This window comes from Muntiacus reevesi, chromosome 3 (genome assembly GCF_963930625.1).
Source record: "Muntiacus reevesi chromosome 3, mMunRee1.1, whole genome shotgun sequence".
Taxonomy (NCBI): domain Eukaryota; kingdom Metazoa; phylum Chordata; class Mammalia; order Artiodactyla; family Cervidae; genus Muntiacus; species Muntiacus reevesi.
This window is the reverse complement of record NC_089251.1, coordinates 250,669,153-251,235,212: the sequence shown is the minus strand read 5'-3', so window position 1 is coordinate 251,235,212 and position 566,060 is coordinate 250,669,153. Positions and strand designations below refer to the sequence as shown.

At 39.7% G+C, this 566,060-nt stretch overlaps 4 protein-coding genes and 4 pseudogenes across 4 annotated transcripts; 4 read left to right on the top strand and 4 right to left on the bottom strand.

Annotated features, from left to right (window-relative positions):
• The first annotated feature begins 38,720 nt into the window (after nt 1-38,720).
• On the top strand, nt 38,721-39,213 carry LOC136163497 (large ribosomal subunit protein eL39-like; annotated as a pseudogene).
• An 11,376-nt stretch (nt 39,214-50,589) lies between these two features.
• RBM45 (RNA binding motif protein 45) lies at nt 50,590-69,055 on the bottom strand. Its single transcript, XM_065931821.1, has 10 exons — nt 68,627-69,055; nt 64,727-64,849; nt 62,764-62,890; nt 60,410-60,532; nt 59,452-59,631; nt 58,445-58,574; nt 58,184-58,268; nt 56,811-56,974; nt 54,156-54,356; nt 50,590-50,843 (listed from the first exon to the last, which is right to left on the bottom strand). The coding sequence occupies exons 1-9, from the start codon at nt 68,924-68,926 to the stop codon at nt 54,164-54,166; spliced, it is 1,425 nt and encodes a 474-aa protein (XP_065787893.1). The 5' UTR covers nt 68,927-69,055; the 3' UTR covers nt 50,590-50,843; nt 54,156-54,163.
• Nucleotides 69,056-78,763: 9,708 nt separating this feature from the next.
• LOC136163496 (cytochrome c 2) lies at nt 78,764-92,028 on the top strand. The gene is made up of 2 exons (XM_065927930.1): nt 78,764-78,932; nt 91,880-92,028. Exons 1-2 carry the CDS (start codon nt 78,764-78,766, stop codon nt 92,026-92,028), a joined length of 318 nt encoding a protein of 105 aa, XP_065784002.1.
• A 22,500-nt stretch (nt 92,029-114,528) lies between these two features.
• PDE11A (phosphodiesterase 11A) lies at nt 114,529-540,637 on the top strand. Its single transcript, XM_065929000.1, has 20 exons — nt 114,529-115,428; nt 168,995-169,153; nt 256,369-256,458; nt 266,173-266,313; nt 302,527-302,591; nt 327,861-327,993; nt 341,547-341,622; nt 344,224-344,291; nt 345,241-345,333; nt 398,630-398,680; nt 441,762-441,908; nt 442,170-442,277; nt 461,974-462,083; nt 471,023-471,113; nt 474,638-474,738; nt 488,585-488,662; nt 497,166-497,229; nt 504,044-504,118; nt 510,400-510,483; nt 540,479-540,637. The coding sequence occupies exons 1-20, from the start codon at nt 114,529-114,531 to the stop codon at nt 540,635-540,637; spliced, it is 2,793 nt and encodes a 930-aa protein (XP_065785072.1).
• On the bottom strand, nt 151,727-152,490 carry LOC136162955 (cytosolic 5'-nucleotidase 3A pseudogene; annotated as a pseudogene).
• LOC136162954 (disks large homolog 4 pseudogene) lies at nt 243,406-255,895 on the bottom strand (annotated as a pseudogene).
• On the bottom strand, nt 281,083-283,214 carry LOC136163495 (protein artemis pseudogene; annotated as a pseudogene).
• Nucleotides 540,638-550,179: 9,542 nt separating the features above from the next.
• LOC136163494 (intraflagellar transport protein 70A) lies at nt 550,180-553,087 on the top strand. Its single transcript, XM_065927929.1, has one exon. The coding sequence runs from the start codon at nt 550,341-550,343 to the stop codon at nt 552,336-552,338; it is 1,998 nt and encodes a 665-aa protein (XP_065784001.1). The 5' UTR covers nt 550,180-550,340; the 3' UTR covers nt 552,339-553,087.
• The last annotated feature ends 12,973 nt before the right edge of the window (nt 553,088-566,060 follow it).

Below are 566,060 nucleotides of genomic sequence, written 5' to 3'. Positions count from 1 at the left end.
AGGCCATTCTGATGGCATTTCACCGTTCTCTGTGCTGATTAAAAAAAAACACAAAACACCTTGTTTTGCTATGAAACATAATCATATACACTCATTGTCGCACAATTTCTCTTGACTCTCCAATCTCACTTTTTGGTTTAGCATCTTCCACTCAAACATCGTTCTCATATCCTCCTATCAAAAAATAATAGATGCTGGACCCTATGACGTGTCTGTTTCACTTTAACTCCTTCCCTATGAAGAAATTCTTCTCAAGGGGACAACTGGGGGGCTGACCTTCACTTGACCATCACATCTTCACCCCTTTCATCTGGATTCTATTGATAGAAACTCTACTGAAACTGCTCTCTCTTAAAAAAAAAAAAAAGGTAAATCCCATATATAAGAAAATAAAGTGTGAAAGGAGATCAGAGAGCACACACAGAGTAGTTAGCCTAAAGAAATGCTCAAACATTTTAAGGGAACCTCTAGGAGCCAAGAACCATAAACCTTTAGGGAGGATGGAGGGACTATCACACCCTAAATCTCATGTTTTACCCTTTCAATCTATTCCATAGTATCTCTGTTGTATTATTTTATTTATTTAGTTATTGGCAGCTGTGCAATTTGTGGGATCTTAGTTCCTGGACCCTCGGCAGTGAAAACACAGTCCTAACCACTGAACTGTCAGGGAATTCCTTGTTTTATTATTTGAAAAATAGGTTTTCAATAGAAGGGGGCAAGTCTCCTACCTGTCTTATTGATTAATGATCAAGTAAGCTGTGAGGGCACTATACCCATCCATTTGGGGATATGGGTGAAATGAAGAGAGCTGACATGGAATAATATAAAGACAGGTTTTCCAGTCTGTGTATCACAATATTTTGAAAACTTAGACTGGCATATGTATGTAAATATGACTAACAGGCTTTTCACTGCTTTCTGAGCTATGACAGGGTTATTGCTCAGAAGTTGCCAGAAAGCAATGTTTTCATTAAATGTACTCTTGCTGAGAGATTAGGTCACAAGTCATATATGTTGGCAAAAAAGATCTCTGCTTCCTGATTCAGTCCTTCAGTTTGTCTCAGAAATACTTGTTCATAGACTTTTTCAATGAAAGAAGATAAAGATATTCTTAAATACTACTATTAATGCCATAATTTCAGGATACGGAAATAAATTGGAATCATAGCCCCCACCATCAGTTCTTTTCATATCACTCACACTTTATTTTCATTGCAATTTTTCTACATGTATAATTTTAGCTGGGATTTCTTAGGCATACTGAAAAGCTAATAGTTCAGCGAAAGATGCAATCCCAGAGCATCAAGAGTAAGGAAAAAACATGTGCAACAAAGAACAGGAAGCAAATACATGGTGGTGTATTGCCAGCCTGGTCTGTGCTTCATGACCCTGAGGAGATGCAGCCAGTTCCTTAGCCATGTGATGTGTCTATGAACAGTTCAGTTCAGTCACTCAGTCGTGCCCGACTCTGCAACTCCATGGACTGCAGCATGCCAGGACTCCCTGTCCGTCACCAGCCCATCGAGTTGGTAATGCCACCCAACCATCTCATCTTCTGTTGCCCCCTTCTCCTCCTACCTTTGATCTTTCCCAGCATCAGGGTCTTTCCCAGGGAGTCAGCTCTTCCCATCAGGTGGCCAAAGCAGGTTCTGTAGAAAACATGTGCGGAAGCTGTCTGTTAAAGCAAGGACCAAAAAAGAAATTTACCTGCAAGCTCCCTCCCAATTCCTATCCCCCACTGATCAAAAGTTACCCAGCTGGTGGTTAATCCTCCCAGCTTCCAAGTTGAGTCATCTGATCCATTTGGTAAAAAGAAACAAACCCCATTATCTGCAGCCATGGTATGGTATTTCTGCAGGAGTGTTCTACAGGCAGATTGGTTATTCTGAAAACTGTTTTCCAGAATCCCCTTGTAGGTTTGTGTTTGTCCAGGTGGAGAAAGCTGAAGTTGCCTGAGGTTTGAGTTTCATTTAAACAGAAGTGAAGCAGCAGCCATTCAACTCTGAAAGTTGTAATTGGTTAAATGTGGCAAAAGACAAACGCCTGGATGTAAGAAAGTTCTTGTTCTCACTCTTCTCTGTCCTGTGTTCTCCTTGGCCAAACAACTGTGACCACAGTCAGGCTAATGGACTCTTCACAGAGACTCAGAGGTGGGACTCACAAAGACCCCACCACTTTTCCATAGGCATGTATACTGGTCGTCCATGTGGTCCTGCCACCGCAGCTGAATGTGCCTAGCTTCCAGATTTCCCTACAAGCTCAGACTCCTTTGCTAATGTCAGGGCTGGTCTCTCATCTTTCAGCAAGCACTTATCAGTCTCTTAATTACCCACCTCCTCCCACAAGTGTGGAAGTCTAATTCTTTTAATAAATTCTTTAACATTCTCAGAGGGCTTCTGCTTCCCTGATCGAACCACATTGTTGAGGGCTTAAACCCGTGGCCGCTCTTCTCCATGAGTCACTTGGGGTGGGGGGGCAGTTGAAGCAGTTGAGGCGTATCCCAGAGACCCGGAGAAATGTGAGGCCAAGAGAAGCTGGGGACGTGCTCTAGCCGTGTCCTATATAAGCAACACTAATATTTATAATCTGCTTAGGGTTTGTTCGTTAAGAGTGTTCAGCCTTGAAAATATTTTCAGTATTGCTAAATTATTCACTACTTTTATACTAAATTAACCTAATTTAGTGAATCACTCCCATATTATCAAAATGAACAATGGCTCATTTTACCTTTATTAAAACATCATTTTGGTTCCTTGAATGGAAAACAATAAATCAAATCTCAGTTAGAAAATTATGACTAGTATCTTTCCCCAGTTATGGAAGCATCCTATCCATGTATAAAGTTGAGCATAAAGATGAGCAATCCCTTTGTAATTTACTCTTTGTAGAATAAGGGGTTTTGTTTGTTTGTTTTGTTTTTTACAAATTTGCCATTTTACAATACAAAAAGAACATAGTGAGAAAATCAAAAGGCAAACTCTTTGAAATAATGAATTCTTGCAGAAAGGTTGCAATGTTACCTAGCGCTTCTAGGGTGAGGGACTTCGATCTATCCTTACCTGAAGTTTGTTTGTCTGTCAGACTTGGTGCTGCTTTTGAATATATGCATACACTTGCCCACACCTTCAATTTCTACAATGCTTCATAAAAACCAATGCATGTTGAAACTTTATTAGTAAGTATATTGCTATCAAGAACTCCTATGTGGAATATACTGAATATTTTATAATAATTACAAATGCAGTATAAGATTTAAAAATTGTGAATCATTATACTGCCCATTTGTAACTTATATACTATTGTATATCAACTATACTTCAATTAAAAAAAAGAACTGCTGTGTAAACATCTGACAAATTCAGACGCTTAACCCCCATGTCCCAAACTCCATTTAGGTCCATACCCTCCTTCCCCACATGGTTGTGATCTGCTCAGATGACTTGCTGATCCAGCCCACAGGATATTATCTCCACTTCAGAATGGAGCATTCATTCGGAGTGCTTATCAGATGCCTAAAAAGGATTGAGAATTGGGTTTTGTTGAGATTATAAGCTATAGGGGTTGAGGTGGTTTTGGTACCTGCTTTGTTCATTTAATTTAATAAGTATTTATTGAGTGTCTGCTGTTTGTTAGCCATTATTTTTGGTGTTTGAGATATGAGTGAGCAAAACGTAGAGCCTGTCCTCATATAGCTTACATTCCAGCAGAGGGAGACAATCAACTATAGATCAAATAAATTAGTAAATTACATGATGCATTAGAAAGCCATCAAGTGATATGAGTACAGTAAGACAGATGGAGGTGGCCAGCCAAGTTGCTATACAGTAACCTCCCCACATAAGAATCTTCAAGTTGAGAATTTTCAAACATGCAAACGTGCTACTACCAAGACATCGCTGGATCTTTTTTTTTTTTTTTTTTCCAAGAGGGTACATAGAATTGAATCCAGCAAGTACCAGAACTGTGCCATCAGCGTCAGGCATGAGTGAAACTGCAGCCTGCTCTGTCTCCTGTTGCTGAAGTCCTTTAGCTCTATCATCTCCTGCTTCTTCTCCCTCCTCCAGTCTGTAACTTCTTTCGTGTTTCCTTGATGCCAGCCCTGGTATGCTAGCTGTTGTTCTGTACTACTCTACTTTTCAAAGTACGGTACTGTAGGATAAAAAATGTTTTCCTTATTTTTTGTGTTTTCTTTTAATGTATTATTTGTGTGGAAAGTATTATAAACCTATTACACTACAGTACTATGTAGCTGACTGTGTTAATTGGGTACCTAGGCTAACTTTATTGGACTTTTGAACACACTCCTGGAATGAGATTCATTCATATGTGACTTATTATATTAAAGAAAGTGGTCAATCTAGGTCTCATTGAGTAGATGGCATTTGAGGAAAGACTTGAAGGGGATGAGGAAGTTAGTCCCGCAGATGTATGGGCATGGGAGGTTCCCATCCCAGTCAGAGAGACCAGCCACTAAAGAACCTTGGGAATGGGCATGCCTGGTATGTTCCAGAAAGGACAAGGAGGCCAGAGTGCCTGGAACAGAATGAGCTTGGAAGGGAGTATGAGGAGAGAGGGGTAATGGGGCCCGAATCATAGAGGGTCTGTAGGCCACTGTGAGCACTTTGGTTTTATTCTGAGATGGGTGCCAATCACAGGTGTATGCAGTGGAGTGAAATGATTTGACTTGTTTTAAGAGCTGCTCTCGCTGCTGTGTCAAGAATAGGCGCTAGGGAGCAAGGTTGTAAGCCGGGGGGAAACTGTGCCATCATTCAAGTGGATAATAAAGTGGATCAGGCCAGAAGGTAAGAAGGGGTTGAATTTAATCTGCATTTTAAAGGGATCACTGACTGGATAATTTGATGGATCAGATTGTACTTACTGATAAATGTTTGCATGAGTTATGATTGATTTATTTCCATTGTACTCTTTACTTGTTGGTGAGGCTATGGGAGGAAACACGGGGTCCTGCAGTCTCCGGATATTGGGGCCTGCTGATCACTGGCTAAGATCTTAATGCTTGAGAGCGACCGTTACCAGTGCTCATACCACTTCCTGCCCAGCAACACAGCAGTGTTCCATTCGCTGGGCTTTTATAAAACACACACACACAGAGACACTCAGAACAGACTGTTGGGCATAAACACGACAGATCAGTTAGGAGCACAAAAATTTAAAATGAAGTCTCCCTCCAAAATTGTTGAATAAAATCAGCAAAAGGGAATCCACTTTGCTTCATAGCCAAGGGCCTAATTTGAAAAACAAGACTTTCCTGTAATTGAACTCAGACCCAGAACATACTTTCTCAGCCCACAGGCCCTTCGGGAGGACTCGATCCTAATAAAAGTGCCCTTGTTATTATTTGAGGGCTCCTTCCTCTCCAGAGGGGCAAAGGAAACTAATTCAACTTTCCTGATGGACACAGATGCTAAGGGAGTTGAAAGTTCTCTAAGGATAATTAGCATAGTGATGGATGCTGCTAAACTGAGACAGCTGGTATCCTTCCAGTTCTCTGAGAGGGTCATTTCTCAGTGTTTATCTCTAGATTTTCTTCTACTACAAAGAATAGAGCATGTGCCAAAAGTGTGGTGAGATAATTTAGGCAGTGCCCAGACACGTATTTTAAAGCAATTAAATTACAGAGTTAGTACTGCTTTTTTCTCTCTGTTTTTGGGAGGATTTACCTCAAGAAGCAAGACTCAATTTGGTGCTTATATGTTCTTAATATCTCCCCTTAACACTTGAAAATGTCTGATTTTAACAAAGAGCAAGCAGACCCCAGGCTCAGAGCCTTCGATGCTGGTAGGATGGTTCCAGAATTTAATGACAATTTATGTTTGTTGATTTTCAGTACACTTAATTTTAGAGTTATATTGTTTGTAGCTTGTGATATAAAGTTTGTTCATAAAATGCATTCATTTAAGGATATTTTTAAAAGAAACGCTATTTAAAACATACTAGATAAAAAATACTATAGACGGTACATCAATATGTCTCTCCCAAAAGGCAGAAAAGTAGTAAAATAACAACTGAAAATTGAGTAAAAAGCAAACAGTAAATTGGAAAGAGAAAAGTCAGAAAGGCTGAGATTCTAAGCCCAATCTTTCCTAGCTTTTTGACTTTGAACATTTTTCTGAACCTCTGACTAAGTCTCGGGTCCTTTTTTTTATAAAAACATTCCCCAAACCTAGTAAGGTTGTTGTAACGATTATTACAGTGCTATTTTACAAGAGCTTCCTATATAGAAGGCTCTAGGCAAATATTACTTGGGTTATCTCTGTTTTCCAAAAATCTTCCTTGGAGATGAATCACAATGTCACAATTTTCATGAAACTTCTGCTGATCCCCGCTAGATTTGAAAGTGATCGTATGTCCACCCAGCGCTCCCTGCGTTCTTCCTACACTCAGCCAGACTTGCCTTGTCCCCTCCATCTTCAGCCTGCTGACAACCACTCAGAGGTTGGACTTACCGGTGCACAGCCTGAGAATCTGTATGCACAGAAGGTATTGTCCCTAAACAGAATCACAACCTCACACATAACATGTATGTATGTGGATGCTCTTGTGGTTAATAAAACAGAATTCACTTAAAAGTATGACTAAGATCATACTTCAGTTCGGTTCAGTCGCTCAGTCGTGTCCCACTCTTTGTGACCCCATGAATCGCAGCACGCCAGGCCTCCCTGTCCATCACCAACTCCCGGAGTTTACCCAAACTCATGTCCATTGAGTTGGTGATGCAATCCAACCATCTCATCCTCTGTCATCGCCTTCTCTTCCTGCCTTCAATCTTTCCCAACATCAGGGTCTTTTCAAATGAGTCAGCTCTTTGCATCAGGTGGCCAAAATACTGGAGTTTCAGCTTCAACATCAGTCCTTCCAATGAACACCCAGGACTGATTTCTCTTAGGATGAACTGGTTGGGTCTCCTTGCAGTCCAAGGGACTCTCAAGAGTCTTCTCCAACACTACAGTTCAAAAGCATCAATTCTTCTGTGCTCAGCTTCCTTTATGGTCCAACTTTCACATCCATACATGACTACTGGAAAAACCATAGCCTTGACTAGATGTACCTTTGTTGACAAAGTAATGTCTCTGCTTTTTAATATGCTATCTAGGTTGGTCATAACTTTCCTTCCAAGGAGTAATTGTCTTTTAATTTCATGGCTGCAATCACCATGTGCAGTGATTTTGGAGCCCCCAAAAAAGTCAGCCACTGTTTCCACAGTTTCCCCATCTATCTGCCCTGAATAGTAGGTTTTAGTTATAATGGTTTTCTTCTCAATAAATAGTATACTAATTAGTCAACGATTTTTTGTTTGTTTGCTTGCTTTTACAGCAGTATTGAGTCTTTTAGGGAACACTAGATTAAATGGTCATCAAAAGCATTATCTGCCCTTGGCTTATACTGTCAAAGCTGGTGTCAAGATAGGTTTACATTAGTAAGATTCTTAAGATTGTACCGTAATAGCTCATGGAAGCTCAAACTAGCTCATGAGATTTAAGTATGTCTTATCTGATATACAATACAGAAAAAAAAGAGCTATGTAGTAGTGTTAGGTGTAAGGGCAATACCAAAAGCAGTAGTGGTATGTATTGCTACACAGATTATGTGGCATTATTCAGATATAACATTTCATTTTCTGATTACATGGCCACTTTGTGAAATACACAGGTGAGATTTTGATTTGACATAAGAGGAAACTGAGGCACTGAGAGATTGTGACTTGCCCACTGTCACATTGATTAATGGAAGCTCTAGAACTCTGTTCTTGGCCTTGAGCATCTTTCCATTCCCTGGGCAGGTATGCAAATGGAGGACTGACACCATATGTATTAATAGAAACAATCAAATGTTATAAATCAAACAAACAGTTTAATGAAATATTTTCTAGTCTACCTTGACAACTGTTTTGTTGTGACTACCTGGAAGGTATTAAGAATTTTCAAATTCCTTGCAGTTCTAACCAGATGACTTGGCAGTGCAGGAAGATACACCCAGGCTGGTACCTGCGTCCTGCTCCTCTTCTCTCCCTGCTTCCAGCTCTCACCCATTCTGAGAGGGTCTTCATGCTCACGCAGGAGGACAGTCTAGCCCCCACATCTAAGCTCTGTCCATACTTTTCTCAAGCAGCTGCTCCTTGGCACCAGGGTCCTGGTAATCCAGAGTGTGGTGTAGAAGAGGGGCAAAGGCTCTGGTGGGCATGCCAGCTGGGTCCTGCACATCCTGTGCATCAGGGGGAGCATGTGGCTGAAGGAGGACCACGAAGGACCTCTAAAGTACGAGGTCCAGAGCTATGGCTCCCTCACCTAACACAAGGACAGTTCTGAACTGTACATATATTTACTGTTTAACGGGTAAGCATTTCCTGGCAAGAAAACCCATCAAATCAGTTCCTCATAGATATGGAACCTCACAATCTTCTTACTTTATTATTAAGCTTTATTCCATGATCATAAGACTGTAAAGATATTCAAGTCACTATATATGTCTTAACTTCCAAAACAAAACCAAAAACTATTGCTTTATATTGGTTTGGAGATGTTAATAAACAGTGGTAGATAAATTCATCAACATAGAGGAAATCAACATTTACAGAGAGGAAATTGCCAGAAGTAATTCATAAGATCTAGATTTCTTTTTTCAAAACCCAAGCCACAAACTAAACAGATGAAGACCAGTTTCCCTTTAAGGACAGGAGGCTTGACATCTGAAGGCTAAATGTATGTAGATGAGTGAAACGATATACCCTACTGCCCAGGCTTTTATTGAAGAGGCCGAGAACTAAGAGTCAAAATTGGGGGGAGGACCTGGGTCTGTCTCACAGAGATACTTCTCTAGTTGAGTTCAGTCACTCCATCGTGTCCGACTCTTTGCAACCCCATGGACTGTAGCACGCCAGGTCTCCCTGTTCATCACCACCTCCCAGAGTGGTCTCATTTGGATTCCCTTGACTTATCCATACCTGACTCCCAGGAATTCTGGCCCAAACACAACATTCTCTTCTTTGGTTCCATTCAGCAGAGCTGTCACCCACTGACATTTCCAAAATATCTTCACTAGACAGTAAGGGCAAAGTAAATGGAAAGAACTAGACAAAATTATGAATAACTTAAATATGACCTTACTTCTAGGATAAGCTTTCTGGTTCTGAATTAATGAACTATATTTTAACACTATAGGTTATCATTTTCCAGGTAGCTTTCCGCAGGGACTTCCTGCCTCTCTCTTGGCTGGGGCAGGGCGTAGGGGTGGTAGTTCTCCACCATTTCGCCTTCCCAGCTCACCAGGAGCAATTTAATCATCCATTTGTTTCTGTCCTGTGGATGAGCATCACATACACAGAAGCATATTCATGGATTCCTCTGGATTCCCTCACAGAAGCCCTGATTTCAGCTGGAGAGAAACGTTTCTTGAACAATTGAGGCTTTTGTTGATTTATTAATAGATAAACTTCAGTGCTCAGCTCTCTCTGCAGAGGAAGAACTCAGAAGAGACCCTTCTCCCTTCCCCAAGAGCAGGGCGATGAACTCATCCATTATCAGCTCTCAGGAGGATATACTGACCACAGAACAATGTGTGAGCATTAGCAGAAACATAGTGTAGCCCCAATGAATGTTGCCTTAAAATAGAAGAAAAGGGAATCCTCTCAGTCACCACAGCCAGGGAAGACATTTGATATTATTATGAAGAAAGTGTAATAACCCTCTCTTTTTTGGCTACTTGGGATAGATTTTGAAAATGGAATACAATTAGAACTGCACTTATCAATATAGTATGTGCTAGTCACACTCGAGTTATTTCAATTTTTATCGACATTAATTAAAATTAAAGAAAAATTTTAAATTGAATTCCAGAGTTGTATCGGCCATCTTGTAATGTTCAGTAGCCACATGTGGCTTGTGGCTACTCTACTGAACAGCACAGAATGGATCACTTTCACCATCAATGCAAGTTCTATAGGACAATGGTGATCCAGGAGGTACTCTTAGCGCTAAAAAAGAATAGAATTTAAAATGTTTTGCCTGGCACCACAGTCTTGGGCAGAACATGAAACACTCAGGAGTAAGATTAAAAACTGCAGGCCTCACAGGTAGAAAAGGAAGGAAGCTTAGCTTCTTGTGTTTGTTTGCTTACTGTCTGACAAGTTTCAGGACATTTTGGAACATTTTGGAAGGAAGCACCACAACTGATGAATGAGAAAAAAAAAAATCTATGCTGAAGTGAATTTTAAAGTGCATAAATGGGGAGCAATAATAAATATCCTGATGTCTGAAGTGGAGTCCAGTGCAGACCGATTTAGGGGCAATGGAGAAGAAAGAATTGGCAGACCAAAAAAAGATATGATTGTCTTAGTAGCCATATCTGACTAAGAGATCCAGCCAGTTCTCTAGGAGAAGGGACTCCATAAATTAATATCAGAACCCCAGTACATGCCTTTTATAGTTGGCTACATATGATTTTGCTTAATGATTTAATAAAGTAGTATAAAGTGAAAAAAAAGACATGTGATATCAGAGAGTGTTCAGGATGGTAGAAAATCAGTTGAAGGGTTTTCTTTATGAAAACTAAAGGAATGAAAAAGCAAATAGAAAATATAAAGAAATTTTAGAAAGCATATAGACCTGCATTTGATGCTACCTGCCTCTAATTATTTTCTTTTAATTCACTTTACCTTTAAATACATATTATCTATGTTGTATGGTTCAGGTATATAAGAGTTCACTAATTCATTCATCTTTCTCAAGGTTTCTGTCTGAGAAATTGATTCTTTTGAGGACCAGCTATCACGAGTCATATTTTGGTTGCTCTTAAACCATTTATCTGGGCTTCCCTGCTGGCTCAGTAGTAAAGAATATGCATGTAATACAGGGGACCCAGGTTTGATCCCTGGGTCAGGAAGATCCCCTGGAGAAGGAAATGGAAATCCACTCCAGTATTCTTGCTTGGGAAATGCCCTGGACAGAAGAGTCTGGTGGGCTACAGTCCATGGGGTTCCCAAGAGTTGAACACGACTTGGCGACTAAACAACTACAAACCATTCATCTCCTATGTATTTGATAAGCCTGTTGCTACGGGATGATCAGGCACAAATCTGCTCCAGAACTATACCACTCTTTGTTTTTTTTTTGTTTTTTTTTAGTTGGGGGCTAATTACTTCACAACATTTCAGTGGGTTTTGTCATACATTGACATGAATCAGCCATAGAGTTACACGTATTTCCCATCCCGATCCCCCCTCCCACCTCCCTCTCCACCCGACTCCTCTGGGTCCTCCCAGTGCACCAGGCCCGAGCACTTGTCTCATTACTGTAATGTTCTTTATCTTTCTGGCTTACTTCACTCTGTATAATGGGCTCCAGTTTCATCCGTCTCATTAGAACTGATTCAAATGAATTCTTTTTAATGGCTGAGTAATATTCCATGGTGTATATGTATCACCACTCTTGATGAAGGACCCAGAATTTGATTGCATGCGAGAAGCAGAAGCGTGTATATTTTCTTTTCTTAAATAATGAAGAATTACACATAGACATGTGTGCGTGTGGTCAATCACTTTAGTTGTGTCCAACTCTTTGTGACCCCATGGACTATAACCAGCCAGGCTCCCCTCATGGGATTCTCCAGGCAAGAATATTGGAGTAGGTTGCCGTGCTCTCCTCCAGGAGACCTTCCAGACCCAGGGACCGGACTGCATGTCCTGTGTCTCCTGCATTGCAGGAGGATTCTTTCCTGCTGAGCCACCAGGGAAGCCCATGTCCATAGACACAGGCTGTGCTGTGCTTGGTCGCTCAGTCGTGTCTGACTCTTTGCCACCCCATGGACTGTAGCCCACCAGGCTCCTCTGTCCGTGGGGATTCTCCAGGCAAGAATACTGGACGTATATGTACACGATTAATTTTGAAGCCACCCCTACTCCATGATGTAGCAAGTTTTATAACGTATTTTGAATGTTCTTGTGACTTCCTTCCTCAGTTACAGGTAGAATTCAACAGAACTATTTTAGGCCATTTCCTTCTCCAGGGAATCTTCCCAACCCAGGAATGGAACCCGGGTCTCCTGCATTCCAGGCAGATTCTTTACCGAGTGAGCTACAAGGGAAGTCCATTTTCGGCTTACAGTGAAGTGAAAATTATTGTACAAAGTTTAGTTTATAGCAGCCTAGGTGTTCAAGGGAGATAAGCAGAGTTGAAGAGAAGAAAACAACAAATGTGCGCCTAATTGCTGGGAAGGACAGCCAACACAGGCTACCATTTCCATCCACCCCACCACTGTCTCACTAGTCATTGGTGCCCTTCTGCTCTTCATGTCTCTTTTTGTCCAGTCTGATCCCAGGGAACACCATGATAATTCTCCAATAAAATACTGGTAACTTCCATTTCTGCACTGCTTTTTCTGATGGGCTAAATTCCAACCGTGTAAGAACCAAACTACCCTATTTTCTCTTGTCCTGCATCTGAGTAGCTGGACACTGATGAAAAAAGAAAATGACACATTGGCCTCACTTTATCTTTGGAATCTTCGTCCTCAAAAGTGCTCGTTATATAACATGGCCATCATGCTACTTCCCTGATAGCTTTCTTTCTGTGGCTCTTGAAAATACTATGTCATGCTTTCTTCTCCCCCCTGCTCAAATCTGCTACCTCATGTCACTTCCAAACTTTCTTTCAGCTGACAATCTTACAACAGTCTTTGTTGAGAACATACATCATTCGTGCTTTCCATTTTCAGCTTTGAACAAATGTGGATTCCTACCCACTCCCCCAACCCCCATCAATGCCAAAACATGTTCTCCGGATCCCAGCTGCTCTAGAAACCTTAAGGACTTTGCTCCTTGACTTACCCACTTGATCTCCCAAGTTATCAACCACTCCTTCTCCCTGGGATCATTTCCAACAATATAAAAACATGCCCCACTGTCCATTCTAAAAAGCTTCCCTTTATCTTATCATTTCTCCATCTACTGTACATTTCTCTATCAACCTTCATAGCAAAATTTCTCCACTTCCTCTTCCCTCCACAGGACTCTTCAGTCTGGCTTCAGCCCTGCAGTCCACCCAAACTGCTCTTACTAAAATACCATAGGCTGTTCTTAGTGACTTCCATGTGGTGAAATCCATCGCACACCTTTTTATCGACATCTTACTGGACCTTTTAACTGCACTTTTCTCAACTTTCTCATGGTTTCCTCTTCTACCAACTTCCAAATGTTGGGGTTCTCTGAGCTTTCATCCAGGGTCCTAGGTGCTTCTCTTCTCTAGGTAATTCCTCCAGTCTAAATCCATTCTCTGAGTTACGAACATAGTTTTCCAAGTTCTTACTAAAACCTTTCCATTTAATGTTTCACAGGCATTTCAAGCTTAACACATATAAGACTGAAGTCAATGATTTTTGTCCTATCAAACCTCTAGGGTTTTCCTTGTTGGTGAATGATACCACATTCCATTTAATTGCTCAAGTTAGAAACCTCACTTTTCATTAATTAATTGTCAAATCCTGTTCTACCTTCAAAATACACATAAGAAGTCAATGTGAAGTTGCCATTTCTCTCTTCTCTCACTGGAAATCATGCAAAAGCAACAAGAAGAAAGAAAGAAAGGAGAAAAGAAAAAAGGAAGGAAGGAAGAAGGGAAGAAAAGAGAGAGGAAGAAAAGAAGAGAGGAAGGGGAAAAGGAAGGGAGAAAAGAAAAGCTAGAAAAAACTCACTAGCCATTATTTCCCATTGTACTAAGGAAATAGCTGAAATCCAAAACCACAAAAAAAAAAAAAAGGGGGGGGGGGGAAGAGTAGTTCTCCCAAAGCAGTGGAGATCATGCAGGGGTGCATTTAGAGAAAGCAGAGAGGAGGTCTATGCATGTAAGTCTTAGAGGCGGCAAAGAACATCTCTTAAAGGTGACAGGTACATCTTCATTTCCCAAATTGAAAATCCTTGTTTATAATAGGAAGGACAAAGTACACATGCTGGCCAGGATCTGTTTGGTTATGAGTAGCAGTGCAAGAGGATCTAAACGAGGAAATATTGTGACAAGCTATATTTACAGGAAGCAGTGTGTCTCTATGGCACAGCAGAAAAATGCATGGTGAAAATCCACTGCCTGAGTCCTCTGGCTGAGCAGAAACAAAAGTTAAACAGAATTACACAAAATTAAGGTTACAAAGACATTTAAGCTAGCCTATGACTGCCCCCACTCCTTCTACTACATGAACCTCTTGCAAATAGTGGCACAGGAAAAATTCAGCTGTTTCAGAGATAAGTAGTCAAGAAGGAATATTCATAGTATCCATACATAGATACTACACAAAGAAAGAAAAAGAGGGTTAATAAAGCACACTTACCAGAAAAATTTTCCACAGAGCTGCTGAAAATTATGATCAAACATTTTACTGTGAATCTTAAGAATAGAATAAATGAATCTCCTCTATAAGTAAAAACCATAGAGCAGAGATAGAAGAGTTCATGAAACAGATGTTAACACAACAGGGAGAAATGAGATGTGAACTGACAGGGTACATGGAAGGGTGGAAGAAAAAAGTATCCATTGTGAAAGCAAAAAGTGAAGAACACATGGGCCAACAGATCCTGGTGGGAATACAGAAAGGGACAAATTGGACGGAAATGAGGAGGTAAGATACATGAAATGGAAATGAAAAAATATTTAAAGGATTAGAAAGTAACGGTAGATCAACTGTATATAGCACAAGGAAATCTACTCAATACTCCGTAATGACCTATCTGGAAAAGCAATCTAAAAACAGTGTGGATATATGTATATATAACTGACTAACTTTGCTGAGCAGCAGAAACTAACAGAACATTGTAAATCAAGCATACTTCAATAAAAATGTTTAAAAAGAGTGTAATGGCAGATATAAAAGGCAAGCAAGGGAGAGCCAAATGTGTCATTGATGTGTGAGGAAAACAAACAAAAGTAATTAAATAATAATTAAAGATATATAATGATGGAAATTTTTCCTAAAATAAAATAATACTTGAACCTACATCTTGAAAGGACCCAATATATGTTCAAGGAGAAACTCACCCAAACATAGCCTACTAAAGTTGCTGAATTTCAAATATCAGTTAAAAAAAAAATAGAGCTAGATACATTCCACTCCATAGCAATATAAATGCTAGAAAATCTTTAAGGAAAAAAAAGATGTAAGCCAAAGATGCTACCTATTTGTTGCTCACGTGTAAATATATAAAGAAAAGTTTTGAGCAAGCATATTGTTCCCTTGAGCCCTACTTAATGATTCAATCTCATGACAGGTTAAACAAGAGATGACCTGAGAAACTGCTACAGAGGATTGGCGGGGAGCAATGGATGTATTTGTCTCAGAATAAAACAGTACAGGGATCATGGTGACAGAACAAAATGTAAAGCTTATACGCCTGACAATGCAAAAGTGAAAACCTAATAAGGGTTACAAGGGGCAGGGGAAAGAAAGTAAATAAATATAAATATGCACATAAATATGTTAATTTCCTTATTTTTTAAAAATAACTGAAAGTCAATTATAAATAAAATTTAAAAATATGCAGTAGAAAAGGAGTAGGAAGTGGAAGAGAAAATATTTGTTTAATCAATGCTTACAGTAGGAAAATAAATATGTCTGATAAATAAAGGATTGGGGCATTCTATAAAGTTGTAATTGAGAAGAGAACAACTAGAGCAATATCAGCTTTCTATTTAGCATAAGAAATACACAAGGAAAAAATCAAAGAACACTGACTACTAGTTACATCATCTGAAAATATAAAACAATTACAAAATAACATGAAAAAACTGAAACCAAATGTCTGCCCAGTCAGTGAATATACATGGGTTAAACTCATCTGTTTTTAAAAGCATTTATTTTGTTTGTATCACAAAGTGAATTCAGTGCTGAATTCAAGAGATATACCTAAAACAAAGTAATTCAGTAAGGGTGAAAAAAAAAAAGATGAGCCAAAGTAAATTGGGCAAATACAAAGAAAAAGAAAGCAGAGATTGTGATCTTATATCAGACGAGGTTGGATTCAGGGGAAAATCTATTAAAAGAAAAAGTAGGGCTCTTTATAACATTCAAGAGTACAATTCACTAGAAAATATGAATAATTTATATCTATTATTAAATAAAATAGCATTAACATTCATAAAGCAAAAATCCAAGGTGATGCAATAAGAAATAGAAATGCATCAATGAAGGGAAATTAATCACTTCAGCCCACAATAGATCACGAAGACAAAAAATAAGTAAAATTTAATAAATAATATAGTGAATAAGACAGTCCTTATTGTTAAAACAGAGAATATATCTTCAAGTTTCCAAAGGAAATTTATAAAAATTGACCATGGATTAAGCCATAAAGAAAATTTCTACAAATTGTGGAAAGGAAAAATGTGAACAATATTGTCCAATCACAATACAGTAAGAGTAGAAATGAATAGCAAAACCAGATTACATCAAGTTTCTACCATTATTGGTAGAATTGAATATCTAGATAGAATATTCTGTCTAGAAACTTAAAAAGCAGGCACTCTCAACTCTTGGGTGATACATGAAATTTAAACTAAAATTGGAGACTATATAGGAAATAAGGACAATGAAAAACTATATTAGAACCAAGTTACAGGTAAAGTACTACACAGAGGTATCTTATAGGACTTCTAATAAAAAGGAAAGAATAAATATATATGAGTTAATAAGTTATAAAGTAAATCACAAATTAGTCTTAAGGAAAGAGAAAAAAATTAATAGATGGGAGCAATCTAGATGCCCATCAGCAGATGAATGGATAAGGAAGCTGTGGTACATATACACCATGGAATATTACTCAGCTGTTAAAAAGAATTCATTTGAATCAGTTCTAATGAGACGGATGAAACGGGAGCCCATTATACAGAGTGAGGTGAGCCAGAAAGATAAAGAACATTACAGCATACTAACACATATATACGGAATTTAGAAAGATGGTAACGATGGCCCTATATGCAGGGCAGAAGAAGAGACGCAGAAGTACAGAACAGACTTTTGAACTCTGTGGGAGAAGGGGAGGGTGGGATGTTTCGAAAGAACAGCATGTATATTATCTGTGGTGAAACAGACCACCAGCCCAGGTGGGAGGCATGAGTCAAGTGCTCGGGCCTGTTGGGCTGGGAAGATCCAGAGGAATCGGGTGGAGAGGGAGGTGGGAGGGGGGACCGGGATGGAGAATTCGTGTAACTCTATGGCTGATTCATATCAATGTATGACAAAACACACTGAAAAATTAAAAAAAAAAAAAATTAAAAAAAAATTAATAGAGATAAAACAAATCAATAATTTAGAAAATTAAAAGTAGTGAAACTAATAAATACATACAAAAACTACCTTTTAAGAAAAACACGGTAACAATATAGCATAAACTTAAATAATCACAACAACAAAGAAATGTAGAAAGCACAAATACACAGAATAAGAAACAAAAAGGGAGAAATAATCACTTAGGCAAAGGAAATAAAAAGAATCATGAGACTGTGCTTAATTCTGCCATAAATAATTGTATCTATGAATATAAAGTTGGACACAAGGATGCAGAAATAGACTTGAAAATAGCTATAGGCCTCATTTTAACAATACCTTATATATGGTATTATTTAGGCGTACTATAACGAGGTAAATATAATTGCCCCAAATTGACTCCAGAAGAGATAGAAAATATGAATAGGTATATCACAGAAGAAAAATGTTGTGTAAAACCTAATCTGTTTTCCTCTCTCTTGATGAAAAACAGGTCCAGAGGTTTCACATGAAACACATGGGGGAACAGATAAATCTAATGTTATTTAAAGTGCTTCTGAGCATATTAAAAGAAGAAAACCACTTAAATTACTTTAATGAACCCTAATAACAGTGTTTAAAAAAAGTGCAAGCCAAATTCACTATGACTATGACTGTAAAATTCCTTTAAAAAATTGTAAGAACATGATGAGATGGATGAAACTGGAGCCCATTATACAGAGTGAAGTAAGCCAGAAAGATAAACACCAATACAGTATACTAACGCATATATATGGAATTTAGAGAGATGTAATGATAAGCCTATATGCAAAACAGAAAAAGAGACACAGATGTATAGAACAGACTTTTGGACTCTGTGGGAGAAGGCAAGGGTGGGATGTTTCAAGAGAACAGCATTGAAACATGTATATTATCTATAGTGAAACAGATCACCAGCCTAGGTTGGATGTATGAGACAAGTGCTCGGGCCTGGTGCACTGGGAAGACCCAGAGGAATCGGGTGGAGAGGGAGGTGGGAGGGGGGATCGGGATGGGGAATATATGTAACTCCATGGCTGATTCATGTCAATGTATGACAAAACCCACCACAATATTGTAAAGTAATTAGCCTCCAACTAATAAAAATAAATGAAAAAAAAAGATAAACACCAATACAGTATACTAACACATATATATGGAATTTAGAAAGATGGTAACGATAACCCTATATGCAAAACAGAAAAAGAGACACAGATGTACAGAACAGGCTTTTGGACTCTGTGGGAGAAGGTGAGGGTGGGATGTTTTGAGAGAACAGCATTGAAACATGTATATTATCAAGGGTGAAACAGATCGCCAGCCCAGGTTGGATGCATGAGACAAGTGCTTGGGCCTGGTGCACTGGGAAGACCCAGAGGGATGGGGTGGGGAGGGAGGTGGGAGGGGGAATCGGGATGGGGAGCACATGTAAATCCATGGCTGATTCATGCCAATGTATGGCAAAAACCACTACAATATTGTAAAGTAATTAGCCTCCAACTAATAAAAACAAATGAAAAAAATAAAATATATAAAACATTTAAAAAATAAATAAAAAATTGTAAGATGAATTCAGTATCACATTGAGACTACAATATACCAGACCAAGTAAAATTTATCTAAAAAATATAAGGTTAATGCAATATTAGGAAATTTAACATAGAATAATTTATTATATCAATAGATCTAATGGGAAAATAATTTTTATATATGCTATTAAGAGATTTGATAATGTTCAATGTTTATTATTGCTTTAAGAAAATAAACTTCCCAATCACATAGGATTAGGAGAAAACTTGCTTGACATGATAAGATACTTATACCTAAACCCTAAAAACCAGCACTATGCTGAATGGATAAATACTGGAAACATCCTTGTTAAAGTCGGGAACAAGTCAAGGATGTTCTAGAAGTTAAAACTAAACATTATTTAACACTTTTTTGAGGTACTAGCTAATATAGTTAGAAAAAGGGATAAAATGGGTATAATTATTATAATTTGCAAATGATATGTTTGTATATTTGAAAACCCAAATAAAATTGGAAAAATGATGTAATTGCATATTTGGAAAATCCAAGGAAATCTTACAAAAACTGTAAGAGAATACAATAAAGTTGTTAGTTACAAAGTTAGCATACAGCAATGAATACATAAACCACTCTTCCTAAACCAGTCAAAGTGGCCAAACATGGAGTTATGGGCCAGTCAGGTCCAAAGACCTGGGGTTAGGGTAGAGATAAATCCCATTCAAACAGAAGGGGAAATTTTCCCAAAAGTAAACCTAAATGCTGTTTGAAAGGAGGAGGAGGAATGAATGCTAGGTAAACAATAAATAAATGTCTACCTAACCAAAGTAACCAAAGGAGGATTAGATATATTAGTTCTTAACGTTAGGAGCTATTGCTAATCTCCTCTCACAAACTGGGACAATAACAAATAGTATTGTGGTTACTAAACAATGTTTAATAAGAAGTTAGCAAAAATGCTAACAGTGCTAGGTATATTATTTTCTTCAGCAGTATTTAAAATGAAATAATGGTGTCTCAAATCTTGATAAATCATAAAATGCTGTGTTACCCCTTACATCTTCCTGCCTCCCCCTCCTGCAATTTGTTTTCTTTTTTGGCACATAAAATTATCCAGATGAGCTATCTAAGAAGGGGACATGAATTTATCTGGGCATATGTGCATTAAGGGCTTATGGTACATGCTGTTATGTAAACGCTGGATATTTGTATGCTGGAATCCATGTATGAGGTCAGCAATTTTTAAATACACATCACATGGTTTATTGTAGATTCAGTTCAGTTCAGTTCAGTCGCTCAGTTGTGTCTGACTCTTTGTGACCCCATGAACCGCAGCACGCCAGGCCTCCCTGTCCATCACCAACTCCCGGAGTCCACCCAAATCCATGTCCATTGAGTCAGTGATGGCACCCAACCATCTCATCCTCTGTCGTCCCCTTCTCCTCCTGCCCTCAACCTTTCCCAGCATCAGGGTCTTTGCATCAGGTAGCCAAAATATTGGACATCAGTCCAATCTTGTTGGAGTCCAGGCTTCAACACAGTCCTTCAAATGAACACCCAGGACTGATTTCCTCTAGAATGGACTGGTTGGATCTCCTTGCAGTCCAAGGGACTCTCAAGAGTCTCCTCCAACACCACAGTTCAAAAGCATCAATTCTTTGGTGCTCAGCTTTCTTTATAGTCCAACTCTCACATCCATACATGACCACTGGAAAAACCATAGCTTGACTATACAGACCTTTGTTGGCAAAGTAATGTCTCTGCTTTTTAATATGCTATCTAGGTTGGTCATAACTTTCCTTCCAAGGAGTAAGTGTCTTTTAATTTCCTGGCTGCAGTCACCATCTGCAGCGATTTTGGAGCCCCCAAAAATAACGTCTGCCAACTGTTTCCACTGTTTCCCCATCTATTTGCCATGAAGTGATGAGACCGGATGCCATGATCTTAGTTTACTGAATGTTGAGCTCTAAGCCAACTTTTTCACTCTCCTCCTTCACTTTCATACTGAGTACCAAATGCCTTACTTATTAACAGAATACTCAGATATTTAAATTACTCTTATTTTCTTTGGATAGTTTAAAAGAAATTTTTATGCCTAACTAAGCTATCTCTTGTCTTTTTATCCCAAACAGAAGGCTTTCACAATAATAGTAATTATGTTGAATTGACCATATATATTCATGATTTTAAATATAAAAATATCATCTTTGCCTTTAGAAGTATACATTGGAGAAGACTTCTAAAAAATTACTTTGGGTGTCTGAGAGATGACTGGGAATGCCTTTTTCAGAATGAATTGTTTTCACTAAATTTCATTAACTATTCAAATTAGACTAAAAAACAGAACATTCATGATTCACAACCAATTTGACTGAACTACAGTAACACAGCTGTGGAATGATGACAGGTATCATTTGTGTGTGTGAAGAACAACATGAAGAAAAACATGGCAGCATGTTTTTATAGATTTCACTGTGACATTTGCCTCTAGCAAGTATTACTGGAGCTGGGATGAAAATCTTAAAAGTTCTCCCCCGCCTACCCCTCAGTTAGCTTTATTGAGATATGTTAGACGTATAACATTGTGTAAATTTAAGGTGTATGATGCTATAATTTCATATATATATGTAAATGATTGCCACAATAAGGTTAGTTAACACATCTAGCATCTCACACAGTTACAATTTTTATGTGAATGAGAACTTTTAAGATCCATTCTCTTGACAACTTTCAAATACATGTTACAAAATTGTTGAGTTTAGTTACCATTCAGAAGTTCTATTAAGCATTTTTCAAACATAAAAGGGCTAAAAGAAATCTTGCATTAACAATAATTAGAGAAGTGAAATAAACACATTCAGAATTTGTGAAAGCATATAATGTAAATGTTGTCTGCATTTTAATGACTCAAACTTTAAATTACAAATATGTAAGTTTCATAGAAAATGCATTTGTATCATATATTTATAATGCAGCTAATGTATATACCAATTAAAAAATTAAAATGATTATAATACTGTTTCAAATGCAGAATATAAAAAATATTGCATACCATAACACATACTGATACGATTGAAACTCAGATTAAATAGTTGGAGACCCAGGTAAGCGTTGATGCTACAGTTCACTTCCAAAGGCCATCAGGCTGGTGATCAGGGCTGCTATGCTGCTGAATTTCAAGTCCAAAAGCCATCTACTGATAAAATTCCTTCCTATATGAGGTAGTCTTTTGTTACATTCAGTCTTCAGTGATTGGATGAGGCTTACCCACATTAAAGGACAGTCTGCTTTTTCAAAGTCCACTGATTTAATCTTATCAAAAAACAAGATCAAAGAAACATCCAGAATAACGTTTAACTAAATACCTGGGCACTATGGCCCAGGCAAACTGACATATAAAATGAACTGTATCATAGTTCCTTAATGATGACTATTTAGTTTGTTTATAATTTTTGGCTAGTATGTGTTCTAATATATAAATTATTTCACAGACATGTATATACATCTATAATATTCCCATAGTGGAATTGCTGTCTATAGGTATATGCTTTTAAAAATTGATAATATTGCCTAATTGTCTTCCAAATTGTTTGTACCAATTTGTATTCACAAAGGATGAGACTGTTTGCTTCCCAAGCTCTTCACAACACAATTTGTTAGGGAACTTTTTGCTTTTTGGATAGGTCTGATATGAATCAGATAACTAATGAGAAAGCATTGTATGCAACTTAGTGAGGATGGCATTCCCCATCACGTACACAGATTCAGGATGGACTCGGTAGTTGTGGCATCACAATCATGATAAAATGGAAATGTAGAATACACTTTATTTTGGTACTTGAATTAATGCTAAGAGCTTAGAAACGAACCTTAATCCTGCATTTATTATTAAGACTCTGATGAAAGTGAAAGTGAAAGTCACTCAGTCGTGTCCGACTCTTTGCCACCCCATGAACTTCACAGTCCGTGGAATTCTCCAGGCCAGAATACTGGAGTGGGTAGCCTTTCCCTTCTCCAGGGGATCTTCCCAACCCAGGCCTCCCGCACTGCAGGCGGATTCTTTACCAGCTGAGCCACAAGACTCTGATAGGGGCACTTAAAAATTTCAGTTATATGTTATGGGAGAATCTATTAATACCTACTTGAGAAGTACTTATAAATTTGGAGATTCAGTAAAGTGTTCAGGATATTATGTCCTGTTTTAACATCAAAGAGCCAAGATTAGAACTGAAAGAGGTGTGATAGGCACTTGGAAACAAAATTCAATAGTGAATGATCAGATTTGGAGGTGATGGTTGGTGTCGGGGGAGGAATTGAGAATGGCACCCTCCATTCTCTCTTTCCTGGCTTTGAAACCCCTTGAGAATTCAATGTACAAAGCAGTCATTTCAAAGGAAGACCAAGAGGTGGACAGGCTTAGACGCCTCAGGTTGTCCTGAAAGTAGTTATATACACAGCTGTCTTCAGCGGAGATGTAGGAGGTTCCAGCAGCAGGATTGTGATGCCTTCTAGAATTCCCCTTTCCCCTGCCTCCAGGTCTTAGGGACTCTGATGCGCTTTCTCTAATCAAGTGACATCAGACCCACAATGAAACTGAAAACAAAAAGTTTAAAATCTTCCTCCCCTCTCTCACCTCCCTCCCACTTTTCTTTCTGTTCTCTCTTCCCATATTTTTCACTTCTTTTAATTCTTTTCCAGTTGTTATCTTCATTCTTCCTTTCATTCAACACACATTTCCTGACAGCCTTCATAAGCCAAGTACTGTGCTACTGCTGATCATACTGAGATGAGTAAGATGTGAAAGTCACAGTTCTTTGAGGAACTGACAGTTTCAAAAAGAAAAGTGTAAATTGATAATTTCTCAGCTCCTTTCATTTTCATTACTTGCTTTGTTAGAGCTGCTGACGTATTTTATTTTAGTAGTCTAAATTTGTTTTTGAAATATAGAAGTATAAATCATAAACACAGTGAACATGTTTGCAATAACAACAAATGCTCAAAACTGGCCTTATCCCTAGTCAACTGTTTTATTACATATTATTTTAGACATTTCAACTCACTTTCACCAGAGGTCTGATTTGTGATTAACACAGTATCTTAAGTAAGAATATGCCAGTTATGATATTATTTCAATAGTCATTTATATTTATAATTAAATAATAAACATTTACTACTATACTCATTATCATCATAAATTAGTTATCTTTCCTTTATGTGGGGAAGCATTATTATATTTTTATGCCAATGTGTAGTTTAACATATTGCTCACTTAAAATCTCATGTTAATTTTGTCTTATATTTAGAGGAAGTACAATTTCTAATAATACTGTAATGAAACTTATCCAGAGCAGAATGGAGACATCAAGAAAATCTGACTTTATTCTCCTGTTCCATTATAGGCACTCTGTGAAACATGACTGAGCGACTTCACTTTCACTTTTCACTCTTGTGCATTGGAGAAGGAAATGGCAACCCACTCCAGTGTTCTTGCCTGGAGAATCCCAGGAATGGGGTCGCACAGAGTCGGACACAACTGAAGTGACTTAGCAGTAGCAGTAGCAGCAGTGAAATGCTGGAGTTTTTTTCCTGTATCTCTTTTTCCACAAGTTAATTTATATTAATCATTATCACTGGCTATTATCAAAGCTATTATATCATTATTAAAGCTATTTTATGGCTTTGAAGGTTTACAGCCTCAGAATCAGGAGTTAAATAATTTGATGTATTTTAAAAAAAGAATTTTAAGCAAGTTTGTTTCTGATACATAGAAGAGTATTAATATCAAATTGTTTTAAAAATTATAAGCACTTGTTAAGTGCTTAACGAAGTAACAGAAATTTCCTTGACATAAATTAAATTTGGTTTCACTTTTAAGGAAGTAAATTAATGCGTTAAATTTAAATATACCATTTATTTAGCAATAGCAATAGATGAACCTCTATTTTATTTAACACTAAATTATATAATTTGGTTTCCTACCACAGGGGTTTAAAATCATGTTATTTAAAAAAAAGTCTGATTTTCTTAGTGACAAAAAGCTCTGTTCATCAGAAAACATACTTTTTATTCACAGAAACAGATGGTATGTAATATTTGACCTTCTCAGAGATGATAGAATTGAAAAGTACATGAACAAGAGTATAAACATAAATTTTGAAATGCTGCAGGTGAATATACAATTCCTAGTTAAAAACTCTCTTCAAATAGAGTACACCCCTCATCAAATACCAGGCTTCGTCTTTAGACAATGAACCTGAAAGAAGACAGGCAGCTTGGAATGAAGAAAATCATTTATCAGAGTAGTCTGCTCCTCTTTCATATCTCTTTTGCAAAAGAGGAGAAAAATAAGACATCAGGGAATGAAGAATTTAAAATCTAGTAATCTAGGTTTCAAATGTATATCAGATACAACTATTAAGGCTTCTTCGTGTAGCAGACACTCACTGAGTTGCCTACCCAGTTCACAGTGATTCTACAAATGGTCGTATTTGTCCTACTCACACCACTCCTCATTTGGGGGAGTTGCTCATCCTCTTTATGTGCTGAATGGGTGGTGACATATGGTTATACAGTAGCCCCCAACCTCCCCGAAGGACAGGCATATGGAACAAGAAGAGTTAATCACACTACGCCCTTTTGGCCATTGTGACTGGTCTAGGGGATGGGTGTATGACTTAATCTGTGCCAATCAGGGTCCTTTCCTGAGATTTTCCAAGTAGGGGTTAAAAGGAAGCACTATTTCCATTTGGTTAGTAAGCTATAAGGATGAGCTTGGATGCATCAGGGATCATGTTTCTAGTTTTATGTGTATAGCATAAAAGCAGGCCCCAAATCATATAGCTAATGATTAAAGAGAAGCAGATTCAAAATGTGGAAAGAGGAAGAGAGGGAGAGGCAGACAGAGAAAAATAATTTATCATCTCACACTCATCAGGATTGTTACCATAAAAAACAAATAAAACAAGAAAATAACAAGTGTTGGCAAGAATGTGGAGAAATTGGAACTCTTATGCACTGTTGATGGGAATGTAAAATGGTGCAGCCACTATGGAAAAACAGCATGGCAGTCCCTCAAAAATATTAAAAATAAAATTACCATATGATTCATTAATTCTACTTATGAGTATACGCCTAAAGGAGCTGAAAGGCTTCCCAGGTGGCTCAGTGGCAAAGAATCCACCTTCCAATGCAGGAGACGCAGGAGATGTTGGTTCAATCCCTGTGTCAGGAAGATTGCCTGGATTAGGAAATGGCAACCTACTTTAGTATTCGTGCCTGGAAAATTCCACAGACAGAGGAGCCTAGCAGGCTACAATCCTTGGGGTCCCAAAGAGTAAGACATGACTAAGAGACTGCGCACATATGCATATACATACAATGGGATATCCAGCCTTGAAGTGGATAGAAGTTCTGACACGTGGCGCAACATGGTTGAACTTGAAGATCTTATGCTAAGCAAAATAAGCCAGTCATGAGAGGGCAAATACTACATGATTCCATTTATATGATGTACCTAAAGTAGTCAAATTCATAGAAACACAAAGTGGTTGCTAGGGGCTGGGGGAAGGGGAAAATTATATACTGCCAATAGTTTCAGTTTTTCAAGATGTACAAGTTATGACGATTATATACAAAATGATGTGAATATAATAAAAATACTGAAATGTACACTTAAAAAGTGGTTAAGATGTGAATTTTGTGTCAGCATTTTACCACAATTAAAATTTGAAAATCAAGCAATTCTTAAAATTATTAGAAGAGAATATACGTACAAATCTATCTAATGTAAGCATGATGTAAAAAGTAAAAGACATAACAAAATGTCTGTATATACGAAGAATGTGTTAATGCTGGTTTTCTGTTGCTCTTGGCATTATGGTTTTTTTTTTTTAATCTTTAATAAACTATTTCTCTGTAATGAACATTATTGATTGGCATAATTAGAAAATCTGGTAAGTAATTTTTAGTTAGGAAAAATAAGATACCAGTTTTTTTCCTTCATTTATCAAAGATTGTAAAAAAAATTATGAAATTCAATTTTGGGGAAGGTATGGAAACAGATACTTTTATACATTGCTCATTGGAATATCATTTGGTACAGCCTTTCTGGAAGAAACTTAGTGACATATATGAAAAGCCTGAAAAACATACACATTCTTTGATCCAGTTAGTCCACATCTGAGAATTTGTCTTTGTGAAATATGCCTGTAGCCCGAATGTTCAGCTATAAACTTGTTCTCTGATGCTTTTGATGTTGTTCATAATAATAAGAAGTTGAAGACAAACTAAAAGTCCAACAAAAGTTAATGGTTTTAAATAAATTGTGGTTGTATCTACAGTAGAATACTTGTTTAAAGTTTTTGATGGCTTTACAAAGTTGTATTGGTTTCTGCCATACAATAACATGAATCAACACAGGTATACGTATGTCCCTCCCTCTTGAACCTCCGTCCCACCCCCACTCCCATCGCACCCCTCTGGGCTGTCACAGAGCACCGGGTTGGACTCCCTGCATTGTAGAGCAACTTCCCACTAGCTCTCTGTTCACATATGGTGACGTATATGTTTCAACATTACTCTGTCAATTTGTCCCACCCTGTCCTTACCCCTGCTGCGTCCACACATCTATTCTGCATGACTGCGTCTCTATTCCTGCCCTGCAAATAGGTTCATCAGTACCATTTTTGTAGATTCCACTCATGTGTGCTAATATACGATAATTGTCCTTCTGATTGACTTCACTCTGTATAACAGGCTCTAGGTTCATCCACGTCACTAGAACTGACTCAAATTCATTCATTTTAACGGCTGAGTAATATTCCATTGTATATATTTACCCCAATTTCTTTACTCATCCCATTCATCTGTCCATAGACATCTAGGTTGCTTCCATGCCCTAGCTATTGTGAATAGTGTGGCAATGAACATCACGGGTACATGTGTCTTTTTGAATAATGGTTTTCTCAGGGTATATATCCAGTAGTGGGATTGCTGGGTCATTTGGTAGTTTAATTCCTAGTTTTCTTTCAAAAAGAAATCTCCATACTGTTCTCCATGGTGGCTGTATCAATTTACATTTCCACCAACTATGCAAGAGGGTTCCCTTTTCTCCACATCCTCTCTAGCATTTACTGTTTGTAGATTTTTTGACGACAGCCATTCTGACTGGTGTGAGGTGATAGCTCATACTATCACTATCAGGATGTGTGTGCTAAAGCCGCTTCAGTCTTGTCCAAGTCTTTGTGACCCTATAGACTGTAGCCTACTAGGCTCCTCTGTCCATGGAATTCTCCAGGCAAGAAAGAATACTGGAGTGAGGTCAATGCCCTTCTCCAGGAGATCTTCCCAACCCAGGGATCAAAACCGCATCTCTTACTTCTCCTACATTGGCAGGCAGTTTCTTTACCACCAGCAGGTTCTTCTTTGGGAAGCCCCATACAACAGGATATTTTATAGCTATTTAAAATTATGTTGCATAAGAATAATAAAAACATGGAGTAATATTCATGTTATATAGTTAAATTAAAAGTAACCTTTAAAATCAAATGAGTGGTATGATATCATTTGTGTAAAAGTATAAAGATATAAGCCCGGGATAAAAAGACGAAAAAGAAAGACTAAAAAGCACGCATTAAAATGTTAACTGTGCTTTTTTCCAATGGAGTTTAGATTATTTTGGGCATAGGTGAAATGCTTATAGATCCTCCGAAGTCAGCATTCCCAGATGAATGGTGCAGTATTGAAGAAAAATAACCCAAAATCATAAAATTTATACTGCCAATTTTTACAATATGCTCAAAATGTTAAATCACCAATATCCTTTTGCTTTGGTTTTCTCCTCAAGACACAAAACATATGAAAGAAATAAAGGGAAATGAAGCCATTTTATTACCTAGTAAAATGCACTGACATTACTGACATTTCTGTTAACAGAACTAGGGTTTAAACGTGACTTTCATGCTCTCTACTAGTGAACAAAAACATGAACAGATTAGAGTTATCTGAAGGCAAACTTTCATTTTCCACTCTATTTCAATAATCACCACGTTTCTAGAATCTCTACCCTATTTCTATAATCACTTTTTGTTTTTGTTGTTCAAACCCCTTCTTAATCCTCACCTGATCCTCACCTGAATTCCAGTCTAAACACATGTTTTACTACCTTGTAATCTCCTAAAAATCTTTTAAAAAGTGACTCACTTGGTTAATGAGAACTAGACACTACAAATTAATTTTGTGCTGTACATCTGATTCTACTTACATGAGTAGATGGAAACTCTTCAGGGAAAGGTCTTTGACATTTTTCTTTAAACTAATTAGAACACTACATGCATAAATCACTAACAGAGGAGAAAAAAAGCTATGTCAATCTTTAGCTGGTTCCTTTGGAATTGTCCTAGAATATAAAAATCAATCTGATACCTGAGATTACATGAGTAGATCTAAAATCTCACAGAATGAGGAAGATTAAATAACCCCAATTCTTAAATAGAACCAGCGATATAGTTTTTAAAATGAAACAGCTGAGGCTAATTCATATTTTAAACTAAAACAGTTTTATACAACTGATTTCTGAGGTCTATGATTTGACAAAACTCATGTCCTGGTAACCAAAAATACACAGGACAGAGGGATGGGGGGGCGTGGAGGGGGTGTTTTCCCCCTGAGGCCAGGCTGGAGGAGGTGAAGTTGCCCTGTCTCAGCCCACCTCTCCCTGCTCAATAAAATGATCTTAAACTACAAAAAAACAAACACTCTCCCTCCCCGCAAAAAAATCCACATAAAACACTAATGGTGGAACCGTTAGCTATCACTTTTGTTGTTGTTGCTGTTGTTTAGTTGCTAAGTTGTGTTTGACTCTTTTGCAACCCCACGGACTGTAGCCTGACAGTCTCCTCTGTCCATGGGATTTCCCAGGCAAGTATACTGGAGTGGCTTCCCATTTCCTTCTCCAGGGGATCTTTCCAACCCAGGGATGGGACCTGTGTCTCCTGCATCGGCGGGTGGATTCTTTACTACTGTGCCACCTGGCATATTGGTAAAAAATAATGGGACTAATGGAAAAACTGAAAAATGACCAATAAATGGCCAATTTAAAAAAAAGAAAAGAGATAATTGGACAAACACAAACCAACAAGCTTAGTACTCTGTCTAGACAAGACTTTGAAGTATCAAGTTGCAACATTCAAATAATACTTTGTCTTAGTAAAGAAAAAAATAATGGAAATGAAGGTATTTGTAAAACAGATAGCATATCACATTTATTTAACTTGAACAGTTTAAAAAATATTTAAACAAAAAAAAATATTTACAGACCTCCCAAACTACCTAATTTGGGAGAATTTTAAATCTCACTGCTGTAAACATAAATTATTGCTTTCTTAACCTAAACATTGACTTGTATTGTCCATGGTCCACTGAAAATAGATGTTAACAAAGGAAATATGTCTCTAAGAATTAAACCTCACTCTGTTTCTGCAAAAAATGTTTTCATCTGCTAATGCTTGTGGTAAAGAATTATCACAATTTTTCAAATAGAAGTAGCTCCAAATACTATTTTTCCCAAGATATTTCCCCAAGGACTTATTATACGAAAACTTCAATCAATGTATAAATGGAGAAGAGGATTGCTCTCTGTGTGGATGACTCAGTAGGGTACCAAAAACATCCATCTTACTAATGCTGACAGACTAGTTACCTTCCTTCTGCCACTCTCTGGGAAGTGCTCTGAACCATAGTAAGCCTCAAAAAAAAAAAAAAAAAAAAAAAAAACCAGACCACTGGATTCTTTCTACTACAAACTCTTCGAGGAGCAAGACACATTAAGTCCAAACACCTCAGTGAGAACGAGTTAGTCTTTTGAGAAAGGAAGAGCCATCCAATAGGAGTACACTGGACACAGATTACTGGGAGGCCAGGATTGAAAGGGAAAGAGAGCAGTAGAGAAAATGGAGGCAGAGGCAAAACACACTTGTCCTACATGTCAATCTGGCCTTCCAAGACAGACTTTGGCTTCTGCGTACGTTCCTTCTGAGCCATTCTTGGTCCCTGCCTCTCCTCATCATATGCCAGCTGATCAAGAGCACAAAGTGGATAAGGCAAGAGGGCAAGTCATAAAATTTTAATGCTAAAAAATATCGCCTTGTTTAATAGTCAAAAAATTGAAAAGTAATGGTCCTTCTTGACTCCAGAGGAAAATCACGGAGAGAGATTGGCACAGGCTGGTTTCCCTGAGCAGACTCTGAGCAGATAAGCAGGCAAGAGGTTCATGAAGCGCATCCTAGGGTCATTGCCCATCCAAAGGAAGGCAGGGAAGGGCAAAGGACTGGCAGAGGGGGAAACTGGGCTGTGATGGGTTCTCACGGAAAACAGCCCTTTGGAACTGTCTGAAGATGAGACAACCCTTGGAGATGCTTGAATTGGAGTAAAGGGGCCAGGCCTTCATACCCTTCCACTGACCAGTGACTGGATGCAGACCATCCTGGGGAGGGCACATGGCCTGAGGGAAGAAAACGCTCTTCAGTTAAGGCAGTCCCTGAAGGGGGCTGACAGCTGAGGGCCGTCTCGTCCACAGCAGTCCTAGCAGCTGGGGGCATAAGGCCTTCAGTCCTGCAAGGGGATTTGGATAGTGTTCGGGAGTGTATCACAGTATCCACCACAGAGAGGAAATTCATACCTGCCATGGAGCTTCTTGTGTGTAGTCACTCAGCAAACAGCTTTGAATAGATGAATATTATTGTTTTTCAGTTGCTTGCCCCTTCCCAACAGAAAAACAAATGTGGCATTATTAAAACTTTTACAGACAGTTGCCTTCAGACACTAGTTTCTGTCATGTAGAAAGCCTAGCAAGAAATGTTTACAATAAAGAATATGACAGGGACTTCCCTGGTGGTTAAGACTGAGCTTCCAAGGCAGAGGTTACAGGTTCAATCTCTGGTCAGAGAACTAAGATCCAGCAAGCTGCATGCCCCCCGCCACCCAAAAAAAAAAAAAAAAAAGAGAGAGAGAGAGAGAGAGATCTGTGAGAATTTGCTGTCACTTAGTGTGCATTTAACTTTGTATTTTCATAAAAAATCATTTCATTTTGAATCAATGTCGATCATACAGGATGCTTGAAAAAGAATACTAAGAATTTTGCTATTTGAATAATTTGGGAGTAAATTCCCAACCTACTGCTCTGTTACCCTTCAATACTATTGTGTGTGTTTCCTATGTACAAGGACATTCTCCTATCTCACCATAAGGCAGCCAATCAAGATGAGGAAACTAGCATTGACACATTACTACCATCTGATCCTTAAACCCTGTTCAAGTGCTGCCAAATGTTTCAGTGGCATTTATAGCACACGGGTCTAGTCCAAAAATAAGTGTTGTGGTTAGTTCTATGTCTCTTTAGAAGTCTTCAGTCTGGAACAGTTCCTCCATCTTTCCTTGATTTTCATGACTTTGACACTTTTGAAGATTATAGGTAAGCAATTTTTAGAATGTTCCACTGTGGCTCTCACAGATGTCACCTTAAAAGATTATGCTCCTTTGGCAGGAATCTCATAGAAGTGACAAAGTGTCATCTCTTCCACATTTTTAGTTTGTCTGATTACTTGATTACTAGGGTGTTCACTTTGATCATTTGATTAAAATAACATCTTCCAGGCCTCTCTATTATGAAATAACCCCATTTCCCTTTTTAATCTGTATTTTATAGGTAGGTAATTTGAGGTCATGTAAGTATCTCATTCTTTTCAAACTTACAACTTATTCATTTATATCAGTATGACTCAGATTCATATTTCACTCAGTGGGTTATAACTTATTACTATTACTATTTTGGTGCTCAAATTGTTTCAGACTTTCTAGGGGCTTTCACTTCAAATTGATTTATGTGTTCTTTTGATATGGTCCCCTTCATCATTTTGAAGGGTATTTCCTTAGTTACCAGCACAAAAAGATGTTCCAGGTTTACTTGTATTTCCTCTGCCCTAACTGTGAAATGAAAGTGAAGTCACTCAGTCGTGTCCGACTCTTTGCAACTTCATGGACTGTACCAGCCAGGCTCATCCATCCATGGGATTTTCCAGCTAAGAGTACTGGAGTGGGTTGCCATTTCCTTCTCCAAGGGATCTTCCTGACCCAGGGATCAAACCTAGGTCTCCTGCATTTCAGACAGACTCCTTACTGTCTGAGCTGCAAGGGAAGCTCTTGGGGATCTTCCCAACCCAGGGATTGAACCCAGGTCTCCTGCATTGCAGGCGGATTCTTTACCAGCTGAGCCACAAGGGAAGCCCCCTAACTGTGAAATCAGCCACTTTTCTAAGCCTCTAAGGGGCTCTTTTCTAAGACCCCCTTTCTATTAGTACTTGGGACCCATCACAAGCATGTACAAGAAATGCTAAAGAAGAATTTATGAAAACTATGTAATGGATTACTTTTTGCTCTTTGAATTTGAAAGATACACGCTCTGTGCTTGAAATTCTAAGCTCCTAAAATATGTAAAGGTTCATAAGAGTTCACTGCAATATCTTCACTGTACAGATTATCTTTAGCATATTTAAGAAGCAATGCAGTTAATAATACCATGCATAGCATAGTGCATTTATAGTACCAAGGCCTATAAAAGGTGATAAAACCTGTTTAAAACTGGTCTATGTAAAATTTGTGACTGCCAGTTCAGCAGTGTGGTTGGTGGACTTTAAGCAGACAATATGGGTTTGTGTTTCAGTAGAATCATTTAGTATGAAAATAATCTCTATCTTACTAGGTTGCTATAAGTATTAATTGAGATAGCTCCCATAAAATTGACATGTAAACAGTAAAAAGCTATTTTAATATAAAATGTTACATAGAAATTCTAATAATCACTTACGTGTTAAAACTTCTAAAAGTGAACTCCTTGGTCTCAAGAAAAGAAAAACCAGTGTGGCAAAAAAAACTCTTAGCCTTTTAAAAATGCGAGATTGCTTTGATATGCCATATCTTTTATAGGACCTTTAATATATCTCAAATTGCAATTTTGTTGAAATCTGATGATTGTGCGATTATTGCTTATCAATTTTCTCACATGTTTTGTTAAATTCAGAATGTTTTATTCTTTGGGATCGACAGACAAAGTGTTTCTTAAGCTATTAAAATTATTGAGAATAAACTACTAACAAAATACAGAAAAGTCTGTAACTCTTTCAAAGGTAAGAAAGCGGCTTGTTAAAACTGAGTGGACCTGGATCATGAGTTAGGAAAAAAAAGAAATATTCAAGAATTCCCACTTGTTGTTCAGTGGGAATTTTGTAGAAGAGATAAGGCTAATGAGTTACTGAATTTTTAGTGTGAGAGTGGTATTACTTTTTAGAGTCCTTCCCTTTTAGAATGGGCTTTCTTGGTGGCTCAGGCAGCAGAGTCTGCCTGCAACGTGGGAGACCCAGTTTCAATCCTTGGGTTGGGAAGACCCTCTGGGAAGGAAATGGCAACCCACTCCAGTAATCTTGCTTGGAGAATTCCATGGACAGAGGAACCTGGCAGGCTACAGTACACGGGGTTGCAAAGAGTCAGACACGGCTGAATAACTTACACTTTTTCATTTAAAGTACATACTGAAATATTTTAAAATGAAATATGGAAGATGTTTTTTGCTGAGGGAAGTGGATGAGAGTATAGGCCAGCAGTCAGCAAATATTTTTCTTTTTTGGTAAGCTGCTAGATAGTAACATTTTAGGATCTGCCTTTGCAGGCCATATAACCTCTACTGTAACTACTCATTTCTGCTACTGTGGCATGAAAACAAGCATAGACATTTAAACAAAAGAGCATGACTGTGTTCTAATAAAACTTTATTTATAAAAATAGCCAGTAGGCTGGATTTAATATGCAGGTCATAGTTTCCCAACCCCTGCTATAAATGAAACAAGATTTACCATGACAAATAATTATGAAGCTCAGTCATGGGTATATAGAAGTCATTACACTATTCTGTGTTTATTATATACTTGAATTTTCCTATAATAAGTTTTATATGATATAAAGTCAAAAAAACAACAGATGAAAGCTTGGATAAGAGAATGGGATAACCAGGTTGTAATAAAATATACTACTATTTAAAATATACATTTAAAAGTATTCATAGTTTATTTTAGTGATCAGATTTACTGGCAAGAATAGAGGACTATTTTCTATTTTTGCTTTATATAATTTTCCTGATCTTTTTTTTTTTTTAATGTACTGAACTTGAACATCTTGTCTATCTTTCAAGAAACTGGTTATTTTTTGTAGTGCACTAAATTTAGGCATACTTAAGTGCCACGAGATTTTAAAACACATTTTATGTTTAAAGACCATCACAGAAAATAAAAGAGAAGCTTCACACAGGATTCTAGGACTCTTAGTGGCAATGCTGTTGAAAGTTCAAGGTTCAGGATATCTCCTTGCTCCAAATCCTAAGCTGTAATATGTAATATGTGAAAGAAAACAATATACACAGCTTAGAAAAGAAGAAGACACAACTTTGTTTAAAAAGATAAACATTTCTGTGAGCCAAGAACAGAAAAGAAACGCAATTAAGAAAGTAAGGAGGTGGAGTCATGGGCTTGCAGGCCTGCCTGTAGGTGGTGAAGAAGGTAGAAGCAATTGAGAGTTTGTATCCTTTTGAGGAACAGAGAATAAAAGTGCACTAAATGAGATGGAGATAAGAGACAAGCTCACAGCCTAACAACTAGGAGCTGGGTGACCTCCTCATGAGGAATCTTGAAAAAGCTGCTGCTTACTCCGGCTTGGCACCACATTCTTGGAAGAAGCTGTATATGCCTTGAAGGAGGACAGACGCGCAGCCTGGCAACCAGTATCTATCTCACATATTACCACACAGGATGTGATCAATTCCTTGCCCCAATTCTTCTCCCCTCCTTGTATCCATCTCCCGCACCATTCTAACTCTGACGTTCTTTACACAGGGGAGTGTACTTTCCCACACTCTGACCTTGGGCTCAGCTGTGGGCCTTGCTTTGGCCATTGGGACATTAGCAGATGTGATGGAAAGCAGGGATTTTGACATGTGCACGTCTAATGGGGCTTATAGGGCTTCCCAGGAGGCTCAGTGGTAAAGAATCCACCTGCCAATGTAGGAGACACGGGTTAGATTCCTGGGTCAGGAAGATACCCTGGAGAAGGGAATGGCATCCCACTCCAATATTCTGGAAAATTCCACGGACAGAGGAGCCTGGCAGGCTACAGCCTATGGGGTCGCAGAGTCAGACATGACGGAGCGACTGAGTGCAAATGGGGCTTGTGCTTTTACACTTCTGTCACCTCAGTGAAAAGTTTTCCCCCAGGGTAGCTGCCACCCTCCACCTGGAACCCAGACCAGATGAATATTTGTGGAGAACTGTTCTACTTGCACACAGACCTGTGATGTGGAGCCGAACTTCTCTAGCTGACCTGTAGACTCAGGAGAGAATGAAAAGCTTATTGCTACATGCCACTGAGATTCTGTGGTTGGTTGTATTGCAGCATAGCTAGCTGATATGGGAAACCTAATACTGGGATGCTATTGTATTAAGAACGTAAAATATATGCTATTAGTGTAGGGAACAGAACTGGAACAGAAGCTGGAAAAATGGCAACCTGTGTTTGGTAACATAAAACACTGACGGTGGTTTCTAGGCTTATGTTGAAAGTTAGTAGCATGTTACTTTTAGATCTATTTTAAAAGGTGCTGTAAGAAAGAGATTAATTCAGGAAAAACAAAAACCTTACAACTTGCAAGAATTCAGAGGGGTTTAAAGAGCCCTGAACTTGTGTATCTGGGAAGCAAAGTTCTTTATTTCCAGCCAGGAAGAACCTCAGATTCAGCCTGGGGGAAAAATATCATCAAGGACTTTGCTGTAACTTCCTTTAATAAGATATCTGAAAGAAGGTGATGCCTGGAAGATCCCCTCAGTGAGATAATGGGGCTTCTAGAAAACTTAACGGCAGGATCTCTTAGAAGGCTAACAGGTGTAAGTTCCTTTTAATAGTCTAGTATGTCATGTCCCCAAAGGAATTGTAGGTATGGCTTTGTAGAGTTTACAGAAAACAAATACATTTTAAAAAATCCATGTTTTTGAGAGAATTGTACTGGAAAAAAAATTACCAGATAGGATTAAAAGGTAATGAGACTGATATAAAAAGATCTCTGAGCCAACAACATTTCATAGGCAGGAAGTAGCTGAGAAACCTTCTTAGCATGAAAAGGGGCATATTCTTCAATGCACTCTCTGGAAGTGATCAATAACAATGACAGAAATCTAAACTTCCTGAGAGCATGAAATCAAGAGCAGCAGAGAACAACAGTATGAAGACCCACTACCAGGGAGCAAAATTACAGTCTAACCAAGAAAAATTCCTTACTCCCAGAGTAGGGCGACAGGTTATATTTTCCCTAGGGTATTTCAGAAGAAGTGAATGCTAATGCCTTCTGATCTTCCCCTTTTTGATTAAGAGTATTAAATGCACCTAATATATCCTTGTTCCATCATTCCATGTGGGGTAAGGGTGAGGGGTGAAGGAAAGATCACACACACACAACACACATTTTAGTTCATAGGTTTCCAGATCAAGGAAAACCACATTCAAATCTGACATATTTCATAAAATATTGGATTTTGATCCTGAGTCCATGATTAGATGAGGCTTTTGAGGGCCTTGGGTTAAGGGTGCGTTTGTTTTTATGTGAGGCAGATATAAATTGCCTTCTTTAAGGATGTTTTTTGATGTGGACCATTTTTAAAGTCTTTATTGAATTGGTTACAATATTGCTTCTGTTTTATATATATGCCTTGAGGCATGTGGGATCTCAGCTCCCTAACCAGGGATCAAACCTACCCCTTGCACAGGAAGGTGAAGTCTTAACCACAGGACAGACAGCCAGGGAAGTCCCTACCTTCTAACTTTGAAATTCCTCCCACAAAAGGCAAGTATACTTACACTCACCTGCTCCTTGGTTTGGGGCTCAACTATGGACTTGCTCTGGCCAGTGAGGGATCTGTAGATGTTATACAAGCAGGGGCTTGGAACGCTTGTACCATGGGTCTTGCCCTACTGTGCTCTTGCCTTTATGAGGAGATGACCCCCTGCCGAGAGCTGCTTCTCACTTAGTCTGACCGCAACAATGAGCACACTTGGAACTGCCCCAGCTGACTGCAGACCGCAGTTTAAATCAGCGCCACCTCACAGACTGGTGAGCAAAAGAAATGCTTATTGCTGTGGACTACTGAGCTTTTGGGGTTGTGCTGGCAATAACTAATGAACACAGGGGAGAAATTTCAAATTGTCAGTGGAAGATCTGGTTTGAGGTTGGAGAACCCTGGAGCTTGCTGGCCAAGTGCAAAATCCTTAGATAGGGAGATGTAGGTAACAAAACCACTCTTCCCCACTCAAAATGAACACGAAAATCAAAGCTCCAAAGCACATAAATCTACCATTAAGAAACACTGCCACAAAATCAATAATCAGAAAAATAATCTGAAATAATAGGACAACTTAAAAAAATGTTTCACATTCTCAGAGATGAAGCAATATATACATTTTTCAAAAGAAAAAGACATTAGGAAACAAAATCAGACACATTTCAGTAATGGGTAAAAAGAGTAGAAAAATTAGAAAAACATAATCATTGAAATAAAAAACTTAACAGGCAATCTAGACTGTATACAGTATTTATATTAGAAGGCATTATGAAAAAATTACTCCAAAATGCAACAAAGAGATTAAAAAAAAAAGAATGAGAACAACTAGTGACAATTTTGAGGGAGTATAGTTGTCAAGAACTCTGAAGGGTCTGAAATTTTACCCTGCTTGCAAAATAACCAGTTAACCTGCCACAGTCTCATGGAAGCTAGCAGAAAACAGGAAGTTCCTGGGTCAGAGGCAAGGGACTTTATTATCCACAGCACCGTTGGCAGTCCGAGCTCCATGTCTGCACTGCCTCCTCTCACCTCCTAAGTGTTACAGGAGGAGACAATGAGGGGCCCAGATGGATGCTGGGCACATACTTAGGTTTATGACAGAACTGAGGAACCTCAGGATTAGGGAACCTAAATCTTTTACAAAGGGCAATGTCTGCCTGTCCTTTGCCCTGGAAGGAGACATTATTATACCGGACAGTAAACCAATGCCTTTTGCTCCAGGAGACTGTTTTCTAGGCCTGTTCGCTGTATACAGCTTCCTGATGAGAGAGACAGTACCTCTGCTTGGACGAAGTGGAGACTTGGGAGTTCGCTCATCACCATGTTTTCTCACAAGACCTTCAGGATCAAGTGATTCCAAGCCAAGAAACAGAAGCAGAATTGTCCCATTCCTCAATGGATTCGAATGAAAACTGGTAATAAAATCAGGTGCAACTCCAAGAGAAGACACTGGAGAAGAACCAAGCTGGCTCTATAAAAAGCCTCCTATATAAAGTGGCACACATGCTGTGTGTTAAGATCACTTGTATATTAACCAATCAAGTCACAGTGAGAACATCACTACTGTCTGGACAGCTTATGGGGGAGATGCAATGCTTGACCCCTGATGTTCCCTGTTTCCTCACTAGCAGTCTATGAGGCTCAGTAATAAATACGTGAAGCTTAAAAAAAAGAAAATGTAGACTTATAAGGGACCTATGGGAACAGTCTCTTACAGTGAGTTACATAAATGTATGCATCTGTCAAAATTCACTGAACTCGTGCACTGCACTGTAACTTAAATCTCCAAAACAAGGCAAAATAATCTTGTAAAACAAACAAAAGAGAATAAAGCGTGGACAAATTAAGGGGGACAGAAGAGGTGAATTCTTTGGTTCTGGTGAATCCTTTGAAAGTAGTAGGTTTGGAAGGAACCAACCTGCTTTACCCAAGTAGCATCTGACTCCATGTTACAACATTTTTTCAAAATACATAATAATTAGACTAAGCTACCTAAGTGGAAGGAAGTCTTCTCCACTTCATTGTGTCCCCTGAACCCCAAACTAGAGTCATTCGCTTTTTCCTGCCACCTGTAATCCTTTGCTTTCTTGCTTTCTTCATCTCAGTTAGGCTTCTCTATTTTTTTCCACCCACTTTCTCAAGGGGTCGTACAATGGAATAAAGTTCTCTGTTCATGCTCCATTCATACAATAAAGGTTTTACATGTCATTCTTAAACAAAGAACAGTGGTTGAATTAAACAGTATGTAAACTTAAATTAGAACATGGAATCATGCTTCCTGAGTGTGAATCCAAGCGCCAATACTTTTTCTTGTGTCCTGGCAGAAGTCAGCTCATCTCCCTGTGCTTCACAGTATTAATTTCATAGAACTGTTATGAGAGCTAAGTGGGAAAATGTTTACAGGGCTTAGAACAGTAGTGACATAGAGTTCAATATATGCTGTTATTTTTAAATACCACTGAGGTTTGTATGTAGACTGTTTAGTCTCTAATAGGAATGCAAAAACACAACAAAAACATAAAATTGAAATTAAAATTAGCAGAACCTTTGAAAATGAATCTCATAAGTAGGGCCCCAGTTTTTAAAGAGGCATATAAATATTAGAATATTTATAGAGAATATGGACTTGTTTACAGAATATCTAGGAAGAGACACATAGGATTCCTTTATGTTGTATTCCAGCAGGACAAAAATTTTGTGCCCATTATGTGTAAACAGGATAGCTGGGCTTGAGGTTACAAAAAAGTTTGTTTACAAAAACTTATGATCTTATAGCCCTATAAGATCATACAGTATACTTTTACCCTATATATACCCTATATACAGTATACTTTTTAGATTTTAAAAAAAAGCTGAGACAATAGTGAAAAGCAGACACACACACATTGAGTTTCTTTCAAACTCATTCTAGCTTAAAAAAAATTATAAATCGCACTCTGCATATAATTTTGTATCCTGCTTGCTTTCACTAAATATTACGCATTATCCCAATGCTATTCCGTAATTTTAGAAGGATTTCCTGTAGCTGCATAAATATACATTTGTGTAGTAGTTTCTGAATTCTTTGTTATAGTCTTTGATACTCAGTGTAGAGGTGAAGAGCAAGGGTTTCGATGAAGACTGGCTACATAGGACGACCAGCTTCCCCACTTGTGATTTTGGAAAATCCCACTCATCTCTTTGAGTGTACTTCAGCTTTTATGTAAAACAGGAATAACAGTATCTACTTCACAGGTTTTGAGAAGTGTGTAAACCAATTAGCCTGGCAATTTTGCCAGTTAAAGAGTTCAGTAAATTTAGCTACTTTTCTAAGAAATAGTTTCAGACACTATGATTGCTTCACCAATATCCATTCTGTGACTTCCTATTATATAGGAGTCATACAGTTAGAGATGAAGATTAGGCATTGATTTATTTAAATAAACCCAGCCAGTGACTGTTTCAAGTAAACCATGCATATTCTAAAAAGTCTATGGCATTTGTATGATCACAAAAATGGACAAGTAACCAACAGGTCAACAGATCTCATTATGGCCCTGTTAAACTATTTATTATATAGTAACGGTTTTGATTTTTAAAGCAAGCTGCTTTTTCATCAAAGGATAAACCCTACATAGAAATGGTAAGTTGTTCTTTGGACATATTATTTGTAACTTTTAGAATTCTTAGGTTTGTATCTGTATCTCTGGGTGAATTCAGAAGGTACAACTTTGATACTAAATTGTCTAAGTTTTGGTGTCAGATAAGGTCAAGCCTATCTTTGTTACTTTTGCTTCTAGTGCTGCAGGTTTAATTCATTCACTCTGAGTGACCATCAATTTGCCTTTCAGCATTACACATTATCCTCTATTTGTGCTGTTTTCACTGTATTTTACTGTGCTTTCCTTGACAAAATAGCTGTTTAGAAGACTTTTTCAAAATTATTATCCAGGTACTTGTGCTTTTATTATTTTATGGGTTTATTATTCTGTGATCAAAGAACATGCCCTGCACAACTTCTGCCCTTTAACATGCACTTCAGGGAAATCCTGAAGCTCCAAGGATTGCTTTCAGCTTTTACACTCCACTCAGATGTGATGTTGTGTCCACCATGTGGACACCAAACAATGATCCATTTCATTCCTCTGGGAAATTCAAGGAAGCTCAAAGGATCTAGGCTTAGTGTAGAAAAGGGTGATTTCCTTGCAATTTGTCTTTAGGACAAAGAGGCTGAAAAGAACAAGTTTAAGGATTTTTTTTTTCATGTTATTTTTAATCCTGCCGTTAAATATTCTAAATCAGCTGGTATTCAGAAGTTATCTTTCTGGGTCTCCTCTGCTGGCTTTGTTATTTGTCAATATTACGATCTGATCAATTTGTAAACTATCTTATTTGAGAAAATGTAATTCTCATCACCATACATATCTTTTTTTCTTTTCTTACTTTTTAAGAGTAATTTCTCCCTTCTATTTGATTAGTGTTACGATTCACAGACCATTGTGATGTCTTCAGCACAATCTCTAAACCATTTTTGTACTTCTGTATTTTAATCCTATGTTATCCTGCATATAAATATTAAGGCTTGCTGTCTTCACTACTGAGTGTAACTATATTAGTGTACATGCTGTTATTCAGCCTTATACCTCCTCCTGTACAATGCACTCTCTGAGATACTTTTTGTGTCACATGTACATGACAAGATTTGATTTAAAAGTAAGTCTCTCTCTTGGAAGAAGCAAATTATTTCACTTTCTTTTTAGAATTTAAATGATCTAAAAGTTTTTATCTTAAGTGCTCTTTTTGACTTTTGTCTCATATACAGTTTCATTCATGTCTTTTTCAAGGACTTTGACAAGAGACATTCTGTTATTAATTTTATTGTTATCCACCTTGACAGATTTCACTGTCAAATTTACACTTAATTTTCCAAGTAAAAAACACAGTAACTTTTAATTTTTCTTTACAAAAGAATTTTTCTTCACTTCATTCCCCACCTCCCACAAAAAAAGGGAAATTTCCATACTTTCTTGGCCTTCACTCAAAGATTGAGATTATTTAATAAATCTTGCTTTCAATATTAGATTTACAATAATTATCTGTATTACTCTAACAGCTGCATTGATTTCAATACTCACCAACTCGTCTTTCCTCATTCTTTTATTCTGAATTTTGATTCATTCTGGCAGTGTATCGATTATATTCAAGTACTTTTCTCCTATACAGTATTTTTTTCAAAATGAGCAGTACAATGAACATCACAGAATCCTTTGCTGTTACCTTCACGTCTGGAGTAAAGAAATCCTGAACTACACAACCCTGTAGACACTGTTCCATTCCAGCTGGCATCTAATGTGCAGATGAAGATCTTCAGACTTGAGGCCATTTAAGAATCAAGGTTTCTTCTACCAAAACTATTTTTTTCGTTTAATTTATCTTGCCTTCTTAGGGAACATCTATTATTCAAAGGATAAATCTTCATCATCAGCCTTTTGTATCTCCACCTTTTCTCTCAATACATTCCTGTATCGGCGCTTTGGATTTGTTGTAATTTACTTAAGTTGCAGAATTCCTTACGAGAGCTTATTAAGCACAGTTTAGAACATGGATGAAGATAGCTTTAATCTGGTTGATAACAAGTTGGGGGAACCCCTCTGTCTTCCCTTTGCTGGTTCATGAGAACCTATAACATTCTGCAAGCAGTGTGGTAGTTACTGTTCTTCATTATGGGTTAATTTTCTTTAATCTGTGACTACTTACTATTTCTGACACAACTTTTAATTTAGCTTCTCCCTATCTTTTCCTTCTCTCTCGCTCCTCTCCTGTCCTTGTTGTCATAATGCCCTGGTGTACCGGAGCAGGAGCTGACGCAGGTATTTTCTAACACGTCCTGCTTTAAACACACTGGATGGATACAGAAAGCCCTTCCTTCTGAAAGCCTCAGGCTACTGTTGTTCTCTCACACTGCAGGAGTGTCTGTTTCACTAGCCTCGTGTTGATACTGTTTAATGCATTAAGAAACCAAGACTTTGAATGATGTGTAAGATAAATACAAAAAATGCATAAAACATAAAAAGCACAACTTAAAAAGGTTATCACAAAGTTATCACCACGCTGATCAACAAAGACAAGATTACCAGTATACCACAAGCCCCCTTTTATCCCTCCCCAATTAATTCTGCTTAAGTTTTGTTTCTGAACCCTTTCACAAGTGGGAATCATATAGCATTTTCTTTTGTTGGCTCCTTGGTCAGTATGTTTATAAGATTCATCCAAATTATTACATGTAGCAAGCAAATCAGCTCATTTCCTCACTATAGAGTACTTCACAGTATCCATTCTGCTGATAGACATAAGGGGCTGCTTCTACTCTGAGCTACCAATAAAGTTCGTCCTGGGGACATGTATTTTCTTATCTTTTTTGGATACACACGTTAGCAGTGGAACTGCTCAGCTGACAGTAGATGTATGTTTTAACATTAACAGGTATTTGTCAAATATTTCTCAAGTGGTTGAACCAATTTACACTCCCACCAGCAGGTTGAGAGATCCTGTTGCTCCACACTCATACCAACATCTGGTATTGTTGATATCTTAATTTTTGCTGCTCTTACCAGTGGAGGGGTATCTTACTGTGGTTTTAATGTTTCCTTGATGACCAGGATTACTGAGTATTTAACCGATTTTAGAAACCGATTCAACTTACATTAAATGTCAAAGTAAAAAATGTTTTAATGAGAGAATGTTTTAATGTTTCTTCACAAAAACTAAAGAATGTACCTAATCCTCCCTTCCTCTGCCAAAAGAAACTGCAATCCTTTCTTGGCCTTCTTTTGTGAAATGCCAGTAGTGTAAATCTCTTGCCCATGTCTCAATGAGGACACATGTAGCCAGGCTGATCTCAGAACTGGCAGACCACAGGGACTGCTTTAAGCTCTTTCAGAGTTCACTCAAGTGCTGGTGTAATATCCAGCACATTGTCTGAAATGTCAGGCCCATTCCATTTCTCCAGGAAACGCAAGTATGTCTGTTAGATCTAGGCTTAGGGTGGAAAAGGCTAAGGGATTTTCATGCAATAAGACTGAAGTTCTTAAGACAGAGGATGAGTATTTTAAAAAATCTGCTCTAAGTGTTCTAATCCGCTGATGGGCGGAAGATCTCTCTGGGCTGCTTACGCTGCCTTTGTCACTCAGCACTGCTCTTCTGGTCAGAGGTGGGATCTCTTCCACAACTCTCTCCACCCCAAGGTGAATGTCAGCTGTGGTTCTCTTGGTTAAGGAAAAGCTCCAAGATGGTGCAGCTTCAGTGCCACTAGTTAAGAAATGCAGAATGAAAGCCTTTTCTGATGGGACTCTCAATAGTATAGCCTTCTGATACACAAGTTAATAAGGAGTGTTAGAAGGTGGGAAGCTAAGGTATCATCTTGTTCTACGTGACAAGTTGTTTCAAAGTGGGATTTGAGTCAGCTATTAAATAAAATCCACCTCATTACTGCTTTATAGTAAACATTTCTCCTAGTATCTACTATTTTTACCAATGTATCTTATTCTTATCTATTTAAGTTTCAATGAATGATACCAATTTTTTTTCTTAAATGTTTTCAAGGGTATTTTTGCAGAAAGTTGGGAGAAGGGGGTTGTAAGTATCTGTGTTTACACAGCCTTTATTATTTTATGTTCTAGATGAGGAAACAGGCCTCAAAAGGCCATGGTGATATCACACATGAAATACGCTCTTGGGAGAACTAAAGACAAAGATAGTAACAAGACTTAGAAGACATGATACATTGCTATATTACAAGTAACTGAAAGCTATTAAACAGAAGGTGGGCATTATTTCAGGCACACTGCTCATCTTGCAGGATGTTGTAAGGAGATCTAATTCCATTCTACTTTATGAAATACTTACTTTGAGTCACTGCAGTAATGTAAGACTGGGCTGGGTGAAAGATGGGACCACATTACAGTGTCTATCTACAGTTCCCAGATTTGGGGTGTAAGTGGTAGAAAGTGAACCCTGCTGGAATTCTGATGAAAGGATTAAGCCAATATGGTATTAATGGGAGATGAGCCCATTAGTGCAAACCCTCAAAGGAGCTTGCAATGGCAAAAAAAGATGGGTACTTTCTTCAAGTATACTTTTTCTTTGCCATCGTTGGTCCAATTTTGATACAGCAAAAGCTGGTCAGTCAGTCCGTCCCAGGGCTCTCCCCCACTACTACAGGTTCTTCCTAAAGACAGTCCTACAAGTAACAAACTGTGATTCCTTCTCTACCTTCCCCCAGTGTCAATGGCCACTTATGGTTCTTAAATTACTAATGTACTAATGTGGAAGAGGAAGAAACTTTTTTGTGCCTAACTGGGGCCCCAAACCAAAATAACAGAGTTTGTCAATGATGAAAGGAACATTATGTATTTTTATATATCAGATCTTCCTGTAAATTAGTAGATAACTCTATTTTGATGACTTTAAATCTCTTCTTTTAGCATTAAAAAAAAACCCACAAAAATAAAAAGAGACAAAATCCCTAAGAACTCTGTGCTAATAAATGCTGTGACCTATAAATTAATAACACTGGAAAATGGTAATATCTGAACAAGAAAAATACTAGTAACACCATTTACCTTCAAGATCAGAAATGGAAAGAGAGGCAGGAAAGTTCAGAGTGTAGATTAACAGGAATAGCTGTGAGTAAGCACTTTGGTTATCCTACTGTACCCAGCAGTTTCCCAATTATTTGTGAAAAACAGTACTTGTCTTTTCACACATTCCTGATTTTTGCATCTCAAACACCAATACCTTTCCTTAAACAGTCTGCTAAAGCCTTCCTCCCACCACTTCTGCAGCAGTATGGTCGGAAAGGCAGTCTCTAGGATGTCAGAGGAGCTACAGTCTTGGTCAGCTTGCAGGTTAGCTAGCTCATGTGGACCTGGACGTTTAGATAGTAGCTACAATTCATATACGACAGTCACTGGACTTTCTTTTCCTGTAATAACCACTTAGGTGGATTCTCACAGGACCTGTTAACTTTCTCAGAGTGTAGTGGGACCTGCATATTCTCCTGAGGACAACTCTAACTAAATACAGCATGGTCATTGTAATGAATGAACTGCAAATTTCATATTTTAACTAAATATTTCTGTTTGACCCCCTAGCAATACCATACCTTCAGTTCACAGGATCCACTGTTCTTGAGTTACTGTTTCTAGAAAAGGAAATAATGCAATCCATTTATTAGAATTCAGATATTAAAATGGAACTTCTTACCTAGTAAGGATGACCATTATGTTTTCTCTCTTTACTGAAATCATATGTAAAAATAGCTGCCATGACTTTTACTAGAGCTTACCACTCACATATGGAAGAAATAAGACTTGCATGTGGCTGTATTGTTGGGTGAAAAGGCTATGTAAATATTTCACTTGTTTCTGCCTTTACTGCTATTTGGTTTTATGTGGTCATAAGAAGTTATTGACAGGTAAACTGCACTTAACATATCAAAAGATTTTTTGGGTGCACCAAAAAAACATTCACTTTATAAGATTCACTTTAGGATTGTAGTAATACTTACATACATAGACATGATTTCTGTACCCTTGTGATTATTCTACTCCAATTTTTTAGATACTGATGATATCACCTTCAAGCTCTTTGCCATTTAATGAATGACACAGATTTAGGAATTTCTTCAGAGCCAAAATCTGATTCATTTAGTAACATTAATTCATTTCAAAATAAATGTAAATAGAAAGTAAAATTAGGTAGAAGCTTTCAGTGACATAAAGCAAATAATTACCATCCTTCAGAAACATTGAAAAACATCTGCCAACAGGAAAAAGCTGGCCTGACATTTTGCTATTTGTGAGACGGCTTGTGTTTTTCAATTTCTTATGGTAATTCATATTTATTGATAACAAATTGAGGGAAAGCAGATGCTTAATTCTAAAAAACGCTCAAGGTAAACAACTTGGCAACTTCTCAGGGTCTTACTTTTACAACAGTCCAACCTAAGGTCCAATATATGGGATCTCTTTAGGTCAGTATACCACAAAGTCAATGCCAATGACTACCTTATCAGAATCACTCAGACAGCGTGACGAAAAACCCAACCCAAACCTAACACAATCAGGGTGCCTGCATTCTAAACAAACACACGAGGTGGCTCTTGTAGACACCAGTTTAAGGACCACGGCTCTAGACAACACAAATTCTCTCACGTCAGGCTCAACACCTGAGATACCGCGGGAATGCTCTGCCTTCTGAGAGGCAGTTTTATCACCACCTAGTGGTAAGGCCTGTCATTTCTATTTTCTCTTCATTAATATTGAGTAGGTTGAGAACACACTTCTGGGAAGGCTAAAATTTTCAAGTAAAAATTCCCTTAGTATTTTGTGTTAATTTTTAATCGAGGGTTGCATAAAAAAGTTTAAAAAAAAAAAGCTTGTAAATAAAACGACACCATACCATATGAATAAAAAATAGTCTATATTCCAGAAGAATCTTTCCTAAAAATTACTCCTTCTAATACTAGTGCCCTGTCTGTAGTATGCCTCTAAAAACACACTTAATTCCCAGTGCAAACTATGGTCTTTTTTAGAGTTACAGGGCTGGGATACACTAGCAAATTAAAGGCTCTGGAAGCTTCATGGTCAAAAAAACCTGTGAACTAATAATAACTGAACATTTCCTAAATATACCGGACCATGAAAATTTCTTTCCAAAAGAAATACTTCTTGACTTCTCTCAAGACAATAGTGTTTCGAGGAACATAGTTTAGAACATGATGCTCTAGAAGCAGCAAATCTGAGAGCTGCTTTCAGTATGTGATCGACCATAAGAGATCTGACAATGAATTTACAAAAAAGTCTGATCAGGATTTATTTTAAATGTTATTTATTATGCAAACCATATATTTGAAAGAGAAGTTTATTGATCTATATTGCTTAGCATTTTCTTTGAAAATAAAAAGCACTAATAAAAACCACACTATGTTGGCAATTTTAGTAATCGACATATGCATGGTATCAAAATGCCTATACATTTTATTCTTATACCAAAAGTGCAATTGAGAATTAAACATTTAGGTGAAGACATAAGCACTAGATTATTAAATGCTATTTTTTAGGTTCTAGAATTTTCTCATTTTAAGAAAAATGTGACATTCTGGCTTTTAAAGTTTTAGGGATCAACTGCAAGAGACAGGAGAGCGGCAACAAGGCTAAACGATTGAGGGGATTAAGATTAAATGCACATGGAAGCCAAAGTAACAATTATTCACTGAGGCATGCAATTGGGAGAGAAAACGCAAGAGAAAGTTGCACTGTAAAAGCAATGAAGTGTTTTGCAGGCAGAGAACTATTATACCTTTTTTTAAAAAAGAATTTATATGAAGAATGCAAAGAAATAAACATAGACAAGGCACCTTACTGAAATCACAACTGTTCACTGGAACTGGCTACCTCACCTAGATGAAGAATAGAAAGCTTGGAGGACTGGGGGGTATATGATAGCTCCCATGTGAAAGAGTCAATTTCTACAGGGTCTAGTGAAAAACTTCAAGAGTAATAAGTAAAACAGCAAGAAATGAGGTTTTATGTCAATAATGAGGATTAACCAAACATGCAATGGACTCAGTCAGGCAGTAGGGAGCTTCCTATTTTTACATTATTTAGATTAACCATCTGGCAGGAATATTTGGGGGAAAATTCAAGCGTTAATCAAGTGGTAGAGCTAGATAAACTTCAAGACACAATTTAATTCTAATCTGTGAAAATGGAACTACATGTGCAGTAAATGAGTTTGGGATGAATAAATCTATTGGTAATTAATCCCTAATTCTCTTCAGTTAAGTTTTTCATTTTTAAAGACATCACTGGCTTTCTTTTTAAAAGATGGCCTTTGGCTAACAGAAAGATACTTCGTTCAATTCTTGGTCAGTAAGTCTTGCCTGGGAAGATAAGACAGGGTATTTTCTTATCTAAATTCGTTAAAATTACTCATTCAAAAAAAGGATTTTAAATTTTTAACAGAGAGATGTCCAAGTATGAAATATATTATGCTTAGTGAATTTAATCTTTTCACTGTTTTTAATTTAACTCAAGATGTAAGAAGCATGAGGAACCAATTAAGTGGTATTTAACAACTGTATACCACTTAATGTCTTTTTTAAGGTGCCAAACTCTCAACTTTATACCTTTTCTGATATGTATCATTCACCTCAAGAGAAGATAAAATTTTTTCTTGCATTTTCAAAATAGAAGCAGAATAAGCTCCTAATTTTTAATCTTTTTTTTAAAATGACTGTTCTTCCTATCATAGTTTATTCTGAAAATTGCTTACATGTCCTATTTTTGGAGCAGCCATTACATTTTATATTTATAAAGGAAAAATGTCCTGGTATTTATTTAAACTTATCAACAATAACTTAAAACTTTTCTTATCACCTAAATTGCTGTAAATCTTAAAATCTAAAATCTTAAAAAATCTGTACAATATTACCAACAAAGTATTCTGGTATAACTACAAAAAAAGTATAAAAATATTTCTAATGATACGTCTTTTAGCCCTTGCTTCAGAGTAAGTAAGTGTAAGGAGCCAATCTACATGAGTAGATTGAGTAGCAATTACCATATTTCATTGAATCCAAGATGCAAGTGACTGAAAAAAGCACCTTTATGTTCCGCTAAGAGAGAAAGAAAAAAAAAAAAAAAAAAGGCTGTCAATTATTTACTGATTGATACCAAAATATTTCCAATTTCAGAGTATAAAAATGTGGAAAAATGTGCATCTCAAAATCAATGAAATGTCATTTAATACATTTCTAAACACTGTCTATTAAGTTTTTCTCATTCTTATCTTTCACATAAATAAGGCATGATTTAGTTAACCAAAGAAAACTTTATTTCTGCCACACATAACAACATATTACTCTAAGAAACAACTACTATATTAATTTTAGCATTAATGTGTGGTTGAAAAACACATGTCAACAATCCTATTCCCCAGACAAAACAATGCTGCGTACAAACTATCAGGTATATGAAAAAAAAGGCGTCAACTGTCCACAGGGAGTGCGTCCAGTCACATTTTCAGTCAGTCAGCTGAGGATTACGTCATTATTTAGTCTTTGTTCTGTAGAAAGAACACAACACAAGTATGAAAATCATCACCTGAAAGGAAAGAGCTGTTGTATATAGTATTCTTAAAATGTTAGTTGTTCCCGTATTTCAATATACCCAATACTTAATCACAGATGCCCCCAAATAAGCAAAACCAAACTTACTGAGAAGGATGATGCAAGTGGGTACTAAATTTTTGGAGGGAAAATGCATACAAAAATCATGCATGATTTGAGGATGACACCTTTGGGTTTTATCCCTACACACCAGGCTGATTGAGTGGGGGCTTATATTTGTCTTCTTAACCATGAGTCCAACTAGAGCATGTATGCTAAAATATTTTGTTCTTTTAGGTAGCTAAACTTAATTTAACCATAACTGTTCAATCATAATTGAGAAACAAGGATAAAGTTCAGAGGGATTTCCCTCTAAACAGTATGTCAAGATACAAAACAGAGGAAGTGAAAAAAGTGATATAGTTGTACAAACTATTTTATGTGATTAAAAAAAGAAGGAAATGGACCTATAAACACACACACACACACACACAGATCAGGATGCTCTAAAATACTAAGATTTGAGTTTTCCTCAAATAGAAAGAGAAACATATTTTGCACATCAGATTTATCTCAAAATAGAACTCAACAACTTTCAAAGTGATATTCTTAGACCACTTTCTTCTCCGATTTTCTAGGCACAATTCAGTTAAGCTTATTTCTCAGAGACTAAAAGAACTAACCTTCATAAGCGGTGTTTGTGTTCTCTTAAAATTAAAGAAACAACTGAAAAAATGTACCCTCCTGTTTCCCAAAATCTTCAGTGGCTACAATCATGTAAAATTTAGGAAAGTCTTCATACTATTTTACGAACCTTAAAATAATATATTTAATATACTAACAGAAGAGGTGAATTTCATTATGAAATCCACAGTAAATGAGGATTCAAAGGAAAAATAAATAAAAAAGCCGTGCTACAACTAGAAGATATTCAAAACCACTACAGTTCATTATGTCCTACTGTTTTCAACTCATCTGACCCTACTGTATCTTTGTGCTGAATATGTATAACTGCTCAACAAAGGGAAAAAGGATAGATTTGTATTTCATGACTAGTCATGCTGAAGAATACGCACTTCCTCTAATTAGGGAACTGGATGAAGTATAACCCTTAAACATGGTATTTTAAAGCTTCATTCTCACACACCTGCTGGCCAGAAGGCGGTTTTGTACCATTAAACTTAATTTCTGACCGTTTTGGATGAGATGACATAAAAAGTTTCAATGAAGTCACCAATACATGAGTTTTAGCTCACACTTGCAAAGTATTTTAAAATTTTATTTTATAAGGAATTTTGCTGACTCATTTTCTCTCAGTAATCCTGTGGAGAAACTCAGCCTCAGAAAGGTTAAGATAACTGCCAAATCACAGTTAAGTGTCAGAGATGGAATCCCAATTCCAGATCTTCTGATTTTAAGTCTAATATCCTGTATACTGTATAAATAATTATTGTATAAAAGGCTCACTCATAGGAGTAATTTATATATTTTCCCCATATTAAGAAGTTAATATTGTCCTCTTTTAAGGACAAAGATTCTTTGAATAAGAGTAAGAATTACTACCTATGTTTTGAAAGAGTCAAAGACATGAATAAGCAACTTTGCATGCTATTTTAGAAGACAGCTTGTCTAAAGAGAATTCAGTTCTTAACATTTTATTTGTAAACACAAAAAACTGCTTTAAGAAAGCCTTGTTAATTCTTTTTCACTGGCAAATTTAATATTTCAACACTGTATGAAGTAATGGGAGTGGATTTTATAATATTTGAAAATATTTCTAAATTGAGATATGCATAATGGCCCAATGGGCACTTCCTATCGACAAGTGCCTTCTGCAAGAAGGAAGTAATCATGTGACTTGCTTCAGCCAAGGAAAAGTCATCTGCAGTAAGGACCCAGACAATTCATTCTGATACTTGAGAGTTCTCATAACTGGTCAGAAAAGAAATCCTCATGAAAAGAAAACTGCTTTTGAGCCAGTAACTTCAAACTGAATCAGATGTGCTTACCAGCTGCTGTTATTTGACCAGCAGTGGACTTGTGAAGTGGGTGTGTATGTGGAAACAGGGGAAGCACTCAGCTTCCCCAGAAACTCAGAATTCATTTCCAGAATAAAAAAGTGAAAGAGTTGAACAATGCTAACTTTTAATAATGTTTCCCCAAACTGTGGAGATGTGAACTGTCCTATGTATAAAAATTTAGGTTTGATTTCTTAACAGTAACAAAAAAGGCTTTCATAAGGCTGTATGTAGTATTATGTATAACTGACAAAGAGTTTTTGGTAAACTGTCAAGGTTATTTTTGAAATTACACATGTACATGAATGTGTAGTTTTAATGCACTTATTTCTGAATGTGTAGTTTTAATGCACTTATTCACAAATATGAGTCCAGAAAAATACCATTTAGGTCCAAAAAGATGCCTTATAATTGACTCTTGAACAATGTGGATGTTAGGTGTGGTGACCCTCTATACAGCTGAAAATCTGCATATCGCTTATTGTGAACCCTTTTATAAATGTGAATCTTTCATATCCACAGTTCTACGTCCACAGATTCAACCAACCTTGGACCCAACCAACCTCAGATCTAGTGTTGTATTACTTACTACTGAAAACATCCACATGTCCACCGTGGATACATGCAGTTCAAACTTGTGTTGTTCAAGGGTCAACTGTATTAGATACTGCTTTTTAGGCATTTCACTAATGCCTGTCAAGACATACTTTATAAAGACTGTCATGGGCATGCTAAGTCACTTCAGTCGTGTCCGACTCTTTATGATCCCATGGACTGTAGCCCATCAGGCTCCTCTGTCCATGGGACTCTTCAGGCAAGAATACTAGAGTGGTTTGCCATGTCCTCCTCCAAAAGACTGTCATAAATTACCTCAATTCATAACTTAAGATGTTAGCTAAAAAAATCTTTAGAAGTCTTCTAATTTTAGAGTTTATGTAACCATACAGTGAAGTCCAATTCTTAATATCTAAAACATTCACACACATACACAAATACTATTTAATTTTCTAAATTGAAATCTGATTTTATTTTACAGAAGGACAAAAACATTCTCCCAATAAACATAAAAGGCTTTTTTTTACGTTTAAAAAGTCCAAGTTTAAAAAATATATTGTAAAAATTATCTGCAAACTTTTAAGTCAGTGTTTTTAACCAACAACTTCTAAATCCCTAAAAAGAAATTCTATATATATTCCTTTCATTATACTATTTAGCCAATGTGTTTTAGAATTTATATTATAAAGACCTTACCTAAAGAATCAGTAAGTTCTTTGTCGTTTGTTAGATTCTTCTCTTGGGGAGTCTGCCAACATAACTTTGAGTCTGACTCCATTCAGGATCTTTCCATGTAAAGTTGTAATTGCATCGTTAGCACTTAGTCTATCGGCATACTTGGCATACCCCACATTTTTTCCTGACACAAGGTAAACTTCAATCAGGCTACCAAAACGACTGAAAGTTAAAAAAAAAAAAAAGAAAGAAAAAGAGATCAACTGAAACTGTTAAGCATAGATGCTCAACTCTAAAAGTCAGGATCCATTCTGGACTGTTTTCACTCCTTTCCGCACATCCAATCTAGTACGTGTCACTTTTTCTTGTTAAACATTTCCTCTATCAGTTAATTTCTCTTCCCTCTCACTCAGGTCATTTTCCTCATTCTGAGGAAATTATCTTTTTCTTAGTTTATTCTAATATCTTCTTCAACAAAGGTCTGTATAGTCAAAGCTATGGTTTTTGCAGTAGTCATGTATGGATGTGAGAGTGGGACCATAAAGAAAGCTGAGCACCAAAGAATTGATGCTTTCAAACTGTGGTGCTGAAAAGACTCTTGAGAGTCCTTTGTACTGCAAGGAGTTCAAATCAGTCAATCCTAAAGGAAATCAGTCCTGAATATTCATTGGAAGGACTGTAACTGCAGTGGAAACTCCAATACTTTGGCCACCTGAGCTGACTCATTGGAAAGACCTTGATGCTGGGAAAGACAGAAGGCAGGAGGAAAAGGGGACAGCAGAGGATGAGATGGTTGGATGGCATCACCGACTCAATGGACGTGAGTATGAGTAAGCTCCAGGAGATGGTGAAGGACTGGGAAGCCTGGTGTGCGGCAGTCCATGGGGTTGCAAAGATTCAGATTGGGCAACTGAACAAAAACAACAACAAATACCTTCTTCACTAGTTTCCCTGCACCCTGGGCTTATCCCTCTCCAACCCATTCTCTACCCTGTCTTCTGAGTGATTTTTCTAAAACACAGAAGGGATCATTTCCTCCCAGAGTCCCTCTGGCCGCTCTTTCTGCCTCCAGGGTAAGGATGAACTCCCTAACAGCTTGTGGGCCTTTCTTGACTTGGGTCCCTGAGCTCTTCCTGCTCCATTTTTCCTCATCTCCTAAATGTTATATTCCCACAACCTCTTTTCATGTTCTCTCTGGCAGGAGTAACCACCCACATGCCCAAGTTTCTTCCTTGGTTAAATTATTTTTATCCTCCAAAGAAACCTTTCTTCTTCCAAGAAGCATTCTCTGACTTTCTAAAGCGGTTGCCCCTCCCATATATTTCATAGCCTGAACATTCCTTTTCACAACACTAACCTCTCTAGGTTGTAATTTCCTATTCACTTATCTGTCTCCTACATGTGAGCAGTTCTAAGAGGATAAGAACTATTAAGTCTTGTTTATATAATATTGATATATTATATATCACTTATAGAATATATATATATATTTATATAATATTTATATAATTCATATATAATTTATGTAATATGTATATTTATATTATATTATCTATATTATAATTACATATATTTATATATATTATATATATTTATATATATTTATTTAAATATATATAAAGATATATATATTTATATAATATTGTCTTGTTTATATAATATTGATATAATGTTTATTTACACAATGTCTCTGGCACTTAGCAGGTACAGAAGAGAGGTCCAAACAAGAAACAGAATAAATTAGTTAGATAAAAATCAAAACACTTGAACCACATTGCTGATATTTTGTGAAACTCTTTAACAAGTTTTCTATCTTTTAATTCACTAACATTGTTGTAAGGCAAATAGGAAAAGATCAAAAAGAAAATGTTAACGAAGTTATACTGGAAACAAGAGTCTTCCCTTTTTTAATACTTATTATATATAACAGTAAGCATTACAATCAAGTAATTTTTTACTCAATGTAATTATATTATCCTTAAGGATCCAATAGCGTGCTGACAAAATAGAAGGTGCTTAATAAACACTGTTCAGTTGAATTATAACTGCAAAGGAAAAGAAAAAGAATTCTATAGGAGAGATCTATACACATGTATTTTCTATCAAGAAACAAATGATTTGTTCATTATATGTATGTAATTTACAAAATAATACTATATGTTTTATGTCTTCAAAACAAAATAGAAGGAAATTCTGTGTGGGGATTTAAGACATATAAATAACAAAGAAAAGGAGATAACTAACAATCTATTTTTAAAGGTGATATAAAACCACAGACTTTTTACAGCCACAGAACAAATCATCTCCACCTGAGAGGTACTGGACACAGGAAGTTTCCAGATTGCAAGAATGCTTAAATGTCTAGTTTAAATAAATTATATTATTTTAAAATATTTATTAAAATTAAAACAAATTGTGTTTTGGCTGCTCTACACAGCATGTGAGATCTTAGTTCCACACCAGGGACCGAACTTGCATGCCTTGCATTGGAAGCATAGTGTCTTAATCACTGGACCACCAGGTAAGTTCTGGTACGACTCTGCACTTCCAATGAAGGTGTGGGTTTGGTCCCTAGTTGGGGAACTAAGATCCTACATAATGCGTGGCCAAAAAAATCAAAACAGTTTTAAATAGTAAGGTAAAATAAAATATAACTCTATGGAACTGAAATCTTACCAGAATATATCCTCTAGTACATCTAAAGGCAAAGGATGTGGATTAAACACGATAAAAAGTCTTTCCTTCACAGGAGTGTCAGGAGGAGCTTTTTTTTTGCATGATGGTAGTGCAACATCCGTCTGAATTTGAGGCAGCTGTGATCCAGAACTTCCTCCAAATTGCTAGTGGAGAATAAGGTTCAAAGTGAGAAAAAGAAAAAACCGCACTTTAGGGATTTTATAATAAGTCAAGAGCTAAAAATAGATGTGTTATCATGGCACCTATGTGGTCTTGAGAAACCTGTATGCAGGTCATGAAGCAACAGTTAGAACTGGACATGGAACAACAGACTGGTTCCAAATAGGAAAAGGAGTCCGTCAAGGCTGTATATTGTCACCTTGCTTATTTAACTTATATGCAGAGTACATCATGAGAAACTGGATAAAGCACAAGCTGGAATCAAGATTGCCGGGAGAAATATCAATAACCTCAGATATGCAGATGACACCACCCTTATGGCAGAAAGTGAAGAGGAACTAAAAAGCCTCTTGATGAAAGTGAAAGAGGAAAGTAAAAAAGTTGGCTTAAAGCTCAACATTCAGAAAACTAAGATCATGGCATCTGGTCCCATCACCTCATGGGAAATAGATGGGGAAACAGTGGAAAAAGTGTCAGACTTTATTTTTGGGGACTCCAAAATCACTGCAGATAGTGACTGCAGCCAGGAAATTAAAAGACACTTACTCCTTGGAAGGAAAGTTAGGACCAAACTAGACAGCATTTTAAAAAGCAGAGACATTACTTTGCCAACAAAGATCCATCTGGTCAAGGCTATGGTTTTTCCAGTGGTCATGTATGGATGTGAGAGTTGGACTGTGAAGAAAGCTGAGCACCGAAAAATTGATGCTTTTGAACTGTGGTGTTGGAGAAGACTCTTGAGAGTCCCTTGGACTGCAAGGAGATCCAACTAGTCCATCCTAGAGGAGATCAGTCCTGGGTGTTCATTGGAAGGACTGATGCTGAAGCTGAAACTCCAGTACTTTGGCTACCTCATGCGAAGAGTTGAGTCACTGGAAAAGACTCTGATGCTGGGAGGGATTGGGGGCAGGAGGAGAAGGGGATGACAGAGGATGAGATGGCTGGATGGCATCACCGACTCGATGGGCATGGGTTTGGGTAGACTCCGGGAGTTGGTGATGGACAGGGAGGCCTGGAGTGCTGCGATTCATGGGGTTGCAAAGAGTCGGACACAACTGAGCGAATGAACTGAACTGAACTGATGTGGTCTTTTACTGTATCTCTGAACACTTTCTTACACAGGTAATAAACAGAGGCCACATTTATTTTATACCCTAATGGTGTACTGTCACGTTAAATTCTTACCTACTTACCAGCAATTGCTGCTGACTTGGGTTATTCCACACCATTGATGCAAGCTGTGCAGCTACCATCTGCGTTGCCATTTTTCTAAGGAGACTGGAGATAAGAACAGGTAATTTACAGAAAACTAGAAATACTCAAGTCTCTCAACAATAACTTGCTTTGCATGACTTCCTCACCTGAGAGGTCAATTGTTTTCTATTTTTATTCTCCCAGTCATGGCAAGCACACCCAAAGTTTGGCTTTAGACTAGCTCCTGGAATGGTACTTACTCTGTGGCATTACTCCCATCATCAATGAAGGAAACACCTATTCTATTCCCAGGAGGGTACTGAAATCCATGTAACTTGTATTTTGCATAAATAGCTGATGCTACATTAAAATACTGAACCACTCCATGACCTAGAAAAAAGCAGAGAATATATGGGAATTAAAAAGAAAGGAGATTGAATACCTAGAGTCTGTGTTGTCACAAAGATAAAACAACACAGAAAGACACTAATATCACAACATTAAATAATAAATAATCAAATGTATCAGAAAACAAAATTCTTTTATATTAATACACGTGTTCAACAGTCGTGTTCCTATAAAGCAAAATAAAAACCAGATTTTCGTAAAAACATGAATATAATATTTTTTTAAAAACAATATCATTAGCTTAAGTTCTATCCAAAGAATTTAAAGATGCTGACTTTTCTTGTATGACAGAGATACACCTTAAAAACCAACGAAGTTTTCTTAATATTTCAATTCTATGAAATAAACTTCAAAATTCTAAAATTTTCCGTATCATACTGAGTACGAAATGAAATGAGAAATGATATATGAAAAGAATATACAGTCATCTTGGCTAGCTGAAATGACGTAGAGAGAAAAAGTGATAAATGTATGAAAACCAAAAAGTAGGGAATAGAGGGTTTCGGATCAGGCTCACATATTTCACATTCTTTTGAAGAGCGTTTTTGGGGGGGTGAGGATAAATTGGGAGACTGGGACTGACATATAACACTGCTATATATAAAACAGACAGCTATTAAGGACCTACTGTCTAGCACAGGGAACCCCACTCAGCACTCTATAGTGACCTATATGGGAAAAGAATCTAAAAAGGGTGGATACAGGTACATGTTTAACTGATTCACTTTACTGTATGCCTGAAACTAACACAACATTGTAAACCAACTGTCCTCCAATAAAAAATTTTTAAAAGTGCCACTGGAAAAAAGCCATTTTAACAGACCACAGTACATTTACAAACAAAAAGACATTATTTTACCATAGTTAGAATAAGGATCTCGTTGGACTTCACAGTATTCCAAGCCTGGTACTATATCAAAAATGCTGAAAAGCTGCTCTTCAGTAAAAGGAACCCTTGATACAACTGACAGGCGTTTGGAGATAGCTTCCTGGCCTCTGTTGTCATTCTTGTCAAAACTTGAAAATTCAGATTGTTGTTCTCCAACAATACAGAAAAAAAAGCAGATCTTTACATTTCTATTCAAAGATTCATTTAACATCTTAAGTATCAGAAAATAAAATGAACTGTCATTAAGTCCTCTGCATTGATTTAAGGCACCGTTTTCTGTAGGATGCTGGTCATCAGCACTATCAGCAGAGACAGGATGAGAAAACAGACAACTCCCCCCATTTCCTCGCCTCTGTTCAAAAATGCAAGCAGAAATGTGTAGTCTAACGTCACAGGAATATGCTTACTATGCAAAACTGCAAAATATGGCAAGTGTTTCACCTAAAAGGACGTTTATGCTAAATAACAGTTACAGGTCTCACTACCATCATACATTTCCCCCCTTTTTTTAACTTTTACTTTTATCATTCTGCTCTTTTCTCTAACCCTAATTTTAAAGCATCAGTAATTTAGGCATAAAATTTTAGGATTCATACTGAGGGGAGAGCTATGTAAGTTTTCCAGACTTCTTGATCAGCAACTCAATCAGATAGGCAGCAACTCATCGTCACATAACGACAGTGAAATAGTGTAACACTTAGATAATGCAAAACTAGCCATAAAAAAACCGTAACTGGAAATAAGTTAAAATAAATGTTAAAGAATAAGGACATTAGGGATCATGACCAACTTAAAAAAAAATCCTATAAATTCTTTTATGTACTGTGTGAGATTTAGACTGCTGATAAAAGAATATTAAAAAAAACCCCCTCCAAATCAGACTGAATATTTACTACTTATACCATTAAAATAAAGATAGCCTACTTACCAAATGAAAACATATTTACCCTAGGTTCATGTCCCAAAGTCTCCTGCCTCATATTACTATAATAATCTTGTTCTGAGGATTCAGATGATTTATTTTTAGGTTCAGCCAAGATTGCCCTATAACCTGAAAAAGACAATCTATAAATTTCAAACTTTATAGCAAATTTAACACACTTACAAATATATTCAACTGCTACTGCTTGATTTAGTTTTATAATTGTATAAAACAAAATCTATACAAACAACCATCTCCACCAGATTTACCTATTTTTTTGTTTTTTTGAAAGATAGCAAAGAGTAAATGAGAAACAGCAAGAATCCCAAATTTGGGATTAAGAATCCCAAATCCCACAATCCCAAATTATGGGTCAATAGAGACATGAAAGACCAGCAATTCTATCCTATCCTTTCCAGTCAATCAATCAATCCCTACTACAGATGACATCAATTATCATCATTCATTCACTGATCAATCAGTCCCTATTGCAGATGACATCATCATTCATTCCCTCAGGCTTCTCAACATCAAAATCTAACAGTGCTTCTTCATACCCAACCGGCATCAAGATTCTTCCTTTGAAATGTACTTAGAGGATGCTACCTTTTACTCCAATTTCCCTGTCTGTTTTAAAATTATATTCTCTTCAGTTAATTACAACAATCTTTCGACTGATCTATTTGCCTCTGGGTTGAGAGTTTTAACCAGGTGTCTAAAAATGAGCTTTATGTGTATGCACACGTGGGCGTATTTCAAAGGGAGAAGGTTCACAGCTTTCACCACATTATTCAGTGGCTCCAAAAAGGATAAAACCACCTTTTGAATTCTTTCTCTGGAAATTCACTCTTGATACTGTGCTTAGATCACCGATCCTGAAATAGTTTTTGCTATTTTTCTTCTCTTGAAGCAATCTTCAAGGGAAGTTCTAATGTGGACTAAGCTTGAACTTTTCATAACCTCCTGAATATGGTTCAAATGTACCTAGATTACTTTCTCAACAGGAATAACAAAGTTTACTCAGATTGTTGCCTTCACACTATAAGGCAAAGATATTTATTTCTAAATATTTTATGTCTTTACTAACGTCGCTTTCATCGTCTGTCCTGGCTACTCTACACCAGATGCAAATTCTACTCCAGATGTATTTTCATGCTGTACTGGTGCACTTGTTTTTCACCACTGATAGGCAATATCACACACTTTTAAACATTTTTTCATTTGGCATATTTTTATTGAGTCTACTCTAAATGACAAAATCTTTGCTAGAGATCTCAGTAAGTCTTAACTGAGGGCTCACTACTATACTGAGAACTACTAAGAGTAGTACTAGGTACTTGGGGTGACAGAAACTGATAAAGAAGACATATACCTTGCTTTCAAAGAGCTTAAAAAAATCCTCTAACTCTTCAACTATTTTTTGCCTATTAGATCTTGACTATCCAAGATAATTTATAGCTATAAATTTTAATTTATGGCTATTAAATTTATAACTATAAATTCCTTAAACGTCAGGGTTGCTATATAAATTCCAGTTGTATCTCTCTAGTTATATTGATGAATATACCATAGGCACTCAATTAATGCTGGCTGGTTGATAAATTTAGCAGGATCTAAGAGAAAATTTTGGTGTGTAATTTAGGATTAGCTAAGCGTTCTACTGATTAACAATAATTATTTCCAGTATGTATTTATTTTATAATATTCTGAAACCCACTAACTGAAATAAATATTCTACATCTCATTTCTAAAGCTCAATATAATCAGAAGTATGACAACAAAGAATATCTTCTTGGTCTCTAAAATTCGAATTCTTCAGAATGTACATCAATAACAGTAATGTCACTCTAGCTTCAAATTAACCCAATGTGCATTTACTTTCCAAAGCTATCAAACTTTAAAAATCCTATCTTTATTAATTATATATTTATTAGTATACTTACTTCTATTTAGGGTTTAAGTCATACACAAATATTACAGACTTGAATTTCTTTAAAATACACAGAATAAATATTAAAAAAAAACAAAAACAAACCCAACCTGAAAGGGTTAGTCAATGTTTTTAATTTCTAAAATTCTAAAATAATTTAATAAATCCTAAAGCCCTGTAGGAATACTAACGAAACTAGGACAACAGCATTTTCACTTAATGAGTTAATGCAGTTGCTTATATTTTTCAAGACAGTGCCTCAATGAATGCTTAATAATAACCCCCAAATTATTTTCATCCTAAGACTGTATATATTTAAATTACCATTGCTGAGATTAAATTAGCAGGTATGGCTATTAGCACAAACAACTATTCAGATAATTAGATTAGCACTTTTTCAAATAACAATGATAAATGAACACATCCTTACTTCGATCACAGTTTTCTATTGCTTGGGCAGCTTGTGATGGTTTTAAGTATCGAACGTAGCCCAAGCCTTTACTTTCTCCAGTTACTTTATTCTTAATAATGCTGCAATACTCGATATCTCCAAACACCTATGAGAGTTAAAAGAAATGATCTTAGAGGAGTCAAGATTAATAAACTGAACTAACTTAAAATCTGTTTACTGATCTTCTTGCTTGCTAAAAAAAGAAAATAGAATTTATAACTATTTTTAATAATGGAATAAGTATGTCACAAACTAATAAGGTGCTAGAAAAATAATCTTAATGATGATAAAAACCAAATAATAACATAACCAAAATAATGATGCTTTTTATTTACTGAACATTTGCTTTACATATATCACTTAATTGTTACAACAGTCCTTCAAGGATATATATGTTACACTGCTTATTTCACAGACAAGGACACTGGGCCTTAGAAAAATCAAATAACTTGCCGAAGCCATGGAGGTAGAGTAAGAATTTGCTCATGGTCTGGATAGCTTCAAAGCCTTACTCAGTGATGGTTAAGCAGAGACTCTGGAACTGAATCTCCTTTACTCAAATCTTGGCTCAGTCACTCAAAAACTGGGCAGCTGAGTTGCCCTCTCTGAGTCTATCTCCTTACCTGGTAAATGGGGCTAATAGCTGTACCTACCCAGAGGGTTGTTTTAAGGGTTAAAAGAACAAATACACCTAAAGTGCCTATACAGGGTCTGGGACATAGTCAACACTCAGTAAATATTACCTATAATTATTTATCTGCCTTTTAACATAAACATAAATAAATAATTATGTATTTTTTTAAAGCAGTGCTTCTCAAAGTACATCTTTAAAATATCCTGGTTCACTCAAAAAGTTAATACTCTATGTAAGAAATATGTGGTAAGTGTTTACTTTTAATGTTGGAAGAAATACGGTATATAAATTCTGTTTATTATTTATTTTACAGACACCAATTAGTAACTTTACTATATATAGATAAATATGCCATACGTGTTCACTCAGAAAAGGATAAAAGTTTGTCAGTATAGAATGTATGAACTGTTTTCTTACTATTGGGAGAAAATATGGAGTATATATATTTAGTATTTGTTATTTTTTAAGTATTTTATTCAATCCTCATTTAGGTAGGACAGAGGAAGTTTTAAAATTACTTTTTATTACTTGTTTTCCTTCTTGTTTATTGCCCACAGTGATTCAGTAGTTGCGAAGGCACTGAAAAATAATAAAAAATTACAACTCAAAAGACAATTTAAAAATTACTTTTGAAATAGTTTTTGTGAAAGTGCATCACTGCATATAAAATTCAAAGGCTAAAAAGATATTTTAAGTTGTCTCCAAATTACACTGACTACAATCTAGCTAAAGTAGCTAAACTGAGAGCTACAGGTAGTTTTTTTTTTCTTTCAGTATAACTCCTTCAAAGGCCTAATTTTAAAACATAAATTATAAAGGACAAGTCTTTATGTGAATAAGTACATCAACACGTCACAAGCTTACAGTAAATGTGAGATAGTACAGTTCATACACTGATGTACCTCTGTGAGAGGCAACAGAGACCAGTGTTAAGAGGGTGCTTTGAAATCTTCAAGACCAAGAGCAGATTCTGGATTCAGACAGCCTGGGCATGAAAAATGGCCCCACTGCATAATTAGGTATGTGACCTTATTTAAAACTCTGAGCTTTACACTTCAATTTCCTGAATCTGTATTTTTGCTAAACGGGGGAGAAACACCATCATTAATATTTTCCAGGTTTCATATATATTTTCAAAAAAATTATTTTAGTTTTAACATTTAAAAGCTAGATTGAAATAAGTGACTTAAAAAGTTGTTTAATTCTCCACCACCAATCTAATGATCTAACTCAAACAACGTAAGATTTAGTAATTGTACAACCAATTTAAGATTGTAAATTATCACGAACATCAGCTATTAGAAGCACCTTAAATTTTTCCCGTAGATCTTCTTCTGTGTAGGACTTTGGTATCATAACAAATATTCTTGTAAGTTCTTCATCTTCAACATCTCGGTGACTTCCAGATGATCTGGACTGAGCAATGAAAACCTAAGAAACAAACAAACCCCAAAGAAAAATGCAGAAATATCAGTCAACTGTTTTTCTATTTCTTAAGAATACTTACTTCATTACTAGTGTAAGATTCCTGTTAGGTTACATACAATGTGATAGGCTCTCATCAAACAACATTTTAAAGCAAATTTTATTGCAGTGACTTTTTATGAGATGACACTAATCATCACATTATGGTTTTTTTCAAAAATTTTTTTCCTTTTGTATTTAATCTGTCCTCAATGTGGGAGACCTGGGTCCAATCCCTGGGTTAGGAAGATCTCCTAGAGAAGGGAATGGCAACCCTCTCCAGTAATTTTGCCTGGAGAATTCCATGGACAGAGGAGCCTGGTGAGCTTCAGTTCACAGGATCGCAGAGTCAGACATGACTACACAGCTGAGCGACTCACACACACATATAAAAAGAGCAAGAGGCAGTGCAGAGACAGAATGTGTCCTCTGTGATTGTTGGGTGGTGGTCAACAAATGCCAGTTATATAGCTGATTAAGTGTCACTAAAATGTCACACATACTTACTTTGTTTCCTTTTCTATCAGAGACTGAGTGTCAAAATATGATCATGAATTTATCTTTTCTCCTTTTAGTTCTATTAATAATGCTTCATGTATTCTGAAGTTCTACTATTGGCTGCATAAACATTTGGAATTATTTTGTACTTTTTGACTGATATTTTTATTTTTAGGAAATTATTAATACTCTTCCTGTTGAAAACCATTTTTGTCTGATATCATACCAACTTTCTCTATCCTTTTATCAACTTTTTCTATTCTTTTAGTCAATACTTTCAACCACTTTGTATCTTTATACTTAAACTGCATCTCTTGTAAACAACACTTAGTTTGGCCTTTAAAAAAAAATCCAGACAATCCCCGACTTTTAATAGGAGCCAGTTTATGTTTAATATTGATATAGATGGATTTAAGTCTAGATGGCCATATTTTTGCTTGCTTTCTAATATTAATCCTTAAAAGAGATAACCCAACTATATTCTGGATCATCTCAGTGACCACCTGAATGACTTATGTGAACAAGAAAATTCACACAATGAACTGAGGCTCTATTTCTCTATTAGCAATTTAGATCTACTGAAATATCATCTGTGACATTACGTTATTACTTGGAGTGCAATTTGCTTTGTGGTATTGCTTTTATTTTTAAAATTGCTTTGGTTTTACACTATTCTAGAAGCATGTGTTAACTACGGTTATGGATTTGTTTATAGAGCTACGAGCATAATGGCTATGTTTATTTTTCGTAACTTGAAGAAATGTAATAGAATTAACGTAAATCACCATAATACAGGGCCCTTGAATTTCTTCTGTCTTCTGTCATTGAAGAGGGGCTATATACCACTCAGTGGAGAAAACCTGAACCTCTGAAATTCCAGAGTAGGAGGCAGTAACTAAAAAACCAAAGAATTTATAAATATTTTAGAAATCCTGAAAAAGAGGGTCATTATATTTGCTTGGAAAGCAGCTGTCACAGAGGTGTAGAACCTTGCTTACAAGATATAGCTGGAGCCATCCCTAGAGAACATCCACTTCCATGTTACTCCTTCAATAAACATACCAAATGCCATCAATAAACATACCAAATGCCAAACACTGTATAAGGTATTAAGTATAGAGTACTGATTAACATAGAAATAGCCCACTAGAAAGTTAGTCCAGTGGATATATTAAGTAATGGATGGTCTGTAGGGAAATACAAATAGGGAACCTTTAAGTATATGAGAAGACACTAGGAGAAAAAAAGTCTCAAGTACTCTTTGTGACTGTAGTTGCCATCAGATCACAAGTTTCTAAATTTTAGAAGACTGGAGCATTTCAAATTTCTGATAGAGGAGACAATATCTAAGTAGATATGTATAATAATTAACCACCTACCTGATGATTTCGCCTAATATTTTATTCTTCCAGTTTCTAGGTTTTACCCTTTTCCTCAAGATAATATAGTTGATCACTTATTGGACTCTCATTTGTACAATCCTTTATGGCTGTAGGCCTGTTATTAAAATTTTCTTATTTATCTTGTAGGACTTTTGAAACTTTGCAAAAGCAAAGTACATGAAGAAAACTGAAGCTGAATTAATTTAACTGGAAATACTGAAAAACAGAAAAAAAAAAAACCCCACAACAATACAGTGGAACACGGTGGGCACTGTGAAGAGTGAACTTAGACTGTCCAGCTAAGCACTGTAGCCCAAAAACCCTCTGGCTGAAACTGAGTGGGCAATATGACAAACAAAATTTAAACTTTGTCTTTGGGAACCATTTAATTTCTCTGTGGCTAAAAGGGAAGGATACATTTTAGTGCTGAGACTTTCACTTCTCTTGTAGGAATTTAATCAAGGAAAGAGGGGGACTATATGTTTCAAATTTGGGGCATTTTGGAAAGCTTCCCAGGAGATTGCTGTGGTTATATTCAAAGTACAGAAATTCTCTCTGCTAAGATCATAATTGAAAGAAGATGAAAATTATCAACCAAGTGCAGGAGTCAACAAACTTCAACTTCCTGCTTTTCTATAGTCCGAAATCCAAGAACTGCTTTTACATTTTTTTGAGGGTTGTTAAAAAACAAAAAGAATGTATGGCAGAGACTGTATGTGAGTCACAAAACCTAAAATATTTATTGACTCCTTGTAGAAAGTTTGTCCCCTCGATTTTATATGCTGTGGCCTTGCACTTAACTTCATTAATGATCTGTTTTGACTTATTTCAGACGGTTTAGAAGGTGGGAGGAGATGGAATGCCTACTGTCTAATGTGTTTGGCATTTCCCGGCTCCTCTGTTTTCTGCTAAAGGAACTATAGAGAAGAGGCTGTTGCTATGGATAAACATGGTACAAGAGGGCTTATCTTATACCAGGCACTGTGCTAAAAGGATAGATTAAATCAGATAACCCTCAAAATCACCCTTCCTGCCATGTGTCAGTATACTAATTTTACAGATAAATTAGATGTGGAAACTAAATATAAATACTACCAAAGTGAACTAGGAGTATGACAAGAAGCATTTAATAATAAGACAATTTACACTATCATCACAATGATTTGGCTCGTTTTCCGCTTTCTTTTTCTTAATTTGGCTCTTTTTAAGGCAGTTTACTTTGATCCGCTTTCAAAGAGAAGTGACAGTAACAAATAATATGACATTAATACCTTCACAAAGGGGTTTATTTATAATTCGTAAAAATTACAAATTTTTACGTGTGATAAATAGTCAATAGTAGTAGTTTTAATTACCCGCACTTAAATATTATATACATGTATACTTTTGTTTGGTACTGGGAAAATGCCTAACTTCAGAGGGCCACAATTAAATCTACTTTTATCAAGTTGTTAAGCACATTACCGACGTGGGTAAAAGTAGAGTTAACTACTTTTACACGTGGTAAACCAAGACGTCTGAGAGAGGAGAGTAACAAAAGTTCTCATAGCAGGTCACGGTCGGAGTTGGGAGCTGAATTAGTGACGGCGGGAGTGGGGCAAGGCCCAGCCACCGCAGCTCTCCGCCCGAGGAGCCGCAGAAAGCTGGCCCGACCCGGAAGAGGGTGTTCTCTCCGCCTCCCTTATCTCCCGCACCCTCCTGCAGATTTTCGCGCAGGGAGGTCCTGGGAAACCCTCTTTGCAACGCAGTCCTTCCCTCGCCTCGCCCCGGACCGCTCCCGCGCGCGAATGCACTGCCCTTCCCGCACCCCGAAACCGCTCCCCTGCGCCCCCCAGCCGGGACATCGCGTCCCGGGCACCCGCACCTTGATGGGCTTGGTGTCGCTGGGGGTGAGGCACTGGCCATGCATCTCCTCCATGGCCCTACAGGCCTGCGAGCTGCGGGCAAACTTGACGAAGGCGATGCCCTTGGACTCCTTGGTGTGCCTGTCCCGCACCACCCAGATGTCCTGGATTTCCCCAAACGGCGAGAAGCGATCCCTCAGCACCGACTCGGAAGTGTACTTGCTGATCACCAGGAAGATGCGGCTGTTGGGCGGCTCGTCCAGGTTGTCCACGCCCGGGCGGAAGCCTCCGCCGCTTGCACAGCTGCCCGCTTCGTCCATGGTGCTCCACCCCGGAGCGGAATCCAGGCTCGCACCCCTTTACTCCTCTAGCTCCAGCCGCGCCAGCCACGACCGTCGCACCACACCCAGCCGTTGCCGGTCCGGGGTCCGCTTCCGGAGGACTGAAAAGTTTGGCTCCCGGCGCAGGCCGGACGCGCAGTGAGACGGCTTCCGGGGTGGGGTTGCTGGGCGGCCTGCAGCGCGCCCTAGCGGCCCGGGGGAGCCCGGCGCAGTCCAGGCCCCCAGTCCCGTGGAGCCAAGGCCCACACTTCAGGTGTGCGACCCTGGTTCCCTGTTGCTAGAAGAGCCCTGTCTGGTGGGAGAGCTTTCCTGTTGCTGGCTCTACCCATCCTCTACAGCCCATGGACTCTTCCACCAAACCTGCCATCTTGGTCGTAAGCTCACAAGAACAGCTCCATAGGACTAAGTTAAAACTGTTCAGCTTTACTGCTGATCATCTAACTCCAGTCTTATTGTTGAGAAGATTGAGATGAAGAATGGGGGCCCATCGCATACCAAAAGGCAACAGAAATATTAATACAAACAGCAGAGCCCTAACCAGAAAACAACTCCATCTTGGTGTGTGCTAAGTCTCTTCGGTCATGTCCTGCTCTTTGCAACCCTATGGACTATAGCCCGCCAGGCTCCCCTGTCCACGGGATTCTCCAGGCAAGAATACTGGAGTGGGTTACCATTTCCTACTCCAGGGGATCTTCCGGCCCCAGGGATCAAACCCACATCTTTTTTGTCTCTTGCATTGGCAGGCAGATTCTTTACCATCAGAGCCACTGTACTCGATTCCCACAAGCAACCATGGGCGGTTTGAGGGCAGAAAAAATGCAACACGCAACTGTGGAGCTAGGAGAAATGTGAAAGCTGGAATGAAAGTGTTAGTCACTCAGTCCTGTCAGGCTCTTTGCAACCCCTCGGTTCTCCTGTCCATACAATTCTCCAGGCAAGAATACTGGAGTGGGTTGCCATTCTCTTCTCCAGGGGATCTTCCCGACCTAGGGTTCCAACAGGAATCTCTTGCATTGCAGAAAGATTCTTTATCCTCTGAGTCACCAGGGAAACCCTAAGGTTCAGATTAAGTGGGAAATCGGCACTGACTTCTAAAGCTTGCTGTTAATGGAACTTGAAGACCTGGGTCGCTATGAATGAAAACATATAAATACTGTTTATTGTGTACCAACTATAATCCAGGCTCTATATCTATTGCCTGGAGAATCCTGTGTACAGAGGAGGCTGGTGGGCTATAGTCCATAGGGTCACAGAGAGTTGAACATGACTGAAGCGATTTAGCACATAAGCAAGCTTAATTAATTCATCCTTTCTATTAGCTCAGAAATGTTTTTGACTGTCTGCTATGTGTTGGGCACTGTGCTATGAGTGATATGTGTTAAATGATTCTCTCCTTACTTCATGAAATTAATAGATTGGGCTTCTCGAGATAGGATTATTTGAGATAAGATATATGGGACGAATAGCCTAGTGATCAAATGAGATGTGTACAATGTACAATAGACATTTAATTTCTTATTCCATTTGTCTATGGTGTACACTCTTCCATTCTTAATATTGTATAGTTGTATGATGGCAACTGAGTTAGGGATTCTGGGTTCTCACTCAGGCTTTAGCACAAAATTGATACAGCTTCTCCTTGCATTACATCCCACGTCTGTAAAATGAGGGATCTGTTTACATTGGAGCTTAACAAGTTAAGGAAATACCTTAATTTTCCACTTCTGTTTATCTTGCCCAGACCAGTCAAAGTGAAGGAAAACATTGTTGTAATATAATAATTTTTTGATGTAAAGAAAGTGCAGTATTCCAGCAATACTATTTGAACACTAGTGCCATCTAGTGGAAAATGTATAATTTTTTTAAACAGCATTTTCTGGGAAATCTCTTCTTTGTAAAACAAGATTACTGATTGGTAGTCTGAGAATTTTAGAGTAGTTAATTTTATTTTAGAAGGAATGAAAGATTGGAGAGAACAAAGCTAGAATCAGAAATATTGGGTAATGCTGAGAAAGCAAAATTTCTTTACCATTTAATCATGTGAAATAATACCACATATTCAAGGAAAATAAGAAATTTACTTATATAGTAAATAAATTTTTCTTTAACTTGTCTATTTTAAACAGATTTATTGCTATATAATTCAAATATATGATTCACCCATTTAACAAATTCAGTTAATTGTTTTTTAGTATGCACAGAATTGTGCAACCATCTCCACAGTTATAGAACATTTTCATCATTCAATAATGAGATATTTTTTTAATTTTTCAAATCATATAAAGTCACATTTGACCATAAATCACACGGAAGTAAAATAGTTGAAAATTCTGAAATTTTAAAGAATGATTACTAATTTGTCTTATATTAGAGAAAAGATATGCTAGGCCATTGCCGATTAAGTGAAATAAAACATGTAGCCTACAATGCACAATTATTAGACTGATAGACACTGAATTTCACATGAATTTCAGATTTGCCTTGAAATTTTTAATAAGTTCTTACTAATCTTTTTTAAAAGTGATGATATTATAACTTATTTTTGAAATGCAAGGATAAAATAATAAATTCTTGTCATTGCATCCCCAAATTTCTCTAAACTATGATCTAATTACAGTAAGGCTTATTGGTTATTGACATTCGTCTTTGTGTGCTAAGTTGCTTTAGCTATGTCTGAATCTTTTTGACCCTATGGACTGTGGACCCTATGGACTGTGGTAATGACCACACATATGTGAACAGGCTTCTCTGTTCATGGGATTCTTCAGGTAAGAATACTGGAGTGGGTTTCCATGCTCTTCTCCATGGGATCTTCTTGACCCAGGGATCAAATCTGGGTCTCCTGCATTGCAGGCAGATTCTTTACTGTCTGAGCCACCAAGGATGTATAATTATAATTATACATTATATTTAATTAAGTAAAAATGTTTTGCCTTATTTGCAGATTTTTACTGGATTTTACCACTGATATTTACTGGTGATCAATTAATAACTTTCAGATTGTTCTGCATGAATATGGTCCAGAATCTCCATTTTACCATCTATAAGTCTACAGGCTACTGATAATGTACGTAAGCGCTTAACTTGGCATGTGGTATGCACTCAAGAAATAGTAGTCTCCTTTTATTTCCTGAGTTTGGTCATCTTTGAGTTTGAGAATAATATTTAACACCAGGTTTTTTTCTCTTTTTGATTCAATTTGATGACATACATCTTTTAAATACATGGCTCACAGGACAGACATATAGGTACCACTTAGAGTAGTTTCTTTCAACCATCTGTTAGTTGTGGCTATTTAATTTAAAATTAATTAAAGTTAACTATAATTAAAATAATAAAAAATTCAGTTAGTCACATGAGTCACACTTAAGGTGCTCAAAGCTACTTGCAGTTAGTAGATGGGATCCACGCTGAATATTTCCATCATAGTAGAAAGTTCTATTGGACAGCACTCCAGAGAATATGGGTAAATCTTACACTTACCTAACACAAAATTTAATAAGTTAAATTATTTTAATATTTTTATTTCTCTGTTAATAGCCTTTACCACTCACATCTCACTGAGATAATCGTGTAACCACAGGTGAACTACTTCCCCCCTCACGTTTTCCTAAACACAGCTTTGGCTTTCTCACCTCTCTGCCTTCAATACCCTCGTCTTCTTAAAGCTTTCTCACTCTCCTTTTTATCTCCCTCCCTTGCTCCTTCAGGACTCATTCTGTTTCTATTCATGCTCTAGTCTCCTGTTCTTTTGGCGATTAAACAGGCAGCTTGCAACTTTGCTGTCAGTTCTTGTTTACTGCACTTTTATGTCGCTCATTTATAGTGATTTAACTTTTAATGTACTTTAATCTTGCCCCAGCTGGATTATACCTCATAGAAAATTGGAACTTCAGTTCAGAGTTTGTCCTTCCAAGTTGCTTGGCACAGCGTCTTGCCCCCAGTAAGCCCTTGCCTTATTCTTTTATTGACGTGATTTGATTCCCACAGTCACACTAATGAATCATTCATAAAATGTTGAGTTCCTACCTCAAACAAGAACCGGCATATACTGTGAATATACATAGATAACTCTTAAGTGAGGTAAAAGTTAAATAAACATTTTGTCACCTTTAGACTCAGTCAGTGACAGCTCTGCAGTGCCGGGGTTTTTTGCTCCTGCGAGAGTTGGGTTCCTGCGGGATTTGAGGACCAATCAGCAGTGCCGACGGAGCCCCGCCTTCCATTGGCTGGCGTCGTCCCGGAAGCACATGCTGGGCTGGGCGAGCAGTGCAGTCTTCGAGGCGCTGCTGTGGCATCGCTAGCGTTGATATCAGGACAGGCTGTGACTCACCCGCTGCAGGTTGACGCTAAAGGTTTTGCAGGGAAGCGGAGGACGGAGCCGCTGGCCCTGAGGTAAGTATGGGACTAGCTAGGAGGGAGTGGCCTGCGAACTCACGTGATCTGAGCATCGTTATGGACCACGATACAACTTAGGCCTGGGTTCACTCAGAGAGGAGTATCCCAAACGTCCGGGTAGTAAGAAGCTCTCCCTTAGCTCTAGCCGGGTGGGGCCTGAGTAGCCCTAAGTGCAACAGAAGACTGTTTCTACCAGGGGCCTCGCTGCAGCCTGATTTCTGGATGGGACTGATTTTGAGTGGAACCCTCAGCCCATATTTAGCAGAAGTCAGCCTCCAAAACGAGGTGGTGGCATGCAGAGATTCAGTTCAGTCGTTCAGTGTCCGACTCTTTGCGACCCCATGAACCTCAGCATGTCAATCCTCCCTGTCCATCACCAACTCCGGGAGCTTACTCAAACCCATGTCCATCGAATGCGTGATGCAATCCAACCATCTCATCCTCTGTTCTCCTCTTCTCCTCCCGCCTTCAGTCTTTCCCAGCATCAGGGTCTTTTCCAAGGAGTCCATTCTTCGTATCAGGTGGCCAAAGTATCGGAGTTTCAGCTTCAGCATCAGTCCTTCCAATTAATATTCAGGAATGATTTCCTTTAGGATGGACTGGTTGGATCTCTGTTGCAGTCCAAGGGACTCTCACGAGTCTTCTCCAACACCACAGTTCGAAAGCTTATCTGAGGTTACTGATATGTCTTCAGGCAATCTTGATTGCAGCTTGTGCTTTATCCAACCCAGCATTTTGCATGATATACTCAGCATATAAGTTAAATAAGCTGGGTGGTAATATAGTAGCCTTGACTACTCCTTTCCTGATTTGGAACCCGTCTGTTGTTTCATGTCCAGTTCTAACTGTTGCTTCTTGACCTGCATACAGATTTCTCAGGAGGCAGGTCAGGTGGTCTGGTATTCCCATCTCTTGAAGAATTTTCCAGCCTGATGTGATCCACACAGTCAAAGGCTTTGGCATAGTCAATAAAGCAGCAGTAGATGTTTTTCTGGAACTCTGTTGCTTTTTTGATGATCTAGCAGATGTTGGCAATTTGATCTCTGGTGCCTCGATGCCTTTTCTAAATCCAGCTTGAACATCTGGAAGTTCACAGTTCACCTACTGTTGAAGCCTGGCTTGGAGAACTTTGAGCATTACTTTGCTAGCATGTGAAATGAGTGCAATGTGTGATAGTTTGAATTTTCTTTGGCAATTGGGAGTTTGGAAAGCTGGATTCTTGTTCCAGGTCATAGGTACAAGTACAGCAGATTAGAAAGGAGAAAGGCTATAGAAACACCTATGCATGTGGTTCATAGACATGAAGTAGTTTACCCAGGGTCACATCTTTGTGATACACTCCACTCCAGTGCTTTTTCCCACTGCAACATGCATAATCTCACTTAATTAAAAGTCAGTGTAGTATTCATCCTTAAAATATTCTAGTGAGCTTCCCTTTTCTCTTTCATCACTTCAGTTATATGGACTTCTTAGACTTTAATGGTATCTTAATTGTTCTTATCACATTCCTCTTTTTATGGGCAAAGTTAGAAATGTCAGTGGTATGTACCAGTATTAAAAAAGTTTTTCACTTACTCCTCGTTAAGTATTTTCACTCAGTTTAGCATCTGCAGTGTGTCAGACATTATGTTCAACACAGAGTTGCCTCAATCACTCTTAGAAGGGAATCGTTGAAATTAAAAACCTAGGATTATAGATGTAATTCTCTCATCTTTCACCATCTCTCTCTACTTTTCATCAGCTTATGATTTGAAATGAGCTCTATGTGCTTCATTTTTCTCATCCATAAAAATGGAGATGTTAATAGTATCTATTGCACATGGCTGGTGTGGAGATTAAATACATTAATAATGTGTACAGGCTTACACATTAGAATATGCTTGGCATTAATTAAGGATGTGTAATTGCTTGCTACTCTTATCATGGTCTATTTAGCTTTAGAATTCATTTTTGGATGAGTGATCATTCTCATACCAGATGTCATATCTTTGTCTATTTCAGTGAGATATTTCTTCTTAGTTACTAAGTACTAGTAGAGTGCCAAATGATTATAAGACAAAATGACTTCCCTTGAGATCCTTCCTGGTCTTCCTGTGTCCTCCCTTGCTGCCATTGCTGAATCTACTGGTTTTAGTGCACTTTGAAGAGGGATCTTAGATACTTGCACAGCAGTGATTAAAGATGGCAGCAGTGTTTGGTATTAAATACTGGTAGTTTGAACAGTGACAGTGTATATTTTCTTAGTGACTTGCATGTAAAATCTGTGTGAATAAGCAATATATTTTGTTTTATCCTTTTTTTAAAGTCTAGTTTTCCGAATTACCAGTAAAATTTAATTGGTGTAAAAATCAATATGATCTTTCTGCTTTATATAAAAATTGGAAAGAAAGTTTCTTTTAGTACTGAGATGACATTTGGGTTTTCTTATTTATTTTAGATTCTTTTTTTAAAATTGATTTTTAATTGGTGTGGATAATTGATTTACAGAGTTGTGTTGATTTCTGCCATACAACAGCATGAACCAGCCATAAGTATACATATGTCCCCTCCCTAACGTTTTTATATTACACAAGCTTTATTGGTATCAGTTCAGTTCAGTTCCGTTCAGTTGCTCAGTCGTGTCCGACTCTTTGCGACCCCATGAATTGCAGCATGCCAGGCCTCCCTGTCCATCACCAACTCCCGGAGTTTACCCAAACTCATGCCCATCGATTCGGTGATGCCATCCAGCCATCTCATCCTCTGTCTCCCCCTTCTCCTCCTGCCCCCAACCCCTCCCAGCATCAGGGTCTTTTCCAATGAGTCAACTCTTCACATGAGGTGACCAAAGTACTGGAGTTTCAGCTTCAGCATCAGTCCTTCCAATGAACACCCAGGACTGATCTCCCTCAGGATGGACTGGTTGGATCTCCTTATAGTCCAAGGGACTCTCAAGAGTCTTCTCCAACACCACAGTTCAAAAGCATCAATTTTTCGGCGCTCAGCTTTCTTCACAGTCCAACTCTCACATCCATACATGACCACTGGAAAAACCATAACCTTGACCAGACGGACGTTTGTTGACAAAGTAATGTCTCTGCTTTTTAATATGCTATCTAGGTTGGTCATAACTTTCCTTCCAAGGAGTAAGTGTCTTTTAATTTCCTGGCTGCAGTCACCATCTGCAGTGATTTTGGAGTCCCCAAAAATAAAGTCTGACACTGTTTCCACTGTCTCCCCATCTATTTCCCATGAGGTGATGGGACCAGATGCCATGATCTTAGTTTTCTGAATGTTGAGCTTTAAGCCAACTTTTTCACTCTCACCTTTCACTTTCATCAAGCTTTTTACTGGTATAGTGAATCCATTTTACTAAAGGTCATATGTTTATTTTTGTGACTCAGGTTTTCCTCTCTATGTCCTTTGTTCAAAGGTTCAGTGAATTCTGTACCTATACAGAAAGTTGATAGAACTCACCTAATTACAAATTGAATGCAGTGTTTTGGTTTAAGTTTGGAATTTTAAAGTAATCTTCTCTTGGATAAAGTCTCTTCTTACTTCCCTTTTTATTAGACCTAAAGCACTGATTAACAGTTGAATGTTTTGTATACTGCCCAAAGAAAACTTCTGTCTTCCCTTTAAGTGGGTTATTGACACTGATTTGGGTTTCTACATAGATTAAAGAAAAATAGTAGTGGTATTTTTAGTAGTGCTGGTAGTGGTAAAGAACCTGCCTGCCAATGCAGGAGCCACATCTCTTGCCGATGGAGAGACACAACTTCAATCCCTGGGTCAGGAAGATCCCCTGGAGTGGGGCATTGCAGCCCACACCAGTATTCTTTCCTGGAGAATCCCATGGACAGAGGATCCTGGCAGGCTGCAATCCATAGAGTCCCACAGAGCTGGACACAACTGAAGCAACTCAGCATGCATGCATGCACATAGTACATACATATGAAATACTAGCTTCACTGTAATTGTTACTTTGCGTGCTAAGTCATTTCAGTTGTGTCCGACTCTTTGCCACCCCATGGACTGTAGCCCGCCAGGCTCCTCTGTCCATGGGATTCTCTAGGTGAAAATACTGGAGTGGGTTGCCATGCCCTTCTCCAGGATAGTTACTTTAGTTAAACAATATTGTTTTCTCAATAGTGTCAGAATAACACAAACATTTTCTATTTCTCAACTGAGCTATGAAGGTAAAAATGTGCCTAGAACCTGTCAAAGAATTAGGAATTTCATGATGTCTGTAACAGTAACTGTTATGTTGGAATCCATCCCTACTTCCACTGCCCCAGCACCCATTCTTCAAAGAACACAAGCTGCAGGAAAACAAAACCAAGGTACTGCAGTCATTAGCATTTTAAGCTACATTTGTTCAATAAGTTCAAATTATTTTAGTTTTTATATCATTTTAGATGGATGAGGCATTTATTTAGGTATACAGTAGAGTTTTTTGCAGTCTTAACAAAAATATCTTTGTACAGAATTTATTGTGTATGTCTATCACCGTAAAATCTTTCCTACTTAGGACCACATATTTTCTGCTATGAATACTAATGCTGACGGATCTCAGTATTGTTATTTGATTATTTTCAGGTAATGCTTGATTTAGGCTTGATAGATTTGTTTACAGCTTAGAGTATAAAGTAAACATGAAATTATATAGTATACGTATCTTGCCTCGTTCCATATGTAGCCTCATTCTGCATAGTATTTTATAGTTTTGTCTACTATTGCAGGCATATAAGTACTTATAATAAATATTGTATTTAATCATCTTTCCAACTTGTTCTGTCTTTATTTTTAAGTGCTGCTGCTATGAAGTACCAATTTAGACATACATGCTTCACATAATTTTTTATGCACATACTTTTTGAAAGTGAAAAGAAAAATAGGATATAATTGATTTAGGTAAATCACTATAATTGTCTGAAGAAGTGAAGAAGTGAAGTTGCTCAGTTGTGTCTGACTCTTTGAGACCGCATGGCCTGTAGCCTACAAGGCTCCTCTGTCCATGGAATTTTCCAGGCAAGAGTACTGGAGTGGGTTGCCATTTTCTTCTCCAGGGAATCTTCCCGACCCAGGGATCAAACCCAGGTCTCCCACATTGCAAGCAGACGCTTTACCATCTGAGCCACCAGGGAAGCCCATAATTGTCTGAAGGCTGACGTAAAACCAGGTTTATACCAATAGCAGTTTCTAAAGTAGCTATAGCTAGAAATTAAAAATAAATCTGATAAATGAGACAATTCTTTATAAAACTGAATGCCATATTTGTATTTTTGAGCACTCAGAATTCAAAGCACATGCTTTAAGTTATATTTTGGTTTAATATCATTAATACTTCAGTCAAAGTGTTGAAATTCCTTTTTTTCCAGCTTTGCAAGTCTGATATTTTCTTTGGTCTGTGGTTTTAACGTTTCGTTGCAGAACAAAATGGCAGATGCTGAAACAGGCAAGAAGATCTTTATACAAAAATGTGCTCAGTGCCACACAGTGGAAAAAGGTGGAAAACACAAGACTGGTCCAAATCTCTGGGGCCTTTTTGGCAGAAAAACAGGACAAGCGCCAGGATTTTCTTATACCGAGGCAAACAAAAGCAAAGGTAAAAGCTAGGCAGTTGTTGGAGCGAACCAGAAACTTCGTAGCAAAGAAGAAAGCACAGGATTTGATATTATAATAATTTCCTAATTGAAGTATTAAAAATGAAATCCACATGTTTATATTACAAAAATATTAATATATATCAAAAGATCTGTATTTGGATAACTGGTCATGTTTTTATCAGCGAAATTAACAATCCTCTGTAGCATTAATTTTTTGCCTATACAAGGCTCTTCATTTTATTCAATACATTTATCTTGAAAAAGCATAAGCTAAATTTAAAAAATCAAATTATGTTTTAATGGCATAATGGTAATTTTCTATTTGTGTTAGTGATTCTTAGCAGGGTGAGAAAGTATATTCAATTTTAAAACGTATATTCAGTTATTTTTCAGCTTGAAAAAGTATAGTCGGTCATTTCTTTGTTGATAGAAGGTATGTAGATGGCAGTTAGTTTTATGTTGAAATTAAAAATAGTTGCAAAAGACTATAATATGTTTGCAAAGCAATTTATTACTCCTGGAGATATCTATATCTATATATATTTATAGATATAGTTAGCATTCACTTAAAAAATAAAGTACTTCTGTGTTTTGAACGGTTCTTGGGATCTGAGCATTTTCTTGCTGGTCCAAACTACTATACTGCTGTTTGGAAAGCTTTTTATTTTACTTTATTTTATATTTCTTTTTCTTTTTCTAGTAGGTGAAATTCACATAAATACAATTAGCCATTTTGAAGTGTAAAATTCAGAAACATTTACTGTATTCACGGTGTTGTAGAATCACCACCTCTGTAGCTTCAAAGCTGTTTTGTTACCCCAGAAACACCCTTGTACCCATTAAATAATCACTCCTCATATCCAACTACCAGCCTTTGGCAATCACTTATCTGCTGTCTCTATGGATTTGCCTACTCTGGATATTTGACATGAAAGGAATCATATAATATATGATCTTTTGTGTTTGACTTCTCTTGCTTAGCATATTTTCATTGAAATTGAAGCATGTATCAGTAGTTTATTACTTTTTTATGACTGAGTAATATTCCATTGCATGTATATGTGTGTCTGTGTATATACGTATATAATTTTTTTATTCATTTATCAATTGATGGACATTTGTATTGTTTCCACCTTGTACCTATTTTAAACAGTACTGCTGTGAACATTTGTGAAAAAGTGTTTGTTTGAGTCCCTGTTTTCAGTTACCTTAAATCTATACCTAGGAGTGAAACTGCTGGGTCAGTTAACTACACTTAACTTTTTGAGGAAAAGCCAAACTATTTTCCAGTGGTTACACCATTTTTCTTTTCCATCAGCAATGGAGGAGGGTTCTTATTCCTCTATATACTCACCCACACTTGTTATTTCCTTTTCTTCTCTTTTACTGCCATCTTAGTGGATATGAGGGCTTCCTGGGTGGCTTAACAGTAAAGAATCTGCCTGCAATACAAGAGATGTGGGTTTGATGCCTGGGTTGAGAAGATCCTTGGGAGAAAGAAATTGCAACCCACTTTAGTATTCTTGCCTGGGAAATCCCATGGACAGAGAAACCTGGTGGGCTACAGTTCATGGGGTCTCAAAAGAGTTGGTCACAACTTAGCAACTAAAAACAACAGCAAGAGTGGGTGTGAAGTAGCACTGGTGACTTTGCTTTGTATTTCCTTAATGATCCATAATGTTGAACATTGTTTCATGTGCTCGTTGGCCATTTGTATATTTTCTTCGGTAAAATGTCTGTTTATATTCTCTACCCATTTTTTTATTTGAGTTGACTTTTTGTCAGGTTTTAAGAGTTCTTTCCGGGTGGTGCAATGGTAAAGAATCCACCTGCCAATTCAGGAGACACAAGAGACATAGGGTCCATCCCTGGGTTGGGAAGATCCCCTGGAGCAGGAAATGGCAACAAGGCTCCAGTATGCTTGCCTGGAAAGTTCCACCGAAAGAGGAGCCTAATGGGCTACAGTTCATGGGGTCACAAAGAGTTGGACACGACTGAGCATACATGCGCTGCGCTGTATTCTGAACATTAAACTCTTATCAAGTAAGTGACTTGCAGTTTTTTTCTCTTATTCTGTAGATTGTCTTCATTTTTAAAAATAATGTCTTTTGATGAACAGGGGTTTTTAATTTGTATGAAGTCTGTTTATTTTTATTGTTGTTGTTGCTTGTGGTTTGGATGTTAAATCTAAGAATCTATCACCATATCAAAGGTCATAAAGATTTACCCTATATTTTCTTCTAATAGTTTTAGTTGTTACATTTAGGTCACTGTCTTACCTCTCATTAATTATCATTAACTTTTTATATAGAGTGAGGTAGTGGTCCAACTTTATTCTTTTACATGTGGTTATTTAGTTGTCCTTCCACCATTTGTTGAAGAGATTCATTCTTTCACAGTTAAATGGAGTTTACTTGCTTGTTGAAAATCAATTGACCACATATGTTAAGGTTTTCTTCTGGACTTTTGGATCACTTCCATTTGTCTGTATGTCTGTTCTTGCAGACATACAGAAATGCAGCCTCTTGCCTTTCTGTTCTTATACTAGTGCCACACTGTTTTGGTTGTTGGAGCTTCCTAATAAATTTTGAAATTTGGAAGGATGAGCCCTCCAACAGTGTTTTTATTTTTCAGTATTTTTTTCTTTTCAGGACCCTTTGTAACTTCCTGAGTTTAAAGATCATTTTTCCATTTCTGCGAAAAAAAGCCTATAGCATTTTGATAGAGATTGCATAATGTCTGTAAATTGTTTTGGTGAGTGTTGCCATTTTAACAGTACTAACATTATATTCTATGAACATAGAATGCCTTTCCAATTTTTCTCAAGGGTGCTCAGTCAGTCACGTCTGACTCTCTGTGACCCCATGAACTGTATCCCATCAGGCTCCTCTGTCTATGGAATTTTCCAGGGAAGCATACTGGAGTGGGTTGCCATTCCCTACCCCAGATCTTCCTGATTCAGGGATGAAGCCCATGTCTCTTGTGTCTCCTGCATTGGCAGATGGATTCTTTACCACTGCACCGCCAGAGGAGCCATGTTGATCTTGTACTGTGCAACTTTGCTAAATTTATGTATCATCTTTAGTAGATTTTTTGTGATTCTTTAGTATTTTCTTTGTAGAGATTTATGTCACCTTTGAATAGAGATAGTTTTACTTCCTTTCCAACCTGAGTAGCTTTTATTTGTTATTCTTTCCTAATTGCTCTGGCTAAGACTTCTGGTAGAATTCTGAATAGCTCTGGTAAAAGTGAGAATCTTTATCTTGTTCCTGATCTTAGAGGGAAAGGTTTCCATTTTTTACCTTGAATATGGTGCTAGCTGTGGGTTTTCCATAAATTCTGTTTTTCATGTTAAGCAAGGTCCTTTCTGTTTTTAGTTTGCTGAATGTTTTTTTTTATCATGAAAAGGTTTTGGATATTGTGAAATGCTTTTTCTGTGTCTGTTGAGATAATCGTGTGGTTTTTTTTTTCCTTTTGCTCTATTAATGTTTGTGTTATATTGATTTTCCTATGTTGAATTATTCTTGCATTCCTGGGATAAATCCCACTTGGTCGTAGTGTGTAATTCTTTTAACAGTACTATTGAATTTAACTTGCTAGTCCTTTGTTGAAGATTTTTACATAAGAGATAATTGGTTTGTTATTTTCTTGTGATGTCTTTACTTGGTGTTTGAAGAAGTTTTAAATATAGATTATTGTCAGCTATGAGTCCTTTCATTAGTGATTTGAATTTAGTATTAAAAAATTTCTTAATAGGTTTTATACTGCTTATATAGACCAAATTGGGCTTCCCTGGTGGCTCAGTGGTAGAGAACCCGCCTACCAATGTAGGAGATGGAGGCTCAGTCCCTGGGAAGATCCCCTGGAGAAGGAAATGGCACCCACTCCAGTGTTTTTGCCTGGGAAATCCCATGGACAGAGGAGCCTGGCGGGCTACAGTCCATGGGGCCGCGAAAGAGTCAGATACGACCTAGCGGCTAAATGAGAACAACAACATGGACTGAATTACCTTACTTGATTGAGCTTTGCAGACCATGTTGTAGGACAAAGGCTTTAATATGGGTAGTTGGCATCTCGTGTACTATTTTTTATTTTTGAGTGCACATGTAATAGCTTGCTTTTTGTCGAAGGAAAGATTCTACTTATTTCAGCCTATATTAATGTTTCTAGTAAGATAGTGTTTGGAGTTGGTCTCAGCCTATTGTATTTCTTATTATGATTGCAGGGTGCACTTTACTTTAGCAACAACCATCAGGAAACTGGACAAAACAAAGTTTATTACTCACAGATCCTTGAGGGTACACAGCATGCCTGGGCCCACACAGTGTGTTTGCAGGTAGAGAGAGAGAGCACGGGCTTGGAGTTTTACTTTTGTTTGGGTTGAGGATGGGTTGCCTAGGGTTTTATGGGTTCACTCTTTACTGGTGAATTTAAAATAGAAGAGCACAAATTAAAGCATGGGAAGGGGAAAGCAAGCAGGTCCGTCAGACAGGTGTGTGGGTCCACCAGAGCTTTCCGAACAAAGGGGACTTCATGGGCGGGCAGCCTGGCTCTCCATCTACTTGTCTAGTTGTGCTCAGTCGCTCAGTCAGGTCTGACTCTCCGTGACCCCATGGACTGCAGCAAGCCAGGCTTTCCTGTCCTTCACCATCTCCCGGAGCTTGCTCAAACTCATGTCCATTTAGCTGGGTGATGCCATCCAGCCAAATCGTCCTCTGTCATCCCCTTCTCCTCCTGCCTTCAGTCTTTCCCAACATCAGGGTCTTTTCCAGTGAGTTGGCTTTTAGAGTCAGGTGGCCAAAGTACTGGTCTCAGCATCAGTCCCTCCAATGAATATTCAGGATTGATTTCCGCTAGGATTGACTGGTTTGATCTCCTTGCAGTCCAAGGGACTCTGTGTAGCTGGCAGTGCATTTATTTAAAATGTGTATATTTGAAAGAGTTGCCTCAGCAATTGAAAGCTTAATGTTCAGCACTTACATTACAATCAAAAAGATTAATTGTGAGTTACTTATACTACAGATAGATAAGATGTAGTGAAATTTTTGTTATCTGGAATTTTGGAGAAAGAGACCTTATGGATAGTCAAATGGTTTGAGTAAAAGAAAATTAACACATCTAGATTGCCAGCTGTTTCTGTGCATATGTGAAAGTAAGATACTTTTCATTTTCTCGAAGCCTTGAGAGCAGTGCCGTTTAGTAGGATGGAGAAGTGGCAAAGCCATTTGTTCCTAGACTTGGGTTCCCAGGCAAACCCTGATGAGGCGGGAAGTGCATGCTCAGTCTGTGTTAGAGCACTCCTGCTACATCTTAGCCTTGGAGGGCGGTAATGGTTTCCCAGGGCTGCTGGAACCAAGCACCATAATTTAGGTGGCTTAAAAGAGTGGGAATTTATGGGTTCAGAGCCCTGGAGGCTAGAAGTGTAAATCAGGATGTCGGCTTGGCCATGCTGTTTCTGAAGCCTGAGGACAATCCTCCCTTGCTTCTTTCTCGCTTCTGGGTGTTTGCCAGTAAACTTGGAATTTGGGGCCTTCAGCTGCATGACTCCAGTCTCTGCCCTCATTATCACATTGTCCCCACGCGTCTGTGTTCACATGGCCTTCTAGTTAGGATACTAGTCATATTGGATTGGCAGACCGATTCTCCTCAGTATGGCCTTTCTTACTTTTCAGTTATGATCATTACTAATCACAGCTGCAGTGACCTTATTTCCAAACAAAGTCACATTCTGAGGCACCAGAGGTTTGGGATCTCAACACAGTTTTATTCAGGGGACACCGACAATAAAGAACCACATACATATAAAATACATATACAGACAATTGATAAAAATTCTTATATTAAAGCAACATAAAGTTTAATCTTTGTCAAGGGTGTTTATCATCTTTTAAAAACATCTATGTAGTTGTTACTTACTTTGGGCTAAGTCGCTTCAGTTGTTTCTGACTCTTTTCGACTCCATGGACTCTAGCCTACTAGGCACCTCTGTCCATGGGATTCTCTAGACAAGAATACTGGAGTGGGTTGTCATTTCCTACTCCAGGGGATCTTCCCAACCCAGGGATTGAACCCACGTTTCCTAGGTCTCCTGCACTGGCAGGTGTGTTCTTTACCGCTAGTGCCACCTGGGAAGCATAGTAGTTATAATACAATATCATTGTATTTAGTACATGTAGAAATGCTGGTTAGTAGATTTTCTTTAATAAAGAATTTTTCTGGTCTTTATCTCAGGTTCTTGGGAGGGATCTGTGAAACATCGGAATTTCCCAGTGATAAGAGGGTTTGCCCTGGTGGCTCAAATGGTGGGAAAAAAAAAAATCTGCCTGCAGTGCTGGAGACCTGGGTTCAATCCCTGGGTCAGGAAGATCCCCTGGAGTAGGGAATGGCAACCCACTCCAGTATTCTTGTATGGAGAATTCCATGGAGAGGGGAACCTGGCAGGTTATAGTCCATGGAGTCACAAAGAGTCAGACACGACTGAGAGACTAACGCGTGCACACGTGCACACACACACACACACACACACACACACACACACACACACACACACACACACACACACTCACGGATGTCTTTGTTGTTCAGGGTTGGGCCTTGGGATTGCAGCCTGAATTTATGCTAATGAGAAAACGTGGTAGGGCTCCTTGATAGGGCTGGGACTGGCCAAGCTGGAAAGATCAACTCTTTGATTAGAGAATTGGGACTTTGGGCTAGGTGATATCAGTCTTATCTCCAGGTATAGGGGGTAGGGGCTAGAGATTGAGTTCAGGCCCATGGTGAGTGATGCAATCAGTCAAGTCTATGTAATGAAACCCCAGTCAAAAACTCTGACCACTTTACACTGGAAGCTCTGCTCGAGCTTCCAGGTTGGTAAACACATCTGTATCCTAGAAGGGTGATGAGTCCTGATTCCACAGGGCCAGGACCCTCTGTGTTTGTGACTTTCCCAGAACTCACCACATGGGTCTCTTCACTTGGCTGATACTGATTTGTATCCTTTATAGTAAAACTTTGATTTTTAAGTGATGCTTTCCTGAGTTCTGTGAATTGTTTTACTGAATTATCATACCTGAGGGGGTCCTTGGAACCCTTAAATTTATAGCCAATTGGTTAGAAGTTTGGATGGGCCCTGTTTGGATGGGGACCCTTAACTTGCAACTAGTCTAAAGTGAGGCAGTCTTTTTTTTTGTTAGTAAGATGGAAGTTTGGTTTTAAATTTTTTTTAATATAAATTTATTTATTTTAATTGGAGGCTAATTACTTTACAATATTGTAGTGGTTTTGCCATACATTGAGATGAATCCACCACAGGTGTACATATGTTCCCCATCCTGAACCCCCCTCCCACCTCCCTCCCCACCCCATCCCTCAGGATCATCCCAGTGCACCAGCCCCGCGCACCCTGTCTCATGCATTGAACCTGGACTGGCGATTTGTTTCACATATGGTAATACGCATGTTTCAATGCCATTCTCCCAAATCATCCCACCCTTGCCCTCTCCCACAGAGTCCAAAAGACTGTTCTATATATCTGTGTCTCTTTTGCTGTCTCGCATGTGGTTATCGTTACCACCTTTCTAAATTCCATATATATGCGTTAGTATACTGTATTGGTGTTTTTCTTTCTGGTTTACTTCACTCTGTATAATAGGCTCCAGTTTCATCCACCTCATTAGAACTGATTCAAATGTATTCTTTTTAGTGGCTGAGTAATATTCCATGGTGTATATGCACTACAGCTTTCTTATCCATTCGTCTGCTGATGGACATCTAGGTTGTTTCCATGTCCTGGCTATTATAAACAGTGCTGCGATGAACATTGGGGTGCACGTGTCTCTTTCAGTTCTGATTTCCTTGGTGTGCATATGCCCAGCAGTGGGATCACTGGGTCTTATGGCAATTCTATTTCCAGTTTTTTAAGGAATCAAGTGAGGCAGTCTTGTTGGAAACTTCAGAGTCTGTGCTAACTCTAGACAGTTAGTGTGAGAATTGAATTGCATTTATTACAGTAGGTCTTAAACTTGCATTTATTGTTTGCATTTATATGGCTCTTTAACTTTTCAAGTAATATTTTTCTATAGTGTCTTTATTATCCTCTTATAAGAACAGTCAACTTTTAAAGTCCCAATTTTTAGAACAATTATTATTGTCCCTCTAGTTACCAATATTTTAAATATTTTCTTTGCTTATTAATATTGATTTGAAATCATGTTAAAACTTATTACAAATATATCTTTTATTATAGGCTATTGTCAAAGATAAAAGGCTTATAAGGCTTGTCTTTAACATTATTTAACAATTAGAAATAAAATTTTCCTAAGTGAGATTGTTTAAGTAGTATTTGTAACTTATTTGGGCATATAATATGAGTATTTGTTAGTTTTACTAATGAAATAAGAATGATAAGTAGCGGAATGAAATTGGACTCTATTGTATATTACTGAAAAAAAATAATTTGAAATGCATTAAAGATTTAAACATAAGACTGGAAACCATAAAACTCCTAGAAGAAAACATAGGGGAAAACACTTCCACATTGGTCTTGACAGTGGTTTTCTGGATATGACACCAACGGCACAAGCAAAAAGAGCAAAAATAAATGAGGCTATATCAAACTAAGGTCTTCCCTGGTAGCTCAGCCGGTAAAGAATCCACTGCAATACAGGAGACCCTGGCTTGATTCCTGGGTTGGGAAGATCCTCTAGAGAAGGGATAGGCTGCCCACTCCAGTATTCTTGGGCTTCTCTGGTGGCTCAGTTGGTAAATAATCTGCCTGCAATGCGAGAGACCTGGGTTTAATCCCTGGGTTGGGAAAAGCCCCTGGAGGAGGGCATGGTAACCCACTCCAGTATTCTTGCCTAGAGAATCCCCATGGACCGAGGGGCCTTGTAGGCTATAGGCCATGGGGTCGCAAAGAGTTGGACACAACTGAGCGACTAAGCACAGCGCAGCATATCAATCTGAAAAGCTTCTGAGCATCAGATGGGACAGTCAACAAGATTACAAGGCCCCCTGCTGAGTGGGAGAGCATGTTTACAAGCCACGTATCTAATAAGGGGCTAATATCCAAAATATATAAAGAACCCCTACAACTCAATAGAGAGAAAACCAAACAGCCAAATTAAAAAATTTACAGAGGAACAGAATAGATATTTTCCCAAAGAAGATACACAGATGGCCAACAGATACATGAAAAGGTGGCCATCATCACTAGTAACCCAGTAATGCAAATGAGATTGTCACCTCACACCTTTAGAGTGGCTGTTATCAAAAGACAGGAAATAACAATTATTGGCAGGGATATGGAGAAAAGAGAACCCTTTGCACTGTTGGTGGGAATGTAAATTGATGCAGCCACTGTGGAAAACAGTATATAGTTTCCTCAAAGAGTTAAAAATACAACTACCATATGATCCAGTAATCCCACTCCTGGGTATACATCCAAAGGAAATGAAAATAGAACCTTGAAGAGGTATCTATACCACCATGTTCATTATAGCATTATTTACAATAGCCAAGATATTGAAATGACCTAGAGTCCATCAATGGATGAATGAATGAAGAAGATGTGCTTTTAATACACAATAGAATACTATGCAGCCACGAGAAAGAAGGAAATCCTGCTATTTGCAACAACTTGGATGAATCTCGAGGGCATCACATGCTAAGTGAAATAAGTCAGACAGAGAAAGACAAATCCTGTATAATATCACTTACATGTGGAATCTGAAAAAGCCAAGCTTAGAAAAATAGAGAGTAGAATAGTAGTGACTGGGGTGAGGAGTTAGGGTAATGGAGAGATACTGGTCAAAGGGTACAAATTTCCAGCTACAAGATTAACAAGTTCGGAGGATCTAATGTATAACATGGTGATTATAGCTAATAATTCTGTATTATATACTTGAGAGTTGCTAAGAGAGTATATCTTAAATGTTCTTACTATAAAAAAGCAATGGCAATTATGTGATGGGGTGGAGTTTTTTGCTCTTGCAAAAGTGGTAATGAGAAATCAATATATAAATGTATCAAATCAACATACTGTACACCTTAAACTTAGGGAATGTTATACATCAAATATATCTCACTGAAGCTGGTAAAACTTAACAGGGTTTTAAAATAATGTTATTTAGAATAAAATAAAGATTTGAAAAATACTTTAGCACAACTTGATCAAAGACAGACTTGATAAGAATTACTATTGTCAAAATAATATTTTTGGGAGGGGCAATGATAATTGAGTAAATTTTAGAAATAAATTAACTCATGATTTGCCTAGGATTCTGTGCTATCGAGTGATATAACTCAGATTCAAACTCAGTTCTTCTTGGACCTTTAATGAAGTCATATCATGGGGTTAACATATTAGCTAAACTAACTTATTATTAGAGATTAATCTTTTTCCTTTTATCATAAAGAGAGAATAGGACATATAAAATCATAAATGTACTAATAATTTAATAAATAGTTTGAAATCATTTACACTATCTGAACATTCAAATAGTTCAACAGGATATTCACCATGTAAGTGATGTTTATGTCTCCCTGTCCTCCCCTATTCCTTTCCCTTCACCAGCTAATTTCATATGGTAATCATCTTCATAATTTTAGTGGTCATAGTCATACTTTAAGTTATATCACATGCCTCTATTATTTTATTTAACTACTTAAAATAATATCTGTCTATTCTTCACTCTGGAGGATGAGAAAATGAATCAATCAATGGGAGGTTATACAACCTCCCAGTTTTTCCATACTGTCTCTTAACTCTTGCTACTTATGTTTTTATTTCTGCCCTGACATAATATATTTAATTTATATCCTATGTGATTATAATTGCCATAGTTGCTTTAACACTGTCCTGTGTTTAGATTGGATTAGCACTTATTCCCAGCTTTTACCACAGTGTCTGTATTTATCTTTTGATTGGTAGAAAGTTATCCAGCAGTAGTTATGCTAAGAAAGAATTACTGGGGCCATATTATCTTAGTTCTTAATGTTTGAAAGCATCCATGGATTCCTGTTACACTTGAATATTTTGGCTAGACATAAAATAATTGGATGATTCTTTTAGTTCCTCAAGATTTTGTATGCCTTGTGTTGAATTATTCTTTGAAGAAAATCTGAAGCCAGCCTGACTGTTTTCCATTATAAGTTAATTGGTTTTATTTTTATTTTATTCTTTCCCCCCTAAGTTTCAGTAAAATTCTTATTAAAATTTAGTAACTTATTGGGTTGTGTGTAAACCTTGATTCATCTATTTCAGATTTTCCTGGAATATGTGTTCTTTCAGTTGGTAGACTCAGAACTTTTATTTTTGAAAGTTTTCTTGCACTACATGTTTTAAAATTTTTATACTTTTTCATTTGCTTTTTAAGGAAATATTACTTGGGCCATCAGTTGTACATATTTGGGATATTTCTTGTCTACATATCTTCTATAAGTTATTTTTCCTTTGACTGTTTTAAACTTTTTATTTTTTTCATTTTGTTTTTTATCAATACTTTCAAGCCTGAGTGTGCTATCAGCAATATCTATTCTTTTCACTGTCATTTATGTCTTCTGGTTTATCATTTTCTCCTTGACCCTTTGTAGCTCTGCTGTAAACCTTTGATGTGTAAAGATCTTTTTTGAATCCATGGGAATGTGGTCATGATTTTTCTGATGATTTCTGATGTGTATATTTCATTTATCTTTTGGTTTTTTGTATTTTTTTCTGCTATGTGTGTGCATGTTGTGTGTTTGTGTTTTTAGTACTCTCTCCTGCCGACTCCTTTTTGATTGCTACTCATCTTTTGATGAGGACGATTCATCAGGATGGGTATTTGCAGAAGGTCAGTAAGAGTGAGGGTCTGAACTTTCCAGTTGGTTATGAAGTCTTCCTTACCCACAGTTATGTTTTAGAGATATGTGTATGTGTGAATGTTGGCTGGGGGGTTATTTGGCTCTTCAGCTGACCAAGTCTGGTAGTTCCAGGGTTACCCAGTACCTTTCTCTTCTATCCTGTAACAAGGTAGAGCCTTTCTTTTAAAGATGTGTTTCCTTCTTTAATCCTGGCTCCTCTGGCCCTCCATGATATCAAACTGAATTTAGACTTTCAAAGCCAGTCGATATATACTATACTCTTTTTGGGCCAGAGGGTTATGGCTCTGCCCCTTAGGATTTGTCACCTATTCTGGAGAACTTTTGTCTTGAAATTAGTGACAAGTGTCCTTTCACTCTGGTCCAGGTTTTATGTCCCTGGTAGTTTTCTAATTGTATCAAATTTGGTGATAGAGGCACTCCCTCGAGAATTTTATTAAGAGTAGAATTAGCATTCCTATTTCTCTTTGTTCATGTTCTTTTCAACTGGTTTCAGAAAGGAAAAAAAAGTTAGAGGCAACCTTTTTCTCTGGTTTTAAAACTGGATTCCTGAAGTTATAAGGTTTTGGTAGAGATCTAGACAGAGGCAGCTTGCTATGACTGGTTAAAAACCAACCAACCAAGCCCCCACTCCAAACATGGAAATATGAGTTACTAGTCACAGGTTCTTGACTCTGTGTAGCCTTGTCATCTTAAGGTAAGTTATTATCCTTTCTTTGGGTCATCATTTATTTATCTGAAAAATGAGGATTCGGGTTAATTGATCTCTAAGATCTTTTCTAGAATGAACTCTGTGACTCTGGGAGGATGGCATACTGCTTAGGCACAGCATGTCTGGGTTGGTGGTTCATTGGTGTACCTTAGATAATCTTAAACAGCATTGGATTTCTATAAGAAACCCAAACAGTGGATCACCAAAGGCTAATTTTGGAATTTTCTTGTAGGTCAGAAACTATAAGTATTTTCGGTTATAATAGCCTTCTATTGAGTCCAAAAGTAAGCTTTTGTTCATGAATGTAGATCACATCAGTAAGTAAGTTTTATAAATGTAATTACACAAACTTAAAACTTATTTTCACCTTTATAGGCATTATCTGGGGAGAGCAGACTCTGATGGAATATTTGGAGAACCCAAAGAAATATATCCCTGGAACTAAAATGATCTTTGCTGGTCTTAAAAAGAAGAGTGAGAGAGAAGATCTTATTGAGTATTTGAAACAGGCAACATCTTCATGAAATGTTCTTGCAACTTAAAAATTATTAATTATAAACCAACATTTTCCAATTTCAAATACTATATGTTTAAAGAATTCATATTTGATCTTTCTTGATCAGCCTGTAGTAAGTTTAACATTTTAAAATAAAAGTTGATATTTTTGATTCTGTGTAACCTACTGATCAAATGCCCTTCAGAGTCTGAACTTGATTTTGTCTGGTTGCTAAGGATGTGAACAAGGTCAGGGTGGAGGAAGAGAGAGGAGGAAACTGAAGCATACTGTTCTTCAGTTGTCTCTACAAACACAAAATATTTTATAAATCTAGCAACTACAGGTGATAATGGAAATAGTTTCCACATACTTATATCTCTGCGTTTCAAATGTAAATATAGCAGACAATAGGTTTAATTTTCATTAAGTTGTTTTGGTAATATGTTTGCCTTTTATTATAAACAATACTTAAAATAACTTTAAGGGAAAAAAAGTAGGGAAAATGAAGTCAAATATATGATCTTATCTAGGAATATTATTGGGGATAAAATTACAATTGTTGACCATAGGTGATATAAAATAAAACCTAGAGAGAAGGAGAAAAGCATGTTCCATGTTAATAGACATTTATATCCATAACATACACATTTTCTGCATTTATCTTTGGGCATTACAATGTCCTTCTAACCCTGAGTAATGTAAGGCTGGACTGTAGGGAGGGGATGGCAGGGACCCTGAGAGACAGGGAGAAAGAATAACAACCTTCACCCTAAATGTGACAGACCTCCCACCTCACAGTAAGTGGGAGTGAGGCCTGGTGGGGCAGGCCCACAGCAGGCCTGTGTAGAAGGGAACAGAAGGCTCTGTGTGGTGTGAAATGACCCGCGTCATCTCCAGTACTCTGTCACCCGAGTGATACGGCCCCATACAAGGAGAAGCCGTTTCCTTGTTGATGGCATGGATAACGGACTGCTTAGGTTCATAATAGTTGAAGATAGGATATCCATTATCTCATTTGCACTTCACAACATGGAAATTTCCATCTCATTTCCACTCACCACCACCCACCCCGCGCCCCAACACACATACACCATAAGGTGAAGTTTACCTTCTACAGTGAGGCTTAGAGAGGTCTGGTGCCAGAACCAAAACTTGGGTCTTCTACTCCAGTTCTTAATAACTTTTTGCCATATCATAGGGATATCTTAGCTAACATTAACAGATGTCACTACTAAGAAGATATTCCTGTCAGAGTGGCATACGGTTGAAAAGATGGTGATTTCCAGAAGGTTCCATTTAATCCTTTAAGTGCCTGGGACTACTCTTAATGCTTCTAGCAAGTGGGAAAGAGTGTACTCCTCCTGGAGCCCAGGGCCACTGCTGAATAGGAGAGTGTGTCCCTGGGGGCCAAGAGAAGGCCTTAGGCAAAGCTGACCTTGAGACTCTCTTCCTGGAGGAGTTCTTTGATGAGGTCAGAGACATCTGTAGGGACTCAAGCGTATATTAAGGCTGTTGCCAGTGTCAGAGCTGAGTTGAGTTTGCAGTGATGTAGAACTGGGTGACATACCCTCTGTTCTGATCTGCCTGAGGCATAGAGCTCTGTGAGAAAGAGCTTGAGGTCAATTCATATTCATAATCATAGTTCGGATTTATACAGTCCTGATAGATAAACTTGGTGGTGCTGAGAAAAAGCCAAGTTGCATAGGAGAGTGAAGGCCTCCTGTTTGGAGTTTAAATACTTTTTGACCTCAGTTCAGTCGCTCAGTTGTGTCTGACTCTTTGCGACCCCATGAATCGCAGCATGCCAGGCCTCCCTGTCCATCACCAACTCCCAAAGTCTACTCAAACCCATGCTCATTGAGTCGGTGATGCCATCCAACCATCTCATCCTCTGTCGTCCCCTTCTCCTCCTGCCCCCAATCCCTCCCAGCATCAGGGTCTTTTCCAATGAGTCAACTCTTTGCATGAGGTGGCCAAAGTAGGAGTAGTAAAAAGACGGTAGTATGAGAAGAGCTGAAATGATAAAAGTCATTTGGTGGAAATGGAGAAGTATTAGGTGGACCTTTTCCATTTCAAAAATTGTCAGCTAGTGATAAGTTGTTGAATGTTGATTTACATTTATGAGCATCCAGGTGACAGCAAGAATCTCTTTGCTGGTAGCAATGTTTCTAATATTAGGGGGAAAATTTTGAGGAAAATTTTCAAATAAACACATTAATTAAAATTCTGTATTGCATAGGCTTTATTACTGAATGAATATATGTCTCCTTTGAGAGGCTTAAGTCCATCTTAGGATCAGTTTACATGAAGGAACTTCTGGGCACTGTGGTAATTTGGCACTGTGCCAACTTAACTAAGTTGGAACTGTATTCCAGAAGTTTCTTCTCTGTATGAGGGTTAGGGCTGGTCACATGAGAAGTCTGCCTGAGATTTGAAGAGCAGCAGTTAGATGGGAGCCTTTACACCAGTGTAGTCGGTGCAGGGTCCCAGGTGCAACTCATATTTGTTGTCACTACTGTTGACAGCAGCCTTTGGGTGGTGGGGCAGCAGCCGGGCTCTGAGCTCCTCCAGCTCCTACCATATCCCTTTCAGCTTTTCTGAGTCCTGGGCCAGGGGCCAGGGTCTGGGCTGTTTTGAGGGGAGAGACTTAGGTCAGGTCATCCACGTAATCAAGGTGCGAAATGGTGAGAAACGAACAGCACCGGTTCCAGTTTGTCACAGGTGTGTCCTTGCTCTCCATCGTTTATCCTCAGCTCTTCTTCCCGACTACCTGTCCTGCTGACCTACAGCAACTTTAGGTCGGTCACCAAGATGCAGAGCCAGTCACCTCCCGTCATCTTCTTTAGCTCTCTTTTGTGGTCTTAGGAACTTTGATTCTTTAGCAAAGAATAATTACCTTTACAGTGATCTAATGAGGTCTCCAATCTTAAAGATTCAGTAGAAGAAGGGTTCACGTTAATAAGAACACATGCTTGTTATTATGAAATCTAAGAGAAAGTATGTATCCTTGCTTTATAGCAACATTAACAGAACCAGGAGACTTCAGTGACCAGGAAATGTTAGGCTGTTTGCATTCCAACACAAAGATATTTGAAAACTATTGTAGACAGTTGGATGATTACATAAGATGTGCATTTATGACTTTTAGCATAGACAGTTTTATTATATATCTTGAGGATTTGGAAGAATAAAGTGTTACTTAATTAGAGTGAAAAAGTGAGATCATTTAACTTGGCAATTATTTGTGTGTCTCAGAAGGAACAGAGAGAACTCATCAGATAGCAGTGGAACATTGTTAGTTCCTGCATTCTTAAAATTTTTTACACTAGCGAGTGAAGTACTTCCCAGATGTAAACCTCTAGTTAGGGGTTCTTGTGGGAAACAACATACCATTTATCACTTAAGAAAACTAATTTTTTGAATTGTACGCTTGTGTCCTACAAGATGTCGTATATAATAGAGCATGATTTTGAGAATATTTTATTGGCTTATTCTCTCTCATTATCACTTCTAAAATATTAACATGGGTAGGAATTTAGAATTAGATTTTCTTCTCTGTATTTTTCACTCAGTAATCATTGTCATCAACTTGTGAGTTTGACATCACAATCCCATGCAGTTCTTCATCTTGAATTCCTCATTCCCCACAAAGTTGGGCATCACGTGAGATGGGTGCTCAGGGCTGGTGCACTGGGAAGACCCAGAGGGATGGGATGGAGAGGGAGGCAGGAGAGGGGATCGGGATGGGGAACACATGTAAATCCATGGCTGATTCATGCCAATGTATGGCAAGAACCACTACAATATTGTAAAGTAATTAGCCTCCAACGAATAAAAATAAATGGAAAAAAAAAGTTGGGCATCATTTAACACAGAATACTATGGTTGTAGGGCAGCTGAGGTTAAGGAGCCACTGTCGGGGTCGGGTGTTGTCCGAAGGAACAAGAGCTGATGACAGGCATGAAGAAGACAAAGGGAAGGGTGTGGAAAGGGACAAAATCTATAAAATTCCTCATCTATAAAATGGGGGAAAAAATAAAATGGGGGGCTTGGGCCAGATCTCTCATTTTCAAATATATTTTATTTTCAGAACCATTTGTTTAAATGCAGTCCTCCAAAGAAAACTCAGTATGTAAAATAATACTCCTCTGACTGAGTAAGGGCTGGACACATCCCTCCTCCCCCATACCTTTTTTCCCTGCCTCCAACTGCTTTTGAATAAAGGATATAAATGCTAGAAAATGTTTGAAAACTATTAGCTCTCATAATCTCATTTTACAGTTGAGAAAACGGAAGTTAGAGACTTCCAAACTCCAACATTCAGTCAGTGTTGGTCTTCAAAGCTAGATACTTTGCTGCACAGCTAAAATGGAAACGACATTGTAAATCAACTACACTCCAATAAAAATTAAAAGCGAGGACTAGAACCTGGGTCCTGATTTCCAAATAACTGATTTTTCAATTTTTTATGTGGGATACTTTTAATTACTGTTATCAAACATACTTCCTCACATTTAATTTTCCTTAAACTACAACAATGATATGGAATCAAAATGTCTGAAATAAAATCTTTATTAATCCTGCCAAGAGCTTTATTTTTGGTTCATTTTTTGGAATAGAGTGCGAAAATCATAACTATGTAAGTGCTGTTTGATAAGGAAAATAAGGGGCTTCCCAGGTGGCTTAAGTGGTAAAGGATCCGTCTGCCAATGCAGGAGCCACAGGAGATGTGGTTTTGATTTCTGGGCCAGGAAGATCCCATGGAGGAGGAAATGGCAACCTGCTCCAATATCTGGCTTGGAAAACTCCATGGACCAAGGAGCCTGGTGGGCTACAGTCCATGGGGTTGCAAAGATTCAGACATAACTGAGTAAGCACACAATGAAAACAAGGGTGATAATCTTATTAAAGCATTGTGTGCCCACAATAAGAATATAGCCTGCTACAGTGGAAGGTTATTAATAAACAAGCTTACTTAATAAATATTTATTGTGCATCTTGGCAGCTGATCTCCAAACATGGCTGTCAATAAACTGGCTTGCAGGTGTTCGTGCCTTTGTAGTTCCTTCAAATGTTGAATCTGGGCTGACCTTGATTCATTTTAATGAATAGAATGTGGTAGAAGTGATGCTATTCCAGTTCGGGTCTTAAGTCGTAAGAAGCCTGGCAGCTTCCACTTTTGTACTTCTGGAAGATCTAAGCCACCATGTAAGAAGTTTGGCAATCCTGCTGGAAAGACCACATGGAGAAACCTTATGACTAATGAGAAGGCCTGAAACTGTAGAGAGAGAGGAGAAGGAGAGGGATTGATTGATTGAACTGGGGGAGTGAGAGAGAAAAATCAACAGATTGAGCTGTTCCAGAGTCCCACTGAGCCCAGACTTTAGATGTCTCTGTGAAGGGGTCACACAGAGTGAGCAATCTAGTCCAGCCAAGCCCCCAGATGACTGCTGCCCAAAGATTGTTTCATGTTTACTGTTTTTATGTTTAACAGTCACAGTTCTTTTTAACACTGTCCTTTAAAACACACTCCTTTTTCTTTTATTTATTTTCTAATTGAAGGATAATTGCTTTACAGAATTTTGTTGTTTTCTGTTGCACCTCAACATGAATCAGCCATAGGTAGACATACATCCCCTCCCTTTTGAACCTCCCTCCCACCTCCCTCCCCATCCCACTCCTCTAGGTTGATACAGAACCCCGGTTTGAGTTTCCTGAGCCAGACAGCTAATTCCCATTGGCTATCTATTTTACATATGGTAAGTTTCCATGTTACTCTTTCATACCTCTCACCCTCTTCTCCCCTCTCCCCATGTCCATAAGTCTATTCTCTATGTCTGTTTCTCCATCGCTGCCCTGTAAATAATAAAACACAGTCCTTATTTAAAATACAACCATCTCCAAACATCTCTTTGATTTTTGTTCTTTTTGTTGATTGTACTTTGTACTTATCAGGGCTTTCATGGAGTCTTATTCTTTTTCTGAGCCCTTTCTTTGCCCCAAGACTATCTTATTTGACCTGTGTTGCAGAGTATTTTCAAATTTCATTTGAAATTAAGATGAGAAAGAGTTGTAGCTCTCAGGATGGCAACTGTAGGATTTCTGGGTTCTCTATTTTCCCTTGCATCCTGCTTGTAGATAGGCCTGTTCTTTTCATGAGCTTGCCTCTTTCATAGAATCTTGTTAAATATAGCTAGGAGTGACCAAAGTACACTATTATCATTTTGTTTTACATTCTCTTCACCCAAAGCCATAAATTTATTAGGTTTATTACCTGTTGTTTACATTATTGCAGGTGAAAATTGCACCAAGTTTTTGATACTTGTATAGCGTGAGTCACCATTTTTCTAGCTCCAAATTATATAGTTTCCATGCCACCTGATATCTGGTGCAGAAGGTAGAGCCACACAGCAGCACCCTACTTCTAGGTACCAATCTCTGTATTAGTCAGCTTTGCTCCAGTAACAAAATCTTAGGGGCTTGCAACAACAAAACATTTATTTTCTCTACATCCTTGCCAATACTTTTTGTTTCTTGTCTTTTGATAATAGTCATTTTATCATGTATGAAGTAATAGTCTCATTATGGTTTTGATTTGCATTGCCCTTATGATTAATGGTGATGAGCACCTTTTCATGTATCTGTTGGCCATCTCTATGTCTTCTTGGGAAAATGTCTATTAAGTTCCTTTGCCTCTTTTTAAATTGGGTGGTCCCCCCCGATCCCCGTTGAGTTGTATGAGTTCATCATATATTTTGGATATTAACCCCTTATCAGGTAGATGATTTGGAGATTTTTCTTGTATTCTGTACACTGCCTTTCATTTTGTTGATGATCTCCTTTGCTGGCAACTTTGCTACATTCTTATTTCTGGTTTCTGTACTTGTTTGCATTTGCCTGCTCCCATTTCAGGCTTGCTCAGTTCTGCATTCTGGCTTGTGAAACCATCAGCTTTGCTCTGCCTTGGCTCTCCTACTACTTCTCCGATTCTGATATGCGAGGGGGAAAAAAAAACAACGCCTTTGAAAATTCCAATTTTAGATTAACTGTATACTCATTATCAAATTATTGAGCAACTTTACTTGAAGCATGAAAAATTAGTTAATTTTGGTAGCTAGGACTAGACGATTCTATTCCGCTATTATATCTGAGAACACTGGTGAACCACTCAAGAAGATAATTTATCATTAAAAGTTAAATTCTGATTTGGAAGAGACAATCACTTCTCTTATACTTCTGGATAGAATAAACATGGTCTTTCTTCTTGGAGTGTTAATTTTGCTTAAAGATAAAAGCCTTTTTTGAAGTTTTGTTCTTGTGAAAGGTTTTATTTTTTCTGATTTGGAAGGATATCTTTGATACACTGTTGAGTAAAGAAAGCAAACTTCTGATTAATGTTATAGAATTGTTCAACTTTATATACAGTCTTTTTTCTGTGTACATACAAAAGTATGTATATGTAAAGGTATCTATACAGCTACTTGATACATGCTATATGATAAATGTGTTTCTATGGAACAGGGATGGAAGGCTTTTACTTTTATATAATCTTGTTATATTTAAGTTCTTACAAGTATATATTTTTCTAATGAAAAAGAACAAAAGGCACTAAAATTCTGTTACAGATATAAAAGCAAAATCTGTAAATTCTTTTTGTGTGTCAGTAAATTTAAGTTTGTAAAAATTTAGAAAGAAGAACATTTCCACCATAGTGAGCTACTGGGAAGCTTCCTGTGTGTGTGTTTCGGGAACGTGGTGTTAGCCATACCTGCCTCTCAGAAGGCATGCTGGCTACCGTGGCAATGCAGATACTTCCTAAGAGGGCTGATTGTGTTGATCTGCAAGACTCCCCTGAACATGTGGGAAACAGCACAGCCAGTTCTTTTGAAAAGCAACTATGTCATCTTTCTAAGCAGTATTTTTTGTTTGTTGTTTTTTGGCTCCTTGAGTTGGTTCAATTTCCTGCCACAATTATGCTCCTTCACATGTTCAGTTCTGTTAAATTCTCTCTCTCTCTACAGTGATTTTTTTTTTTATTCAGTTACTCCAACTAGCAGAAATTGTGGTTTTAAAAATAATTATTCACATCAGCATTTATGTTCTTTAAAAATAGTGTGTTCAAAAATTATATTTTCTTAAGGACTATGGATTGGTGGTTCAAATAATGATAACAACAACAATAATAGAATAACTAACATTGACTGAGAGCTTACTAAGTGTCAAATACTGTTCTAGGTGCTGTACATGTGTGAACTCATTTCATCCTCCAGACAATTCTGTTAGGGAAATGATTCACATTTTATAGATATAGAGCCTGAGGCATAGAGAAATAAATTGCCCTGTCATAGCTTGAAACTAAGGAAAATATGCAAAATAGAAATTCCGACCAACCTAAAATCATAAAGGGCAGTGACACAGATGGTCTTGTGCTCCCCATAATGGCCTTCACTGTGATCATGATGGTGACAGGCAGCATCACTCCCACTTCACCAGGGAATTGGCTAAGCGAGAAGAACCAGCCTACCAAACGCATAGTTAAGATATGAGTTTGCAATTTCAGGGAAAAAAAAAGAACCAGGTTAGAAGCAATACAATGAAATTACTATTACAGGCAAACAAACTAACAGAAACTGATGTGAATTCCCTCCAAGGTCATTGTCAGAGTTTATCCTTGGAGGGTCATTTAATAGGGAAAATTGGAGAAGCCCATTGGAGAAGTCAATGAGCAGATGGATGAAAGAGGGCAAAAAAAAAAAAGCAGCCAGGGTGAAAATGGCACATTTTACTTTGCTCAGAAGAGTATTTGGATGAAAGACTGAAATTATCCTCATTCTTTATTTTATTATTATATTGTGTCATGAATTTAATTATTTGGACAATTTTTTGTTTTTTTCTTTAATATATCTATTATGCCGATATCTGGTAAGATATTTAAATTGGCTTACTTCTTGGTGGTAAAATAACTGGTAAAGAAATTTCCTACACATACAAGAGTCTCATTAAGATGCAGTTTTTATGCTGGAAAAAAATATATACAAGTGAGAAAATCTTTCAGAGACTAAATTTCAGGGGAAATATCCAGCATCAGGTTCTATCTTGGATTAACTGTTTCCATGGTGGCACAAGGCTGGACTTCCCAGGTGGGGCTAGTGGTAAAGAACCCACCTGCCACTGCAGGAGATGTGGGTTTGATCTCTGGGTGGGGAAGATCCCCTGGAGGAAGTCATGGCAACCCACTTCAGTATTCTTGCCTGGAGAATCCCATGGACAGAGGAGCCCAGCAGGCTACAGATCTTGGGGTTGCAAAGAGTCGGATACAATTGGAGTGACTTAGCATGCATACACGCACCAGGCTACACTCATTAGCTGTTCTTAAAGCACATAACAGTGAGGTAATTCATTTCTGGAATGATAACTAATTATGTTAGCTGCTATTTCACATTATATTAAGAAGATTAATTTGGCAAGAGATTCATAGTTTCTCGAAGTTCAAATTGTCTTTAATCTTCATGTATTTCTTTTGGGGAAGGTAAATTCTAACATTAAAACACTTATAATGTTTTATGGATAATATATGGTATATTTTCAAAAATACATTTGAAACTTATAGCTTGGCCTTACCCTCATTTATCATAATCACTTGAACAATAAAAAATAATTAAGAGTTGACATGTTTGCTTTTTTGTGTTAGTTGCTGTTAAAGGTACTCTGGGGAGTAATATTTCATCTTTGAATCAAACCATAAATAGCAGATGAGACAAATGGAGGCTGTCTTTTAAATGATAAGGCATCCTTATTCTGTTCTTATAGTGTTCTTCCTGTAAGACATGTAAAGCAATAACTGGAATGATTGATTACTTTTGATTTAGTGAATGAAGGCATGGCAATTAAGAAAAAGGGCATCAGTGGAATTCCCTGGCCGTCCAGTGGTTAGGAGTCCATGCTTCTTCAGGGGGCATGGGTTCTATCCCTGGTCTGGAACGAAGATCCCGAAAGCTGCCCTGAGAGGCCAAAAAAAAAAAGAGAGAGAGAGAGGAAAGTCATCATTATTTAATATTTTTTTCTATCCTTCTTCTTATGTTAATTCCATAAATAAAAACTAAATCATCTATTGTTGAATTTTTCTTCAATTTTTATCTCCTTTGTTCTGGTATTAGTAGGCCTATACTTTCAATATTAATACTAATTATGAATTATTATTAAATATAAACAATACCATATGACACTTAAGAATACTTCTGATTTCTTTTATAGATCCCTTTGTCTCTCCTACTCCATCAATATTATCTTATATTGTCAATTGTGCTTCCCTGGTGGTTCAGCTGGTAAAGAATCTGCCCGCAATGCAGGAGACCTGGGTTCGATCCCTGGGTTGGGAAGATCCCCTGGAGAAGGGAATGGTTACCACTCCAGTATTCTGGCCTGGGTCGCAAAGAGGCAGATATGACTGAGCAACTTTCAGTATGTAAATATCTTATCTCCCTAGCTAGATTATAGGTAATGTTCTTTGAAGAAAGGGATGAGTCTTTGACTGTTTTATATTCTCAGTGTTTAACTAAATATTTGATTGCTTAAGATATTTTTAGCAAAATTGCCTTTGTAAAGATTCAAGGAATTTTAAGAATATTGAATTTGTCCACATTCTGCTGTCTGAGTCTCCAAATGCAGAGGAAATACTTTGAGACAATCAAAAGTCAGTCAATTTATTTTATCAACAAATCATTCTTCATCAAGATAATTTGATTATTTCTGATTTTTATTCTGAGATAAAATACTCAATTGATTTTAAGGAGACGAGGAGAAAACAGAATATATAAATATTTATGGCATGATATGGAATATTTTTCTGTTATTTTCTGCATATTTTTCAGTTATTCTCACTGGTCATTATTGTTCACCTCGGTATCTTTAAGTTTTATTTTCTAAGTAATTATTACTCTTTAATACAGTTATGAATGCAGGTAGAGTTTTTGCTTAGAGTGTTTTCAGTTTCTAAATTGACCCAAAAAAAAGAGAAATGAAAGAACAATAAAATGTGCTTTGATGTAAAACCCTTTTAAATGGAGAATTAAATGCATCATGTTGGGTTAAACAGAGACCAACTATTGAATGATTTATAGCAGATATATGACCAAAATGTATGAAAACAGGAGGACAGATCACACAGGAAGATAGAACACTTCTTCTCACTGTGGAGGCAGGTAAAACTTCATTTAGGATGTGACATTTCAAATATAGGTCTTAACAGAACAGAGAATTTAAAGAGCAAGACAGGGGAGAAGGACTTTTCAGGAAGAAACAAGAGGACAGAAGGCATCTGCTTGGAGACTGTGTGAGAGCAGAGATGAAGCACAGAGATACAGTGATGAAGATCTTCTATTTATCTCCCAGGGTTGTCACAACAACTTACCCCAAACTTGGTGGCTTAAAACTATAGAAACTACTCTCTGACAGTGCTGACAGCCAGAGCTCCAAAATCAAGGTGTGGGAAGGTGTTTATTTATTTTTTTGGAGGCTCTGAGGGAGAATCCACCCCTCATCTCTCTCCTAACTTATGGTGGCTGTCAGCAATCCTTGATGTTCCTTGGCCTAAAGAAGTATCATTCCAATCTCTACTCTGTCTTCACAACATCTTCTCTCTAATATCTCTATCTTCTCTCCTCTATCTTGTAAGGAAGTGTCACTGGACTTAGGCCTAAGTCCAGGATGCTGTTATCTTGAGATCTTTAATTATATCTGCAAAGACCCTCTTTCCAAATAAGGTCATGTTCATAGGTTCTGAGATGATGTATCTTTTGGAAGGTTGTCATTCAATCCTCTACATAGCTTTGACAAGGACCTAGCTTTGACAAGGACTTAAGTCTATAAATCCTTCCCAGGTGGTACTAGTGGTAAAGAACATGTCTGCCAGTGCAGGAGATGTAAAAGATGTGGGTTTGATCCATGAGTTGGGAAGATCCCCTAGAGGAGGGTATGGCAACCCACTCCAGTATTCTTCCCTGGAGAATCTCACGGACAGAGGAGCATGGCAGGCTACAGTCCATGGGGGCACAAAGAGTCATTACTGAAGCGACTTAGCAAAAATGCATGCAGAAGCCTATAAATAAAAGAGTTTATAATCAAGGCTGTGTCATTATCATACTTGTTATAAGACAGTACTGTTCAGCAGAGAATTAGGCAGTTAATGAAGGCTTGGATTAAGGCAAGTAGGTTAGGAGAAGAGAATTTGGTTTCAAAGAGAAATTTCTAAAGTAAAACATATAGAATTGAGTGATTTAAGGTAGGGAGGGGTGAAGCGATGTTGGAAATGATAAATTGAAGTGCCTGTAAGACATTTAGGAGTGAATGTCTTGCAGCAATTGACGATGTGGGTAGGAGATTCTGGGGAGAACTGATGGCTCCCAGTGCCCCGCACCAATAAAGATTCACATTCTTGTCCCTCCTCTGCAGTTAGCTTGACTATATGGTCGGCTTTGGCCAGTGGGACATTAAGTATGATGCAAAACTTAATAAGCTCTTGCACACTGGGCTTACCCTCTTGAAATACTCTTCCTTGAAACCCAGTGGCCACACAGTAAGGAAGGACAAGCTGTCCTTCTTGAGAGACAAGCCATATGAAGCAGAACTGAGGATGAGACACTAGGTGGAAGGAAGCTCTTGGAGGAAAACTGATTAGCTCCAGCACTGAGGTCCTGGATGTGCGCAAGAGGCCGTTTCCTGCCAGCTAAATGCAGCCACAGGATTGACTCCTGCTGATTCCAGGTGGAACAGACGAACCACTGGTTAACGCACACAACTGTGATAAGTAAACAAACAAACAAATCCTTTGTATTAAGCAACTGAGTTTTGAGGTGGTTTGCTGTACATGTGTTATGGACTAAATGTTTGTGTCCCTGCAAAGTTCATCACCTCCAATGTGATGGTGCTTAGAAGGGGGGCCTTTGGGAGGTAATTAAAGTTAAGTGAGGTTTTAGGAGTGAGGCCCTGGTTTGAAGTGATTAGTGCCTTAATCAGAAGGGACACCAGAGAGCATACGCTCTGCCATGTGAGGACACAGTGAGAAGGTGGCCATCTGTAAGCCAGGAAGTAAGCTCTCACTAGAATACAACCATGCTAGCATCCTGTCCTTAGGCTTTCAGCCTCCAGAACTGTGAGAAAGTAAATTTCTGTTGCTTAAGACACTTAGTCCATGATATCTTGTTATGGGAGCCCAGCTAAGCAAGATAGCATCCACTGATAGAAAATGGAATCATCTTGTAGCATAATATATGGATTGGGGACTGTGAAAATAAGAGGTGGTAACTATAGTTGCGGGAATGGACCTTAAACGAGTAATTGCAGCCATTAAGGAAGGCCACAGGAAGTGTAAAAACTAGTGAGATAAACTGAGAAATGATGGTTAGTCACTCTTTTGAGAGAATGTAATTCAAATCCATTCAAATAATAGAGAATTGGGAAATGGTGCTGTTAAGAGAAACTTTCATGAACAGAGGACGATCATAAAACTAGTATGAAGATTAAAATGGGCCATTATATCTGACAGTTGGGAGGCCATTGAATGACACTGGTAAATAAACACAGAATCTTAGCACTGCAGATGGTCTTCGGACAGCACTCTCAAATAGAGCTTTCTCAAGGTACACACAATCCAACATGGTAGCCACTAGCCACTTATGGCCACTGGGCACTTGAAATGTGAGTGCCCAAAGAACTGACTTTATAATTTTATTTAATTTTAATTAATTAACATTTAAATTTAGCTAGCCACATGTGTCTGGTGGACACTATATGGGATAGCACAGTGTTGGGAGCACTAAATCTAAGGAAACTGAGGTCCTTGTAGGTTAAATATTTTGTTCAAAGATAAGTTTTGGGGAAATAGCTAAAAATGTTAATAGTGAAGGGGGAGGGAAGAAACAATTGAAATGGAGTAAGAAAGAAAATTTAACGTTAAAATATTTTAAACAATAAGTGTACCATTGTAATTTACTGTCTCTGATTATTGCTAAGAGTATAAGAGTTATTGAGGGTAACCTGTTAATTTAATTAGTGATACTAGGAATTAAGTCAATTATACTTCATAAATACAGCTATAATTGTCCAGTGAAAGTGAAAGCCGCTCAGTTATGTCTGACTTTTTGCGACCCCATGGACTTAGTCCATGGAATTCTCCAGGCCAGAATACTGGATTGGATAGCCTTTCCCTTCTCCAGGGGATCTTCCCAACCCAGGAATCGGACCCAGGTCTCCTACATTGCAGGCAGATTCTTTACCAGCTGAGCCACAAGGGAAGCCCAAGAATACTGGAGTGGGTTGCCTATCCCTTCTCCAGTGGATCTTCCCAACCCAAGAATCGAACCAGGGTCTCCTGCATTGCAGGCGGATTCTTTACTAACTGAGCTATGAAAGAAGCCATATTTGTGCAGGTGGTGTGTAAATCCCAGGTGGCGCTAGTGGTAAAGAACCCATCTGGCAATGTAGGAGACATAAGGGACGCGGGTTTGATCCCTGTGTAGGGAAGATTCCCTGCAGGAGGAAACGGCAACTCACTCCAATATTCTTGCCTGGGAAATCCCACGGACAGAGGAGCTGGCAGGCTACAGTCCATAGGATCACAAAGAGTCGGACATGATGGACATGACTGAAGTGACTTGGCATGCTAGTGTGTAAATACATGCTTCAGAATTTACATGCACAACTTCTTCTTCTTCAGTAAAAGAAACAGACTTCATTCCCAGATGCCTAGCTGGACAGGGCTAATCTAATTTACCCTGCCTGGTGTATATAAACCCACACTGTTACTTTATATACTTGGCATTCTCTTGTGAGTTACTGTGGGTTATAAAGTTTCATGGATTAAGGTGAAATCACTACTAGGATAGAAAGTGACAATTTAAACAGCCACATGTAGAGATTCTACACAAATAGAATAGGGAAAAGGCACTTACAAAATTTAAAACCAGGTAAGGGTCCTGTAATGGTTACTTTTATGTGACAACATGAGTGTGCCATTGGGTACCCAGATTAAACATTGTTTCTGGGTGTGCCTAGGAGAGTATTTCTGGTTGAGACTAACATTTGAACTGCTTGATTCGGCAACGTAGCTCTTCCCAGTGTGGGTGGGTACTGTCCATTCCATTGAAGGCCTGAATAGAACAAAAGGTGGAGGAAGAAGCAATTCACCCTTTCCTTCTGCCTCACTGCTCGAGCTGGGACGTTTAATCTCATCTTCTCCTGCCCTCTGACTAGGATTTACATCATTTTCTCCTCTTGTTCTCAGGCCTTCAATCTCAGACTGAATTACACTGCTGGCTTTCCTGGATTTCTACTTTGCAGTCAGCAGATTGTGGGGCTTCTCAGCTTCCATAATCATGAGAGCCAATTCCTCCTAATCAATCAGTCTTTACCTCTATCTCTGTCTCTATCAACATCTCTGTCTCTCTTTTCTCTCTCTGTATAGGCTTCCCAGGTGACTCAGTGGTCCAAGACTCTGCCTGCCAAGCAGGAGACTTAGGTTCAATCCCTGGGTCAGGAAGATACTCTGGAATAGGAAATGGCAACCTACTCCAGTATTCTTGCCTGGGAAATCCTATGGATAGAGGAGTCTGATGGGCTACAGTCCATGGGGTCTCAAAAGAGTTGGACATGACTTAATGACTAAAACTAAACCAAACAGCATAATCCTGTTGGTTCTGCTGCTCTGGAGAACCCTAAGTGATACAGCACCTCAGGTTCTGAATTTAGTATAGGCTATGACCACTTATGATGTATAGATTTGGTATAGATTTGATATAGACTATGATCACTTATGAAATTTCTGTAAACATCTCTGTGGAATTTTCCTTCTTTTTGGAAGGGGGATAACCTATCTTCTCTTTGATCCTGTGAACTCCTATTTCCTAAAAGAAAATGATGCCAATTTTATTTTTGAAGTGAAGGTTTCATTTTGAAAGTTGGATCAACCTATCTGATGATGTCTAATGGTCACAAAAATGAAAGTCTGTTTTAGGAGATGGAATGATTAGGAGACAAGTTTAGGTAACAGAAGTTCATTGACTTCAAGAGGTTGGTATTGAGTTCTGGATGTAGAGGTGGGATGGGACCAGGGGCAGATTAGAGGTTGGACTTGGCTGGTGACTTTGGATGAGTTAGATATCTGCTCTGAATCTCAATTTCCATAGGCGTGAAATGAAAGGGAAGTATTAGAAGGTCTCTAAGGTTTCCAGGCTTCAGCAATACGTGAACTGAGAACTTCCAGATGTTCAAGCTGGTTTTAGAAAAAGCAGAGGAACCAGAGATCAAATTGCCAATATCCGCTGGATCTTCGAAAAAGCAAGAGAGTTCTAGAAAAACCTCTATTTCTGCTTTATTGACTACGCCAAAGCCTTCGACTGTGTGGATCACAATAAACTGTGGAAAATTCTGAAGGAGATGGGAATACCAGACCACCTGACCTGCCTCTTGAGAAACCTATATGCAAGTCAGGAAGCAATAGTTAGAACTGGACATGGAACAACAGACTGGTTCCAAATAGGAAAAGGAGTATATCAAGGCTGTATATTGTCACCCTGCTTATTTAACTTATATGCAGAGTACATCATGAGAAATGCTGGGCTGGAAGAAGCACAAGCTGGAATCAAGACTGCCGGGAGAAATATCAATAACCTCAGATATGCAGATGACACCACCCTTATGGCAGAAAGTGAAGAGGAACTAAAAAGCCTCTTGATGAAAGTGAAAGAGGAGAGTGAAAAAGTTGGCTTAAAGCTTAACATTCAGAAAACTAAGATCACGGCATCTGGTCCAATCAGCTCATGGGAATTAGATGGGGAGACAGTGGAAACAGTGTCAGACTTTATTTTTGGGGACTCCAAAATCACTGTAGATGGTGACTGCTGCCAGGAAATTAAAAGGCGCTTACTCCTTGGAAGGAAAGTTATGACCAACCTAGATAGCATATTAAAAAGCAGAGACATTACTTTGCCAACAAAGGTCCATCTGGTCAAGGTTATGGTTTTTCCAGTGGTCATGTATGGATGTGAGAGTTGGACTGTGAAGAAAATTGAGCACTGAAAAATTGATGCTTTTGAACTGTGGTGTTGGAGAAGACTCTTGAGAGTCCCTTGGACTGCAAGGAGATCTAATCAGTCCATCCTAAAGGAGATCGGTCCTGGGTGTTCATTGGAAGGACTGATGCTGAAGCTGAAACTCCAATACTTTGGCCACCTCATGCCAAGAGTTGACTCACTGGAAAAGACCCTGATGCTGGGAGGGATTGGGGGCAGGAGGAGAAGGGGATGACAGAGGATGAGATGGCTGGATGGCTTCACCGACTTGATGGGCATGAGTTTGAGTAAACTCCAGGAGTTCGTGATGGACAGGGAGGCCTGGCGTGCTGCGATTCATGGGGTCGCAAAGAGTTGGACACGACTGAGCGACTGAACTGAACTCAACTGAAGGTTTCATCCAGTACTAAAAGTTAATGGGTCTGCTTTGTAATAACAAAAGTTACCTTGGAAGTAACCCAGGGCTTTGCATGTTGCTCAATGAATGCTAATTGATAATGACAGTGATAAAGTAATGAATACTTGGATCAAGTTATACTTGAAAATGAGTTATTCTTGAAAAGAATAGGAAGGGAAGACCCCTTGATCTACTCCAGGGAGGGGCTGCTTGGTCAATATTTCTAGTCTGGTGGAAGTATAGATAGGGAAGGAGCCTGCAGAGTTTCTCCCTTGAGATGACTGATCTATCTTCATGATATCGTATCTTTTCAGGGTGAGTACCATAGAGGGTTTTGTTGACTGCAAATGTGGGTGTAGGGTATATTATAGACAGTTCTGATGGAATTAGCAGGGAGCAGAAGAGGGCAGAATTATACAGAAAATTCTTTGGCGTTATAGCATCCAGTATTTCCTAAAGGGACTTCCTCAAGTTTCCATATTGGGCCAAGTATTTGTCCTCTGCTCCTCCAGCTATTACTCAAATCCTGCTCTACTCTCTGCCCAGGTAGGATGACATATGGATTCCATCAACAAGCTCCTCACCTCTAGCTGGATCTGCTCAGGATAGGAGGGAGGGGGAAGAAGGAGATCAAGTTATTTATTCCTGAGATCCCTCATGTCATTTGACAGGCTGCCACTGCTTCTCTCCAGGCTTAGTCAGTGCACAAGCCTCTCTCCTGCTCTCATCAGGTCTAGGGGAGGTGACTTCCCTGTGGCTGTGAGTCCCAGTTCCTTCACTATCACTGTGGTTTACCTATATACTTCACCTTTATAACTAGTCCCTTTGTGAATTTACCCTCTTAGAGTTACTTTGAGTGCACTCTGTTTCCTGCTGGAATCTTGACCAGCGCATGTACTGTTCTACAAATGGAGTATGAAGAGGAAATGGCAATTGGGGCCATATTGCCACACATCTTACTATGTAGCCCTCCACCACAGCCTCTGGACCATCCTAATTGTGCTGTCTGTCACCCTTGCATTGTCTTCCTCAGATTGCCTTCTTTAGTGACTTCGTGAGCCAAGCAGGGAATGAGGCTCCAACCCATTCAAAACCAAGCCAGAAATGCTCAGATTTCCCCCCTACCCTTCCCAGCATTCTACTCCCACTCCTCTTGGCAGAGGAGACGGAGATTCTCAATCAAAGGCAGAGGTTTCGTCTTGGTCTTCTTTTGTTCCCAGAGCCTGGAACATAATACACGCTAAGTAAGCGCTTACATAATGAATACATGGAGGATGGAATTGAGGAAACATCCATTTATTAAGCCCCATTTCCAGGCAGCCCAGGGGTGGTCCGCTTCTCTCCCTTCCTTGAAGAAGCTCATTGCTTCTCTTGCCTCCTTGCACATCAGTCGAGTGCTGGTAAATGGCTTTTGTTGTTGTTTTAATAACAGCTTTAATGAGATATAATTCACATGCCATACAATTTTTCACCCTTTTAAAGTGTACAGGTCAGAGGTTTCAGTATATTCACAGATCTGTGCAACCATCACCACACTCAGTTTCGGAATGTTTTGATTACTCCTGCAAAAACTTTATACTTATTAGTGGTTACTCCCCAACACCCAACTTTCCTACATCTTCCCTTGTCCTCATCCGCTGGTAACCACTAATCTATGGATTTGCCTATTTTGGACACTTCATATAAATGAAATCATACAGTATGTGGTCATTTGTAAGTGGCTTCTTTGTTTGCACACTGTTTTCAAGCTTCATTCAAGTTGGAGCATATTTTAGTACTTCCTTTGTTACATATACATTTTTTCCACTGTATGGGTACACCACATTTTATTTATCCATTCATCAGTTAGTGGGCAATTGAGCTGTTTCCTCTGAATTCTAGCAGGCATTTAACAACTAGCAATCGGGGGTTGGTGGGGGGGGGGGGGGCGGTAGTCCTGACTCATAGCATTTGATTTCATGGTGTGTATACTTCCATCATGGCTTTACTGCAAGCTACATGATGTCACTGAACATGAAGTTGAAGAGATGCTAAAACAGGCTCTTGTGAGCCCCTGCAAGCCAGCTCCAGTGTACCATTCTGATCATCTTTACTGATGAGTTACTCAAGTTACCAGAGATGTGGCCATACACTATTACTTTGTGGGTGTGTGTGCTCAGTCACTTCAGTCATGTCCGACTCTTTGTGACCCTGTGGACTGTAGCCAGGCTCCTCTGTCCATGGATTCTCCAGGCAAAAATACAGGAGTAGGTTACCATGCCTTCCTCCAGGGGATCTTCCCGACCTAGGGATTGAATCACATCTCCTGTGGCTCCTGCATTGCAGGCAGATTCTTAACCGCTGAGCCACCAGGGAAGCCCTAATATTACTTTCAGAAAATAATAGTGATAATAATAAAAGTAATACAACAGGGAACTTTATTGAGCACTTTATTTGTATCAGGCACTGTGTTAAGAAATTTGCCTCATTTAATTCTTGACCACAACTCATCCCCTTAGCAGTCTGCAGCTCCAACTGCCAATATTCTATGCTTGCCTCACTGTCTCTTGGCTGATCTCTCTGCTGTTTCATAAATGCTCCCAACATGTTACATCTCACAACTTCAGCACCCTTGCTCTTCCTGGGACACTCTTTTCCACAGATATTAGCATAGCTCACTTCTTCATTTCTACCAAATCTCTACTCAGGTAGAGACCTTTTCACCACCTCATCACTTTATTTAATACTTTGCCAAGTTTTGTTTTTTTTCATTGCACCTATCACTGAAATTCTGCTTTTGTATACAGCTGACCCTTGAACAAAGTAGGGGTTGGGGTGCTGACCCCTGTGCAGTTGAAAATCTACCTATAACTTATAGTTGGCTCTCTGCATCAGTGGTTCTGTGCTCATGGATTTGACCAACCCCAGACTGTGTAGTACTGTAGTATTTACTGCTGGAAGATAACCATGTATTTGTGGACCTGCAGTTCAAACCCCTGTTCTTCAAGGGTCAACTCTATGTATTTCATTTGTTGACTGGCCTCCTCCCCAGCATAATGTAAGCTCCATGAAGGCAGTCTTTGTTCACAGTTGCACTCCCAGTGCCAAGCCGTACCCTTAATCACAGCACTAAGCTGGGGTATTTGTAATTTTTGAACAAGTGCCTCTCTTCTCCCTCTCTCCTCTTCCCATGACTGTCAGAGGAATGTTTAGAGAACATTCTGTGCCAGCCCCTGCATCTTTGTTACCAGCAGAGCTAGGAGTCCTCTGACACAGGTGGGAGACAACCCACTGATGGGGCTGAGAGTGTGCCTCACTCTGGAGCCCATCTCAGCAGATCTGCATCCTGGCTCTGACACCACCTCACTGTGTGCGTTGGGTACTTTACTCAACTTCTCAGAGTTTCCCATCTTTAGAACAAGATAATAAGAGTCCCCACATCATAAATTTGTTGTGAAGATTAACATGCTAGTTTAAAGTGATCAACATAGCAAGTGTTCGGTACGCTTGTTGTTTTAGCTGTGAGGACATCATCTGGAGCAAGCTTTACTTATTGTGGAAGTCACCTGCGTGTCCCGCCACGTGGAGCCCCATAAAAATGTCACTACCTGTTTCCTTTGCAGCTTTTCTGTTACCCTGGTTCCTGGCATTCTGTAAGAGCTCATCTAGATTGTCCTGCTGTTCCAGGGAACTGGATGATTCTCCAGCTGCTCTTATTTCTCACAAAAGAGGAGACCCGTGGGCTTCAAGAAGGGGTCATCAGGCTGTGTGTCTTTGCCAGGAAACTACCCAAGCTTAGCAAGTAGGTTGGAAAAGGCCCAAGGGAAATCTGGTGTCATTCTTAGCCTAACTAGTGGAGACTAGCCAGATCTGGAGAATCCATCAGGCTGGGGAAAGAAAGGCCTCCTACAGAGGAGTAACCTTTACCCACAGCCCTTGGATACTGAAACTAAAGGAAGCCTTGCCTTTTTTGCCAAACTGAGTGGAGAAAGAAGGAGATGGCAAGTGGTTCAGGAAAAGAAGAGTAGGCACCCTGTATGCAGGAAGCCCCGAGGCCCTTATGTCTGTTTTACTGCGTGCTCCTGCTAGGCAGGTTCTGAATCCAAGGAACTGTGTTTTACAGCCTCCTTCCATGTTCCACCCTCCTGTACCCAACCCCGGGTCCATGAATTTGGTTAAAGTCATGAATTGCTCAGACGGGGTACTTCATTTAGTAATTTCCGTAAATCCAGTTCCGTACCTATTTACTGAACACCCACAAGGAGCTGGGCAGTATTAGTGGGCAGTCCCAGGAATCCTAGGAGCCAAGAATCCACAGTCACATCCCAGAAAAATAATCCTCCTGTCTCAGAGCATCCTCATTTCCTTGGAGTCAGCGGCTGGGTCTGATCCCTGCAAAACATAAACACTTCCTAGTACTTGGGCTCCCACTGGGCTCCCGCGGGGCCTCCGTGAAACGCTGGAGGACTGAAGGGCGGGGACGAGGGAGGGCTGGGGAGGTAAGGAAGGAAGGAGGGGTTAGGAAAGAAGTGCGTCTCCCCTCTAATCTTGTCCCAGTCAGGAGTCTGCGGGTCGTGTTCCCGGGCGCCGATTCCGGCCGGCCAGAGGCTCTTCCAGGAACCGCCTGGCAGCCTGGCCGGGGACTCTGGCGGGGCTGGAGCTCGCGTCTCCCTCCTCCCACCCTGCTGCTCCCCGAGGGACCCGCGCCCCGCTCGGGGGCGTGTCCTGCCCTACCGCGCGTCCAGAGCGGTCCACTCATCCGGTACCGGCAGCCGCGGCGGCGGCGGCGGGCGGAGCGAGAGCCGCGCTCGCTCGGGTTTTCAGCGCGAGCTGTAGGCGCGGCGGCAGCGCCGTGCGGGCACCTGTGCGGCGCACAAGTAGCAGGACGAGGGTGTGGGGTTCCTGCCGGCCGCCGTCTGAGCCCGAAGGAAGGGGCGCCTCCCAGCCCCTGGGGGTTCCACTGGTCGGCAGGAGCTCGGGGCCGGGATCCTGGTCGGGTAGCCATGGGCAGGACCAGCTAGAGGCCGGAGCAGGGGCTCGTTTGGTCCCAGTGTAGAGAGGCAGAGGGAAAGCAGAGTCTGGGACCATGACGGCCTCCCGCCTGGACTTTGGGGAGGTGGAAACTTTCCTGGACAGGCACCCAGAGTTGTTGGAAGATTACCTGATGCGCAAGGGGAAGCAGGAGATGGTGGAGAAGTGGATGCGGAGGCACGGGCAGGGTCAGGGGGCGGTAGGCCCGAGGCCCACCCCGGCCGCCGGCACGAGCGGCGGCGGAGGCAGCGGCGGCCTTGGCGGTGGCCCGGGACCCGACGGCCCTGCCAGCAGCCAGCCCACCCCGGGCGGTGGAGACTGTAGGGGGGGCCCCATGGGTCCCAGCTGGGCCAGTGGCAGCCGGGGCGATGGGAGCCTGCAGCGGAGAGCTTCTCAGAAAGAGCTGAGGAAGAGTTTTGCCCGCTCCAAGGCCATCCACGTGAACAGGACCTACGACGAACAAGTGACCTCCCGGGCCCAGGAGCCCCTGAGCAGTGTGCGGCGGAGGGCGCTTCTCCGGAAGGCCAGCTCCCTGCCCCCCACCACCGCCCACATCCTCAGTGCCCTGCTGGAGTCGCGGGTGAACCTGCCTCAGTACCCCCCTACGGCCATGGACTACAAGTGCCACCTCAAAAAGCACAACGAGCGACAGTTCTTCCTGGAACTGGTCAAGGATATCTCCAATGACCTTGACCTTACCAGTCTGAGCTACAAGATCCTCATCTTCGTCTGCCTCATGGTGGACGCAGACCGCTGCTCTCTCTTCCTGGTGGAAGGGGCGGCTGCTGGCAAGAAGAGCCTGGTCTCCAAGTTCTTTGATGTGCACGCAGGGACCCCACTGCTGCCCTGCAGCAGCACGGAAAACTCAAACGAGGTGCAGGTCCCCTGGGGCAAAGGTATCATTGGTTATGTCGGGGAGCATGGAGAGACGGTCAACATTCCCGATGCCTACCAGGTAGGACTTTGCGTTGTCCCCTTCCAGAGCCCCATTGGTCTGGGAGGCAAGCCTTCTGTTACCCTTTGGCATGCACAAACACATTAACTTAGATTCTTTACTATATGAATTTTGCTATTTAAATTCCTTCTGAGTTTAGATTAGTTTGAGTGTTACTATACCCTCTTTGACAGAATGGTCTTTTACTAACACACAGTGACTTGTGGAAAATTCATATAACACACCGAGATACATTTTTGTATCCAGTAATACCTCATGTTTCTTTTGTCAAGATACCTTGTCTTTAAGAATATCAGTTTGTGGTTTTAGAATGCATTTTTTTTTAGGTGCTGGAAAAAGATGTCTACTCCAGAATTCCAGTATTAGTCTGAAGAAAATGGGTATGTTGGTGTCTCTGGTGTTGTTTGGGGACCATAATGCATTTCATTCTCATTCCAGATTGGGAAGGGATCAAAATGCCCAGCTATTTCCTTAGTCCCTTCTCTTACATGAGTTCCAAGGTAAGGAAGACGAAGAAAAGAGGAGGAAGAATGGGCCTCTGACCCATTTATGCCTTTTTTTTTTTTTTTAGCATCTATTTTAACTGCTTCTGTTGTGGAGTTGAGAGAAGTTGGACAAATTGAAGAGTTATTTAGGTTTGAATCCAGCATTATCTGCAGTGGGCTCTTGACTGAGCAAATAAGTTTTTAGCTTGTGAAGCAAATGAAAAATGGATACTTTTCTAGCAATTTCAGAGGCAATGAGCATGGTGAGTGAATGTGCTGGATTTAGGTAGAAAAGGAAGCCCATCATGCTGTTGTCTGGTGTTTCTAAGCCTTTCATTTTCACAGTGATTTGAACTTGCTATTAGATCCTGATTCTGAAAGTCAGTCCATTCTAATTTCTTCAGTATCACTTCCCTGAACATAATGAAACTGGATGCCACTTTCTAGGAGACTTCTTTGAGGTTCATAATAATGGACAGCTCTTTTCCTTGGTTATGAAAGTTTTGTTGTCATTTGATGAGCATGTCCAGTTGTCTAATAAAGCTGCAGGTTTCTCTTGAGCTTGATGCTGCTGCTCAGAATAGCAAAAGTGGTGGGAAGGACCCTAAAAGTAAAATTTTCTCTGTTTCATCTGAAAGTTGGTAATATTACATAGAAAATTGAGGAGCTTGTCTTGAAACCAAGTTTCTTGTTTTTGTGGGATGTCTATCAATATCATGTTTTAATGTTAAGGAATGCCTATCACAATACCATTTTTGCTAACTTGTTTATTGATTAGATTCATTATTCATTATATCCTTCTTAAAGACTTTGATCAGTTTAGGACAAACAAGCAATGAGTGATCTTTAATAGGTGTCTATTTCTCTATAACAATAGAAAACCATGGGAAGAAATAAAAGCATTTAGTAATTGAAATGTTGAAGATTCTGTAAAAAGTTGAACAATCACAAACTTTTCTTTCTCATTATTTCCACATCTTTATTGTGTGCTTGGGTGAAAAAAATAAATCCCTTCCTGGTAGGATGATGCTTGTTATAGACTGGAATTGCAGTCTTTTCTCTCTATTGCTTTTATTTTCTCATTCTTCCCCAATTGATTTTCTCTCATTTCTGTAGTTTTTATTTTTTACTCCCTTCGGTTAGCTCCTAACTTTTGCTTAATGCTGTTCATATATACTGTCTTCTCTTCAACAGCATAATTCTCAGCTTCCTCAGCAGTTAACTCGTCTTCTTGCTGCCTAGTATTGTGCTAGAGGTGTTATCACAGGCATAGAAAATCAGGCTTTCAGAAGCTGATGTTTCTTCTGGCCTTACTCTTATTCTGAAGACAGAGGGTAAGGCAGAGTTGCCTTTTAATATTGGAAACTGACATTGAGAATGAAGAGTTCTTTTTAGTTTCCCCGGGTAGTAATGATGGCTATAAAGACTGGGTTGGTGAGAGAACTGGCCAAAGACAGGAAGGGAAAGAGTTATAGAATTATAGAGTTTGAGATCTTGATCCACGCCTTGTCTTCATTTTGATCTGCTTAGGAAATTTCTCTGTCTTTCTTCATTGGTTTCTTTCAAAATATGTATTTTTGACCTGGTGTGTTTTGCTTCATTTTTATTTCACTACTTTTCCTTGATAAAATTACTTTTTTTTTAAATTATGGTACACTAGTTTACCACTAGTGTGACTCTAGGAGAATTTCTTGATTTCTGAGTCTCAATTTACTCATATGTGAAATGGGAATAATAACACCTCTGTAGTAAAGATAATTGTTTTGAAAATAAAGAGAGATGCTGCAGTAAAGCCCCCCCAACAGTATCTGGCACAATCCAGTTATTCAGGAAATAGTAACAGTTTATGATGACAACGATAATATCTGGTTTACTAGTGTTCTTCTTTTTCCTCTTTCTCTCATTTTTAATTGTTTTTCTTCTTATCTGGGGTTGAGATATGAACTCAGCACATATTGACCAGCCTTATCTTTCCCTAAGTCATGCTCCACCCTTAAATTAAATATTTTAGAACTAACTTTTCATTCAAGGAATATGGAAATGTCTACTCTTTCACCCTTTGCTTAAGATTACTCTGTGATTGAAAATTCTTGACCATATCTTATCCTATCAAAAGTTCTACATTTTGTTCTTTTTAGAACTCATGCAATTTAAAACTTTTTATAGTGTTGTATTAATATTGCATCCTTCCCAAGTTATAGTATTTTCCCTTATCCTTTCCATTTCCTACTATTATAGATTTCTCTTAATGAAAACTGACCACCTTCCAAATGCATGTTCTCTTATCACAATATTGTTGTAATTCTGATCATATATGTAAACATCTTGAAGTTCCTATGTGAAAATATAATTATCCTCTCTGATTTTTTATTAACTACTATATTTTTAAGGCATTTCTTGCTTAAGTCCAACTAGTGTGCTTTTTTTCTTCTGGGGATGAACTTATCACACAGAGTTTGAAAATTTAATCATTTAGTAAGATTGATGATCCCCTTAGAGGTTCAGAATGTGGGTGAGAGAAAGGCACTGAAAATGCCTATGAAATTACGATAGTAAGCATGACATCCTGAAGTCAAGAATAGACTAATGTGGTACTAAAGTCGAATAAAAATTTTGAAAGCAAAAATACTTCTTAGTTTATTTCATTATTTTTCATTACTTTCCTCAATTAGTCCTGAAAAAAAGACTTGAAATTAGGAGGCAAAGAATTGCAAATAAAAAAAAATTCCTTTTACATGGTCAGTGTAGCTCACAGTGACTGCAAGCTACCTTTTCCCCTGTCAGCTCTAAGTTATTAAACAACCCACTTTAATATAGTAATGAAAAAATTGCCCTCAAGAGGTTGAAAATAAGAGCCCTCAAATAACAGGTGTTCTCTTTGAAGTTATTCTAAGCATTCAGAGTATAGCACTTTAAACATTAATAAAAAGTGTGAGATGATATTTTAGTTAGTGTTGGTAATGATGATACAGGTGTTTGATAGGCTTTGGGTTTGAAAAACAGTCAGGATGTTTTGTTAGGTGAGCTGAGAGGAGTAAAGGGGATGACGCAGAAGGGTTACAGGTGTGCCAGGCTTTCAGAAAACCTAATCTGTTTACACAACAGATTCATTTATTCATCAGTTTCAACAAACATACACTGCATGCCTATTATACCTAAGCCCCAGCTAGGGAGCCTGTGGGTGTACAGAAGTAAGAGGACTTGCTTCTTGCTTTCCAGGTACTTCCAAGTACAAGATTGTGGACTATTCGTGAACAAGTAACGCCAAGCGGTACTAAATAAATGACACGAACTGAATGGCATTAGTCATAAGAGGAAAATGGAGTCACACTGTGACTTGGCTCATTGTAGAAGACTTCATGGAGGAGGTATCATTCAAACTGGGACAAAGGTTAGATTTCACTGTTGGAGATAGTTGTGGAGTAGGGAAAGGCTTCCAGGTACAGCAAAATGACCTCAGCAGAAACACAGTAACAGGCAACCCAAAATATGTATAGAGGAGAGTGAGTGGTTTAATTTGGCTAAAATATTGCAAATGCTGTAGGATGAGTATGCAAAAGTAGGATGGCGGCAAAGAAAGAATCTTGAGTACCTGACTAAAGAATTTGAGCTTCCCTAACAATAAGCCATGGGGCTTCCCAGATGGCTCAGTGGTAATGTATCCCCCTGCTAAGCAGGAGACATAGGTTTGATCCCTGGAGAAGGAAATGGCAACCCACTCCAATATTCTTGGAAGACTGGAGAAGGAAAGACCCCCACCCTCCCGGAGAAGAAAATGGCAACCCACTCCAGTAGTCTTGTCTGGGAAATCCCATGGATGGAGGAGCCTAGTGGGCTATAGTCCATGGGGTCACAAAAGAGTTGGACATGACTTAGTGGCTAAACAATGACAACAACAGTAAGCCACAGGAAGCGTTGGAGGACTTTTTAGCATGGTCAGAGTGGTGTTTTGGGTAACCTGGTGGCAGTGGCTGAATGGATTGAACGAGGAAAGACTCAAAACTGTGAAAATAATTTGAAATCTATGATGATGGCATGGTGGAGCCAGATGAACTACTGCACTAAGGAACGAAAAGTAGGAATAGACAGCAGAATTATGTGGGGATGTCCTGTAGGTGTGAATTTGGGCAAGGAGAGAGGGAAGTCAGTGATGACTCAGATTCTACACCTGGGAAATATGGAGAAGGGTAATGCTGTCATTAAAAATAGAAAGAGAAGCTTGAATGAGTAGAGATTTTAAGTGGAGTCAGCTACATAATTTGTGGAGCTCAGAACAAATTGATTAAGCAGGAGCCTGGCTAGAGGTGGAGAAGGCAATATTACCTTCCCAAGGGTCTGCTTCCCCAACCCACAGCAGATGTGTGACCCTCAAGTGGTTTCAACTTTCATGCTGAGAAATTCTCAGTACCTGGACTGTGAGCAAGAGGCCCTTTTGAGTGGCCTGCTGAATGCGCCGTAGAGCTGCTAGCTCTGGGTGGGGATGACCACCGCTTTGTTCCTCTTCATGATGGAGTGGGGCATGCACCTGACCCTTGCCCCATCCCACCCAGACCCCAGCCAGGAGCAGAGGGCAATGGCAAATCAGTTGGGCCTCACCTCCAACTGCTTGCAGCTCTGGTCTCAGGGCAGGGCTGACAAGGGGTATACGGGTGGGGCTTGGAGTACCAGGCAGTAAGAATCAGTGGCCAAGAACCAGTCCTAGGCAGGCAGTGGGATGGGAGACTGACTGTGAGCTCTGAACTCATATACCATTGTCCTATTGGACTTCATTTACAAAGCATGACTTCAAAGATAAAATTATTGAGAATTTCACACAGTCACAGCATTAAACCTCAAGCAGGGAGCCCCCCTGCAACTGCATTGGTTACATGCTTACGAAGCCAGCCCTGATTCCGAGTCACACTGGTGGAAGAGTTCAATTTTATTCCAGTCTAGTGTTTACTGCTTTTGTATGGCCTCAGCTCCATCCTAATTAAATTCTGTGCTGTTTTAAATGCCCAGATAGTGCTTTTCTATTTCTGTGTTTTTCATTCTTTCTGCCAGGACGCCTCTTTCCCCATCTTTGCTCATTCAGGTCTTGCTTTGCTTTCTCATGATATAAGAAAGGGGAGCTGATTGCTTCTCCTTGAAGAGATAAAAAAAACCAAACAAAAAATTATGCAGAAAGTTATATTTAAGAATGCATTGTACTATACTGCTATTATTAACATATATAAAATAATAATACAGTGGTTATATAATAACTCATTTTCACAGAATTTCATTGTTAACTTTATTTTAGAATAATTTTCATTGAAATAAATACATTTAAAAGTGGTTTCAGAGGGGATCAATTTCATGTGTATAGAAAATTCAATGGTAAATATGCTTCATTTCCTGATAAGCCAGTGCTGATCAACATGGGTCTATAGCCCTGTGATTGAGTTGCTGAGATTTGCTCAAAAGACAGATGTTCATCTCACCCCAACACTAGAATTACAAAACAGTTTCATGAAATCTTGTTTCAGCTTTCTCCATAGTGTTTTAAAAATTCCCTCAAGCCCACAACCATGTTCACTAGCCCAGAATGAGAATTGATTTTGTGTTTGAAGCAGGAAACATTTGCTATTTCAGCTGCTCTTCCTGACAGACACATGATCATGATAAACACAGTGACAAATTGCATTTGCTGCTTTGAACATGAGGAGAGATTACAGAAAAGTACAGTTCCTACAGAATCATGGAGAGGTAATTTAAGGCTAACTTAATTTTTTTTTTCTCAGCCCATAAGCTAAATGTTTACTAATCTGACCAATTTATTTTGGTTCCTAAGTTTTGGGTCACCTGTTTATTTACAAGCTGACATAATTTGGAAGTCAGTGTTTCATGTTTAATATAGTGTTGAAGAGTCATATGAAGCTTTCCACTGAAAAAAGCTTTGAGTTGTTTCATAGGAAAGTCAACAAGATATTTGAGTCCATTACTTGCTACTTTAGTCACTTATTTTAAGGGTGGTTTGCATTTAACCACATTCTTTTGGAAAGAGGAATTTGAATCATAAAAGAAGTAGTTTGCTCATAAATAGTGGGTTGGATTTCTAATATTTTGGGAGAAACTTTGGTTTCCAATCATTCATAGGCATTCAGGCTAAATTTATTTGTTTATTTATTTATTTTTAGGATTAAAATAGTAAAGAAAATTTCCTGGTGTAAAAAACTGTTTATTTTCTATAACTCCAAGAATTTCTTATTACTTGGTTGTCTCAATGACTGAACAGTGTTTCACATATTAATGATAAATTCTGTTTCCTTTCCTAAAATATAGCTTTAGGCTGTTGCAAATTTAGTCAAAGAGATCTTTTTCACCTGAGTGAAAAAAAATGAGGAACCTTTGAGATGTCTTTTTAGGGTATCAATTTTTAAAAAATGTAAACATGATAGAAGGGAAAAGGAAGTCCTACTGTTGATTAAGAAGAACTCTATTTATGAAGCACTAACTAGGAACCTGGCATTAGCTATGGAACAGGCATTGCCTCTTTTAATCCTCTCAAAAATCCCCAGAGGTAGCTATTACCACTCCCATTTTATAGAAGAAGAAACTAAAGCTTGGAGAGGTTAAGAAATTTGCTGAAAGTCACTCAGCTGTTAAGTGAGGGAGCTGGGATTCAAGGTGAGGTCCTGGGACTATAAAACCTTCATGCCCAGCCACTCTTAGTGTGGTCTCTACTGACCATTGACTGTTGTGTGTATATTCAGGTCTGTCTCTTTGCCTTTCCTTTTTCTCCACACATTTAAATTCTCTCATCCTTTAAATCCTATCTTCATGAAGCTCTTTCTGATCCCTGGCCCATGCCACCTGAACTGGATATAATCTCTTCCTCCTTTGAACTTCTGTAATGCTTTAAATCATGAGAAATGCTGGGCTGGAAGAAGCACAAGCTGGAATCAAGATTGCCGGGAGAAATATCAATAACCTCAGATATGCAGATGACACCACCCTTATGGCAGAAAGTGAAGGAGAAAAAAAGAGTCTCTTGATGAAAGTGAAAGAGGAGAGTGAAAAAGTTGGCTTAAAGCTCAACATTCAGAAAACTAAGATCATGGCATCTGGGCCCATCACTTCATGGCAAGTAGATGGGGAAACAGTGGAAACAGTGGCTGATTTTATTTTGGAGGGCTCCAAAATCACTGCAGATGGTGATTACAGCCAGGAAATTAAAAGACACTTACTCCTTGGAAGGAAAGTTATAACCAACCTAGACAGCATATTAAAAAGCAGAGACATTACTTTGCCAGCCAAGGTCTGTCTAGTCAAGGCTATGGTTTTTCCAATGGTCATGTATGGATATGAGAGTTGGACTATAAACAAAATTGAGCACTGAAGAATTGATGCTTTTGAACTATGGTGTTGGGGAAGACTCTTGAGAGTCCCTTGGCCTGCAAGGAGATTCAACCAGTCCATCCTAGAAGAGATCAGTCCTGGGTGTTCATTGGAAGAACTGATGTTGAAGCTGAAACTCCAATACTTTGGCCACGTTATGCGAAGAGTTGACTCGTTGGAAAAGACCCTGATGCTAGGAGGGATTGGGAGCAGGAGGAGAAGGGGACGACAGAGCATGAGAAGGCTGGATGGTATCACCGACTCAATGGACATGGGTTTGGGTGAACTCCGGCAGTTGGTGATAGACAGGGAGGCCTGGTGTACTGCGGTTTATGGGGTCGCAGAGTTGGACCTGACTGAGCAACTGAACTGAACTGAGTGCTTTAAATATGCTTCTTTCTGGGTACATAAATGACTACTTGACTGTGAACTTAGTATCATGACTTTTTTCATTCACTGCAGTGTAGGGCTTAATACAAGGTTTTCTATTCAATTGAATAATTACCGCTGATACCTCCTTATATGGTTAGTTTAACCACCTCTAAGCAGAAATTTTAGCCTATCCAGCTGATATAACTAATACTATTCAGCTAATATGGACAGTTAAACCAGGAAATTAATTTTCTGAGCACATCTTTTAATTGTTTGTACCTTATTTTATAGATTAAAAAAAATAGGAGCTTATCCTGTAATCAGAAATTTTCCAGCAAACAAAAGCCCAGGACCTGATGGCTTCACAGCTGAATTCTACCAAAAATTTAGAGAAGAGCTAACACCTATCTTACTCAAACTCTTCCAGAAAATTGCAGAAGAAGGTAAACTTCCAAACTCATTCTTTGAGGCCACCATCACCCTAATTCCAAAACCAGACAAAGATGCCACAAAAAAGGAAAAATACAGGCCAATATCACTGATGAACATAGATGCAAAAATCCTTAACAAAATTCTATCAAACAGAATCCAACAACATATTTAAAAATCATACACCATGACCAAGTGGGCTTTATCCCAGGAATGCAAGGATTCTTTAATATCCGCAAATCAATCAATGTAATACACCACATTAACAAATTGAAAGATAAAAACCATATGATTACTTCAATAGATGCAGAGAAAGCCTATGACAAAATTCAACACTCATTTATGATTAAAACTCTCCAGAAAGCAAGAATAGAAGGAACATACCTCAACATAATAAAAGCTATATATGACAAACCCACAACAAGCATCACCCTCAATGGTGAAAAATTGAAAGCATTTCCCCTGAAATCAGGAACAAGACAAGGGTGCCCACTCTCACCACTACTATTCAACATAGTGTTGGAAGTTTTGGCCACAGCAATCAGAGCAGAAAAAGAAGTAAAAGGAATCCAGATAGGAAAAGAAGAAGTGAAACTCTCGCTGTTTGCAGATGACATGATCCTCTACATAGAAAACGCTAAAGACTCTACCAGAAAATTACTAGAGCTAATCAATGAATATAGTAAAGTTGCAGGATATAAAATTAACACACAGAAATCCCTTGCATTCCTATACACTAGCAATGAAAAAACAGAAAGAGAAATTAAGGAAACAATACCATTCACCATTTCAACAAAAAGAATAAAATACCTAGGAGTACATCTACCTAAAGAAACAAAAGACCTATACATAGAAAACTATAAAACACTGATGAAAGAAATCAAAGAGGACACAAACAGATGGAGAAACATACTGTGTTCATGGATTGGAAGAATCAATATTGTCAAATGGCTATTCTACCCAAAGCAATCTATAGATTCAATGCAATCCGTATCAAGCTACCAACGGTATTTTTCACAGAACTAGAACAAATAATTTCACAATTTGTATGGGAATACAAAAAACCTTGAATAGCCAAAGTAATCTTGAGAAAGAAGAATGGAACTGGAGGAATCAACCTGCCTGACTTCAGACTCTACTACAAAGCCACAGTCATCAAGACAGTATGGTACTGGCACAAAGACAGAAATATAGACCAATGGAACAGAATAGAAAACCCAGATATAAATCCACGAACCTATGGACACCTTATCTTTGATAAAGGAGGCAAGGATATACAATGGAAAAAAGACAATCTCTTTAACAAGTGGTGCTGGGAAAACTGGTCAGTCACTTGTAAAAGAATGAAACACTTTCTAACACCATACACAAGAATAAACTCAAAATGGGTTAAAGATCTAAATGTAAGACCAGAAACTATAAAACTCCTAGAGGAGAACATAGGCAAAACACTATCCGACATGAATCACAGCAGGATCCTCTATGACCCACCTCCCAGAATATTGGAAATAAAAGCAAAAATAAACAAATGGGACCTAATGAAACCTAAAAGCTTTTGCACAACAAAGGAAACTGTAAGTAAGGTGAAAAGACAGCCCTCAGATTGGGAGAAAATAATAGCAAATGAAGCAACAGACAAAGGATTAATCTCAAAAATATACAAGCAACTCCTGAAGCTCAATTCCAGAAAAATAAATGACCCAATCAAAAAATGGGCCAAAGAACTAAACAGACATTTCTCCAAAGAAGACATACAGATGGCTAACAAACACATGAAAAGATGCTCAACATCACTCATTATCAGAGAAATGCAAATCAAAACTACAATGAGGTACCATTACATGCCAGTCAGGATGGCTGCTATCCAAAAGTCTACAAACAATAAATGCTGGAGAGGGTGTGGAGAAAAGGGAACCCTCTTACACTGTTGGTGGGAATGCAAACTAGTACAGCCACTATGGAAAACAGTGTGGAGATTCCTTAAAAAACTGGAAATAGAACTACCATATGACCCAGCAATACCACTCCTGGGCATACACACTGAGGAATCCAGATCTGAAAGAGACACGTGCACCCCAATGTTCATTGCAGCATTGTTTATAATAGCCAGGACATGGAAGCAACCTAGATGCCCATCAGCAGACGAATGGATAAGGAAGCTGTGGTACATATACACCATGAAATATTACTCAGCTGTTAAAAAGAATTCATTTGAATCAATTCTAATGAGATGGATGAAACTGGAGCCCATTATACAGAGTGAAGTAAGCCAGAAAGATAAAGAACATTACAGCATACTAACACATATATACGGAATTTAGAAAGATGGTAACGATGGCCCTATATGCAGGGCAGAAAGACACAGATGTACAGAACAGACTTTTGGACTCTGTGGGAGAAGGCGAGGGTGGGATGTTTCGAGAGAACAGCATGTATATTATCTATAGTGAAACAGATCACCAGCCCATGTGGGATGCTTGAGACAAGTGCTTGGGCCTGGTGCACTGGGAAGACCCAGAAGAATCGGGTAGAGAGGGAGGTGGGAGGGGGGTTCGGGATGGGGAATATATGTAACTCCATGGCTGATTCATGTCAATGTATGACAAAACTCACTGCAATGTTGTGAAGTAATTAGCCTCCAACTAATAAAAATTTAAAAAAATTAAAAAAAAAAAAGGAGCTTATCAAGCCCAGATAGCTGGTGAGTTATCTGAACTGCTTTTCTGCATTTGATTTTTATTTTAATTGCTGGACCCCGCCCCCCATCTTCTCATCCCCTCCATTGTTTGTTTTCCTTTTACTTCATTTCACGTGGAGACCATATTATAGAGAAAGTGGACTGCCACTGACCAAATAGTAACAACTAGCAACAGCCTACTGCCAACTTCTTCAAAGCAAAAGTAGGCTGGGGCATGACCGTTCCAGCTAATTGAACTTTCTAGTTTTCTTATGATTACCTCATTCATAAGAAATGAGGATGACAGAGTATGAGATGGTGGATGGCATCACTGACTCGATGGACATGAGTTTTGAGCAAGCTCCAGGAGCTGGTGATGGACAGGGAAGCCTGGTGTGCTGCAGTCCATGGGGTCACAAAGAGTCGGACATGACTGAGTGACTGATCTGAACTGATTGACTATTGAAGATTAAACACCCCTTCCAGGATTAGGTCTTGAAAACGTTAGGATTTTTTCTTTGAAAATATTTTCAGATATGAGGGATTATATTGACCAAGCTTATACTTGCAGTGTGCTTATGGAGCTCTTTATTATATTGACCAACCTTTCAGGAACATTGAACTTTCAGGTTTATTGATTGCATATCTTATGTTTCATATACTCAAAAGATCTCATAAAAATTTTAACTTCTGAGATGATTGCATTTTACATCCTTGTCTTCCCAAGATGTAGTTATTAGATGTCCATTGGGCATGTCTAAGTGAAAGCCATCTCTTTCCCTTCTGTTCCTTACAGTTATCTCACCAAAAAATTTAGCTGTTTGCTACACCTCCTCCTCAGCCCTTCTGGTATTTAAGGGTAAACAGTACAGCTACACTTGCTTTGTAGAAATGAACTGCTGCTCCTAGATCTGAAGAGGAGGGTGCAACTACCAGAGTCCTGCGAGAGTTACAGGAGCTCTCTTTCCCACAGGGCTGGGAGAGGAGCCCAGCCACTGGCAAACCATGACCTGGACCAGAGGGGCCAGGGAACATTACCCTTCTCACACTCTCTATGGCCTGCCAGTGCCACTCATTGAACCCAGGCTTGGTTGAGGCAAAGGGAGCCCTGGTCATTGGAGTCAGCCTCCTGGCACAGGACAGGACAGTGAAAGGTGGTGGCAAGTGCATCTGGAGAACCAAATGGGAACTAGCCAGGATCACCAGGGATATTAGTTTATTCACCAGGGATGTAAATATGTAGGGAGACCAAGTCAGGTAGGAATATCCTTCACTGAAGACTGAGTTTCATGAGTCTAGAGCACAGAGATTGAAATCTTGAAAACAAGTTCAGAAATGTTCTCTTTGGCGTTCTTATTCTCTCCAAGTAGTTCTGGTTACTCCTGATGTCCTATTTCCCAGAAGAAATCCTATAGGAGGCAACCTGGGCCAAAGACACTCTCTGTGGAACCTCTTCCCTGCAATGCATGATTAATCCCATTTGTTTGAGAATTGAATTCTTAGATCACTAATTGCTTTGTTAAACTGTAAGCCACATCAGAGTGTAAGAGAACATGTTCTAGACTTGGCGACAGGAATCTTGGATTCTATTCTCAATTCTGCCTTAGTTTTTTCAGTTATAACATAAGGATAAAATGTTCAGACATGTCTACCCCATCTGGTATTTTGTGAGGATATAATCATTTGATTCTAATGAGATAGTAATTGGAAAGCATATTCAAAAGGGTAAAGTAAGAAATGTATGGCTTTATTAATATTTTTGACTGCAGGATCTAGCAACATTTGTTCACAGGGCCTTGCTCTGGTAAGGACCTTGCACATAAAAAAACTTTGACTTAAAACATGGTAGTACCTGTATTTGCTGTATTTTCTTTCTTTTTTCATTTCTAATTTGCTCCCATCGTCTTATTTTGAATTTAAAAACTTTAAAAATTTATTTTTTAATTGGAGGAAAATTGCTTTACAGTGTTGTTTTGGTTTGTGCTGCACGACAACATAGATCAGCCACAATTGTACATATATATCACCTCCCTACTGATCCTCCCTCCCTTCCCTCATCCTAACTTTCTAAGTCATCACAGACTACCGAGCTGGGCTCCCTATGTTATATAGCAACTTCTCACCAGTTATCTGTTTTACACACAGTACTGTATCTATGTTGATGCTACTTTCTCCCTTCATCCCACTCTCTCCTTCCCCGACTGTGTCCACAAGTCCATTCTCTATTTCTGTATCTCCATTCCTTCCCTGAGAATAGATTCATCAATACCATCTTTCTAGATTATAAATATATATATATATGTACATATATATATATGTTAATATACTATCTTTCTTTTCTCTTTCTGACTTACTTCAGTCTGTATAACAGGCTCTAGTTTCATCTACCTCATTAGAACTGACTCAAATGCATTCTTTTTTATGGATAAATAATACTCCATTGTATATATATACCACGACTTCTTTATTCATTCATCTGTTGATGAATATCTAGGCTTTTTTTCTTTCTGTATTATTGGTATTCTTGGCATCTGGGACATCAATCCTGGAGAGACTGCCCCTTCGAGGGTTAGCTAATACCTGGTCATAGCAAATGACTCCCCTTTAAGTGCACCTTCAATCTGCAAAGCAACCAATCCAGAGCCCAGCTCCCCAGATATCTCTTTTACAAACTCTCACCAATAATCTATTAAACCAATAGTTCCCCACCCTAAGTCACTGCAGGATCAGGTCTTGGACCACTGGGAACCACCCTAGGGACCACCCCTATAGTCCAGAACCTGTTGACTTACTCAAATCATCCCCTAAACCTGCCTTGTGCACTCCTTCCAGAGAGAACATCAATAAAGATGCTTGGCCATGCTCTACTCTCTCCCCTTCTGCTCCAGACTGACTCTGGTCCATCCCCATGTGGCCCTGCCTGTTTCCTGTTTCTAGGCATCTGGGAGTATAACCCTCCTCATTCATGACAGTCATTTCTGTATCTGCATGTCTTACCATACCTAATTAAGATGAATCCTGGGCACATTTTAACACACATAGTACATGATGCCTTATACACAGGTAATGATTACTTTAAAATATAAAGCAATCAAATGCTTTAAATGAATATTAGACTGTCAGGATTTACTGACCATAGTATATATTCTATATTTAACAACCATAAAAAAGTTGTGTTAAATTTTTTTCACAATTGATCAGTATGCTTATTTTTCTACTTTTGCCTATGCCAAAGTTATCCACTGGATTTCCAGGCAATAAATTCTCATGTGAAATCTCCAGATTGATCATTTGTAACTTTATTTTCAAAATCCTAGGGATCTGACAATATTTGAATCCACTGTACGTATGTGCATGCTACTCTGACTCTTTATGACCCCATAGACTGTAGCCCACAAGCTCCTCTGTCCATGGGATTCTCCAGGCAAGAATACTGGAGTGGGTTGCCATGCCCTCCTCCAGAGGATCTTCCCCACCCAGGGGTTAAACCCGCATCTCTTAGTGCCACTTAGGAAGCCCCTACTTGTGAACGAAATAAACTCTGGCATCTGACATTAAAGGGTAGATGAACATTAAATCTCATTGCTTGTAATCAAGCAAGGTAGAATCTATGACATAATTTTAAATGTGTTGACTATTCACTAAATAAAAGAATCTATCTTGTGGTTTTTTTGGTTAGGACTTGGTGTTAATTTTAGTGCTATGCATTACCCTTTCTGTACTTTTGCTACATATATTACTTTGTCAGATTATCAGAATGTTTTAACCTTTACTTTTTTTCAATTAAAAAAATTACATGGTATTCATTTTTCATTTAAATGACTACACACAGTTTAAGGAGCTAATAGTTTTCATGGGTATTTGGCAACTTAATGTGTATGATTGCATATTTAAAGTTTTAATAACGGCTATGATGGAATTAAGAACTGTAGGTTTGGGACCTTGTGGAAAAGATTATCCCAGGGTTGCTAAGGAAACCAATCTAGATTTCTGTTCTTTTCTGCACAGAGTCCTCTGGAAAAGTGAAGCTATAAGCCTGTCTCTAATGGCCACTTTATGGAGTAGCCACTCTCCCCCTTAGCCTCCTCCTCCTCTTGCTTTCAGAGGAGCACTCAGTGGTGGAGTGTGCCCTCTGTACAGTGGTCAAGTTTGGCTTCTTTTTTCCCACCTTCAGGTATGAGTCTGGGGCCAGATTCTTCTCTCATCTCCTCTGTTTGGAGCACTGGCTTTGAAAGCCCAGGCCAGCCACAGCCTGGAGACCGTTTATCGTAGCCTGGAGACTCTCATGCAGCAATGCCAGGAGAGGAGCCAGGGGCAAGGAGTGTGCCAGACATTGACCAGGCAGGCGGAAGAGTGCAGAATCTCTGGAGAGGAGGCTGATGGTGCAGCTGGGAGCCCAGGCATCTCTAACTTCTCTCATTTGTCATCCACATCTTAAATGAGCAAATGAGAGGAACAGCTTCTGCTGATTTGGTCCCCCTTTCTTACCGTGCCTGCTGTGAGTCTCACGGAAAAGCCAGAAAGTAACCGGCACACAGGGAATACCTACTAATTTAAAATAGAAAGGGCAGGAAAACATTTTTCCACCTCTGAATTAATAAAATGAGATCTACTATGTTAAATTAAAGAATGAAAAGATCAATTGAGCAAAGAGGAGCCACTGTCATCATAGGGATGTTTTATACTTAAGATCTTGGGTTTCTTTTTCTTTTCTTTTTTTCATTTATTTTTATTAGTTGGAGGCTAATTACTTTGTAATATTGTAGTGGTTTTTGCCATACATTGACATGAATCAGCCATGGATTTACATGTGTTCCCCATCCCGATCCCCCCTCCCGCCTCCCTCCCCACTGGTCTTCCCAGTGCACCAGCCCTGAGCGCTTGTCTCATGCATCCAACCTAGGCTAGCGATCTGTTTCACCCTTGATAGTATACTTGTTTCAATGCTATTTCTCAGAACATCCCACCCTCACCTTCTCCCACAGAGTCCAAAAGTCTGTTCTGTACATCTGTGTCTCTTTTTCTGTTTTGCATATAGGGTTATCGTTACCATCTTTTAAACTTCCATATATATGCGTTAGTATACTGTATTGGTGTTTATCTTTCTGGCTTACTTCACTCTGTATAATGGGCTCCAGTTTCATCCATCTCATTAGAACTGATTCAAATGAATTCTTTTTAATGGCTGAGTAATATTCCACTGTGTATATATACCATAGCTTCCTTATCCATTCATCTGCTGCTGGTCAAGATCTTGGGTTTCTGTTAAAGAAACAACTAATTTTACTCTTTAGAGATTGCCTCAAAATAATTGGGATCGAGCATTCATGTATGTAGTAATATAACAATATTAATCATTTCTTGTAGCAATCTTGTGTGTATAATTTAATGCAGGATTATATGGACATAATTTAATGCAAAATGATATGAAAAAATATGAAAGTATAAAATGATATAGACGTGCTTTCTCTCTAGCAAGTGAAGCCAAAGTTGACTTCCAAGCCACGTCCTCTCTCTGCTCCTGGGTGTTGATCTGACCTTCCTCCTCAATGCTACTTGAGCACCTACCACAGCATCTGGCACATCGGGAATATAGTAGGTTCTTTGTAAATCATATTTGAATGAATGGAAGAGATGTTAGTACAACCTTTATTTAACCTTAAGGGTGACATGGACTGAGGGGACCACTCTGTCAGTTCAGGTGGCACTGTTGGCATTTTAGACTGGATAATTCTTTGTTGTGGGGGAGAGAGGCTCGCCTGTGTATAGTAGGGTGTTTAACAGTATCCTCTGTTTAACTCTGGCCTCTACCTGCTAGATGCTTACTTGGTCTTGACAATTAATAATGTCTCTCAGTTCACTTCAGTTCAGTTGCTCAGTCGTGTCCGACTCTTTGCGACCCCATGAATCACAGCACGCCAGGCCTCCCTGTCCATCACAAACTCCCAGAGTTTACTCAAACTCATGCCCATCGACTCAGTGATGCCATCCGGCCATCTCATTCTCTCTCGTCCCCTTCTCCTCCTTCCCCCAACCCCTCCCAGCATCAGGGTCTTGCCAACGAGTCAACTCTTCGCATGAGGTGGCCAAAGTATTGGAGTTCAGCTTCAGCATCAGTCCTTCCAATGAACACCCAGAACTGATCTCCTTTGGGATGGACTGGTTGGATCTCCTTGCAGTCCAAGGGGCTCTCAAGAGTCTTCTCCAACACCACAGTTCAAAAGCATCAATTTTTCAGTGCTCAGCTTTCTACACAGTCCAACTCTCACATCCATACATGACCACTGGAAAAACCATAGCCTTGACCAGACGGACGTTTGTTGGCAAAGTAATGTCTCTGCTTTTTAATATGCTATCTAGGTTGGTCATAACTTTCCTTCCAAGGAGTAAGTGTCTTTTAACTTCAGGGCTGCAATCACCATCTGCAGTGATTTTGGAGCCCCCCAAAATAAAGACCGTTTCCACTGTCTCCCTGTCTATTTCCCATGAGGTGATGGGACCAGATGCCATGATCTTAGTTTTCTGAATGTTGAGCTTTAAGCCAACTTTTTCACTCTCCTCTTTCACGTCCATCAAGAGGCTTTTTAGTTCCTCTTCACTTGCTGCCATAAGGGTGGTATCATCTGCATATCTGAGGTTATTGATATTTCTCCCGGCAATCTTGATTCCAGCTTGTGCTTCCTCCAGCCCAGCGTTTCTCATGATGTACTCTGCATATAAGTTAAATAAGCAGGGTGACAATATACAGCCTTGACATACTCCTTTCCCTATTTGGAACCAGTCTGTCGTTCCATGTCCAGTTCTAACTGTTGCTTCCTGACCTGCATACAGGTTTGTCATAGGCAGGTCAGGTGGTCTGGTATGCCCATCTCTTTCAGAATTTTCCACAGTTTATTGTGATCCACACAGTTGAAGACTTTGGCATAGTCAATAAAGAAGAAATAGATGTTTTTCTGGAACTCTCTTGCTTTTTGAATGAGCCGGAGGATATTGGCAATTTGATCTCTGGTTCCTCTGCCTTTTCTAAAACCAGCTTGAACATCTGGAAGTTCTCAGTGAACGTATTGCTGAAGCCTGGCTTGGAGAATTTTGAGCATTACTTTACTAGCATGTGAGATGAGTGCAATTGTGCTGGAGTTTGAGCATTCTTTGGGATTGCCTTTCTTTAGGGATTGCCTGAGTGCTAGAGCCTAGAAAATCAGTGAAATAGGAGCAGGAAATGATGTGGACCATTTCCAGACCTGGCCCACTACATCCTCCCACTTCATTTGTCCAATTCTTTCTCCCCTCATCTGCCGTGTTGATGCTAAGGGCAACCTTGGAAGCCCCATTTTGAAGGTGTGAAGACCTAAGAAGGAGGGAATCCTTGGAGGAGAGCAACCTATCAATAAGGAGGAGAGCTCAGGAAGAGTGGGAAATTCGCTTCTGTCATGTTACCACAGTGTGCCACTAAGCTTCAGAGGTGTATCTATGAAAGCAACAACAGTTTCTCTATTAATTAATACATATGCAAAATTTTGGGGAAAATAAATTAAAAATACAAAAGAGAAGAGAAAAATAAGCCCACGACCCTGAGATCACTCTGTCAATATTTTGGATAATCATCTTCCAAATAGCGCCCTCCTTTCTGTAGGCGTTATCCCAATTACTTTTCACCGAATCCTCAAAAGATTCAGAATTCTAAGCACTTCTCATATATAATTTTATTTAATTTTGACATCCTTTTAAGACAGGAATCAATATTCTCACATTAGGACTGCAGAAACTAACAACAAGAGAGGTGAAATAGGATGCAACTCTTAGTGGTAGGGCTGAGAAATGAATCTAGTCTGTCTGATTCCAAACTCAACCCCTTTCCTCATGCTTTTATTGTTAAGATAACTGGGATGCTACTGTTCTCTAAATATGCTCTGTTCACTTAAAAGTTTGTGAGCAATTTCTCTGATTAAATTTTCCATTATATGATGTACCACAGTCTATTTATCCAACCCTCTAGTTGGATGTTTGAGTTGATATTTTTACACTATTATAAATAAGACTGCAGTGAGTATTCATATAAACAAATCTTTGCACATATCCATAAAAATTTCCTTAGGGCAATCTGGAATTGCTATATCAAAAGTTATAAATATTCCTAAGGCAGTACATGATTACTCCCAAATCATTCTACATTAGTGGTTTCTAAAAATGGGAGAAGTTGCCCCTAAGGGACATTTGCCAGTATCTAGAGACATTATCTAAAGACCTGGCTCGGTCTTCTCCAAGCCAGGCTTCAGTAATACGTTCACTGAGAACTTCCAGATGTTCAAGCTGGTTTTAGAAAAGGCAGAGGAACCAGAGATCAAATTGCCAATATCCTCCGGCTCATTCAAAAAGCAAGAGAGTTCCAGAAAAACATCTATTTCTTCTTTATTGACTATGCCAAAGTCTTCAACTGTGTGGATCACAATAAACTGTGGAAAATTCTGAAAGAGATGGGCATACCAGACCACCTGACCTGCCTATGACAAACCTGTATGCAGGTCAGGAAGCAACAATTAGAACTGGACATGGAACAACAGACTGGTTCCAAATAGGGAAAGGAGTACGTCAAGGCTGTATATTGTCACCCTGCTTATTTAACTTATATGCAGAGTACATCATGAGAAACGCTGGGCTGGAGGAAGCACAAGCTGGAATCAAGATTGCCGGGAGAAATATCAATAACCTCAGATATGCAGATGATACCACCCTTATGGCAGCAAGTGAAGAGGAACTAAAAAGCCTCTTGATGGACGTGAAAGAGGAGAGTGAAAAAGTTGGCTTAAAGCTCAACATTCAGAAAACTAAGATCATGGCATCTGGTCCCATCACCTCATGGGAAATAGACAGGGAGACAGTGGAAACGGTCTTTATTTTGGGGGGCTCCAAAATCACTGCAGATGGTGATTGCAGCCCTGAAGTTAAAAGACACTTACTCCTTGGAAGGAAAGTTATGACCAACCTAGATAGCATATTAAAAAGCAGAGACATTACTTTGCCAACAAACGTCCGTCTGGTCAAGGCTATGGTTTTTCCAGTGGTCATGTATGGATGTGAGAGTTGGACTGTGAAGAAAGCTGAGCACTGAAAAATTGATGCTTTTGAACTGTGGTGTTGGAGAAGACTCTTGAGAGTCCCTTGGACTGCAAGGAGATCCAACCAGTCCATCCTAAAGTAGATCAGTCCTGGGTGTTCATTGGAAGGACTGATGCTGAAGCTGAAACTCCAATACTTTGGCCACCTCATGCGAAGAGTTGACTCGTTGGAAAGACCCTGATGCTGGGAGGGATTGGGGGCAGGAGGAGAAGGGGACGACAGAGGATGAGATGGCCGGATGGCATCACTGAGTCGATGGGCATGAGTTTGAGTAAACTCTGGGAGTTTGTGATGGACAGGGAGGCCTGGCGTGCTGTGATTCATGGGATCGCAAAGAGTCGGACACGACTGAGCGACTGAACTGAACTGAACTGAGCACTCAGGCAGGTAGCCATACCTAACTTCAGGAAGGCTAGCAAGTATAGCATGTCCTTATCCCAAAGTGGTTCCCAGCCCCAGGTCTCATCTAACTCATACAGGCAGCTCAGAGTGCAGGACCTTCAAGTGGGTAGCCATCTCTTCTAGCAGATCTTCCTGTTTTTCACAGGCTGGGACTCATGTGCATGATTAATTGTCCAAGGCAAGATCTGAGAGGGAAACTGAGCTGTGCTTTGGAAAAGGGACTTGAGAGTTGTGGGGAGAAGGTTTGGTGTTTTATCTGACATTGTTAAGAATGGATTTTAGAATAGGACTCTGCAAGCAGGAAGTTTGCCAAGGAGATTGTTGCCTTTAAACTCAAAGGTCTGAGGGTTGAAAGGTCAAGGAGTGGGCCCGGACCTGGGTACATAATTTCTGGGACCCAGAGAAAAATTAAGATGGGGGTCTTGGCAGAAGTCAGGGAAGTCTGTCTCCCCAGCCCAGCCACCAGATTGCAATCTCTGTTAGAACGTGCTCTGTACCTGGATCATGGGTGGGTGAGAGATCACTACAGAGGCTTACTGAATGCACCATGATGCTATCAGCCTGGGATGGGGACAGCCAGCACCTTGCCCCTACCATGTGATACGGCAGGGCCCTTGACCCTCCTGGTATCCATGCCCATGACCTCACTGGGAATGGAAGGCAACACCAGAATGTGGGCACCCTCCCTCCCAACACATCCCCTGACAACCAGATCCTGTTACGGTCCTGGGTAGAAGAAGTAGAGGACATGGGGCAGAGAGGGGGAGACTGGGAATCTACCAATAAGCCAGACAGTGTAAGCCTCTGAGGCATGCTCCATCAGACTTCACCTACAAAACACAAATTCAGCTTCAGCTTCAAGTGGTGGGGCAGAAAGGGGGGGATTCTCACCATGGGGCCCTGTGTCCACATTGGATCATACCTATAAAGCCATTTTGCAGCAGCACCTGTATTTTAACTTTAAGAATAAATAATGAGGGGCTTCCCTGGTGGCTCAGTGGTAAAGAATCTGCCTGTCAATGCAGGAGACATGGGTCTGATTCCTGATGCCGGAAGATTCCACATGATGCGTGGCAACTAAGCCTGAGTGTCACGACTATTGAGCCTCTGCACTAGAGCCCAGGTCCCATCCCTGGGTTGGGAAGATCCCCTGGAGAAGGGAATGGCAACCCACTCCAGTATTCTTGCCTGGAGAATCCTGTGGACAGAGGAGCCTGGTGGGCTACAGTCCATGGGACTGCAAACAGTCAGACACGACTGAATGACTAATGCTGACTGAGAAACCGGGAGCTGAAACTCCTGAAGCTGGTGCGCCCTAGAGCCCGTCTTTGCTCCACCACAAGACAAGCGATGACAGAAGCCACGACAGTGAGAAGCCTGTGCACCACCGCTGGAGAGCTGCCCCTGCTTGCCGGAACTAGGAAAAAAGCCTATGTAGCATGAAAACCCAGGACAGCCAAAAATAAATAAAATTATATGAAAAAAGAATAAATAATGAGGATGGCAAACTCCCCATGGAAGTTTTTTTTTTCCTACCTATTTCCATGGCACTTTGCCCATATGACTTTTGCTATTTAGTCCATTTTTGATAATTTCAATTTTGGCTATCCTGTCTTTCTCTCCATTAAGCTATGAGTGCCTTGGGGGCAGATGCTATGACTTCCACAGCTTTATAGTACCCCTGTGTGTGGCACAGTGCCTAGCAGGTAGTAGATAACCCCCAAATACTTGTTCTATAAATAAACAAAGAAAAGGAATGTAATTGAGAATTTGGTTTACAAGGGCAAGTCGCCTAAGTGTTGTCCTAGTACCAGGTTACAAGGTCACTTACGACCAGGGGTTTAGCTAATAATATTGAAGTAGGCCATGTATAGGCCAAGGGGCCTATCATATCTTAGCAGGGGGAAGGATTAGGGTCCCCAGGTCAAGTGATCAGGTACAACACTCTAGTGGTCCAGGCTATGAATATTAGAGAGAGGAAGGCACAGGGAACCAAGAACTGCACCTATTATCAGTGAAAAAAAAAAGAGGAATTAGCAGATTTGGGAGGATAAATACAAGAGAAAAAAAATCAACTATGACTAATATAGTAGTCCTGGGGCTTTGAGAAAATAGTGATTAGGTTGTGAAAAATGGCAGTGTTGAAGCAAGGAGATATAGTCTGTTTCTCATATGTTTATTTAAATGCCAGTAGTGGATTTCCCTGGCGGACCACTGGCTGACTCCCTGCTCGCAAAGCAGGGGGCCTAGGTTCAACCCCTAGTCATGTAACGTAAGATCCCACATGGTGCAACTAAAAACAAAAAAGGATCCCACATGCTGCAGGGAAGACACAGTGGAGTCAAATACATACATAGTAAATATTTTTAAAAATAGCAGTAGTGATGTCTTCTAGGCAAGGCAGATCATTTGCTAGGGAAAGTGTAGAATGTGAGACTGGGATCTCTCAGGGTGATAATTCACACCACATCCATGCGTGTAGGGAGCCCAGCACCTTGGGTGTGAGCAGTGTACCCCCACCATCACTGCTTGCACCTTCCCCTTGAGAACCAGAAATATTTATATTTCTTTAGCCTGTACTCCTTTCCAGGAAGCATCCTCCAAGATTGTAGGCTTCTTTTTTGGACTCTAAATTTTTTTTTTTTAAGCTATTATCTATCGATACCTTAGAAAAGAGTCAGTCCTTGGAGAAGTATGTTATTCTTCTAAAATCATCTGTGACCAGTTGTGGTGAGTAGTTAAATGACATTTGCAAAGACAGGGATCACAATTGTTATTGCTTCAAAGTTCAATGAAACAATATTGTCAACAAACGTATTTACAACATAGTTCAGAATCCTCTGAGCTAATGGCTTGCCTCAGCCTCTTTCCTTTTCCTCAATTTCCTTTCCTCTCTCATTTCCTTGTCTTATGCTCTCCATTTCCTCTTTTCTGACACCTCACACCTGTCTTTTTTGTGTGTAACTGCTTCCGTTTTTCCCTCTCAACTTTCCTCCTCCTTATCCTGTCCTCCCCTCCCCATCCTTCATATTGCCTGTGTCTCTTTTTCCTTATTCTTTATTCCCTGTTCCTTGTCTTCTTCTTGTCCTCACTGGGATTACTGACTTTAACATAAAACAGATATAACATGAAAATAGTTTTTTGTTATCATTTCCAAATCACAATGTAAAATCTCATAGACCTCCCTCAGAAAACAACTCTTTTGTTTTTTACTTCCATGTGACCTGTGATTAGTATCTTTCTTTTGAATTTTAAAGTCAGATACATGAAATATTGGCCTTTCTGTTAAGACACACAGATTTTAATTACATTTCAAACTGCTACCCCGTGGGCCCATGATTATAATTTAGTTCCTGCAGATCAATGCCTTGCAATGTAAAAGACTTTGCCTCTGAAGTACATTATAAGTAGAACAAGCGATGGGAAAATTGATATTTAAACACTTGGTATATAACATCTAGGCTTTTATTAAAGTGAGAACAATGATAAATACTATTTTTTTGACATATCTCTTAGCCTAGTATCCACCAGGAATTCTTAGCAACAGCAACACAGAAGTTACCATGCCAGCAATTCTCAGGCTGACGGATTATTTGCGGTTTTGCCTCTGTTAACCTAAAATTCCTACTGGTGAATGTCCCCTGCAGGGTTGTTTTTTTCCCCCTTTTTGTACATTGAAAAGATATTTTCCATCCTCCTGAATCTACCAGGAAGCATGTGGGATTTAATCACCTCTGTTATTATATTGCTTCTCCCTCAGTGTATTAATGCTCTGGAACTTGCTTAGTCATTTGTAAAATTCAGCCACAGCACTTGCCTCTGTCCTTCTGTGACAATCCATCAAAGTCAAAGTCCACCAAACTTTGTGAGCTGTGTGACTCTGCTTCCTAGAGCTGATGTTTTCTCTTGACTGAAAACCACGTTGAACCTCAACATCTGCCTCTTGCTTCATTATTTCTAGCAGAATGTAATGTCTGGCTTGTGTGTGTAAGTATGTGTTTGTGTGTGTGTTTTCTTAATTGTCATTCTAACTTTATGAAAGAATTTTTTCCCATCCTTGATAAAGGAATCCATTCATTAGGAATGTGTTTCTAATTCTCAAATTCTGTATAAATGTACAAAGCTAGAGAATAGGGCAGGTTTTCAATATTTGAAATAGGAAGTTTGTAGCATTAGACTACTTTTCCTTTTTTTTTAAACTACATGGCTTCACCTTTGGTAAACTGCCATTTGCTTAAGGAGACATATGTAATAATATGTATATAATTATTGTTATAATGTAAATGTTGATTTGTCCATTTTTGTGTGTTGCAGGAATCTCATTTTTAAGGTCCTTAGTCAATGCCTTTGGAACTAAAAGTAATGTTTCCTGTATCTGAATATTAAATTGAGCCTGGCATTTTTGCAGAGTTATCTCATTTGATCTTCATAGTAATCTGGTGGTAAAGGGAGACTGGCTGGTATCTTCTCCCTTTTATAGTTTAGGAAGCAAGCAAGCACTGAGGCCTTTAGGCCACAGGGCCATAAGGGTTAGACTTAGGATTCTCCACTCCTGTATCACTATTTCTTCTACTCCTGGCTTTCAGAAGATCCAGTAAACAACTTCTCCCTTTCTGATTGAGATGAGAAATAAGGCAAAAGAGGAAATAATCTTCCAGTTTTGCCCTGCTCTCTGTGAGGGGCACCGTCCCTTCACACCAACCTCAGAACCTTTGTATGTAACATGAAGGTTGAAGGAGCTAGGAAAATGATTTCTAAGACTCTTCCAGCTCTAACATTTCATCTTAATTATGGATCAAAGATCAGAAACTTTACAAAACAGTTCTGCTTCTGAGTTGTAAAATTAATAGTTTGTAACAAGATGTGCTTAGTTTTGAATGGACCTCATGTCTGAGCCTGGAGAAGGAAGTGGCAACTCACTCCAACATTCTTGCCTGGGAAATCCCATGGACAGAGGAGCTTGATGGGCTACTGTTCTTGGGGTCACAAAGAGTCAGACATGACTGAGCACACACACATGCCTGTGTCTGAGCCACTCACCGTGTTACCAGCTAGCTGCTCCAGAATGTTACAGGAGAGGGACTCAGGGCTGCCATCTGGCTGGCAGTATAGTCTAGGGGGCTTGTAATAAAGTTCTATTTGCACAGCTACACATTGCCTTTATGTATCTTTGGCAAGTCTGGAGATAATCCATTCCTGGGTATTGTCACTGGTTGATATCTTTAGGAAAGAAATGATTTGGTTCCAGGGTTGCTTTCTGGGTCTTCTGATTAATTGCAATAGAGGATGTAGCCAACTCTTATGTAATAGGATATGTCTCTTTGTCTCCAAGTCCAAAATCAAAGAAAGTTTTTCTGTATAATTATTCCAATCTCAGAACACTAGTGAGTCCAAAGGAACAAGATGGGCCTAGACAAAGGAACAGTGGGCCAAAAAATATCAGATGAAGATCTTTCCTCCAAACTGACAACTTCACAACCTATACTCCTACTATTATTGTTTAATTTCCCTCAGAATTTCTGGTTTTTCCAACTGTAAGAATCTCCAAACATCTGAGAGCCCATCAGCTGTGAACAAGTTAATTAATAGTTAACACAAACAAAAATAAATTGACCACTCGGTAAGAAGAAAAATGGGACCAGGATAGGTTTGAAGACTCAGAAGGGTAAAGGAAAGCCACCGAGGATCCAACACTGGACGGGTTAGCTCAGCTCTGCTGAAGACAAACCGTGATTAAGTCATGTCTGCTTGACGTGAGTGAGGTGGTTACCAGCCTTCCCTGAGTAGATGTCCTCTGAGCTTCTCACTCTAGGACTCTATCCCTCTGAAGTTCTGAGCCAGTTCTTACATCATGAAGACAAACAAGAAACATTAGTAGAAAGGAAGCATGGATGATTCTATTCTATGAACCACCTTCTCAACATATTTCTATATATTTCTTAGATGAATTCTCCAGGATTGTTCTATATTATAACGTTTATAATAAAGGTTTCAAAAAATGCGTCTTCATGTGAACTAAATCTGACATTATAACAGCACAAGGAAAGACTTCTGTTACTGCTGCTAGTAAAACTTCATCTTTACATTTTATCCTTAAAGTATCAGTTGCTAATAGAATTTTTTGATTAGTACACAGGCAAATAACTAATTTTCAACTGAACTAGCCAGATCAAAAAAAAAAAAAAAAAGAATGGCAATAGCATATAACATATGCTAGGCACTGTGCTAAGATTTAGTTTTCTCATTTATTCCTCAAGAGTTCTGTGAGACAGACATTGTTTTGTTATTGCTCAGTTGTTTAGTTGTGTCTGACTCTTTGTGACCCCATGGACTGCAGCACACCAGGCTCTTTTGTCCTCCACTATCTCCCAGAGTTTCCTCAAATTCACATCCATTGAATCAGTGATGCTATCTAACCATCTTTTCCTTTGCTGTCCCCTTCTCCTCCTGCCCCCAATCTTTCCCAGCATCAGGGTCTTTTCCAATGTGTTGGCTCTTCACATCAGGTGGCTTCAGCTTCAGCCTCAGTCCTTCCAATGAATATTCAGGGTTGATTTCCTTTAGGATTGACTGGATTGACTAGGACAGCAAAGAGACCAAACTCTCAAGAGTTTTCTCCAGCACCACAATTTGAAGCATCAGTTTTTTGATGCTCAGCCTTCTATATGGTCCAACTTTCACATCCATATATGCCTACTGAAAAAAACATAGCTTTGGACTTTTTTCAGTAAAAATACCACTACTTCCCACATTTTACGTCTGAAGAAACTGGACTTTGGGAGGTTTAGTAAGTTACCAAGGTTTTCACAGCTAGTAAATGGGAGAACCAGGATGCAAACCCAGGTTATCTAATTTTGTCGGGACTCTATACTCTTACTACTATGGGAGATACTAAGGATTATACTCATGCCTTGATCATATATTCAAGGTTGTAATAGTCCTTTACATGAAAGAAGGCTCTTTGATAGAATAAGAAGTTCAAAAATGTGTTAGAATGCCTTCCAGAAGGTTTGTCAGCAGTTCACATTCATTGACATGAGGTGTTGATTATTTATAGGCAGAAATCCCAGGAACTGTATCATGTTTGGAGAGTTTGTGACAAGATGCCTCAGGAAATTTCACTGCCTGCAACAGAACCCATTATTGCCTGTGAAGGCAAAGTAGTAATAGTAGTAAGAGGTAACATTTATATGATGCCTACTGTGTGCCAGGCATTATCTTAAGCACTTTATATAGCCAACACAACAATTTGTAAGACAGATCTGTTATCAGTCCACGGCACAGTGGAAGTAACTGAGGTACAGGGAAGTCACCTGTCCAAGACCACACTGCTAATAAGTTGGAGAGGCAAACTCTGAACCCAGATTTCTTGGGGCCACAATTTGTGTTCTTAAGACCCATGATCTGTTGTGGTGTAAACAACAAGTAATGAGCTCTTCAACAACATCTTTTCACAATTGTTGTTGTTGTTTAGTCACTAAGTTGTGTCTGACTCTTTTGGGACCCCGTGGACTGTAGCCCACCAGGCTCCTCTGTCCATGGGATTTCCCAGGCAAGAATACTGGAGTGGGTTGTCATTTCCTTCTCCAGGGCATCTTGTCAACCAAGGGATCAAACTCACGTCCCCTGCATTGGCCGGGGGATTCTTCACCAACTGTGACAACTTTGACATGGAGCATACAGTTGGTATTTCTGGAAGGTGGGTAGTGAGTGTACAAGGTGAACAGTTCCTTTAGGATGAAAGGTTTAAAAAAATCACAACTGCTCAGTACCAAAACCTACCGAGAAAATTTGTTTACATCATTAGGATTTAACTGGAGGAAATTTTTAACAGATCTCCTATGATATTTGAGCAATATTGATAATTTTTAAAACAGAGATATAATTATTCTCTGAAGATCTTAAATTGCATATGTTCATTGTAGAGTAGGACATGTACCCTTGTTTCTGAGAAAAGAGCTGGAACTTTGGAGTATATAAGCAAAGAAATTATCCTAGAATAAATTGCTGTGAAACTTTTTGGAAACTATAGGTAAACTGTAAGTAGGGCATTGGCGTTATAGCCATAACAGTGATTTATTGATCCAACAGCTCTTTCCTGTTTGACTAGAAGGCAAGTCCTTTGGCGGCATTTGTTGCTTTAGTCATGGGTTGGTTTGATTGCTGGGGGGAGACACCCTCTGAAGCAATCAGAAATAATAAGTCAGGTGAGGGATAACATCCCAGAAATAACATCTAGGGAAATCTCACAGCACTCGAGACAGAAAGTAAGTCAAGCCTTATGGGGACAGAATTCGCAAATTGGAGAGTTCTTAATGCTTCTGGTTGGATTCCTGTTCTGTATTCTGAATGTGGGGGTATATTTGTGTGGAATTTATGATTTATAAAATGCTTCAATATGTACTACATCAGTTCACCCTTACTGCTGTGAGAGGTAGGAGTTATTATCTGCATTTAAAAAGTGAAGAAATGGAGGCTTAGGAAAATTAAATGGCCCCGAAGTTTGGATCTAAACAGTAGCCAGACTAGGGAATTCAGGACTTCTGGCATCACACCAACGTTTTTCATACTTCCTGAGAACTTCCTATGTAACCACGGTCAGGAGAGGTTTCAAGAGCTTCCCTGGTGGCTCAGATGGTGAAGAATCTGCCTGCAATGCAGGAGACCAGAGTTCAATCCCTGGATAGGGAAGATCCCCTGGAGAAGGGAATGGCTACTCACTCCAGTATTCTTGCCTGGGAAATCGCATGGACAGAGGTTTAACTCAGGGGATATATCAGGCAATTGTACTTAACATATCAACCTTCTGGTTTTGGAAAATTAAAGTAAGGATTCTAACTCCACTTTCTTTGGTTATTTCATCATATCTATGAAATGGGCTGCACCTGGGGAAAGATATTTGCAGTTATGATGTGCCTACTTGTCATGAAGCAAGAGCTTCAAACTTTACAGAGATATACTTAATTTATTCTGTGTTTTCCTTCTGCAGAAGTCAAGCTTTGCTAATATATTTAATTATAGACTAGAAAAATTGTGGCCGTGGCATTGAGCTGGCCAACAAGAAGAAAGACAAACAGTATTAACTTCTGACTCTGTTCTAGTACATTAAGTTGAACATAAACTATTGTTTATTACCACTGACAGATCTTTTTATGGTTTTGGAGCTGCATTTAACACCATGGGCAGTGGCCCCAAACACAGATGGCTAACTCTTCAAAGTAACATAGGATGGTAAAAAGAGTCCAAGCTTTCGACTCAAGCATCCCTGAGTTATTAGCACTTTAGTTCAGTTATTGGTAAATTACTTACATGGTGTTAAGTTAGTTGTGTTTTCACCTCAGGTTCCTTGAATGTTTGATGGGACCAATCATACTCACTTGGCATGGCTGTTGTGAATATTACATAAATGTGAAACAGCTGGTCCAGGTACTGGGTCCATGGGAGGCTCTTGGTAAATGATAGTCATCATTTTTATTATCTGAAGAATCAATTAATTCCATAATTACCTCAATTCCTTTATAATTTAAATAGATCACAAGTCTTGTTTAGTAGCTCTGTTAAAGGTTAACCTAGCACATGCAATGCTGGAGTAATTGGTGTGACACTGTCTACTGTATGCTTGTCTGATGGCTTAGAAGACCAAGGCTGAAAGTCAGAGTAACGAACTGCCTGCTGCTGCAAAACCAGATTGCTTTGCAGAGCTGCTGTCTCTTGAGTCAAGTTTAGTGTCAATGGAATCCTGACTTGTCTTTTCTGGATGGAAAAGTGTGTATGTATATATATGCATACACACACACACAGATAGATATATAATGTATATGTATGTGTGTGTGTGTGTGTTTATACACTGGATTTGGCTAAATCTTGAACTCAGTGTGAAGGGAGGGACCTGTGGAGACATTTCCTAGGGGATTCATGCTATTGATAAGGCATCGATGTGAATCATTTGCCCATGAAGATACTATTTGTGAGGAAAATAGCATTAGTTCCTCTCAAAGGCATGCCATTCCTTAAATCCCACTTCACAAATGCATACTGAATATCTAATGTCCATCAGGTATGATTATAATAGTATAAGGCCACTTTGCACGAACCACAACCAGAAATTGTCTGTATGACAATATTAGTTAGAACCTGTCTAAAGTTTATAATTCATCCTTATACTGTAAAAGGAAAAAAAAAACAACTATAAAATCTTTCTGTCCAGCATCATGAATAGGTTCCTCACCACCCATACCAAGGGGGCCAGCATCTCAATTTCTCACCACAGGGAATTGTTTCAGGAGTTGCTTTCCACTATTCTGTGCCTCCCACCATATGTTGCGAATGTGTGAATGTGAATCCAGTCTTCTTTGTGAGTGTATCTAGACTGTTCCTCTTTTCCTTGTCCCTCTGATTGTCTGACTGCCTGCCTTTTACACGCTCTTCTCAGGTTTCTTATTTGGCCCTTTTTCCCCCCCGCTGCTTTTTTTCCCCCCTTTATTCCCCACCCTCTTCTGCCTTTTGATCTCAAGAAAGCACACAATACCCATCCCTGCACTTAACCAAAACTTTTGCTGTGTGCCACACAGCTCCAGATCCAGTGTCCTGAGCCCTCAATTGACTGTTGGAGGAGGTAGAAATAGAGTTTAGACTTCCTGTCATGAACCATTAAAGGCACTTACCTTTCCTTGGGAATTTATGAAGGAACCTTGGCCAAGAGGCATTGATTTTTGCATGATCAACCCATGGAAGATTATTTTAATAGTGATTATTCCATGTCATGATGGCTTTAAGGAGATTGAATTATCTCTGATTATTACTGTAGGAAGTACACCTTTAAGTTAGTTATTTGCACGAATATGATCTGTAAGAATTATTTCCCATCTGCTTTAATCTCAGTTGAATTTAAGGAATTTGTGGCTAGGAAATTTATAAGCTGTCCTGATCCTATTTCATGCAGGAGGCCAGTCTGAAAAGATGGTGTCAAATATTAGAGATGCCCTTGGGTGGATGGTTAGAGATGACAGGTCAAGGAGATTAGGCAGATTTCTGTCCCTCATATGTCACTGTATGCCCTATGATTGGAATTAATCAGGATGAATTATTAAGGGCCTGAAGACCTCCATCAAGACTAAATTGAGGAGCATAAGACAGAAAAAACAACAGAAAATTTTTATTCCAACTGTAAGTCTTTGTTAGCTGCTATGGATCTGTACCAAAGTTGGTTCAAGTTTCTCTTCAGACCACATGCCATATAAAATCTGAGTACACAAAGTGGATTTTGAAAATCATGCAGTCCTCTATTAATAACCAGGCTCAGCGCATTGGGTGCATTGCTTAACTGCTGATTGCCTCAGTTTCTGTATATGTAAGATCACTGCCATGCGGCTCTGATGGTATTCTTCCCAGCTGACAAGAGCAAAGCCATTAAAGGCATCAGGGTCTTCTGTCGTTGGTATTTTGGGTGTATTTTTTTTTGTATTCTGAACATCGAAATGGAGACGGGTGTTAGGACTGCTTGGAAGCTCTGGAGTCCAATGTTGGTGAATTGTTTAGATATTTTTTACCCCTCGTTGCCTGCTTTGGTGATTTAGCATGAGGTTGATACAGAGCAGTTTTTCAGGAAAAAGCTGTGTCTGGCTTGGTTACAGTTTTCTTTCTCTAACTGTTGTTTTTTAAAAAAAAATTCTGTGATATGATAATAATTTTAGAGACTGCATAGCAGAATATCTTATATCATTTCAGGATTTTAAAATAATTTTTACTATTCTGAATATTACTTAACAGAATCACATACCGAGCCCCATTATGGAGAGTGAAAGATATATCATCTAAAATGGATTACCTATACTTTAGTGTCTTCCTATATACATACAAGTTTGTTTATTTTGATTAGCCATCTACCCTTCAAAATTGTATTTGTAGAAATTTCTGTTAGACCTTTTGTAACATAAAATAGAATATATTAGTAGTATGGATTTTAATTATATGTATCTTTAGAATTATTGCATATTTATGTTATATGTGAAGCCAGCTGAGCCTCTGTGAGAAAACTATCACGTCTACCAATTGTCCCCTTTGTTCACACAAGAAAGCATTCTCATCATTTGGATCCCTATAGAAACATAAGAAAAGGATAGTGATATTTATACTATTTCTTTAAAAATTTTTTGAATAAAAGCAAAAACTTCTTATGTGGGAAAATTATTTTTGTGTGTTCATCTGAAGTTATTGTCAGATGATAAATATGGGTCTTATAAGAAACTTATGTTTAAAGGAGTCTTTGAATTCCCAAGCTGGCTCAGCTAATTCTATTGTAATATTTAGGGGAATAGTGCTTGAAATACTGTCTTTTCTTAGAGAAGAGGATATAGGGCAGGTGTGAAATTGGACAGGTAGTACATCTAAAAGGGGAATTAAGTGCTTTGGTAGTATGACAGTGACAGCTGTCATACAAAGTGTTATGGAGAAACTGGAGAACTATTGCCTTGTGGACTCAAATATTGGGTTTTGCCACTTTTGACAAAAGTTTGCTTTGTGTGTGAAAATAGTTAATTGTTGGTTTTATCCAGTTAGAGGTTAGAGAAATAACATAGTTAAAAAATTATGATTGCTCATTGTTACCAATCTATATTTTTGATTAGATTATTAACTTAAAAATACATATCAGTAGTATCAAAGTCATAAAAGTTATTAGGACAGAGCAATGTGGAGAGAACTATAGAAAAGGAAGGCAGTTCTGTTTACTAGGTTCAGTTCAGTCTCTCAGTTATATCCAGCTCTTTGCGACCCTATGGACTGCAGCATGCCAGGCTTCCCTGTCCATCACCAACTCCCGGAGCCTGCTCAAATTCATGTCCAATGCATATTCAAAATGTGGTCCACTGGAGAAGGGAATGGCAAACCACTTCAGTATTCTTGCCTTGACAACCCCATGAACAGTTTAATAGGTTATCTGTAACATATGGTAATGTCAGAACACTAAAAGAATGAGAAAAGTGAACAAATTGAGGTGTGTAGTTCTCTGAATAAACATTCCATTTTAGTACCAATAACTCCATGGAGTAAAGTTTTAGTTTAGTGGTTTAGCTGCAGTGTTCCCATTAACATAGTGAGAGTTGGGTTGTTAACTGCTCATGTGCATCGCTAAAGCATACCCCCTGGACCCCTGTAAACGAAAGTAAAAACAAAATGTGTGCTGAACATACTGGCAGTGACAACAGCTGTGGATCTTCAGTTTTCATTATGGTCCATTGCTTTTCTTGAAAATTGTGAAATGTATCACATATCCAGAGGGGAGAAAATATGTATGTACAGAGTAAAAAATAATTTTAAACTGGACATCCTTCCTACTTACACCAGATTAAAACATAAAATGCTGCCATTACTCCTGAAGTCGTGTGCTGCCCCTTCACAATTTTATTGCCCTCCCTCCTGAGTCCTACCCCTGTTATCACCATCCTGTAATTATTGCCTTGCTTTTTTTGTTTTATGGCTTCACCGCCTATGTATGTTTTAAAATAAAATATGCAATTTTATTTTCTCTGTCTTTGAACTTTGTATAAATGGAATCATTCTATGTACATTTTTCTGTTTCTTGCTTTTTCTGCCCAAATGCATAGTCATAATACCCACTGATGTGTAATTTCCCTTTGATTAAATATATCACAGTTTACCTATTCTATAATTGATAGACTTTTGAGTTATTTCTAAGGTTTGTTGTTGTTTTTTCTCTTATAAATAATGCTGTTATAAGCATTTTGTACATGTCCCCTAGTTTACTGTTGTAGTATGTTGAGTAATGGCTTCTCAAAGATGTCCACATCTTAATCTTCAGAATCTATGAATATCTTACCTTATAAGACAAGAGGAACTCTGAAGAGGTGATTCAGCTAAGGATCTTGATATGGGGAGATTATTGTGGATTATCTGGGTGGGCCCAGTGTAGTAACAAGGGTCCTTCTAATAGAGAGGCAGGAGGGCCAAAGTTTGGAAGATGCTGTCCTGCTTTGAAGTTCATTTGAAAATGGAGAATTGGGCCATGAACCAAGGAGTGCAGGCAGTCTGCAGAAGCTAGAAAAGGTAAGGGAAAGAATTCTCAGAGCCTCTAGAAGGGATGCAGCCCTCCTGACCTTAATTTTAGAACTTCTGACCTGAAATGTAAGAGAATGAATTTAAATTGTTTTAAGCCACTAAATTTGTGTTAATTTGTTACAGCAGCAATAGACAACTAATACATGTGAGTGAGGTTTCTTTGGGAGTATATACCTAGAAATAGAGTTTGGGGGGTCATAATTTATGCACATGTTAAAATTGCCATTAATGACCAATTATTTTTTGTGGGCTTTCCAGGTGGTTCTAGTGGTAAAGAATGCACCTACCAGTGCAGGAGATATAACAGATGTGGGTTCGATCCCAGGGTCAGGAAGATACCCTGGAGTCGGAAATGGCAACCGACTCTGGTATTCTTGCCTGGGACATCCCATGGACAGAGGAGAGAGTTCAATTCTTGAGTCAGGAAGATCCCCTAGAGTAGGAAATGGCAACCCACTCCAGTATTCTTGCCTGGAGAATCCCATGGACAGAGGAGCCTGGTGGGCTACAGTCTATAGGGTCACAAAGAGTTGGACACGACTGAAGTGACCCACATAGCACATTTTCTGAAATAGGGTTGACCAACTGCTTTCCCTCTAGCAATGTATTGGTTTCTGTTGCTCCACATTCTTGCTAACATTTGATATTGTCAAACTTTTTAAAAAGTTTTTGCTGATCTGGTACATTGAGAATTGTATCTTATTGTGGTTTTAATATGTGGTTTTCCTTTTCCTGGTGATTAAAGATGTCAATCAATTATCTCCTGCCTTTTTTTCAGGAGATGGTGATACCATCAGCATGATTTATCTGTACTATAAAAACAGCAACACTTAAAATCATGCACATTATTTCCATTTTATGAAACTTCTTTTCACAATTACATAAACTTTCCCAGTATAAAAGACTCCTCACAAAGAGTTTGATAATATTAAACTGAAGAACTGACTTTGTAAAAATAGGGAGTTATTTTCTAAGTTTGGCTTTATTTTCCAACCTACTTAAAGAATAAAGAGTGTTGAGAAAGTAGAGACAAAAGAGTTTCCAGTTGATGGATCCGCCATATTTGAAAACATAGAAGTAACAAAGGAAGAACTTCAGAGCAAGATGAACAGATGAGCAGTTCTTGCATCAATTTCTCCTATGGAAGAGATGTGTTCCTAAAAGATATTTGTCTACAGAATCCTCTGTAGGATAGTGTTGATTACTTCCAATGAGTACTAGATTGTACTAAACCAGTATTATAAGAGCCCATGTACTTTTCTGAAAGTTCACCCATTCTATCATTTAAATATTTAATTTTCGGAATGTGTTCAATATTGGTTACTCCACTGCTATTATTAAGTGTCTTTGAGAGTCTTAACAGAATTATGTTGCTGTTGTCTTATTGTGGATTGAGATATTCTATTTTTGTTAAATATGTGTATTTATTCCCCTTTACATGCTTTAAAAAAGCTACATCTTCATAAAAATCCAAATCCATTTGGATAACACTAGTTTGACAAATAAGTACACCACCTATGCAGTGCAAAATTGCAGGGATCTCGTGCTGTTGGAGCTTATCAAATAAATTCTCATATCCTTCCTTGAACATGTCTTCAGATTCTTCCATAATGTTTTTAAATTTAGCTTTTGAGGAAGCTTGTTCAGCAAGCAAACTGTGACTTATTATACTCTTCAACCATGGAAAGGTGCTTCTCATCTCTGGTAAGAACTGATCAACTTCCAGAGAATATCTTTCCTTCGGTTGAATATCTTTTTTTTTTTACATTTATCTGTAACCAGTTTACAGTTGTCAGTGATACTATGACTTCCTGGGCATCTTTTTCCTTGTATTTACTTAGTGTCATATCAAAGACTGTTAGTGTCTGAAGTATGACAGCTTCTCCTTTGACAAGACCACAGATAATTTCCTCTATCTTTGTAGAATTCTTGATGTGAGCTGAATGTTTCTGTAGTTTTAGCATCATTTTTTTAAAACAACAGTGGACTCTTGATTAGTCATTTCTTAGCTATCCAACATTCATCTCAAAGACCTTGATCTTCCACTGTGTCTTCCTCTTCAAGGTGAATGTGTCTTGGGTCAGCACCACCAACTGCCACCAGATTGCAAACTCTGGCACTTCTTACTGAGTCTGCTCCCATCATAGCCACCTGTTTCAGGGCCTCAGTTGCCTCCCAACCAGGAAAGAAGAGGCCAGTTATAGCAGGCAGCAAGCCGTACACATGCTCCACAGTGAACCCTGTGAATAGCCCCTTGAATCATCTTTTCATATATTTGTGTTTTTGTATTTCCTTTTCTTTGAATAGTTGTCCATGTCAGTTGCCTATTTTTTCCACTAAGTAATCCTTTTTCTTATTGATTTGTAGGAGTTCTTCATACGTGTATAGATGCATATATCTTTCAAACACCACCACCCTTACTGGTTATGAAAGTGTGTTAGTTGCTCACTTGTGTCCAACTTGGCAACCCCATGGACTATAGCCTGTTAGGCTTCTCTGTCCGTGGGATTCTCCAGGCAAGAATACTGGAGTGGGTTGCTATTTCCTTCTCCAGGGGATCTTCTCAACCAAGGGATTGAACCAGGGGACTTCTCTGGTACCTCAGCTGGTAAAGAATCTGCCTGCAAGGAAGGAGACTCCAGTTCAATTCCTGGGTTGGGGAGGTCTGCTGGAGAAGGAATAGGCTACCCACTTCAGTATTCTTGGGCTTCCCTTTGTGGCTCAGCTGGTAAAGAATCTGCCTTCAGTGCAGGAGACCTGGGTTTGATCCCTGGGTCGCAAAGATCCCCTGGAGAAGGGAAAGGCTACCCACTCCAGTATCCTGGCCTGGAGAATTCCATCGACTGTATATTTGTATGTAGCATATTACCCTTTAAATTCATCCACGTTGTTACAGATTGTCTTCCTTTTATGGCCAAGTAGTATTCCATTGTGCACATGCATACTCACACACACACACATCTTCTTTATCCTTTCATCTGTTGATGGACACTTAGGTTGCTTCCATATCTTGGCAATTGTAATTAATGGTGCTATGAACATTGGGGTGAAATTTTTACTCTTTAAAAATTCTTTTCCCAAATGACATTGATACCTAAAAGTAAATTTTAAGGGGAAAGAAATTAGTATTAACAAAATTACTACTATGCGCCAAATAGTCACCATAGATTATTTCACTTAATCCTCACAACTGTTTTATTGCTTCTTTTTCTCAACATTTATTAAATAACCCCAATGTGTTAAGCTTTGTTTTTTGAGATTTTCTATGTATGGGATCATATCATCTGCAAAATAATGAAAGTTTTTGTTTCTTTTTTCCTAGTCCTTTAACTTTCCTTTTTCTTGATTTACTATGCAAGGACTTCCAGAACAGTGTAGAATATGATTGACAAAAACAGGTATCCTTATATTGAAATTGATCTTACAGAAGATGCTGTTAGAGTTTCATTGTTAGTTATGAGATGTCTGTGGGTTTTTTGAAATGCCCTTTATCAGGCTGAGAAAGTGCCTTCTATTCCCAGTTTGCTAAGGAGATTGTTGCTGTTTTTTTTCACATCATGAAGAAAGTGAAAGTCACTCAGTCATGTCCGACTCTTTGCAACCCTGTGGACTATACAGTTCATGGATTAGTCCAGACCAGAACACTGGAATGGGTGGCTGTTTCCTTCTCCAGGGGATCTTCCCAACCCGGGGATTGAACCCGGATCTTCCGTATTGCAGGTGGATTCTTTACTAGCTGAGCCACTAGATACATGTAAAATTTTACCCAGTTTTCCTACCTTTATTAAGATACAATATTTTTCACCTTAACATGTTAATGTGGTGAGCTTCTTTAGTTTATCTTCTCATGATAAACCAATCTAGGATTCCTAGAAAATACCAACTTGGTCATAACAAATTATCTTTTTATTCACTGTCTGATTTGTTTTGTCAAAATGTTTATTTTTAGAGGCTTTGAATCTGTATTCATTCATTAGTGAGATTGGCCTATATTTTTCTTTGCTTATAATATCCTCATTTGGTTTTGAAAGCAAATCTATATCACAAATGATTTTTTTCTGCTGTGTGGAATAGCTTGCATAAGATTAGAATTTCCTAGTGCTCAAATGTCTTATAGAGTTTCCTGGAAATCTATCTGGTCCCTATGTGTGTATGTGTGTGTGTGTAATAGGACTATATTGAACTGCTAATTCAATTTCTTTAAAGCTTGTAGAACTCTTAGTGTTCTCTATTTTTTAATGAGTTTTAAAAAAAAACTGTATATATTGTTTATTTCATAAGTTTTCAAGTTTATAGACACAAACATGTTCATAATATCTTATCTGTTTAATCTCTGTAGCAACTATAGCTTTGCCCTTTTTATTCCTGATTTAAAAAATTTTAATGTCTCTCTTTTTCCCCTGTGATTATTTTTTCCAGAGATTTTTTATGTTTTGTTACTTTTCTGACCTCTGTTGATCCTCTTCATTATATGTTTATTTTCTTTTTCATTAACTTCTGCTGTTATTTTTATTATTTTCTCTCATCTTCTTGAGTTTGTTTTGCTGTTCTTTTTTCTAATTCCTTATGGTTGGTTGATCACTTCAATAAGTTGTGCTTTGCTTTTTAACGGAAGCATCTAAGATGAAACTTTTAAGAGCCTCTTTAACTAGGTCCTACCATTTTGGTACATAGTATTTAGGTATAATTTCCATTTTATTTATTTTTTGATTGATAGTTTAGAAATGTATTTTAAATTTTTAAATACTTTTCCTCTAGTTACATTTTTTAAAATAAAGTGAATTGGGATGAAATGATATATTCTACAAAATACCAATTATTTCACATAACTATTTCAAATTGGCCAGCTTTATGACCTAGCTCGCAGTCCGTTTCACAAATGTTCAATGTCAACTTGCCCACTTATATGAAGTGTCCTGTTGTGGGGTGTAGTGTCTCCAGATATATCAGATGTACTTATATATGAGCATAGGAGTTGGTGGGTTATGGTGGGGGACATAATACCCAGTGATGCCCGTTGATAATCTTTCTTTTTAAGTGAGACAGAGGGACCTACTGAGACAGAGGGACTCACTAGTAAGTTTTAAAGTTGAAGTTTCCATAGATATCAGAAGTGTATTATTGCTCTGTCTAAAGGAGCATGTAGAGGGCTTATAAATCCGAGCAACCAAGGATTTGCTGTGGTTTCTGCTTTTGTTATTCCATCCTATGCCGTTCCTAAACCAAGGAAGAATTGTAGTTGAATTAATTGATTGCTCATTTTATTGAAGCATTTCAGAAGTAAATTATGATTCATAGAATGGTCTCTGATCCTGTTTCTCCAGTGAGAGTGAGTGCTAGCCGATACACTTGATCTTTCTAACCCAGCGGAACATAGACCTGCAAAATATGATGAATGGTATAACTGACTGGCTCTGCTAAGGGCTTGATCTAGTTCATAAAGACACCAGTGTAGCATTCTGCCAGGTGGCCTAGGCAATATTTGGAACAAGGCAGTAGGCAGGAGACCAGTTCTAGGAGGCACTCTGCCCAACATGGAGTAACTTAAGACAAGGCTGCCAAAAATCAGGCCAACTCAACTGATAGAAGTCTGATAGAAGACTCCTACTTGCAAGCTTGTCTTAGATAGAACAGCATTGAAACAAGTATACTATGAAGGGTGAAACAGATCACCAGCCCAGGTTGGATGCATGAGACAAGTGCTCAGGGCTGGTGCACTGGGAAGACCCAGAGGGATGGGATGGAGAGGGAGGCGGGAGGGGGGATCGGGATGGGGAACACATGTAAATCCATGGCTGATTCATGTCAATGTATGGCAAAAACCACTACAATATTGTGAAGTAATTAGCCTCCAACTAATAAAAATAAATGAAAATTAAAAAAAAAAAAAAAGAAAGTATCCTGGCACTTTATCCAGGAAAAGGCACGCTGGGTGCCAAGTCCACTCCTGTGTCTCTCTCGGCTGTTTATGAATGAGTCCTGCTGATGGAAACAGTCCTCTGGTGGAAACAAAGCATGTGTGAACACCTTCAGTTTGATCCATTACTCTTCCTCTCAAATTTGAGGGCTAGAGATGCATGCCCCCAGCATTTCGTGGAGCACATGGCCATATACCTTCTGGAGGGAATCTGGGTACTCTCAGTACAACCGCTTGTTTGCAGCCAACCTAGGGTGAGCACCAGGGAAATAAAGCCTGCCCTGGGAACAGGAAAGAAAGGTGCCAGGGCCACAGTGGCTGACATTGGGGATGGGCATGTGTATGGAACCAGCCAGGCCCAGGGACTAACCTAGAAGATTAGAGGGAAGTAGTGACATGCTGTTCCCAAGTCCTTTGTGCAGTGAGTGATGTGGCTTTTTCTAAACGGGGTTTTCAGTGGTTGAACACTCTCTTGTTCTTATCATTTTGTTTTAGAAGATTTGTTCTTATCATTTTCTTCCAAACTTACATCTGCTGGTTTAATAGTTTGGTGAGAATTTTGTTTTAGAAACCAATATGAGGCTACTGGTTTTGATTTCTGGTATTCATCCTTTTTGTAAATCAAATGTTTTCCATCATTTTACTGTTTATGCTATGCTGCATTAAGATGTTGTGATGTTTACCAGTTAAATGTGGAGCGCATCAGAGTTTGAGAGAGTTGAAAGATCCATCCATTTCACATATTAGAATATTGCTCAACTATAGTATTTTGGCAGTCTTTTTGTTCTCAGTTCTCTGTGATTTTCAGAAAATATCAAATTCCTTTGATATTCTGTGTAGCAATTCAATTGGGCTTAATTTTTATGGCAAAGCCAGGATGATAATGACTTTAAAAAATAACAGGGTGCTATGCCATTTTTCACATAATTTATTCTTTATGAAGATTGACCCACTCCCATCTTGAGAGTTGTCATCTTACTTATCTATTTTACTTGCAACCCAATAGTATAATGACTTCTGTTTTTTTCAGGGATACTTTTGAAACTATAGTGCTGCCCTGAATAGTAATCCCATCACTTTGAGGGAACTGTTTTTAAACTTTTTTTCCTTTGTCACTTTCCCATGTCAGTATAAAATTATATATAGCATGTATAATAATAACCTATAATACTTTTTATAGTAGTGCATATATACCATAACAATCAATTTCCTGTTGAATATTTAGATATTTTTTCTTTTTTATTTATGAATTTCAAGAATAAAACTACTATATTGAAAAGTATGAAAAATTTAAAGGTTTTTATTACTTATTGCTATGTGCACACATGCTTAGTCCTCCAGTCGTGTCTGACTCTTTGTGACCCCATGGACTGTAGCCCACCAGGCTCCTCTGTCCATGGGATCTTTCAGGGAAGAATACTAGAGTGGGTTACCATTTCCTCCTCCAGGGGATCTTCCTGACCCAGGGATCAAACCCATGTTTCCTGTGTCTCCTGCCTTGCAGGTGGATTCTTTATCTGCTGAGCCATGAGGGAAGACCATACTTATTGTCCTCCATGTGTATTGCACTAATTTGTATTCTCACTAGCAATGTAGTACACAAAAGTATTTTCACAAAAACTTTTGATTAAGTTATGTATCTTGACACTTTAAATTTTGAATCTTTGCCAATTTTATAGAAAAAGTATAACTGTTGTAACTTGACAGTTTTCATATATTTATATGAAATATGAAACTTTTTCCCATCAGTATTTTCTTTTGTTAATTTCCAATTCCTACCTATTGCTCATTTTTCCTAATTAATTTGTAAGAATTCTGTATGTTTAGGATTTAACACTTTGTCAGCCAGGTGTGTTTATATTTTTTCAACTTTATTTTATTCTTAATTCTTTGTATTATTTTTGAGATCTAAAATTTTTAATTTCTTCTAGTCAAATCTCTCAGTATTTATGGTTCCTTCTTTTGGTATTATGGGTTGAGAGACTTCCCCTTAAGAGATGAGATAAATTTTCAGTTATATTTCTTCAATTCTTTTATTATTTTACTTTTGACATCTGAGTTTTTAATTATAAAAATATTTTAATATAATTTTCAAGTAAAGTAAATGATGATTTAGTTTATTATGTCATTATTCATTCTTGTACTGAAACTTTTCACCATTTGTATTTATTTTTTTTATTTGTATTTCTGATAAGAATATTAGCCAGAAAAAGAAAACAATGTTAGCTGAAATGAACAACTGAAAGAAATAGAATTGATCTTACTTTTACTGATTGTTTTGGTTAAAGGTTTGGTAGAAAAGAAGACCAACATTTGAACATAAAGCCACTGACTTTTTGAGTGAAAATTTAGGATTTATTTGATAATATGTGGGATCTATGCACTCTCATATTACTGACTATTATAATTAATATTCAGACTTTTTTTCTCATAGTATTTCATGTTAAGATAAGAAATGTATCTTGGCAGGGTTTGAGTAATCTGTCCCACATTTGCAGTTCATCAAGAGATGAGTATATTTATCTCCTTATTCAGCTTGCAATTAACTTTGATGTATAATGTGAGAAAAGAGTCTTACTTTCTCCAAATATGTGACTAACTGAATAATTTATTATTTTCTGACTAATTTGAAATTATACTCTTATTAAGTACATTTATTCACACACATCTATACATATGTGTATATACACATATAAATCTGACTTTCTACTCTCTTTCATCAACTTTATGAACCAGTATCATACTTTTAATTATTGTAGCTTTAAGATATATTTTAATATTAAGTAATCATATATTTATAATCATGTTCTCACAAGAAAGAATGATTCAAAATATTTTTAAAACATTTAAAAATGAGTTTAAAAATATTTTAGAACTTTTAGAACATTTAAAAGCAAACTTTAAAATTACTTTTTAGCATTAAGTTTTTGTCATACAGAAACAGTCACTTCCACTTATTACCAGTAAAACCTAATTAAAATTTGTATTAAAATATAACACTTACACTTTATACTAGAAATTACTATATTTTTCATAAATGTGGGAAAGTCAAATTCTGACTGATACAGCTGTTTACAAATCAGTTACATTTAGAGGCCACTTTCCCATTGTCTCTGTTGCCCAATGCAGGAAGAACAAACAGGCTTCCTGTTGGAGGTGATTCTTGTTGTTTTTTTTTTTTTTTTTTTTTTTTAAACCCAGAGCTTTTACTTAATTTTCCTTCCAGTTTTATCCAGATACAATTGACATACAGGACTGTATAAGTTTAAGGTGTACAGCATAATGATTTGATTGAAATACATCATAAGATGATTACCACAATAAGTTTAGTGAACATCTGTGATCTTTTATAGAAGGCAAGAGGAAAAGGGGATGACAGAGGATGAGATGGTTGGATAACATCACTGACTCAAAGGACATGAGTTTGAGCAAGCTCTGGGAGGTGGTGAAGGACAGGGAAGCCTGGCGTGCTGTAGTTCATGGGGTCTCAGAAAGTCGGACATGGCTGAGATACTGAACAACAACAACAAATGATCTTATATAGATACAGAAGTAAAGACATAGAAAAAATATTTTTCCTTTGTGATGAGAACTCAGGATTTACTCTCTTAACAACTTTCTTATTTAACATAGAGCAGAGTTAATTGTTATGTTGTACATTACATGCCTAGCACTTACTTGTCTAATAACTAGAAGCTTGTACCTTTTTACCACCTTCCTCCAATTCTGCTCCCACCTCCCACCTCTGGTCGCCACAAATCTAATCTCTTCTCCTATGGTCCTTGTTAGACAAGTGAATGAGGCCAAATCTCTAGTGTGTCGCTGTTAATCTTGACTCCTGATTTAGACCTGGCTTTCTGTGCATCACTGTTTTGACCTTGGCTTTTGCTGTAGTCCCTGGTTCCTGACTGTTTGGTGTCTGAACCACAACCCCATGTTGACAGTCCTTTGTCCATAGTCACAGACTTCTTGGCTTTCTTGGTTCTACCTGTAGGCTCACCTCCCTGATTCACCGAAGTCCTTAGATGGCTCCACTGTGCCAGGAAGAAAGGTACTTCTAGCCTGCTGACTTACCATGCCTGTCTCTTCATATGGTGATGCTTGGCTCAGACATATTAATTATACATGATAAATGTTATGGAACATGGAGTTGCATTTTAACTCCACATACAATTTATCTGCACACTTACAGTGTATCTTTAATAGCTACCTGTCCCATCTATTAAAGAAATTTAAGATTTCATCATTTTGTTTCATCCCCTCCCACCTCACCAACTTTGGTTTCAGCTGTGCTGTGGTTCTTCCATCTTCCTGTGTCTTGAGATATATTTGTATCTCTTATAAGAAAGATAAATAATAATAGCCATGATGACAACAATAAGACAGGACCAAACAAAAATACCAACTAAGAGAAAGGAAGAAAAGGGAAATAAGATCAGCAAACTAAGTTGACTTTAGTAACACAGCTGAAGGAGAGTAACTTGGTAATGTGTGTATACTAAGTCACTTCAGTCATGTCATACTCTGTTACCCTATTGACGGTAGCCCTCAAGGCGCCTCTCCATGGGATTTCCTAGGCAAAAATACCAGAATGGGTTGCCATGCCCTCCTCCAGGGCATCTTCCTGACCCAGGGATTGAACCAGGATCTGCTGCACTGGCAGGCGAATTCTTCACTGCCGAGCCACCGGGGAAGCCCAACTTGGTAATAACAGTGACCAAATAGCAAAGTAACTTGGTAATAACAATGGCTGTTTCTAGACCTCATATGAAGTTCTTTTATAGTGTCTGTTAACCACTAATTCAGTTTGGAAGACTTAGATGAATTTAAGTGTGTCCTTCAAGCATTTACCAAATAAGGTTGACTTGTAATATTTATAAACTGCTCTACCACCTACCATACCACTTCAGGTCTTAGAAGAGTAACACTTCAAAAACATACATATTTTTGGGAATATTTTGTAGTGTTTAAAACTCTACACATTTTTTTTTGTGTGTGTGTGTGTAAAAGAATTCAGAGGGAAGATTTTTGTTTGCTGTTGAGCAATGACATTCTGTGAGTACATATTAAGAACAACAGTGATCATTTTGCACTTTTTCTTGGCAAGTATCAAATTAGGATGCTCAGAGCATTAGCTATCTAGTTACCATATGCCATGTCTTTGTTTTTGTGCAGTGTATTCTCAAGCCTTCCATCAATTCAGAACAATTAATTATACCTCTTTGTATGGAGAAAAGCAGAATAGTACATTTCAAATCGTTAAAGACTAATCAAAATTTTTGAAAGCTTAGCTTTCCAAGCAATTTTGGGAAAATAAGTGGTGTTTATGATCAGTCATAAATGTGAGGAGATGCTTCTATGAATTGGAATTAAATGGGTGTTACTAACTGATGTACCAATAAAAGCAGTTTTCTTTTAAGCTTCAGACAGTTGGTCAATCTATTGGTTTGCATTTCAATGGCTTATTCATTCTATATTTTATATTTCCATTAGGTTCTCTTCATTGCAGCTCCATAAGGCATTTGAAAGAGGAGGTAGATGAGATGTGGGACTGAATTTGGTCTTCAAACCTTTTGTTGTTGGGAGAAGGGCAGTAGGGTTCTGGGTAAGATATGCAGGCCAGTGCACTAAGCCTATGAGGAAAGTGGGTGGAAAACATAACCAATCTAACCAAACCAAATGTTAACAAACAAATGTTCTGAAAACTCTAAAGTAGTAGTTCACAAGACCCCTAAAACCTTTGCAGCCTTGGACTTATTAAAGGACCTCTAATTCTGTGGTTCTTAACCCTGACCAACAGTTAGAAGTCAGATCCCCTGCACAGCCCCTCCTCCCACCAGTTATGATTTAATTGGTCAGGGTGGGGCTAGGGCATAAGTAGTTACCTAAAGCTCTGCAAGTGATCCCAGTGTAAAGAACAGTTGCTAGCAACTGCTCTGCTCTTATGAACACCTAGCAACATCTGTAGACTGAAGTATTACTGCATATATACATGTGTCATGTATTACTTTTGCTCTGTAATCTATGGAAACAATAACTCAGATACAAATTCATTAAATGTTTCATGGAGTTAACAGAAGCTTTTTTGTATTTACATGCTTTCTCATCTATGTCCCATCATGTGGACATTTTCAAACTTGAAGAGTTTGATAACCTTGGCTATGATCTTGGCTATGAAGGGCTGAGGGTGCAGTTGAGATTGTGGTTAAAACAATCACCTTTATAGGTGGTCAAGACTATTTCTTGGCTAAATCACAAGCCCTGGATAATCTTACTTTAAAGTGTTGGGAAGAGAGCTCTTAAACACAGAGAGGGTAAAAGAGATTTGTGTGATGCATCCTTGCTATGATTCTGAGAATGGAATGAGATTCTTAGCTCTGGCTCCTGCTTTGGGGAACCTTGAGTGGCTTCTTTGAGAAAGTGAAAAGAAGACAGGATAGATTCCCTTTTGCTTTGAGGCTTCTTACGTGCCTCTGAAATATGTCTCCCTGGGGCAGGCCAGGTTTCTCGAGTGCAGTGAACATAGCTCTTTCTTTCAAGGACCTGAAAGCTCAAGACTGCAGAAGTTAGTTCTGTCTACAGCTTAAGTGGACCTTGTGGGTGGGACCTGCTTTCTGGGTGTGTTCTGTGGCATCATGTTCAACCGAGGAATGTGCAGAGGAGGCTGCAAGCCCAACATCCTGGCTCAGAAGTATATCTACCTATGGTTCTCTCTGTAGCGGGCACAGGTCAGTTCCATTGCTAAAAAGACAGAATTGCTTTTGGCCTTATGTCTCGATCTTTTTAAATATTAAAAATCATAGCTGGGTGTCAAATGCAAAAGGTACTTCTGTGCAGAAGGCACTGGGATTCCTGTACTTCTCAAGAACAGTTACACTTAAGATATCTGTGATAGGAAAAATATTATGACATAAAAATACTCGAAGCAAGAAGAGTCTGCCACAATCATAAGAAACTCATTCCAGATTTTAACAACCTTATTAAAGAAGCTCTTACTTTAATTTATTAGAAATCTCTCCTGTTGTAGATCATTTCTTGTTTTTTTTATCCTCAGGGAGATGAATACAAATTGAACACCATTCTCCATGTGGTATTTCATTATCGACCTGGAGGCATTTGTTAATTTCCTATTTAAGTTTCTGTCTCCAGCAATAAATAGGCCCAGTGTTTTTCTCTTCTTCCTTCCCCTGTCTCCTCCTTACCTGGCCTTCTGTGAAGCTTTGCTGGTGTGTGTGGTGAACTCCTGAAGACCTCTGGTAAAGTTATTGGGCAGAGTACTTCATTTTTATCTAAGTACTCCCTTCTTGGGAACTTCCCTGGTGGTCCAGTGGTTAGGACTCCAAGCTTCCACCGCAGGAGGCATGGGTTTGATCCCACATGCTGAGTGGCCAAAAAAAAGAAAAGAAAAGAAAATTAGTCTCTTCTTTGCACTCCAAGTCCATTTCCTGAAATGAGAACACTTTCCTATCTACCTATCTATGTCTCAAACATGGCGATGCTACCACCGTGTGAATGGCCCATGGTTCAATCGCAAAACAGCTACAAGGGAACTCTTATTTCCCACTCAGAGTTTGTCCCCTTCCTGTGTCCATCACTCAGTGAATCTCTGCACTGGATGCATGGAGTTATTTTTTTACTCCTCTATTAATAGCATTAGCAACCTTACATCAAATGAATCAGCTAGTCCTATTGATTCTACCTCCTTAAAGTCCTTTCCATCACCCTTCCCACCAGTAGCCACCATCCCAGTCTAGAGGTGGTATCTCTCTCACCTGGATCTCTTATTTCCTGCTCATTCTTTACATTTAAGCCATAAGAACTCTTTCTAAAATGAGGAATCAGTCACATTACTCCCTTCTACCTTCTAAAAACCCTCTGGTGACTCCCCCTTCCTCTATGGTAAATTCACAATTCAGAAACCTGGTGACTAAGCACCCTTTTCTCAGCCTCCCGCTGCTCCGTTTTGCTCCATCTCTGGCTCTTCCGTAGAGGACCATCTTCAGCTTCTTTCGTTTCCTCAGATTCCCCAACTTTCCATTGCCTCCGAGTCTTAAATACTATTCCCTCTTCCTGGGACACTGATCCTTTGGCTGGCAGCTTAAAAATTTCACTCTCCTTGAGAGATCCACCCCCACACCCCCACCCCCATACTGTGTTCCACAGCGCCCTAAGTTTCTCTTGCTACTGTACTCACTTGTGATCATTGCCTGGCTAGCAAGATCTACTTTTTGCTATCTTCCATTCTTAAGCTTTCATTCTTTCTATAATATGAGAGTAATATGTCCCTTTATCCAGTTATTCTTAGTTCTCTTCATCTCCTGCCATTAATTTAAACCTCAATTTTGGGCTCAGCTTTCTTAATTTTCTTAAGTTGGAAATTAATCTAGAGGATTAATGTAATTAGGGAAGTATGCAATTGTATCAACTCTTCTGACCTCTCATTAGATGAATTATATCAAATTTTGAGTTAATTTAGGAGAATATTCCCATAAATAGTGTGATGAAGACATGGACAAAGTATGTTTTACCATGCATTATATTTAAAAAACCATTAAGACTTAATGAAATGAATCCTTCTTCTCAGCTTTTAAATTGGAAGGTTAACACCACATATATCAATATAATTATCTTTTTCTCCTCTAGTTACAAGTTTATCAGGTGAATGTAGAGAGTTGAAAAGAGGGTGAAGAGGGTTTACTGTATTTTTGTTTCCCTTGGTCGTGACTGAGCATCCCTATGTCTGTTGTTTTTTTGTGGCTTTGACTATTTTGGCAATGAATACCCCATAGTCTTGGTGGCTGATTAACTCAGAGTTGAACTGTGGTGGATGAGGCCTTCTCCAGAGATACAGACCATCACAAAGATAAGAGCAGAAACGCTTGCCTTTTGCAGAGTGGATTTTCAAGTCCAGTCTCACAGGGTCCACATCACTAATATATAACCACCAGAATACATGCCATGATATTCTCTTTCTTCCTTCCCATTTTAAGGCTTTTTTTTCTTATTTATGAACTGTATTGATCTTACTAGTGACTAAGCTCTTCATCATCTTAGACAATTGGTCTCATATGAGAATCATTTATGAGCATTTAAAACCAATTAAAAACCAAAGCTTCATACTGATTGATTCAATCTTCTCAAGTAATTCTCACCTGTAGCCAGAGTAAAGAACCACTGATTTAGGTCACAGGATGCACTCACTGATTTATCAACCTTCTTTTTTTAAAAAAATTTTAAGTGTTTTTTATCAACCTTCTTGATTTTCTTTATATGTTTACTTTCACCTTCATCTCACCCTTCCCCATTCCAGTAAATGGTACTTCCATCTGTACAGTTTCTCAAATTAAAACCTGAGATTCTTTATCTTTCTCTAGTCTCCCACCCCCAACCAGTGCGTCAGGAAGTACTGCAAACTCAACATATCCATCTATTTCTCCTTACCACCATTGCTTTCTTTTAACCCAGACCATTGTCTTGCCTTACCTGGACCACTGACATTTCCTAAATGGTCTCTCCTAATCCAACCCTATCTCATCTTCCACAAAGTTCTTAACTTTTAAAAAATAGTCTTAAACTTTTATTGTAAAATATTTCAAACTTTTAGATAAGAATAGGCATCAAGGTTTATAGAGTCTTAACATTGTACTATATTTGCTTCAAAGTTTTTTGTTGTTGTTGTTTGTTTTGTTTTTTAGCGAGAAAAAATCGGTTGTTAGGAGCTGAAGCCTCACCCTCCCTTTCCCTCATGCCATCTCCTCTCTTCTTCCCTGCAGCTAACCAACCATGCATATCAGTTCAGAGTTTATTATTCTCATGCATGCAGTGTACTTTGCTACATAATATTTAGCATTGTTTTTAAATATTGGTGGTATTGTATAGATGGTATCAGATTGTAGCACTTTGCTTCATTTAACATGTTTTTTATATTTGTTCATGTTAATACAAGAACCTTTAGTTCACTCATTTAAATTGTTCTAGAGTATATCAAAACAAGACATCATAATGTATCTTTCTGTTGGCCATTCAAATGACTTTCAGATTTTTTCTTTTCCTAATTGATGTTGCAGTAAACATCTGTACATCTCTCTCTGGTGCATGTGTAATAGTACCTCTAAATATATGTCAAGAAGTGAAATGTGGGGTTTCAGGGCCTTTTTAACTTTCTAATATTTTGCATAATTGCAATATAGTTTTTAGAAAAAAAGTTCTATTACTCAGGAAAAATGTTGTGGAACACCTCCAGTATGCCAGTATGAAGTAGTAAATGAGAGACAAAAGCTTTTCTGTCTTAGATCTTATATACCAGTGGCGGGAGAACAAATAAACTAAGATGATGCTTTCAGAGAATACTGAGTGCTGAAATGAATCATAGCATCCTTCTGCTTCAAGATCTTTGGTGATTTTCCATTAGGAACAGTGCAGCTCCTGCCTGGTCCTGTTAAGACTTGGCACCACCTGCCTCCTGCCTTCTTCTTCCATTCTCCCTTTGGCTTCCTGTTCTCTTGCCTTTGACTTTTGAGTTTGGGGAAACTACTAAGCTTTTTCTTGCTTCTGGACCTTCACAAGTGCAATGTTTCAGCTTCCTGGAAAGTGTTCCCCACCATTCTTTGACTGACAAATTATTCCTCATGAATCAAGTCTGATTTTACTTGTCCTGTCTTCAGAGAGACCTTCCTTGATCCCCAGAAATTGGGTCCCTCCTTCTGAGTCTGTCTCATGGCACCTTGCTCTTTTACTCACTATCAGTTACCACAATACATGGTATAGATTTACAGGCCAGTCACCTGCCTCACCTGCTACACTGCATGTGCCCTGACGGCAGGGATGACGCAGCCTGACACGTGGTGGCTCCTAAGTGAATGAAAAACAAAAAATAATAATGCAAATTAGTGTTTTTCTGAAAGTTTGGTTGCAGGCTCATTTTGAGCAGGAGCTTTGGTTTTGCTTGGCTTTTGGTTTCTGTCTCTCCTTTAGGGCTCCACTCTTCCTAACTAAGGGTTTAGAATGGCCTCCAGAAGTCCTGGACCAGAATCAGGCCTTAGTAGGGGAGGGCTCCAGTCCTTTTGGTTATGGGGATAACACAACCCTCGTAGAAGGCCAACAGTGTTTGCTCTGGGGGCGCTCACCTCGTCCACAGCCAGCCTCAGTAGGCCCTCAGTCAGGTGAAATTCATAGTTCTAGATGGTGGTAGATGACAGTGCTTTGCTTCTTATTTTTAAGTCTCTTTCAATGAGGAAATGTCAAGAGCACTGGGAGAAGCCTCAGTTCAGCCCCTAGCTTGAAACAGTGAGCTTGGATTCAGTTCGTCTTCTTCCTTGGAATGCTTTTAGCCCCCATTACCCTGTCAGGAGCCAGTCTTTGCTCTCTCTCTTTCTCTCTCACTCTCTCCTTTCTTCTTTCTCTTTCTTCTCACCCTCCCTCCCTTCCTTCTTCTCTTCTTTCATTCCTTCCTTTTTCTTGCTTTCCATTTGAAAGTAAATTGAAGGTATTATGACATTTCTAGCATGCATATCCTAAAGATAAGAACATTCTCCTACATCATTACAATATCACTATCACACCCAAGAAATTATATATTGACACATGATATTACCTAATATATAAAGTTCTTTTTCAACTTTCTCTAGTCATCTTCCCCCTAAATTGCACAACACTTTTCAATGTCATTTAGGTTTCAGATCTCTTCAGTCTTCTTTAAACCAGCACAGCCCCCATGCTTTATTTCATCTCTCATGATACTGACATTTTTGAAGAGTCTAGGTCAGGCTTCTGATAGAACAACTGATGATCTGCATTTTTCCTAATTTTCTTTTCCTGAATGATCAGATTCAGAGGTTGGACAAAAGCATTCCACATTCTTGATGATGTTGTGTCTTTCTTATGGCATCACATCAGGGAGGCAAATGGTGCTATTTCATCTCATTAATGGTGATGCTAAGTTTGATCATTTTTAAAATCTTATATCCATCAGATCTTTTAATAAAAAGACATCTTTTCCTCTTTGAATTTAATGAGGAATCTGTGGGATAGCACTTTGAGACTAAGTGAATAACTTGTTTAACAGTAATTTTTCACCTAATGGTATTGGCATGTATTGATAAATGATACTTGCTTGTATCCATTATTGCATTGGTAGTTGCAAAATAGGTATTATATAATTTTATCATTTCTTCTATGTTTTTAGTTAACATTCTGTAAAGAAACCTGTTACCTCCTTCCTCCCCATTACATTAAAAACATTTTTAAAAGTATTTAGAAAGTATCAGTATGGGCTCATACATTTTTTTCCACAGGATCATTTTGACTGGAAGAAAAGTAGTGCTTTTATGCATTCTTTTTCATAAGGCTTAATATATTTATCATGTATTTTTCTTATATAATACTTTGTAGCCAGTTGTCTATGTGAAATAACACATTTTAGTAAATAGCATAGTGTGAAGTTCTACACAAAACACTTCCCCCTTCCCCAGTTTTGATATGTTGTTATGGTGGGGTTTAAAGTTTCTCTTTTCATTTACCGTGGTTAACAACTATGGGGGTGATTTGTTTTCATTTATAATCCTTTGGTGAATTCAACATGCAATCAAATCTGTTTTTGTTATTAAAAATCGGTGAGATGAGGTTCCCAATGATAAGTTCTTATACACAGAAATAGACAAAAATACACTTCTTTCTCCTTCTTCTTGACAACCAGGCATAGGCAATTAATGCCCTCTCTTGTCTTATTTTTAGGATCGAAGATTCAATGATGAAATCGACAAGCTAACTGGGTACAAGACGAAGTCATTACTGTGCATGCCTATCCGAAGCAGTGATGGCGAGATCATCGGCGTGGCCCAAGCGATCAATAAGATTCCTGAGGGTGCTCCATTTACTGAAGATGATGAAAAAGTAAGACTTTGTGCATTTTGTGATTTGTACTCTCCTTCTTGATTACTGATTGCTATTCTCTGTGAAAAGGACAGGAATTATGTGAATAGATGTTGGATTAGACCATTCATGAATCAAAGAACTTTTTCTCCTATTATATGAAATATAATGGGAGCTTTTTTTGCCATATCATAGAATGTAGTATAATTGAAAATAATTTCAACTTCATCTTCACCTTAACTTGCTTTTCATTGCAATCCCCAGTAGTTTTCTTGTTATTCCATAATCTTTATATTTCTTATAAATGAGCTTTTTAATTGAGGATCATAATACTAGCACACACAGCCCAAGGGAAGATAGGGGAGATAAAAAGATTACTGTGTTTCTGAAACTCAGCCCTTTTCTTATATTTTTATAACTACTGTGAAGAATTATTTTCGCAGTCCTTCTATAAAAATCTCAATAAAATGAATGTTATTTAATTGTTATTCCAAATTGCTAGTAAAAAGGACATTATTTTTGTCCCTGAAGAGCAGTTGACCTTGGCAGAAATGATGTACTCTTTGCTCTGAAATGTTGAATTCTCTCACCAGTATTTTATCCACCAGCTCATTTTAAAAGAGAGAGCTTCAAAGAGCTGAAGTTCTGGTTTCGAATCTCTTTCCATTCCTGTTGAATAGAACCTGGTGGAATATTTATAAAATCTGTGGCAAAAGCAAATATCGAATTAATTTGTTTCAGTTTATGATTGCCATACTCCTGTTTGATTCTAAAAAACACTTTATAATTTAACCTTCTGGCTGTGAGATTCCTGTTTGCCAGTGCAGATTACTAATGCATTAAATTAATACAAATGTTCTGGTATAAAAGGTCAACATAAAATATGATTATAGGGAAAAAGATTTTTAAGAAAGTCTTTTTTTGAGAGGTCATTTCTCTAGTCAGATTTACATAGCCCAAATCCCAGAAAAGGTTGATAAACTCTTACTGTGTGATAGGACCTCAGGCAAGGTCTTACCCGTTTAATACATCAGCTATAGTGTGTAAGGTACTGGGGCCATGAGAAGCAAAGGTAAATTCCAGATGTGCTATGCTCTGTGGTTTGCACAAGGAGGAAGGGGAGGTCAGCAATTAGCTATTCTAGGACTGCTGTGAGTGCCTAGGAAGGGGAGGGCGAGGCTCCCTTGAAGACTCTGAAGAGGCTTCTTGGAGGAGATGACCTCTGAACAGACCTCTGAAGAAAACTGTGTTAAGACAAAGTTAGGTGAGAAGGTGACGCTGTTTAGGAACACATAAAATGTAGTCGACCTCATTCACTAAGCAAATATTTCCATGGAATGTGCAGATAGAACAAACATTTTATTTTACTCCTTTTGTACCAAAGATGACAGAGTCTTATAATAATATACCTCCTATAAGGACTTATGGGCTTCGCTGATGACTTGGATGGTGAAGAATCTGCCTGCAATGCAGGAGACACAGGTTCAAGCCCTGGGATGGGAATATACCGTGGAGAAGGGAATGGCTACCCACTCCAGAGTCCTTGCCTGGAGAATTCCATGGATAGAGGAGCTTGGCAGGCTGCAGTCTGTGGGGTCACAAAGAATCAGACACAACTGAGCAACTTTCACAGGAACATACTAAGGACTTATTGAAGGATTTGAGTTTGGTCTTTCCAAACATAATAGCGTCTCCCAAATAGTTGAGTTTATCTACAGATATTAGTCTTGCCTTGACTCTGTCTCCTTCATTTAAGAGAATTCCATTATATATTTTAATTTTCATCTCTGATTGCGTTTATGTTAGACTTATTTGCTGAACTTTTCTCAGTGGATTTGTACTTAGAATCTAGGACTTAATAAACTCTGGATGATTCAAAGGGAAGGGCTGCGGAGGGCCTTGTTCCTGCCTTGAACAGCATCAGTGCTTAGCTCTGCTGAGAATGAGGGCTCGGCCCAAGCTTCAGCTTGGCTAAGGACAGCAGCCTGCTTTGGGTTAGCCACTTAAACTCTGACTTTCAGTTTCCTCTTTGGTCAACTAGACTGCCTAGTACTCTACAGCATGAGAGTTTAATAAGGTCATCACTAACAAATACTTTGCAAAGTATAAGAAACTAGGCAAATGTAAACATAAATTTTTTAAAAAACTAACATCTTCCCCAAAGAATTTCAAAGTGTTCTTCTATATTTGTCACTTATTCCCAGGCAGCTTATTTCTTACATTTAAATATTAGAAATTTACTAAATTTAGACATTTAAATAAAAGTAGCATTTTATTTTCCAGGCTCCACAATTTCCTCACCTGATTAAAAAACCTTACCCTAGTCTCACTTCTTGGAAAGAAACCTCTATCACCTAGGGCACATAGGTTATATTATTACAGGTGACACCTGGATGGAGAGTATTTTTTATCTCAAATGCTCTATCTGGTGATTGTTCTTTACTGCAAGAATTCTATGGTAAACCAAACAGGAGCGGGGAGGAAGAAAAGCAGAAAACAAAATCTAGAAATGATTAACAGGCAAGAATAAGATCTAGATGCTTTTTTTTTTCATGTAAGAGAAACGTTGTGGCACAGTGGGTGCATACCGGCCAGGTAGGGAGTATGGTGGTGATTTGGTTGCTCAGTCGTGTCCAACTCTTTGCAACCCCATGGACTATAGCCCACCAGGCTCCTCTGTTCATGGGATTTCCCAGGCAAGAATACTGGAGTGGGTTGCCACTTCCTCCTCCAGGGGACGAGTGTACTTGGGCAAGTAACTTAGCTTCTCTGTGCTCCAATTTCCTCCTTTTAGGAGAGAATATAATAAAAATACTTATCTCCTAAGACAATAGGGGAATTAAATGAGAAAATACAAGGAAAGAACTTGGAGGAGCACCTAGCACTTAGTAAGTCTTCGTAAAAGACTAGCTTGTACTGAAGCCACGTTCATATATGTGAGATACAGTCAGGTCTCAGTTAAAGAATTACCTTTGTATAAGTCTGTAAGTTTTTATTAAGCACAATATATATGCCAGTTCCACTGTCAGAATTTCAACAACAAAATTAGGGCTATACTTTGTAAATTTACAGTTCTCTTGTGTTTATGACTGTTTATGCACATACTGTTTTACTTGATTGTGCAAGATTATGCTTATACCAATTTGTATTCTACTTTCTAATTTAAAATTATTTCTTACATATGTGTCCACATACAGATGAAGCCTTCATTTGCCATTTTTAGGGATTATAAATTTTCTTCTTTGTCTGTATAATCTAGCTTGCTTAGTCCTTGCCTTATTACTGAAAATTTGGGTTGTTTCTAGTTTTTCACTGATTCAAATAACTCCTGAATGAACATCTTGAACAAATTTTCTTTTGTGTTATTTCCTTGGGGTGTATTCCAGAGGCTGAAATTACTGAGTCAAAGAGCAAGAAAAGTTTTATAGCTCTTTTTCCAAGTTATCAAAAAGCTTTCAGAAATATTGAGCCCATTTATAATGGTAGCAGCATACCCATACCTCTCCTCACAGAGACCTGCCAACTTTGTTCAATTCACATTTAAAAACTCAAATTAGTTTTCCTTAGTCTGCCAGGCAGGCTTCAGAGAACCTCCTCCCACATTTACCAGTATCAACTCCAGCAACAAAATTTTCATTGTTGCCTACAAGTAAGGAAACGAGGGCGGGAAATGAAAGCGCAGTGTTCAATGTCGGTGAGGGGCACCAGACCAGACAGCCTTCAAGGCTTGTTCAAGTCTTTGCCTGGTGTGGATTAGCAGAATGCCTTCTGCTAAGGTCAATTCCTCCTAGCGTTGGACCTCCTGGGGCTGTTGTGAGGAGTTAAGTAGATAACAGATGTAAAGGTCTTATCAATAATGAACTGAAATCTCACCATCTACTCCAATCCAAATGAATAAAATTTTAACTATATTTGTTATTTTACTTTGTACATATAACTGCTATGTCATCATTCATATGGATAGTGGTAAATTTATTGCACACTTAGCATAATGTGATTTGTATATCCTGATATCTTAAAATGTCAACTTCTGGAGACTATCAGCTGTGTTATGTTTGGTGTAACTCCAACACATTTTGCCATATGAGAATTGGTAAGTTATTTGCCTGGGATAAATTAAAAATTAAATGTGGTACATTCATTTCTAGGCTATTTACATCTCTAACATAATCATGCATAGGATCCTATTGTGTTTCTTAAAAACTCTATACGTACATATGTTTCGGTGACTGTGCCATATCATGTAATATTTGATGGCAGCCTCCAGAAAGGTCATCAAGTCCTTTTCCTACAAACCCTGTCCTCATCCAATGCAGAAATCTACCTGACAGATGGTTATCCTGCCTCTGCCTAAAAACTTCCCTTTCAATTATTTTAAATCATCATGTTATTTAAAATTCTTGCATAATTAGCAATAATTTTATCAGTTATAGTCAAGGTTTGTATGAAATATAATCTACCACATGCACATAATTTAATAATTTAAGTTACATAATGACAAATTACTAGTTTGGCAATTCATGTTGCAAGTGCACCTAAAGGTGGATCATACTCAAGAGGTGATCAGAATTTCCTGGTTGACCTCATGATTTCCAGCATATGTTTCTGTTTTCCTGTGATACATATACACTAGCTGCTTGAGGTGGTATGATTAGACTCCTTGCATCCAATTAATTGATCACTTCATTATTCCTGACTGAAAGGAGGTTTTATCTTGCAAAATAAAATGAGACCTGGATGGGAGCAAATATTTGGGATCTCTCAAGATGTATGGGCACAGCAGAGGAAACCTGGGATATGGAAATAAGCATGGGCTCTTATCCACCCTTTCTAGCTTGTCATTACTTGAGCCCCAAAGGAGCTGTTTATTATGTCATTGTTGAGTGAGGAATATGTCCATTGCAGTTACTTTCCACAACCTTCTTATAAGAAGTTGTGGCTTGAAGTTCTTCTCTGGCTTATCTCAAAGGGTTTCTTTAGCCTGTGATCACCTCTCTCCAGCTCACAGTTTGGAGTGTTCAGCTACCCTGCCGCTCTCCTTTGTGCGAGCATGTTCAGACACCCTGCAGAGCTGGGATGCGGCCAACTGAGGTAGGCTGCCCTGGGACTGGCCACATTCCAAGAACTTGTTATGGGTGATGCTGCCCTGCCAACTGGTGTTGAGGATGGTGCACGGATGATGCTAATGAGTCTTGCAGAAGCTGGAGTTTTGTTATCTGCAACAGGCCTGAGATAGCTACAGTCAGACAAAGGGAGGATTTCCTAAGCTCATGGTCTTACATTTTTAAATTGTTCCTGATTTTATGAAGGCTAATGTTTAGGATCCTGGTGAGATATCAAGGGTACTATAGGTACTAAAGTTCACATTAGTGGGGCAGAAGGATGTTGATACATCATGCTGATAGGGGTAACAAATTAGTGGTCCCAAAGAGTGGATGCAGCTCACAGAAGTTTGTCTTGCATGGAGTTTGTTTGGTATAGAATTTATTTATTTATGTATTTATTTATTTATTTCAGAAAGTCTTTAGATGTGCCTTTAAGCTCTAATTCTGCCATAATAGACAATCCCCAAATTACTAGTCAATTTAATAAAATCAACTTAAGGAAGCAAAGATGGACAGGTTTCTTCTGTCATCTTATGAAGAGTTAGTTTCTCTCTGAAGGTACTTTTCAAAAGTGCTTTTCAAATCATTATGTTTAAAAAAATCTTGTTACATGTGTGGCTATTGGTATCATAACTCTGCTGCTGCTGCTGCTGCTGCTAAGTCGCTTCAGTCGTGTCCGACTCTGTGTGACCCTATAGATGGCAGCCCATCAGGCTCTGTCCCTGGGATTCTCCAGGCAAGAATACTGGAGTGGGTTGCCATTTCCTGCTCCAATGCATGAAAGTGAAAAGTGAAAGTTAAGTCGCTCAGTTGTGTCTGCGACTGCATGGACTGTAGCCCACCAGGCTCCTCCATCCATGGGATTTTCCAGGCAAGAGTACTGGAGTGGGGTGCCATTGCCTTCTCCATAACTCTGCTAGGCAGGTTTATGTTTTTTTCTCATAATACTGTGCTGTCTTTTAGATACCCAAATACTAAACAAACAGTGGATTAACTAATTTGAACATGTGGCCTTTTTGTCCTCATCTCATTTCCCCCTCTTTCCTGTCTATATTCCAATTAAGTTAGATTTTCAAAACTGTTGCAATAAAATTAGAGTTAAAAGATCAGTGTTTGATGAAAGGTTTAAAAATTTCTGGAAGACAGCTCTTGATTTCAAGTTATAGTTCATTAATAAGATTTCAGTCCTGGAAAAATTTGGATTGAATATTGTAACTTGTTAATTGTAATGTCTTATCTACATTCAAGCTGTTCGTCACTGTACTATTTGTCTTTTAATGTCTATTATCCAGGTCCTATGTGATCACCGTGAAGCTACAGAGCTTCAGAGACCTGTTTTATGTTCTGTGTATTCCCTCGACTATATCTGACTGAGAATTTCAGAAATAAGCAAGGTTTACAAGAAAAAACTATTACTAACAGAGTACCTGTCAGAACTCTGGTTAAACTTCAGGGAGTTTTTTCCTGTTGGAGAACCGTCTCAGACTTTGAGCACTATTCTCTGCCTCGTCCTTAGGCAGGATCTAATGGTGGGGTAAGAATGGGAGTCTGCCTGCCAGGGCCCAGGTTAAGGGTTATTGCTCTAAAAAACTGGTCACTCTGCCCCAGTGCGGTCATGTGCTTCCCACTACCACACCTTTACTTGTATTCTTATCTGACTGCATGAAATTCTTCTCCTCTTCATCCTCTTTCAAGGTTTAAGTCAAATCCTGTCATCTATTCCAAAAGCGATTATTATTTTTCAGTAATAGTGGTTCCTAATGTTTTATAGTTTAACATTTTTTTCAGATGTCCCCAATGATTGCAGTTGGATTTTGACTAACCATTTGTTGAGCAAAGATATAACGACTAAATACTTAGGGACTAAGAAAATCAATGACACACCAGGTGACAAAATGAAAGGCAATACCTACATAGTGTATTTTGTATTTCAGATGCAAATGATGTTTGGTATGTTGGCAGATATACATGTCCCTTGCAAAAATTAGTGTCTTATGTTGGCTTTTGTAACTTCCTGCTTTTTGAGCTTCTCTTTTTATATTTCTAAGAGTTCCCAAGGAGATGATAAATGCTTGGCCTGTCTCTTTCCATATACTTTGCAGAACCTTGTTCGGTAGTTTGCACTTAGCAGGGACCTGAACGAGCAGGAAATAAAAAAATGAACCAAATAAGTTACAGGGCTGTAAATGTTACAGTGCGGAATCAGAGGGATTTTGAATGATCATTAATCCGAACATCATTTTTAATGGCCAAATGATGTTTCATTGTGAAAGAGCAATGCATTCATTCACTACTTATTGAGTCTCTACTTAGTAAATACTACTATGTTTGAGGCACTGTTCCAAGTATGGGGGTTAAACTGCTTAATAAGAGACAAAAATTCCTGCCCTTTCAGAATTTGCATTCTTATGGTATAGACGGACAATAAACAAAGTAAATATCTGAGTATATAACTTTCAGTAGTGATTAGAAATAGAATTCTTATAATTTAGGTTATTCAGCCATTTTTTTCTGTAACTTGTATTCATACGACTGTGCTTAATTAAGTTTAGGTAAGATTAAAATGTTTACGGTACAATAGGATCTTTAGCTAGGCTGGAGCAAGATTTGAGCCAAAGCTTTCTCCTCAGTACCTTTATTAAATGGTGATGGACTCCTCAACTGAATCTCTTTTCCCTCTAAACTTCAGGTGTTCACACAAGATGCGAGTCCCTCTAGGCTGCCTTAAGCACTTGAAGTACAAAAAGTGTTGTCCTTTATGTTCACCTCAGATATCTTGGTACTGCATCTTCTCATGGGTATCGAGCTACAAGCACAGTACCAATTTACCATCACCTGAATTGGAGAAGTTAAGAAAGCCTGATGGTCTTGACCTGACATGGTCAGGCTGCTGACATATAGTGCTGGACAGACAGGACTCGGGCGTATGGGAGGAAAAGATGGAGGGCTGAGAGAAGTTCAGGGTATTCTGATTTTCAGAGAGCAGCATGTCCATGACTTTTAATATTTGGCAGGTTATGAAACAGTCTAATAGTGAAGTCACTTCTAAAAGTGCAAAATGACAAAAAAAAAAAACAACCAAAACTGTCTCATAAACTTGGTCTCAGATTTATACAGGGTTTAGATAAGGGAGAGTGATATGAAATCACAGATTAGAAATAAATAAACATTTTTTGGGAAGAAGAATGATTATTAAAGAACTAGAACAGGGTATTGTGGATTCTTATTTACTGGAGATTTCAAATTAAGACAGATAATTTCTTCTTTGAATAAGTAGTGTTTTGTTGTCTGAATAAAAGCACAAGTTTACTTTTTTTCACCTTAGAATGATGAAATACTTGAATTGGAATTTTGAAAATTTAAGTCAAATTCTTTTTTAATTAAAAGTAGAGTATAATTCCAAATGACTACCTTTGATCTGAGCATATTTGTCTTTCTTGGTTTATTTTCATTTCCTTTCATGATAATATTATTTTCTAATTATAAAAGTAATACAAACATTACATTTTTAAAATACAAAAATGAAAAAAATAAAATCGCCTATAATCCTAATTTGCAGAGGGAATATTGTTAATATTCTTGATGTATTTCCTTATATTTCTTTATTTTTACTTACAAATAAAGATATATTTCCAAATTTGCATTATAAAGTATGCATGATTATGCTTTAATTTTTCAAGGCACAATTCCTATGTGTGCATAATCTTCTATCATGTAATTATACAATGATTTATTAATCATCCCTCAGCATTTTTTTCCAAAATTATGTTACAATAAAATTATAATTAATGTACTTTTTATAAATAAATCTAGGACTTCATCATAGGATAGGTACATTAAATTGCTATTTTGTAGGTCAAAAATGTTTACAATTTTCTATGGTTCAAATATAGGATTACTGGTTCAGGCAGTTTTTTGTTTTTCTTTTTTGAGTGTGAGATATTTTTTAAATTGAAACATATTTGATCTATAATTTAGTTTCAGGTGTGTATCATAGTGATTCAGTGTGTTTTTAATAGATTATACTCCATTTAAAGTTATTACAAAAATAATGGCTACATTTCCCTGTGCTGTACAATATAGCCGTGTTGCTTATTTATTTTATAATGGTAGTTTGTATCTCCCAGTCTCAAACCCCTGTCTTGCCCCTTCCTCTTCCTGGAAACCACTAGTTCTCTATATCTGTGAGTTGGTTTCTGTTTTGTTATATACATTCATTTATTTTATTTCTTAGATTTCATGTATAAGTGATACATAGAGTATTTGTATTTCTCTGATGTATTTCAGTAAGAATAATTCCCTCTAGGTCCATCCACATTGGATTCTGCAAATGGCAGAATTTCATTCTTTTTTATGACTAACGTACCACATCTCATCCATTTATTTGTTGATGAACAGTTAGCTTGTTTTCATATCTTGGCTATTATAAATAATGCTGTGCATGTATCTTTTTGAATTATTGCTTTCATTTTCTTTGCATACATATCAAGCAGTAGAATTGCTGGGTCATACAGTAGTTCTATGTTTTTTTTGAGGAGGAAACTCCATAGTGTTTTCCACAGTGGCTGCACCAATTTATAGTCCTACCAACAGTGTACTCAACTTTCCTTTTCTCTACGTCCTCACCAACATTTGTTATTTGTGGTCTTTTTAGTGATGACCATTCTGACAGATGTGAGGTAGTAACTTGTGGTTTTTCATTACTCTGATGATTAATGAATGATGTTGAGCATTTTTTTCATGCACTTGTAGGCCATTTGTATGTCTTCTTTGGAAAATTTTCTATTCAGGTCTTCTACCTATTTTTATTAATAAATCAGGTTATTTGTTTTTTTCGATATGGAGTTGTGTGAGCTGCTTGTATATATGGATATTAACCTGTTATTGGTCATATCATTCACAAGTATTTCCTTCCATTCAGTAGTTTTTCTTTTTCATTTTGTTGATGGTTTTCTTTGCTGTGCAAAAGCTTTTAAATGTGAAATAGGTCACATTTGTTTTTTACCTTTGTTTCTTTTGAACATTAATTTTTAATAAAAACTTCAGTCATTTCAGTTGAGTTCAGTCGCTCAGTCGTGTCCGACTCTTTGCGACCCCATGAATTGCGACACGCCGGGCCTCCCTGTCCATCACCAACTCCCGGAGTTTACTCAAACTCATGCCCATTGAGTCGGTGATGCCATCCAGTCATCTCATCCTCTGTCGTCCCCTTCTCCTCCTGCCCCCAATCCCTCCCAGCATCAGGATCTTTTCCACCGAGTCAACTCTTCGCATGAGGTGGCCAAAGTATTGGAGTTTCAGCTTCATTGAGATGTAATTCACATACCACACAATTCACCCATTTAAAGTGCACAGTTCAATGGCTTTTAGTATATTTTCAGAGATCTATGACTATCACCACATTCAAATTTAGGATGCCTTAATCACCTCAAAAGCAACCCCATGTCCATTAATAGTCACTTTCCATTTGCTCCCAGCTCTTTTAGTCTTAGGCTACTGACAGTCTACTTTCTGTTTCTATGGGTTTGCCAATTTGGGGCAAGTTATATAAATTGAACCACATAATATGTGGTCCATTTTGACTGGCTTCATTCACTTAGCATGATTTCAAGATTCATCCATGTTGCAGCATTTATCCGTACTATTTCTTTTTATGACTAAATAATGCTCCATTGTATGAACATACCACATTTTATTTATCCATTCATCAGTTGATGAACATTTGAGTTGTTTCCGCTTCTTGACTGTTATGAATAATGCTGCAGTGAACATTCACATACAAGTTTTTGTGTGAACATATGTTTTCATTTTTCTTGCAGACAAATCTAGGAAGAGAATTGCTGGGCCATATGGTAACTCTAATGTTTAACCTTCTGAGGAACTACCAGACACTTTCCCAAACTGGCAGCACTGTTTTACATTTCCACCAGCAATGTATGAGTATTCTAATTCCTCCAGATTCTTAGCAATACTTTAAAAAAATTAGTTTATTTTAATTGGAGGATAATTACTTTCCATGTTGTGATGGTTTTGCTACACATCGACATGAGTTAGGCACAGGTGCACTGTGAACCTGACCTTGCTCCCACCTCCCTCCCCACCCCATCCCTCTGGGTTGTCCCAGAGCAATGACTTTGAGTGCCCCGCTCCATGTGTTGAACTTGCACTGGGCATCTGTTTTATTTTATATATGGTAATGTACATGTTTCAATGCTAATCTCTCAAATCATCCCACCCTCATCTTCTCCCACAGAGTCCAAAAGTCTGTTCTTTATGTCTGTGTCTCTTTTGCTGCCTTGCATATAGGATCATTGTTACCATCTTTCTAAATTCCATATATATGCATTAATATACAGTATTTGTGTTTCTCTTTCTGACTTACTTCACTCATTGTGTAATAGGCTTCAGTTTCATCCACCTCATTAGAACTGACTCAAATGTGTCCCTTTTAACAGCTGAGTGATATTCCAGTGTGTATATGTACCATAACTTCCTTATCCATTCATCTGCCAATGGACATCTAGGTTGCTTCCATGTCCTAGCTATTGTAAACAGTGCTGCAATGAACACTGGGGTACCTATGTCTCTTTCAATTCTGGTTTCCTTGGTGTGTATGCCCAGGAGTGGGATTGCTGGGTTGTATGGCCGTTCTATTCCCAGTTTTTAAAGAAATCTCCACACTGTTTTCCATAGTGGCTCTACCAGTTTGCATTCCCACTTACATTGTAAGAGTGTTCCCTTTTCTTCACACCCTCTCCAGCATTTATTGTTTGTAGACTTTTTGATGGTGGCCATTCTGAACGGCGTGAGATGGTACCTCATTATGTTTTTTATTTCCTTTTTCTAATAATGAGTGATGTTGAGCATCTTTTCATGTGTTTGTTAGCCATCTGTATGTCTTCTTTGGAGAAATGTCTGTTTGGTTCTTTTGCCCACTTTTCGATTGGGTTGTTAGTTTTTCTGGTATTGAGCTGCATGAATTGCTTGTATATTTTGGAGATTAACTTTTTGTCAGTTTTTTCGTATGCTATTATTTTCTCCCATTCTAAAGGTTGCCTTTTCAACTTGCTTATAGTTTCCTTCGTTATGCAAAAGCTTTTGAGTTTAATTAGATTCCATTTGTTTATTTTTGTTTTTATTTCCATTACTCTCGGAGGTGGATCACAGAGGATCTTGCTGTGATTTATGTCAGAGTGTTCTGCCTATGTTTTCCTCTAAGAGTTTTATAGTTTCTGATCTTACATTTAGGTCTTTAATCCATTTTGAGTTTATTTTTGTGTATGATATTAGAAAGTGTTCTAGTTTCATTCTTTCATATGTGGTTGACCAGTTTTCTAGCACCTGTCATTTTGATTTAGTCATTTTGCTGGGTATGAACTAGTGTTTCATTGTGGTTTTGATTTGCCTTGTCCTGATGACTGATGTTGAGGATCTTTTCATGTGCTCATTTGTGGAACTTTTTTTTAATATTCTTGATAAATTTCACCCATTTTCCCCCAGAAAATTGTATTAATACTTAATGCCAATAGCAGTATATCAACTCACTGAAATTTTACCAGCTTCAATATTATAATTTTAAAAGATTGCTTTCCTTTGATTTCTGATTTCACTTTATTTCCACTTCTTTGATTTATTCTGTGTGTGCATGTATTTCATAAGAATTAATTAGCCATTGGTCTCAGTGAACATATTTTTTTTAACTAGAAGAAAGATTATCATAATGCAAACTGACCTAAGCCAATTTGATCACACACAACTGCTAGTTTATTTGTGATAGCTTTTAAGTTCATCATAATAGCTGCCTGAAAGCTTGCAGTTGATAGGCGATGGCTGCTTTCCTGCAGCTTTGCTACTTGTTCTTAATGAAAGCAGGTCTCAGACCAAAATCTGCTACATAAAAAGACATTTATCTAACAAAATGTATTGGCGAGTTGGGTCAAATAGTTCCTGTACCCTATTTAGTAAGTTTCATGAAATCCAAGCTCTCTTTGTCTTAAGTGATCTGAATACCTCTGGCACTGTGTCAGAAGCAGAATCTGGCAGCTCTTGTGGTGGGTATCAGGCAGCCAGACCCTTTGACCCAGTGGTAGGATTGGAGAGCCTCAGCGTCTGCCCCTAAGGATACATCACCTTTGGAATTTGCTAGGTTTTTACATTTTATTAATACAAGTGTTGAGGGGTCTCTAGAATATTATTATCAATATACATATCTTGAATACGACTAGTTTCATAATTAGAGTCCATATCTAATATCCATTGTGCTGATTAACAAGCTAGTAATTTCACCAGTGAAAGTCTATTTCTAACACTGGTAAAAGCCCCACACTCTTTTTTTTTTGTAAATTAAGTTATTTAATTGGAGGCTAGTTACTTTACAATATTGTAGTGGTTTTTGCCATACATTGACATGAATCAGCCGTGGGTGTACATGTGTTCCCCATCCTGAACCCCAATCCCACCTCCCTCCCCATCCCATCCCTCAGGGTCATCCCAGTGCACCGGCCCTGAGTGCCCTGTCTCATGCATCGAACCCGGACTGGCGATCTGTTTCACATACGGTAATATACATGTTTCAATGCTATTCCCTCAAATCATCCCACCTGCACTATTGATAGTAGGTAAAGATCTCTGGAGGGGCTTCCTTGATGACTCAGTGGTGAGGAATCCGCCAGCCAATGCAGGAGACACGGATTTGATCCCTGGATCAGGAAGATCCCCTGGAGAAGGAAATGACTTCCCACTCCAGTACACTTGCTTGGGAAATGTCATGGACAGAGGAGCTTGGCAGGCTACGGTTCATGGGGTCACAAGCGAGTCAGAAATGCCTTAGCAATTAAACAACAACAGCAGAGATCTCTGGAGCACTTATGGTAACCACATTTGAGTATGGTTTTCTGATTACTCCTGAAGTGTAAATTCTTGAAAGGGCAACTGTCTGTTCCCTCATAGCCTTTTAAACCTAGTCTGCTCTACATGCACACATAGTTTCACAGTATCTTTGCTAAAGAACTTAAGGCAAATTATAGACCTTGAAAGAGCATGCATTGTCTCTGTGTGTTTGGTTTTCTTCTTAAACAAGACAATGACAGAAACTATTTAGTAAGTGCCTACTCTGTGATACATGGTTTGTATTCACTATCTCATTTAATCCACAGCAAACCTTCGGGTAATTATTATTACTGTCATTTTATGGATGGCTTTCCTGATAGCTCAGTTGGCAAAGAATCTGCCTGCAATCCAGGAGACCCTTGTTTGATTCCCTGGTCAGGAAGATCAGCTGGAGAATGGATAGGCTACCCACTCCGGTATTCTTGGGCTTCCCTTGTGGCTCAGCTGGTAAAGAATCCACCTGCAATGCAGGAGACCAGGGTTGGGAAGATCCCCGGGAGAAGGGAAAGGCTATCCACTCCAGTATTCTGGCCTGGAAAATTCCATGACTATATAGTCCATGGGGTTGCAAAGAGTTGGACGTGACTTTCACTTTCACTTTTTATGGATGGGAAAACTGTGAGAGATTTTAATAATGTGTCCAGGATTACCTGACTTGTGTGCATGTCCACATGGCATGTGGAGATTCTTGGTGGGTGGTCATTATTTTCTTATTGTGTCATCTTCACTTCAGAGACTCATAAACACACAGATTATGCTATATCTGATGCATGTGTAGGGATGTTTAATAAATTTGAGATTCTGCATACTTCATACATTTGAAGGAGACTGTGTTACTGAGTAAAACATTATTTCTAAATTACATTGCCCTGTGGCATTTTAGCTTTTCATGAATACCTGAAACAAAGTTTGAGCTTCATATCTATAAGAAATATAGAAAGCTAACAGGCTAAGAGTTAGGAATTATTATTATTATTTTAATGATTACTTTGAATACATTCAACTCTGAAGTAGATAATTTAATATTTTCCTTTTATCCATTTTTATGTTTTCACTGACAAATAACAAAACATTTTAAAGTTATGGCTTTTAATGTATTTCTCCCCCACCCCAAGGATGAAAAGGAGCTGAGGATCAATTCTCATGCTTTAAAAAATTGTGCTTCAAGCCAGAATTTGCAAATACAGTAGTGTCCAGTTTCAGTGAGCAGAGAAGTGAGGTGTTCCAGAGTAAATTACCCTGCAGCCTACTTTAGAGGGGTTTTTTCTATGTTTAGCAAAATTATGGAATATTCTGTTTAAAGAAGCTATGTTGTATTCTTTGTCGGAAAATTTCAAATAGAAGATGAGCTTTGTAGTATACTTCATGGTTTTTAACAGTGTATTTTGATTTTTAAAATACACCTGTCTGTTTATTTTTTCCCTTTTCTTCTTTTTTGTATTGGAGGTGGAAATGAAGCCATTTCTTTTTGTCATTTTCTATTATTTCCTTTTATTTCTCCCACATGCACCCTGGATAATATCCTGGCTAGATATGATTACAGGCTATTTTCCCTGGCAGATTCTGATTCCATTGCCAATCAACAATGTTAAGGAGCATTGCCCCCACCCCCTTCATATTCTGCACACTCTGTTTAGAAATGAGAAAAAATCTCAAAGGTAAGCACTGCTGTATTACCAAAGCAGGCAGCAAAGTACCCCCCAGGAGGCCCCGGGTGGGAGCGAGAGCACGTTAAGAGGGGGAGAAAGTAATGAACAATTTTGAAAAATGAGGTTATATAAGTTAGAGCTGCCCAGAGATGCTCTGAAGGTCTATTAGACACAGTTCTTGAAAAGGGGTTTAAATGAACTAAAATGCAATAATGAAACTCTCTCACTGGAGAGAATTTAAAATGATTCCTCAATAGAATTAATTGACATCATCAAAAGGCCAAAACATGCTTTGTCTGTCTGAAAAATATGTTTGGTGTTTTGGAAGATTTACTTGTCTGTAGCATATACTGAGTGACTGGGAAATCAATATCTTTTCTTTAAAGGTGCCACCCAGGGTTTAATTGCACCTGTAATTGTATACCCCATAGCATCTGAGAAGTCTTCACTCCATCTTCAGCGCTTGGTGATTTGGTTAATTTCATTTCCAAAAACATATCCATATCTGTTTTTTTTCCTCTGTCTCTTAAAAAAAAGTGTTTCTGAGTAATTTTACAAATCCTTTCATACTGACTCAATTTTGTCGCAATTTCCCAGTGGTATTTTTTGTTTAATATAATTGAAGTTTCTTTTAGGTATTTTGTACACATTTCTACTTTCAAATACAGGATGAGGCTTCAAAATAAGCCTTGAATTATTCTCCCCCATCACGAAGACAGAGAATCACAGTCCTTGAGAAACCTTTAAGTGTCCATTGCTCCTTTTCAATGTTTGACTAAATGTAAAGTCTCAACTTAGTAGTTTGACATGATACCCTTGTACGCTGGATAATCATGGAACATGATGGAGGTTTTGCAGTTCCTATTCTCTTAACCTGTGAGACAGGGTGACAAGAATTATTGTCTTCTTAAGCCTGAAGGCAAATTCATTTTGCTCTAGATCCAAAATGCCAGTTGTTTTAACATTTGATCCCGATGTTTATGACTTGTTACCATGGATGTTTCCATTGTTTTACACATTAAGGACCCATCCAGTTATGAAAAAGAAGAGTGTGCAAATCATGGAAAACTTCTGATCTAAGCATGAATTTCTTAGGTAAAAGAAAACTGCAAACTAAACTGCTTATTCCTTTCTTGTCTTCAGATTGTTGCCAGGGGGAAAATTATGCACAGATCATTGGGTTAAATAAGGATTATTGTTCCCCCTGCCATACACAAAGCAATAAGTCATTCTCCTTCTTGAAATTGCATCTTCTCTAGGACCAGTATATAAAACATAGTTCTATTTGTGCTGGAAGTACAAGGTCACAGCCATTCACTTGGAAGATGATCCTTCACAGATATTCCCAGAAAAATACTTTGGAGAAATACTCTCTGCCCTTCATGGCTCAATGATGTAAAATGTTTGTACTGCACTTGTTGTGGGCTCTAAAGGCAGAGAGCTTACTCAACAGATAGACCTGTGTGTCTGGTGCTATATTTAGAAAGATAGTCATCGACTGGAAGATGGTAGAATACATGCCAGGTATATAGTTTGTTACATTTACTATCTTAGAAAGCATCAATCATTAAAATAATATCAAAATTTGCATTTACAGAAACTTTAATCTTCACCCGTGTATTAACTCATATGATTCTGTCATTATTCTTATGAGATAGGTAAGATTACTGTGAGTCTTTTTGTTATAGTTGAGGTAACTGAAGCCTGTCTTGTGTAGTAAGAAGTTAATAGTGGAATTGGGAGGTCAGTGTTCTTTCCTCTCCTTTTGCCTGGCTTGTCATTTTTTGTAAACAGCAAATTGACTACTAAGAAAGGGCTTCCCTCATAGCTCAGTCAGTAAAGAATCTGCCTGCAGTGCAGGAAACCTGGGTTCAATTACTGGGTTGGGAAGATCCCCTGGAGAAGGAAATGGCAACCCACTCCAGTATTCTTGCCTGGAGAATTCCATGGATAGAGGAGCCTGGCAGGCTACAGTCCATGGGTCGCAAGAGTCGGACATAACTTAGCGACTAAACCACCACCACCACTACTAAGAAAGAGGAAAACTCAAAGCAAAGAGTACAAATCGGTTAATTGTAGCAATCGTGCCATTTCACATGCCAGAATATACCACTTACCAATCAGTAGGAAAAAGGAAAATCATAACAATGAAATCAGTTTTTCATGAAGACGTGCAATGAGCTTGTTAAAGAAATAAAGGTGACATAAGAATCTTCCCTAGCTCCAACTAATAAAAATAAATGCAAAAAAAAAAAAAAAAAGAAAGAAAAAAAAGAATCTTCCCTGGTACATTCTTACTGGAAAATAGTTAAGAACCATCTGCTCTGAGTGTATGAAAATCACAGAAAGTAAAGATACCTCAGAAATTGTTTTTGTTTGAATTCTTATTTTACAACTTAAAAAAGAAAATGTGAGAAATTTTAAATGATGTGCTCAGATCACACAATTGAAAACAGTAGAGCTGGGAGTTGACTCTGTCTTGAAACTCTAGTGTTCCTGGGCCTTACTCTATACCATGCAGATGTTCAGCTGCCTTTGGGCAGAAGGTCAGACAACAGTGGGGTTCCCATTCAACTCTGTGGTTCTTTGGTCAGCAACATCCCATGGTGTAGCCCCATTTTTATAGGTAGGAAAATCCAGGTTGAGGAGTGTCTGGAGCAACAATTAGCAAGTCAGTGGAGGTGGCTCAGTGGTAAAGAATTTGCTTGCCAATGCTGGAGACGCAGGAGATGTGGGTTCCATTCCAGGGTTGGGAAGATCTCCTGAAGGAGGGCATGGTAAGCCACTCCAGTATTCTTGCTTGGAGATTTCCATGGACAGAGGATCCTTGTGGGAAACAGTCGATGGAGTCTCAAAAAGTTGGACATGTCTGAGTGGCTGAGCATGCACGCACGCACGCGCACACAGTGCGTCTCCCAAGTGCTTCCTTGCCTGTCTTCTCACAGATGTTGGAGCCTACAGTGTTTCTGCTTCCACAGTAAAAAGGGTTTGTGAAGAATCTGTATTTCAGCCACAAAGGTTGAGAATGAAAAGAAGAAATTAAAAAAAATCTCTATTCTGTAGTCAATATTGAATTAAATTACATATTGTCATGCTCTGTGACAATCTCAGTCATGCTGAAATTATGTCAAAATGCTCAGGGGAGATTCTAGGTTGGCATATTTCTGATGCTTTTAAGCTGATATTTGGATAGATGCAGGTTGGATCATGTCAAACCGAGGATTCTTCAAAAACTGTCATGGGAATCATAGCCTGCTTGCCTCAAAACGTTTCAAAGAAAGCTACAACTATTTAATTGTCTACTGGTGATTGTTGATTTTTGATGGTCAACACAATGTATTTAAGAATAAAATGAGCCATTGGAATAAAGTGGGCTTCCCTGATGACTCAGCAGGTAAAGAATTCTGCAGTGTAGGAGATACAGGTTAGATCCCTGGGTGGGGAAGATCTCCTAGAGGCGGAAATGGCAACCCACTCCAGTATTCTTGCCTGAAAAATGCCATGGACAGAGGAACCTGGTGGGCTACATTTCCAAAGGGTTACAGAAAATAGGACATGACCGAGCACGCAGAGATGCTGACAAGATGATTGGAATAAAACTCGATACGAATGTACTCTTAAGAACCATGAGAAGTAAAAATTTTGGTAGAAATAGGTTAAGAGTAAGTAGGAGGCAAATTTTTATTGAAGAGGCAAATAGTATGAATGATAGGAATATTTTAGTAATTTCTCTTTATCAACTGTCTGTACAGAGCATTTCAATTCAGGTGTTTTTGACGCAGGCATTTTGACAGAATTATAGCCAGCAGACACCCTGGCATATAGTTCTACCTTAATCCCCTTCCCAATTCGGGGAACGTTTTACTTTCCACTTTATTAATTTATTTGTTGTTTGGAAGCTTTTAAGCTTCAGGTTTATACTGCTTTTATTTCTGGTTTGAATCTGTTTGGTAGTGTATTAGAGTTTTGTCATATTGCTGGATTCAATTGATACTTGATAAATGAGACTGAGCTCTAACTTTTTCTCTACTATTTTTATTAAGATTATGTTAAGCATATTATTTTGGAATTAGGAAAAAAGCAGTAAATATTGTTTACTATAATTGGAAAGCCTCCAAAGGGTATCAGATACTCCCTCTAAAGCATTTCTATAAATGAGTTTTATTTTAAGTATAAATGTGTTATTTAGAGAAGAGTTAGAAATTTAAATAAGGTCGTGTGCAATCTGAAGCTGAGAATAAGAGATTTCATTATGGTCCAAGGATCCTCCCTTTCCCGTGGCCCCTAATATATACTAAATTAAAAAAGAAACACAGGATACTTACAGGGAGAAGATAACGCTTTTGCTTTAGATAGATGTCTTGCAGCATTTAAAAACTCAAGCCTTCATAAGCATTTACAAGAGTCCTATCTTGACTGGACAAGAGGATGTTTTTCTGACCAGATGTTCTGCAGTTTGTTTTACGGAAACAGTAACCAATATTTCCATTTCCAAATATAAACCTGTATTTTAAATATTTTTTCAAACTATTCCTCCAGGAGCTTATAACTGAAACTTTCTGCTGCAAATTTTTAAAATAAAAAGAACAAGTTCTGTTATTGATCAGCATCATTATTTAAAATGCAAAAGTAAATTGAATGTCACAATTGTGACATGAAAGGTGGAATTGTAGTGTCTGAGATGCAGAAAACTCAAGATACTAGTGAATTCTTGTTGTCGAAGCAGTTATTTGATTGGAAGAATTTATGTTTCCTTCTGAGATGTGTGCATGAGTTCTAACCATATGTAGTTTGTGCAAGTGAAACCGAGTCGGCATGGAAGACTTTCTGCCTTCCAGTTCTTGTAGGCAAGACTCCAGCCATTATAACCTTCCATGAGTTCCAAGAGGTGATTGGAACAGTTGCTTATCAATGCAGGAACAGCCAAGAAGTCACTTGAGGCCAGATTAAAGGGACCAGAGAAGTTCATCAAGATTAGGAGACCTGCGATGAGACTAAGGGAGTACAAGCCGTGCTCACACCCCAATCTTGCCAGGGATCCCACCTTTGACCCACTGTTATAAAAACCCTCATCAAGTTCACTGGAGTTGACAGACATTGTTTTTTGAGGCAGAAGCTGAGTCAGTGTGTCTCCCTTTACCTGGCAAAACAAATAAAGCTATCCTTTTCTGCTTCACCGCAAACTCCACCTCTGGGGTTTGATTCGGCACCGGTGTACGGAGAGGCTGAGCTTTCAGTAACACTGGATGAAGGCTACTCCCATCCCCACCTGTTTTCTTTGGTGCTAGGCTGAGGTTTACCAGAGAAAGAAGGTCAGTTTTTGCCTGTGGTTTAATACGTGAGTGTATGCTTAGTTGCTTCCATTGTGTCTGACTCTTTGCAACCCTATGGACTGCAGCCTGCCAGGCTCCTCTGTCCATGAGATTCTTCAGGCAAGAATATCAGAGTGGGTTGACATGCTCTCCTCCAGGGGATCTTCCCAACCCAGGATTGAACCCGAGTCTCCCGCGTCTCCTGCATTGCAGGCGAATTCTTTACTTCTGAGCCACTGGGGAAGTCCATTATTTAATACATATATGTATCAAGTATGTATACTATATATATTATTTGATATAAATATGTACTATGTATATATTAAAGCTGAAACTGTAGCAATGGATGTTTTGTTGTCATTATTGTCACTAAGTTATGTCCTACTCTTTTGTGGCCACATGGACTTTAGTCTGCCGGGTTTCTCTGTCCATGGGATTTCCTAGGTGAGAATACTGAAGTGGGTTGCCATCTCCTTCTCCAGGGAATCTTCCCATCCTAGGGATCAAGTCCACAACTCCTGCACTGGCAGACGGAGTCTTTACCACTGAGCCACCAGCGAAGCCCAGTGTATGTTTTAGGTTGAATCAAAATTCTTTCTCTCCATCCTCCCACCCTCCCTCTTTCTCCATTTCATTCCTTAACGGGTTTGAGATAACTGATGGGAAATAATGTGATATGTATTAAAGTCTCATGGCCAGATGAGGCGACAAGCTGGGAATTCTCAAAGGTTTCTGTTTGGAATGTAGGTTTTGGGAAATATAAGAATCTCTAGCTGCTAGGATGTGATGGTGATCTGAGTACATTCGGTCTTAACCAGAGTGTGTCTGGATCCACCCTGTCTCTCTGGCATGGGGAGAAGGCTGGAGGATTCCAGTGGACTCCTGGTATTTAGATAGGTGCACCCAAGTCTCAGGTCAGAGGAATTTGGACCAGGGGCAGTGACTCACTGAGACTTCACAGAACAAATAGCACTATTCAGGAAGCTAGAACAGTTTGTGACCTGTCAACTAGGAACACTGCTGCCTCTCAAAGTGGAGAAATTCATCAGCTTTAATGAAGGATCTTGCCAATGTACAAGTATAACTGTTAAGATTCTGGCCCCAGTGGATCAGTTTGTGGATTCATTTTCCCATTGTATAAATGGCATAACCACCCCCCACCCCCAACCCGCCACACACACACAGTTTGTGAGTAAAGAAATTCACAGAAAGAAGATCCTCTGTTTACAGAGGAAATGAGTCTTCATTTCTTTTCTTATTTGGGGCTTGCCTCAAGGTGTGTTAGGAAGATTTGGGCCTGGGTAGAATATTCCTCTGAACCTCATTCCTTCTGTTCTGTGACTAATAGCTTTTCCTTATGACCGAATAAAAAATTGATACTGCTTTAGAAAAGAGCATTCCATGTCTCTTTGGTTGTTCAGACACTCCGGCATGTCTGACTCTGAGAACCCCATGGACTGCAGCACGCCAGTCTTCTCTGTCCTCCACCATCTCCCAGAGTTTGCTCAAACTCATGTCCATTGAGTCGATGATGCCATCCAACAATTTCATCCTCTGTCGTCCCCTTCTCCTCGTGCCTTCAGTCTTTCCCAGCATCAGGGACTTTTCCAATGAGTCGGCTCTTTGCATCAGGTGGCCAAAGTATTGGAGCTTCAGCTTTAGCATCAGCCCTTTCAATGAATATTCAGGGTTGATTTCCTTTAGGATTGACTGGTTTGATCTCTTTGCTGTCCCTTGGATTCTCAAGATCTTCTCCAGCAACACAGTTTGAAAGCATCGATTCTTTGGTGCTCAGCCTTCTTTATGATCCAGCTCTCACATCCATACATGACTACTAAAAAAATCATAGCTTTGACTATTCAAACTGTTGTTGGCAAAGTGATATCTCTGCTTTTTAATACGCTGTCTAGGTTTGTCATAGCTTTTCTTCCAAGGAGCAATGTATTTTAATTTCCTGGCTGTAGTCACCATCCACAGTGATGTTGGAGTCCAAGAAAAAATCTGTCATTGTTTCCATTGTTTACCCTTCTATTTGCCATAGTGTGATGGGACTGGATGCCATGATCAAAAAATGTTAATATTTTGAATGTTGGGTTTTAAGCCAACTTTTTCACTCTCCTCTTTCACCTTCATCAAGAGGCTCTTTAGTTCCTCTTCTCTTTCTGCTATTACAGTGGTGTCATCTGCATATCTAAATTTATTGATATTTCTCCCAGAAGTCTTGATTCCAGATTGTGATTCATCCAGCCTGGCATTTCTTATGATGTACTCTGCATAGAACTTAAATTAGCAGAGTGACAATATACAGCTTTGCTATACTCCTTTCCCAGTTTTGAACCAATCCACTGTCCCATGTCCGGCTCTAACTATTGCTTCTTGACCTGCATACAGGTTTCTCAGGAGGCAGGTAAGGTGGTCTGGTATTCCCATCTCTTTAAGAATTTTCCACAGTTTGTTGTGATCCACACAGTCAAAGGCTTTAGCATAGTCAATGAAGCAGAAGTAGATGTTTTTCTGAAATTTGCTTGCTTTTTCTATGCTGTAATGAATGTTGGCAATTTGATCTCTGCCTTTTCTAAATCCAGCTTGTACATCTGGAAGTCCTCGTTTCATGTACTGTTGAAACCTAGCTTGAAGGATTTTGAGCATAACCTTGCTAGCATGTGAAATGAGTGCAATTATGTGGTAGTTTGAACATTCTTTGGCATTGCCCTTCTCTGGGATTGGAATGAAAGCTGTCCATGTCTCTAGTGAATTGCTGATCTTTCTTAAAGCAGAGTGAATTGCTTGCATTGTCATTCTTATGTATTTTCTGACATAAGTGAAAGTGTCAGTTGCTCAGTCTGTCTGAGTTTTTGCAATGCCATGAACTGCAGCCTGCCAGGCTCCTCTGTCCACAGAATTCTCCAGGAAAGAATACCGGAGTGAGTTGCCATTCCCTTCCCCAGGGGATCTTCCCGATCCAAGCATCAAACCTGGGTCTCCTACATTGCAGTAAGACTCTTAACCATCTGAGCCACCAGGGAAGCCTTGACATAAGAGAAACACTAAAGCTATCAATAGCTTTAGACTGTAGACAGATCTTGAGAACCACTTAAAAGAACGCTGTGCAAAACAATGAAATAAGACTCTGAGCTCACCCAAAAGTTTAGCATGTGCTGGGGGCTTTGGGCACAGTTAATAGACAAACCTCTTTTGCTGATTTAGCCAGGGTATCTCTCAGAAGTAAGCAGAAGTGATAGATTTTTATGTTTAACACACACAACATTGGTGCACCTGGAAGATTCTTGTTAGTTTCGAGCAAGGGAAAAATAAGGTGGCTACAGAAAATGCCAAGAAAGTTTCAGAGGCTCTAATTTCAGTGTATATCTCTTATTACCAGTATACTAGTTGTGGGAACAGGCTTTCCACAGCTTCTGTCTGTGGATCTTGGTTCCACTTGTCCTTTTGTCTTAAAGAATTGATTCTTGACTTAATCCCAGAGGCACAGCAGTGAAGAGAAAAATGGATTTTCACATAAAAATAGACCTAGACAATTCAGACTCTGTGGAACGACTGGCTACATAATTTGTAGGGCCCAGTGTCAAATGAAAATGCTGGGTTCCTTGTCCAAAACTTATTAAGAATTTTAGGCCTGTGACAGTCGGGCATTAAAGCAGGCTCAGGACCCTTTGAGGCACAGGGAACTATGTGACTGTGCAGGCCACATGCCAGGAAGCTGGCCCAGCTCTCTGGTTTGGAAATAGAAAGGTCAAGGAGGATTTGCTTAAATCTGAGCAGTTTAGAAAGCAATAACAGAACAGGTGAATTTTGTTTGTGGCATCGCACAGTATTAAATTTATGGAAACCACTGTAGTTCCCAGTAGATGTTATCAGCTACTCCTTCTATGCGAAAGAAGCAAACGTCTTCTTGGAGAAGTTGCAGGGGTGGATCTGAGAGTTTCTTTATTTGTGGCAGCCACAGGTTCAGGTAGAGCCACAGAGGGTCGAGGGGTGACCCCCGAAGGCTCAGTCTGGGTATAGTTGACATTCTTGAATTCCTGGGTAATCACAGAAGGCTCATGCCGAATGTTTTGTTTGTGGACCCAGACCTGGGTAACGTTTATTCTCCACATTGAGTGAAGGTTCTCACAAAACTTAGAAGAGACAGGAAAGGATTGCCTCGCAAGGTTTTGTGTGTGGCAGTGATGGCAACCGGTGACTTCTTGCACTTAACTCACTGTGTGTTTATAGCCACTCTTCTCACTGATTCTCAGTTTACACAGCTAGTCAGCTTTTACTGGATGGACTGTAATAATGGAGGAGAAAGCATTAACTCTGAGGAATGTTTCAGAGCCATTGGAAAACTAGTAGGAGACTATTGCTTGGTTCTTTTTGTTATAACACGGAGTATTAAGCAAAACATAGACAGATTTTAATAAATGACAAAAATCAAAACATAACAGAAATTTCTTCTGTGCTTAAATCCATAAGAAAAGAGTAGATGCCATATTTTTCATGCAGTAGTCACATATAAATATTTGTTTCTAAACAAATCATTCTTAGAGACAACATCTTACTCATCAAGACGTTTAATAAAACATCTGTTTCTGATGAGAGAAAAAATAACACATGCAGGGACATGAAAGCAACGTTCATGGAGTGGCTTACTGTATTAGGGGCTTCCCTTGTGGCTCAGCTGGTAAAGAATCTGCCTGCAATGTGGGAGACCCAGGTTTGATCCCTGCGTTGGGAAGATCCCCTGGAGAAGGGAATGGCTACCCACTCCAGTATTCTGGCCTAGAGAATTCCATGAACTGTCTAGTCCATGGGGTTGCAGAGAGTTGGACATGACTGAGTGACTTTCACGTCACTTCACTTCACTGACTGTATTAGACACCTTCGTATGTAGCATCCTTAGTTCATGTGACTACCACTTAGAGGTAAGGAAGATGTGGTTCAAAAAGCAAACATTTCACTAACAAAGTGCTTCTATAAGATGTCAGCTAATAGATGTTCCACAATAGTCAAATGCTTGAGAAAATACTTCATGTTATCAAGCACTCAGAAGGTTAGGAGCCTTGGACTATATAATTGACATTCTAGGCCCTTTGCTCTTTGCATAAGGGTTAGAGGTTTCTTCTGGCCCTCAGTTCTGACAGTAGGAAAAGCTGCTCTCAAAAAGCAATAAGGAAAACAGTATCAACTGTAGCCTTGTAGACATCTGCAGGCTGGTGGGGGTATACTTGAGGGACAGAGAGTCTTCATGGAATCCCTGAAATTTTACTGTAAAGTTTTGCTATGTAAGCCAGACATCAGTGGCTGAATCTGTTTCTGTTCCCAAAAATACCCAGAGGGATTAGTCAGGAATGTTTGCTGAAAAACTCTGGACACTCAGTACTGTAGTCATTCTTTGGAGTTAGCATTTCAATTTCCAAGATTTGGATCAGTTATCTAAATACAGTTCTTTGGGTGAAACAGATTTAGTTTTAGAGTTACTGTGTACTCTGTAAAATCTGAAAGACATACTAAGTTAGGTTGAAATAGGATCACAATAATAAGAGAAGGCTTCTTATCTGATATGATTAGGGCTTGGTTGGGTAGATGGTACAGTGGTAAAGAATCCACCTGCCATTGCAGGAGATGCAAGAGACCTGGATTCAATCCCTGTGTTAGGAAGATCCCCTGGAGGAGGAAATTGCCACCCACTCTAGTATTCTTGCCTGGAAAATTCCATGGACAGAGGAGCATGGTGGCCTACAGTCCATGGGGTTGCAAAGAGTTGGACATGTTGAGCAACTAAGCATGCCCCCAGGTAGCCCCAAATTCATTAAAATCATGAATTATTTAAAAGCAGTACATATATATACATCTTAAACATTTTAATTAAAAATGTTAATGTACATCCATCAGACAATTTGTTATTGTCAGGCAAGTGTTTCCTTTGATTGAGGATCCATTAAGTAGAGAATCACTTTGTTTTCTTTATATAAACCACACCCATAATGATTTATCTATGGTTGATAATTTAGTTTGATTTACGATGGAGCTAGAGTTAAAAGGCACTTGTGAAAAAATCTAGACTCCTTCTAGACTTTTATGATTTTTCTCCAATTTTTTATGGTTTTCTTTCCTACATCTAATTTGAGAGCTTTTTCTTTTGATGACATAATTTTATCAAACTCTCTGTATTTCAGCTTAATTTTCTTTTTTTTATGTTGTTCAGGTTATGTAATAAAAATGTATATGTACCCAAACTTACAGTAATAAGTACAATGGACATAAACAGGCTTGGGAACAGATACAGTAAACGCTTGGTAAACAAACACTTTCAGCTAGTAGGGCCAGGTGTATGCATGAGTATTGGTCTCCTAGTTAAACCTTTCAGCACGCTATAGGTATATCGCTGTATTTTACAGAGATCATCAATTTAAGCTGCAGGTAGAAGTAGAAGTCATTAATAGAGCTTCTGCGGTGGTCACATTATATTTTTCTACTTTTCAACTACCTTTGATACTGTGGTTCTTCAGTTCTTCAGGCCTTTCTATCTACTTCTGGGAAGCCCCAGGGTGATGTTTGACATGCGTTCATAAGCAAGTCTTTTTATTTTCCTTAAATGTTGTGGGCATCTGTTGGTCTAAGCCTCATGAAGGCAGCATCTCTTAGTTGACAAAAGCTGGGTTGCCTCCTACCAGACACTTCATCATGGCTGGAAACTACTGTTACCCTGGGAGTGAAGAACTTTCATCCCCTAATATAACGAGCTCTTTACGTGTTCTGTTCATGTCTTTCTTTGTTGGAAATCAAACATCAGTATATGGAGGCGAGGTCAGCCACAATTAAGACTGTCAACAAACAGGATGTCCTACTAGTCACTCCCCTCCCCCGACAACTGCGGCATTGCTACAGGGCTAAGGTGTGGGTCTGCCCTTTTCTTCCCTGGGTTTAGTCGCTAAGTCATGTCCGACTCTTACAACCCCATGGACTGTAGCCCGCCAGACTCCTATGCCCATGGAATTCTCCAAGCAAGAATACTGGAGTGGGTTGCCGTTCCCTTTTCCAGGGGATCTTCCCAACTCAGGGATCGAATTTTCTATCCACTGGGTCAATTTTCTATCCACTGAGCCACCAGGTAAGCTTATTTCCCATATCTTCTCCATGGACTTCTCCATGTCTTCTCCATGGTCTCCATAGACTTCTCCATGTCTAATGCAAACGGACTCCCAGCAAGTCCAGGCTGCCAGACATAGTGCAGACATGGGCCCACAGCTCAGACATTTCTCCAGTGCCCCTATTATATCAGTTCTCCAGTTTTTCTTCTGTTAATTGCTGCGATTGTGTACCATGGTAGGATAATCTAGTGAGGTATTAAAATCCCCATTTTCAAGAAGAGGAAATCAAGCCCCAGAGAGTAAGACACACAACTGGGAAGCAGTGAGTTGGGACTGGAACCAGCTCCTTAACTCTCCCCATGTTTTTCTAAGAGAGAATGCAGAGCATCCACCCCATTCATGAAGCAGGGTCTGTAGTGGGCAAAGCAAGCCCAAGGGGGCTGTGAAAAGGCTCTGATCCACTGGCAGGGATGCGCCTGCTTGTCCTCTGCTCTGTCCAAGTACACGGCTCCCCAGGCTGACACTGCAGCAAGAGGAAAAGACACAGCTGAGGAATAAGGGAAGGGAGTCAAGGGTATATTAGCCTGAAATCCTGAGCTTCCAATTCAGGGGCCAGGGTTCGATCCCTGGTCAGGGAACTAGATCCCACATGCTGCAACCAAGACCCCACACAGCTAAATAAATAAATCGGTTGGAAGAAAAAAAAAGAGAGTGTATTGGTCTGATGGGAGGTGCTGGGACCTCACTTCCCTGAATGTCTCAACATAGAAGATGATGACAGGTGTGTTCCCCTCACAGGGATGTGATAGTTCAGTGCTATTATTCTTTTATTCCTTTCCATGTCTGTAGTTGCATGCAACAGGGTGGGGTTAATCTTACTCTAGTTTTGGACAAAAAAATTAAGACTCTGAAAGTTAGAGTCTCTTTTTCCTTTTTTATATTTTTCTTGCTAATATTTCAATTAGTTTGTCAGTCTCTTGTTTGAGAAACTTGTACTAGAGCAAAAGGCTTTTAATCTAAGATCATTTGGCTTATGTTTTTTTAGGTAACTACTTCTTTTTCCAACATAATGTCTCAACTTTTTCATTTTTGGGGGGGAGAAGGAAGGACTTATTGGATCTTTTCCAAAGCAATGTCTCAATGTGTCAACTTTAAAGAAGCAAATATAAGCCCTGGACATTCCTCTGGCTCTTCCTGTAAAGAATGAAGAGAACCCAGGACTTCTGGGTTCCCACATAAATAAATATTTTTGTTTTTACACTATAGCAGTTCTTAAAACTTTAAATTTCAAGAACAGAAATCAGCAACTTAGGGACTCTCCGAATCTGCCCAAGTGTCTATCAACACATACTGTACTCTTTTGTTCTCCTAATAAATACTTAACTAGTCTCACTAAAAAAAAGAACAGAGATTGTCTTACTTTTACAGAGCAGGAAACTGAGTCAGATAGAAGAAGTGATTTGCCTAATGAGACACGACTGATTAATAGGAGAGCTTGGATTAAACTCAACATTTCTTAACATTGAGTTCAGAGTTCTTTCTGCTACCTTGCGTTGCCTCCTATGCCACTGATGAATGGATTAATGAATTGCTCTGTATATGGTGGCTGAATGCCCCAAATGCCTTTGAAAGTAAGAAGAGAGTATTATTCCTTACTGATTGTTTGGTTTAAATGAATCACCAGAAAATTATAGGAACCTCTCTTAAGCTTCTATATTCCCTGATTTATGTAATTTTAGCTCAAATCATAGGTTTCCCAGTACTCCCAAAAAAGTATGGATATTTGGAAAATGAAAGCCACATACAGATTGAATTAAACAAGGTAAAATTGTGGTAATCCTTCAATACAATTTAGTAATGTTCAGACTCAGTAGTACTCCAATTATAGTTTTTCCAAAGGTTTACTGTTCATCTACACTATTCATTTCAATTGCCAACCCTGCTTGACATATAGACATGTAGTGGATTTGTTGGAGAAAGCACGCACTGTTTTAACTGCAATAGCCTGAAATGCTAGTAGTCACAGCACACTATCACCTGTTAGAAGCCCCCAAGGACCGCTACTGGAAATCAGCTACCCATCTTATTTCAGTACTATCAAATGCCAGTTGATTGATTTATTAGTCTATTAAAGCAGCTGGAGAATATTTCACAAAAGGATTTATTTATTTGGAGGTACCTGAGAGAAACCAGAAGGTTCTTAGTAAGAGATTTTGAATTTCTACCTTCTGAGCTGCTGGCTGGTATAATAACTAAATCGGGACACAGAATGCCTGAGTAACATGCCAAGGCCATAAAGCCGGGCAGCCTGGGAGCCAGAGAGACTTCGGGCGGTGTGCCCTTAACCACTGTGCCTCTGCCCTCCCACTACGACGTGAGCCAAGGGCTGTGGCATTAAGTCATTTTTTTTTTTTTTTTTTTGATTCAAAACTGGGCTCTGCTACTCAGGAGCTGTGGAAACTTGGCAAATGAACTTATACCTTTGTCTCCCCTTTGTTAACAGACAGGGCATTAGGACTAAGCTCCTAGGATTTTTTGGCGAGGTTTATATGAGGTGACAACTACTTACCACAATACCTAGCATCTAATAAGACCTTAGCCAATGGCAGCCTTTATTATATTATTGTTGTTATGACTGTGGGGGACTTAAAAATTAAGAGGTATTTTACTGAGTCCAAGGAACTTTTGATTTAATTGGGGACTGAAAATATAAGTAGGTGCCAGTTAATGCAGAATCAAGAATAAAAGCATAAGAAATTAAACCCCATAATTTGAAAATGTTCAAAGGAGGCAGTGGTATAAACAACGTTTACCTTCTTTCTGGATTTACTTTGGCTCAGTTAAGAGTGTCCATGCAAATTTTTCCATTTGCAGCAAGACAAATGGACTTGGAGGGTATTATGTTAATTTAAATAAGTCAGACAGAGAAAGACAAATACTGTAATGAATCACTTATATGTGAAATCTAAAAAATAAAACAAACCAGTGAGTATAATATAAAGGAAACAGACTCACAGATATAAAGATATAAAGAACAAGTAGGGAGAAGAAGGTGGAGAGGGGCAAGATAGGGGTAAAGGATTGAGAAGTACAAACTATCATGTGTAAAATAAGCTACAAGGATATATTATCAACACAGAACACAGCAAGTATTTTATAATAACTATAAATGGAATATAACCTTTATAATTGTGAATCACTATGTTGTTCACCTGTAACATATCATATTGTACATATATATCTCACATTTCTAAAAAGTGTGCATGCGCTGTATACAAGTATTGAATCATTCTGTTGTACACCTGAAGCTAATATAATGTTACATGTCAACTATATCTAAATTTTTAAAAAGTGTACTTATGCCAATCATACATACCTTCAGCAATATGCCATTGACTTCATGAGCAAAATTCTAGATTTTTTTATGTGGACTAACTTTTCATTTGCCCTGCTGTTACAGTCTGTTTTAGATGAGCAAGCAATTTCATGCATTTTTGCTATGCACCATTTTTAGCTCTTCCATTCAGCACCAATCTAAAATCAGCATAGTATTAAGTAGATCTTTTTCAGTAATTGGCAAATTTCAAATTTTTATGTGAATCACTTCTTTCCCTAAGCCCTGCAACAGTTATACAACAAGAGACAGTCATTTTGGGGTAATTGATAGGCTGAATAGAAGTGAGAATTTCATATAAGGAAATATGAATACCAGTGCATTAAAGAAAAGATATGTTGCTGACTTGTTTTATTAATTGGTGCAACTTTGGGAGCAGAGTTTGTCATATACTCCTAAATAACAGCCCATCATCAGCTTCAACATTCTTGATCTGGAAGGTCACTTTTCTAACTTGTCAATGCCAGTTGCCTTGCTTGCTTGACTGAAATAATCATATTATACAGACTTGATGACCAAACTTGTTTACATTATGACTATAACTAGTGAACTATTAATTCTTAGTTTTCAGTCTGTCTTCCAAGTCAACTATAAATTCACTGGTGTCATGTTTTTCAAAATAAAATAATTAAGAAACCCATAACATATGAAAAAGTTTCCTTCAGTCCATCAAGTAACAAAACCCTCATGAATTTCTGTTTCATTTTTAAAGTAACTAATTCTTTATAGTGAATAAGAGCAGTCTTTTGAATAGCTTTCTTATGTGTACCAGAACTGGATTGTGTTTTTGATATGATAATTGTAGTCGGTTTATTCTCTTTATGTAATCTTTTCTTGTCTCCATTCTTCACTGTAGTCAGGAGTTTTCCAGTTTTCTCTAGAACCATTTGGACTGGATCAGCTTTTAGACTAGGCGCTGAATACCAGTAGCCCATTGCTTATAGTGCCACCTGGTGGCCTTCATCTATTACTACTGCTGATAGCAATGAAGCCAACCCCCAACTGGAGTCAAATCTGAAATTAGCAGTTTTTAAAAGAAATGTATCTCAAGTGCATACATTTTCGTACATTATCCTGAGTGTATTCATTTTCAGATTATTAACTACTTGAGAAAACTGAGGTAAATGTAAACTATAATTAAGGGTTCTGTTAGAGAAGATCATTAATGCATTTGAGAGAAGGTGGATCAAAACAGACCTGAACAAAAAATAAAAGATGCTGGATTCACTACTGAACTTAGTCCTAAGATATTCCTATTTTTATTTCTTATGTTAATGTGAGGCCTTTGATCAGTGTACCCATGGTTGCAGTGTTAAGAGATCAAACCTTCACAGCAGGGTCCAGTTTTTTGGGCAAAAATATATGTCATTTTGTAAAGCATATAAACCAGGAATGAATGTGTAGTGTTTTGGTATTATTTTTCATGATGAAAGTGGGGTTAGAATCAGGGTCATGGCAGGAAAACTATGGAAAAGCCTGTATTACTCATTAAAAACATTTAAGATGACAAAAAAGAAATTGGCTGAGAATTCATTTTGATTGACAAGTGTTTAATTTACACTCATTTAAATTCCATTGAAGAGCCATTCTCTTCCAATTGTGATGAGCATAGTTGAGGTTGTTAGGTAATTAACTAACAGTTCAGATGGCGGTACATGCTCTTTTTCTGCAGTATGTTCTTCTGCAGCCCTGGATGCCTAGGCCTGTGGCTGTTTTCCTTTCCTCAAGACCCAGAAACCATAGAATGACAAAGAAGTTACACCCAGTCACCCCAGACTCAGCTAACTCTGACTCCATACAGAAGCCATTAGTGAAAAAGATCAAGAATTCCTTCCTTTAAAAAGAAAAAGAAGCAGAAGATGATTCACTGGAGATGGATATCCTACAGTTTTAATGTCCTCTTCTAGCTTATCTCTTGCAAAATATCTCTAGCAAGACAATTTAGTGAGCCGTTATTAGTCAAATTGTGTTCCCTTCAAAAAGATAGGCTGCAGTGGAAACCCCCAGGACTTCAAATGTGACCTTATTTGGAAACAGTCTTTACACAGGTACTCAATTAAAAATGAGGTCATTGGGTGGAAGTAGGGATGAGGGGGGTCTTCCCTAGCAGCCCAGTAATTTAGTCTGTGCTTCCACTTCAGGGGGTAAGTGAATTCAGTCCTTGATCAGGGAACTAAGATCCCACATGCTACAGATGGGGTGCCCCCCTACCCACGTGAGGTCATTGGGGTGAGCCCTGATCCCATATGACTGGGGTCCTTATTAAAAGGGGAAATCTGGTTACAGAGACAGACAAGCTCAGAGGAAAGACCACGTGGAGAGACACAGGGAGAGCACCGTGTGGGAGGAGGAGTCTCGCTGTCACAAGCCAGGCGTGGCGGGGCCGGGAAGCTGGAAGAGGAAGGTCCTTCCCCAGCAGGTTTCAGAGGGGTTAGGGCCCTTCCCTGGCGGCTCAGCAGGCAAAGAATCCGCTCAGAGGCAAAGAATCCGCCCGCAACACAGGAGGCCTGGATTCAGTCCCTGGGTTAAGGGGATCCCTTGAAGGAGGGCATGGCAACCCACTCCAGTATTCTTGCCTGGAGAATCTCCACGGACAGAGGAGCCTGGCGGGCTGCACAGTCCAAGAGGTCGCAAAGAGTCGGACACGACTGAGCGACCAAGCACACAGCATACAAGGTCTTTCAAATGCCTTGCTAGGATAAAGCACTTCCGTTGTTCGAAACCACTCAAGTTGTGCTACTGTGCTATGGCAGCCCTAGGAAATCAATGGAATCATAATATTGAAATAGTACTTACCACATTGCCCTGTGAGCACATTACGGGGATTGTCTTATTCCTGCCCGATAACCACCTTGAGCAGCCTCTTATCTTCCCAAGATACCATCAGATGAAGTTACTAACTTACTGAGGTTAAATGATTTGCCCAGGATCACAATAAGTAAGCGAGAGAGCTGGGATTTGAACCCAGGCTGGTTTAATTTCAGACTCTGCTGTGTGTGTTGCAGCCACTGTCACACTACCCTCGTGTCTCATCTAGAACCACCCGCCTCCATTTCAGAGGAGAATTGCTCTTGGCATTTACTGGAAACTCCATTCTTCATCTTCAAGGGCATGGATGACTCTTCATTTCTCTGACAAGATTCTCTGGTCTCTTTGTAATTCAAAATTTATAACCTTATTGGCCTCTCCCCCTACACCTCTCCATTTCTTTCCACCTCTTTCCATCACCCAAATCAAAGTTTAATATGTGTAACAGAGTGAAAAAACTACATTGAGTCAATTTTCTGCTTCAAAAGAATTTCTTTTAAAAATCTACTTTGAACTGTGTTTATATCAGAGATACTAAAAGCTGGGCTAGCACTAAAACTCAGGGTTTTATTACTGAAACTGTTTTATTACTGAAACTTCATTCTCAGAGCATAATTTTTTCCCCTAAATAACAGATTATTTCTGAATTTCAGTTTAACTCTGCTAACTGATCCAAAAAAATCAAGAAATTAGTTTATAAAGGGCCATGGGTTGAAGCAGTTAAAAAAAGAAATTCTACTTAAACCAATAGTTAGACAAAACAGTTGATTGTACATGGACTTTTCACAGCTCAAGCCATCAAATTAGATTTCTGTCAGCTCATTAGAGAAACAAAGAGAGAATTAGGAATCTCAGGTATATTTGATTGTTAATCCCTGAAACTTCTCCTTATTTATATGTTTGGTCTCGATTTAGTATGTTCACCTTCTGCTTAGTGTTCCACACTGAAGTAGTAGGTTTCCAACTTTTTTGCCTGCAACCCATAGTCAGGGAAGCCAGGGGAGGAGTCCAGGGAGGAGGGATGATAAACACTGTCAGCTGCTTGGCAGTGGGGAGCGGATTGAAAGGATGACTAACAATGCTCCGTAGTTGGGAGATCAGTATTTATTGAAGAAAATGTGTTTGCTCTTGTTCGATCAAACAGTCATCTAGGGAATATTGGGGTGGCATGAGTAATAAAGCTGCCAGAGGAGTAAAAGTCACTGGACTTGATAAGATTGTGAAGCCAAACAGCAAGGAAATCTGCCTGCCTGGTAGGCGTCCCATGCTCCAACCAACACTGCTGTAGAGACAAGCCATCCATTAGCAAGGCCTCAGGCAACTCACAAAACCGCAGTCACGCTTGCTGGATATTGGGCCGGCTATCTTATAACACCGCAAAGGTAGTCAGCAACCTTCCGCAGCACACTTACTTTTACTTTTCAAATTGTTTTGTTTTTCTTTCTGTAACACATTGTTTATAAAGTAGAAAGAAGTTAGCAGTTTATGTATCTGGAGATTAGAACGCATGAAGGTTAAATGACTCTCTCAGGGTCCAACAGCTAGTGACTGGCTATTCTGGTGAGAGTGGGAAGCTCAGAAGCCACCAGCAACGGTCCTGCCCCCTGCTGACCCTTTCTGTTTTCAGAGGCTTTTCACAAAACCCTGGACCTCAACCCTTCTACCTTGCCTGACTAAACTAAGTAAACTACACTAAACTAAACTTGATGACTAACGCACAGATTTGTCCTGATTTGAAGAATGTCAGATAGGGACCCCCTTTATTGACTAGTCATGAAGAGGAAGAGGAGAGGAAGTGGTAAGAGAGGCATCAATATTTTATTAAGTCTCATTGCTTAAGTCCACCAGGGTATTTCTATTCCTACCTATTAATAAAATGAAGAAAAAGGACAACAGTATAGTCATTCAACTTAATTGAGAGCTAGTGGGTAACACTAAGAAAATTCAATGAGAAAATTCTAAAAGATAGGAATCTCTAAGAAAATCAGGGGGGTGGGGGGAGAAGCAGTTATATAAGTAAGAGGTGATGTTACTATTGAGTAGTGACTTTTCGTCTGGACTGTTGGAACTAGAACCATCTAGGTGTCAGTGAGATTCTCACAGGAAAGTAAATAACAAAAAGTAAGACTTTTTTTGCATCTTTCTAACTTAGATAAAAGCCGTATTAGCTATAGATATAAAAGCTAAAGCCATCAAAACTAGATTTCTATAATAACTTATCAGAGCTACAATGAGAGATTTAGGAATTTTAAGGTAAAAGTGGTAGGTGATGCCATGGAAATGGAAAAGATCATTTTTCATAAAAATGCTTGTAGACCAAGACTAGAAGAGACTTATGTAAAGAATCCTAGTAATGAAGAATAAGCAAAAAAAAAAAAAAAAAAAATGAGAGGCAGAGAAGAGATGATCTAGAGACCAGAAGACAATAGTGAGAGAAGGAGGATAGAAAGATTCAAAGCTGTATCTATTATGGCCTCCAGATCAAGAAGGACTGATAATTCAAAGTATACCTTGGGATTTGATATTCAAATTTGCCTGTAATGCAGGAGACCTGGGTTTGTTCCCTGGATCAAGAAGATCCCCTTGAGAGGGAAATAGCAACCCACTCCAGTATTCATGCCTAGAGAATCCCATGGACAGAGGAGCCTGATGGGCCCCAGTTCATGGGGTCACAAAGAGTTGGTCACAACTGAGTGACTCACACACACACAACATCCTCAAATCAAATAAAAGTTAATCTTGGTGAAAGCTTTCAGTGAATGATGGAGAGAAAGCCTAATAAAACTCAGGCAGAGAATAAATGGAAATGAGTGGAGTGGTCACACTAGAGTAAAGCCATCTTTTAAGACGTTTGTCTCTGACGGGAAGTTGAATTGAAAGGATATTTTATAAAGAGGGAGAATGATCCAAGGGGATGAGTCCAAGGAGAAGAAGGGAGAGCTGAGAAAGCAAGGTTTGGGAAGAACGGGTGGGCACAGGGTCCATTATGGATGAGATGGGCTTGGCTCCAGACAGGAGGAGGATATCCCTGGGATAGAGGCTAAGTTAGGAGATTAGAAGTTGAAGCTTCTGCAGGGCATTATCTATGTCACTGAGGAGCCAGTTACCAACTGAGTGTGGGGCCTTGAGAAGTCATTTAATCTTCATGAGTTCTAATCTCCAGATACATAAAACGGCTAACTTCTCCTTTCTGTTTTATAAACAAAATGTGTTAGAGAAAAGAAAAGCAATACACTTTGAAAACAAAAAGTAAAAATGTCCTGTAGAGGGTTGCTGACTATTTTTGTGTTGTTTAAGATAGCCTGCTCGATATGCGGCATGCATGACCGCTTGCTGTTTTTGAGTTGCCTGAGGCCTTGCTAATGGATGGCTTGTCTCTACAGCAGTGTTTGTTGGAGCATGGGACACCTACCAGGCAGGCAGATTTTCTTGCTGTTCAGCTTCACAATCTTATCAAATCCAGTGATCTTTATTCCTCTGGCAGCTTTATTACTCATTCCTGCCCCGATATTCCCTAGATGACCATTTGAGCAAGAGCAAACACGTTTGCTTCAATAAGTACCAATCCCCTAAGTTTGGAGCATTGTTGGTCATCTTTCAATACCTCTGAAGCAGCTGCCAGTGTCTACCATCCCTCCTCTCTGAACTCCTCCTCGGGCCTCCTGACTGCCTGCGGCGCTGCTCTGCTTCACCTCCTGCCTCTGTTTCCCCTGTTGTACCTCCTCTGCCTCATTTGCTTTACCTGGTCTTGAAGTGGCGGCAGCTCCAAAGTTGCTATATTCTGCTTTCTCTCCTATTCTCCACTCTATCCCTCAGGAGTCTCCCAAGTGCATGGAAGTACAGCTCTAGTTCTCGTGCTAAATGTAGGTCGGTTGGCTTGTTTCACTTCTGAGTCTCCAAGGGTTCCACAGGTCATTCTTCCTTGAATCTTCTGCTCTCTCCCCCATGCAACAAATCCCAAACCATCTATCTCACTGCCTTTCTGCACTGGTGCCCCGACTTTAGTCTCCCTCTGGAGTTTTCTGCGTTACTCCATAGTATCATCCTTCTTTTGGCCACCTGGCTAGAGATGCAGCCATCATCCTTGATTCTACTCCTTTGAATCTCATGTGCAATATCTAATTGGTTGTCAAATTCCATCAGTTTTACTTACAAAAGACTCTTGGATTCTACTCCTTTGAATTCTACTCCTTTGAATCTCGTGTGCAATATTTAATTGGTTGTCAAACTCCATCAGTTTTACTTACAAAAGACTCTTGGTTCCATAGCTTTTAGAAGAGGTGGTTTATGTCTCAGTCTTGATTCTTGCTCTTTCTCCTCTAGAGTCCTGTTGCCAGAGTGCTATTTTTACAGTCCTGATGTGACCTTGCTACTCCCTGGAAATCTCACAGTTCTCTATTGTTTCCAGCATAAAACCCAGACGATGGCATTTGAATCACTTCAGGATTGAGTCTCAACTACTTTCTGACTCTCATTTCTAGACGTATTGCCCATACTTTGTTCACACTTAAGTCATGTTGAGATTCTTACCATTGACAAGGACACAAATGCATCTTTCCAACTCCTGATTTTTGCTTATTCAATTCCTTCTGCCCAGAGTTCAGTTAATATCACTCAGTTTTATTAAAAGTTTCCTGTAATACTACTCAATAAATTTTTGTTGGATTGAAATATAATGATTAGTCTCTCTCCTGAACATAAATATCAAAGCAGAGATCAAACCTTTTTCATCTTTGTATTTCTAGCAGTTAACAGAGATGGATAGTAGATACTCAAGAAGTATTTACTTGGAAACAAAAGCTGAAGAATTACTGATCTGCATGGTTATATGTATTTTTAATACCTATGTTTTCCCTAAGAGGGACAATGTAGTAAAATAACCAGTTATAGATATAAAATACACATTCTTTACTACCCACCAGCATGAATTGTTATTCACTGGGGGAAAATAGCTGTTTACAAGGTTGGTACTGACATAAATAGTTGCAAACCACTCTTTTAGTCCCTAAGATCTGATGTGGATAGTAATGAATATTTGTGGTAAAGAGCTTGCTTACAACTTTTCTCTACATGAAATCTTACATATATAGGACCCTCGGGTTTCAGTATCATAGAGTATTTCAGGTGAAATATCTGTTCCCTGCTTTCTGGTAGCAAAGCTTTCCAACATGAAACATTGAGTGTTTAAATATGTATCATAATTAACAATGAAATTATGGCTATGTTGCAAACACTGGAGAGTTTTAGTAACTGAAAAGTTGGTTCATCCTATAGGAATTCACTTGGCTGTGTATGAATAAAATATTTTGTTCTGGAAGTTTATTTTTTGAAACAGTTATATTCCTAAGCTTCAGTTTATTTAGCTTGTATACAGTGATTCTTTTTATCTTTTCAACCAGTCAGGATTGATTGGGAGAGCACCAGAATTCAAAATCTTTTTTAGTTTACTACAGAAAAAAACAATTTCTTCCTTAGGATAATTCTATGATATAGATTAAATCAGAGTCAATCAAAGATGATCTACCAAGTCAGACAAATATTTCTCTTCTTAACTAGGTTTGTTGCTGTTGCTGACAAGTGCTCAGTCATGTCCAACTCCTTGCAGCCCCATGCCCTGTAGCCTGTCAGGCTCCCTGAGTGAATTATTTTATTATTTTGAGAACCTTGATTCATTGGTGTTGGTATAAAAGTAAATGGGTACCTTGATAAACCTTGTTTTTTTTTTTAGAAGACAAAATGATCTCATACAATTAAAGGTTAGAATAAATATGGCCTCTCTGTCTTTTCAGTCTGTGGTTCTAAGTCTAGATGGGATGAATCAAAATCAGCACTTTATCTGACTAAATTACCACTCTCCCCTTTGAGAAGGGTGGATAGTGCTTCAGACCAGGCATTGGCATCAGGCAGACCATGTCTGGAATTCTGCCTTCACCATTTAGTAACAGGATGACATTGCGCAAATGACTTGGTCTCTCTCAGCTTCAATTTCCTCATCTGTAAAACAGGTATTCATCCATTCATTTGTTCGTTTGTTCATTTAGTTATTCAATAAATATTTGTGGAGCAACTATGATGTGCCAAGTTCTGTTAAAGGAATCTGGGTAGCAACAGTGAACACAACAGGAAAAATCATTTTTTTAATTGAATTATAGTTGAAGTATGCTATAATATAAATTACAGGTATATAATATACCAATTCACAATTCTTAAAGGCTATACTCTATTTATAACTATTATAAAATACTGGCTATATTTCCCATACTGTACAATATTTCCTTGTAGCTTATTTATTTATAATAGTAGCTTGTAACTCTTAGTCCCCTACCCCTATGGTGCTCTTATCCACTTCCTTCTCCCCACTGGTAGCCAGTAGCTTGTTCTCTATGTCTGTGTGTCTGTTTCTTTTCTGTTATATTCACTAGTTTGTATTTTTCAGAGTCTGAATATAAATGCTATCATACAGTATTTGTCCTTCTCATGATGTACTCTACATATAAGTTAAATAAGCAGGGTGACAATATACAGCCTTGACGTACTCCTTTCCCAATTTGAAACCAGTGTGTTGTTCCATGTCCAGTTCTAACTGTTGCTTCTTGACCTGCGTACAGATTTCTCAGGAGGCAGGTCAGGTGGTCTGGTGTTCCCATCTTTTTAAGAATTTTCCACAGTTTGTTGTGAGCCCCAGTAGTCAAAGGCTTTGGCATAATCAATAAAGCAGCAGTAGATGTTTTTCTGGAACTCTCTTGATTTTTTTGATGATCCAACAGATGTTGGCAATTTGATCCCTTTTCATTTGAAAACAGGCAAAAATCTTGGCTCTCATAGAATTTACCTCTAGTAAGTCAGTATTAACAGTACCTACCATCCATGGTTGTTTGGGAGTTAGCTGATATAATGTAGGTTAAACTGCTTAGCACAAGTCCAGCACCTAGTACATTCACTAAGCTTAGGAAAGTGAGTGGTCTGGCTTGACAGGCTTTCTGAGGAGGGTTTGGGAGCATGAGTGGCCTGGGGAGAGGGCAGGTTGGAGTCAGGGTATGTTAGGGTTGTAGAGGCCGAGGTTTTTTGAGTACTTACTATTTGTCAAACTCTGTGCCAGGTGCTTTAAAACCTAGAGCAACCATATGAGGCAGATACTGGGGATAAGCTCATTCATTCCTTCAAAAAGCCTTTATTGAGGGTCTTCTTTACACTAGGTGGTGTGCTGGGCACTGGAGATAAAATCCGTAAGGTGCAGGGCCTTCACACTAGAATGCTCTTACTAACTGTGAAAGGTAAGTGCAGAAGATACCGTTGTAAAGTACCGAGTGCTTCCGCAGCACCTAACGCAGTCTGAAGGAATAGGGCTGGAAGGTGGAGACCCGTGGAAACAGCTCAAGCTTCAGTTACAGAATGGCTCCAGCTTCCGTCCAGCAGCCCTGCCCAATCACTAATTGTATTTGTGCCTGCTGAGATCCTCTCTTGACAGTCACCCTGAACTTGTGCTTTATGGTAAGAGCTGGTTTAGATGTTGGATCTCTGAAAACAGATCTGGAGAGAGGAACAGGGCAAGAATGAGTTGGATGTTTCCATGGACCCGCTCTCTTACCTTTTCGGGGGACAAGTGGAGAAGGACACTGAGGTAACTAACTGCGGCCCAAGGGGGCCTGTTAATGTCACTTGACTGGCCCTCATCTGCCAGAACCAGGTAAAAATACTTCTTTTCCTTGGGGTCATTTTTGATACTTGAAGGAGTTGCACTTGAGGGTTGTTGAGAGCACTTTCTGCACAGACATTTTCTGATTCACAATGCTGAAGGTGGGTCCCTGTAGAGCCATACATCTTTGTGGGTGTGTGGAACACACACCAGCACAAGCTCATGCACCATCCTTGTCAATGATTCCCCTAAGCATCCTTGAAGAGCTCGTCCTGAAGATACAGGAATACTTGTGTGGCCATGGAATGACTGATGGAATTGAGCAGGGGCTCTTCAAAATAGAGCAGAAGATATTTGATAATTTTGAAGCAGTGTTTACTTTATTCCTTTTTTTCTGTGTCTGAGATAATTAAAGGACAAACACAGAAAGTTCATTGACTGTTAAGTTTTATTTATTTTTCCAGTACAAATCATAGGGAGCTGGAATAAGTCCCACCACCTCAAAAAGTTTCCCTATTTAATTTCTTGTAGGCAGCTTTTTAAATTGAAAATGAAAACTTTGACCTTTGGGAAGTAACAATTCAAAACTTAAACAAAATATTTGGATATAATATTATCATAACTAAATCTCCAGTTCAAATCCAAAAATTCCTGGGATATTTTTGTGTATGTGTGCAATAGAGTTTATTAAAGCATAAAAGGGATAGAGACAGCTTTTGACATAGACATCAGAAGGGGGCAGAAAGAGTACCCACTTGCTAATGTTAGCAATGGAATTATATACACTCCAATGAATCCAAAGAATGTCTGGAGGTTGTAAAGACCTCACCAGACCTACTCCCATAATTTACATTTTAAGATAACAGAATTAGCCAGAAGGTTTAACCCAGAGACTGTCCTCAGGCAGGATTCATTATGTTATATAATCCTTGTAAAGACCGGACCTACTCCCATAATTTACATTTTAGATAACAGAGTTAGCCAGAAGGTTTAATCCAGAGATTGTCCTCAGGCAGGATTCATTATGTTATATAATCCTAAGGGATGTAGAGGAAAGAAAAAAAAAGCTTGTCCTTTCTTCCTCCTTGAGAATTCCAGACCCCTCTCTCCTTGGGGACCCCTAGACTTCTTATCAACCTGCCTAGGAACTGACTCTCTCATTCCTCCCTTTTCTTTTAGGAGAATTATGTTGCCAAGGGAAAGGGGCATTGTTTTCATTTCATAACTACTTCCTGCTGTTTAGGGGCGTGGTCCCTAAATTGTTGAGGCAACATATTCTTCTAACTCTCATATTGAGGGTCTCTGATCCAGGGGCTCCAAGTAATCGTTGGAGGAGGCTGTGGCACGCGTAGGAGCTTAGACAACCATTTGTAAATTAAAACCTTTTAGATGGTTAGTAAACCCCATTATACAGTTACAGAGGTAAGGCAAAATAGTCATTAAACCAAGTTAAAATCAAAATGAAAAGTCACACTATGTCCATAGTTACATCAGTCCATCTTAAGGTTGTTAGATGTAAGAAGAAGCATCACATATGATTGTTGCTGAAGGTATTTGCAGACTTGGAGAAGGTCTTTTCCTTGAAGTGGAGATGTCCACCATGGGAAGCCTTCCACTGATGAACAGGGAAGTGCTCCACAGACCCAGCAGTTAGACCAGTTATGAAATGCAGCGTAGGAGTGAGCCCAGGACAGGAAGGCATTGTCTTGAGGATCAAACAGCAAACTCAGGATTTCTGGAGTCAGCAGAAGTGGGCTCACATAGATTATCAGGCCCATTTTTTGGCTCGTCCTGACAGTCCCATTATGGAAGTGGATCGGGAAGAAAGTGGGCCAGGGGCTTCAGTAAGCACGGAGTAAGTTGCCCCAGTATCTAAAAGGAAATCGATGGGTTGGCCCCCCACAGTTATTAATACCCGGAGTTCTTCAGGTGTAATTAGGACTGGAGCTTGTGTGGGGACCGCCGGGCACCTTCAGTTCTGATGGTCTTGAGAGTCTGACCCCTGAAACCTCCGCCTCTGGGGGCAGTCTCTCTTCCATTGTGGTCCTTTGCAGACAGGACACGGAGCCGGGGCAGCTTAGATGCCTGAGCGCAATCCCGCTTGAGGTGCCACTCCTTTCCACAGTAATAGCAAGCCCATCCCTTTTCACCTGGGTCCCTCTGGGCATTTCTCTCAGGCTGTTTAAGAACAGTTCTGATAGCCATTGCGAGGGCTTCCTCCTGCTCCTTTGTCCTTTTCTGCCTTTCTTTCTTTTCCTCCTATTCCCTACCATAATAGACTGTCTGAGCCAGTTGCAACAGATTATCTAAAGACTGATTTGGTCCATATGCCCGTTTTAATAGCTTATGGCAGATATCTGGAGCCAACTGAGTGAAAAATCTATCCTTTAAGATCCCTTTTCCCTCTTCGCTTTCAGGATCAATCTCAGTGAATCTGAGAAGGGCTTCTCTCAGTCCATCTAGGAATTTACCAGGAGTTTCCTTATCCTCCTGTTCTATGTTTGCCAATTTGGCATAGTTTAAAGGCTTAACGCACGCTTGCCTGCCTGAGTCCTTCGAGAATCCATCTGACAAAATGACTCTGATCCCATTTTCCTTTAGCTGTGTTGTAGTCCCAGTCTGGTTCTGTAATTGGGACCGCCTGATTCCCAGTGGGGAGGGCGGTTATCTCATCCTCTTTCTTCCCTACTGATTCATTACCAAACCATTCATCTCCATAAGCAACCGCTTTTCCCAAAACTCGAGTTTTTGAGTCGGGAGTCAGCGTTTGTCCCAAGATATACATCACATCCTTCCAAGTAAGGTCATAAAGCAGAGCAACACCTTTAAAACTCTAATATATTTTTCTGGGTCCTCTAAATAGTCTCCCAGATCCTCCTTGATTCTTTGTGTTTCTTGATAAGAAAAAGGCTTATTAACTCTCATAGACTGATTATTTCTCCCGGTGGGTGGTTCATTTAGAGGCACCAGCTTGTGTGGCTGTTCGTCAGTCTCTCTGGCTGCTCTGCGCATATGATCCCAGGGATATATTGCAGAAACCGGCTTTTTTTTATCTCTTTGTCTCCTGTCCTCCATCTCATCTAGCAAAGTAGGAGGACAGGAGGGAGCTGAAGGAGTCACACCCAAATCTATACCCTTGGACACAAGTCTGGCATATCTCGCAGCGAGAAAAAGGGCAACACATATGCTACTTCTACCCATTTCCCTTGTTTTCTACAGAAGCAGTCTAATTGTAAAACAGTATTATACTTAAGAGACCCTCCAACCAGCCACGGTTCACCATCCTCCAGTGGACACCATGGCCATGCAGTATCACATAGGAAGACCAGGTGTGTCTTCTTCAAGCCCTGGGGATCAGATCTATCCCAGTTTTTCAGGATACAGTTCAAAGGAGTGAGGCTGGAGTTGTAGCTCCCATTCTGTCCTGAAGAATCCCGGTCGAGCCCCCAAGATGAAAGGTTGTTGCTGAACCCACAAAAAGACGTCAGGATTCTTGGCCTCCAGGGGAGAATTCAATCTGGGGCCAGAGATGAGGCTTGATCGCTCAGAGCTTTTGTGCAATCGAGTTTATTAAAGTATAAAAGGGGTAGAGAAGGCTTCTGACATTAGACATCAGAAGGGGGCAGAAAGAGTACCCTCCTGGGATTTTTAAAAAGTTTTTCCTCTCCCCCTGCATCTGTGTTCATTTTTAGGATAAAGCACACCTTAGTTTAGCTAATAAATATGTTCTCAAAATAGGAAATCAGATCAGATTTAAAATGTAGTGAGGATTTGCTATCTAAATGGCTTCTATTGTAAATTTATTTGCAGTATAAGTTATTTGACCTTAATTTATCTTTGATGTATGCTTGGATTTTAATCTATTAGGTTTGTCTAAATCGAAGCACATCAGTTAATCTTTGGATCTATTCCTGTTTATTACTCTCATAAAATCTAGAGCTATCACTTTGAAATCTTAAAATCCAGAATCTCCTGTGGTTAGCACTCTTACTGCTCACAGCAATATAGAGTTTTTCTTATTTACAGTGTATTTTATATCCAAGATAGTACTATATGTATAAATTCAGTATATAATTAAATGGTCTCATTAAATTTAACTGAAGGATTCAGTATCTTCATTTTTCTGATTATATAACTACAGATTATGACTAGGAATATTGATATATTTGTGGTCATTTATTAACTGAACCAAACATTTACTTAATGTGCGCCATGTGCCAGGCACTGGGCTAAAAACACTGGGAAATATATAGTATGTGGTCTCCTTTAGAGACTTGCAATTTATTAGGGGAAACAAGATATAAGCACATAGAAAGTTACATGATATAAGGAAAATTGCAATATGAGACAACAACATAAAGTAGCATCTCTCAAATTGTGGTATGTGAGATAATTTTAGATAGTAGACATGAAGAAACATTTTTTTAATTAATGGTTATATGTACATTTATATAATGCAGTATATTGGAGAAGGGAATGGCAACCTACTCCAGTATTCTTGCCTGGAGAATTGCATGGACAGAGGAGCCTGGCTACAGTCCACGGGGTTGCAAAGAATCAGCCATGACTGAGTCACACACACACACACACACACACACACACACACAAAATGCTGTATATATATTTACAGTTGCCCTCAATATATGTGTAAAGTACTGTTGGCTTTCCATTATGATTATGATCTAAAATTTCCTATAAAATTAAATGTACTTAATTTAAAATATGGGAATTGGTTTTAGGAAAATGTTAAAGATGAAAACATGATAGGTGATATGTGAATATGAAAAAGACAGTGGAAGGTTATGTGAATACTGAGATTTGAGAGACTGATGAAGCAAATGATCTGGTAACAAGGCACTATCAATGCTATGTGCTAGAGGAGGGAAAGCTCCCGGCAGGCTGGAGGGGTGGGCATGTTCCGTGGAGAAGAAAGGACTTAAGACTGGATGGAGAGGAGGGAGGGTGTCAAGGGTGTGGTTCTCACAGTGACAGAAGAACCTGGAGGCTAGAATTTACAATATATTAAGGGGCAAGTGGGTCTTAGGAAGCTCTGCTGTTAGTAAAGCTAGTGGATGTGATGGAATTCCAGTAGAGCTATTCAAAACTCTATAGGATGATGCTATCAAGTGTTGCTCTCAATATATCAGCAAATCTGGAAGACCCAGCAGTGGCCACAGGACTGGAAAAGGTCAATCCTTATCCCAATTCCCAAGAAAAGTAGTACTAAATAATGTGCTAACCATCAGACAATTGAACTCGTCTCCCATGCTAGCTAGTAAGGTCATGCTTAAAATCTTGCATGCTAGGCTTCAGCATTATGGAACCAAGAATTTCCAGATGTCCAAACTGGTTTTAGAAAAGGCAGAGGAACCAGAGATCAAATTGCCAACATTTGCTGGATCATAGAGAAAACAAGGGAATTCCAGAAAAACATCTACTTCTGCGTTATCAACTACCCTTTATTGACTAAAACCTTTGACTGTGTGGATCATGACAAACTGTGGAAAGCTCTTAGAGAGATGGGAATACCAGACCATCTTACCTGTCTCCTGAGAAACCTCTATGCAGGTCAAGAAGCAACAGTTAGAACTCTATATGGAACAAATGATTGGTTCCAGATTGAAAAAGGAGTATGACAGGGCTGTCTGCTGTCACCCTGTTTATTTAACCTATATGCTGAGCACACCATGAGAAATGCCAGGCTGAATGAGTTAGAAGCTAGATTCAAGATAGATGGGAGAAACATAAACAACCTCGGATATGTGGATGATACCACTCTAATGGCAGAAAGCAAAGAGGAACTAAAGAGCCTCTTGATGAGGGTGAAGGAGGAGAGTGATAGAACTGGCTTAAAGCTAAATATTAAAAAAAAAAAAAAACCACCTAAAAAACTAAGATAATTGCATCTGGCCCCATTACTTCATCACAAATAGAAGGGGGAAAGTTGGAAGTAGTGACAGATTTCCTCTTCTTGGGCTCCAAAATCACTGTGAATGGTGACTACAGCCATGAAATCAGAAGACAATTGCTTCTCAGCAGAAAAGCAGTGACAAACCTAGACAGTGTGTTGAAAAGCAGAGACATTACTCTGCTGACAAAGGTCCATATAGACAAGGCTATGGTCTTCCCAGTGTTCACATATGGTGGTGAGAGCTGGACTGTAAAGAAGGCAGAGCACCAAAGAATTGATATCTTCAAACTGTGGTGCTGGAGAGGACTCCTGAGAGTCCCTTGACAGTAAGGAGATCAAACCAGTCAATCTTAAGGGAAATCAACCCTGAATACTCATTGGAAGGACTGATGCTGAATCTGAAGCTCCAGTATTTTGGTCACCTGATGTGAACAGCTGACTCATTGGAAAAGTCCCTGATGCTGGGAAAGATTGATGACAGAAGGTGAAGAGGGTGTCAGAGGATGAGATGACTGGATGGCATCACTGATGCAATGAACGTGAACTTTGGCAAACTTCAGGAGATGGTCAGGAACAGGGAGGCCTGGCATGCTCCTATCCATGGGTCTTAAAGCGCTGGACATGACCGGGCAACTGATCAACAACAAAGGGGCAGGAGGGGGATTCCCTGGTGGCTCAGTGGTAAAGAATCCACCTGCCGATTCAGGAGATGTGGGTTCCATCTCTGGGTCAGGAAGATCCCCTGGAGAAGGAAGTGGCAACCCACTCCAGTATTATTGCCTGGTAAATCCCAGGGATAGAGGAGCTGGCAGGCTACAGTCAGGAGACTGCAAAAGAGTCGGACATGACTTGCAACTAAACAACAACAAGGAGCAGGGAGAGCGTTTAGGGTGGAAGGTCTGTGTAAACGAGGATGGGAAGGGAGATGGAAAATGTAGGCTGAAAGAGGAAAATGGTTGAGGGCATTGAAGGTTATACTGAGAAATCTGAACTCGTCCTGTGCTTTATAAGAGGAAGTGTTTTATTCTTCTTCCAGCCTACAGGAGGAATGATTGGGAAAATCTGAAAAGACTTTTGTATCACGTATGTTTCCCATCATGAGATTCTCAAGATTGTCAATACTGAAGGATTTGCTATCTGGAATTAATATCACCTTTACCACTGACTACGTGGACAGCATATATTAGACAGCATATATTAAAAAACAGAGACATTACTCTGCTGAGTAACTAGACAAAGGTCTGTCTAGTCAAAGCTATGGTTTTTCCAGTAGTCATGTATGAATGTGAGAGTGGAACCGTAAAGAAGGCTAAGAGCCAAAAAATTGATGCTTTTGAACTGTGGTGTTGGAGGAGACTCTTGAGAGTCCCTTGGACTGCAAGGAGATCAAACCTGTCAATCTTAAAGGAGATCAGTCCTGAATATTCATTGGAAGGACTGATGCTGAAGCTGAAACTCTAATACTTAGGCCACCTGATGCGAAGAGCCAACTCATTAGAAAAGACTCTGATGCTGGGAAAGATTGAAGGCCAGAGAAGAAGGGGACAACAGAAGATGCGATGGTTTTTTAGCATCCCCAAGTCAAAGGACATGAGTTTGAGCAAGCTGCAGGAATTAGTGAAGGACAGGGAAGCCTTATGTGCTGCAGTCCATGGGGTCTCAAAAGAGTAGGCTATGACTGAATGACTGAAAGGCAATGTGATAAAGAACCTGCCTGCCATTGCAGGAGACATGAGACAATGTGGGTTCGATCCCTGGGTCAAGAAGATACCCTGGAGGTGGGCATGGCAACCTACTGCAGTATTCTTGCCTGGAGAATCAAATGGACAGAGGAACCTGGTGGACTACAGTCCATGGGGTCACAAAGAGTTGGGCACAGCTGAAGTGACTTAACAGTACATGGATCTGTAGCAGTAACTTGAAAGGTTAGCAAGTCAGAAGGCAGCATTAGGATGTGGGTCCGTTTAAACAGGGATGTGTAGAGCAGTGCTAGAATTGCTTCAAAATGTGGGATCCTAGGCAACCCAAGATTACTTTTTCTCAATAATTTTACTTGGGGCTGACCTGTCTTCTCCATACAGCAATGTAGTACACGGAAAATAATTCCAGTACTGTGTTATTGGATTTGTCATAACATTATAATGCATTTCCTACTTTCTTTTAGATTCAGCAGCGTTTCTGTTTTAGACAATTACACATGACTGTGGCAAGTCTCAAGTTCCTTTTCAAACACAATTTGCCCTAGTTCTCTCATGTGATGTTACTTTGGAAAAACCTGGGAGTTAATTTTCAGCATCCTGGTTGTTCCCCTAAGTTTATTCTCAAGTATGCTTAAATAAAAATTTTACTTGAAAAAAATAAACATGAGATGACTCTGGTGTTTCATTTAAAAATTTAAGAATTACTGATTTTGCTATTCAGCTGAAACCTCTTCATTCGAAATGAGTTCCAAAGTGGTACCTTTAGCTTCTTGATAACCTAATGATACCAAAATGGTACTGTTTCAAGTTGTGTTCTGTCCTTTATAGTGGGTGAGAAGGAAGACTTTAGGTCTTGATCTCTACTTCAACCATAGCAAGTCTGCTTTAATTTATTTTTTTATATCTGTCCTCTAAAGACACTTTGAAACTCTAAAATAAAGATGAAAAAAAACCTCTTATTCATAAGGTACTTCCCCAAGTGGTCCAGAGGTCAAAACAATAATGACAGTGATTGCCCATTACCCCTGCCAGGAGGTGATTAGATAATTACTAAACTTTTTCTGATATATTAATAAACAAGCCCATGACTATGATCAAGGCTGGACTACTTAGAAAAAGAAGAGAGTGTTTTTACTCAGTTACCCTGTTAAAAGTATGCTGTAATGATTTATTCTAATTGTAAACATCAACCAGTATTCCTAATATCGAAAAAATTAAAGCCATTATGACCAGAGTAAAATTTAGAGAAATAAAAAATATATATCTAACCTCCTCACTAATACTACTTGATAAGTTTGCATATATATTTCTACCCACCTATCCAGATATCTACTTGATTTGACTTTTGGATATCTAATTGATATATCAAATGTAATAGGGTCCAAACCAAAATTTTGTATCCTCCTTGTAACCTGTTTTCCCCCAAGTCTTCCTTATTTCAAAAAATCACCCCACCATCCACACAGTTACTCAATGCCCAAAACTTTTTCTCACTGCTCAAATCAAAACAACCCATAGGCAAGTTCTGCTGGCTAAAAATATACCCCAGGCTCTCCTTTCTCTCCATCTTTACAGCTACCAACTTGGTCATGATGCTAGCTACCATCATTTCTTGCCTAGGCTCTTGAGGTAGTGTTCTACTGGGTCCTTCTGATTACTAATGCTCCATAACAACCTGTTTTCTCAATATGGTAGCCAGAAAGTTCTTTTAAAAATGTATACCAGATCATGGCACCTTTCTGGTTAAAACCTATCCCTTCCTTCTCACTCTATCCAGATTCTCAGCCTTGGTTACAAGGTCCTACACCATCTGTGCCCAGTCTTCCTTTGAGACTCTTTTCCTACTTCTTCCTTCCATGTTTGGTACTCCCCAGCCTCAGGGATTTTTCTCTTCCTGGTACTTGCCAAGCTCATTCTAGTCTTGGGTCTGTTAACCTCTTCATCCCTATTCTTGGGACTCTTGATCCTCAGATCAGCTCTTGTCACTTAAATGCCCTTTCAAAGTCTCCATGGGGAGACCTTTTCTAAATTAGTCCCTCTGTCCTCAAGTCACTCTTTTTACAAAGCAGGAAAATTATCGCCTTCATTTCCTATTTGTTTGTTTATTGTCTGTCTCCCTTCCCTCCCTATTCTAGAATGTAAACCACATGAGAATATCATCTTACCTTCATGAGAACCACTTATTCCCACTAATTAGCACAGTGCTTGGAACATAACAGGGGCTCAATAAATATTGTTCAGTTAGCCAGTTTATGGATTCAGTACTTTTTTCCTTCCTTTTATTTAGTGAATTTAAGGAGAGAAACCTTTAGTTCTTTCTCTCAATTTCTGTGTGCCCTTACTATTATAACAATTGCTAACTCTCAAGTGAAATTATATGAAGAGACAGGAAAAATATAGCACCTACTTTTTAACCCAGCTCTGAGAGTTGCTCTGTTTAGGGAATTATGTATTTTCCTTATGACTTGAATCTGTTGAATTTCAGCAGAGATTTTAGCATTTCCCCTTTGATAACTACTCTTTCTACTTCCTTCATGAGGCAGAAACCAAAAGAGGGAAATTAATTATTCCCAGTGTGTGCAATAGTAATATTCCATGATTACCTCTTTAAAATTGCAAGGGAATAATTTACCCTCTCAAATTTATCTTATTTTACTTTCTAGATAGATATTTGTTAGTCTGAGCTTTCTCCTTCCACATTCAAAATAAAATATAATTATCCAGCAAGTAGGTAAAATTGCACAAAAATTTGAAGTAGGGATAGAATGATAGTGGTGTCTTGAAGGGCTGGGTTTTGTTCTTGGGATGTGATTGAACTGCCCATCTCTAGTCCTCTCTGCTGTTACTGCTAAGTCACTTCGGTCGTGTCAGACTCTGTGCGACCCCATAGACGGCAGCCCTGCAGGCCATTTAATCAAACTCTGCTTCGCCCTTGCAAGTACTGAAGGGAAGAAAGCATGGTGCAATATTTTATGTACTCTTGGGTTCTAATTATGTTGAAAGTGTATTGAAAAAACAGAGGCAGGGAAGACATAGTATATAGGTCCTCAATATCTAGTTTTAGAATGATGGATTTTTTAATATCTTTTAATATTTTGTAAACTTAAAAATAATAGCATGTGTTACTTTATTATTCTTATGATCAGAAAAAAGAATACTCTAAAATAGAGAATTATTGGCACTAAAATCTCCAGGTAGGCTGTGAGCTGCCAGGCCTCTAGAACCTTTCTGTATGACTGTCACTGAACTTCCAAGACTGGTCTAATAACCTGGAAGATCATGTAGCTCAGTGGACTCTTCTGTTATTTCTGGTTCAGAGAAGATGGTTTTAGGTTCACAATTGGTTTGAAGTATAATTCTTTTCCAGACAAAAACTGGTTTAAAAATCTCATTGTTATTTCATTTCTTCCTGAACAACATCACCCAGGGGAGTTTTTTGGTTTTGTTGTTGTTTTTAGGAGTTAAAAAAAAAAAATTGCTTCCACTGAATTGATAATGTTTGGTTCCATGAAAAGAAACACTATTGAATTTAACAGTTCTAACAATTGGAGTCCCCAGACCTTCAAAAATAAAGAATTAAGTTTGCCATCTTCTTTATCACTTTTTGTTGAAAGAAATATCGTGTGTTATACACAATATTAGATTTTCAAGAAAGGTAGAAATATTTGTACATTTACGGTCTTTGGCACATGGGAAAGCCAGTAATGTTGAGACATACTTCCAGTACCTTGCCATTCTAAATCTGGTGTATGAAGCCGCTGATGAGAACTGCAGACTCTTGGGCCCTCTGTATACCTACTGAATTGAACCAGAATCTGAGGTTCTTAGGTGATTCTTTTTTTTTTTTTAATTTTTAAAATTTATTTTATTGAAATATACTATTTTTTATTTTGGCCATGTCATGCAACAATGTGGGATCTTAGTTCCTCTCCCAGGGATCGAACCCATGTCGCCTGCATTGAAAGCTCAGAGTTTTAACCACTGGACCACCAGGTTAGTCCCTACTGAAGTGTGACTGATTTACAGTGTTGTGTTAATTTCTACTGTACAGCAGAAGGATTCAATTATACATATATATATATACACACACACACACACATTCTTTTTCATATTCTTTTCCATTATGGTTTATTACAGGATATTAATATAGTTCTCTGTGCTCTACTGTAGGACAAGGACCTTGTTCTTTATCCATTTAGTACATAATGTTAGCATCTGCTAATCCCAGACTCCCAATCCATCCCTCTTCTACCCTGTCATCTTGTCAGTTTCCTTTGTCTGTGAGTCTGTTTTTGTTTGGTAGGTAAGTTTATTTGTGTCATATTTTGGATTCCACATATAAATGATAATCATATGGTACCATATCTTCTTTATCCATTCATCTGTAGATGGACATTTACATTGTTTCCATGTCTTGGCTATTGTAAATAGTTTCTATATGAACGTAGGAGTGCATGTATCTTTCTGAATTATGTTTTTTTTCTGGATGTATGGCTAGGAGTGGGATCACTGGAACATATGGCAACTCTATTTTTAGTTTTTTTTTAAGAACTTGCACACTGTTTTCCATAGTGGCTACACCAGTTTTACATTCCAGCGGTGTTGGATGCTTCCCTTTCTCCACATCCTAACAAGCATTTGTTATTTGTAGACTTCTTAATAATGGCCATCCTTACCATAGTTTTGGTTTTTATTTCTCTAATAATTAGTGATGTTGAGTATCTTTACATGTGCCCGCTGGCCATTTGGATGTCTTCTTTGGAGAAATGTCTATTTAGGTCTTCTGCCTAAGTTTTTCAGTTGGGTTGTTTTTGTTGTTATTGAGTTCTGTGAGCTGTTTGCATATTTTGGAAATTAAGCCCTTGTCAGCTGCATCATCTGCAGATGTTTCCTCCCAGTCTATAAGTTGTCTTTTTGCTTTGTTTGTGGTTTCTTTTACTGTACAGATGCTTCTAAGTTTGATTAGGTTACATTTGTTTAATCTTTTTTTTTTTTTTTTTATGTACATTGGATGCTTTAGGCGATTCTTAGGCACATGAATTAAGAGGCATAGTCCTAGTATATTTTGGGAATTTCCAGGTCCTAATTGCTTCATTTACTGCCCTTCCTCCCTTTCCTTCTCTCCAACCCCTGGTGGAAAAGTCCATAAAATAAGAGTTCTAAGCTGGGGTCTGTGAACTCTTAAAGAACTGTAGGTAGTAGTTAGTGAACCCATTGAAATTCTACATAAAATTATGTGTCCATATGCTTGCTCATCCTTCATTAGATTCTCATGCAGCCCCGCAAAGGTTATCTATTCCAGACTGCAAAAGGATAGATATCATGTTATGCCTCAAAAAAGATGGACTAGAATAATGCTTGTAATTATGGAATTATTTCCCTAGAATAACGCTTGTAATGACAGAATTATTTCCCTTGCCTTGGAAAAATCTAGGAGAAAACATCAATGAGTCTTTTCTACTGTTTTAATTAAAAAAGCAAAACTGACTGGAGAGTTGATCATAGAGACAAGGAGCTTTTGGAAACAACTTTCTAGTTCCCCAAGCTGAAGTCCACTCCACTGTTGCTGATGTGTTTAGGTTGGGAGGAAATTGCCTGTTCAGTTCCCATAGGTCCTGCATACATTTGAATAGTTAAAGGAAATTAACTTCCCCATAATATGAGTTTTGGGCCTTTATCTTTTTGATTATTATTTCTAAGGGCAGTGCTCTTCAGCCTGGGCTGAATATTAGATTCATCCCATGCCAGATGAATTGAATCAAAATCTTAGAATCTCTGGGGTGAGGACCAGGCTCACTGGGTTTTGTTTTAATTCTCCTTGGGTGATTTTAAAGTGTAACCAGGTTATGAACTGCTTGCACAGAGCAATGTGTTAGATAAATTCCAGAATGACTTTCTTGGAGAATAGTGCATCTTTCATATCTAAGAAACACTGATTCTGTTTCCTCTGGACAGTGAAGTTCCTTTTTCTACTGGAATGTTGTTAAATACATGCCCTGCAGTGCTGTCTTCCTTCATGTCCCTGGAGGCTATATACAAAGAAGTTGTTCAAACCTGGAACTGATTCTAAGAACTATTGTATTTTTCAGTTTTTTATCTGTTGCTCTAATTACCAGCCCATTTCAGAAAAGCTCCCTGATTTTTATAAGTAACTTTTCAAATACAGTAAATCTGAAAGGGTCCTCTCCTAGGCTTCTTTGTGGAGAACACTTGATATGTTATTAGGAATGTTGGAAATGAGTAATTGTGCTACAACTAAATAATTTAATTGTAAGTAACTTTTTTTCCTCCATGTAGGAGTACTTGACTAATACTGTACTTATGAAATGAACAATTGCTGGCATTTTATGTCTAAGAACAAGTAAGAATCTGTAGGATTCAGGATTTCAAAGAGAACAGGAAAGAGCATATAAACTGGCAGTTATTTACAGTCACTAGTAATGTCTCTCATTAAATATAGGAAGTGAACTTCTATGATAGAGTTCCCATATAAAAGACTGCCCCTAAGACACATTCACAGATTCATGTGGAATTTTACGTATTCACATTTTTCTATTTTGTACCCCAAGCATTTCTAGCATTATTAGATTTTTTAGCCAGTCCTCTGAAAACTACCTAAGAGCTTATTTGTGTATTATCCTTTTCTAAAGGAGATTTCTGGCAGTCTGAGTTCTCGCCTTCTCACTCTTTTGGGAATTTTCATGAGAATTAGTGGGATTTATGCTCAACTCATGTTCACCTCTGGGATGGATTCACCAAGCGTTCATTTAATTGCAGTTTCCTTCAAGATCAAGAGAAAGCATGCCTGAGAATGATAAATCAGCTTCAACATCATTTAGCGACATGCGAAATGGGGAGTGGAATTATGGAATAATTCAAGTCTGATGAAGATATTTTTGAAGTGGCAGCTTATACTCAGCATTAATGAAAAAAATTGAAACATTACTTTCCTAGTACTAATGCTTTAGTGTTCTCTGTAAGCATTCAGAAGAATATCATGTAACTTGTGTGATATTAAGTTTTCTTAACCTCCTTCTAGCTAAGGGATTGCTCATTTGTCTCCTAATAAATGTATATAAACAAAGTGATTTTGTGTTTGAAATGGAGAATGTATGTAGATTATATTTATGCTTTTAATCTTTACATAAGATTGCTTAATTTTAGGAACCTCAACAGGAGGCTTTGTGGTAATATTACTCTTCTTTCTGATGGGCTTTAGTATCAGAAATCTTTTTTTTCTTGGTGGAGGCTATGGTTTTAGCTATTACAGAGAAAACAGGTGATAACAAGTATTACCAAAGACATGCAGAAATCAGAACCCATGTATACTGTTGGTAGGATTGTAAATGGTGCAGTGATTATGAAAAGCATTATGGTAGTTCTTCAAAAAAATTAAAAATAGGACTACTGTGTGATCTAGCATTTCCACTTCTGGTTATGTATCGAAAAGAATTGGAAGCAGAGTTTTGAAGGGATATTTGCACACCCATGTTTATAGTAGCATTATTCACAATAGCCACAAAGTAGAAGCAATTTAAATGTTACCAACAGATGAACAGAAAATAAAACACGCTATATACATATAGTGGAATATTATTCAGCCTGAAAAAAGAAGGAAAATCCTATTACATGCTACAGTGTAAATGAACCTTGAAGACATTATGCTAATGAAATAAGCAAGTCACAAACATCATATGATTCTACTTATGTGAGATACCTGGAATAGTCAGATTCATAGAAACAGAAAGTAGAATAGGTGGTTGTAGCTCTGGGGGAGGAGGAAAAGAAGAGTTGTTTGATGGGTAAAAAACTTCAGTTTTGCAGGATGAAAAAATTCTGGAGATCTGTTTCAAAGAATTTTGACAAAGTGAACATACTTAACAGTACTGAACCATACACCTAAAAATGGTTTAGATGGTAAATTTTATGTGTGTGCTTTAGGGTGATTTTTAAATTACCATGGTCAATGGTAATCATAATATACAATTATGATTCAGAGAAGTCAGTGTTTTGGAAAAAATCTGAATCTCTGAATCTCTACACCTGGAATGTTCCAGGAAAAAGTTGTCCTGCTGCTAAATAAAACATTTGCGTCAGGAAAGCAGGATTTTAGAGATTTGGGGGTTTAACTGGTGGGAGAATTTAGAATTAGAAGGAGAGTTAGAGAGGAGAATTAGAAGAAAGTGTGGGGCTGGATCTGATAAAATCTCAGCTTGGCCACTAACTAGGCGGACAGGTTAGGGAAAGCTGCTTGGTGTCTTCAAGGCATGGCTTCCTGGTCTGTTAAAATGAGTTAATGATACTCAACTCAGAGGGTCCTTGTGAGGATTAAATGAGATATCTATTCAGAATGCTTAGCACAGGATCTAGCATGGAGCAGGCACTGGACAAGTCCCGGCATGAGAGGTGCAAAAGTAACTCATTACCTGGAGGTCAATCTTGGGGTTGTGAAAATTAAGAGCCCTAAACGTCTTGGATGGTGCTAATTTTTACTACCTACCCCCCTTCCAATATGTCTTCCAGGTTGATCTGGTCCAAAATAGGTTCACTCTAAGCTAGTTTTGACTTTGATTAAGAAATGTATAAACTTGGAAATGTTAGTCTGTATCATAAAACACCATTTCCTTTAGAATCTGTGGAATAGAGGCTACAGTGTGTAGATTGTGTAGAGCTGTGAAACTCTAGGAAGTATGCACAGCTCTGGTGCATGCTCACTAGAGCAAAGTATGATAAGTACTGCTCAGCATTCTGTTTGGTTCAGTGATTCCTAAGCTTATTTGACACAACTCTTATTAACACCACGCAGGACAAGTTTTTGAGTAATTTCTTGATTGTTGTGGTTCCTTATTGTTTGCAAAGAGAATTGCTAATATTTAAACAATAATTTTTTAATGTGTCAGAATGTTTTCGAAATGAAATTGATAATGCTACTAGCTAGGAGCACAGCAGGCTAATAGGAAGGCAAATGATTATAAATAGGACTTGCATCCTTCATTCAAGCAGCTGCTGAAATCTCGCCTCCTTTATTAAGCTTTTTTGGAATAAATAAAATAGCATATATTCTCAAGACCCCATTCTTTCCCAATTATCATTTCATGTACTTGTTCAAATATTGTTCCAATACAATCAGGGCTGCCTTTTGGTCCAAATACCTTTGAAGAAACAGCCCAACAAGAAATAGGTGGCTTGAGTTACTTCAGATATTCTGTCTCTGAAGAAGACATTAAATTGGAGAGAATATTCTTAATGTATGCTGCTGCTGCTGCTGCTAAGTCACTTCAGTTGTGTCCGACTCTGTGCGACTGCATAGACGGCAGCTCCACCGTCCCTGGGACTCTCCAGGCAAGAATACTGGAGTGGGCTGCCATTTCCTTCTTCAAGCATGAAAGTGAAAAGTGAAAGTAAAGTCGTTCAGTCATGTCCGACTCTTCACGACCCCATGGACTGCAGCCTACCAGGCTCCTCTGTCCATGGGGTTTTTCAGGCAAGAGTACTGGAGTGGGGTGCCATTTAATAAGCCCATCACCCAGTTAACACAACCATCTACTCTGGACCCATTCTGCCTCATTCCCCCCTTTCCCCTTCTCCTATCTTATTCTAAAATATCAAACATTACTCAATTTTTTCTGTAAGTATTTCATTTATATATCTCTAAAAGAAAAGGATTCACTCTTGTACAAAACATAGTAATACTATTATCACTCTGAAAAATTAAAAATACTTCAGTCAGTTCAGTTCAGTCGCTCAGTCGTGTCCGACTGTCTGTGACCCCATGAATCACAGCACGCCAGGCTTCCCTGTCCATCACCAACTCCTGGAGTTTACCCAAACTCATGTCCATCAAGTCAGTGATGCCATCCAGCCATCTCATCCTCTGTTGTCCCCTTCTCCTCCTGCCCCCAATCCCTCCCAGCATCAGGACTTTTCCAATGAGTCAACTCTTCACATGAGGTGGCCAAAGTATTGGAGTTTCAACTTCAGCATCAGTCCTTCCAATGAACACCCTAGGACTGATCTCCTTTAGGATGGACTGGTTGGATCTCCTTGCAGTCCAAGGGAGTCTCAAGAGTCTTCTCCAACACCATAGTTCAAAAGCATCAATTTTTTTGCGCTCAGCTTTCTTCACAGTCTAACTCTCACATCCATACATGACCACTGGAAGAACCCTAGACGGACCTTTGTTGGCAAAGTAATATCTCTGCTTTTAAAATACTTACTTGCCTCATAACATTTTTTACTTGTTCATTAATTTGTTCAGAATAAGGTCCACATATTATGATTGGAAGATAAGTTTTTAAATATTTTAATGTATAGATTCCCTCTCCATCTCTTCTTTACTGTTGCAGTTTCTTTGACGAAGAGATGGCTGGGATGACCAGCTTGTCCTGGTTTGCCCACGACTTTCCCTGTGTTAATGTTGTAAGTCCCATATCTTGGAAAGTCCTTCAATCCAAGAAGTTTGTCCTACAGTTTCTCACAATGTGGGTTTGGCTGATTGCATCTCTGTGGCAAACACATTCCTCTGTCTATTTCTGTAAATTTGTAGTCTAATGTCTTGGTTAAATTCAGGTTCAATTTTTCTTTCTTTTTGGGAGGCGAGGTTGCCTTATTGGTTATAGTGTTTACACTTCCATTGGGAGGTACATGATATCTGGTGATGTCTTTTTGTGATGTTAACAGTTATTGATAAACAGTGTCTAGATTAGCAAGACATCTTAAAAATGCTTTCCCAGCTCTTAATTCTTCCTGCATTGCAAATGTTCCCAATTGTGTGTGTTACTAGTCAGCCCAGGCTGCCGTAACAAAATACCATAGACCAAATGGATCAGACAACAGAAATTAGTTCTTTCCGTTCTGGAGGCTAGAATTCCAAGACGCAGGCACTGACACATTGTTTCTTGGTTGCTCTCTGGTGTTAGTGGCCGTCTTCTTCCTGCACTTCCATATAGCCTTCCTTCTGTATGGATCCGTGTCTTTATCTTCTAAGGACACCAGTCACACTGGGTCAGAGCCCACCCATATGACCTCATCTTATATTAATTACCTCTTTAAAGACTAACTGTGGTTATATTTTGAGGTACTGGGAGGACATACAGATTTTTGGAGGACACAATTCATCCCATAACACAAACCACTCTGTTCCTCCTCTTCTGTTCTAATAGGGAACCCCCCTATGCTTCATTCCCGTAGGTTTCAGAGCCTCATTCTGAGCCTCAGGAGGGTGAGTTATGGTTGATCTAAGCCATATGGTGGTCCTATTCTCCTTGCCCAGAAATGGTTTAAATATGGGTATAATATGCCGTTCTGGCCAATGAGATGTGAGAGTCTCCTGGGACTCTTCTGAAAATTATTTTACTCACTTAGTAAAAAGACGACACATGGAAGAAATGGAGCTGCTTCTGCTGAAACATAAGGGGAGCAGGTTGAGCTGACTGGTTGACAAAGCACTCAAATTGACCTGGATGGCAGAGCACCAGGGTGAAGTCCTGGAAGGGACTGTGGAGCTTAGATTCTGTTGCTGTTTTCAGATGCATCCTAAGCAGCATATCCCTAAACTCTCCCACACCTTCAACAACCCCAAACCCAGCTGTGCTACGCTTCCCTCCTTCCCTCTCCTTCAGACCTCCCCTTCCCTTCCAAGAGTCATTTCTTTTTATCCTAATAGTGATTTCCCCCCCTGTCCTCTCTTATTTTCCAGCTTCTCCTAGAAACTCCTTATCTCCTATTTTCCCCAGGCTGAAGGAAAATGTTGTGAATACTAACAGTTAGGAATTTTGCCTATCTTCATATATATACTTTTTTCTTTTCCATTGCACCTCGTGATTATGCCAATATCTTTGGGTGGTTGGGGTGCTCTTCAGAAAACAAGGGCTTCCCAGGAAGAGCAGTGGTAAAGAATCTGCCTGCCAATGCAGGAGCCCCAGGAGATGTGGGTTCGACCCCTGGGTGAGGAAGATCCCTTGGGATAGGAAATGGCAACCCTCTGCAGTACTCTTGCCTGGAAAATTCCGTGGACAGAAGAGTCTGGTGGGCTACAGTCCATGGGGTCACAAAGAGTCAGATACGACTGAGCATATATGCATCCATCATCCTCAGAAAACAAAATCTGTAGTCATGCTCTCTATTCTTGGAGGCATCCTTTGTACTGGGGTGCTGATTAGTGAGTGGTAAAATGTGGGAACCATGAATAATTTAAGCAATTCAGAGGGATTAACAGAGGGACTTCCCTGGTGGACCAGTGGTTCCGTCTCTGTGCTCCCAACACAAGAGGGCTTTGATCCCTGATCAGGGAACAAGCTCTTGCATGCTCAAACTAAGACCCAGAGCAGCAAAAAAGAAAAAAGAGACTAACAAAGACAATATGCTTAACCAGGGCAAGTCTACACAGATTAAATAAAACAAGATTTTAAAATGTCTTTTGGTAGGAATTTTATCAATATTATCAGAAGTCCTGATTGGCACTTATATATGTCTATAGTGAATTAAATGATGAGAAACAAGTAATATTAAATTTAGAGAAAGGTGGTTTTAGAAGATGGGACCCATAAGAGGAAAAATTGCAAAAGATGTCCTCCATAGTGAAAAGGACAGGAATCATTGGATTAGCCTGTGACTAACTGTGAGTCCCAAGGAGAGGTAGGGCTGGCTAAGAAGCCCGAGGCCAGGACTCTCCTTGATGTGCAAGTTCTAGAGCTTTTCCAGTTAAGGTTCAGAGGCCAATTAAATATCCAGTCCTCTATGGATCCTTAAAGGTCCCAGTTGGTTCATGGATCCTCTTTGGGATCCAGGTTACTGTAAGGAGAGAAACCACCATTTGGGTTTTGTTCAGGGTTCCCAAAGTGACTCTGGGTCTCGTATTAGTTGATGCTTATATATCAATAGTAGCTTCCCTTTGGATACTTGTGGCTTGAGGTTCCTACCCATTCTACTCTGCTCTGCACTGCATTTCCATGTAGGGTAAGGTTCAGGCCCCGGAGCTTGGTGGTCATTCAGCATTCTACTTTCAACATTGGTTGCCACTTCTGTCTTTGACCTGGGCTTCCCCAGGATCAATACTGCAACTCAGGCTGAGGTTGTATTTTTTGTCTTTCCTGATCTGGTCTCAGTTCATCGACAACTTACCCAGACATTGGATATGGCTCTTGATTACCTACCTGCAAGGTTGGCATTGTGCAACTGTTGGTGCATGCTTGCTTGGATGCAAGCCATTTACTCTAGAAGCATATATGGGCTGTCTACTGCATGCATTGAGAAACTTGTTTAAGGAGTCAGCTTGCCTCTAACACATCTTTTTGATTTATTAGAAAAATTAGCTTCAGAAACACTAGTCATTTTATGACAAGCAACAGAAATATAAAATGTTATAAAATAGCTGTTGAATTGAACATAATTAATTGATCAATTTAAACCTCAAAGAATAAGCTTCAAATTGAGCAATGAGAAATCTAAAGTATTAACTGCCAAATCACATACATATGCTGACAAAGTGAACAGCCCACTCTTATTCTATCAAACTTGTAAATGATGATTCACCCCCATTTCTTCTCAGAGAGTGCATTTTGTTTATTATAATCATATTTATCCCAGAACTTTGGTTTATTGAGTAAATAACTTGTACAAAAGTGAGATTATTGTTCAAATAGCAGTTACTTATTTAGGAATTTTATTGCTGTCTTTAGATCGCTGCTTAGAAGGAGGCTGGAAGAAAAGCAACACTGTGCACCGTGATTTCTGTGCCGAGGGTTTAATGTGAGACTGGGGAGAAAGGGAGATTTATAAAATTCCAAATGGAGTTTATCCAACTGCAAAATTAACTCTCCCTCCCCACACCCCCACATTCACCCACACACAGCCTCCTGAAGTATGTAATTGAGATTAAATGTAAAAGAATCCCCCCCCCCCCCCCCACTAAATATCAAGTGTACAAATGTGAAAAGAAAGAGAAAGAAAACCACAGAAGCTGCTTCATAGAAGTCGTGAGCTGAAACAAGTCTTGTCCTTGTATGGATGATGTTACAGTTTCATCCCACCAGGCTTTTCAATACTAATACAGTCTTTATGTGTTATTATTTTTTTTTGAGATTTATAACATTTATGTAATTTTTACATATTACTGTAAATTTAAGCACATATTAAAACATATAGAGTGAAATTTTATATTTTCATAGGTATCCATGAATATGAAAATATATTTGCAGACTATTTGAAAAGCACACATAGAAAGTACGTGAAACTGATGGAGTCTTTAAAATATGGTTTTAAGATAAGGTTATTTATTTAAGTATGGTAGTCTTCATTTCTCAAAGTTAATGCATTGCTAAATATTCATTTAGTTTTGATCTCACTGACATCTCATCAGTGTTTCTATACATTTTACACAGCAGACCAAGACTCTCAGGGAACTAAAGAATGGGCTCTTTCGCAGATGTGGAGAATGAACATGTGGACCCAGTGGGGGAGGGAGAGGGTGGGACGAGTGGAAAAAGCACTGACACATGTACACCATCACGTGTGAGATAGATGGCTGGTGGGAAGTTGTTGTGTAACACAGGGGGCCCAGCCCAGAGCTCTGCAGTGACCCAGCGGGGTGGGTCACAGGCAGGACGGGAGGCTCTAGAGGGAAGGGATACATGTATCATCACGGCTGATGGGAGTTGCTGTGTGGCAGAAACCAGCCCAATGTTGTAAAGCAATCTTCCTCCAATTAGAAACTAAAAAGGATGACTCTCTAGATATGCTCTCCAAACCCCAGAGAATGCCCCCTCCTCTTGGAGGGCAAGGAAGAACACAGGGTTTGGAGCTGAGACCCTGTGGGCAGGCACTCACTGCTCTGGGCAGTGGAGGGGAGGGGAACAGCGTCCAGGCTCAGGCTGGTGACACCTACAGAGAGTGGTTGGATCACCTTAGCCTTCACTTCCCTCACCTCCAACACTCAGATTTCTCTGAAAACCCTGGCAAGTCTCATAAAGGAAAAAGATTCCATTTTTCTATAAGCTTTTCCCCCCTTACTAATCCCTCCACATTGATCTAAATGAACACAGCGTAGATTTTCAAAGTTCTCAAATGCCTTTATTTTGAGAAACATAAAAACTGAAAACATAACTTCAAGATTTATAGACTACTCTATTATTTTGCATAAAGTGAATTCTTTAGTTTCAATCAGAATTAATTCTTACACAGTAACTGGAGATGCTGAATCTATATTACAATTTTCTATGATTTATTCTTAAACTCACAGAAATAAAATCTTCACGTCTGTCAAGTGATTATGATGTAGCTTTGTAAGTATTTATTAGATGAGATTTATTAAATGGCATTTTCTCTATCTTATGTTCCTTTAAAAATTGATCAACTTCAATTTTTAGAGCAGTTTGAGATTCACAGCAAAATTCAGTGGAAAGTACAAGGAGTTCCCACGTACCCCCTGTCCCTACATGTGCATTATCCCCCATCTCAACATCTTGCACCAGAGAGGTACATTTGATCTGTGAACCTAGATTGACAGGTCATTATCACCCAGAGTCCTTAGTTGAGTGTGGAATAGTCTATGGATTTTGATAAAGGTTATAATGGCATGGATTCACCATGACAGTATCATACAGAAAGTTTTACAGCCCTAAAAATTCTCTGTGCTCTGTCTATTCTTCCCACCTTCCCTCCAAGCCCCTGATCTTTTTATTGTCTCTTTTTATTGTTTTGCCTTTTCCAGACTACTATATAGTTAGAATCATATAAAGCATAGCCTTTTCGGCTTGACGTCTTTCACTTAGTAATATATATATAAGGTTCCTCCATGGCATCTCATGACTTGATAGCTCATTTTTCTTTTTTCTTTTTGGTCAGAATAACATCCCATTATCTGGATGCACCAAGTTTATTCATCCATTCACAGACTGAAGGACATCTTGGTTGCTTCTAAGTATGGTAGTCTTCATACTTATTGGCTATTGTGAATAGCTATTGTGAATAAAGTTACTTTAAACATCTGGGTGCAAGTTTTGTGTGGACATAAGTTTGGGTTCATTTGGGTAAGGAGTATGATTGCTGGATCCTATGGTGAGAGTACTAACACTCATTTAAATAAAATCTACTGTAATAATGTATTGTGAACACCTGTAGCCTTTTAAATCATAGCATAACTCTAGCTCTTTGAGATATTCCTTTACTTTAGGAAAGCAGTTACTATTGGTATTGCTCATTTAGAGGTAGAGAAACTAATGCAAAGATTGAGATACTGAAATAGTTATTTTATTGTTCTATTTTACCAATGATCTGATATATTTTCAGCAAAGCACTTATTAGAATATGGGAAATGTGTTTTTCTATAATAGAACTCCTCTGTCTAACCATGTGCTTCGGCACTTTTATTACCAGCCACCCATAGAGCAGTTTCGCCTTTGACAGCATGACAGCCCACAGACTGGTAGCCTGGAGGGGAAGCGGTTGTTCCCGTCTATGATCTCAGCAGTTAAGAGGCACAGTTTCATCCTCTTAATATTTCCACAGAACAAATCAATGCTGGAGACTGGTTATTTAAGAAATACTTGCTAATTTGACTCTAGTACCAGAAGTGGCAGGTTATATGTTAAGGCAGAGAATACTGGAGTGGGTTGCCATTTCTGACTCCACAGGATCTTCCCAATCCAGGGGTTGAACCCATATCTCTTGCATCTTCTGCAATGGCAGGCAGATTCTTTACCACTGTGCCACCTGGGAAGCCCCATTATTAAATCATTCTCTTATCTGTTAAAAATATATTCCTTGAGCAACCACTATGTACTAGGTATTAGACTGGAGGTTCAGAAATGTGAACCTAATGATCTTAAGAACTCAAGAATATTTTCACGAATATATTTCACATTTATGAACTATCAAATTGGTGAAGTACCAGTGAAAATACCGTCTGACAGGAAAGTTAGTTATAATTTTCCTCAGTGATTTTATAACATACCTGTGTACACTTACTATTATTTTGGGCGCTCAGCATCTTGGTAGCTGGGCCTTGACTTTCCTCTGGAGAGCTACCCTATCCTCCATTTTCAGTCGTTGTTCCCATCCCAAGCTCAGTTCAATTCCGGCCTATCAGAGGACTGCTTTTCTTTGGCTTCAAGGATTGGTTCATCAATGATAATGTAACCCTACCTGGGCCAGTGAGAGCAAGGTCCAAGGCCCAGCTGACTTGTGAAAATAGTCAGGGCAAAGAAGTTCTTCCTACATTGTTGCAATTTTACATTGAATGGCATCTAGAATGACTAAGTGTGTTTGAAAATAAAACCCACATGAAGGGGAGCTGAGATAAGAGGTGAGTCGGGGCAGCATTTTATGAACTCATTTGAGCTCTGATCCAGCACCTACACCTGTACTTTTTATTTTGTGGACAAATAAATATATATTTTAACAGACTCACTGGAGACAACTTGATTTTTCCATTCTGACTTCCTGTCCCTCACGCTTCCCTCTTTGTCAAGTGTTGTTGGAGGGCCCACAGACATTTTTGGAACCAGTTAGGGAGGAAGTCAAGTTGGGAATATTAAGGTTGAGTTTAGTAACATATATGTATATGGTTTTCAATCCCTTTCATGTAAAATTGTTGCTCGGTTTACATTGTTGGAATAGCTTCCTTGAACACTCTTTCCACCTACTCTCCCAAGTTTACTCAACGCCTTGATGTCGATAGTCAAGGTCAGAGGTCACATTGTGATATGAGTATTTTCTGTAGTATGTGGCCCTGGAAGTATAGACAGTGGAGGAGAAACAAGATTTGCTATGTATGAAGCCAGAAGCTGGTCTGTGGAAAATTCTTCCATTCATTAGATGTGTAAAATTTGTTTTTCATAGATGCTTAGTCAAAGCAGAAGCTCTCTTTTATCAGAAACATACTCAATAATGCAGCACATACAGTGATAAACACACCACGCTTTCTTTTCTTTATTACTGTTCAGTTCAGTTCAGTTCAGTCGCTCAGTCGTGACCAAATCTTTGCGACCCCATGAACCACAGCACACCAGGCCTTTCTGTCCATCACCAACTCCTGGAGTCCACTCAAACCCATGTCCATTGAGTCGGTGATGCCATCCAACCATCTCATCTTCTGTCATCCCCTTCTCCTCCTGCCTTCAATCTTTCCCAGCATCAGGGTCTTTCCCAATGAGTCAGCTCTTTGCATCAGGTAAAGATTGGAGTTTCAGCTTCAACATCAGTCCTTCCAATGAACGCCCAGGACTGATCTCCTTTAGGATGGACTGGTTGGATCTCCTTGCAGCCCAAGGGACTCTCAAGAGTCTTCTCCAACACCACAGTTCAAAAGTATCAATTCTTCGGCGCTCAGCCTTCTTTAGAGTCCAACTCTCACTTCCATACATGACCACTGGAAAAACCATAGCCTTGAATAGATGGACCTTTGTTGACAGAGTAATGTCTCTGCTTTTTAATATGCTGTCTAGGTTGGTCATAACTTTCCTTCCAAGGAGTAAACATCTTTTAATTTCATGGCTGCAATCACCATCTGCAGTGATTTTGGAGCCCCCCAAAATAAAGTCTGACACTGTTTCCACTGCTTCTCCATCTATATGCCATGAAGTAACGGGACCAAATGACATGATCTTAGTTTTCTGAATGTTGAGCTTTAAGCCAACTTTTTCACTCTCCTCTTTCGCTTTCATCAAGAGGTTCTTTAGTTCTTCTTCACTTTCTGCCATAAGGGTGGTGTCATCTGCATATCTGAGGTTACTGATATTTCTGCCAGCAATCTTAATTCCAGCTTGTGCTTCCTCCAGTCCAACATTTCTCATGATGTACTCAGCATAGAAGTTAAATAAGCAGGGTGACAATATACAGCCTTGACCTACTCCTTTTCCAATTTGGAACCATTCTGTTGTCCCATGTCCAGTTCTAACTGTTGCTTCCTGACCTGCATACAGGTTTCTTAAGAGGCAGGTCAGATGGTCTGGTATTCCCATCTCTTTCAGAGTTTTCCACAGTTTACTGTGATCCACACAAAGTCTTGGGCATAGTCAATAAATTAGAAATAGATGTTTTTCTGGAACTCTCTTGCTTTTTCAATGATCCAGCAGATGTTGGCAATTTGATCTCTGGTTCCTCTGCCTTTTCTAAAACCAGATTGAACATCTGGAATACAACTTCCAGATGTATTGCTGAAACCTGGCTTGGAGAATTTTGAGCATTACTTTACTAGCATGTGAGATGAGTGCAATTGTGCGGTAGTTTGAGCATTCTTTGGGATTGCCTTTCTTAGGGATTGGAATGAAAACTGACCTTTTCCAGTCCTGTGGCCACTGCTGAGTTTTCCAAATTTCCTGGCATATTGAGTGCAGCACTTTCACAGCATCATCTTTCAGGATTTGAAATAGCTCAACTGGAATTCCATCACCTCCACTAGCTTTGTTCATAGTGATGCTTTCTAAGGCCCACTTGACTTCACATTCCAGGATGTCTGGCTCTAGGTGATTGATCACTCCATCATGATTATCTGGGTCGTGAAGATCTTTTTTTTTTTACAGTTCTTCTGTGTATTCTTGCCACCTCTTAATATCTTCTGCTTCTCTTAGGTCTGTACCATTTCTGTAGTTTATCGAGCCCATCTTTACATGAAGTGTTCCCTTGGTAACTCTTATTTTCTTGAAGAGATCTTTAGTCTTTCCCATTCTGTTGTTTTCCTCTGTTTTTTTTGCACTGATCGCTGAAGAAGGCTTTCTTATCTCTCCTTGCTATTCTTTGGAACTCTGCATTCAAATGGGTATAGCTTTCCTTTCTCCTTTGCTTTTTGCTTCCCTTATTTTCACAGCTATTTTTAGGGCCTCCTCAGACAGCCATTTTACTTTTCTGCATTTCTTTTCCATGGGAATGGTCTTGATCCCTGTCTCCTGTACAATGCCACGAACCTTCATCCATAGTTCATCAGGCATTCTGTCTATCAGATCTAGTCCCTTAAATCTATTTCTCACTTCCACTGTATAGTCATAAGGGATTTGATTTAGGTCATACTTGAATGGTCTAGTGGTTTTCTCCACTGTCTTCAATTTCAGTCTGAATTTGGCAATAAGGAGTTCTTCATCCTCAGTTCCCCGTCTTGTTTTTGCTGACTGTATAGAGCTTCTCCATCTTTGACTGCAAAGAATAGAATCAGTCTGATATTGGTGTCGACCATCTGGTGATGTCCATATGTAGAGTCTTCTCTTGTGTTGTTGGAAGAGGGTGTTTGCTATGACCAGTGTGTTCTCTTGGCAGAACTCTATTAGCTTTTTCCCTGCTTCATTCTGTACTCCAAGGCCAAATTTGCCTGTTACTCCAGGTCTTTCTTGACTTCCTACCTTTCATTCCAGTCCCCTATAATGAAAAGGACATCTTTTTTGGGTGTTAGTTCTAAAAGGTCTTGTAGGTATTCATAGAACTGTTCAACTTCAGCTTCTTCATCATTACTGGTTAGGGCATAGACTTGGATTACTGTCATATTGAATGGTTTGCCTTGGAAACGAACAGAGATCATTCTGTCGTTTTTGAGACTGCATCCAAGTACTGCAGTTCAGACTCTTTTGTGGACCATGATGGCTACTCCATTTCTTCTAAGGGATTCCTGCCCATAGTAGTAGATATAATGGTCATCTGAGTTAAATTTACTTATTCCATTCCATCTTAGTTCGCTGATTCCTAGAATGTAGATATTCACTGTTGTCATCTCCTGTTTGACCACTTCCAATTTGCCTTGATTCATTTATTACTGTTAGGTGGGGATTATTGGAAATATAATTTATCAGGATTCCTGCGTCTGTAGGACACAAGCCTGTACTAGTAGTAAAAATAGGAACTTGTCCCTGAGTGAAGTTGTATGTGTTATGCATCAAAACCCTCGATAATATAAAACAAGTTTTGAGTGATCATGCTAGACTAAATTATTTTTCTGTGTGTCTATACAAAACAGTATTAAAAAATTATCAAATAGAAAGGCAGTCAAAAAACACAGTAAAAAATGTGGGGAAATTAATATAAGTGTCATGCTTTTTTTCAGATGTTGTAATGGCTGTGGTATTTGTCAACATAAAAATTTGTAATATATTGTGGTTTCTTACCTTATTCTAAGTAAATGTTCATTTTATAGCTAATTTTGTCTTCATAATTTTGTATTTTTTTAAGGAGATCCCTTCCCAAATGTATAATATTCAGGACTTACAAACTGTGAACTTGCCCCTGGTAAGACATGAGCACTTTTGAATGATCCTGTCAGGTTATTTTCTTGAGATAAATTTCTAAGAGTAGAATTTTAAGGACAAAAAGGCCTGTTCTTTTTTTGTTTTTTTGAAAGAGAGAATGGGGAGAAAGATCACATTTACTAGTTAGGCCTGTTCTTTTTAAAGGCATTTGACATATTTCACAGACTTGTTCTTCAGAAATGCTACACCAATTCATCTCCCTCAAGAGATATTTGTCTCCCACATTATTATTAGTTCTGGATATTAGTTTTAATTTTAATATTTGTCAATAAATAGGAGAAATGTGATAAGTTTTTAATTTAATTTATATTTCTTGGTAATTAGTTCTGTTCTAATTAATGTACTGAAGGTTTTTTCATGTATTTTTCAGTTGCTTCTTTTTTGTGTGAATTTCTTGTTTAATCTTTTGATCATTTTTATGTTTTTTTTTCAGATTGATTTAAGAGAATTCTTTTCCTATTTTAGGATAGTCACAATTATCATAAACATTGCAAATCATTTTTCTCATTTTGTCTTTTAGTATTATTTTATATCTTGAGATATAAATGTTTTCACTTGCAAATGTATCCAAAGTCTCTCATAGAATTTCCACATTTTGTGTTACGGCTGGAAAGGACTTTCACAATTAAAGACTATGTAAATATTTGCAACATTTCTCCTATGATTTTTATAGTTTATCCTATAAACTATATTAAACATCCTGTATTTTTATTTTTTATCCTATCTTTAATCTCTCTGGAATTGTTTTTAAAGTTTTTCTAATATTTAGGTTTTTTTTTCCCCCAAATAGTGAACTGTTTGTCTCAACATGACTTGTTGACTAAATCCATCCTTTTCTCTTCGACCTGAAATGCCACCTTTGTCACATACCAACGCGCTGTATGTACTGTGCTGGACTTCTGTTCCACTATGTTATGTGATCATTATGTCCCTGTGTTGTGCTCAGTCATGTCTGACTCTTTGCGACCCCATGGACTGACTGTAGCCTGCCAGGCTTCTCTGTCCATGGGGATTCTCCAGGCAAGGATACTGGAGTGGGTAGCCTATCCCTTCTCCAGGGGATCTTCCTGTCCCAGGAATCGAACCTGGATTTCCTGGATTGCAGCTAGATTCTTTACCAGCTGAGCTACCAGAGAAGCCCCATTATGTCCCTAATACTACTCTATTTTGATCATCATATGCTTACCTACTTTTTATTTATCTTACTTCTTTTAATGTTGGTTATTGTACATGTTTCATTCCATTTCAATTTTAAAATTACTTAGCTTTTCAAATTCCAAACATATCATTGCAATTTTCACTAGAATAAAATTTATAGATTAATTTGGAGGGAAAATTGATTTGCTTTTAATATTGAGCTTTTTCATTTAGAAATATGGCATGTTTCTGCCTTTAAATAACTTCTTTAATATCCTTTCTAGCTTATTAAAAAATTCATAGCAAATGGTTCTTATCAAGTGACTTCTTAGAATATTAAAGTTATCCTATTTTTTTTTACAAGTTAATATAGTTTATGTTAATTGATTTTGCAGTATTGAACCATAAGTTCAGTGACTAGAGATTCTTGGTCAGGTCCATTATTTTTTAATATTTGGGTAAATTCGGTTTCTTGATATACAAATATGTATACAGTCATCCTTCAGTATCTGTGAGGGATTGGTTCCAAGGGCCCCATGAATGATAAGTCCATGGATGTTGTAGTTCCTTAAGCAAAATGGTGCAGTACAGTGAATACATGTATTTACTATATGAATATATATTTAATCTTCTAATATTTCATATAGGATATTTCCTATCTGTTTTCATAAGGGACTTATTTTCTAAGTTTAATGTTTTGTGCTATTTTTATTAGAATATTCTGTCAGAATTATTGTATCTTCAAAAAATATTTGAGGATTTTCTACATTCCTCTGGATTCTAGAATAGTTCAAATAGGATAGGAATTGCTTTGTTCTTGAAAATTTGAAAGAATTTGCCTATAAAACCATCTACCCTGGCACATTTTCTAAGGGTGACTACATTACAACTCTCCCCATTATTTATTTCCTTGGTAATTGTTTTACTCCATTTTTCTCATTCTTCTTGATTCAATTTTATTAATTTATATTTTCCTTAAAATTCACAACTTTCCATTACGTTTTCAAATATATAAGCTTAGGGTTATATGCAGAGTCTATTATAATTCTTTTATCTCTCTCCTTCAGCTGTTGTTATATTTTCTTTATCATTTTTGTTTTAATATACTTGTGGGTTTTCCACCTGTTTACACTAGATAGTGATTTTTTTTTTTTTTTGAAACGTGACATTTATTTATTCTTTTTTCTCTTGCTACACTGCCTGAGATCTTTACAGCAGTGATTGGCAAGCAGGGTAATTTTGCAACCCCCTTGCCCCCAGGGGACATTTGGCAAAGTCTAAAGACATTTTTGGTTGTTCTGACTGGAGGGGAAGGGTACCACTGTCATCTGATGGAGGCCAGGGCCGCTGTTAAACATACTACCGTGCACAGAATAACACCCCCCACAACAAAGAATTGTCAAGGACAAAAATGTCAACAGTCCCAACACTGAGAAACCCTGTTCTAAAGCAGTGTGGACTAACAGGAGCAGGAAGAGGTTTCCTTGCCTAGTTCCTAACTTAATGGACACACAGATAGGATTTTATCATTACAGTGTGTTCACTGTTGATTTCTGGTAACACTTTTCGATCATGTTAAGGAAAACTCCTCTGTTCCTAGTATACTAAGTTTCCTCTCAGAATAGGATGTTGAATTTAATCAAATGCTTTTCCCACATCTGTCTAAAATGAACCTACTGTTCTTTCTACCTTTTTTTTGGCACGCCACATGGCAGGTGGGATCTTAACTCCCCAATGACCACTGATCAGGGATCGAACTCGTTCCCCCTGCAGTGGAAGCATGGAGTCTTAACTGCTGGACTGCCAAAGAAGTCCCTCCCTTAACTTTTTAAATACAATGACTCATACTTAGAGGTTTCATAATATGGAAACACCTTTAATTCCCTGAAATAAACCCAACTTTGTGACAATGTTACTCCCTTAATATACCACTGTGTTTGTTTTGCAACTATGTTATTAGAAAGTTTTACATCTCTGTTCAGAAGCAAAATTAACCTATACCTTCCTCTTTTTTTTGGCTGAACCATAGGGTTGCAGGATCTGAGTTCCCTGACCAGGGACTGAATCCAGGCCATAGCCACGAAAGCCCGGAATCCTAACCACTAGGTCACCAGGGAACTCCCTACTTTCTTACATTATCCTTGTGACTATTTTTCAAATGCCCTTATAAAATGAAATGTGAAACATTTTATCTTTCCCTATGCTCAGAAAAAGCATAAGAACTACCTATTCCTTGAGGATTTGATAAAATTAGCCATAAAACCATCTAGTGCCTTCTGGGGGAGGGACTATTGACAATCATTTCTAGTTCTTTCATGGTGACCAATCTTCCATCTATTCTCCAACCTAAGGAAGTGACAGAGGCTGTGGCCAGTTCATGGGAAGGACCTGAAGAGGCAGGGTCAATGGGGACGTCATAGGGTGACTGGTGGGGGGGCATGGGGAGCTCCAGGGTTTGGAGGGCTCTCACAGGCCGTGATGTCTGGGGGAGCGTAGCTGTCACTCAGGCAGGCATTGCTGGGCGTGGCCACCTTTAGGAAGACCACATCTACGTGTTCTTCAGGGCTGCCACGGCATCCTCATGCATGACGTCCTCCAGCCCCACGCTGTTGACCGCTAGGATCTTGTCTCCGATCTGTAACCTCCCGTCCTTGTGGGCAGCACCCGCTTCGATAATCTTGGTCACATAGATGCTGTTATCTCCGGGGATATGTTGGTTCCCGACACTTTCGGCGATGCTGAAGCCAAGACCGTTAGACCCCTTGATGAGCTTGATCTCCATAAGCTTCTCAGCCGGGGGCTTGCAGCGCATGACGTTGAAGCGGACAATAGAGCCTGCCTCTTCGAGGGCCTCCACCGCCGCTGAGTGGGTCACCTCCCGCACGTCCACTTCATTGACAGACAAGATGCTATCGTTGACCCTGAGACGGCCGTCCTGGGCTGCAGCCCCACCGGGAGTGATCTTGGTGATGAAGATGGAAGGGTCATCACCGATGTGGGGGTTATCAGTGCCACCTGCGATGCTGAAGCCCAGACCTGAGTTACCCCTTTCCAATGTGATCTCCTCGTATTCCATTTCCCCCTCTGTCCCGTTCACATATCCCGGGGCTTCTAGGGTATCTGTGTTGACAATCACAGGGGGAGAATTGGCCTGGCCTCTGTTTCTCCCCTTTAGGAACCTAAACTAGCTAGTGATTTATATGTTTTATTGATTTTCCTTTCAAGAATCTTTTCTAGGAAAATTTTATCAGTTTTGTTGATTGTTTTAAGTTTTTATTTTTATTAATTCCTTCTTTCTGTTTCTTTGTGTCTGTATTTTTGTTCTTTGGCTTACTTGTATGAAATTTAGCCCTGAAAATAAATTGTTGAATTATAACAAGAAACAGCACCTACAGGAAGCAGTGAAACCCTGTTGCTAACATACTGAACTTGGGTGGGGAGTGTGGATGGGATGGGGGAAGTGAGACATTTTGGTTTTGAAGATGGCATCCTAGCTTGTCAGCTAGACTGTTGTAAGATACAGAATGAGAGACCTTAGCTGAACTACCGATGAACCACACAGAAAGCTTCCCCCTTGCCTCTTTGGGTTGATATACCACTCTGGTAATAAACAATTAGCCCTTCACAAAATTCTCTTTGTTGTTAGGTCAAACTTTAAGCTCTCTTTGTGTTCAATGTTATCTGTTAAGAATGTCCTGAATTTACTAGGTACCAACTCTGTGTTTTAGTTGCATAGACACAACTCACAGATCTGATCAAGGCTCTTACATTTATAATATTCGTTTTAGGGTCCTATTACATTAATTAAATATTAATGCTCTAAGCATATTTTTCATAGCCTTCTCTGTTTCTTCTCCACTGGAGAATATTGCTGGAAATTAAAAAATAGTGTGGTTTATTATTCATGTCATTGGTGTTACATTTTGATGATAAATTATTTTTGGAAAATGAAAAAAAAAAAAAAGATAGATAAGTAGAAGAATCCCCTCTGGGTCTCATGCATTTCTCTGAATAGCAATTTTATATTTCCTCACTGTTTTTCCAGAGATTATTGCATATCTTCCATAAGCATCTATAAAATACTTAGCCATAGTCTTAAAAATTGGAGATACTTTCTGAAGAGCTTCTAATGAGATTTTTTAAAAAGTACTGTATATGGTATAAAAATGCTCACACAAAAGTAGTTTAAAAAAAGCATAGTTTTTAATATGTGTAGGCATTTATATAGTTTCTTATATTTTTTACTTATGACAACCGTGCACAAGGGGATGAACAGTCAGTGTATTTAAAATTCGTGACTTTTCTGGATGGGAAACCTGAGGTTGATTAGTTCTTGACACATTATAAGAGTGAGGGGCTCTTGGCTGCTGTTAAATAATCCAGAGATGGTGAGGGATGGCAGTGCTGGGCCAGAGAAGCTCAGTGGTATGGTGATAGAGGCTTCAAAAACTGCTGACTTGATGTGATGTGCATATGTCTATTTATGCACAACAATTGAAGAGGACTTCAAGGGTTTGGAACTGGGTGATTAAGTCATTAATGATTCTTTTGGCAGGTAGGGTCTTTTGGAGGAGGAAACTTTTTCTTCAGGAGGACAGGGGGATTGAAATGACAAGCTTGGTTTTGGAATGCTGAGTTTAAGGCATTAAACTCAGGTTGAAATGTCTTATAGGTAACTGGTGATGCAGAGCCAGAGCACAGAGAAAGGTCAGCACCAGAGTGCCAACTTTGAGTATCGTCCCAGAAGTTACCACTGAGACACACACAAGAGAAAGAGACTTTGGCACCTGTTTAGTTAATATGGTTGAATTCAGAGTTGAGTTCAGCCTAGGACCAGGAATGCTAAAATTAGACTGTAAGACAGAGGAAGCAAAGGTTTTCAGAACTCACATTGGTGACTTGGGATCAGAAACTCTGAAGCATAAATCTGAAAAACAACAGAGGAGGGCTGAGAAGAAAACGGGTGGGAAAATCGGAGAGTGAAGTCAGAGGCAAAATAAATTAACAACAGACCGAAGTTCAAGAGTGAGGCAGGAAAAGCAAGTGAGCAGGAGGAAGTTTCTCAGCCTTGTTCAATATCTGGCTGCACCAAGTTCATTGTCTTTTTTCACTAATTCTTGGTCAAAGGTTAATCCTTGTGTGGCCAACCCACTTTATTTTGTAGGATTTTTACATTGTCAGGATAAGTCAATTCTTAGAGGAAGATTGTAAAAAGAGAGAATTAGAAGGCCAAACACCGAATCCAGAATTACAACTTAAATGGGGAATCAGAAACACAGAAATAGAAATAGGAGTTTATAGTGCAGGGAAACCAAGATTTTAGTATCTTGCTGGTGATTGAGTGTTAAAGGCTTCAAAGAGGACTTAGAATAACTGATGGGTCTGTGATCTGGTGATTGGAAAGTTATAGACAAGCTTCCTGTAGACTGAAGATGTAAGCTGGGTGGTAGAATGTGAGGACTTGAAGACGAGCAGATGTAGGTCACATAGTGAAAATGGAAACAGCAATACCAGGTGAGAGGGAATACATTCCTCTTTGAAGGGAGAGGAGAGCAGCTGGACACAGGAGACAGAAATGATGATGATAGAGAGGAAGATTCTTCAGAAAAGACAGAATGTCTCCATAGACAAGCCATGTGTTTTTCCTTGGGCCTAGAAAAAAGGAGATTGTCTTGGGTGGACTTGAGATATTGAGATAAGATTGAGAGTGGAAGAGAAAATACATTCAAACTTTGTATTAAGCCTAAATTTATCTGGAATCAGAATACAAACAAAAAAAATCTGATCAAGCTTTATACAAAAATAACCTGTAATATAACTGTGAATAACAGTTAGAACTGGACATGGGACAACAGAATGGTTCCAAATAGGAAAAGGAGTACGTCAAGGCTGTATATTGTCACCCTGCTTATTTAACTTATATGCAGAGTACATCATGAGAAACACTGGGCTGGAGGAAGCACAAGCTGGAATCAAGATTGCCAGGAGAAATATCAATAACCTCAGATATGCAGATGATACCACCCTTATAGCAGAAAGTGAAGAAGAACTAAAGAGCCTCTTGATAAAAGTGAAAGAGGAGGAAAAGTGAAAAAGTGAAAAAGTTGGCTTAAAGCTCAACATTCAGAAATCTAAGATCATGGCATCTGGTCCCATCACTTCATGGGAAATAGATGGGGAAACAGTGTCAGACTTTATTTTTCTGGGCTCCAAAATCACTGCAGATGGTGATTGCAGTCATGAAATTAAAAGACACTTACTCCCTAGAAGGAAAGTTATGACCAACCTAGACAGCATATTAAAAAGCAGAGGCATTATTTTGTCAACAAAGGTCTGTCTAGTCAAGGCTATGGTTTTTCCAGTAGTCATCTCTGGATGTGAGAGTTGGACTAAAAAGAAAGCTGAGCACCAAAGAATTGACACTTTTGAACTCTGGTGTTGGAGAAGACTCTTGAGAGTCCCCTGGACTGCAAGGAGATCCAACCAGTCCATCCTAAAGGAGACCAGTCCTGGGTGTTCATTGGAAGGACTGATGTTGAAGCTGAAACTCCAATTCTTTGGCCACCTGATGCGAAGAGCTGACTCATTTGAAAAGACCCTGATGCTGGGAAAGATTGAAGGCAGGAGGAGAAGGGGACAACAGAGGATGAGATGGTTGGATGGCATCACCGAATCAATTGACATGGGTTTGGGTGGGCTCCGGGAGTTGGTGATTGACAGGGAGGCCTGGTGTGCTGCGGTTCATGGGGTCGCAAAGATTTAGACATAACTGAGTGACTAAACGGAACTGAACTGAAAACTGCTCTAAAAGTAAAGTCTATTAATTAAAACAATTTTTAAAAAGATTAAGTACTGATGCATGTTATAACATGAATGAAGCTTTTTAACAGAATACTACATGAAATCAGTCAGCGAGATACAAAAGGCCAAGTACTCATGATTCCATTTATATGAAATGTCCACTGCTTTAAGAAGCATGAGTTATTAAAAAATAAAAGGCACTAGATAAATGAGATGGTAAAAGAAAGGTGTCAACTAAAAAGACGCACAACATAAGAGCTGTAAGTTAAGTTTTCTTGGGGGTAAAATGAGGACTGCAGCCCAGAAGGCAGCAACTTAGATAGCTCTGAGAGACTGCTCCAAAGAGGCAATGGGGAAAGGTCAATATATAAGATTTTGGTGAAGGGGGAGTTCATTGCAATCGAGCATTTACGTGAGGAGTTAACTCTGTTAGCTCCTTTCTGTTAGTCACTGTGAAGGAATTTTAGTGCTTTACCAGATATGAAGAGATGCAAAGATTGGGATCATGAAATCAGTTCATGAAAATATATTTCTTTTTTTTTTTTTTTCTGAAAATATATTTCTAAAGATCCTTTCCACCAGTTTGGAACAGAGTGCCTCACCCTCCACCCTGAATCACCCTCAGGGGATGTTGAAGGTCAGCAGTTGCAGCAGCTCAGGGCTCAGTTTCCGCAGAGGCAGATGGCAAATGCCCTTGTTGTTGTTGTTCAGCCGCTGGCAAATGCTCTTCGCAAGTGCCAACTCACAATTGACTGGCAAGTGCCAATTTGTGGTTGACAAAGGATTGTGCTACTAATGTGAAGAAATCATATGAATATGTTTCAAACATAAAAAAATATGTATCTCTCTTCAGAAAATAACCTAAAAGGAATTTTTCTGTTCATACATTTATTGCAATACAATAGAATTTTTCTAGCATCAGCATGTTGAAACCATGACTAAATTACTGTGTAGTATAGCTTCCTGCCTTTATACCTTTCCTTGGTAAGTGAAAAGATCATAATGATGTTAATAGCTAAGACTCAAGAATGCCTGGATCAAACTGTAGCTCAAACTGATTTCTTGCAGGAGCTTTTGAGTTACAAAAATGAACAGAGATACTGGGAAGACTGAGATATGTAGGTCAACCTACTTACAAAAATAACCTTGATGGAGTTACATAGGTAGATATTACTGTAAAATTTCTTCACACAATGAGAGGGAGTTGGCCAAACTTACTGAGCCATATTATCTATTCATCTCAGACAAAGCAGTCATATCTTGTAGACCCATTGGACTGTATCGCATAGATGACAGTTGCTAATTATCAAGAAAGAGTCATGATTTTCAAAAATGAAAGATGGTTAATATTCTTAGAATATAAAGAGTTCCTATGAAGCAATAAAAATAGGTAAATGTCCAGTAAAAAGAAGATAAATAGGCCACAATAAAAAAGAGATAGCTAACAAATTATGAAAATTGTTCAATATCATTAATAATCTAATAAATAGAAATTAATGCAAAAATGAGTATTGATTTAATCAATCATATAATTTTAAAAGAATGATAATACCCAGTGTTCCATGAGTAGGGCATTACTGTTAGTGGGTATATAAATTGGTAGCACTTTTTTGAAGGCTGATTTGGCAATAACTAGTAACTTTTCTTTTAAATGCACACATACTGCAACCTTAAAATTTTAATTCTAGAAATCTGTCCAACAGAAGTATTATTCAGGTGCACAAAGATATATTTGTAAGAAAGTTCATGACAGTGTTATTTGTAATAGGGAAAAATTGGAAACAAGGTGAACATCTACTAAGAGGCACATCTACCCCCTAGAATATTTGGCAGAGATTAAAAAGAATTAAGCGGATATCTTTGGGACTGACATTAATGATTTCCAAGATTTATTGCCAAGTAATAAGAAGGTGTAGAACATAACTTACAGTCTGATCCCTCTTGTGTTTACCACCACTCCTAAAACTAAATATGTGCAAGCGGTTCATAAAAAGGGATCCAGAAAAATACACTGTAAATGCTAACCGGGTTTTCTCCTTGGGAGAGGAGAGGGTGGCAAGACAGGAAATGAAAGGGGATCTGTGGTTATTTTATTGCATGCACTGCTATACTGTTGGATTTTTTTTTGAACAAAAGCTAAAAATTTGTTTCTTGTTAGGAGTTATTTACAAGTGTACACATGTCAATGAATGAATACTAACACTAGTATTAATATTCTAAATCATTTAGAATATTGCCTGGTACAGAGGAAGTATTAATGCCATGTAAATGTGTGTTAAATTAAATACATTCAAATATTAGAGCTCTATTTTAAGAAAATAATCATGGGATGTGCAAAGATTTAATTGCAAGGCAACCCCTAATCTACTTTTTTCTCTATATATTTTCTTTTTCCAGACTAAACAATGGAATGTTTTGCATTAATAAAAATTGGTTATAATGAGTTATAGCTGGTTATAAAAAGTAAAGTAATGCAGAAAACAAAGTATTACATGTAGGATTTTTATTATTATATAATAGGCCTATTTGAGTTTATGTGAAGAGAGAGAGAAAAGAAAACTTGAATGTTGGTTTCCAAAATGTTAATAGTGGTTACCTCTGAGTGGTGGAAATATGAGTACTTTTATTTTCTGTTGAAATATTGTGACAATACAAATTATCTTAGAAAGGACATGGATTGCAAAATGGGATCTTTCAGGGTTTTCCCTTCGATGTCTGTGAGAGGGTGGAAATGTAGAACTGTCACAAGAGGATTATTTTTCCAAAGTCTGAAGGGTGGGGAATGGGGTCACATAGAGATAAGGGCTTCCCTGGCGGCTCAGATGGTAAAGAATCTGCCTGCAATGCGGAAGACCTGGGTTCCATCCCTCGATTGGGAAGATCTCCTGGAGGAGGGCATGGCAACCCACTCCAGTATTCTTGTCTGGAGAATCCCCATGGACAGAGAAGCCTGGTGGGCTATAGTCAAAGGAGTTGCAAAAAGTTGGACATGACTAAGCAACTAAGTCATGCACAACTCATCACAGAGAGGTAAGGCTATGGGTTAATGTGACTGGTACCTGCAAAATTCAGCAGGCCAGAGTCTCTAAAAAGTCCAAGAGATTAGATATTTGATACTGAACTGCAACTTGCCAGGAATTGAACTCAGCCTATCAAGGAAAAGCTTGGAATATCCATACTCTTTGGAATATTTTAGCCAATACTAGCTTCAAGGAAAGAGCTGAGAATAGTGGAAGGGTCCTCACTCCAATTCTTCTGGGGGCCCAGCTTTAATACCCAGGGCAGAGGCAGAATCTCTAACAGCCCCCTTCTGCTAAGAAGGGGAAGTGGAGGAATAGTGAACTTTTCCTTCCTTATTTGCTTGTTCTCTCTTATCTTTTATGACTAAAATTCTCCTTCTACCCATTCTCTTAGGGTCTTCATTCTTAAAGTGGGCAGTTTCCAAAAGTATGTAATTGGGTCATCTATTCCAGATGCCAGTATTTCATTTAAACAAATTTGTACTTTATGCCTCTGTGTATTTTTTGGAGACTTTTCTTCACAGAGGGAGGGCACAGCTCTAAGAGGAAAAGGCACGCTTCAGCCAAAAGTATATACTTTGGTGTGATCTGATAAGATAACATTTATTATTCTGATTCTTGAAATAAAAACCCAACCTATTTTAGTTACTGAATTTGCATAGAAAGATTACAGTGAACTAAACTATACCTCTGGAAGCAGGAATTCCTTCCAGAGTTTCCAGAGCTTCAAACTAATTTTTCACTATTTCAAGTATTCTATTTCTGAAAGATGTGGCAAGTGTTTCATTATGTGAAAACCCTGCGACTGGTTCCTATTTTGATGCTTTATTTTCCAAATTACTCTATTTGAAGAGTTTATTTAGCTTTTGAATTACAACTGTTAGAACACCCCCAGTTCCAAAGCAGCAGGGCTTGAATCAGCAAAGTGCCTTATAGTTAATGCCTCAAGGCAGATCTCAGGATCTGCACAGAAAAGCAAGGTGTGGGTCGGACCCCCTAATTTGGCTGACAGTGATGTGGCACCTCCAGCTGTGTTGCCTCCAGGAGTGGGGTTCATAAAGAGGATGGCCCCAGGCCTCTCACTGCAAGTATCCAGTGTAGACCCCCAGTGTTCTTTAATGATGTGTAATTGGACCAAACTAGACCATGGGGCTTGAATAGCCTTTCTCTGCAGTCAAAGTGCTCAGTACCTACTGTCTTTCTTTAGGACTTTGATGGACGGTCCCAGTGCTCAGATTTTATGTTTATTAGTGATACTTTTCATGAGTTTCCAGGGCTAAAGTGACTTTTTCACACTGTTTAATGATTTTCAGTTTAACTCCCTTTCTGAGTGGGATGTTGTAAAGATTAATTAGCCAGTGTTCATAAAGTGCTTTCAAGCTGAAAAGTGCTGCACAAGGGTGTACAGACTCATTAGCTTCTTAGTCATTAAGGCTTTTTAGACCTTTTGGCCTTCAGAAACTAGATGGTGAAGACCAAATTAGTATTTTTTTCTTGGAGGAGGGGGACTTCGGAGAAAGCAGGATAGAACAGTGTTTCTTTTTCTAAAAAAGACATGTTTTGCACTGGAACTGAAAATGGATATAAATTTTTTTTTCATTATCTCCTATTTCCATAATGCTTCAGTTGCTTCTTACTCCCTTCTTTCAAATTGTATTTGACTGTTTCTCCTGCGTATGTATTAAGAAATTCTATACTTGTTGCATAGGCATGGTGGTGGTGGTAGAGATGGTGGGGGACAGGGAGGCCTGGTGTTCTGCTGTCTATGGGGTCGCAAAGACTGAACATGACTGAACAACGGCAGCAGCAATGGAGCGGAGTCTGACCCCAGAAAGTGTTGAATTGTTGTGCCGGTGAATGGCACAGTATAGATCATTCCCTTTGTAAGTAAAGATCCCCTTTCAGTTTACAGTGTTTCATGAAGGTCTGGTATTGTCTCCATCCATAGTAATCTTTAGATATATAATATATAGGATTATATATATATGTCATTGTTGTTCAGTTGCTATATCATGTCTGACTTTTTGCAACCCCATGGACTGCAGGGCGGCAGGCTTCCCTCCCCTTCTCTGTCTCCCAGAGTTTGCTCAAATTCATGTCCATTGAGTTGGTGATGCTATCTAACCATCTATATTTACACATATGTATGAGTTCTATATAATTCAATTAAAAGCATTTTATTGAGGGTGGAAAAGTACAAAAAGACATAAAAAGATTATTTAAAAAAAAAGACAGAGATGAATTATTTACCAAGAATTAGATTGACAGTTGACTTTTCAACAGCATTAACTGCACGTGATAGGGGAATATCTTCTAAGTACTGAGAGAAAACAGCTGTCAACTTAGAATTGTGTACCCAAATAAATTAACTTTTAAGTTCATAAAATAAAAACACTTTAATACAAAACAAAGCATTTACCACCAATGCAGAAGAATGTTCTAAAGGATTGTCTTCACAAAGAAAGAAAATTATCCTAGAAGGGAAGAAGGAGGTACTGGAAGAAATGAACAGGGAAAAATTGGTAAACATGTGGACAAATCAAAATAAGCACTGCCTAATAACAATAACAAAATAATGTCCAATTTGTAGTAGCAAAGCCAGATAGAACTAGAAAAAAAGGTAACAGAAAAAAAAAAGTATATCAGGAAGTAGAATTGAGAGTTAAAGTATTCCAAAGTCCTTACCTTATTTATGAGGAGACTAAAGATGTTAAATTTAGATTTTATCAAGTATGTACATAAAATTTCTCTTAAATAAAGGAAGTGTAATGTAGTAAAGGGGAGAATCAATGGAATGAGCAAATAAAATCAGTAGCAACTGACTCAGTAAAAAAGAGAGTAAGGAAATTTAATACTGCCTTTAGTAATTGTGAATCTCTTGCCTTAACATTACATATACTAAATAACTATGTGTGGACTTCATACACACACAACACACACACACACACACACACACACACACACACACACACACACACACACACACACACACACACACCCTTACAGGGAAAATGAAAAAAAAATAGTGATATGTGAACAGGTGGTTCTGGCTTGGGATAAGATGTTTAATAACAGCATCATACAGATTACATAGGGCATGCATTACCAGAGAAGAACCTGAAATGTAGGGAACCAAAATCTTTTATAATAGACAGTGAACCCACCTGACCTCTGCCTCAGAGAGAGGCATTATCTTCGTTATACTGCATAGTAAGCATTTCTGCTCTTTGTTCTATTTTACAAGACTGTTAACTATATAAACACTCTGGAAAGATGAGCTGTTGCCTTTGTTTGCAAGATGTGCAGAAATGTGAGGAATATATGGAGAATATTTCCCAACAAATTTGATAAATTTGTGAAGCCTCAGTTTTCTCATCTGAAAAGTAGAATGAATAGTATAAGTATGTAGTTGTGAGGATCAAATGATATAGTGCATATAAAATGCTTAACATCATATCCAAGGACTTTGTCAATATAAGCTACTATTATAAATGATTATTTCTTGAATAAGATGTAAGTGTGTTTATTGAATTCTTTGTTTTCTCTAATAAATTGTGAATCACTATATTGTACACCTGAAGCATATAATACTCTATATCAACTCTATCTCAGTAAAAGCAATTGGGGTCTCAGCATTAGCTTCTACAGCCTTCTGAATTATTAAGACTTTTAGGGACACTCTGTCAGAGTTGAGGATGCCCAAGTAGCCAAAGCAAGATTTTAATAGGAAAGAAATGATAGGAATTGTGAAGTTCCCTTCGTCTTTAGACCACCTTCAGCCCTCTACAAAAGCACCTCCCACTCCAAGTAGTTTCATTCTGGGTATCCCAGTGTTGCCAAAATCCTGGGCTCTGTTCTCTGGTACCAAACTGAAGCACAGAGACAGAATTTTGGGTGAAGTAGAAAAGAGTAGCTTTCATTGCTTTGCCAGGCAAAAGAGGCCACAGTAGGCTAGCTCCCTCAAGACTTTGCCCTCCTTTGGGAAAAATAGGAAGGGGACTTATAGTTCAGGAGCGGGAGGGAGTGCTGCAGATAAGAAGGAGAGCAGATGCAAACTTGCATTCTTCTTTCCTGCTGGAAAGCCTTTACATGGTCAAAGTCAGGGTCAGGAGGTCTTGGGAGGGTTCCGGTTGTCCTTGAGGCTATCACATCTTGACTTTTTTTTTCTGGAATAAAGAATACTCACAAAAGAAGGGAGTGTTAGGGAGGGCTTCTTCAGAGAAGCAAACACCATGTGCATTGTAGAGCTCTGATTAGAAAGAAATTGTTTTCAAAATGTAATTAAGTAAGCAAGAGAAACATTTCTGAGAAAATGGCCGAGTGGGCTTAAAAGAATAAGGCCTAGCATTCTGGAGGCAACCTTAACCAATTTCTACTAACACCGCGAGTGTCTCACATCTGCTCCTGGGTGGATCCTGCCTTGCTGTTTTCATCCCGCACGCTCAGAGAGCTCTGCACTGCCCTCTTCTGGGCATGGAAGGAGCTGCTCGGTTTTGCCTCTGCTCTGTACCTCTTGACATGGCATCATAGGGGTGCGTGTGTATGTCTGTGTGTGTGTGTGTGTGTGATAGAGATTGACTGTCATATAAAACATGCCCACATGCCCTTTTGCCTCTACTTCAGAGAAGTCCCAAGGCACTGTCTCTTGTCACAATCCCCTACATTGTAAAGAGTTTAGGGAAATAATTATTTTGGCTTTTACTTGAAACATTTCCTCTCACTAGAATCAGAGATTCTGCAGATGAATTTGAGTGAGAGTGCCAGGAAGTACTGGAAATCAGGAGACCTAGACCCCCTGTAATAAGAAACTTTTTGTTTCTTATTGTTTGTTTCTTTTTGTTTCTTAAGACAGGCCTGTCTTATCAGGCCCGTCGCATGTGGCTGTTTCTCCCCATAAGAAGGAAGTGTCTCACCTAAAGGATCCCCAGCCTCTCCTCAAACCAGCTTCTGTAGCACCAGCCCACTGATCTGCATTCATGTCTAGTTACGTCAACAGAACGGTGGGTTCAATTTGAACCCTTCTGTGTGAGGGTTCTGTGAACCCTCCTAGGCCCTCTGGCCCCTCGGTTCCTACCGGGCCCATCCTAACAGTCATACTCAAGTCTGAAGCTGGCAGGGTCCTAGGGTCAAGCTGACATCCTGCTACTGATACATATGTACAAAGAAGTTGGCTTATATCCTGCCTACTTCCAAGTGTGAGTATGTGCATTGCCTTAAATTTTAAACATATCAGACTTCCTCCATTTACTCATGTTTCATTGATCAAGGAAGGCATACAGAGATGCCTTATATACACAGTTCCTGAATCATAGCCATCACAGTCTGTTTCTCACTTTATGTCTTCACAGATGTTACTGTCCCTAGTTAAAACCCGAGACTACAGCATAGTTAACTCTGAAGAATATTCTTTCTGAAGTTAAGATATTAGCATCAACAACACTATATTCTGCCTCTGTGGTTGAAAAAAATGTATTAAAATCAGGCATGTGAAGGAAATGTGGAATCTGGCTCCATATTTTTATGGTTTAATGTTCTTAACATTCTCTTTGCCCCCAGGTCATGCAGATGTATCTTCCATTTTGTGGAATTGCCATATCTAATGCTCAGCTCTTTGCTGCCTCAAGGAAAGAATATGAAAGAAGCAGGGTGAGTAGAAAGAAGCATTGCTGACAATCCTCAGAGCTCTTTGTCTTTCAAGTGTCTGTGAGTCATTATGTCTTTTAAAAACAGTAGATGATCTTTGAATAGTACAGAAACATTTTTTTTAATCTGAATAATCCTTCAAGTCTGTGGTTGATGATCCCCTTTAAGCAATAAACCCAAATGGAAGTGGATATAAATCCTCTGTTGTTGTGCAGGGGAAATAGCTTCTTTTAAAAAGGAAATTAATTTTCACATCTATACTACAAGGCAATAGATATATTCTAGCTTACTTACAGTTTTTGAAACAATAACACAATTAGTGATCTTTTTACAATTTAGTTCCTTTAAGAAGCAAAGTATGTTATAGCTGATTTCACCCCAACTCACAATTTATGTCTGTGAATTGAAAGTTTTCCTGGAAGAGGATGATAATGTTGCAAACACCAGCTTATAGGATTATAAAGAAACACAGATACAGGGATTACTGTCATATACCTTCACCAGTTGTAGGGCTGAATAGTAAAAAACAAAACAAAAACAAAGACTGGTACTCAAAAAATTGCTAAACAATCAAGTAGAAGTTAAATATATTAGACTCACTCTATTTTTAAATATAGGGACATTGCTGTTACATTTTAGAAATATATTTAACAAGAAGATGTTCAGAAAGGTTAGAAACCCTCAGTTGATTGGTAATCAAATTGATTAAAAGTTTCATTTGCTAAGCATTATGATTTATGAATATTTCACAGGAAACAATTAACAACTACAGCCATCTTCTATAGCACAGCATATAACCCCTTTTCTCTGATTGGATCCTGTTTTCATCTTTAGCCCCATGTCTTACCATTCTCCTCCTTTCATTGGGCACTCCAGCAGTATAGGCCCCAATTTCCAGAAAACAGTCTGTTTCACTTTCTCATTCTCTTAGTAATATTTCTCCCTCTGCTTTCAGTGCCTCATGTCCACCTTTTTCTCCCACTGCTTTTGACTTGCATTTCTCTGAAGACCCAGCTTAGTGTTCCACTTAATCTTTCCTTCTTTGCTTATTATTTTGTCTTATATTTACTGCCATTGTTTTATTGTGGACACTTATCACACTGTATAGTATTTATCAATGGCCCTCCTCTCCAACTACATTTTGAATTCCTTAAGGAACACTTCATGCATTATGAATTGTTGCATCCTCATGTATTCATTTATTCACTCCACAAATATTTATTTTGTGGTCTTCTTCAGACACTGTCCATCAAAGTCCCTGCCTTCATAGAACTTATCATTTAGATGAAACAATAGATAACAGACAAACAAGCAAATAAAAAATAATATAGTATCAGGTAGTGGTAGTTCAGTTCAGTTCAATCGCTCAGTCGTGTCTGACTCTTTGCGACCCCATGAATCACAGCACGCCAGGCCTCCCTATCCATCACCAACTCCCAGATTTTACTCAAACTCATGCTCATTGAGTCGGTGACACCATCCAGCCATCTCATCCTCTGTCGTCCCCTTCTTCTCCTGCCTCCAATCCCTCCCAGCATCAGGGTCTTTTCCAGTGAGTCAACTCTTTGCATGAGGTGGCCAAAGTATTGGAGTTTCAGCTTTAGTATCAGTCCATTCAATGAACACCCTGGACTTATCTCCTATAGGATGAACTGGTTGGATCTCCTTGCAGTCCAAGGGACTCTCAAGAGTCTTCTCCAACACCACAGTTCAAAAGCATCAGCCCTCAGCTTTCTTCACAATCCAACTCTCACATCCATACATGACCACTGGAAAAACCATAGCCTTGACCAGACAGACCTTTGTTGGCAAAGTAATGTCTCTGCTTTTTAATATGCTATCTAGGTGATCATAAGCGTCTTTTAATTTCATGGCTGCAGTCACCATCTACAGTGATTTTGGAGCCCCCAAAAATAAAGTCTGACACTGTTTCCACTGTTTCCCCATCTATTTCCCAAGAAGTGATGGGACCAGATGCAATGATCTTAGTTTTCTGGATGTTAGGCTTTAAGCCAACTTTTTCACTGCCCTCTTTCACTTTCATCAAGAGGCTTTTCAGTTCCCTTTCACTCTCTGCCATAAGGGTGGTGTCATCTGCATATCTGAGGTTATTGATATTTCTCCCAGCAATCTTGATTCCAGCTTGTGCTTCTTCCAGCCCAGCATTTCTCATGATGTACTCTGCATAGAAGTTAAATAAGCATGGTGACAATATACAGCCTTGACATACTCCTTTTCCTATTTGGAACCAGTCTGTTGCTCCATGTCCAGTTCTAACTGTTGCTTCGTGACCTGCATACAGGTTTCTTAAGAGGCAGGTCAGGTGGTCTGGTATTCCCATCTCTTTCAGAATTTTCCACAGTTTATTGTGATCCACACAGTCAAAGGCTTTGGCATAGTCAATAAAGCAGAAATAGATGTTTTTCTGGAACTCTCTTGCTTTTTCGATGATCCAGCAAATATTGGCAATTTGATCTCTGATTCCTCTGACTTTTCTAAAACCAGCTTGAACATCTGGAAGTTCTCGGTTCACGTATTGCTGAAGCCTGGCTTGGAGAATTTTGAGCATTACTTTACTAGCATGTGAGATGAGTGCAATTGTGCGGTAGTTTGAGCATTCTTTGGCATTGGCTTTCTTAGGGATTGGAATGAAAACTGACCCTTTCCAGTCCTGTGGCCACTGCTGAGTTTTCCAAATTTGCTGGCAAATTGAGTGCAACACTTTCACAGCATCATCTTTCAGGATTTGAAATAGCTCAACTGGAATTCCATCACCTCCACTAGCTTTGTTCGTAGTGATGCTTTCTAAGGCCCACTTGACTTCACATTCCAGGATGTCTGGCTCTAGGTGAGTGATCACACCATTGTGATTATCTGCCTCGTGAAGATCTTTTTTGTATAGTTCTTCTGTTTATTCTTGCCACCTCTTCTTAGCATCTTCTGCTTCTGTTAGGTCCATACCATTTCTGTCCTTTATCAAAGCCATCTTTGCCTGAAATGTTCCCTTGGTATCTCTAATTTTCCTGAAGAGATCTCTAGTCTTTCTCATTCTGTCGTTTTCCTCTATTTCTTTGCATTGATTGCTAAGGAAGGCTTTCTTATCTCTCCTGGCTATTCTTTGGAACTCTGCATTCAAATGGGAATATCTTTCCTTTTCTCCTTTGCTTTTCACTTCTATTCTTTTCACAGCTATTTGTAAGGCCTCCTCAGACAACCATTTTGCCTTTTTGCATTTCTTTTCCATGTGGATGTTCTTGATCCCTGTCTCCTGTACAATGTCACGAACCTCCGTCCATAGTTCATCAGGCACTCTGTCTATCAGATCTAGTTCCTTAAATCTATTTCTCACTTCCACTGTATAGTCATAAGGGATTTGATTTAGGTCATACCTGAATGGTCTGGTGGTTTTCCCTGCTTTCTTCAGTTTAAGTCTGAATTTGGCAATAAGGAGTTCATGATCTGAGCCACAGTCAGATCCTGGTCTTGTTTTTGCTGACTGTATAGAACTTCTCCATCTTTGGCTGAAAAGGATATAATCAATCTGATTTCAGTGTTGACCATCTGTGATGTCCATGTGTAGAGTCTTCTCTTGTGTTGTTGGAAGAGGGTGTTTGCTATGACCAGTGCGTTCTCTTGGTAGAACTCTATTAGCCTTTGCCCTGCTTCATTCTGTGCTCCAATGCCAAATTTACCTATTACTCCTACTTTTGACTTGACTTCTTACTTTTGCATTCCAGTCTTGACTTCCTACTTTTGCATTCCAGTCTGCTATAATGAAAAGGACATATTTTTTGGGTGTTAGTTCTAAAAGGTCTTGTAGGTCTTCATAGAACCGTTCAACTTCAGCTTCTTCAGTGTTACGGTTGGGGCATAGGCTTGGATTACCGTGATATTGAATGGTTTGCCTTGGAAACGAACAGAGATCATTCTGTCGTTTTTGAGACTGCATCCAAGTAGTGCATTTCAGACTCTCTTGTTGACTATGATGGCTATTCCATTTCTTCTAAGGGATTCCTGCCCACAGCAGTAGATATAATGGTCATCTGAGTTAAATTCACCCATTCCATTCCATTTTAGTTCACTGATTCCTAGAATGTTGATATTCACTCTTGCCATCTCCTGTTTGACCACTTCCAATGTGCCTTGATTCATGGACCCAACATTCCAGGTTCCTATGCGATATTGCTCTTTACAGCATCAGACCTTGCTTCTATCACCAGTCCCATCCACAACTGGGTATTGCTTTTGCTTTGGCTCCATCCCTTCATTCTTTCTGGAGTTATTTCTCCACTGATCTCCAGTAGCATATTGGGCACCTACTGACCTGGGGAGTTCCTCTTTCAGTGTCCTATCATTTTGCCTTCTCATGCTGTTCATGGGGTAAGTGCTGTAAAAAAAAGAACAAAGTGAGATAATGGAATACAGACTGGTTGCTGAAGGGTAGTTTAGGATGATGTTTATTTCAGAAGGTGATCAAGAAGGTCTCTATGAAGACGTCATATCTGAGCAGAGACCTAAATGAAATGAAGGAGCAAAGCCACACAAAGATCTAGGAAGAAGATTCCAAGCAGTGGAAATATCAAGTACAAAGGCCAAGGGGTAGGAGAAGCTTTGGTCCATGTGTCTAAAGAGCAGATAGGAAGACCTCAGATAGCCAAAACAATTCTAAGGAAGAAGAACAAAGCTGGGGGCACCACACTTCTTGATTTAAAACTATTCTTCAAATCTATAGTAATCAAAGTAGTATTGTACTGGCATTAAAAACAGACATACAGACCAATGGAATAGAATTAAGAGCCAAGAAATAAACCCGTACATACAGAGTCAACATCTGTTTGACTAGGGAGCCAAGAATACTCAATGGGGAAAAAGTAGTTTTTTTTCAATAAATGGTTTTCGGAAACTGGATATTCACATGCAAAAGAATGAGATTAGATTAAACCTCTATCTTATATCACTCACAAAAATCAACTTGAAATAGATTAAAAGCTTAAACTTGAGACCTCAAACTGTAAAACTCCTAGAAGAATATATGGGTGAAAGCTCCAGTGATTTTTTGGGGGGTCTGATATAAAAGCTCAAGCAACAAAAGCAAAAATAAACAACCGAGACTACCTCAAACAAAAAAATTTCTTCACAACAAAAGAAACAATCAAAAAATGAAGAAGTAAACTATGGAATGGGAGAAAATATTTGCAAATCATCTGTATTGAAAAGGGGTTAATCTCCAAAATATATAAGGAACTCACACAACCCAATAGCAGAAAAAAAAAACAAAACCAAAAAGTCAAACAAACAAAAAAACCCCCAAATCATCTAATTAAAAAATAGAGAATGAAAAGACATTTTTCCAAAGAAGACATACAAATGGCCAATAAACACATGAAAAGATGCTCAGTATCATTAGGGAAATGCAAATTAAAACTATAATGAGATATCACCTCCTACCTCTTAGAATGGCTGTTATCAAAACAATATGAGAAAACAAGTGTTGGTAAGGATGTGGAGAAAAGGGAACTCTTTGTACACTGTTGATGGGAATATAAATTGGTGCAGCTACTATGGAAAACAATATGGAGGTTCCTCAAAAAATTAAAAATAGAACTACCATATTATCCAGCAGTTTCACTTCTGAGTATATATCAAAAAGAAATTAAATTTCTAGCTCAAAAAGATATCTGCACTCCCATGTTCATTGCAATATTATTTACAATAGTCAAGATACAGAAACAACCTAACTGTGCATTAATAGCTGAATGAATAAAGAAATTATGATACACACATACACACACACAATGGAGCATTATTTAGCCATAAGGCAGAAGAAAACCCTGTCATTTGTGACAACATGGATGAAACTTGAGGGCACTGTGTTAAGTGAAATTAGTTCAGTTTAGTTCAGTTCAGTCACTCAGTCATGTCTGACTCGTGACCCCGTGAACTGCAGCACGCCAGGCCTCCCTGTCCTTCACCAACTACCAGAGTCCACCCAAACTCATGTCAATTGATTCAGTGATGCCATCCAACCATCTCATCCTGTCATCCCCTTCTCCTCCCACCTTCAATATTTCCCAGCATCAGGGTCTTTTCAAATGAGTCAGCTCTTCGCATCAGGTGGCCAAAGTGTTGGAGTTTCAGCTTCAACATCAGTCCTTCCAATGAACACCCAGAACTGATCTCATTTAGGATGGACTGGTTGGATCTCCTTGCAGTCCAAGGGACTCTCAAGAGTTTTCTCCAACACCACAGTTCAAAAGCGTCAATTCTTCGGCTCTCAGCTTTCTTTATAGTCCAACTCTCACATCCATACATGACTACTGGAAAAACCATAACCTTGACTAGATGGACCTTTGTTGACAAAGTGGTGTCTCTGTTTTTTAATATGCTGTCTAGGTTGGTCCTAACTTTCCTTCCAAGGAGTAAGCATCTTTTAATTTCATGGCTGCAATCACCATCTGCAGTGATTTTGGAGCCCCCCAAAACAAAGTCAGCCACTGTTTCCACTGTTTCTCCATCTATATGCCATGAAGTGATGGGACCAGATGACATGATCTTAGTTTTCTGAATGTTAAGCTTTAAGCCAACTTTTTCACTGCCCTCTTTCACTTTCATCAAGAGGCTTTTTAGTTCCTCTTCACTTTCTGCCATAAGGGTGGTATCATCTGCATATCTGAGGTTATTGATATTTCTCCCAGCAATCTTGATTCCAGCTTGTGCTTCTTCCAGCCCAGCATTTCTCATGATGTACTCTGCATAGAAGTTAAATAAGCATGGTGACAATATACAGCCTTGACATACTCCTTTTCCTATTTGGAACCAGTCTGTTGTTCCATGTCCAGTTCTAACTGTTGCTTCTTGACCTGCATACAGGTTTCTTAAGAGGCAGGTCAGGTGGTCTGGTATTCCCATGTCTTTCAGAATTTTCCACAGTTTATTGTGATCCACACAGTCAAAGGCTTTGGCATAGTCAATAAAGCAGAAATAGATGTTTTTCTGGAACCCTCTTGCTTTTTTGATGATCCAGTCTGTATTATTTTACATATATATTGAATCTATGAAAGCAGAACTCAAAGAAGCAGAGTGTAGTATGGTGGTTTCCAGGAGCTGGAGTATCCAGGAAAAGGAGAGTTGTTGGTCACAGTATACAGACTTCTAGTTATAAGATGAGTAAGTTCTGGAGATCTAGTGTTCAGTGTGATGAGTATAGTTAATGATACTGCGTTATGCACTTGAATATTACTGAGAAAATAAATCTTAATGTTCTTACCACACAAAAAAATGTAATTATGTAAGGTGATGGATGTGTTAACTAACCTTAGTGTAGTAATCATTTTGAAATATATAGGTGTATTAAATCATCATGTTGTACACCTTAAACTCACACAAAGTTTTATGTCAGTTATATCTCAATAAAGTTGGTGGTGGGGAGAAGTAATGTAACTGGACAGTGAGAAGTGAGAGATTCTCCAAAAAATTTAGCAGTGAAATATATAAGGCCTGCTGATATGGGAAATGAATGAAAATGACTTTAGGCTTGTACAGGTGGCAAGTGAGCAGTTGGATATGGGAGTTAGAGTTTTGGAGAGATGAGAAGACTCGAGATTAATGTTTGGGAACCATCAGCATATAGATGGTATTTAAAACTAGGGTACAGATGGGAAAAATATATGGATAAGAGAAGGGAAAGGTCCAAGGATGAGTCCAGAAGCAAAAGAAGGTCTGAAGAAGAAGGAGCTGGGGACCTCCAAGTGACATTGAGAAACAGGGGGTGTTCAATTGTGTGCAAAGCTTCCACGTCGGTTGCATTGCATGTCATCCTAGATTTTCTTCTTTTTTTTTCTCCTATTTTGAAGCCAGTCTGCATTGTTATTTGTGAAACTTTTATCACTTGTTAGTAAAGCAGCAATTTTTAATTAGAAACAATAAAATTACTATAATGCGATTTGTCAGTACGAAACTCAAGGCACAATTAGTTTTTCCTCCGAGATAAATGTTCCTGTATATGGGTCCCAGAGGCCCCATCCATGCAGTCACACCAAATTGAAAAGTTAAATAATTGTTCAGTTAATATGATCCATCTGAAGAACTAGTCTGGATGATTAAGGAAATAATGTCTCCTCCCTTAATAACAGGGGATTTTGTTGGTAATTATGCAGACAGTTGCCTTATTTTTAATATTATATTTTCACATGAAATTACCACACATTGACCTCTTACAGCGATTTGCTGTCCAAATGCCAAATGGACAGAACACACTTAAAACTTTTTTCAACTCATAGTGTTTCTCTTTGCTTTGGAATCATAGAGCAATGCATAGCCCTTAGCCACAGTCATAAGCTCTCCTTAGAGAAAACACTGTCCGAGATTTTGGATCCACTTTGAGATACTCAGGGAAGTAGACTCATTTCATGGATCCCTTAACTCATTCAAATATTTTTCTACCTGAATAGACTCTGAGAAGAAATTCTCACGTTTCAAATGGTTTCAGGACAAATCAAATTCATTACCAAAGTTGAAAATTAGTCAACACCACCTATTAGAATAGATGTGAATTTGAAAACCCATGAAATCCTTTTGTGACAGGTCAGACTGGAGACATTACATTAAATTCTATTGAAAAAGCATCCTCTGGCCAATTCACTGGCTGTGTAATTTTCTGATTGTGCTTTGATAGAGGCAAAATATCTACTACCTGTAAATGGCTCACTGTTCTTCAATCTCTGATGTATCCATGTAATTAAAAATTCTAAAGAAATATTATTTCAATGTATAAATTGTAAGCTAGCTTAGCTGGATAAAATGACATGTTATCACAATTTCATTTTTAAATGAGTATATAGTTTTCAAGTTAGAATTTAAGTTTTTTCTTTAATTCTTATGCTTTTTATTTTATTATTTTAATAAATTTTTAATGATGTTTTCTTTTTGAGATGTATAATGGCGTTTCAATGTTCTCCTGGACAAATTTCTTGTGTAGAGGGATTAATAGGGGTTATATATATATATATATATATATATATATATTTGAAGGTTTTGAAACTTAACTAGTATCCACTACTATAATTCTAATAGTTCTGTGAGAGATATATATTAGTGAAAATAAGTCTTGAGTTTGACCATGAAGCTATTTCTTCCAGATGGTGAGGAAGAGATGCTTTGTAATTTTCTGAAATAGTTGTATCTTGGAGAGAATCAAGTATTTGGTATTCATAAAATGTTGATTTTTAAACCCAGTCATGTTTTTTAAAACATTTAAAAATCAATTTTTAAACATTGCACAAAAACTACTGTAGGAGCAGAAAAGCCTGCCGGTAATGATTATATGAGATCATGTAGTCATTAACTGTATGGAATATAGTCATATAGATATTTGAAGAATTTATGTGGGATTATATGGACTGGTGGACTACTGTCCATGGGATCATAAAGAGTTGGACATGACTGAGTGACTGAGCAACTCAGCGCACGCGCACACACACACACACACACACACACACACACACACGGACTGGCGCTATTCTCAAGTTGTATTTTATAATTCAAGACTGTGTTATGAAATGAAACAATGGAAATATGTCAAAACAACCATAAACACTTTAAAATTTAGCCACACAAAAATATTTATATTTTTATTGCAAAGACTAAACGGAATTTTTGAGAGACAAATTTTAATTCAGTCCCTTAGCCACCTAAATACATCCATTTTCTCTTTCCTAGGCTTTGCTAGAGGTGGTTAATGACCTCTTTGAAGAACAGACGGACCTGGAGAAAATTGTCAAGAAAATAATGCATCGGGCCCAAACACTGTTGAAATGTGAACGCTGTTCTGTTTTACTCCTGGAGGACATCGAATCACCAGTAAGTCATATTTTATCTGTCATGTGTGTTAAGGAAGTCATTTTAGTTTAGTTGTAACTAAGTTTGTGAAATCACGACTTGAACCATTCTTTTGTGACTCTTCTAACATGAGGTGACTTTTTATAAAAGTAAGGTTTTTATTTATTTATTTTATTTCCTGTATGTGTTTTTTCAGTCTTGATCTGCTGTCATCTGAGAAACTCTGACGACCTTGAGGTCTAGTGGAGCTCTGTGTACACAGATGAGGCAGCTAAGGGATAGAAAAGTGAAAGTGAAAGTCGCTTAGTACTGTCAGACTCTTTGGGACCCCATGGACTCTACAGTCCATGGAATTCTCCAGGCCAGAATACTGGAGTGGGTAGCCTTTCCCTTCTCCAGGGTATCTTCCCAACCCAGGGATGGAACCCAGATCTCCTGCATTGCAGGCGGATTCTTTACCAGCTGAGCCACCAGCGAAGCCCAAGGGATGGAAGGGGTTGCCCGAACTCACTCAGTGGAAGAGAAGCGAAGCTGGGCTGCCAGCCTCCCACTGAACCCACGCAGCAAGGGAAGGCCGTCAGCAGGCGTGAACATGGGTTGCAGCCCACACAACACCCCACAGCCCTCTTCTGGGGTGGGGGTCGGGGAGTGGGCAAGCAGTGCTCTTTGCGCTCGCGCTCACTGGAGTCGCCCCAGCCTCGGTGGGGCGGCACTCTCCAGCAGAGGTTTGTTCTGCTGCTTCCCACCTTCCCACCTTCTTCTACTGCTGCTTCGGGCCTGTGGACACTAGCTCGGCGCGCGCCGGTCAGGAGGCGGAGGCTCCTTCCCCCTCACCAGGGGCTACTTACTCTCCCTTCAGGGGCAAGCAGTCCTTGTCCTGGGCCTCGGGCCTGCCTTATCTTGGCTTTCAGGGTCTTTTACGTCCTCTGGCTCTTTGTGAGAAGTCTGCTGGGTACATACACAGCAATATTGAAAATAATGACCATCATCCATCCAACTTCTTGAAAGCTAAATGTCTACACCCTCAGCAGCAGTTTAATATCTTTGCTGTGAACTCTCTTCAAAGACCGGGAATTGTCTAGCAATTAAGTGCCGTTTTAATACCCCAGAGAATGATGTTTTACTGTAGTTACTTAGAAAGGTTATTGTCTTTGCCTTTAGGTTTGATTTCTTCAGAAAAAAGAACCTTGGGTAAATTTTGGAGATTTAATAATAAATATTGTAAAACTTAAAATATTTTGTTTTTAAAAAAATTTCATTGATACATAGTTGATTTACAATGTTGTGTTAGTTTCAGGTGTTCAGCAAAGTGATTCAGTTACATATATCCTTTTTGGAATTCTTTTCCATTATAGGTTATTACAAGGTATTATTGAGTGTAGTTCCCCGTGCTATACTGTAGGACCTTGTTGGTTATCTATTTATCATTAAGCTTTCAAAAATCTATATACATTTAAAATGCTTAGGAGTATTTCCCCATATCTTAGCGGTTCAGTTCAGTTCAGTTGCTCAGTTTTGTCTGATTCTTTGCAACCCCGTGGACTGAAGCACGCCAGGTCTCCCTTTCCATCACCAACTCCCAGAGTCTACCCAAACTCATGACCATTGTGTCGGTGATGCCATCCAACCATCTCATCCTCTGTTGTCCCCTTCTCCTGCCTTCAATCTTTCCCAGCACCAGGGTCTTTTCAAATGAGTCAACTCTTTGCATCAGGTGGCCAAAGGATTGGAGTTTCAGCTTCAACATCAGTCCTTCCAATGAACACTCAGGACTAATCTCCTTTAGGATGGACTGGTTGGATCTCCTTGCAGTCCAAGGGACTCTCAAGAGTCATCTCCAACACTATAGTTCAAAAGCATCAATTCTTCTTTGCTCAGCTTTCCTTATAGTTCAACTCTAGAGTTTGGTGTTATTTCTATTCAGCAAATGTGGTTTAAACAAACAATAGCCTTGCAATTATCCTGTGGTTGTGTAAAAATCAGTAGATCCTGGGTTTCTCAGATGGCACTAGTGGTAAAGAACCTGTCTGCCAATGCAGGAGATATAAGAGACACAGATTTGAACCCTGAGTCAGGAAGATGCCTTGAGGAGGATATAGCAACCCACTCCAGTATTCTTGCCTGGAGAATCCCATGGACAGAGGAGCCTGGCGAGCTACAGTCCATAGGGTCTCAAAGAGTCAGACACGACTGAAGCAACTTAGCGCACACAGCGCAGTAGATCCTTGGGAGAACACACACACACACACATAGTCCGTATGTGTGAAGTGCTTCTGGATGCTTCATGAAGCATTTTGGCTCATCTAATACTTACTGCATCCTTATGAGGTAAGTAGTGTTATCATCCTCATTTATTGATGAGGAATTCAGGCTTCAAGAGTTGACTGACCTGCAGGGGTATTCCCCAGCACCTGGCAGGGATGCCTCTGAAAGGAGTGGGAAGAGGTGGGATGCTAGTGGGTGCCTGACTGACTGTGGGCTCTCCTTGAGCAAAGGGAGGAAGGAGAAACTGGTGGGACTTGTTTCCAGGGTTTGCGAGCCACTCCCAGGTCCCCATGAGGGCAGGTGGCTGGGGGGCCAGGTAGAATCTGAACAGGGACAGATTCACTGTTTGCTTGATCAGTTAGAACAGACATGGAAGTAATTTAAATCAGCTTAGGGTGATCATTTTTTGCAAATCTTCTAACATGGAGTAACTTTTACCCTGTAGCCTTGCTTTTTGGCAAGTGAGATGAAAAAGTACAGATGACAGAAGATAATACGGAAGGTGGGGGCAGAGCTGGAGAGGATAACAGTGACAGTAAGAACTTCAGGGTATAAAGTAGGGAGGGGTCAGAAACCACTCCCTAGACTAGATGGCATGTGTGTGTGTTTAGTCGCTCAGTCATGTCCAGCTCTTTGTGACCCTTTGGACTATAGCCCACCAGGTTTCTCTGTCTAAGGGACTTTTTGGGCAAGAATACTGGAGTGGGTTGACACTTCCTTCTCCAGGGGATCTTCCCAACCCAGGGATTGAACCTTCGTCTCCTGTGTCTCCTGCATTGCAGGTGAATTCTTTACCTACTAAGCCACTGGGGAAGCCAGAATAGATGGTAACATGCAGTAAAGGTGTTGGTGTAGTTGTGAAGGTTAGAAAGACCTTTTCCCTATCACAGCTGAATATTCTAAGATTTTTTGGAATGGCGGAGTCAGGGCAGAAAACCTGGGGCCAGTCTATCTTTTCTTCTCTTTGCCCTTACCCTCCCTCTCAGGGTGAGAATGAACTCCTTCAGTCCGGAGGGACAAGGTCAGGGGTAAAAGTGAACTATGTGCAAAAAGAGGAGACCCATCTATTTGGTTCCATTTGAGAAGCTGTAAAGAATTTTCATCAAGGTTGCTAGGCAGGTGGTGGGAGAGCTGAGTGCGGGGGCAGGACGGCAGTATATGTGGCATCACCACGCAGAAAAGTCATAATGCCCTGCTTTCCTTTAACTTGCTTCTCACCAAAAGTATCTTGAAACTTCAGACTTGAAGGGACTGATCACTGTTCTGTGCAGTACCCTGATTGTCAGGTAGAAAGGCTGGGAAGGAAACCATATACAGTCACACCATGTGTAAGAGGAGAAGACAGCTTAGCAGGACACCAGGCGGCAAAAGCTAATGCTGGCACAGAGGTTTCAACAAACAGAAAATCCTGCCCTGATGAGGTTCTCTGGCTGAGACTTCCTCACCTCAGAATGGATGGATTGATAGTCAATTTTTTGGGCTTTGCAAGTCGCATGATCTCTCTTGCAGCTACTCATGGTAGCATGAAAGCAGTCTCAGTATGGCTGTGTTCCAATAAAATTTTATTGATAAAAGTAGGTGGTGGGCCAGTTTTGGCTGCAGGCAGCAGTTTTCAGATCTCCATCCTAGATAATCCTTGGGTGGCCTTTACTTTCTTACGACACTGAAAAATGAGCTGCCCACTTTTTTGTCTTGTTTCTGTGAAGTCAATATAAATTTCAGATGGAGCAAAGATTTGTGTAAAAAAAGAACTTAAAATTACTGGTGAGTATTGTTATATAGTCATTCGGTGGGGAAAGGTTTTCTAAAACATTCACACAATTCCTTAGAGAATATAAGCACATTAAAACACTTCTATGATTTTTTTAACCATTGAACTGGAAAAGATTTAAGAGAATTATAACAGCAAGTATGAGTGTGGGTATAAGAAAGTGGACATTCTTTTTACTGATGATGAGATTTTAAACTGGGGTAGCCTTTATGGATATAAGCTTGGTAAAATATGTTTCAGTTTTAAAAGAACATAGCCTTTGCATTCAGCAATTTCTCCTCTTAAAATTTAGCACAGTGAAAGAGATGGAGAAGAGTAAGAGAGCAAAATCAGTATATAAGAAGTTTTACTGCAGTATTTATAGTTGTAAGAATATAAATCAAATAGCAACAGAAGTTTTATATAATGAAATGCTATACATCCTTTAAAATAATGATGTTTATCTATATGTATAAGAACAATATCCTTGATATATTTTTAAGTAAGTAATAAAGGAGAAAAAAGAAGTATAAAAGGAAGTGACTTTTATCAAAATATGGGTACATAAATGAGATCATATTTTCACAATTATTAAATTGATGGAGTCTTAATTTTCTCCCTTTGAGTTATGTTATCTTGCATCTTATCCTCCCAAGCAGAGTTAGAGTTTATCATCTCATGGAAAAAGGGGGCAGGTACTGGACCTTGCAGTAAGAGAGTGAACTTGAAAGTCAGGGTGTCATGAGAGAGGATCTGCTAAATGGATTTTTATTACCTTCTGCTAGTTAAGGACCAACCTAAAAACACCAAGGACAAGGAATAAAACTATAATTCACAAAAGAAAAAGTATTAATAACTCTATACTCCAATATCACCCCACCCATGGCTCACATAACATAGTGAAAATTGAGTGGGGCACAGTAGAAAGCTGAGTGAGGTTGCATGCATCTAGCCATTTGGACAGAGTACAATGTCCATCACAGTACGGATGGGTGCCTGGGCAGGCTCAGGAATGTTTCTTGAGTCCTCCTTGCTGCCATAGAGTGGCAGGAGAGATGGGCTGGAACAAGAAAATTTCAGACAAGCTGTCTTGGAAACAAGGCTGTCAGGAGAGCTGACAATGTGAGTGGCGAGTTACCCTGCAGCTGCTAATCGTGGTCTCCTGGAGAGAATTTAAGGCTTTAATCACACAAAAATATCTGTGTCATATAGGACTTCATAGTAAACAAGGGCAGCCTCTGTTTGGCAGGAGATGCCTGGAAGAGTGTGTTGTTGAAAAAGCACTCAAAGACAATAGACCAAAATTCAAGTGCAGTCATCCTTACCCACTGTCCTGATGTCACCCCTTCTCCATTATTTACTTAAAGATGTGGCGTGTGTGGGTGCTCAATGTCCAACTCTTTGTGACCCCGTGGACTGTAACCCACCAGGCTCCTCTGTCAATGGAGTTTTCCAGGCAAGTATACTAGACTGGGAAGATCCAGAGGAATCAGGTGGAGAGGGAGGTGGGATGGGAGACCGGGATGGGGAATTCGTGTAACTCTATGGCTGATTCACATCAATGTATGACAAAACCCACTGAAAAATAAAAATAAAATTAAATTAAATTAAATTAAAAAAGAAAAAAAAAAAAAGTATACTGGAGTAGGTTGCCATTTCCGTCTCCATGTGATCTTCCCAACCCAGGGATAGAACCTGCATCTCCTGCACTGGCAGATGGATTCTTTACCACTGTATTGGCCAAAACAAAAAGCCACCAGCCTGGAGGTTATGCAAAGTTATCAAAAGAAAAAAAGGAGGAAAAGAATATAAAAGTAAAGACCAATTGAGAAACACACACCAGAAAAATTGCTAACAATTCTCCATGAAATGAAATTCAACATAATGTGATCTCGCAGGGGAAAAAAGTGTTCAAGGAAGAGATACAAGGACTCAAGGAATAAAAGATAAACAGTAAATAGATAAGAAAACTGAGTTGGTTGTCTTTTTTCCATTGTATATCCTTGCCTCCTTTGTCAAAGATAAAGTGTCCATAGGTTTGTGGATTTATCTCTGGGCTTTCTATTCTGTTCCATTGATCTATATTTCTGTCTTTGTGCCAGTACCATACTGTCTTGATGACTGTGGCTTTGTAGTAGAGTCTGAAGTCCGGCAGGTTGATTCCTCCAGTTCCATTCTTCTTTCTCAAGATTACTTTGGCTATTTGAGGTTTTTTGTATTTCCATACAAATTGTGAAATTATTTGTTCTAGTTCTGTGAAAAATACCGTTGGTAGCTTGATAGGGATTGTATTGAATCTATAGATTGCTTTGGGTAGAATAGCCATTTTGACAATATTGATTCTTCCAATCCATGAACATGGTATGTTTCTCCATCTGTTTGTGTCCTCTTTGATTTCTTTCATCAGTGTTTTATAGTTTTCTATGTATAGGTCTTTTGTTTCTTTAGGTAGATATACTCCTAAGTATTTTATTCTTTTTGTTGCAATGGTGAATGGTATTGTTTCTTTAATTTCTCTTTCTGTTTTTTCATTGTTAGTGTATAGGAATGCAAGGGATTTCTGTGTGCTAATTTTATATCCTGCAACTTTACTATATTCATTGATTAGCTCTAGTAATTTTCTGGAAGAGTCTTTAGGGTTTTCTATGTAGAGGATCATGTCATCTGCAAACAGTGAGAGTTTCACTTCTTCTTTTCCTATCTGGATTCCTTTTACTTCTTTTTCTGCTCTGATTGCTGTGGCCAAAACTTCCAACACTATGTTGAATAGTAGTGGTGAGAGTGGGCACCCTTGTCTTGTTCCTGATTTCAGGGGAAATGCTTTCAATTTTTCATCATTGAGGGTGATGCTTGCTGTGGGTTTGTCATATATAGCTTTTATTATGTTGAGGTATGTTCCTTCTATTCCTGCTTTCTGGAGAGTTTTAATCATAAATGAGTGTTGAATTTTGTCAAAGGCTTTCTCTGCATCTATTGAGATAATCATATGGTTTTTATCTTCCAATTTGTCAATGTGGTGTATTACATTGATTGATTTGCAGATATTAAAGAATCCTTGCATTCCTGGGATAAAGCCCACTTGGTCATGGTGTATGATTTTTAAATATGTTGTTGGATTCTGTTTGCTAGAATTTTGTTAAGGATTTTTGCATCTGTGTTCATCAGTGATATTGGCCTGTAGTTTTCTTTTTTTGTGGCATCTTTGTCTGGTTTTGGAATTAGGGTGATGGTGGCCTCATAGAATGAGTTTGGAAGTTTACCTTCCTCTGCAATTTTCTGGAAGAGTTTGAGTAAGGTAGTTGTTAGCTCTTCTCTAAATTTCTGGTAGAATTCAGCTGTGAAGCCATCTGGTCCTGGGCTTTTGTTTGCTGGAAGATTTTTGATTACAGTTTTGATTTCCTTGCTTGTGATGGGTCTGTTAAGATCTTCTATTTCTTCCTGGTTCAGTTTTGGTTAACAAGTGGTGCTGGGAAAACTGGTCAACCACTTGTAAAAGAATGAAACTAGAACACTTTCTAACACCATACACAAAAATAAACTCAAAATGGATTAAAGATCTAAATGTAAGACCAGAAACTATAAAACTCCTAGAGGAGAACATAGGCAAAACACTATCCGACGTAAATCTCAGCAAGATCCTCTATGACCCACCTCCCAGAATATTGGAAATAAAGGCAAAACTAAACAAATGGGACCTAATGTAAACTTCTGCACTACAAAGGAAACTATAAGTAAGGTGAAAAGACAGCCCTCAGAGTGGGAGAAAATAATAGCAAATGAAGAAACAGACAAAGGATTAATCTCAAAAATATACAAGCAACTCCTACAGCTCAATTCCAGAAAAATAAATGACCCAATCAAAAAATGGGCCAAAGAACTAAACAGACATTTCTCCAAAGAAGACATACAGATGGCTAACAAACACATGAAAAGATGCTCAACATCACTCATTATTAGAGAAATGCAAATCAAAACCACAATGAGCTACCACTACACGCCAGTCAGGATGGCTGCTATCCAAAAGTCTACAAGCAATAAATGCTGGAGAGGGTGTGGAGAAAAGGGAACCCTCTTACACTGTTGGTGGGAATGCAAACTAGTACAACCACTATGGAAGACAGTGTGGAGATTTCTTAAAAAACTGGAAATAGAACTGCCATATGACCCAGCAATCCCACTCCTGGGCATACACACTGAGGAAACCAGATCTGAAAGAGACACGTGCACCCCAATGTTCATCGCAGCACTGTTTATAATAGCCAGGACATGGAAGCAACCTAGATGCCCATCAGCAGATGAAGGGATAAGGAAGCTGTGGTACAGATACATCATGGAATATTACTCAGCCATTAAAAAGAATTCATTTGAATCAGTTCTAATGAGATGGATGAAACTGGAGCCCATTATACAGAGTGAAGTAAGCCAGAAAGATAAAGAACATTACAGCATACTAACACATATATATGGAATTTAGAAAGATGGTAACGATAACCCTATATGCAAAACAGAAAAAGAGACACAGAAGTACAGAACAGACTTTTGGACTCTGTGGGAGAACGTGAGGGTGGGATGTTTTGAAAGAACAGCATGTATATTATCTATGGTGAAGCAGATCACCAGCCCAGGTGGGATGCATGAGACGAGTGCTCGGGCCTGGTGCACTGGGAGGACCCAGAGCAGTCGGGTGGAGAGGGAGGTGGGAGGGGGGATCGGGATGGGGAATATGTGTAACTCTATGGCTGATTCATGTCAATGTATGACAAAACCCAGTGAAATGTTGTGAAGTAATTAGCCTCCAACTAATAAAAAAAAAAATTTTTTTTAAAAGATAAAATATTAAAAAAAAAAGAAAACTGAGTTGGCAGAGCTTAGAAAGAAATAGAAGAAAATATGTAATCATACAGGAATGAACATTACATTAAAAACAGAAGAAAAGAATTTCTAGCATATTTTCAGAGGCATGGAGGATAAAATTAGAAGTGAAATGGAAAATAATACAGTATAAAAAGATAAGATAGAATGATAAATATGGAGTAAAAAGAAAGTCCAAAATAAGGATACTTGGTATCTCTGAAGAGAACCTGATAAATGAGACAGGAGAAAAAAAAAAGAAGAAAACTGTATGCAGTTAGAACCAGACATGGAACAACGGACTGGTTCAAAATTGGAAAAGGAGTAGGTCAAGGCTGTATATTGTCACCCTGCTTATTTAACTTATATGCAGAGTACCGCATGAGAAATGCTGGGCTGGATGAATCACAGACTGGAATCAAGATTGCCAGGAGAGATATTAATAACTTCAAATATGCAGATAACACCATCTTAATGGCAGAAAGCAAAGAGGAACTAAAGAGCCTCTTGATGAAGGTGAAAGAGGAGAGTGAAAAGCTGGCTTAAAACTCAACATTCAGAAAAATAAGATAATGGAATCCAGTCCCATCACTTCATGGCAAATAGATGGGAAAAAAATGGAAACAGTGACAGACTTTATTTTTGGGGGGTTCCAAAACTGCTGCTAATGGTGACTGCAGTCATGAAATTAAAAGACACCTGCTCCTTGGAAGAAAAGCTATGACAAATATACACAGCATATTAAAAAGCAGAGACATCACTTTGCTGACAAATATCTGTATAATCAAAGCAATGGTCTTTCTGGTAGTCATGTACAGATGTGAGAGTTGGACCATAAAGAAGACTGAGCACCGAAGAAGTGATGCTTTTGAACTGTGATACTGGAGAAGACTCGAGAATTCCTTGGATGGCAAGGAAATCAAACCAGTCAATCCTAAAGGAAATCAACCCTGAATACTCATTGAAAGGACTGATGCTGAAGGTGAAGCTCCAATACTTTGGCCACCTGATGTGAAGAGCCAGCTCATTGGAGAAGACCCTGATGCTGGTTAGGATCGAGGGCAGGAGGAGAAGGGGACGACAGAGAATGAGATGGTTGGATGGCATCACTGACTCAATGGATATGAGTTCAAACAAACTCCAGGAGACAGTGAAGCATGGGGAAGCCTGGCATGCTTCAGTCCATGGGGTCACAAAGAGCCAGACATGACTGAGTCACTGAACAACAATGGTAAAAATAGGACATTTTACTGAAATGAAAGCAAAGCGGAATTTACAGACTGAAAGAACACATCATTTCAGGAAAAGCTGATGCTCACTGCTTAGTATTGAAACACATCCAGCGCTTAAGTACTTCAAAGATAATGAAAAAATTCTGTGGGCATCTAGATAACATCAAGTTACCTATTGAAGGAAAGTTCATTCTGATGTTAATCTTCCTGGTAGCACTCTCCAGTGCAAGAACACAGTATAGGAACAGATACCAAATCTTCAGGGAAAGAAAATATGACTCTTTAATTTAAAACCCAGCCAAATTCATATTAAATTATATAAGCCACGGATAGACATTTTAAATATGCAAAGGAGAGTGTGGGAAGCTTAGCTCCAAGAAGCCCTTCCTGAAAATTATGACAGGTTGAAATCTAGTCAAGCAAGCAATGGAGAAAACATAAGCATAATATTGAGTACTGAATACATAGAGCTCAGGCTAACAAGGTGTGGATGTATATTACACTTATAGAGGAACATTGCACTTGGAGAATAGATCCCTTATACATTGAGTGGTATCTAGCCTGCTGTTTGTCTGGGGAGAGATGATACCTCATTGCTCAGATGTTCCTGGTAAACACAATCCTGAGAAATGAACCAGATAGAAAGTAGGACCTTGTGGTCTTGGCATACACAGCCAACTGCACTCAATGCTATTCCTCTTCCAACAGGTATCTTAGTTGCATGGACTATTTTAATTTTAATGTGTCAAATTTATCAATCTTCCTTTTTGATTTGTGACTTACAGGTTTTGTTTCTTAAAATTCTTTGTCTACCTCCATGCTATAATGACGTTCTCTTTAATCTATCTGATATTTATGGGCTTTTATGTCCATCTAGAATTTATTTTTGTGTATAGTGTAAAGCTGTATAAGTATAACCAGTTATCTCAGAACCCTCCCCCCTTCTGTATAATATCAGGTTTCCATATATCATTGTGTGTGTTTCTGAGCTCACTATTTTGTCCCACTGCTCTGTCTATTTCTGCACCAGTATCACACTTTCTCAGTTTCTATAATTTTATAACCCTCTTTTATATTTGATAGGACAAGTCCTCAGTGTTGTTCTTCATTAAAATTGACTTGTGTATTCTTGACCTGTTGCTCTTTCATATAAATTTTAAGAGCAGCTTATCCAGTTTCATGAACAACTATAGATTTTGATTAAAATGACTTTAATCTATAGATAAGTTTAAGAGATTTCTGCAAATAACAGAATCCACAAGGGAAAATGGTTTAAACAATAAGAACATTTGTATCTTACATGATAAGAAGGCTCTGGGAATGGAGCAGCAGCAGATGATGTAATCAATGACCCAGATTCTGTCCATTTTCCTGTCTTAGTGGTTAGCCTTCCCCGGCTGACTTCCACCTTCAGGGTCCAGGAACCTGGTGCAGATTCAGATAGCATGTCATCCTATAAATGTATTCCAGGAGAAGAAGGGAAACTTCTTTTTACATATCCTTCCTTTCTTCAAGGAGGAAAGTCTTTTCCAAAAGAATTTTTTTTTCTAGCTGACTTTTCCTCCAGGCCCATAATCAAAAACAAGATGTTCAAATCATTTATATTCTTAGTATTTTTTGTTATCCATCTATCATTCTCTGATAGAAGTGTGTTCAAATCTTCAGTGTTGGAGAACAAAATGGCAACCCACTCCAGTATTCTTGCCTGGAGAATCCCATGGATGGAGGAGCCTGGTGGGCTACAGTCCATGGGGTTGCAAAGAGTCGGACATGACTGAGCGACTTAACTAACTAACTATCATTCTCTGATAGAAGTGTGTTCAAATCTTCAGTGTAACCGATTTATCCCTATCATCTTATCCAGTTCTTTGGGTTGTTGATTCAGTTATCTATATTAATACTAATTGTTTTTTTTTAAATTTGGGATTAGAGCTCACTTTAATGGGAGGGTGTTTTGTTTGTACCATTGTTTTCTTTCATTCTCTCTTGTACTCTTCCCTTCCTAATAGTTTGCATAGTTCCTTAGCCCCTAATCAAGAATCAGGCCCTTATTTATATTGGTGGCTTGGGTCTCCTGCTGTGTGGTAATATTACATTAGCCAGAAGCAGCATGGTTCAGTCTCTGGGGGTGAAACTAGGTCACCTGTTTCAAGTACCAGGGAGTACTTTTAGTTCCCAGAGCTCAGTAGAAGATGCCTGCCTGTTTCTGGACTTGGAGCACAGTAGGTCTGAGTCTTCATGTTGGTGACCTTAGAGATATTTTTTCTCTCTCTTATTCTCCCCTTATCTTTTCTCTGCCTTTAAATTTCTATATGTCTTTCTGACTTTCTGTATTTTATTAATCTTTGTTTTTGGAAGAGAGCAGAAGAATCAAAGCATGAACTTATAGCACCATCTCTACTGGCATTCCATACACTACCTTTTACAATCAGAAAAAAAAAAAGTATCATTTTAGGGAAAAATGAATCTCCTCAGTTTCTATCCTCTGAATATAACTTTTGTTCTTCTCTATTTTATTAGAATCATCCCTGGAAACAAAATCTTCTGATTTTTCTTTTTGTGTGTGTGTGTGTGATTTGAATACTCTTCAGTTCAGTTCAGTTCAGTCACTCAGTTGTGTCCGACTCTTTGCGACCCCATGAATCGCAGCTTTTTTTTTTTTTACATTCAGCTAGCATTTATTATGCTAGAATCACATATAAAACAATAAGAATATGGCCATATGAAATATTAAATTGATGGTGGTAATACTGCAAATATATTCAGAAGAATGTTTACAGGCATGTTTTGAACACCCACCTTGGATCATAAGCTCTACTGTTAAGATGACGTCTTAAGGGTCAGTGAATATGTACAAATGTATACAGTAGTTACATTTGATTATGTGACTTACGATAATGAAGTATAATTAACTTTTAGAGCTAAAAATTAAAAATGAAGTCTCTGGGTTCCTGTAATAGGCCGGTTGTAGTTATGAGAGTTGAACATGTAGCTGCTACTGGTTTTCTCTAGTGACTTTATATTCACGTTGAATTTAGGTAATGGTACTCATAGGGGAGCTGTGCAAAATAGAATAATATATGATTCTTCCCCAGTCACACTGAGTCTGTAGAGCGTATTTCATCAAAAGCTCAGGGTAGCATCTGAGTTAGAAAAAAGGTTCCGTGTCCCCTTAAACCTCTGCATTCTTCAGCTCCTTCGCCGGCAGCTATATTATGATGCTCAGCCCAGTCTCTCTTGATGTACATATTAATAAACTAATTGTTGAGTAATTTAGGACAGAGACACTTGCTGTAAATTATGATTCAACATATTCCTCAAAGAACAGAAAGGAGTAGCACCAGGCGCCCAGCTATCAGTCCTGAACCTTATCACGTTGGGTTACCCCTCTCTGGTGCCAGTTTCTTAGCTGAAACTTAAAAGTCAGTGTCCAGTTTTCCTCCCATGTAAATAGACACGGGTTAATTTATCCTTCTCCCAACACTTGGGAGTGGAAAATTCCGTTCTGGACAAATGAGAGGGCTAGCTTCCTAGGTCCACTTGGTATTGGCTCCCCTAAACACCCAGTTTATTCTCCTCTTCTGTGGATTCTGTTGTATAACCTTAATTAGTCTTGCGGATTCAGTACTTATTTTTGGTTTTTCTACAATGCAGCGTGGTGATAATGCATTTTAGTTTCATTGATCTGCAAATTGGTTTTTAGAGACTCCACTTAAGTGAAATGAAAGCTCTGCTTTTGCTTTCTTAATATGAAATATCAGCAAACCAAAATGTTTATGAATATCATAAACACTTGTGAATAAGTATATTAAATGCACATACGTAACTATGCAAAAACATAACCTACTGGTGAATTTTAAAGAGGTCGAATGCCTTTTAAGTATTTTCTTTAGGTTTTAATTTTACCACTGTCTTCCCCCAACATTCTTAAAGATGATGGAACACCTGAGGTAGGTAAGGGGTTGACTTTCTTCTGTAGCCATCAGTTTACAGCAATAGATTCAAGGTTATTTAAGTTTGAAGTGTGTTTATGACCTGGGATATGATCCATCGGTGAATGTCATCCTGTGTGAACTTGAAAAGCTTGTATTCTGCTGTGAAGTGTCCTTTTATCAGTTAAATCCAGTTGGTTGAGGGTGCCATTCAGTTCTTCCATATCCTTGCTTATTTTTCTAAACTTATTCTGTTATAGTTGTAATCGTGCATTAGCTTGTCTTCTTTGTTTTTGCTTTGTGTATTTAAACGTTGTTAGGCACTTACTCATTTAGGATTCAATTCTGTCTCAGTGACCTGGACCTTTTAACATTAGGGTATAGACACTGCATCTTGAAGTAATGTTTACAGGGTAAAGTTTTCCATTCTTTCACTGGTACACCTACCCAAGTCATTTGAAGTCAGTTTCCTATTGGCAGTATATAGTTGGTTTACCTTTTTCCCCCTATTCCCTTGTAATTATTGATATGTTTTGGACATGAGTTTGAGCAACTCTGGGAGGTAGTGAAGGAAAGGGAAGCATAGGGTGTTGCAGGCTACTGGGTCGCAGAGAGTCACACACAACTTAGCGACTGGGAAACAATTGATAGGTTTGGATTCAGTTCTCCTGTGTCATGTTTTCTGTTCTATTTTTCGGTCATCCATTTCCTCTTTACTGCCACCTTTTAGGTAATAGAATCGTTTCTAAGTATTCCATTTTTATCTATTATAATATTGACTGGTATCTGTTAGTATAGATTTTTTAGTGGTTGCTCTAGAATGAAATGAGCCTTTTCTTTTTTCAACTACTATACTTTCCCCTGTTGCCAACTTCTCATATAAATACTGTAAGTGTTCTTGTTTAGGAAGCTCAGCTTCTGGAGTGCAAGGAATTTCGAAATCAGAGGAGCTTTGTGAATCCGCACTGCTGCTAAGAGTCAATGGCCTTTTCTCCTGAAGCATCTGTTTCCCACTGCTTAGAGTGGTGGTTTCTCCAGCACTAGGAACTATATTTACATCTTGATCTCTGCTTTTGAAATCCGAGTAAGTGTCCTTTAGGCAAAGTACATTTTGTTCTGGCTGAGGGGCAGGAATATTCTCTTTGACTCCTGGCCTATAGACCCCTTTGTTCAAGGAGGTAACATCCCCACTGTTTCTGTCCTGGGAAGATAACAGAACAGTGTCCGATTGGCTGTCCCAACCTTGACTTCCTTGTTCCGATATGTGTGTTGACTGAGAGGAGGCATGGGAAGAAATGTGCGTTGACTCCCCATCAGAATCACTGAAAAGCTTTGGGGACTGGGAGGCCCCCCGCCTCTGTGGAAGATGGGAGGTTTTCCAAACAGTCGTCTGTGCCTTCAGCATCTCTTTTAAAGAACACTTCCCACTGCGGTACTTCCCCATCGGCCCTCTGCTGGGGCTGGAGGATGGGACCTGTGTCTCCTTGAGCTGATCCTGGAATTTCTGATTCTTCACTTTCACTGTTGGATTCCTCACAATCTATAAAGTTTGCCCAAAGGAACGTTGGCATACTCTCTGCTTTGAAGCATCCTGTGCTTTCTTTCCATTTTTCAGGCTGGTTTTGAGATATAGCAGGAGTGAGAAATACCTCAGGGTGAAGAGTCTGCTGGCTTGGAACCTTGTGCCTTAAAGGTGCTGGCAGAAGATCATCAAAGAGACCATCGTCATCTTCCTCCTCTGAGTCTAGGTGGATTGTTCTAGCTCTCTTCAGTTTTCCAAGTGGTTTATACTTGGGCTCAGGACTTTGGGAAGATCGGCATAAAGGCTTTAAGATTTCTTTAACTTTTTCCATAGTTGTGCCTAATGGGATGACATTTGGATAGACATTCACAGGACAGATGTAGCTCAAGAAATCTTTAATCTCGCTGTAGGAGGGATGAAAAGAAAAGCAGGCTCTGTAGGAACTCTCTCCAGTCCTCACAATGATGTTGGTTTTTCTGGTTCTTTCTCCAAACCACATGGTAGATGGCTTAATGCTGATTGTGTGGAGTGGAATTCTATTTTTGGAAGTAATGCCACATGGTAACTTATTCCACTGAAAATATTCCTCTGCCTTTGGATGTCGACACGCATGGATCTGGGTGTCACGGTCTGTTGTCAGATGATGGAGAATGTCAGGCATGTTTCGAAACATGTCTAGTTTATCCACGTGAACCTGGAGTCCAAACTCCTCGCTGAGGTTGGTGAAGAGATACTCGTAACCATAGGCAGCCTTGCAGTTCAGCCATACCACGTGGTAGGGGCTCCGTGAGATCCAGCTTCGGACCAGCTCCAGGATTCCACACAGACACTCCTCCCGACTAGGAATTTGATAGTGTTTTGGGTCGCAGAAAGTTGTGTCTAAGTACACACTCTGGATGTCTTTCACTCTGCCCCCAGAGTGCAGAAGCTCCATTCTGGCAGCTTCTCCTTTAGCCAATCTGAAGTCTCCTGTGTACAAGACAGTTCCATTGTTGCCCTGAAATAAAAACATAACTGATCCTGGGCAATGACCAGCAGGTAAAAGAGTCACAACAAACTCTTCCTTCTCCCCTGATGCTTCATGGACTAAAGATATCTGGGTAGGAGTTTCAATTTCAATTGATACAATTCGTTTCTCCCAAAACCTGTACTTCGGGCTCGTTAACAACAACTCTTTAGTAACAGGTGAACAGTATAAGCAAACCTTCAAGCTGCATTCCAACCTTCTTTTCAAGCTAGGGGCTCTTAATCCTTTCATATGATCTTTGTGGCAGTGGGACAGGAAGTAGGCACGGGCCCTCAGGTTCTCCCTGTCGAAGCGGTCTGGAGATGGTTGGATACTCTGCCATCTGACCCTCGAAGGAGCTCATAGCATCGGTCAACCTTTGCAAACTAGTCTCCTCTCAAGTGAGCTGTGGGAGCCCCAGCCTCCACCCGCCGTGCCGCCACACCTGAATCGCAGCTCTTAAAGGCTGGTTATTGAAGGGAAGAGGGAGAAAAAGCATTTAAATCTAGTTTGTAGAAACTCTGATTTGTCAAGCTCTTAACTCAGTGTTAAGACCGCATTTGTCCTCTTTAAACTGGTCAGTCAGGTGTAAACTGACCGGTCTACTCAGTGGATGGCAAAAATAGGAACGAGGAATGCCTTATTAGCCCATCTCTCCTGCCAAAGTTAATATTTTACCCTCCTTTGCTTTTCTTTAGTGTTTTAGTCAATCAATCTTAACTGACTTTGTCAATGGCATTTTCCACTAGACTGAAAAAAATAAGATTGTTCCATAGCTAGCTGCTGTCAACATTAGGAACTACTTAGTCCTATGAACTGAATATCCCCTGCTTAATGTTTTTCCATTCCATGAATCTGTCTAAGCAATTCCTATCACTTCCCTCGGTTCTTTTCTTTTCAAGCCCATATAGTTACTATTATCTCTATTTCTTGGTGTGCTTAGTCGAGGAAAGCAAGAATGTAGACACTTTAATCTTCTGTCCTGAGGCGCTGTCTCAGCACTGGTGTTTACATGTGTTCTGTCTCATGGATTATCCTGACGGCTGGCAGCTATTTTGTGTTCAGAACACCATGAAGTACTTTATAGCTGAGCCTATCAGCATGAGGCTGGCTTATTTTCTAAACCATGAAGCACAAGCTCCACTTGTTTTCCAATGTGTTCCTTAACTTCTTGGTTCTCTTGTGAATACACATACAATTAAGCCATTGAACTAGGTGATCTTCCTGAATCCAGCACTTCAGGAAGAGATGAAGGTGGTAATGGCCATCTGAGAGTTCTGAAACAGTCTCAAAGTGGATGGTAAAAATTGCTTCAGGCTTTCCTTTCTGCTTCACTTTCTTTTCCATTTCCCTGTCTTGCTTTCTTTAACGTTCCTTCTCCCTTTAAGGAAACCAACTTAAAGCCTATTTGATTTTTGTTCCAAGTTCTTTTTTCTAGAGTGCAAAATGAAAGGCATCTAAAAGAATTTTGGTTATTACCCCAACAATCATTGTTTTGTATATATGTATGTATATACATAGGTATATACTCACATCATTAATCATTATTATATCATATTATGTCTTTGTGTATATTGACTCATTAGCACTTATATGTCAATATATTAACTCAACTCACATTATTAATCATTTATATATGTTAAGCATACATATGTGTATATATATATGTGTGTGTGTGTGAATAGAGATATATGTATATGTATAAGCCAACTCCTGAAGTTTAGTCCCCACTGCCCATCTCTGCCACAAGCTGCCCCAAATATTTGCCACTTCTGAGATTTACTGTTTCAGTTAATAGAACCATTATGTAATAAGTAACTGAAACTAGAAACTGCAGAGTAATCTCTGAGTGTTTCTTATCATTTACATTCAATTGCCTCAAAGTTCTGTTGCTTCTACATTGAAGCATCAGTTCTAGCCTCTCCTTCCCAGACATTCTACCACTATCTTTACTCTGACTTTGATAGTCTCTCCTGGAAATTTTCCTGTGCACTTGCTTTTTCACTTGCAGACAGAACACTCTTCCTTTTTTTATCAGTTCTTAATATGACTTCTAGTTATATTTCCAAAACATACATTTGCCTCTCTCATGCCTCAAAACATTTGATAATTGTTTGTTGTCTACACAATAAAGTTCAAACTGCTCAACATTCAAGGTCTAAAACCTCTGCTGCCAACTTAACTTTTGACTTTCCTTTCTGGTCCTCAGCTTCACTCTATCCTTGTCCCTCCTCCCCGTGGTCAGTTGATGCTTGTATTGACTCTGTATTTTTGCATATGTTGTTCCTGTGAGAGATATAATGTACCAGACAATTGAGATATTTCATCTGGGCTGTTGCAATAGGAAGAACACTCATTTATGAGGAACATCTCAAAAGAAAGGGAGCCTGGGGTCTTTCAGATGCATATAGACAAAGAAGTTAGGTGCATCATTTGTGCAGTGTAGACGAGTCATGAGGAATGATAGAGACAGGTCTTATTTTGAAATGTTCTAGGGTGGAGTGGTTCGTCAAGGTTAGCCAAATCCTGAAGACAAGGCAGTGGAAGTATTTCTTTATCATTATGCCATTTTGGGGGAGCAGGGCTCAGGTAAAGTTCAACACTGTCACTTCTGTACTGACTGTTCTTTGCAAATCCCACTTCCCCCATCTCTTACTGGGTTTTCTTCCTTTAGCTCAGTGCTTTGAAGGTTGATCCATATGTACTGAATCACTTGGATTTTTTTGCCCTCTGACTTTCGGGTGAGTTTGATAAACAGGAGGAATCAACAGAAGATTTAAGAGCTGAAGGAGAGAGAGATTTGAGGTAGTTATTCTCCTTGTCCTTTTCTCTGCCAGTTGTGGAGGTGGTTGGATTCTTCCAAGGCCCATCACACCATGGCCCCATTTCCTCCAGGTCACCAATGACCTTATCCCCTCCCTCCTTCACTCCCTCCTGTGTCTCCTCAGAGCTAAGGGTGTTAACGACTCTCTGTCTAATCCCAGAGAAACTCACCATTCCTTATTGGTTTCTTTACCTCTTCCCTTTATTGAATTAGTTTCAGTTAAAACATTTTGAGTGTCCTCTCTGTTTTCTGGCAAAACCTTGAATGATTTGGTCCCTCAACCTGGAAAAGTTCATCCACTTTTCAGCCTAGAGTATATCTGCTCCCGCTTTAAGACGTATTTCACGTGGAAATTTCTCCAGCACCCTCTTCTGTGCACTTGTAGAATTTTGACCATGATTTGTGGTGTGATTATATCTTTGTGAACAGTCTCCCCCTCTGTACTATGTTGTGAGTACAAGGGAAGGACATAATTTCTGCCCGTTGGTATTTCCAGACCCTATCACAATGCCTGGTACCATAAGTATTTGGTAAGTGTTCATTGGCTGAATAAATGACTAAATTACTTCATCATCATAATGAGGGATTTATAAAGAAAGATGGCAGTGAGCGATCATTTAATTCATTCTTTTGCCCTATATGTTAGTCCTCTTGTGGAGAAAAAAAGAAAGTAAAATAACTCAGTTCAGTTCAGTTCAGTCGTTTAGTTGTATCCAACTCTTTGTGACCCCATGGACTGGAGCACGAAAGACCTCCCTGTCCATCACCAACTTCCGAAGCTTACTCATACTCATGTCCATTGAATCAGTGATGCCATCCAACCTTCTCATCCTGTATCGTCCCCTTCTCTTCCTGCCTTCAATCTTTCCCAGCATCAAGTTCTATTCAAATGAGTCAGTTCTTTGCATCAAGTGGCCAAAGTGCTGGACTTTCAGTTTCAGCATCAGTCCTTCCAATGAATATTCAAGACTGAGTTCCTTTAGGATGGGTCTCCTTGCTATCCAAGGGAATCTCAGGAGTCATCTCCAACACCACAGTTGGAGCATCAGTTGTTCAGTGATCAGCGTTCTTTACAGTCCAACTCTCACATCCATATAAGACTACTGGAAAAACCATAGCTTTGACTAGACAGACCTTTCTTGACAAAGTAATGTCTCTGCTTTTTAATATGCTGTCTAGGTTGATCATAACTTTCCTTCCAAGAGCAAGCATCTTTTAATTTCATGGCTGCAGTCACCATCCACAGTGATTTTGGAGCCCCCCAAAATAAAGTCTGTCACTGTTTCCACATCTATTTGCCAAGAAGTGATGGAACCAGATGCCGTGATCTTAGTTTTCTGAATGTTGAGCTTTAAGCCAACTTTTTCACTCTCCTCTTTCACTTTCACTTTCATCAAGAGGCTCTTTAGTTCTTTTTCACTTTCCTCTATAAAGGTGGTATCATCTGCATATCTGAGGTTACTGATATTTCTCCTGGAAATCTTGATTCCAGCTTTTGCTTCTTCAAGCCCAGCGTTTCTCATAATGTGCCCTGAGTGTAAGTTAAATAAGCAGGGTGACAATATACAGGCTTGACGTACTCCTTTTCCTATTTGGAACCAATCTGTTGTTCCATGTCCAGTTCTAACTGTTGCTTCCTGACCTTCATACAAATTTCTCAGGAGACAGGTCAGGTGGTTTGGTATGCGCATCTCTTTCAGAATTTTCCACAGTTTGTGGTTATCCACATAGTCAAAGGCTTTGACATAGTCAATAAAGCAGAAGTAGATGTTTTTCTGGAACTCTCTTGCTTTTTCGATGATCCAACAGATGTTGGCAATTTGATCTCTGGTTCCTCTGCCTTTTCTAAATCTAGCTAGAACATCTGGAAGTTCATGGTTCATGTACAGTTGAAGCCTGGCTTGGAGAATTTTGAGCATTACTTTGCTAGTGTGTGAGATGAGTGTGGTAGTTTGAACATTCTTTGGCATAGCCTTTCTTAGGGATTGGAATGAAAACTGACCTTTTCCAGTCCTGTGGCCACTGCTGAGTTTTCCAAATTTGCTGGCATATTGAGTGCAACACTTTCACAGCATCATCTTTCAGGATTTGAAATAGCTCAACTGGAATTCCATCACCTCCACTAGTTTTGTTCATAGTGATGCTTCCTAAGGCCCACTTGGCTTCTCATTCAAGCATGTCTGGCTCTAGGTGAGTGATGACACCATCATGATTATCTGAGTCATGAAGATCTTTTTGTATAGTTCTTCTCTGTATTTTTGCCACCTCTTCTTAATACCTTCTGCTTCTGTTAGGTCCATACCATTTCTGTCCTTTATCGAACCCATCTTTACATGAAATGTTCCCTTGGTATCTCTAATTTTCTTGAAGGGATCTCGAGTCTTTCCCATTCTGTTGTTTTCCTCTATTTCTTTGCACTGATCACTGAGGAAGTCTTTCTTATCTCTCCTTGCTGTTCTTTGGAACTCTGCATTCAAATGGGAATATCTTTCCTTTTCTCCTTTGCCTCTTCTTTTCTTTTCACAGCTGTTTGTAAGACCTCCTCAGACAACCATTTTGCCTTTTTGCATTTCTTTTTCTTGAGCATAGTCTTGATCACTGCCTCCTGTACAATGGTATGAACCTCCATCCATAGTTCTTCAGGCATTCTGTCTAATCTAATCAGATCTAATCCCTTCAATCTATTTGTCACTTCCACTGTGTAGTAGTAAGGGATTTGATTTAGGTCATACCTGAATAGTCTAGTGGTTTTCCCTACTTTCTTCAATTTAAGCCTGAATTTGGCAATAAGGAGTTCATGATCTGAGCTAGAGTCAGCTCACAGTCTTGTTTTTGCTGACCGTATAGAGCTTCTCCACCTTTGGCTTCAAAGAATATAATCAATCTGATTTCAGTGTTGACCATCTGGTGATGTCCATGTGTAGAGTCTTCTCTTGTGTTGTTGGAAGAGGGTGTTTGCTACGACCAGTGCGTTCTCTTGGCAGAACTCTATTAGCCTTTGCCCTGCTTCATTCTGTACTCCAAGGCCAAATTTGCCTGTTACTCCAGGTGTTTCTTAACTTCCTACTTTTGCATTCCAGTCCCCTATAATGAAAAGGACATCTTTTTTCAGTGTTCTAGAAGGTCTTGTAGGTCTTCATAGAACCGTTCAACTTCAGCTTCTTCAGCGTTACTGGTCAGGGCATAAACTTGGATTACTGTGATATTAAGTGGTTTGCCTTGGAAACAAACAGAGATCTTTCTGTTGTTTTGGAGATTGCATCCAAGTACTGCATTTCAAACTTTTATTTATTTTTTTTTTTACTGTGATGGCTATTCCATTTCTTCTAAGGGATTCTTGCCCACAGTAGTAAATATAATGGTCATCTGAGTTAATTTCACCCATTCCAGTCCATTTTAGTTCGCTGATTCCTAAAATGTTGATGTTCACTCTTGCCGTCTCCTGTTTGACCACTTCCAATTTGCCTTGACTCATGGACCTAACATTCCAGGTTCCTATGCAATATTGCTCTTTACAGCATCAGACCTTGCTTCCGTCACCAATCACATCCACAACTGGGTGTTGTTTTTGCTTTGGCTCCATCTCTTCATTCTTTCTGGAGTTATTTCTCCACTGATCTCCAGTAGCATATTGGGCACCTATCAACCTGGGGAGTTCACCTTTCAGTGTCCTATCTTTTTGCCTTTTCATTCTGTTCTTGGGGTTCTCAAGGCAAGAATACAGAAGTGGTTTGCCATTCCCTTCTCCAATGGTCCACATTTTGTCATACACAGAAAAATACACAAAAGAACTTTACAAAAAAGATCTTCACGACCCAGATAATCATGATGGTGTGATCACTCACCTAAGCCAGACATCCTGGAATGTGAACTCAAGTGGGCCTTAGGAAGCATCACTATGAACAAAACTAGTGGAGGTGATGGAATTCCAGTTGAGCTATTTCAAATCCTGAAAGATGATGCTGTAAAAGTGCCAGCAAATTTGGAAAACTCAGCAGTGGCCACAGGACTGGGAGGGGTCAGTTTTCATTCCAATCCCTAAGAAAGGCAATGCCAAAGAATGCTCAAACTACCACACAATTGCACTTATCCCACACGCTAGCAAAGTAATGCTCAAAATTCTCCGAGCCAGGCTTCAACAATATGTGAACCATGAACTTCCAGATGTTCAAGCTAGTTTTAGAAAAGGCAGAGGAGCCAGAGATCAAATTGCCAACATCTGTTGGATCATCGAAAAAGCAAGAGAGTACCAGAAAAACATCTATTTCTGCTTTATTGACTATGCCAAAGCCTTTGACTGTGTGGATCACAATAAACTATGGAAAATTCTGAAAGAGATGGGCATACCAGACCACCTGACCTGCCTCTTAAGAAACCTGTATGCAGGTCAGGAAATAACAGTTAGAACCAGACATGGGACAACAGACTGGTTCCAAATAGGAAAAGGAGTACGTCAAGGCTGTATATTGTCACCCTCCTTATTTAGCTTATATGCAGAGTACGTCATGAGAAATACTGGACTGGAAGAAGCACAAGCTGGAATCAAGATTGCTGGGAGAAATATCAATAACCTCAAATATGCAGATGACACCACCCTTATGGCAGAAAGTGAAGAAGAACTAAAAAGCCTCCTGATGAAAGTGAAAGAGGAGAGTGAAAAAGTTGGCTTAAAGCTCAACATTCAGAAAACTAAGATCATGGCATCCGGTCCTGTCACTTCATGGCAAATAGATGGGGAAACAGTGGCAGATTTTATTTTTGGGGACTCCAAAATCACTGCAGATGGTGACTGCAGCCATGTAATTAAAAGACACTTGCTCTTGGAAGGAAAGTTATGACCAACCTAGACAGCATATTAAAAAGCAGAGACATTTCTTTGCCAACAAAGGTCCATCTAGTCAAGGCTATGGTTTTTCCTATAGTCATATATGGATGTGAATGTTGGGCTCTAAAGAAATCTGAGTGCTGAAGAATTGATGCTTTTGAACTGTGGTGTTGGAGAAGACTCTTGAGAGTCCCTTGGACTGCAAAGTTCCTTGGACTGATTTCCTGAATATTCATTGGAAGGACTGATGTTGAAATTGAAACTCCAGTACTTTGGCCACCTATTGTGAAGAGCTGACTCATTTGAAAAGACCCTGATTCTGGAAAGTTGGAAGGCAGGAGGAAAAGGGGACAACAAGCATGAGATGGTTGGATGGCATCGCCAACTTAATGGACATGAGTTTGAGTGAACTCTGGAAGTTGGTGATGGACAGGGAGGCCTGGCGTGCTGCAGTCCATGGGGTCGCAAAGAGTCAAACATGACTGAGTGACTGAATTGAACTGATCTGAATTGTTCATGGGGTTCTCAAGGCAAGGATACTGAAGTGGTTTGCCATTCCCTTCTCCAGTGGACCATGTTTTGTCAGAACTCTCCACCATGACCCGTCCGTCTTGGGTGGCCCTGCAGTGCATTGCTCACAGTTTCACTGAGTTAGCTGTGGCCCAAGTGATCAGATTGGTTAGTTTTCAGTGATTGTTATTTTCAGTCTCTGCCCTCTGATGGAGAAGGATAAAAGGCTTATGGAAGCGTCCTGTAGGGAGAGACTGACTGAAGGGGAAACTGGGTCTTGTTCTAATGGGCAGGGCCATGCTCAGTAAATCTTGAATCCAATTTTCTGTTGAAGGGCGCGGCTGTGTTCCCTCCTGTTATTTGACCTGAGGCCAAACTATGGTGCAGGTAATGAGGATAATGATGACCTCCTTCAAAAGGTCCCATGCACTCACTGCTACACTCAGTGCCTCCAGCCCTGCAGCAGGCCACTGCCGACCCACGCCTCCGCCAGAGACTCCTGGACACTCACGGGCAAGCCTGGGTCAGTCTCTTGTGGGGTCTCTCACAAGGTTCTGTTTGTGCCCTCCAAGAGTCTGCTTCCCCAGTCCTGTTTAAGTTCCAGCAGCTCTATGGTGAGTTAGTGACCTCCTCCAAGAGGGCTTATGCCATACCCAGGTCTACTGCACCCAGAGCCCCTGCTCCCGCAGCATTCCACTGCTGACCTGTACCTCCTCAGGAGACACCCAAACACAGTTCTGGCTCAGTCTCTATGGGGTCTCTGGGTCCTGGTGCGCACATGGTATGTTTGAGCCCCCTGAGCATCTCTGGAGGGTATGGGGTTTGATTTAAGGAAAGTATAACCCCAAAAATGGTGATTACTTATTTGATCAGTTGTATTTTCTTTTTGGTAACAGGAATATCTGTTTGAGCATAGCATTTTTTTTAAGTTGTTTTTAAATTTAAAAATGAAGAAAACAGAGAAACCAGGCCAACTAGTGCTTGACAAATATGCAAATCAAAAAGTCTTCTGTCCATGGAATTTTTCCAAAGAACAGTCAGAGATGCTTGGGGATATTTTGTTTACTTTGTGTACTGCCTTCCCCGGGGGCTGTAATGCCTAGGGCTGATCCACATCCAGAGGATCCTGGAACTGTGTTCAATTTCATTGACCTATAAGCCACTTATGATGTTTCTCTTGTAAGATTCCCTTTTTAGTGTATGTGTGCATTTATATATTTACTTAATCTACATTCATTTAGAGCATCTATAATAAAAATCAAAATTGGAATTAGAGAATAGATTTTTAAAATTTAGAAGCTAAGAACCATTCGAATTGTCCAAGTCAAGAATAAAACATGTACTTTATTCTCATTTGTTTGTGCTTTCATCTATTTTTTATTGGTCATAACCTCCATAGTGACACTACATATCCCATTAGATTGCATCAAAATTTTTTAGCTGTTTTTGCTGTTTCAGTTTTTTAACCCAGGTGTCTGACTATAAATAATTTTCAACTTGGGCACATTATATTTTTAACAAATTCCTTTTAAAAATATAAGTTGTTTGGCCATGGCTACCTAGAGTTTTGCTTTTCAAACAAAGATATTTTTGAAAGTGAAAGGGGCTACTTTTAATAATTGTCCCATGACAACAAGTTCAATCAGAGTGGGATGGTCCCATGACAACTGGGACATATGCATGTCCTCAGCTATACTCCCCAACACTCATCCTGGTGCCTAAAATTTCTATCATTACAGTGTTATTTCAAATGAAAAGATTTTTTATTCCAGGAATCTTCTTTCTGAACTAGAGATAAATTACATGGGAACACAGATATGTTAATCTATCATCAGCCATTAACAGCTTGGCAGAAAATAACCAGCTGACTTGTTTCAGAGATCAATCTGGACCAGAAGTTAGCAATTTTTTTTTCTGTAAAGAGCCAGCTGGTAAATATTGTCGACTTCATGGACCATGAGGTCTCTGCTCAACCCTACTGTCATAGCAAAAAGCAGCCATAGGTAATATTTAAATTAATGAGTGGGCTCTGTTAAAATAAAACTCTATTTTTAAAAACAGATAGGGGCCAGATTTGGCTTACAGTGTTTTTTTTGCCTACTGTGGCTCTGGAGGAATGGGAGGCAAGCAGGTGAGTTTATAGCTATATAAAACTGTATATATACAGAACTATAAAACTTCTTTGCCATTTATCTTGCTGTCCTCAAGACCAAGGCCCATGTGTTTGTTGCCTTAAGGGCTCAATATTCTGGTAACTTTGAGACTATAAACTTAATCTCAGATTGCCCTAATTTCAGAAAATCTGTGAGGGAGTTCCACTGGCATTCTTGTGTTCTTGAATATGTGATTTAGAGTAAGATTTCTGTGAAAAATCTTAAGATTTACTCCCGAATGTTTCTGAAGCCGTTTGCGGTCTGATGGTTTGGAACCTGACTAACGTTATGCACCGTGTGGAGCCAAGGATGGTGTTTTGCCACATCCTTGATCATATATGGCTGACAGTCAACAATGCGTTTGTCTTCAAAGCTTCATTGCTCTGTTTATATTTAATCACTGTCTTGATGAAACTTAACAAAGCTAGTGGAGGTGGTGGAATTCCAGTTGAGCTATTTCAAATCCTGAAAGATGATGCTGTGAAAGTGCTGCACTCAATATGCCAGCAAATTTGGAAAACTCAGCAGTGGCCACAGGACTGGGAGGGGTCAGTTTTCATTCCAATCCCTAAGAAAGGCAATGCCAAAGAATGCTCAAATTGCACTCATCTCACACGCTAGTAAAGTAATGCTTAAAATTCTCCAAGCCAGGCTTGAGCAATAAGTGAACTGTAAACTTCCAGATGTTCAAGCTGGTTTTTGAAAAGGCAGAGAAACCAGAGATCAAATTGCCAACATCTGTTGGATCATCGAAAAAGCAAGAAAGTTCCAGTAAAACATCTATTTCTGCTTTATTGACTATGCCAAAGACTTTGACTGTGTGGATCACAATAAACTATGGAAAATTCTGGAAGAGATGGGAATACCAGACCACCAGACCCACCTCTTGAGAAACTTATATGCAGGTCAGGAAACAACAGTTAGAACCAGACATGGAACAACAGACTGGTTCCAAATAGGAAAAGGAGTATGTCAAGGCTGTATATTGTCACCCTGCTTGTTTAACTTACATGCAGAGTACATCATGAGAAATGCCAGGCTAGATGAAGCACAAGCTGGAATCAAGACTGCTGGGAGAAATATCAATAACCTCAGATATACAGATGACACCACCCTTACGGCAGAAAGTGAAGAAGAACTAAAGAGCCTCTTGATGAAAGTGAAAGTGAAAGAGGAAAGTGAAAAAGTTGACTTAAAGCTCAACATTCAGAAAACTAAGATCATGGCATCTGGTCCTGTCACTTCATGGCAAATAGATGGGGAAACAGTGGCTGACTTTATTTTTCTGGGCTCCAAAATCACTGCAGATGGTACTGCAGCTATGAAATTAAAAGATGCTTACTCCTTGGAAGGAAAGTTATGATCAACCTAGACAGCATATTAAAAAGCAGAGACATTACTTTGCCAACAAAGGTCCATCTAGTTAAGGCTATTGTTTTTCCAGTGGTCACGTATGGATGTGAGAGTTGGACTATAAAGAAAGCTGAGAGCCAAAGAATTGATGCTTTTGAACTGTGGTGTTGGAGAAGACTCTTGAGAGTCCCTTGGACTGCAAGGAGATCCAACCAGCCCATCCTAAAGGGGATCAGTCCTGGGTGTTCATTGGAAGGACTGATGTTGAAGCTGAAACTCCAATTCTTTGGTCACCTGTTGCGAAGAGCTAACTCATTTGAAAAGACCCTGATGCTGGAAAAGATTGAGGGCAGGAGAAAGGGATGACAAAGGATGAGCTGGTTGAATGGCATCACCGACTCAATCATGAGTTTGGGTGGACTCCAGGAGTTGGTGATGGGTAGGGAGGCCTGGCATGCTGTGGTTCATGGGGTCGCAACGAGTCGGACATGACTGAGCAACTGAACTGAACTGAACTGAAGCCTGCTTCTCTTTTATTCTTGCATTGTTTGTTATCAGCTAATTGTTGTATTTCTCTTACCCACCATTTCAGATTCCCATCTATGCCTCTGAAAGATACTCTTTTACATAAGTTATTGGGAGTTACCAGTTTGCTCAGTGTTAAAGAATCTGCCTGCCAATGCATAAGAGACTCAGGTTCCATCCCTGGGGTCAGAAGATCCCCTGGAGTAGAAATTGGCAACCAGCTCCAGTATTCTTGCCTGTAAAATTCCATAGACAGAGGAGCCTGGTGGGCATGGGGTGTCCATGGGGTGGCAAAGAGTCGGTGGACTGAGCATGCACACATACACACACACAATGACCCATAATAGCTTTGTTCAACTGTAATTAACTTTACAGAAGCGAATTTATGTTATTTCATGTGTAAAAATATTTTTATATACTTCATACATTTTCCAAGTATGTAAGTACTTCATCTCCTTTTTGCTTATACTTTTACTCAATTAATTGCCAAAAGCATTTAAGGCAACCTTCAGCAAAAATACAAAAATTCATAGTGAACAAATATTTTCTGAGTGCATACTATATGCCAGACACATACTGGAATGAAAGGCAAACTTTCAAATCAAAAGGAAGATAGAGAAAGTAGATGTAAGTAAAATGAAACCAAATCAAGAAACTCAAAACCAAATTGTGCTGCAAGAAATGATACAACTTTGAACCTAGGGATTTTTTCTGAGCTTCTCAAAAGTCAAAGTAAAAGGTAAAAATGAATAGATTTTATAATTCCTTTGGCTTAGTAAAAGGGAAACATCAAGAAAATTTCCTCTGCTGTTTTTCAGAGTTAGGTTTCAGAGTGTCTGATCCCGATTCACAAATGTGAATTTTGAAAACATTTGCTTTCTCTTACAGTCTAATTTTCACTTTTAAATTTAATGTTTTTTTCCTCTTTAAAATATTAATTCTTAGGAATTCCCTGGCTGTCCAGTGGTCAGAGCTGCACACTGTCATTGCAGAGGGCCGTGCTTCCATCCCTGATTGGGGAACTAAGATCCCATAAGCCATTTGACACAGCCAGATGTTTTTATGAAATTAGTTCTTTTAAGTTTAGAGACCTTACTTTGTATCTCTCTATCTTTGCTATCCAGTACTTGATACGCATTGGACGATCAATATTTAGCCAAAGATTCATCAAAATTAGTATTATCCTCATTTTTCTTCTAAAGACACTAAGAACCTAAAAATCATAAAAGTTGTGAAGTTAGGGAACATAATCTATAGTACTGCTTTCACTTCTGATACCAATTACAAGCTCAGGAATTCTCAAGACCATGCTCAAACTCCATAATTTGCTAGAAGGGCTCACAGAATTCACTGAAAGCTGTTACACGTATGGTCATGGTTTATTATGAGAAAAAAATACAAATTGAAGTCAACCAAGGGAGAGGTGCATAGGCAGGCCCCAGAAAGGTCCAAAAGTGGTGCTTCCAGTTGTCATCTCTCCATGGAGTCATGGAGAACATTAACTTCTCCCAGCAGTGATATGAGACAACATGCATCAAATATTGCCAGCCAGAGAAGGTCACTCGAGCCTTGGCATCCAGAGTCTTAGCTGGGGCTTGGTCAGTAAAACCTGTTTAATCACCCACATGGCTGCCCTCTCTCTCCATGCCCTCTGGAGGTCAACTGATATCATGTGACCCAAAGCCTCCACCCTAAATCACATTGTTGATGTGGCTCAAAGCCACTATGCTAAGTTATGTTGCTATTGTCTGGCTGGCCCAGGGCACCCAGGTAAACAAAGACACTTTATCAAGGCTGGACATTCCAAGGACTTAGAGGTTACCTCCCAGGAGACAAGAGCAAAGACCAGACCTTTCTTTGGGTAAGCTTACTTCTTTCCTACGCACAAGGTCAACACCATGGTTAATGAATCCAATATCTGATGTTGACGAGGACACCATGGGCTGGTTTTATGGGGAACACAACTAGTACTTTACATGATCTAGAGTGCTAAAGTTGAAATAAGCATAATCCTTGATTTTCCCTTTACTCTTTAAAGACAAATTTAGAAAATAAAACCCTAAAATAAAATAAAATAATTGACCCTGTTTTTCTTTTGAGCATGTGATTTATGTTAGAATAAAAAGTTCAAGCATCTTAGAAAAAAAATTATTTCTTCCTTTTGGTAGTTTTAAAAAGCCGTCTTTTACATTTCAAGAGTTCTAACATTTCATTGAGGTCCTTGTTTATCTTATCCATTCTCTTTATGATTTTAAAGCTATAAATTACATAGCTTTAAGATTTTAGGATTTCATGTTACATTTCTTTTAAGCTTCTATCACTCAGAGGGTTTTTTTTTTTTAATTCTTAAAAGATCTTTATTCTTTTTTAATCTCTGGACATTTTTCAGGTTTATTTCTTAAGGTATAGAAAGCATCAGTTCACTTTTTATTCCAGGGAGCACTAATTTTGATGATCCAGGGCAAATTTAACTCCTTCTGTAAAATAAGCTCCATGCATGCAGGAATTTTTTTTTTCTTTTACTTTCACATGTGTAGCCCTGGTGCCTATTTCACTACTTGACAAATGCACTCAGTACATATTTGTTGTGTCAAATAGCAGTTTTCAAAAAGTTGAAAATCTAATCCTTGCAAAAAGCTAAAACAAGCATGTATCAAAGATGCAGTTAACTCACTCATGAGAGAAGTCAACAAGACAGTGGTCAGTTCTAAAATAGGCGCTGAAGGAATGCAGGCACAAGATTGCTGTGTGTGGTTGCTTGCTAAGCTGCTTCAGTCGCGTCTGACTGCTTGTGACCCCATGGACTGTAGCCCGCCAGGCTCCTCTGTCCATGGGATTCTCCAGGCAAGAACACTGCGGTGGGTTGCCACGCCCTCCTCTGGGGGATTTTCCTGATCCAGGGATCAAGCCCACATCTATTACTTCTCCTGTATTGGCAGACAGGTTCTTTACCACCTGTATCTTCCAGGGCTTCCCTGGTGGTTCAGATGGTAAAGAATCTGCCTGTAATGCAGGAGACCAGAGTTCAATTCCTAGATCAGGAAGATCCCCTGGAGGAGGGAATGGTTATCCACTCTCCAGTATTCTTGCCTGAAGAATCGCATGGATAGAGAAGCCTGGCAGACTATAGTCCATGGGGTTGCAAAGAGTTAGACATAACTAACACTTTCACTGTCTTCCAGGACAATAAAATTTTAAATTATGGGCTTATCTTTTCTTCTGCACAGAAGCCATTCCCATTTCTACTTGAATAAAATTCATTTGCATTGCTACAGGACACAAATCATTTTCATAATGTCAAGCTATTCTTTCTTGCTCCAGTGACTTCCTGAGTGACAGCATTCACCCTCCTTGTTTTGAACTTCTGTTCAGTTATTGCCCAGTTATTACTGGGTATCCATCCTCAGCATATGTGTTCAAACCACAAGCCTCATGATGATTTCCCTGTGTTTACTCCTTATCTCCTTTCCATGTAGACCAGTCACATTCAGATTACAAGGGGCAAACTTCCTGAATGCCACAAGTTACCCTCCGTATGACCCTCAATAAAGGCCTTTACCCAGGCGTCCTTGGTCTGCTCTCTTCCTTTTGTGACCTGTAGTGACCAAACTTTGAGCTTTGGGTGGCTTTCTGTGGTCTTTTGGGCATGCTATGCCCTCCTCTCCAGGACCTGTATGATAGATCATTTAGTTTCACATGCCTTTCTGAGTGTAATTTCTGTAGCCATGTTTAGAGTGAGCCTCAAAGGGGACTTACCTCCCCATTTACAATCCAGATGATATCAGTTTTTCAGAAATTAACCTCTATCCTTTCAGAATTGTAAAGTATTCTAATCAGTAGTAAAAATTAAGCCAAGTAAAGTTCAGGTATGACCTAAATCAAATCTGTTATGATTACACAGTGAAAATAATAAATAGATTCAAGGGATTAGATCTGATAGAGTGCCTGAAGAACTATGGATGGAGATTCGTGACACTGTATAGGAGGCAAAACCATCCCAAAGAGAAACGTGAGAAGGCATAGTGATTGAGGAGGCTTTACAAATAGCTGAGAAAAGAAGAGAAGTGAAAGGTAAGGGAGAAAGAGAAAGATATACCCAACTGAATGCAGAATTGCAGAGAGAGCAAGGAGAGATAAGAAAGCCTTTTTAAGTGAACAACGATTCTTGCCACTTCTACCTAATCTCTTCTGCTTCTGTTAAGTCATTACTCTTTCTGTCCTTTATTGTGCCCATCCTTGCACAATCCTTGTACCATCCTTGGTATTTCCAACTTTCTTGAAGAGATTTCTAGTCTTTCCTATTCTGTTATTTTTCTCAATTTCTTTGCATTTTTCACTTAAGAAGACTTTTTTATCTCTCCTTGCTCTCTCTGCAATTCTGCATTCAGTTGGACATATCTTCCTCTTTATCCCTTGCCTTTCACTTCTCTTCTTTCCTCAGCGATTTGTAAAGCCTCCTCAGACAAGCACTTTGCCTTCTTATATTTCTTTTTCTTTGGAATTGTTTTGGCCACTGCCTCCTGTGCAGTGTCACAAACCTCCATTCATAGTTCTTCAGACACTCTGCCTACCAGATCTAATCCCTTGAATCTGTTCATCACCTCCACTGTATAATCATAAGGGATTTGATTTAGGTTATAGCTGAATGACCTAGTGGCTTTCCCTACTTTCTTCAATTTAAGCCTGAATTTTGTAATAAGGAACTGATGATCTGAACCACAGTCAGTCTCCTGGTATTATTTTTGCTGACTGTATGGAGCATCTCCATTTTCATCTGCAATGAATATAATTAATCTGATTTAGGTATTGATCATTTGGTGATGTCCATGTGTAGAGTCATCCATGTATTGTTGGAAAGAGCTGTTTCCTATGACCACTGTGCTCTCTTAGCAAATCTCTGTTAGGCTTTGCCCTGCTTCATTTTGTACTCCAAGGCCAAATTTGCCTGTTTCTCCAGATATCTCTTGGCTTCCTACTTTTGCATCCCAATCCCCTATGATAAAAAGGACATCTTTCATTTTGGTGTTAGTTCTAGAAAGTGTTGTAGGTCTTCATAAAACCGATCAGCTTCAGCTTCTTCAGCATCAGTGGTTGGGGCATATACTTGGATTACTGTGATGTTGAATGGCTTGCCTTAGAAACAAACTGAGATCATACTGTTGTTTTTGAGATTACACCCAAGTTCTGCATTTTGTACTCTTTTGTTGACTATGAGGGCTACTTTGTTTCTTCTAAGGGATTCTTGCCCACAGTAGTAGATTTAATAGTCATCTGAGTTAAATTTGCCCATTCCCGTCCATTTTATTTCACTGTTTCCTAAGATGTCAATGTTCACGCTTGCCATCTGCTTGACCACAAACAATTTACCTTGATTCATGGACCTAACATTCCAGGCACCTATGCAGTATTGTTCTTTACAGCACTGGACTTTACTTTCACCACAAGATACACCCACAATTGAGTGTTGTTTCCACTTTAGCCCCGCTGCTTCATTCTTTCTAGAACTATTAGTAATTGCCTTCTACTCTTCCCTAGTAGTTTTTGCTGTGTAATAAATAAGCCCCAAATTGTTTATGCCTACAGATCTTGTACATTTGGAGAGGGAATAGTCAGGATGGTTTCCCTCTTCCTAGGATATCTGGGACTGCACTTAGAAAAATTTGGAGATCATGGGTAATTTAATGGCTGGGAACTAGAATCATCTGAAGGTTTGTTTGCTTGTATGTCTGGCACCTGGGCTGGAAGGGCTTAAAAACGAGCTGCTGACCAGAGCATCTACATGTGACTCCTCTGTATGGTTGCTTCCCTTTAAGCATCGTGTCCTGAGGGTAGTTGGGTCTCTTACATGGTGTCTCAGGACTCCAGGCACAAGTGTTCCATGCAGATGACACAGAAGCTGCAGTGGTTTCTATGACAACCTCAGAAGGCACATTTGATATCTCTTCTATATATTCTATTTGTTGTAGTGGTCTGAAGCCCACCTGGATTCAAGGGAGGAAGCATAGACCCTACCACTTGGTAGGAGGGTGGAAGAATGTGGAATAGGAGAGATTGCTGTGGCCATCTTGGAAAATGAAATTTGCCACAATGAGTGATTTTGTAGAGGCTTATTTCACATTAGCATATGAAATGAAATATGTCCTATAGTTGTGAAGGATATTTCCTTTTAGTTGAGCTATTGTCACTGTCCCGCATTTAACTAGTCACACGCAATTTTCTTTGTGATGGGCTTTTCTTTCATCTTTTTCCTAATGTTACATTTTCTTAGTCTGGGTTCATTACCTCACTGATAGAGCTGTTTTAATATTTAATCTATTCCCAGTTCCAAAATCATTTTCTCAAGTGCCCATCAATTCCTTATAAGTGGTTAATTTAAATGGCCTTTGAAGCATGACTGCATCTGGCTAAGGCAAATCTAAATGTCAGCCTTGGAAGCATCCAGTGACATTCAGATGACTCCTTTCAGTACAGGGAAAGGAGTCACGTGGTCTGTCTTGTCAAAAGAGGGCCAGAAATCGTGCCTTTCCCACTCCATATTTTTAGTGTTGTTGAAAAAAACTGGCACTCTAGAGGCATTCAGACCTGCTTTAATCCCAGTTGCCTCATTTAGTTGTGTGAAGCAGTGCAAGTTTCTTAAAAATTATGGGTTAGTTTCCTCATCTATATACTGAAGGTAAAAAATCCACATTTTATAGAGTTGTAACAGGGAAATTAAATAATCAAAGAAATCTTCTGATGTAGGGCCTAGTTTATATGAAGGACTTAATAATAGCTAATGATGAGTTTGTAATAGGGAAATTAAGTAATCAAAGAACTTTCTGATGTAGGGCCTGGTTTATAGGAAAGACTCAGTCATAGCTAATGATAAAAAACACTGCCTCTGCATTTTCTGTGCTCATAAATTCCCTGTCAGCGTAATAGGTCTTAATCAGGCTCTTGCACCAATCATGCCGGTTTCACTAGACAGAGGAGGGAGGAAGTATCCACACTAGAGATGATCTTTGAAGAAAGTGTCTTTTTAAAAGTTACCTTTTGCAGGTGGCAAAATAAAATTCACCTGAGAACAACCAGGGAGGGTAACTTTAGGAGCCTGGAGTTGATGGAGGGCAACCCTTTGAAAGATATTTTGTCTCTACCAGGTTCTCCATGGATGGAGAACTGGGTTGCTAAAAGGGCAGGAAAAAAATTATTTCAAACAAATGTCCCTTGGCCTGACCACCACAGGATTTTTACACCTTATCGTATATATATTAATATATGCACATTTAGAAATATATTTAGACTTTAGCAATATGTGCCATGTAAGAAATGTTACCAAATGTAGGATAGAATTTTCTCTTGTCCCTCAGGATTTCTCCACTTAAAATCTGTCTTTAATCTCCAATTATTGTAATAGTCATTATAGAGATGAAAAGTGTTTATTGGATTATTTTAAACTGTGAGAAAGCTTTGATTGACTGGGATTTATTGTCTTTCTGTGCGGCAGGTGGTGAAGTTTACCAAATCCTTCGAACTGATGTCCCCAAAGTGCAGCGCGGATGCTGAGAACAGGTAGGCGCGTGAGTTTCAGTTTTGTCTTTAATCCTCATCTTCGATCCTTGGTGTTGACAGCGCTGCATAATTTCTGAGGACAGGAGTTGTCCTTTCTTCAGATCAGCAGGTGAAGCCAAGTATCACCACTTCTCTGTATTTCAGAGTTTAAAAAAAAAAACTACACATAAAAAATGCATGTATATATATATATCTAAAACTGCTAATGAATAAAGTCGATTTAGATTTTCCCTAACTACATAGATAACTTTTTTTTTTTTTTTGCTTTATTTAGATCCTTTGTTTATCTTTCTCCCTTTTGTTTGCTTGTGTTTGACCATTAACCCCGGGGAAAAGAGTAAGAGCTTCCAGTACTTCATGTTTTGTGCCTGTTGGTATCTTTGAGGCTCTAGCAGGGTAAAAGTAAGGGTTAGGGACAATCAGTGAGCTTTCTGTTAGCTTTGCATTACCCTCAATAATAGTTTAGCTGCTACAAAAATATTGATTCTTTTTATTTTGGTCAGCTCTAGAAGAAGTGCCAAAAAGAAAAAAACAATAGTGAAATTGACCAAAATGCAAAAATATGGACAAAGACAAATAAAGCATGATAATGATAATGATGACAATACCAGTGACGGTAATATCAGCTAGATAAGCTATTTCCATTCATTCAGTGCTGAGTGTGCCAGGTACTATTCTAAATATTTTATAAACATTGAATCCTGCCAAACAACTCGATGAAGTAGCCATCATTCCTCATGCACGACAGAAGAGAAAACCAAGGTTCAGTGCATTTCCATGACTTGTTCAAGGTCCTGCAGCCAGTAAATGGTAGTTATACCTCAGAACAAGACCATCTAAGACCCTCTCAACCTCTGAATTTTGATCCCACTGCCACACATGGTCTATATAGAGTGAATATCTGCTGGATTAATGTTGCCCAAATCTGGCTGGATCAATCAGAATCAAACCTGGAGAATTGAATAAAAACTAAAATTTCAGGACCCACATGAACAATTTTGATTCGATATGCTGAAAGTGAATCCCTAAAGATCCATCTACATATTTAAAAGGCTCCCTGGGTAATACCTATTTCAAGATGTAATTGTTATGGATAATTTGATTTTATATATCTATTATTGCCTTTAATTCAGAATGTAGAAATCGGTACATTAAAATGGGCACTTCAGCTGCTTCCCTTTTATCAAATGTATGAAATTTAATAAAAGGATCCATTTATAATTCCATTTATATTCTTTTTTTCTTATTTTTGGTCACATCTCAAGACATGCAGGATCTTAGTTTCCTGACCCACAAGGGATCAAACCCATGCCCCATCGGTGGAAGCATGGTGTCCTAACTACTGGACTGCCAGAGAAGTGCCTATAGAGAATTCTTGAAAAAGCAGAATTATAGGAGCAGAAAGCAGATCAGTAGTTGCCAGGGTATGGAGGTAGAGAGAAGGATTTACTGCGAGGGGTTACAGGGAAATTTGGGGTTGTGAAGGAACCATTCTATGTTTTGCTTGTGGTGTCAGTTGTATAGCTGCCTTTGCAAAAACTTGCAGTACTATGCACTTAAAAAGCATAAAATTTACCGTTTATAAATTATACCTTAAAATGGGAAGCAAAAGACCTTCTGTAAGAGGTTTTTGTTTTCAGGAAAATGTATGTTCACATCCATATTTAATGTCAGCTAATCTATACCTAACAAAGATTTAGACATAAAGTTACTAGTGATGTATTCGTTTTCCTAAAAATTTCATGCAAAGTAGCATGAAACATTGGGTTGGCCAAAATGTTTGGGTTTTTCTGTAACATTTTATAGAAATGTAAATGTTCTACTCATACTTATTCCTTTGGCTAATTACCACTTCATACAGGTTCTCTCTCTCATATGTGAAGGGGAAAGATTTCCTTTGAAATTCTAATACTCTAATATTGTTCTTAAAAAAAATACTAAATATGCCCTCATGGTCACTACAGAGTTAAGTATTTCATTATTTTTTACTGCTGAGAGTACTTCTATGTCAAAATGAAAAGACCCAAGGCCTAGACTGCCCTTGGCAAACTTCTGATAATAAAAAAAGAAAGAAAGAAAGGTCAGATTTTCTTTAAAGAGGCATTTGAAAAGTGCCTTTGAACTTTGGCATTATGAGATAGTATTCTCCATCATTCTGTTTGTGGCCTTTATGTAGAATATCCATTTATCTCAGAAGACCTTTCCTGCATTGTCTGGTAATTGTCCTCTGGTGGATGTGGGATCCTTTGGTCATTTATTGAAAGTTAAAGGAATAAAGACAAGTGGCTCTAGCATTTACTTTGCCAGTGGGCATGGAAGAGACATTGAAACAGGCTATGAGTCTACAAATCACAGCCTGCTCTCAACGTGTTGTAAATCTTTTCTTTAACCTTTCATCACTTAACATCTTCCCTATAGCTAAAGTTCATTAGCTACCTTAGTCCTCTGGACATTGTTCAGAGTTATGATAGGATAGCTCTTGAAGGTAATGTCTAGGGCTTCATTCAACAATGTTTCGGGACACTATTTTAATTCTGATAAATTAATTTAATTTAAATTAATTTAATTCTTCGATTTAAAGCTTGCTGATTTTTACAGACAGTCCTTGAAGATTTTTAAAAGCCAGTTCTGTTGCTGACTCATCATTTCTGCCTTCTGTCTTCTGTGGGTAATTCTTTTGTTTTGACCAGTCTCCTCTTGGTCTCCATGTAATTAATACCAAGCATTTTGAGAGCTGGAAATAATTGATCCCTCTCTCTCCATGTGTATCTCTTATGGGACATTCTTGATGACTCTTCTAGTGAAAAGATTCTCACTGTGTCATGATGGGCTTTTTCCACTGATAGGGAGTTCTAATTGTTAGAAAGCCCTTTTATGTGGAATCAGATTTCTGTGACTTTGACCTATTGACCTATTTATCCTTTGGAGATAGTTATCCCTTCATTAATTTTATCATTTCATTCAACAGACATATGGCGAGTACCTATTCTCCAATAGGTAATGGGACTACAGAGAATTTATTTTAAAATCAGCAGTCTCTGCCTTCATGGATCTCAAAGCCAACAAAGGGGGTAGGAGTAGGTTAAGAATGTAATATAACCATAACCAGATTTCACCAGCCCTCCAGACCATGGCTATAAGTAAAGTCACAGCAACAGTGATAATTTAGACTTGACTGCTTGGTCATTTCTCCCTTGTAGCGTAAGAAAGCAAGCCCTTTGCAAAAGCCACTCTTGAAGTAGTTCTGGGAATCCCCAAGGTTTTTTAAAATTTTTGTTGCTCACTCATCATTTTTTCAAGTGTCCCTAAGTCCTCTTCTTCTAAACACGGCAGAGTGGAACCTGTTGGCATGGACACCTGGCCCACTCCAGATTCCCATGGACCTCACTGGGTCCCTCACCAGTGTCGTACCGCACCTCCCCGGCGCTGTTGCACACGCACTGGTGGCCTTTCCACATCCAGACAAGGCTGGGTAATCAGTGCAGGAATGGGAAGAAGATTCGCTTTCCCTACCATGTATTATAGTTTGCTGCCTGGCCCTCAATCAGTCCTGTGTGTACCTCATTTTTCTTTTCTTTCCTTTTTTTTTTTCTTTTTTACTAGTCTTTTAGTTCTTAAAGCTTTTATCTGCAGCGCTTCTTTCTCTATAGGATTTGGACCAAATCCATGGGATCAGGCTTAGGACTGAGTTCCCAAACTGAGGGCCAGCCACTAAGTTGTTCTTTGGATTTCCTCACCTTTCTTCCATCTCTGCCACCAGGCTCTGAGGCTCAAGACCTCCTCCTCCCAGGAAGGCCCTTTCCTTCCATGCATGTCAGTTTGTACAAATAAATGCCCCCTCATGTAGAGATGTGTCCCAGGTTAAGCTCATAGGTCCTGCTATCAAGTAAATCATGATGGCAAAGCAACTCAATATTTTCTGCGAGAGTTATGTATATGTTAACGGGGGCTTGCCTGGTTGCTCAGACGGTAAAGAATCTGCCTGCAATGCTGGAGACCTCGCTTCAGTCCCTGGGTTGGGAATATCCCCTGGAGAAGGGAATGGCTACCCACTCCAGTACTCCTGCCTGAGAAATCCCATGAGCTCATGGGTGACAGATGAGTGTAGATGAGTGTCATCTGAGTGAGTGACAGATGAGCCTGGCGGGCTACAGTCCATGGGATCACAAAGAGACAGACACAACTGAATGACTAACATGTGGACTTTTTTCATATGTATAACTGATTCACTTTGTGGTACAGCAGAAGCTAACACAACATTCTAAAGTAACTATACTCCAATAAAAATTAATTTAACAAGTAACAAAATGAGTTTCCCTGCTAAAGAAAAGGTTTGTACTAGGTGACATTTTAATATAGAGGAAGGGACACCCAACTCATCTGGGGGAAATCTGGAAGGTGAACCTCAGGGAGAGCTTTCAGACATGATGGAACTTCACTTAGGCCCTGTAGGATGATGAGAAGTTAGTGGCAACCTCCCAGGGAAAGGAAACATTGTAAACAGAAGCAAAGAAGTGGGAGAGAAAACATGACATGTTTCAGGATCTTTAATTAGGTGGAGAAAAAATATGGTGTGTTTCAGGGTCTTTAATAGCTGTAATCTGTTGTCACAAGGCTCATTGTAATTGATGGTGATGGCCCTTTGCTCATCCCGAGGGTATCCAGCTCCCCAGAATGCCATCTGATGGGGATTTGGGAACTACCTGGTCCTTCTCAGCTGCTCAGACCCTCTTAATTGTCCTGGAGCCTGACTACATGCCTGCTTACTCATGGGAGAGTAAGCAGGTAATGCGTGGCATATTAAGATTTGTCTTGAAAATCATCTGAACTGTAGTGCGGGAGGACCAGAGAATGGCAAGCTAAAGACACCAAGGATTAAATCTAGTGCCTTATCCACTTGGCAGTGGTTCAGTCCTGAAAGACTGCACAGATCCATTGTACTTACCTTTTCCAGGTCAGCAGCTGCTATTTTTAGACTATTTTCATATTTCATGGTCCCAGACTCTTCACCACTTTTTTGATTTTCCTATGGATATGCCCCAGCTTGCTTGAGTCCTTCTTATTCTGCTATTTCTTAAAAATGGAACACGATTTTCTATTTTTTTTTTTTCAGAATCATACCAAATTAGGAAGGACATGTGCCTCTCTTTTTCAGAATGTAATATTGCTTCATTTATTAGTCCAACCTTCTGTGTTTATGAATACTAACTTTCAATACTGACCTCACAAAAAAATTAAGATCTTTTCTGATTTATTTGACCCTCCCCCTCCTCAGATCTCACTTTAGGACTTCTCCTGTGAAGCCTGACTTAATAATATTTAGTGAATCAGCCTGAATAAATTTTCTTGCATCTCTTATTCAAGCTTTAATGAACCTCTTTCTGCACTCAATGGAAATAGGTGGTCTGAATTATCATATGTACCTGAAAGTAGGAATGAACATTCATGAACATCTTAAGAGTTAGAAATTTTTTTTATTTAGTATAAAATATATTTGGCTGGATTTTACTGATGTATCACCTAAGTATAAATATGGACACTTTGGAAATTGCACTTTCTCAGCACTGCTACTTGAAGAATTTTTTTTTAAAGTTAAATGTCTATAATTTCTAGAAGGTAACAACCGACTAAAAGGATATTTTCACTTAATCATTTAATGGAATATAGTGGAAATAATTATTATTTAAAGCCCAAGTTTTGTAACCACTTTAGCCTTTGGGGAGTAAGGGAGTTGAAGGGAAAAAAATTTACTTCAATGGGAAGCAATCTTTTTTAAAGAAAATTTAATCTTCTTACTATATTTTTTATTTAGTGCAACTGAAAGGGGAAGAGGAAAATAAAACTAGAAATCTCAGAGCAGTTAAAAGGCAAGCCTTTCTGTTTAATGAACCTGTCAGCATGCAGGTCAGCTTGGAGGGTGGAGAGCTAAAGCATTCTTTGAAAAGACAAAGGTGTATGTACAGTAGGCAGAGTAATGCCCCCCTCGAAGATATCCAGATCTGAATATGTGGAATCTGTGAATGTTACTTGGAAAAAGGGACTTTGCAGATGTGATTAAGAATCTTGAGATGGGGGGATTATCCTGAATTATCTGGATGGGTCCAGTGTAATCAAAATGCAGCATTTCAGAACGAGGCCATGCATAACATCAGATGGTTAAAACTTGCCACCAAATTTAATTTTAAATAACAAAGTCAAACTAAAGGTGGTAGACAGAATTTGGGACCCCATGACCTTCACCCACTCTTGTCATATTCATGAATATGTTACATTACATGGCCAAAGAGACTTTGCAGATGTAGCTAAGGTGGTTAATCAATTGATGTTAAAATAGGGAGATTATTCTGGGATTAGCTAGGTGAATACAATGTAATCACAAACTCTTAGATATAGAGTTTTCTCCCAGTTGAAGATTAAAAAGGAAGTTAGATAGGTGCAACAGAAGGCGGAAATCAGAGAAATTTGAAGTATGAGCAGGATTCAACACATATTGCTGGTTTAAATATACCCAGGATCACATGCCAAGGAGATCAGGACCTCCATGCTACAACTATAGCAAATTGAACTCTTCCAACAACTTGAGTGAGCTTGATTCTTCCCCAGAACCTCCCGAAGGGAATGAAGTTCTGTCAGCACCATGATTTTGGTCTTGTGAGATCCTAAACAGCAAATCCAGCTGACAAACGCCATAATAAATTTCTGATCTCCAATAATTGTGTGATAATAAAAGAGTGTTGTTTTAAGCTGCTAATTTTGTGATAGTTTGTTATGCAGAAATAGGAAATGAATGCAGTATTAGTGTATGAGTTTGAACCCCGTATCATATGAGAATAAGATTGGACTCAATGTTGCTGTGTGTGTGTGTATGTGCACATCTTTTCTGCCCCGTGGAACACATGCCCAGGAGCCCTACATGAGCTTCCAAGTTATGTTAGGTCTTGACACAGTTTTCAAACATGTATCTGCACAGTCTAATAAAAGAATTGCTGGTGGTATGGCTGAACAATAGCAAACCCTTAAAATTTCTGTCAACATGCCAAGTATGGGATACTTGAAGAAGGAAGGTGAGTCTGGCCATTATCTAAAAACCTGCCAATGATACCTCTTACTAAGTTCAGTAGAATGGCAGCATTGAAATTTGCAGGAGGGGTTGGCAGCTCAGAAGAGAGTCCTACAGGTGATAGTGAAGCACTCTTCTAAAAAAGGCTACACCCTGGTGACTCAAAGCTCATATCTGTGAACATCGAAGACTGTATTGAAAAGTGATTCAGAAGAGTGACACTGAATTTGAAGAAATTTTAGAAATGTCTTAGTCAATTTCTTTTGCTCATAAGTTTTTCTTCTATATATAATCAACTTACTTAGTTAAAATTTTCCTTCAAGAGTGGTATATGTTAAAATTTATGTCTAATCTAAAAGGTCTCTAAAATAAGATGAAAATATTAATATTTTAAGTGAAAAGAATATATTGACTCATTACAGCATTTTTTTGTCTTGTTTCAGTGGTTCAAAAATAACAGTGCATTTTACAATTGATTTGTTGCAGATTCAATGAAATAGTATGGCCCTTTCACATGTTTTTCTTGTGACTTTTCTATCCCTTAACTTTACATCTATTCCCTGAGGGTACATCTCAACTTTAAGAAGTATCTTGCAGACTTTTAGGGTTTATTTCATTTCTCAGATTGGATAGCTCTATGATTCTTCTCAACATTAGTTTTCTGCATTGCATTTTTTGGGTCAAAATACTGAAACTCAAGTTTCAATGCCTTGTTGATTTTTTTTTTCTTTTCCTTTTCAGTTTTATGTGGAATCTAGTTTTATAAACAAGTTTTTCCTTCTAGCACTCCTCACTTCTCTGTAACTGATTCTTTTAAGCCTCCAGCCCCCATGGCCCAAATCTGATCTTTTGAGAGGTGAGAATGAACTGACTTCCATGAGATGTGACTATAATGAGACAAAACTATAGGATGAGCTCTAGCCTTGGGTCAAGAATCTGTAAACAAGACTCCCAGAGATGTTCTTTGTTTTTGTCCAGCAGCAGTGACATTTTCAGGAATAAACTTGGAATAGATTGTGTTAGCCTGGAGAGACTTAAGTATGATGAGGATTTTGTTCATCACAATTTACTGTGATTGTACCTTACAGTCCTATTTTACATTTCATAACTCTGACATGAACCTGGCCCAGGTGAGGTGATCTCCAGCAGTTATGTAGATTATGAATATGATTTGGGGCTTGTGCTTCCAGGAAGTGTGATGTGACTCATCCCTGCTTGGACATTACCACTGAAAAGCATGCCATCCTGATGATGCTTTGGGGAACTAGAAATTCTGCTTCTACCATGGACAATGTTGCTAATATCTCTATCGTGAATCTTAACTGTGCCAACTTCACTGTGTATCTGCTAGCTTGTGACTTTCAACCTTTTTTATTGCAACATACAGCAAAAGTTTTTATCCAAGCCTAGTTAATGTATATAAATATATACACAAATGCACACACACATATATCTAAAACATGTCTCTTGAAACTATACTTACCTTTACTATGTATATATCTTCTGATTTAGTCTGTTCTTTAAAAAAAAAAAAAAAAACCCAGCTGCTGTCTGGACCCACAGAATTAATTTCATTATTCACTATATTGTTGTGACCCACAACAAAGCTTTAGACATTTAAGACATTTTTGATTAACACTTGCAGTGTGTGTGGCCTCAATCAGAGCCTATGTGGTTATTTTAAAATATAAGAGTGTGTGACACTGATTTTTCCCAAACATTTCAGAACTTCTTCACTCAAATACATTTTGTTGTTGTTGTTGTTCATGCCCGACTCTTTGCAACCCCATGGACTGCAGAACACCAGGTTTCCCTGTCCTTCACTGTCTCCCAGAGTTTGCTGAATTTCATGTCCGTTGAGTTGGTGATCCTCTCTAACCATCTCATCCTCTGCTGTTCTCCTCTCCTTTTGCCGTCAACCTTTCCCTGAGTCAGGGTCTTTCCAGTGAGTCAGCTCTTTGTATCCGATAGGCAACGTATTGGATCTTCAGCTTCAGCATCCGTCCTTCCAATGAATATTCAGGACTGGTTTGATCTTCTTGCTGTCCAAGGGACTCAAGAGTACTTTTCAGCACAATTCAAAAGCATCAGTTCTTCGGTGCTCAGTCTTCTTTCTGGTCCAATATTCACATCTGCACATGACTACTAGAAAAACCATCTGTATGTGACTACTAGAAAACCAAAAATTACTAGGAAAAAAGCTTTGACTATATGGACCTTTGTTGACAAAGAGGTGTCTTTGCTTTTCAATATGCTGTCTAGGTTTGTCATAGCTTTCCTTCCAAGGAGTAAACGTCTTTTAATTTCAAGGCTGCAGTCACCGTTGTTAGTGATTTTGGAGCCCAGAAAATAAAATCTGTCACTGCTTCTATGTTTTTCACCTGCTATTTGCCATGAAGTGATGAGACCAGATGCCATGATCTTAGTTTTTTTTTTAATGTAGAGGTTTAAGCCAGCTTTTTCACTCAAATACATATTGTACTTCAAATTAGGCACCTTGGGGAGGATTTGTTTGAGGTATATACATTTTCATCTTTTTACTTTTAACCTGTTTGTGTCTTTGAGCCTAAAGTATGTCTCTAATAAACAATATATAGTTGTTATATGGGCTCATGTTATTGTATCTGTTTTGCCAATCGTTGACTTTTGTTTGGGGTGTTTAATTCATTCATATTTAAAATAATTACTTATAAAGTAGAATTTACAGCTACCTTTTTTGTTATTTGTTTTCTACATGTCTTAAGTCTCTTTGTCCCTCTATTTCTTCATTTCTGCCTTCTTTTGTAGTAAACAGATAGTTCTTAATGTGCCATTTAAATTATCTTGTCATTTCTTTTATTATTTTTTCAATGATTTTCTTAGTGATTGGCCTGGGGATTACAATTAACATCTTAACTTGTAACAGTCTAATTTGGATTAATACCAACTTAAATTTTGTAGTACAAAAAAATTTACTCATATATTTCTCACCCTTCTGTTATTGTTGTCTCACAAATTGTATGTTTTACATTATAACCCCATAAATAAAATTTTACTATTGTTTCATTATGCAGTTATCTTTTAAATGAGATAGGAGAGAGAAAAAAATATACAAACAAAAAACACACTTATGCTATCTTTTGTGTTTATCATAGAGATACTTTTTCAGTGCTCTTTTCTTCTTCATGTGGGTTCAGATTACTCTCTAGTGTTCTTTAATTTCGGCCTGAATGACAACCTTTAGTATTTCCTCTAGGGCACGTCTGCTGGTAATGAATCTTCTCAGTTCTTGTTTATTTGAAAATGTCTTAACCTCTCCTTTATTTTTAAAGGATAGTTTTGCTGGACATACAGTTCTTCCTTAATAGTCTTTTTTCTTTGAGCACTTTGATTGTGTCATTCAACTGCCTTCTGGCTTCCATGAGTTTTCAATAGTCTGTTAATGATAAGCCTAGGTGTGGATCCTTGTGAGTTTATCTTACTTGGATTTTGTTGAGCTTCTTAAATGTATAGATTAATGTTTCTTATGGTCAATACTGAAATCAGATTGAATATATTCTTTGCAGCCAAAGAAGGAAAAGTTCTATACAGTCAGCAAAAATAAGACCAGGAGCTGACAGTGGCTCGGATCATGAACTCCTTATTGCCAAATTCAGACTTAAGTTGAAGAAAGTAGGGAAAACCACTAGACCATTCAGGTATGACCTAAATCAAATCCCTTATGATTATACAGTGGAAGTGAGAAATAGACTCAAGGAATTAGATCTGATAGAGTGCCTGAAGAACTATGAACGGAGATTCATGACATTGTACAGGAGGCAGGAATCAAGACCATCCCCAAGGAAAAGAAATGCAAAAAGGCAAAATGGTTGTCTGAGGAGGCCTTACAAATAGCTGTGAATAGAAGAGAAGTGAAAGGCAAAGGAGAAAAGGAAAGAGATACCCATTTGAATGCAGAGTTTGGAAGAATAGCCAGGAGAGATAAGAAAGTCTTCCTCAGTGATCAATGCAAAGAAATAGAGGAAAACAATAGAATAGGAAAGACTAGAGATCTCTTCAAGAGGATTAGAGATACCAAGGGAACATTTCATGCAAAGATGGGCAAAATATAGGACAGAAATGGTATGGATTTAACAGAAGCAGAAGATATTAAGAAGAGGTGGCAAGATTACACTGAAGAATGATACAAAAAAGATCTTCATGACCCAGATAATCATGATGGTGTGATCACTCACCTAGAGCCAGACATCCTGGAATGAGAAGCTAAGTGGGTCTTATCTTAGGAAGCATCACTACGAACAAAGCTAGTGGAGGTGACGGAATTTCAGTTGAGCTACTTGAAATCCTAAAAGATGATGCTGTGAAAGTGCTGCACTCAATATGCCAGCAAATTTGGAAAACTCAGCAGTGGCCACAGGACTGGAAAAGATCAATTTTCATTCCAACCCAAAGAAAGAATGCCAAAGAATGCTCAAACTACCGCACAATCGCACTCATTTCACACGCTAGCAAAGTAATGCTCAAAATTCTCCAAGCCAGGCTTCATCAGTATGTGAACTGTGACCTTCCAGATGTTCAAGCTAGATTTAGAAAAGGCAGAGGAACCAGAGATCAAATTGCCAACATCCGCTGAATCATCAAAAAAGCAAGAGAGTTCCAGAAAAACATCTATTTCTGTTTTATTAACTATGCCAAAACCTTTGACTGTGTGGACCACAACAAACTGTGGAAAATTCTGAAAGACATGGGAATACCAGACCACCTGACCTGCCTCTTGAGAAATCTGTATACCATTCAGGAATCAACAGTTAGAACCATACATGGAACAACAGACTGGTTCCAAATAGGAAAAGGAGTATACTGTCACCCTGTTTATTTAACTTATATGCAGAGTACATCATGAGACATGCCAGGCTAGATGAAGCACAAGATGGAATCAAGATTGTTGGGAGAAATATCAACAGCCTCAGATATGCAGATAATACCAACCTTAGGGCAGAAAGTGAAGAACTAAAGAGTCTCTTAATGAAAGTGAAAGAGGAGAGTGAAAAAGTTGGCTTAAAACTCAACATTCAGAAAACTAAGATCATGTCATCTGGTCCCATCACTTCATGGCAAATAGATGGGGAAACAGTGGAAACAGTGACAGACTTTATTTTGGGGGGCTCCGAAATCACTGTAGATGGTGACTGCAGCCATGGAATTAAAAGACACATGCTCCTTGGAAGAAAAGCTATGACCAACCTAGACAGCATATTAAAAATCAGAAACATTACTTTGCTGACTAAGGTCCATCTAGTCAAGGCTATGATTTTTCCAGTAGTCATGTATGGATATGAGATTTGGACTATAAAGAAAGCTGAGCACTGAAGAAATGATGCTTTTGAACTGTGGTGTTGGAGAAGACTCTTGAGAGTTCCTTGGACTGCAAGGAGATCCAACCAGTCCATCCTAAAGGAGATCAGTCCTGAATATTCTTTGGAAGAACTGATGCTGAAGCTGAAATTCCAATCCTTTGGCCACCTGATGCGAAGAACTGACTCATTTGAAAAGACCCTGATGCTGGGAAAGTTTGAAGGCTGGAGGAGAAGGGGATGACAGAGGATGAGATGGTTGGATGGCATCACCGACTCAAAGGACATGAGTTTGAGTAAACTCCAGGAGTTGGTGATTGACAGAGAGGCCTGGTGTGCTGCAGTCCATTGGGTTGCAAAGAGTCAGACACAACTGAATGACTGAACTGAACTAACTGAATGTTTATTTTAGTCAAATATGTGATATTTTCTACCATGTTTCTTCAAATATCCTTTCTTCTCCTTTTCTTGTTTCCTCTCTGTCTGAGACTTCCATTATGCATATGTTTATATGCTTAGAAGTTGCTAAGACTCTTCTCTTTCATTCTTTTTTTCTTTCTGTTCCTCAGACCAGATACTCTCTATCTTCAATTAACTTATTTTCAAGTTAAATGGTTCTTTTGGCTTCTCAAACCTCCTGTTGATCCCTCTTAGTGAATATTCACTTCAATTATTATAATTTTCAACTCCAGAATTTTTATTTGGTTCCTTTTTATGATTTCCATCTCTTTATTGATATTCTCTATTTGGTGAGACATTATTCTCATGTTTTTCTTTAGGCTCTTTTTTTGAGTGGGGTGGAGTATGGTTTCCTTTAATATTTTGAACACATTCGTAATAGCCAATTTAAAGTCTTTGTCTGGTAAATCCAACATCTGGGCTTACTCGAGGCAGTTTCTGTTGATTGCTTTTTTTTCTATTTATTTTTTTATTTATCTCTCTCTCTCAGTTTAAGACTGAATAATTTAAATGAAAACCGGAAATAATATCAGCTCCTCACTCATTCCAGCTAGGGTTTGTTGTTGTTTATATTTGTTTCTGTTATTGTTGTTTCTGCTCTTTGTTTTACTGACTTTCATGAACTATCTTCATTGTGTGTGGCAACTGAATTCTCTGCTTAGTTAGTTCAGTTGTCAGATAATGACTGGGTTGAGGTTTCCTTAAAAAAAGAATGAACCAATAAGTCTTCCAGCCTTGCTGAGGGGATCTGTGTGCATGTGTGGGGTACCTTCAATTCTCTGACAGGAAGTTTACTTAGCTTTCACTTTCTGCTTTCACAGAACATCAAGGTCAACCAGAGGTGGGAGTTTAGGACCTTCTCTGGTCTTTTCTGAGCATACATTCAGCTCTATATTTCCAGGAATATGTCAGAACTTTTCAAATCTCGCTAGTAATATCTTATTCCCACAACTTCTTCTTTTAGGTTTTCTGGTCAGCTTCTTGTTAGCTACAAGTGTTTCTCTGCCTAATGCAGTTGTGATATTAAACAATAGCTGCCATTTTTTGTCCCACAAATGCTTTGGGATAAAGGGTGTTCTTAGTGAGCAAGCTCCAAGCCAGGTCAAATTAAAAAAAGCTTTATGAGTGGAGGTTTCCATGGAGCTGCCAAATAGCTTAAATTGTCAAATAATAACAATTCTCTAGGGATGTGGGTTTTGGGGAGCTCCAAACCCATTCTTCCTCTGCCAGTGGCTACTTCGCTACTGGTTTTCACAGCTAGCATGATTATGAGTCTGTTGGTTTTCACCACTACCCCAGAGCTTGAGATAGGGAAATGAGAATAAGGTAAGTTAAAATAACACACAACTTGCTGTCCTTATAGAGATTCAACTATTTTTCTTGAAGGAACACTCTGGATTTTCATAAGCCTCTCTTTAATTTCCACAGTTTTCAAGAAGTTGATTTTGACCATTTTTTGCTAGTATTCTCATTCTTTTATGGAGGGACAAATTTTTAGTGGGCTTTAGCAATTTGGAAAGTCTCTCTGTTCTACCTATCTTTGAAATTTCTCTATTACCTAGAGTAATAGGTTAGACAAACTTATACACTGATGTAAAACAGAATACTTCTATAATATATCACAAATCTATTCTCTTTTACTTTCTTGTTCATGGATCTCCTTTCGTTGACTGTACCTCTGCTAGGAAGCATGTGATTGGTGTTTTGTAGGAATAAAAATGTGATACTTATTCTAATCTCAAGGAATGAAGAAAATCTTTAAAATATTAAACATTAAAATAGCACCATCACCACCATGACCAGTCATCTTGAAATGTAAGATTTGTGTTGTTGTGTAACTTCCTTTAAACGAGGACCTTGGGACATTCTTTTTGATTGTCTATTGTCTGGCAAATTCAGGGTTGCTGAACCTTATTATGCCAATATTTAATATTGCTAGTTGAAAAATAAAAGATCCATCGCTTCTCAGCCTTTTGGCTAAGATCAAGTGAAAAATAAAAGATCCAGATGTCTCAACTCCCTTTTGATAGTTTAGCAAGGAAGTGGATCAGTAGATCTATCTTCCAGGTACTAGCAACTGAGCTCTGAGGCTCCCACTTGGTGCCAAGGCTGCTGCTTTATCAGGAAGCTCCACTGTTAGAGCCATCTAGTTATATCCAACCTCCTTTTCCCACAAAATATAGAGAATGTTATATGGGTGGAGTGTTGACACTGGAACAATTTATGCCTGACCTGATGCTTTTGAACTGTGGTGTTGGAGAAGACTCTTGAGAGACCCTTGGACTGCAAGGAGATCCAACCAGTCCATCCTAAAAGAGATCGGTCCTGGGTGTTCATTAGAAGGACTGATATTGAAGCTGAAACTCCAATCCTTTGGCCACCTGATGCGAAGAGTTGACTCATTTGAAAAGACCCTGATGCTGGGAAAGATTGAAGGCAGGAGGAGAAGGGGACGACAGAGGATGAGATGGTTGGATGGCATCACCAACTCAATGGACATGGGTTTGGGTAAATTCCAGGAGTTGGTGATAGACAGGGAGGCCTGGTGTGCTGCGGTTCATGGAGTTGCAAAGAATCGAACACGACTGAGTGACTGAACTGAACTGAACTGTGCAGGAATAATATCACTTTAATATTTCTGGGCTTATATGGCCCCAAATCCCCCTCCCCAAATATAGCCCTATTTTATAAATAACCTCCATAGCAGTAATAATGTATATGTCTATACCCTATTTGCATAATGCTAATTATAATAATCAAACATCAGTGAAGCAAAGAAAATATTTCTAATAAACTTTTGTGTCTTCCAAAAATCTTAGGAAACTCAAGGAAACATTTCCTAAACATCTAGCTTTCACCTCTCAAATATATATTTTTTTTCTTTTTCCTGACTTAGAATATGAAGACTAAATGAAAGACAAACCTTCTCATTACCCTATTCATTTTGGGTCAATGACCTTGTCACTTTAGTAAAACTGTCACAGAGAAGGATAAAAGCTATAAAAACATTCCATGAAAACAAGGCACATGAAGAAGTACTGAGATCAAACATAAAATAGTAGCCTATGTAGGTCAGCTGTCCCCTATATTGATGCCACACAGTAAACAGAATCATGGCAATTTGGAAGTTTTAATATTTGGTTTTATTATGCTTTACTCTCTCATTTTTTTAGGTCTCTCATTTAACATGCCTTCGTTAATATTTTAACTAACTTAAAATATTTTAAGTTAATATTTTATAATAAGTTAATATTTTAGCATTGAGTCCACTTCTCCTTTCTTGCTGTGTAGAGGTATGCACAGGACCTGTGGGAAGATATGCCCTCAATCCAGAGCAGATGGGTGGAGGTGCCCACAGGCGCCCCAAAGGGAAATGTGATAGGGCTACTTGACACATCTAGATGGGTAGAATTTTAATCTTATCCTTTATTGTCAACAGTTTTACCAGCTAGCATATTTTTACTTCAGCACCTCTCCAAATCTGACAACAATGCCACAGCCAAAAAACAGTAACATCTTTCCTGTCCCAGTAGATAAGCAATTAAATAGACCACACCTCACCTAGTATTTTTAATAAAAGAAGAATCTTTGGGCTATAAAGAACTAATAGTGAGAGCTTTCTATGTGCTATGCATCATTCAATATTATATTGTTGTATCCTCAAGACAACGCTGTAAAATGGGCTCTATTTCCCCTAATTTCTATTATGGAAACTAACAGTCAGAGTTATTAAAATTTGATCTGTAGTCTCATAGCAAGGAAATGATGTTGGGCCAAGATACAAAGAAAAACAGAAAACAGAAACACCCCCCCCCCCAACCCAGATTTGCTCAGCTATGAAACCAAGCAGTTGTCACTACATGATACTAAATTGTAAACGCCAACTACTCAAAGTAATGCCATTTGACACCCAACTGAGAGGTGCAAGACGCTTCTCAAAATGACACCAACTCCTTGGAGTGATAAATCTCATCATTCCAATTGTACAACTTGAGGAAATGAAGGACAGAAAATGTGTTATTTGGTTTCCAATGCCTAAAATGAGAAATACAAGTGTAATGAAGTGTCCTCAAGATAGACCATAACGGCAAGTCCATTAACAGGTTCAGGTCATGATAAAATTCAGGAAGGTCTGCAACTTAGAGCATCTTCCTCTCCCATCACAGTATAACAACTGACAGGCTAGTTCTACTTGCTAATTAAGTTCTCTCCCTTTACCTTTTATGTCTAAGACTTACTTGGTAACCTTCAAAGATATACTGAGGGCAGTGGGAAATTATTAATGTCCTAGATCTAGGCATTTGAGATTCTCCTGCTGGGGTCCTAGCTTTGAGTTCAACTGATATTGACTTAGTTCCTTAATCTCCTAATTAAAAGACAACTTCAAATAATGTTGCACAGCTCAAAGCTTCCGGAAGGACCCAGGGATAGACAGGCTTACTTAGAAGAAAAAGTAAGGAAGGGCATTTCTCTTTGTGAACCAAAAGTTCAGACTGACCTCCGGTCAACAAAGCAAGATGGAAGCTAGTACCAGGTACGAGGTGTAGATCACAAACCAGTTTCTGTTTACAAAGCATGAAAAAGACATTTCTGTCTGTGTTCCTGATTCTTCTTCTCTCTGAATCCTACCCCTGCTGGATAATACTCAGCCTATCAGAGGGCAATTGATAATCAATCATGACCTGAAAATAAGAAAACAGATTGTTTCTATGTTGAAACTTCTATTCCTTACCCAATGATCTGTGGCCACAGTTTTTTTTTTTTTTTTTTTTATTAATGATTGTTAACACATCAAGGAGAGTATGTTAGTTCAGTCTTGCAAATGTTAAATTTGAGGTGTCTGTGGATAACCAGGAGGAAATGTCCAGAATGTGCTTAGATGCATATGTAGGGAACTTAGGACTCAATGGGCTGCTGACATGTGTGTGGGAACCGTAAGTATAAATGTAGTTGTGTTTGTGCATGGAACCACACAATATAGAGGCTGGCCTCCTCTATTAGAGCCTTATTCATCACTTCTACCATTTGGTCTAAGTTTTAGCTCTACTGTTCATTATACCAGTACAGAAAACCTCACACTTCTAAAGCTTTAGCCCTGTTGTTGTTTTGTCTGAATTGCTTTTACCTTCTTTCTCTGCCAGATGACTCTTACTTATGCTCCTTATAAGATCAGCTTATACCAACTTCCTTTGTGAAGTAGTTCCCAAATATCATTCCCAGCCTAGACAGAACTGATCCTTCTTTTCTCTGTTTCCATAATGTCTTTACATCTTCATTTAGAGCATCACAATACATTGTCATTGCTTGTGAGCTTCCTGAAGGTGGGGCCTCTTTAGCTTCTGTCTATATCTCATTCTGTACAGGTAGGGGCAGGGGCTGAGGAGACCATATGTATATAGATGGGTTCCTATGTATCAATTCCTTTTTGTCAGGAAAAAAAGAAAAGACCCTTATAGATCACTTGATCCAAGATTCACTTACGACTTTCCAACATTTTGCAGCAGCCCAACTAATGGTCATTCTTGAAAGACTGAAGTATCGGGAGTCTCTAGGAAAGACAAGTCCCATCACTTCATGGCTAATAGAAGGGGGAAAAGTAGAAGCTGTGTCAGATTTTCATTCCTTGGGCTCCGAGTGACAGTGGCTGCAGCCATGAAATTAAAAAATGCTTGCTCCTTGGAAGAAAAGCCATGACAAATCTAGACAGTGTATTAAAAAGCAGAGACATTACTTTGCTGATAAAGGTCCATATAGTCAAAGCTATGGTTTTTCCAGTAGTCATGTATGGATGTGAGAGCTGGATTGTAAAGAAAGCTGAGCACTAAAGAATTGATGCCTTTGAATTGTGCTGCAGAAGACTCTTGAGAGTCTCTTGGACTGCAGGGAGATCAAATCAGTCAATCCTAAAGGAAATCAGTCTCTCTGATTTTGAGAACGAAACCATCAATACAGACACAGTCTAATGATTAACATTATTTTATTCATATATTTTGTCTTCTAATTTAGAGGCTCATTTTGAGAATTAATTCTAAAAAATAGTCTTATATTTATTTTCATACTATGTTTGAACCTCTAGCTGAGAGAGGTTTTTCAGACAATTAAACTTGGTGAAGTTCCTCGTCCTGGGGTATTTCATTTGTCTGATTTGTTTTACTTGAATTGATTTCTCTCCTATGCCACTTGGCACCTTGTGGACCCTGATGTTTATATTTACTCACTGGGCCTCATTTCAGGAATTATGTGTTTTGTGCAATAGAGCAATTCTCTTTTATCCCCCCACGGTCACTATGTTTAAGCTCATGAAGTTCTCTTTGAAGTCAGTGTGAGTCTCACATTTGGAATCAAGATACCACTGAGGAAGAGGAATCAAACTGTAGCTCTTTACAGGAAACTCACTTAAAAACCCAAGCTTCTTATGCTCCTGGTCCTAGTAAAATACAAGCTAAAGGATTTCTTTACTATTTTCTTATTACTTTAAACTAATCTTGATCTTAACTCTTTAAAGAGTTAAAAAAAAACCCTAACTGGCTATTTTGCAGTTATGCACATGGCAACGGAGATCCACTGAGCTAACACGATCTCATCTGCACTCACAGCCTATGGAGGAATCAAATTATTGATGTGTTTCTACACTGCAGTGAATCTTAGATTGATTGTGAAAGTGAAAGTGTTAGTGACTTAGTCATGTCCAACTGTTTGTGACCCACCAGGCTCTTCTGTCCATGGAATTCTCTAGACAAGAATATTGGAGTGGTTAGCAGAAGGAAAGAAATCTTAAAAATTAGGGCAGAAATAAATGCAAAAGAAACTAAAGAGACCATAGCAAAAATCAACAAAGCTAAAAGCTGGTTTTTTGAAAAAATAAACAAAATTGACAAACCATTAGCAAGACTCATTAAGAAACAAAGAGAGAAGAACCAAATTAACAAAATAAGAAATGAAAAGGGTGAGATCACAACAGACAACACTGAAATACAAAGGATCATAAGAGACTACTACCAGCAGCTCTATGCCAATAAAATGGACAACTTGGATGAAATGGACAAATTCTTAGAAAAGTATAACTTTCCAAAACTGAACCAGGAAGAAATAGAAGATCTTAACAGAACCATCACAAGCAAGGAAATCAAAACTGTAATCAAAAATCTTCCAGCAAACAAAAGCCCAGGACCAGATGGCTTCACAGCTGAATTCTACCAAAAATTTAGAGAAGAGCTAACAACTACCTTACTCAAACTCTTCCAGAAAATTGCAGAAGAAGGTAAACTTCCAAACTCATTCTATGAGGCCACCATCACCCTAATTCCAAAACCAGACAAAGATGCCACAAAAAAAGAAAACTACAGGCCAATATCACTGATGAACATAGATGCAAAAATCCTTAACAAAATTCTAGCAAACAGAATCCAACAACATATTAAAAAAATCATACACCATGACCAAGTGGGCTTTATCCCAGGAATGCAAGGATTCTTCAATATCCGCAAATCGATCAACGTAATACACCACATTAACAAATTGGAAGATAAAAACCATATGATTATCTCAATAGATGCAGAGAAAGCCTTTGACAAAATTCAACACTCATTTATGATTAAAACTCTCCAGAAAGCAGGAATAGAAGGAACATACCTCAACATAATAAAAGCTATATATGACAAACCCACAGCAAGCATCACCCTCAATGGTGAAAAATTGAAAGCATTTCCTCTGAAATCAGGAACAAGACAAGGATGCCCACTCTCACCACTACTATTCAACATAGTGTTGGAAGTTTTGGCCACAGCAATCAGAGCAGAAAAAGACGTAAAAGGAATCCAGATAGGAAAAGAAGAAGTGAAACTCTCGCTGTTTGCAGATGACATGATCCTCTACATGGAAAACCCTAAAGACTCTTCCAGAAAATTACTAGAGCTAATCAATGAATATAGTAAAGTTGCAGGATATAAAATTAACACACAGAAATCCCTTGCATTCCTATATACTAACAATGAAAAAACAGAAAGAGAAATTAAGGAAACAATACCATTCACCATTGCAACAAAAAGAATAAAATACTTAGGAGTATATCTACCTAAAGAAACAAAAGACCTATACACAGAAAACTATAAAACATTGATGAAAGAAATCAAAGAGGATACAAACAGATGGAGAAACATACCGTGTTCATGGATTGGAAGAATCAATATTGTCAAAATGGCTATTCTACCCAAAGCAATCTATAGATTCAATGCAATCCCTATCAAGCTACCAACGGTATTTTTCACAGAACTAGAACAAATAATTTCACAATTTGTATGGAAATACAAAAAACCTCGAATAGCCAAAGTAATCTTGAGAAAGAAGAATGGAACTGGAGGAATCAACCTGCCTGACTTCAGACTCTACTACAAAGCCACAGTCATCAAGACAGTATGGTACTGGCACAAAGACAGAAATATAGATCAATGGAACAGAATAGAAAGCCCAGAGATAAATCCACGAACCTATGGACACCTTATATTTGACAAAGGAGGCAAGGATATACAATGGAAAAAAGACAATCTCTTTAACAAGTGGTGCTGGGAAAACTGGTCAACCACTTGTAAAAGAATGAAACTAGAACACTTCCTAACACCATACACAAAAATAAACTCAAAATGGATTAAAGATCTAAATGTAAGACCAGAAACTATAAAACTCCTAGAGGAGAACATAGGCAAAACACTCTCTGACATAAATCACAGCAAGATCTTCTATGACCCACCTCCTAGAATATTGGAAATAAAAGCAAAAATAAACAAATGGGACCTAATGAAACTTAAAAGCTTTTGCACATCAAAGGAAACTATAAGTAAGGTGAAAAGACAGCCCTCAGATTGGGAGAAAATAATAGCAAATGAGGAAACAGACAAAGGATTAATCTCAAAAATATACAAGCAACTCCTGAAGCTCAATTCCAGAAAAATAAATGACCCAATCAAAAAATGGGCCAAAGAACTAAATAGACATTTCTCCAAAGAAGACATACAGATGGCTAACAAACACATGAAAAGATGCTCCACATCGCTCATTATCAGAGAAATGCAGATCAAAACCACAATGAGGTACCATTACACGCCAGTCAGGATGGCTGCTATCCAAAAGTCTACAAGCAATAAATGCTGGAGAGGGTGTGGAGAAAAGGGAACCCTCTTACACTGTTGGTGGGAATGCAAACTAGTACAGCCACTGTGGAAAACAGTGTAGAGATTTCTTAAAAAACTGGAAATAGAACTACCATATGACCCAGCAATACCACTTCTGGGCATACACACCGAGGAAACCAGATCTGAAAGAGACACGTGCACCCCAATGTTCATCGCAGCACTGTTTATAATAGCCAGGACATGGAAGCAACCTAGATGCCCATCAGCAGATGAATGGAGAAGGAAGCTGTGGTACATATACACCATGGAATATTACTCAGCCATTAAAAAGAATTCATTTGAATCAGTTCTAATAAGATGGATGAAACTGGAGCCCATTATACAGAGTGAGGTGAGCCAGAGGGATAAAGAACATTACAGTATACTAACACATATATACGGAATTTAGAAAGATGGTAACGATGGCCCTATATGCAGGGCAGAAGAAGAGATGCAGAAGTACAGAACAGACTTTTGAACTCTGTGGGAGAAGGGGAGGGTGGGATGTTTCGAGAGAACAGCATGTGTATTATCTCTGGTGAAACAGACCGCCAGCCCAGGTGGGAGGCATGAGTCAAGTGCTCGGGCCTGTTGGGCTGGGAAGATCCAGAGGAATCGGGTGGAGAGGGAGGTGGGATGGGAGACCGGGATGGGGAATTCATGTAACTCTATGGCTAATTCACATCAATGTATGACAAAACCCACTGAAAAATTAAAAAAAAAAAAAGAAAAAGAAAATAAATAAATAAATAAATAAATAAATAAATCTCAAAAAAAAAAAAAAAAAAAAAAAAATTGGAGTGGATTGTCATGTCCTGCTCAAGGATATCTTCCCAACCCAGGGATCAAACCCCACTCCCTTGCATTGCTGGACTGCCTGGTGGCTCAGATGGGAAAGAATCATCCTGCAATACAGGAGACTCAGGTTCAATCCCTGGGTTGGGAAGATCCCCTGAAGAAGGAAATGGCAACTCACTCCAATATTCCTGTGTGGAGAATTTCATGGACAGAGGAGCCTGGTGGCCTACAGTCCATGGGGGTGCAAAGAGTCAGACACGACTGAGTGACCAACACTTTCACTTTCACTCTTGCATTGCAGGCAGATTCTTGACCATCTGAACCATCAGAGAAGCCCTTAGATTGGTTATGGCCCCAACTGACCTTCCTCAGTTCTCAGATCCGTGCTTAGCCTCCCCCAACCCCAACATATCTTTCTCATTTCCTTCCCTAGCTCATCCCCAGGGTCCCACCACAGCTCTCCTCATCACACTGTAGGTCAGCACTTTCTACACTGTTTCATCACAGAAGATGTGAAAAAAAAATATGGTACACAAGCAGCACAGAATGAATCAACTGATCAATGAATCTCTGCAAGAAATGATCAGCATTCAATCACACCCTTTTTTTATCTTTTTTGTTTGTTTGTTTTATTTATTTATTTATTTATATTAGTTGGAGGCTAATTGCTTCACAACATTTCAGTGGGTTTTGTCATACATTGACATGAATCAGCCATGGAGTTACATGTATTCCCCATCCCGATCCCCCCTCCCACCTCCCTCTCCACCCGATTCTTCTGGGTCTTCCCAGTGCACCAGGCCCGAGTACTTGTCTCATGCATCCCACCTGGGCTGGTGTCAGTCACACCCTTTTATAAACTGACAAATGACTTCATTAAATTGGATCCTTATATCAGGTGCATTTTCCTGTATTCTGCTTTCATTGCAGCACAATGTGAAATTTCACTTCTCATGGGCATAATAAACAGAAAATAGAACATGGACTTTTTTTTGTTGTCCTTTTGCTTGTTTGGGAAAATAAAGACCTTGTCTTCTCTTTGAAGTCCTCAGTCTTTTTACTTCTTTGATTTAGCCACCACCAGAGAAATTCACCTCTTCTTTTTATTAATGGTTCCATTTTCAGCCAGAGATCCACAAGGAATAAGTTTATGTACAAGTAACATTTAATATGCAATAAGGACTGAATAATAAGCATCACAAATCCATGCTGAACTTATCAGACACAGACCAACGGTCATTACAGATGAGATGTGTTAATGGTGGTAAATACTGTCTGTGCTTCCCTCTCATTCACGTATCCAGTGGCCTCTGCATGCCAGTTCCTGGCATTCCCAGTACAGCACAAATTCCACACAGACACATTATTGCATAGTAACAATGACTATGTACAGAATTTAGTGTTTTTCTTATGTACACTGCAGCTTAGATTAAAAAGTCAATAGGGTTATTATTCTTACTATAGTACACTCATTAAAATCTTCAGGAACCCAGGGTTCCACAGAATGTAGTTTGAAAAGCTTTGCCCTGTACACTTACATTCATTTACGTAATTTCCATTATTACTGGCCAAGCCATAAACCTAACGTCCTCCAGGAAATTTTCCTTGATATTGCTAATTTGAACAGTACTCCAGTTTGCATTTATGCAACTCCTGGCAGTACTCAGTGGGTACAGGAGGAAGAAATGATGGAAGGGAGGGATGAAGTGGGGAATCTTACTAATTCTTATGGCATTTGTGTAAATTTGACCTTTGTAGTGAAAGGGGCACAGGGGAAAGTTAACAAAATCATTTAACATAAAATTCCTTGTTAAAATCATACATGGATTTATTTTAAATTATTAATGTCAAGGGTAGAGTTAAAACATGTGTCTCAGTAAGATTGTGTAAGTAGGAAATGTATTTTTGTTAAGAAATATACTGTAAAACTACAAAAAATGGTTACAGAACACTAAGATGGAGTCTAGACATGCTCTTTTGCTACACTTAAACTTTTGTAAATTTTCAATTTATTTCTGAGTTCTTCCTCGTTCTTGGGTTTCATTTTCCCTAGTATCAAGCATCTATTCTGCTCTGTTAAGAGGTGTGGGCTTAGGAGGGTGAGTGTAATTTATTATGCCATGGCATTGGCATTTTGTTGTCAATTTTGGTCATTTCTGGATTATCTGTTCTACCTCTACCTGCTTTGGGGACTAAATAAAACCTAGAGTTGTTCTCTGGATCGTAAAGAATCTATAATTTCTACCCATGGAGCTGATTATTTTACAAGATAGCAGGTAAGTCATTTTGACATAGCTGCTGCTAATTACCTTGCTATTGTTCTGTGACTGAGGTCACATACCCCTTCTTAATGAGGATGGATAGCCCTGCTATGGGAGTACTTTTACAGGCTAGCTTTCAGGTAAACTGATGTTTTTCTCTTTTCTTTCTGCCTGCCTTGGTGTTCTGATAGTTTCAAAGAAAGCATGGAGAAATCATCATACTCCGACTGGCTAATAAATAACAGTGTTGCCGAGCTGGTGGCTTCCACGGGCCTTCCAGTGAACATCAGTGATGCCTACCAGGATCCCCGCTTTGATGCCGAGGTAAGAGAAGGCCTCTGGTTGCATTTTTTAAGGTTCCATTGTCACCCTGTGGATGCATTGCTGGCCAGAGCCCCAGAGGAACATCATACAAATCCGCAGCAACTCCTGAGTTGACTGGCAGTTCTTCTGAATCTTTCCCCTGTGATCTGACTTTCCACATCTCCTACTGCTGACCGACAGGCGTCCCCCATGGCTCAGTTGGTAAAGAATCCCCCCTGCAATGCAGGAGACCCTGGCTGGATTCCTGGGTGGGGAAGATCTGCTGGAGAAGGGATAGGATACCCACTCTAGTATTCTGGTCTGGAGAATTCCATGGGCTGTAAAGTCAATGGGGCTGCAAAGAGTTGGACACAACTGAGTATAAATGCTGTGTTTGACAGGAAATCTTCTTCTCTCTACACTGATTTGTGGCAAAATGGCTATATGGTTTCACTGCATATATTTGACCCTGCCACTTACATTGTTCCAATTTCCACACCTCTGAAGTTTGGATAATTGAATTATACTGTATGTATTCTTCTGTGTCTTGCTTTTTCATTCAGTGTATGTTCCTGAATCACATGCGTGCGTAATTCATTCATTTATTTTCACTGCTGCTAAGTATTCCATTGTATGAATCAGCATCATTTTTTAAATCAATTATGGTGTTGAAAGACATTTGGATTCAGTGTTTCACTGTTACACCCATAACTGCCAAAGACACTCTTAACTCTCTAGCTTGATGCTCTTTTACTATGAGGAACATTTTATATTAAACATGTAATTAAACCCATGCAATTAAATATATTCAGGCACATTTTGTGTTAAACATAGTTTATGTTAAACAATGAAATAGTTAGTAATAAAAATGTGTATATAACATAATTATTTCCCAATAGATATTAGAACAGCTACCGTATTTTAAAAGATTTCTCCCAAGAAATAGTACATTGGCTTCTGTTACTGTTTAATGTTAATTATGTAGGCGTGCATTGCACTGATGTGCAGAATATATTAAGACAATGTAGATTCTGAGTTGGCAGAAGTTTAATTCTAAGGTAGTATAGGGTATCATATAGATAAATTTACATGAACTCATAAAATGTCTCCACATGTGTGTGTGTGTGTGGTGTGTATTCAATAAATTAAGAGATTAAATTACTAGGTTACCAAGGTAAGGTCTGAATAGTAGCAGGAGTGTTATGGTGACGATGGTGATGAGATATGTGTTCCAGGCAAGGCTGACAGCATGAGGAGTATGGGGAACAGAGATGAGTTAATGTAGCTGGAGGGCCGGGTAGATGAGACGGAAGGAGAAAGCAGGGGCCAGATCATCCAGAGGCTTTGAAAGACATGTTAAGAAGTTTGAGTATTTATCATGGGCAAGGGGGAATCAGTAGTCAAGTTATCAATGAGGGAGAAGAAGGAGTTATACTTTAGAAAGATCACACTGGCTGCAGAACAGAGACTAGATCAGTAATGATAACTGAACATTTAATTGAAAGTGAAATTTAGTCCTGGTTTCTCAGACTCCAAAGCCCAGCCTCTGAATCCTGCCCTGTGCTGTCTCCAGTGTCTGGAGTGGGATGCAACAATGGTGGGGAGGTTGGAATCCAGGTCAAATTGATAACTTCATTCAGATCTTCGCAAATCTCTTCATGAGCTTCCCAGGTGGCACAGTGGTAAAGAATCCACCTACCAATGCAGGAGCAGCAGATGTGGGTTGGATCCCTGGTAACCCACTCCAGTCTTTTTGCCTGGGAAATCCCATGGACAGAGAAGCCTGACAGGCTACAGTCCATGGGGTCGCAAAGAGTCAGACAGGACTGAGCGACCGAACATGGCATGGAAAGCTTAAATTCCTGAAATTTTCGTTTCTACAGCTGCGTAGAATTCTCTTCCCCCAGGTCACGTCTTCTATGTATTTCCTATTTATTCTTCAGCATCTAACTGAGATGACTGTATCTTGGACATCCTTTCGTGAGCTCCCTGTCTGGGTTGGGTGTCTCCAGTATAGTAGTGTAGTGGGATAGTGTCTTAGCTACCCCATTGCTAACCACCCTCTGGCTATCTTCAGTTTCTGATACTTTATTTCTGAGCTTTGAGGTACCTTCCTTGGGAAAGTGGGCAGTCCAGAACTTCTTTAGTTCTCTTCCTATAAAGTAAAACACCACCAACCTTGGTTCTGTGACTAGCAGAGGAGAAATGATTTAAAGGTATCAATATATGTATTAACATTATGGTTGGATTAGGACTGATGTTATAAAGTTTTGCCTTTTGCTATGCTTGTTTCCTTCTTGATTTCAGAATGCTGAACAACAGATTTGTAAACACACAGTTTTATGAAGAAATTATCTCAGTATTCTATTATTAACATCAGTAGTACTGAACAAACTGAAAGGCTCACTACAGAAAAAAAAAATCATTAATTGCCCATCCATTGTTACAAAGTCAACATATTATATTAGATAGTTAAGAGATGATGGTCGATGCCTACCCCAAATTATAGTGCTGAATTTGGCATGTATTGCTCTTATTCTGCTCTTAGCTCTGGACCAAAAGTCAAATTCTGGGGAAGCTAAAAGAGTCAACATATTTACATCATTTTAAAAGTTGGTTCATAAGACATATGCAAAAGTATAATAAAACATGATGAATCTTCCCAATAAAACATGATAGAGTAAATGCCCACCACCCAATTTAAGAGAAAGAAGTCAATTGTTACTTCTGAATCCTTGTATTGATCTTCCTTAATTCAGTCTCCTTTATTCCTCACACAGAGGTAAGCCACTATCCTAAGTTGAATTTAACAATTTTTTGCTTTTCATTGGGGCTTCCTGGTGGCTTAGTGATAAAAATCTGCCTGCCAAAGCAGGAGACATGTGTTTGATCTCTGGGTTGGGATGATCCCCTGGAGAAGGAAATAGCAACCCAGTCCAGTATTCTTGCCTGGGAAATCCCATGGACAGAGGAGCTTGGCAGGCTACAGTCCATGGGGTTGCAAAAGAGTTGGACACGACTTAGCAACTAAACAATAGTTTCATCATGTAGGTTTAAATCCCTGCCAAATATATTACATTTTTTACATGTTATTACATGTTTTGCACATCTCTGAACTTTATATGAATTGAATTATGCTGTACATCTTCTTCTGTGGCTTGCCTTTTCAAATTCAATATAAATTCCTGAATCATGAGCATTTGTAATTCGTTCATTGGTTTTTAGTGCTGGTATGTATTCCACTGTATGAATGTGTCACTTCATCCGCTATAGTGTTGAGGAACATTTGCTTGATGCTACATGCATAACTACATTCTTAGTCATTCCTGTCCATACCTCCAAGTACACATGTGCAAGAGCTCTTCCAGCATCTGTACCTAGGAGAGTGACCTGCTCAGTCAGTCACAGGCTACAAGTGTCTTCACCTTTAATAGGAGAATAAAAAGTTCTTGCCCAATCATTGCGCTTTTTCCTTATGAAAAACAGCATATGTAGCAAAAAACAAGTAGTATCTTAAGAATACTTCTTGCTAATACAATACAATGAGCACGAATATCCCATATCCTTATATCTACAGGCAGACTCTTATCACATCTCTTCCTGATTAGTGATTTACTGTCAATTTACATTATCCTCATCACTTACAGTCCATTCCAATATAAGACAGCCTGCTCGCTCATTTACAAAAAAGAACAATTTGGACTCTTGAGCAGAAATGCAACAGTTAGTTCTATGGGATTGAACATAAAAATTTCATGCCCTGATCCAGTAGTTAGAGGCAATGATGTCTGAAGACAGTTAACTGTGGTAGGTTAAGCAGTGACCATTTTGTGAAATCACTTTCTTCCCTATGATAAAATAAAGCAAGTATCTAGACCATCATTATTTCTTGGCCTTCCCCTTAAAATGCTTTCAATCTGCCACACAACTAATACCAATTTTAAATGCAAATCTGGCTATATATCGTGATTTCTACATGTTCTCTTTGAGTGGTGCTTAAATTTAAAATTTCCTTATGTTTCCTTTCTCATGTGGAGGAAGAAAATTGGAAAAGAATTAATCAATGCAGATAGAGGTGAAAGAGAGTGGGAATTCTGCCTAAATAGATTGTCCTACAAATGTATGTGTGTTATGGTGTGTGTATCATGTATCATACTAGGAAAAGAAAATTATTTATCTGCTTAGGCTTCCTCCCTTTTCAAGGATATTTTGCTTCACTGATGGGTGTCAACTGCTTGTGTTAATGATGAATGAAACAGACTCCAGACTGAGTCATCACAGTGCTCTCCCCCAAGAGGCTAAGAAGCATGAACCTTCTCCTTTCAAAGCCTGATATAAGATGGTATAGATCATAACGTAAAGTCCATCAACTTAGATAATTTCTTTCATTAACATAGTATTTTCCTCAAGGTAAAAATATACTAAGGCAAAATGGAATTGTTTCACCCTTTCACTAAAGGTAATTCTAGGATTATCTTCGAGGCAGAGGGTACCTTTTAGAACTGTGCCGTCTTCTTGCAAAGGTTTGAGTCCTCTCTTCTTAAGTCTGGTACACAGGTGCCGGACCAGCCGGGAGATTTCAGCGAGCAACACGACGCGTTCCTCTAGGCTAAGAAATAAAGACACAGGACAGATGGGGTCGAGAGGATCGCTGCAGTCAACGATGCTCCTTTATTTCTCTAAGCTTCATTTATACTTAAACCAAGAAGGAGACATCACAAAGAAAATTCTTCCCCATGTACATCATCTTAAGATAACAGTAATTAGAACTCTCACTAGGCGCCAGAGCACAGGAATGGCATCCTGATTTATATTAGGGGTAATCGTAAAAAGGCTATCTGTCTGCGTCTTGTGTGCATTCAAGGCTTATTAGTGTTCTGTTTAACTTTGGATAGTAAATTCAGAGGGGTGGCGGGACAGAGAGCTATGTCTTTAAAGAGACCCTTGATAATCAATCAAGGCAGCTCCCAGAGTCAGCTCTTCCAAGCCGCTCCCCGCACACAGGTCCGTAGTTTTTCCCAGTAATTATAATAAGTCATTGTTTATCAGTGGTAGAATATAAGGAAATCATTTTTTAAATATGGGTTTAATGGATTATCTCTAGTAGGTATCTCCACTGGAGAAAGCGTGTGCTTTTATATTCTCTACCTTACTGACTTCCCCAAATAATTTGAAGTTGGTTAACAAAAATGGTAATTTGCAGAGAGGTTTCATGGGGAATCCTTTTCAAAGCATTTCCTACTTTTTCTTACAGATTTTTCAATATAAGTTCATTCTGAGCACTGGTATCTATCCTACATTTCTCAGTGGCTCACTGGCTAATCCTGGCCATTTGAATGCTCTTCACTGAACATGAATAAGGACCCCAATCATTAGAAAGTAGTGAACTGGAATAGAGTTCCCCTAGTGGATTGGCCTTATTTCTGGGGTTTCATACTGTAGATACAACAACTTGCAGTTAATATAAATATTAGAGATTTCTTTAATTTACAAGTGAGGAAGCAGAGGCTCAGAGAGCTGAAGTGACTTGCCTAAGGCCACACAGCTTCCTTAAAATCGGGCATAGAACAGCCTGTGGACCTTCTGGTACCTAATTCACTCCTCTCTCCCTAAGTGGCCTCTCAGGGGGACCAGCTACTCAGGGGCTGCCTGGAAAACGGGGTCACCACTCTGTCATTTCTCTCTCCACAGAGACGTGAACTTGTGGCCAGCAGACCAAGCTTTTTGTCCCATCTGCTCCAGTCACCAGCTGGGTGGTCTTAGGCATACTACTTTTATACATATTGTAGCATATAAAATTCTATATAAATGTTTTGTAAATCATGCTTATTGTTACAGTCCTGTAACTATATAAATATTTAAATGTCAGGTGAAGATTTTAATCTGGTTGAGGACTAGGTTTTTGGTTCTGAGGGAGTGCTGGAGGCAGGTCCTTTCTCTAAATGAGAGCATCTTTACATGCAACCACAGATGAGCAGATCTTAATCATGGACAAACCAACGTGAATGTCCTCTTCCTCCAGAGACACAGTGGGGAAGAGGAAAGTCTCTAGCTAAAGAGAGGAATAAAGCATGATTGTTCGTTGGCAGTAAAGAAGAGATGGTGGCAATAATCTGATGACTTGTAGGTCTTCGAGAAAGCCAGGTCTTTACCTGCCCGGCCAGAAAAGAATAATAGCATGTGTTAGCTACAAAGATGTACAAGGCTGGACTTATGTTCTGTGGCCCCTGGGGGATGTTCACCATATCCTCTCACGTAGGGACCAACCATATGTGACCCTGGCTCTTCACAAGAGTGGCTGGCCAGTTATCCAGGGCCAGGCTACCTATAAACATTGTTGTTGTTTAGTTGCTAAGTCATGTCCGACCCTTTTGTGACTCCATGATCTGTAGCCTTCCAGGCTCCTCTGTCCATGGGATTCCCCAAGCAAGAATATTGGAGTGGGTTCCCATTTCCTTCTCCAGGAGATCCTCCCGACCCAGGGAACAAATCTGCATCTCTTGCATTGCAGGCGGATTCTTTACCACTGAGCAACCAGGGAAGCCCACCTATGCACATAAGAGATATCAGATTTGGGGAGCTAGCTACACTGTCCAGGTCCAAGCAACCCACCAATCTTTAAAACATACAACAAAAATTCAGTGGCTAATCAGAGAATTTATTCCATCAAGGTTTGTCTTAGCTGTACTGTTAAAGTAGAAACTGTATTTCTAACTTCTTTGCCTTCCCTGTTGTATGCTAAGTTGCTTTAGTCACATTTGACTCTTTGCAACCCCACGGACTATAGCCTGCCAGGCTCCTCTGTCCATGGCATTCTCCAGGCAAGGATACTGGAGTGGGTTGCCATGCCCTCCTCCAGGGCATCTTCCCAACCCAGGGATCGAACCCAGGCCTCCTGCTTGGCAAGTGGATTCTTTACCACTAGTGCCACTTGGGAAGCCCTCTTTGTCTTCACTATTTTGAAATCTCAGTTGTGAAACTATCAGCCCTCTTCTTGATAGAATCTACAAAGGGATGTCATTAATGTGATGTAAACCTCTTCCCAGGTGCTGTCAGGCACTTGCTGTGAGGGCTGTGGGGCAAGTAATCATCGTTGTCCACCTGCTGCGTGTTCTCTTTGTGATTGTTTTAAATATTTAATGGAGTTCCCTCCTTGTGGCGAACAGAGCGGCTTAGCCAGCGAGGCACAGTGATTACTTGCCTTCTGTCTGCCTGTTTGAGTTGACTCCTAAGAGTGGTGCCTGCTGGGCTTGATAGCATGCTTGGTTTTAAGGCCAAACTCTTTGATTTATGTGTGGAAAATTATGACAGAATGGTTACATAAGATAGTTACCAAGCCAGAATCAAATTTCTGGTGTTTAAATTCTAGTCTTATGAAGATTACTGTATGTTTGTTCTAAGGTTCTGCAATCCTCAAAAAGAAAAACAGAAAAAAACCTATTAACTGATTATATTTACTAACAGTGACTTAAGAAACACTCATTTTCATGGGTTATTATACTAGTGAGTTTTGTAATCTAATCAGTCATTTGCTCCACGGTGGGGGTATTCAGGCTTGGCTTCTAAAGACATTGACAGGAATATCATGTATGTTAATTTTCTTTTACTGTGTAACAAATCACTACAAATGTAGAAGCTTAAGGCAAACATCTGTTTATTATCTCACGGTTTCTGGCATGGCATCATTGGTTTCCCTGCTAGAGTCTCATGGGGTGGAAAGCAGGAGCTGGTCAGGTGACATTCTCACTTCGTCTTGGCATTCTTTTCAAAGCCTGTTCAGGTTGTTGGCAGAATTGAGTTCCTTACAGTTTCAGACTGAGGTTCCCATTTTCTTACTGACTGCTGACTGAAAGTCTCTACTCGCTCCCTGAGCTTGCCTTCAGGTTCAAGCCACATGGCCCTCTCATAACATGGCAGCTAACTTCTTCAAAGCCAAGAGGAAGAACTCCATTTGGCTCTCACAGAAGCTCACATAATGTCAGGAGTGACTTATGTATTCACAGAGATGGCTGTGCTATCACCTTTGCCTTATAACATGACCCGGGAAGTGACAGTCCTGTCATATTCCCAGGTCCTGCCCACCCACACTTGAGGAATGGGGATTATACCAGATCTGTACAAAATGGAGAGTGGGCACATGTGAATCTCAGCAGCCGTCTTTAGAATCCTGCCTACCACACTGTAATAAAGACTAAACTTGAGTCTATACAAAGTATCCCATGAAATAATCTGTTTGTCCTGATATGGAAAAATGTCCACAAGAATAAAAGCAAACATAGAGAAGTAAGTTTAGAATAATATACTTTTTAAAGTATATATAGAATAAATTTTGTGGGTATATATATATATATATATATATATATATATATATTTTTTTTTTTTTGTCTAAAAGACACCTCAAACTTAGCATGTCCAAAACAGAACTCACAATCTTTTTTTCTTCCAAGCTTGCCTCCACTTCACGACACTCAGCTGCTACCACCCAGATCCAGGCCACCATCATCTCTGGACTATTTCATGGATATAACTTCATAATCTATTTCTTGGCTTCCACTCTTTCCCTCCACACCCTATTCTTAATACATTAACCAGAGGTTTAAAGTTTTTAAGTATGTTGTATCACAACTCTGCTCACAAACTCTTCACGGTCTCATTTCACTAGAGTAAAATCCAAATTCACAATTCTTTCAGAGCCTTACAATGCCTTACACAACATGTTGCCTAATTATCTATCCCAGACCTCATTCACACTTCTCCAGCCAAACTGGTCTCCTGGTTATTCCTAGAACATGCTACTCACTCAGGGCTTTTGTACTGACTACTCCTCTGCCAAAATACTCTTCCTTCAGTATCTGCATGGGTCACATCCTTAGTTTTTATGGTCATTATTCAAATATTATCTGTTAGTAAAGTCTGGCACCCTTGTGTTTCTAATCCCTTTTATCCTGCTCTACTTTTTCCCCATAATTTTAATACCTTCTCACATATAATTTATTTATATGTTTTTTGTATTGTTTACCATCTGTCTTCTCTCACTAGAATGTGAGCTCAGTAAAGGTAAAAATTTTGTTGGTTTTACTCACTGATGTATCCCTAAAAACTAATAGGCATTATTGTTGAATATTGTTCACTATTGTTGAACATATTATCTGTTATTTATTAATAATTATGTATTATTGAATATGTTATAAATAGCTATGTTACATATTAGATATTTTCAGGAAAAGATCCAGAAGAACTTATCCCAAATGGTTAATAGTTGCCATTTTTAGAGATGGCAAGATTACAGCTTTTGATTTTAACTTAAAATTTTCACAAATATATATATTATTTTTATAATCATGCAAAATTATAAAGATGTTTAAAAGCATTAGACCTTTCATATCTTTAGTGAAATTATATTTTATCAGGCTATTGTGAGCCTTCTAAAAACTATAAACTGCCACTCAAAACCGGAATTTAGATAATGCAAGATCTAAGTACACTAACTTGCCTTGCTGTATCTTTGAGGCATTATTTTTCATTGCCCTTGCCAGCACAGAGTTTTGATTGGATGTTATTCTAAGATCCTTGTCTGAGGCTGTCCCAGCAGCATGTATACTAACCATTTGCAGATGACCTGCCCTTGTATCAGGTGGCTTCCTGAAACACATTCTCTATTTATAAATACCTTCACCATGAAACATTTATTCTGGCCTTGGCTTTAGAAGGCATTGTGCTTACGAACTCAACTCCCAATAATTAGTTGCACTTTAGCACATCATCTGTGCAGCTTTCTGCCGTTTTTTTCATACTAGATCAAAAGAACACCTTAAAACAAGCACACCAACGCCCAGCCAGCTATTATTTAGTCAATATAAGGTATACTACTCTGTTGCTTAACTTAATATTTCCCTCCATTTGTTTAGTTATGGGTAAAGAGTTTTCCGAGCCATTTCATGAAGAATTTGTTTTCTGCCTGCAACAAAAATGAACAATTGTACCCAACATTTAAACAAGAAAAGCGTTCAGCAAGGGGAATGGCAGAAAGTAACTAAGAAGTAGGGCAAGTCTTATGCACGGGTGGTTTGGTGGTCAATGTGTGTTACAGAGTCAGGAGTGGGGGAAAATCCATCAGCACCCAGCTCTCCTCTGCCATGGGGAATTCATCTCCAGAGTTACTCAGTTAAATCTGAGGTGGCAGGATATTAAGTCTGTCACTCTTCAGTCTCATGCAGCTCTTCCCTGTAAAGTTCTTTCTTTCTTTTTTTTTTTTTTTGTATTAAAGCCTGTTATAGACAAGTCAATAGTTCTTCCCCTTGCTATGTAGCACTTAAGGATAATGGGGCTTCAGGCTCTCAGATCCTTTGACTTAGAGCATTAAAGCTCCTTTCACCTGCCAGATCTTCACACAAAGCACTGCTGCAATCTGGGATGCTGAGTGCTAGCCCGGCAGGACAGCTCCTTTTTCATTCTTTATGACGCCTTCTGGTCTATCAGTTATGCTTCTGTTACAAAAGGAAATGTGCAAAAATGGAAGCATTAAGAGACAGGGCTCTGTGAATCTGCCAAGGTGTATTTGCTCCCAGTAATCTCTCAGTCACTGATACTTAGTGTAAACCAGTTCGAGAGCCTTTCCAGAGAGTAGGGCTTGGTAGGGAAGACTGGATAATGGATACTGGATTTCCAGATGACTAGGAGGGCAAGCAGAGTCAGTAGGATTACTGAGACTTCAATAAGGTATCCAATGAGGAAGCTGTAAGTATGGAGTCCCATAGTTCTAAGTCAAACAGACTTTGCTGCACCAGTGGTGGATATGATGCCTCTGCTTTAAGCCCAAATGTTGGTTATTTTTGAGGAGTGCTTTTGTCAGAAATTTAAGGAATCATTTGTTGGCAGTGTTCTAGAAGCCTACATGCAGATGAGGTTGGCGTAAAGAAATGTCCCTTTGTTCCAGAGAAGTCAGGGGATAGACTCAGAACATCTCCCTCACTTCTCCTAGAGTCAGAATTTCCCACTGATATATTGGCATTTGAGGGGTAAAATATTACCTTAGATTACTGTTAAAGTTGCACATATCATTCTAGGGAAAGAAAACACATTATACAGTAATGAATAATATTATGTTATCACCAATTCTTTTAATATTGCCTTTGAGTGCCTTTAAGAGTCTGGAAAATATGACTATATTTTGATGGCTCCATGAGGTAAACAGTCTTAAATTACATACATTAACTGGAGAGACCCAGTGAGGACAGAGATTAAGCAAAAATTTTGGTATATTCTTCTTTAATTGGAAAGAACTAGGCACCCCTAGATAATATATTTATTTTAATGCTAGACTCCTAGAAAGGCTACTTATTCTCACATGGCCTAACATTTGAGATTCTAATGGTGTAAATTTTAATCTCAGAATGATGGAGCAGGGACCCTGTGGAACAATGGAGCAAATATTTCTGGAAAGGTGTTTTCTTTCAATACTAGTAATATTGACTAGTAATATTGTTTTGATGACAAAACATCTTACACAGTTTGAAGCCCTTTTACACACATATTCTTATAAAATGACCTGGAAAATAAGAAAAAGCAGAATGAAGAAATGATGAGAAGGTGCTCTAATGCCAACATCTGGAGATAACTAGTGTTAATAGTTTGGTGTGCAAAAGGTAAGCATTGATGAGAAAATTGAGGCATGAAGAGTTCTGGGGACTTGGTCGGGATTGAGAGGCCAACAGATATTTTTGAACTCATTGACTGATGTGATCTGCAGACTTGGGTTACCTGATGCACAGAGATGATTCCTCCATTCTTTCTTCTTCCTCCTTACACTGTTTGGCATTCATTTTTCAAGGTCTTGTGCCTCTATGAGGGCTTCATCTCCCATCTCCTTCTCTTGCAATCCCTACGAGGGATCAGCAGGCACTCCCAGGCCTTCCTATCTCATGTAGTCATATCAGTTCAGTTCAGTTCAGTCGCTTAGTCATGTCCGTCTCTTTGCGACCCCATGGACTGCAGCATGCCAGGGTTCCCTGTCCATCACCAACTCCCGGAGCTGTGGTCATATAACCTAACCTAAATTAGCTTAACTTTCCAGAAAAATGGCCATAGCCACAAACAGACAACCAGAGAATTGCTTTAATGATCTTAAAATCAGAAAATTCACTCTCGTCACACTCTGTCATCCTTTTTCCTTCCCCTCTCCCGTCTTGCCGGGCTCATCAGCCAGCAAATCGTCACCACCCCTTCTTCTCTGCTCTCATAGCCAGTGAGTGCTGTCCCACTTATCTCCTTCAGCCACGGTGGGAAAGACTGGAAACATTCTCAGCGTTCTCAGTCACCTCTCCCCTCCTCCTGGGCTCAGCCCCTGCGGGACTCTAGCTCTGCTCACTCAGTGTGGCCTTCCTCTCCTCCAGAACTCACCGCTTAACTTCTGTTCCTGATCCCACTCCTTCTTCCCTTGACTGTCTTTGCCTTCAGCTATCCTTCTGTGTTACTAAAGCCAGTAGCCCATTTTCAGCACTTATCCTATTTGACTGTTCTGCACCATTGGACACCATCGTTCCCCTTTAGCTCTATTTAGAAAATAACCATGTCTCTTCTATGCAGGTAATTCATTACCTCAAATTTAGAATATAGAAACAGTAGTTAAAAAAACTCCCATAGGCAGAGTTCTTTCACGGCATATACATATATCAAATCATCATGTTGTACAATTTAAACAAGTTACAGTTTTGTCAATTTTACCTCAATAGAGCTAGAAGAAAAAAGGATCAGTGATTGCCAGAGGGATGGGTAGATGACTAGGTGGCATACAGAGGACTTTTAGGTCAGTGAAGCTACACTGTATGATCCTATAATGGTAGATATGTAACATTATAAAGTTGTTAAAACATAGAATGTACAGCATCGATCATGAACCCTAATGTAAACTATGGAATTTGAGTAATAATGATGAATCAGTGTGGGTTCATCAGTTGCAACAAATCTACCACTCTGGTGAGCAATGTTGATAGTGAGAGGTGTGTCACTATGTGTAAGTGTCGTAGTGGAAGGTATTTGGGAGCTCTGTATTTGGTCTCATTAGTTATGAACCTATTTTTTTTTTTTTTAAATAAAGCCTATTTTAAAAGCAAAGAAACAAACACTTCCGTAGACAAACAATTCAAGGGGAACTATTAAGCTTGTAATTTTTCCAGGATTTTCCAATGTGCATAATATGTATTTGTACATCCACAGGCACTAAGACCAGTAGCACTTAATATATTAAAATTTTCCCTGTTTATAAATATTCTTCTACAGCATGATTTTAATTAGATGGATAATATTCCACTGTGCTGTGATTTACTTAATCAGCTTCCTCCAGTGTAATATTCAGGTTGTATCCGGTACATCATTAGTATAAATAATGCTATGGCGTGATTTCTTTGGGATGTACATTGTGATGTTTTAACTGGAAAGAGACAGGCAAGTATATGCATTAAAATTATGTCTTTTTAAAATTTACTTTTAAATGCCTGTTATGAAGAGTGGTAAGCCATATGTCAGAAATGGGTAGATAATATTTAATTTTAATTAATTACTTTCATATGTCCTAGGCTGACCAGATATCTGGTTTTCACATAAGATCGGTTCTCTGCGTCCCTATTTGGAATAGCAACCACCAAATAATTGGTAAGACATTATCTAAATTATCAAACTTCTTTTGTTAGAACAAAAATGTAATTTACTTTAAAGTATATCTATCGTTTTTTTGAATGTACCCCTTTTCATGTCCAGGACTCATCAACTTATGTTTCATAGTCTCGTGTAATCTCACAAGTGAAGACTACTGATGAATCAACATTAAGCAGGACAGTGCACAAATATTTATTCCTTTAAATAAGAACCAATCATTTTGAAGTTGGTAGGGATTTCAGAAAGCAGATAACTGAACTCTTTTATCTTACTCTGTGGAAATTGAGGCCCAAAGAGAGAGAAAACATTTGAATAAGGTCCCAAAGTGAGTTATTAGCAGAATCCCAAATAAAACTCAGGCTTCTTAATCCTAGTACATCTATATGTTTTTACACATGGGATAGATGCAAAGGAAGCATTGTTAGACATAGACTGAAATGTGTCTTTCTGCCTCAATGGTTCCAAAATAGGTTACACTTTCCCCTGAATATGGAAATTGTGGGCCAGAACAATTTCCAATTTTTCTCTCCCTCCCTGCTCCTTTCCTTTCCCTCGAAAATCCATTCAGGAAAATCTCAAACCTAAAATTAAGCAAGAAGGGGTCAGTAGTTAAAGTCAAGAAGTGGGAAGACAGTAGTTGTTTAAACATAATGAAAATGTGTCTTTCTTCTAACAGACATAAGATAACTAATACATTTGGGAACTAATATAAATTTGTCTCTCTTTGCTTCACCCTAAGGCTGCCTCTTAAACTCTAAGATATTGGACTTACCAAAGGATTTAGTTTTATATAAATATTAACACTTGAATTCTAAGAGAATTTTTTCATCAGTTTTCTTAATTTGCAGAAAATATTAGTATTTTTTAACATAAAGTATATTCTAAGATTTGAGAATTTGAATCTCTAGAGCAAAGCATTAAATTACATCATGTGTCAAGTTTTAAATATATTTAAGGTTTGCTTGTTTATTTTGGCTGTGCTGTAGCATGCTGGATCTTAGTTCCCATATGAGGGAATCCCTTCCCTCTGCAGTGGAAGCATGGAATCCTAACCACTGGACCACCTTGGGAAGTCCCAGAATTTATTTAATGAGAAGAGAAAGTCCGTGAGAAACAGCCTGCATTATCTGTAGATGTCCAACGGCAATCTCACATGCAGTCTTACATTTCACTCTTAAGTGTAAACATCTATTTTCTTTCACAGCTAAGACTGTAGTTTGCCTGTTACACACTAAAAGCTTTGTATTTTATTATACATGTCTTCTACCATATGATGGCATAACTCCCTGATGGGAAGTTAGGTGTTTTTAAAAAGTAAAAGCATTTAGAATTACAGTTTTATACACACACACACACACACACTAAACAGGGACACAAGGGAATGTTTTCAAGATTGGTGAATTTTTCTAGTTAAACTTGTTTTCTTTGATAGTACCATGATCCCTGGGTCATGCCCAAAACATCTAGTATAATTCTGGACATGAACTTTGGAAAGAAGACCCACATAAGTTAAATTCTGTAAACCTAGTTTAGCCCCATTGGTAGCAGGCAACAAAACCAACCTTCCTTTGAAGGTTAACTGTATCATAATTCTTAACATTTCTTGAATGTTCTCTCCATGTGGAGCAATATGCTTTACAAACGTTATTCAAATGTTATTTTGTTTAATCTTCATAACCCACTGAGATAGTTAACACTTTAATCCTCATTTTACCAATGAAGAAATTCAGTGATAAGTTAGGTAATGTGCTCACAGTAACACTACTAACAATGGAGTTGAAATTCAAACCAAGGCTGTTTAACTCCAGAGCCTATGTTCTTAATCACTATGCCATGCTGCCTCATTCAAGCACTATGCTTCAGAGAACTGAAAACATTTTAATTATATATTTTTTTAAACTTGTATATTTATATAGTTATATATGGCTTCCCAGGAGGTACAGTGGTAAAGAATGTGCCTGCCAATGTAGGAGGTGCAAGAGATGTGGGTTTGATCCCTGGGTCAGGAAGATCCCTTGGAGGAGGAAATGGCAACTCACTCCAGTATTCTTGCCTGGAAAATTCCACAGACAAAGGAGTCTGGCAGGCTACAATCCATGGGGCCACAAAGAGTTGGACACAACTGAGCACACACACACACACATGCATATATATGTATGTATGTGTATACCATGATATATCAATTATTGTACACAGTCATCTTGAAAACCATTTTTTGGGAATCTGGTTAATACCTGGTAGAACTCCAGGTTTCAGTGAGACATGGTCTGGATATCAGAGCTGGAAAATGGACTGCTTCCTTGTACATCTCATATCCGCTCTCACAGAGGCAGCAGGTGTTAGAGCAACCTGGGATTAATGAGCTGAGTGTCTGCACTTAAAGGAGGCTAGAGTCATCTTGAGAAGGAAATGGCAACCCACTCCAGTACTCTTGCCTGGAAAATCCCAAGGACGGGGGAGACTGGTAGGCTACAGTCCATGGGGTTGCAAAGAGTCAGACACGACTGAGCGACTTCACTTTCAGAGTCATCTTACTGTACTGTAGGAACACGATGTCCAGTGTCAAAAATGACCCCATCTCCCAACCTCTTCTCACAGGAGTGGCTCAAGTGTTAAATAGACTCGATGGAAAACCTTTTGATGATGATGATCAACGACTTTTCGAGGTAAGAAAGTAAATGTCTGAACCAGGGGTTATAGCGGAGTCAGTAGTAGTCTCCTGGTTACAGCTTGCCCACACCAAGAAGGATAAATAATTATTAATGGATAATTTTTAATCATTATACTTTGACAACATGATGAAATTTAAAGGAAGATTTAAAGAATGTATCAGTGTTTAGGTAAGATTTGATTCTCCTGTTCATGAATCAGGTTTTTTTTTTAAAATCCTAATTGATTGCTTTTTATGGAACTGAATTGCCTTCTTCTTCTCTCTGAAGTGTAAATCGTCTTATCTTTTTCTTGTTCGTGTGTGTTCAGCCTTGAGACCTCTAACCAGGTGCACTGCCATCCCCTGTCTTCTCTTCCCAGGCTTCCATTTATTTACTCCCGTCTGCCCTCAGCTGGAGAGGCTAGCCTTGAACAGGCTTCCTGGTAGACTTTGCACTAGGAGCCAACATGAGAACCCCATGATTATTTTTCTCTAGCTGAGAATATGTCAGAACTTCTTTACTAACTGGTTCAAAATATGAATCCTCCTCCGTCCCCTTAACATTTACCTTATGGATACAATCACTTGGTTTCTTTACCAAACTCTTTTATATCATAGCTTTTGAAAGAGGTTGCTTTTGGTTAAATGGAATGAAATGACCAAAATCAGTTCACAACCTAAATAAAGTAAGAACATGTTTAAGTGGACTATATGTTTCTAAATGTATAAAGTTATTTCTTCACAATAACATTAAATTAATAATTTTTCTCTTGTGCAGTGTGAGCGATAAAGCTGTTACATGACAATAGTAATTAAGAATTTTATTGTACATATTTCCCTAAGGCCTACCTCTGTGTACAATAAAATTATATTTTCAGACCCATTCCTGATGCCTGTCTGCTTTTATATTAGATTATGCCAATGAGTTATTACACTTTTTAATTAGTGAACTCTCTCTTTCCTAGGCTTTTGTCATCTTTTGTGGCCTTGGCATCAACAATACAATTATGTATGATCAAGTGAAGAAGTCATGGGCCAAGCAGTCTGTGGCTCTTGATGTAAGTGCAATATATTTATATCAGAATTTATGCTAAAAGCTTTAATCTTTGAGTGGGAAAAGTCCTTGTTATAGAGTTTAGCTTTTCAATTTTTAATTATTTGTTTATGGGGTCAAATTTTAGTGTCATAGATTTGAATTTGATGAAAGCTACAGACACTCTCTAGAAAAATATACATGTGCGCATAGTTTTACATATAATATCAGGGATTATAATTCAGGTATAATCACAGATCCCCTGCAGCCCAACCATATGTGTTGTATAACGCATGAGTGGTCAGTTGTATCTGACTCTTGGCGACCCCATAGACTGTAGCTCACCAGGCTCCTCTGTCCATGGAATTTTCCAGGTAAAATATTGGAGTTCATTGACATTTCCTACTTTTTACCTATTCTTTACCATTGCGTCACCTGTGTACAGTTATTATAAGTACAGATTTAAAATTTTAGGTTTACTAAAAGGGATGATCCAGAATTAATTTGTCAGGATTTAAAACGTATTAAGAACGTATTTTGAATATGTATAGATAATGTGGAAATTCACAACTTTTATTACTGTAAGAAAAAAACTCCACTGTGATAATGTGTGATGCAGATGGGGGAAACTGATCTTGTCACCATGCAAGCCCCTCCCAGCTCCCCGCCACAGACATGAGCATCCCGCTGAGAACTTGGCCCTGTTTCCTGGGCCTGTACTCCATCTCCTCTAAGACCCACTAAGTTCTAAAAGTATAGCTCCACCTTCTCTAGTTGTTTTAGGTGTAGAGTTAGGTTATTTATTTGACTTTTCTTGTTTCTTGAGGTAAGCCTGTGATGCTATGAACCTTCCCCTTAGCACTTCTTTTACAGTGTGCCATAGGTTTTGGGTTGTTGTGTTTTCATTTTCATTCATTTCTATGCATATTTTGATTTCTTCTATGATTTGTTGGTTATTCAGAAGCATGTTATTTAGCCTCCATATGTTTGAATTTTTAATAGATTTTTTCCTGTAATTGAAATCTAATCTTACTGCACTGTGGTCAGAAAGGATGACTGGAATGATTTCAATTTTTTTGAATTTACCAAGGCTAGATTTATGGCCCAGGATGTGATCTATTCTGGAGAAGGTTCCATGTGCACTGTGAAATTGATTGTTTTGGGGTGAAATGTCCTATAGATATCAATTATGTCTAGCTGGTCCATTGTGTCATTTAAAGTTTGTGTTTCCTTGTTAATTTTCTGTTTAGTTGATCTATCCATAGGTGGGAGTGGGGTATTAAAGTCATCCACTATTATTGTGTTAGTGTTAATTTCCACTTTCATACTTGTTAGCAATTGCCTTACACGTTGTGGTGCTCCTATGTTGGGTGCATATATATTTATAATTGTTACATCGTCTTCTTGGATTGAACCTTGGATCATTATTTAGTGTTCTTCTTTGTCTCTTTTCACAGCCTTTATTTTAAAGTCTATTTTATCTGATATGAGTATTGCGACTCCTGCTTTCTTTTTGTCTCCATTTGCATGAAATATTTTTTTTCCAGCCCTTCACTTTCAGTCTGTATGTGTCCCTTGTTTTGAGGTGGGTCTCTTGTAGACAGCATATATAGGGGTCTTGCTTTTGTATCCATTCAGCCCGTCTTTGTCTTTTGATTGGGGTATTCAACCCATTTATGTTTAAGGTAGTTATTGATAAATATGGTCCCATTGCCATTTGCTTTGTTGTTTTGGGTTCATGTTCATACAGCCTTTCTGTGTTTCCTGTCTAGAGAAGATCCTTTAGCATTTGTTGAAGAGCTTGTTTGGTGGTGCTGAATTCTCTCAGCTTTTGCTTGTCTATAAAGCTTTTGAATTCTGTTTGCAGACGACATAATCCTCTACATAGAAAACCCTAAAGACTCAACCAGAAAATTACTAGAGCTAATCAATGAATATAGTAAAGTTGCAGGATATAAAATTAATACACAGAAATCCCTTGCATTCCTATACACTAACAGTGAGAAAACAGAAAGAGAAATTAAGGAAACAATACCATTCACCATTGCAACAAAAAGAATAAAATACTTAGGAGTATATCTACCTAAAGAAACAAAAGACCTATACATAGAAAACTATAAAACACTGATGAAAGAAATCAAAGAGGACACAAACAGATGGAGAAACATACCGTGTTCATGGATTGGAAGAATCAATATTGTCAAAATGGCTATATTACCCAAAGCAATCTATAGATTCAATACAATCCCTATCAAGCTACCAACAGTATTCTTCACAGAACTAGAACAAATAATTTCACAATTTGTATGGAAATACAAAAAACCTCGAATAGCTAAAGCAATCTTGAGAAAGAAGAATGAAACTGGAGGAATCAACCTGCCTGACTTCAGACTCTACTACAAAGCCACAGTCATCAAGACAGTATGGTACTGGCACAAAGACAGAAATATAGATCAATGGAACAAAATAGAAAGCCCAGAGATAAATCCACATACCTATGGACACCTTATCTTTGACAAAGGAGGCAAGGATATAAAATGGAAAAAAGACAACCTCTTTAACAAGTGGTGCTGGGAAAACTGGTCAATCACTTGTAAAAGAATGAAACTAGAACACTTTCTAACACCATACACAAATATAAACTGAAAATGGATTAAAGATCTAAATGTAAGACCAGAAACTATAAAACTCCTAGAGGAGAACATAGGCAAAACACTCTCTGACATAAATCACAGCAAGATCTTCTATGACCCACCTCCCAGAATATTGGAAATAAAAGCAAAACTAAACAAATGGGACCTAATGAAAATTAAAAGCTTTTGCACAACAAAGGAAACTATAAGTAAGGTGAAAAGACAGCCCTCAGATTGGGAGAAAATAATAGCAAATGAGGAAACAGACAAAGGATTAATCTCAAAAATATACAAGCAACTCCTGAAGCTCAATTCCAGAAAAATAAACGACCCAATCAAAAAATGGGCCAAAGAACTAAACAGACATTTCTCCAAAGAAGACATACAGATGGCTAACAAACACATGAAAAGATGCCCAACATCACTCATTATCAGAGAAATGCAAATCAAAACGACAATGAGGTACCATTACACACCAGTCAGGATGGCTGCTATCCAAAAGTCTACAAGCAATAAATGCTGGAGAGGGTGTGGAGAAAAAGGAACCCTCTTACACTGTTGGTGGGAATGCAAACTAGTACAGCCACTATGGAAAACAGTGTGGAGATTTCTTAAAAAGCTGGAAATAGAACTGCCATATGACCCAGCAATCCCACTCCTGGGCATACACACTGAGGAAACCAGATCTGAAAGAGACACGTGCACCCCAATGTTCATCGCAGCACTGTTTATAATAGCCAGGACATGGAAGCAACCTAGATGCCCATCAGTGGATGAATGGATAAGAAAGCTATGGTACATATACACCATGAAATATTACTCAGCCATTAAAAAGAATACATTTGAATCAGTTCTAATGAGGTGGATGAAACTGGAGCCCATTATACAGAGTGAAGTAAGCCAGAAAGATAAACACCAATACAGTATACCAACACATATATATGGAATTTAGAAAGATGGTAACGATAACCCTATATGCAGGACAGAGAAAGAGACACAGATGTACAGAACAGACTTTTGGACTCTGTGGGAGAAGGCGAGGGTGGAATAATCTGAGAGAATAGCATTGAAACATGTATACTATCAAGTGTGAAACAGATCGCCAGCCCAGGTTGGATGCATGAGACAAGTGCTCAGGGCTGGTGTACTGAGAAGACCCAGAGGAATGGGGAGGGAGGTGGGAGGGGGGATCGGGATGGGGAATACATGTAAATCCATGGCTGATTCATGTCAATGTATGACAAAAACCACTACAATATTGTAAAGTCATTAGCCTCCAACTAATAAAAGTAAATGATATAAAATAAAATAAAAGTATAGCTCTAGTCTCCCCTGAATCCCAGCTTGTTTAGACCCAATACATATTTTTTTTCCAACTTCTATTCTATAGCTATTAGCAAAGATTTTATTTATATCTACGAAATAAGTTTGGCTTCCCTGGTGGCTCTTATAGTAAAGAATATGCTTGCAATGTAGGAGACCCAGATTTGATCTCTAGGTTGGGAAGATCCCCTGGAGAAGGAAATGGCAACCCACTCCAAAATTCTTGCCTGGAGAATTCCATGGACAGAGGAGACTGGTGGGCTATACAGTCCTGGGGTCGCAAGAGTCAGACACGACTGAGTGACTAACCCACATGGAATAAGTATAGCAGATAAAATGTCAGTGTCTAGATAACATACGGTACAGTATTATATAAGACATGTACAGTCTTCAAAATATTCCGTGTATCAAGTGAGGCATTGTTAGGAAGGGAAAACCAAGGAAGAGGGTAAATAGCGGAGTCAGTGATACCTGCAGAATTCTGGTTTAAGGTTTAGAAGACTTAAAATTAATAGCCAACCATCTATGTGGGGCTTCCCTGGTACCTCAGCTGGTAAAGCAGGAGACTCCCAGGTCAATTCCTGGGTTGGGAAGATCCCCTGGAGAAGCGATAGGCTACCCACTCCAGTATTCTTGCCTAGAGAATCCCCATGGACAGAGGAGCCTGGTGGGCTACAGTTCATGGGGTCTCAAAGAGTTAGACACTAAGTGAAGCATGACCATCTACATACTTTTCCCTTCCTAACCAGACCTTGACATCTGGAAGCAACAGGGATCTGTGTCTTTTTTTCTTTTACAACCATATTTTCAGAGTCTAGCAGGGTACTTTGGTATTTATTGAATAGTTTTGGATGAATAGATGAAGGGGAAAAAGAAGGAGGAAGGAAAGAACGGGAGGAAGGGATTTTTTGCTCTCCCTCTGAGACAGTCCAGCTTTGTTTATATGTAACATCTCTCCAGTAAGAAATAACACAATATCAACAGGTTGAGTTAATATACAGGTGAACTTTAAACATGCAGTCAGCGAATAAGAATCACTAGTAGAACATTAAGGTCTGTGTGCAGAACCGTTTTTAAATGCTAGCTCTGTCACCTGCCTCAATGGTGAGAATTAAATGAGATGATATATGTGAAGATTTTAGGATATGGTCAATAAAATTATGGCAATAGTAACAGTCAGTTTATTACTTATAATTATATTTTTATTAGTGAGAAATTATCATGAATTGGAAAAAAGAGCAAAAGACAGGAATTTGGAACAGCAAATGTTGAGTCATGCCTCCTTCACTCTCATTGAATTCGGATCTCTAGAGAGTTACTTCATTGTTTCCGAATTTCTGAAACTATATAAAGGAGAACACACTATAAACTAGTCCCACTTAAACCCTACTTCATATTGCTATGGTGGAATTCTCTCTTTCTCTCTCTCTTTCACACACACACACAGAATTTCTCATGTAAACTCATTTTCTCACTCCTTGCCTACCTCCTAGTGGCTACTGAAGAGGGCCAAGATAACTGGGTTGAAGCATGAATGGCCATTTACCAGTGAAAGCCAGCATTCTCACTGGTTCCACTGCTTTTTAAAAATTGAAATGTAGTTGATTTATAACGTTGTGTAATATACAGCAAAATGATTCAGTTATTCAGATAATCTTTTTCAGATTCTTTTCCTTTATAGGTTATCGTAACTTACCAAATGGAGTTCCTTGTGCCATACAGTAGGACCTTGTTCTTTATCTATTTTGTATATAGTAGTGTGTCTATTCCTCCCCCACCCTTTCCCCTTTGGTAATCGTAAGCTTGTTTTCTATATCTGTGAGTTTATTTCTGTTTTGTAAATAAGTTCATTTGTATCATTTTTAAATGATTCCACATAAAAGTGATATAATACTGTTATAACAGGCAAGTAGCTAGATGCGCGCAGAGAAAGGGGTCATGGGCCAAATGGCAGGAAACCATACATCTTGTGAACAACGGGGATCTGTGGGCAGACAAAGAAAAACAGGAACATCCAGACTGACAGGAAACCACACATTTTGGGGTGACAAAGGTCCTGGAGGCAAAGATCTATCTGACTTACTTTGTTTTCACTGGTACCACTTCTTAGTTATCTACCTACCAGACCTAGGGAACCCCACAATTCCCATTACCTAGAAAGTACTACTGTCGTAGTCTCCTTACCCAGTAATTGATCATTTGACCCACTTGTTTGTGTGACTCAAATACCTCTTGTCCTTAGACACAAAAATTATTCCTGACACTCCCAAATTTTCAGCCCATCTCCGAGCCCTGTAACAGTCTCACCTTTTAGAGGCTGATTTATTTGTGTGGACTTGTATGTTCCGTGTGCTTTATTTGTGCCAGTGTCAAAAGTAGCATTGCCAGTCAGAATTCTGGTGTTACCATCTTGGTTTTGTCCCTCCACTCAACCCCTACCCCACCAGTCACCAAACTCTGTAATAATCAAGGGGTATCCACCGCCCTCCCTAGCCCAGGAATCCATATGCAAGAATATCTGGAAGGATTTCTTATCTCAGAACTTTATGAAGACAGTATGATGCTTTGAGAGCAACTAAACGCAAACTTTGGAATGAGATCTACATATGCTATAATATACATTAGCTTCTGAATGAATCTGTAGTTTAAAATTACATATTTGTAAATATTATACATGAATGTGAATAGTGTAATATTTACATAACTATTTAATAGAATTATGTATCTATATTTATGTACTTATGTCAGTGTAGTTCAATGAGGGATGTAAGGTACTTTGCAGGAAAATTTAGCAAGCCTTTTTAAGGGTAAAATAGCAATAATAACAATAATAGGAAAGAGTGAAAGAGAGAGAGGGAGACCATGAAAGCAAGTGAGAGGCCGTGTAAGCCAGGGGGACAAAACCCTGCTGGGGACAGAACAGCAGTGCTATCCTTGTACCATCTCCCCCAGGACAGGACCTGGGCTCACCCACTCCCCTTATCCCATCGTGGCCAAGCAAAGGTTCCCACTTGGCTCGGGACAGGTTCCTCTTGTGTTGTCTCATATTTGCTTATTCTCTCCAGTTTTTATTCTTGTCCCAAGATCTGTGTCTGAGCGTGGCTTTCTTCCCCTAATCTTACTGCACTGTCTTTTTTTTCAGTTGGTAATGAGAGGGGAAGGAAATAATCTAGGCCCCAGCCCCCAGTGACAGTATCCCCACCCCTACCGCACCTCCCACCCCCTAGACCGTCCCCTCCCCAGATGGAGGCGCCAGAGCTCCTGGCCTGGAGCGGTCCTCTGAATACACTCCTTCCTGCTGCCCTTAAGACCTTAAGAAGGCACAATGCTCTCTTCTTTCTTTTAAAAATTCTTTCCCCAAGCACTTTAAATAAAAATACCCTTTCGGTACATCCTCAGGAAGTAAACATTCTCCAAAGCAGTTCTATGGGAAGGCTAATCCTCACAGGTACTCCCAGAAATGTTCAGAGCTCACTATAGGTACACTTTTAAGGCAGGGGCCCTCATTCCCATCCATTTTCCCCTGCAGAAGGAGGCTTCAGGCCTTTATCCCAGTGAAAGGCAGTGCAGGGAGAAGATTTAAAGCCTTGTCTTTGGCATTAGTCTGGTTAGGATTGAATCCTGGTTTGGTAGCTGTCTATCTTGGACAAGATACTTACCCTTTCAGTCTTAATTTTTTTCACATATGCTAAGAAAATTGCTTTGACAGTTAAACAGTTAAATCGAGTAGGATAAAGCTGGAGAAAATAAGCAAATGTGAGACAACACAAGAAGAACAGTCCCGATTTGAGTGGGAAACTTTTGCTTGGCCACTTTGATAGGATAAGGGGAGTGGGTGAGCCCAGGTCCCAGGGGAGATGATACAAGGATAGCACTGCATGGGTTCTGTCCCCCTGGCTTGCACGCCCTCTCACTTACTCTCAGTTAAATAATGCAGGGAAAGTGTTTAGAGAGAACCTTTAGTTACAGTTAGCTATTCTATTACCCACAGCACTCACTGTCCCTAATCAGCACTGAGTTCTGAGTCTGCTCAGCCCAAGATTTGCTGTAAAACCACTGACTGAGGGGCTGGGCAAGAGCTGTAATTTTTTGCTTCTTTTATTACAAAGATAATTTCCAGCTTGAAGTGAGAGCTGAAAACAGGCCACTCATTTCCTGATTCCTCGACAGAATTCCCCATGTCAAAAACAGCATGTAAGTCATCCAAAGTTGCACATGTCCAAAGGCACAGCCTCTCCCAAAAGATTTGCCATACTGACAGTTTCAGCTCATTTTAGTTTAATTCACAAACGGTGAAAAATAGAACTATAAGCATACAAAATATTTTCTACTTTTCTGGCCTTTAAAAATGAAGTGACTAACACATTATCTGGATTTTGCTTAACAGGTGAATTATAAACTTTGTTTATAAACTTCATAAATAGGTAAATTATAAATTAGTTACTTTTCTGATTGCTTTTCTTAATTGTTCATGATTTAGTTATGTAGTTCTATTCTTAAACTCTTTTGTTCCTAAATATATAAAATTAATACTCTGAAGCTTTTAGAGAACAGAGATGCTCTTAAAGCTGAATAACAGAACAAAAAGAGGAATTTACTATCATGTTTAATAACTTTACTTCTGTGGTCTTGATTTCCATTTTGCATGAGCAGCAGAAATTTCACATGAAATGTACTGATGTGTGTTTACATTTTCTGACAGTAAGGATCCTATGATAAGAGTGGGAAAGCTTTACCTCTAAGTCTATAGGTAATACAGAGAAAATGCAACACAGCTGTAGATATAGGATATTACTTTTTCATTTTGAACATCAAGAATTGTCCTTTGGAGTGTCTTTCATAGAGACTGCGAATGAAGAGTTACCTAACACTGATGAGAAATTTTCCAGGAAATATAAATCAGGATATTAGGGACACCTTATACACATAAGGGCTTTCCTGGTGGCTCAGCGATAAAGAATCTGCCTGCAATGCAGGAGACCCGGGGTTTGAGCCCTGGATCATGAAGATCCCCTGAAAGAGGGCAAGGCAACCCACTCCAGTACTCCTGCCTAGAGAATCCCACAGACAAAGGAGCCTGGTGGGGCTGCAGTCCATAGGGTCACAGAGAGTCAGACAGACTGCTGCGACTAAGCACCGGCCGCACCACACACCTTTATGATCAAAAGAGGAAAGGAATGAAGGGCAAACAGAAGTGCGAAAAGGGCATATGCAATCAGGAGCAGCCCCATTGATTCTCCCTCGCAAAAGCCTCTTTCATCCATTTCCTCCTTTCCAATTGCCGCAGCAGTTGGAAAGCCTCTTCCTACTTAGAGGCTTCATTGCCTCCTGACTGAGCAAATGTACTAGCCTTCTTTTTGTTCTTCCTAAACCATATTTTAGATTGCATCATTCACTCACTCGCAAACCTTAAATTATTCCCAAATTACCTATCAAAGTACAAACTTCTGGCCTTTGAGGTCCCTGGAAATTCACATACCAAACAAACTTCCTGCCTCCGGCCCTCATTTCTCTTCTCAGAGTATTCTGTACTAATTACAAAACTCAGCTACATCATAGTCTACAAATCAACCACCTGCTTCTCTGCCCTCTGATTTTTGTTCTAACATCCTCTCCACTTTATTCTGTTCCAGTTATGTCATCTCCCCTCAAAATTGTCCCATCATTCAAAGCTTGATTTACAGGTAATCTTTTCTGTATAAAGCTTCTGATCTCATGGTTATATGTTCCTCTCTTTGCCCTATATTGCAGTTAATGGCGAGTCTGTGTTTTCCTCTGTTAGAACATGTGTCCATCAAAGCATATGATCATGTCTTAGCTACCTTTTATTCTGTTTGATGTTTTATATAAATATAATGGTACTCAATACAAGTATATTAAATAAATGAATGTGTGCAGCCATGAATTTCTCCATGAGAAATCTCCTAAGCTCCAAGAGGAGATTTCTCTCTAACTGGATGATTGAAAATGTTAGACTCCTAAGATGCCAGCAGAATGCCATTTGATTTTTTCTCAACCCTCTTCCTTTAAAATTACTCTGCTAAATCAGTCTTCCCCACTCTAGGGTGAACTCTGGTAGATTCTACGGCTCTTCTGACATACTCAGGAGTTATACAGCCCCCGAGCTGTTCCCCTTGTTTAGGATAAGAAGCCTGTGGCCAGGAGAGGATCATTTGTTGTTCAGTCGCTAAGTCGTGTCTGACTCTCTGTGACCCCATGGACTGTAGCTTGACAGGTTTCCCTATCCCTCACCGCCTCCTGGAGTTTGCTCAAACTCATGTCCATTGAGTCCATTGAGTCCATTGATTCGACATGGAGAGGGTCATGTTACTCTTGTTACTGAGCCTTGTTACTCTTGAGCCTTGTTACTTTTCCTCAGTTCACTTCCTCCCCCAAGACAGATGCAGGGAGGTCAGATGAGAGGGCAAAGCCTTACTTGACAGATGCTGCCCTAATTTGGTTTCAGGGCCCTCTGTATCAGACACCAGCATTCTCTTTTTATCATGAGTTGCTTTTATAAATTCTTCAGAGGACTCTTAGGAGTAGCAACCTCCTGATGGCAGTCCCTAATATGGGTGTGCCTCTCCTGATGACTGGTTATAATCCCCCCTCAGCCCCTGGCTTCCAGGGGCCCATCCACACCCTTCTTCATGGAGATCATCTCATTCTTCCAGGAATTCCTCTTGGTCAAGGCCTATTTTTGTTTCTTATTTTTAACTGTGGTAAAATAGACACAGCATAAAATTTATTATTTTTAGTTATACAGTTCAGCGGCATAAGTACATTCACATTGATATGCAACCATCACCATCATCCATCACCAGAACTTTTTCATCTTCCCAAAGTGAAAATCTGTGCCCATTAAACATTAACTCCTCATTTTTCCTTGCATGCAGCCCATGGCAACCACCATTCTCCTTTTCATCTACGTATTTCTCTACTCAGGGTACCTCATATAGCAAAATCTTAATTGTCCATATGCAACTGGCTTATTTCACTTATTTTCAAGATTCATCTATGTTGAAGCATGTGTCCAAATTTTCTTCCTTTTTAAGGCTGACTAATATTCCATTGGTTATGGTTTTTCCAGTGGTCATGTATGGATCTGAGAGTTGGACTGTGAAGAAAGCTGAGTGCTGAAAAATTGATGCTTTTGAACTATGGTGTTGGAGAAGACTCTTGAGAGTCCCTTGGACTGCAAGGAGATCCAACCAGTCCATCCTAAAGGACATTAGTCCTGGGTATTCATTGGAAGGACTGATGCTGAAGCTGAAACTCCAATACTTTGGCCACCTGATGCAAAGAGTTGACTCATTGGAAAAGACCCTGATGCTGGGAGGGATTAGGGGCAGGAGGAGAAGGGGACGACAGAGGATGAGATGGCTGGATGGCATCACTGACTCAATGGACATGAGTTTGAGTAAACTCTGGGAGTTGGTGATGGACAGGGAGGCCTGGCATGCTGCAATTCATGGGGTCGCAAAGAGTCGGACATGACTGAGCGACTGAACTCAACTGAATATTCCATTATATGTGTCTATTACACATGTTCGTTCATTCATCTGTTGATAAACACTTGGGCTGCTTTCAGGTCAAAGTCCTTTTAAACCTGGATATCTTTCATAGATCCATTTGATCTATGGGAAAAATCACATGTTTTCAACCATTAGATTGAAGTGCAAGTCCTCCTCAAAACACCTCTCTCTTTATGCTCACTAACTTCTGTAGTTTTTAGGTGTGAATCAGGTACCAGTCTCTGTTCCCACACTACACTAAGGTGAAAGACACAGTAGGTCCCCCAAATGATTCTCCAGAAGGAACTCTCAAGAAACCCTAAGATATCCTCAATATGCATACTCAGTTGCTCAGTGTTGTCTGACTCTTTGCGACCCTTTGGACTGTAGGTCACCAGGCTCCTCTGTTCATGGGATTCTTCAGGCAAGAATACTGGAGTGGGTTGCCATGCCCTCCTCCAGGGGATCTTCCTGATCCAGGGATGGAACATGCATCTCCCTCATTGGCAGATGGATTCTTTACCACTGAGCCGTCAGGGAAGCCCATCTCCTCAATATGGGGTTCTCATAAATTGTTATCCTTTTTACACAATGCAGAGTGGGAAAAAAGCGCCTTAACTTGGAGGCAGGAGAACTAGTTTGGGGCACCTTCTTTTCAAGTCCTACATAAAAGGCCTAGATGTAGTACCTTTAGAATGTAGTACCTATTTGTCTCAACTATAAACTCAGGCAGAAAGAGTCTCATTTAAACATCCTGTTTTGTCTACCAAAATAGTTTTTTCTAGACCAGGTTACTGTCAGACCACAATCCAATGACTGCCCAAATGGTAAGTATCAACCCTGGAAAGACCCATGTTTATTTGTAGGTACAATGGATACAAGTGTGCAATTACAAAACCAAATGGAATGCATCAACAGAAATGGAATTATTCCCACTTGTAACTTCTTTTTTACTGACGATATGATGGATTATGTAAACACTTCTTTTGGAGAAAAGAAAAAAAGAAACACAAATTACTCTCTTCAGTGGTTATGTACTAATTAGTTCCCTGTTGTGGTCACTACTACATCATTTGTTGTTCAGTTGCTCAGTTTTGTCTGACTTTTTGTGACCCCATGGACTGCAGCACAGCAGGCTTCCCTGTCCTTCACCATCTCCCAGAGCTTGTCAAACTCATGTCCATTGAATTGGTGATGCCATCCAACCATCTCATCCTCTGTCATCCCATTCTTCTCCTGCTTTCAATCTTTCCCAGCATCACGGTCTTTTCAAATGAATTGACCTTTGCATCAAGTGGCCAAAGTATTGGAGCTTTAGTTTCAGCATCAGTCCTTCCAATGAATATTCAGGGTTGAGTTCCTTTAGTGTTGACTGGTTTGATCTCCTTGCAGTCCAAGGGACTCTCAAGAGTCTCCTCCAACACCACAGTTCAAAGCATCAATTCTTCAGTGCTCAGCCTTATTTATGGTCCAACTCTCACATCCCTACATGACTACTGGAAAAACCATAGCTTTGACTAGATGGACCTTTGTCAGCAAAGTAATGTCTCTGCTTTTTAATATGCTGTCTAGGTTGGTCATAGCTTTTCCTCTAAGAAGCAAGTGTCTTTTAATTTCATGGCTGGAGTACCATCTGTAGTGGTTTTTGAGCCCCCCAAAATCAAGTCTCTCACTGTTTCTTCATCTATTTGCCATGAAGTGATAGGACCAGATGCCATGATCTTAGTTTTTGAATGTGTAGTTTTAAGCCAGCTTTTTCACTCTCCTCTTTCACCTTCATCAAGAGCCTCTTTAGTTCCTCTTCCCTTTCTGCCATAAGGGTAGTGTTATCTGCATATCTGAGGTTGTTGTTATTTCTCCCAGAAATCTTGATTCCAGCTTGTGCTTCATTCAGCCTGGCATTTCTCATGATGTACGCTGCACATAAGTTTAATAAGCAGGGTGACAGTATACTGCCTTGATGTACTCCTTTCCCAGTTTTGAACCAGTCCATTGTTCCATGTCCGGTTCTAACTGTTGCTTCTTTACCTGCATACAGGTTTCACAGGAGGCAGGTAAGGTGGTCTGGTATTCCCATCTCTTTAAGAATTTCCCACAGTTTGTTGTGACACACACAGTCAAAGCCTTCAGCATAGTCAATGAAGCAGAAGTAGATGTTTTCCTGGAACTATCTTGCTTTTTTGATGATCCAACAGATGTTGGCAATTTGATCTCTGGTTCCCCTGCCTTTCCTAAATCCAGCTTGAACATCTGGAAGTTCATGGTTCATGTACTATTGAAGCCTCGCTTGTAGAATTTTGAGCGTTACTTTGCTAGCCTATAAGATGAGTGCAATTGTGTAGTAGTTTGAACATTCTTTGGCATTACCTTTCTTAGGGATTGGAATGAAAACTGACCTTTTCCAGTCCTGTGGCCACTGCTGAGTTTTCCAAATTTGCTGACATATTGAGTACAGCACTTTCACCTTATGAGTTACCAAAAAAAAAAAAAAGAAGAAGAAGATTTGGAAGCTGTTCTCTCTGAAAATTCCAGGGTCTTATTGAGTTGGTTTATTAATATAAATTTATGATCATGCATGTGTGCTCAGCCATGTACGACTCTTTGTGACCCCATAGACTATAGCCTGCCACTCTTCTCTGTCCATGGAATTCTCCAGGCAAGAATACTGGAGTGGGTTGCCATTCCCTTCTCCAGGGGATCTTCCAGACCCAAGACCTGAAATTTTGTGTTTTGTGTCTCCTGCATTAACAAGCAAATTCATTTTTTTTTCCACTTTAGTTTTTAATTGAAGGATAATTGCTTTACAGAATTTTGTTGTTTTTTGTCAAACATCAACAATAATCAGCCGTAGGTACTCCCTAGTACCTAAGACTACTCCTTAGTCCTCTTCCTCCCAAACTTCGCTCCTCAGCCTGCCTCCCATCTCTCTCCCCATCCCACCCTTCTAGGTTGTCACAGAGCCCCTGTTTGAGTTCCCTGAGTCATAGAGCAAGTTCCCACTGACTATCTCTTCTACTTATGGTATTGTAAGTTTCCATGTTACTCTCCCTATGCATCTCTCCCTCTCCCTCCTCCCCACCCCCCATGTCCATAGGTCTGTTCTCTATGTCTGTTTCTCCACTGGTGCCCTGCAAATAAATTCATCAGTACCATCTTTCTAGATTCCATATATATGCATCAGTATATAGTATTTATATTTCTCTTTCTGACTTACTTCACTCTGTATAGTCGGTTCTAGGTTCATCTACCTCATTAGAACTGACTCAAATGAATTCCTTTTTATCGCTGAGTAATATCCCATTGTAAATATGGACCACAGTTTCTTTATCCATTCATTTGTCAGTGGACATCTAGGTTGCTTCCAAGTCCTAGCTATTGTAATAGTGCTACAGTCAACATTGGGGTGCATGTGTCTTTTTCAGTTTTGGATTCCTCAGAGTATATACCTAAGAGTTTTTTGCTGGGTTGTATGGTAGTTTTATTCTTTTATTCCTAGTTTTTTAAGGAATCTCCATACCATCTTCTGCAGTAACTGTATCAATTTACATTTCCACCAGCAATGCAAGAGAGTTCCCTTTTCTCCACACCCTCTCCCAGCGTTCATTGTAGACTTTTTGATGATGGCCATTCTGACTGGTGTGAGGTGATATCACACTGTAGTTTTGATTTGTATTTCTCTAATAATGAGTGATGTTGAGCATCGTTTCATGTGTTTGCTAGCTGTCTGTATGTCTTTTTTGGAGAAATGTTTGTTTAGGTCTTTTTTCCAATTTTTGATTGGGTTATTTGTTTTGTTTTGTTGCTGTTTTGTTTTTTTTTTTTTGTATTGAGTTGTATGAGCTGCTTGTATATTTTGGAAATTAATTCTTTGTCAGTTGTTTCCGTTGCTATTATTTTCTCCCATCCTGCTTGTCTTTTCACCTTCTTGTGGTTTCCTTTGCTGTGCAAAAGTTTTTAAGTTTAATTAGGTCCCACTTGTTTATTTTTGTTTTTATTTCCGTTATTCTAGGTGGTGGGTCATAGAAGATCTTGCTTTGATTTGTGTCATTGAGTGTTCTGCCTGTTTTCCTCTAAGAGTTTTACAGTTTCTGGTCTTAGATTTTGGTCTTTAATCCATTTTGAGTTTATCTTTGTGTATGGCATTAGGAGGTGTTCTAATTTCATTCTTTTACATGTAGCTGTCCAGTTTTCCCAGCACCACTTATTGAAGAGGCTGTCTTTGCCCCATTGTATATTCTTGCCTCCTTTGTCAAAAATAAGGTACCCATAGGTGTGTGGGTTTATCTCTGGGCTCTCTATCTTGTTCAGTAGGTCTATATTTCTGTTTTTGTGCCAGTACCATACTGTCTTGATGACTATAGCTTTGTAGTATAGTCTGAAGTAAGGAAGGTTGATTCCTCCAGCTCCATTCTTCTTTCTCAAGACTGCTTTGACTTCGGGTCTTTTGTGTTTCCACATGAACTGTGATTTTTTGTTCTAGTTTTATGAAAAATTCCATTGGTAATTTGATAAGGATTTCATTGAGTCTGTAGATTGCATTTGGTAGTATAGTCATTTCCTACCCAGGAACATGATATATCTCTCCATCTGTTTATGTCATCTTTGATTTCTTTCCTCAGTGTCTTATAATTTTCTGTATACAGTTCTTTTGTCTTCTTAGGTAGGTTTATTCCTAGATATTTTATTGTTGCAGTGATGAATGGGACTGATTCCTTAATTTCTCTTTCTGATTTTTCATTGTTAGTGTATAGGAATGCAAGTGATTTCTGTGTATCAACCTTGTATCCTGTGATTTTGCTGAATTCAGTGATTAGCTCTAGTAATTTTCTGATAGCTTCTTTTGGGTTTTCTATGTATATATCATGTCATCTGTGAACAGTGAGAGTTTTACTTCTTCTTTTCTGATCTAGATTCCTTTTATTACTTTTTCTTCTCTAACTGCTATAGCTAGGACTTCCAAAACTATGTTGAATAATAGTGGTGAGAGTGGACACCCTTGTCTTGTTCCTGATCTTGGAGGGAGTGCTTTTAGTTTTTCACCATTGAGAATAATGTTTGCTGTGGGCTTATCATATATAGCCTTTACTGTGTTGAGGTAGTTTCCTTCTGTGCTCATTTTTTGAAGTGTTTTTACCGTAAGTGTGTGCTGAATTTTGTTGAAGGCTTTTTCTGCATCTATTCAGATAAACATGTGGTTTTTACCTTTCAATTTGTTAATATGGTATATCACATTGATTGATTTACATATATTGAAGAATCCTTGCATCTCTGGAATAAACCTGACTTGATCATGGTATATGAGCTTTTTAATGTGTTGCTGAATTCTGTTTGCGAGAATTTTGTTGAGGATTTTTCCATCTATGTTCATCGGTGATATCAGCCTGTAATTTTCTTTTTGTGTGTTGTCTTTGCCTGCTTTTGGTATCAGGGTGACTGTGGCCTCATAGGATGAGTTTGGAAGTGTTTCTCCCTCTGCAATTTTTGGGAGGAGTTTCTGAAAAATAGGCATTAGCTCTTCTCTAAATGTTTGATAGAATTCCTCTGTGAAGCCCTCTGGCCCTGGGCTTTTGTTTTTTGGGAGTTTTTTTTTTTTTTTTTTTAATTACAGTTTTGATTTCAGTGTTTGTAATTGGCTTGTTCATAATTTCTATTTCTTCCTGTTTCAGTCTTGGGAGGTTGAACTTTTCTAAGAATCTGTCCATTTTCTCTAGGTTGTCCATTTTATTAGCATATAGTTGCTCACAATATTCTCTTATGATCCTTTGTATTTCTGTGTTGTTTGTTGTAACCTCTCTTTTTTCATTTCTAATCTTGTTGATTTGATTTTTCTCCCTTTTTCTCATAATGAGTCTGGCTAGTGGTTTGTCAGTTTTGTTTATCTTCTCAAAGAACCAGCTTTTAGTTTCATTAATCTTTGCTAGTACTTCCTTCATTTCTTTTTCATTTATTTCTCCTCTGATCTTTATGATTTCTTTCCTTCTGGCAGATAAATTCTTTACCACCAGTGCCACCTGGAAAACCAAACTGTGACTTTAAAAAAATCCCTAAGAAAATAATCATGCTAAATTTCTTGTACTTCTTTGATAGCCCAGTAAAGACAAGCTAAACCAATAGTGTGAGCTTCAAATTTTCATTTGCTGCTTTCTGTTGCCCAAAGAAAGATCTCACAATGACACACTGATTGAGCTTTGGGGATATTCTAGCATAGCCCACAGATTATAATAAACAGGGGTGCTTTTTAAAAATATTGGCGCCTGGACCCTTTTCTAAACTGACATATCAGAAATCTCTGAAAGTGGAGACTAAGCATATGCATCTACAAAAAGTTCCCCATGTGATTCTGATGTACAAGTGAGAAGCATTGATATAGAGTGATCTATTGATATTTGTGTGATAATTTCTCCAATACTTTCTTTCACAAAAGGCAAACATTATATTGGATATTAGTACTTCCTTTGTAGATATTTGTTGAAAAATTAGATTGAAGAGGGTAGGTGAATTGAAGTGAGGTTAAAGGGTGCTCTCTCCTTCCAGATCTGAATACCCATTTATTCTTTGACTCCTTCTAATGGTTTCCATCCTCACCTCTCTTTGGAGGTATCATCTGGAAGGCTATCAGTGAACACCTGTGTTCAGTTCCCATTCTCAGACCTTAACTTCTCTTATCTGTTCATGCTGCTGACTCTTTCCCCCCAATCACAGAAAAGAAAACCAGTCTACTATGGTAATTAACCTGCAAATGACTAGTTTATTTCATGGTCATAGGATCCAGAGCAAAGATAGATGAACCTTAAAAACAAGAAATGGGGCAACGATTTTAGTATTACAAGGCTCATTGTGTAATTTATTAGAATTTTATAGTTTTAAATTTTTCTTTAGTAAAAGGAGAAACAGTTTCTATTCCAATGCCGAGAATAGTATTAATACTTGACATATAGTAGATACAAATATTTGCTTAATGTTATCATTTATTTATTTGTTTATGAATGAACATAATTTCATACCTAATCTTATACCTAATGGTATCTGAAGCATTTTTTTACTTACTAACAGCTCCTGTAAGCACCTGTTTTTGCAAATTTAGGACACAGACTAGTGAAATATCTATGAAAACTGTGATTGCCAGTTTATAACTTTGCACATAAAGTCCACAAATTTTTTGAAGCTGGATCTGTGGGCCATTCTTTGAGCTAGCAATGAGGAAGTATATATGTTTTGTTTCTTTTGTCTCAATAATACCTGCTATAGATTATTAGGGTCACAAAGTATTTTTTTAAATCTTCTTGTTTGGAGGCAGATCAATCATAACTCTAGCAATTTTTCTGCTTTCTATGTTTTCTACTATATCCTCCCTTGGCTTCTATGACTCTACTTAAGTGATTCTTTCACTCTTAAATCTCTTCAGCCCTCTTCTGAATATTCTTTGAGGTTGAATCATGTGACCTATTTGCTCCTATTTTCTCTCTGTACACTTTATCCCTGAGCAATTTCAGCTACTCATTTGGCTTTAACTGAGAAGACTCCCAATATGTATTCCTAGTTCACTCTTTCTCTGTCCTTGAAACTTCAGACTTTTATTTCCTGCTAACTCTTAGCTCTTGTTTGTACCTCCAAAATTTCAGACTTAACATATTTAACAGTTACAATCCCCATTAGAAAAAGAATATACATATATTCTTTTTTAATATATTCTTTTAATATGTATGTATATTTATATTATTATTATTAATAGAATATTGAGACACTTCCCTGGGAGTCCAGTATTTAAGATTCCTTGCTTTCAATTCAGGGGGTGAGGGTTTGATCCCTGGTCAGGGAACTAAGATCTGCATGCTGTGGAGTGCAGTCACATAAATACACATTAAAAATAAATAAGTAGGGCTTTCCTGGTGGCTCAGTGGTAAAGAATCCACCTGCCAATGCAAGAGACACAGGTTCGATCCCTGGTCAGGGAAGATACCACAGGCCACGGAGCAACTAAGCCCATGTACACAACTATTGAGCGGTGCTCTAGAGCCCAGGAGCCGCAACTACCGAAGCACGTGCACCTTAGAGCCAGGGCTCTGCAACAAGCCACCGCAATGACAAACCCACACGGGGCAACCAGAGAGTGGCACCTGCTTGCCACAGCTAGAGAGAAGTCTGAGCAGCAGTGAAGACACAGCACAGCCAAAAATAGATAAATAAAGTATAAAATGAATAAATAAATACAATCCGTCCATTGAAAAAAACAGAACAATGATATGATGGTTTCATTCACAGTGGTTTATCACTAACTTCTCCCTGACTTTGCACATCTAGCCATTTGCCAGGCTGTCTTTTGCTTCCTGCACCATCTCCTTCTTCACTGCTATCTCTGTAGTGCAGGTCTTTATTTCCTCTTTCCTGTACTGATGCTGCTTGCTCAAGCTGATAATCCTGGCTCTAGTTTCTTATTTTCCCTGTGCATAATACTCACAATATTTGAATTTGCCTTCCTAAATCATAATACCGGTTGTATCTGCTCTAAAAAAAAAAATTAGTGACTTCCCATTGCATACAAATTAGGGCTTTCAAGATCCTCCACTATTGATGACAGTATTTTTTTAAACTTAGTTTTCATTTCTTCCATCTAGGAAAAAAATCTCTATTATTATGTGTTTCTCAAAAATATCTTGAGATTCCCTCTCTGTGTCTTTTCTGCATGTGCTTAAAAAAACCTTTCAACAGACCTCAAACTTCACCTTTTCTTCTAATGTTTCCTGTTGTGTCCCCAATAGATGTGATTGTTCCTTTCTTTTAATCTCTTTATTTAAAAGGCTATTGTCACATGAAATCTCTGCTATGTTGGTTGATATTCAAATAGAAATATTTTGCAAAGACTAATAAAAACATAGTGCTTACCACTTAGATATTTGATAATAAAGATAAAGATTAGTCAAATTGTTTTCTTATGATTCTTCTGTACCAAGTATGACCCCTATAGGATATAATTATTTCTTATATTTTAAAATGTTTTTAAGTTAACTTTAAATAATTTATCATTATAGAGATATAAAAAGTCTTTAGAAGAAATCAAATCAGTGGTAACCCATGGCTAGAGTTTACTACCTTTCCATTTGGGTTAACAATTTTTTCTTTCTTTTTTTTTTTTCTTTCAGCCTTTTTAAGATGTCACTGTTATACAGATTCTACTGTTACTAATGAAAACTCTGCCCTTATTTTTGTAAATGTGATGTGTCTTTATTTCTCATTTCTGTTAACATTTTCTTTTTAATCTTTGCTTTACAGTCATTTGATTGTGATGTACCTAGGTGTGTTTTTCTTTGTATTTCTTTTGCTTGGGGTTCATTGAGTTTCTCGGCTCAAAGGGTTAATAGCTTTCATAAATTTTAGAAATTATTTGGCTAATATCTCTTCAAATATTTATTTTTCTTTATTCTCTCTCCTTCTGGGCCCAGTTACATGCATGGTGAATCATGTAATATTGGCCTACAGATCTCTGACACATAATTTTTTCGTTTTTTTTTTTCCTCTGTGCTTCAGTTTGGGAGTTTTCCATTCAATTTTCTCAGAGTTTACTGATTCTTTTTTCTTTCTAATCTTCTATAAAGTCATTTTCTATAAAGTCTTCTATAAAGACTTCTATAAAGTCTTCTATAACGTCAATTTCTGATATTTTATGGTACTTTGTTGTATTAATATTGTATGTTTCAATTCTAGACATTTTGACTTGGTTCTTTTATACACTTTAATTTCTCTGCTTGAAATATCCCAACCATTACGATGTCTAACTTTTCCTTTAAACTTTTAACATCCAGTTCTTCACAAGTTATTTTATATTTCTCATCTTTTTTTCTAACATCAGGGCATCCATGAATCTGCCTCTACTGATTGCTTCTTTTCTCAGTTAGGAATCATATTTTTCTGTTTCTTTGACTGTCTTTGTAAATATTTATTGCATACCAAACATCTTGTGTAGAAGAACAAAAGTAGATGAAGTTTTTGGTAGATACTGTTTGAGCTAAATAATATTTTTTATTGCGTTTTGTTTTTCCAGATAGGATATGAGAGCATATGTAATAGCCTTATGTCAGAGAGATCTGACAAAAAGATCTGACATAGAGATCTGACAGCTAGCATGAGAAGCTGATCATTCAAATTCAGCTATCTGTAGTGCTTGGCTGAAAATAGGTGAAGTTTTTATTACCTTCAGTTTATTTCTGATTTCCAAAGAGACTGTAGAGATCTCCTTTTGCCCTTCAACCCAACTCCAACTGCTCAGGCTACACTGAGTGGGTGGCCACATTTAGAATTTGAGTTGAAGGAGTTTGAGTTGAAGCGCAAGTTCATTTCAGTTAACTTCTGGTTTCAAGTCCATCGGGGCCTGAAACCTAATAGGAATATGAGACTTCTATTTTCCAGCTCTGCACTCACCATCACTTTCACAGGAAACTTCCCATGGGAGAGATTTCAAGCTGACAATTTACATCCATGGCTGTTCCAGATACTTGTATGTTATGCCAGGCCACACTGTTGTTAAAAACTTGGCTAGCTGTCTTCCTTTCAGCAGTTACTCTACTGAGCATAGGCTCATCCTCCTGCTGGAAGCTTTGGTCCCAGCTATGGAAGCAGCCTCTCCTCTGCATTCATTTATAAAGGACATCTCTTGACTGGAATGTAGCTCATTTGGATTTATCTATGTCCACCACTCACTCTTTGACAGCTTTAAAATGAAGTGTGAATTTTATTTTGTCTTTTGTTCTTATTGCTATAAAGCGAGTAGCAATATTTTAAGATATTGTTTATCCTGTTAGGAAGTGAAAATGTCTGGCCAGTTCTTTTTACTTTCCATAATTGATATCATCTGTTAGATATTAACTTTTTTTTTGGTAATTTAATCGTATTTTGTCAGGAAGGGAGTTGAATATTTTTATAGTGTGTTTCATCAATCTTCTACTTGGATTGTTAATATTTCTTGTGTTCTGTAATTTTGATTTCATATTTCTTGCAAAAATAGATTCACAACTGTGAATTGTTTCTTTGACAGATTTGAAATTACTCTTTTTATTCAATCACTTTTCACTTTGAAAACTCCTTCATTTGAAATTAATGTTGTCATCTGTGTTCATATTTTTTTGTTTATTGTATTGTTAAGAATACATATATTCAATGAATATTTCCTATGTTCCAAGCACTTTTCTGGTCACTGGAGATAAAGCAATGAGCAAAGCAGACCTGAGGCATTTCTTTACAGAGCTTAGTATGTGAAGTAAACAGCAACCAAAAAAGTCATACAAATCAGAATCTAATCAGTTGTGCTAAATTCTATGTGGAAAAAATACAGGATGTCATAAGAAAATCTAGTATGGGACATAAACTGGGATTTTAGATAAGTCTTCTATAAAGGATATATGTTTACACTGGCACTTCTTTACTTATTCCTTTATTACTTCTAGGTAATTTTGTTTTAGGCATATTTCTTATGAACTGCATACATCTGAATTTAATTTTTTACTCCATTCTGAGAATCTTTTTTTTTTAAAACAAGGGGTTTGTTTATGTCTATCATCTTATCTCTCTGAATTTTTACTATGTTTTTCTTTTTCTGAGTTTTACTATACATATTATATTTTGCTTTATTTGTTTACTTCAATGAAGTGCTCCTTTGACAAAAGCATTCTTTAATCAATATATCTCTAATTAATAAAGACAAAACTAAAACAGTATCTTCTAACTCCCCACCATGTAGGAAAATGAATTGAGTATGTGTTTACCTGCAGTTTGCTTGTTTTTGTTCATGTATTAAAGGATTTTAATTACATTATAAATAGTAAATTGCTGCATTTACAAAATGCATTATTTTCTCAAGCAACACTACTTATATTTATTCATATTAATGTAACTATATTTCTAATATTAATTTGAACATAGATTTTGTTTGGTAATCTAATCTTGTCTATCAAACCACCCCAAACTTGTTAGCTTAAAATAACAATTTGTTTATTTCTCCGTTGAAAATACATCTTCATATGTCATCACCCCAAAAAGTTCCCCTATGCATCTTCCAAGAGACACCCCTCTCTAGAGACAATTACTGTTCTAATTTTTCCACCAGGGATTAGTTTTATCTGTTTAGAATTTCATATAAATGAAACTATACAATATGTACTCTCTTGTATAAGGCTTGTCTCAACCAGCATAATGCACTTAAGATTTACTCATGTTGAATATGTAAGTTTTTCCTTTTAATTGCTAAATAGTATTCCATTGTGGGATTATACCACAGGATTTTTTTTATCCATTCTCCTGTTGATCAATACATCAGTGCTTCCAGCTTGGGGCTATATGAATTATTGCTGTGAACGTTTTTGTGTACATATTTTTTGTAACATATCCTTTTCTCTTGAGTTAATACATAGTATTAGAATGACTGGTCAAAAGGTCAGTGTATATTTAGTTTTTCTGTTTGTTTTCTTTATTCTCAACACCTCCCTAAAGAGTATCTTTAAAAAAAAAAAATTATTTAATTAATTTATTTATTTGGCTGTGCCGTGCAGTTTGTGTGATCTTAATTCCCTGACAGGGTTGGAACCCAGGCTCCCAGAAGTGGCAGTAAGGAGTCCTAACCGCTGGATTGCCAGGGAACTCCAATTGTGCATTTAATTTTACAAGAAATTACAAGCTTCTTTTTCAGAGTAATGGTACTATTGTAGTTTCCTACTAAGTAACTATTAAAGTTTCAGCTATTTCACAGTCTCACCAATATTTGGTGCTATCATTGTTTTTAATTTTAGCCTTTCTAGTAGGTCTGTAATAGTATTTTATTGTGGTTTTAATTTTCATTTCTGTGATGACTAATAATGTTATATATTTTTCATGTACTTATTTACAATTTGTTTATTCTCTCTTATGAACACTCCAAATTTTTTGCCACATTTAATTGGACTATTTGTCTTTCTATTTTTGAGCAGTAGGAGTTCTTTATATGTCCTAAATACCAGTGTTTGATCAGATATATGCATTGTGAATATTTTCTCCAAATCTGTACCTTGCCTATTCATTTTCTGAAAAGTGTCTTTAAACAAAAGGTTTATTTATTTTATTTTTTCCGGTTCTGGTGGGTCTTTGTTGACATACGTAGGCTTAGTCTAGTTGCGGCAAATGGGGTAGCAGTGCTACTCCACGTTGCAGCGTTCAGGGGTCTCACTGTAGTGGCTTCTCATTGTAGAGCTTGGGCTCTAGGCACCCGGGCTTCAATAGCTGCAGCGTGTAAACTCAGTATTTGTGCTCCACAGGCTTAGTTGTTCTGCAGCATGTGGGATCACCCCAAACCAGGGATCAAACTGCATTGCAAGGCAGATTCTTAACCACTGGACCACCAGGGAAACCCTGAAAGGCATCTTTCTTTGGTGTGTCTGGTTCACTTCTGTGTGTCCAGTGACAGCACAAGACCTGGCACATGGTAGACAACCAAAAAATATTTGTTGAATGAATCCAGTAAAGTACAAGTAAAGATCACAATTAAAGTACAGTAAGAATCAATCAATCCTCAGTAAACACTGCTAGTAGGATTTTTATGAAGTGCAATAGAATGATTAAAAGTGTGGGCTTTAAAATTAGACTGTTAGGATTTTCATTCTAAACAATTTCTGTGTATCTCTCAGCAAGTTACTTAACTTCTCTGTGCTTTGTTTTTCTTACTTCCAACCTTGTTGGATTGTAATGAAGAAGAAAGGATATAATGCAAGTGAAATCTTTAGCACAGTGCTCATAAAAGATCAATAATAATTGTTACTTATGCTATAACATCCTCTCATCATAGTGTTTTATTTGCAGTGATTCTGTCCCCCCAAGGAAATGGCAACCCACTCCAGTACTCTTGCCTGGAGAATCCCATGGATGGAGGAGCCTGGTAGGCTACAGTCCATGGGGTCGCTAAGAGTTGGACACGACTTCACTTTCATTTTTCACTTTCATGCATTGGGTAAGGAAATGGCAACCCACTCCAGTGTTCTTGTCTGGAGAACCCCAGGGACGGCGGAGCCTGGCGGGCTGCCGTCTGTGGGGTCGCACAGAGTCGGACACGACTGAAGTGACTTAGCAGCAGCAGCAGCTGCGCCCCAAGATGAAGGCTATTACTTCAAAAACAGCTGCCATTCAGTAGGTGACCTGATTAATTTTCTGGGTAGTGCAGATCCTGGGTCTCCGAGTGAGAGCCCTGACAGCAGGGAGATGGGCAATGCTCCCCCAACCCCCATCTAGCTTCTTTCAGGCAGGGAATGCTTTATTTCAGGAGTGAAACATGGTTATGCTGCCAGGCGTTTTCCTCACTTCAGTTGCCTCTGCCTTGTAAATGGGGGAAATCCTTCCCGGAATCAAGCAGTGGGTTGTCAGTTTTAGTGATAATTTCTGGATATTCATTTAGGCATTTTGTGCAAAGCGGGAGACCCTACATGGAAAATCAGCCAGGTAACATTTTAAAAAATAAACTGTTTTTAGGACAGTTTTAGATTGGCTGAAAAATTGGAAAGATAGTACAGGGAATTTCTACATATGCTGCACTGAGTTTGCTCAGTTATCACCATCTCATATCAATGTAGTATGTTTGTTATAGTTAATGAACTGGCATTGCTACATTACTATTAACTACAGTCCATATTGTCTTCATGTTTAGTTAGCCTTTACCTAATATCCTTTTTCTTTTCTAGGATCCCATTCAGAAAAACCTATTACATTTAGTTACCATGTCTCAGGCTCCTCTTAGGAAACACTTTTTCAGGCTTTCTTTTTTTTGATGACTTTGATAATTTTGATAAATACCGACCAGGTATTTTGTGGAAATGTCCCTATATTGTTACTGTAAGAGGTAAAGTGCTTTTCATCACATCATGTCAAGGTTACATACTTTGAAAATGTTAATGTGGACCTTGATCACTCGGCTGGGGTAGTGCTTCTCAGGTCTCTCCACTGTGGACTTTCTCTACCTCCCCCCCCCACCTCTCCACACTGAAATCTGGGAAGGAAGTCACTATGCACAGTCACACCTAAGGAGTGGGGAGTTATGCTTGACCTCCTTGACAAAGAAGTGGCTACATACATTATTTTGAATTGTTACATACAGGATGTTTGTCTCATTTAACCACTTATTTATTCAATTATTTATTCATCTCAGTATAGACTCAAGGATATTTATTTTATGCTTTGAGTTATAATATAATAATAAATAAACTACTACTTTATTTATCAAATATCATTTTACACCAGAATCCAGTCATGTAACTTCTTAACGACAATGAAGAACTCATGGATATAAACAAGTCGTACTTTTCTGCAAAAACAGTCAACTGGGAAGTCTGTGGGCTTCTCCAGTAATCCTATCATCATTTAACTATTTCTGAAACATTTTAGAAAGGACAGAGGAACCAGAGATCAAATTGCCAACATCCTCTGGATCATTGAAAAAGCAAAAGAATTCCAGAAAAACATCTATTTCTGCTTTATTGACTATGCAAAAGCCTTTGACTGCATGGATCACAATAAACTGTGGAAAATTATTAAAGAGATGGGAATACCAGACCACCTGACCTGCCTCTTGAGAAACCTGTATGCAGGTCAAGAAGCAACAGTTAGAACTGGACATGGAACAACAGACTGGTTCCAAATAGGAAAAGGAGTATGTCAAGGCTGTATATTGTCACCATGCTCATTTAACTTATATGCAGAGTACATCATGAGAAATGCTGGGCTGGAAGAAGAACAAGCTGGAATCAAGATTGCCAGGAGAACTATCAATGACCTCAGATATGCAGATGATACCACCCTTATGGCAGAAAGTGAAGAGGAACTAAAGAGCCTCTTGATGAAAGTGAAAGAGGAGAGTGAAAAAGTTGGCTTCAAGCTCAACATTCAGAAATCTAAGATCATGGCATCAGGTCCCATCACTTCATGGCAAATAGATGGGGAAACAGTGGAAACAGTGGCTGACTTTATTTTGGGGGGCTCCAAAATCACTGCAGATGATGATTGCAGCCATGAAATTAAAAGACGCTTACTCCTTGGAAGGAAAGTTAGGACCAACCTAGACAGCATATTAAAAAGCAGAGACAACACTTTGTCAACAAAGGTCCGTCTAGTCAAGGCTATGGTTTTTCCAGTGGTCATGTATGGATGTGAGAGTTGGACTATAAAGAAAGCTGAGCACTGAAAAATTGATTTTCTGAACTGTGGTGTTGGAGTAGACTCTTGAGAGTCCCTTGGTCTACAAGGAGATCCAACCAGTCCATCCTAAAGGAGATCAGTTCTGGGTGTTCATTGGAAGGACTGATGTTGAAGCTGAATCTCCAATACTTTGGCCACCTGATGCAAAGAGCTGACTCGTTGGAAAAGACCCTGATGCTGCGAAAGATTGATGGCAGGAGGAGAAGGGGATTACAGAAGAGGATGAGATGGTTGGATGGTATCACTGACTCGATGGACATGAGTTTGAGTAAACTCCAGGAGTTGGTGATGGACAGGGAGGCCTGGTGTGCTGTGGTTTATGGGGTCACAAAGAGTTAGACACGACTGAGTGACTGAACTGAACTGAAACACTTTAATGGAAACAGTGAGGTTTGCAAGAAGTAATCATTATTATAATGAGTGGATTACCTGTTATGTGCCAAGAACTCACTTAACTCTGAGGTATATACATCCAAACCTCATATAGTACATACTTTTTAATGTCGCACGAAAGCAACACGGCCTAGACAACATATAAATTCATAAGCCATGGTACAATACTTCAAGTAATTTTCAGTGTAGTAGAGAATAGAGACAGGTGACAGAGTGGTTGTCATACAGGGTGATGAGTTCTAGCAGAGGTTTAAAAGCATGAAGGGGGAATATCTAAGGCAGAGAGTTCAGCTGTTGCTGCTTTGCAGAGAAGGTAACTTCTGAGTGACATGTGTCAAGGAGCTCTACAGTTTTGAAAGACAGGAGCACTCCAGGCAGAAGGAGGCCTGTGGCAGAAGCAGGGAGGGCTGAGGTGATGCTGGGCTGGCTGTCTCAGTTCACCACTGGAGACAGAGGCAGGGCCTGAGGCTGCAGAAGTAGCAGGGACTGGATCACCAAGATGCCTGTGTTGCTGGAAGGAACTGGAACTTGATTCTGAAGGCTGTGGAGAATCGCTGGAGGAGTTTCAGCAAGAGAGAAACATGATCAGCTTGACGTTTTAGAGGGATTATTCTGGCATATCATTCTGGCATCTACAAGAGAAAATTCATCTCAGTACTTCATAGTCATCATACTTTGTTTTTTTAATGGAAAGTTGACCATGTTCTCATTTTATTTTCTGTTGAGTGATGTTTGGTGGTTTTCCAAAATCAAATGCCCAAATGATTTGCCATCTCTGTTGTCTCAGGAACATGCTTTGGAATCCTGGACAAGAGTTCCCAGACAGCAGGATGTTTGCATAGTCCCCATGCATGGTAACTTGTTCTGGCTTATTTGCTTAAACATTTTTTCTTTCATTAATTTACATTCTTACTCTTTCTCCTCCTTTCTTTCTTTTTTTTTTTTTTAATATCATTTTATTAGTTGGAGGCCAATCACTTCACAACATTTCAGTGGGTTTTGTCATACATTGACATGAATCAGCCATAGAGTTACACGTATTCTCCATCCCGATCCCCCCTCCCACCTCCCTCTCCACCCTACTCCTCAGGGTCTTCCCAGTGCACCAGGCCCGAGCACTTGACTCATGCATCCCACCTGGGCTGGTGGTCTGTTTCACCATAGATAATATACATGCTGTTCTTTCAAAACATCCCACCCTCACCTTCTCCCCCAGAGTTCAAAAGTCTGTTCTGTACTTCTGTGTCTCTTTTTCTGTTTTGCATATAGGGTTATCGCTACCATCTATCTAAATTCCATATATATATGTGATAGTATACTGTAATGTTCTTTATCTTTCTGGCTTACTTCACTCTGTATAATGGGCTCCAGTTTCATCCATCTCATTAGAACTGATTCAAATGAATTATTTTTAACAGCTGAATAATATTCCATGGTGTATATGTACCACAGCTTCCTTATCCATTCATCTGCTGATGGGCATCTATGTTGCTTCCATGTCCTGGCTATTATAAACAGTGCTGCGATGAACATTGGGGTGCACGTGTTTCTTTCAGATCTGGATTCCTCAGTGTGTATGCCCAGAAGTGGTATTGCTGGGTCATATGGCAGTTCTATTTCCAGTTTTTTAAGGAATCTCCACACTGTTTTCCATAGTGGCTGTACTAGTTTGTATTCCCACCAACAGTGTAAGAGGGTTCCCTTTTCTCCACACCCTCTCCAGCATTTATTGCTTGTAGACTTTTGGATAGCAGCCATCCTGACTGGCGTGTAATGGTACCTCATTGTCGTTTTGATTTGCATTTCTCTGATAATGAGTGATGTTGAGCATCTTTTCATGTGTTTGTTAGCCATCTGTATGTCTTCTTTGGAGAAATGTCTGTTTAGTTCTTTGGCCCATTTTTTGATTGGGTCATTTATTTTTCTGGAATTGAGCTTCAGGAGTTGCTTGTATATTTTTGAGATTAATCCTTTGTCTGTTTCCTCATTTGCTATTATTTTCTCCCACTCTGAGGGCTGTCTTTTCACCTTACTTATAGTTTCCTTTGTTGTGCAAAAGCTTTTAAGTTTCATTAGGTCCCATTTGTTTATTTTTGCTTTTATTTCCAATATTCTGGGAGGTGGGTCATAGAAGATCTTGCTGTGATTTATGTCGGAGAGTGTTTTGCCTATGTTCTCCTCTAGGAGTTTTATAGTTTCTGGTCTTACATTTAGATCTTTAATCCATTTTCAGTTTATTTTTGTGTATGGTGTTAGGAAGTGTTCTAGTTTCATTCTTTTACAAGTGGTTGACCAGTTTTCCCAGCACCACTTGTTAAAGAGATTGTCTTTTTTCCATTGTATATCCTTGCCTCCTTTGTCAAAGATAAGGTGTCCATAGGTTCGTGGATTTATCTCTGGGCTTTCTATTCTGTTCCATTGATCTATATTTCTGTCTTTGTGCCAGTACCATACTGTCTTGATGACTGTGGCTTTGTAGTAGAGTCTGAAGTCAGGCAGGTTGATTCCTCCAGTTCCATTCTTCTTTCTCAAGATTACTTTGGCTATTCGAGGCTTTTTGTATTTCCATACAATTGTTAAATTATTTGTTCTAGTTCTGTGAAAAATACCGTTGGTAGCTTGATAGGGATTGCATTGAATCTATAGATTGCTTTGGGTAGAATAGTCATTTTGACAATATTGATTCTTCCAATCCATGAACACGGTATGTTTCTCCATCTGTTTGTGTCCTCTTTGATTTCTTTCATCAGTGTTTTATAGTTTTCTATGTATAGGTCTTTTGTTTCTTTAGGTAGATATACTCCTAAGTATTTTATTCTTTTTGTTGCGATGGTGAATGGTATTGTTTCCTTGATTTCTCTTTCTGTTTTTTCATTGTTAGTATATAGGAATGCAAGGGATTTCTGTGTGTTAATTTTATATCCTGCAACTTTACTATATTCATTAATTAGCTCTAGTAATTTTCTGGAAGAGTCTTTAGGGTTTTCTATGTAGAGGATCATGTCATCTGCAAACAGCGAGAGTTTCACTTCTTCTTTTCCTATCTGGATTCCTTTTATGTCTTTTTCTGCTCTGATTGCTGTGGCCAAAACTTCCAACACTATGTTGAATAGTATTGGTGAGAGTGGGCATCCTTGTCTTGTTCCTGATTTCAGAGGAAATGCTTTCAATTTTTCACCATTGAGGGTGATGCTTACTGTGGGTTTGTCATGTATAGCTTTTATTATGTTGAGGTATGTTCCTTCTATTCCTGCTTTCTGGAGAGTTTTAATCATAAATGAGTGTTGAATTTTGTCAAAGGCTTTCTCTGCATCTATTGAGATAATCATATGGTTTTTATCTTTCAATTTGTTAATGTGGTGTATTACGTTGATTGATTTGCAGATATTAAAGAATCCTTGCATTCCTGGGATAAAGCCCACTTGGTCATGGTGTATGATTTTTTTAATATGTTGTTGGATTCTGTTTGCTAGAATTTTGTTAAGGATTTTTGCATCTATGTTCATCAGTGATATTGGCCTGTAGTTTTCTTTTTTTGTGGCATCTTTGTCTGGTTTTGGAATTAGGGTGATGGTGGCCTCATAGAATGAGTTTGGAAGTTTACCTTCTTCTGCAATTTTCTGGAAGAGTTTGAGTAAGATAGGTGTTAGCTCTTCTCTAAATTTTTGGTAGAATTCAGCTGTGAAGCCATCTGGTGCTGGGCTTTTGTTTGCTGGAAGATTTTTTATTACAGTTTCGATTTCCTTGCTTGTGATGGTTCTGTTAAGATCTTCTATTTCTTCCTGGTTCAGTTTTGGAAAGTTATACTTTTCTAAGAATTTGTCCATTTCATCCAAACTGTCCATTTTATTGGCATAGAGCTGCTGGTAGTAGTCTCTTATGATCCTTTGGATTTCAGTGTTGTCTGTTGTGATCTCACCCTTTTCATTTCTTATTTTGTTAATTTGGTTCTTCTCTCTTTGTTTCTTAATGAGTCTTGCTAATGGTTTGTCAATTTTGTTTATTTTTTCAAAAAACCAGCTTTTAGCTTTGTTGATTTTTGCTATGGTCTCTTTAGTTTCTTTTGCATTTATTTCTGCCCTAATTTTTAAGATTTCTTTCCTTCCACTAACCCTGGGGTTCTTCATTTCTTCCTTCTCTAATTGCTTTAGGTGTAGAGTTAGGTTATTTATTTGGCTTTTTTCTTGTTTCTTGATGTAAGCCTGTAATGCTATGAACCTTCCCCTTAGCACTGCTTTTACAGTGTCCCATAGGTTTTGGTTTCATGTGTTTTCATTATCATTCATTTCTATACATACTTTGATTTCTTTTTTGATTTCTTCTATGATTTGTTGGTTATTCAGAAGCGTGTTATTTAGCCTCCATATGTTGGAATTTTTAACAATTTTTTTCCTGTAATTGAGATCTAATCTTACTGCACTGTGGTCAGAAAAGATGACTGGAATGATTTCAATTTTTTTGAATTTACCAAGACCAGATTTATGGCCCAGGATGTGATCTATTCTGGAGAAGGTTCCATGTGCACTTGAGAAAAAGGTGAAGTTGATTGTTTTGGGGTGAAATGTCCTATAGATATCAATTAGGTCTAGCTGGTCCATTGTATCATTTAAGGTTTGTGTTTCCTTGTTGATTTTCTGTTTAGTTGATCTATCCATAGTTGTGAGTGGGGTATTAAAGTCTCCCACTATTATTGTGTTACTATTAATTTCCTCTTTCATACTCGTTAGCGTTTGCCGTACATATTGCGGTGCTCCTATGTTGGGTGCATATATATTTATAATTGTTGTATCTTCTTCTTGGATTGAACCTTTGATCATTATGTAGTGTCCTTCTTTGTCTCTTTTCACATCCTTTATTTGAAAGTCTATTTTATCTGATATGAGTATTGCGACTCCTGCTTTCTTTTGGTCTCCGTTTGCGTGAAATATTTTTTTCCAGCCCTTCACTTTTAGTCTGTATGTGTCCCTTGTTTTGAGGTGGGTCTCTTGTAGACAGCATATATAGGGGTCTTGTTTTTGTATCCATTCAGCCAATCTTTGTCTTTTGGTTGGGGCATTCAACCTATTTACATTTAAGGTAATTATTGTTAGGTGTGGTCCCGTTGCCATTTACTTTGTTGTTTTGGGTTCGCGTTTATACAACTTTCTGCATTTCTTGTCTAGAGAAGATCTTTTAGCATTTGTTGAAGAGCTGGTTTGGTGGTGCTGAATTCTCTCAGCTTTTGCTTGTCTGTAAAGCTTTTGAATTCTCCTTCATATCTGAATGAGATCCTTGCTGGGTACAGTAATCTAGGTTGTAGGTTATTCTCTTTCATTACTTTCAGTATGTCCTGCCATTCCCTTCTGGCCTGGAGGGTTTCTATTGATAGATCAGCTGTTATCCTTATAGGAATCCCTTTGTGTGTTATTTGTTGTTTTTCCCTTGCTGCTTTTAGTATTTGTTCTTTGTGTTTGATCTTTGTTAATTTGATTAATATGTGTCTTGGGGTGTTTCACCTTGGGTTTATCCTGTTTGGGACTCTCTGGGTTTCTTGGACTTGGGTGGCTATTTCCTTCCCCATTTTAGGGAAGTTTTCAGCTATTATCTCCTCGAGTATTTTCTCATGGCCTTTCTTTTTGTGTTCTTCTTCTGGGACTCCTATGATTCGAATGTTGGGGCGTTTCACATTGTCCCAGAGGTCCCTGAGGTTGTCCTCATTTCTTTTGATCCTTTTTTCTTTTTTCCTCTCTGCTTCATTTATTTCCACCATTTTATCTTCTACCTCACTTATCCTATCTTCTGTCTCCGTTATTCTACTCTTGGTTCCCTCCAGAATGTTTTTTATCTCATTCATTGCATTATTCATTTTTAATTGACTCTTTTTTATTTCTTCTAGATCTTTATTAAACATTTCTTGCATCTTTTCAATCTTTGTCTCCAGGCTATTTATCTGTACCTCCATTTTGCTTTCAAGATTTTGGATCATTTTTACTATCATTATTCTAAATTCTTTTTCAGGTAGATTCCCTATCTCCTCCTCTTTTGTTTGACTTGGTGGGCTTTTTTCATGTTCCTTTACCTGTTGGGTATTTCTCTGCCTTTTCATCTTGTTTAGATTGCTGTGTCTGGAGTGGGCTTTCTGTATTCTGGAGGTCTGTGGTTCCTTTTTATTGTGGAGGTTTTACCCAGTGGGTGGGGTTAGACGATTGGCTTGTCAAGGTTTCCTGGTTAGGGAAGCTTGCGTCAGTGTTCTGGTGTGCGGATCTTGATTTCTTCTCTTTGGATAGCAATGGAGTGCCCAGTAATGAGTTTTGAGATGGGTCTATGTGTTAGGTGTGACCTTGGGCAGTCTGTATGTTGACGTTCAGGGCAATGTTCTTGCGTTGCTGGAGAATTTGCGTGGTATGTCGTGCTCTATAACTTATTGGCTCTTGGGTGGTGGTTGGTTTCAGTGCAGGTATGGAGGCTTTTGTACGGTCACTTATTACTTAAAGATCCATGTAGTCAGGAGTTTTCTGGTGTTCTCAGGTTTTGTGCTTAAGTCTCCTGCTTCTGGATTTCAGTTTTATTCTTCCTGTAGTCTCAGGACTTCCTCAACTATAGAGCACTGATAATAAAACTTCTAGGTTAATGGTGGAAAGTTTCTCCCCCGTTAGGTTCACCGAGTTACATGGAGAAGAGGAGAGGGAGGAGGGAGATAGAGATGAGCAGGAGGAGAAAAGGGGGGACTCAAGAGGAGAGAGACAGATCTACGAAGTTGTCTGATCCCAGAGTGTTCTCCGTAGCCCAGACACCCACAAAGATTCACAGAATTGGATTGGGAAGAGAAGGGGAAAGGAGGAAATAGAGGTGTTCTGAGGTAGAAAACAGAGTCAAGATTGGGAGAGAATAATCAACACACTCCTGAATAAAAATGGGAGCTGAATATTGGATTCTTAAATGTTCACAATTTATATCATATACTGAAAAACAAAAATTAAAAGTCTAGAGTATAGGTTAGACTCTTAAGAATACTATATTAAAAACAAAAACCAAAACACACAAAAGAAATTTTAGAAATATATATGAAGTTTGGTTTAAAAATAGGGCTTCTCTTCTTTTTTTTTTTTTTTTTTTTCCTTCTTCTGTAAGGTTATAGTGTATTGAAAATGAAAATTAAGGCGTAGTAAAAGGAGTGCTAGAGGGCTTTGAAAGAAATAAGAGAAAAAGAAAAAGAGAAAAGAGAAGAGAAGAAGAAAAAAGAAGAGAAAAAAAAGAAAAGAAGAAAAAGAAAAAAGAAAAAGAAAAAAAAAGAAGAAGAAAGAGAAAAAAAAATTGTTTTGCCTAATTAAAAAAATCGTAAAAATCTATGAAAATGAAAGTTAAGGAGTAATGGGGGAGTAATAGGGAATTTTAAAGGAAATTAAAAGAGAACCAAAAAAAAAGAAAAAAAAATTTTTTTTCTTTCTTTCTTTTTTTTCTTTTCTTCCCTACTTAAAAAAAAAAAAAGAAAGAAAAGAAAAAGTAAAAATATATCTAGGAATTTCTCTGGAGCTGTTGCGGTCAGTGTGGGTTCGGCTCAGCTTCAGATAGCTCCTCGTTCCAGCTTACACTTCTCGATATCTACAGGCCCTTCCGGTACAGTCAATCGGTGGTTTCTTCAGGGATTTTAATCTGTTGCACCGGTCCCTTCTGAAGCGGTTCCCTTTGTTTATATGGGTTCTGTTGCCGGTCTCTTCCGCGCCTAATTTCCGCCCTGACACAGGGGGCGGAGGTGGATTCTTATTCAGGTAGCTAGTTCCGTCGCGCTGCGGGGAGGGGCTGTGCGGGGAGGGACTGTGCGGGGAGGGGCCGGCGCTCCAGGGAGGGGCTTGCGCTGTTTTCTCGGTCTGCGCTGCTCAGGCTCCGGGCTGCTCTGTATGAAGCGCGCGCCACGGTGCGCGCGCGGCTCCAGCCCTCGGGCGATTCACAAAAGCGCGGCACACAAAGCTGGGCCCGCGCTCCGTCCCCACGCCGCCCGAGCGGCCCAGGCAGCCAGGCGCTTGACAGGCGCTCTCTCCCCGGGTGTGGCGCGTCTTCTGCCCTGCGCGGTCCCAGCCTCAGTCCCCGCAGGCGCCAGTCGGGCGCGCGCGCCCTCTGCCCTCCGCGTCCCCAGCCCCAGTTCCCGCCCGCGCTGGTCGGGCGCCCGCGCCCTCTGTCTCGCCGCGACCCTCCCGGCAGTCTTCGGCCGCCCAGAATCTCGGTCCCTTTGTTCTGCGAACGGCCGGCAGTGTGTTCGGGCCGGTTAATTTTCTCTCTCTTTTGCTCTCTCACAGTTCAAGTTGGCAACTCACAGAAGCTCCCTCTGATTGCCCTCAGGGCACTCAGGCCCGGACCCTGCCCCAAGCAATGCCGCCCGCTCCTCTCCGTTCCGCCCCCACTTGCTGGTGGCGGATGCGGACGTCTGGGGTACTTTTCTGCTGGGAGTTGCTTTTAGGCTCGAAATCTGTGGGTTTTATTTATTGTTTCCCTCCCAGCCAGATTCAAACTCTGAGATTCCAACACTTCCCCCAGGCCCGCCAGTGCGAGGGTTTCCCGGTGTCTGGGAACGTCCTCTATTAAGTCCCTTCCCGGGACGGATCTCCGTCCTTAGCTCTTTTGTCTCACTTTTTATCTTTTATATTTTGTCCTACCTCCTTTCTAAGACAATGGGCTGCTTTTCTGGGCGCCTGATGACCTCAGCTAGCGATCAGAAGTTGTTTTGTGAAGTTTGCTCTGCGTTCAGTTATTCTTTCGATGAATTTCTAGGAGAGAAAGTGGTCTCCCCGTCCTACTCCTCCGCCATCTTGGCTCCTCCCTATCTTCTCCTCCTTTCATTGTTATTCTTTGGTACTTTTTATAATACCAAATGTCAGGCACTCTATTAAGTTATATGTGCATTTCATTTAGCCTTCACCAAATACTCATCTCATTTAACCTTCACCAAAACAGTATGAAGGAGACAGTATCATTGTGTGTATGCCCAGTCGTGTCCGACTTTTTGTGACCCCATGGACTATAGCAAGCCAGACTCCTCTGTCCATGGAATTTTCCAGGCAAGAATATTAGAGTGGAAATTGCCATTTCCTCCACCAAGGAACCTTTCCCGCCAGGGATCAAACCTGAATCTCCTGCATTGGCAGGTGGATTCTTTACCACTGTGTCTTCAGGGAAGCTCAGACAATATCATTACTATTTCGCAAATGAGCAAACTGGGGTTCAGTAAGATTTAGAATCTTGCCTAGAGAGATTTTATGGCTTGCTTTGCACCTCTGGAAGTGGAGCCAGGGTTCAAGCTCAAGTCTGTTTCAAGGGGCCACACTGTGTAGACTGTGCCACCAGCTGCCCTTCAGGGGCTGTCCCGTCAACTGCAGGACTGCGTTTACCACTGGAGCTTCTGACCTGCCTGGAGCTTTTGATGGAGGTGAGAAGAGAGTCAGAGTCAAGGGCCTCTTCACGGGTTAAGGGACAAATAATGAAAAAGAGCCAGTTGATCTACAAGCTCAAGTTGAATAAAGCACCTTGGAAATGATTTGTCCTCTTCCTCTTTTGCTTCACTGAAAGTTACAACCTTTATTTGTCAGTAGGGAAGCTGTTCCTTTCTGTCCTACAGCGCAGATTCTAGGAGTGATAGCCTGGGTCTATGCTGAGCACCAGCAACACCGTCTTTAATTTCATCTTGACAGAAGCAGATGCTGAGCCGGGTCAGTTGGCATGGGTTACTCCTCAGTGGGAAAACTGCGTTCTGCAGAGCGGCAGCTGTGCCCTAGGGCCTGCTTCTCTAGTGACATGCTGGCCTGTGAACCCAAGCTAAGTAAGAAACTGACCTTCGCTCAGGATCTGACTCAGGATCTGTGTGCTGAGTGTCTTGATAGTGCTGTAGTCCAGGGAGCAGAAAGGGGCTGCCGCTTTCAAAAGGGGGTAAATCACACCCAGGAAGCACCCGCTGGCCCCAAGCCCACAAAGCCTCCCTCCTCTCCACAACCCACCAGCTCCCTGCACTGTGCTCAGTGTGTATATGTGTGACCCTCCCAGCCCGCGCGGTCCAGCCCCTGTCCACAGCCCGGCAAACAGCCCCCACCCGGAGCTGCACTCAGAGGACGCCACATCTGGGGAAGAAGCCCGTGCAGGTCCTGGCAGTGGGCTGGGGCCTGTGGGGTGCCTGGGGGACATTCTGGAATGCCTGGAGTTTAGTCTGGGTGATGCCAAGTATCTCCTACATAGGCTGGGTGGACCTGTCCCCTGGACCCCAGGGACTTTTCTCCCCAGGAGGGTGGACCACAGCCCAGGAGCACCATAGTTGAGCCCTTCACTGCATAGTGCAGATTTGGACGGCCATGGTCTTGAGCAAGACCGTTGTGTAAGCGTCACAAAGAGGAAGACAGAGCCTAAGCACTCCCTGGTTCTGGTTCTTTTTCCCAGATTCCACAGACCTTTATCCCCACTTCTACTGTCCTGGCCCAGCTCTGTTCTCTCTCTCCCATCCACTCTTGTCTACCTCCAATCCATCCTGTATAGCAACTGTTCTACATGTAATGGGAACCTGCTTTTCTTAGTTTAGAAATAGGCAAAACTACATAATATACCGAGGGAAAAAATGCCTTGAAAGTAGGGGTGGTGGTCACATCTGGAGTGGAATATAATTGAGGAAGAGTGCATAAAGGGCTGCCCAGGTCACAGTCAATCTCTTACCCCAAACTCCTCCGTGTCTTCCCACTGAGGACAATAAAAATCCTTTATTAACTTAGAAAGCTCTGGATGGTCTGGCCTCTACCCAGCCCTCCCTCCTCACCTCAGATCTCCCCTGCCTCACCCACATTGCCCTCCAGGCAACTTCACCTTCCACCCAAAATACCTTCCCTCTGCCTTTTGCCCTGGCTAGCTCCTTTCTATTTTCTGGGTTTGGCTTAAAGTACCATCTCAGAGAAGGAGTCCGTAACCCACTTTCCTGCCACCTTCCCGCACTCTGCCCACCCCCCATTGTCTCTCTCAGCATTTTGCTAGTTGACTTTATAGACATTATTTCAGTGCACATGTTTGCCTGTTTAGTGCATCTCTCTACTGTTCAAGCAGAAGTTCCATTAAGACAGGGACCATGTGCAGAGTGCTTGGTGCAAATCAACTCCTCAATAGATTTTTTTTTTAAATTTATATTATTGAAACATAGTTGATTTACAATGTTGTGTTCATTTCTGCTGCACGGCAGTGATCCAGTTATATACACACATATGTATTCTTCTTTATATTCTTTTCCATTATGGTTTATTACAGGATATTGAATATAGCTCCTTGTGTTATACAGTAGGACCTTTTTGTTTATCCATTCTATATACAACAGTTTACATCTGCTAATCCCAAACACTGAATCCATCCTTCCCACATCCTCCTTCTCCCTTGGAAACCACAAGTCTGTTCTTTGTGTCTGTGTATCTGCTCCTGTTTTTGTATATATGTTCCATTTGGTTCATATTTTAGATTCCACATATTAAGTGATATGGTATTTTTCTTTCTCTTTCTGACTTACTTCATTTAGTATTAATATGATAATAGCATTATTTCATTCTTTTTTATAACTGAGTATTCCATTGTATATATATACCTCATCTTCTTTATCCACTTGCCTGCTTATGGACATTTAGTTTGTTTCCATGCCTTGGCTATTGTGAATAGTGCTATTAAGAGTGTAAAGATGCATGTATCTTTTGAATTATTGGTTTTTTTTCTGGATATATGCCCAGGAGTGAGATTGCTGGATCATATAGCAACTCTTTTTTGTGGGTTTTTGAAGGAAACTCCATACTTTTCCATAGTGGCTGCAACAATTTATATTCCCATCCATAGTGTTGGATGGTTCCCTGTTCTCCACACCCTCTCCAGTATTTATTATTTATAGACTTTTTTATTATGATGGCCAATATGACTGGTGTGAAGGGATGCCTCATGGTGGTTTTGATTTATATTTCTCAACTAATTAGTGATGTACTCTGCATAGAACTTAAATAAGCAGGGTGACAATACACAGTCTTGACATACTCCTTCCCTGATTTGGAACCAGTCTGTTGTTCCATGTCCAGTTCTAACTGTTGCTTCCTGACCTGCATACAGATTTCTCAAGAGGCAGGTCAGGTGGTCTGGAGTTCCCATTTCTCAGAATTTTCCACAGTTTATTGTGATCCACACAGTCAAAGGCTTTGGCATACTCGATAAAGCAGAAATAGATGTTTTTCTGGAACTCTCTTGCTTTTTCAATGATCCAGCAGATGTTGGCAATTTGATCTCTGGCTCCTCTGCCTTTCCTAAAACCAGCTTGAATATCTGGAAGTTCACAGTTCACGTATTGCTGAAGCCTGGCTTGGAGAATTTTGAGCATTACTTTACTAGCGTGTGAGATGAGTGCAATTATGCAGTAATTTGAGCATTCTTTGGCATTGTCTTTCTTAGGGATTGGAATGAAAACTGACCTTTTCCAGTCCTGTGGCCACTGCTGAGTCTTCCAAATTTGCTGGCATATTGAGTGCAGCACTTTCACAGTATCATTTTTTAGGATTTGAAATAGCTCAACTGAATTTCCATCACCTCCACTAGCTTTGTTCATAGTGATGCTTTCTAAGGCCCACTTGATTTCACATTCCAGGATGTCTGGCTCTAGGTGAGTGGTCACACCATCTGATTCCAAATCAGGAAAGGAGTATGTCAAGGCTGTATATTGTCACCCTGCTTATTTAACTTATATGCAGAGTACATCCTGAGAAACACTGGGCTGGATGAAGCACGAGCTGGAATCAAGATTGCTGGGAGAAATATCAATAACCTCAGATATGCAGATGATACCACCCTTATGGCAGAAAGCAAAGAACTAAAGAGCCTCTTGATGAAAGTGAAAGAGGAGAGTAAAAAGTTTGGCTTAAATCTCAACATTCAGAAAACTAAGATTATGGCATCCAGGCCCATCACTTCATGGCAAATAGATGGGGAAACAGTGGAAACAGTGGCTGACTTTTTTTTGGGGGGGGGCCTCCAAAATTGCTGCAGATGGTGACTGCAGCCGTGAAATTAAAAGATACTTTCTCCTTGGAAGGAAAGTTATGACCAACCTAGATAGCATATTAAAAAGCAGAGACATTACTTTGCCAACAAAGGTCCATCTAGTCAAGGCTATGGTTTTTCCAGTAGTCATGTATGGATGTGAGAGTTGGACTATAAAGAAAGCTGAGCACCAAAGAATTGATGCTTTTAAACTGGGGTGTTGGAGAAGATTCTTGAGAGTCCCTTGGACTTCAAGGAGATTCAACCAGTTCATCCTAGGGGAGATCAGTCCTAGGTGTTCATTGGAAGGATTGATGTTGAAACTGAAACTCCAATCCTTTGGCCACCTCATGCGAAGAGATGACTCATTTGAAAAGACCCTGATGCTGGGAAAGATTGAGGGCAGGAGGAGAAGGGGACAACAGAGGATGAGATGGTTGGATGGGATCACTGACTGAATGGACATAAGTTTGAGTAAACTCTGGGAGTTGGTGATGGACAGGGAGGCCTGGCGTGCTGCAGCTCATCGGGTCGCCAAGAGTCGGATACAACTGAGCAACTGAATTGAACTGAACTGAACTAATTAGTGATGATGAGCTTCTTTTCAAGTGCATTTTGGCCATCTGTATGTCTTCCTTAGAGAAATGTCTACTTAGGTCTTCTGCCCATTTTTTCGATTGAGTTATTTGGGTTTTTTGTTATTCAGTTGTATGAGCTGTTTGTATATTTTGAAAATTAAGCCCTGTCAGTCACATCACTTGCAAATATTTTCTCCCAGTCTTTTCATTTTGTTTATGGTTTTCTTTGCTGTGCAAAAGCTTATAACTTTGATGAGGTCAAACATTTGTTTATTTTTGTTTTTATTTCTATTGATTTGGGAGACTGATCTAAGAAAATGTTGGTAACATTTATGCCAGAGAATGTTTTGCAAGTCCTTAATAGATACTTCTTGATTGAATGGTTCATGATTTAGATACTCAACTGCTTGTATACTGTTCCCTGACTTACTCCCTCAGATCTAATCTCATCTCTGTAGCCACCAACCTTGCCCAGACAGCTTGAAAGCTGCCCTTTTTCACTCTTACTTTTGGACTTCTCTTTCCTCCATGGCAACTGTTTGCCCTTGTGGCCCCGCTCAGTTTGCCAGTGGCCCAAACTAGGCCTCGTCCCTTCTTACTCCTTTTACTCCAGGGGTAGCTTCAAGCAAAACCACGCTGCTTCAAACGTAAAGTTCTCTATGGTGTTCCTGCAGAGTCAATGCAAATAATCAAGGTATTTCTTCTCAGGTCATCAACCATGGTAGTCTTGTTGATTATGCAAAAACCATGAGGGGAGAGGAACAGAAAATAAATATGTATTCAATAATAAGCTACTTTGAAATATGGCATTAAGTGAAATCAGATCTGGCATTAAAAAGTATCAGTTCCAAAGATTTAAATTATAGATTTGAAAAAGCATTGACACATATTATAGTTGTTTTAGAAACAGAAATAACCAATCCAAGTTGTTCAATTAGTCCAAAAGAATGCTGTGTTCTCTTCTTTTGCTGTTAACAAATAAGAAAACAAGTAAGCAATGAGTTCATTAGAAAAGCACTTGTGAAATATTAATACTCTTAATAACCTACATGATTAAAAAAACAGCCTCACTTTCACACATAATGTGGGGAGTTATGCAATTGTGAGAAAGGAACATTTATTTTGAAACAGTTATAAATTATAGTGTAATATGCATATGTATAGAACTATATAAAATTACAGTAAGAATTAATCCAAAAAAGACTTTTGAATTTAAGTGTTAATGGCTGAGATCTTTTATGAGAAACAACTAAAAACTTTTTAAAAATTAGAATTATTGCCACATGCAACTTTTTGGAAAGAAATAGACTATTTCTTTCACCCTAAGGACATTGAAGTGATTGAAATCGGTAGCTAAGCAGTTCCTAAAAGCTATGGAACTGAATTAATCCAACAATAACCTTTCGTTATAATAATTTTCTTCTATGGATATCACAATGTATTTAGTCAAATCAGCAATGTTTAATGACCATATGCTACATGTACTACATATGTTAAATATAAAGAATGTAATAAGGTTATACCATAATCCCACTTATTGGAAGATCCTGTGTACCACACATAACTCTTTGAAATACAGAAGAGAATCAGGAAAGAAGCAAAAATTAAAAAGCACCGTAAAATTCATATGCTGTGGTTCATATAGTGGATTCATTTGCCCTGATTTCAAAAACAATTCTAATTCTACTTGCGGTTTGACTGACTGAACCATTGTGGTAGTCTTTAGAGCCCATCACCTGCTGAGCCTGCTGGAGGGTTATACCTTCCACTCTCCTGAAGTTAAATAGAGCCATGGGACTTTCTCCAGCTAGTGAAATGTGAGTGGGAAATGCAGGTATTCCCTGCTTTTTACTGATAGGTAAACTGAGACTCAGCGAGTTTAGATAATTAAGGGCTAGTAGAGCAGGATTATGAGCCCAAGCCATCTAATTCCAGCGTCCCTGTGTTCAACCAACAAGCTATGCTGCTTCCCAATGCTGGTGTACTAAGTGACCACAAATTAAGAACATGAAACTACTAAATGGAAGAAAATGACCTGCTGTAAGAATGCTATAGATAATTCATAAAGCAATTAATCTACATAAGCAAAATCAAGTGCTACTACTGACCCCAATAGACAGGGAGAAAATGAAGTCATTGTCTAAACCAGTGCAATACGGGGGATAAATTCTGATTTCTGGGCCCAGAAATGTCAAAGACTTACATGATGACATAATTTTAAGCAAGATCTTTACCAAATTGCTTGCATAAGCCCAAGTGTTCTAAATAAATCCAATGAAACTAATTTCACAGCGTTTTTATCTCCATTGTCAATGAAATTCAGAAGTATAAAGAAATACAGTCATGAAAACCAACTAGCAAAATAAAACTAAAGAAACATTTCTAAGCATCTTAAAAAGAAAGCTATTCAAATCACACTGGGATTTGGGAGAAGACCCAAACCACTTTATTTCTTTCATTTCTGCTCACTCCTCCCCTCTAATCTAGACATTTTAAACCTAGAATCCATCGATGGGAATCAGAACAGTGGTTCTCACAGTGTAGTTCCCAGACAAGCAGCATCAGCCTCACCTGGGAACTTGTTAGAAGTGCAGCTTTTAAGGTCCCACCTTAGCTGCACTGAACCAGGAATTCTGGAGGCAGACGTCTCTGTTTTGATGCATGTTAACGTTTGTGACCCACTGAGCTAATGAATGACTTAAGAGGTGTGTGAGAATTTCTGAAGTGTAAGAATGTAGGCGAAAAATTATCTAACTTTGGCATTGGGATTCCATGGGAAGATTCTTGACAAGCCCTCCCAGGATAGTAAATATACGAGGGAATAAATTTTGACTGCCTCCAACAACCAGAGGGTTTGGAAAACCATTCTCAATGATAAAGGAATAGAATGTTATTATTTTACATTTGAAATGGAGAAATAGGGGAGAAAAGGTGAAAAGGAAGGTTATATTGGAGCGAGTTCCTGCTGTTGTTGTTCATTGCTAAGTCATGTCAGACTCTGTAATCCCATGGACTGCAGCATGCCACACTTCCCTGTCCTTCACTATTTCCCTGAGTTTGCTCAAACTCATGTCCATTGAGTCAGTGATGCAATCTAACCATGTCATCTTCTGCCACCCCCTCCTCCTCCTGCCCTCAATCTTTTCCAGCATCAGGGTCTTTCCAAATGAGTCAGCTCTTCGCATTATGTGGCCAAAATATTGGAGCTTCAGCTTCAACATCAGTCCTTCCAATGAATATTCAGGGTTGATTTCCTTTAGGGTTGACTTATTTGACCTCCTTACTGTTCTAGGGACTCTCAAGAGTCTTCTCTAGCACCACAGTTCAAAAGTATCAATTCTTCAGTGCTCAGCCTTCTTTATGGTCCAACTCTTAACATCCATACACAACTATACGGACCTCTGTTGGCAGTGACAGCTCTACTTTTGTAATGTGCTATATAACTTTGCCAAGGGGCAAGTGTCTTTTAATTTTGTGGTTGCAATCACTGTCCACAGTGATTTTGAAGCTCAAGAAAAAAATCTGTTACTGTTTCTGCTTTTTACCCATCTATTTGCCATGAAGTGATGGGACCAGATGCCATGATCTTAGCTTTTTGAATGTTCAGTTTTAAGCCAGCTTTTTCACCCTCCTCTTTCACACTCATCAAGAGGCTCTTTAGTTACTCTTCACTTTCTACCATTAGAGTGGTATCACCTACATATCTGAGATTATAGATATTTCTCCCAGCAATCTTGATTCCAGCTTGTGATTCTTCCAGCTGGGTACTTCGCATGATGTACTCTGCATAGAACTCCTGCTGAGCTCTTCCTTGAAAATGAAGTGAGAAATCTCCACACTGTTTTCCATAGTGGCTGTACTAGTTTGCATTCCCACCAACAGTGTAAGAGGGTTCCCTTTTCTCCACACCCTCTCCAGCATTTATTGCTTGTAGACTTTTGGATAGCAGCCATCCTGACTGGCGTGTAATGGTACCTCATTGTGGTTTTGATTTGCATTTCTCTAATAATGAGTGATGTTGAGCATCTTTTCATGTGTTTGTTAGCCATCTGTATGTCTTCTTTGGAGAAATGTCTGTTTAGTTCTTTGGCCCATTTTTTGGTTGGGTCATTTATTTTTCTGGAATTGAGCTTCAGGAGTTGCTTGTATGTTTTTGAGATTAATCCCTTGTCTGTTTCTTCGTTTGCTATTATTTTCTCCCAATCTGAGGGCTGTCTTTTCACCTTACTTATAGTTTCCTTTGTAGTGCAGAAGCTTTTAAGTTTCATTAGGTCCCATTTGTTTATTTTTGCTTTTATTTCCAATATTCTGGGAGGTGGGTCATAGAGGATCTTGCTGTGATTTATGTTGGAGAGTTGGAATATTACTCAGCCATTAAAAAGAATTCATTTGAATCGGTTCTAATGAGATGGATGAAACTGGAGCCCATTATACAGAGTGAAGTAAGCCAGAAAGATAAAGAACTTTACAGCATACTAACACATATATATGGAATTTAGAAAGATGGTAATGATAACCCTATATGCAAAACAGAAAAAGAGACACAGAAGTACAGAACAGACTTTTGAACTCTGTGGGAGAAGGTGAGGGTGGGATGTTTCAAAAGAACAGCATGTATATTATCTATGGTGAAACAGATCACTAGCCCAGGTGAGATGCATGAGACGAGTGCTCAGACCTGGTGCACTGGGAGGACCCAGAGGAGTCGGGTGGAGAGGGAGGTGGGAGGGGGGATCGGGATGGGGAATACGTGTAACTCTATGGCTGATTCGTGTCAATGTATGACAAAACCCACTGAAATGTTGTGAAGTAATTGGCCTCCAACTAATAAAATAAAATTTAAAAAAAAAGAAAATGAAGTGAAAGTGTTAGTTACTCAGTCATGTCCAACTCTTTGGGACTCCATGGACTGTAGCCTACCAGGCTCCTCTGTCCATGGGATTCTCCAGACAAGAATACTGGAGTGGGACGATCCAAGGGATCTTCCTGACCCAGGGATTGAACCCAGGTCTCCTGCATTGCAGGCAGATTCTTTACCATCTGAGTCACCTTAAGCCTCAACAAAGCACTGTATGAAGCACAGTGCTTCATACAACTACCAGCATTCAAATAAAACTGAGGCCTCCAATTTCCTCGTAGCTCAATTAGGAAAGAATCTGCCTGCAATGCAGGAGACCCAGGTTTGATTCCTGGGTCAGGAAGATCCCCTGGAGAAGGAAGTGGCAACCCACTGCAGTATTCTTGCCTGGAGAATCCTATGGACAGAGGAGCCTGGCAGGCAACAGTCCATGGGATCACAAGAGTCAGACACAACTTGGTGACAAAACCACCACCAATAAAATATATTTGCCAGGATAGGAAAAAGAAGACCAAAATATCTATCACAATGATTTACACATAGTAGGCACACAATACATATATGCTGATGCGAACTACGAGTGTGACCCTTCTTTCCTGCAGGTAGTAGTTAAAAGGCAGCTGAACTGACGTCATTCTGACAATTGACTATTTTGTTTATTACCCTAGATTCTGCAGGAATCTTTTATTCTACTTTAAATTCCACAAGATTTTGTCTTTTTTAGAATATTAAAAATATGTTTTATGATGGATATAGTCCAAAGGCTGTGATAACAGGTCACTCAGCAGACACAGTTATTTGAAGTTATCTTTCTGAACATTTTATTCCATTAAACAGCAGACACTTTCTTAAATATTTAATAGTAGAACCTGATGATTTCTCAGTTTCCCTGAATTCGTTCAGTTGCAGGGACTTTGAAGCCTATCATCCTCTTGTTAAGAAATTCTAGAGAATGGCTCTTTACTCAGATAGCCCTTCTATCAAGTCATCCCAAGTAAATTGACTTTTCATTCCTTGTGGTTTGCCACCTTTACCAGAGGCCTGCTGCTGATCACAAAGTTTCTTTACTTCTTCCGAGCTCATCAGTATAAAGTATTTGCGATTTTCCTGCAGGCCACCTTAACTCTGATACCAGTTTTTTCCAAATGCCACCAAGTGCCGCCTTGCCTCCTGAGTTGTAAACACATGAGTAAATATTCAGGCCTCCCGAGACAGCCCACCTGGGTCCTCAGCAAGGTCTGCGTTCCTGCTCCCTGTGAAGTGGTTCTTTATGTTTGTACTTCTGGCAGCCAGCATTTGCAATGGTTCATTTCTCATTCCAGGAGCAAATGGCTTCCTAGATCCGCAATAAATTAACATTCAGTACTCTCTTGTCAGAGATTTGCCCTCCGCTACTTAGGGGCAGTTCCTGGGATTGCAAGGCAAGCATTTGGCTCTGGTCTTGAACCGCATATGGCAGAGGGCAAGGCTTGCTAGAGTGGTCGTATTGCATAGCTCTGCTCCTTGTTTTTCTTTTGAAATATAGTTAACTGTCTTTTCCTGCTGTGGAAACACCACACAAAAACATGACTTCTTTAGTCTGTTGTGCATGGGTCTAACAGTTGCTTTCTTTTACATTTTCCTGCCGCTGTTTCTTTGTTTTGCTAGGAGCAAGTTCAATCCAAAAAAGTTGGTGGGGTTTTGCAAATAGTGATTTATTTTTGGAACTATAGAGATTTCTTCAGTCAGAGCTCACCAATGAAACTGAATCACTAGATTTTACTTTAAAATATTTTCAAAATTAATACAGCTACAAAAGATAAAGCTATCACAATAGACATTTTCTTGTGAAAGTTTAATGTTTGTTAAGTGCTCTGTGGGTCAGCTGTTTACTTTTGTAAGTAAACTTTATACAAATTCGATTTAGCTGTCAAAAAAATCTTGTGAGTGTGTATGTAATGGCTAAACTCTCATAAACTAACAATGTTCTTCATAGAGAAAGTGTATATATAAGATTTGCAAATGCTTCTTTCTTCAAAACCATTACAGTACATTCATTTAAACCTTTTTTATTCTATCAAATATATTATTACTCAGAAATAAATAGTATCTCTAGCTCCTTGGTATGAAATAAATAGCTTAAGGGATTCTTTTAAAGTTAATGTGCTCTAGAAACATGGAGGAAACCTTAACTTATCCAAAAGGGTTTAACAACAATAGTAGCTTAAAAAATAAATTCTTTAACTTGTTTTTTAATTCTCTACCACAGAAACTTGCATGATTTTTAGTCATCAGCTGTGCCATATGGTCACACCTGCATGTGCGCGCGCGCGCGCGCGCACACACACACACACACACACACACACACACACACACACACACACTGATTCTCTTTGGAATGCTGGTTATGCTATAAGTAATCAGCAATTACTTTGATCTGATTAGAGTTCCTTCAATGGCATCCACAGGTTAGTCTCAGATCTTAGATTAGTGAGGTTATTTGATTTTGCTGAAAATACTCTAGACTTGAGATATTTGGTAGGTTTGCCAGATAAAATACTGGGAAGAAAAAGTCACTGGGAGGGGTTGAGTGAGGAATATGAAAAAATTTTGGAATGTGGCTTAAAGTTTTTCATATTTGTTTCTAGACTTTTTAATTTCAAGAGAGGAGAAGTAAGGTTACTGGGTAAAAACAGAAAGACACCCAGTTAAATTTGAACTTTAGATCAACAACAAATAATATTCTCAGTATAACTATGTCTCAAATAGTGCAGATATCAGTGATTTATCTGAAATTCAAATTCAACGGGGTCTCCTGTATTTTTATTTCTTAAAACTGGCAACCCTACCTACACTGTTCAGTTTATGGTCTAAGACATATCATGATTTTGTTAAGGAAAAGACATAAATTAAGGCCACTCATAATACAAGCAGAGAAGCATATGAGAAATAGATTCTTTTCTTTTAAGATTATTTTCTATTGCATGATTCATTAAATATTTGCTGAGTGCCAACTAAGTATCAGGCATTCTTCTAGGGACAGGGTATCCACTGGCAACCAAAACCAGATCTGACCCTTGCCTTCACGGTGCTTGCAGTCTAGAGGGGGAGGCAGGTGACAGACAAGCTAACACATAACTCCAACTGTGATAAGTGGTGTGAAGAAAACAGCCTATGAACACAGAGTAATGGTGAGTGAGGTGGTTTCTCAAGGCACTGATTGAAGACCTTATTGAAGAGATAACATTTAACCTAATTTCAGAAGGATGAAAATATCAACCAGGAGATAAGGGCAAGTAAGGCTGTAAGATGGAAAAGAGCTTGGTATATAGAAAACTCAAAAGGAAGCGAGCATGTCCAGAGAATATATAGAAGAGAGTGCAGTGCATGCAGTGTGATTTGAGAGGGCGCCAGGGGCCACATCGCAAGGACCTGTCAGGTCACTGTCTGGGAATTGGATGTTATTCTAAGTGTAACCGGAGTCACTGATGACTGATGAGTTTTCAGCTGGAGGATGGCAAGGTCGGATTTATATTTCTTAAGTATCACTCTGGCTGATGTATGCCAAAGAGAACAGAAGGGGTCAGGGTAGAAAGATTATTGTCAGGGCCCAGGTAGGAGAGGATGGCGAACTGGACCTGGGTAGTGGTGGTGAAACTGGAAAGAGTCCGAATACAGGAGTGGAAGTGACATATTGTTCTGCTGGATTCAGTGTGAGGGAAAGAGGGAGGGAAAAAAAAATCAAGGATCACCCTCAGGTTTTTCTACTTTAAATAACTGATTGGATGAACTTTCATCATGTTGCTGGGAGGACTGGAAGAAAAAGAGATTGGTGACATCCATTTCCCCTGGCTCCTGTAGCAAGTTAGCACAAACTGTGGGTTAAAACAACAGACAGAACTTTATTATCTTGAAGTTCTGGAGGTCAGAAGTCTGAAACGGCTCTCCTTGAGCTAAAATCAAAGTGTGAGTAGGATGTGTTTCTTCTTTCCTTGCCTTTTCTAGTTTCTAGAGGCTTCGGGCATTTGTGGGCTCATGTCTCCCTTCCGTCTTTAGAGTTATCAATGGAGCGTTGATATTTCTCACGTCACATCACTGATTCTGACTCTCCTGCTTTCTCCTTTGACTCCTGTGACTACATTTTGTTCACCTAGATAATCCAGGATCATCTTCCTATCTACAGGTCCACTGGCACCTAAATTCCCCCTTGCCATGTAACATAAATATGTGCATGTTTCAGGGACTGGGATGTGGACATCATGAGGGGATGAGGAGCATCGTTCTGTCTACTACAATGGGAAAATCAGGGGACATGTTTAGGTGTGTTAAGTTTGAGATGCTACCGAGTCAACTGAGTTGGAAGTTAGCGACGTAAACAGCAGGATATGTGAGTTTGAAGCTCAAGGAGCGATTAGGGCTAAATTTGAAAGTTGTCAACCTATAGATGATATATAAGGTCACGAGCATGTGTGACATCACTGAAGAAGAGACTGAGTAAATGTTTCCATTTAGAGTTCAAATAGAGGAGGCAGGCTAAAAGAGAACACAGAGAAAGAACAGACAGGAATGCGGTATGACAACCAAAATAGTGTGGTGTCAAGAAGACCCTCTTCAGAAATGGCAAGAGCAATCACCTGCATTCAATGTTGCTGCGAAATACATTTGCAGATCTGTCCAGAGAGACTTGGATTTGATGGCAAGAAATCAGAAACCTTCATACAAGCTGTTTCAGTGAAATTATGAGGGAACATCCAAAGCTGATGCAGTTTGAGGAGTAAAATGGACGTGATCCCTGACCACAGGTGATGAGGAAAAGTCCTGTGTGCCCCTTTTGTGGATGCTCATTAGGAAGAGTGAGGTGGTCACATTTGATCAGAGGCTTTCTACAGTGAGAAGCTAGGAGCTAAGCAAGATCACTGTTGTGTATCTTTGTCTGGTCAGTTGCGTGGTAGCTCATGATGCTGTACATGAAAGGGGTACAGACGTTACTAGGTTCTCATCGCCGTGCTCTGCGTGTAAAGCACATCCTGAGGCTATCTGGAGCAACGACACACGATCACATTCCTGATGCATTCCAGGGAACCCTTTAGGACCAAACAGCAGAAACTGCTTGGAAGGACAAAATCAGAGCATTCCATAGCAGGATGCAAGGCTCTCTTGCCCTGAGGAATCTGCTTTGCTGGCTTGTTGCCCTTCTAGGGATTCTTTGAGGGGACAATGTCGCCTCCTCCTAGACTGCAGCTTACCAAAGGGCCTGCTCCTGCATGAACAAGGCTCTCTTCCTGGCTGATGATACGGCCCTGCTCACCAACAAGAGACTGTCAGTATCAGAAGAAATGTATTACTTTACTTTTCAGAGCAAAATATGCACTGAGATTCTCTAAAGCTGTAGTTGAAGAGGGATTTAACCTTTCTCAGATTTATTTGATATTTGTATAGATTAAGGATGGAACTGGTAGCATGTGTATAATACTTACATTGTGTTTGTGTGTGCATGAATGTGTTCATATGCCTTGTAACATCCAATACTGACTCAAGGAAATGTGAGTTTATTTGTTCTACAGAACAATAAGTCTGGAACAGGGCAGACCAGGGTCAGCTTCATTTCTCTTTCCGTTTCTGCTCTAGATCTATAGCAAGGCATCTATTCACACTTATGACCATAACCTCATAGATGACAGATTTTGCTGCATGTCTAGGCCTTACAGCCATTTTCCAGGGAAAACAAAGAAAGGATACAGGCAGACCCAATACTCCCACATATATTTCATCAATCAGAGGAATGTCACACGGCCACCCCACATGACCACCCCTAGTGGTGGGGAGCCTGCCAATTGGGTTTTCGATTTTCAAACTCTATCAGTAAGTTATGATGCGATGATAAAGCACGAAAGTTGATTTCTTGCTCATGAGACGCAGCATCGGCAGTGTGTTGGCTAGCTCCATGCATCTCCTTCACCTGGAGACCCAGGCTGAGAGGGGTAGCTCCTCTCAGGGTCATGCCCTTCCCATGGTGGAGAGAAAGAATATGGCAGAACCACATGGCGGCTCTTAAAGGCTGTTCTCAAAGGTGGCATCATCACTTTCCTCCACCATCCGTTGACTAAAATAAATCATATACTAAGGTTGATGTCCATGAAACAGGGAAATATAATCCTCTTACAAAAAACATTGCAGGGGGCTTCCCTTATAGTCCAGTGGTTAGGAATCTGTCTTCCAATGCAGGGGATGTGGGTTCAATTCCTGGTCAGGAAACTAAGATCCCACATGCAACAGGGTGTGGCCAATGAAAAAAGAAAATTGCAGATGGCTGGAAATAACAATATAATCTTTCCTAGAGAACAAAAGCAGGCAAATGAGAATAGACCAGACATGGAAGTTGAGTCAGCAAGTTACAGTGTCTGCCACAGGACACACACATAGACATACACACACAAATATGCACATACATACATGTGCACACACACACATACCTTTTAATTTATTTGCATTTCAAGGCATTTCATGGGAGAAATATTCACACCTTGGGAACAGCGGTCTTGAGCCACATGTCTCTTGGATAAAGTAACTACTTATAAAAACATCCTGGTATAAAATATGTAGCCTTTAACATGGATTGTCATTCCATTCCTCATTGTAATGGATTTCACTGTAGTGGCACAGGAGATAATCTATATCACAGATGGTTACTGGGAATTTCTCATTATATATTAGCACCCACTATTATTTCAAGGTGGTGTACTTGAACAAAGTTTAGTTTTGTGCCAGGAGAATTTCAGAAAATTAAGTCATGTCTAGTTATTGAAGTTTTGTGTTTTTTTTTCCTTTTTTTCTGAACCAGGTGCTATCTTATCATGCAACATGTTCAAAAGCTGAAGTTGACAAGTTTAAGGTAAGGAAGCAAATATTGAATAAAGTTAAACTTCCCAGGGCTTTTGAGCCCTTTGTCTCTTGCCTCTACGACTAGTCCTGCCCACTGGATGTTGGGGAAATAGAACTGGGTAAGGCCCATTTGCATATTTCAGTTTTAGAGGGGAAAAGAAATTTATGTATAACTGAATGGCCCATTCCTAATCATTTAAATGATTCAGTATTTCTTTCTTTCCTTTTTTAAGTATGCAGGATATCAGGGGAAAAAATCTGTGTAATATGATGAGAATTGGGATACCTGATTTGGGCATTTGTCTTACCTCTAACTTTCTGTTCACTTAAAATCTTAGGGTGTATATCTTGATCTGTAAAAATAAGTAAAGAGATGATTAGTAGCTACCATTTACCAATTGCTTTCTATGGACCAGGTACAATACAAAGCATTCTATCTGTATTAATCTGAGTCTCATACTCCTATGAAGTAGGTACTATTTTACAGATGAGTAACTGAAACACAAAGATATTGAGCAGACAGACCAATGTCAAATGATTGTAAGGGGTACAGTCAAGCAATCTGGCCTTAGAACTGGAGTCCCCTAACCACTGTGCTACACAGCTACCCAGCAGAACCCCCTCCAGCTCTGACATGAGTCTCAGATGTTCCTTTCCCCTCGGTCACCCCCCTTCCCTCCAAGGCAGGTCAGGATTCTTGCTCGTCTCCTGCACTTCTGAGTGGTCAAAACAGGGGAGTATGGGCACCCTGATCTTCCCTCCTTTGGGAAGTTTAGGTGTCTGACTTTTTCAGATTTTGCAGAGGTCCAGAGAATTATCGGGCTTCCTTTGTGTCTCAGTTGGTAAAGAATCCGCCTGCAATGCAGGAGACCTGGGTTCGATCCCTGGGTTGGAAAGATGCCCTGGAGAAGGGAAAGGCTACCCACTCCAGTATTCTGGCCTGGAGAATTCTGTGGACTGTATAGTCCATGGGGTTGCAAAGAGTCGGACACGATTGAGCGACTTTCACTTCACTTCAGAGAATTATCAGCTAAGTTACTACAATCATAAGAAAGAAAATGTAACATATATTTGTAGTAGCACTTGATGGTGGCTCTCTTGAGCGTGTCATTTGAATATAAATGCATTTTTGTCTTCCCAGGAAAAAGTGGCCTGGAGACCTTTGGGCCTCATGATTGAATCAGATCACTAGGGTTCAGTCACACTGCTTAAAAAAAAGAAAACAAGGGAAGAACCTAAACTCAGAGCAGGGATGAGGGAACTGCTAGGAAAGTCAGGGAGCAGCACGTGGGCAGCAAACATAAGGTGAGCTGCTCGGACTCCATCCAGGGATATAGTTTCTCATTGGCTTGGAGAGATGCTTAGGAAAAGACCTGCCATGATGACCCAGACCAAGAGAGCCATGGTGTCAGAGAGGTGACAGCAGACAACAGAGGAAAAGACAGGGGAATCAAAACCACAGCAGTCGGGGTCTGTCTGCTGTGGAGATGAACATCCTACGTAAGCCTAGAACGTGAGCAGCCGCAGGGCGGTGCTTTTTACACACTTTGTTCACTGTTCTGGCTCTACCGCCTTTCACAGTTCTTGGAACATGGTAGCACTCAATAGATACTTGTCAAATGGATGAAAGAATGATTGAATGACTAAGTCAACCCCAAAAGCGTTAGTGTTCTATAACTCAAAACAGGTATTCATTAAGAAAATGTTTAAAAAAATATGGTGATATATAATTATATTTTATTTATTTATTTTTATATTTACTTTTATAGATTTTGTTTTTTTCTTTATTATTGACGTATAATTGCTTTACAATGTTGTGTTAGTTTCTGTTGTATAAAAAAGTGAGTCAGCTATGTTATTTTTTATACTTTATATATACTTCTATATATTTGATAAGCATTTCCATCAAAAATGTTGGGCTTTTTTACTCTAATCACATTTAGTTATGTAGACATTCCAAATAAATACTTTACTGTTTTATGTTTCATACTTTTACTATTTTATAATTATCATCATTGCTAAAAGATGGAAGGGGCAGGCAGGCAGAAAAATAGCAAGGCTCAGAATGGACTAAATATGATGGCAAGAGCTATGCGATGTGACATGTCCAGCACTGAAGCAGCCAAAATCAATAGCTGTCTACTTTCTAAAAGTCCTGCCCTATGTTCAGGCTTAATTCTTTCCTTAGAATAAGGAAAACACATTGTCTTGGAATTTGCCGTGCTTTTTTATTTTTAGCTCACAAACATACTAAAAATATGAAGTATTTAAATTTGAGGGAAAAAAGGGTTATTTCATCTTAAAATGATCAAGATTATTAACTAAACTGATTTATTCCAGATTTTTATCCTGTAAGATATTAGTGAATATTTTATTAGAATGTAATTGAGATATAGTAGATAATTTTAACTCAGTGGCTTTTTTTCTTGAAATATAAAGTAAATAAAACATTATCATAATTGGTAGCTGATGTCTTATAATTGCAGCAATAACATGAAAATGTTGTGGGCTTAAAATAATCCTGCACATAGAAAAGTATTTACTGAAATTTCACACTAGAGTATGTGCAATGGCAGTTTTCCTAACATTGTAGCTAAATAACAGTGAATAAGTGCTTTGTTTTACAAATAAATTATGCATATATTAAAAAATATTATAACCTTGGCTACTACAATACTTTTTTTAACAGAGCTGCATGCTAAGTCGCTTCAGTCATGTCTGACTCCTTGCAACCCTATGGACTGTATCTCTCCAGGCTCCTCTGTCTATATATAGAGAAAGGGAGGGAGAGAAAGGAGAAATTTGAATGTAGAATCAGAGTTATCCATGAGATTGCATAAGTGGAAGAATGGCTGTGTTTCAATGTGTTGTATTATATCCAGTTGGGACCAAGCTAGTGATCAGTGACTCAGAGATTAGGTCAGAATTTGGGGAGAAAATGGTTTCATCATCGAGTGCTAAAAAGATCTGGAGGTCAAATACTCAGGTCAGACTCCAGTTGCAGCCTATGCTTCACCACTTCTGGGATTCAGACATGTCTTAAAGACCAGTGAGATGTGGTCTGTTTACATGAGAGTCCTCTGAGTAAAAAATTCTTCCTATTGGGAGTTGAGGCCATGGGCTTCAGTGTCTGGATAATTCCAAGTTCAGCATGGAGTCTGCCTCTTGGATTTGTCTCTTACTCCAGCCTACCGTGGGTTCATGTTCTCAGCTAAGGACATGAGTGGACACAAAAGTCATGGGCTTAATATAGTTTCAGTGAATTAAATGCCCCCAAGAGCACACGGATTCCAGAGTGTCAGTAGCACACAACAGGCTACAGCAGCCCAATAGAAGGAAGCATTGCTATGACCAGAGGCAAGGCACCTGCCTACCAGTATGACCAGCAGAGGCTGAAGGACTCACTGCAGACTGAGTGGTCACATCCTCAGGACAAGAACCTTGAGAGATGGAGAGCCCCAATAGTGGAGGATGTGATACATACCATTAATCACTTTCAGTTCACTATTATCTGTACTCCTAGGTGATATGGCCTAAAGCAACACAGATTTTCTATATGATAAACCTGTAGTGAATCTTCAATAATCATTCATGCTAGGCTGGCACCACATGACTTTTCCTTGTATCTTATCTTCCGATTTCATACTCATCCATGTTGGAGATTTCTCTTCCTATTCTAGAATACCATAAGGTGGGGTGTTTTCATTTCTGTTTTGTTCTCTTAATCCTATTTCTCCTGTAGGGAAAAGTCTCCTTGAGGGGTATGTGGTGGTGGGCAGGGGGTGGGTTAGAGAGTGAAAACCTTTCTAGAAGTGTCCCTGGATTGTCTAATTAAAATAAGTAGGTGAAACAACGTATAATTGCTCATCCAACAATGTCAGAACCTAAGCCCATTTTTTGTCTTTCTGATACATCATTTATACCTTGGGAAACAGTCCTTTCTATAGAGCCACCTGTGCACAAAAAGATTACAGAACTTTCTTGAACTAATGAGTTAAGTTTTTAAGAGTACAGGTTATAATATAACCTGTAAGTTTTTACATAATATATAATATTATCTATTATATATTACATGTTATATAATATAGCCTTAAGTTTTTAATGAGTACAGGTTATAATATTAATTTATCACTTATGGGTTGGTCACGCTATGCATTGAATGAGGAAACCAAGATCTAAAGAATGGTTTTTATCCTCATTAGCATTTACTGATCTTTCTTGAACTTGAAATAAGAAAGATGTGTCCAGAAAAATCTGTGCAGATTCTAGTGCCTGTGTACTTCTCTTCTGCTCTGTGCAGAGAGGAATAATGTATAAAGACCATATTGACAATTAGATCTCTTTGAAGATGACTGTTTTTTAAAGGCTTTTAATAACCTGAAGATACCAGCTGGGATAACATAAGAAAATGAGTTTAATACACCAATTATATGCTCCCATAATTCTATGCACTTTCCTAGGATTCCGATGCAGTGGACATACCAAGTAGTTATCTCCGTATATGCCAGTTTACCAATTAAAATCAACTCATGGTCATCTTCATGTTATATTGCCACCTTTTATCATCCCTTCTTTCAATTCCAAACTGCAAGGGTTATGGCTGCAATCAAAGCTGAACTTGTTTACAGCACTGTTTAACAGCCTCAGTAATTAAACACCAATAACTCACATTGGGTATTTGGGTTTGGACTACCTCTTGCATATTTTAAGTTTTCAATGTTATTGTCTAGGCCACAGATTAATATCCTGGTAAAATAAAGTACCGAGAGTAGGTACACCCTGTGGACTTTACCTACAAAAATAGGAATGGATACATCAAAAATATGGTTTCCTCTGTGAAAAGAAAGGCATGGGCCCGGCTGGGCAATGAGAAGGGCTGTGCTAGCCTCTTCTTTTGTTTTTTCAGTAGTTAAGTTTCAAGAGATCCGTTCGATCCATGAAATAGTCTGGTGTTACAAGAAATCTCCGCCCTCAGAACTGTCCTTGCTGTCCTGCAGGGAGATGTGTGTGTCATAGGCCTTGAACAAGAGTCCCCGCCTGTGCAATGCACATGCTCAGTAGCCCAGTCATGTCTGACTCTTTGCAACGCCATGGACTGTAGCCCTCCAGACAGACTGTAGCCTGTCCATGGGATTTCCCAGGCAAGAAAACTGGAGTGGGTTGCCACTTCCTTCTCCAGGGGATCATCCCAACTCAGGGACTGAACTCTTGTCTCCTGGTGGGCTGGCAGATTCTTTACCGCTGAGCCACCGGTGAAGCCCTGCCTGCACAAAGGAGGCAGTCATGGGGACTGACCCCCACCTGGCTGGCAGGTGCATGGGATGCTGTTTAGGAATTGAGCCTCCAGAGGGCGCACCTTCTTCTAGTTGCAGGAAGGCAGATCATGTGCTGGCCATCACCTTTCCAATCTCCTTTGAGTGGAAAAGCCCAAGCCTTGCAGCCGCTTGTTGCAAAGGACAAATGCACCGTGTAGAGAGGGCCTAGAACCTTGACATTTACCCAATGCCGGGTGATGCGGCGACTCCTGAGGAGGGGAGCGGAGGGGAGGGCCTGGGACACATGTCCCCCATGCCAATTGGTAGGGAGCAGCTCCCAGCTCCTCTTCCACAGGCTGGCTACCTTTGGGAATCTCAACAGCAGTGACCTTCCAGTTCACTCCAACTTATTTCTAGACTTGTTTATAGATGATCACACAGCATTATGAATGGAATTTGGGTATTATCTGACACCTAACCTATTCTGTCTCTTCTCTGAGCCCCCAACCTCTTGAATCAAGGTGGGTTGTTTTGACTTTAAATAGTATTTATGCCAAGTTTAATATCTGAGGTTTTTTTTTTATTATCATCATCAAAGTTATTGAACCTTCAGCAGGAAATTGACTGTGGGGGACACGGCTGAGTCAGCATCTTAAAGGGCACATCCTGCTTCTAAGGCAGCAGCCTGAGCCGACGGCCTCGCTGCTTAGGACAGGACCATAAATATGTGGGTGCCTTGTGTTCAGATGTCTGCGTGTTCATACGGGGTTCTCTTTATGAATTGTGTCTTAATCCAGTGCCACATCAGAGAAAGGATGGCTGTACTTTGTCACTCTTGAGTATTGAAAATATTGGGGGCGGGAGGTGATGGAAGGGAAGGCAGGGCTGCAAGTCCAGGCTGACCTTTTCTCCTGCTGAACTAAGTGGCTCTGCATGGAGGGCTCTGCAAGGACCCACCTGGTCAGGTACATCCTGTGGTGACCCTGACCTCTCAGATCACCTTAAACAGCCACTGTCTGTCACTTCTTTCCATTTGAAAACTGTCTCCCAGAGGACACTATGAGCAGCTACTTTTCCTGGGGGAAGATTCTCCCACCTTCTCTCCTCCACCTATTATTAACACAGTGGGATCAACTGCATTCCTTACTTGAAGACCCAGAGAGTCTGAGCCTGAGGGAATGTAATCAAAGGCAGTTCAGTTTTCGTTTCAGAGCAGTGACAGCCCTGCCGGTCTGGGGAAGACAGCTTGGAGGGCAATAGGGAGGCTGTTAGAGCCCCAAACAGTGGAGGGAGCTGTAAAGGCCAAAGGGGTCAGAAGCTTCCAGAACACTAGGGCCTCTGGGCCTGGATCGCTCTCCCTTCTTTCTGGTTTTCTCTAGTTAGAGCCATCAGCCACTACAGAGATGGAATCGGAACTAAAGAAGTGATAGCCCCTCACTTCAGTGATGGGCTTCCTCGGTGGCTCAGCGGGTAAAGCATCTGCCTGCAGTGCAGGAGACCCGGGTTCCATCCCTGGGTCAGGAAGATCCCCGGAGAAGGGAATGGCAACCTGCTCCAGCACCCTTGCCTGGAGAATCCCATGGATGGAGGAGCCTGGTGGGCTACAGTCCGAAGGGTCGCAGAGACTCAGCTGTGACGGAGCACAAGCACACTTCGATGATATGGGCGGGGCTTAGCCATCACGAGGGTTTCCTCACTTCACCCAGAAACTGTGAACTCCTGGCGGCGATGCTCCGCTCAGCCTCCTCTTCAGAAGCCCACCGTGGATGTACCTGTACAGTTATCTTTGCGTCCTCAAGCCCCCCGCTTCCATGTGCCGTGCCCTCCATTCTGACTCGGACACCTCTGGTCATCCTTGCACATCCGTAGTTCACATCCGCCTTCCCTCTGATGCAGACGTTGACTAGGCGCGCGCTCCGGTCCGGGCCCCTGCTTCACCCCCAGAAGGGTCCTGCACACGGCTGCCAGATCAGCAGCAGTCTTAAGTTGGCGCCAGTTTCCTTCTGACCAAGCTTAGCATCTTCTTTAAGTCTTTAGAGTCCATCACTTCAAATTTCTTTAAACGGGCATTAAAAGTGCTCTGAGCTCTAACCTCCAGTTCACTTCTCCAGCCTGTTTCTCACGCTCGCACGTACCCACCCTTCACAGGCGTTCCAGGTGATGTGTCCAGTCCATACTCTGCCCTTCCTATCTTCGTCCCATCCCCATTCCTCTGTCTGCATACCTTAAGCCTCTACCATCCATCTGATCCTGCTCAATTGCCCTCCCGCGTGAAGTTGCTCTTACTGTCCTTCAGGCAAAAGTGATCTGCTCATTCTTTCATTGTACTTATCATGTCTACCTTGTGATATCAATCTTCGTTTCATCTTCGTTAATCATCTGGTTAAACTAGGAGAATTTTTGGGGGAGAATACCCTTGTCTGATTCATTTTTGTAACACTTAAATCACCTAAAGCCAAGCCTTGCTCCTGATGCTGAAGAGATCGCTATCAAGTGACCAATTCACTGATCTGTTTGCAATTTTGATGGCAGAGGAAGTTACAACATGTGAGTAGAATTCTGAAGCAGGGCTCTGTGACAATGAGAATGCTGCAAATCCTCTCAGCCCCTTGTTTTAAGTTCCTGATTTTTAATTTCCTGGATTTCCCATGAAGCATTAAGTATATGAAAATAAAGGGATTCTTTGTCTTTGTTCAAGATGTTCTCTTTGAGTATTCAGTAATGACAATATCTGTCCTTCTCTGGTCTACAGCAGGGCAAACGTCCCTTGCCATTAATTCTTGGCTAATTCAGCAATTTAATATTATAGAAATTGCTGAAGTGCGATTCTTCATTCATATGTCTCGCTACCACTACTCTGCTGACTAAATTCTTTAAAACTATTATCTTCTTGAATCTTGAGGTTTCTAATGCTTTTTATTTGTATGGTTCTATATTCTGTCCCTTCTACCTATTTTTGAAATTATGTACTACTTTGATAATTCTGTATGTTTTCTCTCAGTTGAAAATGGATCTATTCAAAATCTTACAAGCATGTACAAATCACGATTGTGTTGGTTCCAAGGTACCATCTGAAATATGAAGTCAGGACATACTGTCTGATCTAAGGGTTTTCTACAGTCTTAGCAGCCAGAGCTCCCCTTTTAAGACGGTCTTTATAAGGCTGCAGACACAGTAAGATAAGAAAGAGCAAACATGTCAGCAGACAAAGCAGCCCCTAGACCTCTTGGCTCATTTAAAATTTCCAGGCCTCAGATTTCCAGTCTGAAAAACAAAACGATATCCAGCTATAACGTGCTATCACTTTACGAGCTTGTAAAACTTATATCTAGGAGGGAAAGGGAAAATAAAACACAAAGCAACATAAAATTGACAAAACATTTTGGGGTCCTTAGAATTTCTAAATACCCAAAGTTTAAAATATAAGCTCTATTTAAAAATGTGAGTATTTGGTAGAAGACTTGGCTCAACTTGATGTGATTATATATTATAAGTGATTTCCAAAGCCCACCATGGCTCTGTTAACATTTGAATGGTAATATGGTATACAGTTAGGGCTTCCCCAGCGGCTCAGCAGTAAAGAATCTGCCTCCATTGTAGGAGCCGCAGAAGACATGGGTTTGATCCCTGGGTCGGGAAGATCCCCTGGAGGGAGGGCATGGCAATCCACTCCAGTACTCTTGCCTAGAGAATCCCATGGACAGAGGACCCTGGCGCACTACAGTCAATGGGGTCGCAAAGAGTCGAATTTGACTGAGCAACTAATCACAGCACAGGTGGCGCTGGTGGTAAAGAATCCGTCTGCCAGTGCAGGAGACACAGGAGGTGTGGGTTCAATCCCTGGGTTGGGAAGATGCTCTGGAGGAGGAAATGTTAGCTCACTCCAATATCCTTACCTGGAGAATTCCATGGACAGAGGAACCTGGTAGGCTACAGTCTATAGGATCGCAAAGAATTGCACACAACTCAAGTGACTTAGCACGCACACATAGTATACTATAGTACTTGTGCAGAAGATAAGTGATTATTTTAGGTAAGACAAGAATCTCAGTCTCATCAGTATAAAAACTTACACTTGTGCCACCTCTAAATGTTTAAATAGTAATATCTTAAGTAATGACTTAGCAGTGTATGAAAACCTTTTCTCTCACGTGAGTCTCATAAGCTCTTGGTGAGGGCAGCTTTATTACAAGTGCATTTTACATTCGGGACAACAAGCACCAAAGCACCAGAGAGAACGATGCACGGACTTGGCTTTGATTCCCTCCCCGCCCCCCGCCTCAGTGTTCTGTTTTGGTTTTGAAGACAGTTCTTCTTTTTAAGTAGCTGAATAGGAAAATGTAAGCAATATCATGAAATTTTATGTTGAAGTCACTTCTCTTGATTTAACTTTTATCTTGGAACTTTTGTGGCACTTCCACAGCCTGGGGAACCAAACAAGCATGAATGGTGGATGATGTCTGAGAAAAAAAGAATTTTTTGGCTGAATTTAGGCATTGAAAAAGAGACTTTTCATGGTACTCTTTGGACAATCAATATATTTCGTTATTAACTATTTTGTTAGAAGCATCTCTTTGTATTATGGTTGTGTCATCCATGTGATTTCTTGCCCTAGGGTTTCACACTGCTTAGAAACCTAAGGAAATTGGAAATAGCAAACGTTATGAAGATATTGCATCATTCTCAGCAAGAGGGTGTATGATCCATTATTCTGACATCTTGCTTGTCTTCTTTACAGTCTGATTGGTTATCTAGCTGTATAGAAATCTCTCAACATCTGGAAAGCTCAAAGGAAGAAAGAACAGACCCACTTTATTATTCTGTGCTCTCCAGGCCTGCCAAGTACCTTATAAGAAAGATAACAGGGATATGAGATTGCAAACATCAGTTTAATGATAAAGCACTTGTCAGGAGATAAAGTCTTATGTTTAAGGCATGAGAACTCATGAGCTAGAGACTATTTGGGGAAGATATGAAGTGAAGAACGTGAGGCTGGGTTAATGTTTGTATGGTATTTCCTAGGGTGATGTACGACATTAGGGACAGCACGGGCAGTGATCTGCATATTCGCACTATGATGACTTTAACCCAAGACATTGATGGTAAATCTTTGAGGCTTTTTAGAAGTTATTCCGAATTAATCTCTGTATACTGCCCCAACTTCTGTGTGTGTGTGTGTGTGTGTGTGTGTGTGAGTGCACGTCAGCTTAAAACAGATAGTCAGGTGATTTGGAGCTTCAACTCTGGCTCTAGAAAAAAGATCCTGTGGCTTTCATTGTTCCCAAAGAGAAAAGCCAACAGAAAAATCTTCAAGGAAACAAGATCTGAGATGAAACACTTTGGCCACTGGGTGCCATCCTTGCTCCACGCAAGGATTTGCTGAGCTGCCTTTCTAGGAAAATGGTTAAAACCCCAAAGACAGTAATGTAAAAGTAATTCCAAGATATAATAATATTTGTGTGTGTGCATGACCTGGAATATGTTAGTGACACAGGCAGCTTATTCATTTGCCCAGGCGCGAGGCCAAAGAACTGGGAAGAATCTCGTCTCAGCCTTATCAACAAAGCCTGGTCCACGCGTCCGCTGGCCCTGTCCCGGCCAGTAGGTGTCAGGGGAGGGGCTGGGAGCTGACAGTGAGGTGGTGGTCTCAGACGCTGCACTAATGACCTCTACTCTTGTGTGTAGCACTGCGTGTGACAGGGCCTGAAGCTCGTCGTCTGTGGGCTGTGCGCTGTCCCCTCCGACGCAGCCCTTTCATTCCCAGACCCGGGGACCTTTTCCTCACTCTCCTTCCTAGGAATGCCACTCGTTGGGGAAATAGTGAGTCTATTTCTGGTCCTTTTTGTCTCCCTAGAAGCCATTCATGGAGTTCCTACAGATACCACCTCAGAATCCCCGCAGTCAATAGCACAGTATCTGTGCAGGATTTTGCTATCTTTGTATCAGACACTTCTATACAGAAAACCAAGAAATTAAACTTGGCATTATGAACAAGAATAGCCACAGAGAGTGTTCTCCGACTGTCAGGTAATACAGGCTGATGTTTCCATCCAAGGCCTCAAACATTTCGTTGGGATTAAAAGGAATTAGGGTGTGAACAAGGAAGAATTTTAATAAAAATTGAAAATTGGTCAGTCACACTCTAACAGGGAAAACTCTAGAATCCTTTCTGTGAGATCACCTTATGGATGGGATCCAAAGTCAGGATAGATTTTGCCTCCTTCCTCCAGGTGGAGAACCATGCAGCTGGCCTCCTAGTTGGCCCTAGAAGGTGGCCCAGTGATGCCTACGGGTACTTCTTTAGATTCACTGTAATCAAATCCATACCCCCATGAAAGGACAAAGGGTGAGAAGGGCTGGTGAGAACTTAGCGAAGGGCAGGCTCTCTTCAACCTATCCCGGGATAAAAGGCTTATATACTATTCCGCTGTTAAGCATCTCCAGGTGGACGGACTTTAGAATACATTTTCTAGGCTTACTGCAGGATAACCTGATACCAATCATTTTATACTTCTAAATATTGCTGTTCGCTCAAAGCAGTGCTATTATAGCTGTAGCATTCTTGCTGATTCCAAGAGCTTTCATAGCTCTTATTTCATTGAATGTTAACAGAGCCTTTAAAGAGGCCTTGGTGGCCATATCCTATTTATGGATTGGGCAGCTGAGGGAGAGACAGCTCACTGGCAGTTTTGGGGGCCTGGCCTCTCACTGCTGAGTTCTTTTCCCTAGACTCTCCTGCTTAGCACCTGTGCAGTCTGCTCCGTGTGACAGTCACCTGGAAAACAACAAATGTCTCATGAATGTTTTACCATGTGCCAGGTCTGTTTCCCGTGCCTTACCTCTAGTAACTCACTTAATCCTCAGAAAACCCCAACTATTATTTTTCATATTTCCTAGATGATGAAACTGGGGTACAGAGAAATGCCCAATTAATTATAGAGTACAGATGAAAAAAAAAAGCAAGGTGAAAGTTGTCGCGCTGAATTTGTTATATTCCCTTTCAAAATGATGTGGAGCCCTGTTTGTTTTAGGTTTTTCTGGTCCTGGTTTGACCCTGGTCTAATGGTCAGATTATGAACCTTTCTGTAACCATGGCTTAGTTCTTTAATAGACGAGTTCAGATTTCAATAGTCTCTGATGTGGCTGTTTGGATTGGTTGGTTTGTTTTTAAGCTTACATAGACTTTGAGGTTACCCGGCCCTACTGTTTCAGCAAATGCTCTTTCTCTGCCTTCAGCATGCTGAAAAAGCAACTTCAAGGGAGAGGTCTGTGAAATCTAAAAGCAATTTCCCCCCCCAAAGGGTACATCCCAAACATGTCTTGTGCTGAATGATCCCATTCCTCTCTCTCCTAGGTTTATTTTCCTCACATACACTGTAATTCATCTTAGGCCTTTCCAGAGGTGGAAGGAAGTCCTATGAAAACCAAGCTTGGTGATGGTTTCTGCAGCAGCAGGTGGCCATCCTCACCACTGGGCTTACGTTTGTCAAACAACTCTGTGAAGCCCTGAAGTTGGATCCTAAGGGAGGACACTTTGTATACTTCCCCTCACCGTCCAGAGGAAAGCCCTAGAATTCCGAAAAGAAAGATAAGAGGGAGAGAGGCTTTCTGTGAGTTCGTTGCTCCAAAATGAAAAATCATGGGAATCTGTCTCCCTTTAAAACCATGGAGAAATTTATGCTCCTGCTTGAAATATCTTTCAAATCATCCATGATCTCATTAAAAATAGCTTTCCTCTGGTTCTCTGAGAAGTTATGTTGAGAGCACAGGCTGAGTTATTTTGATAACCCCCTTAAACACCAAAGGTCCACGTGTCGTATTTTTGGGGATATCTCTGTGTTTGCTGGGCAGCATTCAGCATCTCCCCCACTGTAGCTTTGTGCAGGGAGAGCCTGCACCATAATTCTCTCAGGAAGAGGCAGGATTGCTTAGGGTGTGAGGTCCCAGGTAAATATTCCTCTATATATAAGCTCAGAGTTCCTCCCAGGAAACATTACAAACAGGAGTATGTGTGTGCATGTGTGCTCAGCTGCAACCAATTCTTTGCACTGCTGTGGACTGTAGCCCGTCAGGCTCCTCTGTCCATGGGGATTTTCCAGGCAAGAATACTGGAGTGGGTTGCCATGCCTTCCTCCAGGGAATCTTCCCGACCCAGGGGTGGAACCTGTGCCTCTTGCATCTTCCTGCCTTGTCAGGCAGATTCTTTATCACTGAGCCAGCTGGGAAGCCTCAAACAAGAGTATACTGCATACCAAAAGGAATATCTGCCCCATGAGATTAGACTCGAGAAGCCAACTGACCGCTCCTGGAATGGGTGGCAGCAAGCCCCTGAATGTGTCCTCGAGTCAAATGGGCAGACCACATCACTGCCGCATTGAGCCCCTGGTTGTGCTGACTACAGCTTGACTTTGCTTTATAAAGGAGTCACCATGGCTTCTATCAGGGCCTAAGTTTCTCATCTTTCAACAGCCCCCTCTAGAAAGAACTGTTACCAAGTTCCAGTTTGGAGAATGTTAGGGAACTTTTCCACTTGGTCCAGTTTGGGCCAAGTGCCCATCCCGGGACCAACCAACTGTGCCAGGGCTTAGTCACTGAAGAACATGTCAGCTTCCGGGTGCAAACATGGTATGAGTGGGAGAAGGAGCAGTGACCCTGGACAGGAGCGGTACTGGGTGGATAGTGTCACGGCTGTCCTTCACAGGGGAGTGTATCTGCATGGCACGCTCAGATTCCCTGATACAAAGGGGAGGCGCTCACAATTCATAGTTTGTAGACACTGGGTGACCCCTGCCAGTGACCTACCTGCTGAAGTGGTTTCTCAAGAGACTTTGTCTAAATCACATTATTAAAAAAAAATTATGTCCTCAAAGCATTTCTATATCCATAGCTAATCCCACTAATGGTCACCCTGATTTGGCTCTCAAACTCACCCAAATCTGATAAGGCAAATAAATATAGCTTCCAGATATGTGCCAATTAAATCGGTCCAGGAATTCCTCTTTAACAACTGCTTCAGGATCTGGTCATAGCGTAACAGCGTCTCTGTTGCACGTGGACACTGGAGGCTCTGATGTATACTATAACCAGAGAAGCCCCCTTCCACAGGATCCGCCAATAACCCACAGATACCTTCTGGAGTAGTTTTTTCATGAACTAATTAGGACCTACGGAAGGATTAATCAGATCAAAGCCTAACATCCCTATGTCTGATGTTTGAAACTCACAGTAAAATAGTTCAATTCCTAATCTACTTCCTGGCCTCATTAGAATTCAATTAGTAGAAGGACATTCTTTCCTAGAGGCTCTTTGGCAGATTTGTGTATGAACAGTTAACCCGGTGTTAGCAAAAGCAGTTATTTGTATCCAAACAGCTCTCTGGCAGCAAAGAGAATCCCAAAGCTGTTTAGACAAGACTTTGCTTGGTCCTCCCACCAGGATGCAAATATTTGAAGTGGACAGAGAGGGATAAAACGCAGTCCATGCTGGTCCCCACACTGACCACATCCTGTCACTGCCGGATATTTGGACTTGAAGGTCAGGGGAGGAAGGTGAAGGAAGGGGCGCTGGAGACAAGGAGACAGAAGTAAAATTTAAAAGGCCTCCTGACAGTGTTTAAATTATTTCCCTGAACAAACAAGTCTGGATTTTAAAATGTATCAACACACAAGTACAAAAGATACGGAGAAATGCACATATATTTCTAGGTAGATCTGCTAATCAGACCATGAAAAGCAGGATATTGAGGGTAAGACAACCTTGAGGGTTTTTTTTCTTTCTTTCTTTTTTTTCCCGTAACTGTTCTTCAGATGCCTAAATGTAGACTCAGGGAGATTTATTTTTCTTCCACGGGGTATGTTATAGTTGTCACTCAGGCTTGAAATAGTTTTCCTCTCCAGTGGAACATCAGGCCAGTGATATATTTGCATAGCTGTTCCCACCTGTCACTCATGTCAGCCTCATGCGTCACCGTGCACAGAATGCTCACCCAGCCAATGGCAGGCTTTTAAGCTGCTGCATTTACAGGACATGTTTTCAAAATATTCGCAGTCACCCAGCAACAGGAAAAGACATTTCATTGGCTCTCTCCCTGTCAGCTAGGAAAGAGGACAGTCCAGATGGACTTCAGCTGTGAAGAACAAGATGAGGCAGTGGAAAGATGGGGAGGCTGGATGTCCGAATACCCGAGCCTCTCGGTGACAGATGTGATCTTTTATCAATACAAAGCATGATGCTTTTGTCCTCCCCGCCCCCCCGCAAATAAAAATCCAATGCTAAAGAATAACACTGTCATGAAGCACACAGTTTTCATCTGCAGGGTCATAAGGATGCATAAGAGATCAATCTTGGCCCCCAATGTTATCTGCCTGATCAAAAGAAGTCTGCTGAGCATGGAGCCTCCATGAGAAATAAATTCGGGCTTTTTGCTATGGAAACAATTAGCCTCTCTCTGCTAGAGGTGAGATGCCATCGATAGTGGGTATTCTAAATGTGATATAGACCCCTTAGGTTACTTTACCAGTATCTGATCTTGTGAATTATTTTGCTCTTAGAAAGTTCTACCTCCTCTTCAGGCTACCTCTCCCCCAACCCACCCAACTCCCCACCCAGAGAAGAATCAAGGAGAGAGCCAAGGAACAAATCAAGGTGACCTGGCCCTGAACAGCCAGCTATCTGGCCACCCCAGGCTCCTCCAGTTTCTCCTTCACAGAGTCCTGTGCAAACAACACAGGAAGACAGGATTTTCTCTTTGTTTCTGCTCTTTTGTTGTGACTATGGGACAGCAAATTAATATCGACTGCATGCATAGGTAAAATCAAAGCAATTAGAGAACCGAAGAGCAAATCAAAGCTCCGAAAAGAACTCGCTGTAAACCAGACAAGGAAAAAAAATTAGTGAGTCAACTGACAACACCCAGTTCTTGCTGAGGTCCTAGCCTCCCTTCCCTTCAGGCTGTATGACGGAAGGGCCTACACTTTTAGTGTAGTGATTAAACACAGCTAACGTCTAAAGGCTTCGATGCCAGGAATGCGTGCGTATCTTGTCACTGATTAAGGACACTGGCAGAACGCAGAGCAGGCAGTGGGAAGTGGAAACTCGCTCAGCGTAACTCTTCCCTGCCCACCGCCCTGAGCAGCCACTCTTGGCTGGCTCAGAACAGCCAGATGGAGGGAAGGTGCGTCTGCTCTTTCTGAGAGTCAGTGAGGTTGGAAATTAACACAGTTGATAGTGATTATAATTAACAAGCCCAGTATTAACTGGGCTTCCCTGGTGGCTCAGATGTTAAAGAATCTGCCTGCAACATAGGAGAACTGGGTTCAATTCCTTGGTCAGGAAGATCCCCTGGAGAAGGAAATGGCAACCCACTCCAGTATTCTTGCTGGAGAATCCTATGGACAGAGGAGCCTGGCTGGCTATAGTTCATGGGGTCACAAAGAGTCAGACACAACTTAACGACTAACACAAGCAATGTATTAATAGTAGATCCAGTACTATTCCATGCTTATTAATTCTATAGACTCACATTAATAAATTAGTACACAAGTGTCATTTCTGTATATTTTTTACGGGTATACAGATAATACAGATTTGCCTTAGCTGGACTCTAAGCTACTTGAAAGTTGCTTATCTTCAATGTCTCACACGGTGCTTGGTACATAGTAGGTGCTCAATAAATATTTCTTGAGTGACTGAAACAGTAAATTGATGACTGAACTAATGAATTCACAAATGACACAGAATCTATGAATCTGTGTGAGTTTCACAAATGACAAGCCTTGGAAAGTTCTTTGAATTGTTTGAGTGTGTGTCTTGTTCAGCTGCTCAGTCTGACTCTGATCCCACAGACTGCAGCAAGCCAGGCTTCTCTGCGCTTCACCATCTCCTGGAGTTTGCTCAAACTCATGTCCCCTGAGTCGGTGATGCCAACCAACCATCTCATCCTCTGTAACCCCCTTTTCCTCCTTCCCTCAGTCTTTCCCAGAATCAGGGTCTTTGCATCAGGTGGCCAGAGGCTTCAGCATCAGTCCTTCCAATGAATATTCAGGGTTGATTTCCTTTAGGAGCGGTCCTGAAAAGCCAGCACATCATCAACCCGTGGGCTAAAACTTCAGTAGCAATTATAATTCACATGTGATCCCAAAGAAGGCCTTCTCCGACACGTCAGAGCTTTGGAAGGCTTTTTTTCTCTCACTTACTAGAGCTCTGAGTACTAGAAAGGAGGTAATTGAGAAGCAGGGGAGGCCTAAGTGGCAGGCCTAGGTCAGAGTGAGTGTCCTGGCTGGACATTAAACTCACCTAGACTCCAGAGCTCTTAAAAACAATACCAATATGTGAGCATCACCCCCACACAGTTTGGAGGAAAAAAATGGGGCAGAGGGCTAGTATTGGTATGTTTTAAAACTCTCAGTTCATTCTGTGATGGAGCTAGGAATGAAAAGCCCAGATCTAGGTTGGTTCCCAAGATGGTATCTCACAGAACACCAACTAATATGTGCCACATATCTACAAAAAGTGTTCTGGTGAATACTCAACTAAATAAAGTTAAATAGTTGACTTTCCTGAGACTTCATACCCTCCTGGGCATTGTGCCTTCTCTGGTAGGGTACGTACCAACTTTTGCCCACATCTCTGTCCAAGGACACCTGCTAATGGCATCTGTAACAGGGTGCCAGGGAACACCAGCCCGGGCGCCCTCTGCCTTGGGTCCTTACATCATCAAAGGAAGGAAAGGCACAGAGAGTCCTGAGAAGAATGAGTCGGGGCATCTGCCAGGGGCCATGCTCTGTAATCTGAAAAACCACGGAACATCCAGATCCTAGCATTCTGTTCTGAGAAGAAGCCTTCAATTATTGTGCTTATCATTAAAATAGTAGTTGCAATAAAGACTTGTCTCAGGAATTTCCAAAGAGCAAGTCACTTAAATTACAGCAATGTATATTTCAAAGCTGTTCCCATTTTTATTGTCAGCATTTCTACCCTGAAAAGAAAACGTGTTGCTGTTTTGAGTTGTAAATTGCCTCAAAGGATGGGAGCTCCTTAAGATTCATCTTACCTTAGAATATCCACAGATGCCCAGAGAGCAGGGCTTTACCTCCAACTGGGGATCTTGGAAAGGAGGTAGAAATAAAACGGAATTGACAGTGATACTGAGCCCAAGTATGTGCTGGAATTAACGATGTACTAACTATCTAACTGCCTAAAATAAAAATTGGTAGTTGGTGATTTGTGTTTTACTGGGCAGAGGTGACAAGGTTTCTTATGTGAGATTATGTACTGTTGTAAATGAAACCTCGACTCCAGTTTTCAGGGTCTGAGAAGGGAGCCATATGAGCCTGCATCTGCATCTTCCCTTCTGCCCAGGACATTCTCTGAATATCTGACCTATTCCCTTTCCCGGTGACCTCATCATTTTTCCATTCACAATGTCAGTAATGTGTAACAGTCAGCAATTTCTAAGTCACAGTAAAATAGTGACTATACGCTGTCACAAGCATCCACGGACCTCAGAAATTATTCAGGTTGTTTGTGTTTAAAATAATAGCTTTAGTTATTATTATTATTAAAGCTATCATTTATTGAGCACCTACTATGTCCCAGGCACCTTACATGTTGTATAGTAAGTTAATCATCAAAATAATTCTCTGAAATTAGTGATTTGTCCCTTCTTGACCCGCTGACTCATTTGAAAAGACCCTGATGCTGGGAAAGATTGAGGGCAGGAGGAGAAGGGGACGACAGAGGATGAGATGGTTGGATGGCATCACTGACTCAATGGACATGAGTTTGGGTGAACTCCAGGAGTTGGTGATGGACAGGGAGGCCTGGCGGGCTGTAGTTCATGGTGTCGCAGAGTCGTACATGACTGAGCAACTGAACTGAACTGAACTGAACTAACCTGATGGGGTGCTATAGTTTAGAGAGATAAAATGACTTGCTCAAGTCAGTATCAAAACTGGGATTGGAACTACTGTCTGTAAATGTCCTTCACAGTAAAGTGTGCTCTTAAATGTATGGCATACCTTGTTCCATTAGTTAAGGGATATAGCAATTAATACAAAGGAGATAATGATATGTATTTATAACTTCACATGTGAACTCTTTCAGTATATTGAGACTTTAATCTCTAAATATAATTTTACAGCATTTTTTAATTTTCAAAAGAATATTTGGTATCATATAATTGTGGCCCTTATTTGCAAAATGGTTTAGGGGCTGAAAATAGCAGATTAGTGGATACATATATATTTGTACAGACATGCGCCAACTGCGATTTTGTCTAGTGAGCAGCCTTTGATGTCTTCATCAGGGGAAGATGACTTTCCAGACTCATCTCTGTGACATGTTAACTCCTAGTTGTTTGGGGAGCTGTGATATCTGGTCACATTCCTTTAATGAGCCCTTTCATGATACATTTATTGATGAGAAAGCTAGCTGAAGTGAGGACCCTGTCTGTAGCCGTAGAAAGTAACAAAACTAACTAGCTTCTTAATCTCACTGTCACTGCCCGGAAAGAGGAGAATAATTTTGACATCCTTAATCTGACTGAAATATGAATCTAATGTTTGATGACCTCTGAAAGAAAGTGTTAGGAAGGACAATAACAACAACTAGAAAAAAAAGCAGTTAAAAGATGAATTCATATATGTCCAGCAAAAATAATGGTAGACGGTTTCTAACATATATTGTGTCTCATGAGAAACTAGTCTATGCTCGCCTATGCTTGCAATAATATACCCTGTATTTGACTCAAAGAAAATATCTTTTGGCATTTATCCACATTATTTTTCACCACCTAATTCAAAAGCAAAAAATTTCTAGTTATTTCGATATTTTATTTTTATTCCCCAGAAAACAGCTTCTGATGCCAAACAATAGTTTTATCAATATAAATAATCTACCTTCAGGTGTTTTATATCATATTCAATGACAAACTGTGAAATGTAGCATTTTTTCTTTGACAGCCCATGAAATCCATCATCCGTTTTCATAGATCTTTCATTCAGAAAAAGATGTGAATTTTAAAGATTTATGGTCTGATATTTGATTTTAAGATTTGCAGCTTTTAAAGTCAATAACAGGATTTACTAGTAAAAATCTAAATTCAGTGGGTGAAATGTTATTGTAATCATTTATCCTTTGTGACCTTTGAAAGGATAAAAAAATAACTGCTGTCTCATGCCTATAGTTTATATCCAGTCACACTAGATAAGAACAAGAAGCTTTTTTCCTTCACCTTGCAGTTCATGACTCTTCCAAGAATTGCTTGTATACTGTTGCTAGGGGCTGAGCACACTGAATGATCTCAGTATTTAATAAGACATGACGAAATAAGACAGAAAAGGGGCTTTACTCACCTAGTGTGTGTTTATAAGAGTAACTGGCATGATGAGAAATATGACCTGATTCATTTTTAGAAGATAAATTTATAATCCATTGACTCTCTTTCTTAGATGGGTTAGTGTACAGATTTCCTATATGGATCCATAAAATGGGTTCAATCTAAAGTTTCCATGTAGTCAAATTATTATTATAAAGGAAAACTATTCTCAGGGGTAATTACAATTTTTAAGAATATTCTCTTTTGGATAAACTGTGTTATTTACTCTTTATTAGATGAATCGAAAATATTTCCATGTGCTGAAATTCTCCTGGTATAGAAGTATAGCTATGACCATGATGCTAAATGCATCATCGAAAATGCCTCATAGTCAAGGCAAAGCTACAGAAGGCTACTGAGTAGGTCAGATCTAAGACAGAGATGGAGCAGAGTGCCCTGAATGTTTGTAAATCCTGCCTCAAACTGGAAGTCCTGGACAGGGAATCAGGAGAGCCTGATCCTAAATCTGACAACAACAGTTACTCTCGCCTTGGGCAAGTCATTCAACCTCGCTGGCATTAGACTAGAAGGAACCAGTTTTCTATATTTATAGACTTTCCGAGTGATATTCAGAGGCCCACACCTATTCTCCTTTGTTCCTAATATGCCGAATAAGATTGAGACAAGGTCTCAAAGGCTCTCCTGAAGTCCCAGAATGCTACAAGCAATCCATTGAAAGGAAGGCTGCAATTCACCCAAGAACCCAAAGATTCAAAATGGAGCTCAGAATTAGAAGAGCCACAGGTAAGGATGGAGGGACTCATGTCAGTTTCCCTAAGGATTTTAACTGGTCCAATAGAGCTGTTTGGAACACTCTGTTAGAACAATTCTGTCCTGAGCTTGGAGACTGGAGCCCCCTGGGGCTTGGCCCAGACTCTCTCTTGCAGACCCCCTGTGCTGCCTTCCACCCACCCATCAGTGCAGCGTGGTGACTCAGGTGCAGGGAGGGCAGAAGCCAGCTGCTGGGAGTGCAGGGCCCACAGCAAATGACTTCAAAGTGGAGCGCAGAATAGGGCAGAGCAGGGTGGACTCAGCCCACCTGTCAAGATGGGGCCCAGTTGAGGGATCATGAGGTAGTATTTCAGGAGCAGTGAAGCAGGTCCCTGAAAAAATTTTTGGTGCTTCTAAAGCTACTTCTTCTCCACTAGTGAGAACGCCACCTCCAGAATACTTGGTATCACATGGAAGCTACAAGTCAACGTTTCCCACTGCATCTTCTAGCACCAGCTAAGTAAACCTTTCAGACATATCCGCTCCGCTCCTCCAGTCAGCTGAGATCATGGGATGTTTTCTTTCCTGGTCTTCCCTCCTGTGCCCACCTACTTCATCTCCATCACCCCAACCCTCAGTTTTGCTGTCACAGTTTAATACTTTCTTGTGGATAGTTATTAGGTTTCCCCAGGCAATCAATATTTATCTTATTTCAGTAATATTTGACACTTAGATAATCCCAGTCAATCTTCTGTTGTCTCTCAATTAGACTGACATCTTTACATCACAAGTTTCATCGTTCACCACCTTTTTCCTCTCCTCTTCATCGCTCCCTCTCTCGAAATCTCTGTCCATACCCACTTGTTTGATTAGGGGCTCTGAATCCTTACCTAGCATGAGTAGCTTTCTCTCTCGCTGGCAGGTGAAGCTTGTCTTTGCTGGGTGTAGGAATCTAGAGTTGCATTGTTTTTGTTTTTTTTTGGGGGGGGTCTCACTTGTGCAGAGAGGTTATCTTTTTGTGTTCAGTGTTGTATTGAGAAATCAATACCAGTCAGATTATTTTTCCTTTTTAAGTTACTCATTGTTTCTGTTTGGCAGCTTATAGATTTGTTTTTCCTCCAACCTTAGATTTCAAGAATTTTATCAGAACATGCCTGGATGTAGGCATCCAGATTTCATCATTTCTGTAGCCTCTGGTCTTTCTTCAATTTAGGAAGGTGGCCTATTTCATTTATTTAATTATTTTCTGTCCTCAATAGGTTCCATATTCCCCTTCTGGAATTCCTGATGTTTGCTCATTTTCCTCCTGGATCTATCCTCCAAGCATTTTGTTTTTCCCTCTAGATTTTCAAATGTTTGTGTTTTTCTTTGTGTGTCTTTCTTTTCTTTCTTCTAGCTGATCTTCCAACTCACTACTTGGAATAGGAACCATCTTCTTTATTTATCTACTGAATTTTCTGAAGCTCCAGTGGCGCAATCGGTTATCACGCGGTACTTATCTACTGAATTTTGTTTCTAAAAATTCATTTTTGGCCCCATTTCTCTGCTGTTAATCCTTCTATGTGGTGGTGATCATGGTGATAATCCTTAAATGTTGGTGATGATGTGTGTGCATGCGTGCATGCTAAGTTGCCTCAGTCATATCTGACTCTGTGTGACCGTAAAGACTGTAGCCCACTGGCCTCCTCTGCCCATGGGATTCTCCAGGCAAAGACACTGGAGTGGGTTGCCATGCCCTCTTCCAAGGGATCTTCCTGACCCAGGGGTCGAACCCCCGTCTCCTATGGCTCCTGCATTGGCAGGAGGGTTCTCTACCACTGAGCACCACCCGAGAGCCCCCCAAGTGATGGTGGTGTCCCCCCAAAGTGTCTTCTGTCTCCTCCAGCGGCTCTGTTTCTCTCTGGCTCCTGGGTCCCTTCCTAGAGTTGCTCTTTTCTTCTGCTCACGGGGGCTTAGGTCCACCTCCTGGGAGACTTCAGTAGCATTGGTCCAAAGAGCATGGGTAGATGCAGAGACCCCCTGGCTGAGCTATGAGCTGATAGGCAAGTTGTTAACCTCTCTGGGGACTTGAGCGAAGATCTCTTGGCTTCCTGGGTCCCTTGTCTGACTTCACAGGCTGATGCCATTCCTGCTCCTCAGCAGTGGAGGAGGACTGAGCCCAACTGATGAGCCTGGGGAGAGGGTGAGGAGGAGCTTGGGAGGAAAGATACTCATGTCATTTCTACTTCCACCCTCTCCACAAAGGGCCACTGGGGGCGAGGTGCTCCTCCAACTTGAGGAGCTCTCCAGCACTGGGCCCAGACTCTCATCTGGCCCAGAGAAGCCAGCCTCCGAGCTAATCTTATCAGAATCCTGGCAGAGCCTGGGTTTTCCTAGCACCCTCAAGGGCCTACATGCCTGCCAGTGGAGGCAGTGCTGGTGATGACTTTCCAACCCAATGTCTCATCCGCTAAAAAATAAGGATTCTAGGCCCCCCATCCTAGACTTATGGAATCAGAATCTCAAGGCACAACCAGGAATCTGTATTTGTCATCTACTCAGGTGAGTCAAGAGCAGAATTGAGTATTGAAACCACTGACTTAAGCTGATGCTACCACCTAAGGGTACTAAGAACCTTAGCACATCCTAAGATGTGCTAGGAGCTGAAAGTGCCCTGGTGAGAGTTCTGACCCTTATGCTTTTACACCCAAAGGTGCTAACTCACCCAAAGACCTGACATACACTTAGACTCTTTTTCTTTCTCAATAGCCAGTTTTCCTTTCTCTCCTTAGACCATGATTTTTCTATGACATTCTAAATCTGCTACAGTTGGGATAAGAATGAAAAATATTCCTGAATGGAAACAATCATTCTTTACTATGGACACCAAACCTGTAAAACCAGGGCAATATAAAATGAGGAGAGGGTACAGAGGAGAGGGTCATTATAGCAACTTTCCTTAGGTTATATGGAGGAAAGAACCATAACAAAGGTTTGTTCTAGCTGTCATTATGCGTCAGCTGTGGGTCAACTGTAGCTCTGTGGCTCCTTCCACACATCTTCATTCTAGGATTCAAGCATAAGAGCTATCAAAACCACACAAGAGCCTTACAGATTTGCTACGTGTGTATGTAGGGTGGGTTGGTACAGTCATCTCCACTCACCTTCCTTGGACCAAAGCTGGTCATGGCCAAGCCTGAAGTCAGTGGGCAGGGAAGTATCTCCATTCCATGCGTGGAGCTAGGTCATTGGTGGTACAAGGGCAAGTGACTCTTTTCACATGGACATGGAGGAAGCAAATAGTTAGGGCCAATAGTGCCATTCATCATACTTACTGGGCAGGAAAACATCTCTTTCAGAAATTATCCCAGTTAAGAGGACCAATAAGGAAAATTACCTTAAAATAGGCAGGGACTGAATATAAGGATGAGTGGCCTGTTGTTCCTCCCAACTGGTGGGTCTGTGGGAGGTCCTCTGTGGTTCAGGAAGAGGGGAGATGTTTTTTCTCTTCTTGCCTTCCACAGCATGAATGTAGAAAAAGGAATTCAAAGAATGTTTGCACATACTTTGGGTTCATGCTGAACATTCTAGTGTTATTACAGATAAACAGAGCATGGAGCGTTCAGAGCAGTCCAGCCCATCACCACTGTCCCACAGCACACAGCATCACTGTCAGACCTTGGGGACATCCCACTAGGACACCAGGACGTAGTTCTCCTCTTGCCTCCCACTCAGAGCTCTGCCACACACTCTTTTCTTCCCCTCCCCCGTTATCTCAGGTTTTGCTCTTTCTAGCCCTTCAAGATCCCCTCCTCCCTGTTTTCTAAGTTGGTGTCTCCCTTTGGCCTTGGAAATGTTTAAGTCTCCAGCCCAGCTCTTCCCTTCACGGCTGGGCAGGGGCAGAGGAAGAGGGGAAGGGAGAAAAGCCCCAAGGTGGTCTGGACGCCAGGGAAGTGATCCAGATGCCTAAAAACATGAGCTATCTCACCCAGCCAAGGCTGACATAGATTGTAGGCTCCCCTGCTCACACATTCTCTCATTTCCAACTTGAATTTCATGCTTGGGCCTGTCCCATGATCTCTTCCTGATTCTTGGCTGTGAGAGTTACATAACTGTCCAAATTCTTACGCTGCCACCCCTCTCCCCTTTCCCTTTGGATTTTTCACGTCTTTTTAACTTGTTCAAGCTTCTTACCAACAAGTTGGTTAACCTCTGTGAGCCTCAGAGGGGTGTGAGATTCAATGAGGAATTTGTTGCAGGTGGTGTGTGTGTGTGTGTGTGTGTGTGTATGGACACGCACTCAGTCATGTCCGACTCTTTGTGACCTCATGTACTGTAGCCAGCCAGGCTCCTCTGTCCATGGAATTTTCCAGGCAAGAATACTAGAGCGGGTTGTTATTCCCTCCTCCAAGGGATCTTCCTGACCCCAGTAGCCGCTCAGAAAATGCTAATTCTATTTCTCTTCAAAGGATCTGAGTGTACCACTGCTTCTGGGCCGTCCTGAATCAGATGAGGTTGATTTTAGAGGCATTTCTACACTGTACTCTCTTATCGGATGCTTGCACAGTTCAAAGCATACAGTAGGTGCTCAATGAGCACTTGATGAGCCAGTGTCCCTTCCTCCTCCCTCACCAGCCTTCCCCTCACCTCATCAGCTCTAAGTGCTCTCTGCACACGTCCTGTTCTTCGCTCTGTCACAGGGGAAACCCCGAGAGCAGCGCTTGCACGTTTGACTCATGGGTGGGGCTAACAGTCTGTGACGCTAATGGTCAGAGATGATGAGAGTTTATCAGAAAATCAGGAAGGCAGTGAAGTACCATTGTTTAAATCTCCAGTTCTACTTCCCGTGTCTGTAGTGAACATCTCTATCAGGCTTTGACTCTTCAGTCCCTCTCTTTGTCCCAAAGAGAACCAAAGACAAACCAGTATAAATGGCTTCATCAAGCAACTTTTCACGTCATTAGATCACTTTGCTGTTTATGTAGTAGCAGGACACAAATTCAGAAACACATCACACACAAACTGGAGTAGCAGCAGAGGAAAGAGCCGCTGCTACAGAGCTGCCTGGTAACCGTGGACGTGGTTGATGATGAGGTTGGTCCCCAGCATGACCCTCCTGCTGGCTCGGCCACGTCCCTTCTGAGCCAGGGTCCCCTCTTTTCGAGTAGAAATAGAGTTTGAAACCTCTGTTACCTCTCTTGCCCACTGGAAATGGAGCTTTTCCTCAAAACCCAAGATACTGCCTTCTTGACTTTCCTAACCACCTCTTCCTTCAGAGGAAATTGTTCTCAGAGAAATTATCCTTTTACATCTGTCAATCAAATTATGCTGACTTTTAGGGAAAGCCATCTGGATGGTACGGAAATGAACCTGACACAGATCTGCTCTGCCCTGCCCTCCAGGGCGTCCCTGTCTCTAGGATGAATGAACGCACATCTCTCTGCAAGTACCTGGCATACAGGAAGCCCTCACTAAGTATCTGTTGAATGAATGAGCGAAAGAATGACTGGACAGTAATTTTAACAGATGATAGCAAATGCTATAGGAGAATAAAGGACAACATATACTGGGGGACTTGACTTGAGAGATGTGCTGTGGTTAGAGGCTTCAGGGTGGGCTTCATGAAGGGAGACAGATAAGACCAGAGCCTTGCAGATGGAGGCTGTTGAGCCTGGGAGGGTGAGACAAATTGAGGATGGCACACCGGGGCTCTCCTGGGAGAAGGAATTTTTCCTGGGCCTTTTTTCAGCAGCATAGCCCTGCACTCATTTTCTAAATAAGGGAAGTACCACAATAGGAGCACAGGGTTGGTAAGGGCTCGCTCAACAAGATCTTAGGCCGAAGCATAACACGGTCGCCAGCTCTCCACAAGAGGATCACAGCCCTGGGAGGATGAGCAGCCTGATTTCAGATTCAACAAGGTCACAGTCCCCTTGATCCTTATCTTTTGAGATGATGAACTTGAACTTGATGAATCATGTTTTTCTCCAATGTGTTTTGGATATCCAAGCCCAGAATACATTTCTTTGCAAGAGTGGATATGGCACAGTTTGCTAGGGAGAGGAAGCCTTTCTTGATTGCCTTCTCTAAGGAACCAGGGAAAGACGAGACTAGAAATGTCATCAGGATACTTTGGAAGAGGGCCACCATGGATCTGGCATGAATATTTATCTTGAATTCCTAGAGATTTAGTATTCAGTTCATCTGTGATAATGGTAATTATCTGTTATGGATGAAATTGAATTTCCTTCCCCTCCTAAATTCATATGTTGAAACCCAACCCCTAGTACCTTGGAATGTGACTATATTTAAAGATAGGGTCCTTAAAGAAGTAATTAAGTCTAAAGGAGATCGTGGAGGGGGGGTGCTAATATAAAATGACTGGTGTCCTTATAAAAAGAGGAAGAGGAACCAGGGATGCACACACATGCACGCATGCATGTGTGCACACACACACACACACACAGAAGAAAGGCCATGTGAGGACAAAGCAAGTCAGGAGCCATCTGCAAGCCAAAGAAAAAGGTACAGGAGAAACCACACTTGCCAACACTTTGTTCTTGGACTTCCAGCCTCCAGAACTGAGAGAAAAGGAATCCGCATTGTTTAAGCCCCCCAGTTCAGTTCGGTCACTAAGTCGTGTCCGACTCTTTGTGACCCCATGAACCACAGCACACCAGGCCTCCCTGTCCATCACTGACTCCCAGAGTTTACCCAAGCTCATGTCCATTGAGTCAGTGATGCCATCCAACCATCTCATCCTCTGTTGTCCCCTTCTCCTCCTGCCCTCAATCTTTCCCAGCATCAGGGTCTTTTCAAATGAGTCAGTTCTTCACATCAGGTGGCCAAAGTATTGGAGTTTCAGCTTCAACATCAGTCCTTCCAATGAACACCCCGGACTGATCTCCCCTAGGATGGACTGGTTGGATCTTCTTGCAGTCCAAGGGACTCTCAAGAGTCTTCTCCAACACCACAGTTCAAAAGCATCAATTCTTCGGTGCTCAGCTTTCTTGATAGTCCAATTCTCACATTCATACATGACTACTGGAAACACCATAGCCTTGACTAGATGGATCTTTGTTGACAAAGTAATGTCTCTGCTTTTTAATATGCTATCTAGGTTGGTCATAACTTTCCTTCCAAGGAGTAAGCGTCTTTTCATTTCATGGCTGCAATCACTATCTGCAGTGATTTTGGAGCCCAGAAAAATAAAGTCAGCCACTGTTTCCACTGTTTCCCCATCTATTTGCCATGAAGTGAAGGGCCCAGATGCCATGATCTTAGTTTTCTGAATGTTGAGCTTTAAGCCAACTTTTTCACTCTCCTCTTTCACTTTCATCAAGAGGCTCTTTAGTTCTTCTTCACTTTCTGCCGTAAGGGTGGTGTCATCTGCATATCTGAGGTTATTGATATTTCTCCCGGCAATCTTAATTCCAGCTGGTACTTCTTCCAGCCCAGCGTTTGTCATGATGTACTCTGCATATAAGTTAATTAAGCAGGGTGACCATATACAGCTTTGATGTACTCTTTTTCAGTTGTGGCAGCCCTAGCATGGGAATACACTAATATATATTGAGGGCCTCCTATGTACCTGGCACAAGTATTTTATCTCAGTTTTTTTAATGACTATGAAAGATAGTTATTGTTATGTTCCTTTTTCAGAAGTGACAAAATAGATGCCCAAGGCTATAGCTCTAGCATGTGGTGCAAACTCAAGAGTCTAAGGCACATCTGTCTGGCTCCAGACATGATGCACTTAGCATACCACCAACCCACATTTGTGATGTACCAGTCATGAAAGAAATGCTAGGCTGTAATAATTGCTGACATCTGAGAACTTAAACCTTTCCTTATGGAACTTATAAATGATGAGAGACAGACTTACGAAGATAAATAAATAAATAAGTACTGCCTGGACCAGACCGTCTGGAATCAGTAATGCCATGGCAACGCCACAGTGAATCTAAACTGAGAGAACATTCAAATGATTGTGAAGACAGCATAAGGGAGTGGCTGCAGACCTAGGGGCTGGGGGAAGATTCAGCAGCTTTCTAGTTACAGGAACTTGGGCTTTTATTCTTACTTATATCCTTAACCTCATCAGTTTCCTCATCTGTGCTGGGGGGCTAAATTGGGACTAATGTGGAATATTACCCCCTGGGTTGTTGGAGGATTAAATAAGATAATATAAAGCACTTTTCATGATGCTTGGTACATAGTACATCTCAGTAAATGCACCATGGTGGGTAAAAACATTGTACTAATGCATATTTTACTAGGTACTAAACAAAAGAGCCAACCTATCTAAATGTGGTTGAGTTCCTGTTTAAATGAAAATTCTAAATGTTGTTAACTTTATGTGTATTTTCACTGACACTTATATGTTTCCAAATATAATTTCGTTTCCAAAATATGTTTGCCCTCTCAGGACATTCAGCTTAAATAAATACCAATATATACCATCACCAACACAGTCAAGGCAAAATTAAAACGTTCATCAGTGCAGAAGGACAGTCCAAAGAAAGGCAAGACAGAAAGGACTAAGAAAATACTGATAGAAGTCAGAGCAATTAAAAATAATCTGTGCATGTGTGTGTGTGTGTGAGAGAGAGAGAGAGAGAGAGAGAGACTGCGTGCATTGATGGACATGTGAGTGTGTTTTGGGGCACACCTGCGCCCATCTGAGAATAAATGCAGGCACAATTCTAGACAGTGAATTGTGCCTGGGGAATCCGTCCCCCACCCTGCCTGCCTTACTTGATAGATTGTTTCTTCACTGCAGGTGATTGCTTTCTTCAGCCTCAAGAGTAGAAACTTTTTTATAATGCTTCCTGTGCTTTTATAGCAAAAACCAATATAAATATTTACTGAATCTATAAGTAAAAGAGTATAAAGTCTTATTTATGTTGCTGCATAGAGAAACCATGAAAAACATGTGGAAAGTTGAGTCTGTTTTTCTCCAGGAAGACATTCAACTATATGCTGCGGCAAAGCAAAGATGCTTCGTTTCAGAGGTGACAGACAGATTCTGTTCAGACTTTTGGTTCACAAGATTTCCATTGTTTCTGCATGTGCTTGAATATTGAAATATTTCTCTGACCATTTCTTGGGAAATGATATTGCCTGGCCAACCACATATGTTTGCAATGACAGGTTGCACCCCCAACCCCAACTAACAGGCCACAATGATGGGGCTTCAGATGCAGAACAAGGGGAGAGAAAGTAGGATCAGGCCAATGGCACGAAAGGAAAACCCAAGGCAAGCCATGTGCTGATCAGCAGCCCCACACGCTCCCTCCCAGCATGGCCCCACAGTGGCTATCAGCTCTAATCCCAACCGTCAGGTTTTGCCCCTCACTGGTTCTGCTCCCATGGAGGGGTGTGGAACTTTGTAACAGGGCATTGGGACCCATCATGCCCTCACACGAGGGTAAGATCAGGCGGGACTTTTGCCAGAACCACAAACAGGGGAGGCTGAGGTTCCAGTTCCCTCTGATGCCCTGCGTTGGCCTTCTCTACCACTTCACAGGTCTCCAGGCTCCATCCGCTTGCTGTCCCCTCTGCTTTAGGCATAGCGTCATGGTTCAATATCAGAGTTCACTTATTCCTGTGATTCTTATTAGTGGAAATCCTTTGATAAACCTGTAATTTCAAACTGCAGAAACAAAACCATGTGATGTTCCTTAGCCTTTAGCTGTGTGTTAGTCCACTCACCTGTTCCTTATTGTTCTTAGTCGCTCAGTTGTGGTCGACTCTCTGCGACCCCATGGTCTGCAGCCCACCAGCCTCCTCTGTCCATGGGGATTTTCCAGGCAAGAATACGGGAGTGGTTTGCTATGCCTTCCTCTGGGATTACCAATTTCCAAACCCAGATCCATAATCAAGAGCTGATGTCCTGGACAGCCTCAGCTCTTTCTTACAAAAGTTCTTTCACCTTCTTTCTCCTTCATTTTTTTCTATCTGGTTGTCAAGTTGTTGTCACATTTCTTAGGGAACTATTCTCATTTTCTGTCCTGCTTTATGAGCCTTTCCTTCCACCCCATTGCCTCCAAGGTATTTTCACTTTAATAGGGAATAATTCTCTGATTTATGTTAATGAAACTCTAATGATGATGTTTCAGGCAGGCAGAAGAGAGCCCTCACCTGAAATTTTAGATCTTTCCTCCCAGCCTGGAATGCAAGCAGTTATCGTTTCAACCCGTGTTGAAATCATATTTGTCCATAAAACTGCATTTTTTTCCTTTGCGCCATTCCCACCAACAGTTGGGAATTTCTGACCATCTTTTATAAGTTTCTGTTTGTGAAATTAACATCTGAGTCTGCTCACTAAATTCAAACCTTTAAAAATACTGCAGCATGCTGATGCTAATAGCAGAAAAGTTAAAGGTGCTGGGTGAAGTTTTTGTTTTCTAAGATGCCTAGATTATTCTGAAGCTAATATAGAAGGGCTCTTGGTTAGAGTAGTTAGTATTTAAGCTATAGGAAGCTAACATTTGAAGTGTCTTTTTGTAAATGGAAGCAATGTTGAGTAAGTCTGCATTATTCATTATAGACTCTGTATTACTTCCTAAACGATGACCGAGGTTATCATCTATAAATCTCTTTAGTAATATTGTTTAATTTCCTACCCTCTTTTTATACTCTTCAGGTGGACTTAGAGACGTAGATAAACTACCAGTGAGTGCAGAGCATACCCCCATCCATCTCACAATTATAGAATCCTTGCCATGTGCCCTGTAAGCTACCAGGCACTGTGGAGCATGGAAGAAGCACATCTCAGGTGAGGCTGCAGCTGAGGGGGCAGCAAGGACTCAAGCAAAACCCACACAGCTCAGCACGTTGAGGTTGAGGTGGGCAGGAAGCCATTAAGGTCCAACCGAGGGCATCAGTCAGAGAGGCAGTGTACACACGGCATGGTGGTTCTGTCGGAGTCAAGACTGAAGGCGACAGTTCACTGGGCTGGAAAGGCCGTGCTGGACAGGCAGCACTTGCTTTAGGGTGTTCTTACCTCACAACTTTCTAACAGGTTGCCAGGTGATGTTGATGTAGTTGGTCTGGGGTCCAACTCTGAGAATCACTGGCTTGGGAAACTTTTCTATGAAAAACACAGAAGATATATCTCTGTAGATTCAGAAATAACATAGCTATGTCTCTGTGGGTTTCCTTTGCCCCTGCTTTTTAAAAAATCTTTTGAACACTGTAAATCATTTAATATATCAGATTATCTTTGTAGTCATTATTAGGAAGCCTGCAGACTAATTTCTGGCTATCCTTACAAATGCATTGCTGCTGTGGCATGCATTTTGTCTAGTAACTTCATTTCTGATCATGTTTTACATTCCTATCCTTAGTTTCCCTTTGATTTGTCTTTCTGGCCTATTTTTAATTTCTCTTTTCTCTGTTATTGCCTGGATCTTTGAAATCCACATTAAACATTTTTAACAGATTTAACAAAACAGGTTGTGTCTCTTTCACTGCCACCAGCAACAACAAAACAACCCTTTGATATACTATATTGAGTAAACTTTAGTAAGAAAGCAGTAAACTTTAATAACAGAAACATTTCCTTTTCAAAGAGAAATTACTTTGGAGTGCCAGCCTCACTTAGGACCATAGGCTAGATGAGCAGACATTTGAAATTAAAGTTTCAGATTAACTTAATTTGAAATTAAAGTTTCAACACATCATCTTCTCTTAGGGCTAGTTCTATTTACCAAATACAGTGCTTTTAAGATCACCATAACATACAAAATCCAAGGTGGATTAATCTTGCAATCTTACTTGCAAACAATCTTCTTTCATAAAGCAGCTATGGAAAACATGGAAATACATAGTCATATACTATAGCAACTGCATGTGTTAAAGAGGAAACACTTGATACCTTTCTTTTGAAAACTTGTACTCAATGGTTTGTAAGTAATTTTTATTTACCTGTTTATTTGTGGCTGTGCTGGGCCTTTGTTGCTATGCGAACTTTTTCTCTAGCTGTGGTGAGCGGGGGCTTCTCTCTAGTAGTGATGCCCTGGCTTCTTATTGCCATGGTTTCTTTCCTTGCAGAGCAGAGGCCCTAGGTACCGGGGCTTCAGGAGTTGCAGCACGTGGGTTCAGCAGCTCGGGTCCCAGGCTCTGGAGCACAGGCTCAGTAGTTGAGGTGCAGGGGTTCAGTTGCTCTGAGGCATGTGGGATCTTCCCAAATCAGGGATCGAACCCGTGTCTCCTGCACTGGCCGACGGATTCTTTACCACTTGCCCACCAGGGAAGCCCAGTACTGAATGGTTTTCTACTTTATTTTAAATGTTATATACTAGGAAAAAAGAAAATCTCTTTTGAAATGACTTGTTTCTGTTGAAATGCATTATTTAAATGTTCAGTGCTGCTAATGAGAACTGTTTCTTTGACAAACGTAAATAATGAGGGCATATTATTAGTAGAACTCTCCAACAGCCATGGTTGAAAAGACAGTTCACATAAGGGAAAGTTTTTCTATTTCAAAAGGAGGTAGCCACCATGATGTTTCTTTTTCTTTTGCTTCTCACCATGACAAGAAAAATATGTGGGAATCATGCTTTCTCATGAAGGTTGTGTTGCTGCATGAAGATAACAAAGGCAGTTTCTGAGATTAACAGGAAACAGTTATAGATAAGATTGTTTCACCAAAATAGCTCAAGCAGAAATAAAGGAAAGGCCCTATGGTTTTTAACTTACGGTGAAATTTCTGAAAATCACATATGAAGAGATGATAGACGTTTCATCCTCCTGTTAAGAGGAACAAAGTAATAGGTCTGTTCAAGCCTAGAAAACCAAAGTGAATTATACAATAATTGAGAATAATTAAATTTTAGCAAGAGAAGGGAAATGTTGCACCCAGAGTTTGTATTTCTTTAAACTTTGCTCTCTTTTTCAATATAGTGATATTGACTACTAATCTTCCTTGCTTTTATACACTTAAAAAAGACAAATATATAAAATGCCATTTGACTTACTTAGCCCTGTAATGGGAAGCTCTGCCATTCCATGGAAAACTTAGGTATTCACAGGTACCAGGACCCTAGGGACTTCCCCAGCCTCTAGGGAAGTTCTTCTCAAACATGAGTGTGTATAAGGATCACCTGGGGATTGTGTCCAGTTAAGAACCCATGTTAAACTACAGAGGAATCAGAATAAAGCTATGGACCGCCTTCCCCAAATCACACATAAACACATTCAAGCCAATCTGCCTACATGATTCAGGAACCTAATTCCTGCTCTAAGGGGTGTATTTGAAAACCTCAGTATAAAGTGACTATAAATGTTACAGTGATCTATACAGCTACAGAGAAGGGCACGGTCACTGTGGGATAAGAAGGGATGAGTGAATGGGAATGAACTTCTACAGAAGATGAGACTTGAATTTCAACTGGCAGAGTAAGGAGGAAGTCAAGCCCTGTGGCTGGAAGGGTAGAATAATCTGAAGCCATGGAGGTAGAGATGAGAAAAAGGAGGATAAATTCCCCAGCCTGACGGTTCCATGGAAAACTAGAAGATGACAACCCGGGATGGGCAATGTGGAGCCAGTTTCTGAAGAACCTTGGATGCCAACTAAGGAATTCACTTCATTTAACAGGCCACATTCAGTCCTTAAAGACATTTAAAGAGGGAATGACATAGTAAAAACAGTATGGGCTGAATTAAAAGGATAAAGTCTAAGTTTTTACATGTAAACATATACTATGTTTATTATTGGCTTTAGCATGAGATAGAATAGGGCCTTGTAATTCTTTTTTAAAAACTATTTCTTGGCAATTCTTGGACATTTATATTCACTCTTAGGTTCTAAATTTTACTGCTTCTGCATATAAATTTAGCCCATGAACTGCAGAGTTTGACTATACCATTGTGTGCCTGGCCCCAAGAGCACGAGGAGGACTCAGATCTTCTCATCCCTGCCACCTGTGCCAGCAGATGGCTGCCCAGCATTTTCTAGTTTCTGTGTTGTGTGTAGATGAGTGAGCCTGTGTAGCCTGCGAATGTGCTGGGCCCACACCTTCTTGGTCAACTGATGGTGCACTACCTAAGCTTTGTTGCTCCCTCTCTTTGAAATTCTGTGTCTTTCCCAAGTTTCACATGCAGTAGAGAAGCCTGTGAGGCACCTAAATACCCCATCTTTCCCTTTTCAGAAGCTGGTGTGAGTTAAGTAAGCAGCGTCATATACTGTGCTGCGCTCAGTCATGTCTGACTCATTGCAACCCCAGGGAATGGAGCCTACCAGGCGCCTCTGTCCATGGGATTTCCCAGGCAAGAATACTGGAATGGGTTGCTCTTCCCTTCTCCAAGGGGTCTTCCTCACCCAAGGATCAAAGGATTGAAGCCTCATCTCTTGAGTCTCCTGCATTGGTAGGAGGATTCTTTACCACTAGCACTAGCTGGGAAGCAAGCCCTCATACTGAGATTCATAAGGACCTGTGTCCTCCTCTCTTTAGGAGGAATAAAATTAGTTACAATTTCTTCCTTCACCACCAGAGAGGGGACTGGGTACCATCCAAATTACTAGTTACTTCTGGCTATCCTTACAAATGACTAGTAACTTTTGTACTACTAGTCCCTCTAAAGCCTGAGTGCATGTGTTTTGAGCATATTTCAGCTGTGTCCCAGATGTCCAAGAGAAACCTTCCCAGAAGCCCATCTGGACAGAAGGCTCCCTCGTCTCCCTGCTCTCCATCCACCATCCCACCTGCTTGCTGCTTCCCTTGTTTTACTCTGCTACCTTGCCCAGCCAAGCGTGGTGTCAGGGTCCCATCAGTGCTCTGCTGGTCGGTGCGAGCTAAGGTCTTTTGCCTGAAGTCTGCCTCTGCTCCTGCGGAAGACAGGTTAGTTTTTTCAGGATGGTCTTGAGAGTGTTGAGCTGATTCTGTGTTCACATTAATCAAAACAAAGCTAACACCTGGAGCTTATTCCAAGAGCAGTTGTGAGTTTAGAGACCTCCCCAAGTGGATTCATGCAAGTACATTGTCCCTTCAAATGGGTTCAGGTTGACCATCATAAAAAATGGATCAAGAGGCTAGTCATGCAGGAATTCCAAGCACTGTTCACAGTGCACCTACATTTGCTGCATAATGCAGGCTTAGGAAACCCTTTGGCTTGGCAGTAGTCCATTTTTAGAGGCAGTATTGTAGTTAGGAGCCAGGCTTTAGAAAAGATGCCTCAGGTTCAAATCCATCTCTATCAATCACAACTGTGCAAATGTGAACAAATTGTCTATCATCTGTTCCAGTTGCCTCATCTGTAACATGGGATTAGGAATATTCCCTACCTCTAGGGTCCTTGTGAAAGTCAAATGAATTAACATACATACAGTGCTAGAAGAGTGCCTGTCATGTATGTACTAAGTGCTATAACAGTGCTGGCAAAACAAAGAACTTTGCAGTCCCTTCTGGATCACCACAGTCCAGGGTCCTGTCTTCATTATTTCATTCATCCCAGGATCTTCTTGTCAAGAGGGATAAGTGGGTGAGTGGCTCGGACTGGCAACACAGTTCCCCCTTTCAATTGCTAGGGCAGGACCACCATCCACTTTGTTGTTTCTTCCCATTTTCTGAACATCATAAAATGTAATATTCATGTGTCAAGGGATCCAGGCTAGTATTTTAACATTTTACAGCCTCTTTGTAAAGCTACCTTTTCAGTTTTAGAGGAGGCAGTTTTATGACTCCCTTTGATAACCACTTAACTATGAAGACCCAAACAAAGAAGAGGAATGGTCAGAGGATATCAGGAACTCCCAGACAGCTAGAGTCTCACTTCTTGAACATTATTCAAATTAGCTCCAAGACTCATAATTCTGTGTTTTCATTTATTGCTGCAATAAAGTAAATGGTTCTTTTATCCAAATGTTATTTCCTGGCTATTAATTCAGTAGCTATTTTGGATTGTAGCACTCCTCTTTGATTTAGGGAAATGGTACCTTATAAATATTTAAAAGTTGAAGACTGACAGTTGGGAGAAATTGACTTTGATTTGTTTTGTTAATATCCTATGGCTAGAGTCATTACAGATTTGGAAGATGCGGTCCCATTCTCTACTTATAAGAGATGGGGTGCTTGTGGCTCTATAACAAGGAAATTTGGGGATGCTCTTCTCAAACATCTTGTGGACTAGATCTCCGTGTACGCCTCCAGGGGACACACACGACTCTTTCTTCTTCATATATTTCTCCAGAAACTACTTTTGAACCCAAGAATGTAGTTGAAAACTATCAATACTTCTCAAAATAGCTGAAAAGGGTCATAGGCTTGGGACTTTCTCTGCATCTACGAGTGTCAGCAAGGGCTTACAACTGGGCACAGGATGATCTATACACTGGTATGATTTAACCATGGATCAATCAACCTATTAGGGGGAAAAAGACAAGGTCAATAAGGATGGGTCTTGGTGAACCAGAGGTCATCCTACATTTTTCAACCTAATGTTCTTATTTCCTTTCCATTAACATTTCATAATGAAAAAATGCCTATATTCTTTAATTTTTAAGATAATTAAGTGAATTTAGTGCCTTTGAAGGATAGAGGATTTATAATGGCATCAGGGAATACACGATAAATAACCCGCGAGACAAGGGCCACCTGGAGAGCAGTAGTGCAGTCCTCATCCTCATTGCTGCTTCTTAGCAACGAGCTGTAAGAGGGTTATCTTCCTGGGCCAGTGCAGAACCAAACTCCTCTCCTTAGACCAGAAAGGCCTGCGTGTTCTGGGACAGGGCTTCTACCCTCTTGGGAAGTGGTTTTCCAGCTGTATTTGAATTTGAACAAATTATAACAAACACAGAACATTCTAAGTACATGGCATTCTCTGTATGCAAAGCCCTGAAATGTGTGATGGAAGCAGACCGTCATTCTGGAGCTTCTCTAAGGGAAAGAAACATGCCATCTGCCTCTGAGATCATTACAGCCTAGTGAGTGAGGTCAGGATGACACAAGTGAACATGCCAGGACACAGAAGCAGAGAGAGAGGTCTTCATGGTTGCAGCCAGCCTCGTGCACATAGGTACAAAGGGACTTCGTCCAAAGACTGGCTTACCTGTGAGCTCTCCAAGCTGACCATTAAGGCACTATTCAATAAAGATCATTTCAGTGATTACTAGATAAAGATGGTAGAGTGAATACACTCATTTTCTTTTGTTCAAGCCCAACTACAATAACAACAAAAGGACATTTTTAAGGGCATATATTCTCAAAGATATAGAAATTGGGCAAGGACTTAACAATGATAAACTTTCAAAAGCTAGAAAACAGATGGATAAATATTAAGTAATTCTGCAAACCCAAGAAAGACAAACTACCAGTGGGAAAAGCTGAAAGGTAAACAGGTTTATACCACAGACCCCTCCCCATCAAACAGCTCAGAAACTGGCTAAGTAAGTACCTTTGGAAATAGAGATGAAGGGAAGGCTATAAACAAGAAACAGAATCTAAGAAGCAGTTTGACCTCCAGATTCTTTATCCCACCCTCCACTCTGACTAAAGGCTTATCCTCTGAAGAGGGTATAACAGCAGGTCTCTGGGATGGGGTTAAACAAGTGCAGAGCTTGAGGGTAGGAATACAGGCTGAAAACAAGAGGATTGAATGAAGTTATAGACCAGTGCTGTGTTTCTTCTCCAATTCCTGTTCCTGTAATACCAGAAGATTCTTCTCTGGGGAAGCTGAGTAGCTAAAGTGCAAAGACCCAAAGTTACAGACATTTGATGGCTTTCCCAAGGAAAGGGGTCAGTCAGATCCCTGTCCAGAGAAGCCCCCAGAAGCTCTGATGGAAGGAGCTGTCAGGGCTCTGCTTTTAAACAGGGACAGAAAACCGAAGATCACCACACAGCTGGTCCAAGTCTCTACTACCTCTAAAGCCTTGACTATGTTAAAATGATTTAAGGAAGGATAAACTGACTGAGAAAGAGACTGAACTATCAACCATGAGTGGATTAAGAATGTGTTTACCATTGTGCTGAATACCTAGAATGGAATATTATTCAGCTTTAAAAAAGAAGGAAATACTTTTCTATGGTACCTTGTGGATGACCCCTGAAGACATTTTGCTAAGTGAAGTAAGCCAATCACAAAAGGACAGGTACTGCATGATACCATATCTGAGGTTTCTAAAGAAGTCAAACTCATAGAGAGAAATAAGAATGATTGTTTCCGGGGGCATGGGGGGCACTGGCGAATGGAAAGTTGTTCATTGAGTACAATTTCAGTCTTGCAAGATGAAAAAGTTCTAGACATCTGTTGTACAATAATGTAAGTACAGTAAATAATACTGTGCACTTTTAAAAATTTTAGAGGATAAATTTATGCCATATTTTTTTAAGGGAAGCTCCAGTGGCTTGGTGGTAAAGAATCCTCCTGCCAATGCAAGAGACATAAGAGACACAGCTTCTGTCCCTGGGTCAGGAAGATCCCCTGGAGAAGGGAATGGCAATCCACTCCAGTACTCCTGCCTGGGAAATTCCATGGACAGAGGAACCTGGCAGGCTACAGTCCATGGGGTCACAAAGAATCAGACAGGACTTGGGGATGAAACAACAACAATGTATGTTTTTTTTTTAACCGCAATAAAAAAGAGAGAGGCTAAAACAAAATGAAGAGAGTGACATAAACTCTGAAGGGAGAAGAAAATGTCAAGTAGAATTATTGACATCCTCAGAGTGGTAAGAGAAGATACTGTATCCATGAAGCAAAATTAAGGTGCTATTAAAAAATAATAAAAAAAAAAAACCCAGACAAAAAGAAAACTCTTAGAAAGGAAAGCTGTAGTATTAAAATATTAAGGAGAAGTTATATTTCCTAGAAAGAGCAAAAAGAAATAAAATTAAATACAGGACAGGAGGGAAAGGAAAAAAGAAAAAAACAGCCCAAAGTTCAGATAAAGGGAATTCCAGAAAACTAACAGATGGGAAAAAAATCATTAAAGAGTGCATTTTCCATTTTAGAATTGCAGTTCATGGTTTTCCATATTAAAAGACACACAAAGTACCTAGGGTTATAAAGGAAAATAAGCTCACACCTCGGCACCTTTTCATGACATTTCAGAACTCTAGAAGCAAAAAGAAGATCCCACAAAAGCAAAGAGGGAGAAGGAATCATTTCCAAAGTCGATGGGTTCACAATAGCTTCTGACTTCTCCAAAGTAGATCTAAAACTAAAAGAGAATGCCCTCAACATTCTATTGGCATGACTTCCAACCTAGAAACTGATATATAGACAAACCTTCAATCAAATGTGACAATAATATGAAAACATACCAGACATGCAAGCTCTCATAAATTTACCTAGCACATGCATCTTTTCTTGGGAAGCTATTGTAAGATGTGTCTAACCAAAATAAGAAGAGAGCCAGGAAAGAGAAAGATGTGGGATACAGAAATAAAAGAGAGATGAAGGCACCCCCATAATTATGGTGAAGAAACGTCTAGGATGAAGCTATATACGAGGCAGAGAAGACTGCAAGTCCCGATTATAGTTCAGAAAGTTCCAACGGAGATTTCTTCATAAAACTGTTGGAATATCCAAAGCATCTGAACATTTTCAGATGATATTTAGATAATTAGTGGAGAGTTTAGAGGTTGAATTAGTGATCAAGGTGGAGAAAACTAAGTTCACATTAAAGAAGACAGTTCTTAACTGTGAGGATACAAAATTCCATCAAGGAAAAGTAATCATAGTAAATTGCATGACTTAGCTGTGAATTTCTTTTACAGAGTCATTACACTATAAATCCTGAATATTTCTCTAAACCAAGTTACTATATTATTATACTGAGGAGTAAGAAGGGATGGTCTATGAGGTAGCAAAAGTTGATAGATACAGAATAAGACAGCTTCATCTTCAACAGGGAGGAAGCTAATAGATAATGCTTAAAACGGAATATCATTTAAAAATAAAATCACAAGCACCTTCCTTAGCCAAATAAAAAAAAATGTATCTAGATGATTTGAAAGTGGTTTCCTCTAAGTAAGGGAAAGTTTTGGCACTCAAAGAATTCTGCTAGTGTGTGTCACTAACCTTGCAGATCTAACTCACTCTTAAAACTATGTGCATGTATAACTTTGATTTTAAATTATTTCTAAAGCAAAAAAAGAAAAAAAAAAAAAAAAAACACAACCAGATAATAAAGTGCTTAACATGAGTCCAGGAACTCCAAACAAGGACACCTCCACACAAAGACCGTTTCCATGACCACCATGTTGGAATTTCACAAACCTTACCTTTTTCATTCCTAGGAGTTAGATTCTACAAATATGTTACTATAGTAGAGTGATTCACTGAAAGATAAGCCGACTAGTTTTTTTTGAGCTACTACTTTTAAACTGTATTTGTGTATTCATTTTTGACTATACTGGGTCTTCCTTGCTGTGTGCAGGCTTTCCCCTGTCGTGGGCAGGCTTCTCACTGCAGTGGCTTATCTTGTTGCAAAGCGTGGGCTCTAGGGTGTATATGCTTCAGCAGTTGTGGTTCCCAGACTCTAGAGCACAGGTTCTATAGTTGCGGCTCAGGGACTTAGTTGCTCTATGGCGTGTGGGATCCTCCTGAATCGGGGATCCAGCCTGTGTCTCCTGCATTGGCAGGCAGACTCCCCACCACTGAGCCACCAGAGAAGCCCCCAAGCTGATTAATTTTTAATAAAATTAAGCAGCAGAATAGCAGGCAGATAGTCTCTATGTAGTTGTTCATTGTTCTTCCACGTTGTGGTGAATAACCAGTGCTTGATTTTAGCCTAGAGATGTGTGTTTCTGTGGAGGAGAATGGGGCTGGGAAGGAAGGGTTGATTCAGTGGTTTCTGGGATGCTTACAGGGAGGAGAACTGGATTTTATTGCTCAGTCTAAGTGGTCCCAGAGCATAAATTACTCCTTGGATAATTTACACCCAGTGAATAGACTAGGACTCTGAATACAGAATGGTCCCTGATAATCCGAAAACATAGAAATGATTCCCTTACCAAGCGTGACCCAAAGAATATGGTAAACCCAGTGAAACTAGAAACAAGAAAAATATTCCCAAAGAATTTTTCTTGCCTTTAAATTTGAGTAGGGCAACAGATTGACAGCTGCCTAACATGAGTGTTTTGAAAACACTGAATCTGTACGACCAGTATTATAACGATGTTGTGATGCTTTTATAGAATGACACTAAACTATATTGCAAATTTATTCCTTCAATGAAACATATGCCGTCATTAACCCTCCAAACATCTCTATCCTATGAAGAAACACATTTTGCACTAGAGACGTGTTGTCTAATCCCTTCCATCTTTCTGAATATGCAGAATGCGTGGGTAACAAAGAGCAACTGCATAGCGACAGGATATACGGCTGCAAGAAAGACGGCAGAGTGTGTATTCCCCTGTCCTTCTCCCAAATAACAGCAATTAAAATTCACAGCTGCTGCCTGCCTGGATGTTTTTTGCATTCGGTGCTCTGTAATATGCATCTGAATATACTGTCTGGCTGCAGTTTCAGTAAACTAGACAGCTTTGTATTCTAAATTCAGCAGACTAGATCCAGTGTGTATATTTTTTCTCCAGATTAACTTCCCTCTCCCTTCTCCCCTCCCCTCCTCTTCGTTTGCTTGGGGGATGAGCAGTTCAGAAACAAAAGACATTTCTAGCTCAGAGTTTAGCTGTATCAGAGTGTAAGTGCAGGTCAGGTCTGATTTATGTGGCATGTCTGATAAGCAGGAGAGGAGAGCAGGATGAAGGGCTTGGAAAGGCTGGTGAACTTGGCTTGACTTATATCTGGTGCTTTTGTAGGCAGCCAACATACCCCTGGTGTCAGAACTTGCCATCGACGACATACACTTTGATGACTTTTCTCTCGACGTTGATGCCATGATCACGGCTGCTCTTCGGATGTTCATGGAGCTGGGGATGGTACAGAAATTCAAGATTGACTATGAGGTAAGATGTTCGGTCATGGGGATCCCAGGAGTGCACCCAAGAATAACGTGGTAGCCACTTTGAGCCTTGGGTTTCCCAAATATAAATCAGGGGTGATCATACTTTCCCTGCATACCTGGTGGGATTACTGTGGGAAATGTGTGAGATGTTTGTGGAAGGACCTCAATGCTGAGGGTTCCTCAGACATAAGGTATCATTTTGATCATGGCCCACTGGAGACACATGCAGTTGCCTGATGTAAACTTTCCCTTCCCATTTCAGACACTGTGTAGGTGGCTTCTGACAGTGAGGAAGAATTACCGAATGGTTCTATACCACAACTGGAGACACGCCTTCAACGTGTGCCAGCTGATGTTCGCCATGTTGACTGTAAGTGTGTTCGGTGACAGTGGAAGGTCACCTGTCACTTGTGAGGACCTACTGGCTTCCCCTTCACATTCCCATTTCTCTGACAAACTGCCCAGTGATTAACTTCATGTTGGAACTTACCTGGGAGTGTTGGGAGTGTATATTTCACAACGACCTCTGAGCTTTAAGGCTGTAAAATCATTGACACCTTGGAGCAGGTATAGTCTTTGAATGATTGCTTGAGTCTCTTTTTAATGTTTTATCCTGGGAAACTTGTTTTTTATAAACAAAAGAAATGCTTGGGTTTTCAAAGCCACCTTTTTTGCAGAGGATGTGGGGATGAATGACTAAACAAAGAGATCTGCTGGATAAGACCTCATAGGCTAGTGGAAAGCCAAAGAAGGGATGTGTGAACATTACCCACAGCGACATGGGAATCCTGAGAGATGCTTATCTGGAGAAGGTCTAGGGAGGCCCTGGGAAGGAAGGAGTAGGAGGGTATGTTCTCAGGGTTTAGGGCACACCAGGCTTCAAAGCTCTGCTCCAGGCACTGTAACCTAGTAAACGTGGCCAGTCTGTTTTATAGAAACAGCTGGGGCAGCTGGCCAGAGGTAAGCCTTGGAATTTAATCTAAAAGCAAATGTTTGTGGCAAAGACTAAAATAGAATCCTCTCTTCATCTCCATTTTCTGGCAAGAAATAAGGCTCATTTGGTCTTATTTCAACTCACACTGTCAAGCTATTATCAATTAAAATGGTTTCTGGCTTAAATATATTGGTTTCTTTAGCCTCAAGGTGATATGTACATACATGTGTGTCCATATGTGTGTACGTAAGCATACCTGCCACACAGAAAAAGAGAAGATGAGTTTAAGAGTCTCATAACGTAAATCTAAACACCTTACATCTTTGCACCCAGATTAAAATTTAAATCCGAAAGAGGGAACGCCCAATGACAAATATTTTCCTTTGGTCCATGTGAAGGAAGATTTCTGCTCCTTCCTCGTGAAGTGCTCTGTGCTCCTCTCTGCCTACTAAAATTTTGCTCATTCTTTAAAATACATTGATCTAATGCTGACTTTCCCATGAAGTCTTTCCTTTTCAATAATCATCAATAATTTCAATAATCATCAGTAATCGTCAATAATTACTTATTTCCCTGCACTGTGTCTTGCACACACATCTTTCTTCCTGCTGTGCATCTGAAGTTCAAGATCTCTCATTCTCCTGCAAAGTAAGCAGCTTGAGGCTAAAGAGGTCATTTCTTGTTCTTGCAATAACCTTCATTTACTTGCTCAACACCTATCCGTTGAGCTTGTCACCAGCACCCTCTACTCAATCCTGTACTTGGTAAGCTTTCAACAAATTTGTGTTGGATTGATTTGAACTGAAATACACATATAGCATAAGAAAATGGGACCAAAATGTCTTCACTTTTACACTCAAGGACTTGTTTTTTTGCGGGGAGGAGAAGGGTGTCCACAACTGCTGAAGGAGCAAGACAAATAACCTGGAAAAACTGGACATCTCACTGTAACATACACCATGAAAGCAGGCAGCCAGTCAAGTGAGGAAGGAAGAAGCTTTGAGTTATGACCCTTAAATGTTTAAGAACCAATGTTTCATGAAAAAAAAGCCTCTCATTTTACTTTTCCGAATCAGATCTCATAGACAAGTAATAATTTTTTGTGTCCAGAGTTCATGTATATGGCTCACAGAGGATATCCAATAAAGAAATTATTAACCTATTATTTTGGAAAACCTGTGGATTTATGGTGAATCACCAAGATAAGGAAGCAGGAACCTTGTTCAATGAAGGACTGAATTGTGTGAAATGTTAGTTGCTTGTCTTGTCCAACTCTTTGCATCCCCATGGATTGTAGTCCAACAGGCTCTCTGTCCATGGAGTGGGTAGCCATTCCCTTCTCCAAGTAGGAAACTTGTTCAGCGAGGGATTAAAGATGTCCTAAACAGAAACAGATTATACAATAAGCCTTAAAATAGTCCATCCTAAAGGAAACCAGTCCTGAATATTCATTGGAAGGGCTGATGCTGAAGCTGAAACTCCAGTACTTTGGCCACCCGATGCAAAGAACCTACTCATTGGAACTGATCCTGATGCTGGGAAAGATTGAAGGCAGGAGGAGAAGGGGATGACAGAGGATGAGAAGGTTGGATGGCATCACCCACTCTATGGACATGAGTTTGAGTAAGCTCCAGGAGTTGGTGATGGACAGGGAAGCCCAGCATGCTGCAGTCCATGGGGTCGCAAAGAGTCAGATATGACTGAGTAACTGAACTGAACTAAAAGAGTTGGAATAGAGGAAACTGATAAGAACTGCATGGTCAAGTGGACATTTAGGAGAAAAGGGAATTCATACCCAGTTTTCTTTAGTAAATTTTTCCACAGTATGGACAATCTTGATCCTTTTCAAGAAACTGAAGAAAGCAGAACTCTCAGAATGTTACCACCATGGAGATACTCATTCTGCCTAAATATTTGAAGGGTAGAGTTGTTTTTGCAAGTCTGCACAGCAACATTGAAGAGCAGCACTGTTTGAGAAAGTCTGGGTTTTGTTTTTGTATTAATGCTAGCTCAAAAAGAGAAGAATTTACTCTTAGAATTCTCTTGGCCAGGGGGAGAAGGGGCTAGAGGTTGAAAAATAAAAGCATGACTTTGGAAAGAATACCTTGGTGAATGTTATTTTTTTTCTCCTTTGCCCTGCATAGAATAGCCACATTTGGAAAAGATATTATTTTCTGTTCTTTAAATGTTTCCGAACTAAGGGTTACAGTAAGTTGAAAATGTCAACTTTGTCGGTAACATAAGCATTCTCCTCTCCCACTTGACCATAGTCAGACTGGTTAATCAGAATGTTATCACTAAGAAAGTAAATATTGAGATAACAGAGATTACTTGATTAGGGGCAAAAAAGTGAGCGTAATTCGCTCATCAATTCTAACTTCTGGAATACGACGTTAGTAGGCAAAGGAGGCAAAATGATAACCTTCTTATTTCCATGAGTGGCCCCTAAGGCTTCAGGCTTCAGGTACTCCTGAAGACAGGTCTTTCACTGTTTTGCTCTCAGCAGTGATTTTATTTCCATTGTAGTTATCTTATATTCCACTTCCACGTGTTGAATTAGAACTAAAATTCTCTATGGAAGAAAAGTTATAATTAACCCCTGGATTCATTCAGCCGAGTTACAAAGGCGAGAGAGCAGGGCGCGTGTGTGCCGAATTTTCCTCTAGATGGCGCTCCAAGGCAAAGTTTCCCAGCCAGTTGCCTGGAAAGAAAGGGGGTGGATGGTGTTGATCTTACCAACATTCCATGAAAACGCTTCTTTTCTTCTAAGACAAGGAATACTGAGGCACGCACCCCACACTCTTTTCTTAAAAGAAACATCAGCAAGGCCAGTGTGTCTGAAAAGAGCCCTCTGATGAGGACAGACGTGTATTAGGGCTGTCTCCTTGCCTGCAGAGCTGTTAGTGCAAATAGTACTGCAGTCTCCCGTGTCTTTCTGTGACTGTGTATTTTTTCAAGCCCATTCATTGTCTCTAGGAATGGGAAGATGCATATTTGTGTGTCACTGATGAGCAAACCATGACACGAAGTACAACAGAGCAAGCAAATCACATGTAAGAATCAGCTTCCTAACCTTTAACTCTACAATCATTTCAAGCCCAGAAAATAGCTTGATTCAGAATTGTGTTTTGCAGAAGTATTCAAGCTCTTGTCTAGGTAACAAAAAGGTCTTGTCACTTTAAAAACTGAAAAGAAAGAGAACAAACTGCATTGTGGAATAGGCAATTTGATGTATAATGGTGGAAATTTAGTTCACTGGGAACCCTGTTAATGACTTATTAATTTATTACAAGCCTCTGGTGTAGAAGTCCAAATATTAAAATGAAAGTGTCAGTCTTATTCTTTGCTTCTAAAGAGAAATTTAGGTAGTTAAAAATTACCAAATATTTTTAATTCCTCCGATAAATGCAGTATGGAGTGCCAATTACTATTTGCAGTTAAAACAGGGAATAAAAACCTGCAGATAGATCAAGAATAATTATACAAATTCTCTTTATTTATAGAAGCTTGTAGAATAAATATTCCATCAAGCACATACATAATGAAAGATAATAAGCTCATTTCTTATATGTACAGTGTAAACCAGATAAAGGAACCGACCATGCTTTTGTTTGTATTCTGTAAAATAAAAAGGCATGTGGTGGTGCCAAGGTTGCAGAGACATTTTAAGGTTTTATAAATGATGTATGAGCTCTGACAGATTTTCCAGGGGGAAAAAAAAGGTTTCCTTAAGAGTCAGTATTCTTTACTATCCCATAAATGTACTCATTAGCACTTTGGGCCATGCCCTGTATCGTGTAGGGCTCAATAAAGATTCATTGAATGAGTGGATTTAGTTTAGGGTAATATTATTCAGGGAACTATGCTGCTCAGTGTCCAGTTTTTTCAAAAAACTGTAAAATGATGAACAACTATCGTTGCTAGAAATCTTGTTCTTTCTTCATATCACACTAAGGTTCAGCTAGGGTTCATATAGAATATTATGATCTTGCAGAATTCACTGGATATGAAAAGAGACGAGCACATGATCACATTAAAATTGATGGCGGTGCTGGTGGCTTGGTGCTGGTGGGGAAATGCAGGTAAACACTAATAATAACCAAGTATCGCGGCAAACACACTGACACCTCCTGACGTTTACGGTGGCTTCTTAAATCTTAAATGTGGAGGCAGTGCGTTTAAGTCCGTATTTGGATTGTCAACAAGGTTATTTTCAGAGATAAGCCAAGTCGTTTTACTGATAATTCAAACTAGAGAGCAGAAGGGACGTTTAGGAAGAAAAATCCATCCTGTTCACTAGCTTGAGGATAATGTGCTGTCCTCTGCCATTTTCAGGGAAGTCCTTGATTTTTGAGGTAGACAGTTTCTTCTGCAAGGAGATCTTAGAAACGCAATTAGAATTCCTTTCCCCCTTAACCCAAAGGACAGAACCAGTTGAATTTTCAAATAAAATATTTTTGCTCTATAACCAGACTCCTAATCTCAACAGAAATCTAATTTCTTTGTAGATTGTAATGTTGTAAGGTACAAAGAGATCTATGGTTTTATTCTGTAACCAACAACAAAGTAACAAACAATAATTGCATTTGTAATCATCAAACATCATTTTTACATTGTATTTCCTTATCAATATAAGTAATAACTAGTTATATTTATTTGAAAATAAATGGCAACATTATCCTAATAATACAATAAAATCTGCATATTAGAAAAACCAATTCTTTGTCATGTAAGTATACCTTGATTTCTGGTGTACCTTCAAAGGAAGCACATTTTTAATTGAGTAAAGGAGTGATTCTTTTATGTTTTTGCAGAATATCAGCACTGGGTGCTGTAAATTAACTAGGGAGCTAATCAATTTGAATACTGTGTCTAAATTACATTTAAGACTCCTGGCTTTTAATCATTTAAGAAGGTTTCTATTTTTATTCTCTCTGGCCACCTCTCAGAGCTCCAGTGAGGCACTCCATGCTTCTAGCTGACACTCCCTTTATCCACATTTATTTTACAAAAGGAAAAAGGCAAAGCAGCACATAATTAAGAAACTGGTGTGCTAATAATCAAACATACAATTGGGCAGAAGGATAATCCAATCCACTTCCTCACACAGGAGAGTAACCTCCATAACTCACTTTAAGCGCTGCCATTCATGAGTTATGGGTCATTCCCTTTCTAGTGAAAATAAATTCTCCCGCACCATCAGCCAGAGCTGAGTATTTTTCTTAGGACATGTAAATTGTATAAGTGTATGAACATAATCATGCTGGCATTTGGGGGGGAGTGCAAGCTCTTACCTGTGGACCCAGGCTTGTAAGGAAATGTGAATGGTTTCAGGGCTGCGGTTGCCTGGTTACAATATAGGATTTTTTATTAAAGTGAATTTATTCCTGAGATTTTTATGGTGTTGGTAAACTGCTTAATCTGTCGCTCTGTATTTTATGACTCCAGCCAAATCCTGCAGGTCAGGGAGACCCAGCAGCAGGGCCATGTTCATTTATCACAGCCTCTATTTCCCACAGCTTATGACTCAGTAGTGGCAGTTTCTTGAGGCTGAATGAAACTTGGCACCTACGGGTGTCAAGCTGGGGACTTTATAAAGTTTTAATTTTTTCACTAGTCTTGTGTTCAAGTTTAGCTCAGTGATGACTAGAGAAAATTTGGGTAAGTTTTGAAGAGGTCTCATATTCTCAAAATTCATCAATCTGGCTTCTTTGTGGCAGGTGAAGAGGACTGTCTCTCTGCACAATTGAAGTTTACCAGGTCATCTGCTTCATTTTCTGTGCTCACACACCGCATGTTCTATTCAGTTCACTTGTAGTTTATCATAAAATATAGACTATATTTCTCAACACGAAAACGCAGGCTGTCTTTATCCTCAAAAATAATAAACCATATTCTCAGTATTGAAAGCAAAAAGCATTAAATATCTAATATGTTTTTCCTTTTGTCTTTTTTTGAATTACACTATGCTTGCTATATACATACATGTAGCTTTGCTTTTGTATTACCTAAATTGAAGTAAAAATTCAACTTTTAAAGGCTTAGTAGATATTTACTCTTTTTCTACCATTTGTATTTGTTTTCATACATTTTATCGAAATATGAGAGCAGAGGTACATTGACCGATTTTTATTTGACCACATCATGACTTCCTGAGAATGAAATGAAGAGTATTGACAGATGCCGGAGGTTTGCTTTGAAATAGTCTAGCAAACAAACAAAACAGAACATGTGAAGGGATAAATGAATCAAGGCAGCAGAACGTGGCTTCCTGGTAAAGTTAGGTAACGAGTACTTGGGTATTCAATACAGTATTCTATTTTTCATATGTTTTTAACTTTACAAAATAGGTAATTTTTTAAAAATTAGAATAACAAGTAGGTTAAAATTAAGCAAGGAGGTAGTTAAAACTAACTAAAATTATTAAAGTCAATTCATTTTTTAAATTCATGCAACAAACATTTACTCAAACGTATATGCTTGTACCAGTTTTGAGAGGTTTCCCTGATAGCTCAGTTGGTAAAGAATCTGCCTGCAATGCAGGAGACCCCAGTTTGATTCTTGGTTCGGGAAGATCCCTGGAGAAGGGAAAGGCTCCCCACTCCAGTATTCTGGCCTGGAGAATTCCAGGGACTGTATAGTCCGTGGGGTGCCTGGCCATTCTGAGTCTTACATGAGTAAGCATTTGCGATATTATTTGAGATTCAGAGAGAAGTTGTGTCCAAAACATGACTTAGATATTTCAGTTTGATAATAAGTGCCTTCAAGAAGCTTCTGGTTGTAAAAGTATTTAAGTGTAGGCTGTAAGGTCTTCCCAACTCTGAACTTGATAAGCAAAGGATCACTGCAGACTTAAATCAGTGTTTAATTAAGGCCAAATCAATATTTGACTACATTCATCTTAAAAATGAAGAGAAGCAAATTTGATCAAAACTGTCCCACACCTTGTACACCTGAAACTAACACAACATTGTAAATAAACTATATCCAATAAAAAACAACAAAGAATCCAAGCTATCCTACTCCCATGGAAACTAGACAAACTACACCTGGTTTGCATTGTATCACATGCTTTGGTAAAGGAGCCGTGTAAACATGGTGTTGGTTGGTGGTCCCCTAACAACTGGCAAGGTTCTGGTTTCTGGACCTCAAAATAGGACTGAAGTGCCATTTCTTCAGCCTGGCAGATCCAAATATTGGCAGACAAACATTACTGTAAACACCAGTGTAGATCTAGATTTGGATGCAATCTAGATCTAAATCTAGAGGCAATAGTTTATCTAGCAGGGTTTCTTTTTTAATAATTTTATGTATACTTTTTGGCTGTGCTGGATCTGCATCGCTGTGTGGGCTTTTTTCTAGCTGCGGCGATCAGGGCCTACTCTCTAGTTGTGGTGCGTGGGCTTCTCATTGCAGTGGCTTTTCTTGTAGAGCAGAACATGGGTTCTAGGGCACACGGGCTTCAGTAGTTGCAGCTCCTAGGCTCCAGAGTACAGGCTCAATAATTGTGGTGCATGGGCTTAGTTGTTTAGCAGCATGTGGGACATTCCAGGGATTGAACCCAAGTCTCCTGGATTGGCAGGTGAATTCTTTACCACTGAGCCACCAGGGAAGCTTTCAAGGTTTTTTCTGCACAATGGAAGATTGCATTGTGAATACCTGTTATTCTCCCTCTGAGCTTTCATCACGCACTGTCTCTTGTTGGCAAAGAGAGGATCTTTTTTAAAAAGAAGATAGGATATGGCATCAAGTATAAATTTATTCATAAGCACTCTTGGTAAGCAAGTGAAATCTATTTCCGTCTGAAAGCCTGAGGAAGTCCTCTGCTTAAAACCATTGCTTTGGAGCAAATTGAATAGATTGGTATCCATCAACCTGCCCCCAGGATTTGCATGTTAATATGTGTGTGCTCAGTCATGTCCGACTCTTTGCAACCTCATGGACAGTAGCCTATCAGACTCCTCTGTCCACAGAATTCTCCAGGCAGGAATACTGGAATGGGTTGCCATTTCTTCATTTAGGGGATCTTCACAATACAGGGATCAAACTCACATCTCTTGTATTGGCAGGCAGGTTAAGCTCTTACATTAAAAGGTGGCCATTCCATCTTGAAGCGAAAAATAGAGTCCCAAAAAAAAAGCATGCTGGCTTGGCTGCAAATACCTGTGAAGCCCAAACATGTGCCTTAACAATTCTTTTATTATTCTGATCCACTCAACTGGGATGTAAGCTGAATTGGGAGGGTGATTGAGGCACCATTCTCATAGAACCTTCCGTCCTTGGTTAGGAGATCTAAGTTTCACGGACAGACACCGCATGTGACGGAGGGCCTAGCACAGCTGGACCAGCCGTCAGCATTGCAGTCTGGGGTGTTCTTTGGAAGACCTGAGCACTCTGTATGTGGAATTTACAATGAAACCCTCAATGAAACGAGCACTCTTTGGCTACAGAAAATTTGATTTTAATTATGTACCAAACAAAGGCCCCAGACAGGACCCCTGCAACACTGCATACCAGAAATGAAGAAATACGAGAAATTAAATGCTGCCTTACAGCCTCAAGCTCACATCACTCTTAGGGTATGAAGTCATGTTTAGATCAGTTGAGACATGATGACACAATTAGGGATTCGGCATGCAGAGTCTTCTAGAGGAGGCACTTCCTTGAGAAACCATGTTCTTCAAAACGCCTCAGAATGGTCTGAGCGGCCCTCTTTGCTCTTCTTGTTCAGAAGAAAGAAAGATGAAGAGGAGAAGACAGATTCTACAGAAGCCCATCACGTTCTCTGTCAGCCTCAGCCAGTCCCCTGATGGCTCCACGGCAGTGCCTGTCGCCAGGATCCATAGAGGAGCAGTTGAACCGAGGACCTTCCGGGACTATTAGGAATTTCCAGCACATCACTGGATTCCCTCCCTCTTAGTCCATCACCTGCCAGATCTCAGAATCAATAGGATGAACTTGGGAAATTTCTCATCATTCAGTACCTCTCACAGCTGAGTTCTGGCATCACTTTCTCAGATTCCCGCACTGCGGCTGCATAGGTGACAAGGGTCGTGCAGACCACGACACACCATCTCCAGAAACAAAGCAGGAGTGGCTAGCCACTTTCTCCATTGCTTTCTTCCACAGATTGCCACCAGTATTGTGATATTAATAGTTTCTCACTAGAAAAGGGGCATTGTTCTGGTGGGCACGCGGCATGACCAGACTATACACACGACAAGGGCCAGACATGCCTGTCTTCTTCAAGGCTCTGTTCTAGCCTGCAAAGGAGTACATGTTGAATCAACATTGCTCAATGAATGAATGAACGGACACTTTTTAGGATGTCACTATTTTATTCCAAGCTAGGACAGGTTGATAAGACATGGGCTTATTTCTAAAACAGAAAAGGACTTACACATACAAATTCTGGAGTGGGTAGCCTATCCCTTCCCCAGTGGATCTTCCCGACCCAGGAATAGAACCGGGGTCTCCTGCATTGCAGGCAGATTCTTTACCAACTGAGCTATCAGGGAAGCCCTAGGCATACATAATGTATATATATTCTAATGAATAAACATTCTTTAAGGAAATTTGCAGCACAAAGGAAAAAATCTAAAGTCACGTATGATCCAACTACTGGTAACATTTTGAGGTACATCCTGACAGTCTTTTTCTATGAATGTATTAAGACATTTTGTAAAGTTGGATTGTTGTACACAAACCATTGTATCTTTCTTTTCTTTCTAAACCTCATCTTAAATCACTATGTATTATTAGCCACATCTTGATGCACCAGAGCTGTGTTTGGCTGAAGATGTCCAGTGGCTCTGCAGTATTAACCTCTTACAATTCAAGAATAAACATCCATTGTTGAAAGTCCCCTGGTGACCTAGAGATTAGGATTCTGGGCTTTCACTGCCTTTGGCTCAGGTTCAGTCGCTGACTGGGGACCTGAGAGCCCCCAAGCTGCATGGTGTGGCCAGAAACAAAAGATAAAGAATAACCTTCGTGGTGGACTGAAGCACACTCCAAGTGATTCCTTAATACCCTGCCATCGTTCTGTTATCACATTCTCTTAAAAAGCTGCACAACTGCACATACTTTCACCTTAGTGGCTGGGCTGCACAGTGTGTGAGGACACAGACTCGGGAGTCAGGTTGCCTAGAGTCTAATCCTGTCTCCGTTTCATTCCAGTGGTGTAGTCTGGTGCTTCGAGATCTTCATCTGTAAAGTGGGAGAGATCAGAACAGTTTCTCCTTCAGAGAATTCTTGTAAAGATTAGACTTGTAAGGATTAGATGGGTACTTGAGGGTTTAGAACAGTGCCTGGCACATACTAAATGCTACAGAAGTGATATCTGTTGTCAGTATTATCCCAAGCCTCTCTTCTCAGATAGATCAATTACTTAACACACACTAGGGTTGGTTGGAGAAGACAATGACACCCCACTCAAGTACTGTTGCCTGGAGAATCCCACGGATGGAGGAACCTGGTGGGCTGCAGTCCATGGGGTTGCTAAAAGTCAAACACAACTGAGCAACTTCACTTTCACTTTTCACTTTCATGCATTGGAGAAGAAAATGGCAGCCCACTCCAGTGTTTTTGCCTGGAGAATCCCAGGGACGGCGGAGCCTGGTGGGCTGCAGCCCATGGGGTCGCACAGAGTCGGACACGACTGAAATGACTCAGCAGCAGCAGTAGCAGGGTTGGTCGCTCAGCTGTGTCTGACTCTGCGACCCCATGGACTGTAGCCCACCAGGCTCCTCTTTCCATGGAGAATTCTCCAGGCAAGAATACTGGAGTAGGTAGCCATTCCCTTCTCCAAGGGATCTTCCTGATCCAAGGATCGAGTCCAGATCTCCTACACTGCAGATGGATTCTTTACCATCTGAGTTACTGGGGAAGCTCACTAAGAACTGAATATTTTTGTTAAGTGAGTGAAGCCTCTATAGCACCATCTAATGTTATTATGGCTGTTGTTTTTTATACTTCTGGATTCTAAAGCCACAGGTGTTATTCGCTCAGTTGTGTCTGATTCTTTGTGACCCCATGAACTGCAGCCCACTTGGCTCTTCTGTCCATGAAATTCTCCAGACAAGAATACTGGAGTGGATTGTCATTCCCTTCTCCAGGGGGTCTTCCTGACCCAAGGATCAAACCTGGGTCTCCTGCATTGCAGGCAGACTCTTTACCACTGAGCCACCCGTAAAGCCCCAGAGTCAAAAAGCAACTGTCAATTTTTCTCTGGCCATCGTGTTCCTATGTTCCTCTGACTACCATACAGGATCAGCTTTGACATGGTGGCATATCCTCACTGGTTTGAATTTTATGTTGACTGAATGGTAGGAAATCACTGGCTAGTTTAAGAAACACTTCACCTCAGTTTTACTGTTTGGGTCCTCTGGAGTTCCAGTGATTATAGGCTCCAGTGGCTGGGGACAGAGTTATCCCAGCATACGTTTAACCCAGCAGAGGACTGTGACAGGAGACCTGCTCAGAGGGTAGTGACAGGCTTTTCTGGAGAGGGTGCCATGGACGCTAACTCTGTATGCCGTGGTTATCCTTTTACTTAGATATATGATATTCCCTGCTTTACATTTCTGATATGGGCCATGAGGGAATACAGGTGACAGTGTAGAGTAAAATAATGGTCAATAAAACCCATTATTGGGTAACAGGTAGTTACAGGATCAGTAGCAGCAAACATATCATTTTATTTGAAAATAAAAATAGAATTAAGCATAGGAGAAACACATTAAAATGTACTTCCTGCTGCCACTCTGTTTTCCTTTGAAAGTATATTGTCTTCAGCAGGCAGTTGACTTTTCCTCCCCAATGCGTGTCAAGTGTAGGTCAGGATGGATAGGACTAGAAAGAAGATGGATGGGGTGGGGGAGGGGCAAATGGACACTTAGTGGCAGGTGGACACATCTCAGGCCTGACGAGCCTCAGAAACCATTTACCAGGCAGCTTTAAATCACAGTCAAGAGATAGGTGCTGCTTCAGTAACTCAGGTATCACAGCCAAGAGAGGTAAATGTGCTTCATGTGTCTGTGCTGCACTTCAGGGATTCTTTATTGGCAGGACCTGGAGATGGGCTCCATGGCCTTTGAACACCATGAAGTTATAGAATAATTTCTGGGAAGGTCCATGGTTTTTATTAAATTATCAAAAATATCCATGATCCAAATAGTTTAAGAGCTAAATGCTGGATTTCCAAGAAGGGGGCAGGGTAGTCGACTGTGTAAGACATTAAAGTATATTCCATCATAGTAATGGGTGATAACTGATAGCTTAAAAATGATTCCGGATTTTGAACTTGAGTCTATTACATGGCATTGGATTTTATCTTCTAATTAAATTTCTAGTTGAATTATCTTATGTTGACATTATCCCATCCCTATTCTTACTGTTCCAATTCATCAGCTCGTTCTAAACAGTAGCATTTTCACAGGCAACAATCTCTCTAAATTTCAGTGCATCTTCATTGTGCTTACAGCACTGATTTCCAGAATACATTGTATAATTATTTCATGCTTGATAGACTTTCAGGATTTACTTAGTATTAGCAAGATCCAAACCCAATGAAACTGTCTTACAGTTTCAAGATGACAGAGAAAGACACTTGCATCCCTTTCTCCTTTCAAAAAACACCCCTAAAATAACAAGGAGTGTAAGAAATGGACACAAATTCCACTGTTTTCATGGAGGGAGGATGATTTGTAGATTAACAAAGAAAAGGACGGTCCGACCCAAATGCCTTCAGCATGAGAGGGTAGGGAAGGGGTACACATGCAAAGCAGTACTCACCTAGAAGCTGTCAAAGCTCAGGCACTGGAAGGACCAGATACCACAAAAATGGGGTGAGTGGGAGTGAGGGACGATGAAAACACTGATCCCCCAAATTTCCATCCCCTCCCCCCATAGTCCAAGAACTACTCTTCCCCTTGTCTATGCAGGAAGCCCGAGTATTTGCCAGAGAGACTGAGCCCCAGACTTGGGGACACCGGTAAAAGAAAAGTTAGGTGAGTCGCACCTTGAAAGTAAGAGAATGAAGTGAAAGTCTCCATCACGAGAGTGAGAAGCCACATACCCTTTTCTCAGAATTCCAACACCTGTATTTATGCTACTTCCGAGCAAGAGATTGGAAAATCCAGAGGAAGAGTTTAGAGTACCTACACTGGCATGTGGGGGTCTACGGCCGGACCAACTGGCCATGTGCTCACCAGTGATGAGATCAGCCATGTATAGACACCACCTGCATGCATGGGTGTGTAGTGGATGTATACTCCCATGAGTAAGTAGACTAGCAGGGGTATCAGGCATTTGAGGAAACCGCCAAACACAGAGATAAGCAGTTGAGAAGAAATAGGCAATTCAGGGAGCAGAAGACAATTTCAAAGGAATTATAATTAATAACTTCAGAAGAGAAGAGACCATAATGCATCCATGTAAGGAGAACAGTATGATGTTACAAAAGGAGCAGCAAAAAAAAAAAAAAAGGAGCAGCAGACAGGAAAATGCTTGTAAATTTAAAATGTTATTACCCCGGACAGTAAGAGGAGAAAAGTCAATATGAGCAATGGGAAAGAAGAAATGGAAAATAAGGAAATGAATATAAGAAGTCCAATGTCAAACCAATTGGAGTGCCATTCAAATAGGACAGAAAAAATAATGAAGTTGAAATTATTAAGGGGGAAAAAAAAAAAGATGACAAGATCATTGTGCTGAAGAAAATGACCCTTCACATGGAAAAGGTTTACCAAGCAATGATGAGGGAAAGTCCCAGACCAAAGAAGATTTTTGTGAAATTGGCAAACCCCAGGCGTAGAGAGAAGCTTCTAGAAGAGAGAAAATCAAGTACCATTCAAAGGATTAGGAACAAGAATGATTTATGCATTTATTGCTTGTAGACTTTTGGATAGCAGCCATCCTGATTGGCGTGTAATGGTACCTCATTGTGGTTTTGATTTGCATTTCTCTTATAATGAGTGATGTGGAGCATCTTTCCATGTGTTTGTTAGCCATCTGTATGTCTTCTTTGGAGAAATGTCTGTTTAGTTCTTTGGCCCATTTTTTGATTGGGTCATTTATTTTTCTGGAATTGAACTTCAGGAGTTGCTTGTATATTTTTGAGATTAATCCTTTGTCTGTTTCCTCATTTGCTATTATTTTCTCCCAATCTGAGGGCTGTCTTTTCACCTTACTTATAGTTTCCTTTGTTGTGCAAAAGCTTTTAATTTTCATTAGGTCCCATTTGTTTATTTTTGCTTTTATTTCCAATATTCTGGGAGGTGGGTCATAGAAGATCTTGCTGTGATTTATGTCAGAGAGTGTTTTGCCTATGTTCTCCTCTAGGAGTTTTATAGTTTCTGGTCTTACATTTAGATCTTTAATCCATTTTGAGTTTATTTTTGTGTATGGTGTTAGAAAGTGTTCTAGTTTCATTCTTTTACAAGTGGTTGACCAGTTTTCCCAGCACCACTTGTTAAAGAGATTGTCTTTTTTCCATTGTATATCCTTGCCTCCTTTGTCAAAGATAAGGTGTTCATAGGTTCGTGGGTTTATCTCTGGGCTTTCTATTCTGTTCCATTGATCTATATTTCTGTCTTTGTGCCAGTACCATACTGTCTTGATGACTGTGGCTTTGTAGTAGAGTCTGAAGTCAGGCAGGTTGATTCCTCCAGTTCCATTCTTCTTTCCCAAGATTACTTTGGCTATTCGAGGTTTTTTGTATTTCCATACAAATTGTGAAATTATTTGTTCTAGTTCTGTGAAAAATACCGTTGGTAGCTTGATAGGGATTGCATTGAATCTATAGATTGCTTTGGGTAGAATAGCCATTTTGACAATATTGATTCTTCCAATCCATGAACACAGTATGTTTCTCCATCTGTTTGTGTCCTCTTTGATTTCTTTCATCAATGTTTTATAGTTTTCTGTGTATGGGTCTTTTGTTTCTTTAGGTAGATATACTCCTAAGTATTTTATTCTTTTTGTTGCAATGGTGAATGGTATTGTTTCCTTAATTTCTCTTTCTGTTTTTTCATTGTTAGTATATAGGAATGCAAGGGATTTCTGTGTGTTAATTTTATATCCTGCAACTTTACTATATTCATTGATTAGCTCTAGTAATTTTCTGGAAGAGTCTTTAGGGTTTTCTATGTAGAGGATCATGTCATCTGCAAACAGCGAGAGTTTCACTTCTTCTTTTCCTATCTGGATTCCTTTTACTTCTTTTTCTGCTCTGATTGCTGTGGCCGAAACTTCCAACACTATGTTGAATAGTAGTGGTGAGAGTGGGCATCCTTGTCTTGTTCCTGATTTCAGAGGAAATGCTTTCAATTTTTCACCATTGAGGGTGATGCTAGCTGTGGGTTTGTCATATATAGCTTTTATTATGTTGAGGTATGTTCCTTCTATTCCTGCTTTCTGGAGAGTTTTAATCATAAATGAGTGTTGAATTTTGTCAAAGGCTTTCTCTGCATCTATTGAGATAATCATATGGTTTTTATCTTTCAATTTGTTAATGTGGTGTATTGCGTTGGTGGGAATGCAAACTAGTACAGCCACTATGGAAAACAGTGTGGAGATTTCTTAAAAAACTGGAAATAGAACTACCATATGACCCAGCAATCCCACTTCTGGGCATACACACTGAGGAATCCAGATCTGAAAGAGACTCGTGCACCCCAATGTTCATCACAGCACTGTTTATAATAGCCAGGACGTGGAAGCAACCTAGATGCCCATCAGCAGATGAATGGATAAGGAAGCTGTGGTACATATACACCATGGAATATTACTCAGCTGTTAAAAAGAATTCATTTAAATCAGTTCTAATGAGATGGATGAAACTGGAGCCCATTATACAGAGTGAGGTGAGCCAGAAAGATAAAGAACATTACAGTATACTAACACATATATATGGAATTTAGAAAGATGGTAACGATGGCCCTATATGCAGGGCAGAAGAAGAGATGCAGAAGTACAGAACAGACTTTTGAACTCTGTGGGAGAAGGGGAGGGTGGGATGTTTCAAAAGAACAGCATGTATATTATCTGTGGTGAAACAGACCACCAGCCCAGGTGGGAGGCATGAGACAAGTGCTCGGGCCTGTTGGGCTGGGAAGACCCAGAGGAATCGGATGGAGAGGGAGGTGGGATGGGGGACCGGGATGGGGAATTCGTGTAACTCTATGGCTGATTCATATCAATGTATGACAAAACCCACTGAAAAATAAAAAATATATAAAAAAATAAAAAAATTAAAAAAAAAAGAATGATTTATGCTTCGCTAAGGCAACTTTGGAAGTTAGGAAACAATAGAGCTGTCCTTCAAAATTCTGAGTGAAAATGTTGCAACCTAGAATTGTTAGGCAAGCCAATGATTGAGTAGGAGAATAGATTAAAGACATTTCAGTTGTGCAAAGCCTCAAAAAAAAAAAATCAACTTTCTCAGTGTTAAAGAAGTATTAACATCCTTTCTGAAGAAGCTACTGGCAGATATGTTCCTGCAAACATAGAGAAAACGAGGCAAGAGGGAGATGTGGGAGGTAGGAGACAGGAAACCAGCCCCAGGAGGGGGACGCTGGCAGCAGACAAGAGAATCCAGGGCAAATATCAGCGCTGGGCCAAAGCAGGGAACCCCAGGACAGGAAGGGACCTGTCAAAGGTGTGACTGTTCAGAGTTGTGTAGGATGTAAGTTCACTTAGATGTTGAAAGAAATCTTAACTCCAGGAAGCTAAACATCTACATAACAAAGGATGTAATCATTGGATACTGAGTGGATAATATTTACAGATTGATCATCAGGTAGGCACTTTGAGACCCGGGGCACTTACGTTTCTTTGTGCCTCGGTTTCCTCACCTTAACTGGCAGACAGTAATAGTTCCTGCCTGTTACAAGAAGGAAGTTGCCAGGCCTCCCTGTCCCTCACTGTCTCCTGGAGTTTGCACAAGTTCATGTTCATGCCTCGGTGATGCCATCCAGCCATCTCATCATCTGACACCCTCTTCTCCTGCCCTCAATCTTTCCCAGCATCAGGGACTTTTCCAATGAGTTGTCTGTTCACATCAGATGACCAAAATACTGGAGCTTCAGCTTCAGCATCAGTCCTTCCAGTGCATATTCAGGGTTGCTCTCCCTTAAAATTGACTGGTTTAATCTTCTTGCTGTCCAGGGTACTTTGAGGAGTCTTCTCCAGCACCACAGTTTGAAGGCATCAATTCTTTGGCATTCTGCCTTCTCACAACCATATGTGACCACTGGGAAGACCATAGCCTTAACTATAGCCTTTGTTGGCAGAGTAATGTCTCTGCTTTTCTTTGTTTATGCAAAAGTAGGAAGTCAAGATATACCTGGAGTAACAGGCAAGTTTGGCCTTGGAGAACAAAATGAACCAGGGCAAAGGTTAACTGAATTCTGCCAAAAGAATGCACTAGTCACAGCAAATATCCTTTTGCAATAACACAAGAGACGACTTTACACACGGACATCACCAAATGGTCAATACCGAAATCATATTAATTACATTCTTTGTAGCCAAAGATGGAGAAGTATGTTAAATGATTATGGTTCTCTTAGGATGGTGTCTGTCACACAGGAAGGACTGTAGTCACATGGGAAACCCCTGAATAACCAAGGGCTACTGACATGCACCTACTATACAGTAACATGGAGGAAAATTAGACAAAATTACCTACCAAATTAGACAAAAAAAGAAAATGGAAAGTGCTTGCCTTTCGGAATCAGGATAAGGGAAGGATGAGGGACTATTGGTTTCGGTTCTAAGTTTCTAACTACAATTGAATTTTTAAAAACTATTGCAAATAATGCCTTCAATAAAGTAAAATTAACTTAAAACCAACAGCCAGCTCTGAATTTTAAAATGACGGACACACACTGCTTAGATATGGATTACTTAATCCTGCCCAAATAGTTTATAAACATTCCTATTTACTATGCAGATGAAATTATATGTATTATGAAATTATATGTAGATGAAATTATGTGTAGAAATCTTTTAAAATAAAATTGTCGACACAGAAACTTTATCATTCAGTTATTTCTGCAATAAAAACATAATTAACTAAAAAACAAAGTGTTTGTTGCTATAAGAGAACTGTCTCACAGATATTAGCTAGTGATCCTAGATGTGGAGACAAAGCGCACATGAAAAGGGAAGCAGTGTGAACTCTCCCTTTCCCCTTCTCCTGCCCTCTGATAAAGATTTTAATGAGTACTGAAAGGGGAGGCTTACAAGTTAAAGGGGAGGGGGGAGGCAAAAAGGCCTTAGATCAAGCAAATGCATAGCCCTGCATTTCTATAAGTTCACTTTCTCTTCTAAACTAATGAAAGGCCAGCGGGAATCAGAGCACTGCTTCTCTTGGTTATGTAGTTCATCACCCTGCTTCCCAAAGATATCACACCACACCCATGCATTTCACAAGCAAGCTACCGGAGGATCATGAGGAAAAGAGTCGCATGTAATGGATTCCCCACCTGATCCAATGTCTGGATCGCCTGATCCTCTGCCGAATTCTAGTTTTCAAGATGGGCACTGCTTATCTGAAATTCCACCTGTCCTCCAAACTAATGTGAATTAAGGTATTTATAAGATAACTTCTAGAATATTATCATATAACAATTTGAGTACTTCTAAGTTGCTTTTTCTAATAGACAAACACACACACACACTTATGTTTTAAGGCATTTTCTCTTGCCTACTTTCATTTAAATGGCATCTGGTGGCTACATCACTCAGTTCTAAACTCATCCCCTCTCTCTCCCTACCCCTAGATGCTCAGCGTTTTGAAACATCGAATCACAAAACACATTTTGCTCCAAGCCTTTGCCAGACGGTCACTATCTAGACAGCACAGCTTCTTCTCTAAAAAGAAAACAAAATAGTCTGAGCTCTGTCCTGGAGTGCCAGCCAGCGCGGGCCACCTGCCAGCTAATTCATCACCACGGGGCCCCTGGGCTGTGCAGCCCACCACCCAACTCACTAGTCGAAGGGGTGGCAGTTAATCATTCCCTTAAATGATGTGGGTATGAACAGAGCTGATGGCCGCTCAGCAGACGAGCCTCAGCCTTCCTCCCTGCCCCAAGCAGTGACTGTGGCCATTTTCCCATCTTCCCAGACCGCCGGGTTTCAAGAGATTCTGACCGAGGTGGAAATTTTAGCGGTGATTGTGGGATGCCTGTGTCATGACCTCGACCACAGGGGAACCAACAATGCCTTCCAAGCTAAGTAAGTGTTCTAATTGTTGTTATTTTAATGCATTTGCCTTTCTGTTCAGAGCCAAAGGTGACGCGCGCGCTAAGGAGTAAAGCATTAATTTCTGGCGTCTGAGGCCAAGGCCACGCAGGCCTGAGCGCGGATGTCACGAGGCTCATCCATCTTTATAATTCCTTATTCCTCTTTTAATTGCAAATTTGCCCTTCATGTCATGCTTGTTGATTTGGTCTGTCTCTGTTGACCTCAGTCGGATAACAAAGCTCAGATTTTTAAAGGGCCTATTTTTTTTTTCCCCTCTCTGAATGTTTGCCTTCAGGGGATCATAGGTTTCTTGGATTTGCTACCCTGGAAGTCTGGTTTTGAGACTATTAAAATAAAAGTGGAAATTTTATGAAACAAAAGATCTCCTCCTTCCCCAGTAGAATTTCTTCCAGGTTCTTTTGATGTTGGGTGTTGTATAAACTGCAGTGAGATGGAGTGACGTTGGAGGAGGAAGAGGGTCTCTGCCCCTGCCAAGCCTCATCCCGCAGAAAAGTGGGAAACAAGAAAAGCAACTCCACCAACACAGGGGATGTGGAGGTGTGCGCGGTGCAGGGACAGAGCGGTCTGTCCCTGAGCAAGTAGGACAGGCCCGGGAGGCCCTTGCTTGGCAGCTCACCCTGGCGCTGAGGCCACAGAACTTACGGGTGCTGGAAATAAGACCAAGACCCAGGTCTCCTGGCTCTCGTGTTCAGGTTCCAGTTTAACGTGCTTTTTACTACCTGTCTGCAAACAACATGATATGAGACTTCAGAGGCTCAAGAGAAAAACGTTTGGGGATGGAGAGACTAAGGAATCTTCAACAAAGAGGTAAGACTAGCTTTCAGGTGACCAGTTTCCAAGCCCCCGGAGCAGGTCTTCTTCTATGATCTGAAATCCCAGAGACCCACGGTGTGTCAACAGGTACCTTTCGGCTCACCACTTTTTTCCCTGTAACACCTACATTCTAAGGCCTTGGAGCCCTGGGCCTTTTTGTTTGCTCCTGATCTAGCAGATAAATATCGACTGTGTGCCCTCTATCCATCCTGAATGCAGAAGCCCATCACTTCAACCTGCACTTTTCCGTGTCGTGTAATTTCCAGACCCTCTTACCTTTCTGTGACAGCGACTCTGCAAAAACTCAGCTCTGGCTCAATCTAACAATTCAGCTTCTTGCTCTTCTGTCCAGACTTTTAAAGGCTTTGGGAGAAAGTGTCACAGCTGTGAGCCTGAGGCATACCCAATAGGTATTCTCCCAACTCGGCTAGGGGCTCAGCACTCCTCACCAGGCTCTCTGGGTCCCTAGCCAGCTCCGTGCCCCATTCTGATCAGCAGTTATAGATACCAAATATTCCTCCTCCTAAACCACCTTCTATTCCACCACCTCCCCCCATGCAGCTTGCCTCCCCCTTCACTGAGAAAATTGAGGCCATCAATCGAGAACTCCCTCAATTTCCTCCCCTGCCATGAACGAACTTATCTGTCTGGCCCCATCCTTTCCTCCTTCCCTCCTATCTCTGTGAAAAGGCTGTCCCTCCTCGTGTCTGAGGCTAATCCTTCCACCTCAGCGTTGGATCCCTTCCTCCCTCCCTCCTCCAGGACCTGGCTCCATCCATCTTCCTCTCTCTGCCCTGTATCTCCCATCCTATTAATATGAACAGTTCTCCCCATCTTGAAAAACCCACCTCCATCCCTGCTTCTCCCTCAAGCTTCCGCTCCATTTCTCCTCTTTCCTTTCCAGCCAGTCTTCTTGGAAAGTCATCTGTCCCTTGTCTTCACTTCCCTCCCACACAGCTTCCAGGCCTGCCCACCAGGGGAGCAGCCCTCAGTAACGCCACCAATGACCCCTTTTCCCAAAGCCACAGGACACTCTTCTGGTCCTTCTTTCTTGATCCTTCTTGCCATGACACTGTTTGTGATGCTCTCCTCCAAAGAGCTCTCTTTCTTCCTTTGTCTGGGAGAGAGACAACTTCACCCACCTTTCTAGCCTTTCTTCTCAACTTGCTCCTCCTGCCCCAGCCTTCACTACACACGTTCTCTCCTCTTCTGCTCTGCTTTACTTTTCATGCTGGGCCACCTGCTGATCGGCCCCAAACCCATACCTATGGACCATAATTCTCTACTAATTTCTACACTTCTTCCAGCTGCTTGAAGAGCTCCTCCTATCTGAAGTCTCATCATCACCACAACCCCAATCTTTATCTCTACACCCCATCCTTTCCCTATTATTCTCCATCCCAATGAATGGCACCACCAGACGTCCACAAGTCACTCAGATCTCCTCGGAGTTGACATCTCTGCATTCTTACAGTAACCACTGCTTCTCTGCATCCCTCAGATTCCTACAACCCACAGCCCAACTCTCCTCCTCCAGTCTTCCCTACCTTGGAGCTCCAGAATATTCTTTTTTAATTCACAAATCTGATCGGATTGCTCCCCTACTTAAAAGACATTCACTGGCCTCTTGTGACTCTCAGGATAATGTTCAAATTCCTTCATTTAGCCCGTAATGCCTTTTTCAATCCAGCTCCTGCCCGATTCTCCAGCACAGCACTCACACTTGCCACCCCACCCTCACCTATGCATCCAGGTTCAGACACAAGGGGTTACTTAAAGTGCTCGATAGGGTCCAGCTAGTTCTGTTTTCTCTGCTCATGGTCTGCTGTTTCCCCAGCCCAGAATGCCCTTCTTCTTTCCCCCAGCCTCCTCTGAAAACTCCACCCACCCCCCCCCCAGATTCCATCCCTGATGACCTTCCCTGCATCAATCTTCTGTGCCCACATCATGCCCTGGCTATGCTTTTTCAAAATTGCACATCTCACACCACATTAGTTGCTGATTAACAGGTGTTTCTCCCCTTCTCCTTCAGTACCTATGATGTGTACAAGTCTCAAGAGCGTGATAAACCCACAGGGAATGTTTGCTGAGTGAATGAATGATAAATGTGTGAATGGATGAGGCTTTAACTATTTTAATAATTGCTTTTCAGTTAAGTTTCCTGCTTTCTTAAACAAGTGCGATCTTTTACGGATTATTATAAAACACGGCTTTTACATACCTTGGTTTGATGTTGTACTGACAATAGCGTCCCTGGGGCCTGCTGAAGTGTAAACTGTATAATACACTTTGACTATAGGGTCTGACAGTTCCTTATGTTTGAGCTCCTGGCCTGTGTTTTGTTATTATGAGTATTTTAGGGTACCCTTCTCTCAGGCCAATGGCACCATCGTCACTGTGTCTTCCTGGAGCACCCTACCGTCCTGCCACTTACACATAAAGAATTGTGTCTATGAAGCAACAGTGAGCAACTTGTAGGTTCTTTTAAAAAGAGTCAAGTGCGCAATGTATGTACTCAGATTACAAACGCCTCCACCCTGGAGAGAGCCTGTGTATCAGACCAGGAGAGCCAGGCCTTCTTGCTAATTGACCTCTCAGCTCGTTGGCCCAAGACCACACACCGAATCCAAACCCAGCTAATCACATCTTATCTCCCAGGAGTCTGGTCCTGGATTACCATGGTATCGACTCGGTTAGCTGTTGAGGTCCAAGCTGCAGGTCCATGGAGACCTGGACACCGAGGCTGCATTTGGGGAAACCGGTGATGAACAGATTCCGAGTGAATAAGAGAAGCAAGAGAGCAAATCTGCAGAGAGAAGAAAGTCAGTATTCAGAAAGGTGCAGAGAAGATACTGTACAATTCTAGAGGAAGACAGAGATCCCTGGTTTCCATGTCTGCCCCTACTTCCAGGAAATCCAGCCATGCTTGTGACAATGGGGCTTGCTCAGAGATCCTGGTTGCATTTAATCAACTTTTTTTTTTAAGTGAAAGTGGTTTTAATTCATTTCCATTCTTTGCTGTGAGTGGTCCCTGAGACAAGGAGAAGAATTGCAGTTATTTGTTGTTTACTATCTCAAGCACTCAACTAATATCCCTGTAGCTAGATATTTTTGTCTCCATCTTACAGAGGGAATTGGGCCTCAGTAAAGTAAGTGACTTGCCCAAATTCACCCATCCAGAAGGTGGCAGAGTAGTGTTTGTACTTGGGCTATCTGACTCCAAGGGCCGTTTTTTAACCACTTTATCCCACCCTCTTTCATGACTTGTGGTATTTATTTTAGGCTTTTGAATTTCCAGTTTATTGGTTGGCTTATGATATATGTGAGCTCTGGAAAACTAAGATGCATTTTGACATCCAGAAAATCAAGACGTGGAGCTGTAAAAATTGTAGAACTCAACTAGATATTGGTAGTCATATTCCTTAATTTTCAAAATTTTTTTCATATGTCTTTGTTTTTAAAAATTGGAAACTGAGGTCTCCAAATCTCAAGTGATTTGGGTAATACCGAACAGTTTCCACACATATGAGATAGCTATGATATCTGTGATACTAGAATTCAAAATAACTTTTTTGCATCCTCACACCACATGATCAAATCTATGCATTCCAAGACGGTCTGAGCTGTTTCCTCACAGTGGTTGGCCTTTTACAGTTTGCCAGCCCATGGGGCGTCCATCAGCCCTGCCGCTCCCGCGGAGTCTCATTTGAGCTTAGCATACCAGATGCCATCACCACTCCACCTCAGTTACAGTTTTCCTCAATAAACGCTGAAAAGAGACCCTTTGACATCATGGTGAAGGAACTACCATTTTACTGATTAGGATAAGATTTACTCAGCAAGTTTGCCATTGTTTAGGAAGATCCCTCAGAAGAAACCTATATCCTTATTTCCTTACTTATCCCCATCAACTGAGTGCTTTCTAGATTCGAGGCACTGTGCGAGGAATTGTGGGGGAAATAAGAAGTGTAACAAATAGTCGCTTTCCTTAAAGTATTCACCCTCTAATTCCAGCCTTTTAAGTGATTTGGAAATGGGATTTAAATGCACCAATTATTATGTGACAAAGCATATGCTACCTTTTTTTTTTTTTTTTTCATATATAAGGCTATAAAGAAACAGGAGACATTTAGCAAGGGACAAATTACTATATAAAATGCAAAATGCCTCCACAATAAAAAGTTGTGATTTTAGTCACAGCACAGTGTGATTTATTCTCTTAGCCTTTCTGATAAGTGAGCCTTCGCATTTTCATATTTTATTCTTAATTTTAAAGTATTGGAGTGCGTGCAGCGCATGATCAATAGGTAGAGAGGGCAGCGATCCCATGGCGCTCTGGAACTGCTCTGTTAACACCTCTCTCCTATTTTCTCCAGGGACAGTGTTTCCCACTCATTGCCCTTCCTATTACAGCTGCCCCTGATGATTAAATATCAGTACCAAGCAGCTTTGTAGTATATTCTCCTAGGAGACTTCCTCTATTCATTTCTAGCATAATCTCTTATACTCATTTCTTGGGAATGAAAACCCATCTTGTCGCTTTCGGCCAGGTCCCAGAAGTGAAATACGGGGGCACATTAATCTGCCGTGACAGCCTAATCCCATTCCTCCCCACCTCCCAACAATTCTCAATTTCCTAATTACCTTCAGTAGTTTTCCTTCTGAAAGTTTCCTGTAAGCCATGGCAGCACACTTCCATTAAGTCTCTTTTTCAAAGAATATGCATATCCAGGGAAGTTATGAGGGTCCATAGCTCACAGTTATGAAATTTCCTTTTGCACGCTTATTTTTGGTGCCTGTGCAAAGTGCCAAATGCCTAGGGGGGAGAGCCATTTTCACACTGACTTTCCTTTTATCTAAGTTTCTCCTCAGCGTGCTGCCTGCTCCCAAATGAAAAACTTTAGTATGTTAGGATGACCTGATCAATAATGAGCATCATAAATAATCACAGGTGTAAATCTTCCTGTGTGTAAAGGATCTGGAGTCTCCTCTCCTCTCCCCCTGTCTCCACACACCCTCCATGTATGTGTAATATTTTCACAATTACAGTCTGTGTGCCCCAGAGCTACTGATATGATGGATATACTTACCACAGACAATTAAAACGAGGTGTGGTATTAAAGTCATTTTTTTTCCACATGTGATTGATTGGAGGGTTTTTCCACATTTTACATGAAAAAGTGTCAGTATGCCCTTTACACAGAGTACATTACATGAAACACATGTCGTCTTTTAAAAAATGGTTTAATGATCAAGTAAGTTTGGTTAATACTACATAATATGTTCCTTTCCTGCAGATTCACAGTACATATGTTCACATACTGATGCCACAGATAAATCCTACAGTATCTTAACAGTTTAACTTCTTAAACCCAACATTTTCTAAGTGTATTTAACTCTGAGACCCTTTTTTTTACTTCTGCCCATAATGCCATTTTACATCCCAAAGAACTCGTATTCTGTCTAATGCTTTCTGATAAAGTTTATCCTAACAGTTCAATATTTGCCACTTTTATCAAGTTTTCTGACCATGGACTTCACTCTTGCAGTGCTGGGAGATTCATAACATGTGTGTGTGAGTAATGGCAGGTGCAGGCAGCATTCTCAGCGAGCCTCGGCCTGAGAGAGGAAGCACCAGGGTGTCCTGGAGTCTCAGAAAATCTGACAAAGACCAAACCTAACAGTGTAACTGAGGCAACCATAGGGAAATGGAAGCATTCTTGTTTAAATGATTTTATTCTAAAGAAAACTCAAAGTAGAGTTAGTATCATGTTCCATTCTGTGAATACTAAGATGGCGCCTTGCTTGCAGAAAGGTGAGCATTGTTAATGAAAGTGTGGACAGAGAAAGTTTTCTGTGCAGTTATAGGGACTGTGAACTTCCTGAGGGTAAGAGCCATTCTTTATCTCCATATCCCACATGCTCACAGCCTCGCATCATAATAGTCCTCAGTCCTTGTTAGGTGAATGAATGAATGCATCATTAGTCTGCTTCTGTTGCAAAATCTGCATACTTGTAATTAGCTCAGTATTGTGTGAGTGCGTGGAACATGTAAGATGGAATTACTAAAAGGAGCAAAGAGGATGTTCCTTTGTAAGGATGAAGACTCTTAAACCGTGGACCTTCAGATGCACTTGCACAAGCACTCTGAGAGTCCTCCTGATGAAACCTAACAGTTCAGAAGCCTCATGGATCTGGGGAGAGCAGAGGGCAGCAGAGGAGGCACCAGTTGTTCCCTGGTTAAAGGACACAAACATCCTACTCATCCTGAAAAAGAAAATATTTAGTGATTTGTGATCATCTAGCTGATTTAACTTGTGAGGTCTGCTAAGCCAGCGTGATAAAGGAGGAGATGATATTCTGCATCTCGGCCCCACTTTACACCAAGGACTCTCTTAGGATTCACACCAATAACTGGGGCATGTGGCTGGTTGATAGAAACCAATCTCAGGAATCTGAGTCTGAAGTTAGCAGCTATAACAGGAGAGTTCTGAATCAAATTTTGAAAACTTCTTTCAAAGAAGGTTTGATGACAACCAGCTTGGCGAAAATGTAGACTCGGATATAAGAAATGTGGAAGTTAAAATTCTTTTTCTCATTGTGTAATCAGAAAAACTTCAGAATTTGGGTGCCAATCTCGAACTGGTACTTACTAGCTCTGTGACCTTGGAAAAGTAACATACGTTCTCTGAGCCTTGGTTTTCTTATCTGTAAAATGAGAAAATAATAACTATTTCATGGTTGTTGTCAGTACTAGATGAAGTAATACGTTGCGGTGTTAACATATTGCCTAGTGCATGATAGGTACTTACTCATAGAGCTATTATTATTAATAGTATTATTTTAAAATATGTTAATACATATTACTATCAACCTTCAGTTTGAACTATAATCTCTAGACGTATCACCACAACCTCATTAGCCAAGTGGCTAATATTTTTTAAGCAGCTACTCCATCTAGGCATTTTAAATACATCCAGGCATTTGGATTTTCATCCTAGATTTCCAGCCTAGATTTTCAAAAATCATGACAAATACAACACAGTGTGCATTTTGAAAAACGCATTTTCATAAAAATGAACCGTATGTTAGAAAAATAGTAGCTAACATTAACTATTAATCACATATTGCTAAGATTAGCCCAACAAATTGTCACTTATTAAACGATATAGGTTAGGGCAAGATTGAAAGAGATAATACCACCTGATTAAAACTTATAGATAATTCAAAAGAATCCTTTCAAGTATCAATTAACATTTTATTTATTTTAAATGGAAATGTCTGTGTATTTTAACTAGTATAGACTACAACCTACTTACATGCTTGGCACTATGAAGGGCACTTAGAAATATTTTATTGTAGTCTCATAAATAGCAGGTAAGATAGAGAGTATTATCATAATTTTAGAGAGAAAGAAACTGATTCTCAAACAACCAAGTAATGACCCAAAGCTGTTACTGAGAGGTGAGCTCTGACTCCACGTCCAGAGAACTTTCTGGAGTTGGACACTGAGATATCATAGTGTGACCATAGGTTGGAAAACCATAGTTGAAGCTTGTCAACCTTACATGTAAAGTAGATTAAATGAGTTGTACATAGTATTCACAAGGTCTTTCCCATGGAATAGCAAATACACTTAGTATATGACATTTGTCCTGGATACTCAGAAACTTTATAAGGTTTAGCTCATGAAGCCTACCCTGATCCCCAGAGCCAGGAATCATGTCTCTTGTCCTCAGAACACCGAGAGCTCTTTGACCGAACTGAAACACTTCCTATGGCATTTATATTGTGTGCTCTGTCCATTATTTTCCCTTAGGACCACATCTCATCTCCCTACTAGTTTGTACATTTCTTGGCAGCGTGGACTATGTCTTTTTCATGGTGGTATCACCCACTATGTCTAGCCTAACACACAGCAGGTTCCCAAAAGGTTTACTTTATGGATTTGTGAACTCCATAAGTGGTTACCTGAGAATGTATCTGCTCATGGTCCTTTGTAAAAATAGGAGCAGCAATGTGATCCCAAGAGCTGGTGTGGGGGAGGTCACTGATGCAGAAGGACCTTGATCAGTCACGCGTCTGTCCTCTTTCAGGAGCGGCTCTGCCCTGGCCCAACTCTACGGAACCTCTGCCACCTTAGAGCATCACCATTTCAACCATGCAGTGATGATCCTTCAGAGTGAGGTAAAAACCCAACATTCTGCTTCTCTCCTTGAAAGAAAACCAATGAAATGATGCTTCCTGCTTCTCTTTCTTTGCAAGGAGAAATACAGAGAATCAGAACTATTGGATTTCTTCTTTGTGGCTTTTAAAAAATTCTTTCAGATGCCTGACCAAGGACCTTGTTCAGATTCTTCCTGAGCTAATTCATTTAGGTTTTCATTATTGGTTAGGGGGCTTTTCAGATTCATTTAGAGCAGACTGCCCACTGCTTATCACCAGAACATGGCTTTACATTTCTTCAGGGTACAGAAGCGCAGTAACAGACCCCAGAAGTGAGTGGCCCAACATTTCCATTTTGTGAAACCCATTTGAAAAGATGATGGAATCAGAAACAGGGTGAGAGAGTTACACTTTATTTATATAATTGAGAAACCTATAAAAAAGATAAAAGAACTTAAAATTGCTGGTGGGACAATTTGGATGTGAGAACTGCATCTAAACTTGAGACCCAAGCTGGGGGCCTTCTTTTGCTTCGTATGGCATTGCGGGTGCTGGAAGTGGTTGGTCTTTTATACTTTTAGCTCTCCACAGAGAAAAAGTAAAACCACTAACTGACTCTAACTAAGGCATCTGAGTTTGAAATTGCCAAGAAAGGATCTGTTTAATTTTCTGCAGGCGTACAGACTTTTTTTTTTTTTTTTGAGGCCAGGAAGGGATCATCTGTTCCCCATTATTTGTCAGTTCTCTAGCTGTGCCATTAATTATTATTATTATCATCATTAAGGCCATGCTTCCCTGGAATAGCATCATTAAATATGGAGGTTTTTTTCCTCCAGCCTATCTTGAGAAAGCGTGTCTTTTGCAATATCACGAAAGCCTTCTTCGACCCCATAAAGGAGAGTCAGCACTCCGGAACCTGCCTGCAGCTGCGGAAGGCAGACCCGTCGGGGGAGATGGATTTTCAGTTGAGAATGAAACATCAGGGTTAGGCTCTCAGTAACTCTGACAGAAACCAGTGTCCCAGCCCCCGTGGCTCTGGAATTCTTCTATGAAAGCCATGTTTTAGCTGTGTGCAGAGGGGAATAGGAATGAGAGGAACTTGGGATCAGACTATCTTTTGTGCTGGTAATATGATGGGCTTACACCCCTGAGGCCAGACATTCACACCTTTGTAATAACTGATTATAAACAGGAGGTCACGTTTTCTCAGAAGGTCATTTGCTTGTGCAACAGAGCCCCACTAATTCAGAATTTGTCTTCATACAAGCAAAATTCATCAGCTGTCCTTTGTGCTGGGGTTCTCTATGAGCAACGCAGAATAGCAGTAACGGAATGAAGCGCTGCCTCCCCTTTCTCCCCTTCCCCGTACTGCCCATCAGAAAGGCAAAAATGCAGATGTCATTACCACCCCACTTTCCAAATGATGCAGAGGCATAGGGAGGTTAGATGACTTGAAGACAGTTGATCTAGATCTTTCTTCCTCTACAATTTCCACCCCCCCATCAATACCACTCCTCCCTAAACAAGAAATAGAAGTAGTATTTCAGGGAGACTAATCTATTTTAGAGACCAAACCCTTGAGGCCCATAGAAGGCCAGTTTGTATATAAACATACACTGATTACAAATTAACTTATAATTACTAAATCTGACCTGGCTAGCTTTGTCACTCTGTCCGCTATAAACTGTGTTAGTTACTGTATATCCTTTAAAGGTAGCAAAACTCACTCTCACAAAATAATCAACATTGTCAGATTCAGACCAGCTTCCTCCTGGTCTTCACAGTAGAGTTTACTATAATTTGCTCCTAATAGCTCTGTTTCTTTCCCTGAGAAATGTTAGATGTGTGACTGGACCTAGGTGACTACTTTTCCAGAGCTCCTAACCATTTTTTCCCAGGCCCCAGTACACCAGCCTGTGACTGATCCAGGGGCAAGGCTCAGGCAAAGACGCCTGGGCAGAATTATGGTGTGGCACTCCTTCACTTATTTCTCTTCTTCCTAATGGCTGAATTAAGGTTCCAAAAGAGTTTGTTTGAAAATTATTATTAATATTGGACCTTGCCCCAGGTGGAACCAATATACTCTAGTCTTTAAGGACTGATGGTTCACCTAATGAGATAAACTCAAGGGGGCAGGCGATCATCTGGTGCCTGGTACGTAGTAATTTACTAATTGATATTCTGGTTCCACAGAAGAATTAATTTACCTCTCACTGGAAAAAGCTCTCAGGCAATCACTTCACTGCCTTTCTTTTGCACCATCTTCTGGTTCTTGATACTCGGTTTAAAACTGGTCCAGTTCCCAGACCACCTGTTGGTGAGTCGGTATCTCATGCTAAGAAAACCTGATGAATGAAAAGTCCTGACTTTCAAAGCAAGTTAAGTGAAGTGTCCGTCACTTTACAGAAAGACTTTTTCACTTGACTAAAAACACTATGGCGCTGTCTAGTGTAGCTAAAACAAAGCTGGATGGGAAAAAAAGTGTGCTTTTCAAAGGAATGGAGATACAGGTGTATTTGTAGGTTGTTCTATGCAAAAGTCACTCTTCTAGAGTCCTCCTGTGCCAAGAGCAATATCTTATACTTTCTAGCTACTCAGCAATTACTGTACTATAATTATGTCACACACTTCATCCAGATGTATCTTCATCTAGCCTAACACAGCATTTCTCACCTTCATCAGTATTGTCACTTTTGGGCCAAGTAAGTCTTCGTTGTGGGGGCTGTTGGGTGCATTGCAGCATCCTTGGCCTCTGCCCACTAGATACCAGAAGCACCGTTCAATCAAAGCGTGACGATCAAAGTGTCTCTAGGCAGTGCCAGAAGTGCCCATTGTCAAAATCACCCCCATTTGCGTGCTTGCATGCTCAGTCGTGTCTGACTCTTTGCAGCCCTGTGGACTGTAGCCCTCCAGGCTCCTCTGTCCATGGGATTTCCCAGGCAAGAATACTGGAATGGGTTGCCATTTCCTCCTCCAGGGCATCTTCCCAACCCAGGGATTGAACCCACGTCTCCTGCGGCTCCTGCAATGGCAGGTGGATTCTTTACCACTTGAGCCACCTGTGTACCACTGGTCTAATGTTTCTTCTCTTCCTTGAGTCATTTGTTGCAATAGCAACTACTTCCAAAATGCCCGCTTAAGTCTTTACTAGCGAGACTAGTCTGTATTCAGGGGTCAGAAAGTTTCCCAGAAGTTTTGTTGATTTCTCTGCTCAGTGATCTCACAGGAAATGGGCAGTTAAATGGAGTTGTTGGCACAGTCATAGGCTTAGTCAGAGAAGTTCAAACACTTTCCAGTTTTCTCTTCGAAACTGGATGTAATAAAGTGTCCCTTGGTGGTCCTCCTCACCAGTGATTATGATTGCACTTCTGGCTTTGGTCTGTTTGCCAGGTAGTCTATTTGTATTTGCACAGATTGTAATTAAGATTTTTAAAGAATTATTTTATCGTGTTTCTAGACTGTTTTTGAAAAAAGTAGAAAAAACATGTAGTTGGCAAGCTCAGATGTAATTCTGTCTTCTGTGACTTTTTACTTTCTTGTTCCAGGGTCACAACATCTTTGCTAATTTGTCCTCCAAGGAATACAGTGACCTTATGCAGCTTTTGAAGCAGTCAATACTGGCAACAGACCTCACGCTGTACTTTGAGTAGGTATTGGCATTTGATCTATTTGACAAATGGATATCTAAAGTTTCATCCTGTAATTAACTTTCAGGTCCAAAGTGGAGATTGCCTGTTATTCTAACACTGATATCAATGTGTAAATGAGCTAAAGTTTTTGTCGTTGTTGTTTTTTTTTTTCTCCCTCATCTAAAAGAACCTCATTAGTGTGGTGTCTGTGAAACAAGACAGTCAGGGCTACAATCACAAGATATATATTTTTCCTTCTGTTTTATGAGCCTTGTTTGGGACTACTGGCTGAAACTAAGTGATGGACATTTTTAGTTTAAAGGCTACCTAAGATTGCTATTTTATTTTTGGCCATTCCACAAACTAGGTGGAATCCAGTTCCCCAACCAGGGGTGACACCTGCGCCCCTTGCAGTGGAAGTGTCCAGTCTTAACCACTGGACCACCAGGGGAGTCCCTAAGATTGCTATTGTAGGCTATTATTAGTGCTTAGATCTCTAATGGCATTGATGATGCTAATGAAAAACTTGTGTTGCTGAAAGGATGACAAGAAATCCAAGCCTTCATTCTTCACCTCTCCTCTAGCTCTCTTTCTCAGAAAAGCCAACCTTCTTTCCCCCAAAAACTCAGGCTTCCACCTGAGCTAGTGATGCCATCCTACTCATTTCCTGTGAAACCTGTTCCATCAGGAACCACTGCTTTTGGTGGCCGGTCATCTCTTCCTTCACTGATATGTACAGTTTTCTCTGACCTTAAAGACCAAACAACTTTTCTTCCTTAAGAAATTCTTTGACCTGACCCCCTGGCCTTTAATTACCTTTCACTTTACCTTTCTGTTACTGCCTACCTTTTAAAATAAATGGAGCAGATGACTACTTTTACTTTCCTAGCACCTAGGTACACTTACAGACCAGCATCCACCTTCACATTCTGCCAACATTGTACTTTCAGAGGTCAGCAGAGACTTTCTTGTCCTCAGATTCAACGTCTTTTACTCATTCCTGATATTTTCTAGCTTCTTTGAGACATCCGCAGGTTTACTGACTTCTTATTGTCAATGTCTACCTTCTTTTTTTCCCCAGCATGCGCCCGTCTTCCTCTCCCTTTTTCTGGATCTCTTATAGCTTTCTCTTCTCCTTGCTTCTATGTATGAGTTCCAGTGCTGCTTTCTCTGCTCACTCTCCTGGCCTCAACTCTACATTACCTCTATAGAGGCATAGAGAAGACCCCAAAACTCTTCATTCTAACCCTCCCTCACATTGTAGACATGAGTCTCCAACTCACATCTCAAAAGGCTTCAGTGGCCTCATTGCTTTCAAAGCAACCTCTAACCTTGGTTCATGTTTCAAGGTTCTCCCGCCATAATCTGCCCCCAACCATTTTGCATTCTTATCTCTCACTTCTCTCCTATATGATTTGTGCTTCAACTAGACTGGTCTAATGTTACCCTTTGTGTTTTGTTTTTCAGAAAAGATAAGTCTTTTTTTATTAGTTAACTGCATGTTACCCTTTAAAAGCAGCTTATGCAGTGCCCCTTGTTCTCCGGCCCTATCACTGTTCCTCCACTTCCCCATCTGGCTGAACTATTTCCTACCACCTTTCCTGGGAGGCCTATGTCACTCCGTTCGGATCTTACGGTGCTTGGCATGGCGTCAGTGAGAATCAGCTTCAGTTATAAGGGACAGGAAACCCAAAATCACAGTAGCTTACTTCTTCGTCACGTCAAAGAAGTCTGGAGATAAGCAACCTGCAGTTGGTAGAGTTGTCCATTGTCATCAGGGACCCAGGCTTCTTTTTCTGTGCGGCCACATTGAACACCTGGTTTCCACCTTAGCCCAAGGTAGCTGCCCATGTTCTATGCACAAGGTCCCCATTCCAGCTATCAGAAAGAAGAAAGAACAAAAAAGAAAGGAACCAAAGGTAATGCAAGTTATTTCTTAAAAGCATTTTCTGGAAACTTCACGTAACGGTTCCACCTACATTTCATTGGCCATCCCTAGGTTAGGATAGGAAGGCTTTGTGTTGGGTAATTACATGCCATGCTAAAGTCTAGGAGTTCTATTACTAAGAAAGAAAGGCAAGAGAGATATTGGAGTAGACAGCTGACAATCTGTGTCCCAGGTATTTCTTGTTGGCCTCTGGTGAATGGGTTATGACATGGCAGAGAGGAAAGAGTAGAGGCTTTGGGATGATATTGGTCTGGATTTAAGTCTCATTCTGGCATTCTAGTTAAACCTGGTTTACTGAGCCCAAGTGTCTATGTTTTCTCCCTTCTGAAACACCACTTGAACAGCACCAGAGAAATTTAAAAGCAAAAGCAAATCTACAAGGAGAAAGGGAGAAAACACACCACAGTTGAGAAGAGGTGTCAGTGTGTTTGTGGAGAATGAAGGCCGACTGATGAGAGTCGGGTGTTCTGGCAGAGTGGCGTGGAAAGCAGGACGACTCTGAGGAGTGAGCTGTAGGCCCTGCAGAGCCTCACCTGGGGCTCAGAGAAAAAAAGCACCATGAAAAAAGGAATGTGATGCTCACAGTTTAAGATGAGGAAATAACTAGAAAGTCAGTTTTCAGGACACTCAGAGCCCATCAAGTCCTCTACCAAAGTAGCCAGAACTCCCTCTCCTCTATCCCTGGAGAAGGCCAGAAGTTTATCCTCTGGAGTGATGAAAGAAAGTGCTCTGGACTGAGCAAAGCTCAAGGTGGGAATGGGATGCAGAAGTCAGAAGAGGGGATGAAGTAAAATGGATTGAAAACTCGAGCCCACAGCCCAGTCAGCCAGCGGCCAGAATCCATAAGCCACATATCCAGGTTCCTCAGATTCAGCAAATGGAAGTACAAGAAGTTAAATTTGAATTTCAGATAAACAGTGAATAGCTTTTTAGTATAAATGTGTCCCATGCACTGTGTGGGGGACATACGTATAGAGCTCCTGCTTAGACTTTTAATGTCACTCTATCACACAGACACCAAAGACCACAGAACATTCTATGAAAACCTCCCATGTGAAACAGGGCTTCCTAGGTGGCACAGTGGCAAAGAATTGGCCTGCCGATGTAGGAGACGTGGGTTCGATCCCTGGGTTGGGAAGATCCCCGGAAGGAGAAAATGGCAACCCACTCCAGTATTCTTGCCTATTCTTGCCTGGAAAATTCCATGGACAGAGGAGCCTGGCAGGCTACAGTTCATGGGGTCAGAAAGAACTGGACATGACTTAGCAACTGAGCACACATGCGCGCCCATATGAAAAGCAGAGGCCAAAATAAAATAAACAGAGTTCAGAGAAAACAGGGGGAAGAAGAAAACAAAAACCCAAAACTGTCGTCAATATCGTTAGAGAGCTAAAACATCATCTCCAGGAAGTAACAACAAGATGCTTTAAAAAGTAATAGGAGCAACTGTAGAAGAAGAAAGAGCTTTTGGAAATTAAAAGCACAATGGCCAAATTAGGAATCACACGAAAGGATTGAGAAACACAGTCAAAGGACAGGAAAGCAGAAAAATGAAAAACACTGCTTTATTTCATCATACGCTTTCTAGTGCTGTTTCATTTGTTAACTGTGTGTATGTATTACTTTTATAAATATACATTTTGATTAATTTTAAAAATAATTTTAAAAGTAAAAGCCCAGCCCTGCCACTAAATAGCTGTGTGTCATCAAATTACTTACCTCTCTGATCCTGTTTTCTTCATGTGTAAAATAGAGATGATAGTACCTACTTTATCTGTCTTGTAAATGTCTTATGTCTTGTAAAGATCTTGTATGTCTCATAAATGGTGGCATCTACAACCTCATTTCCTTTATAGACTATTTATTTTGCATATTTTTTGGCCTTCGTTTTGACTTAAATATCATGATGTTCCTTTTTTTTTTTTCTTCTGAATTGATACTCCTGGATTGGTTGCTTATGGAAACCTGTATATCTTTAATATTTTTATTTCCCATGTCTGATACTTGCAGGGTTTTATGTTATTTTTCTCAAAGGAGAAGCATTTGTCAAGCCAAGTTTCCAAGTAACTTCTAAGGGAGAAAAAAATGTCAGCAGTAGGAGTCCATTCATCAAGACCAGTTAGGGACGTGACGAATCGCTGAGTGATGCAGTCAGGGAAGTTGGTGGCACTTGTTTGCTCATTACTCTGCTCTTATCTTAATGCTACAGCCCCTGCTAATGTTTGCTGACTCCAAAGAAGCTGGCTTGTTCTCTTTCTGTGAGTGTTATTGTGTTTTGAGGCTCTGAATAGCTGCTCATTCTCTAATCTAGACCTTCAGGAGGCTGATTCACTTGCCTGTCTAAAGTTGCATTAAAGTATTGCATATTTTTAGGCAAGACAACTCCTCGGGTTAATGAAGGGGAAAGCAGTTACTACAAACTATCTCCCAGTTACTTTTATTTCACAGAGATAGAGTTGTGGAATTGAAAGGACTGTTAGCAATGATGTCATCCAACTCATCGCCTCTATTTTGTAGATCAGGTACTAAGTTTGTAGGTTAATTAGTGTAGCTTGGCTCACATAAGTAACTTGTGGATAAGCTGGAATCTCCTCCTCTGGTTTTGGGGCTTTTCCACAAACTGTATTCTTTCTCTAAAGGAAGAATCAAGTACTTGTCGTTTAAGTTGGGGATGCATTACACATGGAAATATTGACCCTCCCAGGTGTACATGAACCGGTTTAATATGAAAATCAGCATGAGTTCCCTCCTCTCCCCCAAAGCAGAGCCAGAGACAAGAGCTTGCATGCACATTGTCTAGTTGTGGGATGGCCTTGTACCCTTTCTAGAAGTTTGGATTTTGCTTGGTTCTTCTGTCCTGGCTACTTAACTCTAAAGCCTTGATACAGTTGAGGCCAATCAGAAAGGAAGTTCACTGCTTTCCTCCCCTAAGAAGGGGCAAGTCACTCTAGAAGGGGTCAAGGTGGGCAGGGAGAAGATCTAGGCCTTTGGGGGCAGGGGCTGAAGGTTATGACTCATTCCTAGCGGCAGGATATCCTGCCATGTGCCAATGTGCCAATAGGGAAAATGTAAAATTCCTGGAAATATGGAATTCTTTTAAAAACAACCACAAAACCGTGTATATTCAATTTCTAATGGCTTTGGATATGCTCAAGATCCTATTACTACAAATGATGGGTGAAAGCAGAATTCACAAGTTTAAACAAGCAAACAAACAAACAAAAATCAAACAAAACCTCAGTGTGAATTTCTAGGCTTCACACCCTTAAGTCTGGGGGTTAATTCTTCAGTCTGATTTTCCACCTCACTGAAAACATTTTCCAGTTACCACTGAGTGGTTTTCTGAAATTGATTTCTGTGCCTATTTCTGAGTCCCTGCAGTGAATAGAGCTTTCATAATTAAATAGTAATTTCAGCATCTCAAGCAGGAATTAGATATCCCCCATTGGTTACCAGCCACGTAGCTTTGAGAGTCACTTACTTAATCTCTCTTTGCCTTAGTTTCCTTGTCAGCAACATAGGGACAGGTCCTTCACCCATACTGATCTCCTAGAGTCCTGGTGGTGGCCAAAGGAGATTATCTATATGAAAGATGATGAAAATTTAAGTAATCTAAATAATTTAAATTTGATAACACTGACAATTTTAAGTACCTTATAAAGAAAACAATCATTCAGCCAGAAAGGTTAATGAAATTTGGACCATAATAGATAGCACTTGTTGGGGCAGACAGAGAGAAATCCAAAATTACAAGCATTAAAATTTCGAGATATCACAGTTGTCCTGGACTGACTGTCTGCCTGTTAGTTAACCAAGATGACCTTGCATATTCCACAATTAGTGGAAACAGTACCTAAAATTCCCTGAGTGCTGACTTGGGAGTTTGATATACACATTATTCTGTTTAGCACTTACAGGGAGTCTGTCATAGCAGGTACTACTGTTGACCCCATCATACAGACGAGGAAACTGAGGTTGGGAGAAAGTCAGTGTATTGCTCACCGTGTTGAGTGGTAAAGCTGAGATTGGAACCAAGTATTTGGATTCCAAAATGTCTGTAACTACTCTGCCGTTCTCTCTGTAGTTCTATAACTGTTAGTTTAAGAGAACCAGAGGGGAAACTGAGGCCACTCCTGAGAACATTTGGGCACCAAACGCAGCAGTGGCACCAGTTCCAAACCCAGTAGATATCAAGCAGGTGTGATTCAGCTGTAGGTGCCACCAGCAGGTTGGGATGGGCTGAGACCCCCTGTGAGTGTTACCCAGGAGACCGCAAGCAGTGGTTCCTCGTCTGTAGCTGAGCTAAACTGGGACACAATAGAGGTTGGTCCTTCTCTAGCTTTAATGCAGTCAGGAAAGGTGTTCCTCTAGGGTAGCAGGAGCAGTGCAGCATTCATCCCCAGGAGGCTGTGACCACAGAATACTGTATCCCTCATCTCAGGTGCCTGCGGCTCCTGCCCTGCACTGTCCTAGGATTACAGTATCTTCTTGTATCACCTTTAGAATGGGAGCTCTGTGAATGCAGACATCTTCCTCTGTAGCTCACTCTTGGAACCCCACACCTGACCCACTGCCTGACATAATAAAGTTTCAAAATTTTAACTCTCTGATATTGAATTGTCGTATCAACCTGCAAGGTAAATATTGTTATCCCCATCTTCTAGATAAGGATACCTGGGCTTAGAGAGAGTACGTGATTTGCCCAAAGTCATCAAGGTTTCTGTGCTCATATCTCCATGCCACACTGCCTCAGATCACTATTTAAATAGAGAATTATCCAAGAATTCAGATTTTATATACCCATTTGGGTGCTTAATGCTTTTCCGGTTGGCTTTCTAAATTAATCAGACTAATCTTCAAGTTGAAAATTTTTCACTTCCCTTTGTGCTGTGCAAACATTCATCAGCAATTACAGAAAACGCCCAGTCTAATGGTTTTTTTGTCTCTGTCTTTCCAAAAGGATGCAAAAAGGAGCATTTCTAAAAGCATCTGATGATGACAACAAAATGTACCAAATTAGCTTAGATTGTTAGGAGTTATAGTTTGACCATCCTTCTAAAAAATCAGACCAATATCTAGAACAATTTATTTTATAAAACACAATAAGAACCCAGCAAATATTTCTACTGCTATGCAGATGGGAATATTCATTCATTCATCATTCAACAAATGTTAAAGCTCCACCATGTTCAATGTTTTAAACTCCACAGTTGCCTGCACTTAACTAGTCCCTTATTGGAAAGGAAGAGGATAAATGAATGCATAGTGAGGTGTAATGATTACAGAGCTTAACCCATTGTTCCTTTGCAAACATTCTTATATTTTAACTGAGCTGATTAATTAACCCACGGAAATTACTCTAATGGTAGAACAACAGACATAGTGACAGGTTAATGGAAGAAATATTTTGGTACTTTCTGATGAACATCAAAGCATTTTATATCTATTCATCCTCATGAGTGAGTGAAAATCGCTCAGTCATGTCTGACTCTTTGCAACGGACTTCTCCAGGCCAGAATACTGGAGTGGGTAGCCATTCCCTTCTCCAGGATTCATCCTCATATCTCCATCCATATGATACTGCAACTGAATAAAACATGAGAAATTTATCCAGTAGCACTTACTGATGCCTCCTTTATGCCAGACACTGTGCTAGTTGCTGGGGATGCACAGAGAGAGAAGATATCATTCTTACCTGCAAGGACTCAGAGCCCAGTGTGAGAGTGAGAAAAATAGTAATACCCCACCTTGGAGAGTGCTACATGCGTGCATGCTCAGTTGCTCGGTCATGTCCAACTCTTTGTGACCTTGTGGACTATAGTCCGCCAGGTTCCTCTGTCCATGGGATTTCTCAGGCAAGAATACTGGAGTGGGTTGCCATTTCCTCCTCCAGGGGATCTTTCCAACCCAGGGATCAAACCCACATCTCTTGTGTTTCCTGCACTGGGAGGTGGTTTCTTTACCTCTATACCGCCTGGGAAGCCCACGAAGAGTACTAGGGGCCACATAAATGCAGGGGCAACTAGGGCACGCACCATCCAGCAACCCCTTCAATCTCTTCTTGGCCTGAAGATTATAGATCAAGCGAACTCACGTGTAGGGTCCTGTATTGTCTTAATTTTCTGCCGTTATCAATACTGAGAGTTGTTCTGGTCTTTCCACTTCTTGCATTTGCCAGTTTCATTTGTGCTGTCACCAACAGCACAGCCTTTAACGGATGCTTTTATTCAGGTATTAGTGCTTAGCTGGCCCTTGTGCTATCAGTGCTAGTCTAATACAGTGACACAATTCACTTTCAAAGTGAAACATATAGCTTTTTTTTTTCCTTTAGTCATAATTACTGGGATTAACATCTGCCTACTAATTTATTATTCCTCTGTGGTGCTTTTATGCCCAAAGTCCAGAAATCTCTCCAGTATCTGCCTTTAGGAATCAATTGCAGATGTATGGTTTCCTGTTGATTGAGCTGTAAGAACACTGAGAGGAGAGACTCCTAGTCCCCTGTACCATTTTACCCTGTCCCCTGCCACCCTGTCTGATAATTCTGGAGTTGAAATTGCCACCTTGAGAGTAAAAATCTTCCTAACATTCAAAGACTTTTAATAGATTCAGAACAGTTAGATAAATGGATAAAGAATATGTGTACATACTTATATAGAGAGTTACAGAACATTACAAAAAAATATTCCCAATTAAAATATACATAGGAGTGGTGATTTCTCACTTTACAAACAAAAGGTGCCTTGCAGATAAATTCGAAACAAGAAAGACTTTCAATGTAGTGATGGGTGACTGGTAACCAATCTTTAGAATTATTTCTGAGAGTAATTTTACCAGTTCTGTTCAAATGATGCTTTTTTAAAGACTGCTATTTTTCTGAGTGGAACATATGTCAGGAGAGCAGGATAAAAGCCTAATAAAAACATATCTGATTATAAATGAGATTTTCCAGTAAGTTGCTTTTCACTAGCCGAGGTATTTGCCATTGTCCTTGAAAACCAAGGTTGGCAATGATCTGCTTGAAAAGTTAATGATATAGTTCCTCATGACAGAGGCGTCTGGATCCAGGGAGTATTATAACTTTGTGGATTTTCAAATGTTCATTTTAGCAGTCCCAGGTTTTTAAAAGCGCTCCTAACAGTTTCATATATGTTGATTTTGACTCTGTATAGTCTAGACACAAATAGATGCTAAAAGGGGCAACGGTATGGACCAGTTCCTTTCTCAAAAGTACAGTGAATTTCACACTATTGCTTTGTCATGAGTATCACTAAGGAGGAGGGTCAGAACTACCACCAAAGCCGAGGACCATGAGTCTGGTCTGGGCCACGCGCAGCTCTGGGGAGCAGCTCCTTGTTGATGGAAACCGCTGCTGGTTCAGTAGAGCAGCCTGTGATACTGCCACATCTCTGTCCAGACGCTCACAGCAGGCAAGGCTATTCTGCCCCCAAGGCTCATGCCACCCACAGTTTATAAAGATTATCACACAGGCCACAGCTGGGAAGCTGGGGGCCTAGAATCTACCTAGATTTATTCATAACTGCCCTGGGATCCTGGGGAAATCACTTCACCTTCCTTCCCCTTGAGTTTCCTGACCTATAAATCAGAGAATTACAGCAGCCTTTTTCAAAGGTTACACATGCCCCTAACAATCTATATTTATAAAGAAAACTCAAATTAAACATAGGAATGATTCTATGACCTAGCAATTTTGCTATACATTAGTGTATGAAGTGAAGTGGAAGTGTTAGTCATTCAGTCATGTCTGACTCTCTGCAACCCCATGGGGTAACCTGCCAGGCTCATCTGTCCCGGGAATTCTCCAGGCAAGAATACTAGACTGAGTTGCCATTTCTTCTCCAGGGGATCTTCCCAACCGAGGGATCAAACCCACGTCCCCTGCACTGCAGGCAGATTCTTTACTATCTGAGCCACCAGGAAAGGCCCTTTGCTGCTTGGGACAACTGTTACTCCAAAAGCTTGTGTTGTGTCCCAGCTCTGACACTCACCAGCGAGGGCCAGTATACCCAGTGCTTCTGAGCTTAATAACAGGAGCTAATCCTTAATGAACAGCTACTGTGTGCCAGGCACTCTGCCAAGTGTTTTACGTAAATCCTCCCACCAACCCTAACCACCCAAAGTCAGTCATGTGGTTAGTAAATGACAGAACCCAGGAGGTCTGCCTGGAACAGTAAGGACCCAGCTGGTGATGGGGACTCCAGACAAGAAACAGGGGAGCCAGTAGCACTTAGCATCTTGTCCTTTGTCCCCCAAACTACAAAGAATCAGACTAAGTGTCCAAGATCCTACTCTGATTTCCACCATAAATGCCATGGTAGTATTTTCCGAAGTGTATTCTTTAAAACACCAGTGCTATGGGATTCTATGGTCAAGTTGAATAGGCTTTTCTATCTCAGTGTTTTGTAGAGCCTTCAAAAGGCTAATGTGGGTGGTGAATATTCAAGAATCACAGGAAGCATTTCTCAAACCCACTTGGACAGAGCACCCACTTTACATGCAGCACCTCCTAAGACTAGCATTTTGTGGGGTGCACATTGGGAAGCAGTGTGTCAGGATCCTTTAAAGAGCCCCTCATTCAGTTCAGTTCAGTTCAGTTCAGTCGGTCAGTCATGTCCAACTCTTTGTGACCCGCTGAATCGCAACACACCAGGCCTCCCTGTCTATCACCAACTCCTGGAGTTTACTCAAACCCATCCAACCATCTCATCCTCTGTCATCCCCTTCTCCTCCTGCCCCCAATCCCTCCCAGCATCACGGTCTTTTCCAATGAGTCAACTCTTTGCATGAAGTGGCCAAAGTATTGGAGCTTCAGCTTCAGCATCAGTCCTTCCAATGAGCACCCAGGACTGATCTGCTTTAGGATGGACTGGTTGGCTCTCCTTGCAGTTCAACGGACTCTCAAGAGTCTTCTCCAACACCACAGTTCAAAAGCATCAATTTTTCGGCGCTCAGCTTTCTTCACAGTCCAACTCTTACATCCATACATGACCACTGGAAAAACCATATCCTTGACTAGACTGACTTTTGTTGGCAAAGTAATGTCTCTGCTTTTTAATATGCTATCTAGGGTGGTCATAACTATCCTTCCAAGGAGTAAGTGTCTTTTAATTTCATGGCTGCAATCACCATCTGCAGTGATTTTGGAGCCCCAAAAAATAAAGTCTGACACTGTTTCCACTGTTTCCCCATCTATTTGCCATGAAGTGAAGGACCCGGATGCCATGATCTTAGTTTTCTGAATGTTGAACTTAAGCCAATTTTTTTACTCTCCTCTTTCACTTTCATCAAGAGGCTCTTTGGTTCCTCTTCACTTTCTGCCATAAGGGTGGTGTCATCTGAATATCTGTGATTATTGATATTTCTCCCGGCAATCTTGACTCTAGCTTGTGCTTCATCTAGCCCAGCATTTCTCATGATGTACTTGGCATAGAAGTTAAATAAGCAGGGTGACAATATACAACCTTGATGTACTCCTTTTCCTATTTGGAACCAGTCTGTTGTTCCATGCCTTTTCCTATTTGGAACCAGTCTGTTGTTCCATGTCCAGTTCTAACTGTTGCTTGGTGACCTGCATACAGGTGTCTTAAGAAGCAGGTCAGATGATCTGGTATGCCCATCTCTTTCAGAATTTTCCACAGTTTATTGTGATCCATACAGTCAAAGGCTTTGGCATAGTAAATAAAGCAGAAATATACGTTTTTCTGGAACTCTCTTGCTTTTTCGATGATCCAGCTAATGTTGGCCATTTGATTTCTGGTTCTTCTGCCTTTTCTAAAACCAGCTTGAACATCGGGAAGTTCATGGTTCACATATTGCTGAAGCCTGGCTTGGAGAATTTTGAGCATTACTTTACTAGCGTGTGAGATGAGTGCAATTGTGTGGTAGTTTGAGCATTCTTTGGGATTGCCTTTCTTAGGGATTGGAATGAAAACTGACCTTTTCCAGTCCTGTGGCCACTGCTGAGTTTTCCAAATTTGCTGGCATATTGCATGCAGCGCTTTCACAGCATCATCCTTTAGGATTTGAAATAGCTTGACTGGAATTCCATCACCTCCACCAGCTTTGTTAGTACTGATGCTTTCTAAGGCCCACCTGACTTTACATTCCAGGATGTCTGGCTCTAGGTGAGTGCTCACACCATCATGATTATCTGGATCGTGAGGATCTTTTTTGTACAGTTCTTCTGTGTATTCTTGCCACCTCTTCTTAATATCTCCTGCTTCTGTTAGGTCCATACCATTTCTGTCCTTTATTGAACCCATCTTTGCATGACAAGTTCCCTTGGTATCTCTAATTTTCTTGAAGAGATCTCTAGTCTCTCCCATTCTGTTGCTTTCCTCTATTTCTTTGCACTGATCACTGAGGAAGGCTTTCTTATCTCTCCTTGCTATTCTTTGGAAATCTGCATTCAAATGGGAATATCTTTCCTTTTCTCCTTTGCTTTTCACTTCTCTTCTTTTCACAGCTATTTGTAAGGCCTCCTCAGACAACCATTTTGCCTTTTTGCATTTCTTTTCCATGGGGATGGTCTTGATCCCTGTCTCCTGTACAATGTCACGAACCTCTGTCCACAGTTCATCAGGTACTCTGTCTATCAGATCTAGTCCCTTAAACCTATTTCTCACTTCCACTGTATAGTCTTAAGGGACTTGATTTAGGTCATACCTGAATGGTCTAGTGGTTTTCCCTACGTTCTTCAGTTTAAGTCTTAATTTGGCAAGAAGGAGTTCATGATTTGAGCCACAGTCAGCTCCCGGTCTTGTTTTTGCTGACTGTATAGAGCTTCTCCATCTTTGGCTGCAAAGAATATAATCAATCTGATTTCGGTGTTGACCATCTGTGATGTCCAAGTGGAGAGTCTTCTCTTGTGTTGTTGGAAGAGGGTGTTTGCTGTGACCAGTGCGTTCTCTTGGCAGAACTCTATTAGCCTTTGCCCGGCTTCATTCCATACTCCATTGCTGCTGCTGCTGCTAAGTCACCATGCTCCATTAGGAAGTGCCAAAAATGTGAGACCTTGGGAAATGATTCTTAAAGAACCAAAATGGTGATGTCATTTTTTCCTTTCTCAGTATAAAAATGAAAAATCATAAAACTAGATTAAACAAAAGTTTTGAAAATAGGAATGGCAATCCTATTTTCACAACTTGAGAAGTTTCCCTTCTTTTCTTTTCCATATACACACATCTCTAAATGCATTTCCACATGCCTGTGTATCCAGCACTCAAAATGTGCTGACACTAATGCTAAACACATTGCTTGTCACCTCACTTAATCCTCACAATAACTCTGAGCCAGCAAATAGGACCCTCGAGATAGAGATTAGGAAATTGAGGTTCAGAGGGTTTAAGTGACTTTCCAAAGTTACACAGCAAGGAAGTGACTGAGCTGTGGTTTAAACACAGTTATTTCTGACTCCATAGGCTATGTGTTAAAGCCCTGAAATGATGAAATGGTTACTTTTTAACCTCTACAAAAGTATTTGTCCTGAATTTACTACCAGGGAGTTTATATTATCTTGGATGATCATACAGCTCAGTTCTACGTTGAATGATAAAAGAACATTCTGGAACTGTTCCCACTTTTTATGTGTCCTTGCCTCCCTTCTCTGACTTTTTCAGTAAGAGTCACAGGGCTTCACAGCAAGTAATCCCAAATGCGGGACCACACTGATTTCTGTTTTATGGCTCGATAATCTCTTCTGTTGTAAATACATTTGGAAATGATTGTGGCTTTTTGTCAAAGCCTCAACATTTTAAAAAAAGTGGTTTATTTTGATAGCACTTTAGCCTCATGATTTCAAATATTAAATTACTTGGTTGAGGTGGTCTTATATTTTCCCATAAATGTGTTTATATCACCACACAGACTGAGAATTTTCATTTGATTTCATGCAGGAGGAGAACAGAATTCTTCGAACTTGTCAGTAAAGGAGAATATGATTGGAACATCAAAAACCATCGTGATATATTTCGGTAAGAAAAAGCTCTTGTTTGTGTGTTTATTCAGTATTTGAAGATTTACCAGTGCCTTTTTGACAATGCTAAGAGCACGCAAGTGATGTTTAAAGTAACAAATCTTAGCTTACATTCAGAACATTCAGAAACTAGTTGAATAATTAGGGAAAAGATAGAGAATATGTCTTTTCATCTTCTGATTTATTTTATATTGCCTCCTCTCCATACATTTGCCTTCAAAATTAGAAAATGTTTGAACTGGTCGTGTTTCAGGAGGTGTGCAAACTGCATTGGAGATGGAATTTTTGAACCTTGGAAAACAGTTACACAGAACAAAGGAAAGTGGAGAGTTACGTTTGGGTTGTTTTGTTTTTAAAGATAGTAGGCATTTTAGATGGAAAGCCAATCAAAAGATTTTTGTGCTTGGGATAAGGAATCTGCTCTAGACTTTTCATGGAACTTCTCAGTAGTTTAGGAAAGACAGCAGCAAAATCTCATTTTTCCTCAGCATGTTTTAACCACTTTTCCCCACTGCAGCCACTCCAGCTGGGCAGGCAGTTTTCCTGTTTGCCTCATGACCCATCCTTCCACTGTCCTCACCTCACCCATCCTCAGACTTAATGCCTTGGTCCTGGCTCCACAGCTGTTTAGTGTTTCTGGGAAAGCTTGTGAGGCCAGGATTCTGGGTTGAGTGCATCTGCTTCACAGCTGGGCACCCACTGCAAACACCCTCGGGGACCCTACCCCAGCCCCCAGCCTCTGCCTGCATCTCAGCACGCAGAGCCTGCCTGCCCCTTGCCTCCACAGCTGACCCCCTGCTCACTGTCTCCCCAAAGGGCCCTCTCCTCCCCCTCCTCTGCGTTCATACTTCTCTCTGTTATCTCTTCAGATGACATTCTCCTTGTCCTTCCCGAGGTGGTACCCGGGGGCTCCTCTTGTCAACACCTCCATCTCAGCTTCCTATTCTAGTTTCCTATTCCGGGCCCTCCTCCCCCATTCCCCACCCCTGACCTCTGACCTTGCTGTGTCAATTTTACTCCTTTGGGCATTTTCAAAATCTGGCTTTTATTTTTTCCCCCAGCATGACCTTTCTAGGCTAAGAAACATGCTTCCATCTCCTCCGTTAAAAAAAAAAAATCATCCCTAAAGTCTGCCTTCTTTTGGAGGTCCAGTTATAGTTTTCTCCTCTCCTTCAAGTCCACAGTTCAGCCACACTCCTCTAACTTCGTACAAGGCAGTTTCTTTCTTTTTAGATCACTTAATTCCACAAGTAATGATAGGAATCCGTTTCTCTGTAACAAATCAGGATGTTATAGACAAAGCCCCAGTTCCTGGGGTGTCACTCCCAGTTCCCATTCTGTGCACAGCTTTGCGCTGTTTTTAATTCCTTGTTTATTTTCAGACTACTGTCAGAGCATTTCCATACATGTGTACCCATGGGAAACGTACTATTTATCGTCCATCTGTTTGTTTAACATAAATTATATATTTACATAGCAATCTGAACTAGCTTGTTCACTCAACTGTAAGCCTTGGAATTCTTTCCAAGTCCATGGCAGCACGTCTTTGATTGCTGCATAGTATTCCAAAGTGTATCTAGTATTTAGAGTAAATTCCTCGACTGAGGAATTTCGTTGCTAAAATGTGATTTCTGCACTTTTTGAAAGTCACCAGTCACCTCCTAGGGATCATATCCTAAGACCTTTGTTCTCTCCAGCTTCCTAGATCTCTTCACAGTGTGAACTGTGTTGGCCTTTCCTTCTTAAAACTCTCTCCTGCCTTGGCTTCTGCAAAGCCCATGCTCTTCTGAATTTTCTGGTATCTTCTGACTCTTCTTTCTCCTATTTGTCTTTGCCTTCCTTCTCCCTGTGTGTGTGTGTGTGTGTGTGTGTCTGACTTTTTGTGACCCTGTGGACCGTAGCCCTCCAGACTTCTCTGTCTGTGGGATTTCCCAGGCAAGAGTACTGGAGTGGGTTGCCATTTCCTTCTCCAGGGGGTCTTCCTGATTTCCTGCATTGCAGGCAGATTCTTTACTGTTTGAACCACAGGGAAACCTTCCTCCTTCTTACAACCCCCTAAATGTAATCACCCCTCAAGGAATTCTTCTCTTGTTCCTCAGCATCCTCACAAATTGTCCTAACAGAACCGCTGGGGTCTGGCCTCTCTCCAGAGCACAGCTCCTAAAATGCCAGTGCTTATTGTGTTTCCACATGAGTGTTTTCCCACAGAGGTTTTCAAACTTTTCTGCAGGGAACCCTATATGTAAGAAAAAGAGTGTTTGGAGGCAAAGTACATAAAGCAGAGATGAAGTCTCCAGGAACGCACCTTTCCCTCCAGCTCTGCACCCCCACCCCATTTCACAGCTGGACTCTGACCATGTGCCTGCGAAGGAGGGGGTGGTCTGGGAAACACCATCCCAGCGAATTTTAAAATAGTAATAAAACCAACTAAAAGTTAGCCTGCTTTTTATCATCACCATGTGCCTGCAATCTAAACAATGTCAAGGATGAGACACTCATCCCAGAGAAAATTCTTTTGTTGGTATAAATTCTAAACAACCGCTGAGGTTACTGTTGAGTATCAAAATAATTGCTCTGAAAGCTTCAAATTAACACAGTATTACTCATCCTTTCATTGTGTATGGATTGTACACATATAAGTTAATTCCCAAAACACCCAGTTTTCCCATCAGCCCTGACACAGGTGGACTTGGGATGCACTTTCAAGAGTAAGTTCCTAACGATTCAGAACCTTTTGGCCTCACTGCACATGCACTCCGCATGCAATTCTCCAAACTTTGGGAATGTCACCTTTCTGCTTTTAAACAGTATATTCAGAATAAACAACGGTAGCATGGTGATGGTAAAGCTAAAAAAACAGAACTTGAGTTACTTCCGTACTGTCCTTTTATGTTGGCCATTTGGGATCTGTATTTGTGTGTAAAATTTAAAGCAGTGACACAGACTGTCGACTGCAAACTGTCATCTTTTTGTTTGCTAAGCATAAAATGCAGTTCATACATGTAATCTTTTACTGAATTGAAAATATCTTTTAAAATTAAAATGTCTTCCTTTTTAAAAAAATTACTGAAGTATAGTAATTTTTTAACTTACTGTATTTACTATCTTGCTGCGATTTACAATGTTGTGTCAGTTTCAGGTGTAACAGCAAAGTGAATCAGTTATACATACACACACACACACACACACATATGTATGCACTCTTTTTTAGGTTCTTTTCCCATATAGGTCATTACAGGGTCCTGAGTAGAGTTAACCTATGCTATACAGTAGGTCCATATTAGTTATCTATTTTATATATAGTACTGTGTATGTGTCAATCCCAGTCTCCCAATTTATCCCCCCCCACAAATATTTCTCTTTTTAGTTGCTAATGCTTTTAAAACTAGAGAACAAATCAAGAAAGTAATGATTATCTCAAGATAATTATTGAAGTAATTTTGCATCTGGAGGAGAGTCCTGGTAGCAGTCATGACTGCAAGCCTCAGACTCTCCAGGGTCACATGACCTCTGCTGACCCCATGGCGGGCGTTCCTGACCTTCATTCCTGCAGCTGCACTAAGCAGATTGCACCATCTAACTGTAAATCAGATTAGAGTTATGCAGACGTCAAGACACAAACAGTTGCTGCAAGCTCCCTCCCTCCTCTCTTATTCCAGAGATGGCCTTTTAAGTACAGAGACTGACTCTAAAAAATAAGATAAAACTGCCCATTCACCTCCTTCCATTCTTCCCTTGTAAGTGCTCACGCTTATCCTTGTCTTTCCATCACTGCCTTTCTTGGTTTTATGCCCTTTTTAATTGTGCTTTCCTACCAGTCTCCCTGCTTCCATTCTCCTTCTTTAAACTATTCGCACATCTACTAATACCTCTTAATTAATAAGAGGTACTGAAGTCCTCTCCTTGAAGCTTTGGCCAGGTCCCTCCTTAACTGAGCCCCCAACCTTAATTGACTCCCTACACCAACTGGATAAAGGTTTTAGACATCTACCACCCTCCTTCCCAGCCTTTATTCTGTCTCCTTTCTCCATACAGACTTTCTGGCTCCACTGTATTCACTGAAAGTAGAGATGTTCTGTCAGACTGTTTGGATCCCAGCCCTAGTTTTGATACCACCTAGTGATGTAACCCATCTTTGGGTGAAATGCTCCCTTGGTATCTCTAATTTTCTTGAAGAGATCTCTAGTCTTTCCCTTTCTGTTGTTTTCCTCTATTTCTTTGCATTGCTCGCTGAGGAAGGCTTTCTTATCTCTCCTGGCTATTCTTTGGAACTCTGCGTTCAAATGGGAATATCTTTCCTTTTCTCCTTTGCATTTCACTTCTCTTCTTTTCACAGCTATGTGTAAGACCTTCTCAGACAAACATTTTGCCTTTTTGCATTTTTTTTCCATGGGGATGGTCTTGATCCCTGTCTCCTGTACAATGTCACGAACCTCCATTCATAGTTCATCAGGCACTCTATCAAATCTAGTCCCTTAAATCTAAGACTAGAGATCTCTTCAAGAAAATTAGAGATACCAAGGGAACATTTCACGCAAAGATGGGTTCGATAAAGGACAGAAATGGTATGGACCTAACAGAAGCAGGAGATGTTAAGAAGAGGTGGCAAGAATACACAGAAGAACTGTACAAAAAAGATCTTCATGACACAGATAATCACAATGGTGTGATCACTCACCTAGAGCCAGACATCCTGGAATGTGAAGTCAGGTGGGTCATAGAAAGCATCACTACGAACAAAGCTAGTGGAGGTGATGGAATTCCAGTTGAGCTATTTCAAATCCTGAAAGATGATGCTGTGAAAGTGCTGCACACAATATGCCAGCAAATTTGGAAAACTCAGCAGTGGCCACAGGACTGGAAAAGGTCCGTTTTCATTCCAATCCCTAAGAAAGGCAATCCCAAAGACTGCTAAAATTACCACATAATTGTACTCATCTCACACGCTAGTAAAGTAATGCTCAAAATTCTCCAAGCCAGGCTTCAGCAATATGTGAACCATGAACTTCCAGATGTTCAAGCTTGTTTTAGAAAAGGCAGAGGAACCAGAGATCAAATTGCCAATATTAGCTGGATCATCAAAAAAGCAAGAGAGTTCCAGAAAAACATCTATTTCTGCTTTATTGAGTATGTCAAAAACCTTTGACTGTGTGGATCACAATAAACTGTGGAAAATTCTGAAAGAGATGGGAATATCAGACCACCTGACCTGCCTCTTGAGAAACCTGTATGCAGGTCACCAAGCATCAGTTAGAACTGGACATGGAACAACAGACTGCTTCCAAGTAGGAAAAGGAGTATGTCAAGGCTGTATAATGTCACCCTGCTTATTTAACTTCTATGCAGAGTACATCATGAGAAACGCTGGGCTGGAAGAAGCACAAGCTGGAATCTAGATTGCCGGGAGAAATATCAATAATCTCAGATATGCAGATGACACCACCCTTATGGTAGAAAGTGAAGATGAACTAAAAAGCCTCTTGAAAGTGAAAGAGGAGAGTGAAAAAGTTGGCTTAAAGCTCAACATTCAGAAAACTAAGATCATGACATCTGCTCCCATCACTTCCTGGGAAATAGATGGGGAGACAGTGGAAACAGTGTCAGACTTTATTTTGGGGGGCTCCAAAATCACTGCAGATGGTGATTGCAGCCATGAAATTAAAAGACGCTTACTCCTTGGAAGAAAAGTTATGACCACCCTAGATAGCATATTAAAAAGCAGAGACATTACTTTGCCAACAAAGGTCTGTCTAGTCAAGGCTATGGTTTTTCCAGTGGTCATGCATGGATCTGAGAGTTGGACTGTAAGGAAAGCTGAATGCCGAAAAATTGATGCTCTTGAACTGTGGTGTTGGAGAAGACTCTTGAGAGCCCCTTGGACTGCAAGGAGAGCCAACCAGTCCATCCTAAAGCAGATCAGTCCTGGGTGTTCATTGGAAGGACTGATGCTGAAGCTGAAACTCCAATACTTTGGCCACCTCATGTGAAGAGTTGACTCATTGGAAAAGACCCTGATGCTGGGAGGGATTGGGGGCAGGAGGAGAAGGGGGTGACAGAGGAATGAGATGGTTGGATGGCATCACCGACTCGATGGGCATGAATTTGAGTAAACGCCGGGAGTTGGTGATGGACAGGGAGGCCTGGTGTGCTGCGATTCATGGGGTCGCAGAGTTGGACACGACTGAGCGACTGAACTGAATTTAACTGAACGGATGTAACCTCAGGCAAGGTACCTAACCACCTCCCCCCACCACTCCCCATCCAGGAAGGCAAAACATTCTCTGCTTTGTAAAATGGAGATAATAATAGAATCTCTACCTCAGAGAAAATATAAATCACTCTCTAATGCCTGTTCAACATGTGTGTGCTAAGTCACTCAGTTGTGTCCAACTGTTTGCAGCCTTATGGACTGAAGCCCACCAGGCTCCTTTGTCCATGGGATCCTCCAGGCAAGAATACTGGAATGGTGGCCATGCCCTCCTCCAGGGGGTCTTCCTGACCCAGGGATTGAACCTGGGTCTCCTGCAGCTCCTGCATTGCAGATGGAGTCTTTACCACTGAACCACTGGGAAAGCCCAATTCAATAAATGGTAGCTATGAGAATTCTCATCATTAGAGCACCTTGCAGATACTCAATAAATTTGTTGATTGACTGATTAATGTTGACATGAATTTGAGAAGTAAGCTTCAAATTATTGAGTAGATGAGACTTAAGTAATGATCAACTATGGTACAAGTAGGCAAGCTCACAGAGATTTTATTTCCTGTCTGGGAGAGAGACTACGAAATCAACGCATTACCTACAGTTTTGTCCCTCTCTGGTCCCAGCAGAACCTAAAACGAAAAGCACTGGAGTGGAGCAAGAGGGGTGCGGCAACTTTGTGATAAGCACGGGATCCTGAATCCTTTCCTTCCTTTGGGAGAGTTACTTAATCCCTCCACACTTCCACTGACCTCTCTGGAAACTAGAAATAATAGCACCCTGTGATGAGGAGTCTTTTAGTGAGTGATTAGTTAGTAGGTAGTTGGTACAGTGCTTAGTAGAGAGGCAGGCACATGGCAAGGACTGCGGAATCGCTTGTCACAGAAGACCAAAGATGAAGAACAGGCTGATGTGTCTCTCTGCACAGGTCTTAGCTTGGAAGTGCTGCCTGACTCCGAGAGGGCTGCTCCTAACGGGTGCTGCCTGAGTGCACTTTGAAAGACCTATTGTTATCTGCTGGTCTGCCTTGCTCCCTGGAGTAGTTTCCTGGGGAAGTGACACAAACCTCTCACCACCGTCCAGGCATGCTCTGCCATCTGGGAAGCAGACCTGTTTCTAAGGCGTTCAAACCCAGCAGGGTATGAAATGTTAACACCTGACATCAGGACAGCCCTCTGACCTTTAACAACACACCCCTTTCTTCCAAAAGGAGTGAGCCAAGATGCGGCTCCCCAGTTCAGATCCGTCACTACTTCTCAACACACGCAGCCAGCTTTAATACAAAGAGAGATTTGGGACAAAGAGCATGCCTGATTTTTTCCCTTCCCACCACACCCAGTTAGGAGCACCAGAGCTGCAACTTATGTTGTCATAGCCTCACTCTCTAGAATTCTCCAGGAGATGGTGTCTGTTTGCTTCTTTCTCCTTTTAACCCTTGTCTTGGTTTCTTGCAGACCCTTGTCTGCTGATTCTTTATTCTTGCTTAAAAAGGATGTCTATTTAGGGCTGAATTGTACACTGTTTTTCATGGTTTGCATGATAACTTATGTTAATATACTCATGTATATTTTAAGTTTTGAAACCGGCGTTCTCCATGTTTTTTACATCCAGGGTTCAGTGTGGATTCTAGATAAACCAATAGAAATCTGCCCCTCAAAAATCTGTTCCGAATCTTGCCTGTATTTTCTTATGTGCTCAAATTAATAAAAGCTGTGGCTGAATATGTTTCTTCTTCGTAACGCTTGTAAAACAGTGTTGTAGCCAGGTAGTAAACTGGAGTGAAACCGTGTGTCTCTCTCTCGTAAATCTTAGCTCCGTGGAGCCGATAAAAATGCCGGAGCCCCTAACAGGGCAGGCTGTTTGCCTTTTTGGTGTGGGTTTTCTTCCATCCCCATCCATCAGTGATACTTTGGTAAATAGGTTCATCAGTTATGGGTACAGTATTATATACTGATTCCCTTGCTGAGTGTTAAAAATAAAAAGCATCGTCCATTACAAATTACTTTCAGCAGAACTTGCTTGGTTCAGGTATGGGGAAAGCAGGGCTTGGCTTTCCTTGATCTACCGCAGACAAAAGAAAAGGGCCACGGAGAGGGTATGCGAGCTTTGTCCTCTGATGCAGTGTGGCCGCACGATGGAGATGCTAAACACGGGGCTATAAACAGTGCTTCCCTTGTGGAGGTAAAGAAGATGTGAGCTGGCCTAGGTCCCATTTTATTTATTTATGTATCTAGGACGGGTTTGTTTAGGAATGCAACAAAAGATTATTCAGGCGGTTTTGTTTGGTTCTGTTTTTCAGATCAATGTTAATGACAGCCTGTGACCTTGGAGCCGTGACCAAACCGTGGGAGATCTCGAGACAGGCGAGTGGTGATTAATGGCAGGGCTCAACCAAGGGGGGACTGGGGGGGACAGTATTCCCAGAGCCCTGTCTGCCAGGCACTGAAACCCGAGTCAATTTGCATCAGTATTAACGCGGTGTAAAAAATAGCAGGAGGCTGAGGGGCGACATAGTTTATTGCCCAGCCTTTCTTTATCATGCTTCCACTGAGAACTAATATTTCTGACTCCGTAAGATTTTTTTTCTTTTAACACACTAAATCCAAATAACACTTTGGCCATTTCTTAAGGCAGGAGTTTCAAATGTAGTGTTTTTGAATAGGTAACCATGTTTTAGTACAAGGTCCAATTTTTCACATCTGGTAAAAAACAAAAAACAAGGAGGTAAAAAGGAAATTTGATTTTTTTTTTAAGCCTATTTAGAAATCAGAGGGCTCTTTGGCCAAAATATGAGGTATCTAATTTAATTTGTACGAAAAATTTAATGCATTTACCACCTATCTGGTTTCATTGACCAAAAGTGTTAGTTCTAGAGCAAGAATAGTTTTTTAATCTCATAACTACCCAACTTAAGATTTGATTAATTTAATAGCTCTTTTCATTTTATGAGGCACCTCCTGGGTGGGCTGTGGGGTCTAAAGCAGTAACTTGTTATCTTAAGACTTGACATTTGAGGGAAAATAAGGTACATTCATATAACAGTAAAAACGAATATTTATTGATTGAATAACTGTTAAATGTCTGCTTTGTAAGTATTATATCATTAAATCCCCTGAGGTGGGTATTGTTACTGTAGGGGCTGAATAATGGCAACCCAAAGCCATCAGGTCCTAATCCCTGGAATCTGTAGGTGTTACCTTAAAAGGAAAAAGGGTCTTTGAAGATGTGATTACCTTAAGGACCATCATTATCATCATCTGGATTATCCAAGAAGGGCCTCAATTCAGTCACTAGTGCCCTTAGAGGAGAGAGGCATGGGGATGGCACATTCAGAAGAGGAGAAGGCAATGCAAAGACACGGCGGAGACTGGAGTGATGTGGCCCCAGGAAGAAGGATGCCAGCAGCCAACAGGCACTAGAACAGGCGAAGGACAGATCCTTTCCTCCAGACTCCGGGGGACCATGACCCTGCTAACACCTTAGTTTCTGCCCAGTGAACTGATATTGAACTCCTGCCCTCCAGAACTAGGAGAGATGTCATTTCTGTTGCTTTAAACCACCATGTCTATTGTAGTTTCTGGCAGCCCTAGGAAACTAATACAGTGATTATTCCTATTTCACCAATGGGGAAAATGAGGCTTAGAAAGGATACATAGTCTGAGGTCATACAAGTGGAAGTTGCATAGCTAGGAATTCAAGTCCTAGCAGATTAAGTTCCAAAGTCTTTCCTTCTTAACAGTGTTTTATGCTTTCTTACAGAGGAGGCACCACTTCACCTTTTTAAATAATGCAAGTGCACTGGCAGAATGGGCTGTGTTACCACTAAGCTCAAGATCTCAGTATCTTAAACCAACAAATCACCTGGAGGCACATGCCTCGGGGTTGGCTGGCGTCTCTCTGTCCTCACTCTGGACTGGGGCTGAAGGAGCAGCCACTGTCTGGATCATTCCAGCAGAGGCCCGGGTGGGTTTTTCACTGGAAGTTAAATGTCATTCCCCCAGCAACTCATTGGCCAGAACTTGTCAAAAGACCCCATCCAGACAGGAAATGCCATCCTTCCCAGTGCCCAGAAAGTAGAAAGAAAGGAATAGTTGGTGAAAACAAAACTACCACAGTTTGCCCTTCTAATCACCAAAAATGTGATTCACTCTCCTTCCTGCAAGCAAAATATACTCATCCTCCCCTCCAAGGGAGATGACCCCAACAGCCCATTAGTCGAGGGATTAAGCTCAAAGTCCAGGATCTCTGGGTGATGTGTGCGCATCCCTACAGCACGTCTGGATGTAAACCAGAGGCCCACACACACCCAAAATGCTGCACATGGCACACACCCATGCCACAGAACACTCATATGACACTCCCAACTCCATGTGGCATCCTCTGCGAGGGCCCTGATTCTCAGGGAGATGCTCCCCAATTTGATATTTTCTATGGTTTTTAGATCCATCCTGGGAAGTCATTCCTTTTCCACCATCCTCCTTGGTGAGAGTCAAAGGTCAAACTCTCTCAGCCTACTTCCCCTCTAAAGAAGGTTGAGTCCCCAAGGTTTAAGTTTTACATAATCACAGGCTTGTGAGGGGGTTTTAGCACCAAAAGCCTCTTAAACATTTGAGTCACATTTTTGGGTCTTTGATCCCAGTCATTTCCATTTGCTAATAATCATTTCCACCGTTAGATACTATACAAACTTCTTAGATCTCGTGTTATTTCTTTGCTTCCTTACATTCAGGAACAAGGTAATAAAGCACACGTACATCTTTATTTCTCTCTTGACAGTTAATCCCTAGTATTTGGTGCCCCGTATTTGGCACCAGTGAGAAAACCATGTAGTCAAATTATTTCTCTGGGCCATTTTGTCTAACTGAAAGGATGTTGTGTGTGTCCCCTAATTCATTCAGAGTTTTTAACTGTGTGTCACTGGCCACACCTTCTATTTCATTCTTGTTGTGAGGCTAAATAACTCTTGAGGTCTTTGTCATTCAAAATGTATCTCAATTTTTACTTTCACAGTTTGGGGTTAAGAAACAGCCTCATATCCTTATAAGACCCAGAATTTATGACTTTCTCTGTTGCCTTTCATTTCTGGTTATACACCTGCCAACCCTTTTCTGAGCTCACTTCTTATAATACCAAGCAAAACAGCCATCACGTGCTATTAACTTTCTTTTTCAATCTCTTCCCCTAAGGCTGTAAGTTCATTAGATACAGTATTTGCTTTATTTCCATGAGAAATATACAAACTATTTTGCCACCATGTAAGATGGATCATCATCCCTATATCTTCTAACAACCATTTCCTCACTTTTTTATACCTGACACTCAAGCCACATATTTTAGGGTATTTTCCTCTTTCTTTTCCTTCCTTCCTTTCTGTTGAATAGCAGTACCTCACTTCCATACCAATTTTTGTGTTAGTCAAGGCTAAGCTAGGCTTGACTGCAGTAACAAATATATTCTCAAATTCAGTTGCTGAACACAAACAAAAGTTTTTATCTTGCTCACATCACAGCTTGGTGCCAGTGGTGCTGTTTTCCTACAGACTCTCCTCCAATAAACAGACTCTCTTCCAACTGAGTCTTGGCTTTCACTTTAGTGTGACATGCTTGAAGTGGCTCAGACAGTTAAGAATCCACCAACAATGCCAATAAAGGTCCGTCTCGTCAAAGCTATGGTTTTTCTAGTGGTCATGTTTGGATGTGAGAGTTGAACTATAAAGAAAGCTGAGCGCTGAAGAATTGATGCTTTTGAACTGTGGTGTTGGAGAAGACTCTTGAGGGTCCCTTGGACTGCAAGGAGATCCAACCAGTCCATCCTAAAGGAGATCAGTCCTGGGTGTTCATTGGAAGGACTGATGCTGAAGCTGAAACTCCAATACTTTGGCCACCTGATGCAAAGAACTGATTCATTGGAAAAGTGGGAAAGATTGAAGGCAGGAGGAGAAGGGGACGACAGAGGATGAGATGGTTGGATGTCATCACTGACTCAATGGACATGAGTTTGAGTAAACTCCAGGAGTTGGTGATGGACAGGGAAGCCAGGAGTGCTGTAGTCCATGGGGTCGCAAAGAGTCGGACATGACTGAATGACTGAACTGAACTGAACTGACAATGCTGGAGACCTGGATTCAATCCCCAGGTCAGGGAGAGCCCCTGCAGAAGAGAATGGCTACCCACTGCAGTTTTCTTGCCTGGAGAATTTCATGAACAGAGGAACCTGGTGGGCTACAGTTCATGGGGTCACAACGAGTCAGAAATGACCGAGCAACTAAGCATGCACACATGCTTGAAGTTAAAAAGCAGGTTATGGTGGAGAATTTGTTGGTTGTGTAGCTCATTTCTTCATCTGTGCCCACCTTTCCCTCCCTCATGTGGGATGGCCTCCCTTAAAATAAAGTTTGGGAATATACTGCAGAGAACATGTAGGTGACTTTTACAGGTACTATGGGGAGTGGCCTCTATGATAGGGGTGGAAGGTGGTAGAGAGTGGGAAAAAGTTAGGAGGACTGAGGATAATAGAGAAGATTAGAAAGGGGATGGATGAGGGATGCTGTGCCAGGGCTATCAGGACCCCAGTGAAATGCATGTCACAGATAAAGGAGCAGCAGCCCACCTGGGAGTCAGAAAGTGACAAAGTACTTGAAAGGGAAAAAGTTACTGCATTGAGATTATAGAATGAAGAGGCCCAATGGCCACTTGTAGGTGGTCTTCTTGGTCCCTGAAATAAATATTATTTTATTTTCAAGATTTGAACGTCAGCTCACTGATGCAGAAACTCATGAGGTCATGGAAATAAAACATAAAATCCTGTTTTTCTAACAGAAATCTTGTTTCCATCAGAAATCTTGTCACAACTCTAAACTGAAGATCTCATTTTTGTCTCCAAATTGAATAAGTTAAATATTCTCAAAAACTTACTTCTAGAAGAATGTTAGGAAACAGTTGGACAAAAACAATAGAAACTTCCTTTAAAAATAGAAATGTATTTCCAATTTCCTGGATGCTGTTTTTTTTTAAAAATTCCTTTTGAAAATGTCTTTTCACTGGAGTCTCTTTTACTTTGCCTTCCTTGCACACAGGACTCTAAGCATGTGGGTTTCCCCAGTCATCCCCCAAGGCCTGATTAGCATCTCAATTTCCTTCTTTAATAAAAAATTGAATCAGGAGCCACTTAATAGGCCTGCTTGGGTTTTTAAGTACAAATGAAACAGTGGTACAAGTTGAGCTGTGAAAGAAGCTCAGGGGAAATACCCAAGACCACTTTAGAAAGCTCAATACAAGGATTTTGTTTTAATTTCTTTGCTTTCCAGGGACTACTGACCTCTTCAGGACTCCACCTCAGGGTGACCTGCTATATACACATACATTCTTTAGTGCAAAAGATCCACCTCAGAGGAGTCCGAGGGAGAGTTCTGGAAACTGAATAGTGAGGCCAGGTCCTTAGAGGGCCATTTCTTCTCTAAAGGAAGGCCAGAGAGCAACAGGAGAGGCTTGGAGTGCTAATGTGAAAGGCAGTGGCAGAGACTGGAGAGAAGTGAGCCGGAATCCTAGGAAAATTAAGTCAGTTCCATCTAGTTTTATGCTATTGGATTTGTTAAATGTTTAAAATCTGCACTGGCCATTTTATTTGTTAATAAACGACTTTATACTTGCCACTCTCAGATGTGTGTGTGTTACATATTCTTTTTGTTTTATCAATGGCTACCATTCATGGTTGTTAAAATCTCTTGAGAGATGTATTTAGGTAAATTATCTTGATTCTCTGCACTTGACCAAAATTAAGCCACTCTAACCTTTGCCAGACCTCAGAACCTCATCTTTGTAAGAGCCTTGAAATCAGATCTTCTTGCTATCAACTTGTCTGGAATTTGTTTTCTGTTCTTTCAATATTTTGTAAATCTATCTAGTTCATCTCAGAGATTTCCCAGATGTTCACCACGGTGTTGTTGAAAATATCTGGTCAGTGCTTATCTGTTATATCAGTTTTCTTCTCATAAACCTATTGATAGAAGCACGGGGTCGGGGAAGTGGGGGGAATCTCTGTAAGCCTGACCGTGATCAGTAACTTCTGATCATCCATGCTAATGGATGAAAAGTAGAAAAATATATATCCTTACTTTGGAAATATCTGTGTGGCTTACAGTAGAACAGCCATTCCATTGTGCTTGTTAACAACTAGAATGCACCAGAAATAAACAGCTATTTACTATGTGGATGGAGGCAGCCTAAAACCAAATCACATTCTTCAAGTCATATTATAACATACTATAGGACTTTGCTGGTGGTACAGTGGATAAGAATCTACCTGCCAATGCTGGGTACATGGGTTCGATCCCTGGTCCGGGAAGATTCCACATGCTGCTGAGCAACTAGGCCTGTGCAACTACTGAAGACCTTTCACCTGGAGTCTGTGCTCCACACCAAGAGAAGCCACTGCAGTGAGAAGTCCATGCACTGCAATGAAGAGTAGCCCCCGCTCACGGCAACTAGCAGCCCACAAGCAGCGACCAAGACCTCGTGCAGCCAGAAAGAAATAAATAATTATTTTCCAAAAAAATACCGTAAAAGTCTGGTATGAACAATGAATCTGGCATTAGTCCTGCCCCTTGACTGATTGCTACAGTAGGACGCAAAGGGTGGGCCCTGGGGTTAACCCTTCCAGAGTGCACACAAATACTGGTAGCATGGCATGGTTGAGAAGTTTCTACAATGGCAGAATGTAGCCAGGCTAAAATGTGTGTGCAACAAAGTAAAAAAAAAATCTGCACAGAACCAACCAAAAGTTGGATGAATGATTATTACAAATATAGTATGATAATCTGTTATAATGTCAGTTATTATTAGGTTATTATTTGCTTCATTTTTCTGGATAAGAACATTCCCTCCCTCTACTCTTAGAGATTGTCTATTGGCATGTATCTAAGGATTGCAACTGTACTTCAACTCTATTTCAAGAAAAATAAATAAAAATACAATGCACAAGATCTGATTAACAGGAAATCAGGTTCATTGATTAACTTCTGTCATACTTTCAAACACAAAAGGTTAATGAACATCCTCATAAGCTTTTCAAACGATAGTTTGTCTTGAAGGTAACTGCCATAGACATAAACCAGAAATAACTTCTACGTCTCATGATGAATTACATATGCCCATTAATTAAAATATTTTTGTGTTTCAGGTGGCTGAACTTGTAACCAGTGAGTTCTTTGAACAAGGCGATCGGGAGAGAGCAGAACTGAAACTCACCCCTTCAGTAAGATCATCCTTTTCTTATGATGTATTTACCCTTTCGAATGACATTTCAAAATAACTTCAGGTTGCACCTTGAAAGGCTGAGAATGAATTTAAGGAGGCACTCCTGAAAGTTTCAAACTTTAATTAAACTTAGATGCTAAACACTCTTATTCCCAGGTTTCTGATTAAGAGGGCTGATTACTTAGCAAGCATTTCCTGTGTTCCCACACTAGGAGAAATAGGCACAAGGGAGGACTGCAGAGTAGTAATTGAATAACTCAAAGCCCAGGACTGGTGCTTCATATGCAGTCAGTGGCTATGTTGAAACAGAAATACAGGGGGAAGAAAAGAAAACCTAAAGGCAAGCTGTCCAGCCTTGAGGGGCTAGAACAGGCAGGTGCAGTAAATAATGGATATTCTGGATTTTACTTTCCAATTTTGAACTTTTCCAAATTCTGAAAGCAAATCATTTCAAGCTCTGTTTCTTTTTTTGCAAAATGAAAAGTTGCACCTGGGAAACTAGGTTCTGCTGATTGAAATGCTGTTTTTATTGGATTCATCCATTCAGTTACTATTTGAGAATACTTATTGTAGGCTAAGGATGATTCTGGTTTTACCCATCAGGAGAGGAAGATATAAATGCCCCAGTCACCAGCCTCAAGGAGGGGGCAGTCTCTTTATTCTTAATAAAAGAGTAACTCAAAACATATCACCCAGTGATCCAAGAATGGTCCAGAGTATTCTAAAGTCTGCCAGAGCACAGAAGATCCAATGCAGCTCAAGGAATGTGTCAGTTATCCAGAATGTCTGTTTATGAACAGATCAACTAGGTTTTGAATGTTTGGAGTTGTTTATAAGATCTTCAGGTTTTAAAACATTTTTCTTCACTGACATTTAAAAACAAGGAAATCTAGGTTGCTTCCATGTCCTGGCTATTATAAACAGTGCTGCGATGAACATTGGGGTACACGTGTCTCTTTCAGATCTGGTTTCCTCGGTGTGTATGCCCAGCAGTGGGATTGCTGGGTCATATGGCAGTTCTATTTCCAATTTTTTAAGGAATCTCCACAATGTCCTCCATAGTGGCTGTACTAGTTTGCATTCCCACCAACAGTGTAAGAGGGTTCCCTTTTCTCCACACCCTCTCCAGCATTTACTGCTTGTAGACTTTTGGATAGCAGCCATCCTGACTGGCGTGTAATGGTACCTCATTGTGGTTTTGATTTGCATTTCACTGATAATGAGTGATGCTGAGCATCTTTTCATGTGTTTGTTAGCCATCTGTATGTCTTCTTTGGAGAAATATCTGTTTAGATCTTTGGCCCATTTTTTGATTGGGTCATTTATTTTTCTGGAATTGGGCTGCAGGAGTTGCTTGTATATTTTTGAGATTAACCCCTGGAAGCAACCTAGATGCCCATCAGCAGACGAATGGATAAGGAAGTTGTGGTACATATACACTATGGAATATTACTCAGCCATTAAAAAGAATTCATTTAAATCAGTTCTAATGAGATGGATGAAACTGGAGCCCATTATACAGAGTGAAGTAAGCCAGAAAGATAAAGACCAATACAGTATACTAATGCATATATATGGAATTTTAAAAGATGATAACAATAACCCTATACACAAAACAGAAAAAGAGACACAGATGTACAGAACAGACTTTTAGACTCTGTGGGAGAAGGCGAGGGTGGGATGTTCTGAGAGAACAGCATTGAAACAAGTATACTATCAAGGGTGAAACAGATCACCAGCCCAGGTTGGATGCATGAGACAAGTGCTCAGGCCTGGTGCACTGGGAGGACCCAGAGGGATGGGATGGGGAGGAAGGTGGGAGGGGGGTTCAGGATGGGGAACACATGTAAATCCATGGCTGATTCATGTCCATGTATGGCAAAAACCACTACAATATTGTAAAGTAATTAGCCTCCAACGAATAAAAACAAATGGAAAAAATAAATAAATAAAATAACTTGTTGAGTTAAATTAAAAAAAAAAACCAAACAAGGAAAAGTGGCAGAAAAGCTCCTAGCTTGAAGAGTTTCACCTGTTTGAAGTCAGAACTCAGACTTACTAATTTTGACTATTCTTTATTTGTTGTTGACCCATAATGGATCAGGAGACTACATAGGTTAACACACCCATCAATTATTATAATTTCAAAGGAATACCTGTTTAAACTGTTTTCAAAACATTCCTTTGTTCTTTTTTGGTGGTGTCATCAAATTTAGTTATAAAATAAAGATGCTAAATTGGGATACACAGTTAATGTGTAAAATGTAGTACAACCCAAATTTCTGCCAGCTATTAATATATCTGTTTTCAAGTAAAAGCTTTTCTCCTCTTTTAAAAAACTGTTTCCAAGGCCTCCTCTGAAGGCCTTACACTGCAGCAATACCACAGGTCATTTAATTAAATGGAAAAAATATGAGTTAATTGGCAGCATTGACATGCTGGCAGGTGTAGTGGCGCAGCACTGAGGAACTTTTGCAGAGTCAGGTAAGGGTTTTTCTGGAGACATAAATGAAATTAATTTTGTGGTGGAAGCATAGCTGTATGTGCTACTGTCTCCCCACAGGGGCCTGCTTAGTACAACTGCTGACCGTCTCCTCGGGAGAGACCTGGCTGCTGTTAGCAGGAGTATCCCACGTTAGTGCTTTTCCAGAAATGTCTAGAAATGTGCACACCCAGATCGACACCTTCTGTGTCCATCATTCCTTGATATGTAGGGATAAAATTGTCCAAGAGCCCTTTCAGGTGTCATAGGCCTAAAGGTCAACAGAGTAACTTTACCCAGATTAATGCTGGAAGCAGTGGTCAGTTAACAGAACGTGCTTGACCACCTTCAAGTATTGAGCATGAAGCTGAGCACAGCGCATCAAGACATGAGGCAGCACCATCTTCCCTGCCCTCAAGAAGCTGGCCAACTGGCAGGGATATGGACATTAAACAAATTTTCACTAATAATCAATTACAAGATGCAAAATTCTGTAAAGGGAAGCATAGGACAAAGTGGTATCTCACACTTCCACTCATCAAACATTTGTTGAGAAGTGACTAGTCCAGAAATGACCCCTTACAGTTATGGCCCACTGATTTGGGGCAATGGTGCCAAGATAATGAAATCAAGAAAAAATAATCTATACATAAAATGGTGCTGGGACAATGGAATATCACATGCAAAAAAGAGTGGACCTTTTCTTTTACCAGACCCTAAAATAAACTCAAAATGCATCATAGACCTAAATGTTAGAGCTAAAACTATAAACTCTTAGAAAAAAAACAAGATATAAATCTTCTGGATTGGATTCAGCAATGATATTTTAGATATGATACCAAAAGCATAAAAAATAAAAGATAAAATAGAGAAATTGGACTTCATCAAAATTAAAAACATTGTGTATCAAAGGACACTATTACAAAAGTGAAAAGACAACCCACAGAATGAGAAAAAATGTTTATAAAGCATATGTCTGATATGGGCCTAATGTCTAACCAGTGAAGTTGCTCAGTCATGTCCGACTCTTTGTGATCCCATGAACTGTAGCCTACCAGGCTCCTCCATCCATGGAATTTTCCAGGCAAGAGTACTGGAGTGGGTTGCCATTTCCTTCTCCAGGGGATCGTCCTGACCCAGGGATCGAACCCAGGTCTCCCACATTGCAGACAGACGCTTTACTGTCTGAACCAACAAGGAAGCCCACCTAATGTCTAGGATATATAGAAAATGTTTCAGTATATGTGAGCTATTATATAAATGTATAAAATGTTTTATAAAATAGATAACATATAAAAACTATTGCAACTCAACAACAGAAAGACAACACAATTTTTTAATGGGTAAAGGATCTGAGTAGACATTTCTCTGAAGAATATATATAAGTGGCCAATAAGCACATGAATAAAAATGTCCTAAATCATTAATCATCAGGGAAATACAAATCAAAACCACAGTGAGATACCACTTCACACCCACTAAGATGACTATAATCAAAAAGACAGACAGTAACAAGAGTTGGCAAGAATGTGGAGAAGTTGGAACTTTGTACATTGCTGGTGGGAATTTAAATGATGCAGCTGCTTTGGAAACAGTTTGGCAGTTCCTCAAAACATTAAACACTAGGGTTACCATGTGGCAAGCAATTCTACCTCTAATTATAACCCCAAGAGAAACAAAAGTATACATCCACACAATAAAACTTGAATGTAGTAGCATTATACATAATAAAAGGTCAAAACAACCCAAATGTCCATCTACTGATAAATGGATAAATAAAATATGGTATATCTATACGAGAGAATATCATTTGGCAATAAAAATGAAGTGTTGATGTGGGCTTACACAGTAAACCTTGAAAACATTATACTAAGTTAAAGAAGCCCATCACAAAAGACCACATATCATATGATTCCATGAACATAAAATGTGCAGAACAGACAAATCTATAAAGGCAGAAAGTGATTTTGTGAACTGCCTAAAGTATTAGGGGGTTTGGGGAAGAATGAAGAGAGATTACTAATTGGTATGTGATTTTTTTTTTCCCCTTGGAGCGATAAAAATGTTCTAAAATTGACTGTTTTAATGATTGCTAATTGTGAATATTTTTTACGCGAATTAAAAAAAAAAAATAAGTGTATCCTATGCACCAGAAAGAGTCATTAAACAAATAAGAAAATTTCAGATAACATTGAGAACTATTGACAGGATAAAACAGAATAATGTTTTTTAAATAGTTTTAAAACATTTAAATGTTTTTAAATCTTGGACATATTGAACCAAGATCCGTGTGGTTCACAGGAACCAGCCCTTCCTCCAGCAGGTATCACAGTGTTCTTGGAGTACCTAGTCCGCCTTCCTGATATTTACACTCCACATGGCAGTCAAGGATGGGCAGGCCAGTGGGAGGCAGTGACCTTCGCCCTAATTTGGAGATATTTTCCTCAGCAGCACCCTTCCATCTTCTTGTGAGCCTCAGCAGCAAATGATTTGGGCCCCACCCACTCTCACCTTTGTTCCTAAGTCGAAAGGATGCAGGATTTTTCAACATATATGGACCAAGGACACGTCATGAGTCTGCCCTCATGACCTATGTGAACACCAAAATTATGTAGATGCCACAGTTAAAGAAAGACAAAACCTACTGTAAGACAGTAAGGCAGGACGGGGTTTCTTCTTAGACCCTGGCCTTACTCTTTAAGAATAAAGGAATTAGCCTCTACCTGCCCCTGAGCTGATCGTGTCCATGACACATTTGATACAGCACCTGGAGTCTGCAGCATACCTTATAATGTTATGACTCCTGCTTAGTGCTTTACAAGTAGTAGCCATTGTGTGGGTGTCATCTAAGTTAAAGACAATCTCATTTGTATCTGGGCGAAACATATTTCATGTGTATGTATTTAAAATTTATTGGCAAGTTGAATCTATACCTGAAAATATACCCTCTGGCAATAAAGTTTATATACATAAAAAAAGAACAAAGGGAGGGACGTCCTCACTGGACTACACTGGGCAGTGTTTGTCCAAGGAATCCAGTTTAGCCATCCAGGGACAACTGAGTGTCTCTCCTTTTATGTCTGCCCAACAGAAATATGTCACCTCTTTTTCTCAAAAATTTTCTAAACATTATAATATTATAATGTTTAAAGGTTGGGAATGAGGATAGAATGGGTACTTTCCCCCCGTTATCTATCCCTACCAGTTTCCTCTGACTATGGAATTTTCCAGGCAAGAATACTGGAGTGGGTTGCCATTTCCTTTTCCAATTATCCATCCAGTGATAGATAAAAATTTAGGAATTTGTTAATGACAGGACCTTATTGAAAAACACACAAAATTGTCCCCACTCTGAAAAATTAACACAAATAGTTCCTATTTAAAATGACATTGCTTTTAAGGAGCTTTTCCAATCTATTCCATAATCTCTCACTATAAAAATAAAAGCCTGCACTATTTTGTGGCAATAAAACATTCCCCCTTCCTTTGACTTGTACCCAGTTCTCAGTGACCTGATGACTTGATTTAGTAGCAGTTACCTATATCTGAAGACAGATTTTGGCCCCAAGGAGTTGCATGCTATAAAGTCCAAATAAATCCGCTTACCAATCTCATAAAAACAGGTGAAAATACTTTATTTCTCATCACAGATAAAGGAAAAGAAAGTACGTGTAAAGGTTGATTGTGATTTGTGAAGTGTTCAGTTGGTAAAAATCGGATCATTGTGGCCAAGTGTTTGACAAAGCACCCATAAAGTCTCTGGTGTAATAAAGCAAGGCTCTCCTCCCCCATTCCAGGCTATTTTTGATCGGAACCGGAAGGATGAGCTGCCTCGGTTGCAACTGGAGTGGATTGATAGCATCTGTATGCCTTTGTATCAGGTAATCATGACCCGAGAGGGTCTGTGTGTCTTCACCGAGCCAGGAAGGAAAAGTATGTACCGCATTTTCAGAAGGATTGGTTTTAGGACACCCTCCCAGGGTATGTGTGTTGCCAGGAATGGTGGTTGCAGCTTATCTTTTCTTGGATTTCTGATCAGTCCACTGAGAAGACTTAGTACTCGGAACCCAAAGGCCCGAGTTCTCCTTGGGCCTCAACTCCCTCATCTATAAACCAAATATCATAATATTATATCTCAGTATTTCTCAAATTGTGCCCCTAAGGAACAGAAGTGTCAATCCATAGCCTAGTGAATATGTTACTAGAAAGAGGTCTCAGGCCCAATAATTGGGGCTTCCCTGTAGCTCTGACAGTAAACAATCTGCCTGCAATGCAGGAGACCTGGGTTCGATCCCTGGATCAGGAAGATCCCCTGGAGAAGGGACTGGCAACCCACTCCAGTATTCATGCATGGAGAATTCTCATGCATGGAGAATCCCATGGACAGAGGAGCCTGGTGGGCTACAGTCCAGGGGGTGGCAAAGAGTCAGACACAACTGACCGACTATCACTTTCACTTTCTTTTCCTGCATGTTAAAATACTGAAGGCTCGGAAAAGTACTCCAGGAAAGAAATATGTTTAACCTTGATTAAATCTGAATTTCTTAAACATTTGACCATGGACATCTCTTTCAGTTTTAGTTGTGTGTTTTTTGTTTTTGTTTTTTTTTTTTAAACCATTTTTCTTTTATTAATATCATGTGAGACTTGAGAGTTCCATGAAACATAGTTTTCTGCTTTGACCCTATGGCCTGGGCCACAGGGTGTTGTAAAGCCTCTTGCATCTTAAATATCTGCCTCTGTCTGAGATGCGTGACAAACGACACCCACTGAACGCTGAGTGAGGTGGTCTCCAGCTCTGCTCTGTAGGTTCGAGACCCTGCTTCTGGCAAGGAGACTGGTGTTCTCACTCCTCTTTCTGAGTAGGATTGGGCTGACATCAGTTAACACTCACAGTTCAGTGTACACTGGCTTTTAATCCTACTTCTAAGCATTTGCTCTCATGTGAAAAACCTGGTAAGTTCTTTACCCCCTACCTACCTCAATCAGATTGAGCTGCTTTTTTGACTTCAGAGTGAGAAACACATGCAGGGAAAGCAGAACAGCTTCATTTCTCACTCTAACTCCATTAAAAACACAGTATTGTTTTTTAAGGACTTCACAACCATTAAGTTTCAGGCTTATCTACCACTTCATTTCCAGCACTTTTAGGAACTGCTGAGCCCTGTCACATTATCCTAAAAAATAAAAAAACATAGAATACTGTCTTGAAGATGGAAATGTAATTTTTAATGACTATAAAAAACAAAAATAACTTTTTTGTTTTATATTATCCATTAAGTACATGATAGCATAAAATCAGAGAAGTAAAGCTTTAAAAGAATCTAAAATGAATTATTTTACTTATACATGGGACATAATGCTCTTTTATTTAAAAATGAAAGATTGGGTGAAATATCAAGAATAATGTCTATGTTATTATAAGAAGATCCTCAACTCTCTTTTCTCCCATCCACTTCTACCATCCTCACTCCTCTGGTATCTCTGAATAAGCTGGGTTGCCAGGTGTAAGGCCCATAGCTGTTGGGTCAGGTATATTTTGCTTTGTGAAATTGACCTTGACTACCCATGTTGAATTATTTTTTAATTTTACTCACTTTCCTATGCATTCTTAGGCAATAAATGAGATGAATTTCTTGCAATTAATAAATTCCTTTTACTGTGGGTAAAGCTTAGGAGTATGAAGACATGTATTTGTGTGGCTGATAAGTTTTTGTTGTTAGTCTGCAAAGCTACTTTGAAATGAACTCAACTCTACACACCCTTCCTACATGATTAGTTGCCGTAAATGCCAGAAAGGACTCTTGTGTGTTTTCCCATGTTAATTTAACTGTTTCATTGCTGGTTCACAATCACTTGGGCTTATTTTTATACTTCCCATTAAATAGTTTAAAATCTTCAGGTTAAAAAGTAAGTTATTTTGAATTTAAAATGCAAATAGCAGTTTCCAGAATTTAGGGGGTAATATTACCCCACCATATTATCTATCATTCCTGATCTTTCACATGTTTTACTTTACTGCCTAGCTGTGATATTAGATACACTTGCTAATTTTATCCACAGGAAACTGACATTAGAAAGTTCAAGTGACACTTCCACCAAATTAGATTGTGTCCCACTCATCTGTGGCCTTGGTTTTGCTGTAGTGGCCTTTCCGCCTCATTTCACCTCTGTTGGATATTCACCCACGATCTTTTCTCACTAAACCAAATGGGGAAAGTCACAGCATCTAAAGAGGAATGTGGAACAAGCTGTTTATAAACGTTCATATTCATACCTGCTGCTGTATCTTCTCAGTGAACAAAGCATGAAAGTCATGCTCTTTTTCATAACTTATTTTTTAAAAACCTCATGTATTTCACATAAATTCTTTATAATATTTATAAATTACATATATAGAATTTGCATATAATATTTATATATTAAGTTATAGACAAATGAATATGTTTATATATTCATATAAATACATATTTATATGAATATATAAATTGATCTAATTTTGAAATCAACATTTCAAAAAGCCCTCAAACTGAAACCTTGTAGAATGACTTTAATTACCCTCCTTGAGAATCCCTATTTTGTCCCATCTTGAGCACCTGGATGTTTTTCATTATTTAACTGGATAATCTCACATTAACTGTTGTTGCTCTGCAATGGAAATGGAATCAGTCAGTGGGGAGGAATCACCATGAGTATGAAGACACAAAATCTTGAGGAAATGACTCACCAAGCATGGAAGGTCCCTAACTTGAGGCCAGTCAAATGTCAAAATGTCTGCAGGAATTCAGGTTGTTGCTGGAAGGTCAGCCTAGGTTTTTTAATGGGGAAGTACATTAATAGAGTCTGAGAGGATAAAGGCAAATGGGGAAGCATGCAGCTGGCAGGAACCCCAAACTGTGAGAGATGACATCATCTTCCTCCTATGGAACATAAGAATGCAGTGTGGCTTTGCTGAGTTAGTCTGGGCAGAGGGCAAAATGATATAGAAGAGTAACTATGAGACCTTTTAATGGCCAGAGCCCTGACCCTAAGGTAGAGCAGGTTTGAGTGGCAAGAAACCTCACGTAGAGCCTAAAGCAAACAGATACGTACATCATGATCAGAAACCTTCTTGCAGTCAGAGCAATGTGGAAAGATGAGGGCCAGCAAAGAGAGAAGCTAACCAAACTCACTGTGTGGCTGAGGCTGCTGGGGACAGCCCCAGACGGGAAGGGGCTTGTGGGGGTGAAGAGGGAGATGCAGCCCGGCAGGGGACACAGATATGGTTCTAGGGCAGCTTTTTTACTTCATTGACTTCTACTGGGTAGATCAGCTTAAGAGGGTTTTGCTTGGTCAAAATAGATGAAGCACTTTCCACTTCCACTCCAGTTTGCTGAGTTTTGTCTCTTCTCCAAACAAAGAGTAGATTATTAATACTCGGTGGTACCTGAAGGGCTCTTTATTTGTGTGCCTAGGTGGGAACCCACAAAAGTACACTGGTAGATTTTGAATGTCCATTGCATTTAAAATGGAAACTCTTGCCTCTGAGACAACTTCAAGTCCCAACTTGTGCTTATGCTGAAGGAAAACAATGAGAACCCCTCAACCCTTCAAAATCTGTTCATCAGGAACTTTCCAGAGTAATCTAGTGATTGACTGAAAGTGACTGACAGAAAATATATAAACATACCTCATAAAGTAATGGGTCAGGAAGGAACATGCAGAGAATAGTCCCAGACACATGGATGGTTCTACAGTAGGGAGATGTGATGTGCTTATATACATACGTTTATATGTGCACATAAAATTCTCTAGAACGTGCTCATCTCTTTAATCTAATGTTTCCAAACTTTTCCTTAAAAAAAAATAGAAAATGGTCCCAGAAGTCATGATTTATATGTGACAGCATTTTAATCAGGAAGCATATAGGAAGCCAGGAGTGGGCAGGGAACCATCAAAGCGCGTTCCCCAAGAGAAGACTAAAGCCCTGGTTAGTTAGCTGTCCTAGCAGGGAATCTTGGAGGAACACATTGACATCTGATTCCCCCGCTTTTCGCTGTCTTTGCACCCTGCTGGGGATCCATTAGCCTGCTGCTCAACTTCTTTAGAGAAAGAAAAAACAGGAAAAAAAAAGAACGAAGGAAAAAAACCCCAGATGACATCAAACTTTGCAGTCACTGCTGCACCAGCCTTAGGGATAAACAGAAAACCTGATGTGGCAGCATCACACTGAGCCTGTCTGTGCAATGGCAGGCCAAGTTTTTGCCCTTCATTTCCATTCTCGACTCAATCAAACTTCAGTGCACCTAGAATTTCAATGATGCACTGTAAATCATTATAAATCTTCTGTGTGTTAAAGGTTGAGGGATTTAATTTTTGTTATGAACATAATCAGATTTTCAGTTCATCCCAAACTGGCTCTTGATTTTGGAGTATTTGATCAACAATAACAACAACAAAAAAAGAACTTGACCTGGCCAGGTTCTAGCTGGAATAATGATCTCCTGCTAAAGAAGATTTTGGCAAGAGTGTTGCCTCTTTGTGAAAATGTCAAGGCATTTCTGCAACAGGCAGGGCTTCTGAAGTTATGGTTATAGTAACTTCTGACTTTTTTTCTGCCTTCATTTGTCAGGGTTGATTTGGAAAATGCATTCCACCTAATGCAATTACTAACATGCTCTCTGAAAAGAAGGGAGGAAAAAAAATCTTTAAAATACAGTTCAAGTTGTAGAACCTGGGAGTTAGAATTGATATACTGGAAAAGAGGAAGTACGGCGCTACACCAAGACAACTTTTCTGGATACCAAGAAATGCACTTCAAAAACAACTCAATGTTCCCCAGATGGTCCATGCCTTGTGTTCAATTTAGAAAAAAAAAAAGAAAGAAAAAGTAGTGAGCTGCAGAGTGACTAGTTAGAACTCTCCTCTTAAAAGCCTACAAGGAATGGAATGTGGTTAAAGAGGGAACAATTTTATCACGTAATTAATAAAAGTAGGACACCGCTCAAATCAGTTTCTTATAAATGTTTTTCTCTAAGACATTTCGTATTCCTATGAACGAGAGAAAGGAATAGTTAAGGCAAACTTCTTATTTGTCTCTACAAAGTGGGGGACATATGTGGAATGACATAACTCCAAAAACTCAGGAAGAAAGAAAAGGTGGGAGGGAGGGAGAAAGGAAAGAAGAGGAGGGAGGGAAGAAAATAACTTCCTATATTCATTCTCTATAATTTATCCGGCTCCACCTTCTCCTGGTGATGGGTTGGGGGTGTTGAGGGACTGGTTTTAAAGCATCTCAGTTCTTTCTGGTTAAGACAAGTCCTTGGGAAGACTAAAATGTGAATTATTCTCAGTGAGAACCCTTCCTTCTCCCCAGCTGACATCAGGTGCTGGGGAGCTTACCTGTCCTTGTCACGGTTCTGTGACTGGGGGTGAGAGGGACCGAGTGCTGCGGCTGCCTGCGGGGTCAGGGTTCTGGGTGTGATGCGGGGCTGGCCTCTGGGGCTGCGGGGTGGCTGCCACAAGCACTTCCTGCAGGGTCTGACCGCTGGCTCCGGCCGCCGCAGCTCTGGTCTCTGCAGACCATGGCGAGCCGCCACCTGCTTCCCGGTCAGCTCTCAGCGGCTGGTTCTCTGACATCACTCAACCCCTGCAGAAACCCCAGTTACTTTCTCTTCACCCTGCCTTCACACAGCAGCCTCCACAGTCCTTTCCAGTATGCCGCCAGGGTGGTGCCAGCTCCTTCTAAGAAAGTTCTGTCAGTTTCCTGAATCGGGCTCTGAGATTCAAGAGATGAGCCTTCCCCTCATCTTCAGGGTTTGACCCCCCAAGGAGCATGAAGCCAGGACACTCACATCTGATCTCATGCCCCACCTCAGCCCCTCTCTCTCTCTCTCCTCCCTCTTTCTCTCCTCTTCTCTTTCTCTCCTCCTCTCCTTTCTCTAAGACAGGAGTGGGAAGTTTATGAATTTCCTTTTCCTAGTCTGATGGAACTCTGCTTACATGGTCTCCTCTATGCTCCCCACACGAGAGCTTTGTAGTCACACTTGATGATCTGCTTTAGCCAGGCTTGGTTCTTAAGAGATAAGAGTTCTGGAATTTAGAAATCCTGTTTGTGGCTCAGATGGTAAAGAATCTGTGTGCAATTCGGGAGATCAGGGTTTGATCCCTGGGTTGGGAAGATCCCTTGGAGAAGGGAATAGCCTTCTCCACTCGAGTATTCTTGCCTGGAGAATCCCATAGAGGAGTCTGGTGAGGGGGGAGCGGTCACAAACACGTTCACTTTCACTTTTCTCTCCACACAAAACCAGCACTGAGACTTATTCTCTCTGAAAGCTGGGTGATGAGAGCTTGCTGTTTTTAGCAGGGAGCCACTACTTGCTGAGAGGAGGAAAGGCTGCTGAGCTGATGGGCAGGGAGCCATGGGCATCATGGTTCAAGTAGAACAAAAATATATTGGTTTGATATTTTCAAATTCTCCTTGTTACATATAGGACAATGCTATCTGATGCTATAACACAGTCTCAGCGCTGATAGTAAAACCTGTTCAAAATTTTCTATGTACTATTAGTCAAATACAAATGGAAGAGAAAATATACACATTCAAATGTATCAGTTTTATGTAGTTTATACCCTGTCTCCCCAACTTTTGCCAAAATGATCTTCATTAAAAAAAAAAAAAAAAAAAACAAAACTATATCATGGTATTCTCCTGCTTAAAAACCTCAGGTTACTACCACCATCTATAAGATACCTCCCAGACTCCTGGGTTAGCCATCTCGTTCTGAGGCCCTGCCTCTTGACCTCATGTCATGTCACCAGGCACTTTTACCCCAAAGCACAGGCCTCACAAACCCTCTCAACTGTCTTCCTTTACCTTTGCTTATCCCTCCCACCCTCTTCTTTTTGTCTGGAAGAAGTCATCCCAAGCTCTCCCCTCCTCTGAGAGAGCTTTACTCCCCTCAGCATGACTACAGCATCCTACCGATCTCTTCATAACTACATACAACACCCTGTGTTGTGGTCATCTTTCTGTCTTTTCTGTCTTTCTTCTGCATTAAATTAGTTTCCCTGAACCACCATATTCCTGGTTCCCAGAACAGTGCCCAGTATATTCAAACTGCTATCGGTTGAATAAATGAGTGAAGAAACAGAAGAGTAAATAATGCAATGTGGGACCACAGAATTAACAAGCAGTGGAATGTACGAAGTAGGGTTATAGTGTCATTTTAAATTATCATCTATAAATACATAAAACCTTTCATCAGAGTGTGCACTGCTATCTTCGTGCCCATAATCTGAAGTATATGGCCTATGCTATCTTTTTAGAGAGCGATTTGGTTCTCATCATGGTTGAATTGGCCCTTAATTCTAGTGTAAAAAGACCCATTTATAGCCATGAATTTTTCAGAGCTTTAACTTTTTCAACTAGGAAATACATAAAATTTTCTTTTCTTCCAGCGTTGGCTGAAAATATAGTTATTTTAATATCCAAGTTAATAGGGAGAGCTAACACATGTACACAGATTTCAAGAAGGTATGTATATACATACAATTTCATGAAATTACAATACAATAAAACACTAAATTATCATGATTAAAATATAACTTTCCATTGACTTAGAAGACTTTTCAGATCCTCCAGTGCCTGACAGGTATCAATACAAACATGAAATAGCAATGTGATCTGCAGGACGAAGTGCTGAATAGCCGAGAGGGCTCATTATTAGAACATTCAAGTTCATGTCACTCCTCGCATCGGGCATGGTATGTGGCCAGTGAAGGCATCACACACCTTTGGCTACATCTCACGGTTCTTCCTGAATACCTGACATGCCAGACTGTTTGATTTTGGACAAAGTCTTCCACCTCCAAAAAATGACTATGATTTGATAAAGCAACCAGCTCTGTGTATATTTTCTTGTAAACAAAATGGACTTTGATTTATTTCATGTAGCTTTTTAAAACCTTTTATTTATACAGTGGGACTCAATTTCTATTCATATGCATTTTATGAGCCCAAGACTGCCATCATGAATCTATATTAAAATGCTGGAATCTGGTTAAAAAAAAAAAAGTTCTAATACACTCCCTAATAAGGCTTTTGAGGGTAGAATTTAAGATAAGATCTAATTCTCCCTCTCCAGCTGACCAGCATAAATAACTCCTTTTAAAAATGTTTCTGCTTTGAACTTATGAAGCTAAAAATCACTTAACCCTAAGTCCATACAAGGCTTGGAATGTTGTCTTAAGTTACTTTCCAGTTCCTCTACTAGAAAGCATATTTTAAATGCTGATTTACCTCTTCATGGCCTATCTTCCCTTAAGAAGAAAATGGAAAGAAGGAAGAAAGTTAAGAGAGGAAAGGAGGGGGGGGGGGGAGGGAGGAAGGAAAGAAAAAAGGGTGGGGTGGGAAAGAGGGAGAGAGAGAAGAAAACTTTCATTTTTCACTAGGAAATGAATCAAGTCCTCTTTTAAAGATTGATTTTTGCATGCTAAGGGTGCCTCTCCAAAATTTCTGCAATTTAATGTTCATTTAAAGGGTCAGCATTGTTTTTGCTCCTGGGAAGTGAGGCATGAAATAAACATAAAGCATTCTCATTACGCTGTTGCCAAACAGAATCCTCTATATTATTTGAAATGTTTCCTAAGAGAATTCAAGGAGGCAATATCTGGATCATCAGCTATCACTACTCTTATATTTAGTTATCAGAGCTGCAGCTGTAAAATGTTAAATAAATCACTCAAGGTACATTGCCTCATCTTAACAAGCAGATGCTAAATGACAATGTGATCAGAGGGAGCCAGGCTCTCAACCTCATGTACTGTGAACGTGGCAGCCCAACTGCAGTGCTCACTGTTTTTCATTTTAGATGATAATTTAAAATGTTGAGTCTGTTAGGCAGTGTCTAAAACAAAGTTAAACATGTCTAACAGACTGAGCTTTTGGAAAAGAATTTCAGTATTGAAGTCCAAAAAGACACAAAGGTGTCCCTGAATATACTATCTCAGCAAGCAGACACCTATTGAATACTGACTCTAGTGGCCACTGGATAAGGGCTTAAATTTTAAAGTTTACCAGTTGCTTTTACACATACAGTGTAATTTGACCCCAACTCTGTGAAGGAAGAAAATACTTCATTCTGGATCCTATAATATCTATGGTCTAAGTTTTACATATGAGGAAATTAAAACCTACTGAAACTAACGGACTTAACCAGAGTGAAACGGTTAGTACACAGCAGAGCCAAAATTTCAAAGCCAAGTCCTCTCAGCCTTATTTTTCTGCTCTTTCCCACCACATTGCCCCGAGGAAGTGAAAGGCAATTCCATTTTTGTCCAGCAGTGCTGTACCTCAGAAACCTCCCATTTACAAAATAAAACTGAGTTCTTCAGAGGGGAGGATACAAGGAGCTGAGTAGAGATTCTAGAGAGAGCAGTTCCTAGAGCACTGAATGAGCTAATAGGTTCTGTTTAGCTGGTTACCAGGGAAATATTCTCTCAGAAAGATCTTATGTCAAGTTGTCCTTGACCAAACACTTTCATCTGCGACTGAGTTGATGTTGCCAATTAACAATGGCAGATCGACCTCCCTAGTTTATTCCACATCCTTCTGAGAATTCCATTAATAAAATAACAAAGGAAAATTTTTTCTGGAAATTTTTAAAGATATAAACATTTTTGGGAAATGGAAAGAGGCTGGAAGAATTTTAAGGAACATGATAGAAAAAGCCTACAGTGCCTTGAACAGTCTGTAAGTAAGGATGTTAACAATTTGCTGTTGAGAACCCAGAAGGAAATCAAGGGTGTCAGGAGAGAAAATATACATGGCCTCAGAGAATACCTAAATCCTCAAGAGCAGACTGTGGGGATAAGTCAGGACTTACGTCCTCTTCTTCCTGTGATGCCCCCTCATGCTGTTGTCCACATGCAAACACATTTTCATCCAGGAACACCACTGTCTTCTGCTCTAGCCACTTAACATAAACTTCAAAATGTGTTTCCAAATGCCTAACATAATTTTCATATTATCCTTTGAAATGGCAGCCTAGAATTCCAAAGAGTGACTTGTCACAATTGGTTCAATCATTTCCTACTTTTTTTGGTTGTTTTGTTGTTTTTGCTAATTGAGATAATTATAAAATGGATACTTTTGTTCAATATTTTATTGACTTATTTAATGCTATTAAGTGTGGTTAGGAATAGTAATGTTGCATTTCTTTAAAAAAAAAAGATATAAAATCTCAAAGACAATAGAATGTAAGAGGGCATAAAATATCCTCAAAATTGGAGGCTGGAAAGGAAGTTATGTCCCAGGATGTCTGCAAAAGGGGACATCAATAGGAAGAGAACTTATCTGTCTTTCAGAAAGAGTAGGCTCAGGATGTCAAGGGTCCAAGTTCAGCCAAGAGGGAGTCTATTAATTTCCTACTGCTGCCTAACAAAATACAAGAAACTGGGTGGTTTAACACACCAGAAATCTACTCTCTCACAGTTCTGGAGACTAGACGTCAGAAGTCAAGGGGTCAGCAGGGCCGGTTCTTTCTGGCAGCTCTGCAAGAGAATCCATTCCATACCTCTCTCCTGGCTTCTGGAGCCCTTGGCATTCCTTGGTATGTAGCTGTGTCACTTCCATATTCACCTCTGTCTTCATGTGACATTCTCCCACATCTCTGCGTCCCTGTGTCTTCATATGACCTTCTTATAAGGACACCAGCCATTGGATTTCGGGCACACCCTAAAACAGTATGTCTTTGTCTTAACTTGTTAACATCTGTGTGTGCATGCTCAGTCGATCAATCATATCTGACTCTTTACGACCTTGTGAACTATAGCCCACCAGGCTCCTCTGTCCATAGGATTCTCCAGGCAAGAATACTGGAGTGAGTTGCCATTTCCTACTCCAGGGGATCTTCTCCACCCAGGGGTTGAATCCACGTCTCCTGCATTGGCAGATGGATTCTTTACTACTAAGCTACCCGGGAAGCCCCGGATAACATTTGCGATGACTCTATTTTCAAATATGGTCACATTCCCAAGTACCAGGGTTAGGAATTCAGCATCTCTCTCTGTTTTTTTGAGGGGAGGGTGTGTGTCACAATTCGATCCACGGTAAAGAGACTGAGGCTTGAGCCCGGAAACAAAGAGAGGTTGGAAATGGGGTCCCTGGCGTCTCCTACTCGCCACACAGCCAGGTAAATAGCCTTTGCAGCCGCTGCCAACTCAGGAGTCCAGAGGGCTCTTCTCTCAGAGCACTAACTGGGAGAAACTGTGACTGCAATCAGAAGTCTGCGGAATGACGGACTGACCCCAGGAGGCCTCCCCAAACCTCCCCCCTCCGCCCTACTTTGCACTCAAGATGCCAGAGGCCAGATAGCCCCAGAGGCAGAAAAGTGGGATTCCTCTTCAAGGAAGGAGAACAGCCACAGAGAGAAGACCCGTATGTACTCTCTCTGCACTTGGGATTCCCTCAATGAGAGTTTTGGCTCCCTGCAGAACGCCCTTCAGATGAAGCACCCCCCACCCCCCGCCCCTGCCACCACGGCCACCACAATCACAGCCTCTCCTGCTCCCCCGCCCCACTTTACTCACTGCCCAGAACAAGTCTTTCAGTGCTGCGTGCTTAAATATATGCTAACAGATTAGGGCCACAGCATGTTTGAAGAGAGCTTCCAAAGTGAAGGGATGGAAGTGAGTCAAAACACTGAATTGAAAAAGGATTTCAGAGCATACAGGAGATGCAAAATACAAAAGACAACTTCAGAAAGCCTCCACTATCATCAAAAAGACAAATAGGTTCTAAAACAGGACCTAATGCCTGATGTTTTCCTTCTCCAGTACTTTCTAGCTGCTACATGATTTTCTCCTCCTCTGGGACCTCCCATCCTGGGTTCTCCTGACTCCGCCCCGCTGCCAGTGGCCTCCACTCAGACCTTTTCAGGCTCACAGCCCCTCCCCACTCTCGTCCTCTAGATTCCATCGTTGCAACACCAGCCTTATCTTCCTAGGGGAAATCTGACTGTGGGCCCTTCAGATCCTCCCTTCCCATCAAAGAAGAAAAAATCTAAGCTGGCACATTGGCCTGCCCATGCCCACCTCCTCGCCCCCCACCCTGAGCCCTCTGCTCTGGACAAGCCCACCGATGTTATTGTTGTTCAGTCACCAAGTTGTGTCCAACTCTTCATGACCCCGTGGCCTGCAGCATGCCAGGTTTCCCTGTCCCTCACCATCTCCTGGAGTTTGTCCGAGTTCATGCTCGTTGAATCGGGGATGCCACCCAGCTCTGTCGCCCTCTTCTCCTTCTGCCTTCAATCTTTCCCATCATCAGGGTCTTTTCCAATGAGTCAGTCTTTTGCATCAGGTGGCCAAAGTATTGGAGCTTCAGCATCAGTCCCTCCCAAGAGTATTCAGGGTTGATTTCCTTAAAGATTGGCTGGTTTGATCTCCTTGCTGTCCAGGGGACTCTCAGGAGTCTTCTCCAGCACCACAGTTCGAAAGCATCAATTCTCCGGCGCTCTGCCTTCCTTATTGTCCAGCTCTCACATCCACACGTGACTACTGGAAAAACCATAACCTTGACTGTACGGACCTTTGTTGGCAAAGTGATGTCTTTGCTTTTTTACTCCGCTACTCAGAGTCCATGCCCGTGTCTTTGCCCACACAGCTGCCTCTGCCAGGCCCACCCTTCCCTCTTCTCTCCAGCAAGTCCTTCTCTGACTGCAAGAATCTGCTCAGGTGACAAGCTGCCCCCCGGAGGTAGATGTCCTGGTTCCAGGGTCCACTGCATTTTCCTTTATTAGCACATTATTCTCATTTGCATTCCCTGTGTCTCTCACTCAGCCGTAATGCCTTCGCACACTGCATGCCCCCAACCTCTGCCTTGCCCCAGCTAGAGCAGGGGTCTCTAGGTTGTGACTCAGTTGCCTGCCATGAGACCCCTGGGGGCTTCCTCCATCAGCAACGCAGCCAACGTAGCAACAGGATGGGGAAGGAGTGGGTTATTGCAAAGCTGTTAGGAAGATCTTGCGTTTCCCCAGCATCACGTGCCTTCCGCGTTGCCTGACATAACCCACCATTCCTGAGCTGCCCTGTGGCGGGCTTTAGCATTTCCGTCTTTATTTCATGGCTGAGAAGCTAGGGAGGTTATACTTGCTGCTCAGAGTCACCCCAATGAATTAGGGGGAGCTTCAGCGAATGAATGCCTCCCACCAGCAAAGGAAGGGCTAAGCCACAGAACTAGAAAGTAACAGAAGAGGGAGAATGATTTTCCAAGTCCCTGACTTCACATGTCACCCATGATCATGCTACAGATGGTCTGAACAGCTGAAAAACCTAATATGACACAAGAAAGAGAGCAACAGAGACATACAGAGAAGAAGGAGGCAGAGGGAAAAGAGAAAAGCTGAACAACAAAGGCTGAACATTTTTATAAATCCCCCCTCCTTACTTGTAGTGAAACCTACAGCTCCTTATCCTCCACACTATTTTCATGGTGATCTCCCCGGGTTTTAGGCTTGACTGTGAAAGTATTAATAACTCCACTGTGCTACATTTCTAAGGCATTTGGCCTTACAAAGTGACTTTCTTTTTGGAGTAAATGGAATTGATGATAGTTAATATCAACCTTTCCAAGAGTCTGAACCAAGGGAGACGAGATTTGTGGAAATGCTTTTGGAAAAGTAAACTTTACATGCTAACGCCCTTCATACATATGCGCCTTTATTGTTGTTATCAGCATTAATAGCATCTCTAAGCCTCAGTAGCCTCGGTTGGAACTTTGGATAAAAAACTAGCGAACTGTGGGTCTCACTGAGATGTAGTAAATCTATAACAATAACGTTTCCTGGACACTTCTTGTGTGCCAGGCACTAGACTGATTTTCCAAGTCTGATTAAATTTTCTTAGCAGTATCAAGAATGGGGAAGGAATATGTTATCACAAAGCTGCTATGAAGATTTTGCATGCCTGATATAACCCACCACTCCTGAGTTGCCCTGTGGGAAACTTTAGCATTTCTGATCAAGATTGATTTAACTTTCTTAGCCATATCAAGATAGATTCTACTACCACCCCCCTTTTCAGATGTGAAAACTGAAGCTAGAGAGTTCCTGTAACATGCCCTGGAGTATACAGATATTAAGCAACAGAGTTTAGATTTTTTTTCAGCCTTCAAATCTGGGCTTCTGGTTGATAGAACCTTGTTACCACCTGAGAGGCTGAGTATGCAGGCATCAATGTACAAACCTCAGGTCCTTATTGAGTCACCTGAAATGGAAGCAACACACTGTTGTCTTACCGAAATGCTTGCTTAGAAGCAAATGTGCAGATCATCTGTAGGGGAGTGAAACCCTGAAAGTTCCCTTGTGACCTGACTTGATGGTGGCAAAGCTAGGTTTAGAAACCAAGACTTTGACGTTCGGTGTAGGGTTTGTCTTGATACACTCTGCTACCTATGTATAAAATTTGAAGCATATTATCGCCAAGTTTTCAAAGCTGTCCTGAAGGAACAAAGTTTAAAAAGCATATCTGTCTGAGTAGTGATGCAGATTTCAAACACACAGCAAGCAAGGAGTTTGTTTTGAAGGACAGCATGGTGAACCAAGATGTCTCTAAGAACAGGGGAAATGGAATGAAAAGTCAGCAAGCAAGGTAGAAAAGACAGCCCTGAGAGGGCCTGAGAAACTGAACAGAAAATCTGAAGGAAGATAAATGGATAATTTAACAGCCGTTCAGTTTTTAAGAAAGACAAAGAACAAGGTACATTGCATCAGAAAAGGCCTAGAAATGATGATGGATGGGGCCTTTCAAATGAGTGGTGAACACAACAGAATCACAGTCGCCTGCACAATTCCCAGCTGAGGGCAAATTTGAGGAACTAAATAAGGATATGAGACTGATACGGATTGAAGAGTTTTTCAAAATCCATTTAATGGCCAGGCAGGGGACATTGATCGCTTTTCAGAGGAAATGTTTAGAATCAATGAGTAGTCGGCCCTTATTGGAATGTGGATGGGGGAGAGGGAGGGAGGTTTACACACAACATTAGCATGCTGTGCATTAAGGATCTGAGATAATTGTTGAACTATGGTAGCAAAGCACTAAATTATTTTGATCTTTATGAAATAAGTATTTCTCTTTTTTATCCTGTACTCATGAGCTTTATGAACAATGAAATGACTTGCTATTGAGTAATTCTAATGCATGATCAAAGGTTGCTAATTCTATTATCAGTGCATGTTAAACTTTTAAATAAAATATTTTAGTGTTAAATAGTTGATACATTCCCAGTGAACAAAATTCAAAAGGCATAAAAGTATTAGAGAGAAGAGGTCCTCCCTCACACTTCTTTCCCCCAGCCACCCAGGTCTTCTCCTTCAAGGCAACCATTGTTACCCAATTTCATCCAAAGACAATCTATGTAAAAGCAGAAATATAGTGTTTTTTTAGCTTTTTCTTTTATTCAGATATGTGTATAATACATGTATGTATATACATATACACATGTATTTGTGTGTATATATCTATATATACACATATATGAATGTCTATCCTGCTCCATACCTTATTTTTTAACACTTAATATATTTTTGAGGTTACTCCTTTTTCATGTCCAGATAAGCAGCTGTCTCATTAGTTTTGATGGCTGCAGAATATTAGATTTTAAAGACATAAAATGAATTATTTAATCAATAATTATTATTTCTGAACACTGATGTTGTTTCTAATAATTGGCTATTGTTAACAGAGTGGTATAAATATCCTTGCAAATATATCATCTTCATACTTTATTTGTAAGATAAATACCTACATGTGGAATAACTGGGCACTTGGCATATGGGCATTTGGAATTTTGATAGATATTACCAACTTTCTCTCTGTGGAGTTTGAACCAATTTATATTTCCACCAGCAATGGCTGAGGTGCCTCTTCCTCTATGCTCTTACCAAGACAAGCTATTATCAAACTTCTTGAATGTTGCCAATATGATGATGCAAAATCTATCTCATTATAGTTTTAATGTGTATTTTCCATACCATAAATGAGCTTCATCATATTTTTAGTATAGATTTATTTACTTAGGAGTAATTGTATTTTTTTTCTGTAAACTCTCCACATTTTGCCCTTTTTTCTATTGGGCTGGTGGTCTTTTCTTATTTATTTGTAGGAGCTCACTATATAATAAAGAAACAGACTTTTATCTATAGCAAAAGTGGCAATTTCCCCCCCCCCCCGTGGTCATTTATCTTTTCACTTTGTTTATGCTATACAGAAATACACTGATTTTATGTAGTCAAACTTGTCTCTTAAGACTTCTGGATTTTGTCATACAGATCATGACTTTCCCATTCCAAAATTAGAAATTCTTTAAATTCTCAGAACTTTTTTCAGTACTTTATGGTTTCATTTTTTATATTATATCTGTGACTCGTCTGGTTTTATTTTATTGTGTTTGATATAAAGTTTCTAGATGGCTACCCAGTTTTCCCATCCATTTTTTACTAATCTTTTTCCTTTTTAAAAGGTCACCTTCATCATATACCAAATTCCCTTAAACAATTCTAGTTTAACTCTTTCTATTCTGTCCTATTACTCTCTCTGCCTAGTCATGCTGTTTTAATTAATATTGCTTTAGAGAATATATATATATATGTGTGTGTGTATATATAATATTTATTTATTTTTGGCTGTGCTGGCTCTTCACTGCTGCGGGGCTCCTCTCTAGTTGTGTTGTGAGGGTTTCTTATTGCATTGGCTTCTCTTGCTGGGAAGCACGGGCTCTAGGGAATGAGGGCTTCAGAGCTGTGGGCTTGGTAGTTGCAGTTCCCGGGGTCTCGAGCACAGACTCAGTAGCTGTAGCTTATCAGTTTAGCTGTTCTCTGGCATGTGGGATCCTCCCGGACCAGGGATCGATCCCATGTTTCTCACATTGGCAGATGGATTCTCCATCACTGAGTCACCGAGGAAGCCCCTAGAATATATTTTAATGATAAGCCTAGTTTCACCTTCCCTGTTACTCTTTCAGTAGTTTCTAAGTATTCTCGCTTATTTTTCCATATAAGTTCTGTAATTTAGTTCAAAAACAAATCTAGTTTGTCTCTTTATTGGGATAAATGATCTATAGCTGAATGTTAAATGAATGCAAAACTTCCCAACATTGAAAAGATGAAAAACGGTGCCTATTAGGAAGTTTTTATTCATAATATCCTGATATTCTCTTCTTTAAACTGAACTTCAAAATTTAATTTAAAAATATTCAGAGTATTGGTCCTGCTGTCCCCACACATTGAAAACTTTCCCCATATCTTAAAGTTTTGGGGAGAGTTAGCAATATAATAAAGAAGCCACAATAGCGTCTCTTCCCTCAGTTCTAAATGCTGACACTTTCTATGGACAAAATGCCAGCTAATGATACACCCAGTGGAATGTGTAAAACATCCTTTGTCTTCTTAGTCTTTCTCCCCCAAATCATTATTTATTATGCTGTAAAATTAAGAAAAAGTAGTTTCTCCTGCCATATGGAAAGAGACCACTAAAATAAGAGGATTTTTGTCTCCAAGGATGTTCATCTAAAGACAAGCATCCCTCGTGGATACTTTGGTTCTGATTCTCTATTGATCTAGGGCAGTGGGATGCACAGGCTTTGATGGTCCCCTCCCTGTCTCAGATCTGAGCCCAGGTTGGTGCTGACATGAGGACCACCTTTAAACTCACAAGAAATGCTCAGGCATCATAAGATTTGCCCGGCACTCACCAAGCAGTTCATTAGTACATATATCAGGTAAAAAACAGAAGAGCAACTGTTAATGGGGTATTATAGAATCCATTCTTGGAGGCACCTTGGTAGTTTACTCAGAACACCACTCACACTAAGAGCAAGGAACTCCACATTTTTACAACCCTCTCTGACTCAATGGACATAAATTTGAGCAAACTCCAGGAGATAATGGAAGACAGGGAAGCCTGGCGTGGTGCAGTCCATGGGGTCGCAAAGAGCTGGACACCACTGAGCAACTGAACAACAACAGCTCTCCACCACACAGGCACCCTAGCCTTATGTTTGGAGAACCTTGAGCCCAAGGCTTGTGAGAAGTATACAGAAAGTACATAGGAAACAAATGCTTGCAGCTCAACAAACTAAATTTTTTTTAATGCTTCTTTTTGCACATTGAAATTTGCAAAAACAATAGATGATATATATGTCTATGGCATCTCAAGTGGCATAGTTTTACCGGGAAATATTTCGGTGAATGGAGAGGTAGATTGTTACCATGTGGCTGTGTTTTACTCACATGTTCCAACCACCTCTTACAGGAGGCCCCATTCATCAAAGCCTATGGCTTCTGGGTCAGCAGCTTATTCCTTCCAAGTCCAGATGTTGCCTAAACAATGAGCATGATTGATTAGCTACCAATGTGCTCTGAAAACCCGACCAACAGGGTAACCTAGGACAATCTCCTAGAGGGGCTCATTATAACAGAAGAAGCGGTTCTCCTTGCTGCCGTGTACGGGAGCCTCTTTAGGCTTGCCTGTGATTTACTACTTAAAACCCTCATTTTCTTTTCCCAGGGTAAGCTTGAGTAGACGAGTCACAGATGAAAGACTCACTGTCTACACCTAATGTTTGGGAAGAGGTGCTTTTTCATTCCTTGGTGAGGCCACCTCCCTCCTGTGACTTTGTCCCAAAACAGTGCTGAGGACGCTAGAGCAGAAAAGTTGCACCACGGTCCAGACGCTGCAGTCAAGTGTGAGACACAAGCTGTCACCAGCAGCCTAGTTGAGATCCCTCAGGGAAGACTCCATAGGCTCTGTCCTCAGACAGCCTGCATGACATTCCAGCTCTGCTGTACACTTAGCCACGTAAACTCTGACCCTTCTAAGTCGATTTTGCCAAATCTCAGGTTCCTTATCTGTCAAAACAGGGTCAACATCACCCATCTCTGCACTGATTGGAGGTTTAACGAGTTCACATCTGGAGAGGCCCTAGGATGGCACCTGGATCACAGGACACATTCAGCACTCAGAAGTTATTAGTTCACTTTGGCAAAATGTGTTTTACTATCTGTCACTGAGAGCAAGTGGGTGGCCTCAGAACAGACCCAGCCCTGTCTCATTCAGTTGAACACTGTTTATAAAAGTGTAACATGTTCCATTTGCCATAGGCCCCACCTCTCTCAGCTGTATCTCCCAGCCTATTTCATTCATTAACTTTACTGGCCTGGCTTGGGTAGACATTTGAGTTTAAGATGCTTGCCCTATGTTGTGGAAATAACAATGCTATTAATCCAAGGAGACTAAATTCCTGCCTCATTAATTCCTAATGTTAATGTAATTTATAAATATCAAATCTCCACAAAGGAATCCCTTGAGCATATAAATAAAATAAAAGTGAAACAAGTATCCTCTGAGAGATTAAAAAGAAAATGGAAAGAGAAAGAAAAGAGGGAGAGAAAATTGCAATATTTTCTTTTGTACAGGCACTAATCTGCTTCAAACATTGGAAAGAAAATGATCTCATTCTAAGTTATTAGTAGTACTGTGATTAGCTTTCAGGAGATTAGACATTGATGCTGCAAACATCAGTGTTATAACTGAGCTAGACTGTGCCCTTAGGATTCCAAGTATAGATCTACCTCATTCTTACCCTGGATTCCAGTGAACTTGCTTGCCCTCCTCAAACCAGGTATTACCTCTGTGGCTTTATCATCTTTACTTACGATTCCTATCTGGTAACTCTCTCACATTATTTTGATTTTAAGTTCTCAATATCACTAACAAAACAGAAAGCTCTGACAGTAATTTTTGGCACTTGCAAAAATCAGAGACAGACAATCCGCTATTGCTGAATAGATCCTACAGCTGTTACTGCTCTAAGGAATCTGCCGAGTTAAGATCACGTATAGAAAAAGAGTTTTCTCAGCTGGAAAGAGAAGCTCACCTGATGTGATAAACGTGAAGTAATACTGAACTACCACTAAGGAGAAAGTAACAACTAGTTGCTGTTTTTCCTGTCTGAGTTCATCTGATCATTAGGAACAATCCAGGCTAAATGAATGCCAAGTCACCCCAGACCTATGAGCACTCCTTCCTTGGAAGGCGAAATCCCATAGGTCTGCTGACTCGCCACTAGGGGAGTTGGCAGTCTCTGCTGGTGTCTTCTGAGTCCCCATAGCATGGGAGATTAAGACTCAGTAACCTTTAAAACCTTTTATTAAAGAGTCTATTTGGCAGACTCTAGTGGTTCAAGGGAAGGCAATGGCACCCCACTCCAGTACTCTTGCCTGGAAAATCCCATGGGCAGAGGAGCCTGGTGGGCTACAGTCCATAGGGTCGTGAAGAGTTGGACATGACTGAGCGACTTCACTTTCACTTTTCACTTTCATGCACTGGAGAAGGAAATGGCAGCCCACTCCAGTGTTCTTGCCTGGAGAATCCCAGGGACAGCGGAGCCTGGTGGGCTGCTGTCTATGGGGTCGCACAGAGTCAGACACGATTGAAGTGACTTGGCAGCAGCAGCAGCAGCAGTGGTTCAAGGAGAAGGGATATAAGTGCTAGCTGGTCCCTGACTCTAATGAACTTTGGTGGAGAAGGTTGACCCTTGAGTATTAGCAGCAACTTTTGAAAAATATTTATTTTTGGCCAGGCTGGGTCTTCATTGCTGTGTGCAGGCTTTTTCTAGTTGCAGAGAGTGGTGTCTACTCTCTCGTTGCCATGTGCAGGCTTCTCATTGCTGTGGTTTCTCTTGTTGTGCAGCACGGGCTCTAGGCACACGGGCTGCAGTAGTTGCCGCACGTGGGCTCAGCAATTGCAGCTCACCAACTCCAGAGCGCAGGCTCAGTAGTTGTGGCTCACGGGCTTAGTTGCCCTGCAGCATATGGATCTTCCCTGACCAGGGATCAAACCAGTGTCTCTTGCATTGCAAGGCGGATTCTTAACCACCTGAATCTCCAGGGAAGCCCAGCAGCAACTTTTTATGTTGGGAAATTGAGACTCCCTTATGGCAGCCACCAGTTCAAAGTCTAGTAGGGGATTTCAATCTCAAGTAGTCCCTCCAGGTGACAGAGAACAATAAGGGACAACAGCCAAAGACCCAGTGTTTGGAGCTCAGGAACTCCCTCAAATAAGTTTGAGCAGAAATGGGAATTTGCTGGTTTAAGCAGCCTGGGAGCTTAGAGGTACAGCTGATTGGGTGGCATGTGGACAGATCCAGAGGATTCAAAGGCCATCATAAGGCAGATGCCCCCATTTCTCTGCCTCTAGGTAAGTATGTTTTGCCTTCATTCTCAGCAAAGCTTTCCTCACACATCCTGGCAGCAATGAGGTTACATGTTCATTCTAGGTATTATCACGCCAAACGAAAGAAGGGAAAGAAATGTTCATTTCCAGTAGTTCCAGGGGAAACCTTGCAAGACCTTTGATTTCCTTAGCTTGGGTCACATCCGATCCACATCTCTACATCAATCACTGGTGTTGGTCAGGCCTGAATGATGAGCCTACTCAGAGCACATGGAGTGAACTGTTACCTGCGGAAGGGTAAGGGGACAGTATCTAGCCTCTGCTGCCTACTACAGTTCACTTATAACCCACTGCCAAAACAACTTATCTCACGACTCCTCGATGCAAAGATCAATGTGTCCAAGTATCAAGATGGTTAGAGCCTTTTGACACCTACACAGGTAGCCATAAAATAGAGACCTACATCCTAACATCAATTCTCTCAAATAGGAATTGCATGTGTTACTAGTAACAAAGATCTGAAATCACAGTTCAGTTCAGTTTAGTCACCCAGTCGTGTCTGACTCTTTGCAACCCCACGGACTGCAATACGCCAGGCTTCCCTGTCTATCACCAACTCCCAGAGCTTACTCAAACTCATGTCCATTGAGTTGGTGATGCCATCCAACCATCTCATCCTCTGTCATCCCCTTCTCTTCCTGCCTTCAATCTTTCCCACCATCAGGGTTTTTTTCCATAAGTCAGTTCTTCGAATCAGGTGGCCAAAGTATTGGAGTTTCAGCTTCAACATCAGTCCTTCCAATGAATATTCAGGACTGATCTCCTTTAAGATGTACTGGTTGGATCTCCTTGCAGTCCAAGGGACTGTTAAGAGCCTTCTCCAATACCACAGTCCAAAATCATCAATTCTTCTGCATTCAGCTTTCTTTATAGTTCAACTCTCACATTCATACATGATTACTGGAAAAACCATAGCTTTGACTAGATGGGCCTTTGTTGGCAAAGTAATGTCTCTGTTTTTTAATATACTGTCTGGGTTGGTCATAGCTTTTCTTCCAAGAGGAAGCGTCTTTTAATTTCATGGCTGCAGTCACCTGAAAATCACAATAGCTTCAACAAAATAGAAATTTACTTTTCTCTCTGATAATAATAATCCAAATAAGTCAATTCTAGGTTTCTATGTTATGGCATTTCCATAACAGTCAGAGACCCAGGCCCTGTTGATCTTCCCTCAGGACGTGGCTGCCATACTCAAGATTGCCTCGTGGTCACAAGATGGTCACTGTAGCTCTAACCATCATGTTAATATTCCGGCAGCAAGGAGGAGAGAGGGGCAAGGACAAAAGGATGCACCTCCCAAATGAATATACTCTCATTTAAGAGTCTTCTCAGAAGCTTTTTTTCTAAATTCTTCTTGCTCCTCCCTGGCCATTCCTAAGCTTTGTTGTTGTTACTTTTTAGTCGCTAAGTCATGTCTGACTCTTTTATGACCCCGTGGACTGTAGCTGCCATGCTCCTCTGTCCATGGGATTTTCCAAGCAGGACTACTGGAAGGAGTTGCCCTTTCCTTCTTCAGGGAAGCTACCTGACCCAGGGATCAAACTCAAGTCTACCTTGGCAGCAGATCCTTTACCCCTGACCAACCAGGGAGGCCCCTAAGCTTAAGGGAGGCTAAAATGCTTCCTGGAAAGGCAACTAGCAGTCTCTGATAGAGATACCACAGCCCTGGTGGAGTAAATGACTCCCTCCCCAAATGGGAAGAAGTCATAAGGCTTTTAAACGCCGTTGTGTTCTAGCCTGGGGAAAACCCAGCAGCACATGGTGCCCGGAGCAGGTACATGTGTGACATTTATAAACGATTATTATTAATTTTCCAGCCTGAGCCAATTTCACACTAAAGATTTGTTTTAAAGGTAATCTATTTAACGTGAATGTCTAAAAACATTTATCCAAGAAAGTCTTGGTTCAGTTCTGTGTTCACCATTATTGTTTGATTATTTGTTTTTTGAAGCAAGTTTTAAAATCTGCTGGAAGCCTCCTGTGGTAGTTAATACATTATCTTAAGCAATTTAATGGAAGTTAATTTTTACACAACCTTGAGTTTCAGAGGCCACTGAACTGGGGAGGGAAGGAGTGAGGTTTAGGAGGAATCTGTCTGCTGCCTCCCATCTGGACCCCACAGCCAGCTCCATCTGCTCTCACATGTAGTAACTAACACTTCGGCTACTCCCTTGCCAAACACACCATGTGGAAGTTAGCTTATTTTTTTACCCAGAAAAATGGTAAGATGCACAAAAAGGTGTGCATTTCATGTTTTCTAGAAGACCCAATGGGATTATTTTAGTGTTTCAATATTCAGTTTTGTACTACAATGCTAATTTTCCATTCAGCCTTATGGTTCTTTTTTTGTGTTTGTTTTGTTTCTGGATTTCATTACCTTTTAATGCCACAATTCTCCTTTTCTAGTAGGGTCTTGCAACACATTCATATCATATAGGAGCCACTGAAAGGTTCAGGGTAGAGAGCAGCAGGCTCAGATGTGTGGTTTTGATTGGCCAGGACAGATGCAAGGAGAGCTCAGTGGACAGGACTCAAGGAAGCAGGGAGCGCAGGTAGGAGCTGAGGAGATTAAGGCAGTGGAGAAGGTGAGGGTAGCCTGAGCTTGGGTGATTGAAATGGCACTAGACTGACACACGGGGACACTTTGGGAGTAGGATTGAGAGGACTTGGTCATAGTCTGGATGTGGGGGAAGACAAAGATGTCATGAATGATCTGTAGATTGCTGGGCTGGGCAGTTGGGTGGAGATGGTAATACTTAATTCCCTGAGGGAGTAACCCTGACAGCAGGGTTCACAGGAAGGCAATGAGTTGAGTTCAGGACAATCAGGTCACGATCTGGCCTTTACAACACGATGGAGGAGTAGAAGGCTGGCAAGCCAAATGGGATTCTTAGCTACTACATCATTGCAACATGGCATGTAAAATTCAGGAATATGGCAGATGCAATCGGAACTAATCCTTACCTTTGAGAATCAGGAAAGATTAGCAGTTCAAAAGTTCACTAATTTAAAAGTTGGGATTTGCTGCAAAATTGGCCACTTCTCTCTGAAGTCACAAATCTTCAGTCGAAGCCTTCTTGTTTCTTGGAGATGCTCTTTACGCATGTGACTGGCCAGTCCTGAGAATTCTAAAGAATTTCAGGACCTGCCACCACTTGCATGCATTCTTGCTTCTCCTGTTGAAGGTTTGAGCAGAGATGACACCAGCTGGTCATGCCACCAATGACTTTCCATTTCAAAATGCCAACCCCCAAGTGGGCTTTGACATTTTCATGAGGAAATTAAGTGATCACGGTTGCAAGTAATCACATCTTCATTACAAGGATAATGCCTCAAACGAGACATTTAAGAGGGGCTCCAAGTCTATTTTTAAATTTTACCCCCCAAAATCGATATTTTTAAAATATTTTAATTTCTCTTTTCTCTACCATGCATCATATCTGTTAGTTTCTGATTATTTCTCTTGAGTAGGGTGGGGATGGAGGAAATCAGAAAATACAGTTCTTATTGCCAACACCCTGGGAATATATGAGTCAACACTAGGAAGTAAAAACTATCTTCTCTCTTTGGCCTTTAAAAAAAATTAATAGCCAGCTCAGATAATTGCCTCAAAGTTTTTTTTTAAAGGTATTAATGATGTAGTTGGACATTTTCAGGTTCAAAGGAAGTCTGCCTTTAACTTGGTGGGGTTCCTCTCTGCCCCTTCTCAGCAAGAATGTAGGAGTAGGGACTCCTAAGGGCACAGCTTTGTGTTGGCTTTCTCCCCTGTAGCGCATCTGCCTCCATCTATCCAGAGTTCCGAGAAGGGACTGTAGTCGGCTGAGAACCACACGCCGGCCAGATGGTGGCAGATGTGGATCCTGGTGGCGGAGGGAAAGCAAGGCCCAAACCTGCCTCCCAGCAGCTTAGAGAGCTGCTACAAACACGGTCTCAGGAATTATGGTAGTGAGACAGAACACTGTATTCATTTCCCAAGGGGGTCATTCTGGGGTTGTTTTTACAGCAGGATTTTGTAGCAGGTCAGAACGTCCTGACCTTACTCATCCTGACCTCCCCTCTCTTCCTGCCACTGCTCTGTGGGCAGAGTGGAGGAGGGCTGCTGTTCCCAGAGCTAGAGATCCAGAGATAGAGGCCTGTTTCCACTCTCCCTTGGAGCTCATGGGCTGGGACCCAAGACAGAGTTGTTTAAAACCAACGATAGCGAATTCCACCACTGGACCATGGTAATAGGGAGGATAAAACACCAAAAACCCCAAAACAAACAGAAAAATACATCAAACAAGTTTTCAGACAGTGGACAACAACAACACAATACAGATTTGTGAGAAAGGGGAACAAATGAAATGGGCCGGCCAGTTGTCCCCGCTCACTCCCTGGGGGGAGTGACCCGGCCACAGCAGGGGAGGAGCACCCAGCCAGAGTCAGGGGTCTCAATGGGATAAGGAGGCAGAAGCAGGAGTCGAGGGAGGCCAAGGAGGTGAGCGTTCCGGGAAGGGTGGCAGAGAAGAGACGCTGCGTGAGACAGCTCCGGGGATCTGCAGTGGCCCGAGCCTTCAGTGCCGTTCGCTCCCTGCACGTGAGGAAACTGCTGAGGCTGGAAAGAACTAGTAAAAAGCAGCAAGCAGAGGAATCCTCAGAGTTCACACGGGCGGGGAAGTAGTCCATGCTTCCACCACCCAGAATTTTAGAGAAAAACCTTGAAATATATGACGTTCTGGACACAGTTCTCAGAAGATTACTATCTTAGTAGTGGGGTCAAATTAGCCCTAAAGTTTGCTCTGGACCCACCAAGGGAAGCTTAAAGACAAGCCTCAAAAGATCATGTTATTTCTAAGTAACCTAATGCTTTCCCCAATAAAACTGAGGAATGTTTAAAGTAATGGAAAAAAAAAAATCCAGCACACATCCCCTGAAGAGCAGAATGGCTACCCAATTCCAGTGTTCTTGCCTGGAGAATTCCATGGACAGAGGAGCCTGGCAGACTACAGTCCATGGGGTCACAAAGAGTTAGACATGACTAAGCAACTAACACTTTCACTTTTTTTCATATATGTACATAATATACATGCTTATACTGACATAGGCATAAAATATTTCTTGAAGGATACCCAAGAAACTGGTAACATCAGTTGCCTCTAGCGACGGAAATTAAATCTCTGGGGCAGGGAGTGAAGGGAGATGTTTAACCCTGTACATATTGGACTCTTTATATTCACTAGCCTACATGTCTAGTGAATGTATGACTTATTCATAAAATATGGAATAAAACATATGCACTGGTTGCAAGTGAGCTCACAAGTGGAACCTGACTGGAATCAGGAAGGACGTGAGGCCCCTCAGCCACTTGGATGGCCAGATGCCTCAGGCTGTGTCCCCAGGGTATACAGGGTCGTGTCAGCGACGGGCCACCAACAGGGTTGGGGAGCTGAAGTGGGCTTGGGAGCCCCCAGGATATCCATCTGTAGCCCAAGTTGGGTTTTGAGATCAGTAAATCCCTAACCTACACTTGGAGGTGCATAGGAGTCACTGGTTTACTGTTCAGTTCAGTTCAGTCGCTCAGTCGTGTCCGACTCTTTGCGACCCCATGAACTGCAGCACGCCAGGCCTCCCCATCCATCACCAACTCCCAGAGTCCACCCAAACTCATGTCCATTGAGTCGGTGATGCCATCCAACCATCTCATCCTCTGTCGTCTCCTTCTCCTCCTGCCCTCAGTCTTTCCCAGCATCAGGGTCTTTCCCAATGAGTCAGCTCTTCGCATCAGGTGGCCAAAGTATTGGAGTTTCAGCTTCACCATCAGTCCTTCCAATGAACACCCAGGACTGATCTCCTTTAGGATGGACTGGTTGGGTCTCCTTGCTCTGAAGATTTGGGTTTAAAGGGAGAGCACCCCAGGGACTAGAACTGTTAGGTTGCTTACGGGGATATATATTTCGGCTCAGTAGAAAGAACAACATTCTAAAATCAGGATGAAGAGGTAACTGGACACACCCACCCAGGGAGGTCATGAGTTTACTACCTCTGGACATGTCTAAACACTGAAAGGCCACACCAAGGGATGTCACCGAAGGGACTCAGCATCCCATGGTGGATTACACCACGCACATAACGTTTAGTGTCCCTCTGCGTGTACACGCAGAGTGAGCAGAAGGCTGACATGTCCCTTTTCTCTTTTGCTAAGAGAAGAGTTAGTCAAACAAGACAGATCCCAGTAGCATTTGCACAGAATTTATCGGGTATCACCCACTAATGAGAAGTTTGTAGGAATACCTGTATCTTTCTAAATACTGCGAGCAATTCTCTTGCTGACAGTACATTGCACGTAATCACCATAAACCTTGGAATTTAAATTTGTGGATCATGCCTTGCCTTCTTAATATTCTAATAGTTCCATATTCTCCCAGCTAACTGCATTTATGTGTAACAAATTTATAGTGCAAGAATTATTCTTTAAGATGAAGTTCTTGCTCCCTTTGCCTAGAGCCAGCACCCACTAGAAGAAAATGATATTCCAGTATGGCAATTCTGTATTTAAGGAGAGTATGAAATAAAGAGAAAAAGTAATACTGAGAAATATGTACCAACCCCTCAAAAATTTTTATATTCAACACAAAGAAAGCAAGACAGAGAACAAAGAGCTAGATAAAAGAAAGCAATCTGTTTGGGGCCAAGCCAAATAAATTTAAATAGTTTTAGAAATAAATTGGTGGAGTAATTCGAATCATGGGCAGGTGCTATGAATGTAATTTAGTAAATGCTCGGGAACCTGCCAAGGAAGAGAAAAATGTGTTGCTTTTGAGATCATTTCCCAGCAGCTTCATAAAAGAAAACTGATTACAGGAATTTAATAAGTAAAACAGAGCCAGAACTATAGTAATCAAATGAGTTTTTAATTACATTTCATGCAGAAAAAAATTCCAATTTGTGCTCCTGGGATTAAAAAAAAAAAGTTTAGAGAAACGCTTTTGTAGCAGGAAAATAACATAAACACTAATTTCCATAGGAATTATAGTGGTCGGTTTAATTAAAAGGCTTGATCAGAGCAAAGAGGAGGCAGTGCCAAACTATACTAAAAACCATGGCATGTGTCGCCCCCTCTTACACTATTGTCGAAATAAAAACTCTGCACTGAGCAGAAAACAGGCACCTGCATTTTTCTCGTGATGTAAAGGGGATTTTGATTACTGCCTAAATTATTACGCTGCTGTGATTTATTATCATATGGAATAACGAATACATCCAATTTCAAATTAGACGTCATTGCTTGGTGTGATAAATATCACGCTAATATGCTCTGTTTGGGGGACGTGAATGTGAAGGGGCAGCACCTAGGCCAGGGTGGAGTGCTCACTGGTCAGCAGGCTCCCTGATTATTTCTGGACGTCCAGCCCCCACTTAACCTACATCTAGTTGCATCACACTTGTATCTCTGAAACTCCCCAGAGCGGAATGTTATTTAGGCAATGCTTCAGGCCTTCCTAACACACTGCAGTCATGATCAGGGTATTCCACCCTCAACAGAAGCAACTCTTCTTCCTGTTGGCGGACTTCGCTCTGGAGCACCTACCAAACCCCGGTCAGGCTTGAAGGCTTTTCAGGAGGTGTCCTACAATGGCGGTGGTTTAGTCACATGGTCACATTTTGTCTCCCTTGTGATGAATGGGACGACCTGCAGGGTGTCTCCACGGGACTAGGGCTATAATCTGTGGCCACAGAACGCTGACCGAGGCATTTCCCGGGGCTAAGCCCTCACAGCTCCATGATCCTTATTTTATTCATTGCTTTGTCCCAGTAGAGCGGTAATCCAAGATTTGTGAGGCTGGAAGTTTGTACTGTTTGGGAATAGGGGACCATTTTTTTTTTTTAATGATACAAAATTAAGTGCAAAACAGATATTTAGAAGGGTCTCCTGCAAGTGAGCAGGCTGGATCCTCACATTTCTTAGCTTTGGGGGTCAGTCAGCCTCTGGTCACACCCTACATTTTCTCTCCCTCATTTCTTCCCCACTCCTCCATCTGTCCCTCTCTTCCACACCCCTTTTTCTTTTCTCTAGTGTCTATTTCCATGCATGTTCTCATGGTGATCTGTACATTGAGCACAGTTCCCTGATCCTGCGCTTTAAAAAATGAGCTCCTCTCATTTCAGGACTTTACCTGGCCTTTCTCATTCAGGTGAATCCACCCAGAATCATCTATGGTGGAGCAAATGGTAGGTTTATTTTTGTAAAAATTTCAGTTCCTGGTCTATTGAGATCCAGAGCCCTCCTTAGCAGGCAAAGATACACATATTAGTAAGCATGTGTGAGCTGAATATTTTGTTTCCTATTTGATGTGAATTTAAAACAGGGTCATAATCACATTGGCTGGCGCCCCCTAGAGCAGCACACAGACATCTGTCTTACTTTTTCGTTTTCTCTGTAAGTTCTATTAATACAACACAGTGATGTTAAGTGCATATTTGCTTCTTGTAAATAGGTCATGTTTACCAAAATAATCATCATTTTCATTGCTTACAGCCCATTTCCATTCTCCTCACAAGTGAAAGCTAGAAAACCATGGCCATGATTGGTTCATCTCTCCCCCACCCGCTTTTGTTTTCTTGCAGGCACTGGTGAAGGTCAATGTGAAACTGAAGCCGATGTTGGATTCCGTGGCCACTAACAGAAGTAAGTGGGAAGAGCTGCACCAGAAAAGGCTGCCCGTCTCCTCGACTGCCTCCGCCCGCTCTGCCAAGGTCACGGAGACCAGGGATGACAGAAACTAACCCTCCAGGCCAGCTGCTGCTGCAAAACGACTGCGCCCCCGAGTCGGCTTCCATCCCGCACACCATTCTTTGGTTCCTTTAGGCTCAAACAGACATACAACCTCAGGGATGTGCTGAGAAGCATGCCTGGATGTTCACCTTGAAGTGTGGTGTCAGCACAAAGGACAGAGGAGGAAGCGGGGGCAGCAGCAGACTCCAGGACCCTCACCTTTCCCCGATGAGCACGGAGATTCTGGGTTGAGAAGATTCTGGGCAGAGGGCAGCTGTGGGTTCAGGACCTGAGGATGGCTGGCCCTGCTCCCTCGGAGCTAAGGGGACACTGAACAGTGAAGGCGTCATTAGCGCTGCTTCATTTTGTATATGGCTATTCTGTTTGTTACAAGCCAAACAATGCCTGCCTCTGCTTCCTCTCCCAAGCTCCCTCTTGTGCCAGACTGTCCCTAGAGTCCCAATTTGTATTCTGTGGAGATACCTTATTTTTAATCCTAAAGCTTGTTAATGATAGATCAGAGCCTTCAGAATTGCCTACCTAAAAGAGACACCTATTTTATCCTTACAAAAACCAGCCACTCCCAGTTTCCCCTAAAAAGGTCCGTAGTAGGAAGACAGCAAATGTGTTTGTCTGATTGGTGTTTACACATGATTCGTAACACTGCATTGGGATTGTGGTCCCCTTTTTTAGTTTTTAGATTCAACCTTCAATGTAGATCAAGTCTTCTCCTAGCAGGAATGGATTGGTAGACTTTAATTAAACTCTGAATGAAAGAAAATCTATAGGTGGATTTACCATGAGTGACACCAGAACATTCAGAACTATTTCCAACAGTGAGACATTTCACAGGACACAGCAGAGCCGTGGAGAATGGTCACTGACAACCTTTATATATATTAGAGTTCTCCTAGTGATGAGTCTCAGTATAAAGTCTAAGGTTACTGCCAGTGGCAACTGAAAGCCAAATGGAAAGCTCCCCAATCTTGGATTTTTCCTTAAGTGGAAAATATAATGCTTGAAAAATTAAGAAATAACAGTCTGGGCAGTGAACAAATATCCTACAGAAATCCAGATTTATAAAAGGTAAGAATGTGTGCATGCTAAGTTGCTTCAGTCTTGACCGACTCTTTGCAACACTATGGACTGTAGCCCAGCAGGCTCCTCTGTCCATGGGATTCTCCAGGTAAGAATAGATTCTCCAGGGCGTGGTTGCCACGCCCTCCTCCAGGGGATCTTCCCAACCCAGGGATCGAACTCAGGTCTCTTCTGTCTCCTGCACTGGCAGGAGGGTTATTTACCACTCGCACCACTTGGGAAGCCCATGGATAAGAATAAGTTATATTAAACAGATGCAGAGATTAGAAAGCTGAGAGACTGAGGACATGGTATGCCCTATCCAAAGTCCCCACTGTGGGACTTTCCTGGCGGTCTAGTAGTTAAGAATCTTCCACCACAAAGGAACTAAGATTCTGCATGCCGTGAGGTGCAACCAAAAAAAAGAGAAAAAAACAAAACAATGCTTTGCTAGAAGCTAGACTTGTACCCTAGCACTGGCACTATTCACTGGATGGCTTTAGACAAATCACTTAACTTCTTCCTTTTTCCTCATTTGTCAAATGATATTACACTAAGAAATTATTTTCAAACATAACTTAACCTTAGAACTCTTCATTCAAATAAATCTTACAAAGAATCCCCAAGACATAAAACATCTAAAAGTCCAAGTCCTCTGTTTGAAGCTGGGTTGGGAGAGTCCTATGAAGCCTCATCTCTTTGATTACATACCTAGCAGCCCATAAAGGGCCTCTGAGGAATTTGAAAATCTCTGGATCAGATAAACCTTGAAGTTCATTCCAGTTCCAAAAAAATCTAAAATTTAAAACCACTTCTGTTCTTATTGTTGCTGGTCAGTGTCAGTTATTAACTTTACTCAGAGAAAGAGGGGCCAAGTTCCACCAAGGACATTGTTTTCCTGGCACATAGTAGACATTGGGGAAATGTTTAAAGAATGGGTAAATTAAGGAACCAAAACAGAAGTAAGAGAAGAGCAAGGTAACCATGAGGAAGAAGAAAGATTCTACATGACCAGAAATGGAGGAAAAGAAAATTATAAACCAGGCAAATGGGGGAAGAGGAGGAGGAGGAGGAGGAGGGGAACCAAAAGAAAATGACTAACAAGAAAATATAGGGTCCAATGCAGGTGGTAAGAGATGGCCAAAGGGAAGGTGAACATTAATCCAAACACGGAAAAATGGGACTTGTTATAAAAAAAAAATGAAGGTATGTCTTGTCATCAATTGCTTAGAAAAGAGAGATACTTGAGTAGGGAGGGGATTGACAAAAGAGAGAAAGAAGGAGTGGGAACCCTAAAAAATAATGTTCCCAGCTACCCTCTACCACGGTCTCTGTGGGGAAGACTGGAGAAACTCAAGGAGAAAATAAGTGCAGGAAAAATTGCCTCTGCAGAGCAGGTAAGAGGAGGTTGTTCAGATTTATGGATTTTATTAAGCCAGTTTTCTGAATCACTCAGCTATAAAGGAAAATAGCTTCTGCTGGGCTGTCTCCCTCCTTCAGGTGAGGAAGAAAGGGTGGGTGGAAGCAGGGACAGAGCCTGGTTGTGTGTCTGCAGCTAGAAGCACTGCAGGTGTTTCTAGCTGTTGTGTCACATCATGTTTGTATCACAAGCAGGAATTGAAAATCAGTCCACGTGAGGCAGAGATGAACCCACATCTGTCGTCCTCCCCAACGATAAATAAATAAATAGCCCAGAAAGATGGATGCCAGTGTATCTAGAGCAAAATTTTAAAGCATGTGCTTTATGATAAAACTAGACCCAGGGTCCGATGGAGACTGCAGGCAGCTACATGCATTGTGGCTACCCTGAATGTTGATGCTGCATATTGCTGAGGGGAACGTAATTTATAGCAGAAACCCTCCGGCTTCCACTAAGGTTGAGTTTTCCTCTCATTTTCTTGCCTTTTTATTGGCTTCACTGCACGGTTGCCAATAGCAACATCCACTGGTAGCAAGGGGAGTTCAACACCATTGCAATCTGCCATACAGTGGGGCCCTGACGATGTCAACCATCAATCAAGTGGCTGTTTGTAATTGCCTCCATCTATTTCTCCTGTCTCAAGGTATCTTTCCTATTGTGGGTCAAAATTCAGAAACTGCTGACTAATGCCCAGGTCTGTTCCTCCATGACCATGAAACAGTAGAAAAGGAGGGTAGCAGGTTCCCTGGAGCCAACAACCCAGAAGGTTAGAGGTTAGACTTGGGAGTTTGGGGTATTTTAAATACCCTTTTCTAAGTAATGTATAACTTTAGAAGAATTTGAGGTATGTGTGGTTACCCATATAATCTGCTTTCCCAAAACAGAAAAAGAGAAAATTTCCCAGTTGTTATTATTAATATTTATTTCCTATTGGAGGAAGGCACTTAAATGTGAACCTTCTTATAAAACCTCCAACTGACCAAATGTTTGGTTCTCTTGGCATTTATGGTTGAAATGACTTCATCCTACTTTGTCCACGAGGTGTATTTTTCTCAGGCAGGCTATTTATCATTTTATTAGTCAGTACGTGGATAATACATGCACAACCTACAATATAGCTGGCAATCCCGGCCAGGAGGGACAGCTTGGCAGACTGCAAAGGGCACCACCCCAGTGCACAGTGGATGGGGCGCCCCCCGGCCTGGCTTGTTATCTTGGGACCCTCAGGCCTCGGATTTTCCACCTGTACAATAAAAGCCCTGACTTTTATTCAGTTCACTCCTACACCAAAGGACCAAGCTGTGTTTAACTTTAAAAAATTATTCCATGTAATTGTCTTATTCACTCTTCTCAAACAAGATAGGGATAAACAGGTCATCTCCTCCCTAAAGACAAAACAAAAAGTTACATACATGGAGTCGATACGAAAACAACCTTACCACAGATATGTCTGAGCCTGCCTCTAATGATCTTAAAAGACATGGTCATCAGTATAATTTTTTTTAAATATACCCTTTTATTCCATAAAGGACAGCTTTAGATTATCTCATAGCATAGATATCCCATAAACAGTAGTCAGTTTAATTTAGAATTTATAAAGTGAGTCAAAAGAAGTTAAAATTGCACATGATTTCTGTTTCTGAAATCTGCAATGTCCACATATTTCCAGGTATTTTATATTTAAATACCCATTGGGTTGGGTTAGAAATAATCATTAAAATTTTGTTAGTGAAATAATTAGTATTAATGCTACAGGAATTCAGTTGCTTTTTTCATGTATCAAAATATATCATATTTGATCCACTTAGATCATTAAACAGAATCTGCTCAATTTACTTTGTGGTAGAATTATTTTAAAATCCATTCCTCCTGCTGACTCAATGAATTACAGAAAGATAAAATACAGTTTCACCTCCATTAATAGTGTGAAAAACTCCTGCCAAGTGGGACAGAAATCTAACAGATTAAGGGAAGATTTACATATAAAGAAAAATGTTTTGGCTGGAAAAACAATATTCAAAAAGGATTCATTAAAGCAAAAGAGTAAAACCTAGTTTGGGACCCTAAAAACTATGGCAGTGCCACTGCAGTGAAATTTCATTGTCTGCTTCAGAATAACGGTCTCTGAAACAGTTGTCATGCGCTGTAAAGAACTCCCAAACCTCACATGTATCAGGAAATTTAAAGGTTGAGTCTGGCTATAAGAAGGCCAAAATTTCATAAGTTTCGTAAGTGAACAATAATAGAATAAAACATATAGACGGCAGAAGTGATGTGTCTGGGGAATTTCACGTTGAGCACTTGGACTTAACAATGCCTGAGGTCCTGCTTACGTGGCTTGTGTACCTTTTCCTCAGCTGGTAATTTGATGTTGTACATCTTTTCTAATTTAATTTTGAATGTGCTTACATATTTAGTCCCTTTCTCAATAGCACTAAAGATAAGTTATTCACCTGTGTAGCACATCTCTACTAATATTGTTGAACGTATACACTGGGACAAAAATATGTTTGTTTTACTAAGTGAATGAAGTATTTGCTGTAAAAAAAAAAAATGTGTTATTTCAGGCCACCATTTATCTTTGTGTTCATTTTCTGTGTATGTGTATTAGAATCTCGATTATTTTTTCTTTAGATTTAGATTAAATCATATTTAGATGAATTTTTTAAAAACAAATAGCATTGTATAGAAACAAGAGTTTAGGTGTTGGCAAATCTCATCCTCTTGGGGAAAAATATTTTTGCCATTTTATTTTGATGTACAATCATCTAAAAAGGATCCCCTGCTGATTTGCTTCTTAATTATTATTGTTTTACACAAAAGAAGTGAAATATCTCTTCAATTGACTTATCGGACATCACCCCCTTTGTGTAGATTTCCCAGGCTGATATGTCATTATAGGAATACCACATTACAAGACTGCTTGACCATATCACAAGCATCTAACCCATGATTTTGAAACTGCTTTAAAAGAACTAAATATCTTTGTTTTTAACAAAATGCTTAAAGCTTAACTAAACCTCTGAAATACTCTTTATTTCCCTTGAGAAGGATGATTTAAAGGCTGAAAGAGGCAGGCATGCATCCAAAGACCTAGGATTTAAATTCTGACTGTCCATTTATCCCATTAACCTTGCCTTCATCTGTGATGTTTGCTTGTGTAAGAAGATAGTGGGACAGCCCTGTCCACGGAGCATCTTAAAGATGACAAAAGGTTCTTAGAATTACTGAAGTTTTTCTGGAGGGATAAGAGTCTGCAGCCCAATGCAGACGAGTTCCCTGTGCCTGTTAAAGATTGCTCAAATTTGCATGGGCAATTACACAGGGGGATCGCATCAATGCAGGGCCGCCAGCCACTGACGCCGTGCAATTACACCGTGGCTTCGGTGCTTAAACTTTAAAATTCTTACACCATTGTGCCTGTTCTATTAGAACAAACTGCAGCAAATGATCCAAAGCAGATTCCGACTGGAGAGGAGGTGCTCTAGGGGAGAGGAAGAGGTGCAGTCTGGCCCCTACTGGCCAGTTTAAGCAGTCACCAGTCCCCGCACTCGACTGGGGCAACCACGGGTTTCTTTGTGCTTTGTGGTCCATGTTTTTCAGGTGGAGCCAACGCTAAGAATTACCTAATTCACAGTAGGGCTGTGAGGATTAATGAGGGAAGTTAGGCAAAGCAGGACCTGGCCCTGGTACAGAAAGTACTGCATAAACACAGGGGCTTAGAGTAGTTCTTTGTTTGGATGGTTGATTGATTTCATCAAATGCAAGTATCCACAGTTGTGCCTTCTCTGGTAATTGCGTTTATAAACAGCAATGTTATTGTGCTCTTCCTAATAAGTTAATTTCGATAATAACACCATAAGCCCTGAAATATAAGGTACTTGATTTAAAAAAAAAAAAAAAAAAGGTATATCCAAGAAGGAAATCTAATTAAAATATTAATAAAGCTGGAACCACCAGTGAAAGGAGAATTCATGAGGTTAAATGTCTTACCATCTGAGCATAAATGTTCCCAAGTGTTGATCTGGTACACAATTTTTCCTAAACTCTTAAAAGACTGAATAGATGCTCCGAAAAGTCAATCTATTATATTAGCAATTTGACAAAAATTTATTATTTCTGCCCCCTTTGTGGTGGAAGATTTCAGGGGGTGGGAAGGAAGACGTAAGGGGACTAAACAAATAAGGGGGCTGGCCACATCCTGAAGAAAATGGCTTGAGATGAGAGGGACCAGACATAACAACTGGGAAATGGTTTGGCAGAAAGTCTTCCTTTATCAAAGAAATTGTCTGACCCCAGCTACGGTTGTTGAGATGTTCATAAATTACCAACGTTTACCAACAGGAAGTAATTACATTTAGAGGGTAAATAAGAAAGCATACTTTCCAGCTAGTTTTAAAAGAGAATGTCAAATAGATTATACATAAAATAGGATATGGAATTTGGTCATCTCACATTTGACAGGCAGAAATATAAGCATGTTAAGAACCAGATATCATACTTTTAGCTCCTATCCATTGTGCCCAAATGAAATTCTTCTGTGTGGTAAATATGCCTCCCTTTATGCAGCAAAATGCACCCTGAGTCCAACACCATTTTCCTAAAGTCTAATTCCTTTCAACAAGGCACTAAATCTTTTTACTGCAACCACCAAATGTTTTCTTATTGCTAGAAATGGTACAATACACTAACTTTTTGATACATGCTCCAGCTTTCCAAGATTGTCTTGGAAACAAAATGATCCTTTATGACATTTTGTAATATCCCGCCCCATTTATTGCTTTCCAGAATTTCTATCATTAATTAAAGGGCCTTCTTTCACCATCTCCCACCCCCCCAAAACCTAATCTATTCCCCAACTGCCTGTCATAGACTAAATAAAAGTCGGTCTATCACAGCAGCAGGCATGGTCATGCCAATTTCACAGTGTGATTTGTGCCCTCATTTCATTTTGAAAATGACCCTGCCCTCCATCTGTCTAAGCCGAATGTCCTGCTTTTTTCAAGCCAGGCCTCAGGAGCAGCCGCACATGAAATAAGGAGGAAGAACAGCTTCCCTCCTGCCCACTTCAGCAGCCATGCTCACAGACAGGTATCAGCACAAAGAGGGGAACCTCAGCTGATGCCTGTAGGGATGGGAGAAATCTAGGGGAGAGCACAGGCCTTCTAGTTTGCTTCGATTCCCAAGAGGCCATTTGAAGATGAATGCTTTCATGATGCAAATACAACCCTGAAAATCAGACTGATTGATTAAAGATACAAATGACAATTTCCCATTTCTATATTTAATAGCACCTCACCCAAAGTATCAGATCACACAAAAGGATTTTAAAATATTAATATTGAGCCTGAGTTTCCAAGGGACAAGTATAGTCAGGTAGTCATAAAGTTGAAGACCCTCCCCCAGCCACCCACCCCACTCCTGGATTACTGAGCAGCACTAGCAAGCATCCCTCAGCCCAAGTACCTCCCTGGGTTGAAGGCCCTAAAAGGGTGTACCCAGAGATTGAGTTGAAAGAAGCCTCAGAGTACAGTTATAGTGGACTTTATCCATTGCTTTTTCTGGGGATCTTAGGTAGGCCAGAATGCTATTCAACCCATCTGAAATGGGTACACTTTGTCCCTTTCTCAGTATCATGAAGTGGAAGGTTTCTTGTCTGGTCCCACCCAGAAGAACAGAGATCTGTCAATTTCTCAGCAAGGAAAGTTGAAAGCACAGAAATTCAACTGCTTTGGATATAAGCAATCACAGAAGTCTCCTGCCAGCTATACTAGGTGACTAGGAACTATACCAACCCCATTATTTTCTAACACCTGCTCATAGCTACAATTCAGATATGGAAGTTCAAATGTCTATTGCCCACACCAAGTTGATTGGTTGTTTTAATGGAAGGAAAAAAGACCCTACTTTTTCAGCACACAGTATGGCACCAAACACAGCGCCTTCACAAACTCACCTATAGGAAATACAGGGACTAGGTTACAAACAGTCAATATTTCCTCCTGAAACTAGCTGCTGAATATCATGGAACTACTGCTGTGTGCACTTGAGCAAATTCTTTGCTCAAAAAACTAAATTTGCTGGGTGGTCTTGAGGAAATTCTTTAAAACTTTCTAGTACACAGATTCTCTATCTGTAATAAAGAGAACACACGGTGGTAATTAAGATTAGAAATAAGGTACATCAATTGTCTGAGTGCCATACAATATGGCTAGTAGTGGCACTGGAATTTATAAATAGAAAAGATGTTATGGGCAGCAAAAGGACTTGATTGACTCTTTAAGTATCCAGGAAAGATATGCTTTTATTTGTACGCTGTTTACTTTGGTACTAGATAGGCCAGTGTAGATCATGGATGATCAATGGAGATGTAGGGGGATCGAGGAAGATTGGTTTCTTACTTGTAGTGAAAGCTGGGGAGCCAAGCCAATAGATATGGCCAAGATTAAACACTCACGTCTACTCAGTAATAACTGTTCTTTGTGGAGGGCGGAGGGAACACCTGGATCTAACATTGAACGTCTTCCAGGACCAGATAATATTCACAAAACCATTTCCCATCGTTAACTTGCGGAAACGACAAAAATAAGAATTATCTTTATCTACTGCATATTAGGTCTTAGAAAGTGTGCCCTCAAGGCAGCTTAAAAAGAGAAGCTACTCTAATTCCAAGAGAATTCCGAAGAGAATTCTCCTTCTCATTAAATTATAAAAACTAACCGCGAAACGACACCATGAGTGTATATTGCAAAGTGTGTAAGGTTAAAAACGTAAGGGGCTTCAGATCGCAAACCTTTCTTCCCCGAGACAGAGACAGGTGACACAAAAGGCAGCCAGCAATTTTAATCAACAACATTAATGGAAGGCAAGTGAAATCTCACTTCCCCACTCCGGAGGGGCCGTCCTGCAGAAACTACGTCTCCCAGCATGCAGCGCTGCACGTCCCGACGCCGGCGCGATCGGACCAGTGCATGCCGGGAAGTAGAGTTTCCGTTTCTGAACTGCCCCGAGGCCTTTCATCTGTCTTGCGTGACTCACGACTTCCGCAGCCCGGAGTCCTCGAGGACTAATACAGTAATTAAAAAATTCACTTCAGTGATTCTTTTATATTCCTTACGCAGTTTTCCCATTGCCAAGTAACATCCGGACAAAAGAGTTTTCCGTTTCCGGTTGGCATGTTGCCTTGGTAACTGGGATGCACAGCCGCGGAGGCAGTTATGGCGGGGCTGGGCGGTGAGCCCATCCCCGACGGGGAGTTCACCGCGGTTGTGTACCGGCTCATCCGGGATGCCCGGTACGCCGAGGCCGTGCAGCTGCTGAGCGGAGAGCTCCAGCGGAGCCCGAGAAGCCGCGCCGGGCTGTCGCTGCTGGGCTACTGCTACTACCGCCTACAGGAGTTCGCGCTGGCGGCCGAATGCTATGAGCAGCTGGGCCAGCTGCACCCGGAGCTGGAGCAGTACCGCCTGTACCAGGCCCAGGCCCTGTACAAGGCCTGCCTCTACCCAGAGGCCACCCGCGTGGCATTCCTCCTCCTGGACAACCCCGCCTACCACAACCGGGTCCTCCGTCTCCAAGCCGCGATCAAGTACAGCGAAGGCGACCTGCCCGGGGCCAGGAGCCTGGTGGAGCAGCTACTGAGTGGAGAAGGAGGAGAAGACAGCGGGGGCGAGAACGAGCTGGATGGCCAGGTCAATCTGGGTTGTTTGCTGTACAAGGAGGGACATTATGAAGCCGCGTGTTCCAAGTTCTCTGCGGCCCTGCAGGCTTCGGGCTACCGGCCTGATCTTTCCTACAACCTGGCTTTGGCCTATTACAGCAGCCGACAGTATGCATCTGCCCTAAAGCATATCATGGAGATTATTGAACATGGTATCCGCCAGCACCCAGAGCTGGGTGTGGGCATGACCATTGAGGGCGTTGATATTCGAAGTGTTGGCAACACCTTAGTCCTTCACCAGACTGCTCTGGTGGAAGCCTTCAACCTCAAGGCCGCCATAGAATACCAACTGAGAAAGTATGAGGCGGCCCAGGAAGCCCTCACTGACATGCCACCAAGGGCAGAGGAAGAGTTAGACCCCGTGACCCTGCACAATCAGGCACTAATGAACATGGATTCCAGGCCCACAGAAGGGTTTGAAAAACTACAATTTTTGCTCCAGCAGAACCCCTTTCCCCCAGAGACCTTTGGCAACCTGTTGCTGCTCTACTGTAAATATGAGTATTTTGACCTGGCAGCAGACGTCCTGGCAGAGAATGCCCATTTGACTTACAAGTTCCTCACACCTTATCTCTATGACTTCTTGGATGCCATGATCACTTGCCAGACAGCTCCTGAAGAGGCTTTCGTTAAGCTTGATAGCCTAGCAGGTATGCTGACTGAACAGCTCAGGAGACTCACCAAACAAGTGCAGGAAGCAAGACACAATAAAGATGATGAAGCTGTCAAAAAGACAGAGAATGAATATGATGAAACCCTTGAGAAGTACATTCCTGTGTTGATGGCCCAGGCCAAAATCTACTGGAACCTTGAAAATTACCCAATGGTAGAAAAGATCTTCCGCAAATCTGTGGAATTCTGTAATGACCACGATGTGTGGAAGCTGAATGTGGCTCATGTTCTGTTCATGCAGGAAAACAAATACAAAGAAGCCATAGGTTTTTATGAGCCAATAGTCAAGAAGCATTATGACAACATCCTGAAAGTCAGTGCTATTGTGCTGGCCAACCTGTGTGTTTCATATATTATGACAAATCAGAATGAAGAAGCTGAGGAGTTGATGAGGAAGATTGAAAAGGAGGAAGAACAGCTCTCTTATGATGACCCAGATAAGAAAATGTACCATCTCTGCATTGTGAATTTGGTGATAGGGACGCTTTACTGTGCCAAAGGAAATTATGACTTTGGTATTTCCCGGGTTATCAAAAGCTTGGAACCTTATAATAAAAAACTAGGAACTGATACGTGGTATTATGCCAAAAGATGCTTCCTGTCATTATTAGAAAACATGTCAAAACACATGATTGTACTTCGTGACAGTGTCATTCAAGAATGTGTTCAGTTTCTAGAACACTGCGAACTTTACGGGAGGAACATACCTGCTGTTATTGAGCAACCCCTGGAAAAAGAAAGAATGCATACTGGAAAGAATACAGTCACATATGAATCCAGAGAGTTAAAAGCTTTGATTTATGAGATTATAGACTGGAATATGTAGTAGTGTCTAATGATGGCTTTTATCAAAATGGCTCTGTTAACTTTATATATTTGCAACTCTTTTATCTTTGTCCTTTGGCATCTTCACATTTGTTATACAGTGAAATTTGTACACTTGAAAATTATAATGAAAATAATTTAGATGTATCTTTTGATAAACATCACAAAAGGATTATAATAAAAAGAACTTGAGCCCTAGAAAGATTTATGAAAAATTCAACAGTGAATGGGGAATTGTGTCTAATAGTATTTGTAATGCCTACATCTCCTCTCCTTTGTATCTTTTGTGTTTCGGTATGCTCTGAAAAAATCCTGCATGAGAAGATTTTATCCTCCAGGGACCAAGCACTGTCAAGTCCAGAACACAGTTAATATATAGGACATCTGGAGATTAATAACAGTCTCAAAGATTTCATGTTATACTCCAACAATTTATCTTTGAGTAACATTAATGTGTAATGCATATGTTTTGCATAGATTTTACTATGTCTTGGCAGAATTTTCCAATACAATGGTAATGCTTTCTTTAAAAAAATTCTTTATATTCCAAACTTTTTTTTAACCTGCAAGATTTAGTAGGAAATTATACCATAACAAAACTATGGTGCTGTGGTGTGGAGACAATAAACAACTGACAGATTTTCATGGTTCTCTTTTTGTCCATTTGTTAATAATTTGAATATATGATGTTACTCTTTTTTTTAACTGTTTAATAACACTTATTAATAAAGTTCTAAGATACCCCTAAAACTTGGTTTTTAATTTTTGTTTCTACTTAGGACACATTAATAGTGAACTTTGTTTTTATGTTGTAACCTCTTGGAAAAAGAAAAATATTATACACTATTCCAATCACCCCATCAAAGTCTTCTACATAAAATGTTATCAATGGATTCTGAAACCTTATGACATTTAATTTTCTACAAGCTACAAGAGCTTTATTATTTCTTTCCTCCACCCCCTATACCTTTGTTCTTCATAAAAGTGACTGGCATGGCCACTTAACCTTGTTTAGAAAAGTCAACATTAGGTTGAACCATATGAAATTGCTGATTTTAAAAGTTTTCAACCTACAAAAACAGTAGCTCCCATGGTTCAACCTAATAGCTCTCAATGAACAGTAGGAATTCCTACTATAATAATTTTTTTTTTTCTTCAGGGAGGAAAAAAAATAATGGCACCCAGATGAAGCATGCTGAGAATAATTGTGTAGCGTAATATCTTTGGGTACTGAAATTCTATATCTGTCTGAGAATTTGGCTCATTGTGAATTCTGCATGAGCTTGAAATTATATTTAGTCTGTTATCTGAGCTAATACCATTTCTCTAGCTAATGGTTATGGCCCCATATTTGGAAGGAAATTCTAAAGGGATTATTAAATAAGTTTATATGTTGGACACTGGGGAAAATTTTCCATTTCCTTACAAAGTACAGATAACATGCAGTGTCCTTGCTCAAGGAAGTGACTCCTTTCCAAACCTACTAGTTCCAAATAAACTTCTGGAGCACGTTAAGTACATGTTTTGCAGTTTCAGTTTTCCTGTTGGCATGTTAACTTGGACAAATGATGTGCATAACTGCTGTTACTGAACTATTCCTGAAAGAAGAATGTGAATATTGGAAAGAACACAGGCACATATGAATCCAGACAGAAGCTTTGAGTCACGAGATTACGGCTCCCCAGTGGAAAATTCTTAAAGAGATGGGAATACCAGACCACCTGACCTGCCTCCTGAGAAACCTGTATGCAGGTCAAGAAGCAACAGTTAGAACCAGATGTGGGACAATGGACTGGTTCAAAATTGGGAAAGGAGTACGTCATGGCTGTATATTGTCACCCTGCTTATTTAACTTATATACAGAGTACATCACGTGAAATGATGGACTGGATGAAGCGCAAGCTGGAATCAAGATTGCTGGGAGAAATATCAATAATCTCAGATATGCAGATGACACCACACTTATGGCAGAAAGTGAAGAGGAACTAAAGAGCCTCTTGATAAAGGTGAAAGAGGAGAGAGAAAAAGCTGGCTTAAAACTCAACATTCAAATACTAAGATCATGGCATCTGGTCCCATCACTTCATGGCAAATAGATGGGGAAACAATGGAAACAATGATAGACTATATTTTCTTGGGCTCCAAAATCACTGCAGGTGGTGACTGCAGCCATGAAATGAAAAGACGCTTGCTCCTTGGAAGAAAAGCTATAACAAACCTAAACATTGTACTAAACAGCAGAGACATTTACTTTGTCAACAAGGGTCCATATAGTCAAAGCTATGGTTTTTCCAGTAGTCATGTATGGATGTGAGAGTTGGACCATAAAGAAGGCTGAATGCTGAAGAATTGATGCTTTTGAACTGTGGTGTTGGAGAAGAATCTAAGAGTCCCTTGGACTTTAAGGAGATCAAACCAGTCAATCCTAAAGGAAATCATTCCTAAATATTCACTGGAAGGACTGATGCTGAAGCTAAAACTCCAATACTTTGACCATCTGACTCATTGGAAAAGACCCTGATTCTGGAAACGATTGAAGGCAGGAGGAGAAGGGGATGACAGAGAATGAAATGGTTGGATGGCATCACGAACCCGATGGAAATGAGTGTGAGCAAGCTCCGGGAGTTGGTGAAGGACAGGGAAGCCTGGTGTACTGCAGTCCATGGGGTCCCAAAGAGTCAGATATGACTGAGTGACTGAACTGAGCTGAACATACTAGTAAGAATCGTTCACATCTGTAATTCTAAGTGTACAAAGTTCAAATATAATAACTGCAAAGTTGTTGGGAAAGATGGAAGGCAGGAGAAGTGGGAACGACAAGACGAGATGGTTGGATGGCATTACCAACTCCATGGACATGTTTGAGCAAGCTCCGGGAGTTGGTGAAGGACAGGGAAGCCTGGCGTGCTGCAGTCCATGGGGTCAGAAAGAGTCGGACACGGCTGAGCAAGTGAACAACAACAACAACGTGAGATTATAGGTTGGATTATGTAGTAATGCCTGATAATGGCTTCTATTTAATTCTTCATTAGCCCCATTTCACAAATTTTTAAAATCTATATTTATCCTTGACAACTTTTTTGCTATTCACTCAGTCGTGTCCAACCCCATGGACTGCAGCAGGCCAGGCTTCCCTGTCCTTCACCAACTCCCAGAGCTTGCCCAGACTCAAGTGCATTGAGTCGGTAATGCCATCCAACCATCTCTTCCTTTGCTGTTCCCTGCTTCTCCTGCCTTCAATCTTTCCCAACAACTTTGCAGTTGTTATATTTGAACTTGGTACACTTAGAATTATAATAACAAATATTATTTGATGGACTTTTCCATCTTATTAAAAGTAGGGAGGACTTCCCTGGTGTTACAGTGGATAAGAATCCACCTGCCAATGCAGAGGATATGAGTTCAATCCCTGGTTCAGGAAGCTTCCACATGCTGTGGAGCAACGAAGCGTGTGCCACAACTACTGAACCTGTGTGCCTAAAGCCATCCTCTGCAACAAGAGAAGCCACCATAAGGAGAAGCCCACACACCGCTGCTGGAGAGTAGCCCCTGCTCACTACAACTAGAAAAAGCCTGCATGCAACAATGAAGATCCAGCACAACAAAATTAATTTTTTTAAAAAAGGGAACATGCAGTATAAGCTAAATCACTTTTGCATTCTCTCTGCCAGTAATAGTCACCAGGTATTGGCCTCAAGCAACAGTTGCTAGAGTGACATCTTCGTATAAGCAAGTAACCATAAAGAGCAATTTCTTTTCTACTTTAGGCTATAGAAAGGGCTCTGGCATGAGCCAAAAAACTGTTAAGAGTGGGTGTGTTTGCATCACTCTGGTGACCAGTATATAATGGTCCATGGCTGGACCATTTCTTTTGGCAGCGCAAGGTGGCATGCAGGACCTTAGTTCCCCCCACCCCAGGGATCAAACCCAAGCCCCCTGCACTGGAAGTGAAGAATCTTAACCACTAGACCACCAGGGAAGTCCCTGGACAATTGCTTAATCAGCAAATAAATATAGGTTCATTGTGCTATCTCAGGATAGACTGTGCTGTCCAATAAGATCAATTCTTATTAAAACTTAATGCTTTCACTCTATCTTTTTAGTCCTTCAACTCTGTGGATCTCAGCAATGTTGAGTTTGGACCCTGGGCTAAGTTCTTTGAGAAGTACAAGTACTAAATGAATAAGAGCTGTTTTTTTCAGGTATGAAGTTTGGTTCATGACTTCATTTTTCTTCCATAATTTGGTTGCTTGATTGGTCTTAAGTTTTATAATCAAAATTCCCCTTCACATTCCATTTTTTATGTTTTAGAATCGATTGTGCCTCCTTGTGAATACTAACAAATATCAAGTAGAGAGTTCAAGGTAGGAGGAAATGAGCACTAAGTGATAATGAAAAGACTAAGGTATTGAGTTTCAGACTTTCCCCAGTCAAGTTGTAGGCCTTAAGAAACTCACCCCTTGAGGTCGCAGTCATTTGAACTACTAGATGCTCTTCACAGTTACTTGTGGCTACAACATCTGCTTCCATATAAGTCATACAGAAGAAAGCTGCCTCCTTCTATGACCTGAATATATAGTAATAAACAAGTCACTCAGGAAACACAGTATATATTTGTATTAACAAATGTTTTCTGGTATTTTTACTTATGACAGTAAACATTAACCCCTCAGGTAAATGTTGTTGTTATCTCATTGGATGCATTAACATTTTGACAACTACTAAGAAATTTGGATTTTTGTCTTTTTTTCACTTGGAGACTTGCTTATAGCTCTAGCTATGAAAATGTATTATAAGGCAATCCTCGTTCTCTGCCATGGTTGTGCATAAATTAAGAATTTTGTAAATATTTATAAATTACTTCTCAATTTCTCTCTTTATCTACTGATGTCTATTTATTGGAGAAGGGGATATGTGCTTTTAATTATTCCCTAAGATGATATACCAAAAATGGTATATACTTCTGGAGTTTTATTAACACGTTATTATAGTATGTATTTTTAAAATTAGTTATTCTTGAAATAATTAGAGTCTCTCATGCCCCTGAAGTGAGGCCTCCAGCTGCCAGTCTGCCAGAAATTTGGAAAGAAAGGAACATTGAAGTGAAGACGAAACAGAGCTTTAGCTATGTGATTTACTTTATGGCCCACCTTGGATCCCCTTCATGTCCAAATCTCGGTAGTTAATCAAATGTCTGCTGCCATTAACGGAACAGCAGTAATGGATAACAGAGTGGAAGTAACAGATGCCAGAGCTACTTCTGTAACTAACTCACTCAGTCATCAGTCCTCACACCCTTGTGTTAATACAAGGAGGAGAGGTCATGCAGACTTTCAAAAGGACAAAGCCACAATGAACAGGAAGAGAATTTCCAGTTTATAAAGCTTTCTTTTGGAGCCGTTTCTTTTTTTGCATTCAAAGAGTCTATTTAGGAGGTAGTAGTGTTTATTGCTATAAGATGTACCACAAGACAAGAAATGAAAAATATCTCTCCCTTACCACATAGCCCCATTTCTTTTTCTTTTATATCCTTTATTTTCTGCCTTTTGTCAATTATAAAAGGGAGTAATTTTCTGATGGCTGGTGGTTGAAACCATAAGCAGGTATTAAACATGCATACCAACGTTTTAGCAATGTGTCAGGTAACCTAGCACTATGATTATCACGATGACTTTAGAACAATTTAGCCATGCATTTTTGCAAATTGAAATAACACATCAATAAAAAGTGATTCTTAAATTAGTAAAGCCAGAGGAAAATTTTAAAAGGAATCACTAAAAACACTGGCTCTGTATAATTTGTAGAATACAGTGAGCTTTGTTTGTATACTTGCAGGAACTCCTATACTTTTTAAAAAAAACTTTCTTTGATCTCAATAGAATAACAGTGACTGATGAAGATGTACAATACTGTTATTACTTAAAATGTTCCATGACATTGGGGATTAATTTGACTCTTAAGTCTAGAGCATACTTGCTTTGCTGTATCATAATCATTTTACATTGAAAAACAGAGCTGGGGATTGGCCATAAGGTAATTGATTCATTAGTTATAGTGCAGTCTTTTTAAAAATTTTGTTTTATATTAGGCATTATGTCTTTTTAAAAAATATTATCTTGGCTGGAGATTGTATGGGGGCAGTTTGAGGTGATTACTTTGTATTCGAATCCCCCTATTAACTGAGGTTCTTTTGGGTGTTTAAATCAACTCTCTTGGATTTGGGCCAGGTTTGATCTATCACATACTGCACTCTTGTCTACAGCAAAATATGTACATATTAGAAAATGAATTGCCTTCATAGAGAAAAACTATTAGAAAATAGAGTTCTATGCATATTTCTAGTATGAAAAATGAGCATTTGTTAAAGTAGGGTCAGTCAATAACTGGACTGTGAATGTTATTAGGTGAACATGTACACTAAGTCCAAGTCCTTGCTCAAAAGTGCAATTTGCACATATTTGTGAAATTAAACATCATTTATCAATGACTGGGTACCCCAACTAGTAACTGGCTAAAAACTATAAAATGGCTAGACTATAAAATGGCTAAAACTGTACTGTGCTATCAGTACCCAAGCAATCTGTGTGAGCAAGCATTTGTTGTTATTATTTTATTTCCAATTATTTTAGTACAAGAGGCAAATGCCTGAGATAAAAGACATATGACAAAAGGTTTCACCAGCACTCATGGCAATTGCTCTAAAAAGTTTGTCCACAGAGTATCCAAAGACTCTTGAAGATCCTGTCAACTCTCCAGGAAATTACTGACTGGTTAGTATTTCTGTCTCTGCTATACATGGTGAGAGCCTATTCTGTGAAGAGTCAACCTCTTGGTCTCAGCTATTCCAAATTTGCCAAAATCATCTCCTATAATATATGTAGTTCATATACCAGAAAGAAGAATATACACTTTGGAGACTAGAAGACTTTTAAATTCATCTTTAAGTCAGGAAATACAATATATATATCACAAGAGATGGTTACATCCTAATATTATAAAGTAAAATTGGGACTTCCTGGTGGTCCAGTGGCTAAGACACTGAGCTCCCAAGGCAGGGGGCCCAGGTTTGATCCCTGGTCAGGGAACTAGATCCCACATTCCGCAACTATAAGTTTGCATGCTATAACTAAGGATTCTGCATGCAACTAAAAGAGATCCACATGCTGCAACTAAGACCCGGTGCAGACAAGTAAATAGTTTGTTTTTAAAGTTTTAAGAATCAAATCATAACAGGAAAAAATGGAAACTAATCAAAGATAGATGTGTTTCTATAGTAAAGGAAACCATAAACAAATGAAAAGACAACCAATGAAATGGGAGAAAATATTTGCAAATGATGTGACCTATAAGGGCTTAATTTCCAAAATATGCAAACAGCTCATACAACAACAAAAAAACAAACAACCCAATCAAAACATGGGCAGAAGAAATAAGTAGACATTTCTCCAAAGAAGACAACATACAGATGGCCAGGAGGCACATGAAAAAATGCTCAACATCCTTAATTATTATGGGAATGCAGATCAAACTAAAATATCTGAGGCTTACAGATATTACTAGGACTTGTCCAAGAACAAATAGAGGCCATACCAGGATCAGAATACAGAGCTTCTGGCTCAACTCCTGTCCTCTTTCCACTCGACCTCATTCCATTTCTTAGGTATTTTTTTCCCCCAAATTATTCTTACTCTATCAATGTTAAGCATTCCTTTTTCCAGAGCCATGACTTTTACTACATCCCTTGTTGCTTATTATTTAATATGATATTTACTATTTATAATATCTTATAAATGGTTTTGATTGGCTTTTAGTTGAGTTCAGTTCAGTCGCTCAGTCGATTCTGACTCTTTGCGACCCCATGAACCACAACACGCCAGGCCTCGCTGTCCATCACCAACTCCCAGAGTTTACCCAAACTCATGTCCATTGAGTTGGTGATACCATCCAACCATCTCATTCCTCTGTCATCTCCTTCTCCTCCTGCCCTCAATCTTTCCCAGCATCAGGGTCTTTTCAAATGAGTCAGCTCTTTGAATCAGGTGGCCAAAGTATTGGAGCTTCAGCTTCAACATCAGTCCTTCCAAGGAACACTCAGGACTGATCTCCTTTAGGATGGACTGGTTGGATCTTCTTGCAGTCCAAGGGACTCTCAAGAGTCTTCTCCAACACCACAGTTCAAAAGTATCAATTCTTCAGCGCTCAGCTTTCTTTATAGTCCAACTGTCACATCCATACGTGACTACTGGAAAAACCATAGCCTTGACTAGACGGACCTTTGTAAGTCTGTGCTTTTTAATATGCTATCTAGGTTGGTCATAACTTTCCTTCCAAGGAGTAAGCATCTTTTAATTTCATGGCTGAAATCACCATCTGCAGTGATTTTGGAGTCCCCCAAAATAAAGTCAGCCACTGTTTCCACTGTTTTCCTATCTATTTGCCATGAAGTGATGGGACCAGATGCCATGATCTTAGTTTTCTGAATGTTGAGCTTTAAGCCAACTTTTTCAAAAACTCTCTTCTTTCACTTTCATCAAGAGGCTCTTTAGTTCTTCTTCACTTTCTGCCATAAGGGTGGTGTCATCTGCATATCTGAGTTTATTGATATTTCTCATGGCAATCTTGATTCCAGCTTGTGCTTCATCCAGCACCAGTTTCTCATGATGTACTCTGCATATAAGTTAAATAAGCAGAGTGACAATATACAGTCTTGACATACTCCTTTTCCTATTTGGAACCAGTCTGTTGTTCCATGTCCAGTTCTAACTGTTGTTTCCTGACCTGTATACAGGTTTCTCAAGAGGCAGGTCAGGTGGTCTGGTATTCCCATCTCTTTCAGAATTTTCCACAGTTGATTATGATCCACACAGTCAAAGGCTTTGGCATAGTCAGTAAAGCAGAACTAGATGTTTTTCTGGAACTCTCTTGCCTTTTTGATGATCCAGTGGATGTTGGCAATTTGATCTCTGGTTCCTCTGCCTTTTCTAAAACCAGCCTGAACATCTGCAAGTTCACAGTTCACGTATTGCTGCAGTCTGGCTTGGAGAATTTTGAGCATTACTTTACTAGCATGTGAGATGAGTGCAGTTGCACAGTAGTTAAAGCATTCTTTGGCATTGCTTTTCTTTGGGATTGGATTGAAAACTGACCTTTTCCAGTCCTATGGCCACTGCTGAGTTTTCTAAATTTGCTGACATATTGAGTGCAGCACTTTCACAGCATCATCTTTTCTTTTCTTTTTTTTTTTTTTTTACAGCATCATCTTTTAGGATTTGAAATAGCTCAAGTGGAATTCCATCACCTCCACTAGCTTTGTTCATAGTGATGCTTCCTAAGGCCCAGTTGACTTCACATTCCAGGATGTCTGGCTCTAGGTGAGTGATCACACCATCGTGATTATCTGGGTCATGAAGATCTTTTTTGTATAGTTCTTCTGTGTATTCTTGCCACCTCTTCTTAATATCTTCTGCTTCTGTTGGCTTTGGATGCATCTAATTTGTTCTCCTAGTATGGACCACATTCATCTGGTCTTGCTATAAACATGAATTCCTCCAAACTTGACTCAAATCTCATGTGTGCATTTATATATTAACATTCACCTTTTAAAATTCACATTGCAATAAATAAATAAATAAATAAAATTCACATTGCAAATGCAACAATATTTAATGACTACAGTGGTTTTAATTCAGTGTCCATTCCCTACTATTCTGTCCCCACTTCCAGAAGTTTGGTCTAAATTTATGATTCTCAAATGTTTAGCTACAAATTAGAATCACCCACAGAGGTTTTAAAACTCTCAGTGCCCCACACTGCATCCTAGGATCTCTGAGGATAGAACACAGGTATCAGTATTTTTCTCAACTTTCAAAATGCAGTTGAGAACCACTCATCTAAGCCCACTGTTGAAATACCCCTTTTCGTGACTAATTTAGAAAAATCTATGTGAATGAATATTTTCCAAGGCATGGGAAGGGCTGCTGAGAAAGTTTTCTTCATCTCTTAAAAAAAAAAAAAAAGGATGTAAGAAGGACTCTTTCTTTCTCTGTGTGTTATAGATCTGAATCTGCTGCCACCATTGTATGACCATCACAGAAACCAATCTAAAGGGTAAAGGTGACTTTGAAGATATCAAAGAAAAAGAAAGAAACTCGAGTCTTTGATGATATCTTTGAGCCGCTGTAACGGCTGTTCTAGAGCCTGACTTACTACTGGGTCTCCTATACAATGGAAAATATAACTGATTAAATTTATTTGAACCAAATTTCTCTGTTACTTGTGTCTAAAAGCATCCAGAGCACATTCACCATATTTAGGTCATATATTTTGAGTGTTGTCCAGGAGGTAATGAATATTTATCCATATTCCCAACACATTAGTCATCCAGTCGTCCTTGAGATCCAGCACCATTCCTTAGGCACCAGTGATTCAGTTGACCTTTGTAAAGACATTGCCTGCAACCTTGACTTCATTAGTACTAACTGCTCATCCAGACATTTGAAATTGCAGTGGCTACTTATAAGATGTGGTGTGCCTTCGTAATTCTGGGTGAGTGTTCACTTATGTAGAAGTAAATGAGAATTGTTTTGCCCTACCCAAACGAACTGCTGTTAAGTCTAAGCCTTGCTCACTGTTTCTTGGCAGAACCACAAGATAAATATCAATGTGTATAGTGACTCATGTGGAAAATAAATTCCTCAATTTTAGAATTTCCTCCACACTTATGTAAGACTGTTTCAGTAAAAGCACAGTCATAATAGAAGAGTAAGGATGAAAATGAAAACAACAGTAGTATTTACTCATAAACAGTAAACCTAAGCATTAAAGTGAGGCAACCTCATCTTTTCTCCAGTGAGAAATGCTAACCTACATACTGCATGATTTCAGCTTTGGCCCTTTCCAGTCATAAATCTAGTTACAGGGAAAACTTCATAAAAAATAAATACTTTAGTTCTTGATAATCCTCCCAGTACTGCATTCCACCTATCTGTCCCACTTGTTCTGAATTGTTGGCTTATGTCAGTTCTCTACAAGCAAGACAAAAGAAATTCAAATTCAAACTGGATGGTCCATATCACATAGGGGGATTGGGACAGTTGATTTACTAATATAATCTCTTTAAACATCTACTGGGAGAGGTTCTAAGACAGAATTTATTGCCTCCTTCTGCCATCTTTGGGCCTGCAAAAAGCAAAGTAAAATCCTTCTATGAAATCTGAAACTCCAGTCACTGATTTCCTGGCTGATGTCATTTCAAAGGCGCAGTATATCCCTGTGATGGCTACAGCAGAAATCTGCCTCTCTATGGGGTCTCCATCTGTTTGCCATCAGAAAGACTCTCTTCAGGGAGCCGCGGTACATGCAGAGCACCCACTCCTTGCAGGGGTCCTGGAGTCTCGCACTAGTGTTTTTAAAATCAATTGTTGTTAGGATTGAAGATGCTTAAATTTCCCCTTGAGTAAGAAAGTATATAGAATCATATTGCTGTAACTTTAGTTTCAATTTATGTTTGGGCTTATCATAGGCTATTTTGTAAAAATTTTCCACATGTGAAACTACTATGTAAATATTACTGAAAGAAAAATTCAGTCACTGACATGCTTTCCTTTGGGAGAAGAGTTTTCTCTGCACTTCTTATTATAAAAGGGCTTGAATTTGGAACAACTGCTTCTGAGCTTAAAGATATAAATATTTCTGTCAAAAGGTTATTTATTCACTTATCATTCAGGGTCAACAGAGATGAAACAACAGGTTAAACAAAGAAAATAGATGATAATGACAAGAGATTTCAAAACTGATCTTTTTCAGATCAGCTTCAATATAGATAATCCACTGTAAATAATGGGGGTTCATCCTGGCACCAAGTTATAACTAACTGGCAACTGAGTATATGCATCCAGCAATAAATGCATAATGAAGCCCTTTATTCCAGAAGAAACAAAGCTTGGATTAAATCCACAGGAATGTTTAATAAAGGAAAAGATTTCATGAAGATCAAACTTTTTCTCATGTCCCTTCTCCCCTATAGGTATTACAGCTTTCACAGTGCCTGAACAGAAACAGACTCTCCAGTATATTCTTCAAGGAGTCATTTATTAAATGTGTTTTTATACATTGGACTTTCTGTGTTTATGTGCCATTTCCTCAGAGGAGGCTGACTATAAGGATGAAATAGAAATAACATCACTTTTCAATATTCCTCAAGCCTCAATTCCTAGAAAAAGACAAGAATACAAAGGTCTTTTTATTCATTCTGTCAAATCCCAGTTTGTTTCAATACAGTTTCCTGGAGTTCGATATCAAATGAGGCACAGTCCCCAGTGGGCCATAGAGAGGGAAAGTTTTCCTCACCTCATTGGGGAAAAGGAAATGTGAATACTGAACCAAAAGACTGAAAGAATGGAAACGGGGTGAAGGAAGACTTCAAGACAGGGGGTAGGGCAGGAGGGAGAGACCAGGTGAAGAAAAGCAATAAACAACTTGCCGTTAATGGAAAAATGAAATTATGGCCACTATATTTACATGATTTAAACGAGATAAATTTACCTCAGTGTTTTGTAAAGCACTTTATATATGAGAGAGTTAAGAGATGAATTTAATTGGCACACAAAAAGAACATTGTTGGGCTTCCCGGTGGCTCAGCGGTAAGGAACCTGCCTGCCAATGCAGGAGACCTGAGTTCGATCCCTGATCCAGGAAGATCCCACATCCCTTGGAGCGATTATCCCATGTGCCACAACAATTAAGCCTGTGTTCTAGAGCTGGGGAGCGGAGCCGCACCCTTGTGCCACGATTACTGAAGCCTGAGCGCCCTGAGCCTTTGCTCCGCAACAAGAGCAGCAGGGCAATGAGAAGCCTGCACACGGCAGCCAGAGAGCAGCCCAGCTCACAGGAACTAGCGAGAAGCCCGCACAGCAACAAAGACCCACACAGCCAAGATTAAAATTAATAAAAAATGATTTTTTATAAAAAAATGGTTTACATCAAAAAATCTTTTAAAAAGAACATTGTTTCACACAGGCACACACACAACACAGTAAACTTGAAATTTCATGGATTCTATTGCACAGGAAGAGGCTGAAATTTAAAAATGACGTGCTTGAAAGAAAAACATTAAGACAGAGTACTTGGCTATGGCAAAAAGCAGGTCAGTGACTTGAATGACTACAGTTTAGAAAACCTTGGTTTAGCAAATGGAGTACAGAACTTCATGTGAGGGTGAGAGAACCGTACTTCCCTGAGCAAAAATGGGGTTTGTATCCATTTTTGAGGGGCTTCCCTGATGGCTCAGCAGTAAAGAATCCACCTGTAACGTAGGAGATACGGGTGTAATCCCTAGGGAATCCCAGGGACGATGCCCCTGGAGGAGGAAATGGCTACCCACTCCAGTATTCTTGCCTGAAAAAATCCCATGGACAGAGGAGCCTGGCGGGCCACAGTACAGAGTCACAGAGAGTCAGACACGACTGAACACACAACATTCATTTTTGACTCAGTGAGGACTTGTCAAGAGGCTTCTATTTTCAGAAAGCTAACTTCACATTTTAACAGAGATTTTTGCCACTTATATGAACATTTCCTCAGAAGAATGTTGCTAACAATTTTATGAGCAAAGTTTTAAACTTTCTAGATCCATGTTTCCTTGTCTGAAAAGTTGAGATTCTTAAACTAGCCATTTCTTCATATTTCTTTGCAATTCTAATCTGTTCTGATCCTATGATGTTTT

What these genes read in the sequence shown, in the direction of transcription:
- RBM45 (XM_065931821.1), bottom strand. Translation starts at nt 68,926, where the DNA reads ATGGACGAAGCGGGCAGCTGTGCAAGCGGCGGAGGCTTCCGCCCGGGC. An exon ending in ATCTACGGGAAAAATTTAAG is followed by an intron (nt 62,891 to 64,726) that starts GTGCTTCTAATA and finishes TAACTCTCATAG; the next exon opens with GTGTTTGGAGATATCGAGTA. An exon ending in AGATCCTTATTCTAACTATG is followed by an intron (nt 58,575 to 59,451) that starts GTAAAATAATGT and finishes GCTTTTTTCTAG; the next exon opens with GTCATGGAGTGGTTCAGTAT.
- LOC136163496 (XM_065927930.1), top strand. Translation starts at nt 78,764, where the DNA reads ATGGCAGATGCTGAAACAGGCAAGAAGATCTTTATACAAAAATGTGCT. An exon ending in CGAGGCAAACAAAAGCAAAG is followed by an intron (nt 78,933 to 91,879) that starts GTAAAAGCTAGG and finishes TCACCTTTATAG; the next exon opens with GCATTATCTGGGGAGAGCAG.
- PDE11A (XM_065929000.1), top strand. Translation starts at nt 114,529, where the DNA reads ATGACGGCCTCCCGCCTGGACTTTGGGGAGGTGGAAACTTTCCTGGAC. An exon ending in AGCGCGGATGCTGAGAACAG is followed by an intron (nt 302,592 to 327,860) that starts GTAGGCGCGTGA and finishes GTGTTCTGATAG; the next exon opens with TTTCAAAGAAAGCATGGAGA. An exon ending in GACCTCACGCTGTACTTTGA is followed by an intron (nt 474,739 to 488,584) that starts GTAGGTATTGGC and finishes GATTTCATGCAG; the next exon opens with GAGGAGAACAGAATTCTTCG.
- LOC136163494 (XM_065927929.1), top strand. Translation starts at nt 550,341, where the DNA reads ATGGCGGGGCTGGGCGGTGAGCCCATCCCCGACGGGGAGTTCACCGCG.